At 43.4% G+C, this 568,476-nt stretch overlaps 6 protein-coding genes across 58 annotated transcripts in view; 3 read left to right on the top strand and 3 right to left on the bottom strand.

Annotated features, from left to right (window-relative positions):
* Positions 1-1,815: 1,815 nt before the first annotated feature.
* eif2d (eukaryotic translation initiation factor 2D) lies at positions 1,816-22,259 on the bottom strand. 2 transcript variants are annotated; one of them, XM_090184172.1, is made up of 16 exons: positions 21,944-22,194; positions 7,457-7,558; positions 6,703-6,893; positions 6,525-6,608; positions 6,335-6,425; positions 6,095-6,202; positions 4,234-4,487; positions 3,814-3,931; positions 3,619-3,664; positions 3,340-3,446; positions 3,087-3,245; positions 2,898-2,987; positions 2,609-2,704; positions 2,395-2,515; positions 2,104-2,278; positions 1,816-1,995 (listed from the first exon to the last, which is right to left on the bottom strand). In XM_090184172.1, exons 5-16 carry the CDS (start codon positions 6,418-6,420, stop codon positions 1,922-1,924), a joined length of 1,434 nt encoding a protein of 477 aa, XP_090040298.1. In that variant the 5' UTR covers positions 6,421-6,425; positions 6,525-6,608; positions 6,703-6,893; positions 7,457-7,558; positions 21,944-22,194; the 3' UTR covers positions 1,816-1,921. The 2 variants fall into 2 exon arrangements, with proteins under 2 accessions (XP_090040298.1, XP_021471179.3); XM_021615504.3 differs by lacking the exon at positions 7,457-7,558 and having other exon boundaries at positions 21,944-22,259.
* Positions 22,260-28,282: 6,023 nt separating this feature from the next.
* LOC110531961 (MAP kinase-activated protein kinase 2) lies at positions 28,283-70,561 on the top strand. Of its 2 annotated transcripts, none has more exons than XM_021615507.3 (10): positions 28,283-29,521; positions 54,142-54,281; positions 54,412-54,476; positions 63,452-63,531; positions 63,635-63,761; positions 63,920-63,995; positions 64,108-64,232; positions 65,737-65,822; positions 68,767-68,847; positions 69,090-70,561. In XM_021615507.3, exons 1-10 carry the CDS (start codon positions 29,285-29,287, stop codon positions 69,231-69,233), a joined length of 1,161 nt encoding a protein of 386 aa, XP_021471182.2. In that variant the 5' UTR covers positions 28,283-29,284; the 3' UTR covers positions 69,234-70,561. The 2 variants fall into 2 exon arrangements, with proteins under 2 accessions (XP_021471182.2, XP_090040302.1); XM_090184176.1 differs by having other exon boundaries at positions 28,297-28,620.
* Positions 70,562-92,516: 21,955 nt separating this feature from the next.
* Positions 92,517-111,249, bottom strand: LOC110533011 (macrophage colony-stimulating factor 1-like). The gene is made up of 7 exons (XM_090185792.1): positions 110,996-111,249; positions 108,368-108,475; positions 107,981-108,043; positions 107,427-107,597; positions 107,080-107,260; positions 106,696-106,847; positions 92,517-92,657 (listed from the first exon to the last, which is right to left on the bottom strand). The coding sequence occupies exons 1-7, from the start codon at positions 111,035-111,037 to the stop codon at positions 92,517-92,519; spliced, it is 858 nt and encodes a 285-aa protein (XP_090041918.1). The 5' UTR covers positions 111,038-111,249.
* A 6,712-nt stretch (positions 111,250-117,961) lies between these two features.
* Positions 117,962-315,013, bottom strand: LOC110531962 (renin). Of its 2 annotated transcripts, XM_021615508.3 has the most exons (11): positions 314,875-315,013; positions 314,444-314,505; positions 125,566-125,675; positions 125,052-125,205; positions 124,785-124,908; positions 124,488-124,606; positions 124,076-124,272; positions 123,845-123,967; positions 123,450-123,594; positions 121,374-121,472; positions 117,962-118,580 (listed from the first exon to the last, which is right to left on the bottom strand). In XM_021615508.3, the coding sequence occupies exons 3-11, from the start codon at positions 125,640-125,642 to the stop codon at positions 118,419-118,421; spliced, it is 1,200 nt and encodes a 399-aa protein (XP_021471183.1). In that variant the 5' UTR covers positions 125,643-125,675; positions 314,444-314,505; positions 314,875-315,013; the 3' UTR covers positions 117,962-118,418. The 2 variants fall into 2 exon arrangements, with proteins under 2 accessions (XP_021471183.1, XP_036843756.1); XM_036987861.2 differs by lacking the exons at positions 125,566-125,675; positions 314,444-314,505; positions 314,875-315,013 and adding an exon at positions 184,016-184,233.
* On the top strand, positions 158,646-472,992 carry LOC110531155 (membrane-associated guanylate kinase, WW and PDZ domain-containing protein 1). Of its 50 annotated transcripts, none has more exons than XM_090184134.1 (23): positions 158,646-159,498; positions 247,983-248,099; positions 374,316-374,435; positions 375,422-375,631; positions 376,831-377,053; positions 378,059-378,141; positions 380,061-380,096; positions 381,607-381,664; positions 382,118-382,209; positions 385,355-385,477; positions 386,887-387,072; positions 387,328-387,954; positions 426,267-426,301; positions 432,537-432,798; positions 449,927-450,018; positions 451,070-451,265; positions 451,492-451,794; positions 461,700-461,903; positions 463,517-463,604; positions 463,751-463,814; positions 464,433-464,576; positions 464,735-464,873; positions 467,003-472,992. In XM_090184134.1, the coding sequence occupies exons 1-23, from the start codon at positions 159,201-159,203 to the stop codon at positions 468,136-468,138; spliced, it is 4,836 nt and encodes a 1,611-aa protein (XP_090040260.1). In that variant the 5' UTR covers positions 158,646-159,200; the 3' UTR covers positions 468,139-472,992. The 50 variants fall into 50 exon arrangements, with proteins under 50 accessions (XP_090040260.1, XP_090040258.1, XP_090040257.1 ...); XM_090184132.1 differs by having other exon boundaries at positions 432,534-432,798; XM_090184131.1 differs by having other exon boundaries at positions 382,118-382,227.
* Positions 472,993-567,697: 94,705 nt separating this feature from the next.
* Positions 567,698-568,476, top strand: part of LOC110531964 (prickle-like protein 2) — a 126,779-nt gene continuing 126,000 nt past the window's right edge. The window contains exon 1 of the mRNA XM_036987863.2: positions 567,698-568,211. The gene's annotated coding sequence lies outside the window, so the exon portion shown is untranslated. The remainder of the gene's footprint in view (positions 568,212-568,476) is intronic.

The following is a 568,476-nucleotide window of genomic DNA, read 5'->3' as shown; positions in this document are numbered from 1 at the left end:
CAAAGCCCGGGTAAAAATGTAGAGGAAAACCATACTCAGTCTTCTGAAAACATAATCCTGGGAGAGATTTTCTGCAGGACAATTACACAAATTTTTTATGCCAAAGACACACCAGAATGTATTTCCAAGAGGTGTTGAGTGTTCCTGAACGGTCCAGTCTCAGTCCTGACTTTAAGCTGCTTAAACAAATGAGACAATGTTTGAATATTGCTCTCCAATGATTCCCATCCAAAGTTACTGAACTGCGGCAATTGACAAAAACAATGGAAATAAAGGTAATTGACAAAATAAAAGGCAACACTTCAAGTAAATGAGGGATAAAAAGTATATTGAAAGCAGGTGCTTCAACACAGGTGTGGTTCTGGAGTTAAGTACTCACTTAAAATCTCATCATGCTTAGGGCCTGAGAAAGCATTTTGTGGAAGTATGGCGTCGCATCCCAACAAGAGAGTTCCAGAGGTGCATTGAAGCTGTTCTGGCAGTTCATGGTGGCCCAACACCCTACTAACATAATTTATGTTGGTATTTTCTTTATTTTGGCAATTACCTGTATGTTGCCCTGAGAGTTGCGCAAGGTTTGTGGAATCTTATTCAAAACGATTCACAGCTGTTCCTGTTTCCTTCACTTTGAGAATGTAACAGAGCGGTAAGAAAAATATAAACTATCATTTTTAGATTTAATTTTAAAGGCCACAAAATGTGAACTGTGCAATGGGTGTGTAGACCGTCACTACGCACTGTAAATATGAAATATACTGTATAGAATTGGGCAAAACGCATTTAAAACATGTTAATTACTATTGTATTAAATGTGCTTATATTGTGACTCAAAGTTTAATACAATTCTTCAATATATTTCTTTTTCGAATGGGCTATAATTGTTTTGCTTTAAACTACCACATTTGGAAGGACATTACCAATACATTAATGACAAATGTTTTTTTTTTAAAGGAAATCAAAGCTATTTAATCTGATAAGGTCTAATAATAGGATATCTATTTAACCTGATAACTTTTCACCTCTGTAAAGCTTTTGATGGAAGTTCACCAGTGACTCAATTACAGAACTATGTGATGGTAGGTTTTGGGGGCATCTCTTGACCAGTATTTTTCCATGATTCAAATCTTCCAAAAGTGTAAATGACATGTTTACTGCTTAACTACTGATTTTGCAGTGTAATAAGTTACAAACCCTACACTTTGTCAGAGAGGTTATTGCATTCGGTCTGTCACTATGGAATTGTGTGTGTGGACACTTACATGTAGCATCCCACACGGAGTCATTTAGTAGAACATGTAGTCAAAGCAGACAACATATACACATGTAGGGCAAAATCTCCACTTCATATCAGCATAATTTTGTTTATTTTATTAATAAAGATCCTAAAATAATATCAACCCATTCCTTACCAATTTGTTATATGTACAATAATAATACCTATTCATTGAAACAGGTGTCCTCATTTTAAGGCTACAGAGAGCACAATGTTAGCCTGGATGCAGGTCGGAGACTTGCTTCACTTTCTCAGCCTGGTAATTCTGGGCATTGTATTGTTAATGAGGGCTGTTTCTACGGTCATATTTGAATGACTTGGTCATTTTGTCCTGGGCATTGTGTCGTTAATGAGGGCTGTTTCTACGGTCATATTTTAATGACTTGGTCATTTTGTCATAAGCAACCATGGTCACAGAAGGCCCAATGTCAGGTATTGTTAACCCCACCCACAGACCCAGAGGATGATGCTTGGTCAGGTCATATTCTAACTGTGTAGTGTATTCTTACTGAACAGGCATCATGTAACATGAATACCACCAATTTAGCCAAATCCTGGAGTAGACTTTATTTCATGAATGATAAACATTTTGTTGTTGGGCTTTTTTGCACATCTATACATACTCGTTGATGAAAGATTGAAGATGTACTATTTCTTCCTCCCAGGCTTCTGAACTTTGTTGTCTAGTCCCTGGATGTACTTGCAGGGAATTTGATACTTATCTGCAAAATAAAGTGTGAAAAAGCCTTAGAAATTATGCACATAAACACCTGTTAAATCAAGAGCCGGAATCAAAACATTACAAGACGGAGGTTTCCATATTTGCCAACCTAGTAGAAGTTTGCAGACTTGTTGGACCTGGTTTCCCTGTATTTGGACTAGGACTCGGTCCTTGGAGCCGGGAACCGGGTTCAGGGCTGAGCTGGCCTGGACTCTGTGCTGCAGGGCGACTGACACAGCCATGGGGTCCAGACCATACACCTCCAGGTTCTTTATCATTGTCACCTAAAGAGAAGGGAGAAAGGGAGGTACGGAAGGATATTTTATTTTTAAAAAATCACAAAGATTGAGGAGTGTTGCTTTAAAACATGCGTTTCGTAAACATGTCGTCATGGGTGTACCTTCTTGTTGGAGCCCCTGGAGGCCACAGAGATGTCTATGGGCTCAATGTGGCCCTTCTTTACTATGGGTGGCTGGCCAGGGAACACCAGCTGGTGGCAGTGCTGCATTTTGTATAGCGTCCTGTGGACACAAGATGGTGGTGTTAAGTCATAATCCAAGGCCAGTGATGCAGCATGACTTCAGGCCAATGTTTCACTACCCATAGCTGTTTACCTGCTGAAGAGGTCATCCCACTTGAGTGCCTCCACCTCCTGGTACTCTGACTTCTCCAGTAGGCAGTCACATAGGATCGGGTTAATGATGACATAACTGGTGGAGAGTTCACACAGACTGTTAATATTGGATTGTTGATAGCTACCACCTTGAACAGATACTCTCTCGGGGCACATTTGCGCTGGCAGTGCATCTCCCAAACACCTGGATATTGAACGTCTCAAATCATAAAATCATGTCTCAAATAATGAATGAAAGTGTGAGCTTTGAAACCACGCAATCTTCTCACTTTTTATTATTCTCATCCACCAGCTCGTTCCTCTTCACATAATCTGTGATGATTGCTCTCACTTCCGCTGGTTGGAGTACTGTTCCTTTCCTTTGAGAGCACACACACACGTCAGTATAACACAAAATTAAAACAGAAAAAAAAAGACTACAAACACACGAACGCTTGCAAGCATGTACCCAGACTCACCTCTTCTTGGCATCTTGAAACAGAGGCTCCAGACGAGAGGACACACTGTAGAGGGTAGTGATCTCAGGGGGGTGGTAGGGCTTCTCCCCCTCTGCTCTTCCCACCTCCACTGAGGCCTCCTCTATCCCAGGATCCTTTGGGGTGCGGAAGGAGCGCAGTCTAGATGCAGCAGAAAAGACAGTAGTAAAACACTTCACTATTGCTAATCTCAAGTCCCTTCATAAATGTCGTAGGTGGAAGAGGCTATACTCACTCTGGGTTTTTCCAGTCAACCTCTACAATGCTCTCCACCCCTTTACTCAGCTCCTTCACCCTCACCAGGCTGTGCTGCTGCTGCATGCACTGAAGGAACTTGGATAACTGGGGAAAAAACATTAGATTTAGGATTTAAAAGGATAATTCAGTGATCATTGATGGATAGTCAAATTAAAAATGTCTGGGTTTTGCCATCCGTTCTCCAAAATTCAAGTTTATTAGAAACATCATATCATTATGAAATGTCGAGGACCACTTATTCTAAGACGGAGGTTACCTTTTTATAGCTTGATTTCTTGATGTCAAGTTGCTTTCCACTTGGACTGTAAAAACAACAATTCATATGAGTGTTCAATTCAAAGCTACTTCTTTTAAGCAGAATCCTAACTTGAGACAGGCCAGATGCACAGAACTCTTTTGTATTTATGCACGGATGTCAGTGGGAAACTCAATGTCCCCGAGTCGTGTTTACCAGCAGGAGAACATGTGGATGCGCAGGAAGCTACTGGTCAGCAGGGGGAGCTCTGACTTCTTCACTTTGCTCTTGAGCGCCTGGAGGAAACACTGCAGCAGCAGGGCATCCATCTGCTCTGTAAGGACAGGACTATGTTTGTGAGATATCCTGGAACTGTCTCTTTTTTTGGTTTGTCAATTCATGACTCATATGCAATAAGATGCCTGCTTTCAATGAAAGACACTTAATATCAAATATGTTTGCCATCAATCTCTTTGTTTTAAGGATTTTGATTTATTAAGGACAATGTAATTAGGTTGGAATTACATATTGACAGAACTCTTCTCAATTCCCTTAGACCCAAACACATGGACACATATAATAAACTGCTAATAAACTCTCCTCTCCCTGGATCTCCAGTTGAGCAGTAATAGCTACCTTGTGGGCTTCTCAGGTCCTCTGGGTCTTCTCCTTCCTCTTTCCCGTGCTCCCCCTCCTCCCTGTCAGCCAGGCTGAGCTCCTGGATACCAGGGCAGGGGGCATCTGGGACACGGTTGGGACAGGGTTCCTCTTCACCCCCCTCTGTTGCCTCATCATCATCCTCCTCCTCTTCTTCTTCTTCATAGGTTGCCTCGACACCCTCAGTGTCCACATCAGGAATGGAGGGAGGACCAGACTTGTCTCCAAATGCCCTAAAAATAAAATAGTATAACACTAACCAGGTTTCCATCCAGTTTTTATGCGTGTAAAGTCATACCGTATAAAAATCACGACAACTGTGATGGAAACAGGAAGTTGCGTTACAATTTTATAAATGTCGACAGATAATCTGTTTGTTCGACATGGTGGGATCTTTTTGTGTCTGTAAAATGAATTATGCAATAAATGGTGGTGGAAATAACCTTATGCACAAATATTGATATACAGTGAGGGAAAAAAGTATTTGATCCCCTGCTGATTTTGTACGTTTGCCCACTGACAAAGAAATAATCAGTCTATAATTTTAAATGGTAGGTTTATTTGAACAGTGAGAGACAGAACAAAAAAAATCCAGAAAAACGCTGGTCAAAAGTGTTATAAATTGATTTGCATTTTAATGTGGGAAATAAGTATTTGACCCCTCTGCAAAACATGACTTAGTACTTGGTGGCAAAACCCTTGTTGACAATCAGAGGTCAGACGTTTCTTGTAGTTTGCACACATCTCAGGAGGGATTTTGTCCCACTCCTCTTTGCAGATCTTCTCCAAGTCATTAAGGTTTCGAGGCTGACGTTTGGCAACTCGAACCTTCAGCTCCCTCCACAGATTTTCTATGGGATTAAGGTCTGGAGACTGGCTAGGCCACTCCAGAACCTTAATGTGCTTCTTCTTGAGCCACTCCTTTGTTGCCTTGGCCGTGTGTTTTGGGTCATTGTCATGCCGGAATACCCATCCACAACCCATTTTCAATGCCCTGGCTGAGGGATGGAGGTTCTCACCCAAGATTTGACGGTACATGGTCCCGTCCATCATCCCTTTGATGCGGTGAAGTTGTCCTGTCCCCTTAGCAGAAAGACACCCCCAAAGCATAATGTTTCCACCTCCATGTTTGACGGTGGGGATGGTGTTCTTAGGGTCATAGGCAGCATTCCTCCTCCTCCAAACACGGCGAGTTGAGTTGATGCCAAAGAGCTCCATTTTGGTCTCATCTGACCACAATACTTAGTTGTCCTCTGAATCATTCAGATGTTAATTGGCAAACTTCAGACGGGCATGTATATGTGCTTTCTTGAGCAGGGGGACCTTGCGGGAGCTGCAGGATTTCAGTCCTTCATGGCGTAGTGGGTTACCAATTGTTTTCTTGGTGACTATGGTCCCAGCTGCCTTGAGATCATTGACAAGATCATCCTGTGTAGTTCTGGGCTGATTCCTCACCGTTCTCATGATCATTGCAACTCCACGAGGTGAGATCTTGCATGGAGCCCCAGGCCGAAGGGTTACCTTCTCACCAAGCTGCTTCGCGATGGTCTTGTAGCCCATTCCAGCCTTGTGTAGGTCTACAATCTTGTCCCTGACATCCTTGGAGAGCTCTTTGGTCTTGGCCATGGTGGAGAGTTTGGAATCTGATTGATTGATTGCTTCTGTGGACAGGTGTCTTTTATACAGGTAAAAAACTGAGATTAGGAGCACTCCCTTTAAGAGTCAGACTGTCCCAAACTGGGTGAAAAACTAGCTATTGACAAACAAATGTGTCAGGGTAATAGTAATTGACAGTCTAACCATGCCTCAGTGTGTGTGTTTAGGTTGACCAGGCACTCACCACAGGCTGTCCATGTAGGTGTGGAGGACTGACACCCCTCTGCCCTTCATGCCCAAGCTCCTCATCTCAGCACTGGACATGGTGGCAGTGCCCACTGCCATGGGAGCCCTGGAAGCAACCAGGACATTGTGAGAATGACAATGACAGAATATGAAGCCTATGTGTTCATTATAGACAGCGGTAACAGCCACAAACGGCTTCAGTCGATCAACTTCCTTCTGATGTATGGCTTAGCCCTACCTGTTGCTAACAACTTTAACAGCACAGCAGTCCCCCTTCTTCACCTCTGGGATCCCACTTAGAGGCACCACCACTCCAGGCAGCATGAGATCTGTGGAGGAGCAGGGAGGAGAGAGTTTCACAATACATGTTAATGACTGATACATTGATTAATATTAGTCCAGGTTTTACATAAGACAAATAACCGTACCTGCCCCTCCAGCCAGCTTCTGTAGCACTGGAGGCCATGTTGTGAATGTTGGCAAGACATGGGGATAACGCCAAAGCGTATACACTGAAAAACAACAAGACATACTGTACCGTCAAGATTTCACTTTTTTTTCCTGAATTATATGGTCAGTGCATCTGCCACTTGACTGTAACCCTACCTGTGGGATAGAGACATTTCTCCAGCTCAAACAACACTGGGTTCTTATGAAGCACGTAGAGGGTCACTGCATCTCCCTTGTGGGCATAAATCTTCACGACATTCAGCTCCTCCTTGTTTGGGACCAACTCGGACAAGTCCTCCACAGACAGAGAGGGAAAGGCTGTGGATATGTCCGCTTTCAGCTTCCTCCTAAGGTGGGTAGAGAGGTGATATGAAATGTTATCTGAAATTGTTTTCAGGAAATGTTATGCTTTCATTTACACAAGCCTATAATAACTGAATCACAACCACCTGCATCTTAGTTCTGTGAGTAGGAAATGGAACAGGTCAGATATCCAAAACCTAGATGAATTTAATCTCCAGTAGTCCAAAGGCCGGCAGATGGCCATATTTAGTCGCCTCATCGCCATCTGCCGGCACAGTAAGTCGTAATTTGATTTAACTTCTGGCTTCCCACCGACAGGTTTTGTGCAACCCAATACAAGAGCGAGCAACGCTGCAGTGTAAATATGCCAGTGTTGCTAATAATAGCAGATAGCGTCTATGATTAGTGTAGATGGGTAGCTAACTATCTTTAGCGTCTACTGATGAAGGGGGATCAATACGCATTTCATGGGGGACTTTTGTTAAGAGCCCCGAGGCATTCTCTAAATGTGAACAGGCATCCCTTCCAGTATTGTTTTGGAAACATAAGGAACACAATATCAGTGAGAAATCTTTTTCAAAAAACAAAATGTTTAATTACTACACACCTTCATAGCGTTACCACACAGCCATATTATAGCACTTGTTCACGGAAAAGAGATGGAAGACAGGCATACCAGCGCTAATTAGATTTCTGCATCTCCAAACACCTGTGTGTAAACGGAAGACTGACGTCACAACCGTGTGGTCACTGAAAAATACTGTCGGCTGCAATTGTGTTAAAACCAGTTAAGTGTCCAGTAAGTGTATATTTTGATATTATATGAAAGTAGAGGTCTTTAGGTTTCAAGAACCGTACGTACCGTAATTGAGAAGCAATTTGATTCCCATTAAGACAGTATTCGGCTGTTTTGGCTTCCAGAGCCAATTCACCTCTAAACAGAACATTTAAGGTCCTTTGACTATACAGTGCATCCATGAAGTATCCAGACCCCTTGACTTTTTCCACATTTAATTCAATTACAGCCTTATTCTAAAATGGATGAAACAAGTGTCCTCAATCTACACACAATACCCCATAATGATAGACATTTCTGCAAATGTATTAAAAATAAACTGAAAATATCACATTTAAATAAGTATTCAGACCTTTTACAAAGTACTTTGTTGAAGCACCTTTGGCAGTGATTACAGCCATTACAGTCTTCTTGGGTATGACGCTACCAGCTTGGCATACCTGTATTTGGGGAATCTCGCTCATACTTCTCTGCAGATCTGTCAAGTTGGATGGTGAGCATCGATGCACAGCTATTTTCAGGTCTCTCCAGAGATATTAGATCGGGTTCAAGGCCAGGCTCTGGCTGGGCCACTCAGGGATAGTCCGAGACTTGTCCGAAGCCACTCCTGCATTCGCCCCAGTCTGAGGTTCCGAGCACTCTGGATTAAGTTCTCATCAAGGATCTCTGTACTTTACTCCATTTATCTTTCCCTTGACCCTGACTAGTCTCCCAGTCCCTTCCCCTGAAAAACATGCCCACTGCATGATGCTGCCACCACCATGCTTCACTGTAGGGATGGTGCCAGGTTTCCTCCAGACGTGAAGTTAGGCATTGAGGCCAAAGAGTTCAATCATAGTTGTCGGACCTGAGAACCTTGTTTCTTATGGTCAGAGTCCTTTGGGTACCTTTTGGCAAACTCCAAGTGGGATGTTGTGTGTCTTTTCCTGAGGAGTGGCTTCCATCTGGCCACTCTACCATAAAAGGCCTGATTGGTGGAATGCTGCAGAGATGGGAGAACTTTCACGAAGGACAACCATCTCCACAGAGGAACTCTGGAGCTCTGTCAGTCACCAGTCTTGGTGGTTCCAAGCATCTTCCATTTAAGAATGGAGGTCACTGTGTTCTTGGGGAACTTCAATGAAGAAGAAATGTTTTGGTACCCTTCCCCAGATCTGTGCCTCGACACAATCCTGTCTCGGAGCTCTACAGACAATTCCTTTGACCTCATGTCGTGGTTTTTGCTCTGACATGCAGTCAACTGTGGGACCATATATGGACATCCACAAGCCAGTGTGAAATCCTCTGCTTGGACAACGCAAGGCCTTTTGATTTCCCACCGAAGCACAGAAACAGCCGGTCTGACTTCCTGTAGTGCTACAACGTTTCAAAATAGCGTTTGTAGGAACTTATTGGACACAGGAGATTTGCTCGCTCCTCTTCCGCAATCTGGAAGGAGGGGGGCAGTAAAGTCACCAGCTCGATGACTTGATTGAAATGAAGAGGTGATAAAACCTTACGGCCCAATCAAGCCTTTTTGCCTAAGGTCACGCCTAGATCTCTGCCTTCAATTGTAGGCAGACTGGGCTCATATAAAGCGAGTGGAGCTCACTCACGTTTTGCTGATGAAAAAGCTAAGAGGAAAGCCGTTTTCAGACGGCTTCTCCGAATGCTCGAAAGGAGGTTTTGTCAAAGCCTCCAATACTAGTGTCGTGTCCCAGGATGCCGCACAGATGGTCTCGGAGATGCAGCCGGCGGACACCTTGTAAGAATTAGCAGATGAGGTTGTGGGCCCCTGACCCTGATTTTCCATTGATGCGTAAATGGTTAACTGATATGGCAGAGGCATGCCATAAAAGGTATGTCTCTTAAGGTAGAGGCAGAGCAACCAGAGTCCAATAGTTTTTGAAGGAATCTCAGTAAAACAGGTACACAGCAGGACACTGGGTCCTCCGCCCTGGTAGAGCACCATTCGGTAAACACCTTCCAGCGACCAGCATACATCATCCTGGTCAATGGGGCTCTGGCGCTCTGTAACGTCTCGATAATAGCAGGATCGCAACAGATCAGTAGAGGGTTGGATACTTTAGAGGCCACACCCATAGCTGTAGTTGGTCTGGGATGCCATATTATGCTGTCCAACTGTGTGAGCAGGTCCTGTCTGAGGGAGCTGCAATGGCTCTCCCTCCAGAAGACTTGGGGAGGTCGGAAGGGAAAACATACAGTAGGCCCTCTGGCCAAGGGGGCTCCTGGACTCTACCAGAGGGAACAGTGGGATGTTTGCTCTGAGGCGAACAGGTCCACATGTGCTGTTCTGAACCGCTGCCAAATCATCTTCACTACTTGTGGGTGAAGTCTCCATTCTCCCAGGGGACGGTTTCTGTGGCGACAAGAAATCTGCCACCCTGCTCACCTTTTTCTTTTTAGGAGGTGGATCAGCTTTAATATTGCAGACAGATTGATGGACGCAACAATGTAATTGTCTGCATCCTTTCCAATCCCCCATATATTTTTGGGGTAAATACAGTTGAAGTCGGAAGTTTACATACAGGTTGGAGTCAATAAAACTTGTTTTTCAACCACTCCACAAATTTCTTGTTAACAAACTATAGTTTTGTCAAGTCGGTTAGGACATCTACTTTGTGCCTGACAAGCAAGTTGTCCAAAAATTGTTTACAGATTATTTCACTGCCCCCCGAATTCATATTCATTATATAAAATATGCCCTTTTAATTGTCTGGCTTGCCATTCCAAATAAATGTTTATATTTTTTGTTCATACCATTTAAAAAAGGCAGGTCAACCATAAGCAAATAGTTAAATCAGGGTGAATTTCCACAAATTCTTAGATCTTATCTATTTTTGCTAACTTTCTATAAAAATTTATTGGAGTGAGATCATTTTTCTTTCGGGATATGTATACCGAGTATGTCCACATCCCCGTCAGACTATTTTATTGGTAAACTACACGGTAATGAAAATGTAGCATTTTTTAGTGACCCAATACATAATAGTACACTTAATCCAAAAAGGTTAGCAAAAGTATCTAGATCCTCTATGAGGCTGTGGAGGGATTGTAATTGTGGTTTATAAAGAAAACATGATTCATCAGCATACAATGACACCTTTGTTTTTACGCTATGGATATCTAAACCCTTAATATTATTGTTGGATCTAATTTGAACTTTTTAACAACCTTGTTTTCCTCCTTTTGACAGTTTAAAAAACGTTCTGATATGTAGCCATTATTTTCTATTTCACACCTAGGGTTACTATACATAACTTTAACCCATTGTATAAGAGATTCTCCAAAATTGAAATATTCCAGGCATGTATATATAAACTCCAGTAATACTTTATCAAAAGCCTTTTCAAAGTCAGCTATGAAAACCAGGCCTGGTTTCCAATATGTCATAGTATTCCATTGTTTCCAGTACTTGTCTTATCTGCTCTCCAATGTATCGTCCATGTAAAAAACCTGTCTGATTAGGATGAATAATATCTGACAATACCTTTTTAATTCATTTTTTCTTTACATAGTTGAATGTGCTGACAACAAAATCACAAAAATGATCAATGGAAATCAAATTTATCAACCCATGGAGGTCTGGATTTGGAGTCACACTCAAAATTAAAGTGGAAAACCACACTACAGGCTGATCCAACTTTGATGTAATGTCCTTAAAACAAGTCAAAATGAGGCTCAGTAGTGTGTGTGGCCTCCACTTGCCTGTATGACCTCCCTACAACGCCTGGGCATGCTTCTGATGAGGTGGCGGATGGTCTCCTGAGAGATCTCCTCCCAGACCTGGACTAAAGCATCCGCCAACTCCTGGACAGTCTGTGGTGCAACGTGGCGTTGGTGGATGGAGCGAGACATGATGTCCCAGATGTGCTCAATTGGATTCAGGTCTGGGGAACGGGCGGGCCAATTCATAGCATCAATGCCTTCCTCTTGCAGGAACTGCTGACACACTCCAGCCACATGAGGTCTAGCATTGTCTTGCATTAGGAGGAACCCAGGGCCAACCGCACCAGCATATGGTCTCACAAGGGGTCTGCGGCCCCCCAAAGAAATGCCACCCCACACCATGACTGACCCACCGCCAAACCGGTCATGCTGGAGGATGTTGCAGGCAGCAGAACGTTCTCCACGGCGTCTCCAGACTGTCACGTGCTCAGTGTGAACCTGCTTTCATCTGTGAAGAGCACAGGGCGCCAGTGGCAAATTTGCCAATCTTGGTGTTCTCTGGCAAATGTCAAACGTCCTGCACGGTGTTGGACTGTAAGCACAACCCCCACCTGTGGACATCGGGCCCTCATACCACCCTCATGGAGTCTGTTTCTGACCGTTTGAGCTGACACATGCACATTTGTGGCCTGCTGGAGGTCATTTTTCAGGGCTCTAGCAGTGCTCCTCCTTGCACAAAGGCGGAGGTAGCGGTCCTGCTGCTGGGTTGTTGCCCTCCTACGGCCTCCTCCACGTCTCCTGATGTACTGGCCTGTCTCCTGGTAGCTCCTCCATACTCTGGTCACTACGCTGACAGACACAGCAAACCTTCTTGCCACAGCTCGCATCGATGTGCCATCCTGGATGAGCTGCACTACCTGAGCCACTTGTGTGGGTGGTAGACTCCGTCTCATGCTACCACTAGAGTGAAAGCACCGCCAGCATTCAAAAGTGACCAAAACATCAGCCAGGAAGCATAGGAACTGAGAAGTGGTCTGTGGTTATCACCTGCAGAACCACTCCATTATTGGGGGTGTCTTGCTAATTGCCTATAATTTCCACCGGTTGTCTATTCCATTTGCACAACAGCATGTGACATTTATTGTCAGTGTTGCTTCCTAAGTGGACAATTTGATTTCACAAAAGTGTGATTGACTTGGAGTTACATTGTGTTAAGTGTTCCCTTTATTTTTTTGAGCAGTGTATATCACACACACAACTTGGATCCTGTTTCAGTAATAATGAAATCAGACCTTGTTGAGTGTCTGATAATCTACCGTTTATATAGGAGTGGTTTAAACATGCTAATAATGGTCCTCTGAGTATATCAAAAGTTTGGTATACTTCCACTGGTATGCATTCCAGCCTTGGAGTTCCCAGCCTTAAAAGGCTTTAATTGCATCAAGTTCCTCCTCTGTAATTTGGCCTTCACATGAGTCTTTCTGTACAGATGTTAATTTTACATTATTAATAGAGGGAAGAATACAATTAGCGTCGGTAGGTGGAGATGGAGACTGAAACAAAAACATTGAAGTACTTTACTTCCCCTTTCAAAATATTGTTCGGTGAATCATGTGTGACTCCATCATTTGAAACAAGTTTCAATACATTTTTTTTTTGGTAGCATTTCTATGTTGAGGATTGCACAGTTCTTTTTAAATTTTTCCACATATTCCATCCAGTTCGCTTTATTTTTTATAATATATTACACTGGGTCTTTATTGAATAAGTTCCTCTATTTCTTTGTTTTTCCTGTAACTTATTCTGAGGCTACACTTGTACAGTTTTTGTTGCTACATAACTACTGTTAGTCCTTCAATTCCCTTTGTTAATATGGACTCTTGATCTTTGTTTTATCGTTGAGTACTGAATTGCATGGCCTCCAAAGGCACATTTAAGTGTTCCATTCAATAAGGGGATCTGCTGTACCTATGTTATGTCGGAAAAAGTCAATTATAAATTATTCTGTCCTAGTTATAAACAAGTTATCATCCAGTAGGCTTTGATTAAATTATCATCCACCTCGTTCACCTTGCCTGGGAGATGAATGGCTCGTAGGCCAGATGGGGTAGGGCCCAAATCAAGAGTTGTTGGGCCACCTGTATGGACCATACAGACCTCGTTCCCCTTGATTGTTGATGTGGAACACTCAATATATTGTCTGATCATATCAGGATATGTTTGTGAAACAGCAGAAAGTGATTCAGGGCTTGGTAACCTGCATGAAGTTCTAGCACAGTGATGTGCTCTTTCCTCCAGCAGGGGACGCCACTCTCCCCCTACAGGCCCGTGTTTTCACACTGCTCCCCAGCCTGTTAGTGAAGCATCGGTTGTCACTACTTCCCGCCTTGCCGGAATTGATCCGAGAGGGGCACCTGTAGTCAGGTAGACACTTTTCACCCACAACCGTAGAGAAGAGTAGCACACCCTTGTCACCTGTATTTGTGTTTCTGTCCCGCTTGGGGTCCAAGCGGAGGTCGTACCACACTTGTCGTGGCCTTAAAAGAAAGCAGGCCTAACAGTGTCACCGCAGAGAGCATGCCCATCAGTTGTTGGACTGTTCATACCTTCACGAATACATTCAACTTGTTGCAGAAAAGAAGAATGCTGTCCACGCGCTGAGGTCTTATACATGCCCTCGTAGTGCAGGAGTTCAGAGCCATGCCAATAAGGGTGGCTGCATCACTGTCTGGGGCTGGCAAGGGTGTGTGTATGGCTGGGTCGAGTGAGAGCGGCGAGGTTCATGCATCCCTCTGCCACGACTCTGACACCTGGTTTCTGGGCTGTGAGTTCCACAGTGGTGTTGCCTGACTTAGCTGGTTTCTATGTTCGATTGGCCCATTCAGCTGCAGGGTCGAAGAGCAGTCCGGGGACCACTGGGAGCTTTCTCAGCATCCGTTTGGAGTCATCGGACAAGACCGACCTGGCGACGAGTCCACAAGGGTGGACAGCAGTCTGCCTAGCTCCCTGGTTATGAAAGCAAACGCTTGAAGACGTGTCATTCATGTTGCAGAGATCCAGGTTAGCGTGCTCCGGCTGGAGCATCCTGTTCTATGCACTAAAGTAATACTGAAAAAAAAAGAAAAGAAAAAAGAAAAAAAAAAAAACTTTGGGCCTCAACACAAAGCCTTATGTTTGGTGCAAACCCAACAACAAATCATGGAAATGAGGCAGTTCCTCAGTGATGGTGGCTGCATCATGTTATGGGCTAAACACAGGCAAAATCCTGGAGGAAAACCTGCTTCAGTCTTCTTTACACCAGAGACTAGGAGAGGAATTCACCTTTCAGCAGGACAATAACCTTCAACAAAAGGCCAAATCTACACTGGAGTTGCTTTCCAAGAAGACAGTGAATGTTCCTGAGTGGCCAAGTTATAGTTTTTACTTAAATCTGCTTGAAAATCTATGGCAAGACATGAAAATTGCTGTCTAGCCATGATCCCCAAAATTTTGAGAGCTTGAAGAATTTAGAAAATAATAAAATGGGCAAATATCGCACAACCTAGGTGTGCAAAGCTCTTAGACTTACCCAAGAAGACACCTGTGAATCGAAGGCAAAGGTGTGTCTTCTACAAGTTGTCCTCTAACCGGTGATGTACATATTGTGTGTGGTGTTGGAGGCGTGTTAGTTTTAAAACAGGATGTGCAACCTAATCTCCCCCCTCTCACGCTATTTAATTTAAAGTGATAATCAATGAATAATTTACATAGCGTGAGCTGCGGGTTGTTTTCTAACCAGTGCTGTAAAAATACCTCCAGTTTCAATGTGTTTTTTTGTTGTTGAATTTTTACCCCCTTTTCGTGGTATCTTGTTACTACAATAATATACAACTCCAGTACGGGCTCGGGAGAGATGCGTCCTCCGAAACACAACCCAACCAAGCTGCACTGCTTCTTAACACAGCGCGCATCCAACCTGGAAGCCAGCCTCACCAATGTGTCGGAGGAAACACCGTGCACCTGGCGACATGGTTAGCGTGCACTGCACCCAGCCCGCCACAGGAGTCACTGGTGCGCGATGAGACAAGGATATCCCTACCGGCCAAACCCTCCCTAACCCGGACGACGCTAGGCCAATTGTGCGTCACCCCACGGACCTCCCGGTCGCGGCCGGCTGCGACAGAGCCTGGGCGCGAACCCAGAGTCTCTGGTGGCACAGCTAGCACTGCAATGTAGTACCCTAGACCACTGCGCCACCCGGGAGGCCCCAATGTGGTTTTTGAGTTGTGGTAGTTTCAACAAGCCGATGTCGTCAAATGACCGCTGTCATCAAAGAGTCCCGTTTGCCACAAGTCCCAACCTAGACAGACGAGTACAGTGCACTGGGAAAGTATTGAGACCCCTTCCCACATTTTGTTACGTTAGTCTTTTTTAAATTATTTTTTTATTGAACCTTTATTTAACTATGCAAGTCAGTTAAGAACAAATTATTCTTTACAATGACTGCCTACACCGGCCAAAACCAGACGACGCTGGGCCAATTGCACGCCACCCTATGGGACTCCCAATCACGGCCAATTGTGATTCAGTCTGGAATCGAACCAGGGTGTCTGTAGTGATGCCACTAGCACTGAGATGCAGTGCCATATACCACTGCGCCACTCGAGACGCTGGATTTAAAAAAAAAATATCCTAAATCTAAAAAAATACCCCATAATGACAAACCGAAAGCAGGTTTAGAAATGTTGGCAAATTTAATTAAAACATTTTTTTTTTTTTTACATAAGTATTCAGACCCTTTGCTATGAGACACAAAATTGAGTTCAGGTGCATCCTGTTTCCATTGACAATCCTTGGGATGTTTTTACAACTTGATTCGAGTCCACCTGTGGTAAATTCAATTGATTGGACATGATTTGGAAAGGCGCACACCGGTCTATATAAAAGGTCCCACAGTTCACAGTGTATGTCAGAGCAAAAACGAAGCCCTGAGGTTCAAAGGAATTGTCTGTAGAGCTCCGAGACAGGATTGCGTCGCACCACAGATCTGGGGAAGGGTACCGAAAAAAATGTCTGCAGCATTGAAGGTCCCCAAGACCACATTGGCCTCCATCATTCTTAAATGGATGTGAAACGACCCTTAAATGTGGAACGACCAACACTATTCCTAGAGCTGCCCACCTGGCCAAACTGAGCAATCGGGGGAGAAGGGCTTTGGTCAGAGAGGTGACCAAGAACCTGATGATCACTCTGACAGAGCTTCAGAGTTTCTCTGTGGAGATGGGAGAACCTTCCAGGAGGACAACCCTTTCTGCAGCACTCCACCAATCAGGCCTTTATGGTAGAGTGGCCAGACGAAAGCCACTCCTCAGTAAAAGGCACGACAGTCCATTTGAGGTTTGCCAAAAGGCATCTAAAGGATTGTCAGACCATGAGAAACAAGATTCTCTGATCTGATGAAACCAAGAATGAACTCTTTTGCCTGAATCCCAAGCATCACATCTGGAGGAAACCTGGCACCATTCCTACAGTTAAACATGGTGGTGGCAGCATCATGCTGTAGGGATGTTTTTCAGCGGCAGGGACTGGGAGACTAGTCAGGATCGAGGCAAAGATGAACACAGCAAAGTAGAGAGAGATCCTTGATGAAAACCTATTTCAGAGTGCTCAGGACCTTAGACTGGGGCGAAGGTTCACCTTCCAACAAGACAACAACACTAAGCACACAGCTAAAACAACACAGGAGTGGCTTCTGGACAAGTCAATGTCCTTACGTGGCCCAGCCAGAGTACCGACTTGAACCCGATCCAACGTCTCTGGAGAGACCTGAAAATAACTGTGCAGCGACACCACCCCTCTCTCTTCCCCCTCCAACCTGACAGAGCTTGAGAGGATCTGCAGAGAATATGTGAGAAACTCTCCAAATACAGGTGTGCCAAGCTTGTAGCATCATAGCCAAGAAGAGTAAAGGCTGTAATCGCTGCGAAAGGTGCTTCAACAAAGTACTGAGTAAAGGGTCTGAATGCTTATGTAAATGTGATATTTCATTTTTGACATTTGCAAACATTTCTAAAAATGTATTAGTGCCTTGTCATTATGGGGTATTGTGTGTAGATTGATGAGGGAAAAAATGCAATTTAATCAATTTTAGAATAAGGCTGTAACATAAATGTGGAAAAAGTCAAGGGGTCTGAAAACTATAGAATGCACTTCAAGAGTGATTTTAATGGGGGTGGGGGGGGGGGGGTAAACATGAATAGCTATTTATATTTCATTGTTATTTGTCTATATTGCATTTGTTTTAGGCATGACAGCAATGAAAAGTACTGATGTTTACGTATAGTTGCAGGTGTCTTAAGCTTCGGTCACAGGAAAACACAATATTTCTCACTTGGGTCCCAGGCTGAAAAAGTTTAACAACCCCTGGTCTAGATGGTTCTACATTTCTTCCATTTAAAAATGGAGGCCACTGTGTTCTTGTGGACATTCAATGCTGCAGAATTGTTTTGGTACCCTTTCTCAGAGCTGTGCCTCAACACAATCCTGTCTCGGAGCTCTAAGGACAATTCCTTCGACCTAATGGCTTGGTTTTTGCTCTGACATGCACTGTCAACTGTGGGACCTTATATAGACAGGTGTGCCTTTCCAAGTCATGGCTAAGCAATGGAATTTGCCACAGGTGGACTCCAATCAAGTTGTAGAAACATCTCAAGAATTATCAATGTTAACAGGATGCACCTGAGCTCAATTTCAAGTCTCATCACAAAGGGTCTGAATACTTATGGAAGCAAGCTTCCAGAAAATTGGAACGGAAATGGCGCCACACCAAACTGGAAGTCTTCCGACTAGCTTGGAAAGACAGTACTGTGCAGTACCGAAGAGCCCTTACTGCTGCTCGATCATCCTATTTTTCTAACTTAATTGAGGAAAATAAGAACAATCCGAAATTCCTTTTTGATACTGTCGCAAAGCTAACTAAAAAGCAGCATTCCCCAAGAGAGGATGACTTTCACTTTAGCAGTGATAAATTCATGAACTTCTTTGAGGAAAAGATTATGATTATTAGAAAGCAAATTACGGACTCTTCCTTAAATCTGCGTATTCCTTCAAAGCTCAGTTGTCCTGAGTCTGCACAACTCTGCCAGGACCTAGGATCAAGAGAGACACTCAAGTGTTTTAGTACTATATCTCTTGACACAATGATGAAAATAATCATGGCCTCTAAACCTTCAAGCTGCATACTGGACCCTATTCCAACTAAACTACTGAAAGAGCTGCTTCCTGTGCTTGGCCCTCCTATGTTGAACATAATAAACGGCTCTCTATCCACCGGATGTGTACCAAACTCACTAAAAGTGGCAGTAATAAAGCCTCTCTTGAAAAAGCCAAACCTTGACCCAGAAAATATAAAAAAACTATCGGCCTATATCGAATCTTCCATTCCTCTCAAAAATTTTAGAAAAGGCTGTTGCGCAACAACTCACTGCCTTCCTGAAGACAAACAATGTATACGAAATGCTTCAGTCTGGTTTTAGACCCCATCATAGCACTGAGACGGCACTTGTGAAGGTGGTAAATTACATTTTAATGGCATCGGACCGAGGCTCTGCATCTGTCCTCGTGCTCCTAGACCTTAGTGCTGCTTTTGATACCATCGATCACCACATTCTTTTGGAGAGATTGGAAACCCAAATTGGTCTACACGGACAAGTTCTGGCCTGGTTTAGATCTTATCTGTCGGAAAGATATCAGTTTGTCTCTGTGAATGGTCTGTCCTCTGACAAATCAACTGTAAATTTCGGTGTTCCTCAAGGTTCCGTTTTAGGACCACTATTGTTTTCACTATATATTTTACCTCTTGGGGATGTTATTCGAAAACATAATGTTAACTTTCACTGCTATGCGGATGACACACAGCTGTACATTTCAATTAAACATGGTGAAGCCCCAAAATTGCCCTTGCTAGAAGAATGTGTTTCAGACATAAGGAAGTGGATGGCTGCAAACTTTCTACTTTTAAACTCGGACAAAACAGAGATGCTTGTTCTAGGTCCCAAGAAACAAAGAGATCTTCTGTTGAATCTGACAATTAATCTTAATGGTTGTACAGTCGTCTCAAATAAAACTGTGAAGGACCTCGGCGTTACTCTGGACCCTGATCTCTCTTTTGAAGAACATATCAAGACCATTTCAAGGACAGCTTTTTTCCATCTACGTAACATTGCAAAAATCAGGAACTTTCTGTCCAAAAATGATGCAGAAAAATTAATCCATGCTTTTGTCACTTCCAGGTTAGACTACTGCAATGCTCTACTTTCCGGCTACCCGGATAAAGCACTAAATAAACTTCAGTTAGTGCTAAATACGGCTGCTAGAATCCTGACTAGAACCAAAAAATTTGATCATATTACTCCAGTGCTAGCCTCTCTACACTGGCTTCCTGTCAAAGCAAGGGCTGATTTCAAGGTTTTACTGCTAACCTACAAAGCATTACATGGGCTTGCTCCTATCTATCTCTCTGATTTGGTCCTGCCGTACATACCTACACGTACGCTACGGTCACAAGACGCAGGCCTCCTAATTGTCCCTAGAATGTTTAAGCAAACAGCTGGAGGCAGGGCTTTCTCCTATAGAGCTCCATTTTTATGGAACGGTCTGCCTACCCATGTCAGAGACGCAAACTCGGTCTCAACCTTTAAGTCTCTACTGAAGACTCATCTCTTCAGTGGGTCATATGATTGAGTGTAGTCTGGCCCAGGAGTGGGAGGGTGAACGGAAAGGCTCTGGAGCAACGAACCACCCTTGCTGTCTCTGCCTGGCCGGTTCCCCTCTTTCCACTGGGATTCTCTGCCTCTAACCCTATTACAGGGGCTGAGTCACTGGCTTTACTGGGGCTCTCTCATGCCGTCCCTGGAGGAGGTGCGTCACCTGAGTGGGTTGAGTCACTGATGTGGTCATCCTGTCTGGGTTGGCGCCCCCCCCTTGGGTTGTGCCGTGGCGGAGGTCTTTGTGGGCTATACTCAGCCTTGTCTCAGGATGGTAAGTTGGTGGTTGAAGATATCCCTCTAGTGGTGTGGGGGCTGTGCTTTGGCAAAGTGGGTGGGGTTATATCCTTCCTGTTTGGCCCTGTCCGGGGGTGTCCTCGGAGTGGGCCACAGTGTCTCCTGACCCCTCCTGTCTCAGCCTCCAGTATTTATGCTGCAGTAGTTTATGTGTCGGGGGGCTAGGGTCAGTTTGTTATATCTGGAGTACTTCTCCTGTCCTATTCGAATCTAAGTGTGCGTTCTCTAATTCTCTCCTTCTCTCTTTCTCTCTCTCGGAGGACCTGAGCCCTAGGACCATGCCCCAGGACTACCTGACATGATGACTCCTTGCTGTCCCCAGTCCACCTGGCTGTGCTGCTGCTCCAGTTTCAACTGTTCTGCCTTATTATTATTCGACCATGCTGATCATTTATGAACATTTGAACATCTTGGCCATGTTCTGTTATAATCTCCACCCGGCACAGCCAGAAGAGGACTGGCCATCCCACATATGCTCTCTCTAATTCTCTCTTTCTTTCTCTCTCTCGGAGGACCTGAGCCCTAGGACCATGCCCCAGGAATACCTGACATGATGACTCCTTGCTGTCCCCAGTCCACCTGACTGTGCTGCTGCTCCAGTTTCAACTATTCTGCCTCATTATTATTCGACCATGCTGGTCATTTATGAACATTTGAACATCTTGACCATGTTTTGTTATAATCTCCACCCGGCACAGCCAGAAGAGGACTGGCCACCCCACATAGCCTGGTTCCTCTCTAGGTTTCTTCCTAGGTTTTGGCCTTTCTAGGGAGTTTTTCCTAGCCACCGTGCTTCTTCACCTGCATTGCTTGCTGTTTGGGGTTTTAGGCTGGGTTTCTGTACAGCACTTTGAGATATCAGCTGATGTACGAAGGGCTATATAAAATAAATTTGATTGATTGATTGATTATGTAAATAAGGTATGTTTATTTTTAATACATTTGCTGAACTGTCTAAACTGGTTTTCACTGCCATTCTGGCGGTATTGTGTGTAGATTGAGGAAAATATGTAATTTAATCCATTTTGAAATAAGGCTGTAATGTAACAAAATGTGGAAAAAGTCAAGGGGTCTGAATCATCTCTGAATGCACTGTAAATACCAGTGAATTATCGCCTCTGATAATGGTATTGACGTATACACGGAATGGGTGACTGGGTTCATCAGGAAGTGAATAGAGGATGTTGTTCCAATTAACAACTGGAACGTATTAAAACCAAAACCCGTACAGTTTTGGTGCGTGTGCAGTTAATAAATACAAGTAATACGGTTACTATTTATCCCCATGTATGTGTAGATGGTACATTTTAAGTCTTCAATATCACGAACTGTTTCTGCATATTGGCTACTGATTTGGACACGTAACTGTGCCATTTATCTAAATGTTGTCTCAACTGGAAGCAGCAAAACCATTTAACTTCAGTTTTAGGAATCTAACTGTCACCATTAATTTCCAATGGTATTGTACTTAATCAGGTAGAAACCGCAGACCGAGTCCAAAAACCTGATGTGATATACAGAAATAAACCTAAAACGGGTTTGCCCTGCCAGCCTATAACTGGCAAATGGAACAAGGGTCTCTCCTCACCTGTCGGATCCTTTGATCACTGTGTTGGACTTGACACGGAACGATTTCGAAAACATCGTAAATGGTACCGTCGTTAATTCAAGCTCTTACTCCTGAGATGTGTAAAAATATTTACTCAGTTTAAATCCGCATTTCGCAAGCTCATTCGTTAAAAAAAAAATACAGTACTAGAAATGGAAAACAGCGTGTCCATTTTGGCGCATCATAAAATACGTCCGACAAGACTCTGCCATTGCTGCTAGTTTGTTCCTAGGATATATCCTAAAATCGCTACCTTCTTCGATGGGGTTTATCGGCGGTTGGCATCCAATGCATTACCGCCACCAGCTGGACGGAGTTTTTAATAAGAAACCAAAAAAAACGGCATCATACAAAATTAAACACTCAAATTAACAAAACCAATTCCACTTCAATCAGTCCACTTAACAAATAAGTCACGGGGGGGCGTGGTATATGGCCAATATACAACGGTTAACGGTTTTTCTTATGTACGACGCAACGCAGAGTGCCTGGATACAGGCATTGGCCATATACCACATACATGCTTTATCATACCTATGGTATACGGCTGTCAGCCAATCAGCATCCAGGGCTTGAACAACCCAATTAATTATCCAAAATAAATCCCTACACAGCCTCAGGGTCCTGTGAAGGGGTAACATCCACCGAAAGGATTTCTTGCACAGCCTCGGCTGTGAAATTTGTTGGTACCCTTCCCAGATCTGTGCCTCGGCACAATCCTGTCTCGGAGCTCTATGGACAAATCCTTCGACCTCATGGCTTGGTTTTTCCTCTGACATGCACTGCCAACTGTAGAACCTTATATAGACAGGTGTGTGCCTTTTCAAATCATATCCAATCTATTGAATTTACCACAGGTGGACTCCAATCAAGTTGTAGAAACATCTCAAGAATGATGAATGGAAACAGGATGCACCTGAGCTCTATTTCGAGTCTCATGGCAAAGAGTCTGAATACTTATGTAAATAAGGTGTTTGTTTTTTATAAATTTGCTAAAGAAATTAGAAACCTGTTTTCGCTTTGTCATTGTGGGGTATTGTGTGTAGATTGATGAGGAAATCATTTAAATTAATCAATTTTAGAATAAGGCTGTAACGTAACAAAATGTGGTTAAAGGGAAGGGGTCTGAATACTTTCCGAATGCACTGTATATATAAAAAAAAATACAAAAAATTTAATTCTTGATGGTAGGTAGCCTCTGTGCAGGAATACAAGCACAGCCAGCACAGCCCCATATTTATGGATTAAGGAATTAAAATAATTTTCTTAATGTGATAGATAAATCAAATAATCAAAAAACCCATTGTGTTTCTCATATAGTTTTAAACTAAAATTAAATGTTTTATGTAAATACATCTGTAGAAGGTGTTCTGGGCAAACAGAGTAAAATCCCTGTATTGTCGATTGAAATTGGTCACAACCAATACCAGTTTATGGTTCCTGACAAAATGAGAAAATTTATGTTGATTAAAACTAAGAAAATTATATATTATATTCACAATTCCTGACATTTAATCCTAGGAAACATTTCCCTGTCTTAGGTCAGTTAGGATCACCACTTTATTTTAAGAATATAAAATGTCAGAATAATAGTAGAGAGAATGATTCTTTCATCACATTCCCAGTGGGTCAGAAGTTTACATACACTCAATTAGTATTTGGTAGCATTGCCTTTAAATTGTTGACCCATTTGCGACCAAGCTTTAACTTCCTGACTGATGTCTTGAGATTTTGCTTCAATATATCCACATAATTTTCCTCCCACATGATGTCATCTATTTTGTGAAGTGCACCTGTCCCTCCTGCAGCAAAGCACCCCCATGATGCTGCCACTCCCGTGCTTCATAGTTGGGATGGTGTTCTTCGGCTTGCAAGTCCAAATATAACATTGGTCATTATGGCCAAACAGTTCTGTTTTGTTTCATCAGACCAAAGGACATTTCTCCAAAAAGTACGATCTTTGTCCCCATGTGCAGTTGCAAACCGTGGTCTGATTTTTTTATGGCGATTTAGGAGCAGTGGCTTCTTCCTTCCTGAGCGGCCTTTCAGGTTATTTCAATATAGGACTCGTTTTGCTGTGGATATAGATACTTTTTTACCTGTTTCCTCCAGCATCTTCACAAGGTCCTTTGCTGTTGTTCTGGGATTGATTTGCACTTTTCACACCAAAGTACGTTCATCTCTAGGAGACAGAACGTGTCTCCTTTCTGAGCAGTATGATAGCTGCGTGGTCCCATGGTGTTTATACTTGCGTATTATTGTTTAGCCTATCAGAAGCTTCTAAAGCCATGACTGTTACGTTCCCCAGTTTCTGTGTTGTGGTTTGTGTATTTGCATGTACAGCTAGCTGTATGTGTGTTCCGTTCAGAAGAGAGGTCATTGCTGAGAGATCATTGCTGAGAGATCATTGCTGAGAGATCATTGCTGAGAGAAAGCTCATTGCTGAGAGAAAGCTCATTGCTGAGAGAAAGCTCATTGCTGAGAGAGGAGGCTGATGGCTATGGGTTATATACTGTGTTGGTTATTCTCAGTGGGACGTCATTGCTGAAAGATGATTGCTGAGAGAGGAGGTTGATGGCTGAGGGTTATATCATGTTGGTTGTTGCGAACAGAGTTAGTATGTACTATGTTAGTTGTTGTTGGGAGCAGCTTTGGTATGTTCTGTGTTTGTTGCTTTGTCAGAGCTTCTTTAATGTCCTGAGTTAGTTGTCTCAGGTTTTGTTGTGAAGTTTATTATTGTGTTTCATTTGTTCCCAGGGGGGAAGGGGAAGGCACCTAGGGAGTGCTTAGGCAAGAGGCCCGCGGGCATACATATACCCGTAGTATATTCACTGTCTAGGCACACTAGATAAGACCTGGGCGGACCACCCTCTGTATTTTGGTTAGGGCACCAGGTGGTGCTAAATTAGGTAAGTAGTTGGTAGGCAGGTAAGGTAGGAGAGGGGGCTTTGAGATTTACTTTCTTTGCTTTGGTTCCGTCCAGCCCCTTTTCCCCATATTACCGTGTGACGGAATAAATTCCTTGTGCCACTCTCTCTGCCTTTGTCATCCTTACTCATACCTACAGTCCCATACCTCTTTCACTTCATGGGGAGTTGAGTTGTAGCAGGGTGTTGCGGTCCCTCTTCACAGAGGCGTGCGTAACAATGACATCATTTTCTGGAATTTTCAAAGCTGTTTAAAGGCACAGTCAACTTAGTGTATGTAATCTTCTGACTCACTGGAATTGTGATACAGTGAAATATTCTGTCTGTAAACAATTGTTGGAAAAATTACTTGTGTCATGCACAAAGTAGATGTCCTCACCGACTTGCCAAAACTATAGTTTGTTAACAAGATACTTGTGGAGTGGTTGATAAATTAGTTTTAATGTCTCCAACCTAAGTGTATGTAAACTTCCGACTTCAAGTGTGTGTGTGTGTGTGTGTGTGTGTATGTGTGTGTGTGTGTGTGTGTGTACATACACATATATGTATGTATGCTTAAAGTGCCCGTAGTTTGGTGATGTGGACACCAAGGAACTTGAAGCTCTCAATATCACCCTTGTATGAAAATTGGCACCAACCGTAAGTATCCAAGTGTGTTTGAGGGAAAACTTTGACATGGTTAGGGAATTGTATTGTGATATTTAAATCAGGAAACCTGTCTCCATTGGGGTGTTAGCTGACCAAAGTGGATGATAAGGACTTTATTGACTTGCATTAGGGCAATTCCACAATAATGGAATTACACAGAGACTCCGTTTTTTTTCACTTTAAAATGTATTGATTTCAAAATGTTACATTTTAACAAAAACACATTTACTGGAAGAACTGTGCAGATGCAAAGTTTGGTCATAGAATTACAGAAAAATCTCCCTCAATTTGTTATGCGACAAATCTCGGCTCCGAATTTAGTTTAAAATATATCTGCAGAAAGACTGGGTGTCAGCTATGACATGACACCTTGCATTTGAAAAAATCTCTTGGTTATTCAACTACAGTAAGTGAAGTGGATTTACACCTGGTAACATAATTATGGTATTATTATTATTAATTATATTAATTATATTAATTATTATTATAATTATTACATCATGGGTCCCTGATCTGATTTAAACAGAAATGCATCATTAGGGATATGAATGTCTTTCTCTTCATGGTAATGTATCCTGAATAGGTACGCCAAGCAGTAATGTAGTGGTAAAAATAATATGTGGGTAAACTGTGCTCTAGTGTACTGTACTATACTTTACATTACTGTACAGTAGTGAACTGTGCTGTCTGTACTGAACTATACTGTACTATTATTTACGTTACTGTACAGTAGTGAACTGTGCTGTCCGGACCAGACCAAATCTGAACCAATCATGGACGTCTATGTTTGGGCCAAAATAAAGGCCCAAAACTCTACCTTGAAAGGACACTATTGACCTGTAAAAAGACTAACCAATATCTCAAACTGACCCTAACCATAACCTAATTTTTAACCAATTCTAAAATGAAATAGCGTTTTGCAGTCAGGAGTGTCTGTATAGCCTTTTCCATGTTGAAATCAAGGCCGGTCCAGACCGGACCCAAAACCGACGTTGAAATCAAGGGCAGGGCGACTTCCCAAATGTCAACTACTTTTCGACGTCCGGTGTCGGAGCTCAGTGAGTGGGGATGCTGGTTACAGTAAATGGAGAGGGTGGGGCTCATGGGTAGGTGTCAGTACGAGCTGGGAGAGGGGGCAGAGATAGGAAATTAGACAATGAGGAGGAGTCAGTGAATGTGTACACATCTGGAACAGTAATGGTACAGGGAAACCCAAAACAGTTTCAGCTGGACTTTCACATTATCACAGATATAGCTCAGTACGATAAGCTCTCTTTTGAGAAAGATACTCCCACCCCGAGTGTGTCAGACCAGACCTCTTCACTAAACAACCCCACAGACGAGCAAGCCCAAACACCAATCTGCAAAAATATCCTCCGTGTACAATGTAAAACACCAAATAATGCACACAGAGAAGAATTGGACCGATACCTGCTAATTATCAAAATCCAGAAAAGAGAGGTTAAATTCTACAACCACCCAAAAGGAAACGATTCCCAAACCTTTCATAACAAAGCCATCACCTACAGAAACATGAACCTGGATTAGAGTCCCCTAAGCAAGCTGGTCCTGGGGCTCTGTTCACAAATACAAACAGATGCCCACAGAGCCCCAGGAAAGCAACATTAGAATGCTACTTGGCCCTAAACAGAGAGTAAACAGTGGCAGAATACCTGACCACTGTGACTGACCCAAACTGAAGGAAAGCTTTGACTATGTACAGACTCAGTGAGCATAGCCTTGCTATTGAGAAAAGCCACCGTAGGCAGTCCTGGCTCTCAAGAAAAGACAGGCTATGTGCACACTGCCCACAAAATGAGGTGGAAACTGAGCCGCACTTCCTAACCTCCTGCCAAATATACGACAATAATAGAGACACATATTTCCCACAGATTACACAGATCCACAAAGAAAAAAAACAAGTTTGATAAACTCCGATATCTACTGTGACCTGTTGCCACAAGAAAAGGGAAACCAGTGAAGAACAAACACCATTGTAAATACTAAATATGTTTATTTATTTTCCCTTTTGTACTTTCACTGTTTGCACATCATTACAACACTGTATATATACATAAATATGACATTTGATATGACATTTTTTATTTTGGAACTTCTGTGAGTGTAATGTTTACTGCAAATTTGTATTGTTTATTCTCTACTCACTTGCTTTGGCAATGTTAACATATGTTTCCCGTGGCAATAAAGCCCTTGAATTTAATCGAGAGAGAGAGAAGAGGGCATTGTAACGTAGCTCATACAGTGAGGATTGCTACAATAGAATAAGAAAAGTTCAAGTTTTCATTTTTTGGCTCAAGAGGTGAAGTGTTGAAGCAATAAAAAAAAGCCCTCTGAGGGACATACTGGACATTGATTGCACTGTACAATCAAGTCAGGTCAAAATGTAATGTCAAACTTTATTCTTCCACTGGGAAATGTACTGTGCAGACAGGAACAGGATTAAACCTATATTATTATTTTAAAACAATAAAGATACACTCAACTGTGTGGGTCAGTGGTGATAATACCTCATTTATTGATCATGCACCATTCATCACTACCATTTAGATCTGTTGTCTGGCCTTTGATCAGCAATGATCAATCTTCCCATGTTTAAAATATTGGAAGAATTATTACTTTTATCTCTACCAACATGTGCTTTTGTTATTGGGGAAATTAGCTAATTTGCCCACCATGTCCAGAGACCGCTCTCTGATGCCTGCCATTCCATGATTCGAGCCTCACAAGTGTGAGCTCATAGGAAGCGAGAGTCGGGGGGAAATCAACAGACAACCTGGGAAGTCGTGACGTCTGGCCCATTCGATACTGAAGTCAGGGGATTTTTTTAGCAGGGGGAGCTACCCTGTAAAGACAGAGAAGCGACGAAGACATGATAACATCTTGTCAATGACAGGAAAGCGTCTGCAAAGATTTTTTTATAACTAAAACAAGAGACCACAGCCTGTCGTTTCCAACCGGAACAGATTAGTCATAGTGGGCAGAACAAACAAGGAAGTGGGCAGAGCCAAGCACGAGCTTTGCACTCCTAGACATCGTGATTTTGTCAAACTTTGTCAAAGGGTAAAGTCTACAAAACTTAGGCCACTCTGTTCATAACATATTCTAGTTTTGGTAAAGTAATATTGGATTGAGATCAAATGTTTAATTAATCGATGAGAAGACTTGCAGAATCTAGGCCAAACTCCATCCATCTCCTTTCAACTTCTCCCACTGCCGGCCGCTGGGCTTCCTCTCACTACCACATATGGTAGTGAGAGGAAACACCAAGCGGATGCTTCATATTTATACATCCAGTGAAATGTCTGTCTCATTGTTCTATCTGTGGTGCCCGCTTCACGAAGAATAACCCTTCCTCCTTTCTCTGGTGGTGACTTTATTAATGCAGGTGGCAGTGAGTGAGTCGGAACGAGTCAACGTAGCCAGCTAGCTTCGCCGCCAGATAAGTTGATATAACTTTGCAAGCTATGAATATCACTCGACGGTTCATAAGCAAGTAGATTAGCTAGCTTGCTCATTTGCTATCTATCTAAAGTAATTATAAGGGTACTGTAGCACTGTGAGATATTGCTAGATCGTTAGCATGCTAGTGCAACCACACATCAGCAGGTAGGTAGGTAGCTAGCATTAGCGAACTATTAAGGAAGCCACTGTTTCCATCTTAACTGAGGATTTCACGGCGGAAAAATTAGAATTGTTATCAGTGCTCTCAAACCAAATCAGAAAAATGTGGTCGAATCCTCAGAACCAGAATCAACCGGCGTTTCCGAACCAACAGCAAGTGCCAAATCTGAACTCTGCTCCCTTTCCTCCGTTTTTCGCCAAACCCCACAACCCTCTTCAAATAAAAAAGAATGCCATAACTGACGACTACAAAGTTACAAATCAAGTCCTTGGTATGGGGATCAATGGGAAAGTATTGGAAATATTCCAAAAAGGAAGTGGAGATAAATACGCTCTGAAGGTAAATACATGTGTTTTGCGTATCACTCGACTTGAAACAATGTTGTGTTATTCTTTTTATTTGAGACTACCAAGTGAAACTGTCTAAAGTGGTCAAAAAAGTGGAACCATTTTACATTTTGAGGAAGGGTGCTTCTATAGCCCTGCATACTTGTAAACACAATTGAGTGAGTATATTTACCATCCCACTGATGAATGATCAATTATGGTAGTGCACCTCCACGTGCAATGGCATAAATATTATTTTGACAGCAAAAACGCGAATTAATTCCTTAAGACATAACCACACTTTTCAAAGCACATTCCATTTCCAGACTGGAAGTTGAATAAGTTAATAAACCTCACTTGCAACTTTGTTACCATATAACGTTTTCAATGTGATTTGTACTTGTATTTATTATGGATCCGCATTAGCTGCTGTTTTGCTTCAGTCCCCGCTGTTCCATAAGGTATTTTAAAATATTTTTTAAATCTGATTTTACTGCTTGCATCAGTTACTTGATGTGGAATCGAGTTCCATATAGCCATGGCTCTATTTAGTACTGTGTGATATGGATGATTTGAAGCACAATAGGTTTCTTTTTTTTTCTTTTTTTAAATTGGGGTGTAAAATCTGTTTACTCATAAGAGAGCAGACGAGAGTCCCACCAATACCCAGTTAGTCTCTTGTGGGTGCTACTTTCTCTCTGAGGCCCTGACTATACACTAGAAATCCTATGATTCATATCTAACCATCAGGGTTGTTGATAGAGCAAATCATTGCTTTTCTGATTGCATTACGGTCAGCCTCTCCTCTCATTTTAAAATGGGTGAACTTTCTGATCTTGTTTGAATATGTCTGCATTTAGGCCTCCTCTGTATCTATTCTGACATTGTTTTTTAAATACTCAGAAAAATGAAAGCAATGATTCTAACACATTATCATATCTATAGGCCTATTTATGTAACAGTTATATTCAAGGCTAAACTTAAACCGTTTGTCTCGACAGATTTTTATAACAGAGGTTTCCAGGAAACATTTTTAGAAAAGGGACTATTTTTTTAAATACTGTACACCAACATTTTTTTTTTTTTTTAAATCAGAAATTAAGTAACTGATATGCCAAACATTTGTTTGCTTCACTCACTGCGTTGTTGTAATCGTCCACTATAACTCCTTTGTTCATAGTCAACCCTAAGATCTTCTAGATCCCTCAAATTCAACCGTGGACCTCGAAGTCAGTTCCACTGCGTTTTTTCAACCGTGGACCTCGAAGTCAGTTCCACAGCGTTTTTTCAACCGTGGACCTTGAAGTCAGTTCCACTGTGTTTTTCCCCCCATTTTTTGCCTTCTAATTAGGGGCTGATTTAGACCTGGGACACCATGTGGGTGCAATAATTATCAGGTAGAACAGAAAACCAGCAGGCTTCAGACCTTGTCGGGGAAGAGTTGAATACCCCTGTTCTAGATCATTGACAGACTTGAAATAGACAGACTTGAAATAGACAATGTCCCATGCTGTTTTCTAGATCTCTCAGATAAGCCTTAACCAATAACAGCATCCCACCCCCTCCTGTCTCCTTTCACCTCACACACTCTTCCTGTCTCCTTTCACCTCACACACTCTTCTTCTGATGTCACAGATACACACTCTTCCTCCTTTCATTACTCCTCAGGGCAGTGTTTCTGCCTGCAAGCCCCAGTGTTAGTAGGCAGGCAGAGATCATTGACAATGGATCACTTCCTGATAGTTCCTCAGTCTGCTCCTCTGGGATCTATTAGTCAGCCCTAATGCATGTGTCCTCCTCCTGGACACCTGCTCTATTTGGGGGACCAGGGTTGCAGCTTTGGAATGCTGAGCACAGCTTGACTTTGAAGTGGAGATGAGTGTGAGGATGATGTGTATATGCATTTATTCCACAGTAGGGCTGGGCGATATGGCCAAAATATTATATCACAGTATTTATTTTAAAAAATGGACTGTATGACGGTATAGTTTAGTTTTTGAATAATAAAAGTTCTTCATTTGCTTTATGAGTAGTGAGTGATCCTAGGGTGGCAACACATACATTCTAAGTGATTTCAATGAGTCTTTCTCCATTCTGATTGGTTTATACTGTTCAATTCAACTTCAACCAAAACAATTTCAGCACTTTCATAATTTCTGTTTCCTGCACTCAATTGCAGTGGTGGAAAAAGTACCCAATTGTCATACTTGAGTAAAAGTAAAGATACGTTAATTGAAAATTACTCAAGTAAAAGTGAGTCACCCAGTAAAATACTACTTGAGTAAAAGTATAGAAATATTTAGCTTTAAATATACTTAAGTGTCAAAAGTAAAAGTAGAAACCATTTCAAATTTCTTATATTAAGCAAACCAGATGGCACCATTTTCTTGTTTTTAAAAAAACATTTATGGATAGCCAGGGGCACACCAACACTCGGACATAATTTACAAACAAACCACCAGTGAGTCCTCCAGATCAGAGGCAGTAGATGACCAGGGATGTTCTCTTGACAAGTGTGTGAATTGGACCATTTTCCTGTCCTGCTAAGCATTCAAAATGTAACGAGTACTTTTAGGTGTCAGAGAAAATGTATGGAGTAAAAAGTACAGCATTGTCTTTAGGAATGTAGTGAAGTAAAAGTTGTCAATAAAAGTAAAGTACAGATACGAAGAACAAAATGACTTAAGTAGTACTTGAAAGTATTTCTACTTAAGCACTTTACACCACTGCTCAATTGAGGTCATTTCCACACTGCCATGTAGGGCTGCACGATATGGGCAAATAATCTAGGACTTATTTTTTGCCAAATGTTGTAATTGCGATTTTTGACTTTTGAATTAGAGCAAAACTGTTGGAATCATGGAAATATAATTACTATTCTAATTCTACAGTTAGAATATAATAGTGGGCACATTGAATACAGTGTTTGAGATGATGACAAATGAAAATGCCAGGGAGTTATTGTGACAGGGTAGGAACTGAAGTGTTGATAAGTGTTTCCTAGGGGACCCTTTAAGAGAACATGCAATGTTGCCAAAGCTTATCTACTTCATGTAGCTTACATATTCTTTCTTTGCATATTCCTCTTTGATTTAGAAGATACTGTTGCACAAACAACTTGCTGATTTAGGGCTACACCATCACTGGTATTATCAGGCTGTATTAGCTAGCTACGTTTGCTCTTACTCAGTAGATTTATTAGCATTAGCAGCTAACAATTAGCATTTCACAAGATTTAGGGCAACTTTCAAAGAAAAGACAAACTACCTGGTTGCTGATGTAAGAAACACAAACTAATAGTTTCATTATAGATTGCCAGTGGATTTATATTAAGGCATATCAAATGTGCTCCTTGAGTGACAGGGGGCGTTTCTAGGTCTGTGTGGAAAGTGGTGCGGCGAGAGATGACTCAAGTAGCAAAGTAAACTATAAAAATTGACATTACAGTATCACATTTAACAAACCGAACATTCAAATACCGGTATAGAATGTAAAGTAAAAACCCAAACCAGTCCCTGCATCAATACCGGTATAACGCCCAGCCCTATACCACAGCATTGTTGACTACTCGTTTCTGATGGGCTAGAAGGGCATTCTAGAATGGGCATTAAAACCAGATAATGGACAGTTGGAAAATAAATCAGGACACCTTGCAATCTTGAAACAATATGCACCTACACATGCAGACAGTAATTGCTACAAAGTTATAGAAAGCTAAACCAATAACCACACAAACAGAATTGAATACATTGTAAATGCAGTACCAAAAATGCAAAACTAAGCTAGCTAGCTGATTTGTTTTTGGAGAGACATTTTGTTTTGGGAGCATCTAATGATGAACATGGATTTCTCCAGTCCCTACTGCTGCAGTCATGACACAAGTGGCACTAAGCTGTCATCCTCCCACATGTTTCTAGTTTTGACCAGCGATTTATTTTTAATAAAAAAAAAAAAACATTTCAGCAACAGATTTAAAAACATTCGGTTGTCATATTGGCAGGTTTGTTAGTAACAAAGTATTTAGCTAGCTTCTAGCCTAATGTTTGATATGCAATGCGATCTCCTCGTAAGGAACAGTATTGCGTGTCCTGATGATAAGGCAAACTTTTCTAGTTATGCCATGCAAAATTGGGCATCATTAGTTCATTTTTTATTGATGTATCCAAATGAATGTCAATAGAAAATGCAGCTACTTTGCTGTTATTCTGGCTGCGGTGGTCGTTACTGTTTTAGACGTAGCTAGTTGGCTAGCTATTAAGCAAAGGATAAGAATGTTGCAAGCGAGCATGGCAACGGAACATATAGAACGAACAACTGGGTCGCAACCATAAATCTAGAACTAATCGAACAAACCGGGTCGCGTGTCTAGCAACCAAAACATGCGGAAGTATGATTTTGCTTATAGAATGAAAATATCAACCTACATTTCTGTCCTACTGTGCTTTAGTATTGTTTTATTTGCCAACTGTGGTATAAGCAGGATAAACGCCTCCGTTCTGTACATTACCTTGGAAATATGAACTCCGCAAAGGGACGAGGTGCTGTGTCGTCCATATTTTCCAAAGAAATATACAGGACGTCACCATTTATCCCGTACTCATCGATCACCCTTTATTAGCTTGTAATGCTATATTGTGTCCTTGGCTTTGGCTCTGTGTCAGGCCACTTAAGCTTATATACAGTAGATGGGCTTCATTGATCAGTGGTTTGTTGATCCAGTGTATTTTACACATTGTCTTTAGGAGGAATTATGCAATAAAATATGTAATTCTTCCTTTCCCACAGTCATATAAGGCTAGATATTTAGATCTCTTTCTCAGGTCATCTTCGAATAGTCAACTTTTGAATTTTTTTGTAACCTCACAAATCCTTCCTTTCTACTGCGTCCAAATTCTTTGAAAAGGAGAGCTTTTCTTTTAGGCTTATAGTCTACACCCCATCCTTATCCTTTCCTCCTCTGCCTGGGCCAGGCAAATACTATTTGGCCTAACAGGGATGGAGAGAATGGTGTTCACTGTACAGCATTTGCGTACTCTACCTTAAGTCAAGATCATTTCCGATCTGAAGATGACAGGTTTGCCATTAATAACCCCATCCCTGCTGTCCTTTCCTCCACTGCTTGGCCCATGCTAATACTTTTAGCTGGAGGAGAACGATAGGGACATGCCTTTGTCTAAAAGTAGCCTAGCACAAGAGGCCAGAGCGGACTGGGGATTACAGCTCCACACGGATATTATCAGCATTTATTGGGCAGGTATCCAGAGACGGGTACATTTACTCTGCACAAACCAGCAGAGACCTCCCTGGAATGAAGAACCATGATCTTAGATGGCCTTTCCCACTCTGGATAGAGGTTTGTCTACTACCCTGGCCTCATCTGTATGCACTGTAGCCAAGTCCTCTATCAACAAGCTGGGCTGACTGGGCTCTTCAGGGTTGTACTGTATGATTAATCGGCCGTGTGTGTGTCTGAAATTCTGTCGTACTGGAAATAAGACCAACATTGCCCTTCCCAAAGGTTTTTTGCCTGAGTAGAGCAGATTCTTCCCTAACTGCAAATTCTTGCCGGTATACAGAGGGAAGATTTTTTTTCCATATCTGCCAATGGCTAGCCTGTCTGTGAGGAAAATATTCCTTTCTGTTTTTGCCTGAATGAATTAGCAGGAATTTATGATAGATACATAATGAAATCTTCTGCCCAATAGCATTCTGGAATACCAGATACTACCTTATTGGGGTGGCAGGGTAGCCTAGTGGTTAGAGCGTTGGACTAGTAACCGGAAGGTTGCAAGTTCAAACCCCCGAGCTGACAAGGTACAAATCTGTCGTTCTGCCCCTGAACAGGTTCCTAGGCCGTCATTGAAAATAATATTTTTTTCTTAACTGACTTGCCTAGTTAAATAAAGGTTAAATAAATAAATAAATTGTGATGCGCGTGTTGACTCCTAATCCACAGTCCCTGTGGTTTATATAAGCAGTGTGGACTGGTTTAGGGTCATTAAATATCATGTGGATAAAGTGAGGGTGGGTTGGATAGAGAACAATACCTTAAATCCATAAATATATTGTTGTGCACCTTTTGTTACGTTACAGCCTTATTCTAAAATGTAAGGATTTTTCTTGTCATCCATCTACACACAATACCCCAAAATGTCAAAGCAAATTTGGGCAAATTTATTAAACAATTAAAAACAGAAATGGCTTATGTACTCAGACTCTTTGATATGACCCTTTGATCAATGGAAACAGAATGTTCAGGTGCATCCTGTTTCCATTGATCCTCCTTGATGTTTCTACAACTTGTTTGGAGTCCACCTGTGGTAAATTCAATCGATTGGACATTATTTGGAAAGGCACACACCTGTCTATATAAAGGTCCCGCAGTGCATATCAGAGAAACCAAGCCATGAGGTCGAAGGATTTGTCAGTAGAGCTCAGAGACAGGATTGTGTCGGTGCGTAGATCTGAGGAAGGGTACAAAAACATTTCTGCTGCATTGAAGAACCCCAAGAACACAGTGGCCTCCATCATTCTTAAATGGAAGAAGTTTGGAACCACTAAGACTCTTCCTAGAGCAGGCTGCCCACCCGGCCAAATTGAGAAACTGGGAGAGAAGGGTCTTGGTCAGGGAGATGACCAAGATCCCGATGGTCACTGAGACAGAGCTCCTCTGTGGAGATGGGTGAACCTTCCAGAAGGACAACCATTTCTGCATTACTCCACCAATCAGGCCTTTATGGTAGAGTGGCCAGACAGAAGCCACTCTTCAGCAAAGGGCACATGACAGCCCGTTAGGAGTTGGTCAAAAGGCACCTAAAGACTCTCTGACCATGAGAAACAAAATTGTCTGGTTTGAAGAAACCAAGACTGAACTCTTTGGACTGAATGCCTAGTGTCACGTCTGGAGGAAACCTGGCACCATCCCTATGGTGAAGCATGGTGATGGCAGCATCATGCTGCAGGGACTGGGAGACTAGTCAGGATAGAGGGGAAAGATGAACAGGGAAAAGTACAAAGAGATCCTTGAGCTCCAGAGTGCTCAGGACCTCGGACTGGGTGAAGGTTCACCTTCCATCAGGACAACGACCCTAAGCACACAGCCAGGACAACGCAGGAGTGGCTTCAGGACAAGTCTCTGAATGTCCTTGAGCTGCCCAGCCAGAGCTCGGACTTGAACCCGATCAAACATCTCTGCATAGACCTGAAAATAGCTGTGCAGGGATGTTCCCCATCCAACCTCTGTTCTGCAGAGAAGAATGGGAGAAACTCCAAAAATAAAGGTGTGCCAAGCTTGTAGGGAAAGGGAAGAAACTTCAGGCTGTAATTTCTGCCAAAGGTTTTTCAACAAAGTACTGAGTAAAGGGTTTGAATACATACAGTTGAAGTCGGATGTTTACATACACTTAGGTTGGAGTCATTAAAACTAGTTTTTCAACCACTCCACAAATTTCTTGTTAACAAACTATAGTTTTTAATTTTCCCACAATTGTTTACAGACGTATTATTTCACTCATAACTCACTGTATCACAATTCCAGTGGGTCAGAAGTTTACATACACTAAGTTGACTGCCTTTAAACAGCTTGGAAAATTCCAGAAAATTAAGTCATGGCTTTAGAAGCTTCTGATAGGCTAATATATATCATTTGAGTCAAATGGAGGTGTACCTGTGGATGTATTTCAAGACCTACCTTCAAACTCAGTGCCTCTTTGGTTGACATCATGGGAAAATCAAAAGAAATCAGCCAAGACCTCAGAATTTTTTTGTAGACCTCCACAATTCTGGTTCATCCTTGGGAGCAATTTCCAAATGCCTGAAGGTACCACGTTCATCTGTACAAACAATAGTACACAAGTATAAACACCATGGGACCATGCAGCCGTCATACCGCTCAGGAAGGCGATACGTTCTGTCTCCTAGAGATGAACGAACTTTGGTGTGAAAAGTGCAAATCAGTCCCAGAACCAAGCAAAGGACTTTGTGAAGATTGTGACGGCCCTGAATTATTCTGAACCGTCTCAGTGCTTCTCCTTCCAATAGGGTGCTTTCCCTTTAATTCCCAATTAAATAGCCAGCATCAGCTGCGCAAAAGTTTTTTTTTTTGATGGAGACGTGACTGAGGATGTGTTCCCGAAGCTTCTCTATTCCGGTTGTTTTGTTGCTGTTAAACGTGTGTTTTGTAGCCTGAGAGAGTTTACCCAGGATCGGATCCACTCTTTGCGTCCGTGGACTACTCCTCTCTATTCTTCGTGGCCTTTCTCCGCTGGAGATCTGTTGGCGGATTGGATTGTCTGACTGACCGACTGACTACCACCTTTTTTGTATACGGTATTTCATTTGTTTTGATATGATGTATACGGTGATGATTTATGTAGTTAGATGTAGTTGAGGAATTAGTAAGAGCAGATACGCTTTAAAGTTCTGTGGTAAAATTGTTATATTGATTGTATGATTTAATACTGGGTTTACGCTACACGGAATGAACGGACAAACATTGCGTGACAAAAGTCACTTGAGTTCACTGAACTCCTTTACCGGGCTGGACTCTTTTTAGGCCCGAGGTACAGGACATTTCTGGAGGAACCAGAACTCATTGTGTTATATTATTATGTGTGTGTAATCCATTGATGTTGCTAATACAACCCACGCAAAAGAATAGTTGTTTTTGAAGTTCTTTTCAATGTTTTAAGGGTTTATGAAAAGTTGATTTCCCTTCTGACGTTTACATAAGTCCTTTGTAATGGTGTAGACTTGACGGACCAGATGGGACTCATTCCCTCCCAAACTAAAAGGAGAAACCAATGTTTTCTCTGGTAGGCACAACCTACCTGGCACCCCTATAAAAAATAACCTCAAGTCAAAACCGTTACAAGATGCTGGTGGAAACAGGTACAAAAGTATCTATATCCACAGTAAAACGAGTCCTATATCAACATAACCCGAAAGGCCGCTCAGCAAGGACGAAGCGACTGCTCCAAAACCGCCATTAAAAAAAGCCAGACTACGGTTTGCAGCTGCACATGGGGACAAAGACCTTACTTTTTGGAGAAATGTCCTCTGGTCTGATGAAACAAAAACAGAACGGTTTTGCCATAGTGACCACCGTTGTGTTTGGAGGAAAAAGAGGATGGCTTGCAAGCCGAAGAACACCATCCCAACCGTGAAGCAAGGGAGTGTCGGCATCATGTTGTGAGGGTGCTTTGCTGCAGGAGGCACTGGTGCACTTTACAAAATAGATGGCATCATAAGGGAGGAAAATTACGTGGATATATTGAAGCAACATCTCAAGTCATCAGTCAGGAAGTTAAAGCTTGGTCCTTCCAAATGGACAACAACCCCAAGCATACTTCCAAAGTTATGGCAAAATGGCTTAAGGACCACAAAGTCAAGGTATTGGAGTGGCCCTCACAAAGCCCTGACCTCAATTCTATAGAAAATGTGTGGGCAGAACTGAAAAAGCTCTGTCAGGAGGAATGGGCCAAAATTCCCCCAACTTATTGTGGGAAGCTTGTGGAAGGCTACCCAAAAGGTTGAACCCAAGTTAAACAATTTAAAGGCAATGCTACCAAATACTAATTAAGTGTATGTAAACTTCTGACCCACTGGGAATGTGATGAAAGAATTAAAAGCTGAAATAAATCATTATCTCTATTCTGACATTTCACATTCTTCCCTGACCTAAGACAGGGAATTTTTACTGGGATAAAATGGCAGGAATTGTGAAAAACTGAGTTTTGATGTATTTGTCTGAGGTGTATGCAATCTTCCAACTTCAACTCTATTTAAATATGAATTTTCAATTGTTTTTTAATTTTTTTAATTAATTTCTTAATACATTTGCAAAAATGTCAAAACCTCTTTGCTCTTTCATTATGGGGTGTTTGTGTATTGAAGAGTTAAAAAAAAAAATCCATTTAAGAATAAGGCAAATGCAGGATTGCAGGATATGGAAAAAGTCAAGTGGTCTGAATACTGTACTTTCTTGAATACTTTCTTGAATACATTTTTCAATCATTTCCCATCCCAAAAATTATGAATAAGCAGTCTTTACTTTCTGGACTAAATCAGGAGTTCTTCAGAGGTATAAAAAAAAGAATATGACAAAACACAATGTTGAGGTGAAGACCCCTGCAAACTAATATCAACTTTTTTTTAACAAATATTTTGTTTTGGATAAATTATTTACTTATTTAATTATTTATAAGTTGAAGAAACATTGCCTTGTGTCTTGTAATTCCTCCACCAAAAATAGTTTTCTCTCCATGAGGAGGGAGGATAATGAAAGTTATCAGATGTGACAAGTAAAGGTAGACCTGCCAATATAAAGGAGGAGGGGTACACGTGCATCAGGGCTGATAATAGATCCCAGAGGAGCAGACGGAGGAAATATCAGGGGAGGTTTTCAATGATCTTTGCCTGCCAGCTAACACTTCCTAAAAGAAGGAATAGTCTATTTGTTTTGTTTTTATGAATTATTAAGTGATTTAAACTCATAAATCTGTTACCAAATCGGAGTTGGCTACAATGGGGAAATCATAGTAGTCACAATCCACAGTTGGGGCACCTTCTACTGTCCTCCCTTCCACTGGCACACTGTTATGTTCAGCTAATAACTATTTTCTTTCTGTTATCTGTTGGTCAAAGCAAGACTGTGAAAACTGTCTGGACAACCCCTTACTCTCCTCTCTGCCGCTCTCGCTCTTTCTCCTCTCTCTCTCTCCAGTTAATGTCACCTCTCCCGGCTCTTACTGACTCCTACCATGATACCTACAACCGATCCTCTTTCAATTTACTGTAACAAGTTTTAAAAAAGTAACAAGTTTTAAAAAAAAAAGTGTTTAGATGAGAAGTTGGGGAATTGCTCATAAATATTCATTTTGGGGGTGGGTGATCACAACACTTTCTCTAAATTATTTTTACCAGAATTCCAATGGCACTCTGATCATTTAATTATGTGCACCGCAAGCAAATGTGGCTCTGGGCCCGGTTTCCCAATAGCGATGAAATTTAGGCTTACAAGTGTTTTTTATCTTTCTTACCACGGCCAAAGATACTTTTGCTAAGTGTGTCGTTGAGGCATGTGTCGATACTAATAGGTTCAAAAGAATGGCAGCGGTGCTCTCTGGTCGGCTTTCTCCTTTCAAATATTACCTTAACATTTAGAATTATTCTGAAATACTGACGACAGGTCAGCTCCTGGAGAGAGATTATCACCTATGGCTGTAAATATTGAGCAGCTTATCTAATGCTTACCCTATAATGCACTAAATTAATATTTGGCACATCATTGCGCACATGTTAGGTGTATGACCCAATTGAAGAAATTCCTGTTGTAAATTGACGTGGCACTGAGTAGCTTCGTTCATCATGAAATATATTAAGGCCAAAAATGTGACAGTAGCTAAATACAACTCAACTGAATGAACATGAAATTTGCCCCCACTGACAAAATGTAGTCAGTTATCGGCGGTCATGGAGAGACAGATATCACTGTTATTCTTCTACGTTTAGCAGAGATCTTCTCTTTATAAAGTGATGCAGGAGGGCAAAAAGCTTCTAGCAAAGTGGCTGTTCTATGAGTGGTCTGAGGCTGGTGTTAGAATATGAGAGTTTAAGTGCAGCGTTAATAACATTGGTTTTAGTAAGCCCCTCGGATATTTTAACGACGCTCCTATGAAGGTTCTAACGATATTTTTATTTTTTATTTAACTAGGCAAGTCAGTTAAGAACACATGTTTTATTTACAGTGACTGCCTAACAATGAACTTAGCCTTAAAATGCTTTTGGGAAACCGGGCCCAAGACAGTTGGCTCACAGGGGTAAGGCACCAAGTTCCTATCTATTTCCACTTGCGGTGTAAGTTTGAATACCCCCAATTGCACGCAAAACATTTTTTTGAAACGTGGACCAATGGTGTAAAAATACTTTCAAGTACTACTGAAGTAGTTTTTTGGGGTATCTGTGCTTTACTATTTAGATTTTTGGCTACTTTTACTTTGCTAAAGAAAATAATGTACTTTTTACTTCATACATTTTCCCTGACACCCAAATGTACTTCACACACTTATCAAGAGAACATCCCTGGTCATCCCTACTGCCTCTGATCTGGCGGACTCACTAAACACACATGCTTAATTTGTGCCCCTGGCTATCCACCTAATTTTAAAAAACTAAATTAAAACACGGAAATACGGAAATGTGCCTTACTGGCTTTTGAAAATTGTGTAACGTCTAGGCAATGTAAAATATATTGGCACACTCCTTTTACCAGGACCATTGCCAAATAAGGCACGCTGTCACTTGCTTTTATAGTAAGCCTTGAGGTGGCACCACCCAGCACATCTAGAAGGGAGTGTATTTCATACAGTACCCCTCCCTTGAGATTACTTTTAAGGCATTTCATTTAGATAAATAAATTTAATACTTTTAAGGACCCGTGGACACCCTGACAGTAGTAGAGAAGAGTTCAATACAGTACGTTATACTGTACTCTACAGTACTTTCTGCATACTTTATATCTGGTTTTAGTCATTTACGTTTACACTGAAAATGTTTTACCATACCGAAATTGTTTTCCCACCCCACAATACAGTAAAGAAAGTAGAGTACAGAAGAGTACTGTATAATGTATTGTACTGTACTGAACTCTACTCAACTACTGTCAGAGTGTCTGCGGGTCCTTTAAAGTATTACATTAATTTATATACATTTTCTTCTTCAGTTTTCAAAGGTCTTAAAAAAATGTGACCAAGAGCCTCCCAAGTTGCGCAGCGGTCTAAGGCTCTACATTGCAGTGCTTGAGGTATCATTACAGATCCCGGGCTGTGTTGCAGCCGGCCGCAGATATTTAAGAGTTTTTAGAAAATGTGGTCGCATAAAAACTGAAGGAGATTTTACTGTAATTCTGTTACCAAACTTTCCATTTGGACAGTTCATCCAGTAAATGTGTTTTTGTGAACTTGTCTGTCTAAATTGTACAAAGAAGTCATTGTGCATAGAGATTGTGTGGTTTGTTAAACTTTTTGAAATCAGTGTTTTTTTTGTTTGGCATACATTTTTTTGAAAGTGAAAAATCTCAATCAAATTGTAGTTCCGTCCCACTGGAATCACTTTATCATTAAAACTGACTGGGCTAGTAGCGTTCTCCCTGATAAAAGTTGTGACGATCACATCCTGCTGTCGTGACGATGCTTAGGTGGTCATAGACGTGTGTGTGTGTGTGTGTGTGTGTGTGTGTGTGTGTGTGTGTGTGTGTTTGTGTGTGTGTGCGTGTGCCTGTATGTGTGGTCGGTGTGTGTCATGCTGAGGCAATGGTAGTGGCAGCTGTACGGCGCCCCTTCCTCCCGTGAATACTGAATGACGTCAGGGAGTGACTCATGTTTGCTGATGTGGAAGTGGGTAGGCTACACTCAGTAAGCAGGGTCCGGAGGACATAACATTGCTGACACCTTGCGCCTTAAACCTCCGACGTGGATTAAGTGCTATTTATTCATATTCGTGCTTGTTCCCCTGTTCAAATTCAGTTGGCCTACTTTTTAGTTGCTCTGGATTTCTGCATGTTTGGTTTAGTGCATTTATTTACATTGAGATGATATCAGGAGTCAATTGTACTGGGTATTTCCAAATGTATACAATACTTTAATGAGGAGAACATCTTATCTGTCTCTGTGTGTGTTGGGCATTTCCATGTAAAGTACCTATGAGCACCAATGTGAAGTTCATGGGAGCATGTCAAATGAAAGCGAAGAGTCTATATTTTTTTGTTGAAATGAAAGTATATATACATTTTATTACCATTTGATTTCTGGTCAAACAGATGGAAAAGGGATTTTGGACATCTACCAGAAATAGTATTTTAAAAGCTATATATGTAAAAACACAATATTGAAGTGAAGACCCTAATATCAGCACTTTTATATTTCGGTTGGTAGAAATGATTTGCCTTCTCTAAGTTTAAGAAACATTGCCTTGTGCCTTGTAATTCCGTTACCAAAAACCCACATATGTTCGTAAAGTATTCAAACCCCTTGACTTTTTTCAAATGTTACGTTACAGCCTTATTCCAAATTTATTAAATCTTCACAATACCCCATAATGACAAGGCAAAAGCAGGTTTTTAGAAATATCACATTTACATAAGTATTCAGACCCTTAACTCAGTACTTTGTTGAAGCACCTTTGGCAGCGATTATATCCTTGAGTTTTCTTGGGTTTGACGCTACAAGCTTGGCACTCCTGTATTTGGGGAGTTTCTCCCATTCTTCTCTGCATATCCTCTCAAGCTCTGTCAGGTTGAATTGGGAGTGTCACTGCACAGCTATTTTCAGGTTATAGACCTGTTGGTTGGTGAACCATCGCCCCAGTCTGAGGTCCTGAGCACTCTGGAGTAGGTTTTCATCAAGGATCTTTCTGTACTTTGCTTCGTTCTTCCAGACGTGACTCTTGGCATTCAGGTCTGATGGTCTGATAGTCCTTTAGTTGCCATTTGGCAAACTCCAAGCGGCTGTCATGTGTCTTTTACTGAGGAGTGGCTTCAGTCTGACACTCTACCATAAAGCCCTGATTGGTGGAGTGCTGCAGAGATGGTTGTCCTTCTGGAAGGTCCTCCCTTTTCCACAGAGGACAATCGGGTTCTTGGTCACCTCCCTGCCCAAGACCCTTCTCCTCCGATTGCTCAGTTTGACCAAGAGGACAGCTCAAATTAATTTTTTATAAATTAGCAAACATTTCTAGAAACTTAATTGCTTTGTCATTATGGAGTATTGTGTGTAGATTGAGGACTTTTTATTCTATTTAATCCATTTTAGAATAAGGCTTTTAATGTGGAAAAGGGTAAGTGGTCTGAATACTTTCCGAATGCACTGTATCTTTAAGATATTGAGGGACAATAATGGAAATTCACAGAAGTAACAAGTAAAAGTAAACGTACCTATTAGTTGTCGTGTTTTTACTGATTTTAAATTTGTTTATGAATTAAGTGAATAAATCTCGTAATTCTGTTACCAGAATTGCTACAATTTAATTGACTCCAATGGGAAATCATAGTAGTCTCAAACCACTTTTGGGTTACCTGCTACTGTCGTTTCATGATCAACAACTCATGGTGTGGTTGTAGGAATGTACAAACCCTTAAGAATTTCTGTTCCCTTGACCTGGAATACTTAGCAATCAAATGCTGACCCCATTATCTCCTAAGACAATTCACAGCTGTTTGTGTCACGTCTGTGTACATTGTCCCACAATCCAACACCACGCTGGCACTCAAGGAATTACACACGGGACTTGGAACAAATTGAAAACAGCATATCCCAAGGCTGTATTCGTTGTACTTTAACAAAGGACGTTTTAGGAAAATTCTCCCTAAATTCCACCAACACATCTCTTGCTTCACCCGCTGGACCATTGTTATTCTCCTTACCGAGACCGGTACAAACCCCTCCTTTGCTTTATGAGTAGTGAGTGACCCTATGGAGGCAACACATACATTCTAAGTGATTTCAATGGGTCTTTCTCCATTCTGTTTCATACTGTTCAATTCAAATTCAACCCAAAATAATTTTCTGCATTTCCTGAATTCATTTGACATAATTGACACACTGCCATGTAGGGCTGATGATAATGTAGGGCTGCAAATAATCAAGGCCTTATTTTTATCCAAATGTTGCAATTGTGGTTTGACTTGCGATTTAGATCAAAACACTTGGGTGAACTGTTGGAATCATGGAAATATAATATTTATTTAGAGTATAAATAATAGCTGATACTTGAAAATGCCAGGGAGAAGTTATTGTGACAGGTTGGGAACCAAAGTGTTGGTCAGTGTTTCTTAGGGGACCCTGTAATCTTTGGCTACAATAAATGTTTCATAATTTAGCCAACATATTCATGCTTCGCCTATTCCTCTTTTAGAAGATACTGTTGTATAAACATGCAGCTTTAGGGCTACATCATCGTACCCACAGCAACTATTAAAACATTCCCAAACCAGAAACTGTGAATTGATGGCAGCATTCGCATGAAACTGAAAGCGTGAACCACTGCTTTTAACCAGGGCAGGGTGACCGGAAACATGACCGAATACAAACGGTGTAGCTATTTCCTCCGCAAGGAAATCAAACAAGCTAAGCGTCAGTATAGAGACGAAGTAGAGTCGCAATTCAACGGCTCAGACACGAGGTATGTGGCAGGGTCTACAGTCAATCACGGATTACAAAAAGAAAACCAGCCCTGTCGCGGACCAGGATGTCTTGCTCCCATACAGACTAAGCAACTTCTTTGCTCGCTTTGAGGACTACAGCGCCACTGACACAGCCCCCTACCAAAACCTGCGGACTCTCCTTCACTGCAGCCGACGTGAGAAAAACATATAAACGTGTTAACCCTCACAAGGCTGCATCCCCAGCCACGTCCTCAGAGCATGCGCAGACCAGCTGGCTGGTGTGTTTACGGACACATTCAATCAATCCTTATCCCAGTCTGCTGTTCCAACATGCTTCAAAAGGGCCACCATTATTCCTGTTCCCAAGAATGCTATGGTAACTGAGCTAAACGACTACCGCCTTCCGTCATCATGAAGTGCTTTGAGAGACTAGTCAAGGACCATATCACCTCCACCCTAGACCCACTCCAATTTGCTTACCGCCTCAATAGGTCCACAGACGACGCAATCCAAACCACACTGCACACTGCTCTAACCCATCTGGACAAGAGGAATACCTATGTGAGAATGCTGTTAATCGACTACAGCTCAGCATTTAATACCATAGTACCCTCCAAGCTCGTCATCAAGCTCAAGACCCTGGGTCTCGACCCCCCCGCCCTGTGCAACTGGGTACTGGACTTCCTGACGGGTCGCCTCCAGGGGGTGAGGGTAGGTAACAACATCTCCACCCTGCTGATCCTCAACACTGGGGCCCCACAAGGGTGCGTTCTGAGTCCTCTCCTGTACTCCCTGTTCACCCACGACTGTGTGGCCATGCACGCCTCCAACTCAATCATCAAGTTTGCAGACGACACTACAGTGGTAGGCTTGATTACCAACAACGACGAGACGGCCTACAGGGAGGAGGTAAGGGCCCTTGGAGTGTGGTGTCAGTAAAATAACCTCACTCAGCGTCAACAAAACAAAGGAGATGATCGTGGACTTCAGGAAACAGCAGAGGGAGCACCCCCCTATCCACATTGACGGAACAGTAGTGGAGAGGGTAGTAAGTTTTAAGTTCCTCGGCGTACACATCACGGACAAACTGAATTGGTCCACCCACATAGACAGCGTGGTGAAGAAGGAACCTCAGGAGTCTGAAGAAATTCGGCCTGTCACCAAAAGCACACAAACTTTTACAGATGCACAATCGAGAGCATCCTGTTGGGCTGTATCACCGCCTGGTACGGCAACTGCTCCGCCCACAACCGTAAGGCTATCATCCAGAAGGCGAGGTCAGTACAGGTGCATCAAAGCAGGGACCGAGAGACTGAAAAACAGCTTCTATCTCAAGGCCATCAGACTGTTAAACAGCCACCACTAACATTGAGTGGCTGCTGCCATGCATGTAAACATTTTTTCACTATCTACTTTAAACAATGCCACTTAATATAATGTTTACATACCCTACGTTACTCATCTCATATGTATATACTGTACTCAATACCATCTACTGTATCTTGCCTATGCCGTTCTGTACCATCACTCATTCATATATCTTTATTTACATATTCTTCATCCCTTTACACTTGTGTGTATAAGGTAACTGTTGTGAAATTGTTAGGTTAGATTACTCGTTGGTTATTACTGCATTGTCGGAACTAGAAGCACAAGCATTTCGCTACACTCAGATTAACATCTGCTAACCATGTGTATGTGACAAATACAATTTGATTTGATTTGGTATTGGGCTGTATAGCTAGCTAAGTTTGCTCTAACTCAGTATATTTATTAGCTTGGTAGCCAGCTAACTATCAATTTGCATTAGCAGCGAACACAATTTAGCTAAACCTTGCTAAGAAAAAACGAACTAGATTTTTGCAAATGTAAGAGAAACAAACTAGTAGTGTAATTCTAGAACACATGTGGAGTTATATTAAGAAGCAAAGTGGAAACAACATCATTGTCATCAACATTGTTTCATGTGCCCCGATTGACCATGCAGACTGAACGCAAGTGTCGCGAGGTCAAGTAACAAAAAATGCGCTCCTTGATTGACGGGTCGGGGCTAGGTCTGTGTGGAAAGTGGCATGGTGAGAGTGGAGAGGGATGACTCAAGTAGCGGTGTAAACTACAAAAATGTACTTTACACACGGCATGTAACATTTAACAAACCAAACATTTAAATACTGTTATAGAAGGTAAAGTAAAAACCCAAACTGGTTCATGCATCAATACTGGTGTATATAGTAAAATAAGGTATACCGCCCAGCCCTAGACAACGCCTTCATTCTCCATCTCCTCCCAGCCTATAGGTAGAAATTCAAACTGGAAGTACCCGTGGTAAGGTCTGTTCAACGCTGGAAACACTGCCGAGTACAAACAGACCACCTATGACCTCCGCAAGACAATCAGAGACACAAAGACCTTACAAGTGGAATCGCAATTCAACGGCTCAGACACGAGACCCATGTGGACTTCAGACAATCATGGATTACAAAGGGAAAACCAACCATGCTAAACACCTTTTGTGTCAGCTTCGAGGAAAAAAACACAGCGCCACTGACATGGGCCTCCGCTGCTCACGAGGACTGAGGGCTCCCGATCTCTGTAGCCAATGTGAGTAGGACCTTCTAGTGTGTTAAAACAAAATCAGACAAGCCCATAGTACACGTGTCAAACTCATTCCACGGAGAGCCGAGTATCTGCATGTTTTCGCTCCTCCCTTGTATTTGATTGAAGGTCACTAATTAGTAAAGAACTCTCCTCACCTGGTTGTCTAGGGGTTCATTGAAAGGGAAAAAACAGCAGACACTATGCCCTACATGGAATGAGTTTAACACCCCTGCCATAGTAGAATAGTTGATCTATTTACCTAGTCGGCTTGTTGTGTGTTCTATGTGAGAGAAATACGGTGCCTTCAGACCCCTTGACTTATTTCACATTTTGTTATGTTACAGCCTTATTCTAAAATTGATTCGTCTTTTTTCCCCTCCTCAATCTACACTTGGGCGGCAGGGTAGCCTAGTGGTTAGAGCGTTGGACTAGTAACCGGAAGGTTGCAAGTTCAAACCCCCGAGCTGACATGGTACAAATCTGTCGTTCTGCCCCTGAACAGGCAGTTAACCCACTGTTCCTAGGCCGTCATTGAAAATAAGAATTTGTTCTTAACTGACTTGCCTAGTTAAATAAAGGTAAAATAAATAAAAAATAATACCCCAAAATGAAAAAAAGGAAAACAGGTTTTCAGGAACAAAAATTCACATTCATAAAACATAACCATACCTTATTTACTTAAGTATTCAAACCCTTTGCTATGAGACTCAAAATTGAGCTCCGGTGCATCCTGTTTCCATTGATAACCCTTGATGTTTCTATAACTTGATTGGAGCTGATTGGACATGATTTGGAAAGACACACAGTTGGTCTATATAAAGGTCCCACATTGACAGTGCATATCAGAGCAAAAACATAGCCATGAGGTCGAAGGAATTGTCCATAGAGCTCCGAGACAGGATTGTGTCGAGGCACAGATCTGGGGAAGGGTACCAGAAATATTCTGCAGCATTGAAGGTCCCCAAGAACACAATGGCCTCCATAATTCTTAAATTGAGCTGGCGGTCTGGCCAAACTGAGCAATCGGAGAAGGGCATTGGTCATTGAAGTGATCAAGAACCCGATGGTCACTCTCTGTCACTTCCGACGGAAGCCACTCCTCAGTAAAAGGCACATGACAGCCTGCCCGCTTGGAGTTTGACAAAAGTTTTAAAGATTAAAGTACAGAGATCCTTGAAGAAAACCTGCTCATGAACGCTCAGGACCTCGGACTGGGGTGAAGGTTCACCTTCCATCAGAACAACGACCCTAAGCACACCGCCAAGACAACACAGAAGTGGCTTCGGGACAAGTCTCTGAATGTTCTGGAGTGGCCCAGCCAGATCCCGCAATTGAATCCTGTCATATCTCTGGAGGGACCTGAAAATAGCGGAGCAGCGACGCTCCCCATCCAACCTGACAGAGCTTGAGAGGATCTGCAGAGAAGATCCCCAAGGCTTGTTGCGTTATATCCAAGAAGACACTAGGCTGTAACTGGCAACTTCATTAAATAGTACCCACAAAAAAAACAGTCTCAATGGTGAAGAGGTGACTCTGGGATGCTGGCTTTCTAGGCAGAGTTGCAATGAAAAAGCCATATCTCAGACTGGCCAATAAAAAAAAAAAAATGTAGATGGGCAAAAGAACAGACACTGGACAGATGAACTCTGCCTAGAAGGCCAGCATCCCAGAGTCCCAGAGTCACTTTTGATGTTGAGACTGGTGACATTTATTTAAACCTGTTAAGTCTACCATCTCCTTTTTCGAACATTCTGTTAAAAATCGCGCAACATTTCAGCGTCCTGCTACTCATGCCAGGAATATAGTATATGCATATGATTAGTATGTGTGGATAGAAAACACTCTGAAGTTTCTAAAACTGGTTAAATCACGGCTGTGACTATAACAGAGCGTGTATTTCATCGAAAAGCGCAAGAAAAACTGGTCACTGAAAGCTGAAAATAATATCCATGCGCCACTTGCATGTATTGTTTAAAGGACACCAAATTAAATAGGGCCAAGGATGCAATTCCTACAGATTCCACACGATGTCGTCATTTTCCTGCGAGTTATTTCTTGGTCAAACAAAGGAAAGAGATTCAATTTCTTCCGGTCTCCGACAGGATGTTTTGGAGGAGAGATTTTCGACCATGATTTGAAGACGTGGAGCTATTGAATACACATCGCCCCGTGATCATTTTGATAGATTATAAACGTTTACTAATACCTAAAGTTGGATTATAAAAGTATTTCAAAGTGTTTTGTGAAAGTTTATCGTAGACTTTTTTAATTTAAAAAAATGACGCAGCGTTTTGAAACAATGTTTTTTTCTGAATTACACAGTTTCCATAGATGGCTATTTTGGGTATATATGGACCGATTTAATCGAAAAAAAGACCCAATAGTGATGTTTATGGGGCATATAGGAGTGCCAAGAAAGAAGCTCGTCAAAGGTAATGAATGTTTTATATTTTATTTCTGCTATTTGTGTAGCGCCGGCTACGCTAATTATTTTGTTTACGTCGCCTTCAGGCATTTTGGGGTGTTGCATGCTATCAGATAATAGCTTCTTATGCTTTCGCCGAAAAGCATTTTAAAAATCTGACTTGTTGGCTAGATTCACAACGAGTGTAGCTTTAATTCAATACCCTGTATGTGTGTTTTAATGAACGTTTGAGTTTTAACGAGTACATTTAGCATTTAGCGTAGCGCATTTGCATTTCCAGGTGCCTACTTGAGACGTCTGCATCTCAAGTAGGATCAACAGGTTAAGGAAGCTGCCAGTTGAGGACTTGTTAGGCGTCTGTTTCTCAAACTAGTCACTCTAATGTACTTGTCCTCTTGCTCAGTTGTGCACCGGGGCCTCCCACTCCTCTTTCTATTCTGGTTAGAGCCAGTCTGCGCTGTTCTGTGAAGGGAGTAGTACACAGCGTTGTACGAGAATTTCAGTTTCTTGGCAATTTCTTGCATGGAATAGCATTCATTTCTCAGCAGAAGAATCAACTGACAAGTTTCAGAAGAAAGGTCTTTGTTTCTGGCCATTTTGAGCCTATAATCAAACCCACAAATGCTGATGCTCCAGATACTCAACAAGTCTAAAGAAGGCCAGTTTTATTGCTTATTTAATCAGGACAACAGTTTTCAGCTGTGCTAACATAATTGCAAAATGGTTTTCTAATTAGCCTTTTAAAATTATAAACTTGGATTTGCAAACACAATGCGCCATTAGAACACGAGTGATGGTTTCTGATAATGGGCCTATGTAGATATTCCATAAAAAAATCTGCCATTTTCAGCTACAATAGTCATTTACAACAATAGCAATGTCTGCTGGAATTCTGATCAATTTTATGTTATTTTAATGGACAATAAAATGGCTTTGCTTTTTTTTCGAAAGGTACTGTATGTGTATATAATATAAACTCTGCAACAAAAAAAAACTTTCCTTTTTCGGGACCATGTCCAAATTCTTAAAAATATATATTTTTCGGGCCCAAAGATAATTCTTAAAAACCTAAATAAATTCACAGATCATTGTAAAGGATTTAAACACTGTTTCCCATGCTTGCTCAATGAACCATAAACAATTAATGAACATGCACCTTGGAACGGTTGTTAAGACACTAACAGCTTACAGACGGTAGACAATTAAGGTCACAGTTATAAAAACTTAGAACACTAAAGAGGCCTTTCTACTCACTCTGAAAAACACCAAAAGAAAGATACCCATGGTCCCTGCTCATCTTTGTGAATGTGAGACGCCTAAGACAGTGCTACAGGGAGACGGGACGGACATCTGATCGCAGTGGCTGACCACGTGTAACAACACCTGCACAGTATCGGAACATCTCAGGTACAGGTACTGGATGGCAACATCAACTGCCCGAGTTACACCAGGAACGCACAATCCCTCCTTCAGTGCTCAGACTTTCTGCAATAGGCTGAGAGAGGCTAGACTGAGGGCTTGTAGGTCTGTTGTTAGGCAGGTCCTCACCAGACATCACCGGAAACAACGTCGCCTATGGGCACAAACTCACCGTCGCTGGACCAGACAGGACTGGCAAAAAGTGCTTTCGTCTGACGAGTTGCAGTTTTGTCTCACCAGGGATGATGGTCGGACTCGTGTTTATCGTCAAAGTAATGAGCATTACACTGAGGCATGTACTCTGGAGCGGGATCGATTTGGAGGTGGAGAGTCTGTCATAGTCTAGGGCGGTGTGTCACAACATCATCGGACTGAGCTTGTTGTCATTGCAGGGAATCTCAGCGCTGTGCGTTACAGAGAAGATATCCTCATCCCTCATGTGGTACCCTTCCTGCAGGCTTATCCTGACGTGACCCTCCAGCATGACAATGCCACCAGCCACACTGCTCATTCTTTGCGTGATTTCCTGCACGACAGGAATGTCAGTGTTCTGCCATGACCAGCAAAAAGCCCGGTTCTCTTTGAGCACTTATGGGACCTGTTGGATGGAGGGTGAGGGCTTGGGCCATTCCACCCAGAAATGTTCAGGAACTTGCAGGTTCCTTGATGGAAGAGTGAGGTAACTTCTCACAGCAAGAACTGGCAAATCTGGTGCAGTTCATGAGGAAGAAATGCACTCTAGTACTTAATGCAGATGGTGGCCACACCAGATGCTGTTTCTTTTGATTTTGACACATTATTCCATTTCTGTTAGTTACATGCCTGTGGAACTTGTTCAGTTTGTCTGTTGAATCTTGTTATTTTCATGTAAATATTTACACATGATTAGTTTGTTGAAAATAAACGCAGTTGACAGTGAGGATGTTTCTTTTTTTGCAGAGTTTATTATTTGTACGTTTTCCCGAGTCTCACCTTTCCATAGAGGAGTCATATTAGTGTGTAGCCTAAACTGTTCGGATGCTACAGACAGAAGTGGGCAGATTGATTGGCTGTACCGACTTCAGACGACTCCCTTGACACTGAGAACACCATCACATTCATGAGTCTCATCTTTCCAGAGTAGATCTTGGGCCAAACTGTTCGAACCCTACAGATTTTCGGGATGCCTCATGGTCTCACAAACACCGCTGTAGCTCGGCACCTTCCACTCCGGATGCGGAAGGCCGCCATTGGTGGATTGATTGTCAATGTGTGTTTGCTTACTGGCCACACGTCAGGCAGGCCAAGGGTTAAGCCTTTACCTTTTCAACCAGCTTGGTCTTTTGTGTGGTATTGTTCTTGAACTCTCAAATTGATGAGTAATGTCATTAGGTTCCATTAGACTTGTTCCATCTGGGAAGGAGGGAAATTGTATTATGATGTGTCTGAGACTGCCGTAATCAGATCTGAATGTCAAAATCTGGGAAGTGACTACCTCTGGATGGCTTTTGCTCCATCGTGGTTGGAGGCCTCTGAACTTGGAGTGAACTGAGGATGGAAAATCTTCTACATTGTTTTTCTAATTCAGAAACAATGACAAGTTAGACACTGCATGTTTGAGACCCCTGGCCTGATGTACTATCAATAGCAGGGAAAGTAGGCTGCACTAGACACGTTGGGGAGACATCTAGACGTAACCTTTTGAAAGACATGTTAGTCAGCAGCTCAGCTCTGTGTGGTTTACCATAATCTTGCCTCATTGACCGCCCCTGCTCATGCTGGTAATTGTCTCTCACTTTTCCATCATATTTCTTTCACTTATTTAAACCTGTTATCTTTGATATCAGTGGTAATCTTCTTGAACTGCACTTTTGGTTAAGGGCTTGTAAGTAAGCATTTCACGGTAGTCTTAACTTGTTGTATTCTGTGTATGTGACAAAGTTTGATTTGATTTTAATGGTGGTAAGGAGAGGAGGAAAGGAAGCCATGAAGATCTGATTTAGCCTCTGATTCCCTCCTTAATCTTCTCATCTACTCCGCCCCCTCTCTCCAGATTCTGCAGGATTGTGCGAAGGCTCGTCGGGAGGTAGAGCTCCACTGGAGGGCGTCGCCCTGCTCTCACATCGTACGCATCATGGAAGTCTATGAAAACCTCTACCAAGGCAGGAAGTGCCTGCTCATCGTCATGGAGTGGTGGGTGACTGACACACACACACACGCGCACACACACACACACACACACACACACACACACACACACACACACACACACACACACACACATTTAGCCTATGTTATTCAGTGTTTTCTCTCTCCATTTCAGTATGGATGGAGGTGAGCTATTCAGCCATATTCAAGACCGGGGGAACCAGGCATTCACAGAAAGAGGTAATGAGTAGGGCTGTTACGGGGACCGTATTACCGCCACACCGGCGGTAAGTAGTCATGACAGTCAAATTCAATGTGACCGTTTAGTCACGGTAGTTGGGCTTCTCCAAGCTCTGATGCTACTGATGGTCATTAGTAGCCTACCAAACTTGCTAACTGCCTGGTCCTCAGCACTCTATCGTCCCTATAATCACTCTGACATCAATGCAAATGTGATCTCAAATCTAATCAAACACTTCATGAGAGCCCATGAGCTCATGTTGTGCAACATTTCTATAGCTATGCAATTGCGGTAGAAAGCAATGATGACCTCTATTAAAAAGAGGATCCCATCAGCTTTCTATAGACTCTACCTACTATATTTATTTCATAACCTTCCAAATATTAAGCACATTGCTTCTCTTTACAACAGAAGTATAGCCTACCTGGCTGGCACCACGGGAAAAGCGTCCTCCATTCGCTATTTAAGCGCATAGGTGACACCAGGGTTGGGAAGTAACGGATTACATGCTGTTATATGTAAGGGATTACGAAAAACTGGTAACTAATCCTTTACCAGCTAAAATATTGTCATCAGATTACAGATACTTTAGAAAAACTAGAGAATTACATCGAGGATTACTTTTAAATTCAGAAAGGATGTTTGCGTAAGAAAATATTTGACTTTTCTCTAATAAGCATTGAAAAAAGGTGCAAGTTGTTAAGTTTGTTCCACCTGAGTGAGTCTACTATGATGACATGCCAAATGTGTAGGCTACAGTCCAAGCTATGTCTTTCAATGGTGCGACTGCTGTCGCCATCCAAAGATTACCCAACTTTAATAATAGCTTGTAGGCAAGGATGATAGCAGTGGTGAAGTCTACGGCGATACGGATATCACTTATTATTGATATCTACGTAGCGCATTGATGTGAATCCCACTGCTGTGCTCTCGTTTAGCTATTTGTGCCCTACGGATTGTGGTTGTTGTGTGGATGGCTGTGCACAAATTTCAATGTGTATTTGAACTCAATAATAGTTGAATTCAAGAAGTTTAAGCTGCCTATCTATCATTGTTTTTGAAACCAGTGGAAAATGTGCTCTTGCAACAGCAGATCCCAGCCTATGGAATAAAAGTGGGGCTTTTATTGCTCAATCTAATTCATGCAAATAAGGAAAATATTTATCAATAGGCCTAATTTGCAGACTTTTGATAGATTTAAAGGGACAATCTGTAGTTGCTACATCCATTTTTGGACTCAATTCAATTATATTTACATAAATGATATATATTAATGTTATTGTATGTAGCAGAAAGCGATGGGTTGGAAGAAGCCTACATAACCAACCCATAAAGTAAAATGTAACATCCATATATGGCCAGCTATGTAAACTTTAACATTTATTTATTTATCCTGCAATAGATGTCGTTCAATTGGTAACATTTTTGTCTTCTAATGACTCTTAAGGGGAAAGTAATCTAAAAGTAACTGAATGTAATCAGATTACTGAGTTTCGGTTATCCAAAAGTGAATTTTTTTTTTTTTTACAATTTTGGACAGGTATCTCGTAACTGTAACTGATTACCCAATCCTACCCAATCCTGGATGACATATTTTTTTCCGCGGCCCCTGTTTCGAGACAGGTGCAGGATAATGGTCCATTCTAAATCAAAACACATTTCACATGTGTATTATTTAGGATATGGAAAGACAAACTTAAATCAAGAATAGTGTGATGGGTGACAATATTAGCCTATCACTTGTGAATGATGCCTAGATGTATGCTTTTTTGTGACTTTTTCCAAATCATAGTCGCACACCTAATGTAGCCTAGCCCATAGGCCTATATGTTCTGGTAAGGTTTGTATAACAACTAAAGTGGGCAAATAACTTCTTTAAATGAAACACATTAATCTGCTTTACATCAGGTGTAGAGCCTAACTGACATGCATACACAGTGCGTGAATTTCAAGTTTGGGGAAGATTCATTTTCACCATAAACATGCACCTTTTTATAATAAAAGCATTACATGCACTTTTGAGAATGGTGTTTTCCTGCTAATGGAACATTCGCTCGTATAGCCTAATAGTTGATCAACATTTTAAGCTAAACATTCTCATCTGTTGAGTTAGGTTCATTGCTTAAAACAGGTTTTTTGATGCTAGTGGTTGTATTAATTTGGGATCTATTGCATCTCACAGCTGTCCCAGACTATGTTTGGAATATTTATTTCTCGCAAAGAATGGGGTAGGTCAACCTTCGAACTATTGGGGGATAGTAGATTGACATAGGCTATTGCTTTTGTTGTTTGTTAGGCCTACTCATCTTGTTGGCAGACAAAGTAAATATGGATAGTTCTTCCAATATCTTTAATATGCACCTCGGAATTGGATAAGGATGCGTCCCCAATGTGTCTGTCTTCACTTGTAGCCTGTGAGAAAGACTTGATCACATGACGTAGAGCCATGTGAGTGAGCTGTGCTTCGGCACTCAGCCGGGAGAAGGGCATTATAATTATTATATTCAGAACAAGGGCCACCAGCCGCAAAATGCATGGATTCTTTTAGGGGGCATTACAATGTAGCTGGGGAATTCGAGGCATTATCAAGTGCTTGTCATATTGTGAATGAGAGACAGATGAAGTGTGTACAGCCTTCACAAAAAAACAGCAGAGCTCATGCCTTTCATGCAGCCTTAGAATGTATTAAAAATCAAAACATGCAGTTGAAGTCAGAAGTTTACATACACTTAGGTTGGAGTCATTAAAACGTGTTTTTTAACCACTCCACAAATTTCTTGTTAAACTATAGTTTTGGCAAGTTGGTTAGGACATCTACTTTGTGCATAACACAAGTAATTTTTCCAACAATTGTTTACAGACAGATTATTTCACTTATAATTCACCGTATCACAATTCCAGAAGTTTACATACACTAAGTTGACTGTGCCTTTAATCAGCGTGGAAAATTCAAGAAAATGATGTCATGGCTTTAGAAGCTTCTGATAGGCTAATTGACTTCATTTTAGTCGATTGGGGGTGTACATGTGGATGTATTTCAAGGCCTACATTCAAACTCAGTGCCTCTTTGCTTGACATCATGGGAAAAAAATCAAATAAATCAGCCAAGACCTCAGAAAAGACCTCCACAAGTCTTGTTCATCCTCCGTAAGGTACCACGTTCATCTGTACAAACAATAGTACACAAGTATAAACACCATGGGACCACGCAGCCGTCATACCGCTCAGGAAGGAGACGCATTCTGTGTCCTAGAGATGAACGAACTTTGGTGTGAAAAGTGCAAATCAATCCCAGAACAACAAAAGTATCTTCAAAAGTATCTATATCCACAGTAAAACGAGTCCTATATCGACATAACCTGAAAGGCCACTCAGCAAGGAAGAAGCCACTGCTCCAAAACTGCCATGAAAAAGCCAGACTACGGTTTGCAACCGCACATGGGAACAAAGACCGTACTTTTTGGAGAAATGTCCTCTGGTCTGATGAAACAAAAACAGAACTGTTTGGCCATAATGACCGTCATTATGTTTGGAGGAAAAAGGAGGAGACTTGCAAGCTGAAGAACACCATCCCATCCATGAAGCACGGGGGTGGCAGCATCATGTTGTGGGGTGTTTTGCTGCAGGAGGGACTGGTGCACTTCACAAAATAGATGGCATCATGAGGTAGGAAAATTATGTGTGTATATTGAAGCAACATCTCAAGACATCAGTCAGGAAGTTAAAGCTTGGTCGCGAATCGGTCTTCCAAATGGACAATGACCCCAAGCATACTTCCAAAGTTGTGGCAAAATCGCTTAAGGAAAACAAAGTCAAGGTATTGGAGTGGCCATCACAAAGCCCTGACCTCAATAATATAGAACATTTGTGGGCAGAACTGGAAAAGTCTGTGCGAGCAAGGAGGCCTACAAACCTGACTCAGTTACACCAGCTCTGTCAGGAGGAATGGGCCAAAATTCACCCAATTTATTGTGGGAAGCCTGTGGAAGGCTAGCCAAAACGTTTGACCCAAGTTAAACAATTTAAAGGCAATGCTACCAAATACTAATTGAGTATATGTAAACTTCTGACCCACTGGGAATGTCATGAAAGAAATAAAGGCTGAAATAAATAATTCTCTCTACTATTATTCAGACATTTCATATTCTTAAAATAAAGTGGTGATCCAAATTTACCTAAAACAGGGAATTTTTACTGGAATTAAATGTCAGGAATTGTGAAAAACTGAGTTTAAACGTATTTGGCTAAGGTGAATGTAAACTTCCGACTTCAACTGTAGCCCAACTAAAATTACGTAAATAACTCTACATTAAGAATATAGGAGTACCTATTTCTTTGTTAACCACTCAACACAGAATAGCTGCATGAGTGCACTCCCTCATTGTATTCATCTATGTGTTCTAGGCAAATGTCTGCTACATGAACTACTGTTGCCCACAGCCATATGGCATAGGCAGATCAGGGCCTGACATAAGGACAACTCAGGAGTATGCTATTCTGTTAATCTGAAATATATATATTTTTTCATATCATGTTTCTTTAGACCTGTCTAAAATAAAGAACGGATTGATTGTGATTGTAGGCTATATTACATGGCTTTATTAGACTTTTTAAAAGGTAGATGTTCCAAAGGTAATCAGTGGCTTGTAGGCTATGCATGGAAGCCAGTAGATGCTAAATGTGTATGTTAATTAACGGTCAGTTACCGTGAGACGAGCAGTTATTTGCTTGACAATCACCGTCTGCCAAAATTTCATGACCCCCACTGCCCTAGTAATAAAAAATATTTTCTCTAATTTCTCACCATATGAATAATGTATCCCTTCTAGAGGTCGACCGATTAACTAGGGCCGATTTTCAAGTTTTCTTAACAATCGGTAATCTGCCTTTTTGGACGCTGATTAAATTGCAATCCAGGCAGGCTGACCACCTGTTTTGCGAGTGCAGCATCAAAAGGACCTTGTGGCTACAAGGAGCCAAGGTAAGTTGCTAGCTAGCATTAAACTTAACTATATAAAAAAATGATCAATCTTCACATAGTTAACTTGTGATTATCTTGTCCTGTGTTGCATATAGTCACTGCAGTGCCTGTTAATTTATCATCGAGTCACAGCCTACTTCAACTTCGCTCAACGGGTGCTGATTTCACAAAAGAGCATCCGTGAAAAAAGCACAATCGTTGCACTAATGTACCTAACGATCAACATCAATACCTTTTCTTAAAATCAATACACATAAATATATTATTTTAAACCTGCTTATTTAGTTAAAAGATTCATGTTAGCAGGCAATATTAACTTGTAGTGAAATTGTGTCACTTCTCTTGCGTTCAGTGCAAGCAGAGTCAGGATATATGCAGCAGCTTGGGCCACCTGGCTTGTTGCGAACTGTGTGAAGACCATTTCTTCCCAACAAAGACCGTAATTCATTTGCCAGAATTTTACGTACTTAAGACATACATTGCACAACCTTCAATGTTAACAGCAATATTTAGATTTACGGTTGCCACTCGTTCGATAAAATACAGAACGCTTCGGTAATACACTGAAAGAAAAAAACATTTTGTTTTTTAAATGGTAGTTTCCGGATTTGACCATATTAATGACCAAAGGCTCGTTTTTCTGTGTGTTTTAGTATATTATAATTAAGTCTATGATTTGATAGAGCAGTCTGATTGAGCGGTGGTAGGCAGCAGCAGGCTCGTAAGCATTCATTCAAACAGCACTTTACTGCGTTTGCCAGCAGCTCTTAGCAATGCTTGAAGCACAGCGCTGTTTATGACTTCAAGCCTATCAACTCCCGAGAATAGGCTGGCAATACTAAAGTGCCTATAAGATCCAATAGTCAAAGGTATATGAAATACAAATGGTATAGAGCGAAATAGTTGACACGTCATAATTCCTATAGTAACTTGCAGCTGAACTTGAAAGGGGTTCCTTCGTTATTTTACCATTCATCCCTTCTGTGGGGAATGTCTTGATTTACTTCAATTACAGTCTGTGTTTCGTGTAGGCTTAAACCACCTCAGCATGTTGATGCTCGTGTAAATCTCGCAAATATAAGGTAACGTTTGTCAACATATTTTCATAAACTCCACTCTACAAAAAAAATATATCTTCGCTTATATTTAGCCAATATTGATCAGAGTTACCTTGTCCTATGGATATCTACACAGTTATCAAATTGGCAAGGTGGTGTAAGCCTACAAGAAACACAGACCTTATTTGAAGTGAATCTAAAAATATCCTAAGGAATAAATGAATGAAGGAACTGCTTTTCAGATTTTGCTGGAAGGTGTCATGGGAATTATGAGTCACAATTTTAGTCAAATCTTCTTCTTATTATTAAAATAGGATTTCATGCATATAGAAATTAGTTTTTTGTTTTCAACATTCATCCACAGGTAACTTAAACTATAGTTTTATTATTCAAACAGAGAGTATTTGTATCTCCTAAGCAGACTCTTCAGTATCCTTGTCACTGCAGAGAGCTGTGCGTGTGTGTACGATTATATTAATTTTACAGGCGGCAGAGAAAAGCAGAGCACCAGTGTGGGACTTTTACATTGAATTGGCACCAGGGAAAGCAATGTGTCTCATTTGTGAGAAAGATGTAGGTCAAAGAATACCACCAAACTGGAATCACCTTAAGATCACTCATCCAAATGCTCATAAGGAAGCAGTGATGAAAAAAGCAAATACAAATTCTTCACAAGGAAAAGGTGATAGACACATCGCAAGCTACAATATTGCAACTTTTTAATAAACAAACAAAATGGCAAGATAAGACAAAAGACCCAAGGGCCAAGAAGATGGATGAAGCCATTTTTGAGATGATGTTGGTTTTCAGTGGCTGATTACTCTTGCTGAACCCTGGCACAGGATTAAAGATGAAAGATTCTACCTCCACAGAAATGCTAGATAAAACGCATGAAAGAGTTGCGAAGAATCTGGTGGCACCAGTGAATGCTCCACACATGGCATTCACAACTGACTGCTGGTCAGGCACTACAGAATCCCTGATGAGCCTTACTGGACATTTCATTGACAATGTCTGGACAAGAAAGCAGGTTGTGCTGAATGTCAAGACTACGATTGGACCACACACAGGAAACTACATCAGAGATGTTTTTGACCATGTTGTAATACTGTGAAATCCACACAGAACGTGTAGTGCTGGTCCTCAGGGACAGTGGGGCAAACATGGTGAAAGGTATGAGACTGGCAGAGCTTCCAGACTTCAGCTGCAGTGCACACACCCTACAGCTTGTAATCAATGATGGCCTATCCAGTCAGAGCTGTGCTAGACATTATTGCCATGTTGAAGAGCTGTGCAACTCACTTTGACCACTCTGTACTGGCCAAACAGAGGCTGAGGGTCATTCAGGAAGTGCTTGGCCTTCCCAAACACAGCATCATCCAAGAAGTTCAAACTCTCTGGAACTCAACACTACACATGTTGCAGAGGATGTTTGAACAGAGGCGTGCACTGAATGTGAATGCAGGTGAATACGGACACATCAGCAGTTTGTCTGCTGCACAGTGGGACATTGTCTCTAACCTAATTAAGACTCTGGCACCTATGGAGGAGGTGACACTGGAGATGTGCCTCTCCAACTCTACAGCCGCATGCAGCCGCAGCCGCATGCACAGCCAGAAGAGGACTGGCCACCCCACAGCCTGGTTCCTCTCTAGGTTTCTTCCTAGGTTTTGGCCTTTCTAGGGAGTTTTTCCTAGCCACCTTCTACACCTGCATTGCTTGCTGTTTGGGGTTTTAGGCTGGGTTTCTGTACAGCACTTTGACATATCAGCTGATGTACGAAGGGCTATATAAATACATTTGATTTGATCATCCCCGGTGTGTCGGTGCTGAAGCTGCAGCAGGAGGGTTCTTTTACTCAAGGCATCAACTTTACGGAAGACCATGCTGGACAGTCTGACAAGGTGGTTCTCCAAGGCCGAGCAGACCAAGTGCCTGGTGCTGGCAACTGTCCTGGATCCACGTTACTAGAGCTTCGCCTTCACCTCAGGGACAGCACGAGAGAAAGCAAAAGAGTGGCTGAAAAACAAATCTGACCTTCTAAGAAACCAAATCCCAGAGCCACAGCTGGGACTAGTGAAGAGGAGACTAGTGAAGAGGAGGACCCAGATCCAGGTGCTAAGAGTCCGTCTGGTGGACAGCCTCTACACTAGAGTCGTTGGAAGTCAATAGGACAGTCCAGTGAAGTTTTGAAATGGAGTTGGAGCGTTACCTCACATAGCCTGTCATTGACAGAAAGAGTGGCTTGCCTTTGGAGTGGCGGAAGCAGAATGAGGACAGACTTCAATCACTCACTCCACTGATAAAGACGTTTCTCTGTCCCCCACCTTCTTCAGTCCCAAGCGAGAGAGTGTTCAGTGAGGTGGGGATAATTTTATGATAAGCAGAGGAGCAGACTGACAGTGGAGCATGCAGACAAGCTCTGCTTTCTGCACTACAACCTAAAACTGGGAATATTGAAGACTCATGTTAAAAGGAACCACCAGTTTTCATATGTTCTCATGTTCTGAGCAAGGAACTTAAACATTAGCTTTTTTACAAGGCACATATTGCACTTTTACTTTCTTCTCCAACATGGTGTTTTTGCATTATTTAAACCAAATTGAACATGTTTCATTATTTATTTGAGACTAAATTAATTTTATTTATGTATTATATTAAGTTAAAATAAAGTGTTCATTGTTCATTCAGTATTTTTGTAATTGTCACGTATGTATGTATGTATGTATGTATGTATGTATGTATGTATGTATGTATGTATGTAAAAATCGTCTGGGTTAATCGGTTTTGGCTTATTTCGGTCCTCCAATTTGTATCGGTGTTTAAAAATCAGTCGGCCGACCTCTTATCCCTTCACTCCACTGGTATTCAACTCTGTTCACTCTCTCAGTTATGCCTCTAACTCGGTCTTTCTCTTCTCTTCCACCCCGTCTAGAGGCCTCTGACATCATGAAGAGTATAGGAGAAGCTATCCAGTACCTGCATGCCATTGACATCGCTCATAGAGACATTAAGGTAAAGTCTCTGGTGATTCAATGAACAGAATTACACTAAACATCTCTTATTTTGCGTACATGTTCAGTCCAATAAATAATTATGCTATTTTCTCGTCCATCAGCCAGAAAATCTGTTGTACACTTCCAAAAAACCAGATGCACTCCTCAAACTAACCGATTTTGGGTTTGCCAAAGAAATCACCACACTCAACTCCCTGGCAACGCCATGCTACACCCCCTATTATGTTGGTAAGGTTACACAACTCAGTCTTACTGACTGGTTTAATAGTACAGCCTACCCTGTTAGTATAATTATTCGTGAATATTTCAGTGGCATTGATGATTAAGTTCATAAAATACAAGGCTTCAATGAATTTTGAGTCTGTATTTCCTCTCCTTGATCTCAGCCCCTGAGGTTCTTGGTCCAGAGAAGTACGACAAATCCTGTGATATGTGGTCTCTGGGTGTTATCATGTATATCCTGTAAGTGATACAAAATAGCTTGACAGCATGAATCAATTCCCAATAACTGCGCTGTACAAGATGTACGACCTTACGTGGTTCTTATATATTCTCCTCTCCTCCTACCACCTAGGCTGTGTGGATATCCTCCCTTCTACTCTAACCACGGCCTGGCCATCTCCCCTGGGATGAAAAAGCGCATCAGGAACGGACAGTACGAGTTCCCCAACCCAGAGTGGTCTGACGTGTCAGAGGACGGTAAGAGAGAGAGAGAGAAGACAGATATTTACAGTTGAAGTCGGAAGTCTACATGCACCTTAGCCAAATACATTTAAACTCAGTTTTTCACAATTTCTGACATTTATTCCTAGTAAAAAATTCCCTGTCTTTGGTCAGATCACCACTTTATTTTAAGAATGTGAAATGTCAGAATAATAGAAGGAAATTGATTTATTTCAGCTTTTATTTCTTTCATCACATTCCCAGTGGGTCAGAAGTTTACATACACTCAATTAGTATTTGGTAGCATTGCCTTTAAATTGTTTAACTTGGGTCAAATGTTTTGGCTAGTCTTCCACAGGCTTCCCACAATAAGTTGGGTGAATTTTGGCCCACTCCTGCTGACAGTCAGGTTTGTAGGCCTCCTTGCTCGCACATGCTTTTTCAGTTCAACCCACACATTTTCTATAGGATTGAGGTCAGATCTTTGTGATGGCCACTCCAATACCTTGACTTTGTTGTTCTTAAGCCATTTTTCCAAAACTTTGGAAGTATACTTGGGGTCATTGTCCATTTGGAAGACCCATTTGCGACCAAGCTTTAATTTCCTGACGGATGTCTTGAGATATTGCTTCAATATATCCACATAATTTTCCTACCTCATGATGCCACCTATTTTGTGAAGTGCACCAGTCCCTACTGCAGCAGAGCACCCCCTCAACATGATGCTGCCACCCCCGTGCTTCATGGTTGGGATGGTGTTCTTCGGCTTGCAAGCCTCCCCCTTTTTCCTCCAAACTGTGGATATAGATAATTTTGTACCTGCTTCCTCCAACATCTTCTCAAGGTCCTTTGCTGATGTTCTAGGATTGATTTGCACTTTTCGCACCAAAGTACGTTCATCTCTAGGAGACAGAACGTGTTTCCTTCCTGAGCGGTATGACGGCTGCGTGGTCCCATGGTGTTTATACTTGCGTACTATTGTTTGTACAGATGAACGTGGTAACTTCAGGCATTTGGAAATTGCTCCCAAGGATGAACCAGACTTGTGGAGGTCTCCAATTTTTTTCTGAGGTCTTGGCTCATTTATTTTGATTTCCCCATGATGTCAAGCAAAGATTTTGAAGGTAGGCCGTGAAATACATCCACAGGTACACCTCCAATTGACTCAAATGATGTCAGTTAGCCTATCAGAAGCTTCTGAAGCCATGACATCATTTTCTGGAATTTTCCAAGCTGTTTAAAGGCACAGTCAACTTAGTGTGTATGAACATCTGACCCACTGGAATTGTGATACAGTGAATTATAAGTGATATAATCTGTCTGTAAAAAATTACTTGTGTCATGCACAAAGTAGATGTCCTAACCGACTTGCCAAAACTATTGTTTAACATGAAAAACTAGTTTTAATGACTCCAACCTAAGTGTATGTAATTATCTGACTTCAACTGTATATGGGCTGGGTTCAAAATGAATATCTTGACTTTGATGGTAATTACCTGAATTGCTTAACTAACTGTTTTCCTGTGTTTTCTCTCTCCAGCCAAACAGTTGATCCGTCACTTACTGAAGACTGAGCCCACCCAGAGGATGAGCATCACAGAGTTCATGAACCACCCCTGGATCAATGTAATCACAGCACCCTTCTGTTATCCCTATAGTCCAGGCAGTTGGACCATGATGCAGTCGTTGTCAATTGTTATGAAGATGCATACTGATTATTCACTAGCAACTTTCAATGCAACTAGACCACAAGAAGACAACAGAAGAGTGCAATAAATGGTTGTTTGTTTCTGAATGGAATTTCACAATTCTCAAAAGTTATCATATTACATTTTTATTTAACCTTAATTTATCTAGGTTAGTCTCATTAAGTTAAACATATATTTTTCAGAGGGGCCTGGTCCAACCAAGACAGCAGCAGAGGGAAACAATTATTCCTTACCATTTGGTTTACACCACATTTAACATTGTTGGTGACTTTTATTATTCCCTTTCAAAATCTTCACCTTTTCGTTGACATACAGCCTGAAATGAAAACGCATTAAGTCAGACCTTTTCCGGCTTTTACACAGTAACCCACAATATCGAGGTGGGGGGGGAAATCTAGAAAATGTATTGACATGAATACAGTAAAATACCCTGTTTGGATACGTGAACACCCCCCTGAGTAAATACTTGGAACCACATTTTGCTTGAATTACAGCCACGAGTCTCTTTTTGAATATGCCTCTATTTACTTTGTACACGTAGGCTGTGCAATATTTGCCCATTCTTCCTTGTAGAGTTGTTCAAACTCAGACAAATTGCATGGTGACCGTTCACGGACTACACTCTTGGAGTCATTCCACAGAGTTTCAATGGGATTTAGGTCGGTGCTCTGTCTAGGACACTCAAGGATATTTACCTTCTTGTCCTTCAGCCACTGTACTATTACTTTGGCAGTGTGCTTTAGGCCATTTGTCATGTTGAAATGTGATCCATCTTCCCATATTAAATTTCTTGGCGGAGGGCTGCAGGTCTTCCTCAAGAATTTGTCGGTATTTTGTACTGTCCATTTTCCCTTCTATTCTGACAAGTGCTCCAGTCCCTGCTGAAGAGAAACACCCCATCAACAGGATGTTGCCACCGCCAAGCTTTACTCTAGGCATGGGGTTCTTTGGGTGGAAAGATGTTGGGTTTTGACCTCAGTACCTCTTGCCACTTGGCCTCAGAATCTACAATGTGATTTTTGGCAAAGCTCAAACAAGACTTGATGTGGCTTTTTTTGAGGAGGTTTTTTTTCTTGCCACCCTCCCATAGAGGCCAGATTTGTGGAGCGCTTGTGATATTGTGGTCATATGCACGCACACGTTGACCAGTCTTTGCCGTAAAGACCTGAAGCTCCTTCAAAGTCGCCATTGGCTTCTTGGTAGCCTCTGATCAGTCTCCTCCTTGCCCGATCATTCAGTTTGGAGCGACAGCCTGAACTATGTAGGGTCTGGGTGGTGCCATACCTTCCACTTCTTACTAATGGTCTTAACTGTGCTCCGAGGGATAGACAAAGCCTTTTACTTTTTTTATATCAATCCCGACTTTCCACAATTTTATCTCGTAGATCATTTGAAAGTACCTTTCCGCCCATAGTGGATTCTTTGCTTTGAATTGTACTACTAAGCAGTGGAGTCCTCTATGAACAACTCCTTTTATTCTGAACTTATCAACGTCACTACAATTGACCACAGAAGCCAATTAACTTTCTATACCCACTGTTAGCAGTTGATCTTATTCTTCAATAACACAGCCCCCAAAGCAAATCAGGGGGAGAAAATCATAGATGTTATGCTGGGAAGTAGATGGTCGATGTTCATTCTTTCCTGTCCTCAATGATTCTCCACAGAACAAAGACACAGGAGGTAATTTATAACCCTTAACCCGAGCCTTTGATTGACCAATTACAATTCCTTGCAGTAAAATTGGGCCAATGGCCAAAAAATAAGTTATTCTGTTATAGGCTCAATGTATGGACGATTCTGACCAATGAGATCTTGCCACATGAATCCAGAACTGAAACCCCTACACAGATTCTAACCAGATGTTGAATTGAAAATCAACTGTTTCCATTGATCGTTAATTTCCTATTGACCTCTAGTCCTCTGTGTTGTGTGTATTATCCTAAAATATTCTTACACCACTGTACATTACAATTGCCAGCAGCATACCACCCTGCATACCACTGCTGCCTTGCTTCTGAAGCTAAGCAGGGTTAGTCCTGGTCAGTTCCTGGATGTGAGACCAGATGCTGCTGGAAGTGGTGTTGCAGGGCCAGTAGGAGGCACTCTTTCCTCTGGTCTAAAAAAATACATATTTCAGATGGGACGTTAAACGGGTGTCCTGACTCTCTGAGGTCATTAAAGATCCCATGGCACTTATCGTAAGAGTAGGGGTGTTAACCCCGGTGTCCTGGCTAAATTCCCAACCTGGCCCTCAAACCATCACGGTCACCTAATAATCCCCAGTTTACAATTGGCTCATTCATCCCCCTCCTCTCCACTGTAACTATTCCCCAGGTCGTTGCTGTAAATGAGAACATGTTCTCAGTCAACTTACCTGGTAAAATAACGGATAAATAAATCAAATAAAAAGAAACTTACAAGCGTCATGGATGAAGTTAATCATATGTACCACCGCATGAAGTCCTAATGACAATCACATTCCTCAGTCAACTAAACTAAACTGGCCATGTGATGTCAACACGACACATTTGCTGTTGTAGCATATTATGTTGCTGCAATCACATCCTTTTCTTGCCTGGTGGTCCAGTCTGTTTGTGCTTAAGCTAACTCCTCTCTGTTTCGCTTCTTTGACATACCAAAGAAACTTGCCTCACAGTAATGGTAACTTGGCAACCATAAAACCACATACGGTATGGGACCGGGATATTCTTTTACAACATGTTTTTTTGTAATAATTGACCTCCCTAGAGTTGCTGAATACTTTTCACATTTCCAATTTGATCCTATATTCATGTTCCTTGATTGGACACAATGCTTTTTCCAAAGCAATGCGCTAACCTAAGCTGGTCTCTCTACAGCAGTCTATGGAGGTCCCTCAGACCCCTCTCCACACCAGTCGCGTGCTGCAGGAGGAGCAGGACGTCTGGGAGGAGGTCAAGGTGAGCACTGGCACTGCAGTAATGTGAATGCATTCTTTCTGCATCTAACTTGGATCCACACACCTCTAGCATGCAGAGCACAAAAACAACAATATCCTACTATAGACTGTACAAAATACAGTGTTTTGGTCTGCTTCTATCTACATAATTGCACATTTGCTCCTTTGGATGTTCTTGGTCCTTTACACATTATGTATAATTGTTTCTATGTGATTTGCTAATGGTGTGATTGTTGTTACTAGGAGGAAATGACAAGTGCCCTGGCAACCATGAGAGTGGACTATGAGCAAATCAAAATCAAGACCATCGAGGATTCGACCAATCCGCTGCTGATTAAGAGAAGGAAGAAAGCAAACAATGCAGCCACTAAACCACCAGGCCTGTGAAACAAAATAACTTGCACCGCACATGCCCTTCCATGCGGTGAAAGAGAGCTGATAGGGCAAACAGGGATTATTTAAAGGGTGAAAGTCTGAATCTCCAGAAATATTACTTTTCCAGTTTTTTGAACTTCCTTTTTAGTTGTTTTATTCTCATCGTTTTACCCCATTTTAATGTTTTTTTTCCCCCCACCTTGCCATTCAAGGTAAAGAACCATTTTGTTCATGTGCTTTTTTGTCCACATAGAGATCAGATGTTTATCGTCACGTCTCTGTGATGTACTGGGTTTTTCTGTCGTTGTTGCTGATCACTGCAAGCTGACTGCACTGTAACTAATCCAGTATCTTGACCCAGCTCTGTTCTGTGTTTTATCATTGTTGATTCCCCTCGGTATTGGCCACATGTTTTTCTAACTTTATCTGTGGTTCTTCAGATGATACTGCCATGAAAACATTGAATGCTTCTCCAGTTATACTGTGGATCCATAATATTTTTCTGCTATGCACTGGTTAACTCTACACAATGGAGGAAGCATCACTTTTCTTTGTTTAATTGGATGTCCTTTAGTTTCTTCTTCCTTTAGTTGTCATTCATTTTATATACTTATTCACACCTCACACCAACAATATACATTTTCTATTTGTTGTGTGAGGTTTTTGTTGCCCCGAACTCTCTGATTTTATTTTGATTGGACTTCTAAGTTGTATGACTGCAGTTGACTGTGTTTTCATTGTTGGTTGGGTTTGATTTCTTAGCCAACGCACCCATAGCCAAAGTTATAGTCACCATATTTTTTAGAGTGGACTGACTGTTTAGAAAGACTGTGTGCCTTGAGGACATTGGGAAAAATCCTTACTTGATATTTATGCTCACAGCCTAACTTTTCACACACATCTATCTCCCATTGAGGTAATGCATGATTGACACAAGTTCAAGGTCTGTGGACTAATCTCAAATTTAAATTTTTCCCAGTGTGATAACAGTGGGGGAATATTCAAGCCACTTTGGCTGTAGCAAATGTACATTGTGTTATCAAATATCCAAACCATGAGATCACAAAATCACCACATCCCACAGATGTTGTAGCCTACTTCACAATTATCCTGATTGCAATTGTTTAAATATATTTTCAGTGAATTCCCACTAATGAACTATACAACACAAGTGTCACTATTAGTTTCCACGCAGCAGCAATAATGTTTTGGGTTTCTGCTGTGTTAGGTGATGGGGAACACTGAGTGTAGGGCACCATTGTAATGCATAGTGGTATGGCAGTACACATATGACATGTAGCACTGGCTATCTTTTGGATTAAAACTTGTATAAAATCCCTTATCCGTTCAAATGTGTTGATTGATGTGTGACTGGTGGTGTTGTGCCACAATCCTAAAGTAGCCTTGATGTCAAACTGTGGCAATGTAGGACATTATCCTGTTTGTGCAGCCCTGTACCACCATCTGCTGTCATGGAGATGGAAAGACAACCTCTTATACAGTGCCTTCAGAAAGCATTCACAATCCTTTTGCCAACACAAAATAATCATGTCAAAGTGCAAGAACAATTCTCACTTGTAAAAAAAATATGATTAGATAAGTATTCACCCCCTGTTTCTATTTTATAATCACTTTTGTCAGGAATTGGAGCTGTGAGTCTTTCTGGGTGGGTCTCTAAGAGGTTTCCAACATTTGCACATTTTTTAAATGTTTTATTCTTCAATCATTGTCAAGTTAGTTGTTGATCAGTGCTTGACTATCATTTTCGGCCACTCGGGACAATCACTGTCTTGGTAAGCAACTCCAGTGTAGATTTGGCCTTGTTTTAGGTTATTGTCCTGCTGAAAAGTGAAGTCATCTCCCAGTGTCTGGTGCAAAGCAGACTGAACCAGGTCTTCCTCTGGGATTTTACCTGTGCTTAGCTCCATTCTGTTTTATCCTGGAACTCCCCCGTCCTTAACGATTACAAGCATACCCATAACATGATGCCGCCACCACTATGCTTGAAAATATGGAGAGTGGTACTCGTGTTGTTTGGGGAAAATCCAATACATTAACAACACATTGTATTCAGGACAAAAAGTAAATAGCTTTGCCACATTTTTTTTGCTTCATAACTTTAGTGCCTTATTGCAAACGGGATGCATGTTTTGGAATATTTATGTTTTGTACATGCTTCCACCTTTACACTCTGTCAATTAGGTTAGTATTGTGGAGTAACTACAATGTTGATCCATCCTCAGTTTTATATCACAGCCATTAAACTGTTTTATATTCACCATCTGCCTCATGGTGAAATCCTTGAGCTGTTTCCTTCCTCTCCGGCAACTGAGTTTCTTTCTCGTGACTGGGTGTATTAATGCACAATTCAAGGTGTAATCAATAACTTCATGCTCAAAGTGATATTCAATGTATGCTTTTTTTTATACCCATCTATTAATAGGTGCCCTTTGCGAGGAATTGGTAAACCTCCCTGGTCTTTGTGGTTGAATCTGTTTGAAATGCACTGCTCAACTGAGGGACCTTACAATTATCTGTATGTGTAAAGTACAGAGATGAGGTAATCATACAAAAATCATGTTTAACACTATTATTGCACACAGAGTCCATGCAACTTATATGACTTAAGCCCATTTTTACTCCTGAACTTATTTAGGCTTGCATTACAAAGGGGTTGAATACTTACTGACAATGACAATTCTCAACACATAATTCCACTTTGACATTATGGGGTATTGTGTGAGGGCCAGTGACAAAAGGTAAATGTAATCTATTTTAAATTCAGGCTTTAATGCAAAATTTTGACATTCAAGGTGTGTGAATCCTTTTGTAAATGTAATGCAGTTCAACACTTCAAGGAAGAGGCTTACATAATAAGATGTTTGTTGCATTTGGCCATGTCATTATTGCCATGTCCCCTGATGTGTGGTTACATCCAGACCCCCTTTTGTAGGCCTGCGGATCAATACCCCCCTTCTCCCCCAACTTACTGTTGGGAGTTAGAATAGTAGAAATACACCAAGGTGAAATTTGGTTTTGCATCAGTTGTTCTCTTGCCAGTCACTTACACTCAATTAACACGTCAGCAAAAAAAAAAATGTGATTGGTAAGTTCGTCTATCCAGCTATCTAAACTTGTAGTAATCATGGTCGACGGGGGGGCCCCGTTGATTTTGTTAGTCACTCACTCTGATATATCAATCAATCAATCAAATTTATTTTATATAGCCCTTCGTACATCAGCTGATATCTCAAAGTGCTGTACAGAAACCCAGCCTAAAACCCCAAACAGCAAGCAATGCAGGTGAAGAAGCACGGTGGCTAGGAAAAACTCCCTAGAAAGGCCAAAACCTAGGAAGAAACCTAGAGAGGAACCAGGCTATGTGGGGTGGCCAGTCCTCTTCTGGCTGTGCCGGGTGGAGATTATAACAAAACATGGTCAAGATGTTCAAATGTTCATAAATGACCAGCATGGTCAAATAATAATAAGGCAGAATAGTTGAAACTGGAGCAGCAGCACAGTCAGGTGGACTGGGGACAGCAAGGAGTCATCATGTCAGGTATTCCTGGGGCATGGTCCTAGGGCTCAGGTCCTCCGAGAGAGAGAAAGAAAGAGAGAATTAGAGAGAGCATATGTGGGATGGCCAGTCCTCTTCTGGCTGTGCTGGGTGGAGATTATAACAGAACATGGCCAAGATGTTCAAATGTTCATAAATGATCAGCATGGTTGAATAATAATAAGGCAGAACAGTTGAAACTGGAGCAGCAGCACAGCCAGGTGGACTGGGGACAGCAAGGAGTCATCATGTCAGGTAGTCCTGGGGCATGGTCCTAGGGCTCAGGTCCTCCGAGAGAGAGAAAGAGAGAAGGAGAGAATTAGAGAACGCACACTTAGATTCACACAGGACACCGAATAGGACAGGAGAAGTACTCCAGATATAACAAACTGACCCTAGCCCCCCGACACATAAACTACTGCAGCATAAATACTGGAGGCTGAGACAGGAGGGGTCAGGAGACACTGTGGCCCACTCCGAGGACACCCCCGGACAGGGCCAAACAGGAAGGATATAACAGGAAGGATATTAAAAACGGGAAACATTTGTCTCCTTCCTATGGCAAAATGTGTAGAATTCCAGGAAATGACCTGTAAAACTGAAAAATGTTTTCTCTTTCCCATGGCAAAATTAGTAGAATTGCATGAAATTTGCTTTGAAACTGCAATATTTTGTCTAAACCCTATGGCAAAATGTGTAGAATTGCAGGAAATTAAATCTAAAACTTTATACAGCTGCACCATCGAGAGACTGGCTGCATCACCACCATGTATGGCAACTGCTCAGCATCTGACCTGTCATCCAGGACCTAGAGTGCCAGTCAAAAGTTGGGACACACCTACTCATTCAAGTGTTTCTCTTTATTTTTACTATTTTCTACATTGTGGAATAATAGTGAAGTTGCACTGCAAGTTCAAGTAACAGACACATCTCAACATCAACTGTTCAGAGGAGACTGCGTGAATCAGGCCTTCATGTTCGAATTTCTGAAAAGAAACCACTGCTAAAGGACATCAATAAGAAGAAGAGACTTGCTTAGGCAAAGAAACACAACCAATGGACATTAGACTGGTGGAAATCTGTCCTTTGGTCTGTTGAGTCAAAATGTAAGAATTTTGATTCCAACCACCGTGTCTTTTAGAGACGCAGAGTAGGTGAACGGATGATCTCCGCATGTGTGGTTCCCACCGTGAAGCATGGAGTAGGAGGTGTGATGGTGTGGGGGTGCTTTGCTGTTGACACTGTCTTAGATTCATTTAGAATACAAGGCACACTTTAACCAGCATGGCTACCACAGCATTCTGCAGCGGTTCGCCATCCCATCTGGTTTACACTCCGTGGAACTGTCATTTGTTATTCAACAGGACAATGACCTAAAACACACCTCCAGGGCTATTTGACCAAGGAGAATGATGGAGCGCTGCATCAGATGACCTGGCCTCCACAATCACCCGACCTCAACCCAATTGAGATGGTTTGGGATGAGTCGGACCGCAGAGTAAAGGAAAAGCACTTCATCCATTAATATATATTTTTCTTTGTTATTGATTGAAATTAACACCATTATTTTCCACCAAATACTTAGCAATTGTGTTGAAACCAATTGTTTTGAACTGTAGTCTAGAAAGTATCTGTTGGTACTTAATACATAGTGGTATTCACTTGTAAATAACGAATTACCTGAGACAGGACTGTAAAATCAAGATTTGATAAAGCTTGAATGTTGCCCATTACTCACATTCTGAAAGCCTTTCATTGGCTCAATGAAAATTCTAACTCTCCAAGTATGTTTATCCACAAACAATCACTTTCATTTAAATACATACTTTCATGAATGGAAATAAACATGCATTAAAATACAGTAACCTACCAGCCTGTTATTTAGAGGCAGTACCTCCCTCCCTAGTCTCTTTTGCAGTGTTTCTTTCAGACTGAACTGTAGAGGGGTTTTAGAGGTTTTTTTTTTTAGCATGGTGTAAATAGCCCTCTTACCTCTCTCGGTCATCCCCCTCTCTCCCTCCCCAGCTGCAGCCCAGCCACTCTCTCATTACAAAAAAAACTTTCCACAACCATGTAATACATCATATCACCCCCAGCCAAGACAATATAAATCCCATCTGTGTGTTGGCGGCGCTGCCATCTAGTCTTTAACATCTACGGGATCGGTGTGTGTGTGTGTCTGTCTGTCCATCCGTCACCCGGGGTGACGGTTGAGCTAACGTGTGCTAATGTGATTAGCATGACGTTGTAAGTAACAAGAACATGTCCCAGGACATAGACATATCTTATATGGGCAGAAATACTAACAAGAATTTAAGCTAACTGCACTGTCCAATTTACAGTAGCTATTATAGTCACAAAATACCATATTATTGTTTGAGGAGAGTGCACAACAACAAAAAACTGTTATCACGGCAACTGGTTTGATACATTCCCCTCTGAAGGTAAATAATGTACTTACATTCAGTAATCTTGCTCTGATTTGTCATCCTGAGGGTCCCAGAGATAAAATGTAATATAGTTTTGTTTGATTAAATCCATTTTTATTTTCAAATGTTGGAACTCACAGATCACTGCACCTGTACGTTGCCCATCTGTAAATAGCCCATCCAACTACCTCATCCCCTTACTGTATTTTTTATTTATTTGTTTATCTTTCTCCTTTGCACCCCAGTATCTCTACTTGCACATTCATCTTCTGCACATCAATCACTCCAGTGTTTAATTGGTATATTGTAATTACTTCGCCAACATGGCCTATTTATTGGCTTACCTCCCTTATCTTACCTCATTTGCACACACTATATAGACTTTTTATACTGTATAATTGACTGTATGTTTGTCTATTCCATGTGTAACTCTGTGTTGTGGTATGTGTCGAACTGCTTTGTTTTATCTTGGCCAGGTCGCAGTTGTAAATGAGAATTGCTCTCAACTAGCCTACCTGGTTAAATAGAGGTGAAATATATATAATTTTTAAATACTAAAAAAATTTGTTCTACAGTTTGAACCCCTGGTATGTCTGGCCAGCCCACCCCATCTAGATGTGCGAAGATTCATCTTTTATGTAGGAAAGTTAATTACCCATAATTTATGACATTCCTGGGAGTGTGTAAACTTAAATGTTGTATTACCTTATCATTTTTGTGTGTTGTCTATAGTTATGTACTTGAAAATGTATCAATTGACCAATTTGGTACATTTTGGCAGACTTGATACAATATTTTGAACAGTAATGCAATGGTTCATTGAATCAGTCTAAAACTTTGCACATATAATGCTGCCATCTAGTGGCCAAAATAGAAATTGTACTTGGACTCCTAAGTGATATAACGGCCTTTCTCTTGCATTTCAAAGATTATGTTTTTTTTATATAGAAACTGTATTGTCTTTTACCAGATCTAATGTGTTGTATTCTCCTACATTAATTTCACATTTACACACACTTCCAAAGTGTTTTCGTTCAAATGGTACCAAGAATATGCATATCCTTGTTTTAGGTCCTGAGCTACAGGCAGTTAGATTTGGGCTTGTCATTTTAGGCAAAAATTGAAGGCAATAAATGGGTCTGATCTGTCCTTGTTTCCCCCTCTTTGTTTTGCCTTATTTGCTTTAGATCAGCAATGGGCTATGCCATGATGTTTCTACCTGAAGGCTTTCAGGAAAGGGGTGCAGGCAAAGGGTGTATGGTACGATTTATGTGACTCACCACCTGGATTTGGTCTTATGTAAAACATTGTCGTAAACAATGAAGCCCTCCAAAATTCTGAAAAACAAACAGAGGTAAAATATTCAAAAAACCGAGGATTTTTTAAGTACCTTTTAACCGGGTTGACTTTTGATTTCTGATAAAAGAGTGTGAAGTCTAAGACATTTAGACCGCCATCACAAACCCTGTTGGTGATAACATCTCTTTTTCTTATGTGGCTTGTTTTTCCATATGAAGTTGTACAATAGCCTGTCTAAGGTAGTGCAAGTGGATTTGGGAATGTCAATAGATGAAAAAAGATTGAATGCACAAGATATCCCCTCAGCTTTGGCTAAAAGCCCCTTCCCTAACCATGAGGAAAATGTTTTTTTTATCAATTAGGTTACAGGATTGAAATTAAGATCATTCACAGTCTTGAGATTTTTGGTGATCTTTACACCGATGTAGGTTACAGTATATGTTTCAGAGATGTTACAATCAGCTGGATTATTGTCTAATAAAGAGCACGAGCTGGCGCACACCCAGAGAAACTTATTTAGTGTAGAGTTGCTGACAAATGACGAATAAACTGTAAGATATGAAAACAAAGAGTCACACACTCTGTATACATATAAACTCAGCAAAAGAAAGAACGGCCTCTCACTGTCAACTGCATTTATTTTCATTAAACTTAATTAACATGTGTCAATATTTGTATGAACATAACAAGATTAATCAACTGAGACATACACTGAAAAAGTTCCACTGACATGTGTCTAACAAAAATTGAATAATGTGTCCCCGAACAAAGGGGGGGGGGTCAAAATCAAGTGCATCTCCTCCTAATGGAGGCACCAGATTTGCCAGTTCTTGCTGTGAGATGTTACCCCACTCTTCCACCAAGGCACCTGCACGTTTCCGGACATTTCTGGGGGGAATGGCCCTAGTCCTCACCCTCCATCCAACAGGTCCCATCCTTTTGAGGGCATGGCAGATTTACGCCCCCTTTGGAGAAATTGGGTACCCCTAGTAAACTGAAAAAAAAATTGTCAAAAATTGCTAATATATGCATATAATAATTATTATTGGATAGAAAACACTCTAAAGCTTCTAAAACCGTTGGAATTATGTCTGTAAGTATAGCAGAACTCACAGGGCATGCATTCTTCCAAACTAGTTTTTGTGGTCATGAAAGTTGGAGCAACTTTGACGTCATCGCCCCCACCCTTCCCGACCACTTATGGATCTGGGGACACCATCTCTTCCACTAGATGTCCTCTTTCTGTAGAGCGTTCAATCGTTCAAATCGCGCGAGAATTGGCCCTATGGGAGTGATTTGAGTAAGTGCCGCGAGAAAAAAACCTGTGCGTTAGGGCGCGAATTGGTCACAGCCATTCCTTTGTTCCAGCACTCCTGGGAAGAGCAAACGATGCCCGGTTGAATTGAAATTTGTTTTGTGTGTTAAAAACATCATAAAGCTTGCTTCTGCACTTAGTTTGACCTGTTTAGTCGACATATAATATGTAATTTTGAAGTTTTGATGCGCAACGTTTCCGGACCAGAGGACGTTTTGGGTGCATTTCAGCTGATGTTATTAGCTGTAGCTAATACAAAGACGCAAGACTTGAAACCAAACAATGTATTGGGTAAGTATGAACCCTTCCAGAACATTCTGAACGAAGACCATCGAAGGTAAGGGAATATTTATGCTTAAATCTGTGTTTCTGTTGACTCCAACATTACGGAGAAATGTAGCTTATATCTGAGCGCCGTCTCAGCAAATTGAATAGTGTGCGATTTCTGTAACGTTAAAAATAAATGTACCAAAGCGGTTGCATAAAGAAGCAGTGTATCTTTCTAACTATATGTAGAACATGTATATTTAGCCAAAGTTTATGATGTCTATTTACGTTATCTTGCCGAGCTACCTAGATTTCCTGCGGGCATTTTTGAGTAATTTCTGAACATGAGCACATTGTAAATGGACATTTATGGATATATATGGCATATTATTGAAAAAAAAAAATGTACTGTGTAACACGTCCTATCACTGTCATCTGATGAAGATTTTCAAAAGGTTAGTGAGCGATTTATTTTTTAATCCTGCTTTTATAATTTTATATTTTCTGGGACAAAATGGCTGCCGCTTGTCTTGGTTTCGGTGGTGGTCTAATATAAATATGTGGTGTGTTTTCGCCGTAAAACATTTAAAAAATCTGACATGCTGGGTAGATGAACAAGGTGCTTATCTTTCATTTGAGCTATTGGACTTGTTAATGTGTGGAGGTTAAATATTTCTAAGAATCTTTTTGCGTTCCATGCGCCACGGTTTGAGCTGAACGGGGGGGGGGGGGGGGGGGGAGGTGTTCCTCTAGAGGAACTCCTGGCATCAACAGGATAAGTGCTCAATGGGATTGAGATCCGGGCTCTTCGCCGGTCATGGCAGAAAACTGACATTCCTGTTTTGCAGGAAATCACGCACAGAATGAGCAGTATGGCTGGTGGCATTGTCATGCTGGAGGGTCATGTCAGGATGAGCTTTCAGGAAGGGACCACATAAGGGAGGAGGATGTCTTCCCTGTAACGCACAGCGTTGAGATTGCCTGCAATGACAACAAGCTCAGTCCGATGATTTTTTATTTATTTCACCTTCATCTAACCAGGTAGGCAAGTTGAGAACAAGTTCTCATTTACAATTGCGACCTGATGATGCTGTGACACACCGTCCCAGACCATGATGGACCCTCAACCTCCAAATTGCTCCCGCTCCAGAGGACAGGCCTCGGTGTAACGCTCATTCCTTTGAAGATAAACGCGAATCCGACCATCACCCCTGGTGAGACAAAACCGCAACTCGTCAGTGAAGAGCACTTTTTGCCTGTCCTTTCTGGTCCAGCGACGGTGGGTTTGTGCCCATAGGTGACATTGTTGCCGGTGATGTCTGGTCAGAACCTGCCTACGACAGGCCTACAAGCCCTCAGTCCAGCCTCTCTCAGCCTATTGTGGACCGTCTGAGCACTGATGGAGTGATTGTGCGTTCCTGGTGTAACTCGGGCAGTTGTTGTGCCTGTCCCGCAGGTGTGATGTTCAGATGTACCGATCCTGTACAGGTGTTGTTACACGTGGTCTGCTTCTGCGAGGACGATCAGCTGTCCGTCCTGTTTCCCTGTAGTGCTGTCTTAGGTGTCTCACAGTACGGACATTGCAATTTATTGCCCTGGCCACATCTGCAGTCCTCACGCCTCCTTGCAGCATGCCTAAGGCACGTTCAAGCAGATGATCAGGGACCATGGGCATCTTTCTTTTGGTGTTTTTCAGAGTCGGTAAAAAGGACAAACAGTGCAATTAGTGCAACCAATGTTAATAGTGAGTGGTGTGTCATAATTATAGGCTTTTGTTAGCATTCGCGTAAGATTAGCATCAGCATACATGATTGTTTAAATAATTTCACATATTTAATTGTTTCCAATTTCATAACATTTTCGTTACATGTAATCTTTTGGTTCAACCGTAATGCATAATAAGCATCATCAATAGGGGGAACATATTGGGTGTACGCTGATAAGTTGTAGAAAGAATGTATTAATTTTTAAGACTTTTTCATAGAAAATATAATTGTTCATAGGAAGGGCTTGAGATCAAAGTCGAATTCCACGTAACTGTTTAGTCCAAGCTCTGATGCTGCTGATGGTCATTAGTAGCCTACCAAACTTGCTAACTGCCTGGTACTCAGCGCTTTATTGTCCCTCTGTAAATATGTTTGAAAATCTAATCACACTTCATGAGAGCCCATGAGTTCATGTTGGGCAACATTTCTATAGTCTATGCAATTGTGCAAGAAAACAGTGATGGCCTCTACTAAAAAGAGGAAGATCAGCTTTCTATAGGCTAGGCCTACTACTGTATATATAGGAAAAGTGTCCTCCATTCACTATTTAAGTGCTTAGATGATGTGTATTTTTTCATGCTGCCCCTGTTTCGAGACAGGTGCATGATAATGGTCCATTCTAATTTCAAAACAAATTTTAGACGTATATTTATTATATGTAAAGACAAGATTAATTCAATAGTCTGATGGGGGAAAATATTAGCCTATCACTTGTGAATTATATATTGTCACTTGTGAATGATGCCCAGCATAAGACACTGACTTTTTTTTGGTGACTTTTAATCATATTCGCACACCTCATGATGCCTAGCCCTATATGTTTTGATAAGGTTTGTATCACAACTATAGTGGCCAAATAACTTCTTAAAATTAAGCACATTAATACGCTTTACAATAGGTTTAGAGCGTAACTGGCGTACATAAACAAGTTTGGGGAAGATCATTTTCACCATAAAAATGCACCTTTATAATCAAAGCATTACATGCATAAAGGCATTTGCGGTCACTTTTGATAATTGTGTTTTCCCCCTAATGGAACATTGGCGCTTATGGTGTACTGCCATGTGTGCATTGCTGAGCTTATAATATGACGAAATAGCCCCAGTGGCTTGGAGGATATGTGTGGAAGCCAGGAGATACTAAATGTGTTTATGTTAATTAGCAGACAATTACTGTGAGCTCGACAATTATTTGCCTGACAATCACTGGCTGACAAAATTTCATGACTGCCACGGCCTTATTTGATAGAAAAAAAAGGTGAGATTGGACAACCTTGTTGTATTCCTTTGTAAATGTTAAACCTTGAGGATGTTCCATGACAGAGTTTGATACAGCTATTGCCACCATTATCTTCTCTAGGGTAGGGGGCAGCATTCTGAATTTTGGATGAAAAGCATGCCCAAATTAAACGGCCTGCTACTCGGGCCCAGAATATATGATATGCATATAAGACAGATTTGGAGAGAAAACACTCCAAAGTTTCCAAAACTGTTAAAATAGTGTCTGTGAGTATAACAGAACTGATTTGATATAACAGAACTGATTTTCACGCAGGTGAAAACCTGAGAAAAAATCATTCAGGAAGTAGGTTTTTGTTGTTGTTGTTGTAGGACTCAAATTGCAGTTCCTATGCCTTCCACTAGATGTAAACAGTCTTTAGACATTGTTTCAGGCTTGTATTCTGATAAATGAGGGAGTAAGACCAGTCTGAATGAGTGGACCCTGACGTGTCACAGAGCTTTTTCATGCGCAATCCCGAGACAGTGCATTTCTTACCTTTTATATTGACAACGTTGTTGTCCGGTTGAAGTATTATAGATCTTTTAGGCTAAAAAGGATGGAGGATGGAATATAAACATCGTTTGACATGTTTCTATGAACTTTACGGATACAATTTTGATTTTTTGTTTTCCTGTTTTGACTGCGTTTGAGCCTGTGGATTACTGAAGAAAACATGCAAACAAAATGGAGGTTTTTGGATATAAAGAGACTTTATTGAACAAAAGGAACATTTATTGAGAAAATGAATGTCTTCTGAGTGCAACCATATGAAGATCATCAAAGGTAAGGGATTCATTTTATCTCTATTTCTGACTTGTGTAACTCTTCTACTTGGCTGGTTACTGTTTGTAATGATTTGTCTGCTGGGCTATGTTCTCAAATAATCGTAAGGTATGCTTTCACCGTAAAGCATTTAAAAAATCTGACACCGTGGTTGGATTCACAAGAAGTTCATCTTTAAACCTATGTAAAATATGTCTTGTTTTCTGAATTTTTATAATGAGTATTTTTGTATTTGAATTTGTCGCTGTGCAATCTCACTGGATGTTGGCCAGGTGGGACGCTAGCGTCCCACATACCCTAGAGAGGATTTATACAGAGTTCTAATAGGATCAACAAAAAAATAAATTTCAAATGCTTAAGACAATCAAAGTTAAAATTGTGACTTTCTGAAAATCCCAAAATAAGATAACAGGGAAGTCATGCAATAGATCACAATACTCAACCAAATCTAACACCAGCCTCAGATTATTAGATATATGGTGCCCTTTCATAAACCCTGATTTACATTCATCAATCAGATCATTCAAGCCTGACTTTAACCTTTTCGCGAATATTGAGGCAATCATTTTGTAGTCGTTATTGAGGAGTGTGATTGAACGCCAGTGATCAATAATTCATCCTTGTGTGGTTAGGTATAAGACTAATAGCCACATGCTTCAGAGAGGCAGCTCTCTTCTTTATAGCCTCAAAGGTTTCAAGTAAAAATTGTGCTATTTTTGTCAAATTTTGTAAAATTCAGAGGTTAATTCATCACAGCCTGGAGATTTTAAATTTTTGAATTGAGTAATCATGACAGTAATCCCATATTGGATGTCATTAGTGTATAAATCTTGACAGCAAGACCGATTGAATTCTTCACTAATCGAGTTTACATTCTCTGTAGAATCAAGGAGATCCTTAGAGTCAATGAATCTATGGAGTAAAGATTATCCTAAAAGTTAGTGGTAAAGTCTGATAACAACTCTCTATCCTCAGCGGTTAGCCCAATAATCTTTAATTCCCGAAGTGTGTTGAGTTCCCCTATGCTCTTTTCCCAAAAATTTTTTATCTACTGTTCTTTTCTCCTTTTTCAAGCCATTGTTTTCTGGACCTTATAAAGGCTCATTTAGCCTTTTCCTCATAAAATGTATCTAGTTGATTCTGTAAATGGTTCAATTTAGGTTTCTCATTAACATCAAGGTGTTCCTTCTCTGTGATATCAGCAATTTTCTTAGAGAGCTCTGCTACCTCACATCTCCTTAAAGCAAGCTGTTTCCCATAAGTAATACAGGCTGAGCGGATAAAAAACTTCAGCAGTTCCCAATATTTCCATATTCTGCATTAGAGGTAGCTAAATGCCATTAAATAGAAATGAGATTCTTAATCATGTTTTAAATCATCATGCAATAAAAATGAGTTATTCAATTTCCAATAACCACCAGAGTATTTCTTATCATCATTCCTTCAAATTCTTACAGTCAGCCATACGACTTTATGATCTGTCAGAACTGCAGGCAGTATTTTAAGGCTAGAGGTTATCACCCACAAGTAAATTTGTGATTGTAGTGAATGATCTCTATTTCTCTCCAGGGGTTTTAACACTCCATATGTCAATTATGTCCTGGCTTTGGCAAAAATTCACCAATTTGTTCACACCAATGTAAGGCCTATGGGGCAATCTATCAGTCTTAATATGATAAACCATATTAAAATTCCCACCAACTATAATCTGAGTGGATGGATATTTTCCCAGAAGATTTTTAATTTTTTTATTTGACCCTTATTTTACCAGGTAAGTTGACTGAGAAAACATTCTCATTTACAGTAATGACCTGGTGAATAGTTACAGGGGAGAGAAGGGGGGATGAATGAGCCAATTGTAAACTGGGAATGATTAGGTGGCCATGATGGTATGAAGGCCAGATTGGGAATTTAGCCCGGACACCGGGGTTAACACCCCTACTCTTACAATAAGTGCCAAGGGATCTTTAGTGACCACAGAGAGTCAGGACACCCATTTAACATCCCATCCAAAAGATGGCACCCTACACAGGGCAATGTCCCCAATCACTGCCCTGGGGAATTGGGATATTTTTTTAGGCCATAGGAAAGAGTGCCTCCTACTGGCCCTCCAAAAACACTTCCAGCAGCATCTGGTCTCCTATCCAGTGACTGACCAGGACCAAGTAAGTCATTTGGAGGACTAGAACAGTCTCCATATACATTACACGTGGTTGATGACTGCTACTAGCCAATGTTCATTGGTGTTCATTCGAGTAAACAAACATTTCCCTTTGAAATTGTGTGCTAAAATGTTAACCTCCAGCTGAATGATTTGTCCCGTGGACAAAGAAAATGTAATTGGCTGACTGATTTTTCCCAAAATTATAGTTGTCTTTGCATGGATGTGTTTCTTGAACGAATACAAGCTCTGCATTGCAGTGCTTACAAAACAAAAAAAGCTTTCCTCTTCAACAGGTTTCTTATCCCCCAGGCATTGATTGATGTAAACTTCAAGTCATATATACAAAATAGAAAGGTAAATCCTAAAGGGGCTTCATAAATGTATAAACAGAAGTCTTAACCTCACATCTCAAAATAAGGCTACTTAATGTTAGATCCCTTACTTCAAAGGCAATTATAGTCAATGAACTAATCACTGATCATAATCTTGATGTGATTGGCCTGACTGAAACATAGCTTAAGCCTGATGAATTTACTGTGTTAAATGAGGCCTCACCTCCTGGCTACACTAGTGACCATATCCCCCATGCATCCCGCAAAGGCGGAGGTGTTGCTAACATTTACGATAGCAAATTTCAATTTACAAAATAAAAATGACGTTTTCATCTTTTGAGCTTCTAGTCATGAAATCTATACAGCCTACTCAATCACTTTTTTATAGCTACTGTTTACAGGCATCCTGGGCCATATACAGCGTTCCTCATTGAGTTCTCTGAATTCCTATCGGACCTTGTAGTCATAGCAGATAATATTCTAATCTTTGGTGACTTTAATATTCACATGGAAAAGTCCACAGACCCACTCCAAAAGGCTTTCGGAGCCATCATCGACTCAGTGGGTTTTGTCCAACATGTCTCTGGACCCACTCACTGTCACAGTCATACTCTGGACCTAGTTTTGTCCCATGGAATAAATGTTGTGGATCTTAATGTTTTTCCTCATAATCCTGGACTATCTGACCACCATTTTATTACGTTTGCAATTGCAACAAATAATCTGCTCAGACCCCAACCAAGGAACATCAAAAGTCGTGCTATAAATTCACTGACAACACAAAGATTCCTTGATGTCCTTCCAGATTCCCTCTGTCTACCCAAGAACGCCAGAGGACAAAAATCAGTTAACCACCTAACTGAGGAACTCAATTTAACCTTGCGCAATACCCTAGATACAGTTGCACCCCTAAAAACTAAAAACATTTATCAAAAGAAACTAGCTCCCTGGTACACAGAAAATACCCGAGCTCTGAAGCAAGCTTCCAGAAAATTGGAACTTGGCGCCACACCAAACTGGAAGTCTTCCGACTAGCTTGGAAAGACAGTACCGTGCAGTACTGAAGAGCCCTTACTGCTGCTCGATCATCCTATTTTTTTACTTAATTGAGGAAAATAATAACAATCCGAAATTCCTTTTTGATACTGTCACAAAGCAGTGATAAATTCATGAACTTCTTTGAGGAAAAGATCATGATTATTAGAAAGCAAATTACGGACTCCTCTTTAAATCTGTGTATTCCTTCAAAGCTCAGTTGTCCTGAGTCTGCACAACTCTGCCAGGACCTAGGATCAAGAGAGACACTCAAGTGTTTTAGGACTATATCTCTTGACACAATGATGAAAATAATCATGGCCTCTAAACCTTCAAGCTGCATACTGGACCCTATTCCAACTAAACTACTGAAAGAGCTGCTTCCTGTGCTTGGCCCTCCTATGTTGAACACAGGATGTGTACAAAACTCACTAAAAGTGGCAGTAATAAAGCCTCTCTTGAAAAAGCCAAACCTTGACCCAGAAAATATAAAAAACTATCGGCCTATATCGAATCTTCCATTCCTCTCAAACATTTTAGAAAAGGCTGTTGCGCAGCAACTCACTGCCTTCCTGAAGACAAGCAATGTATACGAAATGCTTCAGTCTGGTTTTAGACCCCATCATAGCACTGAGACTGCACTTGTGAAGGTGGTAAATGACCTTTTAATGGCATCAGACCGAGGTTCTGCATCCGTGCTCCTAGACCTTAGTGCTGCTTTTGATACCATCAATCACCACATTCTTTTGGAGAGATTGGAAACCCAAATTGGTCTACACGGACAAGTTCTGGCCTGGTTTAGATCTTATCTGTCGGAAAGATATCAGTTTGTCTCTGTGAATGGTTTGTCCTCTGACAAATCAACTGTAAATTTCGGTGTTCCTCAAGGTTCCGTTTTAGGACCACTATTGTTTTCACTATATATTTTTACCTCTTGGGGATGTCATTCGAAAACATAATGTTAACTTTCACTGCTATGCGGATGACACACAGCTGTACATTTCAATAAAACATGGTGAAGCCCCAAAATTGCCCTCACTAGAAGCATGTGTTTCAGACATAAGGAAGTGGATGGCTGCAAACTTTATACTTTTAAACTGACAAAACAGAGATGCTTGTTCTAGGTCCCAAGAAACAAAGAGATCTTCTGTTGAATCTGACAATTAATCTTAATGGTTGTACAGTCGTCTCAAATAAAACTGTGAAGGACCTCGGCGTTACTCTGGACCCTGATCTTTCTTTTGAAGAACATATCAAGACGATTTCAAGGACAGCTTTTTTCCATCTACGTAACATTGCAAAAATCAGAAACTTTCTGTCCAAAAATGATGCAGAAAAATTAATCCATGCTTTTGTCACTTCTAGGTTAGACTACTGCAATGCTCTACTTTCCGGCTACCCGGATAATGCACTAAATAAACTTCAGTTAGTGCTTTATACGGCTGCTAGAATCCTGACTAGAACCAAAAAATGTGTTCATATTACTCCAGTGCTAGCCTCCCTATACTGGCTTCCTGTCAAAGCAAGGGCTGATTTCAAGGTTTTACTGCTAACCTACAAAGCATTACATGGGCTTGCTCCTACCTATCTCTCTGATTTGGTCCTGCCGTACATACCTACACGTACGCTACGGTCACAAGACGCAGGCCTCCTAATTGTCCCTAGAATTTATAAGCAAACAGCTGGAGGCAGGGCTTTCTCCTATAGAGCTCCATTTTTATGGAACGGTCTGCCTACCCATGTCAGAGACGCAAACTCGGTCTCAACCTTTAAGTCTTTACTGGACTCATCTCTTCAGTGGGTCATATGATTGAGTGTAGTCTGGCCCAGGAGGGGGAAGGTGAAAGGAAAGGCTCTGGAGCAACGAACCACCCTTGCTGTCTCTGCCTGGCCGGTTCCCCTCTTCCCACTGGGATTCTCTGCCTCTAACCGTATTACAGGGGCTGAGTCACTGGCTTACTGGGGCTCTCTCATACCATCCCTGGGAGGGGTGCGTCACCTGAGTGGGTTGAGTCACTGATGTGATCATCCTGTCTGGGTTGGCGCCCCCCCCTTGGGTTGTGCCGTGGCGGAGATCTTTGTGGGCTATATTCAGCCTTGTCTCAGGATGGTAAGTTGGTGGTTGAAGATATCCCTCTAGTGGTGTGGGGGCTGTGCTTTGGCAAAGTGGGTGGGGTTTTATCTTTCCTGTTTGTTCCTGTCCGGGGGTGTCCTCTGATGGGGCCACAGTGTCTCCTAACCCCTCCTGTCTCAGCCTCCAGTATTTATGCTGCAGTAGTTTATGTGTCGGGGGGCTAGGGTCAGTTTGTTATATCTGGAGAACTTCTTCTGTCCTATTCGGTGTCCTGTGTGAATTTAAGTGTGCTCTCTCTAATTCGCTCTTTCTCTCTTTCTTTCTCTCTCTCGGAGGACCTGAGCCCTAGGACCATGCCTCAGGACTACCTGACATGATGACTCCTTGCTGTCGCCAGTCCACCTGGCCGTGCTTCTGCTCCAGTTTCAACTGTTCTGTCTTATTATTATTGGACCATGCTGGTCATTTATGAACATTTGAACATCTTGGCCATGTTCTGTTATAATCTCCACCCGGCACAGCCAGAAGAGGACTGGCCACCCCACATAGCCTGGTTCCTCTCTAGGTTTCTTCCTAGGTTCTGGCCTTTCTAGGGAGTTTTTCCTAGCCACCGTGCTTCTACACCTGCATTGCTTGCTGTTTGGGGTTTTAGGCTGGGTTTCTGTACAGCACTTTGAGATATCATCTGATGTACGAAGGGCTATATAAATACATTTGATTTGATTTGATTTAACTTGTAAACCATAACACCACAATTCAAAACTATAGCGCTCAGTTTGTTGTGGGTGAAGGGGCTACCTTGTAAGCCTACCAGCGGAGGAAATCATCCAGGTCTAAATGATTTTCCGTTGGCGAAAAAGGCTCTGATTCCCCTGTAGTATCCACCCTTTCCTTGATTTTGGGCCCGTTGGACGAGAGGCCCCAACTTTGCCTTTGCAGCATTGTCTGCTGCAGTCAGATCCTCAACAAATCTCATGTTAGAAAGGCGATTTCCTTTGCTTTTTTCTAAACTGCGTCTCTTGTTGTGCGGAAAACGAACTGGATGAGGATCGAGCTGTCGTGATCTAGATGGCATGGTGGAATTAACAATGGAGACTGAAGTACTTTTAGCTTTATAACTGAAACATGGTAAGAATTAACACTCTTCTTCTTCTTCTGAGGTTTAATGGCAGTTGGCGTCCAATACATCTTGCATTACCTCTACCTACTAGACTGGTGCTGGAAAAATATTTAAAAAAATAAGTACCATCTAACACGACACATCTAACACTCCCTCTGTACTGGTACAGATCTAAACTTTTTCAGGACCCTGTCTTTCAAAGATAATTTGTAAAAACCCAAATGACTTCAAAGATCTTCATTGTAAAGGGTTTAAACACTGTTACCTATGCTTGTTCAATGAACCACAAACAATTAATGAACATGCACCTGTGGAATGGTCGTTAAGACACTAATAGCTTACAGACGGTTGGCAATTAAGGTCACAGTTATTAAAACTTAAGACACTAAAGAGGCTGTTCTACTGACTCTGAAAAACACCAAAAGAAAGATGCCCATGGTTCCTGCTCATCTGCATGAACTTGCCTTAGGCATGCTGCAAGGAGGCATGAGGACTGCAGATGTGGCCAGGGCAATAAATTGCAATGTCCGTACTGTGAGGCGCCTAAGACAGCGCTACAGGGAGACAGGGTGGACAGCTGACCGTCCTCGCAGTGGCAGACCACGTGTAACAACACCTGCACAGGATCGGTACATCCGAACATCACACCTGCGGGACAGGCACAGGATGGCAACAATAACTGCCCAAGTTACACCAGGAACGCACAATCACTCCATCAGTGCTCAGACTGTCCGCAATAGGCTGAGAGAGGCTGGACTGAGGGTTTGTAGGCCTGTTGTAGTAAGGCAGGTCCTCACCAGACATCACCGGCAACAACGTCACCTACGGGCACAAACCCACCGTCGCTGGACCAGACAGGACCGGCCAAAAGTGCTCTTCACTGACGAGTCACAGTTTTGTCTCACCAGGGGTAATGGTCTTATTCGCGTTTATCGTCGAAGGAATGAGCGTTACACCGAGGCCTGTACTCTGGAGCGGGATCGATTTGGAGGTAGAGCGTCCGTCATGGTCTGGGGCGGTGTGTCACAACATCACTGGACTGAGCTTGTTGTCATTGCAGGCAATCTCAACGCTGTTCATTACAGGGAAGACATCCTCCTCCCTCATGTGGTACACTTCCTGCAGGCTCATCCTGACATGACCCTCCAGCATGTCAGTGCCACCAGCCATACTGCTCGTTCTGTGCGTGATTTCTTGCAAGACAGGAATGTCAGTGTTCCACCATGGCCAGCGAAGAGCCCGGATCTCAATCCCATTGAGCACACCTGGGACCTGTTGGATTGGAGGGTGAGGGCTAGGGCCATTCCCCCCAGAAATGTCCAGGAACTTGCAGGTGCCTTGGCGGAAGAGTGGGGTAACATCTCACAGCAAGGACTGGCAAATCTGGTGCAGTCCATGACGAGGAGATGCACTGCAGTACTTAATGCAGCTGGTGTCCACACCAGATACTGACTGTTACTTTTGATTTTGACCCCCACCCCGTTTGTTCAGGGACACATTATTCCATTTATTTTCGTCACATGTCTGTGGAACATGTTCAGTTTGTCTTACTTGATTCTTGGTTTGCTCATACAAATATTTACACATGTTAATTAAGTTTGCTGAAAATGAAAGCAGTTGACAGTGAGAAGACGTTTCTTTTTTTGCTGAGTTTACTTCTCACTCCACTCCTCTCAGGATCCCTCCCTTTGACCCGTCTTCCTCTATAGGATCCCTCCCTTTGACCCGTCTTCCTCTTCCTCTACGTCTGCACTACTGTAACCCTGGAAACCTCAACCTGCCTCTCTCGCATGGGCACACCTTCAATTAACACATTCCACTACTTTCCCCAATGCTACACACTCCCTTGTCTCATGCCCTTCTCATGCCCTTCACACCTAGTAATCTCCCTCCTACACACTGCTGCCACATTCCCATAAGCTTGACACCTGTAACAACGTAATGCATTCTGCACAAAAGCTCATACAGGATAACTTATACAGGATAACCTAACATCACTTTGTCGGGCAAAGACTAATCAAAACTCAAAAGAAACAAAACATCAAAACTCAAAAGAAAAGGCAATGACTCTTCTGTTTGACCAATTACGCCACCCTGAATGCATCGCACTAAATGACGAGCATCACAAACACTGGGAATCTTCCCCATCAGTTGGTCAACTTTTACATTTACTGCTAACCCAGTAATCACTCCTTTCAATGGCACCCTTTTCTTGAGAGCAAAACAATTTACATGTCTTGCCCCCATTCGATTAACGCGGAGTGCCTTGACCAGCAGAAACAAAAACAGTTATCACAAGACCATTTCTGGTTACACTCACAAATTCCATAGCACCTAACTCTGTTTCACTGTCCCTGAATCCACAAATGGATCAGCCAAAAGGCAAGGGTGGGTCCACTTTTTCCAAAAGCTTCACTCCTACTGTCACAGACTCAACTTCATGAATTAACACTGTGCACACAGGCACACTTCAAACAGCAAGACCGCTCATTTACATATCCCTTGACCCTCAACCTCGAGTGATACTCTGTTAAACTCCATATATTACATCCCCTTCTTAACTAGAGCTTACAATAATATATTATTTTTAATACTGCTGTAGAGTCAAAGGTAGCTGGTGCTCTAGTTTCACTTACAATACCAGGCTTTACCTCTGACTCACTCTAGCACATAGTCCTGTAGCCTCGCTTGTAGTTTAGTACATCTACCTACTCTGGTGCATTGACTGGTTGATTGTCTCTATGACAGACGGTTCTGGTGCTCTGTCATTTGTCAGGATCTGTCTGTGTTCATTTGTGTCTCTTTGTGTCGCCTCTTCAACCTCCTGGCCTGAATCAGTCAGTGATTGTGACTTCTTCGTTGTCCCTGTACCTCGCTGTTTTGCCAGGTCTGAGATGCTTTCTGTTTCTTCTGTAGCATGCTCCTGTGGGTGTGATGATATTGTACCATCTCAGTTCATCTATGATTCTCACCACTGTTGCCGGCTGCCATCCTTTTGTCGTCCCCATGCACACTCTCTCTTCCTCCCGAAACGAAGGAAGCGGTGACGCCGTTTTCTCATAGCTTGTCTTCTGCGGCAGCTGTCTGCGTTTCAAGCCAGGCTAGACATTTTTGGTAGTCACTGGCTGAAGGGCTGCTTTACTTGTAGCTAGGTTGGAGCGTAGAACACGTCCCATGAGTAGCTGAGCAGGGTAGTACTGCAAACCCTTGACAGGTCTGTTTCTCAGGTTCAGGAAAGCTGCGTGAAGGTCAACACCTGTCTGTGCTGTCAACTTGAGCATGTTTTTCACTGACTGAATGGTCCTCTCAGCCTTGGACTAGAAGTAATGCTTTTGAAACCCCTCTTTTGCAAACTGAGCCATCTCAGCACTTGAAAAGGGTACAATGTCTGCAATCAGTTCAACTGCAGTACAATGCCTAGCAAACACAGCTTTAAACTTTGCTATGACAGTACCTGATGTCTTGTCTGACAGACTCAGCACCTCTGGATATTTGGAGTGGTAGTCCACTATTAGAAGGAATGATAGTGGCCTGAAAGATATCAGCGGCAATGTTTTTGTGCCATAAAGTTTCATGCACTTTGTGTGGTAGGCGTGGTTCCTTTTTTGTTGCTGGACAGCTTTTCTTGACAGGAAGTGCAAGATTCGACCATCATTCGTACATCATCAGTGAGGCCAATACATGAGAGCTCTGCCATGCGCTAAAGAGCATTGATTGCCCTGATGTGCAATGTGTAGCCTCTTAAGTACCTCAGCTCTAGTCTTTGGGAATGGTAATACGTTTGTTTACCATGAGTAGCCTATCTTCAATGTAAAGAGTATCTGATGTGCCAGTAGAGTTGTGTTTTCAGTGGTGCACTTTTCTTCTTGTCTGGCTATCCATCTTCGAGCAGTTTCCTCAGCAGCTGAATCTCACTGTCTGTGTCAGTGACTGCTCTCAGCTGTTGCGTAACAGCACCCTCCAGTGGCTGATGTGTGGACACTGCATAAATGTCTTTCTCGTCACTGAGGTCACACTTCATGTGTGGCAATCTGGGTTACAGCCCTTGATAGCATGTCTGCTATTCATGTCTATACCTGGGGTGTAGATGATGTGAATGTCACGTCTCTGTATTTGAAGCTGCATCCTTTGAAAACGGGCAGGCGCCTTTCCAATGGACTTGGTGATTGAAGCCTCAAGTTGTTTGTGGTCAGATTGAACTTTGAATGAGATACCGTAGACATACTGGTGAAACCTTTTCAGTGCGAAAACGATTGCCAGGAAATATTTTTCTATCTGGGCATAATTTTGTTCTGCCCCAGACAGAGCTCTGGATGTAAAGGTTATAGGCTGTTTACCTTGCATCAGAACAGCTCAAAGTCCATCTTTGGATGCATCAGCTTGTATTTCAATCTCTTCCTGTGGCTTGAAGAATTTCAGCAGCGGCGAAAGTGGGGAAGTCTTTTTCCAGTCTCTCCAGTGCTGCTTGTTGTTCTGGGTGCCACTGCCATGCCATGTCCTTCCTGATGAGCATTCTGAGTGGTGCAGTGAGTGTGACTTCATCTTGGATATACTGGGATAGGAAACGTGTCATACCCAGTAACCTCTGTAGACCTTTTCTGTCTTCTGGGGTATTGAATGTGCAGAGATCAGCTGATTCTTCATCCAGCTTGATTTGCCAATATACCCTCCTCATCTAGGAGAGTGAAGATGTTCTTGCCTGCTAGTTTGACATTGCACATCCTCTGAGGTGGGAATGGACAGGTGCTGGTGCTGTATAACCTTGATTGGGCCGTAAATATCCAAACACACCCTACGAGATACTTTTTTTTCCCTCTTATGGCTAGGCTGCTCACCCACGCTGCTGGTTTTGTTACTTTGCTGACCACACCCCTCTGCTCTTGATTGTCCAATATCTCTTTCAGCCTGTCAAGCGCAGCCTATGGGATTTTCCTACATCCATGAACAACAGGAGGGACTTCTGGATCAATGTACAGTACCAGTCAAAAGTTTGGACACACCTACTCATTCAAGGGTTGTCGAATAATAGTGAAGACATCAAAACTATTAAATAACACATAGGAAATCATGTAGTAACCAAAAAAAAAGTGTTAAACAAATCAAAATATATTTAATATTTGAGATACTTCAAAGTTGCCTTGGTGACAGCTTTGTACATTCTTGGCATTCTCTCAACTAGCTTCATGAATGCATTTACATTTACAGGTGTGCCTTGTTAAGTTCATTTGTGGAATTTCTTTCCTTCTTAATGCAATTGAGCCAATTAGTTATGTTGTGAAAGGGTAAGGGGTGTTATACAGAAGATAGCTCTATTTGTTAAAAGACCAAGTCCATATTATGGCAAGAACAGCTTTTAAGCAAAGAGAAACGACAGTCCATCATTACTTTAAGACATTAAGGTCAGTCAAAGTGGAAAATTTGAAGAACTTTGAAAGTTTCTTCAAGTGCTATGATGAAACTGGCTCTCATGAGGACCACCACAAGAAAGGAAGACCCATAGTTACCTCTGCTGCAGAGGATACATTCATTAGAGTTCCCAGCATCAGAAATTGCAGCTCAAATAAATGGTTTACAGAGTTCAAGTAACAGACACATCTCAACATCAACTGTTCAGGGGAGACTGAGTGAATCAGTCCTTCATGGTTGAATTGCTGCAAAGAAACCACTACCAAAGGACACCAATAATAAGAAGAGACGTGTTAGTCTCAAGAAACATGAGCAATGGACATTAGACCGGTGGAAATCTGTCCTTGGGTCTGTTGAGATTTGAGATTTTTAGTTCCAATCACTGTGTCTTTGTGAGACGCAGAGTAGGTGAACAGATGATCTCTCAATGTGTGGTTCCCACCGAGAAGCATGGAGGAGGAGGTGTGGGGTGCTTTGCTGGTTATTTATTTAGAATTCAAGACACACTTAACCAGCACAGCTACAACAGCATTCTGCAGCTACATGCAATCCCATCTGGTTTGCGCTTAGTGGGACTATCATTTGAATTTCAACAGGACAATGATCCAAAACACACAGGCTGTGTAAGGGCTATTTGATCAAGAAGGAGAGTGATGGAGTGCTGCATCAGATGATCTGGCCTCCACAATCACCCGACCTCAACCCAATTGAGATGGTTTGGGATGAGTTGGAATGCATAGTGAAGGAAAAAGCAGCCAACAATTGCTCAGCAAATGTGGGAACTCCTTCAAGACTGCTGGAAAAGCATTCCTCATGAATCTGATTGAGAGAATGCCAAGAGTGTGCAAAGCTGTAATCAAGGCAATGGGTGGCTACTTTGAAGAATCTCAAATATAAAATATATTTTGATTTGTTTGACACTTTTTGATTATTCCATATGTGTTATTTCATAGTGTTGATGTCTTCACTACTATTCTACAATGTTGAAAAACATAAAAATAAAGAAAAACCCTTGAATGAGTAGGTGTGTCCAAACTATATATACAGGTACAGTTGAAGTCGGAAGTTTACATACACTTAGATTGGAGTCATTAAAAATCGTTTTTCAACCACTCCACAAATTTCTTGTTAAGAGTCCAAACATTTGACTGTTACTGTAGATGTGGTACTGGCCTGGAAACTCACTGAGTCCTTTATACACAGTTGCATAGCACTTGTGAGTAGCTCTTCCTTGAAGCATGGCGGAGCATGGCATGCAACTGTAGCAACTTTTCTGATGAGGTCAAGCTGCACACAGGCCTTTCTGCCTAGTAGTGGTGTGTCAGTTGCATCTGTAACAGAACTAAAGATGGGCTTGTTTGTGCCGTGTGTTCACTTGCAATGTCATGATGCCCTTTGATTTAATTTGGGTGCTATTGTCTGCTATTGCTTGTTGGGAACACATTAGCTTCAGTTCCTGTCTAACTTAAAGTTGACCATCTGTATCCCTTATACACAAGTTTGTGTGCCAGCCAGCATCTCATTTGTGTGCTTGTGTTACTGCACCTATGAACAACATGTCCACATCCTTGACATCTTTCAACGGGAGCAACCTCTGTCCCTGACCTACACACAGCTGCAAAGTGATTTCTCTTCACACATTTTTTACACTCAACATTGAATGCAGGACTCAAGTCTTTGTCTGCTGCTCGCTGGTTGAGTCTGTGTCTGACGCGCCCGGCCTGCTTTTGTTCTGACTGTGCCTGTGACTGCTAAAAATGGCTGAACTTTTTTTCCATAGCATGCAGAAACTGCTCTGTGCTATTGATAGCTGACTTGGCTTTAGCCTGAGCTGATGTAACTTATTTTGCACAGCAAACATCTATGGCCTTAGCTAGGGTTAAATCTGAAATGGAGAGTAGTTTCTCTCTTAGTCCACTATCTTTATGTATCCGTTATTTTACCAGGTAAGTTGACTGAGAACATGTTCTCATTTACAGCAACGACCTGGGGAATAGTTACAGTGGAGAGGAGGGGGATGAATGAGCCAATTGTAAACTGGGGATTATTAGGTGACCGTGATGGTTTGAGGGCCAGGTTGGGAATTTAGCCAGGACACCGGGGTTAACACCCCTACTCTTACGATAAGTGCCATGGGATCTTTAATGACCTCAGAGAGTCAGGACACCCGTTTAACGTCCCATCTGAAAGATGGCACCCTACACAGGTCAGTGTCCCCAATCACTGCTCTGGGGCATTGGGATAGTTTTTAGACCAGAGGAAAGAGTGCCTCCTACTGGCCCTCCAACACCACTTCCAGCAGCATCTGGTCTCCCATCCAGACCCATCCCTGGTTAGCATCAAAAGCAAGCCAGCAGTGGTTTGCAGGGTGGTATGCTGCCGGCTAAATTTGTGACGCTAAACACAATTTTGCCCATTAGCATTAGATCCTCAGTGTCTGAACTCAGAGCTGCACTCAGTCTCAGTTCGGTTACAAACTTGTCAATACCTGCCCGTTCATTGAACACAGTATTCCTGCGTGGTGCACAGTAGTTTTCAAAAGTTTTCATCACCTCGGCCAGTGTCTTGTTTTCCGGGTCGGCATATGTGATTTCCATCGTGTTGTATATCTCCAGCATGATTCAGAGAGGTCTCGAGGTCTACAACGTGTGCACATTGATAATAATGGATTCACCAGATATGCGATGATGGATAATCAGAGACAAAAAACGTTTGGATCTTAAAGTATGAAACATAATTACATGCTTTAAGCCTGACCAACCAGGGTAATGCAATTAAACAGTGTTTAGTAGAGTCATATAGAAATAAAAAAACACTTAATTGCCTGTCACATTTAATTAGATTTCTACCAGCTCATTGTTTGCAGAAATCAAAACCAGCCCCATGTTGCTATTCTGCCTTCTCCTTCATGCTTCCCCTTAAAGCGCTCACTCAGAGGGTGGGCGGCTCTCCAGACAATACTTCTCTTATTCTGGGACCAATTTCCACATATTTGAACTAAATCATATTGGGACTGTCAAAGGCTCTTCTTTTCATCTTTAACAGCTGCTTTAAATCTCTAACACACAGCAGTGCCATAACAAATTATAGGAATGCTTTCCCACTTCTCATAACGGAGCAGGAATGGAGAGATTATTGACACATCACAAAACTCATACCATGGCATGCGCACTGACAATATGTTATACACTTGTACCACACATTATAGTAGGGTTTCCCAAATTCGGTCCTGGTCCCCGGGGGGGGGGGGGGGGGGCACTGCATTATAGTACAGAACAGAAGACTTTTCTATGATAGTGTGTGAAATGCACTCAACCATGTTTTAGTGGGGCATGTAAGCAGCAGGCAATGGAGAAATAAAACGTATTTGTCTTCTTGAAAAAGTGTTCGGGGGAAACTAGTGCCAGTAGCACAACAGCACAGCCAGTAGGCCAACAGCACTGCCAGCCTGCAAGCCAATTGTCTACGCCAGTGGCTCACAACTCCAGTCTTTAAGTACCCCAAACAGAGCACATTTTTGTTGTGGCACCGGGTAAAAAACACCTGATTCAACTCATTGAGGGCTGATGATTATCTGACAAGTTGAATCAGGTGTGCTTGTCCGGGGCTACTATAAGAATGTGTACTATTGGGGGTATTCAAAAGCTGAAGTTGGGAACCACTGATCTACGAAAAGTGCTGGCTAACAGTCTATTGTTCCGTGGAACCTTTAAGCATAAATCCACTGGGAACCAAACAAACCAAACAGGAGCAAACAGAACGAAATCGGGAGGGACCTACCTGAATTTGCCTAATAGAAACTCGTGGAGTAAATGGTTTCCATTGCAACACGTTTTGAAACTGTTTGCTACGGTCTAGGTCTGAAAGGTGTGTAATGTCTGCCATTGAAAACAATGGTGTGAATGCCTGCCATTGAAAACAATGCATATATTTTTTTCTACACACAATTGTTAACTGAGGCTTTCTCCTATAGAGCTCCATTTTTATGGAATGGTCTGCCTACCCATGTGAGAGACGCAGACTCAGTCTCAACCTTTCAGTCTTTATTGAAGACTCATCTCTTCAGTAGGTCCTATGATTGAGTGTAGTCTGGCCCAGGAGTGTGAAGGTGAACGTAAAGGCTCTGGAGCAACGAACCGACCTTGCTGTCTCTGCCAGGCCGGTCCCCCTCTCTCCACTGGGATTCTCTGCCTCTAACCCTATTACAGGGGCTGAGTCACTGGCTTACTGGTGCTCTTCCATGCCGTCCCTAGGAGGGGTGCGTCACTTAAGTGGGTTGAGTCACTGACGTGATCTTCCTGTCTGGGTTGGCACCCCCTTTGGTTGTGCTGTGGCGGAGATCTTTGTGGGCTATACTCTGCCTTGTCTCAAGATGGGAAGTTGGTGGTTGAAGATATCCCTCTAGTGGTGAGGGGGCTGTGTGTGTGGGGTTATATCCTGCCTGTTTGGCCCTGTCCGGGGGTATCGTCGGATGGGGCCACAGTGTCTCCCAACAACTCCTGTCTCAGCTTCCAGTATTTATGCTGCAGTAGTTTATTTTTCGGGGGGCTAGGGTCAGTCTGTTATATCTGGAGTATTTCTCCTGTCTTATCCGGTGTCCTGTGTGCATTTAAGTATGCTCTCTCTAACTCTTTCTTTCTTTCTTTCTTTTCTTTCTCTCTTGGAGGACCTGAGACCTAGGACCATGCCTCAGGACTATCTGGCCTGATGACTCCTTGCTGTCCCCAGTCCACCTGGCTGTGCTGCTGCTCCAGTTTCAACTGTTCTGCCTGCGGCTATGGAATCCTGACCTGTTCACCGGACTTGCTACCTGTCCCAAAACTGCTGTTTTCAACTCTCTAGAGACAGCAGGAGCGATAGAGATACTCTGAATGATCGGCTATGTTGCAAAATTACATTTAGTCCTGAGGTGCTGACCTGTTGCACCCTCAACATCCACTGTGATTATTATTTGACCTTGCTGGTCACCTATGAACATTTGAACATCTTGGCCATGTTCTGTTATAATCTCTACCCAGCACAGCCAGAAGAGGACTGGCCACCCCTCATAGCCTGGTTCCTCTCTAGTTTTCTTCCTAGGTTCTGGCCTTTCTAGGGAGTTTTTCCTAGCCACCGTGCTTCTACACCTGCATTGCTTGCTGTTTGAGGTTTTAGGCTGGGTTTCTGTACAGCACTTTGAGATATCAGCTGATGTAAGAAGGGCTTTATGAATACATTTGATTTGAAATTTGATTTGATCTTTCCTAACTTTCCATTAGCCTACCTTTTTGAGGCATTTCACAAACTTTTTGATGCAAATTGAAATTGTCACACCTTTCCCATGTTCAAGTCATTTGACATATTTTCGAATTAGCCTTATGAAAATAGAAACTTGGTTGCAGTTTATATCTGTGCTAGAATGTTTAAAAAGGTCATACAACGAAAAACTTTTATATAAGAATTGGTCGTTCTTCCGAAATCCTGATGTTGCTCTCAAGTCAAAATGATTGCCCAACCGTGTTCTATGAGGGGATGCAAAGACCTTTACGAGTGAAGGGCATTTCAAGTCTTTTCAGTTATACAGCAAATTCTCCAGTGTTGAATCAGCACTAAGAGTGTTACATTTAACACTGATCCAGTGCCTATATGGGTCCACACTTTTCAGTGTTAAATTAACACTGGTTTATGGTTGAGTTGTTACACTTTGTCAGTGTAAGGAAGGTAACACCTGTAGTGTTACAGTAACTTGTTTTGGGGTGTTGTTTTAAACTGTATGGTGTAAAACCTAATTTACATATTTCCCAGTGTGCCTAGCCTTTTCAAGTGAAGTGTAGAGTTACCACCCAGAACTGTATTAGTTAGTGACAGAGATATTGGTTATTGAATTTGTTCATTTTCAGTCATGTGGCCTTCACCAAGTGAGTTCCTATGTGAACGCTATCATTCAAATTGGGGCCTCCAAATCACTAAGCCTGCCCTTGGCTAGGCTTAAACATTTTTAAATAGGTAACATAAAGTGGTGAGAGAAAAAGGATTTAGTGGCTATGAAATGGCTTTTAAAGTGTCAATGAGCTCGTTGATTGGCTGTTTTGAAGCAAGTTCGCAACATTCTGGATGACCTGACATCAATCCCCCCACAATCAAAAAACTGGAAGCAATATAATGGTACAAACCCCAATTAAACTTTTGTACCAGTCTAACTAGATTTATTTAATTGATTTGAAACAACAAATCGTTTTTTTTATGTAGTGGACAAAGGCACATCAATCACCATAGACATTATTAGAAAATATGGGTTTTATGTCAAGTTATATAGACAGTGTATATATATCTATATATATATATATATATATATATATATATATATAGTGCCAGTCAAAAGTTTCGACACATCTACTCATTCAAGGGTTTTCCTTGTTTTTACTAATTTCTACATTGTAGAATAATAGTGAAGACATCAAAACTATGAAATAACAGATATGGAATCATGTAGCAACCAAAATATTGTTACATAAATGCAGTGATACAAGCACACAAATAAGATGCTGGCTGGCACACAAACTTGTGTATAAGGGATACAGACGGTCAACTTTAAGTTAGACACAGGAACTGAAGCTAATGTGTTCCCAACAAGCAATAGAAGACAAATTGCCCAAGCAATTCAAAGTGAGAGACTGAGACTGTACTCATAGCCTATGGAGGCACCCGAATTAAACCAAAGGGCATCATGACATTGCAAGTGCACTCATAAACAAGCCCATCTTTAATTCTATGTTACAGATGCAACTGACACACCACTACTAGGCAGAGAGGCCTGTGTGTAGCTTGACCTCATCAGAAAAGTTGTAACGGTTGCATGCCATGCTCCGCCATGCTTCAAGGAAGAGCTACTCATGTGCTATGCAACTGTGTATAAAGGACTCAGTGAGTTTCCAGGCCAGTACCACATCTACAGTACCAGTCAAACGTTTGGACTCCAACTCATTCAAGGGTTTTTCTTTATTTTTTATGTTTTTCGACATTGTAGAATAATAGTGAAGACATCAAAACTATGAAATAACACATATTGAATAATCTAGTAATCAAAAAAGTGTTAAACAAATCAAAATACATTTTATATTTGAGATTTTTCTAAGTAGCCACCCAATGCCTTGATGACAGCTTTACACACTCTTGGCATTCTCTCAACATCCTTCATGGGGTAGTCACCTGGAATGCATTTCAATTAACAGGTGTGCCTTGTTAAAAGTTAATTTTCTTATTGTGTGTTAGCCAATCAGTTGTGTTGTGAAAAGGTAGGGGTGGTATACAGAATATAGCCCTATTTGGTAAAATACCATGTCTATATGTTGGCATGAACAGCTCAAATATGCAAAGACAAATGACAGTCCATCAGTTCTTTAAGACATGAAGATCAGTCAATGTGGAACATTTCAAGAACTTTTAAAGTTTCTTCAAGTGCACTCTCAAAAACCATCAAGCGCTATGATGAAACTGGCTCCCGTGAGGACCACCACAGGAAAGGAAGACCCACTGTTCATTAGTTAACTGCACCTCAGATTGCATCCCTAATAAATGCTTCACAGAGTTCAAGTAACAGACACATCTCAACATCAACTGTTTAGAGGAGGCTGCGTGAATCAGGCCTTCATGGCAAATTGCTGCAAAGAAAACACGACTAAAGGACACCAATAAGAAAAAGAGACTTGCTTGGGTCAAGAAACACGAGCAATGGACATTAGACCGGTGGAAATCTGTCCTTGGGTCTGATGAGTCTAAATTGCAAAATGTTGGTTTCAACCGCTGTGTTTGTGAAACGCAGAGTAGGTGAACGGATGATCTCTACATGTGTAATTCCAACCGTGAAGCATGGAGGAGGTGTGACGGTGTTTGGTTATTTTCATTTGTTTTTCAACAGGACAATGACCCAAAACATCTCCAGGCTGTGTAAGGGAGTGCTGCATCAGATGACCTGGCCTCCACAATCACCAGACCTCAATTCAACTGAGATGGTTTGGGATGAGATGGGCCACAGAGCGAAGGAAAAGCTACCAATAAGAGCTCAGCAAATGTGGGAACTCCGTCAAGACTGCTGGAAAAACATTCCAGGTGAAGCTGGTCCACAGAGAATACCAAGAGTGTGCAAAGAATATAATCAAGGGGTGGCTACTTTAAAGAATCTCAAATATATAATATGTTTTGATTTGTTTAAAACTTTTACGGTTACCACATTATTCCATGTGTGTTTTTTCATAGTTTTAAAGTCTTCATTATTATTTATACAATGTAGAAAATAGTAAAAATAAAGAAATACCCTTGAATGAGTAGGTGTGTCTAAACAATATATACAGTTAAAGTCGGAAGTTTACATACACTTAGATTGGAGTCATTAAAACTCGTTTTTCAACCACTCCACAAATGTCTTGTTAACAAACTATAGTTTTGGCAAGTCGGTTAGGACATCTACTTTGTGCATGACGCAAGTAATTTTTCCAACAATTGTTTACAGACAGATTATTTCCCTTATAATTCACTGTATCTCAATTCCAGTGGGTCAGAAGTTTACATATTCTAAGTTGACTGTGCCTTTAAACAGCATGGAAAATTCCAGAAAATTATGTCATGGCTTTAGAAGGTTCTGATAGGCTAATTGACATAATTTGAGTCAATTGGAGGTGTACCTGTGGATGTATTTCAAGGCATACCTTCAAACTCAGTGCCACTTTGTTTGACATCATGGGAAAATCAGAAGAAATCAGCCAAGACCTCCAAAAAATTTGTAGACCTCATGTCTAGTTCATCTTTGGGATCAATTTCCAAATGCCTGAAGGTACCACGTTCATCTGTACAAACAATAGTACACAAGTATAAACACCATGGAACTACGCAGCCGTCTAACCTCTCAGGAAGGAGACACGTTCTGTCTCCTAGAGATGAACGTACATTGGTGCGAAAAGTGCAAATCAATCCCAGAAGAACAGCAAAGGACCCTGTGAAGATGCTGGAGGAAACAGGTACAAAAGTATCTATATCCACAGTAAAACAAGTCCTATATCGACATAACCTGAAAGGCCGCTCAGCAAGGAAGAAGTCACTGCTCCAAAACCGCCATAAAAAGCCAGACTACGGTTTGCAACTGCACATGGGGACAAAGATCGTACTTTTTGGAGAAATGTCCTCTGGTCTGATGAAACAAAAATATAACTGTTTGGCCATAATGACCATCGTTATGTTTGGAGGGAAAAGGGGGACGCTTGCAAGCCGAAGAACACCATCCCATCCATGAAGCACGGGGGTGGCAGCATCATGTTGTGGGGGTGCCTTGCTGCAGGAGGGACTGGTGCACTTCACAAAATAGATGGCATCATGAGGTAGGAAAATTATGTGGATATATTGAAGCAACATCTCAAGACATCAGTCAGGAAGTTAAAGCTTGGTCGCAAATGGGTCTTCCAAATGGACAATGACCCAAAGCATATTTCCAAAGTTGTTGCAAAATGGCTTAAGGACATCAAAATCAAGGTATTGAAGTGGCCATCACAAAGCCCTGACCACAATCCTATAGAAAACTTGTGGACAGAACTGAAAAAGCATGTGCGAGCAAGGAAGCCTACAAACCTGACTCAGTTACACCAGCTCTGTCAGGAAGAATGGGCCAAAATTCACCCAACTTATTGTGGGAAGCTTGTGGAAGGCTAGCCAAAATGTTTGACCCAAGTTAACTATTTAAAGGAAATGCTACCAAATACTAATTGAGTATTTGTATGTAAACTTCTGACCCACTGGGAATGTGATGAAAGAAATAAAAGCTGAAATAAATAATTCTCTCTACTATTATTCTGACATTTCCCATTCTTAAAATAAAGTGGTGATCCTAACTGACCTAAGAGAGGGAAATTTTACTAGGATAACATGTCAGGAATTGTGAAAACTGAGTTTAAATGTTTTTGGCTAAGGTGTATGTAAACTTTCGACTTCAACTACTGTATGTATATGTCCATAATATGCAGTGCATTCGGAAAGTATTCAGACACATTGGCTTTTTCCACATTTTGTTACGTTACAGCCTTATTCTAAAATGGATTACATTTTTTTCCCTCTGCATCAATCTACACACAATACCCCATAATGACAAAGCATTGAAAAAAAAAATGTATTTAATATATTAAAAATAAAAATAAATAATATTATGAAGTATTCAGACCCTTTACTTAGTACTTTGTTGAAGCACCTTTGGCAGCGATTACAGCCTTTACTCTTCTTGGCTATGATGCTACAAGCATGGCACACCTGCATTTGGGGAGTTTCTCCCATTCTTCTCTGCAGATCTTTTCAAGCTCTATCAGGTTGGACAGGTACTGTCGCTGCACAGCTATTTTCAGGTCTCTGCAGACTTATTCAATCGGGTTCAAGTCCAGGCTCTGGCAGGGCCACTCAAGGACATTCAGAGACTTGTCCCGAAACCACTCCTGCGTTGTCTTGGCTGTGTGATCAGGGTAATTTTCCTATTGGAAGGTTGTCATCAAGAATCTCTCTGTACTTTTCTATGTTCATCTTTGCCTCAATTCTGACTAGTCTCCCAGTCCCCGACACTGAAAAACATCCCCACAGCATGATGCTGCCACCACCATGCTTTATCGTAGGGATGGTGCTGGATTTCCTCCAGACCTGACGCTTGGCATTCAGGTCAAAGAGTTCAATCTTGGTTTCATCAGACCAGAGAATCTTGTTTCATGTGCCTTTTACTGAAGAGTTGCTTCCGTCAGGCTACCATAAAGGCCTGATTGGTGGACTGCTGCAGAGATGGTTGTCCTTCTGGAAGGTTCTCCCATCTCCACAGAGGAACTCTGGAGCTCAGTCAGAGTGACCATCAGGTTCTTGGTCACCTCCCTGACCAAGGCTCTTCTCCCCCGATTACTCAATTTACCCCCTGGCGGCCAGCTATAGAAGGAGTCTTGTTGGTTCCAAACTTCTTCTATTTAATAATGATGGAGGCGACTGTGTTCTTTAGGAACTTCAATGCTGCAGACATTTTTTGGTGCCCTTCCCCAGATCTGTGCCTCGACACAATCCTGTCTCAGAGCTCTACGGACAATTCCTTTGACCTCATGGCTTAGTTTTTGCTCTGACATGCACTGTCAACTGTGGGACGTTATATAGACAGGTGTTTGCTTTTCCAAATCATATCCGGTTGGATATGATTGAATTTACCACAGGTGGACTCCAATCAAGTTGTAGAAACATCTCAAGGATTATCAATGGGAACAGGATGCACCTGAGCTAATTTTCGTGACTCATATGAAAGAGTCTGAATAATAATGCAAGTAAGAAATGTCTAAAAACCTGTGTTCGCTTTGTCGTCATGATGTATTGTGTGTAGATTGATGAGGGGAAAAAATATTTTAATACATTTTAGAATAAGGCTGTAACATAAAAATGTGGAATAAGTCAAGGGGTCTGAATACTTTCTGAATGCACTGTATGCACTGTACACACTATTCCCTACTTGAATAGCCTACTTGCATAGCCTTCTCAAAAAGAGAAGGTCCATTCAAATCCATTGATATTGCTTATGGTGCCTGCAGGCCAGAAAAAGACTGTCTATGGAATGTGTAACACTCTTGGACTGTGCGTATCAGAGATGAGTGCTTCATGTAAATCCTCATCTCCAGATGTGCTCCTCCATCTGTAGCAATCTGTATTTTATGGTGTTCTGACAGAGAAGAGGAGTATTCAGTATTCAGCAGATACTGTACATGGACAGACTGACAGATGATAGATAGACTGAACATAATACTCACTTTACTGCACCTGCATCTCAATGTCCTGAATATCTGTATGCAAACTATAAGTAACAAGTAAAACTTTGAATTAGAAGTCACATATATGTGTTGTTTGTCATCATCTTGCATTGTTTCGATTACTCTAGATACTGTGTAACACTTTACCTTGAGTTTTGGTACACTTGTGATGTGTGATGATAAGTACTGTGGAACATCTGTGGTGGAACAAAATCACACAAATAAACAAATGTGTCAATTGCTTTTTATTTTTTATTACTGTGATACTCGATTTAAACGCAGCAGGGGTCTTCAATGCTGTTTATTAATTCCTGCAGTCAAATGACCAAATCACATGGGTGGAATGTTATGAATATGAATTAATTAATAAACATTAATAAACATTATATAAACATTATATATTTTTCTATGCCGAAAATCTGATGTTTAGGTCAAATGACATAGGTCAAATGGGTGAGTTATATTTCAGTCTTTTGTGATCTACATAAAGTGTAATATGGGGATGCAAACTCAAAATTGAATCAATTTCAACTCTCTATCTGACATGATACAGGTGTCTTCTTTTCTTAAGACCATAAGAATGTGTGTGAGGTGTATACTTTAGCTTCAAAGTAGATGTGTTTAAGACTACCAAGAAACACTCTGTGACCCTGATTTAGCCCACAGCAGTAAAAGGCTAACTTCAACTCACACGTGGTCCAGTGTGGCTGAGTTGGTAGAGCATGGTGCTTGTAATGCGCAGGTTCAATTCCCAATGGGACCAGTATGAAAATGTATGCACTCACTCCTGCAAGTAGCTCTGGATAAGAGCGTCTGTTAAATGACTAAAATCCAATGTATATGTAACTTGTAAGTATGTATTATTACCTTGTGTTTGACGAGGCAATAGAGAGTGAATATGAACATCATTCCTCCACAGACTGATGGCGTTATGACCATGAAATCAAACTTAAGGTCTCCAACTTGGGCTCCATCTAGACCAGTCTGAGGGGCTTTCTCTGAGTCCCAAAAACTGCTGACTGTGGATGACGAGACAGGTCATAACAGCCGAGTTATAATATGGACAAGTAAGGTTAAGATAATCAGATCGCTCGGCTAGTTCAAGCATACAACAACCGAGGACAGTGGGTCTGAATCTGTAAGCTACTTTGCTAAATTACCATACTGTATTATTATATTCTATAATAATGAAATTCCCTGTTTTATGCCTTCGCCAGGGACCCTGTAAAGAACCTTGAGGAAGTTGCCCACCTGTAGTCAGAGAGAAAGCTATAGGGAGGACTGTGTCTCTGTACTCCCTCTCACAGCTCCAGTCTACCGGGGAGTCACTGGTGGTCACCAGCTCCCAGTACTCAGACAGGACATCCTGGACCCGCCCCAGGGCCTCTGATGGGGAGCTGCTGAATGACATCCCAAAGCTCACTGGGTCATCCTGGTCAGTAGAGTCAGAGAGGAATGTTGGTAAAAATGTACATGGGATGCATGTCCAATCAATACAATAGTTTTATGAGCTTAGTATTAAGTTCCTTAAATCCTCTTTAAAACACCCGACTTAGGCTGTTATTCAAGAGATATCTTCTGCATCAAACGGCCCTCACCTCTAGCTCCTCGTTGATCTGTGGTACACATCTCTGAGAGTAGATGTTGTGGATGAGACAGGTCAGAGACATTACGTAGCTGTGGTTGTCTGAGCCTTGGGTGTATCTAAAGTGGCTGGTCAGGAGCTCCAAGATCCAGGGCAGGGCAGCTTTCACATAACAACATTTACTCTGTCAGGGAATGGAAGAAGAGCAGTCAATATTCATGTTAGTTATGATACGAAGTATGTTTGATATCAGTGACTTTTTCTAGCCTAGCCATAACCTCATCCCCACGTGCAATTGCTACCGCATAGAGCCGGCTGGTGGGTGAGATTAACCTAGCCATAATGCTAATAGGTAATGCTTATTTTTACAGTCCTTTTAGGATAAATTATGTGGTGGACATTGGATACTTTTTGGTACTATTCTCAAATAACCTTTCGTATCATTTATTTTTTCTTAAAGTAAAAAACAAAAACTTTTTTTTTTTAAAGCATAAACTAATGTTCTTTGTGAATTTGCCTATGATGTCCCATGTTTTCACTACACATGACGCATAAAAATGACCTTACCAAACTTCTCCGCTCAATGAATGTGTAGGTTATTGAGCATCCACTCTGCAACTGGTTATCTATCTATTTAAAACAGAAACCAAAATATCTGTCAGAAGTCATTAATTAAATATATATTAACTTCGATATTTTGTATTCATGACAGGAATATGCTGTACATTCAACAATCCCAATGAATGCCTAATGGTTCTAGCCATGAGTTTAATATGCTTCTTACAGTGATATACTCCCCACAGTTTTTTCCACTTTGATCAAAAATGTATTTCTGGAAATCTCACCAATAAATCACTCTTGGTTATGTATAATTATTTTGATATTACAATAGTTATATACAACTTTAATGTGTTCATGTTTTTTTCTATTGTTCGTTCCAGCTGTACTACTCACCAGGCGTCTTATGATCAGCAGGTGATCTCTGGTGATGGAGTGTCTGCACGGACCAGGGTCTCCCATGGTCAAGGAGAGACTCAGGAACACTATCACACACAGACACACCTGAAACCAGTGGTGAAACGTATTAGCTTTGTGAACAGAAAAATAAGAGAGTAAAAAATGTGTTGACATCTTTGAATTAAAAAAATATGTTGTAGGTTAAAGCTAGAATCCTTTGTTGCTACATACATTTTTTGACTGATAATGATAACTGCCAAAATAAAGTATAGAGTAAATGAGGGATACAAAGCATATTGAAAGCAGATGGTTCCACACAGGTGTGGTTCCTGAGTTATTTCAGCAAATATTTTGGCTACCATGGCTAGAAGAAGAGATGAAGAAGAGATCTCAGTGACTTTGAAAGAGGGGTCTCTGGAGCGATGACTGAGACAGCTTTTTTACACCATCATCAACAAAACATCAAATTATGGAATTTCTTGTGGAAGAATTGTGTTGCGTCCCTCCAATGGAGTTCCAGGCAATCTATGCGCAATGAAGCTGTTCTGGGAGCCCAACGCCCTATTAAGACTTTATTTAGGCAGTTACCTGTATATACCTATTGATTCTTTAAAAATATAACTTACAAATGCCTCATGAGTTTAGTTCAAGTGTCATACCCCATCAGAACCTAAAATAAGCTCCCCCCCTTTTTTTATACAACGTAAATGTAAACACTGTAGTGTCAAAACATGGCACAACTATAATTGTTATATCATGTATGGTCAGTCCTGGTATCCATAGCTCTGTCTATGAATTTGAGAGTGGTTACATTTCTCCAGCACCGTCCCTCAACTTTTTACCAAAACAGAGGCATGGTGTGCGCTTTGTAATTGTTTCAACTGCGGAATCTAGCTTTAAATAATATATAAAACATAACATTTCCTAGTTCGTAATGGACTTTGTTTCTAGGAGTCTTTAATATTGAACCCATATTTTGTTTTTGTTGCACAGTGGATCATTGAATAGACCTTTCCTGCACTGTTCTCAGTATCCTATGAGACAGAATGTTTTCTCTTTGTTTCTGCATCTTCCCATCTCCTGGGTTTGATTTAAAAAATTGGACTCAGGTTTTTGTTTTCCTATTGTATGAGATGGGCCTTTAGTTGAGGGGAATTCTGTAATAATCCAAAATAGAAATCAATGAGCTTCCATACAGATGATTCACATTCATGCAGTATTGTACATTATAGTCATATGATGTGAAGTTAACCATCCATGCCGTGTTTGATCTTTGAATTTTAAACCCATTGGAGACAAATCTGAAAATGTACAGCCTGAAAAGCCAAACTACACTGAGAAAAAATATAAATGCAACATGTAAAGTGTTGGTCCCATGTTTTATGAGCTGAAATAAAATATCCCAGAAATTTTCCAAATGCACAAAAACCTTATTTCTCTGAAATGTTTTGCACAAATTTGTTTACATCCCTGTTAGTGAGCATTTCTCATTTGCCAAGACAATCCATCCAACTGACAGGTGTGGCATATCAAGAAGCTGATTAAACAGCAGGATCATTACACAGGTGCATTTTGTCACTGTAAAATGTGCAGTTTGTCACACAACACAATGGCACAGATGTCTAAAGGTTTAAGGGAGAGTACAATTGGCATGCTGACTGCAGGAATGTCCACCAGAGCTGTTGCCAGAGAATTTAATGTTAATTTCTCTGCCATAAGCCACCTCCAATGTTGTTTTTTGGATAATTTGGCAGTACGTCCAACTGGCCTCAAACCGAAGACCATGTGTATGGCGTCATGTGGGCGAGCTGTTTGCTGAGGTGCATGTTGTGAACAGAGTTCCCCATGGTGGCGGTGGGGTTATGTTATGGGCAGGCATAAGCTACGGAGAACAAAAACAATTGCATTTCATTAATGGCAATTTGAATGCACAGAGATACCGTGACAAGATCCTGAGGCCCATTGTTGTGCCATTCATCCACTGCCATCTACTCATGTTTCAGAATGATAATGCATGGCCCCATGTCACAAGGATCTGTCAACAATTCCTGGAGCTGAAAATGTCCCAGTTCTTCCATGGCCTGCATAGTCAGTAGACATGTCACCCATTGAGCATTTTTGGGATGCTCTGGAACGAGCATTGCTCTGGAACACCAGTGTGTTCCAGTTCCCGCCAATATCCAGCAACATCGCACAGCCATTGAAGAGGAGTGGGACAACATTCCACAGGCCACAACCAACATCCTGATCACCTCTATGCGAAGGAGATGTGTCACGCTGCATGAGGCAAATGGTGGTCACTGGTTTTCTGATCAACACTCCTACCTTTTTTTTAAGGTATCTATGACCAACTGATGCATATCTGTATTCCCATAGATTAGAGCCTAATTTATTTATTTAAATTTCCTTATGTGAACTGTAACTCAGTAAAATCTTTGAAATTGTTAAATGTTACAACAACAAAAAAAGTGAAGATGAGGGGCATACTGTAGATTATTTAATTGTTTTATTTTAATTTTAACTGTAGACGAATTAAACAGAATACCGTCAATGTCAAAGGCAGTTTTGACAACAGATTTCCTTCACAAGAGCATTGTTTCCTGGAGAAGTAACTGCATCTCTTACCTTGGTTTTGCACTGAATGTGGGCTGACACGTGAAGGGTCATCTGGCTCAACTATGAAAATAGAAAAGACCAGACTCCTCTGTCAGGAGCATTGGCGCAGATAGATGATGAGTCTCTCCTCTTCTAGTCCTGATCAATCCCTCTAGTAAGGCATGCACCAAAGAGAAGCTGACATGGATGGAGCCGAGGTTCTCCCGGCATGGAGTGTTGTGGTTTTACTCCCCTCCGAAAGGTCTACAGCTCACAGTGTGACTGCCTGCCTTAGCTGTAACTCAGAAACTATTTTAAGACCTCCCTCCTTCTGCTCTTTCTCATATGGTCCAAAGGAAACTATGCCCCGTATCTCAGCTTGGTGTTTTCCAATAACCACTGGTGGGTCATGACCTGAGACAAATTATTGGTCTAGCTTTCTAGATAACTAAAAGCTTTTAGGTGGTATTGGTTCCCTGCACAGAATAAACGTTTGGAACCACTGTGCAACTACACTCAGACGCAGTGCTTCACAGATACACAGGTAGAGTATGGCGATATTGCCTTACAGATGTTCCACACATTGTGCCATATATTTGATAGTAAATTCCTGGACATTGGAAATTCTCTTTAACGTTTCAGCTCTCCCAGTATAGATGTTAACATGCCAAAGTAAGTGGCAGAGAAAATAAAGTAAATCCTGGTGAAAGTACATTGACTGAAACATGGTGTTTTTTACGATCCATTTCAGATGTATTTACCATTAAGAATGCCAGTTTGCATTTCTTTGAGTTTTGGGTTGAGCCAAAACGTTTAACCCACTGGGCACACACTGGTTGAATCAATATTGTTTCCATGTCATTTCAATGACATACATTTAACCAACGTGGAATTATTACATTTTTTCCTGCATTTTTTTTCTTGAATAAACATACCTCTTTACCTGATCCATTGTCATTTTAATCAGGGTGTCATTCTGACTGTTGTAAATCACACATATCAATATACTGCACTAACATGCCGAGGATATTGCATCCACATTAAAACACAGTGCATGGGATCATAACACACACCATCAATACAGCAACATATCATGGCATCATCATTCATTCACAAATATTATGAAATGATCATAAGGTCACAGATTACATTTAAACCAAGTATTTTTCTGCATATCCAATCATACCTCTTGAGCTGTCTGTTTCCTCCTGACTGGTGTTTCTTTTTTTTTTAAATAAATCAAATATGCTTCTCTGCATATCTGTTAAAATCTGTGTAAAGAGATTGAAAGGAATGAGTCTCATTCAGTACATTTTGTAATTTCTTGCTTTTCTAAAATCTAGCAACGTTGCCAGCAGGCATGCCAGCTAAGATAGTTAGACAAGCTACTTTAATTTGATTGATAGCCTGAAATGGATTAGCAGCTAGTTATGAGGTTGGGAGATTGGGAACCTATCTAGCTGGCTAGCTAAAGCCAACTTTATAAAATTGTTAGGTGGCTAGTACTACAGAGAAACAACAAAACATCAATAAGGAATCAATAGGTCTCCCAAGTGGCGCAGCAGTCTAACACTGCATTGCAGTGTATAACAACCGGCAGTGATTGGGAGTCCCATAGGGCGGCACTCAATTGGCCCAACGTCGTCCGGGTTAGGGGAGGGTTTGCCCGAGGGGGCTATACTTGGCTCACTGCACTCTAGCGACTCCTTGTGTCAGGCCGGGTGTCTGCAGGCTGACTGCATTCGTTAGTTGAGCAGTGTTTCCTCCGACACATTGGTGCGGCTGGCTTCCAGCTTCAGGAGACAGGTGTTAAGAAGCGTGGTTTGGCTTCACCTCCTGAGCCCGTTGGAGAGGAGAGGTGGTAAAATACAAAAAAATATATAAAAAATAATATGATTTACATACCTTGATCAAATTAATTTACAAACACACCTCCTACGAGTCCTGCCCATCACCGGCAGCTAAAATAAAATAAAATGCTGTGTTTGTCACTCTACAATCTCTCTCCTCCTCCACTAACTATACTGCCTGCACGCACTAGAGTATCTAGCTTCCTGGTTAGTATATCTTTACTTTGTGGTGCACCTTTGAAGGAACCACTTACTAGCTAGATTAGGGGAAGTGGAAGTTATTTTTGCCTGGTACAATCAGTCTGGCCCCTCCACAAAATACTGCGGTTTAAAATGTTTGTTTAGGAATTTATTTAACATCTAAAAAATGTAAAAACATGACAAATCTGAGAGGACACGTGCCCTTCGTGCCACCTATGGGCATGTTAGTTATCTTTCAACTAGAGCTTAGTGCTGTTGCTTCCTTTTGGTCTCCTGCTTTCCTGTATCTGAGACATTGAACATTTAATGACATATTCTTCAGAAAAATAAGAGCTACGAAGTGAACTCAAAGGTTATTGCCTTTTAAAAAAAACACTCTGGTCACAAAGAGAGGATAACTCATTCATCTCTAACACAATCCAATGGAGCTGCTGTGTCTGCCAATGGCACTGTTGTTCATCATCTAAACTTTTGGTCTTGGTCTCTTGAGAGCTTTACTCTCCTTGGATTTCAACGTACAGCTCCTTTAGGCCTCTTTACTAACAGTTATAAAGCATCATCTCCTCTGAGATATCTATGGATTCCTTTATAAATTCAACTTGGCTCATCTTCAAAAATAGAGCAAAATGTATGAACACATGGAGACACTCCAGTAATGACTCAAGTTCATGCTATATAATTTACAAATGGAAGAGATCATGCAGAATCTTTAGCACTCTGCTTTAACTCTGGGTGACCGATCCAGGTCCAAGAACGGGCCATTGTGTGTGCCAGCTTTTGTTCCGGCCACTACATCTGATTCAAATAATCAAGGTCTATAATCTAGGCCATGGATTGTTTAATCAGGTGTGTTAAAGCTGCACTGACCATGGACTGGCCACTACATCTTTGCAGCCCGCTGTTCAAATCTGATTGGTTTTGTAGATGCATTGTATCTGTTCCATTGGTTACATACAGTTCCTGTTCAAGTCCTTATGATGCCACTGTGGGAATTGATGAGATGGAATATGGTTTGTTCTTCTATGTGTAATGCAGACTACAGTACATAAACTCAGCATATTCCAGGTTATACCTGAGTATATTACCTTTGGCAATTTGATTCCTCATTATGTCAAACATAACAGGTCTTTCCATTCTAAAGCCACAGATGTAGTGGGAAATGAAATGTAGATGTTTTGTAGTGTCATGCAGAGAATAAGAATAGTTATGTGCCTTATAAAGTAGCAGTGCTAGTATCTTCACCTTAACCGCAAAACTTTTTTAAAAGTTAAACAATGGACGTGCTGGGTTGAGGGCAAGGAAACTGTTGTTTGTCTTCCAGTCTAGGTATCTTTAATGTCTCCATACCCTGCATCACTGTACATACCTCCACCCTCTGAAAACAACCCCACAATGGTTCTCAATGAATATGACAGCAATGATTGTTTTTATCTCTGCTAGAACTGAGGTTAAAAATACAGGAACAGTCTGTCTTCATGTAATTCTGTTTCACTTTCAATGTCATCCTCCAGGGACAGTTTGCTAAGCATGACCTTTCTGACCTGTGATTGATCATGACCTCTGACCGTTGTGGTTGAGATGTACACTGAAATGGCCATCTTTTCCATGAGGATAGCATGGGACATCTCCATCTTGTACTGTTTTGTTTCAGAGGAATCACTCTACAATACAGTAGATGTTAAGTTTAGCTGATGTTGAATTACTTCACCCCACTTACCCCCATGAACGGTGGGAAAATAGGGGGAAAAAACACATGCTAATATATGTTTTCTGAATAATGACCCAGCCAGCTGGTGCATGGTGAGAGAAAGCACAGGGTCGAGAGAGAGCAAGAGAGAGAAATTAGAGAGAAAATAGAGTGAGAATATGATGACATAAGGATGAACATTCAGACACCACACTGTGAAAGGCATCTTCAGAGGGGCAGGAACAGCAGGAACAAGGATAAATCACTCAACCGGTTTTTACATCCATACAATGTGTGCTATTTTCACGCCATCAGTGCCACATTAGATCAACACATTGTGCAAGACCTAAGGCTGCCAGAATTTAGAACTAAGACACAGTCTTATATCAATTCATCTCTAGCTCAACTTCAGAAGATCAGACATATTAATAATGGGACTCAAAATAGAATACGTCTGGATTGTTTCTGTACAGACATTATGTTTGTGTTCGTGGCCAGTGGGGTCCAGCGGTAACAGCTGCTGATCCCAGCACACATGTATGCCAGAGTCGGCATGGGTTTGAATCCAGCTCACTGCTCTTTGACTCACCCTCCCCTAACTTCCTCGTCTTTCCAACACTTAAATACACTCAAACACCAAGTTAGGCATAGGCTGCCTAATTAAAAAAAATAAGCCATCATCACTGTCAATCGTGAATGAACTTTCTTCATGAAATGTCCAAACTGCATCTCCATGCCAATCATTTGATTGTTTTCAATCAGTTTCATGGGAATATGCATTTTTATCATCTTGGATGACTGTTTCGTGAGCGAATTAGAGCAGATGGTGTTAAACTATTAGCCTTTCTTGTACTTTGTTTCAATCAAAGCATATATCCTGCCAAGTCACACGCTCTGTTGAGTTTTGGCAAATTAGATTTTTGGGGGACTATTCAGCTTCAGCTAACCATCCTAAAATCAATTTAGAAATTAGCTGTTTTTGGTGTAACAGTATTGTTAACGGCATACTATGGTATTACATTATATTCTGATATGTAAAATGCTAATTAATCCTTCTGTGATCTTGCTAGACATTGATTCAGCTTTGATCAGACTTTACCAAATGAGCACCATAGTGAGAAGTGATATTATTATTATTACAAGAATAAGTAATGAGTATGACTATTAGGCATATGCAACATAAATTGATGAGGTGTTATTGGAGCGCACTTCGTGGTGCTGAAAGGATAGCGCCAGGATCGTGCAATGATTAATTAAAGCAGAACCTTCTGGTGCTGATGGATAGCGCCAGGATCGTGCAATGATTAATTAAAGCAGAACCTTGTGGTGCTGAAAGGATAGCGCCAGGATCGTGCAATGATTAATTAAAGCAGAACCTGATGGATAGCTGAAGGATAGCTCTGACATTCGGCCAGTTCAGGAACAAACAACAATAATTTGCAGTAGGCCTATAGCCTAGTAGGTTTTCAACTATGTGGTATACAGTGCCTTCAGAAAGTATTCACACACCTTGATTTTCCCACATTTTGTGTTACAACCTGCATTTAATATGGATTAAATTTAGATTTTGTGTACAAATTAATACAAAATGAAAATCTGAAATGTCTTGAGTTAAGTATTCAACCCCTTTGTTATGGCAAGTTCAAGAGTAATAATAATAATAATAATAATAATAATAGGTTGCATGGACTCACTCTGTGCAATAATAATGTTTAACCTCTAAAAGTCTAAGCTTTTTAGGTATCCTAAAAATATATATAAAATATATGAAATAGTATCATAAGGAATAAGGTTTTGAAGTGTCTGTCCTATATCTAGGAGACATAGGAAAGCTCAGGAAATATATATATACACACACACACACACTACCGTTCAAAAGTTTGGGGTCACTTAGAAATGTCCTTGTTTTTTAAAGAAAATTTTTTTTATGGTCCATTAAAAAAATATACATTTGATCTGAAACAGTGTAGACATTGCTAATGTTGGAAATTACTTTTGTAGCTACAAAACGGTGGAATATCTCCATAGGCGTCCAGAGTCCCATTATCAGCAACCATCACTCCTGTGTTCCAATGGCCAAGTTGTTAGCTAATCCAAGTTTATCATTTTAAAAGGCTTTTTGGCTAATTAGAAAATCATTTTGCAATTATGTTAGCACAGCTGAAAACTGTTGTTCTGATTAAAGAAGCAATAAAACTGACCTTCTTTAGACTAGTTGAGTATCTGCATTTGTGGGTTTGATTACAGGCTCAAAATGGCCAGAAACAAAGACTTTTCTTCTGAAACTCGTCAGTCTATTCATGTTCTGAGATATGAAGGCTATTCCATGCGAGAAATTGCCACCAAACTGAAGATCTCGTACAGTGCTGTGTACTACTCCCTACACAGAAAAGTGCAAGCTGGCTCTAACCAGAATAGGAGGAGTGGGAGGCCCCTGTGCACAACTGAGCAAGAGGACAAGTACATCAGAGTGTCTAGTTGGAGAAAGACGCCTCACAAGTCCTCAACTGGCAGCTTCAATAAATAGTGCCCGCCAAACACCAGTCTCAACGTCAACAGTGAAGAGGCGACTCAGGGATGCTGGCCTTCTAGGCAGAGTTGCAAAGAAAAAGCCATATCTCTGTCCAGTGTCTGTTCTTTTTCCCATCTTAATCTTTTTTTTGTATTGGCCAGCATGAGATATGGCTTTTTCTTTGCAATGAATATCCCTTTGAGCATGCTGAAGTTATTACACTTTGGATGGTGTACCAATACACCTAGTCACTATGAAGAAATCGGACATCCTTCCTAACTCAGTTCCTGGAGAGATAGGAAACCATTCAGGGCATTCAAAATTAGGCCAATGGTGATTTTAAAACAGTGACAGAGTTTAACGGCTGTGATAGGAGAAAACTGAGGAAGGAACAACAACATTGTAGTTACTACACAATACAAAGAATATTTCAAAGCATGCACCCTGTGTTGAGGAACAATAGTGTTAAGGAACTATAGTAGTGCCACACATGATCGAGGGATACTACAGTGTGTAGTACAGTAATCTACATAATTATAGTAAGTACTGTAGTATTCTATAGTCAACTATTATTTTTTCATGTGGGTGCCAAACTCCCCAAAAATATGCTTGTGTTTCTGTGGTCGGTGAATGAGCAACACTTCGTCGTCTGCTGTTTTTTTTTTACCTATAATGACAAAGACAGCCATTCTGATAACATAGAGTGCAAACACTATTCCTCGACTGCAGACAACAAAAACATAGACTTTCCCATTAAACAAGCTTTATTCGTGTTACGTCATGACAATGCAGATATGAGGTCGGACATGGTGTTATTAAGTGAGGATTTGTGCTGCAATGTGATACTGTGTGAAGTCAGCATGCCATGTGATACAGTATATAACACAACATAAGTCCAGTGTTGGTATCAGCACGTCAATTATCGTCAACTAAAAACAATTATGTAGAAGAGTGCAAAACACAGATTGAAATCAAAATTATTACTTGACATGGCAGAATGCAAGAACTGTAAAAAATATATGGACAAGAGGGCAGGCTCTGTGACAAAGAGTCACAGAAAAAGAGAGAAAGAAAAACTGAATGATATAGTTAGAGTGTAAGGGAGAAATAGAGGCTGATAGAAAAAGACAGTAACAAAGACAAAGCGAGTAAAAAAAAGAGTAAGAGCAAGAGAGAGTGAAAGCTTGGTGGCTACGAATCCTGTCAGACTGCTGTGGCGAAGCCTATGCGGTTGTTGCGACGGTCAAACTCTGTGTAGTAGCGGGCGATGAAGTTGGCTCCCAGGATCCAGATAGGGCCAGTAGGGGGCGGCACATCCAAACCCCTAAAAGTCACGCTACATATGTCCTCTCCAAACTGAGATTGCTGCAGACACAAATAGAGTTCAAAGCACAAAACATGTTGGTAAAGACTTCCATAAATGTATATGCAGTTGAAGTCGGATGTTTACATACACCTTAGCCAAACTCATTTAAACTCCGTTCTTCACAATTCCTGACATTTAATCCTGGTGAGAATTTATTGTTTTAGGTCAGTTAGGATCACCGCTTTATTTTAAGAACGTGAAATGTCAGAATAATAGTAGAAGGAGATTGATTTATTTCAGCTTTTATTTCTTTCATCACATTCCCAGTGGGTCAGAAGTTTACATACACTCAATTAGTATTTGGTAGCATTGCCTTTAAATTGTTTTACTTGGGTCAAACATTTTGGGTAGCCTTCCACAAGCTTCCCACAATAAGTTGGGTGAATTTTATGATGGCCACTCCAATAGCTTGACTCTGTTGTGCTTAAGCCATTTTGCCACAACTTTGGAAGATTTCTTGGGGTCATTGTCCATTTGGAAGACCCATTTGTGACCAAGCTTTAAAATCCTGACTGATGTCTTGAGATGTTGCTTCAATATATCCACATAATTTTCCTACCGCATCATGCCATCTATTTTGTGAAGTGCACCAGTCTCTCCTGCAGAAAAGCACCCCCCACAAAATGATGCTGCCACCCCCGTGCTTCACAGTTGGGATGGTGTTCTTCGGCTTGCAAGCGTCCCCCTTTTCCCTCCAAACATAACAATAGTCATTATACCCAAACAGTTCTATTTTTGTTTCATCAGACCAGACCAAAAAGTACGGTCCCCATGTGCAGTTGCAAACCGTAGTCTGGCTTTCTTATGGAGATTTTGGAGCAGTGGCTTCTTCCTTGCTGAGCGGCCTTTCAGGTTATGTCGATATAGGACTCGTTTTACTGTGAATAGAGATACTTTGTACCTGTTTCCTCCAGCATCTTCACAGGGTCCTTTGCTGTTGTTCTGGGATTGATTTACACTTTCTTGCACCAAAGTACATTCATCTCTAGGGAGACAGAACGCGTCTCCTTCCTGAGCATTATGACGGCTGCACGATCCCATGGTGTTTATACTTGTGTACTATTGTTTGTTCAGATGAACGTGGTACCTTCAGGCGTTTGGAAATTGCTCCCAAGGGTGAACCAGACTTGTGGAAGTCTACAATTTATTTTCTGAGGTCTTGGATGATTTCTTTTGGCTTTCCCATGATGTCAAGCAAAGAGGCACTGAGTCTCAAGGTAGGCCTTAAAATACATCCACAGGTACACCTCCAAGTAACTCAAATTATGTCGATTAGCCTATCAGAAGCTTCTAAACCCATGACATCATTTTCAAAGCTGTTTAAAGGCACCGTCAACTTAGTGTATGTAAACTTCTGACCCACTGGAATTGTGATACGTGAAATACTCTGTCTGTAAACAATTGTTGGAAAAATGACTTGCGTCATGCACAAAGTAGATCTCCTAACCGACTTGCCAAAACTATAGTTTGTGAACAAGAAATTTGTGGAGTGGTTGAAAAACGAGTTTTAATGACTCCAACCTAAGTGTATGTAAACTTCCGAATTCAACTGTATGTAATTGTCACTGCTGATTTCCTCCTCTTCGTCTGAAGAGGTGTAGCAGGGATCGGACCAAAATGCAGCGTAGTTCGTGTTCAACATGTTTAATGAGAGACGATAACGTGAACACTACACAAATACAAAATAACAAACGTGGCAAAACCGAAACAGTCCTATCTGGTGCAGAGAACACAAAGGCAGGAAACAATCACCCACAAAGTACCCACAGAATATGGCTGCCTAAATATGGTTCCCAATCAGAGACAACGATAGACAGCTGCCTCTAATTGAGAACCAATCTAGGCAACCATAGACATACACTCTACCTAGAAAGGAAAGTGCAATACGGTGCACTCACGCAACACTGGGTGCTCAAAACCAAATGCCCCAAACACGGGGGACTAAAATAGTACAGTAGAATACACGACCAGGAACAAACACGTTCCTCTACTACAGAACCGATGGTCACAATAATTAATCCCGCACAAAGAAACAGGCGGGCCGGCTGTCTAATAAAGCCCCACTAATGACTCCCTAACAGGTGCTAACAATAAACATACAAGGAGGGGGAGGAAAGACCATCAGTGGCAGCTAATAGGCCGGCGACGACGACCGCTGAGCGCCACCTGACCGGGAAGGGGAGCCACCCTCGGTCGGACTCGTGACATCCAAAATAACTGTTCTTTTTTACTGCAGTAATTTTGCAGTGTAAGTGCAGTTGCAGTGCAGTAATAACTGCAGTTACACTATTCTGCTATTATCACGTCCAAAAACCACAGTTGACTGCAGTTACTGCACTTTTACTGCCGTTTCAAAACTACAATATTTTTTTGTAAGCGGTGTTCAACATCTATGAAGTAGCTAGTAAGTTTACTGTAGTAGTTGACTTGGTAACCAAACAAACAGACTTGCGAGTTCATCTAACCAAACCATACATCCTAGCTTGCTATTATGAAAATCAAATTCAGCAATGCAATAACGTTAATGTTTTCAATTAAATTTTTGCTTTCAAAAGCAGCTCAAATATAGAACATGTGAGAATGAACTAGCCATTGAATTCTGCCGTGCTGATATACCGTGCATTATAGGGAAATAATGTACATTCTAGAATGCCCTTTAAGCCAATCAGAAATGAGTATTCAACAATGCCATGGTATAAGTCCAAAATAAACATGACATAATAGCTGCGAAGGTATCAAAGACAATCACCCTGTACCTGTATCCCAGTCATGCTCGTTTCCATGTTGCTTACCCATAAGATGTAGTCTCCTTCAGTGAGTGAGTACTCATGGCCTCCCAGGTGGAAGGTGACACTGGGTAAGGACTTTACCAGGTCACAGTTCACAGTGTACTGAAAAGGGGACAAAAAAACACAGCTTAGTCCACTGGGTATTCCAGAAAGCCGGATTAGTGACTTAAGGAGGTTTGTCAAACCAGAATTCACGGCTCCAGAAAGAGCTTGAAAGAGAGCCTGATCAGAGACCATAGCAACGAATGCGCTGAAGTGAATCTGCTACCTACTAGGTTACGTGATCTTAGCCTATGCTGGTGAACAAATATGGGACTTATCCGTAAAATCAGATTCCTGTTTGTCACTATGGCCTGTCCTTTCTTTGAAAACCAACTTGACATCGGAGCCTGCATTGTTTGCCGTGATTTACAAAGTAAATGAATTGTTGGCCCTCAAAATAGATCCTTTAGATCATTCAGAAGAAGTTATCTTTGAATATTATCGCTTTTCAGCACAATCACTCATATATCTGGTCAATTTACTCAACCCATATATAGCAATAATATAACGCTGTTTCGCTTTGACTATACAAACTCTGTGTATTGCGTTGCGATTTTTTTCCCACTGGAAGTTTCAGGTACAATGTGGGTGATGCTGAGCTATTTTTTTATGTCTTTGTTGCATTCCCTGGCCATCAAGCTGTCCATATGATCAAGGAGGACTTTTACAGTATTGCAGGTACAGTAGGCTGACTGCCAGGGAAGCTTTGCTAATCTCAAAATCAATAAACATAGGCAACATGATAAACTGCCTAATTCATCCTGCAGATTTTCCCAACGTCATTGGTGCTATAGAATCAATGTTACAATAAACGTGCTCTATAAAGTGAAAACATGATTACCCATGTGTGTAAGCTAAGCTTCTTAGCTATTGGAATCGTGCTACTTCTTTTGCGCACTTACCCTGGCTCCAATTTTCTGCGAGGCTCCCTCTGGCTTTTGCTGTGGCGGATATATTACTTTTGTTGGTAAATATGTGATCATATTCATTGCATGTTGTCACATTTGTGTCTCGTTCTAGACTTGTGAAATATTGGGCTCTGTCTTTTGACTCCAGTTCTATCGTTTTTTCCTGTCATCGAAATGAGGACCTTTTTGAATGTTGCCTACAACCTGCCAGTTGTCAGATCAACCAATCTGCACTTCGCTTGGCCTAATAACTTAATAGAGAAGCAGCCATTCTGGAACCAAGAAATCCGGGACTCCCTCAACTGATTAAGACAAGACTGATATGTTCAGGAAATCCTGCATTTGTTAAACCATCTTTCTGGAATACCCCTCTGAAGATAAAATAGTTAAAGGTGCAATCTGCAGTTGCTACATACATTTTTTTGTACTTATAAATTAGTAATTTGTAGGTCCTACCCATTGATTCTTGAAGCATTTTACTTATAAATGCCTCATGAGCTTAGTTCATGTCATATCCCATCAGAAGTCAAAATATAACCATGTTTTATTCCAATGTTTGTAAACAAATTAAATGTAAACAAACACTGTGTAGACTCAAAACATGGTTAAAACTTGAGTGGTTATATTTTTGCAGGATAATCCCTTAGCTTTTTATGGAAACAGTGTCAGGGAAATACTTTATTATTGTTTCAACTGCAGATTGCCCCTTTAAGAGACTGGCTGAGGGGATTCAATTAATCTGGGTGTGTTTTGCTCGGTTGTTTGCGCGGTTGCGCGGTTGTTTGCATTTGTTTTTGAAACAGGGCTGCCTTTGAATGAGGCCAGTTGCCCCGTTCAAAGCCCACTGAGAAGTTGGCTCTCTGCTCAAAACAGAAGTGACGTAGGAGCACGTGGAGTAACGAGTAGGATTCTGTGTTTTCACATGCAATGGTGATTGCTTTTGATAGAAAAATAAAAACATATATTTTATGGACGATGCACAATGCTGCCAACATGACCGAGCGGCGCAGATTACTGATTGATTTGAGGCAGGTACTCCTCCCTCACAGCTTTTGCCGGCTCACGTCACTGGGCCATAGACAGGTGACAAGCAGCATAATCAAATCTGCCCAATTTGTGATGTACATACCCCTCCCTCTGCCAGCTCTGTGGCTCCAATGGTCTTCATCAGTACAGCCACAGAAGAGGCAGGGCCTGTAATGTAGGAGGAGCCTGTGTCAATCACAGCCATGCAGCCCTCCTTACAGAACAGCATCTCCTCCCCCACAGACACCCTGGTAGAGAAAGAGAATTACACACATTTATTTCTACCTTTATTTAACTAGGCAAGTCAGTTAAAGAACAAATTCTTATTTTCACTGACAGCCTAGGAACAGCGGGTTAACTGCCTTGATAAGGAGCAGAACGACAGCTTTTCACCTTGTCAGCTCGGGGATTTGATCTTGCAACCTTCCGGTTACTAGTCCAACGCAGACAACATGCACACAGACCTATACACAGACCTATACAACTTTCCCATCTCACCCTTTCATGTTGACCTCCCATTTTCCTGCCTCACGGGTGCCCATGTAGTTGAAGGTACCAGTGTAGTAGTCTGGGTCTGTCCCTCCCAGCACTAGCTCTCCACCTGGTTTGTGCATTGGGTCTCTGAGAGAAGAAAAACATATTTTGGACTAATTCACAGATTCTAAAAGTACTTATTTGTGTATGTGGAGGAATAATCCGTATATGAACAGTGATAGTGATATCTCCTACTTGCTGTAATAGACAGAGAAGACGTCCTCCTTGAGGACGTGCTGGGACATAATGCGGTCGAACACGGGGGTGATGCCGTCGATGGCCACGATGGGGTAGCCCATCCCCAGGACCCCATCAAACTTGGCAAAGATGAAGGGGATGGCAGGCAGGGCTGTAACCTCAGCAAATACTTGGACCACTGGGATGCCACCCACCTAGAGGAAGCACAGAGTAAGATGTTGTTCCATAATACCTAGATAAAGGTTTTCCCCCAGTGAGATGATCCTACTGTATACCACTACTTATGGGCAAGTCTACTATTATTTCCCAAATTTGATCATTAAAAAGGACAATACAAATAGGTGATAGGAAACAGATTAGGAGAAAGAGAAGGTTGGTTGTTTTCCTGTTGAGGTGTTGCATAACTCACCACAACCACATCCTCACTCAGGAACCCTCTGACGTTTCCAGAGGCATACTGGATGGAGAAACCTGTCCCGTTCTCTATGTGTGTTCGGGATTTGGAGGCATCATATCTGTTGTGGGTAACTGAGAGTTCAAAGGTCACTGAGTCATAATCATCCGGGAACATCATCATCACTGGTGACGCAATCATACAGGTTTTGTGTGTGTGTGTGTGTGTGTGTGTGTGTGTGTGTGTGTGTGTGTGTGTGTGTGTGTGTGTGTGTGTGTGTGTGTGTGTGTGTGTGTGTGTGTGTGTACTTACAGCAGGCAGTATAGAGAGGGGAACAGTTGTAAGAGGGCACCCACAGGTTGGCTGAGCCTGTATCAAACACCACATTGAACATCTGAGCAGGAGAACCAATACTGATCTCCCCATAATACTGGGCCTGAGAAGAAGAGAGAAGAGGAAGCAATTAATCATTTACACCACTGAGTTGGGCATAGGTTTCGTGTCCTCTCATTTATGTGCTAATCCAATGTCAATTGCATCTATGTGTTGTCAGTGCAATGTGTGCAGATGGTCTCTCACATCCAGGTAGTTGGTGAGGGGGGTGGGGGTGGTGCCGTTGCTGGTGGAGGGGTCATCTTTGCTTTTCTGGGCCAATTCAGCAAAGAACTGGGCAGGGGACACGCCTATCTCATGCAGAGTCTCTCTTATGGAGGGCATCTTCTTCAGACTGATCCTGAACAGAGAGGACAATGGTAAGGAAAGACCATCCAATAGAATGATATATAGGGAGTGACCAGGGGTGGGGTTATACAATCCAGTCTGCAATCATGGACCATTTGGTGATATAAGACCATGTGTCCTCGTGTCAGTATGACATTGTTGTTTCTACAGCTCTGCCAAAAATACACATTCTCTATTGAGTTAGTTAAGCAAAAGAGGCTGGTTTAAATGGATAAAATACACCCAAGTATCCATTCAACCTCCTTTGCTGTCTATCGTAGGTGACATTACATCGTAGGAACATAACACAGAGGACCATAACACATTGCAGAGTAGACTTCATATAGTGAGACACACAAAAAAAAATGGTTACCTTTGTAAGGCATTGATTGTGGTCATCGTCAGTGACAGAGCAATCACACACACCCAGCAATGCATCAGCATGGCCATGGAGACTCTGAAGAGCGAAGGAGTGTACGGGCCCTGAGAAGACGCACAAGTTATCCTAGTCAAGTTATCCTAGTATCGTTCCTCCGGGCACACCAGCTGGTTGTATATCCAATCGTCTGAAAGATTGGCCCCTCTCTCTCTTTCTCACTGTCTGTCTACTCTTTTTATACCATCTCTCCTTCACTCCTTCAATGAGTTCTGACCCAAAGGCCACTGGCTCGGAGTTTCCCTAGAAGTGTCCACCAAAAACAACCCTCTTCTCCCTCTTCTTCCTCCCTCCCTCAGCCAGCACTCCCCTGACAAACGGGTCCCAGAGAGAGGTTTAAACTGTGACCCCTGGGAACATATTGGATACAGAAAGCAGGGACGTAAGGGTTTGAGAGAGAGAGAGCTCTCTAGCCATGCTGGGCTTCCATCATAGCTGCAAAGGTGAAGGCCTGTGAGAAGAGGAGTGGGTGCCTTGGGTGGGGTGGGGGATAAAGAAGGGAGAAGCTGTAGGGGGGGGGCAGAGGAGTAGGAGAGGGTGCTGACAGGGATCACCCAGGCTTACAGTAGGAGACAGAAAACTGCCCTGTGAAATCTGGAAAGTAGCTATAAGATCTGAAAGCAATGATTGCCAGATGATGCAGTAATACATTAAGACCTAGTGAAATGGACTGTAAAAACATCACAGACCAGATGTTAACTTAAAGTGCCATCTCTTTCCTTTCTGCTAAAGTATACTGCATCTGCTCCAACTTGACACTGTATGCTGCAATGATTTCCCTTTATCTTCCCTGTCTTAAGTGGAGTTTTCCCATATCCTTCCAGCTCGTATCTGCAGAGTAGAGAGCACTCACACCTGTCTGTTTACACTCTCCTAATACAAAGCTGTACTGCTAGCAACTCAACTCTACTCTCATTCGGTAGGTTATCAATTATTAGGCACTAAGTAAGTACACCAATCCATGGGGACAAGACAACACCTGTCTCTGAAATATTCCAAATCAATAGTCCAGACTCAGTAGGAAATGGAGCAAATCCTAAACTTTGTTTGTGGGGGTTGTGCTGTGGACCTCAGACTAGATACTAAGCTAGTATCACGTTTTAAGGTATGACCCAGGTGCAGACAGTGTTGAGGGATCAGAAGTTAATTCCTCAAACAGGGGCAGGCAAATGCCAGTTCAAGGCAGGCAGGGGTCAATAATCAAGAGAGGGTGTAAGGTACAGGACAGCAGGCGGGCTCAGGGTCAGGTCAGGCAGAGATCGGTAATCCAGAGTAGTGGGGCAAAGGTACAGGACGACAGGCAGGCTCAGGGCAGGCAGAACGATCAGAACCGGGAAACTAGAAAATGGGAGCAAGGAAACGGCGGGCGCAGGGAAAGAAAACGCTGGTAGGTTCTACAAACAAAACAAACTGGCAACAGACAAACAGGGATAAAATACACAGGGGATAATGGTGGGCGACACCTGGAAGGGGGTGGAGACAATGACAAAGACAGGTGAAACAGATCAGCGCATGACAGCCAGGCTAGCTAATGTCTGTCTGCAGGCTAACCAATAACTGTAAATGTACAGGCCTACATATGTGCGAAGAGTACAGTTTTGGATTTTGCTCATTTTTAGACATTGTTTAGAACAATATATATTCTTCAAACATGTCAAATATCCAGGGTGGGCTCTCTGGTACATATTTCCCAAATGAAGCTATGACCCATTTTTTACACACCAGCAGAGGGATTCCCTTTGAATCCATTTCCTCATTGACTGTGTTGGTAGTGCTCATAAAATAATAACTTCAAAAGTAGCACAGATCCCATTCTAGAAATGGTATGTGCTTGTAGAGTATATTAAATAGAACAATATGTATAAAAATGAACAAATAAATAAAAAAGGGTACTTTTGATACATTTATATTAATATGTTTTATGCTGATAATATTTATGTAAAAAAAATTATTTCAGAATCTAGACATACTCCATATTTTAGCTGACAACGTCAGGAAAAGGATACGCACCCTTCAATGGGGCAGAAGTCCGTGTGTTGTCGTGATTCTGGGTGGCCAGAGACAATGTCTTCAGAAAGTATTCACACCCCTTTAGAGTCGGACTTTAAAATTCATTACATTTAGATTACAAATTAATTTAAAATGAAATGCTGAAATGTCTTGAGTCAATAAGTATTCAGCCCTTTCGTTATGGCAAGCCTAAATAGGTTTAGGAATAAAAATGTGCTTAACAAGTCACATAAAAAGTTCAATTGACTAAACTTGTCTACGATAGTTTTTAACATGATTTTAAAATGACTACTGCACCTCTGTGCCCAACACTTACTATTTTCTGTAAGGTCCTTAAGATTTGAGCAGTGAATTTCAAGCACAGATTCAACCACAAAGACCATGGAGCTTTTCCTATGGTTCACAAAGAAGGGCACCTACTGGTAGATGGGAAAAAAATTAACAGACATTGAATATCCCTTTGAGCATGGTCCCTTTGAGCATACACTTATTCATTTTACACTTTGGATGGTGTATCAATACACCCAGTCACTACAAAGATACAGGTGCCCTTCTTAAATCAATTGCCGGGAGAGGAAGGAAACCACTTAGGGATTTCACAATGAGGCCAATGGTGATTAAAACAAGTTACAGAGATTAATGGCTATGATATGAGATACCTGAGGATGGATTAACAACATTGTAGTTACTCCACAAAACTAACATAAAGGACAGAGTGAAGAGAAGGCGGCCTGTAAAATGGAATCAAAAACATACATCCTGTCTGCAATAAGGCACTAAAGTAATATTGACAAAAATGTGCATATTGTACAATGCAAATATTGTACAATCCTGGTGTGCACAGCTCTTAGAAACTTACCCAAAAAGACCCCAAATCGCTGCCAAAGGTTATTCTAACATGTATTGACTGAAGGGGTTGAATACTTATCTAATCAATATATATTAGTGTTTTATTTTCCATTAATTCAAAAATATATAATTTGACTTCCACTTTGAGTTTACAGAGCATTTTGTGTAGATTGTTAACACAAATTATAATTAAAACCATTTCAATCCCATGAACACAATGACGTGGATAAAGTCAAAGGGTGTGAATGTTTTCTGAAGGTGCTGTAGCTAGCAACAATGACAATAATCTGTCAGGTGGTCAATCTGTAGGTGGCTCGTTTCAGTTCGTTTTTTTTTATCTTGTTCTTGATACTATGTCTAATTTTGAAATGCTTTGACTGATGTCAGTGCTAATATGGCAAAAATTCCCTAACTAACCGACAACTGTAGTGTTGTATTTGAGAGACAACAAGTGCTCATTATGCACATTTGATATGTTTTCAATAAACAAAATGTAATTTACATGTTGTTGACAATTTTAAGCTAACTGAGTTTGTTTTGCCCCGTAGTTGCACACCCACCAGTTTTGCTGATAAACAACCAACCATTCTAGGAGTATAAATGACACCAAGATCTTGTCGGCATCATGTATAGTTTACGCATCATAAGGGTCTGAAAGGAGCCATGTATAGGTCTAAAAATGACCTAAAATATCCACTTTCATCCCCCCAAAAATATGTGTTATACAAATGTAAAAGGTATGTCAAACATCCTTCCTCTCAATGAAGTTTCTATATGAGAATTGTCACAGCAACCTGAGATACCAAAACTATTTTTGGGCCTTATTGGTGTGGAATTGCCCATATGTACAGTATCTACAGTATATTGTATACTGTAGGCTATGGAACAGTATCTACCCTATAATGTATACTGTAGGCTATTGGTCAGGAGCTAGCTAAGGTCTATGGCTTGCTGAGGTCTCTCTTGCTCTATCTTTCACTGTTAGCTCAACCAGCAAGATTTGGTTCCCACAGTATCTGCTCTGTGGGGCTGGGGTCATATTTGTGTACTGTAGTGACCACCCAGCCTAGCAGGAGATCTAGGCGTCCACGTCAGGCAGAGACTTGGACAGCCCTAGTAGAGGTCAGGGGTCAGTCCTTCAGCTATTCCATAGGCAGAACTGCCAGGAACCTGGTAACATGGTCAGCCACAGTTTATGGGGGTAATGACAACTTTCTAGTTAGCCAGATAGCGTCTCAGCCAAGGGGAAAAGGTGCTTTGGTTTCACGGAGAGGGAAATGTTGGAAATCATGTCAAACATGTTATTGGTCGCATACACATGTTTAGTAGATGTTGTTGCGGGTGTAGCGAAATGCTTGTTTTTCTAGCTTCAAAAGTGCAGTAATACCTAACAATACACAACAATACACACGTATCTAAAAAGTAAAATATTAGGAAAAGCCACCCCCGTCTCTCTAGGACATGGAAGTCTTATTGTCAAAAAACAGGTTTCTGATTTCGCGCCGGTACCTGTCTGGTCGACCCGCCACTGAGTGTGTCATCAACGGGCAGGCCAAATTATCGACATAAGCCCTGAACCTGACAGGGCTTCTGTGCTCCCCGCCATTGGGGGTCGAATTCAGCCAAAACGTGAATAAATCAAAAAGTACACCTCCAATCTGCATGGGTTTTTTTTGCACGAAAGGGCACATATAGACAAGCATTTCCATTGAATTAAAACCGTTTTTGTATAAAACATTTTAATAGGAAATCGTGTTTTAAGTTTTGGGAAAAAAGTGCATGTTACAGGGCGCATAGGTGCCTGTGGATGCGAAATGTTTTTTACATGCTGTAATTGTTACTACGGCCCTCTATCAATGGGGGCCGTCCTGAGTGCTTTATGGATTCAAAAAATGTTCAGGAAAACAGCTAAGTCTAGACATCTCAATTCGTTGCACTATGTGTAATGTGCAACTGGTAATCCAAAATGGATGGTAAATAAATCACAGAAATTGCACTATGTCCAACTCTGGGCCTGGTGATTGGGGAAATGGGCCAAAAAAAAGGGGGACAGAGCAGCTAACCTCCACAGAGGCTGACTGCTCTGCCCCCCTTAAGGACAGTGGAACTATGGACCTTCAGGCCTAAAGGCCCTAACTCCCTATCAAGGAACAGGCCTCTCTCTCTGGGCATGAGAGTACACATACAGGCAGTTAGGCCCTAACTCCCTATCCGGGAACAGGCCTCTCTCTCTGGGCATGAGAGTACACATGCAGGCAGTTAGGCCCTCACTCACCATCCGGGTAACAGCCCTCTATTTCCGGACATGAGAGTAGAGCTTACCCCTTGGAGCTATGGACCTCCAGGCTTGTAGGCCCTTACTCACCACCCGGGTAACACCCCTCTATTTTCGGGGATGATTCTAGCCGGGTTACGGCGCGACTCCGGAATGTATGCACTCTACGGTCGGACATCCTCAATTGGAAGCCCAGTTGAGTCAAGCCGATATAATCGTTATGGCAAACATTCTGCGTTATATACTGCGCATCAGTAGCCCCGGGGCTTACCGTCCCAGGGTCTTTACGGAGGGCTTTTACACCCGGTCGACATCAAGTGCCTGCACATTACTCATAGGAGAGAAACCCCCCACGTTCACCCGTCTGTACAAACATCACAGCCATCAACCGAGAGTGGACTTGGCGGAGAAGAGAAAGCTTGGTTTCTCATCATATCCTTCCTTGAAAGCCCTCCTAGACAAGCCATAGGATAACCACTCTTTACCATTGCGTTATCGATGTTCCTCACTTGCGTGAGGTGGCCACAGTCACCCCGAAGGTGATTTGAGTGCAAATGCTCCGGTGGGCATGCCTCATCGAATTTCTTCTAGTGACTTCACCCAGTGGGTTCCCAGGTTGTCTATAGGCGAGTCTGCGGCAAATCCCTGGTCGAGAAGGTGTCAGTTGCAGATCTAGTGCCACGCCTCCTCTAGTAGAGAAGTACTACTGTGACACCTTACTTACCCCTGACCCCCATGCCTTTCGCACCCCAGACATGAGCCTCCTTGCAATGACCTATCGCCGCAGGGCCTATTGGGTTGTCTCTGTCGTGAGTCTCCGAACGTAGGGGGGACAAACACACATATAATGTGTGAGGTCCCGCTCTCAGGCAAGACTGAGGCCTGGTAGTGTCAGCTAATGGTCAGTCACATGCCATTCCACTTCGTGCTCCGAGGAGCGTGGAGAGAGCTCCCACCATGGCGTGTAGAGTCCCGCCTCAGGCTAACCTGGCGCCTGGTAGTACATAACCGCTAGACACCGGCCATCCCCATTTAATGTTCACTCTTAACAGGCGGCGTTCGATTCGAACCATGCGGTTCAGAGCTGCCCAAGCAAGCAGGGAACGCAAATGTTATGTTACATCACAGCTATCTGTGATCAGACTGGCACCGCAGAACGCTTAGTCAGCCGTTCCCAGTGTCTTGGACAACCCCACCCAGCCGGGGCTGGCCTTTACGCTTTCACTCCCTGTTTTCATCTCTGCACATACATGCTAGAGATTTTCCGCCTTAGTCGGACTTCATACGAGAGGGGGATGTGGGCTCAAACATGTTCTACCGTGCGAGCCCTCACTCTACCCTTCCACATCAGCCCGCCCAATGCAGTTGGATGGCCCTCAATTACAAAGTAATTCAGCCACCCCTGTCGGGTGTCGCGCGGGTAGGGGCTGAGGAAGCCCTGCTAGAGGGCTCCTCCCTTACCTCACCGCACTAACCCGCCAGAGATGGCTATTCGGCACATGTATACAACATGATTTCCCTGTCAGACGTCCTGCTTGTAGGGGCTGAAGAGGTCCTTCTAGAGGTCCCCTCCCTTACCTCCTCGCGTTGGCCTGTAGGAACTGAATGCCCTGCACTGCGCTGTGTCCCATCCCCACTGGGCCCGCGGGTCGTCTCTACTTCGAGTCTCTGAACGTAGAGGAGACAGGCACACTTCCGTGTGAAGTCCCGCACTCAGGCAAGCCTGAGGCCTGGTATTGCCAGCTAATGTTATTCTCTACCACTCCACTTCATGCTCCGACAAGCGTGGAGAGAGCTCCCACCATGACGTGTAGAGTCTCGTCCTCAGGCGAACCTGAGACCTGGTAGTACACTGCTGCACGCCCATCTCTATGTAATGTTCACTATAAGTAGGCCGAATCCCCCTCAACCACCGTAGTTAGGTTTCAGCACAATACAAAGTCATTCAGCCACCCCTGTCGGGGCTGGAGAGGCCCTACTAAGAAGTTGGACGCCGACCGCTCGGGGCCGCATAACTAGTTAGCATGCCGGAGTCTCGTTCGTTATCGGAATTAACCAGACAAATCTCTCCACCATCTAAGAACGGCCATGCACCACCACCCACAGAATCGAGAAAGAGCTAGCAATCTGTTAATCCTTTCCGTGTCCGGGCCGGGTGAGGTTTCCCGTGTTGAGTCAAATTAAGCCGCAGGCTCCACTCCTGGTGGTGCCCTTCCGTCAATTCCTTTAAGTTTCAGCTTTGCAACCATACTCCCCCGGAACCCAAAGACTTTGGTTTCCCGGACGCTGCCCGGCGGGTCATGGGAATAACGCCGCCGGATCGCTAGTTGGCATCGTTTATGGTCGGAACTACGACGGTATCTGATCGTCTTCGAACCTCCGACTTTCGTTCTTGATTAATGAAAACATTCTTGGCAAATTATTTCGCTTTCGTCCGTCTTGCGCCGGTCCAAGAATTTCACCTCTAGCGGCACAATGCGAATGCCCCGGGCCGTCCCTCTTAATCATGGCCCCAGTTCAGAAGAAAAACCCACAAAATAGAACCGGAGTCCTATTCCATTATTCCTAGCTGCGGTATTCAGGCGACCGGGCCTGCTTTGAACACTCTAATTTTTTCAAAGTAAAGCGCGCGATCGGCTCGAAGTTATCAAGAGTCACCAAAGCGGCCGGGGCAACCGAGATTGGCCCGCATGGGTTTTGGGTCTGATAAATGCACGCATCCCCGGAGGTCAGCGCTCGTTGGCATGTATTAGCTCTAGAATTGCCACAGTTATCCAAGTAACGTTGGAGCGATCAAAGGAACCATAACTGATTTAATGAGCCATTCGCAGTTTCACTGTACCGGCTGTGTGTACTTAGACTTGCATGGCTTAATCTTTGAGACAAGCATATGCTATTGGCAGGATCAACCAGGTAGCCACTCACAACTTAGATGTTGTACCTGGGCCCAGCGGGAGGCCCTGAACTGCCCATGGCCGAAGCCACAGGTGCCGGGGCGCCGCTCGAGAGGTCTCTTGTCTGGCTGGAGCGTCTATTCAGAACGCCATCAACTGGGCAAAAGGAACCACAACCTCGGCCAGACCGCTTGGTTCAACCGGGTAGGTCCACGTTAAAGACAGGGTTTGAGAATACGTGTTTCTGGGGCCGATGCATTACGGGATGACCATCACCACATGCTTCGCAGCCTGAGTGTGGCACTCCCCACACCGGAACACCAATGTAGGGCCACTTGGTCAGACAGTTCTGCTGGATCTCGCACGAACGGTGCGCGGCTGGAGCGTATCGAAATAGGGGGTCAACCGTTTCCGAAAGGGGATCCCCCGATAGAGGCAAATCCACTTGGGTCGGGAGGGAACATCCATCAGAACACCAGCCAAAGGCCGGCCGATAGAGGCCCTCCCAGGTGGAAAACGAATGCAAATCAGTCAGAGGAAATTAAACTGGTTGGACAACAGAGGAGAACCATGGAGACGCACCGTGAACCAAGTGTGGGACTGGACTGGAGAGCTAGCCCTCACCGGGGCTAAACAACCACGAATCGGTCGCCAAAGGGACGGGCACCTTCATTGGACCAGAACCATGGTAATTGATGAACCAAACCCACAAGGTAATAGCTGGGATAGAGCACCTGCCCAGGACAAGGCTCAATATCCTCCCACCACCAAGCTGGGAAACGTGGATCAAAAGTTAGGACAAATCGGGCGCCGAAGGGGCTGGTCAAACCACTAAATCGGTCGCCGGAAGAAAATGTCCAAAGTACCATGGTTCCGAGGGGCTCACATCCCTCAAAAGTGTCCATTACTAATTTTCTATTCAGTTGAAGTCGGATATTTACACACACTTAGGTTGTAGTCATAAAAACTCGTTTTCAACCACTTTTTCAACCACCATACTTAGGACATCTACTTTGTGCATGACACAACAAATTTTCCAACAATTTACTATTTTCCAACAATTGTTTATATACAGATTATTTCACCTATAATTCACTGTATCACAATTCCAGTGGGTCAGACGTGTACATACACTAAGTTGACTGTGCCTTTAAACAACTTAGAAAATTCCAGAAAATGGAATTGAAAGTAGGCCTTGAAATACATCCACAGGTACACCTCCAATTTACTCAAATGATGTCAATTAGCCTATCAGAAGCTTCTAAAGCCATGACATCATTTGAGTAAATTGGAGGTGTACCTGTGGATGTATTTCAAGGCCTACTTTCAAGCTCAGTGCCTCCTTGCTTGACATCATGGGAAAATCAAAAGAAATCAGCCAAGACCTCAGACATTTTTTTGTAGACCTCCACATGTCTGGTTCATCCTTGGGAGCAATTTCCAAACGACTGAAGGTACCACGTTCATCTGTACAAACAATAGTACGCAAGTATAAACACCATGGGACCACGCAGCCGTCATATCGCTCAGGAAGGAGACGCATTCTATCTCCTAGAGATGAACGTACTTTGGTGCGAAAAGTGCAAATCAATCCCAGAACAACAGCAATGGACCTTGTGAAGATGCTGGAGGAAACAGGTACAAAAGTATCTATATCCACAGTAAAGCAAGTCCTATATCGACATAACCTGCAAGGCCGCTCAGCAAGGAAGAAGCCACTGCTCCAAAACCGCCATGAAAAAGCCAGACTACAATCTGCAACTGCACATGGGGACAAAGATCGTACTCTTTATAGAAATGTCCTCTGGTCTGATGAAACAAAAATAGAACTGTTTAACCATAATGACCATCGTTATGTTTGGAGGGAAAAGGAGGACGCATGCAAGCCGAAGAACACTATCCCAACCATGAAGCATGGGGGTGGCAGCATCATGTTGTGGGGGTGCTTTTCCGCAGGAGGGACTGGTGCACTTCACAAAATAGATGGCATCATGAGGTAGGAAAAATATGTGGATATATTGAAGCAACATCTCAAGACATCAGTCAGGAAGTTAAAGCTTGGTCACAAATGGGTCTTCCAAATGGACAATGACCCCAAGCATACTTCCAAAGTTGTGGCAAAATCGCAGAAGGATAACAAAGTCAAGGTATTGGAGTGGCCATCACAAAGCCCTGACCTCAATCCTATAGAAAATGTATGAGCAGAACTGAAAAAGCATGTGCGAGCAAGGAGGCCTACAAACCTGACTCAGTTACAGCTCTGTCAGGGGGAATGGGCCAAAATTCACCCAACTTATTGTGGGAGCTTGTGGAAGCCTACCCGAAACGTTTGACCCAAGTTAAACAATTTTAAAGGCAATGCTACAAAATACTAATTGAGTGTATGTAAACTTCTGACCCACTGGGAATGTGATGAAAGAAATAAAAGCTGAAATAAATAAATTTCCTTCTACTATTATTCTGACATTTCACGTTCTTCAAAGACAGGGAATTCTTACTAGGATTAAATATCAGGAATTGTAAAAAACTGAGTTCAAATGTATTTGGCTATAACTGTATATTTATATAACTTTAACTGTATATTTATATAACTCAGCAAAAAAAGAAACGTCCCTTTTCCAGGACCCTGCCTTTCAAAGATAATTAGTTAAAATCCAAATAACTTCACAGATCTTCATTGTAAAGAGTTTAAACACTGTTTCTCATTCTTGTTCAATGACCCACGAACAATTAATGAACATGCACCTGTGGAACGGTCGTTAAGACACTAACAGCTTACAGATGGTAGGCAATTAAGGTCAAAGTAATGAAAACTTAGGACACTAAAGAGGCCGTTCTACTGACTCTAAAAAAACACCAAAAGAAATATGCCCAGGGTCTCTGCTCATTTGTGTGAATCTGCCTTAGGCACGCTGCAAGGAGGCATGAGGACTGCAAATGTGGCCAGGGCAATCAATTGCAATGTCCGTACTGTTAGATGCCTAAGACAGCGCTACAGGGAGACAGGACGGACAGCTAATCGCAGTGGCAGACCACATGTAACAACACATGCAGAGAATTGGTACATCCGAACATCACACCTGCAAGACAGGTTCAGGATGGCAACAACAACTGCCTGAGTTACTCCAGGAACGCACAATCCCTCCTTCAATAGGCTGAGAAAGGCTGGACTGAGGGCTTGTAGGCCTGTTGTAAGGCAGGTCCTCACCAGACATCACCGGCAACAACGTCGCCAATGGGCACAAACCCACCGTCGCTGGACCAGACAGGCCTGGTAAAAAGTGCTCTTCACTGACGAGGCTTGCTCCTCTGGAACGGGATCGATTTGGAGGTGGAGGGTCCGTCATGGTCTGGGGCGGTGTGTCACAGCATCATCGGACTGAGCTTTTTGTCATTGCAGGCAATCTCAATGGTGTGCGTTACAGGGAAGACATCCTGACATGACCCTCCAGCATGGCAGTGCCACCAGCCATACTGCTCGTTCTGTGCGTGATTTCCTGTAAGACAGGAATGTCGGTGTCCTTCCATGGCAAGCGAAGAGCCCGGATCTCAATCCCATTGAGCACTTCTGGGACCTGTTGGATCGGAGGGTGAGGGCTAGGGCCATTCCCCCCTGAAATGTCCGGGAACTTGCAGGTGCCTTGGTGGAAGAGTGGGGTAACATCTCACAGCAAGAACTGGCAAGTCTGGTGCAGTCCATGAGGAGGAGATGCACTGCAATACTTAATACAGCTGGTGACCACACCAGATACTGACTGTTACTTTTGATTTTGACCCCCCCTTTGTTCAGGGACACATTATTCCATTTCTGTTAGTAACATGTCTGTGGAACATGTTCGGTTTATGTCTCAGTTGTTGAATCTTACGTTCATACAAATATTTGCTCATGTTAAGTTTGCTAAAAATAAATGCAGTTGACAGTGAGACAACGTTTCTTTTTTTGCTGAGTTTATATACAGTACCAGTCAAATGTTTCTACACACCTACACATTCAAGGGTTTTTCTTTATTTGGAATATTTTCTGCATTATAGAATAATATTGAAGACGTCAAAACTTTAAATAACACATCTGGAATCACTTAGTAACCAAAAAAGTGTGAAACAGATTATTCAAAGTAGCCACCCTTTGCAGTTATGACAGCTTTGCACACTCTTGGTATTCTCTCAACCAGCTTGAGAAATAATGCTTTTCTAACTGTCTTGAAGGAGTTCCCACATATGCTGAGCACTTGTTGGCTGCTTCTTCTTCACTCTCCAGTCCAACTCATCCCAAACCATCTCAATTGGGCTGAGGTCGGGTGATTGTGGAGGCCAGGTCATCTGATGCAGCACTCCATCACTCTCCTTCTTGGTCAAATAGCCATTACACAGCCTGGAGATGTGTTTTGGGTCATTTTCCTGTCGAAAAACAAATGATAGTCCCACTAAGTGCAAACCAGATGGGATGGCGTATCGCTGCAGAATGTTGTGGTAGCCATGCTGGTTAAGTGTGCCTTGAATTCTAAATTAATCACAGACCGTGTCTGCAGCAAAGCACCAACACACCATCATGCTTCCTCCTCCTCCATGCTTCTTATTGGTGTCCGTTAGTAGTGGTTTCTTTGCAGCAATTCGCCCAAGAAGGCTTGATTCACGCAGTCTCATCTGAACAGTTGATGTAGAGATGTGTATGTCTTTCTTTAACTCTGTGAAGAATTTATTTGGTCTGCAGTCTGAGGTGCAGTTTACTCTAATTAACTTATCTTCTGCGGTAGAGGTAACTCTGGGTCTTCCTTTCCTGTGGCGGCCCTCATGAGAGCCAGTTTTATCATAGTGCTTGATGTTTTTTGTGACTGCACTTGTTCTTGAAATGTTCCACATTGACTGACCTTCATGTCTTAAAGTAATGATGGACTGTCGATTCTCTTTGTTTATTTGAGCTGTTCTTGCCATAATATGGACTTGGTCTTTTACCAAATAGGGCTATCTTCGTATACCACCCACACCTTGTCACAACACAACTGATTGGCTCAAACGCACTAAGAAGAAAGAAATTCCACAAATGAACTTTTAACAAGGCACACTTGTTAATTGAAATGCATTCCAGGTGACTAACTCATGAGAGAAAGCCAAGAGTGTGAAAAGCTGTCATCAAGGCATTGGGTGGCTACTTTGAATAATCTAAAATATATTTTGATTTGTTTAACACTTTTTTGGTTACTCCATGATTCCATGTGTTTTATCATAGCTTTGATGTCTTCACTACTTTCCTACAATTGTGAAAACAGTAAAAATAAAGAAACATCCTTGAAATAGTAGGTGTGTCGAAACTTTTGACTGGTACTGTATATGATTGGATGTATAGACATTGTGAACAGTATAGGTAGTACAGATAGACTATGTAGTATATCTGAAGAATATGTAGGATAGACTAGTATATGTACAGCAATAGTTAAATAGGATGGCCTTGAAGAGAATACAGTCTATATATATAAAAATGGTAATGGTATGTAAACATTATTAAAGTGGCCAGTGTTCCATTATTAAAGTCACCAGTGTTCCATGTCAATGTACATAGGGCAGCAGCCTCTAAGGTACAAGGTCGAGTAACTGGGTTGTAGCCGGCTAAAGACAGTATCTAAAGTTGTATGTTTTCTGGGAGTGTGATGTCATGAGGAGAAGAAATGTTGTGAGTTACCATTCTGTGTCTTGTCCGAGAGTTCTGTAATGTTTTGAATGGAAACAGACAACAAGGGGTTACTTTCAAGCAGAATTTCAGAGACTACAGACAACAGAATGTCAAATCTACAGTAACGTCATAAAGCTAAGCTTTTGGTTGCCTATACGAAGAATCACAGTTTTTGCTTCAAATGTCCTTTCATTCTCTCCTGACCCTGTTACTCTATTTCAGGGCAGCACTGCCTACATTGAGTTGTCCCCATTAGTCTTGGTGACACATTTTGTCAGGCAGCTCTGGGGCACTCTGAGGAACGTCCGAACTTTGACCCCCAGGACAAAATGGATGCCCACTCACTTTCCCACACAGCCCATCAAAATCCATGCGTCAATCGTTGGCCTTCCACCCCCTCCTCCGAACATGGCCTCCACTCTTGGGCATGGGAAAACTATTCACTAATACTTTAACCTCATATTTTATATAACAGCGTATACTTTTACATCATACTTTTCAAACAACAGGTACCACCCCTTTATTGAAATAAGCAGAAGACTTGGTGTAAGTGAGTATTTCTAATCAGTTTACTCCAAGAGTATGTTAGATCTATTAATCCTCATATGAGATCATTTTGTACCCAACCCAAACCGAGACTTTAATCCCGACAAAATGAGATCATATTCTTATCGGCAGACTCAGTAGCCTCTGTTTTTCTAATGACTGCCTTGCCTGGTTCACCAACTACTTTGCAGACAGAGTTTAGTGTGTCAAATCGGAGGGCATGTTGTCCGGTCCTCTGGCAGTCTCTATGGGGGTGCCCCAGGGTTCAATTCTCGGGCCGACTCTTTTCTCTGTTTATATCAATGATGTTGCTCTTGCTGTGGGCGATTCCCTGATCCACCTCTACGCAGACGACACCATTCTGTATACTTCTGGCTCTTCCTTGGACACTGTGCTATCTAATCTCCAAACGAGCTTCAATGCCATACAACACTCCTTCCGTGGCCTCCAACTGCTCTTAAACGCTAGTAAAACCAAATGCATGCTCTTCAACCGTTCGCTGCCTGCACCCGCACGCCCCGACTAGCATCACCACCCTGGACCCTAGAATATGTGGACATCTATAAGTACCTAGGTGTCAGGCTAGACTGTAACCGCTCCTTCCAGACAGATATCAAACATCTCCAATCTAAAATCAAATCTAGAGTCGGCTTTCTATTCCGCAACAAAGACTTCTTCACTCACGCCGCCAAACTTACCCTAGTAAAACTGACTATCTTACCGATCCTCGACTTCGGTGATGTCATCTACAAAATAGCTTCCAATACTCTACTCAGCAAACTGGATGCAGTTTATCACAGTGCCATCCGTTTTGTTACTAAAGCACCTTATACCATCCACCACTGCGACCTGTATGCTCTAGTCGGCTGGTCCTCGCTACATATTCGTCGCCAGACCCAGACTGGCTCCAGGTCATCTACAAGTCCATGCTAGGTAAAGCTCCACCTTATCTCAGTTCACTGGTCACGATGGCAACACTCACCCGTAGCACGCGCTCCAGCAGGTGTATCTCACTGATCATCCCTAAAGCCAACACCTCATTTGGCTGCCTTTCCTTCCAGTTCTCTGCTGCCTGTGACTGGAACGAATTGCAAAAATCACTGAAGTTGGAGACTTTTATCTCCCTCACCAACTTTAAACATCTGCTATCTGAGCAGCTAACCGATCGCTGCAGCTGTACATAGTCCATCGGTAAATAGCCCACCCATTTGACCTACCTCATCCCCATACTGTTTTTATTGATTTACTTTTCTGCTCTTTTGCACACCAGTATCTCTACCTGCACATGACCATCTGATCATTTATCACTCCAGTGTTAATCTGCTAAACTGTAATTATTCACCTACCTCCTCATGCCTTTTGCACACAATGTATATAGACTCTTTTTTTCTCTTTTTTCTACTGTGTTATTGACTTGTTTATAGTTTACTTCGTGTGTAACTCTGTGTTGTTGTCTGTTCACACTGCTATGCTTTATGTTGGCCAGGTCGCAGTTGTAAATGAGAACTTGTTCTCAACTAGCCTACCTGGTTAAATAAAGGTTAAATAAAAAATAAAAAATAAAATAAAAACAAAGTCATTAAAAAAGGTTATCAGGATAGCAGAAATTGCAGAAACCCAGAAGTTGGTTTGTGCTGAAATTGCTGTTCAGAGATGAAATCCAGACTGATCCATCATGATAAGGGAGATACGAGGCAGAGTGAAGGTTGTTCGGAGGAAATGTGGGTTTGATTGGTTTAATCACTAAATAAACCATTCTGCTAAATAAATACTATTATGTTTGTACCTTTATTTTACGGTACTGGAGCGCCAAGTCTAGGACCAGAGGCTCCTCAGCAGCTTCTACCCCCAAGCCATAAGACAATTTACATTGACCCCCCTTCCCTCCCTTCTGTACACTGCTGCTACTCGCTGTTTATTATCTATGTATAGTCACTTCACCCCCACCTACATGTACAAATGACCTCAACTAACCTGTACCCCCCCCTGCACAATGACTCTGTACCGGTGACCCCTGTATATAGCAACATGGGTATTTTTGTTAATTTGGGGGGGGGGGGGGGTGAATCTACGCAACAAGAGAAGCAGTTCCCTCTAGGTGCAACAGAACCTCACCACGTATAAGGCAATGTGTGTGTGTGTATTAAAAAGTGACAGAACAAAAGAGGCAGAGAGAGAAAGAGAGGGAGAGAAAAAATATTTGAGACTTTGGCATGGTCCCCATGTGAGTAGAGTGCCAATCAGTCGGCAGTGGCAAGGTTATTTTCTGCAGAGGCTCATAGTGACAATGCAAACGGACACAACCTCTACGAGGTCTGTAATTCTTCAAGCTGTGTCTCTGTGCCAACCTGCTCTCCCATGGCAGCGGTGCCGCTGTGACTCAGTCTAATGAATTTGTATATTCACAGCTCTTCTCTGTGGACCACTGTCACCTAGCCACATCGTTAAGAGGGGAAAAATATTGTAGCAAAGAATAGTATAACAATGAGACAGAAGTATTTATTTCATTTGGTATAGTACGAGCACCAGGAAAGTATGTCAAGAGTACTGGAAGTGTGCAATATATTTCTTCACCAGCAGGATGTAGCATTGCTCCTACAAATAGTATTTCTTGTTGGAATGAACCAAGCAATCTTGACTGTCTGTCTGACACATCTTTAGAAAACAGAGGATTTCAGTCATCATTGACTCAACATCTGATGCCCGCTCATCAAATAGACATCTGCTGTAATTAATAAACAATGGGTTGAATCTTGGGGGAAGAGGGTCCAGATATCACCTGTTGTTATACCTTTTCCTGTGCACACATTGTAGAGTTCCTCTGATTTCATTACCCGTGACTCTGTTGTATTCACACACCAAGCAAAACACAGGGGAGGCCATACAGTGTGTGTGTGTGTGTGTGTGTGTGTGACCTGTAGACAATTCTCTCACCTTTTTTTACAAGCCCAAAGTAATCCTCTCTCTCTCTCGCTCTCTCTCACCTCAAAGTCAGAGAGACGGCAGTGTGTCGTCCAGCTGACACGGACTGATAGACCTCTAATCCATGTACAGCAACATGGACACCAAAGGCCTCTGTGCTACCATGTGGATTACAGGTTTAGACAACAAGTCAGTGTGTCGACCAGAGATAAATATACAATAAGATACTTGGGAAGTAGACATACAGTGGGATGTTATGAAGCTATAGTATTTTCATGAATTGAAAAATGATTTGTGCACCCTCTAGAACCTCATTCATAACCCACAATAATGAAGGTGCATTGCAGGAGTGTTGCAACATGTAGTAAACAAGACAAAAAAAGCCATGGTAACAAATCTTGTTTTCCACCATGTAAGCCACACTACAAAGTCTCCAGGTCCATCCATCTCTATACAGCCACTTGATATTTCATCACAGCGCTGCTACTGCTGTACTGTAGGTGCACTGTTGTGTCCAAGGCCTAGTTAAATGTGTGGATAGGGCCTATGATGGTTAATCCTTGGGTTCATACATCTTGTTGACAAGTCAATTTATTTCCTATTCATTTATGCAGTCCCTGGATAGCGTGCATACATCTATATCTACACTGAGTGCTTGTTTTCATCCCTCTGTGAAAGTGGCCTGTTGGGGATGATTATGTGGAATAAACTAAGTACAGGGGCTACTGTGTGTACACTGTCTGTGTGGGCCAGTCAATGTTAATTGTTGGTATAGTAGATCACTAGCTTTGAAAAGGATCAGAAATGCATAATTTAGCATCCATTATATAGTGTACATTATGTACTTTTCATGATGTATGTGAGAATGGTGTATATTTACTGTGTCCGTGTGTGTGTGTGTGTGTGTGTTCATGCATGCGTGCACACATGCACACGTGTCTGGCCCTGTATGGCTCTGTGCACATCATCACTGTGTCATCACGCACAGGGGGATATAAAAATAGCCCATTTTTAAATAAACCAGTGAGAAAAGCTCTGGTATAATGCTCCGAGAAGCCACGTGTTTTTTACTTCACCAATATGTGACCCCAGTTTCATACATGCATACAATTAACACCAGCTAAAAACATAAAGCAAAATGGACCCTGGACCATTTGGGCCTACTGTATATCAAATGATCAAACAGGTACGAGACGCCCTGTCTGAAGAGTGTGTGAGTGGCGTCCCCTGTGTGAGGAGCATTGGTACTGACCTGCACCAATAAAGACAACGGCACTCTAGCCACACGAGACATTGCATTAAACACCTGTTACCTCTCCCCATGTTCAGATTCAGCTGCAAACAGAGACATTGGAGAGCTTCAAAGAGCTTGCCGACCAGACAGAAAACATGATGAGGATGAGAGGAGAGTTTCATATTTGGAGAGAGAGAGCGCGAGAGAGAGAGCGAGAGAGAGAGAGAGAGACAGAGGAGAATATCTTAAGGTGGTAAATCTATAGGGCTGCTCTGACTGGGTTATATCCAATCCCAGAAGAATATTGGCATATGTTTTTCATGTGCCTTCTCAAACTAAATGCATTAAAATAAGCATGTCTGAAATGTAGATGTGCCTGAAATATCTTTGTGACTGTCTTGGCGATTGATGTGTGATTTCCTAAATCACATAATGAAGTCTTCAAAGAAAGGCAAACCTTGTCTGTTACTTGACATGTTTGTCTACAGGATATCCAAGAATCTACTCATTTCTAATTTACTTTCTGTCTCTTCCTGGACAAAAAAGCCTCTATATCCTCCCTCCCATCTCTCGCTCTTCACAGGCAGGCCTGCCTGACCATGACAGGTCCTGACACATCATACCAGGTAAAACCTCAAGGAAGAAGACAATGTAAATCTCTGTCACTGTCAGTATTCTTTGTGTAATAGTCATTCGAATGACCAAATCCGTGTGACCAAGGTGTATAGAATGAAGGACAAATTAGATATACAAAATACTCACTAATTACAGCACCCCAGGACAAATGAATTGACCCCTGATATGAGTGATGTATGAATAAAGCACTCACAGATAATATCTGCTCTATGTCTCTCTAACTCTGCTGCCATATGAATACATTGTTTAAGAAAATGTAGTTGTGTAGTTTGAAAAGATCAGTGCATCAATCATTTATAAAGTCTACATCAATATGTCTGCATAAAAATAAGGATACACAATATTGTAGGAAGTGGCTTTTCCATCATTCTATAAACACAATTATCCGCTTAGTAAGGTTTCCTACAACCAGAATCACCATACTTCCCCAGATTGACAGTTGTCAGGTGGAGGGTGTGTCAGTGTAACAGTGTGAAGAAGCCTTGAGGGCAAATACGCCACTCATTTCAAATCGAGGCCTGCTATTCACACACTTGGGGTGCCATAGAGAGGATGTTAAAATATGGATTGTGGGAGCCTGGGTTCATTATCATATCATTATTGCATATTAGCACACATTAGCATGCATGAATATTCTACCCAATGCTGGGAATAGTTTGACCTTTGATCCCAGTGGAGCTCTGGGGGTATATCCAAAGATGATGGAGTAGAAAACACACAAAACACACACACAAAAGGCATGGTGAGCGTTTCGGAACAGAAATATTTCTGATCTGAACACTGATCTGAACAGACTAGCATGTGTATATCCAGAACGAACCGTCCAATACCCGAACTTCAAATCCTTATCAGATGTTGACAATTGTTTAACCAGAGTGAGCAATAAGTAAGGTACGCACAGCAAAGCATACATCTTGAATGAGGCCATTTAGGTCAACCAGAGGATAATAATGTGATCATTAGGCTGAGTTTCTGTATAGCACTTTGTGACATCTGCTGATTTAAAAAGGGATTTAGAAATATATTTGATTTATTATTACGCTGTGGAATTTCAGTGGTCAGCTCTGTCAAACAATCAGTGATTGAAGTGAAACATCAAGCGATGTCTGTGGGTGTTAAAACCAGTTCACATCAAAGCCCCATAGTCCCTCAGAGACTGCTGTGAAAGAAAATAGCCATCATTTGTGGGGAGACTTTGGGAGCACCTCACTGTGTGAGGATTGGACCGACTCCAGGCATAACAAGAGGTTCAGGCTCCTAAAAGAGTCCTAACTGATTTGGAACAGCAGGCAAGGATGAAGGGAGAGAAATAGAGGGAGGAAGAAGAGGTGTAGTATTTATGGACTAAGCATGAGGTCTGAGAGGGACGTAAAGCCTCATGGCTGGCAAACAATTAAGCAAATGTAAATGTAAATGGGTGTGTGTGTGCATGCACGTGTGTCTGTGGTTGTTCAGAGCATAGAATGGGGTGTGTCTTTAGAAGTGTGTATGTTCCTTGGGCAGAGGTACGTTTATGTCATAGGAGGATGTAGGTGTTTGCATGAAACATCCAAGCCTCCTCTGTAACCAGCTTGCCTGGTAAAACACTCCCTCAACGTGGTGAATGGAACCCAAAGGATCCTTCCTTCCAGTGCTGAGACAATCTCTGTCCCTGAATCATTGAATGTGGCTCACTCTGCTCCTCTTGTGTGCCACAGGGCTGGGAAGAAGTGAAGGGGAAGGCTGAATGCATAGGGAAATACCTAGTTTTGTACGCCTGCAGCCAAGCGAACAAGCGACATACGTAAAGGAGAGGGGTAGTAGAGGAGCATTGTAGAACACCAACCACATGACAACCCATGTTGCTTTGTCATCACGTGCTCTTGCTCTTTCTCCTTTCCCCCGTTCACACATTCTTCCTCTTTCTCTCTCGCTATTTAATCAGTGGGCAGAAACGTACAGCCTCTCTCCATTCCAACACTCTCTCTGTGGCAGCAGTACAACATGGTAGCAGCACAAAACATGGTACAAACATTATTGGGCACAGACAACAGCACAAAAGGCGAGAGGGGTAGAGATAACAATACATCACGCGAAGCAGCCACAAGTGTCAGTAAGGGTGTCCATGTTTTAGTCTTTGAATGAAGAGATGAAGATTAAACTGTCCAGTTTGAGTTTTTTGCAGCTCGTTCCAGTCGCTAGCTGCAGCAAGCTGAAAAGAGGAGTGACCCAGAGATGTGTGTGCTTTTAACAGAGTGTGACAGGCAGAACTGGTGTTGTCTGCCTCTCGCTCTCTCTCTCTCAACGATCAGCTGACACATGTCCAGACAATAAGGATTTAACAGCCAAACTGCAGAAAAGGGTTTTTCTCACATTAGAAAATCTAAAAAAAAGTATCTGAATAGTGAGCATCAATAACAACATTAGGGAGTTTGTGTATTCCTTTACGTACTATGCACTCTTATACAAAAAGGTGCTCTCTAGAACCTTAAAGGGTTCATTGGCTGTCCCCATGGGATAACCCTTTGAAGAACTATTTTTGGTTCCAAGTAGAACCCTATCTACAGAGTGTTCTACATGGAACCCAAAAAGGTTCTACCTGGAATCAAAAAGGGTTCTCCTGTGGGGATAGCCAAATAACCCTTTTGGAACCCTTTTTATTTAAAGAGTGTGGGCCCAATATGCAACCACAGAATTCTGAAACTACCTGCCTGTTTTACAGGTTTCACTAAGAATGGGTTAAGAACCTTTAGCTAATTCCTGAAAATTCAGCTGGTGCCTTGTGCATTATTTATTTAAGAGATAATTAAACCCTAAGGCCATTTGATTTCCCTCAGGTATAGACGACTTGTGTTCCTTATTATTTCACACAACACCAATAACATGTCCCTCTAATACAGAATGACAAATGTACTTCTAAAGTACTTAGAAATGTAATAAACAGCAACTGCATTGTGCTGAAATCAATAATAGTTCTGCAATGGTAGACTTTGAAGTGTTGAAGTTGTTTTGGTTTCATTGCCATAGTTATAGGAGGACAACAGTACAGTACATTCAGTAAAACCTAATAAAAACACCAGTGAGGATACAAACTACCAAACTGACAATGATACATTTGACTCCTGATAAGAGTACTAGATGAGAACAAAGTGTCCATAGATGAAAATGATGACAAAGGACACAGATAACGTCACACACATACAGGCCTTATTGATGATTGAATCTAATGAAACACCTTGATCCGGCCTTGTGTGGTCTCTGTGGTCACCTGGGACAGGTTTCACGCATTCCTTTACTCCGAGGAACCACAGATCGATAGATGCTGTCTGACTTCCTGTTTAATATTTAATAACTATGCATTGATTGGTGGATATACAGCATTCCAGAGGGTTGACACTCAATTACTGTCAGTCATAAAGCTAAATAGGACGGCTTACACAATACTGTACGCTTTGTAATGCTCTTTTCACCAGAGTCTTTATTGTACACTGGCCACTTTAAAGTAATGTGTTTGTCATTATTAAACAGAATGTGGGTAATCCAATAATGTGTTTATTTATTTGTTCCCACATTAAGTTGTCCCTGTTGTTTACTCTGGTTGCAAGTAAATAAAACAATAGATTTCTTAGTGAAATTCCACTAACAAAATTAATTATGGATGATGAATCAATTCAGATGTCATTGAGTCAATATTCAGTATTGATGTAGTGTGGCAGGACAGTTCTAGCTAAGACAATGAGAATGTAATAGCAGATGAAGAGACATTGTCGACCACCGTGTGTATGAAACAGGTCACACACCAGCTGTCACATACCAGCAGTCAGAGGGCGTCACTGCCCCATAAACGGGTGACGTGAAGTGGCCAGCAGCAGTTAGCTAGTGGACTCTGACCCCATCAAAATGTCATGTATCATGGTACTGGCAGTGCCCATACTGCTTGAGAAGGAGAGCGATAGAGATGCTGCCATAGGAAATAAAGGGAATCTGCGTCCCCTGTATATAGAGATGTTAGTACATCACAGAGTACAAACATCTTAGAATCCGGAATGGAACCCACTAGCCCCACCAACTCCCAACCCTACATGGGATGCACAGAAAATTAAAAACAAAGGAACACATTTTCTCCTGAGCTAATAAGGGTTAGGGTTAGGAGTCACAAGACCTAAGTTAGAGCCCTTCAAACGATAACTGAGGCTCTTAAACAGAACATCATCTCAGGCATGTGTAATAAAAGCGAAGGTGTGAGTTTGTCAAGTCACCGTGCATGCTCACAAGATATGAGAATATGAAAAGGAATGGAAATATTCCTTCCATGCAATACGATCCAGGCCACAGCTCTCATAGCCTGTGGTATTTTGGAATGAGTGACTGTTATCTGTACTTTAAAGAACATACCTACCCGCTATGAAATGACAAGTTGAGGTGTCATCTTCGTGGAATCCCTTGGAAACCAGTAAGAAATTAGGTCATGAGGTCAGAGGGAGCTTTTCCCATGGTGAACAGTGGGTGCATTCCACCTGATCACAGCTACAGTACAGTAAGTAGTACAGTATGCTCATTTCCTGATGACGGCTCTTCGTACTTTCCGACTTCAACATCCCGATGTCTGCCTTCGATTAATTTCTTTCCAACTCTCTCTTTCCCCTCCTTGTCTCTTTTCACCTCACCCTTTCTCAGTCCCCTCCCACTTACAAGGCAGGCAATACACTTGACCTCATCTTTACTAGAGGCTGCTCACCTAGTAATATCACAACAACCCCCGTCCAGGTCTCTGATCACTACTTTGTTTCTTTTTCTGTCTCCCTTTTGCCATCACAATCCTCGCGCTCTCTCTCCCACTACTCTCTCCTCTTCTATCCTACATAACTAAAAGTATGTGGACACTTCCACATCAAACATCTCATTCCTTTGCTGCTATAACAGCCTCCACTCTTCTGGGAAGGCTTTCCACTAGATGTTGGAACATTGCTGCGGGGACTTGCTTCCATTCAGCCACAAGAACATTACTGAGGTCGGGCACTGATGTTGGGCGATTAGGCCTGGCTCGCAGTCGGGGTTCTAATTCATCCCAAAGGTTGAGGTCAAGGCTATGTGCAGGCCAGTCAAGTTCTTCCACACCGATCTCGACAAACCATTTCTGTATGGACCTCGCTTTGTGCACGAGGGCATTGTCATGCTGAAACTGGAAAGGGCCTTCCCCAAACTGTTGCCACAAAGTTGGAAGCACAGGATCATCTAGAATGTCATTGTATTCTGTAGCGTTAAGATGTCCCTTTATTGGAACTAAGGGGTCTAGCCCGAACCATGAAAAACAGCCCCAGACCAATATTCCTCCTCCACCAAACTTTACAGGCACTATACATTTGTGCAGGTAGCGTTCTTCTGGCATCCGCCAAACCCAGATTTGTCCGTCGGACTGCCAGATGGTGAAGCATGATTCATCACTCCAGAGAATGCATTTCCACTGTTCCGAGCACCACTCCAGGCAGCGCTTGGCATTGTTCATGGTGATCTGAGGCTTGTGTGCAGCTGCTCGGCCATGGAAACTCTTTTCATGAAGCTCCCGAAGAACAGTTCTTGCCTTATGTTGCTTCCAGAAGCAGTTTGGAACTTGGTAGTGGGTGTTGCAACCAAGGACAGACAATTGTTTCTGTGAGCTTGTGTGGACTACCATTTTGCGGCTGAGCCATTGTTGCTCCTACACATTTCCACTTCACAATAACAGCACTTACAGTTGACCGGGGCAGCTCTAGCAGGGCAGAAATTTGACGAAATGACTTGTTGGAAATGTGGCATCCTATGACGGTGCCACGTTGAAAGTCACTGAGCTCTTTAGTATTGCATGGCTGTGTGCTCGATTTTATACACCTGTCAGCAATGGTTGTGGCTGAATTAGCCGAATCCACTAATTTGAAGGGGTGTCCGCATACTTCTGTATATATAGTCTATCATCTTTCCCTTCTGCTAAATCCTTCTCCCTCCTGTCTCCTGATTCTTCCTCTTCAACCCTACTCTCCTCCCTTTCCGCGTCCTATGTCTCGCAGTGTCCCCTTTCCTCCCAGCCAGCTCGGCCCTCCCCTCCTGCTCCGTGGCTGAGTGACTCATTGCGAGCTTACAGAACAGGGCTGCGGGCAGCTGAGCGAAAATGGAGAAAAACTAAATTTCCGGAGGACCTATAATCCTTCCACTCCCTCCTCTCTACCTTCTCTTCCTTTGTATCCGCTGCTGAAGCCATTTCCTATCACTCTACATTTCAAGCTTCTGCCTCTATCCCTAGGAATCTCTTTTCCACCTTCTCCGCCCAACGACATCCGCTTCTCATTCACTGAGACGGGTCACTCAACCGAGACTGCTCTTCTCTGTGTCACGGAGGATTTCCGCACTGCCAAAGCTAAATCTCTATCCTCTGTTCTCATCCTCTTAGATCTATCTGCTGGCTTCGGCACAGTGAACTATCAGATCCTCCTCTCCACCCTCTCAGGGCTGGGCATCTCAGGCTCTGCACACCTAGTGAACCCAGTGACATCATCAGAGTGTGACGTATGTTTGTTGTTGTTGAACGTTGTCGAACGCCGAAACTCAAACCTGTCGAACGCTGAAACCTGAACTAAAGACCTCGGACAGTGTTTTTATATACTTTTATTTTATTTTGAATCCTGCGGCTCTGTTGGGATAAATTGCTGTGAACGCTGCTATCTGTCCCGGGATACTGCCAGATTCTGTATAGGGGGAGAGACACGAAAGCCCAGCTAGCCTAGCTGGCTCAGCTGTCTCAAATGGAGGCCGCTGTTGAACGCTTCCAACGTTGCAGGAGCTGCGATTACTTTGCTTTGTTCCGGGAGAATGTAGACTGCATTTACTTTCAATGTAGCAACTGCTTGCTTGTGGAAGACTAAAGAACCAAAGTAGCTACTCTTAGCAAGCAAGTAGCAAACCTACATAAGCTACTGGGGAACCCACGCCCACCTACTTTTTATTTTTCTTCCACCCCAGTAGCCAGACGCCGCTCTGGTCTGGTGGAAGTTTTGCCACTGTGTCGGCTCTCCACAGCCAACTTCCCAACCAACCAACCAGCCATGGAGGTACGTCACTCAGCGTGGAAGTCGAAGAAGGTGTCCTCTGGCAATAGGGGTCTCCCTGGAGATGTTGAGCCTCGAACTGACACAGACCAGAAACAGCTTTGCCTCCCAGGATCCAGAGGTTCCGACGCCTTCGTTCGTGGTGGCATCCTGCGTCTTCATCCTCAGCTCTGTCTCCCTCTCCGGTGGCTTCTATCTCAGGTTCAGTTCCTGGGAGCTCCCAGCCTCACCAGACCGTGAGGCTGCCTGAGAGACCGGCCCATTTAACATCACCAGCTGTCATCATAGGCAGCTCTATGGTGAGAAACATCTCGGTTCCCAAGGCAAAAACCCTGCGCTACCCAGGAGCAAGAGTACAGGACATAACAAAGCTGCTTCCGACTGTTCTACCACAGATGCCGGGAGTTGACACTGTCGTAGTCCATGTGGGGTCAAATGGCATCAGGAGGCTAGCTCGGAACATTTGACATTTTATTTTAAAGAACTGATTTTAGCATTAAAAGACTCCAAAAAACGGCCAATAACTTCAGGTCCAGTACCATCGCTGGGCCGCGGGTGTAAAAGATTCAGCAGACTGCTGGCATTACACATCTGGCTAAAAGACTGTAGCTCTGCTGCAGTCACTTTTATTGATAACTTTGACACCTTCTGGAAACAGAAGATGTCCTACAGGCATGACGGAGTCCATCCAAATCATCTTGTCTTCTGGACTCTGTTCATGCATTTCAAGGCTGCGTTGAATCAATGACTGGTAAATGATCCAAGACCAGCTCAGTTAATCCCTACCATTGTGACAATAAGTCGTCATAATGCTCCATCAAATGTACATGATTTTAGGGGCATTGGCAAACACAATGTAAGTAATTTAATGTATGTACCCCTAATTACACCGAATACATCTGTTTATCCTACAGCTATTGTAAGCAGTAATCATGAGCCTATAAACCAGAGTTACACTGTTAGCACTGAGGCGGTGTGCAATAGTAGGAAGACCACTTTATGCAGCTCACCCTGCACTATCAGCATGAGTAAGTCTACCTCTGATAAGTTCCCCAGTAAAGCATTAAAAACAATCAAGCAACCCCGAAAAGTGCTAAAAATAGCCCATAATAACATATGTAGCCTAAGAAACAAGGTCCATGAAGTCAAAAACTTGCTTGTAAACACATGCCATTCATATTCTGACTATCTCTGAAACTCACTTAGATAAAACCTTTGATGATACAGTGGTAGCAATACATGGTTATAACATCTACCGAAAAGACAAAAAGGCGGTGTTACGGTTTATATTCAGAGCCATATTCCTGTAAAGCTTAGAGACGATCTAATGTTATACACTGTTGAAGTAATATGGTGTCACGTCCTGACCATAGAGAGCCTGTTATTCTTTATTTTCTTTATTTTGGTTACGTCGGGGTTTGACTAGGGTGGGTCATCTAGGTAATTATATATCTATGTTGGCCTGGTATGATTCCCAATCAGAGGCAGCTGTTTATCGTTGTCTCTGATTGGGGATCATATTTAGGCAGCCATTTCCCATTTGTGCTTTGTGGGATCTTGACTACGGAGAGTAGCTTGTTAGCACTATTATTAGCTTCACGTTTCGTTTTTCTTCTGTTTTGTTTGGTGAGTTTATTAAACATGTGGAATTCTACACACGCTGCGCCTTGGTCCAATCATTATGACGATCTGGCTACAAGTTCATCTGCCTCACCTAAAGCCCATTCTTGTGGGAAGCTGCTATAGACCACCAAGTGCTAACAGTCAGTATCTGGATAATATGTGTGAAATGTTTGATAATTATTGTGATATCAACAGAGAAGTATATTTTCTGGGTGATTTAAATATTGACTGGCTATCATCAAGCTGCCCACTCAGGAAAAAGCTTCAAACTGCAACCTGGATCAGGTTGTCAGTCAACCTACCAGAGAAGTTGCAAACAGCACAGGAATTAAATCATAAACATGTATTGATCACATCTTTGCTAATGCTGCAGATATTTGCTTTAAAGCAGTATCCAAATCCATAGGATGTAGTGATCACAGTATAGCAGCCATATCTAGGAAAACCAAAGTTCCAAAGTCTGGGCCTAATATAGTGTATAAGAGGTCATACAAGAAGTTTTGTAGTGATTCATATGTTGATGATGTAAGTAATATTTGTTGGCCTGTGGTGTTTAATGAGGAGCAACCAGACGCTGCACTTGACACATTTATGTAACTACTTATTCCAGTTACTAATAAGCACGGACCCATTAAGAAAAGGACTGTAAAAACTGTTAAATCTCCTTGGATTGATGAGGAATTGGAAAATTGTTGAGAGGGATGAGGCAAAAGGTATGGCAATTAAGTCTGGCAGTCCAACTCATAGGCAAACGTACTGCAAAGTTAAGAAATCATGTGACTTAATTAAATAAAAATTAACTACACTATGAAAAAAAGATAAGTTATATAAAGAATGATAGTAAAAAGCTTTGGGGCACCTTAAATGACATTTTGGGGAAAAAAGCTAACTCGGCTCCTTCATTCTGTAACATTTGCTTCTAACTCACACCCTAAAACACATAGATCCCCTGAACGCAGCTCACTCTACAGATCCCAATCACCTGAATTCTAAACACCTGTTCACACACCTGTATGTCATTATCACACACTATTTAGTTCAGTTCTTTGCACCCCATCACTGTGAGGTATTGTTTGTTTTGCGACACACGTCCTTCAGCGCTCTGGTTTTCCCCGTGATTTATTCCTCCCGTGTATGATAGTTCTTGCCTGCCTCACTAACAATGCCTAACGACTACGTTACTAGCCTTTTCCCTGCCTGTACTGTTGCAATTTTGGACCACCTGTGTATGACCTTCTGCCGACCCTGGACCCAGCTACCTCCTGTGGTCCTTTGTAATAAACAACTGCTGCGCCCTGCGCTTGAAACCAGCTCTCTGTCTCCCCTCATGTTCATTACATATTCACTGAATCAGATGGCTCATTCATCACAAAGCCCACTGATATTGCAAACGTTGTCATCGGCTTCTTCATTGGCAAGATAAGCAAACTTAGGGATGACATGCCAGCAACAAATGCTGACACTACACAACAAGTGTATCGGACCAAATGATGAAAGACAAGAATTGTACTTTTGAATTCCGTAAAGTGTGGAAGAGGTGAAAAAATGATTGTTGTCTATCAGCAATGACAAGTCACCGGGGTCTGACAATTTAGATGGAGAATTACTGAGGATAATAGCAGACAATATTGCCACTCCTATTTGCCACATCTTCAATTCAAGCCTACTAGAGAGCATGTGCCCTCAGGCCTGGAGGGAAGCTAAAGTCATTCCACTACCCAGGAATAGTAAAGCTCCCTTTACTGGCTCAAATAGCTGACCAATCAGACTGTTACCAACCCTTAGTACACTTCTGGAAAAAATGGTGTTTGACCAGATACATTGCTATTTTACAGTAAACAAATTGACAACAGAATTTCAGCATGCTTATAGGGAAGGACACTCAACAAGCACAGCACTCACACAAATGACTGACTATTGGCTGAGAGAAATTGATGATAAAATGATTGTGGGGCTGTCTTGTTAGACTTCAGTGCAGCTTTTGACATTATTTATCATAGTATGCTGCTGGAAAAACGTATATGTTATGACTTTACACCCCGTGCTATAATGTGGATAAAGGGTTACTTGTCTAACAGAACACAGAGGGTGTTCTTTAATGGAATCCTATCAAATATAATCCAGTTAGAATCAGGAATTCCCCAGGGTAGCTATTTAGGCCGCTTACTTTTTACATTTGTTACTAACAACATGCCACTGACGTTAAGTAAAGCAAGAGTTTCTATGTATGCGGATGACTCAACACTATACGTCAGCTACTACAGCAACTGAAATGACTGCAACACTCAACAAAGAGCTGCAGTTAGTTCCAGAGTAGGTGGCAAGGAATACGTTAGCCCTAAATATTTCAAAAACTGAAAGCATTATATTTGGAACAAAACACTCACTAAACCCTAAACATCAACTAAATCTTGTAGTAAATAATGTGGAAATTGAGCAAGTTGAGATGACTAAACTGCTTGGAGTAACACTAGATTGTAAACTGTCATGGTCAAAACATATTGATGCAGTAGTAGCTAAGATGTCTATAATAAAGTGATGCTCTGCCTTCTTAACAACACTATCAACAAGGCAGGCCCTACAGGCCCTAGTTTTGTCGCACCTTGACTACTGTTCAGTCGTGTGGTTAGGTGCCACAACAAAGGACTTATGAAAATTGCAATTGGCTCAGGACAGGGCAGCACGGCTGGACCTTGGATGTAAACAGAGAGCTAATTTTAATAATATGCATGTTAATCTCTCCTGGCTCAAAGTGGAGGAGAGATTGACTTCATCAGTACTTTTATTTATGAGAGGTATTGACATGTTGAATGCACCGAGCGGTCTGTCTAAACTACTAGCACACAACTCGGACACTCATGCATACCCCACAAGACATGCCACAAGAGGTGTCTTCACAGTCCCCAAGTCCAGAACAGACTATGGAAGGCACACAGTACTAGATAGAGCCATGACTACATGGAACTCTATTCCACATCAAGTAACTGACGCAAGCAGTAAAATTAGATTTAAAAAACAGATTAAAAAATACCTTATGGAACAGCGGGGACTGTGAAGCAACACAAACATTGGCACACACACACACACACACACACACACACACACACACACACACACGATAACACACACACTATACATACACATTGATTTAGTACTGTAGATATGTGGTAGTGGTGGAGTAAGGGCCTGAGGGCACACAGTGTGTTGTGAAATCTGTGAATGTTTTAAAATGGTATAAACTGCCTTAATTTTGCTGGACCCCAGGAAGAGTAGCAGCCAATGGGGATCCATAATAAATCAATACAAATACACTCTTGTACTGCATCCTACCTGGCAGCCTGGTCCTACCAGGTGACATGGAGAGGATCTGTGTCAGCACCACGTACTCTCACGACTGGTGTCCCCCATGAGAGAACTTCTACCTCCTTACCTCCTTCTACCATCCTTATTTTGAACCTGTGAGGAGTTCAAAGTAGACCAAACTGATGTAAAAATAGACGAGTTTATAACTCTGGAGGGTTTATGAAGAGACACAGCAGGAGTAGCCTAGGCCCGCTTTAAAATTACATGAGCTTGCAAGCATTTATTTGAAAAATTCCTACATTTTAGTTTCACGGTGCATTAGACTTATGTATAGAAGGAGGCACTGTGCTGTAATGGCCGTGTGTCTTCAGTACCGTGACATTATTTATGAATAAAGAGTAAATGTCCTAAGGGGGATAGAAGGTCCAATGCATATGTTTTTCTCTCAATATCATATAGCGTCTGGGTAACAATTGCAGATGCACTCCAGGATCTTAAGCACAATAAATTCGTATCATATTGCACGAACTGGATTCATAACATATGACACGAATTGCAATAATCCTATGACATCATACAAATTGCAAAATACTTAAAATGAACATATCACACAAAATGGATAACGTAATATACAAATAGATGACATTGTAAACAAAAAAAAAAGAGACATTTTTAGGCTCGTGAGCACCACATTCAAACCTAGTCGTTGAAATTATACAAATGTTCGAGAGTGCATCTTTAAGTACTTTACTGTGATTGTTTCAATTAAAATGGTCAAAAATGAACAAGAATAACTTCTTAGCAAAGAGCAATTTCTCAAGGAAGACTTTTGCAATGACTGTATGTGTAATGGTTCTCGTCCTCCTCTTTTGAGCAGGAGTAGCGAGAAGGATCGGAGGACCAATGCGCAACGTGGTAAGTGTCCATAATGTTTAATCAAAATTAACACTGAAATACAAAACAACAAACGTGAATAAACGACACAAACGAAACAGTCCCGTGTGGCACAAACACTGACACGGAAAATAAACACCCACAACTCAAAAGTGAAACCAAGCTACCTAAGTATGATTCTCAATCAGGGACAACGATTGACAGCTGCCTCTGATTGAGAAACATACTAGGCCGAACACAGAAATCCCAAATTATAGAAAAACTAACATAGACAAACCACCCAACTCACGCCCTGACCATACTAAAACAAAGATATAATAACAGATTGGCACAATGGTTTGGAACTCTTTCTTATTGGTCTATTAACTAATTTACCGTGATGTCACCAGGCAGGCCAAAACTTTATCCCACCAAAACAAGCTGAACAACCTTACATTAAAAGGGCATTATCATAATTTCCAAAGTATTATTCCAACCTCAATAGTGTGGTTATAGACGGATTATAGCAAACGATAGGAACAGACTCAATTATCCGGGACATGGACTCTACAATATGTCGAAAGCGTTCCCATGTTAACTCCAAGGCTTTCCTCATGTGTTTCATGTTGGCTGGATGGTGGACCATTCTTGATACACACAGGAAACTGTTGAGTGTGAAAACCCCAGAAGCGTTGCAGCTCTTGACACAAACCGCTGCACCTGGCACCTACTTCCATACCTTGTTCAAAGACACATCTTGCCCATTCACCCTCTGAATGAAACACATACACCATCCAAGTCTCAATTGTCTCAAAGTCTCCCCCCTTCATCAACACTGATTGAAGTGGATTTAACAAGTGACATCAATAAGGGATCATAGCTTTCACCTGGAATCACTATGTCTAGTCTATGTCAGGTGTTCTTAATGTTTTGTATATTCAGCGTATATATAAAACATAAAACATGTTTTTGACTGCACTGGTCCTTTAAACCCACTGTGGATGGCTGTAATCCTGTTTACAAGGCAGACATGCGTTTGGATAAATAGAGAGTGGAGCATTAGGACCCTGTAATAATAGTTGTAGTGAGGCGGATTTCCCTTATCCAGTGCGCTCCCGTGGGAGACGGGCAGGGCGCATGCGTTCCCTTTACTATTTCCAGAGCACGATCGCAGGAACAATATAGGATGAACAATCATGTTACCTGCTTAAAGGCGCAGCGGGCTGTGTGAACAGCTTTTTCGGCTCACAGGACAGGTAAAAGTAAATATTTATTAGAGTGTATTCTTGAATGAATAAATGGGATTAAGGGTCAAAATAGCCTACTGTGGCAGGAGATTAAACAAATGCGGGGTCTTGACATTAGTGAAAGTAAAGCAGGCAATCGGAGTTTGGATTAGATCGACTCCTGGGATCAGGTAGCGTGCATTTTAAGCTATTAAAGAATATGAGAAGCCAACAACAACAACATCTGAGTATTTGATCCTGATGCAGGATGTGTAGACCGGACAGCTGCGCCAGAGGAACATTATGGCTTGGTTTAAAATAAGAGTGAAAATGATCCAATCTGAAATCAAATTCAAACAACCGAAAGTTTTCTGGGTTTCGAAAGCGACTGTGAGTTATGTGTCACCTGTTTTTCGAGTCCTCCTGTGGTACTAACGGGTTTGGTCCTTATCATCATGTCAAAAGTAATCCAGAAGAAAAACCACTGGATCACCAAAGTTACCGAGTGCGCGATGATTCGGGACGCTCGCGGGGATTTGAATGTAGAGCTGCGCGGTGGCGCGGAGAACGGAGAGTTTCCCTACATCGGGGAAGTCAGAGAGGATGTATTGGTTTATAAAAACGGACAAATGTCCGAGGGGGAGTTACTGCTGGAAGTTGAGGGTCTCTCGGTGTCTGGATTACCCCTCTATGACATCTGGACTCTAATGAAGAGTTGCAAGGGTCCCCTCAGGTTGAAAACTGTCCGACAAGGTAGGTGTTCCAATCTGTTCGAAAGTATGTGCACACAACTTTTGTTGATCAATTATTACATGAAAGACTGGGAAATGTTGGGATGGTGACTTTGCCCTGAACAATCCTCCCTTTCTCTTTTTCTCTTAAACACACGCACACACACACACACACACACACACACACACACACACACACACACACAGTTTAGTCAAAGGAGAGACAGAGCCCAGAAGAGAATTATTTTGTTACTAACAAGTGACATGAGTGATTGTTATAACCATGGAACAACCGAAACAGTACAGTCAGCCATGTAAAAAGTAGGCCAGTGGAATGTGACACTTTGGTAATCTTGTTTTCAGCAGCACAGGATCACTGCTTGACATAAAACCGCTGTGACAGTCATCCAGATTTTGTTTGTCAGTTGCTGGCCTGGCAAATAGAGCTAAAATCACCTAGGGTCAGAGATTAGACCACTCAAACCGGGTGGATAAACTAGTGTAGTACAGTCACTACACACAACCACCCAGCACTACACATAGTGCTGGGGAGCACTATGTGGCGCCAATGCCAAAAGTCTAGATTCTCAGTCAGTGGAAGTACACATATACAGTTTATGTTTTACCACACTACAAGACTACCAGCATCATTCTGTCTGTCTGTCATCACTTTGGCCATGCTGGTTTACACACAGACACTGTTATTGTGTGTGCCTAGGGCTGGGCAGTATAATGTATTTTACAATTACTTATTTAACTAAGCAAGTCAATTAAGAACAAATTCTTATTTTCAATGACAGCCTAGTAACAGTGGGTTAACTGCCTGTTCAGGAGCAGAATGACAGATTGTCAGCTCTGGGATTTGAACTTGCAACCTTATATTACTGGATCAACGCTCTAACCACTAGGCTACCCTGCCACCCCCTAATATGCCATTATTGATGCACGGCCCGGTTTGGGTTTTTAGTCTACCTTCTATAATGGTATTTCAATGTTTGGTTTGTTAAATGTGATACGTAACTAAGGCGCGTGGAATGTCCGTTTTTTTATAGTTTACTCATTTAGCTACTTGCAATTTGTCTCTCTCCCTACCACTTCCCACAGCCATGTCTGAAGACATTGTGAGATGATGTGGAAACCGGCCACTAGGGGCAACAGTGAACGCTGTTACCTTCTAGTTGGTTGTGGTTTTACTGGGGCGTTGTGGACAGGGATGGACGTATGCATCTGCCTCCGGTGCCAAAGGTTGCATTTTTGAATCCAGTGATAGAAAGTTGTTTTTGAGATTTTTGTTTTAAGCCGATCTCTATTTTGGAGATAATGCCTAAACTTAACCCTAATCAAAAGAGAACCATCGCACTCTCACAGAAGCTTTGCTGTTGAGTAAAACCTGCAAATTCAGACAAACAAAATGGGTTCGCACTCAAAAATGTCACTTAAAGCTTAGTTCATTATTCATTGTTTTAAATGTTTTACTGCATCAGGATAGCGTACACAGACGTTTCGGCTTTACATCCTTCAGTGGGTAGGTACAATTTTCTTTAATTAAAAACAGCATTTATAAAGAACTACAGATGAGCTGCAGGTGCTTCTAATCAGGGTTCCCACTCATCTGCCAATCAGCGATGTGGCTTTTCTGGCCTACCTTAATACAAGTTAGTCACAAAGCAATGCAGAATTATAGGGTATGGGAGCGGGCACAAATCAAATTCTCCAGGTGTCCGCTCACCTAAATACATCACATCAATTAATGAGAAAGCCCACCACAAAGGACAGCAGGCAACGGCGTTCATAAATATTTGGGGCCAAGTGATGATGATATGCAAAATCTGATATGGACAGTGTTCTTGTATAGCAGTCTAAATATGGCTTATAGGAAGGAGGTGAAATCAAATTCTTTGTTTAAACGGTGTGGTGATACAGAATTTAATTTATATATATAGACTGTAGAAAGAAGCCTCAAATGCACAGCAAAGTTGATAATGTAAGATTTCAAAACTTTTAAAAACATGACTAGAGAGAGACTCAATGAATAGAGAAAAGAGCTACTGTTTTTATGAGTAAGTTTATGTTTAAGTTGTTATTCAGCACTTTCATAAGCCATAAAATGCATGTTCTTGTCACGTTCTGACCTTAGTTCTTTTGTTATGTCTTTGTTTTAGTATGGTCAGGGCGTGAGTTGGGTGGGTAGTCTATGTTTGTTTTTCTATGTTGTGGTTTTGTGTTTGGCCTGGTATGGTTCTCAATCAGAGGCAGGTGTCGTTCCATGTCGCTGATTGAGAATCATACTTAGGTAGCCTTTTCCCACCTGTGTGGTGTGGGTGATTGTTTTCTGTTTTGTGTCTTCACCAGACAGGACTGTTTCGTTTTGTGTCATTCTCTTTGTTATTTTTGTTTTAGTGTTCTGAGTTTAATAAATATCATCATGAACATGTACCACGCTGCGCATTGGTCCTCCGATCCTTCATACTCCTCAGACGAGGACGACGAACGTTACAGTTCTCCCTACTTCCACTCACGCTACAACCAGAACTGCAGCTGCAATGAATGAGTATAGCCAAGTGTTTCTATAAACTTGCATTGTTATTATTATCATCTTGTGTCTTTTTTAATATCAAGGAATATTTCACTTTCTCTGGTCATAGGGGTAACAACATTATTTGGTGCATGAGGCAGAAGAAATGCAGTGCGACTGCAGTTTCACCATCAGCTGGAAGACTGTCCCCTTTTCTCAGAGGAGGGAGGGAGAGGAGGGACAATAAGTCGGGTGGAATAACATTTCAAAATGGTCTGAGAAGCACAACATCGTCAGGGAGTTTCAAGCATAGCATAGTGGTAATTTATTGAGCCTATAGCTTACTGCACAAACCTCATTGCTACAGAGGATTATGTTTTTTAAGTCATGTTTAAAAAATCTGAGTGGTAGATCTCAGCTTGCATTTTGACATAGAAAGTGATCTTGACTCAGAATAGGTTGTTGACCACTTGTCTAAATTCGAGTAATAGGCTAAGCATATGTTAACTGGAGATTTAGCTTGCTACATGCCATGTAAAATCATATGTGGTCCGCTGGGAAACACTAACCAAAATGTTGGTTCCTACCTGTCACTGGCTTTTGAGTGGTCTACGGCACTGCATCTCAGTGCTAGAGGTGTCACTACAGACACCCTGGTTTGAATCGAGGCTCTATCACAACCGGCTGTGTTTGGGAGTCCCACAAGGCGGCACGCAATTGGCCCAGCTTTGTCTGGGTTTGGCCTGTGTAGGTTTAATATTACAAAAAGTGTTTTAATATCACCAATTATATGTAGGCTTATATGTAGGCTATTGAGCTTGTGTGATGCTTTAAGCACACTGTGGAAGCCAGAGATCGAAATAGCCTCCCCAGAAGAAAGAAAGCTGTTCCCAAACCTCCAGCTCAAACTGCTGCCGGCCTTCGCAGATACTGCCGTTACTCTCCCGAAGTTGCCAGTGTCATGACTTTCCCTCCTGGATGGAGATCAAAGCTGCCGGCTAACCGAAGGTTTCAACATCCCCCTCTCCTGGGGGAGTTGGCAAGTTATATGACGGTCGTAAATATCTTGCAAGAACTTTCTCTCCCTGGCCATGCAGTATTGAGGGGAAATAACCCTTTTGTTACAAGAAAATTGTTAAACTTCCAAAAATATTTCTAACACGAAGAATGTGAGAAATGGTCTGGAGGGACTTAAAGAACAATCATGTCAGATCATTTATTGTTTGGTGATATCAATAAAGAGGTTATAATGGAAACATTGTAACTTTAAGAGCTTTCACAATGTATATGTCAGAGTTACATTTACATTTTGTAAAACCTATATGATTAAATATGAATCTATTTGTGAGATGATGAAATGTGATTTTAGCCTTCTAAATGAGATATAGACTTTCATATAGACTTTTTCCAAGTCAGTAACCACACCCACGTGAGCACAGATATTGTGGAAACGTGATGGAACCGCCCTCCAAGGTGAGAGCATAAAAGGACTGCTAATGAAATTTGCATTAGACCAAACCATGCCGGGCCGCTGCCGGTGTGTAGAGTGGTTCATAATCAACCATTGAGACCAGTACATTGCCGGGTTGCTACTGGTGTGACAAATGGTCTAAAACTACAAGACCCTCTGAAACTCGACGAGTGAAGAAGACTAGACTAAGATATGCACCGCATGCATCTCTGCATTTAAATTAGTCTAGAACTTTGACCAAAGACACGAGGAAGATCTAATCGAACGATCATTGAAACTTCTGATGTTTACATCTAAAGAACACTTCTAGAACAAGGCAAGCCTACTACTACAACTGAGGACATTGTGACCTCTGGTGGACAACCAGAGACTTACACAACCAGAGACTACTCTCCACAGACAGAATGGGCGATTTCAACAGAGAGATGACGAAGATATACAAGCGTAAATATATATATATTGCAATTATTTTCGAAAGAGTGGTCGTTCATGTGCAAAGTATTCATATTCCCATGAGCATAGCTTCCACATGTCCAGTTGAAGTCGGAAGTTTACATACATAGTCATTAAAACTCGTTTTTCAACCACTCCACAAATTTCTTGTTAACAAACTATAGTTTTGTCAAATCGGTTAGGACATCTACTTTGTGCATGTCACAAGTAATTTTTCCAACAATTGTTTACAGACAGATTATTTCACTTATAATTCACTGTATCACAATTCCAGTGGGTCAGAAGTGTACATACACTAAGTTGACTGTGCCTTTAAAAAGCTTTGAAAATTCCAGAAATGTATGTCATGGCTTTAGAAGCTTCTGATAGGCTAATTGACATAATTTGAGTCAATTGGAGGTGTACCTGTGGATGTATTTCAAGGCCTACCTTCAAACTCAGTGCCTCTTTGCTTGACATCATGGGAAAATCAAAATAAATCAGCCAAGACCTCAGAAAAATAATTGTAGACCTCCACATGTCTGGTTCATCCTTGGGAGCAATTTCCAAATTCCTTAAGGTACCACGTTCATCTGTAAAAGCAACAGTAAGCAAGTATAAACATCATGGGACCACGCAGCCGTCATACCAGTCAGGAAGGAGACGCGTTCTGTCTCCTAGAGATGAACATGCTTTGGTGTGAAAAGTGCAAATCAATCCCAGAACAACAGCAATGGACCTTGTGAAGATGCTGGAGGAAACAGGTACAAAAATATCCATATCCACAATAAAATGAGTCCTATGTCGACATAACCTGAAAGGTCCCTCAGCAAGGAGGAAGCCACTGCTCCAAATCAGCCATAAAAAAGCCTGACTACGGTTTGCAACTGCACATGGGGACAAAGATCGTACTTTTTGGAGAAATGTCCTATGGACTGATGAAACAAAAATAGAACTGTTTAGCCATAATGACCATCCTCCTTATGTTTGGAGGAAAAAGAGGGATGCTTGCAAGCCGAAGAACATCATCCCAACCGTGAAGAACGGGGGTGGCAGCATACACTTCCGGCGCCGACAGAGATGGCCGCCTCGCTTCGCGTTCCTAGGAAACTATGCAGTATTTTTTATTTTTTATGTGTGTTATGTCTTATACTGTTACCCCAGGAAATCTTAGGTTTTATTGCATACAGTCGGCAGGAACTATTGTATATAAGAGCTGTGTCAACTCACCAACATTACAACCAGGAATACGATTTTCCCGAAGCGGATCCTCTGTTTGGCCCACCACCCAGGACAATGGATCGGATCCCAGCCAAAACAATGGCGCCGCAGAAGGGGCAGATGGAGCAGTCTTCTGGTCAGGCTCCGAAGACGGGCACATTGCGCACTGCTACTCGCATACGAGTGAAACGACGAAATCCGAGCAAGGGTTGCCTTCCAGAGAGACATCAGAGACTGTAACATTCTTTGTTTCACGGAAACATGGCTCACTCGAGACACACTTTTGGAGTCGGTACAGCCACCTTTCTTCACTCATCGCGCAGACAGAAACAAGCATCTCTCTGGTAAGAAGAAGGGCGGGGGTGTATGCCTTATGATTAACGAGACGTGTTGTGATCATAACAACATACAGGAACTCAAGTCCTTTTGTTCACCTGACTTAGAATTCCTCACAATCAAATGCCAACCGCATTATCTACCAAGATAATTATCTTCGGTCATAATCACAGTCGTGTATATCCCCCCCCAAGCAGACACATTGACGGCCCTGAATGAACTTCATTTGACTCTATGTCAACTGGAAACCACATATCCTGAGGCTGCATTTATTGTAGCTGTGGATTTTAACAGGGCTAATCTGAAAACAAGGCTCCCTAAATGTTATCATTATATCACCCGGGCTGGCAAAACCCTGGATATCATTGTTATTCTAACTTCCGTAATGCATATAAGGCCCTCCCCCGCACTCCTTTTGGAAAAGCTGACCACGAATCCATTTTGTTACTCCCAGCCAATAGACAGAAACTTAAACAGGACGCCCCCGTGTTCAGGTCTGTTGAATGCTGGTCGGACCAATTGGATACAACGGTTCAAGATTGCTTCGATGACGTGGACTGGGATATGTCCATCGAACAACAACATTGATGAATACGCTGATTCGGTGAGCGAGTTTATTAGTAAGTGCATCGGTGATGTTGTACCCATAGCATCTATTAAAACATTCTCCAACCAGAAACCATGGTTGATGGCAGCAGTAGCGCAAAACTGAAAGCGCAAACCACTGCTTTTATTCAGGGCAAGGTGACCGGAAACATGACCAAATACAAACAGTGTAGCTATTCCCTCCGCAAGGCAATCAAACAAGCTAAGCGTCAGTATAGAGACAAAGTAGAGTCACAATTCAACGGCTCAGACACGAGAGGTATGTGGCAGGGTCTACAGTCAATCATGGATTACAAAAAGAAAACCAGCCCCGTCGCGGACCACAATGTCTTGCTCCCAGACAAACTAAACAACTTCTTTGCTCGCTTTGAGGACAATACAGCGCCACTGACACGGCCCGCTACCAAAACCTGTGGGCTCTCCTTCACTGCAGCCAACGTGAGTAAAACATTTAAACGTGTTAACCATTGCAAGGCTGCAGGCCCAGACGGCATCCCCAGCCGCGTCGTCAGAGCATGCGCAGACCAGCTGGCTGGTGTGTTTATGGACATATTCAATCAAGCCTTATCTCAGTCTGCTGTTCCTACATGCTTCAAGAGGGTCACCATTGTTCCTGTTCCCAAGAAAGCTAAGGTAATTGAGCTAAATGACTACCACCCCGTAGCACTCACTTCCGTCATCATGAAGTGCTTTGAGAGACTAGTCAAGGACCATATCACCTCCACCCTACCTGACACCCTAGACCCACTCCAATTTGCTTACCACCCCAATAGGTCCACAGATGATGCAATCGATCACACTGCACGCTGCCCTAACCCATCTGGACAAGAGGAATACCTATGTAAGAATGCTGTTCAAAGAGGAGCTGGAGGCAGCCAAAGCGGAGTGGCGACACTACGAGGAGTTGGCTCGAGGAAAAGTGCACGAAAGTCAGCCCCAGAATTTTTTGGGGGGTGGAGCACACGGGTAGATTGGAGAAGTCAGGTAGGAGACCTGAGCCAACTCCCCGTGCTTACCGGGTGGAGCATCATACTGGTCAGGCACCGTATTATGCGGTGGAGTGCAAGGTGTCTCCAGTGCACGTTCACAGCCAAGTACGTTACACAGCCCAGCTCCTCGAATCCGCAGGGCTAGAGTGGGCATCGAGCCAGGAGGGATGAAGCCGGCTCAGCACATCTGGTCTCCAGTGCGTCTCCTCGGCCCGGGCTATATGGCACCAGCCATATAGCGGTGTCCCCGGTTCGCCAGCACAGCATAGTGTGGACTGTTCGAACTCTCCGCACTTGCCGGGCTACAGGCGGTATCAAGCCAGGACGGGTTGTGCAGGCTCGTTGCTCGAGACCTACAGTGCGCCTCCACGGCCCAGTGCATCCGGTGCCTTGGCCAAGGAAGAGGCCGCCTGTATGTTTCCCCAGCCTGGTGAGTCCTGTGCCTGTTCCTAGAACCAAGCCTCCCTCCTGTCCGGAGCTGCCAGAGCCTCCCTCCTGTCCGGAGCTGCCAGAGCCGCCCTCCTCTCCGGAGCTGCCAGAGCCGTGCAATTTATGATGAACACTTACGATGCTGCGTTTTGGTCTGATCTTGACTACTCTTCCTCAGACGAAGAGGAGAATCATTACACCTTTTCCATTTGGAGTGTCTCAACCATTTCTACTCATCTGCATGCCAGTTATGATTTTCATATGCACATTTTCATGGAACTATTTCATGATTTGTATGATAAAGTCTTCATATCGTATAATAAGAAATGTATTAAAATGAAAATTATACGAATCTAAATGTGACTTCTATTGCCAACTATGTAAAAATAGCCAACATAAAGCCAACAAATAAAACATTACAGCCTGCAGGTAGAAAATATTAATATAGAAACAAATCACATTGGCTATGCATTGCCTGTCTGCAAGGAGCTTGAAACATTATTTCAGCTATCAACTGTTGGTCCAGGCCAAAGCTTGCACTAACAAACTTGCAACATTGAGTTTCCTGACCAAGTGAGCTCCGGACAGACATGGACACAGCTGTAGAGTATTTGCTTAAGGGATAAGAAATAATCAGGTAGGCCTATTTTATGAAGATTCCACCTCATCAGAGCATGACATTTTTTTCCTCTTTCACTCAGAGTAGTTATTGAATGGGAGAGAGCTGGAAAGATTTTTCAAATAAATAGGCTACATTGAGGAACTATTGTCATTGTCAATGAATGTAACAATAGACTTTGTTTACTTGTTGTTAGAGGTGAAGAAAAAATTACTTTGAGAAGCTCCGCAGCTCATTAGTGGTGGTGAGATAAGACAATCAGAAATACTATCAGATCACCAAATGGGCATATTTATAAGCCTATATTTGCGCACAGGCCAGGTAGTCTAGTCCTACTTGTATGCGTAATTACTCAACATTGATAGTAGCGTTCCAAACAAAACACAAGGAATAAATTGACAACTCATAAATGGAATTAAATTAACCAAAACTTGTTTCTCACAGGTGTAGCCTAGGTTGTGCGCTCTGCAAACAATGTGTCCACTCCGACAATGAGAACTGTATAAGACTGTAATAATAATAATAATAATATATTGAATACATGAACAGAAATTATCAAGGCACAGGCGAGACCCAAATGCAGACACAGGAGGCAGATGGTTGGAGTCTTACAATGTTTATTAATCCAAAGGGGTAGGCAAGGGAATGGTCATGGACAGGCAAAAGGTCAAAACCAGATCCAGAGTCCAGGAGGAACAGAGTGGCAGACAGGCTCATGGTCAAGGCAGGCAGAATGGTCAGGCAGGCAGGTACAGAGTCCAGAAACAGGCAAGGGTCAAAACCAGGAGGACTCAAAAAAGGCGAATGCGAAAAGCAGGAGAACGGGAAAACCGCTGGTTGACATACAAGACAAAACTGGTACAGAGAGACAGAAAACACAGGGATAAATACACTGTGGAAAACAAGCGACACCTGGAGGGGGTGGAGACAATAACGAGGACAGGTGAAAATGATCGTAACCAAACAAACATTGTAGATTAGATATTCTGGGAATTAACGGTAAATGTACTACTGGTGATACTTGTGTACCATCCCCGCGGCCTCCGCAATGGATTAGTCCACTGAGACAGGCATCAATCAAGACATGCAACTGCTAAATACAAAAATGATCGGTTGACCTACAGCTTATTGACCTAACAATCAACCAGTAGACTAAATGGGGTCAGCCCTAATTGGCTCAAGGGTTAGAATACTTATATGTAATCAAGATATATTTGTTTTTTTAATATATGTTTTTTATGTTAGAATTATTCTTCCACTTTGACAGAGTATTGTGTAGATGGTTGACAAAAAAAATCACAATTAAATCAATTTTAATCCCACTTTTTAACACAACAAAATGTGGAAAAAGTCAAGGGGTGTGAAAACTTTCTGAAGGCAAAGCAGAGAATCATCAAATCCAGAGACCCGAGACAGTTTAAACAAAACACTGAGCTGTAATGTGAAGGAGATGTCAAAGCCCTCTCCATGCCTTTGCATGCAGCCTCACACAAAAGTCAGCAAATTCCCCTTCTCTAATGAGAGGGGAGCAAAATAAGTTTCTCCACCTGGGAAACAAATAACACCTCCATTGTGCTTTAACTTGTTGGGTTCCCATTAAGAACCAGGGCTTTGCAGGGTCCATAGGGAGTAGGGCACGCCCTGTACTCTCACACCCAGACCAGGTGACAAGTAGTGGGGGCAGATCGGATCTCTTCCTCCACAGGTGGCTGTGGATCCTGTTACCCCATAATGACAAAGCAAAAAACAGTTTTTTTGAAATGTTAGCAAATAAAGAATAATAATTAATAATGAAATATCAAATTTCCATAAGTATTCAGACACTTTACTCAGTACTTTGTTGAAGCACCGTTTGCAGTGATTACAGCCTTGAGTCTTGAGTATGACGCTACAAGCTTGGCACACCTGTATTTGGGGAGTTTCTCCCATTCTTCTCTGCAGATCCTCTCAAGCTCTGTCAGGTTGGATGGGGAACGTCGCTGCACAGCTATTTTCAGGTCTCTCCAGAGATGTTAGAAGTCCGGGCTCTGGCTGTGCCACTCAAAGACATTCAGAGACTTAAGCCTAAAGCCACTCCTGCCAGTCTTGGCTGTGTGCTTAGGGTTGTTGTCCTGTTGTAAGGTGAACCTTCACCCCAGTCTGAGGTCCTGAGGTTTTTATCAAAGATTTCTCTGTACTTTGCTCCGTTCATCTTTCCCTCGATCATGACTACTCTCCCAGTCCCTGCCACTTAAAAACATCCCTACAGCATGATGCTGCCACCACCATGCTTCACCAAAGTGATGGTCCCAGGTTTCCTCCAGACATGATGCTTGGCATTCAGGCCAAAGAGTTTCATCAGACCAGAGAATCTTGTTTCTCATGATCTGAGAGTCCTTTAGGTACATTTTGGCAAACTCCAAGCAGGCTGTAATGTGCCTTTTACTGAGGAGTGGCTTCCATCTGGCCACTCTACAATAAAGGCCTGATTGGTAGAGTGCTGCAGAGATGCTTGTCCTTCTGGAGGGTTCTCCCATGTCCACAGGGGAACTCTGGAGCTCTATCAAAGTGACTGTCAGGTTCTTGGTCACCTCCCTGACCAAGGCATTTCTCCCCCGATTGCTCAGTTTGGCCTGGAGGCCAGCTCTAGGAAGAGTCTTGGTGGTTCCAAACTTCTTCCATTTAAGAATGATGGAGGCCACTGTTTTGTTGGGCACATACAGTGCCTTGCGAAAGTATTCGGCCCCCTTGAACTTTGTGACCTTTTGCCACATTTCAGGCTTCAAACATAAAGATATAAAACTGTATTTTTTTTGTGAAGAATCAACAACAAGTGGGACACAATCATGAAGTGGAACGACATTTATTGGATATTTCAAACTTTTTTAACAAATCAAAAACTGAAAAATTGGGCGTGCAAAATTATTCAGCCCCTTTACTTTCAGTGCAGCAAACTCTCTCCAGAAGTTCAGTGAGGATCTCTGAATGATCCAATGTTGACCTAAATGACTAATGATGATAAATACAATCCACCTGTGTGTAATCAAGTCTCCGTATAAATGCACCTGCACTGTGATAGTCTCAGAGGTCCGTTAAAAGCGCAGAGAGCATCATGAAGAACAAGGAACACACCAGGCAGGTCCGAGATACTGTTGTGAAGAAGTTTAAAGCCGGATTTGGATACAAAAAGATTTCCCAAGCTTTAAACATCCCAAGGAGCACTGTGCAAGCGATAATATTGAAATGGAAGGAGTATCAGACCACTGCAAATCTACCAAGACCTGGCCGTCCCTCTAAACTTTCAGCTCATACAAGGAGAAGACTGATCAGAGATGCAGCCAAGAGGCCCATGATCACTCTGGATGAACTGCAGAGATCTACAGCTGAGGTGGGAGACTCTGTCCATAGGACAACAATCAGTCATATATTGCACAAATCTGGCCTTTATGGAAGAGTGGCAAGAAGAAAGCCATTTCTTAAAGATATCCATAAAAAGTGTTGTTTAAAGTTTGCCACAAGCCACCTGGGAGACACACCAAACATGTGGAAGAAGGTGCTCTGGTCAGATGAAACCAAAATTGAACTTTTTGGCAACAATGCAAAACGTTATGTTTGGCGTAAAAGCAACACAGCTGAACACACCATCCCCACTGTCAAACATGGTGGTGGCAGCATCATGGTTTGGGCCTGCTTTTCTTCAGCAGGGACAGGGAAGATGGTTAAAATTGATGGGAAGATGGATGGAGCCAAATACAGGACCATTCTGGAAGAAAACCTGATGAAGTCTGCAAAAGACCTGAGACTGGGACAGAGATTTGTTTTCCAACAAGACAATGATCCAAAACATAAAGCAAAATCTACAATGGAATGGTTCAAAAATAAACATATCCAGGTGTTAGAATGGCCAAGTCAAAGTCCAGACCTGAATCCAATCGAGAATCTGTGGAAAGAACTGAAAACTGCTGTTCACAAATGCTCTCCATCCAACCTGTGCAAAACTGATAGAGACATACCCCAAGCGACTTACAGCTGTAATCGCAGCAAAAGGTGGCGCTACAAAGTATTAACTTAAGGGGGCTGAATAATTTTGCACGCCCAATTTTTCAGTTTTTGATTTGTTAAAAAAGTTTGAAATATCCAATAAATGTCGTTCCACTTCATGATTGTGTCCCACTTGTTGTTGATTCTTCACAAAAAAATACAGTTTTATATCTTTATGTTTGAAGCCTGAAATGTGGCAAAAGGTCGCAAAGTTCAAGGGGGCCGAATACTTTCGCAAGGCACTGTATAATGCTGCAAAATGTTTTGGTACCCTTCCCCAGATCTGTGCTCGACACAGCTAAGGAGCAAAATCCTTGAGGAAAACCTGGTTTGGTCTGCTTTCTGCTAGGCACTGGGAGATGGATTCGCCTTTCAGCTGGACAATAACCTCAATCACAGGCCAAATCTAAGAATTATTGCTTAAGAATTATATTGCGTAATGTAACTGTATTGATTTTTACCCTCATCACTAGTTTTAATCATATAATAAATCATAAATCAAGTTGTTTTCAGTAGAAACACTATAACTAATTGGTAGGTCTACCTCTATTTGAGTTGGTTGGCAGGGGTCTTCAACATTATTGTCTTGATGCATTTCTAATAGCTTTTAAAGCTCCCATGCAGTGTTTGTAATTGTATTTTTAAACCATCACTGCATGTCTACTAAATCACTGTGTGTGTTTATTTAATAAAAAAACTCACATTTAAAAAAAAATAATGTATTTCCCTGAGCCTACTTTGGCCCTTGAAATGCTCAGTCTGATCGTGTGGGCGTTAGGAAACAAATTTGAATATATTTACATACACATCCCTGATTGGCTGATATGATTGTCTAGAGCCCACCCTCCTACCCAGATGAATTAAGTCAGATCACATTGTGACGTCATGATGTGGGCCAGAAGTTTTATCACACCTGAACAGGCTGAAATTCCAGGCATTTTCTTCAAAAAGCTCTTACATTAACATAATGCGCACAATTTCAGGGTGTTATTTCAACTTCAGAGTGTGAAAATATCATTTTAATACTTTTCTGCTGGATGTTTTCTAAGTCCCCTTTTCCATCTGTTGGACCATAAATCATAGTCTTTGCTTTTTCCACATTTTTAGGATGGAAAATTGTTGAAATATGTATATATATACATATATATATTAATTTCTCAAAAATATAAAACTCTTAGCTTTAATTTTTACATCAAATTTGATGTGCTCCTATGAACTTCACATGTTAGTGCTCATGCAGCATTTTACATTGAAATGCCCTGCTGTAACCTAATTTAAACAAAAAAAAAACTATGTGACACACTACTTTTTATTGCAGTGTCATTTCACACGACAGTTTTGGTTATAATGCCTTCATATAACTTAAACTGTGGCCCTAGAAACTCAGGCATATGACAGTGATTCACTGTGTTGTTCTGTCATCTCACACTGAACAGTGGATATGAGGACTTTGACTTGCCTATATGGCTCTTATCTACTGTCTGTCAGTCATAGTCAACTCCCAGTTGAGAGGCTTTCATCATTGTTGTCTTGTGCCTTGTCTCACTATTTCACTCACCAACAGCAAGCACTTGACAATAGTAGCCTAACACAATGCTTTACATAGCAAAAACAGGCTTTATGACTGTTTGTGTCAAGTTGCTATATAGCTTATGCAGGATCGAAATACTCAACTTGTTATTAATAATGTTACCTGTTACTAAGGACAGTCAATTGGTCCTGACTCCTAGCAAATAATGGCGGGATAATTACATTTTCAGCTTGCAGGAATTGTGTACAAATCTTGGCACGACAGTGGGCATCAGGATCCCGTCACAGTATCTCAGTGCATTCAAATTGCCATTGATAAAATGCAATTGTGTTCGTTGCCTGCCCGTACCATAATCCCACCGCCACCATGGGGCACTCTGTTCACAACGTTGCATTCAGCAAATGCAGGCTCCCTCTAAATGTCAGAAATCTGTGGCATTGTGTTGTGTGACAAAATGGCACATTTTAGAGAGGCCTGTTATTGTCCCCAGCATAAGGTGCACCTCTGTAATTATCATGCTGTTTTTTCAGTTTCTTGAAGTGCCACACCTGTCAGGTGTAGGGTTATCTTAGCAAATAAGAAATACTCACTAACAGGGATGTAAACAGAACCGTGCACAACATTTGAGAGAAATAAGAATTTTGTGCATATGGACATTTTTGGGATCTTTTATTTCAGCTCATGAAACATGGGACCAACGCGTTTAGATTTTTGTTCAGTGTAGTATTGGTTGCACCTCCGTCACATTGTCATTGTTATCAACGTTCTACAGACGCCACAGCCACATTGATGTTCAAAGTAGAGCAGGTTGCTAATAACTGAATGGGAGCTAATGACGGTTTCGCGCAGTGATATAGTCGAGTCACTAAACTTTGAGTCCTAATCAAGTCCCAAGACCCCTGAGCTCAAGTCCAAGTCTGAGTCGCCGATGGTCAGGTCACAAGTCTAGTCACACGTCCCTATGGCTGAAATCCAAGTCCCCGTGCTCGAGTCCTGGTCCAAGTGCTCAAGTCTGAGTCACTGGGTCCACATTAACTCAAACTGAAGTTATTTACCCAGTCATTGGATAGTGGCAAGAGGGATTTAGTCTTTAAATTGTTTGCAATCCATTTCCCTTTCTTTCTGTGCCATCAAATGTTTGCATATAGGCTACTGGTAATGTTATCAGGGCCACGTTCAGTTGTAAAAAGTTTTTGAACATTGCGGATAGAAAGTAGATGAATAAAGCCAATGTTATTCCTTATTCAACATGTCAGAGGCGAGTTTGTTCTACATAGCACTTTTCTGAACGTTCCAAAACATGGTGTCCTGCTGAACTCACCCCAGGTTGTTAGGTATAGCTAGCTAATGAGGTAACATGAAGAAGGTGTAGCCTAAACAAATGGTTACCGGTACGGTCCGCCAGTATCCTATTTTTAGAACACCTGGTACATGCTTTATGAATGTAAAATGTGGCCCGGCAATGCACAATAGAAAGAAGAAAATGTTGTGCCGGTATTATGGGTCATATCTTTTGAACAGTGATGGCTAGAATCAAGCTGTTTTCTCTGAGGATAAAAGAGGGAAACTTGGGTAGTACGTTGGCTACAGAACCTGGCTATGAATGCCAAAGGGAATGTACAAGACTACATATTCAAAAACCTTTCTTTACTCAAGGGAGAGAAAAACATCTAAACTGTTGTTTTACTATTAAAGTTAATGCTGCTATTGTTTTTAATTTTATAAAGAAGCTTGTGTTTCTTAACCAGGCAAAGGGTATCTAACTAGAAGGCTGGTGGTGAGTAGTTAGCTACGGAGTAGCAGGAGTGTTGCCTTGGTGATATGTGTAAGCGAGCCAGAGTGAAGCCAGAGTGAAGCCTGCCTGTCTGCCCACACTCATCGCTGCACCTCTGCAGCTCACCAGCTGATGTAGGCTAGGCTGTGTGTACCGGTTGGGTCCTTCCCACTGCTGAACAGAACTGTGCTGTGCATCTGTGCTGCTAATATTAATTGTGCTTTTCACTGAAAAGCTCTCATTCGCTCAAAAAACTCTTGTCCATTCTAATTAATTGTCAGATTAAGGTTACAGGGGTAATTTTGCCTCATTTTGGTCTGGGTCTATTTAGTCAATTGCCACTGAAAAATAGGTTTGCCAAATATTTGTGTCACTATTTTTGTTGCCGAAATTAACTCTGGGTTGACGGTGACCTATACTCCTGGTGGGTGATTCCTCTTTCATCAGCCATGTGTCCCTCCTCTCTCTCCCAGGATGCAAAGCGTTGTGTTTGGGGCAAATCCAACACAACACATCACTGAGTACCACTCTTCATGCTTTCAAGCATGGTGGTGGCTGCGTGCTATTTGTTATGCTTGTCATCTGCAAGGGAGTTTATTTTGTTGATAAAAAAAAAACAGAATAGATCTAAGCACAGGCAAAATCCTAAAATAAAATCTGGTTCAGTCTGATTTCCAACAGGCACTAGGAGACAAATTCACCTTTCAGCAAGAACAATAACCTAAAAACAAGGCCAAATATAGACTGAAGCTGCTTACCAAGATGACAGTGAATGTTCCTGAGTGACCTAATTACAGTTTTGACTGAAATCGGCTTGAAAATCTAGGGCAAAACTTGAAAATGACTGTCTAGCAATGATCAACAACCAACTTGACAGAGCTTGAAGCATTTTAAAAAGAATAATGTGCAAATATTGTACAATCCAGGGGCCTCATTTATCAATAACCACCCTTAATCCCACTGCTGGCTTGCTTCTGAAGCTAAACAGGGTTAGTCCTGGAGTGGAGACCAGATGCTGCTGGAAGAGGTGATGGAGGGCCAGTAGGAAGCACCCTTTCCTGTAGGAGACATTGGAGACATTGCCCTGGGTAGGGTGCCATCTTTTGGATGGGATGTTAAATGGGTGTCCTGACTCTCTGTGGTCACTAAAGATCCCATGGCACTTATCGTAAGAGGAGGGGTATTAACCCTGGTGTCCTGGCTAAATTCCCAATCTGGCCTTCATACCATCATGGTCACCTAATCATCCCCAGCTTACAATTGGCTCATTAATCCCCCCTCCTTCCCCCTGTAACTATTCCCCAGGTCGTTGCTGTAAATGAGAATGTGTTCTCAGTCAACTTACCTGGTAAAATAAGGGTTATAAAAATAATGCGTAGGCACAAACTACGTAAAATGTACATTTGCTTGAGAGTGTGCATACATTTATGCCCAGTCGTACACACATGTGCCAAGGCGTGGAATGAAGGAACTTCTTGTTAGAATGGAAAAAAATATGTGTAAAATTGTGATAGTAGGCCTAATAATTAAATAATTGTTCACATTTTTTTAAATTGTATTTCCATTGTTAATTCATACAACATATCTTAACCGGCTATATATAATTTGACCACATCGGTGCAATTGTTACGATAATAATCCAGATAAGGTACAGAAATGTGATAAATGAGAGGCACATGTGACACCTATTTTATAGTAAAAGAAATCATTATGTAAAAAAAAAAGAATAAAATATAACAGAAAGTTCACAGTGATGCGCATCTCGCATCTGGAAAAGTGATTCTCAAAGAGAATAATTTGAAATGGGGCTCAATTTGGTGATTTGAAAGACAACTTTTTCAGTCTTCTTTTCCCAATACAGACGTTGGATTTAGTTTATTCTGTCGATTCTTTCGAATTTTCTAAATGGATTAACAGCTCCACATTGAACACTGCTTGGTGATGAATTACAGCCACAACATCTGTTTGCTGAGTAGGAATATGCTTTATGATTGATGAAAATACGCTCTTTGTCTTCATCAAACTAAAGTTTTTGCATATTTCAAGTGGAACCTGTTCACGTTAATGGGGGTTGTAGCCTAGGCTAACCAATTCTAAATGGCACTAGCCATTCGTAAATTAGCCTAAGCAGAAAAGAGATGGGAGACAATTACTCCAAAACTGCAGCTGGTTGTTGGAACACATATTTCCTACTTCAATCAACCGGTCTATTTTTTATTTGTGATAAAACTGTTGTCATTTGGTAAGGAATATACAGTAGCTTGTGTATCCCACCAGTTAGATACGGTTTTATAGGCATTTATTTCTGTAGTCCTAATGGGAGTTTTTGTGTGTGCACTTAGTGGCCGGAATGCAATTGAGTGAATGAGACACAGAGGGGAAAGGGAGTTAAGAGAGAAGAACTGTGTGATGCTTGGCTTGGCTGGAGCATCAGGATGTATGATAAACAGACAAGCAGCAGTGTAAATGAAGATTGTATGTGTGTGCCTGTGTGTAGAGTCAGTATAAATGTGTGTGTGTGTGTATGTTATGTGTGTGTTGGCGTGTCAGTGTGCGTGAATGAGTAAAGTCCTGTGAGTGAGCATAGAGAGTTCAAAAATAGAAATAATAGTGTCAACTCAGTCCGTGTAGCCATTTTGTTAGCTATTTACTGGTCTTATGGCTAGAGGATAGAAGCTGTTCAGGAGCCTGTTGGTGTCAGATCTGATGCACCGGTACCACTTGCCATGTGAAAGCAGAGAGAACAGTCAATGGTTTGGGTGGCTGGAGTCTTTAACGATTTTCCAGACCTGATGTAGAGGACCTGAATGGCAGGGTAGTTGGCCCTATTTTGACCTAAGACTTACAAACTCACAGACTTTTGCTAATATATTCAGTCTAGCCTAAAAGCTTGTCCATTTCATGTAATATCCATATCCATTCTTATTTGCTTTATTTCTCCAACATGCCAGTATTTAGACGTCCGCTTTCTAGGGTATACAATCCCCCAAGGGGTACTATAGACACACCCCTCCAAACTTTAATTTATATTTTGTTTGTCCGTTCTGTGAGACATTAACGTTGGGATTTTGCATGCAAGTATAAGGCCCATAATGCTGGAATTGCCCTTACACACAGATCTTCCACAGCAGAGAAATGTAACAGCAGAGAAATGCCAGTAGTGAAGAGAAGAGTACGCTACTATCCTCTTCTCACCTCGTCCTCATCAAACTATCCAAAGCCCCTAAATCAAAGGACAAGTTCAGTGTGAATTGACTAATAATACCATTGTCTGACTGTCCCATCTGTATTCCTTGTAGAGCAGCAGTGTTGTCCTCAGTGGGGTTGTGTCTGGGAGATGGATGGAGAAGTCTGTGTTGTCTCCTGTACTGCAGAAACAGGTGTTAACCCACAGGGAGTCTGCCTCAGTCGGCCTTGCCCTGTCTGTCTGCTCACATACGCACGCACGCACGTACACACACACACACACACACACGCTTTCTCTCACTCTCTCTCTTTCTCTCACAGAGAGATGAGAAATGTGCCACCTCCATAACAGCCCACTGGAGAGATCCTACTCTCACTTGATTCATGGAGGTAATGACTGACTGTCTCTACGGTTCTCTCCATTCCTGTGGACAGACCACACATATTTCCCCGCATTATGCATTCGTTTAGAGTAATAGCTGCTTTAATGGTTGCATCATTTGCCCAACCAAACCCCACTGTATGTACTCATCATGAATGCCTATACTCTGGCCTGCACAGAAGTGGTTAAAAACCTAGAAATGACTCCAGCTGCTGTGGAATGCCGCTCACAGGGATACATTTCAATAAGCTCATGACAAGATACGGTGCTATCTGTCCTCATTTCATCCACAAAACAGAATGATCTACATCCTTAGAGATGTTGCAATATGCACGTCCCAACTACTGTACTTTATGTTGCCTACATCCCTGTTATATACACATCACGTTACAGTACACTTTCACACTCTGCATACCCCTCTGTATCAGAGCAGACCCAACTCCCTGCATTCTGTACAGCCTGGAGTCATCTTCAACAGACTGCTGAGAGTTGCCGGATTGGGGGCCTTAGTCAACCAGTATTGGGATGTGATGCGTCAGTCCACTCAAAGTAACGCTTTTACTTAAAGGTCATGAACAGTCACAATCATGTAGCTCATGATATTGGATAATATTTTAAGGAAACCAGATCAAAGTATGATGACCAAGTATGATCAATTACTGCTGCTTCTACATTGATAAAGTTTGATTGTAAAGTTACTGGTCCCCTTCCCCATGTTAAACACTTGGATCCATTATTACGTGGCCAAGGTGGCATCGCCTTAACTATCATTTTAATACACTAATGGTAATATGATAGTCTTTTAGCTATTTTAAATAAATACCACTGTGTAACCAACATCTGAGAAGGCGTGTTTGCAGAGGGCTGTGGTTTATAAAGCTAGATAGCTATTCTACTGGTGGCAAAATTTGACTGCAGGGTGTCAGCAAATATAATTAAAAGTTTACCCTATTCATCTATGGCAAAGATACTTATGTTTCCGCTTTCATCTTTGTCTGGTGTTAGCTAGTTACTGGCTAGCTAGGTCTTCATGTGTCTGGTGTTAGCTAGTTACTGGCTAGCTAGGTCTTCATGTGTCTGGTGTTAGCAGTTACTGGCTAGCTAGGTCTTCATGTGTCTGGTGTTAGCTAGATACTGCAAGCTAGGTCTTCATGTGACTGGTGTTAGCTAGTTACTGGCTATCTAGGTCTTCATGTGTCTGGTGTTAGCTAGATACTGGCTAGGTAGGTCTTCATGTGTCTGGTGTTAGCTAGTTACTGGCTAGCTAGGTCTTCATGTGTCTGGTGTTAGCTAGATACTGGCTAGGTAGGTCATCATGTGTCTGGTGTTAGCTAGTTACTGGCTAGCTAGGTCTTCATGTGTCTGGTGTTAGCTAGTTACTGGCTAGCTAGATCTTCATGTGTCTGGTGTTAGCTAGTAACTGGATAGCTAGGTCTTCATGTGTCTGGTGTTAGCTATTTACTGGCTAGCCTGGTCTTCAGCCAGCAAGGAACAAAAGAGGGGGAAGGGTCGTTCAAAACTAAGACGCAGTTGTCAAGTCAACACATCAGTCAGCGGTGCTGTGAACCACATCATAAGACATGCCAAATGGGAGATGTATAATAAAAATGTATTTAATTGATGCAATTTCAATATTGTTTGAGCTGCTTTGTGTATCACCAAATTTGCTTGGGACGATTTCATTCCAAAAATGCTCACTGCATCCAAGTTGCTTGACATTTCAAAGAGCTGTCAGTCAAGGCAAACTCATGAATATAAGATCCCTGCCCACTCAGCCTGTCTTTTCAAACTTCCTGGTAGTTAGCCATGAGAGACAAAATACTTTTCAGAATGACTGTACCTTTACGATTGGGTTTTTACAGTGAATGAGGAGCATCTTGAAAGTGACCCCCAAAATAAGATCATTCTTGGAAGTTATGTTGTTCTTAGTGTAATGAACTGTGTGTGTTGCCAGTGGAAGAAATGATAAGACACTAGATTAGATTCTGAGCGACAAACACAAATGTTGCGTTCCGCTAGCACAAGTGCCCTTTAGTTTGAAGCCATGCGATTGGCTACTGTATTTCTCCATCTTTCTGTTGGTTGATTGTTTCATTAGTGCACAATGTATTCTGATCTGTCTGTTAGTTTTCTCAAACCGGTGAACCATCATAATTCTTTCATCTTTGGTATAAGGATGAATGCTTTACTGTGTTGGGAAATGGGGACGTTGGTAGATGCTGGCAAGAACACAGCTTTGTGTCAGACAGTATTAAACTGCTGAAAGTGAGCAGTAATACCATGCCATATGTGATTATTGTTTCTCAACATCCTAATCAGTACTAATTAAGCCTAATCAAACAAAACCGTTGCTTCAATGTATACCTCAATTATTTTATATACATACTTAACATACATTATATGGAGAAGCTTGAAATATCAAAACATTGTATACAATAATATACCAATTTGGTCTGTAATAAATCACATCTACAGTGCATTCAGAAAGTATTCAGACCCCTTGACTTTTTCCACATTTTGTTACGTTACAGCCTTATTCTAAAATTGATTAAATAAAGCATTTTATTTATCAATATACACACACAATACCCCAAAATTAAAACAGAAGTATTCAGACCCTTTGCTTTGGGAGGGCGGTGACCAAGAACCCGATGGTCACTCTGACAGAGCTCCAGAGTTCCTCTGTGGAGATGGGAGAACCTTCCAGAAGGACAACCCTCTCTGCAGCACTCCACCAATCAGGCCTTTATTGTATTGGCCAGACGGAAGCCACTCCTCAGTAAAAGGCCCATGACAGCCCGCTTGGAGTTTGCCAAAAGGCACCTAAAGACTTTCACACCATGAGAAACAAGATTATCTGGTCTAATGAAACCAAGATTGAACAATTTGGCTGAATGCCAAGCGTCACTTCTGCAGGAAACCTGGCCCCATCTCTACGGTGAATCATGGTGGTGGCAGCATCATGCTTTGGGGATGTTTTTCAGCGGCAGGGTCTGGGAAACTAGTCAGAATCGAGACAAAGATGAATGGAGCAAAGAACAGAGAGGTCCTTGATGAAAACCTGTTCCAGAGGGGCCTGAATAGTTTCCGTATTTTCAGCTGACGTGTAAAAAGGTGACATTTTAGAATCCATATGCATGTAATGACACATTGCAACAGCTGTACTGGCTGAATGCTGATAAGATACAATTAAAATGTCTTATTTACATAATGGATGAGTGGATTATGCACAGCAGGTTGGGGTCTTCTGAGACCTTATGGCCTGACTATCACTTTCTCCTCCAGGTTCTCTAAAGATTAACCTAAGCGTGTCTGTATTTGACTGTGCTTGTGGAACTATAACGGCAGAATTCTGTTGTTATTGTCTGATTGACTGCCTGTATGTTTCTCCCTAAGATTCTGTGGTGATTTAAAATAAAGTGCATGGCCAACATCAAACAAGTTATGGCATCATATAAACTCCAATGACCGTTATCGTTGTCTTTACAGACAATCCAGAGGGATACTGTAGAGTGTGTTAACTGATCTATCATCTTCCCAGCCCTCTGAACTTTCAGTGTGCGTCAGTGAGATCTCCTGACAGCTAAATCCATTATTTTGTTTTCTAGATGGTTCTCTCTTTCCGTCTGTTGATATCTCAAGGAATTTTTGAGTGCCTGATCCCGCATTACTGACCAGGAAGAATGGCTGCTTGCCAAGGTTAGATAGGGAAGCTCATCTGAGGGCGAGTCAGATAAATTATTCAGGCCTTGTTGTTATTCAGTGTTTTTGTTATATACTGTAAGGTGATAGAAGGTTTCATTGTATTTTGACAGGGGCCATGCATTCCTAAGATGATGTACTCTAGCCAATTCTTCTTCTTCTCCCACTTCTCTCATATCCACAGTGAGGAATATAATATAATAATTTTACTGTCCAAGGAGATAACGAGGCCATTTAAGGGTACTGGGACAGTAATAGCAGAGAGCCAAGCTGTATGAGAGTATATCTGTTCAACCTGATAGGTGAGGGGCCTGCATTGATAGACAGGTGGGCCTCTGCCCCAGGGCCTGCTTTTAGACTGGAGCCACAGGGTCTAGAGTCTCATTAATGCTCTGGTCATATACTGTTCTGCTGCGGAGGAGGACATCTTCTCCATGCACAATAACACTGTTGTTTTGGCTCTCTTGTTTTGCTCTATGGTAGCTGTTTACATAGGGAGACATTCAAGAGTAACTAAAAATCTGTCTCCAGTCCCCACCAGCCCACTGGAAAAACTTGTTCACATTTCAATGCGCAATGTGCATGATTTGAGTCAGGTGCTCTGCACACAGTACACTCAAACAAGCACACTCGTATAAAAGTATTGAACTCACTGAGACACTTGACTACTGTAAACACATGCTCACACTCACACACTCTCAGGGACCTGTATCGTGGAGATAAATGTACATTTAAGCTGTGCCGATCATGAATTCACACATCTGGAAAGTAATATCTATATCATTATAGACTTTGCTGTATAGAGTTGAACCATAGTTCAGCGTTAGGTCTGTTGCTTTAGTTTTGTTGTGGTTTTCAACAGTGCAAATAAACCTATTGTAGATGCTGATAGTATATGAAAATGGTTTTCATTTCGCCTCGCTGTCATCAAGGTTGGTGTGGCAGGAACACATGTTCGTTTGGAGTGGCCTCTGTATTTAAAGGAATACTCATGGGCGTAATTAACCTTTTTATGGCTGAATGTTTAGTGTTAAAAATAGGTTTAAAAAATCCTCTGCAGCTATCAGAATTGAAAGGCCTATGTGTTATTAACAACTTGGTCTTCACTATGTCTGTGTCCTGTCTGTGATATCTGTGTCCTGTCTGTCTGTGATCTCTAAAGGATGACTCCCTCTCTTCCTCTCTCTATCCTCCAGCTCTCTCTGTCCATCATAAGAGATGCAAGTTACTCATAAGCCATGTGAGTGATCAGCTGACCTGTAAGCAGTAAGCACTATAATAACCTTTACACTTGGCTGGATATTGACATGTTTATTCTCTACTTACTTGTTATGTGTCTCGCAACAATCCCCCAAATCCACAATCTAATAGAAAATCATTGTTTTCAGTGCAAAGTATGTTGCACACTTTCTTGACGAAACTCTTTGAAATATCCACAGATAGATATTATACACTAGTTTGAATTATGCATCAGTATGTAGCGACGTTGTGTATGCTGATTAAAAGCTCTGCTGTTATAGTACATGAGTTCTCTGGTGAGTGTTGTTGGGTGGAGTTCCTGTCTTAGGGTGTATCCCTGCTGGCTGACATCCATCTACTGACTCACTGCAGTGATCTAATGCTCTGGTAGCCTTACCAGAACAGCTCAGTCTGGGATAAACAGCCTCTGCACCATTGTCTGATCAAATATATTGATCTCCTATATATCTGTGGCTGGAAGGGGCTGGTCTGAGTAACCTCATTAGCAGTCAGCAGTACATGCTGGGATTGACTCTATCACTGCCCTCATATTGAAGCGCTTACTTAGGTATTTACTCAATACCAGGCCATGCTCTGTAAGATCTGGATTTTCCAATATTGTGTATTTGTGTGATAGAGATATGATGTAAGGAGCTATAATAAAAAAGTTTGGTTGTACTTTATAAGAATCACCGTGTCACTCCAGCCTAACGCTCCCGAAAATGGGCACCTCAACTTGTTAAAAGCCCAGCTCCTAACGCAGAATTAATCCAAACACAGATTGCAAATGTTTGCTAATGTTGGTTCATGTTGCTAGCATGCACACGTATAATCTTATCACTAATCATGTCCCATAGTTATTATCCAAAAGATCAAATGCGAGTAGAAATGTTAACATCGTTAATTTAGAAGGAGAAGACTGATCAGAGATGCAGCCAAGAGGTCCATGATCACTCTGGATGAACTGCAGAGATCTACAGCTGAGGTGGGAGACTCTGTCCATAGGACAACAATCAGTCGTATATTGCACAAATCTGGCCTTTATGGAAGAGTGGCAAGAAGAAAGCCATTTCTTAAAGATATCCATAAAAAGTGTTGTTTAAAGTTTGCCACAAGCCACCTGGGAGACACACCAAACATGTGGAAGAAGGTGCTCTGGTCAGATGAAACCAAAATTGAACTTTTTGGCAACAATGCAAAACGTTATGTTTGGCGTAAAAGCAACACAGCTGAACACACCATCCCCACTGTCAAACATGGTGGTGGCAGCATCATGGTTTGGGCCTGCTTTTCTTCAGCAGGGACAGGGAAGATGGTTAAAATTGATGGGAAGATGGATGGAGCCAAATACAGGACCATTCTGGAAGAAAACCTGATGAAGTCTGCAAAAGACCTGAGACTGGGACAGAGATTTGTTTTCCAACAAGACAATGATCCAAAACATAAAGCAAAATCTACAATGGAATGGTTCAAAAATAAACATATCCAGGTGTTAGAATGGCCAAGTCAAAGTCCAGACCTGAATCCAATCGAGAATCTGTGGAAAGAACTGAAAACTGCTGTTCACAAATGCTCTCCATCCAACCTGTGCAAAACTGATAGAGACATACCCCAAGCGACTTACAGCTGTAATCGCAGCAAAAGGTGGCGCTACAAAGTATTAACTTAAGGGGGCTGAATAATTTTGCACGCCCAATTTTTCAGTTTTTGATTTGTTAAAAAAGTTTGAAATATCCAATAAATGTCGTTCCACTTCATGATTGTGTCCCACTTGTTGTTGATTCTTCACAAAAAAATACAGTTTTATATCTTTATGTTTGAAGCCTGAAATGTGGCAAAAGGTCGCAAAGTTCAAGGCGGCCGAATACTTTCGCAAGGCACTGTATTTCAAGATATCAAGACATAATATCACATAAACGGCTAATGAATACAGATAGGCCTATTAGGAAAACAACCCACGACATAGAACATTGTAATAACTGAGAGCTGGATCACTATGTGGACGTGACCAGAGCGCACTCTAAATCAGTCCACAAAAAACCTGCTGTAATAGGCCTACAGGCTGGCGATTCAATGTTACTTAGCTCCTAACCCAACCATGTTTGAATTTGTAGTGTTTTTATTTATTGGGGATCCCCATTAGCTGCTGCCAAGGCAGCTACTCTTCCTGGGGTCCAAACACAATAAGGCACTTCCATTACACATAAAACAGAATATAAAACAGTACATCATATAACATTATTACAGCACTACATATCTACAATACAACATGTATAATACCACCATACAACAATATTAAAATGTACGTGTGTGTGTGCTAGCACTTGTATGCCTGTGTGTCTGTACATTTGTGTGTTCTCTTCACAGTCCCCGCTGTTCCATAAGGTGTATTTTTACCTGATTTTTAAATCTGATTCTACTGCTTGCATCAGTTACCTGATGTGAAGTAGAGTTCCATGTAGTAATGGCTCTATGTAGTACTGTGTGCCTCCCGCAGTCTGTTCTGGACTTGGGGACTGTGAAGAGACCTCTGGTGGCATATCTTGTGGGGTATGACTGGGTTTTCGAGCTGTGTGCTAGTAGTTTAAACAGACAGTTTGGTACATTCAGCTTGTCAAAACACTTCTTACAAAAACAAGTAGTGATGAAGTCAATCTCACTTCCACTTTGAGCCATGAGAGACTGACACGCATGTCATTAATATTAGCTCTCCGTGTACTTTTAAGGGCCAGCCATGCTGCCCTGTTCTGAGCCAACTGTAATTTTGTAAGTCCCTCTTTGTGGCACCTGACCACACTACCGAACAGTGGTCCAGGTGCAACAAAACTTGGGCCTGTAGGACCTGCCTTGTTGATAGTGTTGTTAAGAAGGCAGAGCAGTGCTTTATTATGGACACACTTCTCCATATTTTAGCTACTGTTGATGTGTGATAATGGTGCCAGAGGGGCTAGCTGCCATTTTACGGGCTCCCAACCAGCTGTACTTTTAGTTTATTTAGTAAATATTTCTAACTCTATTTCTTGAACTTCATGGTTGGTTAAGGGCTTGTAGTAAGCATTTCACGGTAAGGTCTACACCTGTTTTATTTGGCACGTGACAAATTAAATGTTATTAGATTTGATCAATATACTTTAACCATGACAGTTTACAATCCAGGGTTACTCCAAGCAATTTAGTCACCTAAACTTGCTCAATTTCCACATTATTCATTACAATATTTAGTTGCGGTTTAGGGTTGAGTTTGAGTTTATTTTTTATTTTTACAGGGACAGTGCACATTAATCAACGTTTCAGTAAAAGTGCTGGTTTTAGCCAGCCGGCTAATTTTCAACCGCAGTCCCTGGGCAGGTTATTAAAAACAATTACAATATAGACAATAGCAGCATAGAACAAGCAAGACATAGCAACATAGGACAAGCAAGACATAGCATACAGACAGAGCAACATAGGACAAGCATTACGTAGCATACAGACAGAGCAACATAAAACAAAAAGCAGCAAGACAAAATTCATAAAAGCAACAAAGTGTTTCCACACCTCACAAGCTACAGACAACATGGAAAGCGGCAACACACAGCTAGGGACCATGTTCACAAATCTGATTGACCTTTAGCCATGTCTTCAAGCATTTTGTGAAAGTGTGATATGTGGTGCAGTTATGTGTGTCTGATGGCAGTGTATTCCAGACATGGGAAGCTCTCACAGAGAATGCAGATTTACTAAAGGTGCTTTTCCTTAGGGGAACTATACAGTCACCTCTCATGGCAGACCTTGTGGATCTGCTGCCATATGTCTGGGTTTTCTGTTTAACAAAAATATTGAGTGGAGGGGGAGCCAGGCCATTAAGGATCTTGAATACAAGACATGCGTCGGTGTATTGCACAAGATTTTCCCAACTCAAGAGCTCATGCTTTCTAAGAATGTGACAATGATGATGGCTATTGGGCTTCCTATCAAGCACTTTGAGAGCCTGTTTGTAGACAGACTGAATAGGTTTTAATGTTGTACAGCAAGCTTGGGCCCAACTAGTCAAGCAGTATGTTAAGTGGGGGAGTATCATAGATTTGAAGTACAGTTTTGCTACTTCTGTAGTCAAACAATTTCGTATAAATCGGAAATTAGCTAGGTTGAATTTGGTTATTTGAATTACCTTTTTCACATGCTTTTTAAAAGAGAGGTTGGAATCAAGTATGATGCCAAGGTACTTAAAATCGGATACCACCTGGAGCTTCTCCCCTGACACATAGACATCTGGCTCAGTAGCATCTGTTGCCCTCTTTGTGAAGAACATGCAAACAGTTTTTTTCACATTGAGATGCAAACACGAGTCACTGAGCCACTTTGTAACCTGGACCATTACAGTAGTGAGTTCTTGTGCAGCTTGTTGTTTGCTCTTTGCATTCACATATATCACTTTATCATCTGCATACATTTGAACTTCAGACCCAGTACAGACAGAAGGCAGATCATTAATGTACAGGCTGAACAGGAGGGGCCCAAGTATTGACCCTTGGGGCACGCCCACATCATAGCTACGAGTGGGCGACAGCTCATTGCTCACTCTGACACACTGAGTTCTGCCTTCAAAGTATGATTTCATCCATCTCAAGGCATCAGGGGAAAAGTTGAACTTGGACAATTTTGTGATGAGAATCTCATGGTTAACAGTATCAAAAGCCTTCCTTAGGTCCAGAAACACAGCCCCAACAGCACCCCCTTTGTCCATCTTGGACTTCACATTTTCCAGAAGAAAGCAGTTGGCCGTTTCTGTGGAGTGTTTCACTCTGAAGCCAAACTGCATGGAGTGTAATGTGAAGGGGCTGTTGTTGAGGTGGGCAATCAGTTGTTCTGCTACACACTTTTCAACAACCTTTGACACCACAGGTAGTATACTAATGGGCCTGTAGTTACTCACGTCAGCAGGGTCACCTGATTTAAAGATGGCCGTTATTATGGCCGACTTCCATACCCTTGGAAACACACCGAGACCAATAGATGTGTTGGTGACCTTAGTAATGGGGCCAATGAGTGACTCTTTGTAGTTTTTAAGAAAGGTAGAGTCCATCCCAAACACATCTTTGGCTTTAGAGTTCTTTAGTGAGCTAATCACCTTGTTCACCTTTGACTCAGAAACCTCCCTTATGATGAAGACAGGTTGAGTGTCATTCACTAGCACTGAGCCCAAGAAACAAGTGGAGGGGTTCTGTGTCAGTGCCCTGACAGAGTCAATAAAGTAGGAATTGAAGGCTATTGCTATTTCGACTGCATCCTGTGTTAGATTGTTATTCACCATGATTTCTAGTCTTTTTGCAGTGTTACTATGGTCTTTCCCTGTTAACTTTTTTAGATTCTCCCATATCAATTTAGAATTTCCCTTTGCTTCACCAATTATGTTAATAAAAAAGTTTGCCTTGGCCTGTCTGATTTCTTTCATCACCGTATTTCTCAACATGGTAAACCTACGTCTGTCATGCTCTAATTTAGATTTTAGGGCTATTTTTAGAGCATAATCTCGTTCTTTCATCAATTTCCAGATTTCTCCATTTAGCCAAGGAAGAGTGCTCTTTTGGCCAGGTTTGGATTTGATTTTCTTTAGGAAGCCATTTATTGTAGTCTGGATTGTGGATAGAAAAACCTGACTATCAGCTTCCACGTCTGTATAGGACAAGAGATCATTCCAGTTTATTCCCTTAATTGCTTTTTCAAAATAGTTTAATTCACTCTTAGGTATTCTGAGTTGATCCGGCTTTCTAACAGTAGAGAGGTTAAACCTGCTCTTAGACAGCTTTCTGGCTATAAGTGTCAGATTATGATCAGACAGCCCAGTAACCATATTGAATGATTTAGTCACTCTCTCTGGTTTATTACTGAACACCAAATCAATCTGTGTTTTAGAGCAACAAGTCACCCTGGTTGGCCCTTTAACTAGCTGTGTAAGGTCAAAGGTATTAGTGATCCGTTTGAGGGTTTTCCTACAACACTTGTCTTCATAATTTATGTTAAAATCTCCCATTAAGATGACCTCTTTCCCAAAATCACATTCCCTAAGCATGGTATTAAACTGATCAAAAAACACACTTTTGGTGGAAGGTGGCCTATACATTCCAATGAGGGTAAAAGACATTTGGGGAGACAGTGTAACGTTCAGGCCGATACATTCTAGTTCATTATCACATGACCACTCAAATGTTTACATCGGATATGTTCTTTAATGTAAATCATCACACCCCCTCCTCTTCCTTCAATCCTGTCTCTCCTGAAAACATTGTAGCCAGGCACAATCAAAGCAGCATATGGAGAGTGTTTATGGAGCCATGTCTCTGAGAGGCAGAGAAAGTCAAGGTTGGAGTCTGTGAGTAGATGTTGAATTTGATCACTTTTTGGAATGACACTACGAATGTTCAAGTGCCCCCCTAGTAGTCCCTTGGGCTTAGCTCGTGGGTCCCAGATGACTCGAGAGTGATTGACACATTGAAAAAAGTTAAATTTTCTGTGTTTTCTGACGGCTGGGTTTAGGCCGTTTTGATTAGGGGCAGTTCGGTAGCGCAATTAACAATCACTCCCGCCTGCACTGGATGCGGGGAACTAATTAAAATAGCTTGCGTACCAGAAACAGAGTCAGGGATCGCATATAGCGACTCTGGTATGTTTGAAGAGTCAAAATATATCCTGGAGCCGGGTGAGTCGAGAGAAACCATAGGACCATAGCACTCACCCACCTCCACAGCGGCGACGACCAGTGGACGAGGCCATCCACCGCTCTCCACTCCGGTGCGTATCACTGGCTCGGTGATATTGGGCCCAGGATTGAGTTGTACATCCCCGGAGAGCAGGAGGGTAGTGAACAGGTAGTTTAACAGTTTCCGATAAATGTTGGACTTGTGTTTGTTACGCCTAAGCGGTTCAGTAGAATAAGGAGCGAGGTAGACTTGGCCATTATTCAGAACATTATGGTATGCTGTGTACTGTCCGCTCCCGTGGAACGGTGAACCAATGTGTTTGGTGTTGATATTCTCCGGTAGTAGACTGATTGTGTCATCCCAGCAAGGACGCACTGAGATTATCAGTAGAGCAGCTACATAACTGACAATCATGGCAGAGTACTGGAGATAAAACACATAATTGCGCTTTAACTCTTTGCATGAGTTACTTAGCTGGGATCGGCGGTTTAGATAAAATTACAGCATTCGAATGAGAAGCGGCACCTGCCGCACCACCCTGTCTCCCGCCCGCCAGTTTAGTGAATGATTTGTCCCAAATACAATGCTTTAAGTTTTAGAAATATTTAGGACTAACTTATTGTTTACTACCCACTCTGAAACTAACTGCAGCTCTTTGTCGAGTGTTGCAGTCAATTCAGTCGCTGGAGTAGCTGACGTGTATCGTGTTGAGTCATCCGCATACATAGTAAAGATTGAAAAGAGTAAGGGGTCTAAACAGCTGCACTGGGTAATTCCTGATTCTAAGTGGAATATATTTGATTAGCTTCCATTAAAGAACAGCCTCAGTGTTCTGTTAGACTATTAACTCTTTATCCACATTATAGGTGTTAAGCCTTAACGCATACGTTTTTCCAGCAGTTCACTATTACCGATAATGTCAAAATCGGCACTAAAGTCTATCAAAACAGTCCCCAATATTTTCATAATCAAGTCCTCTCATCCAATCATCAGTAATTAGTGTAATTGCTGTGCATGTTGAATGTCCTTCCCTTTAAGCATGCTGAAAGTCTGTCGTCAATTTGTTTACTGTAAAATAACATTGTATCTGGTCAAACACCATTTTTTTTCCAGAAGCTTACTAACCGTCTGGTTGGTAACAGGCTGATTGGTCTGCTATTTGAGCCAGTCAAGGGGGCTTTACTATTTGGTTGAAACGGCACACCATCACTTTCCCAGGGTCCAGAACATGTTTGAACAGGACAGCTTCAGGCAGGTGTGCGCATGTGTGTGTGTATGCTCCTAGCAGCAACATCACCTCCTCTCAGTCATATATCTGTCTGCTGTCATATATCTGTCTGCTGTGGCAGTCAGAATTTATCTAAATCAAAGCAAATCTACAGGAATGGGCCTCCTCTCTGAGCAGGAGATCTGAAATTCTCATTATTGTCTGTCGGGGTGTTTGAAGACTGTTCTGGTTATTATGGCTCTAGTTAGTCACAGTAATGTGGGATTGACGGGCAGTGGAAATTGAGACTGGATAGTGGAGTTTGGCACTGGGAGTATTATTTTGGTACTTGAGTGGCAGTAAGGTTGCATGTTTCTCAGTGGTGATGGACATAGTTTAATGAACTCTTTGGGGCCAATGAGTGGCTGTGGGAAGATGGATGCTTCAGACCCTGTGTGTGTCTGGACCAATCCAGTGGGAAGCTGTATTTTCATCCTGCAGGCCTAATACAACTCCCATACGGACACATGAGTAGCAGATACCACCCCAGATCGGCCTCTGCATGTCTATGAGCCTTCTGGAAGTCGTTGACAACTGGATAGTTGTTGAAACACCAGATGCGCATGTGTGTATTTGAAGGTGCAGATTAAGTAGATACACATGTTATTGTGTAGCTGTATGTGGATTTACACGTATGCGTACTCATTAATACACACATATGATTGATGTACTGTATGTTACCAGCTGTCTGCTGGCAAGAATTAATCTACATATATATATGCCCCTCACTAGCTACTTTAAACAATGCTACTTAATATAATGTTTACATACCCTACATTATTCATCTCATATGTATACGTATATACTGTACTCTATATCATCTACTGCATCTTTATGTAATACATGTATCACTAGCCACTTTAAACTATGCAACTTTGTTTACATACCCTACATTACTCATCTCATATGTACAGTGCCTTGCGAAAGTATTCGGCCCCCTTGAACTTTGCGACCTTTTGCCACATTTCAGGCTTCAAACATAAAGATATAAAACTGTATTTTTTGTGAAGAATCAACAACAAGTGGGACACAATCATGAAGTGGAACGACATTTATTGGATATTTCAAACTTTTTTAACAAATCAAAAACTGAAAAATTGGGCGTGCAAAATTATTCAGCCCCCTTAAGTTAATACTTTGTAGCGCCACCTTTTGCTGCGATTACAGCTGTAAGTCGCTTGGGGTATGTCTATCAGTTTTGCACATCGAGAGACTGACATTTTTTCCCATTCCTCCTTGCAAAACAGCTCGAGCTCAGTGAGGTTGGATGGAGAGCATTTGTGAACAGCAGTTTTCAGTTCTTTCCACATATTCTCGATTGGATTCAGGTCTGGACTTTGACTTGGCCATTCTAACACCTGGATATGTTTATTTTTGAACCATTCCATTGTAGATTTTGCTTTATGTTTTGGATCATTGTCTTGTTGGAAGACAAATCTCCGTCCCAGTCTCAGGTCTTTTGCAGACTCCATCAGGTTTTCTTCCAGAATGGTCCTGTATTTGGCTCCATCCATCTTCCCATCAATTTGAACCATCTTCCCTGTCCCTGCTGAAGAAAAGCAGGCCCAAACCATGATGCTGCCACCACCATGTTTGACAGTGGGGATGGTGTGTTCAGCTGTGTTGCTTTTACGCCAAACATAACGTTTTGCATTGTTGCCAAAAAGTTCAATTTTGGTTTCATCTGACCAGAGCACCTTCTTCCACATGTTTGGTGTGTCTCCCAGGTGGCTTGTGGCAAACTTTAAACAACACTTTTTATGGATATCTTTAAGAAATGGCTTTCTTCTTGCCACTCTTCCATAAAGGCCAGATTTGTGCAATATACGACTGATTGTTGTCCTATGGACAGAGTCTCCCACCTCAGCTGTAGATCTCTGCAGTTCATCCAGAGTGATCATGGGCCTCTTGGCTGCATCTCTGATCAGTCTTCTCCTTGTATGAGCTGAAAGTTTAGAGGGACGGCCAGGTCTTGGTAGATTTGCAGTGGTCTGATACTCCTTCCATTTCAATATTATCGCTTGCACAGTGCTCCTTGGGATGTTTAAAGCTTGGGAAATCTTTTTGTATCCAAATCCGGCTTTAAACTTCTTCACAACAGTATCTCGGACCTGCCTGGTGTGTTCCTTGTTCTTCATGATGCTCTCTGCGCTTTTAACGGACCTCTGAGACTATCACAGTGCGGGTGCATTTATACGGAGACTTGATTACACACAGGTGGATTGTATTTATCATCATTAGTCATTTAGGTCAACATTGGATCATTCAGAGATCCTCACTGAACTTCTGGAGAGAGTTTGCTGCACTGAAAGTAAAGGGGCTGAATAATTTTGCACGCCCAATTTTTCAGTTTTTGATTTGTTAAAAAAGTTTGAAATATCCAATAAATGTCGTTCCACTTCATGATTGTGTCCCACTTGTTGTTGATTCTTCACAAAAAATACAGTTTTATATCTTTGTTTGAAGCCTGAAATGTGGCAAAAGGTCGCAAAGTTCAAGGGGGCCGAATACTTTCGCAAGGCACTGTATATACTGTACTCGATACCATCTACTGCATCTTGCCTATGTCGCTCTGTACCATCACTCATTCATATATCTTTATGTACATATTCTTTATCCCTTTACACTTGTGTGTGTAAGGTAGTAGTTTTGGAATTGTTAGTTAGATTACTCGTTGGTTATTACTGCATTGTCGGAACTAGAAGCACAAGCATTTCGCTACACTCGCATTAACATCTGCTAACCATGTGTATGTGACAAATAAATTTGATTTTATTTTTATTTGATTTGAAGCTGTTGACTGACGCTAAGTATTTTATCAATCTCTCCTCAGCCTCTACTCCTACTCCTCATTACATCTCTCGTTCTATCTCGTGCATCACTTTCATCCCTGTTTCTTACAATCCCTTTCTGAGCCATTGTGGCTGCATTTCAGTCCCGCCTATCACACGATCATCATGCCTAGTTAAATCAAATTTAAAATAAAAAAATCATACCCCATGACTTGAACACTGATCAGAAGACATGGAGATGAGATACAATGTCTTGTTTTGATTGCATTGCATGTGCCAAGTGCCAACTATTTCCTGTCCTCGGTGGCTTATCTTTTTTTCTGTTTTTTTTTTAGTCTAGGTTGATTCTAAAATGTCAACTTGTCAAAGTCTTGTAATCCATTCTCTCATAAACAAAACCTGTAGTTTGATCTCAGTTTACAGAGAGCCTTTTAAAAAGTAATTTAATGCTGATCATTTCATGGGAATTTCTGAGAGGCATTTCTATGCCTCAGAGGTAGTGCTGACAACAAACAAGTGAACTGGCTCATGTCCAAAAGCATATTTACAACCAAACAAACTTGTACCTGGAGCTTGGTGTTTTAAACTGCAATTTAAAAGCTATCCTCTCTTTTCAAGAATGCCTGTTCCCTGAACTTTACTGGTTGTCAATGGGATACCAATTATGCATTCACTTTGGAAAGTATGTTGTGGTCTACATTATGTAGACGCACAATTACCTGCTTCAGCATTACAATGATATTGCTCAACGAAATGAGAAATTACTTGTTTTGTTTTGCTTTGAAAACACAACGGGTATTTATAGAACAGTTGCTTTACTATGGGAATGACTTTTAATGTACATAGAGGTGTTTCAACTGTATTTGGTGTGGCTCATTCTGTAATGTGTCGTAAACCTGTAACCTTCTGGGTAAAGTCTATGACTTTTAGTGAATGCTGTGTGTGTGTGTTTGTGTTGTCTGGCCCTGTGTTGACCACAGGGAAGGTTACTGGGATGAGGTTTCACTGTTTTATTCCCACTCTTTATCACTCCGTCTGTCTCTCCCTCTCAATGACATAAAGTAACACAATTAAACTGTCACTTAAGTAGTGGTTGCCAAATGGAATTGAAACACTTCAGATAGAGTTACTGTAAGTTCAGTGTTGAAACCGGTATGAAACAATACTGTTCTGTAAATGAAATTACACACACATAGTTTGCATCTAGATTCTAAGGCCTACTCCTATTAGTGCAACTTTACTTAAAGAAAACATATAAGTTGCCAGTACGATCAAATCAAATCAGACTTTATTTGTCACATGTGCCGAATATAACAGTGAAATGCTTACAAGCCCTTAACCGACAATGTAGTTAAGAAAAATGCCTAGAAAATAAGAAATAAAAGTAACAAATAATTAAAGGGCAGCAGTAAAATAACAATAGCGGGGTACAGAGTCAATGTGTAATTGATGTAGTCAAGGTAATTGAGGTAAAATGTACATGTAGGTAGAGTTATTAAAGTGACAATGCATAGATAATAAACAGAGTAGCAGCAGCGTAAAAGGAGGAGAGGGCAATGCAAATAGTCTGGGTATCCATTTGATTAGATGATCAGGAGTCTTATGCCTTGGGGATAGAAGCTGTTTAGAAGCCTCTAGGACCTAGACTTGGCGCTCCGGTACCGCTTGCCGTGCAGTAGCAGAGAGAACAGTCTATGACTAGGGTGGCTGGAGTCTTTGACAATTTTTAGGGCCTTCCTCTGACACCGGCTGGTATAGAGGTCCTGGATGGCAGGAAGCTTGGCCCCAGTGATGTACTGGGCCATACGCACTACCTTCTTGTGGTCGTAGGCTGAGCAGTTACAATAGCAGGCAGTGATGCAACCAGTCAGGATGGTCTCGATGGTGCAGCTGTAGAAACTTTTGAGGATCTGAGGACCCATGCCAAAAATGTTCAGTCTCCAGGGGGGAATAGGTTTTGTTGTGCCCTCTTCACGACTGTCTTGGTATGCTTGGACAATGTAAAGTTGTTGGTGATGTGGACACCACAAAATTTGAAGCTATCAACCTGCTCCACTACAGCCCCATCGATGAGAATGGGGGTGTGCTCGGTCCTCATTTTCCTGTAGTCCACAATCATCTCCTTTGTCGTGATCACGTTGGCACCACAAGGCCAGGTCTCTGACATCCTCCCTATAGGCTGTCTCGTCGTTGTTGGTGATCAGGCCTTCCACTGTTGTGTCATCAGCAAACTTAATGATGGTGTTGGAGTTGTGGCTGGCCATGTAGTCATGAGTGAACAGGGAGTACAGGAGGGGACTGAGTACACACCCCTGAGAGGCCCCCATGTTGAGGATCAGCGTGGGGCATGTGTTGTTATCTACCCATACCACCTGGGGGTGGCCCGTCAGGAAGTCCAGGATCCAGTTGCAGAGGGAGGTGTTTAGTCCCAGGGTTCTTTGCTTAGTGATAAGCTTTGAGGGCACTATGGTGTTGAACGCTGAGCTGTAGTCAATGAATAGCATTCTCACATAGGTGTTCCTTTTGTCCAAGTGTGAAAGGGCAGTGTGGCGTGCAATAGAGATTGCACCGTGGATCTGTTGGGGTGGTATGCAAATTGGAGTGGGTCTAGGGTTTCTGGGATAATGGTGTTGATGTGAGCCATGACCAGCCTTTCAAAGCACTTCATGGCTACAGACGTGAGTGCTACGGGTCTGTAGTCAATTAGGCAGGTTCCCTTAGTGTTCTTGGGCACAGGGACTAAGGTGGTCTGCTTGAAACATGTTGGTATTACAGACTCAGACATTGAGATATTGAACATGTCAGTGAAGACACTTGCCAGTTGGTCAGCGCATACTCGGAGTACACATCTTGGTAATCCGTCTGGCACTGCTGCCTTGTGAATGCTGACCTGTTTAAAAGGTTTTACGCACATCGGCTACAGAGAGCCTTATCACACATTCATCCGGAACAGCTGATGCTCTCATGCATTTTTCAGTGTTACTTGCCTCAAAGCGAGCATAGAAGTAATTTAGCTTTTCTGATAGGCTTGTGTCACTGGGCAACTCGTTGCTGTGCTTCCCTTTGTAGTCTGTAATAGTTTGCAAGCCCTGCCACATCCGATGAGCATCGGAGCCGGTGTAGTACGATTCGATCTTAGTTTCTTCTAAGCTTCCGGGTTAGAGTCCCGCTCCTTGAAAGCGGAAACCCTACCCTTTAGCTCAGTGCGCATGTTGCTTGTAATCCATGGCTTCTGGTTGGGGTATGTACGTACAGTCACTGTGGGGACGACATCATCGATGCACTTATTGAAGAAGCCATTGACTGATTTTTATTGACCGAGTTAGGTTTTTGCTTGTTAACCGGAATCAGGAGGATATATATATGGTCAGATTTGCCAAATGGAGGGCGAGGGAGAGCTTTGTACGCGTCTCTGTGTGTGGAGTAAAGGTGGTCTAGAGTTTTTTTTTCCCCTCTGGTTGCACATTTAACATGCTGGTAGAAATGAGGTAAAACAGATGTAAGTTTCCCTGCATTAAAGTCCCCAGCCACTAGGAGCGCTGTTTCTGGATGAGCATTTTTCTGTTTGCTTATGGCCATTGACAGCTCATTGAGTGTGGTCTTAGTGCCAGCGTCGGTTTGTGGTTGTAAATAAACAGAAACAAAGAATATAGATGAAAACTCTCTTGGTAGATAGTGTGGTCTACAGCTTATCATGAGATACTCTGCCTCTGACGATCAAAACCTTGAGACTTCCTTAGATTTCGTGCACCAGCTGTTGTTTACAAACATACATAGACCACCACCCCTTGTCTTACCAGTGGCTGCTGTTATTTTCTGCCGATACAGTGTATAGCCCACCAGCTGTATGTTATTCAGCCACGACTCGGTATAGATATTTCAGTTTTTAATGTTCCTTTGGTAGGTATACGTTCTTGTAGTTCGTCCACTTAATTATCCAGCGATTGTACGTTGGCCAATAGTACCAATGGCAAAGGTAGATTAGGATCCTTACAAGGCACCCCGATCTCCTTTGTAGATATCGCCATCTCTTTCTCCTGTGAATGGCGGGGATGAGGGCCTTGTCGGGTGTCTGGAGTAAATCCCTCTCATCCGATTCATTAAAGAAAAATTATTTGTCCAGTTCAAGGTGAGTAATCACTGTTCTGATATCCAGAAGCTCTTTTTGGTCATAAGAGATGATAGCAGCAACATTATGTACAAAATAAGTTACAAACAATGCATAAAAACTAACAAAATAGCACAGTTGGTTAAAAGCCCATAAAACAGCAGCCATCCCCTCCGGTGCCATCCATCAGAAAAATGTTGTGAATTATTTACAGATAATATATAGAATACATATAAGTAGAAACAGATCAGCCTATAGTTTACAAGACATCAAGATGCATAACTGCAGCACATTTCGACGACAACAGTCTTCTTCAGGCAGCGTTAAGAATGAAAGCTGGCGTGACGAGCTCTGTGATGATGATGACTACTGAATAATAGCTTGAATAATGATATCAGATTAGTCATACAGTACATTGGCCTGCTCTTCGACACAAATCCACCTTCTTCTGACAGATGTCTCCTCCTATCACATCACTGGTTATTTTCCTACAGTCCACACTCAGAAATAATTTTATCATCATTATTCGCTACCAACTGTGGATGAAGAATTCCTTCATCTCTTCGGTGATTGAATCAAAATCAGACATTCACAGAGACAATTTGACTCTTGCTGTTTGTTTAAAACTCACTCCGAGTTATATTGAGGTGGTTGTGTAACTATCTTTCCAGTCAAGTGTGTATTTCTCTTCTGTGAATCTGACATATAATTGCACTGAGAATGATATGCTTTGTTTCATGTGAACTTGTGCTTAACTCTCTGAAGGAAGGAAAACAATGTTTCTGCTTTTGTAATATTGGATTAGACATTGCTTTCAACTTATAACCTCACGTGAAGTTATTTAAAGGAGCTAATGTCTCTAATCAGTCAGTTGGGCCACCGTAAATTGCGTAATTGAATATAACTTAAACCTTGTTCTTCAGACAGTTGTTTTGAACGTGGAAAGAAACAATAATATTTTTAGAGCTGTCTTCTGAGCCGTATTTGGCTGGCTACAGATGTACCAATCTGAATCACATTATATACTGTATCAAATTTGTGCACCCCTCTGTGTCCTGGTGTCTCACTCATGGAGATGGGAGAATGGAGAGGTGAAAGACGGGTAATGGCATTGGAGAAAAAAGACAGAGGTTGTGAAGAGGAGGAAGGGGAGAGAGAAGAGAGACTGGGGAGGGAAGAGTGGGGGGAAAGAGTGGAAGAGGTGAACGGAGAGGAGAGAGGAGACAGAAGAGAGGGGTGATGGGGGAGAGGAAATACAGTGGGGAGAACAAGTATTTGATACACTGCCGATTTTGCAGGTGTTCCTACTTACAAAGCATGCAGAGGTCTGTAATTTTGATCATAGGTACACTTCAACTGTGAGAGACGGAATCTAAAACTAAAATCCAGAAAATCAAATTGTATGATTTTTAAGTAATTCATTTGCATTTTATTGCATGACATAAGTATTTGATCACCTATCAACCAGTAAGAATTACGGCTCTCACAGATCTGTTAGTTTTTCTTTAAGAAGCCCTCCTGTTCTCCACTCATTACCTGTATTAACTGCACCTGTTTGAACTCGTTACCTGTATAAAAGACACCTGTCCACACACTCAATCAAACAGACTCCAACCTCTCCACAATGGCCAAGACCAGAGAGGGAGTAAGGACATAAGGGATAAATTGTAGACCTGCACAAGGCTCGGATGGGCTACAGGACAATAGGCAAGCAGCTTGGTGAGAAGGCAACAACTGGTCACTCACCCTCGGTGTGGGGCTCCATGCAAGATCTCACCTCATGGGGCATCAATGATCATGAGCAAGGTGAGGGATCAGCCCAGAACTACATGGCAGGACCTGGTCAATGACCTGAAGAGAGCTGGGACCACAGTTGCAAAGAAAACCATTAGTAAAACACTACGCCGTCATGGAATAAAAGCAAGGTCCCCCTGCTCAAGCCAGCGCATGTCCAGGCCTGTCTGAAGTTTGCCATTGACCATCTGGAAGATACAGAGGAGGAATGGGAGAAAGTAATGTGGTCTGATGAGACAAAAATAGAGCTTTTTGGTCTAAACTCCACTCGCCATGTTTGGAGGAAGAAGAAGGATGAGTACAACCCCAAGAACACCATCCCAACTGTGAAGAATGGAGGTGGAAACATCATTCTTTGGGGATGCTTTTCTGCAAAGGGGACAGGACAACTGCACCGTATTGAGGGGAGGATGGATGGGGCCATGTATCGCGAGATCTTGGCCAACAACCTCCTTCCCTCAGTAAGAGCATTGAAGATGGGTCGTGGCTGGGTCTTCCAGCATGACAACGACCCGAAACACACAGCCAGGGCAACTAAGGAGTGGTCCTTAAGAAGCATCTTAAGGTCCTGGAGTGGCCTAGCCAGTCTCCAGACCTGAACCCAATAGAATATCTTTGGAGGGAGCTGAAAGTCCGTATTGCCCAGCGACAGCCCCGAAACCTGAAGGATCTGGAGAAGGTCTGTATGGAGGAGTGGGCCAAATCCCTGCTGCAGTGTGTGCAAACCTGGTCAAGAACTACAGGAAACGTATGATCTCTGGAATTGCAAACAAAGGTTTCTGTACCAAATATTAAGTTCTGCTTTTCTGATGTATCAAATACTTATGTCATGCAATAAAATGCTAATTAATTACTTAAAAATCATACAATGTGATTTTCTGGATTTTTGTTTTAGATTCCGTTTCTCACAGTTGAAGTGTACCTATGATTAAACAATTACAGACCTCTACATGCTTTGTAAGTAGGAAAACCTGCAAAATCGGCAGTGTATCAAATACTTGTTCTCCCTACTGTAGGTGAAGGGAAGGGAGAAGAGATGAGGAGAGGGGTGACCTTGGCTGCAGCTGTTCCCCAGAAGACAAAAGCATCTGGCCCTGCTGAGGGAGGGAGAGATGGAGGGTAAGGGTAGGTGAAGTAAAGGTTGGTATAGTTTGACTCTGTTGAGGGAGTGAGGCAAGTTATGTGAGGGATTGATCTCTCTTTCTCACCCAGTGTCGCAACTCCCTTTCTCTCTATATATCTTCTCCCGTCCTTTCCTTCCTCCCGTTCTCTATGGGTCGGGTCTGAGAATGAGACCGAGCCACAGACAGAGCAGAGCAGCAATCTTCATTAGAGCAGTAGCAGATGAGGAACAATCCACTCAGCACATTCCTTCAGCCATGAGAAAGTTACACTGATCTCCCAATCATGTATATAAACACTAGATTGCTAAAGCTATGTATTTGCCAATGAGAGGCTTTGAAGCCACCAGTCGGCCATATTGTTACTCCTCAGAAGGCTCAGTCCTCCATAGGGATTAATGGAATTCTACAGTATTTTAATTAAATGTTTAAAGGACAAAATGACATGTATTTTTGTTTTTGTGGTGGGAAACCTAGTCAGTTAATGCATTCAACTGAAATGTGCCTTTTACATTTAACCAAACCCCTCTGTATCAGAGAGGTGCAGAGGTCTGCCTTAATTGACATTCACAGCGCCCGGGGAACAGTGGGTTAACTGCCGTGCTGAGGGGCAGAACAACAGATTTTTACCTTGTCAGCTCGGGATTCAATCCAGCAACCTTTCGGTTACTGGCCCAACACTACAACCCGCCAGGCTACCTGCTGCCATTAACATTAGTCATCTCCAAAAATTATACTTTAAGGAAAACATTTGTTTATTAGCTCACATAATTGAAAAGTCTGCATTAAGGTGTCTGTAATATAATACATTTATTTCTATAGCTTCCAAAATATATTTTACAATGGGGGAGTAGTAACAAGATGGAGGCGCGCTGGCTTCAAAACAGTTCCCACTGTCAGTCATCAAGTTCATATATACACTGAATATACTAAACATATTAAACATCTCCAATCCAAAATTAAATCTAGAATCAGCTTTCTATTACGCAACAAAGCCTCCTTCACTCACGTCGCCAAACATACCCTCGTAAAGCTGACTATCCTACCGATCCTTGACTTTACATAATAGCCTCCAACACTCTACTCAGCAAACTGGATGCAGTCTATCACAGTGCCATCCGTTTTGTCACCAAAGCCCCATATTCCACCCACCACTGCAACCAGTATGCTCTAATCGGCCGGCCCTCGCTACATATTCATCGCCAGACCCACTTGCTCCAGGTCATCTATAAGTCTATGCAAGGTAAAGCTCCGCCTTATCTCAGCTCACTGGTCACAATAACAACACCCACCTGTAGCACGCGCTCCAGCAGGCATATCTCACTGGTCATCCCCAAAGCCAACACCTCCTTTGGCCGCCTTTCCATCCAGTTCTCTGCTGCCAATGACTGGAACGAATTGCAAAAATAACTGAAGCTGCAGACCTATATTCGAAGCTGGAGACTTATATTCGGAGCTGGAAACTTATATTTGAAGCTGGAGACTTATATTTGAAGCTGGAGACATATTTGAAGCTGGAGACTTATATTGGAGCTGGAGACTTGTATTTGGAGCTGGAGACTTATATTTGAAGCTGGAGACTTATATTTGAAGCTGGAGACTTATATTTGAAGCTGGAGACTTATATTTGACTTATTTTTCCTTCACTAACTTTAAACATCAGCTAACTACTTTTCTGCTCTTTTGCACATTATTATTTCTACTTGCACATCATCATCTGCACATCTATCACTCCAGTGTTAATTTGTTAAATTGTAATTACTTGCTACTATGGCCTGTTTATTGCCTTACCTCCTCACGCCACTTGCACACACTGTATTTAGACTTTCTTTTTTTTGTATTGTGTTATTGGCTGTACGCTTGTTTATTCCTTGTGTAACTCTGTGTTGTTGTTTGTGTTGCACTGCTTTGCTTTATCTTGGCCAGGTCGCAGTTGTAAATGAGAACTTGTTCTCAACTGGCGTACCTGGTTAAATAAAGGTGAAATTAAAAAATTTAAAAACAAATATTATGAACACCTTCCTAACACTGCGTTGCACCCCCCACCCCCCTCAGAACATCCTCATTACGTCGGGGCATGTACTCACATACCAGCATACACAATCCATTTCTCAATTGCCTCAAGGCTTAAAAATCCTTCTTTAACCTGTCTCCTCCCCTTCATCTACACAGATTTGAAGTGGATTTAACAAGTGACATCAATAAGGGATCATAGCTTTAACCTGGATTCACCTGGTCTGTCCATAATAAAGTGTTGCTCTACCTTCTTAACAGCACTATCAACAAGGCAGGCCCCACAGGCTCTAGTTTTGTCGCACCTCGACTACTGTTCAGTCGTGATCAGGTACCACAAAGAGTGACAATTGGCGCAGAACAGGGCAGCACGGCTGGCCCATGAATGCACACAGAGAGCTAATATTAATAATATGCATGTCAGTCTCTCCTGGCTCAAAATGGAAGCGAGATTGACTTCATCACTACTAGGTATTGACATGTTGAATGCACCAAGCGGTCTGTCTAAACTACTAGCACACAATTCGGACACCCATGCATACCCCACAAGACATGCCACAAGAGGTCTCTTCACAGTCCCCAAGACCAGAACAGACTATGGGAGGTGCACAGTTCTACATAGAGCCATGACTACATGGAACTATATTCCACATCAAGTAACTGATGCAAGCAGTAATACTAGATTTAAAAAAACAGATTAAAAATACACCTTATGGAACAGCGGGGACTGTGAAGCAACACAAACATTGGCACAGACACATATATATATATATATATATATATATATATATATATATATATATATATACATTCAGTTAAAGTCGGAAGTTTACAAACACCTTAGCCAAATACATTCAAACTCAGTTTTTCACAATTCCTGACATTTAATCCTAGTAAAAAACCCTGTCTTAGGTCAGTTAGGATCACCACTTTATTTTAAGAATATGAACTGTCAGAATAATAGTAGAGAGAATGTTTTATTTCAGCTTTTATTTCTTTCATCACATTCCCAGCGGGTCAGAAGTTTACATACACTCAATAAGTATTTGGTAGCTTTGCCTATAAATTGTTTAACTTGGGTCAAACATTTCGGGTAGCCTTCCACAAGCTTCCCACAATAAGTTGGGGTAATTTTGGCCCATTCCTCCTGACAGAGCTGGTGTAACTGAATCAGGTTTGTAAGGTCTCCTTGCTCGCACACAGGTTTTCAGTTCTGCCCACAAATGTTCTATGGGATTGAGGTCAGGGCTTTGTGATGGCCACTCTAATACCTTGACTTTGTTGTCCTTAAGCCATTTTGCTACAACTTTGGAAGTATGCTTGGGGTCATTGTCCATTTGGAAGACCCACTTGCAACCAAGATTTAACTGATGTCTTGAGATGTTGCTTCTATATATCCACATAATTTTCCTTCCTCATGAAGCCATCTATTTTGTGAAGTGCACCAGTCCTTCCTGCATCAAAGCACCCCCACAACATGATGCTGCCACCCCTGTGCATCACGGTTGGGATGGTGTTATTTGGCTTGCAAGCCTCCCCCTTCTTCCTCCAAACATAACAATGGTCATTAATGACCAAACAGTTCTATTTTTGTTTCATCAGACCAGAGGACATTTCTCCAAAAAGTACAATCTTTGTTGCCATGGGCAGTTGCAAACCGTAGTCTGGCTTTTTTATGGTGGTTTTGGAGCAGTGGCTTCTTACTTGCTGAGCGGCCTCTCAGGTTATGTTGATATAGGACTCGTTTTACTGTGGATATAAATACTTTTGTTCCTGTTTCCTCCAGCATCTTCACAAGTTCCTTTGCTGTTGTTCTGGGATTGATTTGCACTTTTCGCACCAAAGTACGTTCATCTCTAGGAGAAGGAATGCGTCTCCTTCCTGAGTAGTACGATGGCTGTGTGGTCCCGTGGTGTTTATACTTGCGTACTATTGTTTGTACAGATAAACATGGTACCTTCAGGCGTTTGGAAATTGCTCCCAAGGATGAACCAGACTTGTGGAGGTCTAAAAAAAATTCTCTGAGGTCTTGGCTGATTTCTTCTGATTTTCCCATGTCAAACAAAGAGGCAATGAGTTTGACGGTAGTCCTTGAAATACATCCACAGGTACACCTCCAATTGACTCAAATGATGTCAATCAGCCCATCAGAAGCTTCTAAAGCCATGACATCATTTTCTGGTATTTTCCAAGCTGTTTAAAGGCACAGTCAACTTAGTGTAATGTAAACTTCTGACCCACTGGAATTGTGGTACAGTGAATGATAAGTGAAATAATCTGTCTGTAAACAAGTGTTGGAAAAATGACTTGTGCCATGCACAAAGTAGATATCCTAACCGACTTGCCAAAACTATAGTTTGTTGATTAACAAGAAATTTGTGGAGTTGTTGAAAAACTAATTTCAATGACGCCAACCTAAGTGTATAAACTTCTGACTATAAATGTACATACATACGCAATAAAATGCACACATACACACACTTTGCCTGACATTCTTCACTACCAGTCCTGCCTTGCCAGCATCTAATGGGGATCCTTAATGAATACAAATACAAATACAGCGGGCCATAATTACAAATAATTTGTACACTGCAAATTGACCGCAAGAAGCCCAAACAGATATAATATTTGACTAGAACATGATCATTTCAAACCTTGCTTACATTTGCATATGATCACATATCTATTATGCATGGTGATACTTTGGAACAGATTTCTTAAATTAAAATTACTTGGAGCTGATTTGCTGGTGTTTTTACTGTCTTTGATGTCCATCAACAAAACATTTGAAAAACTTGGGGGCCGCCAGTTGGGGAACCCTGCCATACAGCACTGCAGACACACCATGCTGAGTTCACCTAAAGCACACAGATCCATATGGAGGGAGAGATGAAGAGAGGGAGGGAGAAGAGGGAAGGGACAGAGTGTACTTAGGGGGAACGCTGCACCCAGGAAGCTTTATAATGAGGGAGAAACATGAGATATGAATAATAGTTTATCATGCAGATTGATCTTGCAACACTATAGAGCTAGTATATGAATTGTATTTTCTCATTCTGTGTCTGGATGAGATATGCACTGTGTATTACAGTGAAGGTGTATTCAACACTCATTTATTGTTGTATATCCTCCTCTCTGAGGGAATGAGATTTAGGCAATACTTCATACTGCAAGTGAATAGTGAACCACTTCGTATAGACCCTATCCACATTTTAGAGATAATATTGGGCAACATTTTAAAGAAAACAGACTGGGAATGCTACACTGATTCTTCAAAATGTTGTGCCTTTTTTCTGTAGTGTGTCTGTAGTGTACTGTCGAATAAAACCCTATTTCCATGTTCTGGGACAGATACTATTCCCTCCCCCTGTGCATGTCTAGTCCATCACCAGCTTGGTGTGTGACTTCCTCCAGGTCCAGCTGGGTGTGTGTGTGTGTGTGTTCTTTCTGCGGTGTAGAGTGGTTCTCCTGCTGGGATCTGACCCCTGCTGCCCTCAGGGTCACAGTTCACCCCCCGTCCCTTACAACACACACACCCTCTTAGGACTGGTAGTGAAGAATGTCAGGCTAAGTGTGTGTATGTGTTTTACACATCTGGTTGATGCTCAGTAGCCATTTGACGTTCCAGAATGCTCTTTCCACAGTTATCTTTATCTCTCTAAAATCGATCGCCCTTCATCAGTCATTGACGAATTGCCCTTTTGTCTTGCCATTGTATTGGATGCCCATGACTTAATGCATTGTATATGTTGGTCTATGGTGTTGTTTTATACAATGGTATTGTGTAGCTATGCTTAAGAAGTTGTGTGGCTGCTACCCCCTAATCTCAGAGATGGAGATGGTTGTAACATCACCAGAGGTGAGTTCAACAAGGCTTCTGTTCGCGGCGAACATGTTACTTAGTAACAATTTCAGTTGAACGATTTTAATGAACATTCCATAATGCTACGGTGAAACATTAAACAGCTATTTTTGTCACAATTACTTTGATATTTTAGTGGCAATAATCAAACTGCTAATTATTTAGCTTTTCAGACTTCTTCAACAGACTTAATATGAGCTGGCTCATCACATATTCAGTGAAACACAAGCTCCTCTTTGATGGGCTTATCGGTAACAGACATCTGTGTTGTGCAATTAATACTTCAGATTAGAGTCTATTTGTTTACTCACAGTTAATTTTGTACACTCTGGGAAAATGATTTGAGTGCAAATTGGTTTGCATTGGGTCATGACTGTGTGTCATTCTCTCCTTCTGTTGCACTGAGTGTGCAACAATTAAGGGCTCTATTTTCAAACACACACTCATTTGCAATTTCGACCTGTCAAAGCCGATAATTTTCTATTTTCAAACCCTAGAGCAAGGATTGGTAATTTACCTGTCTTATATGAGCTGGCTTGCTCTGAGGTGGGAGGGGTGGCAATATCTGAGGTGTGTCCATAATAAAAAATGTGCTCCAAAGTGCCAATTTCAGAATTCACTGGTGGGGATATTTAAAAACCGAAAGCTGGTGTTAGCGTTAACATCGCGTTGGTTATGGCATAGTGTGAGCAAACATTCTCTTTTTATCTAGGTTATACTTTATTTGAGCCAGCTCCTGTTATTATTTTGGTTGAGTGTAAAAACGCCTCTGTGTAGGCTACAGGCCAATCATGGAATTAGATTTATTTTATCTTTATTTAACTAGGCAAGTCAGTACAGAACAAATTATTATTTTCAATGACAGCATAGAAACAGTGGGGTAACTGCCTTGTTCAGGGGCAGAATGACAGCTTTTTACCTTGTCAGTTCAGGGATTTGATCTTACAACCTTCCGGTTACTAGTCCAACACTCCAACCTCTAGGCTACCTGTCACCCAGGGCATAATCTGGTGACACAGGTAATAAGAAACATTTAAATGATTTCACTGTAACAATTTTGTTTTTCATTTCGTTTGATTAAAAAAACTGCCCTTTTGTAGGCTACCCTTTCCCTACTATAACGAAAGCTGGTTCAACAGCAATGCATCTGGTGTCTTATTATCCTGGCCATACATTAGCCAAGTAGTCTATCCATAAAATGTTTCTAAATGGTCTACTTGTGAGGCTTTTGCCGTCATGCTTTTGCATGATTCATAATTCACATAGGCCTACCTGCAGTGCATACTCCATTCGGCTTATATCCATCCCCATTTCCAAAGAGTGCCTCTTGTCCGGTTACGAAAGATGTGCTCCTCCAAACATATTAAAATTTTCAGTCAATTATTATTTTTTTTACTGTTGCTATCACTCGTTACTGTAATCTATGCTTTTTAATAAACTGTAGTATCAATCCACAATGGACTAGGAGGAGAATATTCTGTGCCCCCAGCCGTATTGGAGTTGATGACAACGCAAAGTCCTTCAATAACCTACAGAACTTGAGACAAACGCATGCAGTATTAAGTCATGGAACGCCTTGATTGGCCAGGCCCTCATCACACCTACAACATCAAAACCCAGCCCTTGCTCGCCACCACCAGCTAATGCGGTCATAATTCCAGCTGAGAAAATAGCAAAAATATTTATAAAATAAAATAGAAAAAAACACCCCTGAACTGTAGCGCTACCGCCAGAGGTTAGATTTACCAGGTTTGTTAAAGTAGAGCCATGACATTTCCATGTCGGATTATTAGACAAACACAACATTTTATAATGAAGCTGGGTGTGTGAGTGTGTGTGAGTATTTGTGACTCACCACCTTGATTCGGTCTTATGTAGCAAAATTTGAAATTGTGTTTTTTTTTTTACATTCGATAAAAGTAGAGACTCAGAGCTACAAAATGGTATATCACACACTGCATTTGAGGAATAATGGGAAAGTAATTCTGCTATGAAAGTTGATCAACTTGTAAACTCACTTTTGAAAAAATTGCCTTTGAATGTTTTGCTAGTGAAGAGCTCTTCTTCGTCAACACCCATTCAGCATTGTTCACACCCTCATCCTAAGCTTTATCCACACCCATCTCGTTTCGCTATCGAAGCGCACACTTGACGCTCTGGCCAATGATTGCAGACGTTTGCTGACGTTGCAGACGTTTACTGACATCGGCCATTTTCAACAGGTGTTGTACACACATCATGTAATGTTAGCTAATGAGCCAGCCAGCCAACGTTAGCTAGTTAAACAATGAACAGTGCCAACAATGCCACAGTGCTGGGAGCTAACCAACCATGTTCAATGTTAGCTAGCTAAGATTAGGCTCTAACTAAAACAGCACATGGCTCTGGGAAACAAATAATAACATCAGCTAGGGAGTCAGCCAGCCAGCTGATGTTAACTAGCTAGCTAACAGTACACTTTAGCTTAAGACATATAGCTAGCTAGGTAAACAATGTACCTAGCTAGGTAAACAACCATTTTCAATATTAGCTAACTAGAACAGCAAACAGCTCTGGGAAACGATTGATACCATCAACTAGGGAGCCTGCCAACTAACGTTAGCTGGATAGCTAACAGTACACTTTTGCTTGAAATGAAACAACTTTGTCAAAATTAGTAAAAAATATCTGAAAATGTAGCTAGCTAATGTTAGACTATCTTACCTGTATAAATCTTTGTGAGTGGACGCGTCTCCCTGTCAGGAATGCCATGTCATGGTTGCCCTTAGTTTGAAGATGTAATCCGGAGACAGGTGTTTCCTCCATCTCTTTAGCTATCATACTCTAATTCCACTGATTTTAAAACTTGATCCTCCAGAAAGTATAGAGCAACACTTATGCAGCTCCACTAGACAATATATATTTTTTAAAAGCCACATTCGACAGGATTACCAATACAGACTGAGGAGCTTCTATGGCAGACCAATCCGAACTAGACCAATCCGAACTCCTCTCTGGGCATGTCCAGCCCACTCATTATCTCAGCCAATCATGGCTAGTGGGAAGGTTGCCAACTTTTTCTGTGGCTTAACCAACATGTCTCTTAATTTAACAATTTTATTCGCATTTGCAGATGCCATACAAGTTTGTTATTAAGGCACATGAAAGTTCACATGTTCAAGAAGGCATTTCTGCCAAAAATCACATTTAGATAAAAATAAAAAAAATTATGTTCAAACGGCTCTCCTGTGAAGTCGTGACTTGCGACATACGCCTAGTTTCCTGAATTGGGTCACGTGTGTTAGTAATGGAGGGGGGGAATCGATAGAGTTACATATCGCAATATTGTTTTTGGACAATATTATATTTGATTTTATCCCAAGTATCGATTTTAAATATATATATATAATTATTGTCTTTTGCTACTGTGGGTAGCGTATCAGCGCCAATACTATTTATTTTTTCATCCAATTGCTTGTTCTCCATCTTCTTTTTAAATAGTGAGCCAACATGTTTTCAGCACTTTTATTTACCTGACTGATCAAAACTTATTTTCTCATTTTCTCTCTGTGTGAGTGAGTGTATGTGACACCTCTGAATAGCTTTCGCTCTCCTTGGCAAGTCCTTACAGTACCTGCAGCTCTCTCCGGGGGTTGCTTCTGCAATATACCTAATGTGTATAGTACCTGTCCAGAGAGAGAAGAGAGTGGGAAACTGTGTACGTAGCTATGTGGTTGTTTGGAGTGCTGTGTTTTATTATCTTTTTATCTGTCCTGATCCTAGCTCTCACTCCCTCCCTGTCCCCCAAAAGTAGTTGATTAAGACCTGTCTTGTTAGGCCAGAGAGGTAATCGTCATGCAGGTCTCATGCTCTGTTCTCTACATCACACCAGAGGTCAGGAAGTGTCATCTAAACTCACCCAGTTCTTGTCGGAGTGCTTTTAACGTGCAGCCTTCCTTCCTGCCCCCATTGAGTTAATCACTGATCTGTTTGTGATTTGAAAAGGAAAGGCAATATTTCCAACCGTTTGGCTTGACCAGGGCCATCTCCAGGGGTTAGCAATTTTTTTGGGGGGGGGGGACTCATTGGAGAGTTAAAATACACAAGGTGTAATTGCAAAATTTGGTTGTGCATAATATTTTTTTTGCTTGTTAATAAGTCAGTCATTGACAGTGACTCAATTAGCATGTAAGTTAACAATTCTTTGATTGGTAAGTTAGTCTAGCCAGCTATCTAAACTTGTAGTTATCATGGCAGAATACAGACCTGGCATGCAGGGCAGGTGCCCGGGGGGACCTGACCTCCAGGGGGCCCCCATTGATGTTGTTAGTCATACTGGACGGTGGTATTAGTATTAGTCTTGGTTTCATATTAATGTCCCCCTAAGTGTTTCTGTTGTGCCCATGTACTCCATTTATGAGGCCAAGAGGCCATCCCAGTCATGCTATTAGCTAGCTAGTATAGATAGGAGTCAGATGGGCAAAGAGTTGAATTCATGCAAAAGCCAAGTTTTTTTTCCATGATTGCAGAGCTATGATAGTTCAAATGACACTTACAGTTGAAGTCGGAAGTTTACATACACCTTAGCCAAATACGTTTAAACTCAGTTTTTCACAATTCCTGACATTTAATCCTAGTATAAATTCCCTGTCTTAGGTCAGTTAGGATCACCACTTTACTTTAAGAATGTGAAATTTCAGAATAATAGTAGAGAGAATTATTTATTTCAGCTTTTATTTATTTCATCACATTCCCAGTGGGTCAGAAGTTTACATACACTTAATTAGAACTTGGTAGCATTGCCTTTAAATTGTTTAACTTGGGTCAAACGTTTTGGGTAGCCTTCCACAAGCTTCCCACCATAAGTTGGGGGAATTGTGGCCTGACAGAGCTGGTGTAACTGACTCAGGTTTGTAGTCTTCCTTGCTCGCACACGATTTTTCAGTTCTGCCCACAAATGTTCTATGGGATTGAGGTCAGGTCTTTCTGATGACCACTCCAATACCTTGACTTTGTTGTCCTTAAGCCATTTTGCCACAACTTTGGAAGTGTGCTTGGGGTCATTGTCCATTTGAAAGACACATTTGCGACCAAGCTTTAACTTCCTGACTGATTTATTTTTATATTTTTTTATTTTACCTTTATTTAACTAGGCAAGTCAGTTAAGAACAAATTCTTATTTTCAATGACGGCCTAGGAACAGTGGGTTAACTGCCTGTTCAGGGGCAGAACGACAGATTTGTACCTTGTCAGCTCGGGGGTTTGAACTTGCAACCTTACGGTTACTAGTCCAACGCTCTAACCACTGCCGCTACCCTGATCTCTTGAGATGTTAATTCAATATATCCACATAATTTTCCTACCTCATTATGCCATCTATTTTGTGAAGTACCTGCAGCAAAGCACCCCCACAACATGATGTTGTCACCCCGTGCTTCACGGTTGGGATGGTGTTCTTCGGCTTGCAAGTCTCCCCCTTTTTCCTCCAAACATAAAAATGGTCATTATGGCCAAACAGTTCATTCAAAAAACAGGTGTCTTTTATACAGATAATGAGCTGAGATTAAGAGCACACTCTTAAAGGGAGTGCTCCTAATCTCAGTTTGTTACCTGTATAAAAGACACCTGTCCACAGAAGCAATCAATCAATCAGATTCCAAACTCTCCACCATGGCCAAGACCAAAGAGCTCTCCAAGGATGTCAGGACAAGATTGTAGATCTACACAAGGCTGGAATGGGCTCCAAGACCATCGCCAAGCAGCATAGTGAGAAGGTGTGTTGCGATTATTCGCACATGGAAGCAACAGAAAATAACTGTCAATCTCCCTCGGCCTGGGGCTCCATGCAAGATCTCACCTCATGGAGTTGCAATGATCATGAGAACGGTGAGGAATCAGCCCAGAACTACACGGGAGGATCTTGTCAATGATCTCAAGGCAGCTGGGACCATAGTCACCAAGAAAACAATTGGTAACACACTACGCTGTGAGGACTGAAATCCTGCAGTGCCCGCAAGGTCCCCCTGCTCAAGAAAGCACATTTTCATGCCCGTCTGAAGTTTGCCAATGAACATCTGAATGATTCAGAGGACAACTGGGTGAAAGTATTGTGGTCAGATGACACCAAAATGGAGCTCTTTGGCATCAACTCAACTCGCCTTGTTTGGAGGAGGAGGAGTGCTGCCTATGACCCCAAGAACACCATCCCCACCGTCAAACATGGAGGTGGAAACATTATGCTTTGGGGGTGTTTTTCTGCTAAGGGGACAGGACAACTTCACCGCATCAAAGGGACGATGGGCGAGGCCATGTACCGTCAAATCTTGGGTGAGAACCTCCTCCCCTCAGCCAGGGCATTGAAAATGGGTTGTAGGTGGGTATTCCAGCATGACAATGACCCAAATCACACGGCCAAGGCAACAAATTAGTGGCTCAAAAATAAGCACATTAAGGTCCTGGAGTGGCCTAGCCAGTCTCCAGACCTTAATCCCACGGAACATCTGTGGAGAGAGCTGAAGGTTTGAGTTGTCAAACGTCAGCCTCGATACCTTAATGACTTGGAGAAGATCTGCAAAGAGGAGTGGGACAAAATCCCTCCAGAGATGTGTGCAAACCTGGTGGCCAACTACAAGAAACGTCTGACCTCTTTTATTGCCAACAAGGGTTTTTCCACTAAGTACTAAGTCATGTTTTGCAGAGGGGTCAAATACTTATTTCCCTCATTAAAATGCCATCAATTTATAACATTTTTGACATGCATTAAACCTACCATTAAAATTACAGACTGATCATTTCTTTGTCAGTGGGCAAACGTACAAAATCAGCAGGGGATCAAATACTTTTTTCCCTCACTGCAAGTACTGTATATGTAAACTTCTGACTTCAACTGTATACAATCAATACACAACATCGTCATAGCCATAGCTCTTGAGAATCAAGGGGCTATCCAATTAATGTTATTAGCCAGCTAGTGTAGGAGTCGGAAAAGGACTTGTCAAAGCCAAGGTTATTTTCAATGAATGCAGAGCTGTGATAGTCAAAATGCGGTATTTTATCACTTAGTGTGATAACTAGGAAGAGTCTTGGTTGTTCCAAACTTCATCCATGTAAGAATGATGGAGACCGCTGTGTTCTTGGGGACCTTCAATGCTGCAGAAATTTTTTGGTACCCTTCCCAGATATGTGCCTTGACAAAATCCTCTTCTTGGAGTTCTAAGGACAACTCCTTCGACCTCAAGGCTTGGTTTTTGCTCTGACATGTACTGTCAACTGTGGGACCTTTATATAGACAGCTGTGTGCCTTTTCAGACCATATCCAGTCAATTGAATTTACCACAGGTGGACTCCAATCAAGCTGTAGAAACATCTCACAGATGATCAATGTAAACAGGATGCACTTGAGATCAATTTCATATCAAAGGGTCTGAAAACTTATGTAAATAAGATATTTCTGTTTTTACATTTTTATAAATTGGCAGAAAAAAAAAGAAGTTTTTGCCTTGTTGTTATTGGGTATCGTGTGTAGATTGATGAGGATAAAATGCATTTAATCCATTTTAGAATAAGTCTGTAAAGAAACAAAAGGTCAAGGGGTCTGAATACTTTCCAAATGCACTGTACATAAATTACATAAAATACACACACCAATATAAACACAAAATGCAAGCAGAAAAAAAACATGGTCATAAAAAAGCACATTTATCAGTAATAAGGTCCTCAATCAGCTTTCTGAATTTTTCTAGAGGCACCAAAACATCAAATCTAAGAACATTTTCAAGATTGTTCCACAAATAATGTGCAAGAAAACTAAAAGCTGATTAACCTAACTCAGTAGAGACCAAGGAATTTCCAGAGTTAACCATCCCTGAGACTGGGTTTTCACTGTAAGTGAAAACATAGTAATGTATCAACCTACGTGACATCATTGCTGCGGGGAATTGCTTCCATTCAGCCACAAGTGCATTAGTGTGGTCGGGCAATGATGTTGGGCGATCAGGCTTAGCTCGCAGTCGGCTTTCAAATTCATCCCAAATGTGTTCGAAGGGGTTGAGCTCAGGGCTCTGTTCTTCCACACCGATCTCGACAAACCATTTCATATGAACCTCGCTTTGTGCATGGTGGCATTGTCATGCTGAAACAGGAAAGGGCCTTCAACCAAACTGTTGCCACAAAGTTAATAATAATAATAATCACAGTGGTTGTCGAGGGTGCAACAGGTCAGAACCTCAGGAGTAAATGTCAGTTGGCTTTTCATAGCCGATCATTCAGAAGTATCTCTACTGCTCCTGCTGTCTTGCGAGAGAGTTGAAAACAGCAGGTCTGGGAGAGGTAGCACGTCCGGTCAACAGGCCAGGGTTCCATAGCCGCAGGCAGAACAGTTGAAACTGGAGCAGCAGCATGGCCAGGTGGACTGGGGACAGCAAGGAGTCATCAGGCCAGGTAGTCCTGAGACATGGTCCTAGGGCTCAGGTCCCCCGAGAGAGAGAAAGAAAGAAAGCGAGAAAAAGAGAGCGAATTAGAGAGAGCATACTTAAATTCACACAGGACACCGAACAAGACAGGAGAAATACTCCAGATATAACAGACTAGCCCCCCCGACAATTAACCTCTCTAGGGGGTGTGGGACGCTACCGTCCCACCTGGCCAACATCCAGTGAAATTGCAGAGCACCAAAATCAAAAACAGAAATACTCATTATAAAAATTCATGAAACATGAAAGTGTTATACATCTTTTTAAAGATTCATTACTTGTTAATCTAACCACGGTGTCAGATTTCAAAACTTTACGGTGAAATCAAACCATGTGATTATCTGAGAACAGCGCCCAGCAGACAAATCATTACAAACAGTTACCAGCCAAGTAGAGGAGTAACAAAAGTCAGAAATAGTGATAAAATGTATCACTTACCTTTGATGATCTTCATATGATTGCACTCCCAAGACTCCATGTTACACAATACATGTTCACTTTGTTCAATAAAGTCCCTCTATAGATTCAAAAGCCTCAGGTTTGTTGGTGCGTTTTGTTCAGTCACCCATTGGAACAAAGCGAGGCCACAACAGAAAATTCTAAAAAGTACCATAAAAGTTCGTAGAAACATGTCAAACGATATTTATAATCAAACCTGAGGTTGTTTTTGTCATAAATAATTGATCATATTTCAACCGGACAAAAGCTTTGTCAATAGAAAAGAAAAACAAATCATGCGTTCTCCCGGTCACACGCTGGACTCATGTCTGGAAATATCCACTGTCCACTCATTGAACATGGTGTTCTCCCTCATTTTTCAGAATAAAAGCCTGAAACAACACCTAAAGACTGGCCACATGTAGAAGAAGCCATAGGGATCGTGAACTCCGTCATAAGTATTTCTATGGTGGATAGGCTTTCAATGGAAAAACACAATTTCAAAATAAATGCACTTCATGGATATATTTTCCTCAGGGTTTTGCCTGCCATATCAGTTATGTTATACTCACAGACATTATTGGAACAGTTTTGGAAACTTTAGAGTGTTTTCTATCCAAATCTACCAATGATATGCATATCCTAGCTTCTGGGCCTGAGTAGCAGGCAGTTTACTTTGGGCACACTGTTCATCCAAAATTCTGAATGCTGCCCCCTACCCTAATGAGGATAAACTACTGCATCATAAATACTGGAGGCTGAGACAGGAGGGGTTGGGAGGATGGAGGATTTCTTCTTCTTCAATGGAGAGGATTTACTCCAGACACCCGACAAGGCCTTCATCCCTGTCATTCGCAGGAGGAAAAGATGGAGGTGTTGTGGATGACAGTCTGGGTGCATTGAAATGATCTATCGCAAAGGCGGGGTATCCTACCTTTTTCATCGGTCCTATTAGCTAATATACAATACATTTATATTTAAAATAGATTTTATTTTTTATTTTTTTTATTTTACCTTTATTTAACCAGGTAGGCAAGTTGAGAACAAGTTCTCATTTACAATTGCGACCTGGCCAAGATAAAGCAAAGCAGTTCGACAGATACAACAACACAGAGTTACACATGGAGTAAAACAAACATACAGTCAATAATAAAGTATAAACAAGTCTATATACAATGTGAGCAAATGAAGTGAGAAGGGAGGTAAAGGCAAAAAAGGCCTTGGTGGCAAGGTAAATACAATATAGCAAGTAAAACACTGGAATGGTAGTTTTGCAATGGAAGAATGTGCAACGTAGAAATAAAAATAATGGGGTGCAAAGGAGCAAAATAAATAAATTAAATACAGTTGGGAAAGAGGTAGTTGATAGGGCTAAATTATAGGTGGGCTATGTACAGGTGCAGTAATCTGTGAGCTGCTCTGACAGTTGGTGCTTAAAGCTAGTGAGGGAGATAAGTGTTTCCAGTTTCAGAGATTTTTGTAGTTCGTTCCAGTCATTGGCAGCAGAGAACTGGAAAGAGAGGTGGCCAAAGAAAGAATTGGTTTTGGGGGTGACTAGAGAGATATACCTGCTGGAGCGTGTGCTACAGGTGGGAGATGCTATGGTGACCAGCGAGCTGAGATAAGGGGGGACTTTACCTAGCAGGGTCTTGTAGATGACATGGAGCCAGTGGGTTTGGCGACGAGTATGAAGCGAGGGCCAGCCAACGAGAGCGTACAGGTCGCAATGGTGGGTAGTATATGGGGCTTTGGTGACAAAACGGATTGCACTGTGATAGACTGCATCCAATTTGTTGAGTAGGGTATTGGAGGCTATTTTGTAAATTACATCGCCAAAGTCGAGGATTGGTAGGATGGTCAGTTTTACAAGGGTATGTTTGGCAGCATGAGTGAAGGATGCTTTGTTGCGAAATAGGAAGCCAATTCTAGATTTAACTTTGGATTGGAGATGTTTGATATGGGTCTGGAAGGAGAGTTTACAGTCTAACCAGACACCTAAGTATTTGTAGTTGTCCACGTATTCTAAGTCAGAGCCGTCCAGAGTAGTGATGTTGGACAGGCGGGTAGGTGCAGGTAGCGATCGGTTGAAGAGCATGCATTTAGTTTTACTTGTATTTAAGAGCATTTGGAGGCCACGGAAGGAGAGTTGTATGGCATTGAAGCTTGCCTGGAGGATTGTTAACACAGTGTCCAAAGAAGGGCCGGAAGTATACAGAATGGTGTCGTCTGCGTAGAGGTGGATCAGAGACTCACCAGCAGCAAGAGCGACCTCATTGATGTATACAGAGAAGAGAGTCGGTCCAAGAATTGAACCCTGTGGCACCCCCATAGAGACTGCCAGAGGTCCGGACAACAGACCCTCCGATTTGACACACTGAACTCTATCAGAGAAGTAGTTGGTGAACCAGGCGAGGCAATCATTTGAGAAACCAAGGCTGTTGAGTCTGCCGATGAGGATGTGGTGATTGACAGAGTCGAAAGCCTTGGCCAGATCAATGAATACGGCTGCACAGTAATGTTTCTTATCGATGGCGGTTAAGATATCGTTTAGGACCTTGAGCGTGGCTGAGGTGCACCCATGACCAGCTCTGAAACCAGATTGCATAGCAGAGAAGGTATGGTGAGATTCAAAATGGTCGGTAATCTGTTTGTTGACTTGGCTTTCGAAGACCTTAGAAAGGCATGGTAGGATAGATATAGGTCTGTAGCAGTTTGGGTCAAGAGTGTCCCCCCCTTTGAAGAGGGGGATGACCGCAGCTGCTTTCCAATCTTTGGGAATCTCAGACGACGCGAAAGAGAGGTTGAACAGGCTAGTAATAGGGGTGGCAACAATTTCGGCAGATAATTTTAGAAAGAAAGGGTCCATATTGTCTAGCCCGGCTGATTTGTAGGGGTCCAGATTTTGCAGCTCTTTCAGAACATCAGCTGAATGGATTTGGGAGAAGGAGAAATGGGGAAGGCTTGGGCGAGTTGCTGTTGGGGGTGCAGTGCTGTTGACAGGGGTAGGAGTAGCCAGGTGGAAAGCATGGCCAGCAGTAGAAAAATGCTTATTGAAATTTTCAATTATGGTGGATTTATCAGTGGTGACAGTGTTTCCTATCTTCAGTGCAGTGGGCAGCTGGGAGGAGGTGTTCTTATTCTCCATGGACTTTACAGTGTCCCAGAACTTTTTTGAGTTAGTGTTGCAAGAAGCAAATTTCTGCTTGAAAAAGCTAGCCTTGGCTTTTCTAACTGCCTGTGTATAATGGTTTCTAGCTTCCCTGAACAGCTGCATATCACGGGGGCTGTTCGATGCTAATGCAGAACGCCATAGGATGTTTTTGTGTTGGTTAAGGGCAGTCAGGTCTGGGGAGAACCAAGGGCTGTATCTGTTCCTGGTTCTAAATTTCTTGAATGGGGCATGTTTATTTAAGATGGTTAGGAAGGCATTTTTAAAAAATATCCAGGCATCCTCTACTGACGGGATGAGGTCAATATCCTTCCAGGATACCCCGGCCAGGTCGATTAGAAAGGCCTGCTCGCTGAAGTGTAGATGAACTACGAGCACGTATATCCTACCAATGGGACATTAAAACTGTAATATCTTGTGTTTTACTGAGTCATGGCTGAAAGACGACATGATTAACATACAGCTGGCGGGTTTGAAGCTTTTTCGACAGGATAGAACAGTGGCCTCTGGTAAGGCAAGGGGCGGCGGCCTATGCATATTTGTAAACAACAGCTGGTGCACGAAATTTAAGGAAGTCTCGAGGTTTTGACACCTGAGGTAAAGTATCTCGTGATCAGCTGTAGACCACACTATTTACCAAGAAAGTTTACATCTATATTTTTTTGTAGCTGTCTATATACCACCGCAGACCGATGCTGGCAATAAGACCGCACTCAATGAGCTTTATACGGCCATAAGCAAACATGAAAACGCTCATCCAGAGGCAGAGCTCCTAGTGGCCAGGGACTTTAATACAGGGAAACTCATATCAGTTTTACCTAATTACTATTAGCACGTTAAATGTCCAACCAGAGGGGAAAAAAACTATAGACCAACTTTACTCCACACAGAGACGCGTACGAAGCTCTACCTCGCCCTCCTTTTGGCAAATCTGACCATAATCCTATCCTCTTGATTCCTGCTTACAAGAAAAAACAAAATGCAGGAAGCACCAGTGACTCTGTCAATAAGAAAATGGCCAGATTAAGTAGATGCTAAGCTACAGGACTGTTTTGCGAGCACAGACTGTTTTGCGAGCACCAGGATCCTTTTGATGACAAGTACACCACATCAGTCACTGGCTTCATCAACAAGCACATCAATAACGTCGTCCCCACAGTACATGTGAAAGGGCTTGCAAACTATTACAGACTATAAAGGGAAGCACAGCCACAAGCCACCAGTGACACAAACCTACCAGATGAGCTCAATTACTTTCATGCTCGCTTCGAGGCAAGTAACACTGAAACATGCTTGAGAGCACCAGCTGTTCCGGATGACTGCATGATCACTCTCTCCGTAGCTGATCTGAATAAGACCTTTAACCTCTAGCGTCGAGCAATCCCGTATCCGGGAGCGTAATCATAGCCTCAAGCTCATTACCATAACGCAACGTTAACTATTGAAAATCGCAAGTGAAATGAAATAAATATATTGGCTCACAAGCTTAGCCTTTTGTTAACAACACTGTCATCTCAGATTTTCTAAATATGCTTTTCAACCATAGCTACACAAGCATTTGTGTAAGAGTATTGATAGCTAGCATAGCATTAAGCCTAGCATTCAGCAGGCAACATTTTCACAAAAACAAGAAAAGCATTCAAATAAAATAATTTACCTTTGGAAGAACTTTGGATGTTTTCAATGAGGAGACTCTGTTAGATAGCAAATGTTCAGTTTTTCCCAAAATATTATTTGTGTAGGAGAAATCGCTCCGTTTTGTTCACGTTTGGCTAAGAAAAAAAAACGAAAATTCAGTCATTACAACGCCAAACTTTTTTCCAAATTAACTCCATAATATCGACAGAAACATGGCAAACGTTGTTTAGAATCAATCCTCAAGGTGTTTTTCACATATCTATTCGATGATAAGTCATTCGTGGCAGTTGTGTTTCTCCTCTGAAGCAAATGGAAAAATGCACGCAGGTGGAGATTACGCAATAATTGCAACGGAGGACACCAAGCGAGCACCTGGTAAATGTAGTCTCTTATGGTCAATCTTCCAATGATATGCCTACAAATACGTCACAATGCTGCAGACACCTTGGGGAAACGACAGAAAGTGTAAACTCATTCCTGGCGCATTCACAGCCATATAAGGAGACATTGGAACACAGCGCCTTCAAAATCTGGGGCATTTCCTGTTTGAAATTTCATCTTGGTTTCGCCTGTAGCATCAGTTCTGTGTCACTCACAGATAATATCTTTGCAGATTTGGAAATGTCAGGGTTTTCTTTCCAAAGCTGTCAATTATATGCATAGTCGAGCATCTTTTCGTGACAAAATTTAAAACGGGAACTTTTTTTATCCAAAAATTAAAAGAGCGCCCCCTATATCAAAGAAGTTAAACAGGTCAACAAGATGGAGTATAAGGAAGTGTACTCTGAGTATGCACTGATGCACTGGCAAGTGTCTTCACTGCCATTATCAACTTGTCCCTGACTGAGTCTGTAATACCAACATGTTTCAAGCAGACCACCATAGTCCATGTGCCCAAGAACTCTAAAGTAACCTGCCTAAATGACCACTGACCCGTAGCACACGTCTGTAGCCATGAAGTGCTTTGAAAGGCTGGTCATAGCTCACATCAACACTATTATCTCAGACAGCCAAGACCCACTCCAATTTGCATAACTTCCCAACAGATCCACAGATGATGCAATCTCTACTGCACTCAACACTGCCCTTTCCCGTTTTGACAAAAGGAACACCTATGTGAGAATGCTATTAATTTACTAGAGCTAGGCGTTCAACGCCATAGTGCCCTCAAAGCTCATCACTAAGCTAAGGATCCTGGGACTAAGCACCTCCCTCTACAACTGGAACCTGGACTTCCTGACGGGCCGCCCCCAGGTGGTAAGGGTAGGTAACAACACATCCGCCATGCTGGTCCTCAACATGGGGGCCCTTCAGTCTCCTCCTGTACTCCCTGTTCACTCATGACTGCATGGCCAGGCGCTACTCCAAAACCATAATTTATTTTGGCGATGACACAACAGTGGTAGGCCTGATCACCAACTATGATGAGACAGCCTATAGGTAGGAGGTCAGATACCTGGCCATGTGGTGCCAGGACAACAACCTCTCCCTCAACATGATCAAGACAAAGGAGATTGTGTACTACAGGAAAAGGAGGACCGAGCACACCCCCATTCTCATCGACGGGGCTGTAGTGGAGCAGGTTGAGAGCTTCAAGTTCCTTGGTGTCCACATCAACAACAAACTATCATGCTCCAAACACACCAAGACAGTCATGAAGAGGGCAAGACAAAGCCTATTCCCCCTCAGGAGACTGAAGATATTTTTCATGGGTCCTCAGATCCTCAAAAGGTTCTACATCTGCACCATTGAGAGCATCCTGAGGTTAATGCGTATGGCCCAGTACATCACTGGGGCCAAGCTTCCTGCCATCCAGGACTTCTATAGCAGGCGGTGTCAGAGGAAGGCCCTAAAAATTGTCAAAGACTCCAGCCACCCTAGTCATAGACTGTTTTCTCTGCTACTGCACGGCAAGCGGTACCGAAGCTCCAAATCGATGTCCAAAATGCTTCTTAACAGATTCTACCCTCAGGCCATAAGACTCCTGTACAGCTAATCAAAGGGCTACCCAGACCCCTCTTTTACACTGCTGCTACTCTCTGTTCGTATTCTATGCATAGTCACTTTAACTCTACCTACATGTACATATTACCATAACCAACTCATATTAGCCCTCACGTTGACCCCCTACCGGTACCCTTTGTATATAGCCTTGTTTGTTATTCTGCTGTTTAGTTATTTGTGACTTATTTTATTTTAATCTTTTTTTTACTTAACACTTCTTTTTTTCTTTTTTTCTTAAGTTCTTAAAGCATTGTTGGTTAATGTCTTGTAAGTAAGCATTTCACTCAAAGATCTGCACCTGTTGTATTTGGCTCATGTGACAAATACAATTTGATTTGACATAATGACATTCCATATCTGCTGGGAAGTGATAACATGCCAGCTTCAGGTAGATATGTTCCAGTCTGCTGGTGGGACTATTGTAGGGCTGACTGCTGGTCTCTCGGGCTGGGTTTCAAATGACACCCTATATACCTTAGAGTTAGTGATCTACTGTTCACTTGACTTTACCGACTTCGATTCATTTCACAGGAACGTGCAGATTAATCAACATCTTCGTAAGGTTCATTTCCATCTTTAATCCTTGGACAGATGGTAACATTTCAAATAAAAGCACTTGTCTCCACCCCCCTCCAGGTGTCGACCATTTGCCCCATTATCCCCTGTGTTTCCTGTCTGTTGCCAGTTCGCCTTGTCTCGTCAAGCCTACCAGCGTTTTTCCATTATTCCTGTTTTTGCTCTAGTCCCTGTTTTCCCGGTTTGACCATTCTGCCTGCCCTGACCCTGAGCATTCCTGCCTATCTGTACCTTGTGACATTTCCCTGGGTTACTGACTTCTGCCTGCCTTGACCATGAGCCTGCCTGCCGTTCTTTACCTTGTGACACTGCCCTGGATTACTGACGTCTGCCTGCCTTGACCATGAGCCTGCCTGCCGTTCTTTACCTTTCAGACTCTGCTCTGGATTACTGACGTCTGCCTGCCCTTGACCTGTCGTTTGCCTGCCCCCTGTTTTTGTAATGAACCTTTGTTACTTCGAACTGTCTGCATCTTGGTCTTACCCTGAAGTTTGATACACACAGCAGCTAATAAACAGCGAACAGGACAGACACTGCAGCTTTTTTTTGACAAGCAACACATAACAGACAAGGAGACACAAACCAACAGCACCCTATGCATATGTGGACAAATGTTTTGCACTTCCAACATGAAACAAGACTAGTATACTGTAGATACTACAGTCACATGTGCAGATGTAGTTGCAGTGTACAGTGAAATTCGTAAGCTCTCTCTCTCCATATCTTTCCCCCTTGTCATACCCTACCAGCCCTCTCATTCAGTCTCTTTCCCTCTCTCTTTCCACCCTCCTGCTTTTGTTCTTTATCCCCCTTCTCCCTCTCTCCTCCTCCCCCTCCTCCGTACCCTACAGAAAGTGACACAGAGCAATGGGAGCAGTAGGCCTGGGTTCCTCTGGCTATATTTAGCAGTGAGCGGTAGCGGTGCGTTTGAGCGTAACACTCTGCCTCTGCCTGCCTTTGTTTGTGTGCCTCTGTGTGTGTTTTTGTGTGTGTGTTTGTGTGTGACTCCTCCTCTTACACGGTGTCTGATCATGCATTGCTCTCTCTGACTTAGTAGTGTGGCCTTTGCAAACTGGGTCAGGTCCACCCCCTATGCCCATGCTGCCCAATGATTGGACAGTCCACCTACTGCACTCTATCTGCCCAGCTTGGCCAGAGTGCCTTATCTACCAAGTTTTCAGAGTTTGTTCTGTCCGCTTGTCCAAAGATTTATGGACCATGAATGGCAGTAGATAGGCAGGTAGGTGGCAGGTGGTGATATGGAAGTTAAAGTGTAAAGGGAAAGTTTGTGCTCCAGGGAGGCCTGGCTCCTTGGGTACCCCAGGTGGGGATGGGTTAGAGCAGGCAGATATGAAAGCTGTCCGAGCTTTTGGGAGGACCTTGCTCTGATTTTTTATTTTATTTTACCTTTATTTAACTAGGCAAGTCAGTTAAGAACAAATTCTTATTTACAATGAAGGCCTACCCAGGCCAAAACCCGGACGATACTGGGCCAATTGTGCGCCGCCCTTTGGGACTCCCAATCACGGCCGGATGTGATGCAGTGCCTTAGACCGCTGCGCCACTCGGGAGCTCACCGTCTTTGCGGTCTTTTCCTTCCCCATCTATGCCACACTGATTGCAGGGCTGTTAGAGGCAGCATATGTTGGCAGTAAATGGCTTGGTAATAAACACGTGTGTCTGTCTGTGTTTCATGCTGGAGAGTGAACTCATTGTCTGTAACATGAAAGTCCTGTGCTGACTGACAGGACATCTGGAGACACACAGGAAGCGTCTGAAACAATCAATTTGAGTGTTTAGAAACCAGCATTTCCAGTTCTTGTCTATTATTTGTAAATGGTGAAGGGAAATACAATATTATTTGGCCTGTGAAGGAAATTCCCTGTCTTTGTGTTTATTGTGATCTCAGTGTTATCAGTATGGGGCGTCTGTGGAAAGGTATGCAACTCTACTGAGAAGGAGAAAGACAGTCTCAATATCAGATCTATAGTTTTGGCTCCTAGCACAGTGAGAAGTAGACAGAGCCTCATAACAGACATATTGAACACAGCCTCAGTACACCAGGCAGAGGGTATTGACTGTTACGGAGCCTCCTTGATGAAGAGGTGATGATTACCGACCACACAGACGACAATGACTGACCTAAACCAGTCAATAAATAGCAGCAACAGCCTTGTTGAACCCGACAGCCTAGTCAGATCAGAAGGACTCTGTGCTCCTCCAAACCTATAGTCAGAACAGAAGGACTCTGTGCTGCTCCAAACCTTTAGTCAGAACAGGACTCTGTGCTCTGTCAAACATATAGTCAGAAAAGGACTCTGTGCTCCTCCAAACCTAGTCAGAAAAGGACTCTGTGCTCCTCCAAACCTATAGTCAGAACTGGACTCTGTGCTCCTCCAAACCTATAGTCAGAACAGGACTCTGAGCTCCTCCAAACCTATAGTCAGAACAGGACTCTGTGCTCCTCCAAACCTATAGTCAGAAAGGGACTCTGTTCTCCTTCAAACCTATATTCAGAACAGTACTCTGTGCACCTTCAAACCTATAGTCAGAACAGAACTCTTTGCTCCTCCAAACCTATTTTCAGAACAGGACTCTGTGCTCGTGCAAACCTATATTCAGAACAGAAGGACTGTGCTCCTTCATACCTGTTGTCAGATCAGAAGGACTGAGAAACAAGATTCTCTGGTCTGATGAAGCCAAGATTGAACTCTTTTGCCTGAATTTCAAGCGTCACATCTGGAGGAAACCTGCCACCATTCCTACAGTGAAGCATGGTGTTGGCAGCATCATGGTGTTGGCAGCATCATGCTGTTGTAAGGTTTTTCTGCAGCAGGGACTAGGAGACTAGTCAAGATGGAGGAAAGATGAACACAGAGAACTACAAAGAGATCCTTGATAAAAAACCTGCTCCAGAGTGTTCAGGACCTCAGACTGGGGCGAAGGTTCACCTTCCAACAACCCTAAGCACACAGCCCCGACAACGCTGAAGTGGCTTTGGGACAAGTCTCTGAATGTCCTTGAGTTGCCCAGCCAGAGCCCGAATTTGAACCCGATCAAACTTCTCCGGAGAAACCTGGAAATAGCTGTGCAGCGACGCTCCCCATCCAACCTGACAGAGCTTGAGAGCATCTGCAGAGTAGAATGGGAGAAATTCCCCAAATACAGGTGGACTTGTTTTTTTACCAAATAGGACTATCTTCTGTATACCACCCCTACCTTGTCACAACCCAACTGATTGGCTCAAACATATTAAGAAGGAAAGAAATTCCAAAAATGTACTTTTAACAAGGCACACCTGTTAATTGAAATGCATTCCAAGTGACTACGTCACTTTGTAAATTGTATTTATTAATGAACCATTATTTAACTAGGCAAGTCAGTTAAGAACAAATTCTTATCTACAATGACGGCCTACCCCGGCCAAACCTTGACGGCGCTGGGCCAATTGTGCGCTGCCCTATGGGACTCCCAATCACGGTCAGATGTGATACAGCCTGGAATCAAACCAGGATCTGAAGTGACACCTCTTGTGCTGAGATGCAGTGCCTTAGACCACTGCGCCACTCAGGAGCTCATGAAGCCTGTAAAGACAATGCCAAGAGATTGCAAAGCTGTCATAAAGGCAAAGGGTGGCTACTTTGAAGAATCACAAATTAAATCTTGTTTTTGTTTGTTATTTCGTTACATCATGATTCCATATGTGTTATTTCATAGTTTTGATGTCTTCACTATTATTCTACAATGTAGAAAATCGTTTTTTTAAACATTTTAAACCTTGAATGAGTAGGTGTGTCCAAACTTTTGAACGGTACTGTATATCATTTTTAAATAACTTAAAGTAGATATTTTGAATGTACTAATGTTACTGTCCCCACTACAACAACAACAAATATTGAAATACATGTAACGTGTCTTAAACATTTAAATGGTATACTGTTGAATTTGATTCATTCCTATAGAGAGATAAGCTGACAACGTCATGAAAACGATGCATGTGCTTCAATGGGGCAGAAGTCTGTGTTGTTGTGATTCTGGCTATAGCTATCAACAATGACTAGATGTTGCCATGTGGGTAATCATACGTGGCTCTTTTCAGCTAAATTGATCTTGTTCTTGATACGATGCCTTGTTTTGAAGTGTTTTTACTGATTGCACTTTCATGCTAATACGGCAAAAATTCTCTAGTTAACTAACCAACAATTGTAACGATGTATGTGAGTGTCATGTCCTGACCATAGACAGCCCTTATTTTCTATGGTAGAGTAGGTCAGGGCGTGACTGGGGGTTAGTCTAGTTTATTATTTCTATGTGGGGTTCTAGTTTGGTTTTTCTTTGTTGGTGATTTTGTATGATTCCCAATTAGAGGCAGCTGGTAATCGTTGTCTCTAATTGGGGATCATATTTAGATATCTTTTTCCACCTGTGTTTTGTGGGATATTGTTTGTTTGTGCATGTTAGCACTCCATTGTCGTCAGGTTTCGTTTATTCTTTATTGTTGCTGCACGTTGGTCCGAGTATACTTCCAAAGATCGTGACAGTGAGAGACAGAAAGTGCTCATTGTGCAAATTGATATGATTTCAATAAACATTGGAGATAAAATGAAGTTGACAAATAATGTTGTCAACAATCTAAGCCAACCCTGTCTGTTTTGCCCCATAGTTGGGCACGTGTCAGTTTTGTTATTAAACAACCAACCCGTCTATGGAGGACTGCTTTTCTGAAGAGTGCCAATGTGGCTGACCAGTGGCTTCAAAGTCTCTCAATTCAGGGTTTATATACAACATTGGTTTCAACCAGTTAATTGGAAAAGTGCACCCCTGCTCCTTGTGACTGATGGTTTAGCCCAGCGAGTAGCACGAGGTAGGCCTATTTCTACCTGCCTTTGCCAGTGTTCTGGAAACTTTGTTGTGGAGGGTCACTATTTGGGAAAAACTGTATTTTGTTTCACGGAACCCGTAGCCTGTTTCCTTAAACCAAATCAGGTTTAGATTCAGTTCAGTTTTATTTGGATTCATTTGGAAATGTGTTTTTGTTCATCGTTTGTTTGTTTTTGTAAGTCCCTTTTGCAAGTATTTGGTCTATTACCACTAACACATCTAGGCCTAGCTCTCGAAAGCCCTTCTCTTCATAGGGTTTTCAGTGGTTAACTTTGCCCCCGGTTGACCCCGTGTGAACTACAATTCCGACACTGTGTTTTAACATTTAGAAACGTCAGTAATCATCGCTTGCGAAGCGGTTTTCGAAACATATGGTCCTTATCATTCATATCAAAGAGAAATAATCTTTCAAACGAAAAAGATACACTTACTGTAGCAGATTTTCACAGATTCGTACGCTGTTTGCCTCCAGTTGATGAACTACACTTCCTCCCCAGTTACACTTAAACACAGGTGTTTGGAGCACGCTAGATAGCTAATTAGCACAGGTGTTTGGAGCATGATAGATAGCTAATTAGCACAGGTATTTGGAGCACGTTAGATAGCTAATTAGCACAGGTGTTTGGAGCATGCTAGATAGCTAATTAGCACAGGTGTTTGGAGCACGCTAGATAGCTAATGAGCACAGGTGTTTGGAGCATGCTAGATAGCTAATTAGCACAGGTGTTTGGAGCATGCTAGATAGCTAATTAGCACAGGTGTTTGGCGTACGCTAGATAGCTAATTAGCACAGGTGTCTGGAGCATGCTAGATAGCTAATTAGCACAGGTGTTTGGAGCACACTAGATAGCTAATTAGCACAGGTGTTTGGAGCACGCTAGATAGCTAATTAGCACAGGTGTTTGACGCACGCTAGATAGCTAATTAGCACAGGTGGTCAAATCTGTCTTCCGTCTGTCTTCCATAAACAAGCGCTGTAACTTGGAGATATGGCCGTGTGGGAACACTAACCCTAATCCTATAAAGGTGTGTAGTAATTTAACCTTTTTTTATTACTATTATTTATCGCTGATATGATACAGTGCCTTGCGAAAGTATTCGGCCACCTTGAACTTCGGCCCCTTGAATCAACAACAAGTGGGACACAATCATGAAGTGGAACGACATTTATTGGATGTTTCAAACTTTTTTAACAAATCAAAAACTGAAAACTTGGGCGTGCAAAATTATTCAGCCCCTTTACTTTCAGTGCAGCAAACTCTCTCCAGAAGTTCAGTGAGGATCTCTGAATGATCCAATGTTGACCTAAATGACTAATGATGATAAATACAATCCACCTGTGTGTAATCAAGTCTCCGTATAAATGCACCTGCACTGTGATAGTCTCAGAGGTCCGTTAAAAGCGCAGAGAGCATCATGAAGAACAAGGAACACACCAGGCAGGTCCGAGATACTGTTGTGAAGAAGTTTAAAGCCGGATTTGGATACAAAAAGATTTCCCAAGCTTTAAACATCCCAAGGAGCACTGTGCAAGCGATAATATTGAAATGGAAGGAGTATCAGACCACTGCAAATCTACCAAGACCTGGCCGTCCCTCTAAACTTTCAGCTCATACAAGGAGAAGACTGATCAGAGATGCAGCCAAGAGGCCCATGATCACTCTGGATGAACTGTAGAGATCTACAGCTGAGGTTGGAGACTCTGTCCATAGGACAACAATCAGTCGTATATTGCACACATCTGGCCTTTATGGAAGAGTGGCAAGAAAAAAGCAATTTCTTAAAGATATCCATAAAAAGTGTCGTTTCAAGTTTTCTACAAGCCACCTGGGAGACACACCAAACATGTGGAAGAAGGTGCTCTGGTCAGATGAAACCAAAATTGAACTTTTTGGCAACAATGCAAAACGTTATGTTTGGCGTAAAAGCAACACCCTGAACACACCATCCCCACTGTCAAACATGGTGGTGGCAGCATCATGGTTTGGGCCTGCTTTTCTTCAGCAGGGACAGGGAAGATGGTTCAAATTGATGGGAAGATGGATGGAGCCAAATACAGGACCATTCTGGAAGAAAACCCGATGGAGTCTGCAAAAGACCTGAGACTGGGACGGAGATTTGTCTTCCAACAAGACAATGATCCAAAACATAAAGCAAAATCTACAATGGAATGGTTCAAAAATAAACATATCCAGGTGTTAGAATGGCCAAGTCAAAGTCCAGACCTGAATCCAATCGAGAATCTGTGGAAAGAACTGAAAACTGCTGTTCACAAATGCTCTCCATCCAACCTCACTGAGCTCGAGCTGTTTTGCAAGGAGGAATGGGAAAATATTTCAGTCTCTCGATGTGCAAAACTGATAGTGACATACCCCAAGCGACTTACAGCTGTAATCGCAGCAAAAGGTGGCGCTACAAAGTATTAACTTAAGGGGGCTGAATAATTTTGCACGCCCAATTTTTCAGTGTTTGATTTGTTAAAAAAGTTTGAAATATCCAATAAATGTCGTTCTTCATGATTGTGTCCCACTTGTTGTTGATTCTTCACAAAAAAATACAGTTTTATATCTTTATGTTTGAAGCCTGAAATGTGGCAAAAGGTCGCAAAGTTCAAGGGGGCCGAATACTTTCGCAAGGCACTGTATATTCAATTTTGACTTTGCATCCAAATATTACACTTTATATACATCACAGAAGACTGAAATTTAACAAAACTGTTTGACATAGAAACACCTGATTTTCATCAGTTTTTTTTATGAAATTAGGAAAAATCTGAATAACATTCCACCCATGAGGCCAAAGAGGGTGCTTTTGGTCATTGACTGCAGGAAAGGGCTATATACTCTCTGTGTTTCTGAGATGGATAATGTTAGTGATCTTGATGTGCACTCTCTTTTTGGGAAGGAGGGGTGTAAGGAGCATGCGGCTGTCTCCTTCATGCCACAGAACCCAGACAGGGTGACCTCCATTATGTAGTGGAAGCGTCCTGGTTGAGGCCTCTTGCCCGGCCCTGTGAAACCATCTTGCTCGCACCATAAACCCTGGGTCATTACTTGAGGTGGTACTTATAGTCCAACACCAGGCACTACCATCTCGTGTTTGCTTGTGTGTGCCAATCCCTCTCTCTCTCTCTCTCCCTCTGTCTCTGGTCCTGTACTCAGTGGTCATGGCCATCTGGCTGTCATTTAACATGGAGCGTTGTGCCAAAGACTTTCTCCTGAGAGATGAGGAAACACACTGCCAGTCCTGGCACAGAGGACTGCGTAATTAACTAACACTGCTCACAAGGCTCTAAGGGACCACTCATCCACTGCCTGAAGTCACACTGTCTTCACACTGTCCCCTCACCTACAATAGTGCACACTACTCACAAAAATGTCAATGGGACCTACTAAGTAAAGGTTAATACAATTAAATATAGTTAAGGAAAGGGAAAGGGGGATACCTACTCAGTTGTACAACTGAATGCCTTCAACTGAAATGTGTCTTCTGCATTTAACCCCTCTGAATCAGCAATGATACTTATCACACTTGCGTAATCAATGCTTGGAGTTTGTCAGAATTTGTGGGTTTTTGTTTGTCCACCTGTCTCTTGAGGATTGACCACAAGTTCTCAATGGGATTAAGGTCTGGGGGGTTTCCTGGCCATGGACCCAACATATCAATGTTTTGTTCCCCGAGCCACTTAGTTATCACATTTGCCTCAAGGCAAGGTGCTCCATCATGCTGGAAAAGGCATTGTTCGTCACCAAACTGTTTCTGGATGGTTGGGAGAAGTTGCTCTCGGGGAAGTGTTGGTACCATTCTTTATTCATGGCTGTGTTCTTAGGCACAATTGTGAGTGAGCCCACTCCCTTGGCTGAGAAGCAACCCCACACATGAATGGTCTCAGGATGCTTTACTGTTGGCATGACACAGGACTGATGGTAGTGCTCACCTGGTCTTTCCCGGATAAGCTTTTTTCCGGATGCCCAAAACAATCGAAAAGGGGATTCATCAGAGAAAATGACTTTACCCCAGTCCTCAGTAGTCCAATCTCTGTACCTTTTGCAGAATATCAGTCTGTCCCTGATGTTTTTCCTGGAGAGAAGTGGCTTCATTGCTGCCCTTCTTGACACCAGGCCATCCTCCAAAAGTCTTCGCCTCACTGTGTGTGCAAATGCACTCACACCTGCCTGTTGCCATTCCTGAGCAAGCTCTGTACTGGTGAAAATTTAAATTTGTGTCATTCTCAAAACTTTTTGCCAAGACTGTATGTGTAGCAGCTGTAATTTAGGGATCTTCTATAGGTAGAGAATAATGTCAACATACACGCTGATTGGGTGAGTGAGTTTACAAGAAAGTGTATTGGAGATGTTGTACCTACTGTGACTATTAAAACCTACCCTAACCAACCAGAAACCATTGATAGATGGCGGCATTCGCCCGAAACTGAAAGCGCGAACCATTGCATTTATCCTTGGAAAGGTGACTGGGAATATGGCAGAATACACACAGTGTAGTTATTCCCTCCGCAAGGCAATCAAACAAGCGAAATGTAAGTATAGAGACAAAGTAGAGACAAATCAACACCTCAGATACAAAATGTATGTGGCAGGGTCTACAGACAATCACGGACTACAAAAGGAAAACCAGCCACTTCACCGACACCGACATCCTGCTTCCAGACAAACTAAACACCTTCTTTGCCCGCTTTGAGTACAATACAGTGCCACCAAGGCGGTTTCCAAGGACTGTGGGCTCTCCTTCTCCATGGCTGACGTGAGTAAGACATTTAAACATGCCAAACCTTGCAAGGCTGCTGGCCCTGATGGCATCCCTAGCCGCGTCCTCAGAGCATGCGCAGACCAGCTGACCGCCCCAATAGGTCCACAGACGATGCAATTGCCATCCCATTGCACACTGCCCTATCCCATCTAGACAAGAGGAATACCTATGTAATAATGCTGTTCTTTGACTTTATCTCACCATTCAACGCCATAGTCACCTCCAAGCTCATCATTAAGCTTGAGGCCCTGGGTCCCATCCCCACCCTGTGCAATTGGGTCCTGGACTTCCTGATGGGCCACCCCCAGGTGGTGAATGTAGGAAACACCATCTCCACTTCGCTGATCCTCAACACTGGGGCCCCACAAGGGTGTGTGCTCAGCCCCCTTCTGTACTCCCTGTTCACCTATGACTACGTGGCCATGCACGCCTCCAACTCAACTCCAACTCAAGTTTGCAGATGACACAACAGTAGTAGGCTTGTATACCAACAATGATGAGAGAGCCTACAGGGAGGAGGTGAGGGCACTCAGAGTGTGGTGTCAGGAAAACAACCTCTAACTCAGTGGTTCTTAACCTTGTTGGAGGTACTGAACCCCACCAGTTTCATATGCGCATTCACCGAACCCTTCTTAAATTGGAAAAATAAAATATGATTTTTTCAAATTCAAAACATAGGTATATATTTTACAGGTGCACAAAATGAACCGTACATCAACATAACTGTGTTCAAAGAACAAAATCATCAAAACATGATTTTCACACAAAAACAAAAACATAATAATGAATATTTACTGCAAATCAGTGTGACTTCTGCTGTTGCCTTTCAGAGACCAGTTCAGAAATGCGCGGCTTCACCTTCACCAAGTGCCACTCTCATGTCATTTTCATGTCATTTTCGCAACAAAGTCTGTTCCTTTTCTTCGTTTTTATTTCCAGCATCCTCGAAAAGGATTGCTCGCAAAGATATGTTGTAACAAACAGTATGAAAATCTCCAAAGCTTTCTTAGCAATAACAGGGTACGTTACCATTTGTTGACACCAAAACGTTGAAAGCGTTGTTGTTCTGAAGAGTTGCTGTTGAACCTGGCTCTGCTGAATTTCAAGGATTTCATCGAGGTATTCATCATTGACATCTGTTGTCTCAACACTAAACGTGAACGGCTGTCTCACCCATGCTGGATATGACTCTCGTAGGGAAGTATCCGTCGAGAGACTTTGCAAGCTCACCTAAGTGCGTGGCAATTGCTTGCTTCAGTTCCGCGGGTACAGAAATGTCTCCGATTCCAGATACATCTTCGATCTTACTTACAGTCGTCCAGCAGGGGAAAGTTTGCGAAGTTATCGTTCTCTGTTCGTCGTTTCCATAACGGTAGCTTTTTTTTAAAGCCTTCAGGTTTTCCTCCGCTTCGATGATGTTGACTCCACTGCCCTGCATCTTTTGATTGAGATGATTGAGAGCTGCGAAGATATCAGCCATGTACGCTAAAATGAGAAGGACCTTTTTGAAGCCATCTGCATGACAATGTTGGTGCTCTTGCAAAAACAGGGCTAATTCCACACGCATGGCAAAAACACGATTCAGCACCTGTCCCCGGGATAACCCCCGAACGTTAGAATGGTACAGAAGTACCTCGAATTCAGAGCCCATTTCTTTACACAGCTCACTGAAGATGCAGTGCCTCAGAGTACTAGTTGGCACATAGTTCACGCATTCCACTACAATTTGTAATACTTCTACCAGTTTTGGAGGCAAGGTTTTTGTTGCCAATGCATGCCTGTGCAGAATACAATGCGTAACAATGATGTGTGGTGCATCGGCTTTCACTAGAGCACCAAAACCAGACTTTCTTCCCAGCATGACTGGAGCTCCGTCCGAACAAACTGCAGAAACCATATCCCACGAAAGATTGTTGTCTTTGAAGAAGTCATCCACAAGTTTCTTCACATCGGCTGCCTTAGTTGTTGTTGTAAGAGGCTTACAAAATAAAAAAATCTTCCTTTATCACGTCATCTTTCACATAGCGCACGAATACAGCAAGCTGGCTTAGATTGGAAACGTCTGTGGTCTCGTCCAGTTGAAGGCTGAATTTTGCCGGGCTTGAAATCAGATCTGCAACTACTTGAGCCAAGATGTCTTTGCTCATGTCCTCTATTCTGTCGCTGATGGTGTCATTTGAAAGAGGAATTTGGGATAACTTAAGTTCAGCCTCTTTTCCCAGCATGATATTCCCCATCTTCAACACAGCTGGTTTTATGAGTGTTTCACCAATGGTGTGTGGTTTGCCCTGCTTTGCGATCAGGTAAGCAACTTCGTACGATGCTGTGAGGATCGGTTTGTTGATGGGTACAAAGCCGAGAACAGGCAGAGTAGCCTTTTCATCGAATTCAGCGAGCGTTGTGTTTTTGTATTTTCCATCTCCATGCAGTTTAAGGAAGTGTTCTCTTAGTTTTGCCGGTGCTAGACTAGAATTGCTCAACTTGGCATTGCAAATCATGCAGTTAGGACGCTGACTCCCATCACGTTCCGTTATACATGTGAATCCACATTGTACATATTCGTCCGACCACTTTATTTTTTTGCTCGACATAGTAAGTATGAAGGGATTAAAATAAAGAAAGAAATCACAAGATGTACCATCACGACAGTCACAAGTCGACTACTGAGCGCACCAAATTCCCTGCAGCACAGATAGGCCAAGCGATGTAGCGTGATCACCTGCAGCCAATGATGGCCAAGAGGGGCGTGTCATCACGAGTCATTTGAGTCGGATGTGTGTCTTGACCTCCGCCGAACCCCTGAGACTGACTCACCGAACCCCTGGGATTCGATCGAACCCAGGTTAAGAACCACTGCTCTAACTCAATGTCAACAAAACAAAGGAGATGATAGTGGACATCAGGAAACAGCAGAGGGAGCACCCACCTATCCACATTGACGAGACAGCAGTGGATAAGGTGGGACATTTTAAGTTCCTCGGCGTACAAATCAAGGACAAACTAAAATGGTCCACCACAGAGACATTTTTTTAATTATTTTTTTATTTGACCTTTATTTAACCAGGTAGGCTAGTTGAGAACAAGTTCTCATTTGCAACTGCGACCTGGCCAAGATAAAAGCATAGCAATTCGACACATACAACAACACAGAGTTACACATGGAATAAACAAAACATAGTCTGCTGGAGCGCGAGCTACGATTGGGTGCTGCTTTGGTGACCAGTGAGCTTTGATAAGGCGGGGCTGTTCCTAGCAGAGACTTGTAGATAACCTGTAGCCAGTGGGTTTGGCGACGAGTATGAAGCGAGGGCCAACCAACGAGAGCGTACAGGTCGCAATGGTGGGTAGTGTATGGGGCTTTGGTGACAAAACGGATGGCACTGTGATATACTGCATCCAGTTTGTTGAGTAGAGTATTGGGGGCTATTTTATAGATGACATCACCGAAGTCGAGGATCGGTAGGATGGTCAGTTTTACGAGGGTAAGTTTGGCAGCATGAGTGAAGGATGCTTTGTTGCGATATTGGAAGCCAATTCTAGATTTAATTTTGGATTGGAGATGCTTAATGTTAGTCTGGAAGGAGAGTTTACAGTCTAACAAGACACCTAGGCATTTGTAGTTGTCCACATATTCTAAGTCAGAGCCGTCCAGAGTAGTGATGCAGGACGGGCGAGCAGGTGTGGGCAGGGATCGGTTGAAGAGCATGCATTTAAGAGCAGTTGGCGGCCACGGAAGGAGAGTTGTATGGCATTGAAGCTAGTCTGGAGGGTAGTTAACTCAGTGTCCAAAGAGGGGCCAGAAGTATACAGAATGGTGTCGTCTGCGTAGAGGTGTACCAGAGAATCACCAGCAGCAAGAGCAACATCATTGATGTACACAGAGAAGAGAGTTGCCCCGAGGATTGAGCCCAGTGTGGTGAAGAAGGCACAATAGTGCCTCTTCAACCTCTGGAGGCTGAAGCATTTTGGCTTGCCAACTAAAACCCTCACAAACTTTTACAGAAGCACAATTTAGAGCATGCTCTCGGGCTGTATCACCGCCTGGTACGGCAACTGCACCACCCACAACCGCAAGGCTCTCCAGAGGGTGGTGCAGTCTGCACAACGCATCACCGGGGGCAAACTCCCTGCCCTCCAGGACACCTACAGCACCCGATGTCACAGGAAGGCCAAAAAGATAATTGTTATGAGAATTTCGTTATCAATGTTCATAAACTTCAATTAATCTACTCAGTCTGCAACCCAGAGTTTGTAAGATTCTGGTTGAATGAAACAGACGAGAGTCCCAGCTTACAATAGTAAAAATGTTTATTCACAGGAGTACTCTAAAATCAAAAATGCAAACCCAGTCTTTATAGCACACACAAACAAGTTCAAATCTTAAGCTACGCCTTGCTCAGACAGTCTGTGTTTTTCCATTACACAGATACATTGTTTAATCTGCAACATGTTTCATACGTTTCTGCAAGCCTAACAGTTTCTCCCCTCCACGGGTGGAGACAGAATGTCCTGTAAGGAACACAGTATTACAACTTGTCTGTCGATAGCTCCTCTTATCATTTGTTTCCCACTTCCACCATGCTTACATACTAAAAAGGAACAAAAGGTCCTTGTTCTAATTCTGACTAAAACTACACACATCATCAGATTATAGTTTTATGATTATAATACATTTCATACAATTATATGGTTTCAGGTTGGAATATTTTTTTGTCATTATCTTAACATTACCTTAAACATATAAATCATTTAGTCAAGGACAACAACCACCCAAGCCACTGCCTGTTCACCCCGCTACCATCCAGAAGGCGAGGTCAGTACAGGTGCATCAAAGCTGGGTCTGAGAGACTGAAAAACAGCTTTTATCTCAAGGCCATCAGACTGTTAAACCGGTATTCCTTACACAGAGAGGCTGCTGCCTACATTCATACTTGAAATCATTGGCCACTAATAAATGTATCACTAGTCACTTTAATAATGCCACTTTAAAATAACATCAAATTGATCAGAAATTCAGTGTAGACATTGTTAATGTTGTTACTATTGCTGCTGGAAACGGCTGATTTTTAATGTCAACAGTGAAGAGGCGACTCCGGGATGATGACCTTCTAGGCAAAGTTGCATAGAAAAATCAATATCTCAGACGGGCCAATACAAAGAAAATATTAAGATGGGAAAAAGAACACAGACACTAGACTAGAGACACTAGAGGAACTCACTGACATTGAGGCTGGTGTTTTGCGGGTACTATTTAATAAAGCTGCCAGTTGAGGACTTGCTTGGTGTCTGTTTCTCAAACTAGACACTCTAATGTACTTGTCCTCTTGCTCAGTTGTGCACTGGGGCCTCCCACTCCTCTTTTTTTCTGGTTAAAGCCAGTTTGCGCTGTTTTGTGAAGCAAGTAGTACACAGCGTTGTACCAGATCTTCAGTTTCTTGGCAATTTCTCGCATGTAATAGCCTTAATTTCTCCGAATAGGAATAGACTAACGAATTTCAGAAGAACGTTATTTGTTTCTGGACATTTTGAGCATGTAATCAAACCCACAAATGCTGATGCTCCAGATTCTCAACTAGTCTAAAGAAGGACAGTTGTATTGCTTATTTCATCAGAACAACAGTTTTCAGCTGTGCTAACATAATTGCAAAAGGGTTTTCTAATGATCAATTAATGATAAACTTGGATATGCTAACACAACGTGCCATTGGAGCACAGGAGTGATGGTTGCTGATGATCTGCCTCTGTACACCTATGTAGATATTCCATCAAAAATCTGCTGATTCCAGCTAAAATAGTAATTTACAACATTAACCATGTCTACACTGTATTTATGATCAATTTGCTGTCATTTTAATGTACAAAAAAATGAGCTTTTCTTTCAAAAACAAGGAAATGTCTAAGTGACCCCAAACTTTTGAACGGTAGTGTATGTGTATGGCTTTACATACCCTGCTGTATTATGCATAAAGAGTTACCTGTTTAACAGAACACAGTGTGTTCTTTAATGTAAGCCTCTCCATCATAATCCAGGTAGAATCAGGAATTCCCCCGGGCAGCTGTCTAGGCCCCTTACTTTTTTAAATCTTTACAAACGACATGCCACTGGCTTTGAGTAAAGCCAGTATGTCTTTGTATGCAGATGACTCAACACTATTCACGTCACATACTACAGCAACTGTAATGACAACAACACTTAACAAAGAGCTGCAGTTAGTTTCAGAATGGGTGGCAAGGAAAACGTTTGTCCTAGATATTTAAACAACTAAAAGCCTTGTATTTGGGACAAATCATTCATTAAACCATAAACCTCAACTAAATCTTGTAATAAATAATGTGGAAGAAACCCTGGATCTGCTTGGAGAAACCCTTGATTTGACTGATTTGACTGTCATGGTCAAAATATATTGATTCAACAGTAGCTAAGATGGGGAGAAGTCTGTCCATAATAAAGTGCTGCTCTGCCTTCTTAACAGCACTATCAACAAGGCAGGTCCTACAGGCCCTAGTTTTGTCACACCTAGACTACTGTTCTGTCGTGTGATCAGGTGCAAAGAGGGGCAATTGGCTCAGAACAGGGCAGCACGGCTGGCCCTTGGATGTACACAGAGAGCCAACATTAATAATATATCTTGGCTCAAAGTAAAGAAGAGATTGACTTCATCACTAATTGAAATTGTGAGAGGTATTGACATGTTGAACGCACCGAGCTGTCTGTTTTATCGACTAGCACACAGCTCAGACACACATGCATACCCCACAACACATGCCACCAGAGGTCTCTTGACAGTCCCCAAGTCCAGAACAGACTATGGGAGGTGCACAGTACTACATAGAGACATGACTACATGGAACTCTATTCCACATCAAGTAACTGATGCAAGCAGTAAAATTAGATAAAAAAAACAGATTAAAAAACACCTTATGGAACATCAGGGACTGTAAAGCAACACAAACATAGGCACAGACACATGCATACACACACATGATAACACACACTATACACATACAAAAACATGGATTTTGTGTTGTAGATAAGTGGTAGTGGAGTATGGGCCTGAGGGCACACACAGTGTGTTGTGAATTCTGTAATGAATGTATTGTAATGTTTTTAAAACTGCCTTGGCAGCAGCGGATCCATAAAAAAGGCAAATACAAATACAGCAAACGTTTGGCTACTCTTTATTTTCCTTGAATTAATAACTTGAACCTTGGTTATGTAATTATATTAAATGCACTCATAATTGGAGAGCCTTGACTACAAATAAGTAGTGTTCATTGAATTAATTGAATCCATGGTCCATCAGTTTTATTTTGATCCTAAACATAGTTTGACCCATAATAGTGTCTGAGTCTCAGGCCACAAACATGCAGTTCTGATTCTGAACTGCCCATGTTGGCCAATGGGGGGCAGCAGTAGATGGTTACCACACAGAGCGCATCTCATTCGTTGGCTGGCTGGGCCCTGGGTTGCCTTGGTAACTGCAGACTTGGCAGTGGTGGCTGGAGACACAGAGGGCAGTGTTGAGCTGAGAGTTAGGAGCAGAATCCTAATCAGCAGCTGAAAACTGTCACACACACATTCATATACACACACACTGAAACACACTTCGAACACACACGCGCACACACACACACACACACACACACACACACACACGAGCGCATACACACACACACGAGCGCACACACACACACAATATAGGATTAGATCTATAATCATTCTTCAACAGAGGCTTTAGGAGAAGACTGATACACTCTCCTGAAACTGTAATCACCAAGCATTTAATTTCCCCTAGCATGATTGACACATGATAGTAGCGAATCAGAGCAGTGCAAGCTCATGCAAAGAACAAGACTGCCGGTTGTTCAGTTCAACCCTCCACTGTTGTTGCAGGTAGTAATGCCATATGTCTTTCTTCTCTTCTTGTCAGAATATTGTGTTTTAGAAGAGAGCTGGAATATAAATATCTTTCTTTAGAAAACACTTTCTCTCAATATGTGTGTGTGTGTGTGTGTATGTGCGTGTGTCAGCCCTTGTCTTAGCCTACTAGATGGTAGAAACCACAGTGTCGTGCAGCCGCCCCTCCCCCATCCCTGAATAAGACAGTGGATGCATAGCTAGATCCCAGGTTATGTAATGTTGACTGGAGCCGTATAATAGTATGTGTATAATCCACTCTTATTTGGGTTAAATCCATCTCTGATTCAGAGAGTGTGTGTAGTGGCATCACGCCCCCACGCCTTTCTCTCACCCCTGCTCAGCCCTCCACAGTGTGCCGTATTCCGAGGCTCAAATTCACTGCCCTTCAATCACACCAGCAGAGGAGCAGGACCTTCTCAGTCCTCATAAGATATCTCTCAGATTTCACTCAGATCTCCTAGAGGCCCCAGAGGAGTAGTTTTATTGTTATGAGGACCAGTATCCAGTGTTGAAACCTCAGACAAGCTTTAAAATGACCCAGTTTATCATCTAGCGCCATGCTGCTTTTCAATCGTTCTCAAGCCAGGATAAAATATGGTAGTGCTTTTGGGTGTATTTTGTTTCCATTGGCTGTTGTAGCGCCATGGTCCTCCCTGGTATGTGTATGATTGCTGTTTTTGTGTATGGAAGATTGTTATCACTGTGAAAACAGATTTTGTGTTGTGTCTGATAGGTTCATGTTTTTCAGGGAGAAGCAGAGACGTGTGTTCGTAGAAATGACTCTTTGACCTCTGTGTGTTCCTCAGCTCCTTCTTATCTGGGGCAGAGTGTTCTTAGAGGAATTTGCCTCGGCTTCCCTCTTCATCACTGATTATCTAATTGTCTGTCAAATACGGGATCAGAACAATCATAAAATATCAAAATATCAACATCTCTTGTTTGTGTTTGTGTATTTGCAGGTGTTGCGTTGTTTTCCGATAGATAAATGTTAGCAGTGGTCACTTCTGTGCGTACAAATGTGTACATCACTTCTCTGTGAGTTTATCTCACTCACACACACACACACACACACACACACACACACACACACACACACTGTGTTTGTAATAATCCCTGTGGTGTAGGTAAATGTTAGCAGTGGTCACTTCTGTGGTCACTTCTGTGCGTACAAATGTGTACATCACGGCTCTGTGTGTTTATCTCACACACACACACACACACTTCATGTATCACAGGGATTATTACTGTGAGTGAGTGAGTGAGTGAGTGAGTGAGTGAGTGAGTGAGTGAGTGAGATAAACACACAGAGAAGTGATGTACACATTTGTACGCACAGAAGTGACCACTGCTAACATTTATCTATACCATCTGTACCACAGGGATTGTATGGCTGTAAATCCTTGGAAATATTAAATATTTAATGACTTCTTCATTGATGGAGCATGACACCTGGGCTGCCCCCCCCTCCCTTCTCTGTGCCTGCACTTTGCTAGCTCTCCCCAGCCAAAGGATGGGTTTTGTAATGCCTAATGCTAGTCCCCACCCAGGGGATACTACTGGGACTCAGGGTTTAGGGAAGGAGATTGAGTTGTTGAATGTTGAGTATTTTGCATGAGTGATGGTATGTGACTAGAATAAGACTCTTTTGATGATAGTGATTATGATAACATGTTTTATACCTATGATATCTAATTTACTTGTATTAGAGGAGTAAAGGATGACAAGGATGTACTCATTGACCTGTGTGTGTGTGTGTGTGTGTGTGTGTGCGTGTGCGTGTTTGTTTGTGCGTGCACGGATGCGCATTTGTGCAATCTTGTATTTCTGTGTTTGAATGCCGGCTGCTTGCCTAGAAGGGACCGTAATGATGGTTGTCAGCACTGGCTGGTTGCTAGGTAACAATTACCTGACTGCTTTGCTCGCCCAGAATTACACAGAGAGCTGTGTGTGTAGGGGAACGGAAAAATACAGAAGAGCAGGCTAGCTGCTGGTCAGTGTTTCCACTTCTGAGTGAAAACCTCTGTTTCAGATTCCTACCTTGACAACATGTAATGGTCGTATTTCTATGAGTTTACATTACTTCCTGCATGCAGAGTTATCTGATCCATGCATAATATTGTTGTCTATTCTGTGGCATGGAATGGTTCACCTAATTTGATGATGTTCCCAATGATGCTGTGTTTGTGAGGACTCCTTGGTATATCTTATAGGTCACGGGTTGTGGGTTTTGCATTGGTAAGACTGAAGTGAGTCTGTACTGTCAGTTATGAACAGGTGGGTTCGGATGGACATTGACAAATGAGGGTGTGGTCTATGGTTAAGCTGTCTGTGTGTGTGAGTCCATGGGAAGCTGAGGTGATGCAGGGCCACAGGGCTGTGTGACAGATGTCTGCCTGTCTGGCGGTCTGGCTGTACCTCAGGGCCACTGGGGACAGCCGGCTTTTGTTCCCAAATAATCTTGTTTCCAACTAATCAGGTGGGCAAAAAAGAATCATGACCTCAATTAGTTGATAAGTTATAATCAAAATATTAATCGATGAGTAGTTGATTGGCTGAATCTCAGAGTGACTAGCAGCAAGTGGTTAGTATGCACTCTCAAATGGTGAACATATTTTTGCATACTACCAAAAACTTTCGACATCATCCATGTAAAATACCACGTTTTCTTTTGAAAATGCTAACATATAAACCTATTTTATTTAATATATTTGTTCATGTTAAAGTGGTTGTATAATTTATATATTTTATAAATATATCTATACACATTGAAGAGTGTCATTTCAGTACAGAGGCAATATCTACTAAGCAGCTTCCATCATGGTCAGGGGTCTGTGTGGAGAGACACTGGCCAAAGCCCTCAAAATGGCTGGCCAGCTCCCCAGACATGGATGATATATTTGGAGATCATTAAATGGTCCTAAACGAGACCCTGGCGTGAGAGAAAGCCCTGTCCATCTGTCCCCATTGTGACTCCTCTCCTTCTGGAACTCTCACTGACTCTCGCTGACTGAACCTGGAAGCTCTAAGCCAATCAGGGAACTGTTGTTCTCAATTACCTCAGCCCACCTCTCTTGCTGCCTCCCGGCCTGTGCCTCTCTGTGGGTCTCATCTTTCTCTTTACCTCTCCATCTCTCTCTCTCTCGCTCTCTCTCTGTCTTCTCTCTCTCTCTCTCTCTTCTCTCTCTACTTCACCCTATCTCTGTATTCTTCTCTTTTCTCCTCTCTCTGTGTCTGTGGGTGAAGTTGATTCCTCATGGTGGGGTCAGTCAGCTTTGTGGCAACTGAAATGGATGCATTGATGAAGGAGGCCACACTGGGGTAGTGAGACAGACCGCTGGGCAGTGGCGTAGCTTACTGAGCACAGAAGATATCTCCTTTATAATAAAGGATTGCACGCATCTATCATCCCTTTTACGTAGTAGCGGAGGCGTTGGTAGGATTTGCATAAATTGTGATTTATTTTTAGCAGGGCCCGGAATAAAATGTGCTTTTCATAAACGAATTTCATGCAATTCTACGTAATTTACATGACTTAGCATGTAAATGGGCCATTGAAGGCCGAAACGTCAATCTTTGAAACTTATTTTAAATGGTGAGCAAGCGTTATGCCTCTTCCTGTCCAATGATGTCTACACATTTTTAGGTTGCAGCTCTACTCACGTTGGTTGAGCACCTTCTAATTCTTTCCATAGTCGGACACTGACAAAATACTTTCCACTGGCACTGACTCACACAAATGATAGAGATAGCATGAATATGCATGTGTAGGCTACTCACCGGTAGGCTATTTTGAAAAAACAGTGCTGTTGGCAAAAAATTGAGTTGTTCAGAAAACATTTGGTAGCTTTACAGACAGATTCACATTTTATTTTCAGCTGAAGGCATTTTCCAAACAAAAAAATATATATTTGATTGTATTTAGAAATTAGCTAAAGGCCAATTGTAGCTGCTGTTCACTGACGGCAGCAACTATAGAAACAGAATCCATAGAACAGACAAGCCCATTCAAGTCAGGACTGGCAGCCATTGTGAGTTCACCCATGAGTTTACCAGACAAATTGCCAGGGTTAGAAGTTCCAAGACCCTTCTATGGATTATATTTCTATAGCCGCAACACAACAAGCTGTTCACGCTTTCTGCCCAAATTGCGTCTCTTTGTTATTGTTAATGATTGTATTGGTGTCTGTAGGGTACAGACAGGAGAAATAATATAATTTTTGTCAAATTTAAAAGGCTGGGAATTGCCAGGGTCCTCACGATATGATATTATCATGATACTTAGGTGCCGATATGATATGTATTGCGATTCTCACGATTCTATATGTATTTGGTACTGGGATTTTATTACGATGTTATGTTTCAAACACATTGCTCACTATATGTCTGCTGCAGAGAGACAAGAGAGAGCATGAGAAAATGAGTTTTGATCAGTCATGGAAATAAAAGTGCTGAAAACATGGCTCACTATTTCAAAAGAAGATGAAAAATGAAAAATACCTGAGTTTTTGTGCAGGTACAGCCTACTTGCACTAGCTAACGCTACCTACATAAGCATTATTTTTATTATTATTATGATTTTTTTTTACAAATTGATACTTAGAGTAAAAATATATAGTCCAAAATTAATATTGCTATATGTTACTAAATAGATTTTTGCCCCCATCACTAGTGCTGCTGCACCTCCAGCACCCTTACTTCATGTGGCTATGGTGCTGAATGTGAATCCAAAAGAAGCCAATGTAAATGGTTATTTGGAAGTTGTTATGTAATTACATTTGAACATGTTGTTTCTTATTTAACTACACATATGGCATGACAACAATAGTCAGAGGAGTAGGCAGCTCAAAGACCAGTCATGCAAAAGAAATGTACAGTGCCTTGCGAAAGTATTCGGCCCCCTTGAACTTTGCGACCTTTTGCCACATTTCAGGCTTCAAACATAAAGATATAAAACTACATTTTTTTGTGAAGAATCAACAACAAGTAGGACACAATCATGAAGTGGAACGACATTTATTGGATATTTCAAACTTTTTTAACAAATCAAAAACTGAAAAATTGGGCGTGCAAAATTATTCAGCCCCTTTACTTTCAGTGCAGCAAACTCTCTCCAGAAGTTCAGTGAGGATCTCTGAATGATCCAATGCTGACCTAAATGACTAAAGATGAAGAAATACAATCCACCTGTGTGTAATCAATTCTCCGTATAAATGCACCTGCACTGTGATAGTCTCAGAGGTCCGTTAAAAGCGCAGAGAGCATCATGAAGAACAAGGAACACACCAGGCAGGTCCGAGATACTGTTGTGAAGAAGTTTAAAGCCGGATTTGGATACAAAAACATTTCCCAAGCTTTAAACATCCCAAGGAGCACTGTGGAAGCGATAATATTGAAATGGAAGGAGTATCAGACCACTGCAAATCTACCAAGACCTGACCGTCCCTCTAAACTTTCAGCTCATACAAGGAGAAGACTGATCAGAGATGCAGCCAAGAGGCCCATGATCACTCTGGATGAACTGCAGAGATCTACAGCTGAGGTGGGAGACTCTGTCCATAGGACAACAATCAGTCATATATTGCACAAATCTGGCCTTTATGGAAGAGTGGCAAGAAGAAAGCCATTTCTTAAAGATATCCATAAAAAGTGTTGTTTAAAGTTTGCCACAAGCCACCTGGGAGACACACCAAACATGTGGAAGAAGGTGCTCTGGTCAGATGAAACCAAAATTGAACTTTTTGGCAACAATGCAAAACGTTATGTTTGGCGTAAAAGCAACACAGCTGAACACACCATCCCCACTGTCAAACATGGTGGTGGCAGCATCATGGTTTGGGCCTGCTTTTCTTCAGCAGGGACAGGGAAGATGGTTAAAATTGATGGGAAGATGGATGGAGCCAAATACAGGACCATTCTGGAAGAAAACCTGATGGAGTCTGCAAAAGACCTGAGACTGGGACGGAGATTTGTCTTCCAACAAGACAATGATCCAAAACATAAAGAAAAATCTACAATGGAATGGTTCAAAAATAAACATATCCAGGTGTTAGAATGGCCAAGTCAAAGTCCAGACCTGAATCCAATCGAGAATCTGTGGAAAGAACTGAAAACTGCTGTTCACAAATGTTCTCCATCCAACCTCACTGAGCTCGAGCTGTTTTGCAAGGAGGAATGGGAAAAAATGTCAGTCTCTCGATGTGCAAAACTGATAGAGACATACCCCAAGCGACTTACAGCTGTAATCGCAGCAAAAGGTGGCGCTACAAAGTATTAACTTAAGGGGGCTGAATAATTTTGCACGCCCAATTTTTCAGTTTTTGATTTGTTAAAAAAGTTTGAAATATCCAATAAATGTCGTTCCACTTCATGATTGTGTCCCACTTGTTGTTGATTCTTCACAAAAAAATACAGTTTTATATCTTTATGTTTGAAGCCTGAAATGTGGCAAAAGGTCGCAAAGTTCAAGGGGGCCGAATACTTTCGCAAGGCACTGTATGTTTACATTTGCTATGCAAATTATGTTATAGGAAATATGAGGCGTAACAACTGTTCCTGTGTGGTTTCCCTGTGCAGGTAACAAACTGAACAAAGACCTGAAGCACTACCTGAGCCTGAAGTTTCAGAAATACTCTCTTGACCATGAGCTCCAACAGACCATCAGAGATAACCTCTACCGCAACGCTGTGCCTTGTGAGTACATCATCTTCAGCCTCATCTTCCTCCTCCTAAAACTCCACATCATCCACACAATAGTCCTTCTCCTTTGTCTTCTCTTTCATCCACACCTCATCTTTCCCTCTTCTTCCGCATAAGATTCCTCCACATTATCTCTGAGTCTCCTCTTACTCCCGTTCCTCCTCCACCTCTGCATTCTCTCTGAGTCTCCTCCAACTTATATTACTTCTCCACCTCCTCCGCATTTTCTCTGAGTCTCCTCCTACTCCAATTCCTTCTCCAACTCCTCCTCATTCTCTCTGAGTCTCCTCCTACTCCTAATTCTTCTCCACCTACTCCGCATTCTCGCTGAGTCTCCTCCTACTACTATTCCTCCTCCGCATCCTCTCTGAATCTCCTCCTACTCCTATTCCTTCTCCACTTCCTACGCATCCTCTCTGAGTCTCCTCCTACTCCTATTTCTTTTCACCATCCTCCTCATCCTCTCATCCTCTCCTCTTACTCCTATTCCTTTTCACCCTCCTCCTCATTCTCTTTGAGTCTCCTCCTACCCCTATTCCTCCTCCACCTCCTCATTCTCTCTGAGTCTCCTCCTACACCTATTCCTTCACCTCCTCCGCAATCTCTCTGAGTCTCCTCCTACAATATTCCTCCTCCACCTCCTCCGCATTCTCTTTGAGTCTGCTCCTACTCCCATTCCTCCTCCATCTCCTCCTCCGCATTCTCTGAGTCTCCTCCTTCTCCTATTGCTTCTACAACTCCTCCGCATTCTCTCTGAGTCTCCTCCTACACCTATTCCTTCTCCAACTCCTCCGCATTCTCCCTGAGTCTCCTCCTACTCCTATTCCTCCCCTGCATACTCTCTGAGCCTCCTCCTACTCCTACTCCTATTCCTCCTCCTCCTCCGCATTCAATCTGAGTCTCCTCCTACTCATATTCCTCCTCCACCTCCTCTGCATTCTCTCTGTCTCCTCCTACTCCTATTCCTACTCCACCTCCTCCGCATTCTCTCTGAGTCTCCTCCTACTCCATTTCTCCTCCACCTCCTCCACATTCTCTCTGAGTCTCCACCTACTCCTATTCCTTCTCCACCTCCTCCGCATTCTCTCTGAGTCTCCACCTACTCCTATTCCTTCTCCACCTCCTCCGCATTCTCTCTGAGTCTCCTCCTATTCCTATTCCTCCACCTCCTACATTCTCTCTGAGTCTCCTACTCCTATTCCTTCACCTCCTCCGCAATCTCTCTGAGTCTCCTGCAATATTCCTCCTTCACCTCCTCCGCCTTCACTTTGAGTCTCCTCCTACTCCATTTCCTCCTCCAACTCCTCCGCATTCTCTCTGAGTCTCCTACTACTCCTATTCCTTCTCCAACTCCTCCGCATTCTCTCTGAGTCTCTTCCTACTCCTATTCCTCCTCCACCTCTACCTCTTCCGCATTATCTCTGAGTCTCCTCCTAATCCTATTCCTTCTCCACCTCCTCCTCATTCTCTCTGAGTCTCCTTGTATTCCTCCTCCACCTCCTCCACATTCTCTCTGAGTCTCCTCCTACTCCTATTCCTCCTACACCTCCTCCGCATTCTCTCTGAGTCTCCTCCTACTCCTATTCCTCCACCTTCTACATTCTCTCTGAGTCTCCTCATATTCCTCCTCCACCTCCTCCGCATTCTCTCTGAGTCTCCTCCTACTCCTATTCCTCCTCCACCACAACCTCTGCCGCATTATCTCTGAGTATCCTCCTAATCCTATTCCTTCTCCACCTCCTCCGCATTCTCTCTGAGTTTCCTCCTACTCCTATTCCTCCTCCACCTCTACCTCCTCCGCATTCTCTCTGAGTCTCCTCCTACTCCTATTCCTCCACCTTCTACATTCTCTCTGAGTCTCCTCGTATTCCTCCTCCACCTCCTCCGCATTCTCTCTGAGTCTCCTCCTACTCCTATTCCTCCTCCACCACAACCTCTGCCGCATTATCTCTGAGTCTCCTCCTAATCCTATTCCTGCTCCACCTCCTCCGCATTCTCTCTGAGTCTCCTCCTACTCCTATTCCTTCTCCACCTCCTCCGCATTCTCTCTGAGTCTCCTCGTATTCCTCCTCCACCTCCTCTGCATTCTCTCTGAGTCTCCTCCTACTCCTATTCCTCCTCCGCATTCTCTCTGAGCCAACTCCTATTCCTCCTACACCTCCTCCGCATTTTCTCTGAGTCTCCTCCTACTCCTATTCCTTCTACACCTTCTCCGCATTCTCTCTGAGTCTCTTCCTACTCTACCTCCTCCGCATTCTCTCTTGACTCTCCTCCTACTCCTATTCCTTCTCCTTCTACTCCTCATTCTTTCTGCGTCTCCTCCTACTCATATTCCTTCTCCACCTCCTCCGCATTCTCTCTGAGTCTCCTCCTATTCCTCTCCTTCCTCCACCTCCTCCTCATCCTCTCTGAGTCTCCTCCGACTCCTCTTCTTCCTCCACCTCCTCCTCATCCGCTCTGAGTCTCCTCCTACTCCTATTCCTCTTCCGCATTCTCTCTGAGCCTACTCCTATTCCTCCTACATCTCCTCCGCATTCTCTCTGAGTCTCTTCCTACTCTTCCTCCTCCACATTCTCTCTTGACTCTCCTCCTACTCCTATTCCTTCTCCTTCTACTCCTCATTCTTTCTGCTTCTCTTCCTACTCCTATTCCTTCTCCACCTCCTCCGCATTCTCTCTTGACTCTCCTCCTACTCCTATTCCTTTTCCACCTCCTCCGCATTCTCTGAGTCTCCTCCTACTCCTATTCCTTCTCCAACTCCTCCGCATTCTCTCTGAGTCTCCTCCTACTCTACATCCTCCGCATTCTCTCTTGACTCTCCTCCTACTCCTATTCCTTCTCCACCTACTCCGCATTCTCTCTGAGTCTCCTCCTACTCCTATTCCTTCTCCAACTCCTCCGCATTCTCTCTGAGTCTCCTCCTACTCCTATTCCTTCTCCTTCTACTCCTCATTCTTTCTGCTTCTCCTCCTACTCCTATTCCTTCTCCACCTCCTCCGCATTCTCTCTTGACTCTCCTCCTACTCCTATTCCTTCTCCACCTCCTCCGCATTCTCTCTGAGTCTCCTCCTACTCCTATTCCTTCTCCACCTCCTCCGCATTCTCTCTTGACTCTCCTCCTACTCCTATTCCTTCTCCACCTCCTCCGCATTCTCTGAGTCTCCTCCTACTCCTATTCCTTCTCCAACTCCTCCGCATTCTCTCTGAGTCTCCTCCTACTCTACATCCTCCGCATTCTCTCTTGACTCTCCTCCTACTCCTATTCCTTCTCCACCTACTCCGCATTCTCTCTGAGTCTCCTCCTACTCCTATTCCTTCTCCAACTCCTCCGCATTCTCTCTGAGTCTCCTCCTACTCCTATTCCTTCTCCTTCTACTCCTCATTCTTTCTGCTTCTCCTCCTACTCCTATTCCTTCTCCACCTCCTCCGCATTCTCTCTTGACTCTCCTCCTACTCCTATTCCTTCTCCACCTCCTCCGCATTCTCTCTGAGTCTCCTCCTACTCCTATTCCTTCTCCAACTCTTCCGCATTCTCTCTGAGTCTCCTCCTACTCTACATCCTCCGCATTCTCTCTTGACTCTCCTCCTACTCCTATTCCTTCTCCAACTCCTCCGCATTCTCTCTGAGTCTCCTCCTACTCCTATTCCTCCTCCACCTCTACCTCTTCCGCATTATCTCTGAGTCTCCTCCTTCTTGTTACGGTGAGTGAATGAGGACCCAAAAGCGAACTAACTTAAACAGAGGTTCTTTAATAACCAAACATAGGTAGGCTCAGATAGACCGGCAGATTCCGACAGGACAGGACAAGGTTACAGCAAACATGACGATAGTCTGGCTCAGGCATGAAACACAACAAACAAGAATCCGACAAGGACAGGAGCAGAAACAGAGAGAGATATAGGGACCTAATCAGAGGGAAAAAGGGAACAGGTGGGAAACGGGGTGACGAGGTAGTCAGGAGGAGACAAGGAACAGCTGGGGGAAAGCGGGGGAGAAAAGGTAACCTAATACGACCAGCAGAGGGAGACAGGGTGAAAGGAAAGGACAGAGACACAACATGACAATACATGACAGTACCCCCCCCACTCACCGAGCGCCTCCTGGCGCACTCGAGGAGGAAACTTGGCGGCAACGGAGGAAATCCTCGATCAGCGCACGGTCCAGCACGTCCCGAGAGGGAACCCAACTCCTCTCCTCAGGACCGTACCCCTCCCAATCAACGAGGTACTGGTGACCACGGCCCCGAGGACGCATGTCCAAAATCCTGCGCCCTCGACAAGGATGGGGGGGGGGGGAAGACGAGCGGGGGCGCGAAGAACGGGCTTAATACAGGAGACATGGAAGACCGGGTGGACGCGACGAAGGTATCGCGGAAGAAGAAGTCGAACTGCGACAGGATTAATGACCCGAGAAATACGGAACGGACCAATGAACCGCGGGGTCAACTTGCGAGAAGCCGTCTTAAGGGGAAGGTTCTGAGTGGAGAGCCAAACTCTCTGACCGCGACAATATCTAGGACTCTTAGTTCTACGCTTATTAGCAGCCCTCACAGTCTGCGTCCTATAACGGCAAAGTGCAGACCTGACCCTCTTCCAGGTGCGCTCGCAACGTTGGACAAAAGCCTGAGCGGAGGGGACGCTGGACTCGGCGAACTGAGATGAGAACAGCGGAGGCTGGTACCCGAGGCTACTCTGAAAAGGAGATAGCCCGGTCGCAGACGAAGGAAGCGAGTTGTGGGCGTATTCTGCCCAGGGGAGCTGTTCTGACCAAGACGCAGGGTTGCGAAAAGAAAGACTGCGTAAGATGCGACCAATAGTCTGATTGGCCCGTTCTGCTTGACCGTTAGACTGGGGGTGAAAGCCGGAAGAGAGACTGACGGAAGCCCCAATCAAACGGCAAAACTCCCTCCAAAATTGAGACGTGAATTGCGGACCTCTGTCCGAAACGACGTCTGACGGAAGGCCATGAATTCTGAAAACATTCTCGATGATGATTTGTGCCGTCTCTTTAGCAGAAGGAAGCTTAGCAAGGGGAATGAAATGAGCCGCCTTAGAGAACCTATCGACAACCGTAAGAATAACAGTCTTCCCCGCTGACGAAGGCAGTCCGGTGACAAAATCTAAGGCGATGTGAGACCACGGTCGAGAGGGAATGGGCAGCGGCCTGAGACGGCCGGCAGGAGGGGAGTTACCGGACTTAGTCTGCGCGCAGACCGAACAAGCAGCCACGAAACGGCGCGTGTCATGCTCCCGGGTGGGCCACCAAAAACGCTGGCGAATGGAAGCAAGCGTACCCCGAACGCCAGGGTGGCCGGCTAACTTGGCAGAGTGAGCCCACTGAAGAACGGGAACGAAAAGAAGGTTCCTAGGACAAGCGCGCGGCGACGGAGTGTGAGTGAGCGCTTGCTTTACCTGCCTCTCAATTCCCCAGACAGTCAACCCGACAACACGCCCCTCAGGGAGAATCCCCTCGGGGTCAGTGGAGGCTACTGAAGAACTGAAGAGACGAGATAAAGCATCAGGCTTGGTGTTCTTAGAGCCCGGACGATAAGAAATCACAAACTCGAAACGAGCGAAAAACAGCGCCCAACGCGCCTGACGCGCATTAAGTCGTTTGGCAGAACGGATGTACTCAAGGTTCCTATGGTCAGTCCAAACGACAAAAGGAACGGTCGCCCCCTCCAACCACTGTCGCCATTCGCCTAGGGCTAACCGGATGGCGAGCAGTTCGCGGTTTCCCACATCATAGTTACGTTCCGACGGGGACAGGCGATGAGAAAAATACGCGCATGGGTGGACCTTGTCGTCAGAGAGGGAGCGCTGAGAAAGAATGGCTCCCACGCCCACCTCTGACGCGTCAACCTCGACAACGAACTGTCTAGAGACGTCAGGTGTAACAAGGATAGGAGCGGATGTAAAACGATTCTTGAGGAGATCAAAAGCTCCCTGGGCGGAAACGGACCACTTAAAGCACGTCTTGACAGAAGTAAGGGCTGTGAGAGGAGCTGCCACCTGACCGAAATTACGGATGAAACGACGATAGAAGTTCGCGAAGCCGAGAAAGCGCTGCAGCTCGACGCGTGACTTAGGGGCGGGCCAATCAATGACAGCTTGGACCTTAGCGGGATCCATCTTAATGCCTTCAGCGGAAATAACAGAACCGAGAAATGTGACGGAGGAGGCATGAAAAGTGCACTTCTCAGCCTTCACAAAAAGACAATTCTCTAAAAGGCGCTGGAGGACACGTCGAACATGCTGAAGATGAATCTGGAGTGACGGTGAAAAAATCAGGATATCGTCAAGGTAAACGAAAACAAAGATGTTCAGCATGTCTCTCAGGACATCATTGACTAATGCCTGAAAGACAGCTGGAGCGTTAGCGAGGCCGAAAGGAAGAACCCGGTATTCAAAGTGCCCTAACGGAGTGTTAAACGCCGTCTTCCACTCGTCCCCCTCCCTGATGCGCACGAGATGGTAAGCGTTACGAAGGTCCAACTTAGTGAAAAACCTGGCTCCCTGCAGGATCTCGAAGGCTGAAGACATAAGAGGAAGCGGATAACGATTCTTAACTGTTATGTCATTCAGCCCTCGATAATCTATGCAGGGGCGCAGAGACCCGTCCTTCTTCTTGACAAAAAAAACCCCCGCTCCGGCGGGAGAGGAGGAGGGGACTATGGTACCGGCGTCAAGAGCTACAGACAAATAATCCTCGAGAGCCTTACGTTCGGGAGACGACAGAGAGTATAGTCTACCCCGGGGGGGAGTGGTTCCCGGAAGGAGATCAATACTACAATCATACGACCGGTGTGGAGGAAGAGAGGTGGCCCTGGACCGACTGAACACCGTGCGCAGATCGTGATATTCCTCCGGCACCCCTGTCAAATCACCAGGCTCCTCCTGTGAAGAAGAGACAGAGGAAACAGGAGGGATAGCAGACATTAAACATTTCACATGACAAGAGACGTTCCAGGAGAGGATAGAATTACTAGACCAATTAATGGAAGGATTATGACAAACTAGCCAGGGATGGCCCAAAACAACAGGTGTAAAAGGTGAACGAAAAATCAAAAAAGAAATGGTTTCGCTATGATTACCAGAAACAGTGAGGGTTAAAGGTAGCGTCTCACGCTGAATCCTGGGGAGAGGACTACCATCCAGGGCGAACAAGGCCGTGGACTCCCTTAACTGTCTGAGAGGAATGTCATGTTCCCGAGCCCAGGTCTCGTCCATAAAACAGCCCTCCGCCCCAGAGTCTATTAAGGCACTGCAGGAAGCTGACGAACCGGTCCAGCGTAGATGGACCGACAAGGTAGTGCAGGATCTTGAAGGAGAGACAGGAGTAGTAGCGCTCACCAGTAGCCCTCCGCTTACTGATGAGCTCTGGCTTTTACTGGACATGAAGTGACAAAATGACCAGCAGAACCGCAATAGAGACAGAGGCGGTTGGTGATTCTCCGTTCCCTCTCCTTAGTCGAGATGCGGATACCTCCCAGCTGCATAGGCTCAGCTCCCGAGCCGGCAGAGGAAGATGGTAGTGATGCGGAGAGGGGGGCAACGGAGAACGCGAGCTCCTTTCCACGAGCTCGGTGACGAAGATCAACCCGTCGCTCAATGCGAATAGCGAGTTCAATCAAGGAATCCACGCTGGAAGGGACCTCCCGGGAGAGAATCTCATCCTTTACCTCTGCGCGGAGACCCTCCAGAAGACGAGCGAGCAAAGCCGGCTCGTTCCAGCCACTGGAGGCAGCAAGAGTGCGAAACTCAATAGAGTAGTCTGTTATGGATCGATTGCCTTGACATAGGGAAGACAGGGCCCTGGAAGCCTCCTCCCCAAAAACAGATCGATCAAAAACCCGTATCATCTCCTCCTTAAAGTCCTGATACTGGTTAGTACACTCAGCCCTTGCCTCCCAGATTGCCGTGCCCCACTCACGAGCCCGTCCAGTAAGGAGAGATATGACGTAGGCGACACGAGCAGTGCTCCTGGCGTAAGTGTTGGGCTGGAGAGAAAACACAATATCACACTGGGTGAGGAACGAGCGGCATTCAGTGGGCTCCCCAGAGTAACACGGCGGGTTATTGATTCTGGGCTCCGGAGATTCGAAAGCCCTGGAAGTGGCCGGTGGATCGAGGCGGAGATGGTGAACCTGTTCTGTGAGGTTGGAGACTTGGGTGGCCAGGGTCTCAACGGCATGTCGAGCAGCAGACAATTCCTGCTCGTGTCTGCCTAGCATCGCTCCCTGGATCTCGACGGCTGAGTGGAGAGGATCCGAAGTCGCTGGGTCCATTCTTGGTCGGATTCTTCTGTTACGGTGAGTGAATGAGGACCCAAAAGCGAACTAACTTAAACAGAGCTTCTTTAATAACCAAACATAGGTAGGCTCAGATAGACCGGCAGATTCCGACAGGACAGGACAAGGTTACAGCAAACATGACGATAGTCTGGCTCAGGCATGAAACACAACAAACAAGAATCCGACAAGGACAGGAGCAGAAACAGAGAGAGATATAGGGACCTAATCAGAGGGAAAAAGGGAACAGGTGGGAAACGGGGTGACGAGGTAGTCAGGAGGAGACAAGGAACAGCTGGGGGAAAGCGGGGGAGAAAAGGTAACCTAATACGACCAGCAGAGGGAGACAGGGTGAAAGGAAAGGACAGAGACACAACATGACAATACATGACACTTCTCCTATTCCTCCTACACCTCCTCCGCATTCTCTCTGAGTCTCCTCCTACTCCTATTCCTCCACCTTCTACATTCTCTCTGAGTCTCCTCGTATTCCTCCTCCACCTCCTCCGCATTCTCTCTGAGTCTCCTCCTACTCCTATTCCTCCTCCACCACAACCTCTTCCGCATTATCTCTGAGTCTCCTCCTAATCCTATTCCTGCTCCACCTCCTCCGCATTCTCTCTGAGTCTCCTCCTACTCCTATTCCTCCTCCACCTCTACCTCCTCCGCATTATCTCTGACTCTCCTCCTAATCCTATTCCTTCTCCACCTCCTCCGCATTCTCTCTGAGTCTCCTCCTACTCCTATTCCTACTCCACCTCCTCCGCATTCTCTCTGAGTCTCCTCCTACTCCTATTTCTCCTCCGCATTCTCTCTGAGTCTCCTCGTATTCCTCCTCCACCTCCTCCGCATTCTCTCTGAGTCTCCTCCTACTCCTATTCCTCCACCTTCTACATTCTCTCTGAGTCTCCTCGTATTCCTCCTCCACCTCCTCCGCATTCTCTCTGAGTCTCCTCCTACTCCTATTCCTCCTCCACCACAACCTCTTCCGCATTATCTCTGAGTCTCCTCCTAATCCTATTCCTGCTCCACCTCCTCCGCATTCTCTCTGAGTCTCCTCGTATTCCTCCTCCACCTCCTCTGCATTCTCTCTGAGTCTCCTCCTACTCCTATTCCTCCTCCGCATTCTCTCTGAGCCAACTCCTATTCCTCCTACACCTCCTCCGCATTCTCTCTGAGTCTCCTCCTACTCCTATTCCTTCTACACCTCCTCCGCATTCTCTCTGAGTCTCTTCCTACTCTACCTCCTCCGCATTCTCTCTTGACTCTCCTCCTACTCCTATTCCTTCTCCTTCTACTCCTCATTCTTTCTGCGTCTCCTCCAACTCATATTCCTTCTCCACCTCCTCCGCATTCTCTCTGAGTCTCCTCCGACTCCTCTTCTTCCTCCACCTCCTCCTCATCCGCTCTGAGTCTCCTCCTACTCCTATTCCTCTTCCGCATTCTCTCTGAGCCTACTCCTATTCCTCCTACATCTCCTCCGCATTCTCTCTGAGTCTCTTCCTACTCTTCCTCCTCCACATTCTCTCTTGACTCTCCTCCTACTCCTATTCCTTCTCCTTCTACTCCTCATTCTTTCTGCTTCTCCTCCTACTCCTATTCCTTCTCCACCTCCTCCGCATTCTCTCTTGACTCTCCTCCTACTCCTATTCCTTCTCCAACTCCTCCGCATTCTCTCTGAGTCTCCTCCTACTCTACATCCTCCGCATTCTCTCTTGACTCTCCTCCTACTCCTATTCCTTCTCCACCTACTCCGCATTCTCTCTGAGTCTCCTCCTACTCCTATTCCTTCTCCAACTCCTCCGCATTCTCTCTGAGTCTCCTCCTATTCCTATTCCTACTCCACCTCCTCCACATTCTCTCTGAGTCTCCTCCTACTCCTATTCCTTCTCCACCTCCTCCGCATTCTCTCTGAGTCTCCTTCTACTCCTATTCCTCCTCCGCATTCTCTCTGAGCCTACTCCTATTCCTCCTACACCTCCGCATTCTCTCTGAGTCTCGTCCTATTCCTATTCCTCCTCCACCTCCTCCACTTTCTCTCTGAGTCTCCTCCTACTCCTATTCCTCCTCCGCATTCTCTCTGAGCCTACTCCTAATTCCTCCTACACCTCCTCCGCATTCTCTCTGAGTCTCTTCCTACTCTAACTCCTCCGCATTCTCTCTTGACTCTCCTCCTACTCCTATTCCTTCTCCACCTCCGCCGCATTCTCTCTGAGCCTACTCCTATTCCTCCTACACCTCCTCCGCATTCTCTCTGAGTCTCCTCCTACTCCTATTCCTTCACCACCTCCTCCGCATTCTCTCTGAGTCTCTTCCTACTCTACCTCCTCCGCATTCTCTCTTGACTCTCCTCCTACTCCTATTCCTTCTCCAACTCCTACGCATTCTCTCTGAGTCTCCTCGTATTCCTCCTCCACCTCCTCCGCATTCTCTCTGAGCCTACTCCTATTCCTCCTACACCTCCTCCGCTTTCTATCTGAGTCTCCTCCTACTCCTATTCCTTCTCCACCTCCTCCGCATTCTCTCTGAGCCTACTCCTATTCCTCCTACACCTCCTCCGCTTTCTATCTGAGTCTCCTCCTACTCTTATTCCTCCTCCACCTCCTCCGCATTCTCTATTGAGTCTCCTCCTACTCCTATTCCTTCTCCACCTCCTCCGCATTCTCTCTGAGTCTCCTCCTACTCCTATTCCTCCTCCACCACAACCTCTTCCGCATTATCTCTGAGTCTCCTCCTAATCCTATTCCTGCTCCACCTCCTCCGCATTCTCTCTGAGTCTCCTCCTACTCCTATTAATCCTCCGCATTCTCTCTGAGCCTACTCCTATTCCTCCTACACCTCCTCCGCTTTCTATCTGAGTCTCCTCCTACTCTTATTCCTCCTCCACCTCCTCCGCATTCTCTATTGAGTCTCCTCCTACTCCTATTCCTTCTCCACCTCCTCCGCATTCTCTCTGAGTCTCCTCCTACTCCTATTCCTCCTCCACCACAACCTCTTCCGCATTATCTCTGAGTCTCCTCCTACTCCTATTCCTTCACCACCTCCTCCGCATTCTCTCTGAGTCTCTTCCTACTCTACCTCCTCCGCATTCTCTCTTGACTCTCCTCCTACTCCTATTCCTTATCCAACTCCTACGCATTCTCTCTGAGTCTCCTCGTATTCCTCCTCCACCTCCTCCGCATTCTCTCTGAGCCTACTCCTATTCCTCCTACACCTCCTCCGCTTTCTGTCTGAGTCTCCTCCTACTCCTATTCCTTCTCCACCTCCTCCGCATGCTCTCTGAGCCTACTCCTATTCCTCCTACACCTCCTCCGCTTTCTATCTGAGTCTCCTCCTACTCTTATTCCTCCTCCACCTCCTCCGCATTCTCTATTGAGTCTCCTCCTACTCCTATTCCTTCTCCACCTCCTCCGCATTCTCTCTGAGTCTCCTCCTACTCCTATTCCTTCTCCACCTCCTGCGCATTCTCTCTGAGTCTCCTCCTACTCCTAATCCTACTCCACCTCCTCCAAATCCTCTCATCCTCTCCTCTTACTCCTATTCCTTTTCACCCTCCTCCTCATTCTCTTTGAGTCTCCTCCTACCCCTATTCCTCCTCCACCTCCTCATTCTCTTTGAGTCTCCTCCTACTCCATTTCCTCCTCCACCTCCTCCGCATTCTCTCTGAGTCTACTCCTTCTCATATTCCTCCTCCACCTCCTCATTCTCTCTGAGTCTGCTCCTACTCCTATTCCTCCTCCATCTCCTCCTCCGCATTCTCTGAGTCTCCTCCTTCTCCTATTGCTTCTACAACTCCTCCGCATTCTCTCTGAGTCTCCTCCTACACCTATTCCTTCTCCAACTCTTCCTCATTCTCTCTGAGTCTCCTCCTACTCCTATTCCTACTCCACCTCCTCCGCATTCTCTCTGAGTCTCCTCCTACTCCTATTTCTCCTCCGCATTCTCTCTGAGCCTACTCCTATTCCTCCTACACCTCCTCCGCATTCTCTCTGAGTCTCCTCGTATTCCTCCTCCACCTCCTCCGCATTCTCTCTGAGTCTCCTCCTACTCCTATTCCTTCTCCAACTCCTCCGCATTTTCTCTGAGTCTCCTCCTACTCCTATTCCTCCTCCACCACAACCTCTTCCGCATTATCTCTGAGTCTCCTGCTACTCCTATTCCTCCTCCGCATTCTCTCTGAGCCAACTCCTATTCCTCCTACACCTCCTCCGCATTCTCTCTGAGTCTCCTCCTACTCCTATTCCTTCTACACCTCCTAAGCATCCTCTGAGTCTCCTCCTACTCCTATTTCTTTTCACCCTCCTCCTCATCCTCTCATCCTCTCCTCTTACTCCTATTCCTTTTCACCCTCCTCCTCATTCTCTTTGAGTCTCCTCCTACCCCTATTCCTCCTCCACCTCCTCATTCTCTCTGAGTCTCCTCCTACACCTATTCCTTCACCTCCTCCGCAATCTCTGAGTCTCCTCCTACAATATTCCTCCTCCACCTCCTCCGCATTCTCTTTGAGTCTCCTCCTACTCCATTTCCTCCTCCACCTCCTCCGCATTCTCTCTGAGTCTACTCCTTCTCATATTCCTCCTCCACCTCCTCATTCTCTCTGAGTCTGCTCCTACTCCTATTCCTCCTCCATGTCCTCCTCCGCATTTTCTGAGTCTCCTCCTACACCTATTCCTTCTCCAACTCTTCCTCATTCTCTTTGAGTCTCCTCCTACTCCATTTCCTCCTCCACCTTCTCCGCATCTTCTCTGAGTCTCCCCCTACTCCTATTCCTCCTCCAACTCCTCCACATTCTCCCTGAGTCTCCTCCTACTCCTATTCCTCCCCTGCATACTCTCTGAGCCTCCTCCTACTCCTACTCATATTCCTCCTCCTCCTCCTCCGCATTCTCTCTCAGTCTCCTCCTACTCCACCTCCTCCGCATTCTCTCTTGAGTCTCCTCCTACTCATATTCCTTCTCCACCTCCTCCACATTCTCTCTGAGTCTCCTCCTACTCCATTTCTCCTCCACATTCTCTCTGAGTCTCCACCTACTCCTATTCCTTCTCCACCTCCTGCGCATTCTCTCTGAGTCTCCTCCTACTCCTATTCCTTCTCCACCTCCTGCGCATTCTCTCTGAGTCTCCTCCTACTCCTATTCCTCCACCTCCTACATTCTCTCTGAGTCTCCTCCTACTCCTATTCCTTCTCCACCTCCTGCGCATTCTCTCTGAGTCTCCTCCTACTCCTATTCCTTCTCCAACTCCTCCGCATTCTCTGAGTCTCCTCCTACTCCTATTCCTCCTCCACCTCTACCTCTTCCGCATTATCTCTGAGTCTCCTCCTAATCCTATTCCTTCTCCACCTCCTCCGCATTCTCTCTGAGTCTCCTTGTATTCCTCCTCCACCTCCTCCGCATTCTCTCTGAGTCTCCTCCTACTCCTATTCCTCCTACACCTCCTCCGCATTCTCTCTGAGTCTCCTCCTACTCCTATTCCTCCACCTTCTACATTCTCTCTGAGTCTCCTCGTATTCCTCCTCCACCTCCTCCGCATTCTCTCTGAGTCTCCTCCTACTCCTATTCCTCCTCCACCACAACCTCTGCCGCATTATCTCTGAGTCTGCTCCTAATCCTATTCCTTCTCCACCTCCTCCGCATTCTCTCTGAGTCTCCTCGTATTCCTCCTCCACCTCCTCCGCATTCTCTCTGAGTCTCCTCCTATTCCTATTCCTTCTCCACCTCCTCCACATTCTCTCTGAGTCTCCTCCTACTCCTATTCCTCCTCCGCATTCTCTCTGAGCCTACTCCTATTCCTCCTACACCTCCTCCGCATTCTCTCTTGACTCTCCTCCTACTCCTATTCCTTCTCCACCTCCTCCGCATTCTCTCTGAGCCTACTCCTATTCCTCCTACACCTCCTCCGCTTTCTATCTGAGTCTCCTCCTACTCTTATTCCTCCTCCACCTCCTCCGCATTCTCTATTGAGTCTCCTCCTACTCCTATTCCTTCTCCACCTCCTCCACATTCTCTCTGAGTCTCCTCCTACTCATGTTCCTCCTCCAACTCCTCCGCATTCTCTATTGAGTCTCCTCCTACTCCTATTCCTCCCACCTCCTCATCCGCATTATCTCTGAGTCTCCTCCTACTCCTATTCCTTCTCCACCTCCTCCGCATTCTCTCTGAGTCTCCTCTTATTCCTCCTCCACCTCCTCCGCATTCTCTATTGAGTCTCCTCCTACTCCTATTCCTCCCACCTCCTCATCCGCATTATCTCTGAGTCTCCTCCTACTCCTATTCCTCCTCCACCTCCTCCGCGTTCTCTCTGAGTCTCCTCCTACTCCCATTCCTTCTCCACTTCCTCCGCATTCTCTCTGAGTCTCCTCCTATTCCTCTCCACCTCCTCCACGTTCTCTCTGATTCTCCTCCTACTCCTATTCCTTCTCCACGTCCTCCGCATTCTCTCTTGAGTCTCCTCCTACTCCTATTCCTTCTCCACCTCCTCCGCATTCTCTCTGAGTCTCCTCCTACTCATTTTCCTCCTCCAACTCCTCCCCATTCTCTCTGAGTCTCCTCCTACTCCTATTCCTCCTCCACCTCCTCATCCGCATTCTCTCTGAGTCTCCTCCTACTCCTATTCCTTCTCCACCTCCTCTGCATTCTCTCTGAGTCTCCTCCTACTCCATTTCTCCTCCACCTCCTCCACATTCTCTCTGAGTCTCCTCCTACTCCTATTCCTACTCCACCTCCTCCGCATTCTCTCGGAGTCTCCTCCTACTCCTATTTCTCCTCCGCATTCTCTCTGAGCCTACTCCTATTCCTCCTCCACCTCCTCCGCATTCTCTCTGAGTCTCCTCCTACTCCTATTCCTTCTCCTCATTCTCCTCATTCTCTCTGAGTCTCCTCCTACTCCTATTCCTTCTCCACCTCCTCCGCATTCTCTCTGAGTCTCCTCCTACTCCTATTCCTTCTCCTCCTTCTCCTCATTCTCTCTGAGTCTCCTCCTACTCCTATTCCTCCTCCACCTCCTCCGCATTCTCCCTAAATGTGTCCTCCTACTCCTATTCCTCCTCCACCTCTTCCGCATTATCTCTGAGTCTCCTCCTACTCCTATTCCTTCTCCACCTCCTCTGCATTCTCTCGGAGTCTCCTCCTACTCCTATTTCTCCTCCGCATTCTCTCTGAGCCTACTCCTATTCCTCCTCCACCTCCTCCGCATTCTCTCTGAGTCTCCTCCTACTCCTATTCCTTCTCCACCTCCTCCGCATTCTCTCTGAGTCTCCTCCTACTCCTATTCCTTCTCCTCCTTCTCCTCATTCTCTCTGAGTCTCCTCCTACTCCTATTCCTCCTCCACCTCCTCCGCATTCTCCCTAAATGTGTCCTCCTACTCCTATTCCTCCTCCACCTCCGCCGCATTCACTCTGAGTCTCCTCCTACTCCTATTCCTCTTCCACCTCTACCTCTTCCGCATTATCTCTGAGTCTCCTCCTACTCCTATTCCTCCTCCACCTCCTCCTCATTCTCCCTGAGTCTCCTCCTACTCCTATTCCTTCTCCACCTCCTCTGCATTCTCTCTGAGTCTCCTCCTACTCCTATTCCTTCTCCACCTCCTGCGCGTTCTCTCTGAGTCTGCACCTACTCCTATTCCTTTCCTATTCCTTCTCCACCTCCTCCGCATTCTCTCTGAGTCTCCTAGTACTCCTCTTCTTCCTCCACCTCCTCCTCATCCTCTCTGAGTCTCCTCCTACTCTTATTCCTCCTCCACCTCCTCCTCATTCTCCCTGAGTCTCCTCCTACTCATATTCCTCCTACACCTCCTCCACATTCTCTAAGAGTCTCCTCCTACTCCTATTCCTTCTCCACCTCCTCCGCATTCTCTCTGAGTCGCCTCCTACTCCTATTCCTTCTCCACCTCCTCCGCATTCTCTCTGAGTCTTCTCATACTCCTATTCCTCCTCCACCTCCTCATCCACATTCTCTCTGAGTCTCCTCCTACTCCATTTCTCCTCCACCTCCTCCACATTCTCTCTGAGTCTCCTCCTACTCCTATTCCTACTCCACCTCCTTCGCATTCTCTCGGAGTCTCCTCCTACTCCTATTTCTCCTCCGCATTCTCTCTGAGCCTACTCCTATTCCTCCTACACCTCCTCCTCATTCTCTCTGAGTCTCCTCCTACTCCTATTCCTCCTCCACCACAACCTCCTCCGCATTCTCTCTGAGTCTCCTCCTACTCCTGTTCCTTCTACACCTCCTCCGCATTCTCTCTGAGTCTCTTCCTACTCTACCTCCTCCGCATTCTCTCTGAGTCTCCTCCTACTCCTATTCCTTCTCCTCATTCTCCTCATTCTCTCTGAGTCTCCTCCTACTCCTATTCCTTCTCCACCTCCTCCGCATTCTCTCTGAGTCTCCTCCTACTCCTATTCCTTCTCCTCCTTCTCCTCATTCTCTCTGAGTCTCCTCCTACTCCTATTCCTCCTCCACCTCCTCCGCATTCTCCCTAAATGTGTCCTCCTACTCCTATTCCTCCTCCACCTCCGCCGCATTCACTCTGAGTCTCCTCCTACTCCTATTCCTCTTCCACCTCTACCTCTTCCGCATTATCTCTGAGTCTCCTCCTACTCCTATTCCTCCTCCACCTCCTCCGCGTTCTCTCTGAGTCTCCTCCTACTCCCATTCCTTCTCCACTTCCTCCGCATTCTCTCTGAGTCTCCTCCTATTCCTCTCCACCTCCTCCACGTTCTCTCTGATTCTCCTCCTACTCCTATTCCTTCTCCACGTCCTCCGCATTCTCTCTTGAGTCTCCTCCTACTCCTATTCCTTCTCCACCTCCTCCGCATTCTCTCTGAGTCTCCTCCTACTCATTTTCCTCCTCCAACTCCTCCCCATTCTCTCTGAGTCTCCTCCTACTCCTATTCCTCCTCCACCTCCTCATCCGCATTCTCTCTGAGTCTCCTCCTACTCCTATTCCTTCTCCACCTCCTCTGCATTCTCTCTGAGTCTCCTCCTACTCCATTTCTCCTCCACCTCCTCCACATTCTCTCTGAGTCTCCTCCTACTCCTATTCCTACTCCACCTCCTCCGCATTCTCTCGGAGTCTCCTCCTACTCCTATTTCTCCTCCGCATTCTCTCTGAGCCTACTCCTATTCCTCCTCCACCTCCTCCGCATTCTCTCTGAGTCTCCTCCTACTCCTATTCCTTCTCCTCATTCTCCTCATTCTCTCTGAGTCTCCTCCTACTCCTATTCCTTCTCCACCTCCTCCGCATTCTCTCTGAGTCTCCTCCTACTCCTATTCCTTCTCCTCCTTCTCCTCATTCTCTCTGAGTCTCCTCCTACTCCTATTCCTCCTCCACCTCCTCCGCATTCTCCCTAAATGTGTCCTCCTACTCCTATTCCTCCTCCACCTCTTCCGCATTATCTCTGAGTCTCCTCCTACTCCTATTCCTTCTCCACCTCCTCTGCATTCTCTCGGAGTCTCCTCCTACTCCTATTTCTCCTCCGCATTCTCTCTGAGCCTACTCCTATTCCTCCTCCACCTCCTCCGCATTCTCTCTGAGTCTCCTCCTACTCCTATTCCTTCTCCACCTCCTCCGCATTCTCTCTGAGTCTCCTCCTACTCCTATTCCTTCTCCTCCTTCTCCTCATTCTCTCTGAGTCTCCTCCTACCCCTATTCCTCCTCCACCTCCTCCGCATTCTCCCTAAATGTGTCCTCCTACTCCTATTCCTCCTCCACCTCCGCCGCATTCACTCTGAGTCTCCTCCTACTCCTATTCCTCTTCCACCTCTACCTCTTCCGCATTATCTCTGAGTCTCCTCCTACTCCTATTCCTCCTCCACCTCCTCCTCATTCTCCCTGAGTCTCCTCCTACTCCTATTCCTTCTCCACCTCCTCTGCATTCTCTCTGAGTCTCCTCCTACTCCTATTCCTTCTCCACCTCCTGCGCGTTCTCTCTGAGTCTGCACCTACTCCTATTCCTTTCCTATTCCTTCTCCACCTCCTCCGCATTCTCTCTGAGTCTCCTAGTACTCCTCTTCTTCCTCCACCTCCTCCTCATCCTCTCTGAGTCTCCTCCTACTCTTATTCCTCCTCCACCTCCTCCTCATTCTCCCTGAGTCTCCTCCTACTCATATTCCTCCTACACCTCCTCCACATTCTCTAAGAGTCTCCTCCTACTCCTATTCCTTCTCCACCTCCTCCGCATTCTCTCTGAGTCGCCTCCTACTCCTATTCCTTCTCCACCTCCTCCGCATTCTCTCTGAGTCTTCTCATACTCCTATTCCTCCTCCACCTCCTCATCCACATTCTCTCTGAGTCTCCTCCTACTCCATTTCTCCTCCACCTCCTCCACATTCTCTCTGAGTCTCCTCCTACTCCTATTCCTACTCCACCTCCTCCGCATTCTCTCGGAGTCTCCTCCTACTCCTATTTCTCCTCCGTATTCTCTCTGAGCCTACTCCTATTCCTCCTACACCTCCTCCTCATTCTCTCTGAGTCTCCTCCTACTCCTATTCCTCCTCCACCACAACCTCCTCCGCATTCTCTCTGAGTCTCCTCCTACTCCTGTTCCTTCTACACCTCCTCCGCATTCTCTCTGAGTCTCTTCCTACTCTACCTCCTCCGCATTCTCTCTGAGTCTCCTCCTACTCCTATTCCTTCTCCTCATTCTCCTCATTCTCTCTGAGTCTCCTCCTACTCCTATTCCTTCTCCACCTCCTCCGCATTCTCTCTGAGTCTCCTCCTACTCCTATTCCTTCTCCTCCTTCTCCTCATTCTCTCTGAGTCTCCTCCTACTCCTATTCCTCCTCCACCTCCTCCGCATTCTCCCTAAATGTGTCCTCCTACTCCTATTCCTCCTCCACCTCCGCCGCATTCACTCTGAGTCTCCTCCTACTCCTATTCCTCTTCCACCTCTACCTCTTCCGCATTATCTCTGAGTCTCCTCCTACTCCTATTCCTCCTCCACCTCCTCCGCGTTCTCTCTGAGTCTCCTCCTACTCCCATTCCTTCTCCACTTCCTCCGCATTCTCTCTGAGTCTCCTCCTATTCCTCCTCCACCTCCTCCACGTTCTCTCTGATTCTCCTCCTACTCCTATTCCTTCTCCACCTCCTCCGCATTCTCTCTGAGTCTCCTCCTACTCATTTTCCTCCTCCAACTCCTCCCCATTCTCTCTGAGTCTCCTCCTACTCCTATTCCTCCTCCACCTCCTCATCCGCATTCTCTCTGAGTCTCCTCCTACTCCTATTCCTTCTTCACCTCCTCTGCATTCTCTCTGAGTCTCCTCCTACTCCATTTCTCCTCCACCTCCTCCACATTCTCTCTGAGTCTCCTCCTACTCCTATTCCTACTCCACCTCCTCCGCATTCTCTCGGAGTCTCCTCCTACTCCTATTTCTCCTCCGCATTCTCTCTGAGCCTACTCCTATTCCTCCTCCACCTCCTCCGCATTCTCTCTGAGTCTCCTCCTACTCCTATTCCTTCTCCTCATTCTCCTCATTCTCTCTGAGTCTCCTCCTACTCCTATTCCTTCTCCACCTCCTCCGCATTCTCTCTGAGTCTCCTCCTACTCCTATTCCTTCTCCTCCTTCTCCTCATTCTCTCTGAGTCTCCTCCTACTCCTATTCCTCCTCCACCTCCTCCGCATTCTCCCTAAATGTGTCCTCCTACTCCTATTCCTCCTCCACCTCTTCCGCATTATCTCTGAGTCTCCTCCTACTCCTATTCCTTCTCCACCTCCTCTGCATTCTCTCGGAGTCTCCTCCTACTCCTATTTCTCCTCCGCATTCTCTCTGAGCCTACTCCTATTCCTCCTCCACCTCCTCCGCATTCTCTCTGAGTCTCCTCCTACTCCTATTCCTTCTCCACCTCCTCCGCATTCTCTCTGAGTCTCCTCCTACTCCTATTCCTTCTCCTCATTCTCTCTGAGTCTCCTCCTACTCCTATTCCTCCTCCACCTCCTCCGCATTCTCCCTAAATGTGTCCTCCTACTCCTATTCCTCCTCCACCTCCGCCGCATTCACTCTGAGTCTCCTCCTACTCCTATTCCTCTTCCACCTCTACCTCTGCCGCATTATCTCTGAGTCTCCTCCTACTCCTATTCCTCCTCCACCTCCTCCTCATTCTCCCTGAGTCTCCTCCTACTCCTATTCCTTCTCCACCTCCTCTGCATTCTCTCTGAGTCTCCTCCTACTCCTATTCCTTCTCCACCTCCTGCGCGTTCTCTCTGAGTCTGCACCTACTCCTATTCCTTTCCTATTCCTTCTCCACCTCCTCCGCATTCTCTCTGAGTCTCCTAGTACTCCTCTTCTTCCTCCACCTCCTCCTCATCCTCTCTGAGTCTCCTCCTACTCTTATTCCTCCTCCACCTCCTCCTCATTCTCCCTGAGTCTCCTCCTACTCATATTCCTCCTACACCTCCTCCACATTCTCTAAGAGTCTCCTCCTACTCCTATTCCTTCTCCACCTCCTCCGCATTCTCTCTGAGTCGCCTCCTACTCCTATTCCTTCTCCACCTCCTCCGCATTCTCTCTGAGTCTTCTCATACTCCTATTCCTCCTCCACCTCCTCATCCACATTCTCTCTGAGTCTCCTCCTACTCCATTTCTCCTCCACCTCCTCCACATTCTCTCTGAGTCTCCTCCTACTCCTATTCCTACTCCACCTCCTCCGCATTCTCTCGGAGTCTCCTCCTACTCCTATTTCTCCTCCGCATTCTCTCTGAGCCTACTCCTATTCCTCCTACACCTCCTCCTCATTCTCTCTGAGTCTCCTCCTACTCCTATTCCTCCTCCACCACAACCTCCTCCGCATTCTCTCTGAGTCTCCTCCTACTCCTGTTCCTTCTACACCTCCTCCGCATTCTCTCTGAGTCTCTTCCTACTCTACCTCCTCCGCATTCTCTCTGAGTCTCCTCCTACTCCTATTCCTTCTCCTCATTCTCCTCATTCTCTCTGAGTCTCCTCCTACTCCTATTCCTTCTCCACCTCCTCCGCATTCTCTCTGAGTCTCCTCCTACTCCTATTCCTCTTCCACCTCTACCTCTGCCGCATTATCTCTGAGTCTCCTCCTACTCCTATTCCTCCTCCACCTCCTCCTCATTCTCCCTGAGTCTCCTCCTACTCCTATTCCTTCTCCACCTCCTCTGCATTCTCTCTGAGTCTCCTCCTACTCCTATTCCTTCTCCACCTCCTGCGCGTTCTCTCTGAGTCTGCACCTACTCCTATTCCTTTCCTATTCCTTCTCCACCTCCTCCGCATTCTCTCTGAGTCTCCTAGTACTCCTCTTCTTCCTCCACCTCCTCCTCATCCTCTCTGAGTCTCCTCCTACTCTTATTCCTCCTCCACCTCCTCCTCATTCTCCCTGAGTCTCCTCCTACTCATATTCCTCCTACACCTCCTCCACATTCTCTAAGAGTCTCCTCCTACTCCTATTCCTTCTCCACCTCCTCCGCATTCTCTCTGAGTCGCCTCCTACTCCTATTCCTTCTCCACCTCCTCCGCATTCTCTCTGAGTCTTCTCATACTCCTATTCCTCCTCCACCTCCTCATCCACATTCTCTCTGAGTCTCCTCCTACTCCATTTCTCCTCCACCTCCTCCACATTCTCTCTGAGTCTCCTCCTACTCCTATTCCTACTCCACCTCCTCCGCATTCTCTCGGAGTCTCCTCCTACTCCTATTTCTCCTCCGCATTCTCTCTGAGCCTACTCCTATTCCTCCTACACCTCCTCCTCATTCTCTCTGAGTCTCCTCCTACTCCTATTCCTCCTCCACCACAACCTCCTCCGCATTCTCTCTGAGTCTCCTCCTACTCCTGTTCCTTCTACACCTCCTCCGCATTCTCTCTGAGTCTCTTCCTACTCTACCTCCTCCGCATTCTCTCTGAGTCTCCTCCTACTCCTATTCCTTCTCCTCATTCTCCTCATTCTCTCTGAGTCTCCTCCTACTCCTATTCCTTCTCCACCTCCTCCGCATTCTCTCTGAGTCTCCTCCTACTCCTATTCCTCTTCCACCTCTACCTCTTCCGCATTATCTCTGAGTCTCCTCCTACTCCTATTCCTCCTCCACCTCCTCCGCGTTCTCTCTGAGTCTCCTCCTACTCCCATTCCTTCTCCACTTCCTCCGCATTCTCTCTGAGTCTCCCCCTATTCCTCCTCCACCTCCTCCACGTTCTCTCTGATTCTCCTCCTACTCATTTTCCTCCTCCAACTCCTCCCCATTCTCTCTGAGTCTCCTCCTACTCCTATTCCTCCTCCACCTCCTCATCCGCATTCTCTCTGAGTCTCCTCCTACTCCATTTCTCCTCCACCTCCTCCACATTCTCTCTGAGTCTCCTCCTACTCCTATTCCTACTCCACCTCCTCCGCATTCTCTCGGAGTCTCCTCCTACTCCTATTTCTCCTCCGCATTCTCTCTGAGCCTACTCCTATTCCTCCTCCACCTCCTCCGCATTCTCTCTGAGTCTCCTCCTACTCCTATTCCTTCTCCTCATTCTCCTCATTCTCTCTGAGTCTCCTCCTACTCCTATTCCTTCTCCACCTCCTCCGCATTCTCTCTGAGTCTCCTCCTACTCCTATTCCTTCTCCTCCTTCTCCTCATTCTCTCTGAGTCTCCTCCTACTCCTATTCCTCCTCCACCTCCTCCGCATTCTCCCTAAATGTGTCCTCCTACTCCTATTCCTCCTCCACCTCTTCCGCATTATCTCTGAGTCTCCTCCTACTCCTATTCCTTCTCCACCTCCTCTGCATTCTCTCGGAGTCTCCTCCTACTCCTATTTCTCCTCCGCATTCTCTCTGAGCCTACTCCTATTCCTCCTCCACCTCCTCCGCATTCTCTCTGAGTCTCCTCCTACTCCTATTCCTTCTCCACCTCCTCCTCATCCTCTCTGAGTCTCCTCCTACTCTTATTCCTCCTCCACCTCCTCCTCATTCTCCCTGAGTCTCCTCCTACTCATATTCCTCCTACACCTCCTCCACATTCTCTAAGAGTCTCCTCCTACTCCTATTCCTTCTCCACCTCCTCCGCATTCTCTCTGAGTCGCCTCCTACTCCTATTCCTTCTCCACCTCCTCCGCATTCTCTCTGAGTCTTCTCATACTCCTATTCCTCCTCCACCTCCTCATCCACATTCTCTCTGAGTCTCCTCCTACTCCATTTCTCCTCCACCTCCTCCACATTCTCTCTGAGTCTCCTCCTACTCCTATTCCTACTCCACCTCCTCCGCATTCTCTCGGAGTCTCCTCCTACTCCTATTTCTCCTCCGCATTCTCTCTGAGCCTACTCCTATTCCTCCTACACCTCCTCCTCATTCTCTCTGAGTCTCCTCCTACTCCTATTCCTCCTCCACCACAACCTCCTCCGCATTCTCTCTGAGTCTCCTCCTACTCCTGTTCCTTCTACACCTCCTCCGCATTCTCTCTGAGTCTCTTCCTACTCTACCTCCTCCGCATTCTCTCTGAGTCTCCTCCTACTCCTATTCCTTCTCCTCATTCTCCTCATTCTCTCTGAGTCTCCTCCTACTCCTATTCCTTCTCCACCTCCTCCGCATTCTCTCTGAGTCTCCTCCTACTCCTATTCCTCTTCCACCTCTACCTCTTCCGCATTATCTCTGAGTCTCCTCCTACTCCTATTCCTCCTCCACCTCCTCCGCGTTCTCTCTGAGTCTCCTCCTACTCCCATTCCTTCTCCACTTCCTCCGCATTCTCTCTGAGTCTCCCCCTATTCCTCCTCCACCTCCTCCACGTTCTCTCTGATTCTCCTCCTACTCATTTTCCTCCTCCAACTCCTCCCCATTCTCTCTGAGTCTCCTCCTACTCCTATTCCTCCTCCACCTCCTCATCCGCATTCTCTCTGAGTCTCCTCCTACTCCATTTCTCCTCCACCTCCTCCACATTCTCTCTGAGTCTCCTCCTACTCCTATTCCTACTCCACCTCCTCCGCATTCTCTCGGAGTCTCCTCCTACTCCTATTTCTCCTCCGCATTCTCTCTGAGCCTACTCCTATTCCTCCTCCACCTCCTCCGCATTCTCTCTGAGTCTCCTCCTACTCCTATTCCTTCTCCTCATTCTCCTCATTCTCTCTGAGTCTCCTCCTACTCCTATTCCTTCTCCACCTCCTCCGCATTCTCTCTGAGTCTCCTCCTACTCCTATTCCTTCTCCTCCTTCTCCTCATTCTCTCTGAGTCTCCTCCTACTCCTATTCCTCCTCCACCTCCTCCGCATTCTCCCTAAATGTGTCCTCCTACTCCTATTCCTCCTCCACCTCTTCCGCATTATCTCTGAGTCTCCTCCTACTCCTATTCCTTCTCCACCTCCTCTGCATTCTCTCGGAGTCTCCTCCTACTCCTATTTCTCCTCCGCATTCTCTCTGAGCCTACTCCTATTCCTCCTCCACCTCCTCCGCATTCTCTCTGAGTCTCCTCCTACTCCTATTCCTTCTCCACCTCCTCCGCATTCTCTCTGAGTCTCCTCCTACTCCTATTCCTTCTCCTCCTTCTCCTCATTCTCTCTGAGTCTCCTCCTACTCCTATTCCTCCTCCACCTCCTCCGCATTCTCCCTAAATGTGTCCTCCTACTCCTATTCCTCCTCCACCTCCGCCGCATTCACTCTGAGTCTCCTCCTACTCCTATTCCTCTTCCACCTCTACCTCTTCCGCATTATCTCTGAGTCTCCTCCTACTCCTATTCCTCCTCCACCTCCTCCTCATTCTCCCTGAGTCTCCTCCTACTCCTATTCCTTCTCCACCTCCTCTGCATTCTCTCTGAGTCTCCTCCTACTCCTATTCCTTCTCCACCTCCTGCGCGTTCTCTCTGAGTCTGCACCTACTCCTATTCCTTTCCTATTCCTTCTCCACCTCCTCCGCATTCTCTCTGAGTCTCCTAGTACTCCTCTTCTTCCTCCACCTCCTCCTCATCCTCTCTGAGTCTCCTCCTACTCTTATTCCTCCTCCACCTCCTCCTCATTCTCCCTGAGTCTCCTCCTACTCATATTCCTCCTACACCTCCTCCACATTCTCTAAGAGTCTCCTCCTACTCCTATTCCTTCTCCACCTCCTCCGCATTCTCTCTGAGTCGCCTCCTACTCCTATTCCTTCTCCACCTCCTCCGCATTCTCTCTGAGTCTCCTCCTACTCCATTTCTCCTCCACCTCCTCCACATTCTCTCTGAGTCTCCTCCTACTCCTATTCCTACTCCACCTCCTCCGCATTCTCTCGGAGTCTCCTCCTACTCCTATTTCTCCTCCGCATTCTCTCTGAGCCTACTCCTATTCCTCCTACACCTCCTCCTCATTCTCTCTGAGTCTCCTCCTACTCCTATTCCTCCTCCACCACAACCTCCTCCGCATTCTCTCTGAGTCTCCTCCTACTCCTGTTCCTTCTACACCTCCTCCGCATTCTCTCTGAGTCTCTTCCTACTCTACCTCCTCCACATTCTCTCTTGACTCTCCTCCTACTCCTATTCCTTCTCCTTCTACTCCTCATTCTTTCTGCGTCTCCTCCTACTCCTATTCCTTCTCCACCTCCTCCGCATTCGCTCTGAGTCTCCTCCTATTCCTCTCCTTCCTCCACCTCCTCCTCATCCTCTCTGAGTCTCCTCCAACTCCTCTTCTTCCTCCACCTCCTCCTCATCCGCTCTGAGTCTCCTCCTACTCCTATTCCTCTTCCGCATTCTCACTGAGCCTACTCCTATTCCTCCTACACCTCCTCCACATTCTCTCTGAGTCCCTTCCTACTCTACCTCCTCCGCATTCTCTCTTGACTCTCCTCCTACTCCTATTCCTTCTCCTTCTACTCGTCATTCTTTCTGCGTCTCCTCCTACTCCTAATCCTACTCCACCTCCTCCGCATTCTCTCTGAGTCTCCTCCTACTCCCATTCCTTCTCCACTTCCTCCGCATTCTCTCTGAGTCTCCTCCTATTCCTCCTCCACCTCCTCCACGTTCTCTCTGATTCTCCTCCTACTCCTATTCCTTCTACACCTCCTCCGCATTCTCTCTGAGTCTCTTCCTACTCTACCTCCTCCGCATTCTCTCTTGACTCTCCTCCTACTCCTATTCCTTCTCCTTCTACTCCTCATTCTTTCTGCGTCTCCTCCTACTCATATTCCTTCTCCACCTCCTCCGCATTCTCTCTGAGTCTCCTCCTATTCCTCTCCTTCCTCCACCTCCTCCTCATCCTCTCTGAGTCTCCTCCGACTCCTCTTCTTCCTCCACCTCCTCCTCATCCGCTCTGAGTCTCCTCCTACTCCTATTCCTCTTCCGCATTCTCTCTGAGCCTACTCCTATTCCTTCTCCTTCTACTCCTCATTCTTTCTGCTTCTCCTCCTACTCCTATTCCTTCTCCACCTCCTCCGCATTCTCTCTTGACTCTCCTCCTACTCCTATTCCTTCTCCACCTCCTCCGCATTCTCTCTGAGTCTCCTCCTACTCCTATTCCTTCTCCAACTCCTCCGCATTCTCTCTGAGTCTCCTCCTACTCTACATCCTCCGCATTCTCTCTTGACTCTCCTCCTACTCCTATTCTTTCTCCACCTACTCCGCATTCTCTCTGAGTCTCCTATTCCTATTCCTTCTCCACCTCCTCCACATTCTCTCTGAGTCTCCTCCTACTCCTATTCCTCCTCCGCATTCTCTCTGAGCCTACTCCTATTCCTCCTACACCTCCTCCGCATTCTCTCTTGACTCTCCTCCTACTCCTATTCCTTCTCCACCTCCTCCGCATTCTCTCTGAGCCTACTCCTATTCCTCCTACACCTCCTCCGCTTTCTATCTGAGTCTCCTCCTACTCTTATTCCTCCTCCACCTCCTCCGCATTCTCTATTGAGTCTCCTCCTACTCCTATTCCTTCTCCACCTCCTCCACATTCTCTCTGAGTCTCCTCCTACTCATATTCCTCCTCCAACTCCTCCGCATTCTCTATTGAGTCTCCTCCTACTCCTATTCCTCCCACCTCCTCATCCGCATTATCTCTGAGTCTCCTCCTACTCCTATTCCTTCTCCACCACCTCCGCATTCTCTCTGAGTCTCCTCTTATTCCTCCTCCACCTCCTCCGCGTTCTCTCTGAGTCTCCTCCTACTCCCATTCCTTCTCCACTTCCTCCGCATTCTCTCTGAGTCTCCTCCTATTCCTCCTCCACCTCCTCCACGTTCTCTCTGATTCTCCTCCTACTCCTATTCCTTCTCCACGTCCTCCGCATTCTCTCTTGAGTCTCCTCCTACTCCTATTCCTTCTCCACCTCCTCCGCATTCTCTCTGAGTCTCCTCCTACTCATTTTCCTCCTCCAACTCCTCCCCATTCTCTCTGAGTCTCCTCCTACTCCTATTCCTTCTCCACCTCCTCTGCATTCTCTCTGAGTCTCCTCCTACTCCATTTCTCCTCCACCTCCTCCACATTCTCTCTGAGTCTCCTCCTACTCCTATTCCTACTCCACCTCCGCCGCATTCACTCTGAGTCTCCTCCTACTCCTATTCCTCTTCCACCTCTACCTCTTCCGCATTATCTCTGAGTCTCCTCCTACTCCTATTCCTCCTCCACCTCCTCCTCATTCTCCCTGAGTCTCCTCCTACTCCTATTCCTTCTCCACCTCCTCTGCATTCTCTCTGAGTCTCCTCCTACTCCTATTCCTTCTCCACCTCCTGCGCGTTCTCTCTGAGTCTGCACCTACTCCTATTCCTTTCCTATTCCTTCTCCACCTCCTCCGCATTCTCTCTGAGTCTCCTAGTACTCCTCTTCTTCCTCCACCTCCTCCTCATCCTCTCTGATTCTCATTCTCTCTTGACTCTCCTCCTACTCCTATTCCTTCTCCACCACAACCTCTTCCGCATTATCTATGAGTCTCCTCCTAATCCTATTCCTTCTCCACCTCCTCCGCATTCTTTCTGCGTCTCCTCCTACTCCTAATCCTACTCCACCTCCTCCGCATTCTCTCTGAGTCTCCTCCTACTCCCATTCCTTCTCCACTTCCTCCGCATTCTCTCTGAGTCTCCTCCTATTCCTCCTCCACCTCCTCCACGTTCTCTCTGATTCTCCTCCTACTCCTATTCCTTCTACACCTCCTCCGCATTCTCTCTGAGTCTCTTCCTACTCTACCTCCTCCGCATTCTCTCTTGACTCTCCTCCTACTCCTATTCCTTCTCCTTCTACTCCTCATTCTTTCTGCGTCTCCTCCTACTCATATTCCTTCTCCACCTCCTCCGCATTCTCTCTGAGTCTCCTCCTATTCCTCTTCTTCCTCCACCTCCTCCTCATCCGCTCTGAGTCTCCTCCTACTCCTATTCCTCTTCCGCATTCTCTCTGAGCCTACTCCTATTCCTTCTCCTTCTACTCCTCATTCTTTCTGCTTCTCCTCCTACTCCTATTCCTTCTCCACCTCCTCCGCATTCTCTCTTGACTCTCCTCCTACTCCTATTCCTTCTCCACCTCCTCCGCATTCTCTCTGAGTCTCCTCCTACTCCTATTCCTTCTCCAACTCCTCCGCATTCTCTCTGAGTCTCCTCCTACTCTACATCCTCCGCATTCTCTCTTGACTCTCCTCCTACTCCTATTCTTTCTCCACCTACTCCGCATTCTCTCTGAGTCTCCTATTCCTATTCCTTCTCCACCTCCTCCACATTCTCTCTGAGTCTCCTCCTACTCCTATTCCTCCTCCGCATTCTCTCTGAGCCTACTCCTATTCCTCCTACACCTCCTCCGCATTCTCTCTTGACTCTCCTCCTACTCCTATTCCTTCTCCACCTCCTCCGCATTCTCTCTGAGCCTACTCCTATTCCTCCTACACCTCCTCCGCTTTCTATCTGAGTCTCCTCCTACTCTTATTCCTCCTCCACCTCCTCCGCATTCTCTATTGAGTCTCCTCCTACTCCTATTCCTTCTCCACCTCCTCAACATTCTCTCTGAGTCTCCTCCTACTCATATTCCTCCTCCAACTCCTCCGCATTCTCTATTGAGTCTCCTCCTACTCCTATTCCTCCCACCTCCTCATCCGCATTATCTCTGAGTCTCCTCCTACTCCTATTCCTTCTCCACCTCCTCCGCATTCTCTCTGAGTCTCCTCCTACTCATTTTCCTCCTCCAACTCCTCCCCATTCTCTCTGAGTCTCCTCCTACTCCTATTCCTTCTCCACCTCCTCTGCATTCTCTCTGAGTCTCCTCCTACTCCATTTCTCCTCCACCTCCTCCACATTCTCTCTGAGTCTCCTCCTACTCCTATTCCTTCTCCACCTCCTCAACATTCTCTCTGAGTCTCCTCCTACTCATATTCCTCCTCCAACTCCTCCGCATTCTCTATTGAGTCTCCTCCTACTCCTATTCCTCCCACCTCCTCATCCGCATTATCTCTGAGTCTCCTCCTACTCCTATTCCTTCTCCACCACCTCCGCATTCTCTCTGAGTCTCCTCTTATTCCTCCTCCACCTCCTCCGCGTTCTCTCTGAGTCTCCTCCTACTCCCATTCCTTCTCCACTTCCTCCGCATTCTCTCTGAGTCTCCTCCTATTCCTCCTCCACCTCCTCCACGTTCTCTCTGATTCTCCTCCTACTCCTATTCCTTCTCCACGTCCTCCGCATTCTCTCTTGAGTCTCCTCCTACTCCTATTCCTTCTCCACCTCCTCCGCATTCTCTCTGAGTCTCCTCCTACTCATTTTCCTCCTCCAACTCCTCCCCATTCTCTCTGAGTCTCCTCCTACTCCTATTCCTTCTCCACCTCCTCTGCATTCTCTCTGAGTCTCCTCCTACTCCATTTCTCCTCCACCTCCTCCACATTCTCTCTGAGTCTCCTCCTACTCCTATTCCTACTCCACCTCCGCCGCATTCACTCTGAGTCTCCTCCTACTCCTATTCCTCTTCCACCTCTACCTCTTCCGCATTATCTCTGAGTCTCCTCCTACTCCTATTCCTCCTCCACCTCCTCCTCATTCTCCCTGAGTCTCCTCCTACTCCTATTCCTTCTCCACCTCCTCTGCATTCTCTCTGAGTCTCCTCCTACTCCTATTCCTTCTCCACCTCCTGCGCGTTCTCTCTGAGTCTGCACCTACTCCTATTCCTTTCCTATTCCTTCTCCACCTCCTCCGCATTCTCTCTGAGTCTCCTAGTACTCCTCTTCTTCCTCCACCTCCTCCTCATCCTCTCTGATTCTCATTCTCTCTTGACTCTCCTCCTACTCCTATTCCTTCTCCACCACAACCTCTTCCGCATTATCTATGAGTCTCCTCCTAATCCTATTCCTTCTCCACCTCCTCCGCATTCTCTCTGAGTCTCCTCCTACTCCTATTCCTTCTTCAACTCCTCCACATTCTCTCTGAGTCTCTTCCTACTCTACCTCCTCCGCATTCTCTCTTGACTCTCCTCCTACTCCTATTCCTTCTCCTTCTACTCCTCATTCTTTCTGCTTCTCCTCCTACTCCTATTCCTTCTCCACCTCCTCCGCATTCTCTCTGAGTCTCCTCCTACTCCTATTCCTTCTCCAACTCCTCCGCATTCTCTCTGAGTCTCCTCCTACTCTACATCCTCCGCATTCTCTCTTGACTCTCCTCCTACTCCTATTCCTTCTCCACCTACTCCGCATTCTCTCTGAGTCTCCTCCTACTCCTATTCCTTCTCCAACTCCTCCACATTCTCTCTGAGTCTCCTCCTATTCCTATTCCTTCTCCACCTCCTCCACATTCTCTCTGAGTCTCCTCCTACTCCTATTCCTCCTCCGCATTCTCTCTGAGCCTACTCCTATTCCTCCTACACCTCCTCCGCATTCTCTCTTGACTCTCCTCCTACTCCTATTCCTTCTCCACCTCCTCCGCATTCTCTCTGAGCCTACTCCTATTCCTCCTACACCTCCTCCGCATTCTCTCTGAGTCTCCTCCTACTCTTATTCCTCCTCCACCTCCTCCGCATTCTCTATTGAGTCTCCTCCAACTCCTATTCCTTCTCCACCTCCTCCACATTCTCTCTGAGTCTCCTCCTACTCATATTCCTCCTCCAACTCCTCCGCATTCTCTATTGAGTCTCCTCCTACTCCTATTCCTCCCACCTCCTCATCCGCATTATCTCTGAGTCTCCTCCTACTCCTATTCCTTCTCCACCTCCTCCGCATTCTCTCTGAGTCTCCTCTTATTCCTCCTCCACCTCCTCCGCATTCTCTATTGAGTCTCCTCCTACTCCTATTCCTCCCACCTCCTCATCCGCATTATCTCTGAGTCTCCTCCTACTCCTATTCCTCCTCCACCTCCTCCGCGTTCTCTCTGAGTCTCGTCCTACTCCCATTCCTTCTCCACTTCCTCCGCATTCTCTCTGAGTCTCCTCCTATTCCTCCTCCACCTCCTCCACGTTCTCTCTGATTCTCCTCCTACTCCTATTCCTTCTCCACGTCCTCCGCATTCTCTCTTGAGTCTCCTCCTACTCCTATTCCTTCTCCACCTCCTCCGCATTCTCTCTGAGTCTCCTCCTACTCATTTTCCTCCTCCAACTCCTCCCCATTCTCTCTGAGTCTCCTCCTACTCCTATTCCTCCTCCACCTCCTCATCCGCATTCTCTCTGAGTCTCCTCCTACTCCTATTCCTTCTCCACCTCCTCTGCATTCTCTCTGAGTCTCCTCCTACTCCATTTCTCCTCCACCTCCTCCACATTCTCTCTGAGTCTCCTCCTACTCCTATTCCTACTCCACCTCCTCCGCATTCTCTCGGAGTCTCCTCCTACTCCTATTTCTCCTCCGCATTCTCTCTGAGCCTACTCCTATTCCTCCTCCACCTCCTCATCCGCATTCTCTCTGAGTCTCCTCCTACTCCTATTCCTTCTCCACCTCCTCTGCATTCTCTCTGAGTCTCCTCCTACTCCTATTCCTTCTCCCCCTTCTCCTCATTCTCTCTGAGTCTCCTCCTACTCCTATTCCTCCTCCACCTCCTCCGCATTCTCCCTAAATGTGTCCTCCTACTCCTATTCCTCTTCCACCTCTACCTCTTCCGCATTATCTCTGAGTCTCCTCCTACTCCTATTCCTCCTCCACCTCCTCCTCATTCTCCCTGAGTCTCCTCCTACTCCTATTCCTTCTCCACCTCCTCTGCATTCTCTCTGAGTCTCCTCCTACTCCTATTCCTTCTACACCTCCTCCGCATTCTCTCTGAGCCTCCTCCTATTCCTCTCCTTCTCCACCTCCTCTGCATTCTCTCTGAGTCTCCTCCTACTCCTATTCCTTCTCCTTCTACTCCTCATTCTTTCTGCGTCTCCTCCTACTCATATTCCTTCTCCACCTCCTCCGCATTCTCTCTGAGCCTCCTCCTATTCCTCTCCTTCTCCACCTCCTCTGCATTCTCTCTGAGTCTCCTCCTACTCCATTTCTCCTCCACCTCCTCCACATTCTCTCTGAGTCTCCTCCTACTCCTATTCCTACTCCACATCCTCCGCATTCTCTCGGAGTCTCCTCCTACTCCTATTCCTTCTCCTCATTCTCCTCATTCTCTCTGAGTCTCCTCCTACTCCTATTCCTTCTCCACCTCCTCCGCATTCTCTCTGAGTCTCCTCCTACTCCTATTCCTTCTCCTCCTTCTCCTCATTCTCTCTGAGTCTCCTCCTACTCCTATTCCTCCTCCACCTCCTCCGCATTCTCCCTAAATGTGTCCTCCTACTCCTATTCCTCCTCCACCTCCGCCGCATTCACTCTGAGTCTCCTCCTACTCCTATTCCTCTTCCACCTCTACCTCTTCCGCATTATCTCTGAGTCTCCTCCTACTCCTATTCCTCCTCCACCTCCTCCTCATTCTCCCTGAGTCTCCTCCTACTCCTATTCCTTCTCCACCTCCTCTGCATTCTCTCTGAGTCTCCTCCTACTCCTATTCCTTCTACACCTCCTCGGCATTCTCTCTGAGTCTCTTCCTACTCTACCTCCTCCGCATTCTCTCTTGACTCTCCTCCTACTCCTATTCCTTCTCCTTCTACTCCTCATTCTTTCTGCGTCTCCTCCTACTCATATTCCTTCTCCACCTCCTCCGCATTCTCTCTGAGCCTCCTCCTATTCCTCTCCTTCCTCCACCTCCTCCTCATCCTCTCTGAGTCTCCTCCGACTCCTCTTCTTCCTCCACCTCCTCCTCATCCGCTCTGAGTCTCCTCCTACTCCTATTCCTCTTCCGCATTCTCTCTGAGCCTACTCCTATTCCTTCTCCTTCTACTCCTCATTCTTTCTGCTTCTCCTCCTACTCCTATTCCTTCTCCACCTCCTCCGCATTCTCTCTTGACTCTCCTCCTACTCCTATTCCTTCTCCACCTCCTCCGCATTCTCTCTGAGTCTCCTCCTACTCCTATTCCTTCTCCAACTCCTCCGCATTCTCTCTGAGTCTCCTCCTACTCTACATCCTCCGCATTCTCTCTTGACTCTCCTCCTACTCCTATTCCTTCTCCACCTACTCCGCATTCTCTCTGAGTCTCCTCCTACTCCTATTCCTTCTCCAACTCCTCCACATTCTCTCTGAGTCTCCTCCTATTCCTATTCCTTCTCCACCTCCTCCACATTCTCTCTGAGTCTCCTCCTACTCCTATTCCTCCTCCGCATTCTCTCTGAGCCTACTCCTATTCCTCCTACACCTCCTCCGCATTCTCTCTTGACTCTCCTCCTACTCCTATTCCTTCTCCACCTCCTCCGCATTCTCTCTGAGCCTACTCCTATTCCTCCTACACCTCCTCCGCTTTCTATCTGAGTCTCCTCCTACTCTTATTGCTCCTCCACCTCCTCCGCATTCTCTATTGAGTCTCCTCCTACTCCTATTCCTTCTCCACCTCCTCCGCATTCTCTCTGAGCCTACTCCTATTCCTCCTACACCTCCTCCGCTTTCTATCTGAGTCTCCTCCTACTCTTATTGCTCCTCCACCTCCTCCGCATTCTCTATTGAGTCTCCTCCTACTCCTATTCCTTCTCCACCTCCTCCGCATTCTCTCTGAGTCTCCTCTTATTCCTCCTCCACCTCCTCCGCATTCTCTATTGAGTCTCCTCCTACTCCTATTCCTCCCACCTCCTCATCCGCATTATCTCTGAGTCTCCTCCTACTCCCATTCCTTCTCCACTTCCTCCGCATTCTCTCTGAGTCTCCTCCTATTCCTCCTCCACCTCCTCCACGTTCTCTCTGATTCTCCTCCTACTCCTATTCCTTCTCCACGTCCTCCGCATTCTCTCTTGAGTCTCCTCCTACTCCTATTCCTTCTCCACCTCCTCCGCATTCTCTCTGAGTCTCCTCCTACTCATTTTCCTCCTCCAACTCCTCCCCATTCTCTCTGAGTCTCCTCCTACTCCTATTCCTCCTCCACCTCCTCATCCGCATTCTCTCTGAGTCTCCTCCTACTCCTATTCCTTCTCCACCTCCTCTGCATTCTCTCTGAGTCTCCTCCTACTCCATTTCTCCTCCACCTCCTCCACATTCTCTCTGAGTCTCCTCCTACTCCTATTCCTACTCCACCTCCTCCGCATTCTCTCGGAGTCTCCTCCTACTCCTATTTCTCCTCCGCATTCTCTCTGAGCCTACTCCTATTCCTCCTCCACCTCCTCCGCATTCTCTCTGAGTCTCCTCCTACTCCTATTCCTTCTCCTCATTCTCCTCATTCTCTCTGAGTCTCCTCCTACTCCTATTCCTTCTCCTCCTTCTCCTCATTCTCTCTGAGTCTCCTCCTACTCCTATTCCTCCTCCACCTCCTCCTTATTCTCCCTAAATGTGTCCTCCTACTCCTATTCCTCCTCCACCTCCGCCGCATTCACTCTGAGTCTCCTCCTACTCCTATTCCTCTTCCACCTCTACCTCTTCCGCATTATCTCTGAGTCTCCTCCTACTCCTATTCCTCCTCCACCTCCTCCTCATTCTCCCTGAGTCTCCTCCTACTCCTATTCCTTCTCCACCTCCTCTGCATTCTCTCTGAGTCTCCTCCTACTCCTATTCCTTCTCCACCTCCTCCGCATTCTCTCTGAGTCTCCTAGTACTCCTCTTCTTCCTCCACCTCCTCCTCATCCTCTCTGAGCCTACTCCTATTCCTCCTACACCTCCTCCGCTTTCTATCTGAGTCTCCTCCTACTCTTATTCCTCCTCCACCTCCTCCGCATTCTCTATTGAGTCTCCTCCTACTCATATTCCTCCTCCACCTCCTCGGCATTCTCTCTGAGCCTACTCCTATTCCTCCTACACCTCCTCCGCTTTCTATCTGAGTCTCCTCCTACTCTTATTCCTCCTCCACCTCCTCGGCATTCTCTATTGAGTCTCCTCCTACTCCTATTCCTCCTCCACCTCCTCATCCGCATTATCTCTGAGTCTCCTCCTACTCCTATTCCTTCTCCACCTCCTCCGCATTCTCTCTGAGTCTCCTCTTATTCCTCCTCCACCTCCTCCGCATTCTCTCTGAGTCTCCTCCTACTCCTATTCCTCCTCCACCTCCTCCGCGTTCTCTCTGAGTCTCCTCCTACTCCCATTCCTTCTCCACTTCCTCCGCATTCTCTCTGAGTCTCCTCCTATTCCTCCTCCACCTCCTCCACGTTCTCTCTGATTCTCCTCCTACTCCTATTCCTTCTCCACGTCCTCCGCATTCTCTCTGAGTCTCCTCCTACTCCTATTCCTCCTCCACCTCCTCCGCATTCTCTCTTGAGTCTCCTCCTACTCCTATTCCTTCTCCACCTCCTCCGCATTCTCTCTGAGTCTCCTAGTACTCCTCTTCTTCCTCCACCTCCTCCTCATCCTCTCTGAGTCTCATTCTCTCTTGACTCTCCTCCTACTCCTATTCCTCCTCCACCTCCTCCGCATTCTCTCTTGAGTCTCCTCCTACTCCTATTCCTTCTCCACCTCCTCCGCATTCTCTCTGAGTCTCCTCCTACTCATTTTCCTCCTCCAACTCCTCCGCATTCTCTCTTGAGTCTCCTCCTACTCCTATTCCTCCTCCACCTCCTCATCCGCATTCTCTCTGAGTCTCCTCCTACTCCTATTCCTTCTCCACCTCCTCTGCATTCTATCTGAGTCTCCTCCTACTCCATTTCTCCTCCACCTCCTCCACATTCTCTCTGAGTCTCCTCCTACTCCTATTCCTACTCCACCTCCTCCGCATTGTCTCGGAGTCTCCTCCTACTCCTATTTCTCCTCCGCATTCTCTCTGAGCCTACTCCTATTCCTCCTCCACCTCCTCCGCATTCTCTCTGAGTCTCCTCCTACTCCTATTCCTTCTCCTCCTTCTCCTCATTCTCTCTGAGTCTCCTCCTACTCCTATTCCTCCTCCACCTCCTCCGCATTCTCCCTAAATGTGTCCTCCTACTCCTATTCCTCCTCCACCTCTTCCGCATTATCTCTGAGTCTCCTCCTACTCCTATTCCTCCTCCACCTCCTCCTCATTCTCCCTGAGTCTCCTCCTACTCCTATTCCTTCTCCACCTCCTCTGCATTCTCTCGGAGTCTCCTCCTACTCCTATTTCTCCTCCGCATTCTCTCTGAGCCTACTCCTATTCCTCCTCCACCTCCTCCGCATTCTCTCTGAGTCTCCTCCTACTCCTATTCCTTCTCCACCTCCTCCGCATTCTCTCTGAGTCTCCTCCTACTCCTATTCCTTCTCCTCCTTCTCTTCATTCTCTCTGAGTCTCCTCCTACTCCTATTCCTCCTCCACCTCCTCCGCATTCTCCCTAAATGTGTCCTCCTACTCCTATTCCTCCTCCACCTCCGCCGCATTCACTCTGAGTCTCCTCCTACTCCTATTCCTCTTCCACCTCTACCTCTTCCGCATTATCTCTGAGTCTCCTCCTACTCCTATTCCTCCTCCACCTCCTCCTCATTCTCCCTGAGTCTCCTCCTACTCCTATTCCTTCTCCACCTCCTCTGCATTCTCTCTGAGTCTCCTACTCCTATTCCTTCTCCACCTCCTGCGCGTTCTCTCTGAGTCTGCACCTACTCCTATTCCTTTCCTATTCCTTCTCCACCTCCTCCGCATTCTCTCTGAGCCTACTCCTATTCCTCCTACACCTCCTCCGCTTTCTATCTGAGTCTCCTCCTACTCTTATTCCTCCTCCACCTCCTCCGCATTCTCTATTGAGTCTCCTCCTACTCATATTCCTCCTCCACCTCCTCCGCATTCTCTCTGAGCCTACTCCTATTCCTCCTACACCTCCTCCGCTTTCTATCTGAGTCTCCTCCTACTCTTATTCCTCCTCCACCTCCTCGGCATTCTCTATTGAGTCTCCTCCTACTCCTATTCCTCCTCCACCTCCTCATCCGCATTATCTCTGAGTCTCCTCCTACTCCTATTCCTTCTCCACCTCCTCCGCATTCTCTCTGAGTCTCCTCTTATTCCTCCTCCACCTCCTCCGCATTCTCTCTGAGTCTCCTCCTACTCCTATTCCTCCTCCACCTCCTCCGCGTTCTCTCTGAGTCTCCTCCTACTCCCATTCCTTCTCCACTTCCTCCTCATTCTCTCTGAGTCTCCTCCTATTCCTCCTCCACCTCCTCCACGTTCTCTCTGATTCTCCTCCTACTCCTATTCCTTCTCCACGTCCTCCGCATTCTCTCTGAGTCTCCTCCTACTCCTATTCCTCCTCCACCTCCTCCGCATTCTCTCTTGAGTCTCCTCCTACTCCTATTCCTTCTCCACCTCCTCCTCATTCTCCCTGAGTCTCCTCCTACTCCTATTCCTTCTCCACCTCCTCTGCATTCTCTCTGAGTCTCCTCCTACTCCTATTCCTTCTCCACCTCCTGCGCGTTCTCTCTGAGTCTGCACCTACTCCTATTCCTTTCCTATTCCTTCTCCACCTCCTCCGCATTCTCTCTGAGTCTCCTAGTACTCCTCTTCTTCCTCCACCTCCTCCTCATCCTCTCTGAGCCTACTCCTATTCCTCCTACACCTCCTCCGCTTTCTATCTGAGTCTCCTCCTACTCTTATTCCTCCTCCACCTCCTCCGCATTCTCTATTGAGTCTCCTCCTACTCATATTCCTCCTCCACCTCCTCGGCATTCTCTCTGAGCCTACTCCTATTCCTCCTACACCTCCTCCGCTTTCTATCTGAGTCTCCTCCTACTCTTATTCCTCCTCCACCTCCTCGGCATTCTCTATTGAGTCTCCTCCTACTCCTATTCCTCCTCCACCTCCTCATCCGCATTATCTCTGAGTCTCCTCCTACTCCTATTCCTTCTCCACCTCCTCCGCATTCTCTCTGAGTCTCCTCTTATTCCTCCTCCACCTCCTCCGCATTCTCTCTGAGTCTCCTCCTACTCCTATTCCTCCTCCACCTCCTCCGCGTTCTCTCTGAGTCTCCTCCTACTCCCATTCCTTCTCCACTTCCTCCGCATTCTCTCTGAGTCTCCTCCTATTCCTCCTCCACCTCCTCCACGTTCTCTCTGATTCTCCTCCTACTCCTATTCCTTCTCCACGTCCTCCGCATTCTCTCTGAGTCTCCTCCTACTCCTATTCCTCCTCCACCTCCTCCGCATTCTCTCTTGAGTCTCCTCCTACTCCTATTCCTTCTCCACCTCCTCCGCATTCTCTCTGAGTCTCCTAGTACTCCTCTTCTTCCTCCACCTCCTCCTCATCCTCTCTGAGTCTCATTCTCTCTTGACTCTCCTCCTACTCCTATTCCTCCTCCACCTCCTCCGCATTCTCTCTTGAGTCTCCTCCTACTCCTATTCCTTCTCCACCTCCTCCGCATTCTCTCTGAGTCTCCTCCTACTCATTTTCCTCCTCCAACTCCTCCCCATTCTCTCTGAGTCTCCTCCTACTCCTATTCCTCCTCCACCTCCTCATCCGCATTCTCTCTGAGTCTCCTCCTACTCCTATTCCTTCTCCACCTCCTCTGCATTCTATCTGAGTCTCCTCCTACTCCATTTCTCCTCCACCTCCTCCACATTCTCTCTGAGTCTCCTCCTACTCCTATTCCTACTCCACCTCCTCCGCATTGTCTCGGAGTCTCCTCCTACTCCTATTTCTCCTCCGCATTCTCTCTGAGCCTACTCCTATTCCTCCTCCACCTCCTCCGCATTCTCTCTGAGTCTCCTCCTACTCCTATTCCTTCTCCTCCTTCTCCTCATTCTCTCTGAGTCTCCTCCTACTCCTATTCCTCCTCCACCTCCTCCGCATTCTCCCTAAATGTGTCCTCCTACTCCTATTCCTCCTCCACCTCTTCCGCATTATCTCTGAGTCTCCTCCTACTCCTATTCCTCCTCCACCTCCTCCTCATTCTCCCTGAGTCTCCTCCTACTCCTATTCCTTCTCCACCTCCTCTGCATTCTCTCGGAGTCTCCTCCTACTCCTATTTCTCCTCCGCATTCTCTCTGAGCCTACTCCTATTCCTCCTCCACCTCCTCCGCATTCTCTCTGAGTCTCCTCCTACTCCTATTCCTTCTCCACCTCCTCCGCATTCTCTCTGAGTCTCCTCCTACTCCTATTCCTTCTCCTCCTTCTCTTCATTCTCTCTGAGTCTCCTCCTACTCCTATTCCTCCTCCACCTCCTCCGCATTCTCCCTAAATGTGTCCTCCTACTCCTATTCCTCCTCCACCTCCGCCGCATTCACTCTGAGTCTCCTCCTACTCCTATTCCTCTTCCACCTCTACCTCTTCCGCATTATCTCTGAGTCTCCTCCTACTCCTATTCCTCCTCCACCTCCTCCTCATTCTCCCTGAGTCTCCTCCTACTCCTATTCCTTCTCCACCTCCTCTGCATTCTCTCTGAGTCTCCTACTCCTATTCCTTCTCCACCTCCTGCGCGTTCTCTCTGAGTCTGCACCTACTCCTATTCCTTTCCTATTCCTTCTCCACCTCCTCCGCATTCTCTCTGAGCCTACTCCTATTCCTCCTACACCTCCTCCGCTTTCTATCTGAGTCTCCTCCTACTCTTATTCCTCCTCCACCTCCTCCGCATTCTCTATTGAGTCTCCTCCTACTCATATTCCTCCTCCACCTCCTCCGCATTCTCTCTGAGCCTACTCCTATTCCTCCTACACCTCCTCCGCTTTCTATCTGAGTCTCCTCCTACTCTTATTCCTCCTCCACCTCCTCGGCATTCTCTATTGAGTCTCCTCCTACTCCTATTCCTCCTCCACCTCCTCATCCGCATTATCTCTGAGTCTCCTCCTACTCCTATTCCTTCTCCACCTCCTCCGCATTCTCTCTGAGTCTCCTCTTATTCCTCCTCCACCTCCTCCGCATTCTCTCTGAGTCTCCTCCTACTCCTATTCCTCCTCCACCTCCTCCGCGTTCTCTCTGAGTCTCCTCCTACTCCCATTCCTTCTCCACTTCCTCCTCATTCTCTCTGAGTCTCCTCCTATTCCTCCTCCACCTCCTCCACGTTCTCTCTGATTCTCCTCCTACTCCTATTCCTTCTCCACGTCCTCCGCATTCTCTCTGAGTCTCCTCCTACTCCTATTCCTCCTCCACCTCCTCCGCATTCTCTCTTGAGTCTCCTCCTACTCCTATTCCTTCTCCACCTCCTCCGCATTCTCTCTGAGTCTCCTCCTACTCATTTTCCTCCTCCAACTCCTCCCCATTCTCTCTGAGTCTCCTCCTACTCCTATTCCTCCTCCACCTCCTCATCCGCATTCTCTCTGAGTCTCCTCCTACTCCTATTCCTTCTCCACCTCCTCTGCATTCTCTCTGAGTCTCCTCCTACTCCATTTCTCCTCCACCTCCTCCACATTCTCTCTGAGTCTCCTCCTACTCCTATTCCTACTCCACCTCCTCCGCATTCTCTCGGAGTCTCCTCCTACTCCTATTTCTCCTCCGCATTCTCTCTAAGCCTACTCCTATTCCTCCTCCACCTCCTCCGCATTCTCTCTGAGTCTCCTCCTACTCCTATTCCTTCTCCTCATTCTCTCTGAGTCTCCTCCTACTCCTATTCCTTCTCCACCTCCTCCGCATTCTCTCTGAGTCTCCTCCTACTCCTATTCCTTCTCCTCCTTCTCCTCATTCTCTCTGAGTCTCCTCCTACTCCTATTCCTCCTCCACCTCCTCCGCATTCTCCCTAAATGTGTCCTCCTACTCCTATTCCTCCTCCACCTCCTCCTCATTCTCCCTGAGTCTCCTCCTACTCCTATTCCTTCTCCACCTCCTCTGCATTCTCTCTGAGTCTCCTCCTACTCCTATTCCTTCTCCACCTCCTGCGCGTTCTCTCTGAGTCTGCACCTACTCCTATTCCTTTCCTATTCCTTCTCCACCTCCTCCGCATTCTCTCTGAGCCTACTCCTATTCCTCCTACACCTCCTCCGCTTTCTATCTGAGTCTCCTCCTACTCTTATTCCTCCTCCACCTCCTCCGCATTCTCTATTGAGTCTCCTCCTACTCATATTCCTCCTCCACCTCCTCCGCATTCTCTCTGAGCCTACTCCTATTCCTCCTACACCTCCTCCGCTTTCTATCTGAGTCTCCTCCTACTCCTATTTCTCCTCCGCATTCTCTCTGATCCTACTCCTATTCCTCCTCCACCTCCTCCGCATTCTCTCTGAGTCTCCTCCTACTCCTATTCCTCCTCCACCTCCTCCGCATTCTCTCTTGAGTCTCCTCCTACTCCTATTCCTTCTCCACCTCCTCCGCATTCTCTCTGAGTCTCCTCCTACTCATTTTCCTCCTCCAACTCCTCCCCATTCTCTCTGAGTCTCCTCCTACTCCTATTCCTCCTCCACCTCCTCATCCGCATTCTCTCTGAGTCTCCTCCTACTCCTATTCCTTCTCCACCTCCTCTGCATTCTCTCTGAGTCTCCTCCTACTCCATTTCTCCTCCACCTCCTCCACATTCTCTCTGAGTCTCCTCCTACTCCTATTCCTACTCCACCTCCTCCGCATTCTCTCGGAGTCTCCTCCTACTCCTATTTCTCCTCCGCATTCTCTCTGAGCCTACTCCTATTCCTCCTCCACCTCCTCCGCATTCTCTCTGAGTCTCCTCCTACTCCTATTCATTCTCCTCATTCTCTCTGAGTCTCCTCCTACTCCTATTCCTTCTCCACCTCCTCCGCATTCTCTCTGAGTCTCCTCCTACTCCTATTCCTTCTCCTCCTTCTCCTCATTCTCTCTGAGTCTCCTCCTACTCCTATTCCTCCTCCACCTCCTCCGCATTCTCCCTAAATGTGTCCTCCTACTCCTATTCCTCCTCCACCTCCTCCTCATTCTCCCTGAGTCTCCTCCTACTCCTATTCCTTCTCCACCTCCTCTGCATTCTCTCGGAGTCTCCTCCTACTCCTATTTCTCCTCCGCATTCTCTCTGAGCCTACTCCTATTCCTCCTCCACCTCCTCCGCATTCTCCCTGAGTCTCCTCCTACTCCTATTCCTTCTCCTCCTTCTCTTCATTCTCTCTGAGTCTCCTCCTACTCCTATTCCTCCTCCACCTCCTCCGCATTCTCCCTAAATGTGTCCTCCTACTCCTATTCCTCCTCCACCTCCGCCGCATTCACTCTGAGTCTCCTCCTACTCCTATTCCTCTTCCACCTCTACCTCTTCCGCATTATCTCTGAGTCTCCTCCTACTCCTATTCCTCCTCCACCTCCTCCTCATTCTCCCTGAGTCTCCTCCTACTCCTATTCCTTCTCCACCTCCTCTGCATTCTCTCTGAGTCTCCTACTCCTATTCCTTCTCCACCTCCTGCGCGTTCTCTCTGAGTCTGCACCTACTCCTATTCCTTTCCTATTCCTTCTCCACCTCCTCCGCATTCTCTCTGAGCCTACTCCTATTCCTCCTACACCTCCTCCGCTTTCTATCTGAGTCTCCTCCTACTCTTATTCCTCCTCCACCTCCTCCGCATTCTCTATTGAGTCTCCTCCTACTCATATTCCTCCTCCACCTCCTCCGCATTCTCTCTGAGCCTACTCCTATTCCTCCTACACCTCCTCCGCTTTCTATCTGAGTCTCCTCCTACTCTTATTCCTCCTCCACCTCCTCGGCATTCTCTATTGAGTCTCCTCCTACTCCTATTCCTCCTCCACCTCCTCATCCGCATTATCTCTGAGTCTCCTCCTACTCCTATTCCTTCTCCACCTCCTCCGCATTCTCTCTGAGTCTCCTCTTATTCCTCCTCCACCTCCTCCGCATTCTCTCTGAGTCTCCTCCTACTCCTATTCCTCCTCCACCTCCTCCGCGTTCTCTCTGAGTCTCCTCCTACTCCCATTCCTTCTCCACTTCCTCCTCATTCTCTCTGAGTCTCCTCCTATTCCTCCTCCACCTCCTCCACGTTCTCTCTGATTCTCCTCCTACTCCTATTCCTTCTCCACGTCCTCCGCATTCTCTCTGAGTCTCCTCCTACTCCTATTTCTCCTCCACCTCCTCCGCATTCTCTCTTGAGTCTCCTCCTACTCCTATTCCTTCTCCACCTCCTCCGCATTCTCTCTGAGTCTCCTCCTACTCATTTTCCTCCTCCAACTCCTCCCCATTCTCTCTGAGTCTCCTCCTACTCCTATTCCTCCTCCACCTCCTCATCCGCATTCTCTCTGAGTCTCCTCCTACTCCTATTCCTTCTCCACCTCCTCTGCATTCTCTCTGAGTCTCCTCCTACTCCATTTCTCCTCCACCTCCTCCACATTCTCTCTGAGTCTCCTCCTACTCCTATTCCTACTCCACCTCCTCCGCATTCTCTCGGAGTCTCCTCCTACTCCTATTTCTCCTCCGCATTCTCTCTAAGCCTACTCCTATTCCTCCTCCACCTCCTCCGCATTCTCTCTGAGTCTCCTCCTACTCCTATTCCTTCTCCTCATTCTCTCTGAGTCTCCTCCTACTCCTATTCCTTCTCCACCTCCTCCGCATTCTCTCTGAGTCTCCTCCTACTCCTATTCCTTCTCCTCCTTCTCCTCATTCTCTCTGAGTCTCCTCCTACTCCTATTCCTCCTCCACCTCCTCCGCATTCTCCCTAAATGTGTCCTCCTACTCCTATTCCTCCTCCACCTCCTCCTCATTCTCCCTGAGTCTCCTCCTACTCCTATTCCTTCTCCACCTCCTCTGCATTCTCTCTGAGTCTCCTCCTACTCCTATTCCTTCTCCACCTCCTGCGCGTTCTCTCTGAGTCTGCACCTACTCCTATTCCTTTCCTATTCCTTCTCCACCTCCTCCGCATTCTCTCTGAGCCTACTCCTATTCCTCCTACACCTCCTCCGCTTTCTATCTGAGTCTCCTCCTACTCTTATTCCTCCTCCACCTCCTCCGCATTCTCTATTGAGTCTCCTCCTACTCATATTCCTCCTCCACCTCCTCCGCATTCTCTCTGAGCCTACTCCTATTCCTCCTACACCTCCTCCGCTTTCTATCTGAGTCTCCTCCTACTCCTATTTCTCCTCCGCATTCTCTCTGATCCTACTCCTATTCCTCCTCCACCTCCTCCGCATTCTCTCTGAGTCTCCTCCTACTCCTATTCCTCCTCCACCTCCTCCGCATTCTCTCTTGAGTCTCCTCCTACTCCTATTCCTTCTCCACCTCCTCCGCATTCTCTCTGAGTCTCCTCCTACTCATTTTCCTCCTCCAACTCCTCCCCATTCTCTCTGAGTCTCCTCCTACTCCTATTCCTCCTCCACCTCCTCATCCGCATTCTCTCTGAGTCTCCTCCTACTCCTATTCCTTCTCCACCTCCTCTGCATTCTCTCTGAGTCTCCTCCTACTCCATTTCTCCTCCACCTCCTCCACATTCTCTCTGAGTCTCCTCCTACTCCTATTCCTACTCCACCTCCTCCGCATTCTCTCGGAGTCTCCTCCTACTCCTATTTCTCCTCCGCATTCTCTCTGAGCCTACTCCTATTCCTCCTCCACCTCCTCCGCATTCTCTCTGAGTCTCCTCCTACTCCTATTCATTCTCCTCATTCTCTCTGAGTCTCCTCCTACTCCTATTCCTTCTCCACCTCCTCCGCATTCTCTCTGAGTCTCCTCCTACTCCTATTCCTTCTCCTCCTTCTCCTCATTCTCTCTGAGTCTCCTCCTACTCCTATTCCTCCTCCACCTCCTCCGCATTCTCCCTAAATGTGTCCTCCTACTCCTATTCCTCCTCCACCTCCTCCTCATTCTCCCTGAGTCTCCTCCTACTCCTATTCCTTCTCCACCTCCTCTGCATTCTCTCGGAGTCTCCTCCTACTCCTATTTCTCCTCCGCATTCTCTCTGAGCCTACTCCTATTCCTCCTCCACCTCCTCCGCATTCTCCCTGAGTCTCCTCCTACTCCTATTCCTTCTCCACCTCCTCCGCATTCTCTCTGAGTCTCCTCCTACTCCTATTCCTTCTCCTCCTTCTCTTCATTCTCTCTGAGTCTCCTCCTACTCCTATTCCTCCTCCACCTCCTCCGCATTCTCCCTAAATGTGTCCTCCTACTCCTATTCCTCCTCCACCTCCGCCGCATTCACTCTGAGTCTCCTCCTACTCCTATTCCTCTTCCACCTCTACCTCTTCTGCATTATCTCTGAGTCTCCTCCTACTCCTATTCCTCCTCCACCTCTTCCTCATTCTCCCTGAGTCTCCTCCTACTCCTATTCCTTCTCCACCTCCTCTGCATTCTCTCTGAGTCTCCTCCTACTCCTATTCCTTCTCCACCTCCTGCGCGTTCTCTCTGAGTCTGCACCTACTCCTATTCCTTTCCTATTCCTTCTCCACCTCCTCCGCATTCTCTCTGAGTCTCCTAGTACTCCTCTTCTTCCTCCACCTCCTCCTCATCCTCTCTGAGTCTCCTCCTACTCTTATTCCTCCTCCACCTCCTCCTCATTCTCCGTGAGTCTCCTCCTACTCATATTCCTCCTACACCTCCTCCACATTCTCTAAGAGTCTCCTCCTACTCCTATTCCTTCTCCACCTCCTCCGCATTCTCTCTGAGTCGCCTCCTACTCCTTTTCCTTCTCCACCTCCTCCGCATTCTCTCTGAGTCTTCTCCTACTCCTATTCCTCCTCCACCTCCTCATCCACATTCTCTCTGAGTCTCCTCCTACTCCATTTCTCCTCCACCTCCTCCACATTCTCTCTGAGTCTCCTCCTACTCCTATTCCTACTCCACCTCCTCCGCATTCTCTCGGAGTCTCCTCCTACTCCTATTTCTCCTCCGCATTCTCTCTGAGCCTACTCCTATTCCTCCTACACCTCCTCCTCATTCTCTCTGAGTCTCCTCCTACTCCTATTCCTCCTCCACCACAACCTCCTCCGCATTCTCTCTGAGTCTCCTCCTACTCCTGTTCCTTCTACACCTCATCCGCATTCTCTCTGAGTCTCTTCCTACTCTACCTCCTCCGCATTCTCTCTTGACTCTCCTCCTACTCCTATTCCTTCTCCTTCTACTCCTCATTCTTTCTGCGTCTCCTCCTACTCCTATTCCTTCTCCACCTCCTCCGCATTCTCTCTGAGTCTCCTCCTATTCCTCTCCTTCCTCCACCTCCTCCTCATCCTCTCTGAGTCTCCTCCAACTCCTCTTCTTCCTCCACCTCCTCCTCATCCGCTCTGAGTCTCCTCCTACTCCTATTCCTCTTCCGCATTCTCTCTGAGCCTACTCCTATTCCTCCTACACAGTCTCTTCCTACTCTACCTCCTCCGCATTCTCTCTTGACTCTCCTCCTACTCCTATTCCTTCTCCTTCTACTCGTCATTCTTTCTGCGTCTCCTCCTACTCCTAATCCTACTCCACCTCCTCCGCATTCTCTCTGAGTCTCCTCCTACTCCCATTCCTTCTCCACTTCCTCCGCATTCTCTCTGAGTCTCCTCCTATTCCTCCTCCACCTCCTCCACGTTCTCTCTGATTCTCCTCCTACTCCTATTCCTTCTCCACGTCCTCCGCATTCTCTCTGAGTCTCCTCCTACTCCTATTCCTCCTCCACCTCCTCCGCATTCTCTCTTGAGTCTCCTCCTACTCCTATTCCTTCTCCACCTCCTCCGCATTCTCTCTGAGTCTCCTCCTACTCATTTTCCTCCTCCAACTCCTCCCCATTCTCTCTGAGTCTCCTCCTACTCCTATTCCTCCTCCACCTCCTCATCCGCATTCTCTCTGAGTCTCCTCCTACTCCTATTCCTTCTCCACCTCCTCTGCATTCTCTCTGAGTCTCCTCCTACTCCATTTCTCCTCCACCTCCTCCACATTCTCTCTGAGTCTCCTCCTACTCCTATTCCTACTCCACCTCCTCCGCATTCTCTCGGAGTCTCCTCCTACTCCTATTTCTCCTCCGCATTCTCTCTGAGCCTACTCCTATTCCTCCTCCACCTCCTCCGCATTCTCTCTGAGTCTCCTCCTACTCCTATTCCTTCTCCTCATTCTCCTCATTCTCTCTGAGTCTCCTCCTACTCCTATTCCTTCTCCACCTCCTCCGGATTCTCTCTGAGTCTCCTCCTACTCCTATTCCTTCTCCTCCTTCTCCTCATTCTCTGAGTCTCCTCCTACTCCTATTCCTCCTCCACCTCCTCCGCATTCTCCCTAAATGTGTCCTCCTACTCCTATTCCTCCTCCACCTCCTCCTCATTCTCCCTGATTCTCCTCCTACTCCTATTCCTTCTCCACGTCCTCCGCATTCTCTCTGAGTCTCCTCCTACTCCTATTCCTCCTCCACCTCCTCCGCATTCTCTCTTGAGTCTCCTCCTACTCCTATTCCTTCTCCACCTCCTCCGCATTCTCTCTGAGTCTCCTCCTACTCATTTTCCTCCTCCAACTCCTCCCCATTCTCTATGAGTCTCCTCCTACTCCTATTCCTCCTCCACCTCCTCATCCGCATTCTCTCTGAGTCTCCTCCTACTCCTATTCCTTCTCCACCTCCTCTGCATTCTCTCTGAGTCTCCTCCTACTCCATTTCTCCTCCACCTCCTCCACATTCTCTCTGAGTCTCCTCCTACTCCTATTCCTACTCCACCTCCTCCGCATTCTCTCGGAGTCTCCTCCTACTCCTATTTCTCCTCCGCATTCTCTCTGAGCCTACTCCTATTCCTCCTCCACCTCCTCCGCATTCTCTCTGAGTCTCCTCCTACTCCTATTCCTTCTCCTCATTCTCCTCATTCTCTCTGAGTCTCCTCCTACTCCTATTCCTTCTCCACCTCCTCCGGATTCTCTCTGAGTCTCCTCCTACTCCTATTCCTTCTCCTCCTTCTCCTCATTCTCTGAGTCTCCTCCTACTCCTATTCCTCCTCCACCTCCTCCGCATTCTCCCTAAATGTGTCCTCCTACTCCTATTCCTCCTCCACCTCCTCCTCATTCTCCCTGAGTCTCCTCCTACTCCTATTCCTTCTCCACCTCCTCTGCATTCTCTCGGAGTCTCCTCCTACTCCTATTTCTCCTCCACATTCTCTCTGAGCCTACTCCTATTCCTCCTCCACCTCCTCCGCATTCTCTCTGAGTCTCCTCCTACTCCTATTCCTTCTCCACCTCCTCCGCATTCTCTCTGAGTCTCCTCCTACTCCTATTCCTTCTCCTCCTTCTCCTCATTCTCTCTGAGTCTCCTCCTACTCCTATTCCTCTTCCGCATTCTCTCTGAGCCTACTCCTATTCCTCCTACACCTCCTCCGCATTCTCTCTGAGTCTCTTCCTACTCTACCTCCTCCGCATTCTCTCTTGACTCTCCTCCTACTCCTATTCCTTCTCCTTCTACTCGTCATTCTTTCTGCGTCTCCTCCTACTCCTAATCCTACTCCACCTCCTCCGCATTCTCTCTGAGTCTCCTCCTACTCCCATTCCTTCTCCACTTCCTCCGCATTCTCTCTGAGTCTCCTCCTATTCCTCCTCCACCTCCTCCACGTTCTCTCTGATTCTCCTCCTACTCCTATTCCTTCTCCACGTCCTCCGCATTCTCTCTGAGTCTCCTCCTACTCCTATTCCTCCTCCACCTCCTCCGCATTCTCTCTTGAGTCTCCTCCTACTCCTATTCCTTCTCCACCTCCTCCGCATTCTCTCTGAGTCTCCTCCTACTCATTTTCCTCCTCCAACTCCTCCCCATTCTCTCTGAGTCTCCTCCTACTCCTATTCCTCCTCCACCTCCTCATCCGCATTCTCTCTGAGTCTCCTCCTACTCCTATTCCTTCTCCACCTCCTCTGCATTCTCTCTGAGTCTCCTCCTACTCCTATTCCTTCTCCACCTCCTGCGCGTTCTCTCTGAGTCTGCACCTACTCCTATTCCTTTCCTATTCCTTCTCCACCTCCTCCGCATTCTCTCTGAGTCTCCTAGTACTCCTCTTCTTCCTCCACCTCCTCCTCATCCTGTCTGAGTCTCCTCCTACTCTTATTCCTCCTCCACCTCCTCCTCATTCTCCCTGAGTCTCCTCCTACTCATATTCCTCCTACACCTCCTCCACATTCTCTAAGAGTCTCCTCCTACTCCTATTCCTTCTCCACCTCCTCCGCATTCTCTCTGAGTCGCCTCCTATTCCTATTCCTTCTCCACCTCCTCCGCATTCTCTCTGAGTCTTCTCCTACTCCTATTCCTCCTCCACCTCCTCATCCACATTCTCTCTGAGTCTCCTCCTACTCCATTTCTCCTCCACCTCCTCCACATTCTCTCTGAGTCTCCTCCTACTCCTATTCCTACTCCACCTCCTCCGCATTCTCTCGGAGTCTCCTCCTACTCCTCCTACACCTCGTCCTCATTCTCTCTGAGTCTCCTCCTACTCCTATTCCTCCTCCACCACAACCTCCTCCGCATTCTCTCTGAGTCTCCTCCTACTCCTGTTCCTTCTACACCTCCTCCGCATTCTCTCTGAGTCTCTTCCTACTCTACCTCCTCCGCATTCTCTCTTGACTCTCCTCCTACTCCTATTCCTTCTCCTTCTACTCCTCATTCTTTCTGCGTCTCCTCCTACTCCTATTCCTTCTCCACCTCCTCCGCATTCTCTCTGAGTCTCCTCCTATTCCTCTCCTTCCTCCACCTCCTCCTCATCCTCTCTGAGTCTCCTCCAACTCCTCTTCTTCCTCCACCTCCTCCTCATCCGCTCTGAGTCTCCTCCTACTCCTATTCCTCTTCCGCATTCTCTCTGAGCCTACTCCTATTCCTCCTACACCTCCTCCGCATTCTCTCTGAGTCTCCTCCTACTCCACCTCCTCCGCATTCTCTCTTGACTCTCCTCCTACTCCTATTCCTTCTCCTTCTACTCGTCATTCTTTCTGCGTCTCCTCCTACTCCTATTCCTTCTCCACCTCCTCCGCATTCTCTCTGAGTCTCCTCCTACTCCTATTCCTTCTCCTCCTTCTCCTCATTCTCTCTGAGTCTCCTCCTACTCCTATTCCTCCTCCACCTCCTCCGCATTCTCCCTAAATGTGTCCTCCTACGCCTCCTCCACCTCCTCCGCATTCTCTCTGAGTCGCCTCCTACTCCTATTCCTTCTCCACCTCCTCCTCATTCTCTCTGAGTCTCCTCCTACTCCTATTCCTCCTCCACCTCCTCCGCATTCTCTCTTGAGTCTCCTCCTACTCCTATTCCTTCTCCACCTCCTCCGCATTCTCTCTGAGTCTCCTCCTACTCATTTTCCTCCTCCAACTCCTCCCCATTCTCTCTGAGTCTCCTCCTACTCCTATTCCTCCTCCACCTCCTCATCCGCATTCTCTCTGAGTCTCCTCCTACTCCTATTCCTTCTCCACCTCCTCTGCATTCTCTCTGAGTCTCCTCCTACTCCTATTCCTTCTCCACCTCCTGCGCGTTCTCTCTGAGTCTGCACCTACTCCTATTCCTTTCCTATTCCTTCTCCACCTCCTCCGCATTCTCTCTGAGTCTCCTAGTACTCCTCTTCTTCCTCCACCTCCTCCTCATCCTGTCTGAGTCTCCTCCTACTCTTATTCCTCCTCCACCTCCTCCTCATTCTCCCTGAGTCTCCTCCTACTCATATTCCTCCTACACCTCCTCCACATTCTCTAAGAGTCTCCTCCTACTCCTATTCCTTCTCCACCTCCTCCGCATTCTCTCTGAGTCGCCTCCTATTCCTATTCCTTCTCCACCTCCTCCGCATTCTCTCTGAGTCTTCTCCTACTCCTATTCCTCCTCCACCTCCTCATCCACATTCTCTCTGAGTCTCCTCCTACTCCATTTCTCCTCCACCTCCTCCACATTCTCTCTGAGTCTCCTCCTACTCCTATTCCTACTCCACCTCCTCCGCATTCTCTCGGAGTCTCCTCCTACTCCTCCTACACCTCGTCCTCATTCTCTCTGAGTCTCCTCCTACTCCTATTCCTCCTCCACCACAACCTCCTCCGCATTCTCTCTGAGTCTCCTCCTACTCCTGTTCCTTCTACACCTCCTCCGCATTCTCTCTGAGTCTCTTCCTACTCTACCTCCTCCGCATTCTCTCTTGACTCTCCTCCTACTCCTATTCCTTCTCCTTCTACTCCTCATTCTTTCTGCGTCTCCTCCTACTCCTATTCCTCTTCCGCATTCTCTCTGAGCCTACTCCTATTCCTCCTACACCTCCTCCGCATTCTCTCTGAGTCTCCTCCTACTCCACCTCCTCCGCATTCTCTCTTGACTCTCCTCCTACTCCTATTCCTTCTCCTTCTACTCGTCATTCTTTCTGCGTCTCCTCCTACTCCTATTCCTTCTCCACCTCCTCCGCATTCTCTCTGAGTCGCCTCCTACTCCTATTCCTTCTCCACCTCCTCCGCATTCTCTCTGAGTCTCCTCCTACTCCTATTCCTTCTCCACCTCCTCCGCATTCTCTCTGAGTCTCCTCCTACTCCTATTCCTTCTCCTCCTTCTCCTCATTCTCTCTGAGTCTCCTCCTACTCCTATTCCTCCTCCACCTCCTCCGCATTCTCCCTAAATGTGTCCTCCTACGCCTCCTCCACCTCCTCCGCATTCTCTCTTGACTCTCCTCCTACTCCTATTCCTTCTCCTTCTACTCGTCATTCTTTCTGCGTCTCCTCCTACTCCTATTCCTTCTCCTTCTACTCGTCATTCTTTCTGCGTCTCCTCCTACTCCTATTCCTTCTCCACCTCCTCCGCATTCTCTCTGAGTCTCCTCCTATTCCTCTTCCACCTCTACCTCCTCCGCATTATCTCTGAGTCTCCTCCTACTCCTATTCCTCCTCCACCTCCTCCTCATTCTCCCTGAGTCCCCTCCTACTTCTATTCCTTCTCCACCTCCTCTGCATTCTCTCTGAGTCTCCTCCTACTCCTATTCCTTCTCCACCTCCTGCGCGTTCTCTCTGAGTCTGCACCTACTCCTATTCCTTTCCTATTCCTTCTCCACCTCCTCCGCATTCTGTCTGAGTCTCCTCCTACTCCTATTCCTCCTCCACCTCCTCCTCCGCATCCTCTGAGTCTCCCCCTACTCCTATTCTTCCTCCAACTCCTCCGCATTCTCGCTGAGTCTCCTCCTACTCATATTCCTCCTACACCTCCTCCACATTATCTAAGTGTCTCCTCCTACTCATATTCCTCCTACACCTCCTACTCATTATCTCTGAGTCTCCTCCTAGTCCTATTCCTTCTCCACCTCCTCCGCATTCTCTCTGAGTCTCCTCCTACTCCAATTCCTTCTCCACCTACTCCCCATCCTCTCTGAGTCTTCCCCTACTGCTATTCCTCCTCCACCTCCTCATCCACATTCTCTCTGAGTCTCCTCCTACTCCTATTCCTTCTCCACCTCCTCCGCATTCTCTCTGAGTCGCCTCCTACTCCTATTCCTTCTCCACCTGGACCTCCTCTGCATTATCTCTGAGTCTCCTCCTATTCCTTCTCCACCTCCTGCGCGTTCTCTCTGAGTCTGCACCTACTCCTATTCCTTTCCTATTCCTTCTCCTCATTCTCCTCATTCTCTCTGTCTCCTCCTACTCCTATTCCTTCTCCACCTCCTCCGCATTCTCTCTGAGTCGCCTCCTACTCCTATTCCTTCTCCACCTCCTCCGCATTCTCTCTGTCTCCTCCTACTCCCATTCCTCCTCCACCTGGACCTCCTCTGCATTATCTCTGAGTCTCCTCCTACTCCTATTCCTCCTCCACCTCCTCCACATTCTCTCTGAGTCTCCTCCTACTCCTATTCCTTCTCCTCATTCTCTCTGAGTCTCCTCCTACTCATATTCCTTCTCCACCTCCTCCGCATTCTCTCTGAGTCTACTCCTATTCCTCCTCCACCTCCTCCTCATTCTCCCTGAGTCTCCTCCTACTCCTATTCCTCCTCCACCTCCTCCACATTCTCCCTGAGTCTCCTCCTACTCCCATTCCTCCTCCACCTGGACCTCCTCTGCATTATCTCTGAGTCTCCTCCTACTCCTATTCCTCCTCCACCTCCTCATCCACATTCTCTCTGAGTCTCCTCCTACTCCTATTCCTTCTCCTCCTTCTCCTCATTCTCTCTGAGTCTCCTCCTACTCATATTCCTTCTCCACCTCCTCCGCATTCTCTCTGAGTCTCCTCCTACTCCTATTCCTTCTCCACCTCCTCCCCATTCTCTGAGTCTACTCCTATTCCTCCTCCACCTCCTCCGCATTCTCCCTAAATGTGTCCTCCTACTCCCATTCCTCCTCCACCTGGACCTCCTCTGCATTATCTCTGAGTCTCCTCCTACTCCTATTCCTCCTCCACCTCCTCATCCACATTCTCTCTGAGTCTCCTCCTACTCCTATTCCTTCTCCACCTCCTCCGCATTCTCTCTGAGTCTCCTCCTACTCATATTCCTTCTCCTCCTTCTCCTCATTCTCTCTGAGTCTCCTCCTACTCCTATTCCTCCTCCACCTCCTCCTCATTCTCCCTGAGTCTCCTCCTACTCCTATTCCTCCTCCACCTCCGCCGCATTCACTCTGAGTCTCCTCCTACTCCTATTCCTCTTCCACCTCTACCTCCTCCGCATTATCTCTGAGTCTTCTCCTACTTCTATTCCTCCTCCACCTCCTCCGCATTCTCCCTAAATGTGTCCTCCTACTCCTATTCCTCCTCCACCTCCGCCGCATTCACTCTGAGTCTCCTCGTACTCCTATTCCTCTTCCACCTCTACCTCTTCCGCATTATCTCTGAGTCTTCTCCTACTCCTATTCCTCCTCCACCTCCTCCTCATTCTCCCTGAGTCTCCTCCTACTCCTATTCCTCCTCCACCTCCTCCGCATTCTCCCTGAGTCTCCTCCTACTCCTATTCCTCCACCACCTCCTCCTCATTCTCCCTGAGTCTCCTCCATTCCTATTCTTTCTCCACCTCCTCCGAATTCTTTCAGCATCTCCTCCTACTCCTATTCCTTCTCCACCTCTTCCTCCTTCTCTCTGAGTCTCCTCCTACTCCTATTCTTCCTCCAGCTACTCCGCATCCTCTCTGAGTCTCCCCCTACTCCTATTCTTCCTCCAACTCCTCCGCATTCTCGCTGAGTCTCCTCCTACTTCTATTACTTATCCACCTCTTCCTCCTTCTCTCTGAGTCTCCTCCAACTTCTATTCTTCCTCCACCTACTTCGCATCCTCTCTGAGTCTCCCCCTACTCCTATTCTTTCTCCAACTCCTCTGCATTCTATCCGAGTCTCCTCCTACTCCTATTCCTCCTCCTCCATTCTCTCTGAGTCTCCTCCTACTCCTATACCTTCTCCACCTAATTTTCCTTCTTTCTGCTTCTCCTCCTACTCCTATTCCTTCTCCACCTCCTCCGCATTCTCTCTGTGTCTCCTCCTACTCCTATTCCTTCTCCACCTCCTCCGCATTCTCTCTGAGTCTACTCCTATTCCTCCTCCACCTCCTCCGCATTCTCCCTAAATGTGTCCTCCTACTCCTATTCCTCCTCCACCTCTACCTCTTCCTCATTATCTCTGAGTCTCCTCCTACTCCTATTCCTCTTCCACCTCTACCTCTTCCGCATTATCTCTGAGTCTCCTCCTACTCCCATTCCTCCTCCACCTCCTCATCCACATTCTCTCTGAGTCTCCTCCTACTCCTATTCCTTCTCCTAATTCTCGTCATTCTCTCTGAGTCTCCTCCTACTCCTATTCCTTCTCCACCTCCTGCGCGTTCTCTCTGAGTCTGCACCTACTCCTATTCCTTTCCTATTCCTTCTCCACCTTCTCCGCATTCTCTCTGAGTCTCCTAGTACTCCTCTTCTTCCTCCACCTCCTCCTCATCCTCTGAGTCTCCTCCTACTCCTATTCCTTCTCCACCTCCTCCGCATTCTCTCTTGACTCTCCTCCTACTCCTATTCCTTCTCCTTCTACTCCTCATTCTTTCTGCGTCTCCTCCTACTCCTATTCCTTCTCCACCTCCTCCGCATTCTCTCTGAGTCTCCTCCTATTCCTCTCCTTCCTCCACCTCCTCCTCATCCTCTCTGAGTCTCCTCCAACTCCTCTTCTTCCTCCACCTCCTCCTCATCCGCTCTGAGTCTCCTCCTACTCCTATTCCTCTTCCGCATTCTCTCTGAGCCTACTCCTATTCCTCCTACACCTCCTCCGCATTCTCTCTGAGTCTCCTCCTACTCCACCTCCTCCGCATTCTCTCTTGACTCTCCTCCTACTCCTATTCCTTCTCCTTCTACTCGTCATTCTTTCTGCGTCTCCTCCTACTCCTATTCCTTCTCCTCCTTCTCCTCATTCTCTCTGAGTCTCCTCCTACTCCTATTCCTCCTCCACCTCCTCCGCATTCTCCCTAAATGTGTCCTCCTACGCCTCCTCCACCTCCTCCGCATTCTCTCTGAGTCGCCTCCTACTCCTATTCCTTCTCCACCTCCTCCTCATTCTCTCTGAGTCTCCTCCTACTCCTATTCCTCCTCCACCTCCTCCGCATTCTCTCTTGAGTCTCCTCCTACTCCTATTCCTTCTCCACCTCCTCCGCATTCTCTCTGAGTCTCCTCCTACTCATTTTCCTCCTCCAACTCCTCCCCATTCTCTCTGAGTCTCCTCCTACTCCTATTCCTCCTCCACCTCCTCATCCGCATTCTCTCTGAGTCTCCTCCTACTCCTATTCCTTCTCCACCTCCTCTGCATTCTCTCTGAGTCTCCTCCTACTCCTATTCCTTCTCCACCTCCTGCGCGTTCTCTCTGAGTCTGCACCTACTCCTATTCCTTTCCTATTCCTTCTCCACCTCCTCCGCATTCTCTCTGAGTCTCCTAGTACTCCTCTTCTTCCTCCACCTCCTCCTCATCCTGTCTGAGTCTCCTCCTACTCTTATTCCTCCTCCACCTCCTCCTCATTCTCCCTGAGTCTCCTCCTACTCATATTCCTCCTACACCTCCTCCACATTCTCTAAGAGTCTCCTCCTACTCCTATTCCTTCTCCACCTCCTCCGCATTCTCTCTGAGTCGCCTCCTATTCCTATTCCTTCTCCACCTCCTCCGCATTCTCTCTGAGTCTTCTCCTACTCCTATTCCTCCTCCACCTCCTCATCCACATTCTCTCTGAGTCTCCTCCTACTCCATTTCTCCTCCACCTCCTCCACATTCTCTCTGAGTCTCCTCCTACTCCTATTCCTACTCCACCTCCTCCGCATTCTCGCGGAGTCTCCTCCTACTCCTCCTACACCTCGTCCTCATTCTCTGAGTCTCCTCCTACTCCTATTCCTCCTCCACCACAACCTCCTCCGCATTCTCTCTGAGTCTCCTCCTACTCCTGTTCCTTCTACACCTCCTCCGCATTCTCTCTGAGTCTCTTCCTACTCTACCTCCTCCGCATTCTCTCTTGACTCTCCTCCTACTCCTATTCCTTCTCCTTCTACTCCTCATTCTTTCTGCGTCTCCTCCTACTCCTATTCCTTCTCCACCTCCTCCGCATTCTCTCTGAGTCTCCTCCTATTCCTCTCCTTCCTCCACCTCCTCCTCATCCTCTCTGAGTCTCCTCCAACTCCTCTTCTTCCTCCACCTCCTCCTCATCCGCTCTGAGTCTCCTCCTACTCCTATTCCTCTTCCGCATTCTCTCTGAGCCTACTCCTATTCCTCCTACACCTCCTCCGCATTCTCTCTGAGTCTCCTCCTACTCCACCTCCTCCGCATTCTCTCTTGACTCTCCTCCTACTCCTATTCCTTCTCCTTCTACTCGTCATTCTTTCTGCGTCTCCTCCTACTCCTATTCCTTCTCCACCTCCTCCGCATTCTCTCTGAGTCGCCTCCTACTCCTATTCCTTCTCCACCTCCTCCGCATTCTCTCTGAGTCTCCTCCTACTCCTATTCCTTCTCCACCTCCTCCGCATTCTCTCTGAGTCTCCTCCTACTCCTATTCCTTCTCCTCCTTCTCCTCATTCTCTCTGAGTCTCCTCCTACTCCTATTCCTCCTCCACCTCCTCCGCATTCTCCCTAAATGTGTCCTCCTACGCCTCCTCCACCTCCTCCGCATTCTCTCTTGACTCTCCTCCTACTCCTATTCCTTCTCCTTCTACTCGTCATTCTTTCTGCGTCTCCTCCTACTCCTATTCCTTCTCCTTCTACTCGTCATTCTTTCTGCGTCTCCTCCTACTCCTATTCCTTCTCCACCTCCTCCGCATTCTCTCTGAGTCTCCTCCTATTCCTCTTCCACCTCTACCTCCTCCGCATTATCTCTGAGTCTCCTCCTACTCCTATTCCTCCTCCACCTCCTCCTCATTCTCCCTGAGTCCCCTCCTACTCCTATTCCTTCTCCACCTCCTCTGCATTCTCTCTGAGTCTCCTCCTACTCCTATTCCTTCTCCACCTCCTGCGCGTTCTCTCTGAGTCTGCACCTACTCCTATTCCTTTCCTATTCCTTCTCCACCTCCTCCGCATTCTCTCTGAGTCTCCCCCTACTCCTATTCTTCCTCCAACTCCTCCGCATTCTCGCTGAGTCTCCTCCTACTCATATTCCTCCTACACCTCCTCCACATTATCTAAGTGTCTCCTCCTACTCATATTCCTCCTACACCTCCTACTCATTATCTCTGAGTCCCCTCCTAGTCCTATTCCTTCTCCACCTCCTCCGCATTCTCTCTGAGTCTTCCCCTACTGCTATTCCTCCTCCACCTCCTCATCCACATTCTCTCTGAGTCTCCTCCTACTCCTATTCCTTCTCCACCTCCTCCGCATTCTCTCTGAGTCGCCTCCTACTCCTATTCCTTCTCCACCTGGACCTCCTCTGCATTATCTCTGAGTCTCCTCCTATTCCTTCTCCACCTCCTGCGCGTTCTCTCTGAGTCTGCACCTACTCCTATTCCTTTCCTATTCCTTCTCCTCATTCTCCTCATTCTCTCTGTCTCCTCCTACTCCTATTCCTTCTCCACCTCCTCCGCATTCTCTCTGAGTCGCCTCCTACTCCTATTCCTTCTCCACCTCCTCCGCATTCTCTCTGTCTCCTCCTACTCCCATTCCTCCTCCACCTGGACCTCCTCTGCATTATCTCTGAGTCTCCTCCTACTCCTATTCCTCCTCCACCTCCTCCACATTCTCTCTGAGTCTCCTCCTACTCCTATTCCTTCTCCTCATTCTCTCTGAGTCTCCTCCTACTCATATTCCTTCTCCACCTCCTCCGCATTCTCTCTGAGTCTACTCCTATTCCTCCTCCACCTCCTCCTCATTCTCCCTGAGTCTCCTCCTACTCCTATTCCTCCTCCACCTCCTCCACATTCTCCCTGAGTCTCCTCCTACTCCCATTCCTCCTCCACCTGGACCTCCTCTGCATTATCTCTGAGTCTCCTCCTACTCCTATTCCTCCTCCACCTCCTCATCCACATTCTCTCTGAGTCTCCTCCTACTCCTATTCCTTCTCCTCCTTCTCCTCATTCTCTCTGAGTCTCCTCCTACTCATATTCCTTCTCCACCTCCTCCGCATTCTCTCTGAGTCTCCTCCTACTCCTATTCCTTCTCCACCTCCTCCCCATTCTCTGAGTCTACTCCTATTCCTCCTCCACCTCCTCCGCATTCTCCCTAAATGTGTCCTCCTACTCCCATTCCTCCTCCACCTGGACCTCCTCTGCATTATCTCTGAGTCTCCTCCTACTCCTATTCCTCCTCCACCTCCTCATCCACATTCTCTCTGAGTCTCCTCCTACTCCTATTCCTTCTCCACTTCCTCCGCATTCTCTCTGAGTCTCCTCCTACTCATATTCCTTCTCCTCCTTCTCCTCATTCTCTCTGAGTCTCCTCCTACTCCTATTCCTCCTCCACCTCCTCCTCATTCTCCCTGAGTCTCCTCCTACTCCTATTCCTCCTCCACCTCCGCCGCATTCACTCTGAGTCTCCTCCTACTCCTATTCCTCTTCCACCTCTACCTCCTCCGCATTATCTCTGAGTCTTCTCCTACTTCTATTCCTCCTCCACCTCCTCCGCATTCTCCCTAAATGTGTCCTCCTACTCCTATTCCTCCTCCACCTCCGCCGCATTCACTCTGAGTCTCCTCGTACTCCTATTCCTCTTCCACCTTTACCTCTTCCGCATTATCTCTGAGTCTTCTCCTACTCCTATTCCTCCTCCACCTCCTCCTCATTCTCCCTGAGTCTCCTCCTACTCCTATTCCTCCTCCACCTCCTCCGCATTCTCCCTGAGTCTCCTCCTACTCCTATTCCTCCACCACCTCCTCCTCATTCTCCCTGAGTCTCCTCCATTCCTATTCTTTCTCCACCTCCTCCGAATTCTTTCAGCATCTCCTCCTACTCCTATTCCTTCTCCACCTCTTCCTCCTTCTCTCTGAGTCTCCTCCTACTCCTATTCTTCCTCCAGCTACTCCGCATCCTCTCTGAGTCTCCCCCTACTCCTATTCTTCCTCCAACTCCTCCGCATTCTCGCTGAGTCTCCTCCTACTTCTATTACTTATCCACCTCTTCCTCCTTCTCTCTGAGTCTCCAACTTCTATTCTTCCTCCACCTACTTCGCATCCTCTCTGAGTCTCCCCCTACTCCTATTCTTTCTCCAACTCCTCTGCATTCTATCCGAGTCTCCTCCTACTCCTATTCCTCCTCCTCCATTCTCTCTGAGTCTCCTCCTACTCCTATACCTTCTCCACCTAATTTTCCTTCTTTCTGCTTCTCCTCCTACTCCTATTCCTTCTCCACCTCCTCCGCATTCTCTCTGTGTCTCCTCCTACTCCTATTCCTTCTCCACCTCCTCCGCATTCTCTCTGAGTCTACTCCTATTCCTCCTCCACCTCCTCCGCATTCTCCCTAAATGTGTCCTCCTACTCCTATTCCTCCTCCACCTCTACCTCTTCCGCATTATCTCTGAGTCTCCTCCTACTCCTATTCCTCTTCCACCTCTACCTCTTCCGCATTATCTCTGAGTCTCCTCCTACTCCCATTCCTCCTCCACCTGGACCTCCTCTGCATTATCTCTGAGTCTCCTCCTACTCCTATTCCTCCTCCACCTCCTCATCCACATTCTCTCTGAGTCTCCTCCTACTCCTATTCCTTCTCCTCATTCTCGTCATTCTCTCTGAGTCTCCTCCTACTCCTATTCCTTCTCCACCTCCTGCGCGTTCTCTCTGAGTCTGCACCTACTCCTATTCCTTTCCTATTCCTTCTCCACCTTCTCCGCATTCTCTCTGAGTCTCCTAGTACTCCTCTTCTTCCTCCACCTCCTCCTCATCCTCTGAGTCTCCTCCTACTCCTATTCCTTCTCCACCTCCTCCGCATTCTCTCTGTGTCTCCTCCTACTCCTATTCCCCTCCACCTCCTTCTCCGCATCCTCTCTGAGTCTCCCCCTACTCCTATTCTTCCTCCAACTCCTCCGCATTCTCGCTGAGTCTCCTCCTACTCATATTCCTCCTACACCTCCTACTCATTCTCTCTGAGTCTCATCCTACTCCTATTCATCCACCACCTCCTCATCCGCATTCTCTCTGAGTCTCCTCCTACTCCAATTCCTTCTCCACCTACTCCCCATTCTCTCTGAGTCTCCCCCTACTGCTATTCTTCCTCCAACTTTTACGCATTCTCGCTGAGTCTCCTCCTACTCCTATTCCTCCTCCGCATTCTCTCTGAGCCTACTGCTTTTCCTCCTACACCTCCTCCGCATTCTCTCTTGACTCTCCTCTTACTCCTAGTCCTTCTCCTTCTACTCGTCATTCTTTCTGCGTCTCCTCCTACTCCTAATCCTTCTCCACCTCCTCCTCATCCTCTCTGAGTCTCCTCCTACTCTTATTCCTTCTCCACCTCCTCATCCGCATTCTCTCTGAGTCTCCTCCTACTCATATTCCTTCTCCACCTCCTCCGCATTCTCTCTGTGTCTCCTCCTACTCCTATTCCTTCTCCACCTCCTCCGCATTCTCTCTGAGTCTACTCCTATTCCTCCTCCACCTCCTCCGCATTCTCCCTACATGTGTCCTCCTACTCCTATTCCTCTTCCACCTCTACCTCTTCCGCATTTTCTCTGAGTCTTCTCCTACTCCTATTCCTCCTCCACCTCCTCCTCATTCTCCCTGAGTCTCCTCCTACTCCTATTCCTCCTCCACCTCCTCCGCATTCTCCCTGAGTCTCCTCCTACTCCCATTCCTCCTCCACCTGGACCTCCTCTGCATTATCTCTGAGTCTCCTCCTACTCCTATTCCTTCTCCACCTCCTGCGCGTTCTCTCTGAGTCTGCACCTACTCCTATTCCTTCTCCACCTTCTCCGCATTCTCTCTGAGTCTCCTCCTACTCCTATTCATCCACCACCTCCTCATCCGCATTCTCTCTGAGTCTCCTCCTACTCCTATTCCTTCTCCACCTCCTCCTCATTCTCTCTGAGTCTCCTCGTATTCCTCCTCCACCTCCTCCGCATTCTCTCTGAGTCTCCTCCTACTCCACCTCCTCCGCATTCTCTCTTGACTCTCCTCCTACTCCTATTCCTTCTCCTTCTACTCGTCATTCTTTCTGCGTCTCCTCCTACTCCTATTCCTTCTCCACCTCCTCCGCATTCTCTGACACTCCTCCTACTCTTATTCCTTCTCCACCTCCTCCGCATTCTCTCTGAGTGTCCTCCTACTCCTATTCCTCCTCCGCATCCTCTCTGAATCTCCTCCTACTCCTATTCCTTCTCCAACTCCTACGCATCTTTTCTGAGTCTCCTCCTATTCCTTCTCCACTTCCTCTGCATTCTCTCTGAGTCTCCTTGTATTCCTCCTCCACCTCCTCCGCATTGTCTTTGAGTCTCCTCCTATTCCTATTCTTTCTCCACCTCCTCCGGATTCTTTCAGCATCTCCTCCTACTCCTATTCCTTCTCCACCTCTTCCTCCTTCTCTCTGAGTCTCCCCCTACTCCTATTCTTCCTCCAACTCCTCCGCATTCTCGCTGAGTCTCCTCCTACTTCTATTACTTATCCACCTCTTCCTCCTTCTCTCTGAGTCTCCTCCGACTTCTATTCTTCCTCCACCTACTTCACATCCTCTCTGAGTCTCCCCCTACTCCTATTCTTTCTCCAACTCCTCTGCATTCTATCCGAGTCTCCTCCTACTCCTATTCCTCCTCCTCCATTCTCTCTGAGCCTCCTCCTACTCCTATTCCTCCTCCACGTCCTCCGCATTCTCTCTGAGTCTCCTCCTACTCCTATACCTTCTCCACCTAATTTTCCTTCTTTCTGCTTCTCCTCCTACTCCTATTCCTTCTCCACCTCCTCCGCATTCTCTCTGAGTCTACTCCTATTCCTCCTCCACCCCCTCTGCATTCTCCCTGAGTCTCCTCCTACTCCTATTCCTCCTCCATCTCCTCCTCCACATTCTCTCTGGGTGTCCTCCTACTCCTATTCCTCCTCCACCTCTACCTCCCCCGCATTATCTCTGAGTCACCTCCTACTCCTATTCCTTCTCCACCTCCTCCGCATTCTCTCTGAGTCTACTCCTATTCCTCCTCCACCCCCTCTGCATTCTCCCTGAGTCTCCTCCTACTCCTATTCCTCCTCCATCTCCTCCTCCACATTCTCTCTGGGTGTCCTCCTACTCCTATTCCTCCTCCACCTCTACCTCCCCCGCATTATCTCTGAGTCACCTCCTACTCCTATTCCTTCTCCACCTCCTCCGCATCTTCTCTGAGTCTCCTGATACTCCTATTCCTCCTCCACCTCTACCTTCTCCGCATTATCTCTGAGTCACCTCCTACTCCTATTCCTTCTCCTCCTCCTCCGCATCTTCTCTGAGTCTCCTCCTACTCCTAGTCCTCCTCCACCTCCTCCTCCGCATTATCTCTGAGTCTCCTCCTACTCCTATTCCTTCTCCTCCTCCTCCGCATTCTCTCTGAGTCTCCTCGTATTCCTCCTCCACCTCCTCCGCATTCTCTCTGAGTCTCCTCCTACTCCTATTCCTCCTCCACCTCCTCCGCATTCTCCCTGAGTCTCCTCCTACTCCTATTCCTTCTCCACCTCCTCCGCATTCTCTCTGAGTCTCCTCCTACTCCTATTCCACCTCTACCTCCCCCGCATTATCTCTGAGTCACCTCCTACTCCTATTCCTTCTCCACCTCCTCCGCATTCTCTCTGAGTCTACTCCTATTCCTCCTCCACCCCCTCTGCATTCTCCCTGAGTCTCCTCCTACTCCTATTCCTCCTCCATCTCCTCCTCCACATTCTCTCTGGGTGTCCTCCTCCTATTCCTCCTCCACCTCTACCTCCCCCGCATTATCTCTGAGTCACCTCCTACTCCTATTCCTTCTCCACCTCCTCCGCATCTTCTCTGAGTCTCCTGATACTCCTATTCCTCCTCCACCTCTACCTTCTCCGCATTATCTCTGAGTCACCTCCTACTCCTATTCCTTCTCCTCCTCCTCCGCATCTTCTCTGAGTCTCCTCCTACTCCTAGTCCTCCTCCACCTCCTCCTCCGCATTATCTCTGAGTCTCCTCCTACTCCTATTCCTTCTCCTCCTCCTCCGCATTCTCTCTGAGTCTCCTCGTATTCCTCCTCCACCTCCTCCGCATTCTCTCTGAGTCTCCTCCTACTCCTATTCCTCCTCCACCTCCTCCGCATTCTCCCTGAGTCTCCTCCTACTCCTATTCCTTCTCCACCTCCTCCACATTCTCTCTGAGTCTCCTCCTACTCCTATTCGTCCTCCACATTATCTCTGAGTCACCTCCTACTCCTATTCCTTCTCCTCCTCCTCCGCATCTTCTCTGAGTCTCCTCCTGCTCCTAGTCCTCCTCCACCACCTCCTCCGCATTATCTCTGAGTCACCTCCTACTCCTATTCCTTCTACTCCTCCTCCGCATCTTCTCTGAGTCTCCTCCTACTCCTATTCCTTCTCCACCTCCTCCGCATTCTCTCTGAGTCTCCTCGTATTCCTCCTCCACCTCCTCCGCATTCTCTCTGAGTCTCCTCCTACTCCTATTCCTCCTCCACCTCCTCCGCATTCTCCCTGAGTCTCCTCCTACTCCTATTCCTTCTCCACCTCCTCCACATTCTCTCTGAGTCTCCTCCTACTCCTATTCGTCCTCCACCTCCTCTGCATTCTCTCTGAGTCTCCTCCTTCTCCTATTCCTCCTCTGCATTCTCTCTGAGCCTACTCCTATTCCTATTCCTTCTCCACCCCCTCTGCATCCTCTCGGTCCATCCATAAAGTTTAAGTGGAACCTATTGGCACAAACAAGCCATTCAGATGTAATCTAATAAAATATTTTGTTTTTTGTTTTTTGTAATGCCAGTATTATGGTCTAAATACTGTAGTATTACTATATTTAGATACTATAGTATTCATTGTAGTGTTTTGTGGACATTACTGTAGTATACTGTAATATTACTTTAGTTAAAAAACTATAGTATATACTATAGTAATTAATGTAGCGTTTTTGCAGACATTACTGTGGTATTTACTATAGTGTTTTTGTTTTATTATATTTGACATTGAAGTGGGGGCTTTCTCCTTGAGGACACATACTGAACAAATTATCAGAACTCAGGATAAGTCTCAGATTCAGACAGCTAGAGTCACAGATGTGTATTGACCTAAACGGGGCAGCAAAAGACAGGTCAAAGGCAGGCAGAGGTCCGTAATCCATGGCAGGGTTGATAAGGTACAGAACAGCAGGCAGGCTCTGGGGCTCAGGACAGGCAGAGATTCGTAAATGGGTCAGAGTTAGGCTCTTACAGAAGAGGTCAGAGCTTGAGAAAGCAGGGAGATGGGAAAATACACTAGTAAGACCTGACAAGATGAACTGGCAGCAGACGAACAGAGAACACAGGTGTAAATACACTGATGATAATGAGGAAGATGGGCGACACCTGGAGAGGGGTGGAGACAAGCAAAAAGACAGGTGAAACAGATCAAGGTGTGACAAATATTAAGCCAATGTTCCATAACCTGTAGGTAGTTAGGACTGGAGTCTGAACGGATAGTATTGTACAGTATACTACAGAATTCTATTTTAAGCACTATACCAGGGGTAGGCAACCCTGGTCCTGGAGTACCGTCGGCACTTCATGTTTTTGATTTTACCGCCCTGGAAGACCAGGTGTGTTGAATTTAGGCAATCACTGAACTGATCAATTATCTCAGTTTGTCAGGTGTGGTGCCTCATTGGCCCAAAATCCTGTACCTGCAGCACTTCAGGAACAGGCACTTCACATTCGAAGGATACTACAGTGTGGAGTATTGTATACTACGATTCTATGGAATTCTATAGTAAGTACTATAGTATTCTATGGTAAACTGTAGTCTTTTTTTCAGGTAGGGAGCTACTTGTTATCCCAACATGGGAATGCTGCCCTCCCAGCTGTTTCACATAGCTACAGTACAGAATGTGTGGTGTGTTGGGCCAACGATCCGGGTGGATGCCAGAGCTGACAACTGTGATACTGTGAGGTCAGCCCACTGTCTGTTGGATGGGATCTGTGCTGCCATGGTACACTTCTGCAGCGCAACACTATTTGAGAGTTTACTCCTTGTATTCTCTGATACATTTGAATAAGTGGCTCCCGAGTGGCACAGCGGTCTAAGGCACTGCATCTCAATGCTAGAGGCGTTACTACAGACCCTGGTTTGATCTCGGCCTGTATCACAACCGGCTGTGATTGGGAGTCCCATAAGGCGGCACACAATTGGCCCAGTGTCATCCGGGTTAGGTGAGGGTTTGGCCGGGGTAGGCCGTTCTTAACTGACTTGCCTAGTTAACCTTTCTGATCTCCCCATCCCGGATCCGGGATCGTGAATACAGACTCAAGCTCATTACCATAACGCAACGTTAACTATTCATGAAAATCGCAGATGAAATGAAATAAATATGCTAGCTCTCAAGCTTAGCCTTTTGTTAACAACACTGTCATCTCAGATTTTCAAAATATGCTTCTCAACCATTGCAAAACAAGCATTTGTGTAACAGTATTGATGGCTAACGTAGCATTTAGCATTAGCATTCAGCTGGCAACATTTACACAAAAAAACAGAAAAGCATTCAAATAAAATCATTTACCTTTGAAGAACTTCAGATGTTTTCAATGAGGAGACTCTCAGATAGCAAATGTTCAGTTTTTCCTGAAAGATTATTTGTTTAGGGCAAATCGCTCCGTTTTCTGCGTCACGTTTAGCTATGAAAAAACCCCTGTATCCAGGATTGTGTAAATCTATCAGCAAGCTCATTAGCATAACACAACGTTAACTATTCATGAAAATCGCAAATGAAATGAAATAAATATGCCATCTCTCAAGCTTAGCCTTTTGTAAACAATACTGTCATCTCAGATTTTCAAAATATGCTTCTCAACCATAGGAAAACAATCATTTGTGTAAAAGTAGCTAGCTAGCGTAGCATTTAGCGTTAGCATTTAGCGTTAGCATTAGCGTTAGCATCCAGCACGCAACATTTCAACAAAAACATAAAAGCCTTCAAATAAAATCATTTACCTTTGAAGAACTTCAGATGTTTTCAATGAGGAGACTCTCAGTTAGATAGCAGATGCTCAGTTTTTCCAAAAAGATTCTTTGTGTATTAGAAATAGCTCCGTTTTGTACATCACATTTGGCTACCAAAAAAAAACGAAAATTCAGTCCTCAAAACGCAAACTTTTTTCCAAATTAACTCTATAATATCGACTGAAAACATGGCAAACGTTGTTTAGAATCAATCCTCAAGGTGTTTTTTCACATATCTCTTCGATGATATATCGTTCGTGGAAGTGTGCTTTCTCTCCTGAATCCCAGGAGAAAATGCCCGCACCTGAAGATTACGCACAAATTTAGACAAAGGACACCGGGCGGACCCCTGGAAAATGTAGTCTCTTATGGCCAATCTTCCAATGATATGCCTACAAATACGTCACAATGCTGCCGACATCTTGGGGAAACGGCAGAAGGTCTAAGCTTATTCCTGTCGCATTCACAGCCATATAAGGAGACATTAGAAAACAGAGCTTCAGAAATTCTGCTCATTTCCTGTTTGACTTATCATCTTGGTTTCACCTGTAGAATGAGTTCTGGGGCACTTACAGACAAAATCTTTGCAGATTCTGAAACTTCAGAGTGTTTTCTTTCGAAAACTGTCAAGAATATGCATAGTCGAGCATCTTTTCATGACAAAATATCGCGCTTAAAACGGGAACGTTTTTTATCCAAAAATGAAATAGCGCCCCTAGAGATGGAACTGGTTTTAAATAAAGGTTAAATATAAAGTGTTTTTGAAAGTGGAGTTTAAGATCCAAAATGGCTGTGTGTAGCTGGTTGAGTGGTCTGTAGGCCCGAACCTTCCTCTGAATCAGTGAAGCCTTTGTGATCAACCACAGTGTACAGTACCTTGTCGAGGGCCTGACAGAAGTTGGTCACAAATACACTGTGGGTGTTTGTGAATGTTTGTGTTTGTGTGTGTGTGTGCTCGCATGTGTCATTGTGTGTGTGTGTGTGTTCTGAATATGTTGTTGTGGTCTCCTTGGGGATGTTGTTTTTATGATCACATGCCTAGGTTTGCACAGGCACGATCCCATCAGTGGAGATTGCCTTTCCATACCACACAGCACCCCTTTATGCATCTAGGATATGTGTGATTGTGTGTGTGTGCGGCTCTGCTTAACCGTATTTCTGGTGCTAGATTAATATTTTCTCCATTTTTTTCCCTTCCCCTCGTTTTCTTTTTTTCTCTCTCGTTCGCCCATTCCTCTCTCTCTGCCTGGGCCATGTGACTGGTAAATCCTCCTTGAGCTGCTCGCCCGGTGGCCTGACTGGGATTATGATGTTCTGATATATTGAAAATAGATTTGCTGCCTGATTATGTGATGAACATGTTGAGCTTTAGAAAAGAGCCCAACGGGGAGATGGGGAAATGACTATCTCCCAGCCTCAGAAGACAGAAGGAGCAGGGATTCCCAAAGGATCCATACTGTCCCGGTAGGAGCATAAAACGTTTGAAACCTTGACTGTGGATATACACGCATGCAATTGTCCTTTCCTAAATTCATGCACCTATATTTCAGTGGGGAACCCTGGGCAGAGTAATGTGAAGAGGAGGGACAGTTCAAATAGAGGGAGACCAGTGCTTAGTCAGACAGTCGCCCCTGGATATAGCTATGTAATTAATGCATAGTCCATCTTATTTGGTTAAATCTGAAATTAAAATGGTTTGCCTGAATGTTAAACATCTGGATAGTGGAAAAATTCACAGTATTTGGTGAGTTATCGTACGTCGTCATCGTCTGTACACGTCACAGTGTAAAGAAAAAACAGATGGACTCCAAAACAAGTGCAGGGTGTTTTAACTGTGAATGAAAAAATACATCATGAGATACATCTTGTCCAGGATTGCAAAATTCTGGTAACTTTCAGAATTCATAGGTTTTTCAGAAATACCAGTTGGAAGATTCCCGGAATCAGGAGGGAATTTTACAGAATTGTGCAATCCTAATCATGTACAGTATGTCCATCTTTTTGTCTTTTCTCTTGGGCTCTCTCTCCTTCTTTCTCCCGGTTCCATGCCACTGAATTCAATTCAAATGTTTCTATGCCATGACAAGACAAATCTTCAACTGCCAAAGCAGTGAAATAAAATGAACCCACACTCCTCCTTTGTCCTCTCTTTCCCTTTGTCTCCCTCCTCCTTCACCTATCCCTGCACATGTGTTTCTGTCTCTCTGCCCCCTGCTTGTCTCCCTATGCCAGACTCGAACAGGTGCCTGTTTCTCCGCCAGAGGCTTGAGTGTTGTTTTGTGTTTCTAGGAAGAGAACACTTGCCATGTGAACTCCCACCCCTTCCATAACTACCCCTCCTTCCCCTCTTTCCTCCCGAGCCCTGTTGCTACAAATGGCCATTGTTATCATGTGCCCCAAATGTCACAACTGACAGAGAAGTCTCTCTCTCTCTCTCGCGCGGGATTCACCTCCCTCTCACGTCTACAGCTGCTTCTCTGCTCTGACATGAGGGTTATCTCAGCATTATCCCAGTGTTAGAGCCACGCAGCAAACCAATTGACCAACCCTCCCTCCCCCACCTGATTTCTCTCTCTGCTCCCTCTCTCTGTCAGCGTCCCTGTGGCTTGAAGGTGGCTCCTGCCTCTCTCTCTCTGTCGCACGCTCCTGCTGTCTCCGTTTCTGCTGCTGCTCTCTCTCTAGCTTGCTCTCCCTCACTCACTCTCTGCCTTCCTCCCTCTTGCTCACCCTCACTCTCTCGATTTCTCGTTTCCACTCCACTGCCGAGCTCTGGAAATCATTGAGACACATTTTTCTGGTTGCCGCTTACACAAAGACAGGATTACGGCTTGATTCACTGGCTTCGGCTCTCCACATCCAGGCAAGTGGCAGCACTCCTTATTTCTCCTTCTCCTCTCAGTCTCCTTCGTTGTTGCCATCTATCATCTGTTTGGTGAAGCCTGTGATGTATGCAGAGAAGCAAGGAAGGAGATGCATGGCAGAATGTTATTATGGTTGATTGTGTGTATATATAGGTTAAGGGATTCGGGGTTGGAGGTTGGGGGTGGGGATGAGGTGAAGGAAGGGGAGGGCAAGGCAGGCACACTGGGCCAGGCACTTCCAACCCAGAGGGACAGATGGCCAGTAGCCATGGAGCTTTTTTCCTCTTTCGTTTTTTAATTCACCCCGCTGGCTTTGTGTAAGGGCCCAATAGTACACAGACCTTCTTTTCAAGGAGCCAGAGACTGCTGCACTCTGTAGCTAAAAGAGAGGGAGGGCTGGGGGAGGTGTGTTTGATTGTAAAAAGGGAAGAATATAGAGATAGGGGGGTTGCTGTGGAGGCAGAGGGTCAGTGCTATCCGGAATCCTTGGGACGTTCCTACCCTAAACTCCAACCCTTACCTTAACCCCTACCCTTAACCCTTACCTTAACCATTTTTTATTTAAACTTCAATGGGGTAAGGACGTTCCAAGGATCCCTTTTAGCAGGTACCTTTTGAGTAGAGGTAGATAAGAGAGGAGAGGGGGGTCACCAGCCCCAGAATGCATGGAGGTCAGTTCCAGATGCTGCGGGGACAAAGGGCTTTTCTGGGGGAACGGCAGGGGGAAGCGTGGCACTCGCCATTGTGTATGTGTCGCTGCACTGAAGGATGCTGCCGGAGAGCCTCATGCTAATTATGGCCATTCAGCCCTGTAACGGATGGCTGGGCCCCAGCTTCTGTTAGCCTGATTTTCACAGTCACTCGGTAAATATTTCCCCCATGTAGCCACAGACTAACGCATGTGCTAACAATCATGGCATTTGGTGCGAGAATTATAATGTTGAAGCAATAGCTTTAAGGAAACGGGGCAAATATGTGTTTGTTCATAGTAATGGCGCGATGACAGGTGCTGAGTTGTGTGTGTGTGCACACAACATGTTTGTCATGTATGTGTAATGTATGTGTTTTGAAGCTGTATTCAACCCTAAATATGTGAACGAACACACACACACACACACACACACACTCTACACACACTATACACAATAACAATGATGTCATTGACAGGACAAATGGACCAAACAACCTCATTGTGGTTTTAGTGTCAGTGTGATTGGTAACCCCACAGTAAGAGTGGGTAGTAGAGTGCACTGGGGTTGGCAGCCATTGTTTTCACTATGGTACACTTTATACCAATGTGCAATTCCTCCAAAACAACCACAGATATGTATCTCTTTACCTTTGTATTGTATGCTTCTGCTAATGTAGTGGTCATTTTTCTACAAGGTGATTTTGCACCTAGCGATTGGATGGTTTTAAGATATTCCATTGGTTTTGTTTTGAGTTACTATAGAGTCTACACCTATGACCACAATGGTCTGTGTAAAGTCATACATCATCATAATAGTGAACCATTCATTCTGATACCAGATACTGTTTTTTAAGACAAAAATGCAGTTTGGTGCTCTATTCTATCAAGCCACACCCTACTAGAATCTGAAGTCAAATGTCTACTGTTTGCTGATGATATGGTGCTTCTTTCCTCAACCAAGGAGGGCATACAGCAGCACTAAGGCCCTGGCAGTATTATTTTTTTTAAAAATGGTGTTCCACAAATGCAAATTCTATCTAGACACTGATTCCCTAGAGCACACAAAAAAACTCTACATACCTCTGCCTAAGCATCAGCACCACAGGTAATATCCACAAAGCTGTGAACGATCTGAGAGACAAGGCAAGAAGAGCCTTCTATGCCATCAAAAGGAACAATTTAGACCTTAGGATCTGGCTAAAAATACTTGAATCAGTTATAGAACCCATTGCCCTTTATTGTCGTGTGGTCTGGGGTCTGCTCACCAACCACAAATTCACAAAATGGAACAAACACCAAATTTAGACTCTGCATGCAGAATTCTGCAAAAATATCCTCTGTGTACAACGTAAAACATCCAATAATGCATGCAGAGAAGAATTAGGCCGATACCAAATAATGATCAAAATCCAGAAAAGAGCCGTTAAATTCTACAACCACCTAAAAAGAAACAATTCCCAAACCTTCCATAACGAAGCCATCACCTACAGAGAAATTAACCTGGAGAAGAGCCCCCTAAGCAAGCTGGTCCTGGGGCTCTATTCACAAACACAAACAGACCCCACAGAGCCCCAGGACAGCAACACAATTAGACCCAACCAAATCACGAGAAAACAAAAAGAAAATTGCTTAACATATTGGAAAGAATTTGCAAAAAAACTGAACAAACTAGAATGCTATTTGGCCCTTAACAGAGAGTACGCAGTTGCAGAATAATTTACCACTGTGACTGACCCAAATTTAGGGAAATCTTTGACTATGTACGGACTCAGTGAGCATAGCCTTGCTATTGAGAAAGGCTACCGAAGGCAGACCTGGCTCTCAAGAGAAGACCGGCTATGTGCACACTGCCCACATCCTAACCTCCGTCCAAATGTATGACCATATTAGAGACACATATTTCCCTCAGATTACACAAACCCACAAAGAATTCGAAAACAAATCCAATTTTGATAAACTCCCATATCTGTTGGGTGAAATACCACACTGTGCCATCACAGCAGCAAGATTGGTGACCTGTTGCCACAAGAAAAGGGCAACCAGTGAAGAATAAACACCATTCCATTGTAAATACAACCTATACTTTTTGTACTTTAACTATTTGCACATCATTACAACACTGTAAATAGTTGTACGACATTTGAAATGTTTTGAGAGAGAGAGAGAGAGAGACCAATCTCTCTGAGCTATTAATAGAGCAGGAAAGCATCATGACATTCTTCCAATGACTCTAGTGATATGGAATTAATGGTGGACGATGGACTTTAATTATGTTACTATCATGTTTTGAGGACAGGCAGAGTTCAACTATTCATGACGAAGAAAGATTCACTGCTTCTGTCAGATTTCCTAGAGTTATTTGACTCCCTTGTGTGTGATCTTGTGTTTGTGTGACTACTGTACTGTATGTGGGTGTCTGTGTAAACCACATTTGTTCTCATACATATATTGTGTGAGTGTGCACGTGTGTTTGTCTGTGTGTGCGTACGTGTGTGTTGCTCTTTGTGAGTTAGGCCAGCTAACTCCAGGCAGAGCGTGTGATAGGCTACAGGAAGTGTTCCTGTGGCCATCTATAATTTCTCACAAAACAATCAGAGGATCACAGGGCGAGAAATGATTCATCCTAAAAGACTAAAAATAGCAGCAGCTCCTTCCTTCCCACGGCTTTGGGATGTCTCACACTTTGTTGTATTCGTCTGACTGATATCCTATTCTGATTCACTCAACTTCACTATTACAGAGACACATATTGCTGTGGATGTCATTTTTTGTTCATCCAGTATGGGTATCTTTTGCGAAGCAGGTTAGATATACAGTAGTAACATGTTGAGAAATGTCACCTTACCATGAAAACATCTTCCATGAAAGTGCAATTCCACGTAACAGAATTAAGCTTTGACTCAGATTTGACATTTTACAATGTATTCTAAACAAAAAACATTGATTTCAAAGTTTAACAAACCATGCAACTACAGTATATGCACAACGATTACTTTGAACAATTTACACAGAACATTTCACAAAAACACATTTACTGGAAGAATTGTGCAGTTGCAAGTTTTGGTAACAAAATGATGGTTCAAATTAAGATTCAAAGATGTCTGCAGAACGAATGGGTTGTCTAATGCGGAGTCAGGGAGCAGGTGCAGTTAGTGAGATAAATAATAACGAACATGGAGCGATACTAAACAAGAGATACATCTTACATAGAATCATAAAAAATACTACCTGGTGACTGATAACAAAAGAGTGCTATATAAAGTGTAAGTAATCAAGGGTGTAAGGAAGTCTAGCTGTGACTGATGATGAGACACAGATGTGCGTAATGATGGTTGCCAGGTGTGCGCAGGTGTGCATGAAGATGGGTTGCCAGGACCGGTGGTTAGTAGACAGGTGACATCGAGCGCTGGAGTGGACGTGACAGTACCCCCACCACCCAACTCGTGGCTCCTGCCGCAGGACGACACCGGCCAGAAGGACTGCCCCGAGAGCCAGGAGCGGGCTGGTCCGGACGACAAAGGTGGAAATCTCGGATGATGTTGGGATCTGAAATGTTGTCCGCCGGAACCCAACACTGCTGCTCTGGACTGTATCTCTCCCAGTCCACCAGGTACTGGAGCTGACCCCCACAACGTTGGGAGTCAATGACTGATCTGACGGCACAGGCGGGGCTCCCCTCGATGTCCATGGGAAGCGGAGGGGTGTCGTGGGGGACGGCATCAGCCAGGGACCAGGAACCACCGGACTGAGGCGGGAAACATGAAGAGATCTGGTAGTGGGGAGTTGCAATCTGTAAGTTACCTCGTTGACCCTACGAAGGACCTTGAACGGCCCCACAAACCGTGGACTCAGCTTCTTACAGGGCAGGCATAGCGGGAGGTTCCTGGTGGAGAGCCAGACGTGATCACCAGTATGGAACACGGGAGCCTCACTGCGGTGACAATCTTCCTGCACTTTCTGACAGTGGACGGCATGCTGGACTCTCACGTGGGCATCGTTCCATACCTCTTCTAAGCACCTAAACCATCTCTTGTTTTTTCGTCCATCACAGGAACTTCGGTCTGGCTCGGAGTCCACGGAGCCAGGTCTGGCTGATAACCCAGAACACACTGGAAGGGAGTTAGCCCGGTGGAGGAGTGTCTCAATGAATTCTGGGCGTATTGTGAATAGAATGCCGCCGGAGAAGATGGCTGGCGTTTTATAGGCTCCTAACCAATTGTGCTATTTTGTGTGTTTTTTCACCTTGTTTTTTAAACTTATTTTAGACATAATGTTTCTGCCACTGTCTCTTATGACTGAAAAGAGCTTCTGGATATCAGAACAGCGATTACTCACCTCGAACTGGACGAAGATTTTTTCTTTGAGTCGCACGCATAGGATTTAATCCAAAGGGGACGCAGGTCAGGGTGCCTTGTGAGAATTTGTCGGTGAGTGGGTAACCCGCCTCTACCATCTGTCCTGTTGGCCAACGTACAATCATTGGAGAATAATCTGGATGAGCGCCGTTGAAGACTATCCTACCAATGGGACATTTAAAAACTGTAATATCTTATGTTTCACTGAGTCGTGGCTGAACCACGACATGGATAATATACAGTTGGCTGTTTTTTTCCATGCATTTCCAAGCTGTAGACGACACTATTTGCCAAGAGAGTTTTCATCAATATTTTTTTGTAGCTGTCTATTTACCACCACAAACAGATGCTGGCACTAAGACCACACTCGACGAGCTGTATAAAACCATAAGCAAACAAAGTGCTCATCCAGAGGCATCGCTCCTTTTGGCCGGGGACTTTAATACAAGGAAACTTAAATCCTTTTTACCTAAACTAAAGCAGGAATTACCAGTGACTCGCTTTATACAGAAGTGGTCAGATGACACAGATGCTAAGCCACAGGACTGTTTTGCTAGCACAGACTGGAATATGTTCCGGGACTCATCTGATGGCATTGAGGAGTTTACTACATCAGTCACGGGCTTCATCAATAAGCGCATCGATCACATTGTCCCCACATTGACCGTACATGCATACATACATACCCCAACCAGAAGCCATGCATCATCCGCACTGAGCTAAAGGGTAGAGCTGCCACTTTCAAAGAGCGGTAATCTAACATGGACCTATATAAGAAATCCCACTACGCCCTCAGACTGACCATCAAATAGGAAAAGCATATATACAGGACTAAGATTAAATCCTAGTACACCGGCTCAGATGCTCGTTGGATGTGGCAGGTCTTGCAAACTATTACAGACTACAAAGGGAAGCCCAGCCACAAGCTGCCCAGTGACACAAGCTTACCAGATGAGCTAAATTACTTTGAGTTAAGCATGAGAGCAACAGCAGGTCCGGACGACTGTGTGATCATGTTCGCCTTAGTCGATGTGAGCAAGACCTTCAAACAAGTCAACATTCACAAGGCTGCCGGGCCAGACAGATTACCGTGACGTGTACTCCGAGCATGCGCTGACAAACTGTCTTCACTAACATTTTCAACCTGCCCATGGCCGAGTCTGTAATACCTACATGGTTCAAGAAGACCTCCATAGTCCCTGTGCCCAATAACACCAAGTTAACCTGTCTAATTGACTACCGACCCGAAGCACTCACGTCTGTAGCCATGAAGTGTAAGTCATGGCTCACATTAACATTCCAGAAAACCTAGACCCCACTCCAATTTGTATACCGCCCCAACAGATGATGCAATCACTATTGTGCTCAACGCTGCCATTTCCCACCTGGACAATTTAACATTTTATTTAACAAGGCAAGTCAGTTAAGAACAAATTCTTATTTACAATGACGGCCTACTGGGGAACACTGGGTTACCTGCGTTGTTCAGGGGCAGAACAACAGATTTCTACCTTGGCAGCTCAGGGATTCGATCTAGCAACCTTTCAGTTACTGGTCCAATGCATTAACCACTAGGCTACCTGCCGCCCCAAAAGGAACACCTATGTGAGAATGCTGTTTACTGACTACAGCTCAGCGGTCAACCCCATAGTGCCCTCAAAGCTTCTCACTAAGCTAAGGACCCTGGGACTAAACATCTCCCTCTGCAACTGGATCCTGGACTTCCTGACGGGCCACCGACAGGTGTTAAGGTTAGGCAACAACACATCTTCCACTCTGATCCTCAACACAGGTGCCCCTTAGGGGTGCGTGCTTAGTCCCCTCCTGTCCTCCCTGTTCACCCATGTCTCCATGGCCAAGCACAACTCCAACACCATCATTAAGTTTGCCGATGACACAGCAGTGGTAGGCCTGATCAATGACAATGATGAGACAGTCTATAGGGAGGAAGTCAAAGACCTGGAGGTGTGGTGCATGGAAACAACCTCTCCCTCAACGTGATCAAGACAAAGGAGATGATTGTGGACCATCAGAAATGACGATGCTGTAGTGGAGCAGGTTGAGAGTTTCAAGTTCCTTGGTGTCCAACTATCATGGTCCAAACACACCAAGGCAGTCATGAAGAGGGCATGACAATGCCTATTCCTCCTCAGGAGACTGAAAAGATTTGGCATGTGTCCTCAGATCCTCAAAAAGTTCTACAGCTGCACCATCGAGAGCATCCTGACTGGTTGCAACACGGCCTGGTATATGCAATCCAGGACCTCTATACCAGGCGTTGTCAGAGGAAGGCCCTAGAAATTGCCAAAGACTCCAGCTACCCTTAGTCATAGACAGTTCTCTCTGCTAACGCATGGCAAGCAGTAACGGAGAGCCTTGTCTAGGTCCAAAAGGCTTCTTAACAGCTTCTACCCCCAAGCCATAAGACTGCTGAACAGCTAATCAAATGGCTACCCAGACTATTTGCATTGATTCCGCCCCAATTTTTTTACGCTGCTGTTACTCACTGTTTGTTATTTATTATCTATGCATAGTCCCTATACCCCTACCTCAATTACCTCAACTAACCTGTACCCCGCACATTGACTCAGTACCGGTACCCCCAGTATATAGCCTCGTTATTGTTATTTTATTGTTCCCCTTTAATTGTTCCCCTTTAATTTTTTACTTTAGTTTATTTAGTAAATATTTTTCTTCACTCTTATTTTTCTTAAAACTGTATTGTTGGATAAGGGCATGTAAGAAAGCATTTCATGGTAAGCTCTACCTGTTGTATTCAGTGCATGTGACAAATAACATTTGATGGAATTGGGCCCACTCCTCCTGCAGGTCCTGGCAGTGGCTCCTCAGAAACCTCTCCATCTCCTGGTTCATCCTTTCCACCTTCCCGTTAGACTGATGCCGGTACCCAGAAGTGAGGCTGACCATGACCCCCAGCTTCTCCATGAAAGTCTTCCATACACGTGATGTGAATTCTGGGCCACGATCAGAGACGATATCCTCCAGAAGGCCATAGTGCCGGTATTCCTGCTGGAACAGTGCAGGACGATCAGTGACAAAGTCAATGGACAGATGAGACCAGGGATGCTGAGGCACGGGAAAGGGAAGGAGTTCCCCCGCTGGAGCATTGCGGGGGGATTTGGATTGGGCACATATGGAACAGGAGTTTACATAACGAGTTACGTCCTTGCGCCAAGGTGGGCTTTCCAGTGATGGACTGAATGGTTCCGGTGATACCTGGATGTCCAGCGACAAAAGCTGTGTGCAACCAGGTCAATAGCAGATCACTTATCCCTGTGGGAATGTAGGTGAGCTCAGGAGGACAGGTGGCAGGTGTGGGTTCCCTCCCCGAGGCCAGGCGAATGTCCACATCTACTTCCCAGAACACAGAGGCTATGACTCGAGAGGGAGTGATTATGGGTGGACTCAAGACAGGATCCTCTCCCGAATCATAGAGATGGGTCAGGGCATCGTCTTTGAAGTTTTTTTTTTACCTGGGCGATGTGTCAGGATGAAATCCAATCTGGTGGAGAAAAGGGCCCACCTGGCTTGGTGCGGGTTCAGTCGCCTCGCTGTCCGTATGTACTCCAGGTTCTGATGGTTGGTGAGGATGAGAAATGGGTCCTGGGGGCCCTCCAGCCAGTGTCTCCACTCCTCTAATGTCAACTTCACCACCAGGAGCTCCCGATCGCCAACATCATAGTTCCTCTCTACAGGAGACAGCTTTTTTGAGTAATAAGCATACAATTTCTGTGGATTACCTAGACGATGGGACAGGACAGCCACCACACCTACTTCTGAAGCGTCCACCTCCACCACAAAGGGCAGCATAAGATCTGGTGTTCAAGCAACATGATGGAGGTGAAATAACCCTTCAGTAGGCGGAAGGCTTCGTCAGCTGGAGAATTCCATCTGAACTTCAGGAAACCACCCTTCAGGAGAAAAGTGAGAGGAGAGGCGATCGAGGTAAAGAACCCTACTAATTCCATGACTGGTCTATCGACGTCACCGCATGAAGAGGCAAAAACAGACTTACCCCCATCGCGACGTCCCCCCCCCCAAAGGCTAACTTTCTATCCCCTGCTATCTGCTTGCTTGCTAACCCGGTCTGCTAACTGCTAAACTGCCAGGCCCTGGTCTGCTAACTGCTAGCTTGCCTGCCCGGTCTGCTAACTGCTAGCCCTTGCTAACTGCTTGCTTGCTAACCCGGTCTGCTAACTGCTAGCTTGCCCTGGTCTACTAACTGCTAGCCCATGCTAACTGCTTGCTTGCTAACCCGGCCTGCTAACTGCTAGCATGCCCTGGTCTACTAGCTGCTAGCTTGTTTAGCTTGTTAGCCTGCTAACTGTCTGAATCGCTGTGTCCCCAGCCAGCCCAACCACTCACTGGACCCATATTTTCACTTGGCTACGCATGCCTCTCTCTAATATCAATATGCCTTGTCCATTACTGTCCTGGTTACTGTCTTATTTCACTGTAGAGCCTCTAGCCCTGCTCAATATGCCTTAACCAACCATGTTGTTCCACCTCCTACATATGCGATGACATCACCTGTTTTAAACATCTCTAGAGACTATATCTCTCCCTTCATTACTCAATGCCGAATGTACTCATATCCTACCTTACCTTTGTCTGTACACTATGCCTTGAATCTATGCTATCGTGCCCAGAAACCTGCTCCTTTTACTCTCTGTTCTGAACGTGCTAGACGGCCAGTTCGTATAGTCTTTAGCCATACCCTTATCCTACTTCTCCTCTGTTCCTCTGGTGATGTTGAGGATAATCCAGGTCCTGCAGTGCCTAGCTCCACTCCCACCCCCCAGGTGCTCTCATGTGTTGACTTCTGTAAACGTAAAAGCCTTGGTTTCATGCATGTTAACATTAGAAGCCTACTCCCTAAATTTGTTTTACTCACTGTTTTTGCACACTCTGCCAACCCAGATGTCTTAGCCGTGTCTGAATCCTGGCTTAGGAAAACAGTATTATTATTATATACTGTATTATTGACTGTATGTTTTATTTATTCCATGTGTAACTCTGTGTTGTTGTATGTGTCGATAATTGCTACGCTTTATCTTGGCCAGGTCGCAGTTGCAAATGAGAACTTGTTCTCAACTAGCCTACCTGGTTAAATAAAGGTGAAATAAAAAATAAAGGTTCACAGTGTGATTTTCATCCTCGGCCATGAGATGGTGGGGTTATGACATTGAAGCCATGGGAGGCCATGGATGATGTTGTATACAGGTGCACTGATGATGAGGAAGGGAAGGCTTTCTTGATGTATGGAGTCCACGGTGAGGGTGAGTGGTGCTGTGATGTGTGTGATTGTCCCGGATCCCAGTGGTTGACTATCCAGTGCTTGAACTGGACAAGGAGAGTAGAGGTGGTGAGGGCCTGGTCAATAAAATTCCCTGCAGCACCGTTGTCCACTAGAGCTGTAGAAACAAAACATGAAGGACAGCCAGCCAGTGAAATCATTACGAAGAAAGGTTTGGTGGAATGGGATGATGATGTAATACTCACAACCTAACTCAAGTGGCTCTCCCTCTGCTCCCATTGAACCCCGGTTAGAACGTGGGGGACACAGTTGAAGCTAGTGCCCCCTCCTCAATAAGGACAGAGCCCCACGACGGCTTCGCTCAGACGCGGAGAGATGTGTGGCCCTCACCTCCATGGGTTCAGGCTCTGACAACAGATTAGGGAGAAAGGCGATGGGGATACCAACACTCCCGAAGACGAATATCCAGACGAATGGCCATCAATGAGGGCGTCCAAGGGTAGGTTTCCGTCTTGGTACGTCAACTCCACCTGGACCTCTTCGCACAATCGTCTTCTGAATAGGCTCTGGAGCGCCGGCTCATTCCATCCGATGGATGCTGCCACTGTCTGAAAGGTTAGTGCATAGTCCGCCGTGGTCTGGCCATCCTGCCATAGTTGGAGTAGGTGCTCACCCCCATCTCTGTCCTCTGGTGGATGGTCAAAGACCCCCCTGAGCCATGGTCCTCTCATAGGAACCCAGCTCTTCCTCTCCTCTCTCCCTGACAGCCGTGGTCCACTCCAAAGCCCGTCCAGTCAGCAGAGAAATAACCGTGGCAAACTCGGACCTCTCGGGGGTGGGGACTCTATTCTGATGAGTGAAATAAATGGTGCACTGGAGTAGGATGCCACAGCATTTCAATGGAGTCCCGTCATATTTGTCCGGTAGGGACAATCGGGCGTCACTGAGCAGGACGGACTGCTGTATGGGGTACTGGCTTGCTGGGTCAACTTGCGGTAGAGAATCCTTTGCTATTTGGAGATCATGCCCCTTGAGTAATGTTGACTAATTGAAGAACACGGAGGACCTCATCCATAACCGTCCCCAAATGAGACAGCTTGTCATGGTGTTACTAGTTCTCCGACCATCTAGTAGATGTCTTAGTTAACTGCTGCTCCCATTTGTTGAGGTAGTATTCTGTAACATAGACGCAGGGAGTCAGGAAGTAGGTGCAGTTAGTGAGTTTTATAATAATGAACATGGAGCAATACAAAACAAGAGAAGTTTCTGACAAATAAAAATAAAAAATACAATCTAATGGCTGATAACAAGAGTGCTATACAAAGGGTAAGTAATCAAGGGAGTAATGAAGTCCAGGTGTGCATAAAGATGGTTTGCCAGAACCGGTGATTTGTAGACCTGTGACGTTGCGTGCGGGAGTGGAAGTGACAGTGTCAGCTATGACATGACACCTTGAGTTTGAAATAAATTATTTTGGTTATTCAACTACAGTAGGGGAAGTGGATTTGTATCCGTTAACAGAGTTACGGTAGCAGAATTACATCATGGGTCCCTAATCTGTTCTATACAGAAATGCATCATTTTGGAAATGAATATAATTCTCTTCATGGTGATTTATCTTGAATAGATAAACACAAGTATTATTCTACACACTGGCTATAATTGTAATGAGCTCCGCCCCCAAATAAGACCACATTTGGTTGGTCCAGACAACACCAAATCTAAAACAATTATAGACATCTATGTTTCAGAAGTTTGGACATCACAGCACAGCAGAGTAAAGTAGAGTTCAGTACAGTACAGTAAAGTAGATATGTACTCTACTCTAGTGTGCTGTACTGTACTGAATTCTACTCAACTCAATTCTACTTTTCTTTTCTTTAATTCACTGGTCTGTCTTTATCTTGTGAAACATAGACATCCCGAGTGGTGCAGCAGTCTAAGGCACTGCATCTCAGTGCTAGAGGTGTCACTACAGTCCCTGGTTTGATTCCAGGCTGTATGACATCCTGCCGTGATTGGGAACCCCATAGGGTGGCGCACAATTGGCCCAGCGTCGTCCAGGTTAGGGGTAGGTCGTCATTGTAAATACGAATTTGTTCTTAACTGATTTGCCAAGTTAAATAAATAAAAATGTAATATGATTTGTTCAGATTTGGTCCGGCCAGGGCGGACTAACCAAATTTCAACTACTTATGGACGGCAGGTGCTTAGTGGGTGAGAATGCTTGTTACAGTAAATTGATAGAGGGTAGGTGTCAAGGAGAGTGAGAGGGAGGGATTGTCCAGATGGTTTTCACAGTTGGTCTTTGATCACCAGACAACAGAAAAATTGAAAAAAAAACTGCCAGTGGAAGGGAGAACAGTAGCAGGTGACCCATCTGGGGTTTGTGATTACTATGATTTCCCATTATAGCCAATTCGATTGCAGTAATTTCCTTATTGATTTGGTAATAGAAGGCGTTTTAATTCACTTATTAATTCATAAACAAACTTGATATCATTAGAAACACTAATAAATTGGTAGAGCTACCTTTACTTGTTACTTCTGCGAACTTCTATTTTCCATGTGAGAGAGAGATGTGAAAATATCTTAAAATATATAGGGGTTGATAGGTTCAGAAACAGCAGGGGTTCAAACTGTAGAACCCAGTTCCTACATTTGAATAAAACAAATATTTTATCAAACAAAACTATGCTACATTTTATCTCTGGGACCCTCAGGATGACAACTCAGAGCAAGATTACTGAATGTAAGTACATTATTTACCTTAAGAGGTGAATGCATCAAACCAGTTGCCGTGATCTCTCCTCAAACAATACCATGTTATTTTTTCACTGTAATAGTTACTGTAAATTGGACAGTGCCATTAGATTAACAAGAATTGAGGCTTTCTGCACATATAAGACATGTCTATGTCCTGGGAAACGTTCTTGTTACTTATAATGTCATGCTAATCACATTAGCACACGTTAGCTCAACCATCCTGGTGAAGCGACACCGATCCCATAGAGACCCCTTTTCCATCAGTTTGAACAAAAATCTAAACCTTTGCTTATTCCACATTTTTAGGGTGGAAAATGTTTGGAAAACATGTATATATTTCTTAATTTTAAAAAAATAGAGACTCTTAGCTTTCATTTGACACTCAATTATTATACTATTTGACATGCTCTTAATAAAATCAAATCAAAGTGTATTTGTCACATGCGCCAAATTCAACAGGCATGTGACCTTACAGACCTTACAGTGAAATGCATACTTACAGGCTCTAACCAGTAGTGCAAATAAAGGTTTTGCGAACAATAGTTAAGTAAGGAAATAAAAACAACAGTAAAAAAGACAGTGAAAAACAGTAGCGAGGCTATATACAGTAGCAAGGCTATAACAGTAGCGAGTTTACATACAGACACCAGTTAGTCATGCTGATTGAGGCAGTATGTACATGTAGATATGGTTAATGTGACTATGCATATATGATGAACAGAGAGAAGGAGTAGCGTAAAGAGGGGTAGGCGGGTAGTGGGTGGCGGGACACAATGCAGATAGCCCGGTTAGCCAATGTACTGGAGCACTGGTTGGTCGGGCCAATGGAGGTAGTATGTACATGAATGTATAGTTGAAGTGACTATGCATATATGATAAACTATGCATATATGATAAACAGAGAGTAGCAGCAGTGTAAAAGAGGGGTTGGGGGGTGCACACAATGCAAATAGTCCGGGTAGCCATTTGATTACCTGTTCAGGGGTCCTATGGTTTGGGGGTAAAAACTGTTGAGAAGCCTTTTTGTCCTAGACTTGGCACTATGGTACCGCTTGCCATGCGGTAGTAGAGCGAACAGTCTATGATTGGGGTGGCTGGGGTCTTTGACAATTTTTAGGGCCTTCCTCTGACACCGCCTGGTGTAGAGGTCCTGTATGGCAGGCAGCTTATCCCCAGTGTAGTGCCTTGCGGTCGGAGGCCGAGCAATTTCCATACCAGGCAGTAATGCAATAATCGATGTTGCAGCTGTAGAACCTTTTGAGGATCTCAGGACTCATGCCAAATCTTTTCAGTTTCCTGAGGGGGAATATGCTTTGTGTTTGGGCCATTCTAGTTTGTTGGTGATGTGGACACCAAGGATCTCGAAGCTCTCAACCTGCTCCACTACATCCCCGTCGATGAGAATGGGGGGGCAACTCGGTCCTCTTTTCCTGTAATCCACATTCATCTCCTTAGTTTTGGTTACGTTGAGGGACAGGTTGTTATTCTGGCACCACCCGTTCAGGTCTCTGACCTCCTCCCTATAGGCTGTCTCGTCATTGTCGGTGATCAGGCCTACCACTGTTGTGTCGTTAGCAAACTTAATGATGGTGTTGGAGTCGTGTCTGGCCATGCAGGCATTTGTGAACGGGGAGTACAGGAGAGGACAGAGCACACACGCTTGGAGGACTCCTGTGTTGAGGATCAGCGTGGCAGATGTGTTGCTACCTACCCTCACCACCTGGGGGGCATCCCATCAGGAAGTCCATGATCCAGTTGCAGAGGGAGGTGTTTAGTCCCAGGATCCTTAGCTTAGTGATGTGATATGGTGTTGAACGCTGAGCTGTAGTCAATGAACAGCATTCTCACATAAGTGTTCCTTTTGTCCAGGTGGGAAAGGGCAATGTGGAGTACAATAGAGATTGCATCATCTTTGGATATTTTTGGCCAGTATGCAAATTGGAGTGGGTCTAGGGTTTCTGGGATAATGGTGTTGATGTAAGCCATTACCAGCCTTTCAAAGCACTTCATGGCTACAGATTTGAGTGCTACGTGTCTGTAGTCATTTAGGCAGGTTGCCTTTGTGTTCTTGGAAACAGGGACTATGGTGGTCTGCTTGAAGCATGTTGGTATTACAGACTCAATCAGGGACATGTTGAAAATGTCAGTGAAAACACATTGCAGTTGGTCAGCATATGCCCGGAGCACACGTCCTGGTAATCAGTCTGGCCTCGCAGCCTTGTGTATGTTGACCTGTTTAAAGGTCTTACTCAGGTCGGCTACAGAGAGCGTGATCACACAGTCATCTGGAACAGCTGATGCTCTCATGCATGCCTGTGTTGCTTGCCTCGAAGCGAGCATAGAAGAGATTTAGCTCGTCTGGTAGGCTCGTCTCACTGACCAGCTCATGTCTGTGCTTCCCTTTGTAGCCTGTTATAGTTTGTCGGAGCCAGTGTAGTATGATTCAATATTAGCCCTTTATTGACACTTTGTCTGTTTGATGGTGCGTCGCAGGGCATAGCAGGATTTCCTGTAAGCTTCCGGGTTGGAGTCCCGCATCTTGAATGCGGCAGCTCCACCCTTTAACTCAGTGCGAATGTTGCCTGTAATCTATGGCTTCAGGTTGGTATGTACGTACAGTCACTGTGGGGACGATGTCCTCGATGCACTTATTGATAAAGCCAGTGACTGATGTGGTGTACTCCTCAATGCCATCAGAAGAATCCCGGAACATGTTCCAGTCTGTGATAGCAAAACAGTCCTGTAATTTAGCATCTGCTTCATCTGACCACTTTTTTATAGACCGAGTCACTGGTGCTTCCTGCTTTAATTTTGTAAGCAGGAATCAGGAGGATAGAGATATGGTCGGATTTACCAAATGGATGGAGAGGAGAGGGAGAGCTTTGTACGCATCTCTGTGTGCGGAGTAAAAAAAATTCCCTCTGATTGCACATTTAACATGTTTGTAGAAATTTAGTATAAGTGATATAAGTTTCCCTGCATTAAAGTCTCTGGCCACTAGGAGCGCCGCCTCTGGGTGAGTTCTTTCCTGTTTGCTTGTTTCCTTATACAGCTGACTGAGTGTGGTCTTAGTGCCAGCATCTGTCTGTGGTGGTAAGAGCAAAATCTTCTGAATGTGTGAATTTGAAGGTAACTGTAAACAAAGTTAACTGTAGTCTTGTCGCCATGAGTGCAGCTCACATGGTTGGTGGGCAGTTTGTATAAACCCTGTGCAACAGGCTATATCCATGCAGGTATGGGCTTGCCTTATCTAGCTTTACTCTAGGTCTGCATCTCTCAAAACTAATCCTCCCCTTGTCCTCTCTGTAGCCCTGCCTCTTGGCCAAATCCAAGCTTCTCAGTCCAGAGCCATAGCTTTACCACCCTCTTCACATTCATCTATACTCTTACATCATCTAGCAGCCCTTACCCCACCCACAACCCCATCTTCATTACCAATCATACTCTTATGCAGTACCCCCCAACCCTATCCCCTGCCCCCTGCCCCCACCTTGGGTCTACACCCAAACCCATACCTCAGCCATTACAATATCCCTTACCGCCTGCCATAGCTCAGTACTTGCTGTGTTGATTTACACTCTTTTACAATACCTACATGAGGCTGATCAGAATGCCTAGTCTTTTCAGGAGGGAGCATGTGCTGGTAAGAGTCATGAGTGTGTGTGTTACGTCCGTCGTCGGAATGAGACCAAAGCGTGGAAAGTGTACATCTTTCTTTATTAAATATGAACACCAAAAAAACCAACAAAAGATCAACGAACGTAAAGTTCTGCAGGGCTATACAGCAACTGTGCAAAAACATGATCCCACAAACTCAGGTGGAAAATAGGCTGCCTAAGTATGATTCCCAATCAGAGACAACGATAGACAGCTGCCTGCGATTGGGAACCATACCCGGCCAACAAAGAAATAGAAAACTAGAATGCCCACCCAAATCACACCCTGACCTAACCAAATAGAGAAATAAACACGCTCTCTAAGGTCAGGGCATGACAGTGTGTGTGTGTGTGTATGTGTGTAAAAGAGAGAGAGGGAGAAAGGGTTGAATGCTTGGGTTTTGGGGAAGAGGGAGATATTTAGAGATAAAGAGAGAGCTTCAAAATGAGCAAAACCACCTAAATTAAAACAAAAAATCCCAGTCCTCAAAGTAGACACCGGATGTGGTTTAATTATTTTGTTTTCTATTTAAAAAGTATGATTTTGAGAATGTAAACCTGAAAAAACAGGGAAATGGAAACCTTAGAAAAAAAACTCAATGGAATCAGGCCAAAATGTAATGGATTTTATAGGGCCCTGGAGATGGAGACAGAAACAGATAAATAGAGGGAGAGAGAGGATATCAGAGTTGCTGTGGGCGGGGGCACGCATGCAGGGGGCTGTGGGGCTGCAGCCATTAGCCTCAGACAGGAGCTGGAGTGTGAATAGCTCACATTGGTTTAGGCTCTAAGCTGGGCTGGACCTTTAATTTGCTTTGCTCTGCTTGTAGAGCTTTGAAGGAAAGAAAGCAGCTGCCTATAGCTGCCTGTGTGTGCCTGCATGAGCTAGCGGGGGAGTAGGGTAGCACTATGTTAACAGAAGAATGACTAGATGATCCATGGATGGCTTTGGGTGGAGGAAGACCCATAGATTTCAGCCTGTTTGGATGTATGCTGCTAGGAATATTTCTGTGGAATAAAAGAGAGGGAGAGGAGCAGGAAAGCCACTGAGGTAAATCTGTGACATTTACCTTTCCTCCTGTGTGTAGTGTTGCCCTAGCTTCTGAGATTAGCTGGTGTGGGTGGGGGATGATAGATGGATAGAGCAAGAGAGAGGGGGAGAATATTTCTGTGTGTTAAGTTGAAATACTGATTGAATCCGTGCTTATGCAGATCTGTGGTGATATTGAACTGTGATGTGTTGTCTGTGTGTGTGTGATGGCTGAGCAGATTGTGTGTGCGTTTGTGAGATAACGAAGCTACTTGTCTGAGTGTGTGTGTTTTGTCTGTGTGCTGAGACAGTGTTTGAAGAGCGGAGTGGCTGATTTAAACGCTGATCTGTTCACACACTCGCCTATTGCTGAAGGACGTTATCCCGTATGGCTGCACAGCGTCTCTCTCTCTCTCTCTTGCTCTCTCTCTTTATATATATATATATATATAAATCTCTGCCGGTGCCTGTCTACTAACCCCTAGCCCAATAATGGACTAAATGAGACTAACGTTACTCTTTATAGTCCAAAGACCTTACATGTTCTGTTTAAAGTCGAATTGGCACTGGCAGCCAAAACAGCTAAACACTCCATAAACATGAATCGATTCTCAATTGCGGAATGGTTCTATAAACTTGAATCCATATACTTTCATATAACATCAGGATAATTTCACAAATGCAAAATACACACTTACTGTACAATGTTTTAACACAGTTGCAGCTGACAGTATTTTTCAGTGACAACACATTTGTGGTGTCCCTCTTCCGTTTATACACCGGAGTTCGAAGACGCAGATAGAATGGACAACTTGTGCTAATCACCTGTCTTTCATCTGTTTTCCGTAAACAAGCACTGTAACATGGATATATGGCAATGTGGGAACCATAACCCTATAAAGGTGTGTAGTAATTTAACCTTTTGGTTTTTGAAAATAGTTTCTCGCTGAAATGAAAGATACGTTCCTTATGTTTCCAAAACTGTACTGCATGCTATGCGTGTTAACATTTAGAGCAAGGGTCGGGGCTCTTAACAAACCACCCCCGGTCAGAAGACCCAATCGTCAATAGGCACTAAAGCAGTTAGCATCTATGAATGGGGTACTAACTTCCTCGTCTCACAGCTTACTCTTTAAAAATCAAATCAAATGTTATTTGTCACATACACATGTTTAGCAGATGTCATTGTGGGTGTAGCAAAATGCTTGTGTTTCTAGCTCTAACAGTGCAGTAATTTCTAACAAGTATTATCTAACAATTTTACAACAAAACACACAAATGTAAAGTAAAGGAATGGAATTAAGCATATATAAATATTTGGGTGAGCAATGTCAGAGCGGAATCAACTAAGATACAGTATTCCTGGTTGTAATGCTGGTGAGTTACCTCCACTCTGATATCCAAAAGTTATTCCCGACTGTATGTAATATGACTGTATGTAAAATTCTGGGCTAATAATGTAAGAAATAATACTACAAAAAAACAAAATAATGCAAAGTTTCCTAAGAGCTAGAAGAATGGCAGCCCTATCTGTCAGCACCATTTGTTGTTCTAAATGGACGGTTTAAAGCTCTTTTCTCCCTCTTTCATCCTGCATGCCTGTGCTGACCGAGCTTTTAGTAGGGACAGAAGAAAAAAGGGGAAAACTTGTTTTGTGTATTTTAGCAAGGTATCTGGATAATTAAGCTTAAAAAATATACAGTACCAGTCAAAAGTTTGGACACACTCATTTAAGTAAAAAAAAAAAAAACTATTTTCTACATTGTAGAATAATAGTGAAGACATTAACTATGAAATAACACATATGGAATCATGTGGTATCCAAAAAAGTGTTAAACAAATCAAAATATATTTTAGATTTTAGATTCTTTTAAGTAAACACCCTTTGCCTTGATAACAACTTTGCAAACTCTTGGCATTGTCTCAACCAGCTTCATGAGGTTACCTGGAATGTTTTCCCAACAGACTTGAAGGAGTTCCCACAAATGCTGAGCACTCCATCACTCTCCTTCTTGGCTCAAATAGCCTTTACACAGCCTGGAGGTGTGTTGAGTCATTGTTCTATCGAAAAACAAATGATTGTCCAACTAAGCACAAACCAGATGGGATGGCGTATCGCTGCAGAATGCTGTGGTAGCCATGCTGGTTAAGTGTGCTTTAATTTCTAAATTAATCCCGACAGTGTCACCAGCAAAGCACCCCCACACCATCACACTTCCTCCCCAATGCTTCACGGTGGGAACCACACATGGGGAGATCACCTACTCTGCTTCTAACAAAAACACGGTGGTTGGAACCAAAAATATTGTATTTGGACTCATCAGACCAAAGGACAGATTTGCACTGGTCCAATGTCCATTGCTTGTGTTTCAAGTCAAATCAAATCAAATTGTATTTGTAACATGCGCTGAATACAACAAGTGTAGGCCTTACTTACAAGCCCTTAACCAACAATGCAGTTTTAAGAAAGATAAGTGTTAAGTAAAAAATGGATAAATATAAAATAACATATAGTTAAAGAGCAGCAGTAAAATAACAGTTGTGATGCTATATACAGGTGGTACCAGTACAGAGTCAATGTGCGAGGTCAGATGTTAGTCGAGATAATAGAGGTAATATGTCCACTACCGTTCAAAAGTTTTGGGTCACTTAGAAAAAAACTTGTTTTTGAAAGAAAAGCATGTTTTTTGTCCTTTAAAATAACATCAAATTGATCAGTAATACAGTGTAGACATTGTTAATATAAATGACTATTGTAGCTGGAAATGGCTGATTTTTAATGGAATATCTACATAGGCGTACAGAGGCCCATCATCAGCAACCATCATTCCTGTGTTCCAATGGCACATTGTGTTAGCTAATCCAAGTTTATAATTTTAAAAGGCTACTTGATCATTAGAAAACCCTTTTGGAATTATGTTAGCACAGCTGAAAACTGTTGTTCTGAATAAAGAAGCAATAAAACTGGCCTTTTTTAGACTAGTTTAGTATCTGGAGCATCAACATTTGTGGGTTCGATTACAGGTTCAAAATGGCCAGAAACAAAGTATTTTCTTCTGAAACTCGTCAGTCCATTCTTGTTCTGAGACATGAAGGCTGTTCCATGCGAGAAATTGCCAAGAAACGAAAGATCTCGTACAGCGCTTCTCCCTTCACAGAACAGCACAAACTGACTCTAACCAGATTAGAAAGAGGTGTTCCCTTTCAGTCAGTCAACTTTACTACAACATACTACATGGAAATATAATCACGCCCCAAGCTGACCCCAACATATACTAAATGAAACTGCCCATGGCAGACGACCCAGATCTGACCCCGCCAGATCCAGCAGTCTGGGTATTGTGCACATAGAGTGCGTGCCTAGTGACATTTCCCTGTCCCAGCCATAAGCATAAAACCTGACAAAAGTGTGTGGTGATAGCCAACTCACCGCAGCACAAATACAGTGCCTTGCGAAAGTATTCAGCCCCCTTGAACTTTGCGACCTTTTGCCACATTTCAGGCTTCAAACATAAATATATAAAACTGTATTTTTTTCTGAAGAATCAACAACAAGTGGGACACAATCATGAAGTGGAACGACATTTATTGGATATTTAGAACTTTTTTAACAAATCAAAAACTGAAAAATTGGGCGTGCAAAATTATTCAGCCCCCTTAAGTTAGTACTTTGTAGCGCCCCCTTTTGCTGCGATTACAGCTGTAAGTCGCTTGGGGTATGTCTATCAGTTTTGCACATCGAGAGACTGACATTTTTTCCCATTCCTCCTTGCTGAGCTCGAGCTCAGTGAGGTTGGATGGAGAGCATTTGTGAACAGCAGTTTTCAGTTCTTTCCACAGATTCTCGATTGGATTCAGGTCTGGACTTTGACTTGGCCATTCTAACACCTGGATATGTTTATTTTTGAACCATTCCATTGTAGATTTTGCTTTATGTTTTGGATCATTGTCTTGTTGGAAGACAAATCTCCGTCCCAGTCTCAGGTCTTTTGCAGACTCCATCAGGTTTTCTTCCAGAATGGTCCTGTATTTGGCTCCATCCATCTTCCCATCAATTTGAACCATCTTACCTGTCCCTGCTGAAGAAAAGCAGGCCCAAACCATGATGCTGCCACCACCATGTTTGACAGTGGGGATGGTGTGTTCAGCTGTGTTGCTTTTACGCCAAACATAACGTTTTGCATTGTTGCCAAAAAGTTCAATTTTGGTTTCATCTGACCAGAGCACCTTCTTCCACATGTTTGGTGTGTCTCCCAGGTGGCTTGTGGCAAACTTTAAACAACACTTTTTATGGATATCTTTAAGAAATGGCTTTCTTCTTGCCACTCTTCCATAAAGGCCAGATTTGTGCAATATACGACTGATTGTTGTCCTATGGACACAGTCTCCCACCTCAGCTGTAGATCTCTGCAGTTCATCCAGAGTGATCATGGGCCTCTTGGCTGCATCTCTGATCAGTCTTCTCTTTGTATGAGCTGAAAGTTTAGAGGGACGGCCAGGTCTTGGTAGATTTGCAGTGGTCTGATACTCCTTCCATTTCAATATTATCGCTTGCACAGTGCTCCTTGGGATGTTTAAAGCTTGTGAAATCTTTTTGTATCCAAATCCGGCTTTAAAATTCTTCACAACAGTATCTCGGACCTGCCTGGTGTGTTCCTTGTTCTTCATGATGCTCTCTGCGCTTTTAACGGACCTTTGAGACTCACAGTGCAGGTGCATTTATACGGAGACTTGATTACACACAGGTGGATTGTATTTATCATCATTAGTCATTTAGGTCAACATTGGATCATTCAGAGATCCTCACTGAACTTCTGGAGAGAGTTTGCTGCACTGAAAGTAAAGGGGCTGAATAATTTTGCACGCCCAATTTTTCAGTTTTTGATTTGTTAAAAAAGTTTGAAATATCCAATAAATGTCGTTCCACTTCATGATTGTGACCCACTTGTTATTGATTCTACACAAAATAATACCGTTTTATATCTTTATGTTTGAAGCCTGAAATGTGGCAAAAGGTCGCAAAGTTCAAGGGGGCCGAATACTTTCGCAAGGCACTGTAGCTCCTATAGTTAACCCTTTAAACAATGCCCAAGACGCTGCCAGAACCTTTGTGGAGTGGGCGTGTACACCGCTAGGTAACCCTTGCTGCTATATGCCTCCACGATCCAGGGAGAGAGACGCTGTTTCGGGAGCGCCCTGCCGAGAGCTGGATTAACAAAACAGGCAAAAAGTTGGTCACATAACTGGATATCCCGGTCTGTTTAATGTATGTGTGTAAAGCTCGCACCAGACACCAGCTATGTAACCTGTTCAATTTCCTGGACCTCACTATTTTTAAGGTGGCAGTGATACGCTTGGAACTACTATTTTTCGCAAACGTCTCAGTAAGAACACAGTTCTAAGGTATATTAGAAATCAACCTTGTCACGTTCTGACCTTTATTTCCGTTGTTTTGTATTTATTTAGTATGGTCAGGGCGTGAGTTGGGTGGGCAGTCTATGTTTGTTTTTCTATGTTTTGGGGCAGTTCTATGTTTTCGGCCTAGTATGGTTCTCAATCAGAGGCAGGTGTCATTAGTTGTCTCTGATTGAGAATCATACTTAGGTAGCCTGGGTTGCACTGTTTGTTTGTGGGTGATTGTCTATGTTGATGGCTTGTTTCAGCACAGGTCTCATTTTGTAGCTTCACGGTCGAATTTGGTTTATTGTTTTTGTTACTCGTTTGTATAGTGTTCAGTCTTTCTTGATTAAAGATTTGCCATGGACACTTACCACGCCGCGTATTGGTCCTCAGATCCATCTCGTCTCTCCTCTTCAGATGAAGAGGAGGACGGCCGTGACAGAATCACCCACCAACCAAGGACCAAGCGGCGTGGTAGAAAACAGCGACGACAGCAGCAGCAGCAGCAGCAACAACAACAGCGGCCGGTATCACAGGACTCCTGGACATGGGAGGAGATACTGAACGGAGAGGGACCCTGGGCACAGGCTGGGGAATATCGCCGCCCCAAAGCAGAGCTGGAGGCAGCGAAAGCTGAGCGGCGGCGATATGAGGAGGCAGCACGGCAGTGCGACAGGTACGAGAGACAGCCCCAAACATTTTTTGGGGGGGGGCACACGAGGGGTGGAGCTAAGCCAGGTAGCAGACCTGCGCTCACCCCTCATGCTTATTATAAGCAGCGCGATACTGGGCAGGCACCGTGTTATGCGGTTAAGCGCACGGTGTCGCCAGTACGTGTCCATAGCCCGGTGCGCTATAGGACAGCCCCCCGAGAGTGTCATGCGAGTGCGGGCATCGAGCCAGGGCATATGGTGCCTGCTCAGCGGGTCTGGTCGCCGGTACGCAGTTTTGGTCCAGGGTATCCTGCGCCGGCTCTGCGTGCTGTGTCTCCGGGGCGCTGGGAGGGTGCAGTGCGTCCTCTGCCTGCGCTCCGCTCGTGCCGGGCGAATGTGGGAATGGAGCCGAAGGGAGAGGTGCGTGTAGTAAGCACTAGATCTCCCGTGCTTACCCACAGCCCGGTTCAACCTGTGCCTGCACTCTGGACGGTCCGGGCTAGAGTGGTTATCCAGCCTGGGGAGGTGGTGCCAAGGTTGCGCACCAGAGCTCCAGTGCTCCCCCACAGCCCGGTCCTTCAGGTGCCTCCTCCTAACCCCAAGCCTCCTGAAGGGCTCCCCAGCCTGGTGGTACCTGTGGCAGCCCCACGCACCAGGCTGTCTCCTCCCTGCAGGTGGTCCCGCCTGTCCGGCGCCGCTGCCGGAGTCTCCCGCCTGTCCGGCGCCGCTGCCGGAGTCTCCCGCCTGTCCGGCGCCGCTGCCGGAGCCTCCCGCCTGTCCGGCGCCGCTGCCGGAGCCTCCCGCCTGTCCGGCGCCTCTGCCGGAGCCTCCCGCCTGTCCGGCGCCTCTGCCGGAGCCTCCCGCCTGTCCGGCGCCTCTGCCGGAGCCTCCCGCCTGTCCGGCGCCTCTGCCGGAGCCTCCCGCCTGTCCGGCGCCTCTGCCGGAGCCTCCCGCCTGTCCGGCGCCTCTGCCGGAGCCTCCCGCCTGTCCGGCGCATCTGCCGGAGCCTCCCGCCTGTCCGGCGCCTCTGCCGGAGCCTCCCGCCTGTCCGGCGCCTCTGCCGGAGCCTCCCGCCTGTCCGGCGCCTCTGCCGGAGCCTCCCGCCTGTCCGGCGCCGCTGCCGGAGCCTCCCGCCTGTCCGGCGCCGCTGCCGGAGCCTCCCGCCTGTCCGGCGCCGCTGCCGGAGCCTCCCGCCTGTCCGGCGCCTCTGCCGGAGCCTCCCGCCTGTCCGGCGCCGCTGCCGGAGCCTCCCGCCTGTCCGGCGCCGCTGCCGATGCCCCTCTGTCCCGAGCAGCTGTCCCTCTGTCCCGAGCAGCTGCCCCACCTCTGTCCCGAGCTGCCCCTCTGTCCCAAGCAGCCCCTCTGTCCAGTGGGGTCATTGAGTAGGGTGGCCATGGTGAGGAAGCCACGGAGGCGGACAATAAAGCGGACTAAGACAATGATGAAGTGGAGTCCGCGTCCCGCGCCAGAGCCGCCACCGCGGACAGACGCCCACCCAGACCCTCCCCTATAGGTCAAGGTTTTGCGGCCGGAGTCCGCACCTTTGGGGGGGGATACTGTCACGTTCTGACCTTTATTTCCGTTGTTTTGTATTTATTTAGTATGGTCAGGGCGTGAGTTGGGTGGGCAGTCTATGTTTGTTTTTCTATGTTTTGGGGCAGTTCTATGTTTTCGGCCTAGTATGGTTCTCAATCAGAGGCAGGTGTCATTAGTTGTCTCTGATTGAGAATCATACTTAGGTAGCCTGGGTTGCACTGTTTGTTTGTGGGTGATTGTCTATGTTGATGGCTTGTTTCAGCACAGGTCTCATTTTGTAGCTTCACGGTCGAATTTGGTTTATTGTTTTTGTTACTCGTTTGTATAGTGTTCAGTCTTTCTTGATTAAAGATTTGCCATGGACACTTACCACGCCGCGTATTGGTCCTCAGATCCATCTCGTCTCTCCTCTTCAGATGAAGAGGAGGACGGCCGTGACAAACCTAAACCTTTCAAATGCAATATTCCTACTGGTCAATTACTCAGACTAAGGTGGAACTGCAGCAAATCAAATGATTTTGAGACTAAAGCTGAAATAATGAAAAAGAGGTTCCTTGAACAAGGCTTCAGTCTCCTCAACATGGCTCATAACCGAGCACAAGAGACTGATAGAGCCGCCCATTCTCAAACACTGGCACATTCTCCAGAGTGACCCTTCACTCAAAGATTTTGCATCTTGGTTCTATTGGAACTAACATGCTGATCACACCACTCACATCACATGTGCGAGCGTTGCAAAATAAACTTACGCGTACATGTTATTCAATCATTGCACCCACACTGCTCGCGTGAGTCAACGAGTGTCTGTGTGGCCAAGCGCTAAAATAGATCTTGGTTCTATTTGTGACTCTCGACGTGCTGCAATTTCCACCTCTCCCATCTCCTCATTGGTTTTTAGGAGCATATACCCACGTGGGTGATTGAAAGATGAACTGAGGTCCACACTCCAGTCCAGTCCTTAGTGGTAATGCACCTTAAAGTTGGTTGCCAACCACCATATAAAGTCCAAATAAGAAGAAGAAGCCTGAAGAGAAAGAGATTACGAATAACAAACTCGGTTTACCCTTTTATCTGTGGATTAATTGTCGAAGTAGAGGACCTTGTGCATTTGACTGCTCCAGCTCCTTCAAGTTGGATGGGTTCCGCTGGTGTACAGCAATCTTTAAGTCATATCACAGATTCTCAATTGGATTGAGGTCTGGGCTTTGACTAGGCCATTCCAAGACATTTAAATGTTTCCCCTTAAACCACTCGAGTGTTGCTTTGGCAGTATGCTTAGGCTCATTGTCCTGCTGGAAGATGAACCTCTGCCCCAGTCTCAAATCTCTGGAAGACTGAAACAGGTTTCCCTCAAGAATTTCCCTGTATAAGGCACCATCCATCATTCCTTTCATTCTGACCAGTTTGAAAAAAAATATTTTTTTCTTTTATTTCACCTTTATTTAACCAGGTAGGCTAGTTGAGAACAAGTTCTCATTTACAAATGCGACCTGGCCAAGATAAAGCTAAGCAGTGTGACACAGACAAGAACACAGAGTTACACATGGAGTAAACAATAAACAAGCCAATAACACAAACAAGTCAATGACAGAGTAGATTAAAAAAAAGGGGGAAAACGTCCCTGCCGATGGAAAAACATCCCCAGAGCATGATGCTACCACCAGCATGCTTCACTGTGGGGATGGTGTTCTCGAGGTGATGAGAGGTGTTTTTTTGTGACAGACAGCGGTTTCCTTGATGGCCAAAAAGCTACATTTTAGTCTCATTTGACCAGAGTACCTTCTTCCATATGTTTGGGGAGTCTCCCACATGCCTTTTGGTGAATATCAAAAGTGTTTGCTTATTTTCTTCTTTAAGCAATTGCTTTTTTTCTGGGCACTCTTCAGTAAAGCCTAGCTCTGTGGAGTGTATGGCTTAAGGTGGTCCTATGGACAGATACTCCAATCTCCGCTGTGGAGCTTTGCAGCTCCTTCAGGGTTATCTTTGGTCTCTTTGTTGCCTCTCTGATTAATGCCCTCCTTGCCTGGTCCGTGAGTGTTGGTGGGCGGCCCTCTCTTGGCAGGTTTATTGTGGTGCCATATTTTGTTATAATGGATTTAATGGTGCTCCGGGGATGTTCAAAGTTGTGGTTATTTTCTTAAAGCCCAACCCTGATCTGTACTTCTCCACAACTTTGTCCCTGACCTGTTTGGAGAGCTCCTTGGTCTTTATGGTGCCGCTTGCTTGGTGGTGGCCCTTGCTTAGTGGTGTTGCAGACACTGGGGTCTTTCAGAACAGGTGTATATATTCTGAGATCGTGTGACAGATCATGTGACACCTATATTGCATACAGGTGGACTTTATTTAACTATTTCTGTGCCTTCTGAAGGTATTTGGTTGCATCAGATCTTATTTAGTGGCTTTATAGCAAAGGGGGTGAATACATATGCACGCACCACTTTTCAATTTTTTTATATGTATATTTTTTTAAACATGTTTTTTTCATTTCACTTCACCAATTTGGACTATTTTGTGTATGTCCATGTCCATGTCCAATCCAAATAAAAATCCATTTAAATTACAGGTTGTCATGCAACAAAATATGAAAAACGCCAAGAGGGATGAATACTTCTGTAAGGCACTGTAATATTGCAATTGCACGGCATTACGTGAATGCCATTCAGGGCTCAGCCTCTACCTTGAAATGATTTTCTCTAGAACTGGCAATATAGTGAGGAAATTGTTAGAGAGAGGCACTTTGGATCGACTGCTTAGATCGCTCGAGCCAAAGGGTCTGAATGAATCTTGAATGATGATTATGCTCTTGCTTGAATAACCTGCAATTGCACGGCATTACGTGAATGCCAATCAGGGCTCAGCCTCTACCTTGAAATTATTTCCTCTAGAACTGGCAATATAGTGAGGAAATTGTTAGAGAGAGGCACTTTGGATCGACTGCTTAGATCGCTCGAGCCAAAGGGTCTGAATGAATCTTGAATGATGATCATGCTCTTACTTGAATAACCTGTGTAGTTGCTACTACCAGTGTTGTAGTACTCGGCCTCTGAGTGTCTCGGCCTTGTGTTGGATACATTTGTACTCGTTCTTGACTTGGTCTTGGACAGTGAGGACAAGTAATGTATTCCCTAGACCAGCCGAGACAAGCTGAGTAAAAAAAAATATAATTACCAGCCTTCATTCAGTCAGCGCAGAAAACCGCTTCCCCGGGCCAAATATATTCACTTTTCTTGAAACATTAATACAGTAACTTTAACAGTATTTATATATATTATAGATAGACATGTTTGTGCAGTGGCAAACCTATAGGCCTTCAGTGTGTGACAGGTTGGTGATTCTGAAAGGACAGCAACCATAATACCAGTGCACTCATAATGGAGAGTGTACTTTTTGTAAAACACAAAGTGCCAGTGGTGTAGTGGAGTCTATACGCAGTTATACGCCGGATACCCACTTTATTTTTCAGTGGGCACTGCGTATGCTCACGTTTTAATTCCTACGGATTCTTATCAAAGTATAGTAGTGTAAGTAAACGTTTTATCAATTATGTAGTACAATAGAGAAATCATGCACAAAGTATATTCACATGCGTGCCACACACAGTCTAGTTTCAGCGGAATATAATCTGCAGGCAAAAAAAGTGTCCAGCTCTCAACTGGTTTTGTCATGGAGTAGCTCACAGATGAATTAGCCAGTAGGGTAAATGCTAACTAAGCCAACAATGGGTATGCAAACCAGGCATTTAAAAAGTTTAGTCCTAAGTGTTGATTAGTAGGCTATTTGTGATGTGCAATTGTCATCATGCACTGTTCAAATCAAATTTTATTTGTCACATACACATGGTTAGCAGATGTTAATGCGAGTGTAGCGAAATGCTTGTGCTTCTAGTTCCGACAATGCAGTAATACCCAACAAGTAATCTAGCTAACAATTCCAAAACTACTACCTTATAGACACAAGTGTAAGGGGATAAAGAATATGTACATAAAGATATATGAATGAGTGATGGTACAGAGCGGCATAGGCAAGATACAGTAGATGGTATTGAGTGCAGTATATACATATGAGATGAGTATGTAAACAAAGTGGCATAGTTAAAGTGGCTAGTGATACATGTATTACATAAAGATGCAGTAGATGATATAGAGTACAGTATATACAAATACATATGAGATGAATAATGTAGGGTATGTAAACATTATATTAGGTAGCATTGTTTAAAGTGGCTAGTGATATATTTTACATAATTTCCCATCAATTCCCATTATTAAAGTGGCTGGAGTTGAGTCAGTGTGTTGGCAGCAGCCACTCAATGTTAGTGGTGGCTGTTTAACAGTCTGATAGCCTTGAGATAGAAGCTGTTTTTCAATCTCTCGGTCCCAACTTTGATGCACCTGTACTGACCTCGCCTTCTGGATGATAGCGGGGTGAACAGGCAGTGGCTCAGGTGGTTGTTGTCCTTGATGATCTTTATGGCCTTCCTGTGACATTGGGTGGTGTAGGTGTCCTGGAGGGCAGGTAGTTTGCCCCTGGTGATGCGTTCAGGGGTGTAGACAAGGATGGGTCTGGGTGGACAGAGGCCCATTCACTGGTGAGCCCGGTGAGCCAGGCCCTAACAGGCCCACCCAATCAGATTGATGTGGTTTAAGCATTGTTGTACACTTAGGCCATCACATTATTGGATTTTTTTCTATATATAAAAAAGGGGTTTTGAGAGTGAAAACCTGTAATATATACAAAAACTAATTTAAAAAAGATAAGAAAACAGGATTTTTCACACTTTTTTTGCCATTCTTTTGCGTATATCCACTTCTCCAGGCACCACTGCACGGCTGCATAGGGCCAATGAATAGACAGCAGTCACACACGGCATGATGTTCAAGGATAAGCAGTCCATTCACTCTGACATAATAAGCCAGGTCCCAATCATAACAATACAAAAACACAACCATTAAGTATTTCCCAATCGAAAATTACAACTATTACTTCCCATTGCAAAAAAACATTTAAAAAAAGTAACCACTGACCTAAAGGTTAAAGTGGAACTGACAGCAGTTTAACTATTTTGCAGATATGGAAAAAAAAATCATCATATCAGTCAAAAATATCTAATTCCCAGTTTATGGTACAAAGCCAACTTTATAAGAGGCTTTAAAAATAGGTTCAATTTGACTCAACGTTCCATGACATATACACTAAGGCATTGTTGGCAGAATAGATGGATGCAGTTCATTGCATGATTAATATAATTCAACCAAGACATGTCTTAGTAGTCCAAAAAATATTGCTGTCAGGTTGCAAATCACAGCTGGCCTGGTACATTGTTTGTTGCCTATATTCGGGATGCACTGTTTCAGTTTCAATGACTCAATATTCTGGACAAAAACGGACGAATGTAACTAAGGCTGGGGCTCCTGAGTCTAAGGCCGGTGTCACTAAAACTTAACAGAAATAGTAATAGTTAGTCAAGAACGCTCTAGATAACAAGTAAACAGCCTAACTAGCTCTGCTATGGCGAATGAAATGGTCAGAGTGAGATGTTCTCTCATTTGTGTCTGGAAGTAGCTAGCTAGCCAACATTATCCAGTTAGCTTGGGTGCTTGGTTGGGACAGGCATGCGTTGGCAGGCAAACTGCAGAAGGACGAGGAGGCTACAATTTCCCATCGTTTCTCAGTGCAATTTTTACGGCCAACTAACTGAAAACGTTTGAGAGGGTTTATCTAATATTCCTTTGTTAGATTTTAGCTCATCTTGCTCTGGCTAGCATTAGTTGTTGTTGTTGTTGTTGTTGATGTGCAAAACTGAAGGAGAGAGAGCCTACCTTTTCATGGTTGTTTGATCAACAGGACTGTAAAGTTCCCAAATGTAAGAACTCCCGAGGTGTTTACATATTTGCAGAAATCTATTCAGGGATATTTTGTGGCTTTTGGTAAATGTGTTTTAATGATCTAAAGCCGCATTGTTGTAACTGCCTATAAACACAAAGTTCAGTTCCAAGTTAAAGATGGCAGGCCCGTGTGGCAAATGGCTTGTTTGTATAAAGGCCTACTGTAGCTCTGATTGGCTATAGGACACGGGTCTGTGTATACTGCTCGTGGACAAGACAGATGTTTTTATTTTGTTCTCTCGGCAACGGAGCTGTCAGGGACTTCCGAGATGCCTCGGAGGCGAGGTGGAATCCTTGGGTGGATGAATGAAATCGAATCTCCTCTCCTTTCTTCATTCCTGTAGTCACCCATTGATCCGAATGGTCAAGGTGATGAGCGAGTCAAGATCCGTCTGTTCCCAGGCTGCAAGCTCGTCCTTTACTTCCTCCGATACTCCGTGCAGGAAAATATCAAACAACGCTTCCAGGTTCCAGGCAAGGTGCGGAAATCCACCACATAGTCTGCCACACTGCGAGAGTCTTGCCGAAGCTGGAGTAACTTCCAGGCAGCTCTCCCGGACAATGGAGCATCAAAAACGTTCTTTACCTCCGCCACAAACTCCTCTAGACTGAAGCATACGGCTGACTGTTGTTCCCGTACTGCCGTAGCCCAGGCGAGAGCCCTCCCGGACATCAGCGTGATGAGGTACGATGTCTTAGAGCGGTCCGAGGGGAAGGAGGAGTTAATGAGTTCCGAGAGCCAATCTGTCATCCAACACTTAGTTTAATAGCCCGGCTACTGTAGGTGTGAATATCCCCCTAACTTAAGTACTCTAACATTTTACACAGTATCTGTTAATCAACATATTTATGCTTTCGTTAATGAAATAACAATAAAAAGTACTTTCAAAATGCAGTTGTTTATTTCAACTACTGTACAGTACATATCAGCTATATTTTAGTTGCACTCCCCCCCCAGCTCCCAGCACCATATTTTCCTGACGGAAACCTTGAGGGTTTTGTTTTTTGTTTTTCTTGGAAAAGAAACACCATAATATTAATCAAATTAATTAACCTACATTTCTTTAAATCTATCCCATATACCTTGTTCTTACAAAAAAAGGTTTTAAATTCTCGAGTACAGCCAATATTAAAAACTGTCAAATGCTTCTCAAAGATGCCCTCTGGTGGTCAAACTAGCACTAACTAGCATTAATGGCAACAATGGCTGACAATTAAATAAGGTGTCATAGAATTCTGCTGCAGCCCACAAGGTGTGATGCAGTATGACACAACTTTCAAAGGTGGAACGACTCGTATGTATGTATGTATGTATGTATGTATGGAGCATAATATATTTACACTTTTATTCACATGTTTTCAAGTACTGGTGACAAATAGTTAGATTGTAATGGACACCTATGATGTAGGTAAAATACTTTTTTGAAGGTTGTACTGATTATCATGAGCTAATGCTAAGCTATTTGCCAGCTATGTGTATGCGTGGCGCCATGTTTGTTGACATTATACTAATCATTCTGGGTGTCACGTTAACATCTGTCAGACTAAATATGTTATAATGAGGTTAATTATAAATAGTCATTGCTATTAGCTAATTCATATTGCAGTTTCTGTCAGCCGAGATATAAAAATATGACCGCTTGTGTAATGTCAATCTTTACTCAGTTAGCGCTAGGACAAATGTAGCCTAGATTTCCCGGTTTGGATGATTGTGTTATGCTGATTGTTGCGTCAATTGAAACTGGACGTTCCAAATAAGCGTTCTAATCAAACCAGTTTGAGTATATGCTGCAGGGACCACTGTAGAATGATCACATCCATATGTTGGTACGTGTAAAAACATAAAAGAATGTGCAGGTTTTAGTGTGCCAATAGTATCTCCCCATAGAATGGCAAGAAATGTAAATAATGGTAGCTAATAAACATCAATTGTATATTCAGGGTCAGCTATTTGTTCCATGTTCTTTTTCTTTATAACGATGCACTCCAGCAATTTTTCTTACTTTTCCTGTTGAAAAACAATATCTTATGTATAAATACAGTAATATACACTCACTCCCCAATTGTGCCATGTCATGAGGATACCTGGACCACCTATTGAGATATGCCTTTTGTTAAGTAAATCAGGGGTTAAATGAGGTGAAAAGGAGACTGGAGTGCGACTTTAACCCTGTCTACAGCACTAGCATCTATTCTGTCTTTGCTGCAGTGATGCTCAGTAATTTACATAGAAAACATCCACTGTTTTGTGCTGCTAATGTTATCCTCAGGTCAGTTGTACTAAGCTGAGAAATGTATCTAGTACAAGACACATACAATCTCCCCCCACGCATACACACTCAAACCAGCAGGGGTTAAGAGTGGCAGATGGTTGGCTGGGTGTGTGTGTGTGTGTGTGTGTGTGTGTGTGTGTGTGTGTGTGTGTGTGTGTGTGTGTGTGTGTGTGTGTGTGTGTGTGTGTGTGTGTGTGTGTGTGTGTGTGTGTGTGTGTGTGTGTGCATGTGCGCGCGCGTATGTGTGTGTTTGCACGCACGCGCGTGTGTGTGTGTGTATCAGACAATGAGTGGAAGCTGCCCAGACTAATAACAGGAGGAAGTCGATTCAAGGTATCAGATGCCACCAGACAGAGAGTAAATATTTCACCTGTATTTGTCTCTTGGTGTGTGAGTGTCTGCATACATTCTAGATGTTGCAACTGCTATACATTCTGAGGAAAATATATTGTGTCTGTGAGAGCTTGATTATGGAGAACCAATGCTGCTGCTGTTGTGGTGTGCCATCAAAGCGAATCAGGGGTTAATTTCTGATTTTAAAAACAAGCTATTAAATCTGGATAATCGTGTAACTACGATGAGCAATATCCAGTTCTTAATCATTTAAAATGTGTACATGCACAGTACATAGACCCTTCAAAAAATAGCAAAGACACTAGAAGATCAGTGGAATATCCACTGTATGGAAAGTTGTGCCAAGTTAGCATTTCCTCAGCTCCTGGTAACCAGCTCCACAGGTTACAGCAGGCCTATGGGAGGGAGATCACGGTGTGAAAGGAACTTGAGGTGCTTCTACATACTTTGGGGAAATGTAAGATAAACTTGCTTCCATACTCTCAGAATACATCCGTTTGATTGGTTTGCAAGGTAAGTGCCACACAAAGCAGGTGTCTTCATTGCCTCTTCTGTTGAAGGCAGAGTTCTTGAGGTGTTTTGGGGATCAGATCATATCAAATCAAACTTTATTTGTCACATGCGCCGAATACAACAAGTGTAGACCTTAATTGAAATGCTTCCTTACTTAACCAACAATGCAGTTCAAGAAAGAGTTAAGAAATATTTACCCAATAAAATAGATGAACAAATTATAAAAAGTAACAATAAAATAACAATAACGAGGATATATACAGGGGGTATATGGTACTGGTACCAAGTCAATGTGTGGGGATACAAGTTTGTCGAGGTAATTTGTACATGTAGGTTGGGGTAAAGAGACTACGTAGAGATAATAAAAAGCGAGTAGCAGCAGTGAAAAAAATAAATGAGGGGGTGGGGGGTCAATGTAAATAGTCTGGGTGGCCATTTTGATTAATTGTTCAGCAGTCTTATGGCTTGGGGCTTGAAGCTGTTAAGGAGCCTTTTGGTCCTAGACTTGGCACTCCGGTACCGCTTGCTGTGAGGTAGCAGACAGAACAGTCTATGACTTGGGTGACTGGAGTCCTTGACAATTTTTCGGGCTTTCCGCTAACACCGCCAAGTATATAGGTCCTGGATGGCAGGAAGCTTGACCCCAGTGATGTACTGGGCTGTACTCACTACCCTCTGTAGTGCCTTACTGTCAGATGCAGAGCAGTTGCCAGACCAGTTGGTGATGCAACCGATCAGGATGCTTTCGATGGGGCAGCTGTAGAACTTTTTTGAGGATCTGGGGACCCATACCAAATCTTTTCAGTCTCCTGAGAGGGAAAAGGTTGTTGTGCCCTCTTCATGACTGTCTTGGTATGTTTGGACCATCATAGTTCATTGGTGACGTGGACACCTGTTGGGGCCTGTTTGGCCTGCCTTTTCCTGTAGTCCACGATCAGCTCCTTTGTCTTGCTCACATTGAGGGAGAGGTTGTTGTCCAAGCACCACACTGCCAGGTCTCTGACCTCCTCCCTATAGGCTGTCATCGTTGTCGGTGATCAGGCCTACTACCACTGTTGTGTCGTCAGCAAACTTAATGATGATGTTGGAAACGTGTTTGGCCATGAAGGCATGGGTGAACAGGGAGCACAGGAGGAGACTAATCACACACCCCCGAGGGGCCCCAGTGTTGAGGATCAGCATGGCAGACGTATTGTTGCCGACCCTTACCACCTGGGGTTGGCCCGTCAGGAAGTCTATGATCCAGTTGCAGAGGGAGGTGTTTAGTCCCTGGGTCCTTAGCTTAGCGAGGAGCTTTGAGGATGGTGTTGAACGCTGAGCTGTAGTCAATGTACAGCATTCTCACGTATGTATGTATGTATGTATGCATGCATGTATGTATGTATGTAGAAAAATGACAGTCAGCGAGGTGATGGTTTGAGGTGGCTTCAAGCTCTATTCTGTTGATCAACGTTTTTTGGAGGGGGGGGGGGGGGGGCAGCAGCGGTCTCCTTTCACTGCTTTCCACCCAGAGAGGAAGTCCGCCTTGTGTAGTGTATATCCACTAGGGGGCTTGTGGCGTCAGAGTAGCTTACCAAGCAAGAGGGACCGAGGCACTCTTTTTGACTCTAGTTAGTGACGACGTTTAAACTTCTAGATTTGGTGTTATTTGCCTGTTAACAAATGCAAGTTACATGTCAGGTTAGTCTGGTATTCTATGCTTTACGACACTACTTTTTAGCCACAGAACAAATATGTCTCTTCTTTAATTGCAATCGATAGAGCTTGAACTGCTTTTACTACTTAGGAGGAGAAGAAAGAAAGACTAAGAAAATGGCATGTTTGTCCACAGAACACTACAAGAGGGGATGATGGAGAATACTTGTCTCTTGTCCAACATATGCGAAGCATTGACGAGGAAAGACATTTGAAACAAATTTGGATGTCGGTTGCCAGATTTGACGACTTGCTTCAGCGGCTTGCCCCTCACATCTCACACAAGAGAACTCACAGCTTGCCCGTAAGTGCTGCAGAAAGGCTGTCAGTTTTTGGAGAGTAGCAGCGCACAGCAAAGTGGCAGCGAGTTGTAAGGTAGTAATCTCAAGAGTTTCGGCCATCGACACGCAAGTCTATCTGGCATGTCCTGAAGAGGATGTTATTGCTTAGCCCTCCACGGAACAATGGGCAGAAATTGCCAACGATTTTGGGGATTGTTGGAATAATCCGTTTTGTTAAGGAGCTGTCGACGGATAACATGTTCGCATCCGAGCTCCGGCAAACTCAGGAAGTGATTACTACAACGACAAGTGTTTTTTTCTCAATGTTCCTGATTAGAGTCTGCGATGCAAGGTACTGCTTCACCATGATCGACGTTGGGCGCATATGGTCGGGAGATGCAGGAATCTTCTCACAAAGAATGTTCGGCTCCTAACTTATTGCAGGCCAGCTGCCGCTACCAAGACCAGGGTGCTGGCCGGGGACCCAAACACAATGAGAATGGCTGTCCAGCTGTAGACAATAAGGCTAGACCCTTGAGGCATTAACCTCATCTACAGTGCCTTGCAAAAGTATTCATCCCCCTTTGCGTTTTTCCTATTTTGTTGCAATACAGCCTGTAATTTACATGTATTTTTATTTGGATTTCATGTAATGCACATACACAAAATAGTCAAAATTGGTTAAGTGAAGTGAAAAAATAACTTGTTTAAAAAGTGTCTAGAATAAAAAACAGAAAAGGGGTGTGTGCATATGTATTCACCCCCTTTGCTATGAAGCCCTTAAATAAGATCTGGAGCAACCAATTACCTTCAGAAGTCACATAATTAGTAAAATAAAGTCCACCTGTGTGCAATCTAAGTGTCACATGATCTGTCACATGATCTCAGAATATATACACCTGTTTTGAAAGGCCCCAGAGTCTGCAACACCCCTAAGCAAGGGCCACCACCAAGCAAGCGGCACTGTGGAGACCAAAGAGCTCTCCAAACAGGTCAGGGACAAAGTTGTGGAGAAGTACAGATCAGGTTTGGGTTAAAAAAAATATCCCACGGAGCACCATTAAATCCATTATAAAAATATTGAAAGAATATGGCACCACAACAAACCTGCCAAGAGAGGGCCGCCCATCAACACTCACAGACCAGGCAAGGAGGGCATTAATCAGAGAGGCAACAAGAGACCAAATATAACCCTGAAGGAGCTGCAAAGATCCATAGCGGAGATTGGAATATCTGTCCATAGGACCACTTTAAGCACAGAGCTGGGCTTAATGGAAGAGTGGCCAGAAAAAAAGCCATTGCTTAAAGAAAAAAAAATGCGAAAACATTTGGTGTTCGCCAAAAGGCATGTGGGAGACTCCCAAACATATGGAAGAAGGTACTCTGGTCAGATGAGACTAAAATGTATCTTTTTGGCCATCAAGGAAAATGCTGTCTGGTGCAAACCCAACACCTCTCATCACCTCGAACAACATCCCCACAGTGAAGTATGCTGGTGGTAGCATCTACAAAGTGGTACGTACGCATGTTGCGTAATTCAAATGAAACAACCCCCCCCAAAAATCTATTTTATTTCCAGGTTGTAAGGCAACAAAATAGGAAAAATGTCAAGAGTGGGGAATACTTTCGCAAGCCACTCATGTACAAATAAGTACAAGTTTACTGATTGACTGATTCAAAACAGTAATATTAACCAAAAATTACCCAGACAAATACATTTGCAGACCTTTTTAGATATTTATCTATCACAATTGGAAAACAGTACTAAACACTATGTTAAACACAATATAATTCACAGGTGAAAAGTGTGATTAAATTACAAAAAATAAGAGAAAAAAATGCAAAGTTCACACCAGTAACATGTGAATGAGGAAATAAGTATAAGAAACATGAAGGAAAAAAACAGTAAATTACCCACCAAAACAAAAAGAAACACAACTGATTTTGCGTCAGACGGAGGGCTCTGTCTCACTTGAGAGCAGACGGAGTGGACACAGTACTGAACGATGGTCCTGTGAAAAGTACATCAATTCCCTGACAAATGGGAGACGTTATTCAGCAGGAATCCATGGTGCCATGATGTCGTAGACGACATTTGCTGGACACTGATGCTATTTCTGTAACTCCTGCTGCCATTTCTTGAAGTCATCCACCCGCTGCGTAATGTCAGTGTCCAAAGGATCCTCAGGTGTCTTCCTCTTCCAGCCATTGGAGCTGAGTCGGGGAGATGGGGTGGAGGTTGATGGAGTTTCAGGGCAGAGAGAAATGGGGCACCTGGACGGTGGGTTGGGTGTTGGTGAGAAGGGCCTGGGCGTTGGGGATAGGGGCCGGAGAGGTGATGAACCAGGCCGGGGAGATGAGTCAAAGGGAGATGAACCACCTCGGCTCCTTCTCTGGACAGTCCAAAACACAATTAGAACACAATACAAGCAATCTTAAAACATCTCCATCGGAGATGTTTACCCCTAAAAAACTGATTTCATAAACATCTCAATCTAATTAACACGCGTACAATACACTCTGTTTTCGTATGTTTTCAGATGTTTGAACTAGCCCTGCTAATCATTATTATAACAACCTAGGCAATAAGTATTTCCCACTCATAGTTTCTCCCATCCCGAAAAGTGCTGATTTCACATGTTCTAACTAGGTCTGCTAGACATAAAATCACAAGCACACAAACTGTACAAAAGGACTCGGCTGCGTGATGAGTGCATTCCGTATCTGGCATATTGGTGTCTGTCTGACGATGCTTCACAAGAACACGAAGCCAACCCTGTTGTCTGATAACCACTGGCAGCTCCACTCCTCGTCTCCGTCAACCCTTTTCAGATTGTGAACCTGCTGGTCCCGATTCTTTCTCCATGTTTCTTATCAGTAGTCGATGGTCAAATGTTGTGATATCTTCCTACAGCGGTTGTTTTTGGCTTGCTTGTCTGAAAACAAGCGTATTGAAGGGTTGTAAGGGTTTTCGTATTGTCTCACCAGCCCACACAGATGCTCCTCCTCTGGACATAGGCATACAGTAATTGCGCTGCACTCCGTCAGCCCTGTTTGCGTATTGTCTGTATATCCCTTTAGGTGTTTTCAAACCTTATAACAGTCATCTCTTTACTCTATTGAGAGGTTGAATTATTAGGGAGTTTCAGCACTCTGAAGGTCCCTTGCTTGTGCATGTAGGATACACTACAGTACATGTAATGTTGCCTCAGTCACATCATGCTCTCAAGAGGTGGCTTGGACCACTTTTAGTAAACGCAAACAGTCACTGGGTCACACCAGTTAAATATTTAGTCGGCATGCACAGACAACCCGCCTTCTCTCTCAGTACTGTATCAACTAACACAACTAGTGGCATCCTGCAAGTTCCTATCCCTACACTACCCAAGTAATGGCACTTAGACCAACCATGTTTTTTGTTTTTGATTGACAATAAAATAAGATTTACTCTGGTATGGGTGTATTATAGCTAGTTGTATTTTCAATGGCAAGTAATTCTGTTAGGCAGAAAGGTGAACTGGAAAATCAGAGTGCACTACAATTGCTTGGAATAATAATGCATAATTTATGCATGTCGTTCCATTTAAATCGGTAAGTCTTTCCTGAACTCTGTTGTTGTCTAACTAGTAGTAATAACATGGGAGATGTGGAGAGCCATATTGGTTGGTAGCCCATTGCCATCTCACACAGCTGACATTGTCATTCATCGTGACCCATATACCATACACATACATTATAGGGCTCAGAGTTGTACCTGGTCAGATCACATTGCCAGTGTATACCTAGCTGTTATTACTGATGAATCTATAGGTACTGTATATACACTATTTTGATTAAGCCGGAGCAGTTTGGGAATAATTCCCCTCTCTGCATCTTGCTAAATATGGCTGTGACAAGATAACACAATGCACACACATCTATGAATAACTTAGTGATGTCACTGTCATATTCACTCTGATATTCACTTTAAAAGTCAAGACTCATCACAAAGACTTCCTGAAATAGACTGTCTTTTTTGAATTGTTGAATAGTACCAGTACTGAAATGCTATTTTGGGATATAGCATTTCAAAAAAAGGAGATTTCACGATTTGCCCTCCACTAAACAGACAAAGTGGGGCCCTGTGGATTGTGAATGATTCAGTAGCCAGATGGCTTGAAAATCTCACACCTGACAAAATGGAGGCTGAATGTTGTTCCCAAGAGCTCACGTGTTTATTACATTCTATTATGGGATGTTGGAATTCAACACTCCCACAAAGAATCCCAAATATTATGCCTCAAATGATGATTTGATGATTTCCAATAATGGGATTGGAGTTATTGTATATTCATAAGTGTTTCGTTCTTGTAATTATATAGATTGATGTTGCATCATACAAATTCTATATAATGTATGTGTGTGTGTGTGCGTGCGTGCGTGCGTGCGTGCGTGTGTGCATTACGAAATTATCAAAGTACCTCCTACGTTCCTTCTCTTGCTAGAACAAAATATGAACCGACCTGGTAATGAAGAAACTCCCGATTCTACTTGTAGAATCCCAATGCTCAGCAGTGGTCGACAACTTGACTTTCAGCCAATCAGAGAGCGCTAACCTCCATGTGGAGAATCCGACAGGAGTGACAAGAAAAATGAAAGAATAATGAAAAAGAAATAGGGGCCTTTTTGGTCTAATCCACCCTTTTCATCAGAATTGTTCTAAACTAAAACAATAAAGCTGCATAATACATTTTTTTCTAGATCAAGTTTTTTACTCTTTTTTTGTCTAGCTAAGGCGTTTTGTGCTTGAAGAAGGATTTTTTTTGTTAGGTTTGATAATGTGCACTAGCTTATTAGCTAGCTAGCTAACGTTCACTTGCTAACTGAGAAAGGCAGTCACACACACTTCATATGAAACAAATTGTGTGGTAAGTGCACCACAATGCACACCACACCACATGCTTTACTAATCTGTCCACTGTAGCTTGTAACATTAGAATTCATTATACTTGTTTCCTTGAAGCAGCTGCCTGTAGCTGGTTGCTGAGAGTCAATGCAGTGTCTTTACTTTACCTAGCTAGAACAACGGCTCGCTAGCTAGTGAATCATGCTAAAAATGTTGCTAATGTTAGCCAGCAAGCTAAACATGTAAACTCAGCAAAAAAAGAAACGTCCCTTTTTCAGGACCCTGTCTTTCAAAGATAATTTGTAAAAATCCAAATAACTTCATAGATCTTCATTGTAAAGGGTTTAAACACTATTTCCCATGCTTGTTCAATGAACCATAAACAATTAATGAACATGCACCTGTGGAACGGTCTTAAGACACTAACCGCTTACAGACGGTATACAATTAAGGTCACAGTTATGAAAACTTAGGACACTAAAGAGGCCTTTCTCCTGACTTTGAAAAACACCAAAATAAAGATGCCCAGGGCCCCTGCTCATCTGTGTGAATGTGCTTTAAGCATGCTGAAAGGAGGCATGAGGACTGTGGCCAGGGCAATAAATTGCAATGTCCATACTGTGAGACGCCTAAGACAGCGCAGTGGCAGACCACGTGTAACAACACCTGCACAGGATCGGTACATCCGAACATCACACCTGCGGGACAGGTACAGGCTGGCAACAATAACTGCCCGAGTTACACCAGGAACGCACAAACCCTCCATCAGTGCTCAGACTGTCTGCAATAGGCTGAGAGAGGCTGGACTGAGGGCTTGAAGGCCTGTTGTAAGGTACAGTGCCTTGCGAAAGTATTCGGCCCCCTTGAACTTTGCGACCTTTTGCCACATTTCAGGCTTCAAACATAAAGATATAAAACTGTATTTTTTTGTGAAGAATCAACAACAAGTGGGACACAATCATGAAGTGGAACGACATTTATTGGATATTTCAAACTTTTTTAACAAATCAAAAACTGAAAAATTGGGCGTGCAAAATTATTCAGCCCCCTTAAGTTAATACTTTGTAGCGCCACCTTTTGCTGCGATTACAGCTGTAAGTCGCTTGGGGTATGTCTCTATCAGTTTTGCACATCGAGAGACTTACATTTTTTCCCATTCCTCCTTGCAAAACAGCTCGAGATCAGTGAGGTTGGATGGAGAGCATTTGTGAACAGCAGTTTTCAGTTCTTTCCACAGATTCTCGATTGGATTCAGGTCTGGACTTTGACTTGGCCATTCTAACACCTGGATATGTTTATTTTTGAACCATTCCATTGTAGATTTTGCTTTATGTTTTGGATCATTGTCTTGTTGGAAGACAAATCTCCGTCCCAGTCTCAGGTCTTTTGCAGACTCCATCAGGTTTTCTTCCAGAATGGTCCTGTATTTGGCTCCATCCATCTTCCCATCAATTTGAACCATCTTCCCTGTCCCTGCTGAAGAAAAGCAGGCCCAAACCATGATGCTGCCACCACCATGTTTGACAGTGGGGATGGTGTGTTCAGGGTGATGAGCTGTGTTGCTTTTACGCCAAACATAACGTTTTGCATTGTTGCCAAAAAGTTCAATTTTGGTTTCATCTGACCAGAGCACCTTCTTCCACATGTTTGGTGTGTCTCCCAGGTGGCTTGTGGCAAACTTTAAACGACACTTTTTATGGATATCTTTAAGAAATGGCTTTCTTCTTGCCACTCTTCCATAAAGGCCAGATTTGTGCAATATACGACTGATTGTTGTCCTATGGACAGAGTCTCCCACCTCAGCTGTAGATCTCTGCAGTTCATACAGAGTGATCATGGGCCTCTTGGCTGCATCTCTGATCAGTCTTCTCCTTGTATGAGCTGAAAGTTTAGAGGGACGGCCAGGTCTTGGTAGATTTGCAGTGGTCTGATACTCCTTCCATATCAATATTATCGCTTGCACAGTGCTCCTTGGGATGTTTAAAGCTTGGGAAATCTTTTTGTATCCAAATCCGGCTTTAAACTTCTTCACAACAGTATCTCGGACCTGCCTGGTGTGTTCCTTGTTCTTCATGATGCTCTCTGCGCTTTTGACGGACCTCTGAGACTATCACAGTGCAGGTGCATTTATACGGAGACTTGATTACACACAGGTGGATTGTATTTATCATCATTAGTCATTTAGGTCAACATTGGATCATTCAGAGATCCTCACTGAACTTCTGGAGAGAGTTTGCTGCACTGAAAGTAAAGGGGCTGAATAATTTTGCACGCCCAATTTTTCAGTTTTTGATTTGTTAAAAAAGTTTGAAATATCCAATAAATGTCGTTCCACTTCATGATTGTGTCCCACTTGTTGTTGATTTTTCACAAAAAAATACAGTTTTATATCTTTATGTTTGAAGCCTGAAATGTGGCAAAAGGTCGCAAAGTTCAAGGGGGCCGAATACTTTCGCAAGGCACTGTAGGTCCTCACCAGACATCACCCGCAACACTGTTGCCTATGGGCACAAACCCACCATCGCTGCACCAGACAGGACTGACAAAGTGCTCTACACTGACGAATCGCGGTTTTGTCTGGATTCGTCGTTAATGGAATGAGCATTACACCAAGGCCTGTACTCTGGAGCGGGATCGATTTGGAGGTGGAGAGTCCGTCATGGTCTATGGCGGTGTGTCACAGCATCATCAGACTGAGCTTGTTGTCATTGCAGGCAATCTCAACGCTGTGCGTTACAGGGAAGACGTCCTCCTCCCTCATGTGGTACCCTTCCTGCAGGCTCATCCTGACATGACCCTCCAGCATAACAATGCCACCACGCACAGAACGAGCAGTATGGCTGATTTCCTGCAAGACAGGAAAGTCAGTGTTCTGCCATGGCTAGCAAAGAGCCCGGATCTCAATCCCATTGAGCACGTCTGGGACCTGTTGGATTGGAGGGTGAGGGCTAGGGCCATTCCCCCCAGAAATTTCCGGGAACTTGCAGGTGCCTTGGTGGAAGAGTGGGGTAACATCTCACAGCAAGAACTGGCAAATCTGGTGCAGTCCATGAGGAGGAGATGCACTGCAGTACTTAATGTAGCTGGTGGCCACACCAGATACTGACTGTTACTTTTGACCCCCCCTTTGATCAGGGACACATTATTCCATTTATGTTAGTCACATGTCTGTGGAACTTGTTCAGTTTGTCTCATTTGTTGAATCTTGTTATGTTCATACAAATATTTACACGTTAATTTTAAGTTTGTTGAAAATAAATGCAGTTGACAGAGAGAGGATGTTTCTTTTTTTGCTGAGTTTATGTATGGACTGTATGCGATTATGGAGAGTGAATTTTAATTGTTTATTTTTCATCTTGCTAGCTAGTTGTGGCCATCTGGCTAGTATCAGCAAAGACTTTCTACAACAATTGAAACATTAGCGCAGCTAGCTACCTATCTAACATTGACTAGACCACAAAGCAACACACACAGACATGCATTGCCAAAAAACGCTAATTCCACCTGTTTTTTTTTTAACAAGGCTGAGTGGCTGATGACTTCAAGGTATTTTTTTGTGTGTACACAAGTCTCATTAGGTCGTTACCTAACGTTTTCATATGAATGCTCCAGTGATGTGCAAGGGCTGTTTTCAAGAGACCATTCCCTTAATGTGAAACTGAACTTACCCAAAACGTTGTTACCACTTACTCAGAATATTCAATATGACTGTTCTAGACCCGTTTCATTGGAACGTGGAAGTGTCCAGTTTTCTGAGGCTAAGCAGAATATTCCATCAACGTCACACCAAACATACACAGAACATGGTTGCCATGTTCTCAAAATATAAGATATGAATATTCTAGACACTTTTTTGTACATTCTGGGTAAGTTCGGATTGACATTAAGGGAATGCTACTCTCTAACTCTTCATGCCAAAACATGCTAAATAGGTTCTCAGGAGGTTTTTGCTAACATACATAGAATGTTCCCCTAACTAACTGAAAACTGGACACTCAAACATCAGGGGAACTTTACGGTTAACATTACAGAAAACGTTCTCTCTCTCCCTAGAATTTATAGCTGGGCCACTACTCAGAATACCAAAGTGTTGTGTTATGGTCTGTGATTGTTTCCAGACCTGGGTTCAAATACGATTTCAAATATCTCAATTACTTTCACATACATTCAAAGTAAGTCATCAGATATATTTTATTTCACGAGACAAGTAGTTTAATATGTTAATGTATTTGGAAATATACTTGGAAAGTATTTGATAATACTTCAATACACTAACTCAAATACACTACCATGCATTTAACCCAGGTATTCAAAAATGTTATTTTTAAATTATTCTTATTTCACCTTTATTTAACAAGGTAGGCTAGTTGAGAACAAGAACTGCGACCTGGCCAAGATAAAGCAAAGCAGTGCGACACAAACAACAACACCGAGTTACACATGGAATAAACAAACATACAGTCAATAATACAATAGAAAAAGTCTATATACAACGTGTGCAAATTAGGTATGATACGGCAATTAAATAGGCCATAGTGGCGTTATAATTACAATATAGCAATTAAACACTGGATTGATAAATGTGCAGAAGATGAGTGTGCAAGTAGAGATACTGGGGTGCAAAGGAGCAAAATTAATAAAGTAAATAACCGCATGGGGATGAGGTAGTTGGATGGGCTGTGAGCTGCTCTGACAGCTGGTGCTTAAAGCTAGTGAGAGAGATATGAGTCTCCAGCTTCAGTGATTTTTGAAGTTCGTTCCAGTCATTGGCAGCAGAGAACTGGAAGGAAAGGCGGCCGAAGAGGAACTGGCTTTGGGGTGACCAGTGAAATGTACCTGCTGGAGCATGTGCTATGGGTGGGTGCTGCTATGGTGACCAGTGAGCTGAGATAAGGCGGGGCTTTACCTAGCAAAGACCTATAGATGACCTGGAGCCAGTGGGTTTGGCGACGAATATGAAGCTAGGACCAGCCAACGAGAGCATACAGGTCATAGTAGTGGGTAGTATATGGGGCTTTGGTGACAAAATGGATGGCACTGTGATAGCTAATTGGATGCAGTCTGAGTAGAATGTTGGAGGCTATTTTGTAAATTATATCGACAAAGTCAAGGATCGGTAGGATAGTCAGTTTTACGAGGGTATGTTTGGCAGCATGAGTGAAGGATGCTTTGTTGCGAAATAGGAAGCTGATTCTAGATTTAGGTTTGGATTAGAGATGCTTAATGTGAGTCTGGAAGGAGATTTTACAGTCTAACTAGACACCTAGGTATGTAGTTGTCCACATATTCTAAGTCAGAACCGTCCAGAGTAGTGATGCTGGACAGGCGGGCAGGTATGGGCAGCGATCGGTTGAAGAGCATGCATTTAGTTTTACTTGCATTTAAGAGCAGTTGGAGGCTACAAAGGGAGAGTTGTTTGGCATTGACTCTCGTCTGGAGGTTAGTTAACATAGTGTCCAAAGAAGGGCCAGATGTATACAGAATGGTGTCGTCTGCGTAGAGGTGGATCAGAGAATCACCAGCAGCAAGAGCGGCATCATTTATGTATACCGAGAAAAGAGTCGGCCCGAGGATTGAACCTTGTGGCACCCCCATAGAGACTGCCAGAGGTTCCGGACAACAGGCCCTCCGATTTAACACACTGAACTCTGTCTGAGAAGTATTTGGTGAACCAGGCGTTGCAGTCATTTGAGAAACCAAGCCTGTTGAGTCTGCCGATGAGAATGTGGTGATTGACAGAGTCGAAAGCCTTGGCCAGGTCAATGAAGACAGCTGCACAGTATTGTCTCTTATCGATGGCGGTTATGATACCGTTTAGGACCTTGAGCGTGGCTGAGGTGCACCCATGACAAGCTCTGAAACCAGGTTGCATAGCTGAGAAGGTAAGGTGGGATTCAAAATGGTCGGTAATCTGTTTGTTAACTTGGCTCTCGAAGACCTTAGAAAGGAAGGGTAGGATAGATTTACGCAGTTCTCTAGCAGTTTGGGTCTAGAGTGTCTCCCCCTTTGAAGAGGGGGATGACCGCGGCAGCTTTTCAATCTTTGTGGATCTCAGACGACACGAAAGAGGCTAGTAATAGGGGTTGCAACAATTTCGGGAGATCATTTTAGAAAGAGAGGGTCCAGATTGTCTAGCCCGGCTGATTTGTAGTCGTCCAGATTTTGCAGTTCTTTCAGAACATCAGCTATCTGGATTTGGGTGAAGGAGAAATGGGGGAGGCTTGGGCAAGTTGCTGTGGGGGGCGCAGGGCTATCGACTGGGGTCGGAGTAGCCAGGTGGAAAGCCTGGCCAGCCGTAGAAAACTGCTCATTGAAATTCTCAATTTTCGAAGATTTATCGGTAGTGACAGTGTTTCCTAGCCTCATTTCAGTGGGCAGCTGGGAGGAAGTGCTCTTATTTGAAATAAGTATTTGAAAATACTCAAATACAGTTGGTAGACTATTTGGTACTTACACATATTCAAATAAAAGTACTTTTGTGGGGGGGCTGAGTATTTAGAAATACTCAAATACAGAGAAAAATATGTTTTAAAAACCAGACACCCAAGTACATGTATTTGAACCCAGTTCTGATTGTTTCACACAAGATGTGTTGTTGCTCCAAATGGATTCAACCTCTACACATTTTATTTTGTTACTTGTTTGTTTCCCCCTTTTGTTTCTCAGAGTTGTCAGCTGGATTGGCAACACCTTCCCACTCTGCAGGCAATTGAGTACATTGAGTACACCTGTTTCTAGTTGAATTGCATCCCCTTATATTTGAAAGCCATACCTAGGCACCTCAATCCAGCCATGGCTACAATAGAGGAGAGTGGAGAATGACATACTGTACGTGAAATGGGGATTCAAAATTGTGCCTTGATATTAAAATAGATTCTTATGAAATGCAGAGTCTTTGTAGTGTCTGGTATATGTAGGTTCAGTGTGCTGTTCCCCTTTCTCTGAGATAAAGGGCCTCATATTAGTCTTATCAGTGTGGTGTCCTGGCAGGGCTGTTGTTTTCCATCTTGCCCCCTCACCGGGAGATGCTGCTGCTGTCTCTGGTCCACACTGATCTGGAATTCCACCAGGCACTCGCTGTGTTTCTCTGCGAGTCCAAAATCTGCCGATAGTCTACTGACTGCATTATATGGGCATTAGGCATGATGTCTGATCACTTATAGGGGAACAATGTCAAATTTAGGAAAGTTCCTAAACATCTCTGACTTAAGATAAGATATACTTGATAAATCCACCCGAGATGGAAATTTAGTATTTTACTACTTTTATCCAACCACTCAGATATACACACAAACAAACAAACACACTGGAGGCTTGGTCACAGGTTCACAATTTTACCTTTACTGAGATCTCAGCCAAGCAAGCAGAGCTTTCTGCGTGTGCAACACACCTCATGAACACAACACTGTCACGAGCAGTTTGCAAAATATATTTATATATATTAAAAAAATATATATATATATAAATAAACTTTCACTCACGTAGCATATTATAACAACATTCTTCTGTGGGAATTTCAGTGCTTCAGCATAACGTCTTCTGTAGGTTTCCTCATGGTTCTATTTGAAGTCATGTTCTCAGAACATTAAGAAGAAAACATTAACGGTGGTCAGAGAACTTTCTTAGAATGTTCTTTAAAAACATGTACATTCTGTTCTCAGCGTCAACAAAACTCTATCTTCTACTTTGTTAAGTGTGTTCAGGTGTGTTGGCCGCACCAACTAGTACCTGAAAAGACTAAAATGAACAGCTTTGTACGTGTAAAAAAACAAACATGGCATGCTATCTCCATCCTGGTGGCACAGTGGACTAATTTCATGGATAGGTTCGTATCACTGACGCTGTGGAATGTGAAATGTGTTTGTTTGATTACTGTCTAAGCAAGTTCATTTCCATGTGTCCTATTTGTGCTTAGAGTTCCAAGCAGTTAACCAAAACTAAGCTAGCAGTGTTATTAAAAGTATTCAAAAACCTCCAAATAACCTTTTACATTTAGTTTAATTTATTCACAAAATTTAGAATGTTCTCAGAACATTATTTAATTACCTTTTAAATAACTTATAATGTCTGTTCTCAGAACGTTAATTAAACCTCCCAGGAATACTTTCAGGGAACCATAATAAAACATTCTCAGAACCTCCCTGCAACCTAAACAGAACAGGCAACATTTTCACTTCTGTTCTCAGAACATTTAAAAAACGTTTGGTTTTACTGGTCAGGAAATGTATTGGGCGTCGTTCCCAGAACCAATGGGAAACCGAACACTTACTTACACTTACTTTCCAACAACTTCCTAGGAACCAAATGTGATAGCTGGGTTGTGGCGTAGCACTCACTCTCGCTCTACCTCGCTCTCCTCCTCGCTCTCCTCCTAAAGTTAGAGAGGTCCGCACTTTGGCAAACAGTCCAACACTATGTCAGAGAACTTTAGGCACTTAGACAAATTTCCGAAATTTCCAAATGTCTGTCTAAATCACTAAGTTTTGTTGACATTATTATTTATAACCAATATATCACCAGGGAATCACATTGAGTGAAAATATCAAGGGAGAGTGATGCCAGTGACGACTTGTGATGACCATTCACTGAGATCAGTAACATTGCTCTTGCTTTAGCTGTTGATTGATTAAGGAACCGGGCCCCAGCCCAGAGAGCGGCCCAGTGTTGGGAGGCAGGATATGGGTCAGAGGAGACACTCTACAGGCCACTTCAGGGACATTCGTCCCCTGCTCCCCTGCTACTGATCCTGCTCCACAGCAGCGTTTTATGAACTGCCAGCAAGGAGAGGAACTAGCTCTTGCTATAAGCTATTCATAGTTCACACGTTTTATATGGCATGTTTGTATTTTATATGGGTTGTGTGTGCATGTGTATGTGTGTGTATGTGCCTGTGTGCGTGTCTGTGACTAACTGAGTGACTAAATTAGTGTTTACAGCACACTAAAATTCTATACCTGATGGCAGACGTTGGACAATCAATTGTTTTGCCTTGAGACCTAGCTAAAGTGTAATGTTATGTACACAGAGCGGAGAGACAGAGAGAGCTTTCGATGATGCTGCAGTTCAGTGGCAGGTTGTGGAAACAATGTTGAACAATGTTGATGACATGACAGACTCACAGACAGTCTTGCCTCTGCCTCCTCATCCTTTTAGCAGGGCTTCAATCGATACTTCACAGCTCACACACAACACACACACACACACAGACAGACGAATACAAAGAAGTGACATGGAGCGTAAACGAGAAAGAGGAAGGAGAGATCCTTAACAAGATGCTCCCAATGATAGTGAAGACCTGATCCTACAGGGAAACTGCACAAACAGACAGGGATTGAGATAGAGTGTGCTAAACAAGCCAGGGGTTCTATGTATATATTGGACTGTGCGTGCGTTTGTGCAGTTTGGTATTGTCTTGTTTATTAGACAACGAGAGGAGCAGTGGGGGATAGCCGGAAAGTTTTTGTGCTGGAGAGTGGTTTAAACACCCATTAGGTGATTGTTTTTCCTGTCGCCTTTTGTGCTTTACTGGTTTACCTTTTGTTGTAGCAACAGGTAACAAATCTTGCTGTGATGGCTCACTGGTATTTCACTAAATAGATGTGGGAGGTTATTTGTTGGAAAATTGTATTTTGTTTCAAATTCTTTGTGGGTTGGTATAATCTGAAATATGTGTCTCTAATATAGTCATACATTTGGAATGAGGTTAGGAAGTGCACCTCATTTTGTGGGCTCTCGGAGCCAGGTCTGCTTACAGTGGCCTCTCTCAACAGCAAGGCTGTGCTCACTGAGTCAAAGCTTCCCTTAATTTTGAGTCAGTCACAGTGGTCAGGTATTCTGCCACTGTGCTTCCAGTTCACTTGTTTTTTTTGGTTAATTCCTTCCAATGTGTCAAGTAATTATCTTTTTGTTTTCTAATGATTTGGTTGGGATTTTGATAATTAGCAGGGATCATCCTAAATCTGCTCTGCATTCATTATTTGGTATTTTTATTCTCTCTCTCTCAAATGACTTCATTGGCATGGAAATTGTTCCCACATACATTGCCAAGCAAACATATAGATCAAATCAATGATGACACAGATAAATAGTAATATTCAATGATTAGTAACAAGTAACTTGACAATACAGTAAGAAATGAATGAGGACAATAATGAAATAGTGAGAAAGACACATGTAACAATGTTATTGCTCTGGTTGGTCACTCCACTAGCTATCCCTACGGGTGTGGCAGGAAGCTACATATTTTGCAGCTAATATGGCATTTTTTCTCCCAATAGATATTGGATTTTCTCCTTTTCTGCTTTGTTTAAAAATAATGTATTTGTTTTCAATTTGTGAAATAAAATTGCCGTAAGTCTGTGTAGTTCTCGCCGGGTAGGAGAAAATGCAGATCTGTCTCAGGGCAGAGTGAGCACAACCTATCCTCTCTGGGTAGCCAGAGTTGTCTGTGACGGCCAGTCTCTCTCTCTGTCTTGAGCGCTCTCGCTCTTTCTTTCTCTCCCTCATAAATTATATTTTTCTGCTCCCCCAAACTCTTTTCCCACCGCCACATTCTACCATTTGGCTGCAGCCCCCCAACAACAGCCCCCTCCCTTCACCCCTGGTGGAGTGGATGACAGCTGCTGATTGATGTTGAGGCTGCGAGGGGTGGGGGATTGATGCTGATTGGACAATCCGTGCTCTATTTCCCAACCTTCCCCAGTAGCAGGAGAACGTCAGCCGCGTGCCGGGCACCTCGTCACAACTAGTGGCATATTTTTCTACCGCTAATGCCATGTAACATAGAGGGATGGATGGAGAGAGAGCAGAGGAAGGAGATAGCGAGATGGTTCAAGAGCTAGAGATAGGAAGAGAGAGAGGGTTAGAGATAGGGAGATAGGCTGGAATTCACTTGAGTGGGATAGGAGAGAAGAACAGGGAAGGATAAAACGAGAGGGATAAAGAGAGTAAGGAGACAGAAACATTCCACACATCCTCCCTACGTGTTAATTTATCTGTTGTCTAGCAAAGCTAGTGAAAGTGAAAACAATTCCTGCCTTACATTTGAAATATAGCCTAATCATAATAATATTCTAAGCAAAGGCACAGTCCTATTGTAGGTCATCAGGACCATTTTCTTATGTTAGTCCCTTTCTAATGCTTTCTACACAGGGCTTAGTTCACTGTGCACTGCACTGACGTGTGTCTTTCAGCTCCTGTATGTCGTATGCTAGTGTAATGACTCCATGCTCTGACTGGGAACATGTATAATTGGTGTGGTGCTGTTGGTAGCAGGTCTTCCCTGGGGAGAGAGGTTATGTCTCCTGTGTTGACGCTACTGTAAACAGGACAGCGATACTAACAGGTAGGCTACTCCTCATGTCAACACAAAGTCAAAGTCAGACAGTGTAACACTGCCAGGCTGTATGATGTGCTAATACCATGTATTGTAAATTATGTGTCTAAGGTAAGTCATTCATTAATCACTCAGTTACTCAGTTCCTAAACATGACATACAGTAGGCCACAATTATACAAGGACATTCTATTAAATTATTACAGTATTCTATTCAATTCTAGCAACAATATTCATGTATATCATCAAGCTCTAACTCTGTACACACACACACTGCCGTTTATATCCTGATAAATATTTAATCTTTCGGGTTTTCTTGCACACAGGAAGTGCAACATGTAAACCTCATCTCTGGTTGTCCTTAGCAACAGGTCTGAAACTGAATGTTGCACAGAAGCTGTAGCAGTCTAGTTCTACTGAATGTGTCTGTTATCTGTTCTGGTGCATGTGTTTTGCCTGGGCATATTTCCCTCTCACACCTCAGGGGTCAGTCATAATTACACTCAGTAGTTACTTTAGTACAAACAGTTAAAGGGATTATTTACCATCAAAACTAAATTGTGTGAATTTGAATTTGGCCTGTTACTGTAAGAGGTGAGGCTGAAAACAGTAATGAGAGACCATTTTTCTCGATCCTACTTTCTCTCACTGTATTTAGGAACAGAAGACCAGTGCTATAGTTATTCCCGATTTGTACAGTTCCCAAGGTCTTTCGTTGCTGAAACAGTTATGATTACTTGTGTTCTATTTTTTCCATTCATACAAGAAACTGGAGCTTCTCACGACTAGACAAAGAGTCCTACCATTGATGCTGAGTGGTTTTGGAAGTTCATCAGCCTGAGTTAGGCCCAGTTCATTGTTCCTGTAGAATTGAGAAGAGGGACACAGATTGTAATGAGGCCAAGCCTGTCTTCACTGAGCCTTTTGTCTGCCTGCTGCCTGCCTGCCTGCATTGAGAATCCATTATGTCATGTATCTCACATGTCCAGAGCTGCTGAGAGCACAACTGACAATAGGGTTTGAATTTGAAAGAAACCTTGAATTCCTATTTTGAACAGTGTTTCATGGTTTTAAGATGACGGTGATGACTGAGCATTTTGAGCCTTTCTAAAAAAAAGAGTCCTACTATTTCAGACTGGGAGGAGTTTAATTGAAAAACATTGGCTTGGAAAATAACTTGCAACTCTCTCAAACCCAACAAGCCTCAATCCAAGTTGGTGGAGCTGCTTTAGAATTATTCAATGATACAGTACTTGTTACAGAAGTACTGAGCTACTCTATCAGCACACCTGCATCAAATGCCCCCAGTGTGGGAAATACTACCAGAGAGAGAACAGCTCATCCACTCCCTCCACAGCAGAGACATTCATTAGATTACCACAGACTCATAGATCATCAAGGGACACACTTTGTATGGCAACGACGATGACTCAAACTCCCAGCAAACTTTATTTTCTTCAACTCAGGTCACTGTGACACACACAGAGCGGCAGAAGGACAGTATAATCCCAATACATTTGCCAATTAGGTGATTCATCAAAGGGTATTGTATGGCTCTTTAATAGGGAGATGGCCTTAGTATGAAACCGCTGCTGCTGTAGTTCATTGTCTCTGTCATTTAAAATGGAAAAGAGAAAAGACACTAAATCTTAAGTCTGTGCCACGATGAACTGTAGTTATTTTGAGATGTTTAGAGACAGGTTGTTTCCTGAGTGATCAAATGCTTCGAGTTCAAATATAGTGCTTGAATGTTTGTGTCAGAGAAACAGCTTTGGTTCTGGACGGCAACTTTGAGCACTTACCAAGCTGTGTGTGCGTGCATGCCTCCACGGCAATGTGTGCGTGTGTGTCCTGACTTTCCTACTCACAGATGGGTTACGACTTCAGTCAGCCATCTGCCAGGTGTGTGACGGCTCCTGTCATCTCTGTCTCTGTAAAGAGAGGACCTCAATGACCCCTCTCTCTATTGTCTTCTCTCACTCCCTCCCACTGTAGTGATACTGAGGCTCTGTGTCTGTCTGTCTGTCTGTCTGTCTGTCTGTCTGTCTGTCTGTCTGTCTGTCTGTCTGTCTGTCTGTCTGTCTGTCTGTCTGTCTGTCTGTCTGTCTGTCTGTCTGTGTCTGTCTGTCTGTCTGCAATCAGTGTAGATGAAGGGGAGGTGACTGGTTAAAGAAGGATTTTTAATCCTTGAGACAATTGAGACATGGATTGTGTATATGCTCCATTCAGAGGGTTAAATCGAAAGACAACATATTTAAGTTTCTTTGAACGAGGTAGTGTTACTATTTTATTATTCTCGATGGTGCAGCTGTAGAACTTTTTGAGCATCCGAGGGCACATGCCAAATCTTTTCAGCTTCCGGAGGGGGAAGAGGCGCTGCTGTGATCCCTTCACAACTATACGGGTGTGTGTGTGGACCATGTTAAGTCCTTAGTGATGTGGACGCCAAGGAACTTGAAGCTCATTTTGACATTAGCCAACCTTTTAACTGAAAACGTGGCCAGATGGTTGATATTGAGAAGAGTGCTAACTTTAAAGGTGCAGGCCATAAGGAGAAAATGAATTGACCAGATGTAGTAGAAAGTAATCTCCCCTGAATAGCCCACACATTTGTTGTTTTTTTTCAGACCATTATGTGTAACAACATAGTCCACATTTTTTCATGGTGATATAGGTAGGCCTTTATACTACAGATGAACTTTGGAGACAAATATGGGCCTATTCGTGGTTCAGTTAGACCATGAAGACAAATCTTTTAAAATTAAACTATCACAGAGGGTTTTTTGAGCCATACTGTATGATCACAATGCCAGAAGGGAAATAAAATACCCAGACGATAGTGTCAGTTCCTCTGTGTTGATAAAGATGACCCGTCTTTTACCTCCTGTGTGCGTTTAAAGCCTGTGATATGCCACCACTAGTAGATAGGGGTGTGTGTGAGACTTTCTTAATTTCCTGGTTCCTCGCATCATGTCCACGTCCACCTGCTTTGTTCACTGCAGTCTCAAAGCAAGCAGTGACCAAAATCGCACCCTGTCAGATTCAGCCAGACACGGTCGTGGACGTTCTGCCACCCTCCTGTACTCCCGCAAAACTAGAATAGTCCCAGTAAGCAAAATTATGTTAAAAAGATTTATAAAATACATATTTTCCAGGCGGTGAAATTTGTATATTTTATTTTCTGAATGAAAGGTGAAAATACATATTTCCCTCATGTTTAAAATATGTCTTTATCCCGGACATTGAAAATACGTATTTTCTTGACTTTGAAATCAGGTTTCTTTTCGGTTAAGAATTAAAGTTGAAAATACGTAATTTATAGATGTCTATGTTTTGACCAAATCAAGGCTGTTTCAGACTGGACCAAATCTGAACCAAACATAGACGTCTATGATTGTTTCAGATTTGGTCCAACAGCACCAAGATGCGCTGGGAATGGACAAGCAAAATGTTTTACGTCCCTGCCTTTGACAAAGTGGGCACTGCTTATCTCAGGGCGGCATCAGCGCTCACCTATAAAGCCCATATGACTGCCACTGGTTGAGATACATTTTTTAGTTTTTTAGGGAAGAATTATGTGTTGTTGGAGGTGCGTCTTGGTCAACTAAGCTCGGAAAATGCCGCCTTTGCCAATCTGCCGCCATAAGCGGCCGCCTAATCCTGCCTAATGGGTGAGCTGGCCTGCATTCAGCTCCCACACTTCCTGTTTGTGGGGACCTGTTCTTCTGAGTGGTTCTCTCTCAGTCCTATGATTAATGGACCTAGCTGTGTTTGAATATTTACTATATATTACTTGCTCCTTCCTCGTTCTCAATCTTGGTTTCCGCCCACAGTGAGGCAACAACATTTGTGTTTGTTAATTGAGCCCTATGTTTTGGCAAATGTAATTGCCATTGAGTTAACCACCAACAAAACTGCTCCCTCGTTTTAGGTCAAGCTGGTTGGTAGTAATGCTGATTAATGACCTTGGTTTCCTCTTTCCACAGGTACGACACGCCCCCCTCGAGACGGTGAGGTCCCTGGGGTTGATTACAACTTTATGTCCATAGAGGACTTCCTAAATCTTGAGCAGTGTGGAACACTACTGGAAATAGGAACGTATGAAGGTGAGGATGGTGATGTTGGTTATGTTGGTTTGGTGGTGGTGGTGATGATGGTAGACTGTAGGAGTGGAGAATAGGATCTTTCACCAGTTCACCAGATTCTCCTCACCTAGATTAGTACAGTGCACCGCAGTGATAAGTCTTCTGTCCTGACAGAAACTACAATCCACCTGTGTGTTGTGTGTGTGTGTGGGTTGTGTGTGTGTAACAGCGTTAATCTGCTTGGTGCCTGTACCACTGTGTGTTTGACACCTTTCTCTCTGCCCCGCAGACAATGTCAAATGCCTGTCCACAGGAGCCTATTGCCTTCCAAATACAAATACATACAAAGCAGACCTACGTACAGTGTGTCAGTGACATGACATGCAGTGGCATTGAGATAAGAGTTGCATTTTCATATCCAAAATTGTCACTTTCCCAGAGAATTGTGGATAGACTTTTTAAAGATACTTTCAGGATATACAGCTTCAGTTGTAGATAATGACATACAATTTGTGTTTTGTTATGAACATGTGTTGCTATCTCTTGGATTGCATTGTGGGAAATACATCTTAGTAACAGATCTGGCACTGACCAATGTAAGCCAGTCATTTGAATGTATACTTTAACGAGGTAAAGATTCTCTTCCCTTCTGAGCCGGTCCATTGTATTATCTGTGTATGCTCCCTGCTCCCAGACAATAGAGCTCTCCCCTCTCAGTCTATAACACCATTGGCTAGCGGGAAAAGCCTGCTTTTCCAGCAGCTGCTTATTCCCACCATTTCAGGATGCATTGTGCTCTGGCATTGTCTTTTTTTCCCCTGCGTAAGATTTAGAGATTTTATAGATCTCCTTCCTGCTATCTCTGTCCTCTGTCTCTCTTTCCCTTCCTTTTTTCTCTCTGGATCTTTTTCTTGCCCCCCTCTTTATCTCTGTTCCTCTCTCTCCCCTCCCTCTCTCTTCCTCCCTCCCTCTCTCTCAGGCATGCTAATGTCCCTCTTGTTGCCTAGGTAACTATTATGGGACCCCCAAGCCGCCGAGGCAGCCCGTGGTTGGGACAGTGATTTTCAGTAATGCTGTGCTCCTCAACGGCCCCCCAGGCTCCCAGCAGTCAACTCCCAAGCACACCAAGTCCTACAATGACATGCAAAACACCCGAGTAGTGCCTGCTGACTACGAGGATGACGACCAGACCACGGAAATGAACAACAGTTTTACAGGTGAGTCATTGTACATTGCAGTCAGACAGTTAGATACAGACGAACACTACCAAACCAGGCTGGTGTTCACTGTGGTGTGTGTGTGTTCGTGCATGTGTGTTTGTATGTGTGCTAGTATGTCTACACGCGTGAAAGAGCATGTGAGGGAGTGTGCCTGTGTTTGTGCTTTCTTCTGCTCTGTATTGCTGGGTGTCTGGAGGTTGCATCATGTCTTTGTGATGCTGATTTCTCTTTGTGTGAGTCTTAACACTGCCATCTGCCTGCGAGGAGGGGAGAAACACAGTACAAGCAGAATTCATAGGGCCTCGATCTCCTCTGTCACTCTTTCTCTCTCCCTCACATCTTTTTCTCTCTCTGTTCTACTCCTTCTCTCTTCCACTCATTTTTTTATCTCTCCCTCTTCTTTTTCTCTCTATTCTACTCATTCTTCTCTCTTCCTCTCATTTGTGTCTTCGTCTAATGCACTAATCTATCTGTTAATAGAGTGTTAATATTTCCCACCTATTTAAGGTGATGAGTATATCACTTTGTGTCTAACTAAGTTTGAAATATTGCCTATCAGAACCGGTGTTAATGTGTTTGCCCAGAAATAAAGCTAGCTGATGGGCACGGATGAGTGTTTTTCTCTCTGTCCGTCTCCCTCTCTTTGAAGTCTGTTCCATCCTGGAGAGTGTGTGAGACATTCAGTCAGTTCCTAGATGGAGGGGCTTTTTCCTAGTCGGGTGGGCGGACTGTATGAATCTATGGCCCTCTCTGTGTGTCCTGCCATCCTGGCAGAGTGGTGAATTAGCGTTTGATCACCCCTGAACGGCTCACGGATGTGAGGGAGGCCTGGAGGGAAGGGAGGAACTAGGAGTTGGGGTTTAGAGAAATGGAAGCTGATCGCTTATGCATTATAGTCATTGGGCCCCATTCCTTTTGGACCAACAGCCAGGGGGTTACCAGAAGGAGGGCGATAGGGAGGGAGAGAAAGAAGATAAAGCGGGAAGGATGTTTTGTGGTCATGATCAGGTCATGCATTGATATAATGCATACAGTCGTCTTAGCATAAAGTGTCTTATCATTCCACCTGTAGATTCACACATTCCGATTGCTGCATGAAACCTAAACCTTCCCTCTCTGTTTTTTTCGTGTTGTGCTCCTTATATACCCAGGATCCTTAGTGCGTAGTCTCTTCCCCTCTCCCTTGTTGTGCACAGGTAACTCTAGCGACCAGGACGAGAGCCGCGGCGGTGTTCTTCGGCCATATCCCGCGCGCGAGAATGCTCCGTCCTATGGTCTGAACAACGTGGCCGCCTCCACCTCGGACAACGGGCAGCAGACGCATGCCCAACCCCAGGCCTCTCCTGAAGACCCCCTGGGACCCCTGCCAGACAACTGGGAGATGGCCTACACAGAGAATGGAGAAGTCTACTTTATAGAGTATTTATAATATATCTTATACCATATACCCCACCCACCCTTAACCTGTTGCGACGAGCAAACCCGGATCCGGGATCCTATTTATAGCCTCAAGCTCATTACCATAACGCAACGTTAACTATTCATGAAAATCGCAAATGAAATGAAATAAATATATTAGCTCTCAAGCTTAGCCTTTTGTTAACCTATACAGAACATGTACTTTACAAAGTATATATGATATACCCTATACACGTCATCCTACAACCCACAATAGCTTGCATCATAGTGTACATATTCACCCTATTACCCTATGTACAGTAACTACTCTTATCTTGTACCAAGAACAGAGAGGTCTACTTCATAGACTAAATACCCAAACAGAACTCTATACTGTATACTCCCTATACTATGTATACTACTATACTATACAAGCCTCTCGTTCCTGTTTCCCTGTACTCTCCCTCCTCCTCTCCCCCAGACAGGCCTGTCATTGCTCAGTTCTCTCTAGGCCGTTAATCCTCCATAGACTGATCTCCTTAGAGATCACAGGCAGGTCAGATCACCTGACCACTTCCATGCAGCCCAGCCCTCTGTCCTCAGACCAACACACAGAGCTGGGGCTGCCTGCCTGACTAGCTGGGAGAGGATGAGGAAATGGCTGGGTGCATTCATCACCTGCATGTTGGTCTGCTTTTATTATTGGACTGGCAAAGTTAAGAGAATTGAAAGGAGAGCTTGTGTGGTGATGTTGAGGCACCAGCCACCTATTCTATACAACACGTCAGCACTGACAGGTCTCCTTCCAACCCTCTTCTTTGTGTTTCTCAATGGGGGAGAGTCTTGTTTTATTGTAGAATTGATCTCTCTTTGATTTCACTTGCTTGTTTTAGCGACAAGCCTATAGACATTAACCCCTCACATCCATGTGCTGATGAGATCATTGGGCTTTTGTTGCTTTTTGTGCTTATCACCTTGACTTCAGAGCCAGTCTTTAACAGCTCTGTGTATGTGTTGTTTCCTCAGCCACAACACAAAGACCACATCGTGGATCGACCCCCGGTGTCTTGAGAAACCTCTGAAACCTCTGGAAGAGTGTGAGGATGATGGTAAGCCAGGCCCTGTGTGTGTGTGTGTGTGTGTGTGTGTGTGTGTGTGTGTGTGTGTGAGCTGTGTTACACTCATTTCTGTGCTGTATTGTTTACCACCTAATCTTGCACCTTGTTGATGCAATCAGTAGATGGTGCTACTGAACTCTTAGTCACAGATATAAATATGATTAAGTGTTTTTCAATAGATAGAAATAGCAATGGTGTCTTTTTGTAGGCACTACAACTCCATCGTGGCTCTTTGGACAAAGCTTATGGGTCCATAATATTTAACCGTGGACGTATGGAGAAAATGTTCTCTTTTTTCCTTTTTGTTGGCACTACTGTTGACTCCCCCAAATGGGGATTTGTGCTCTGTGATTGGCTCAAAGTCAAGTTGTTGGCCACTGACAAGCATTACGATTCTATTAGTAGAAAGAGCAGGTTCGTTGCTGCCGGGTCGGCACGCAGCAGGTACCACTTTTGTTCTAGCAAGTATTGACATAATTAAATCACAATGGATTTGTTTCCATAATCAGCTGCCTGTGTTAGCTGCAAAATTAGTGCACTGTCCTTAGCTAGCTAGCTATGTTGCGTTGGCTAGTGAATATGCTAACGTAATCTAGCTAGCTAAACATATGGCTATGGGCTGGAACTGGCATTATGGGATTAAGGAGAGTGAATTAAATTGTTTCTACGTCATCTTGCTAGTTAGTTATCTAGCTGTGGCCATCTGGCTAGTGTCAACAAGGGCTTTCTACAAAAAAAATTACATTAGCACAGCTAGCTAGCTAGCTAACATTGGAATCTAGACCATAAACTAAGCAACACACACAGACAAACAACGCTATTGCCACCTCCTGGTTTGGAGTATTTTAACAAGGCTGAGTGGTTGACAACTTAAAGGTATTTGCTGTGTGAACACAAAATAGACTGACTGCCGACACTCTGTTCAGAGATGCTAAGTACTGTTGGCAGGCAAAAGTTTGACAATCCTACCGGTGTGTCTGGCTAAACAAACCAGAGGTAACTCATTTGTGTTTTTTAGGTCCCAACCCCTTTCCGAGGGGTAGTGAGATTTGGGTTGGACCTGTACAATTGGCCAATAAAGTGATTTGAATCTCTAAAGTGGCGGTCAGTTTTCACTGGTCCTGTCATTACTTTGAGATTGGCTTTCCATCTAAGGAATTGTCTAATAGCTTGTTTAAAGATTTGTTTGTTACTCCACTGTTAAATTGTAGTTAAACAAATATCTATGTAAGAATGTGACATACATTTTGTTTAAGAACAAACAAGTAATGATAAGATGTCGGCGTGTGAATCTTGAGAACACAGGAACTGGTACTCAAATTCAGAAAAACCAATATCAGAAAATGCACCACCATATCTTAGTTTCAATATGTCACTGATTTGATGGATTATGGAACATCTATTTTTTTGTAAATACTCATTTGTGACTTAAAGATATCTATTTCTCTACCTACTTGTCTTTCTCTGTAATATTACTTTACTCCGTCTCTTTATTTCCCTTTCTTCCTCATTCTATCCCTTTCTTCCTCATTCCATCCCTTCCTTCCTCATTCCATCCCTTTCTTCCTCATTCCATTCCTTTCTTCCTCATTCCTCCCCTTTCTTTGTCATTCCATCCCTTTCTTCCTCATTCCATCCCTTTCTTCCTCATTCCATTCCTTTCTTCCTCGTTCCTCCCCTTTCTTTGTCATTCCATCCCTTCTTCCTCATTCCATCTCTTTCTTCCTCATTCCATCCCTTTTTGTCATTCCATCCCTTTCTTCCTCATTCCTCCCCTTTCTTTCTCATTCCATCCCTTTCTTCCTCATTCCATCCCTTTCTTCCTCATTCCATCCCTTTCTTCCTCATTCCATCCCTTCTTTGTCATTCTATCCCTTTCTTCGTCATTCCATCTCATCACCTTGGAGAAGAAGGGGTACATACTGAGGAACCAGACAATGAACTAGGTATGCACCTTTATTTGCTCTCTCTCTCTCTCTCTCTCGCTCTCTCTCTCTCTGTTTATGTCATTGCGTTTGCTATTGGCTGTCAAAATCTGTCCTTTTGTATACTAGAATCATCTTAGATTTTAGCTCAAATGATATGTACTGCTTCCTTTGAACTACTGAGGGAGTGGCAGGAGTGATTTCCGTTAACGCAACAGAGCACATTAGGAATGTGTTTGGTTGGACAACTCAGGTTCATCTATGTACTTTGAGCAGCTCCACAGACTGGAAAATAGCACTGCTGATTCACAGGCCACTTTGTAGACTATTTGGCAGAAACAGACATGCTCTTGAAAGGGAATGAAATCTCTGACTCTTTCAGGGCTCTGAGTCGGGCCTATGGGCTCCTATTATTTCTGGTACATCAGAAGCAGGCAGTCTGATTATCGATTGTGAAATCCAGCCCGCTCCAAAAGTGTTTATGGGAGTTGGCAGCAGCCCACGCTAACACACGGCGCTAATGTCTTTGTACGAAATCAAATACAGTGTTGAGGAAAATGAGATGCTATCGCTTTAATAGGAGTGTGTTAGTTTAAAGAGACTTACAGCAATTTGTTTTACTTTTACTATCCCAAGTATCAATACAATAAAGTACACACACTAAAAGGTAAAACAATATGTTTTTTAGACTGTAAACTTCAAGGAGTAGGGCATTCAAGGAGTTGGTCTGATGGGGATTTGTGTTATTGGCCTCACTATTGCTCTAGGAACAATAGAGGATCAATAAGGAACAAAAGAGGAACGCCCCCTTCTTGTGCCGTGTCATGAGGATACCTGGGCTGGCTGGACAACCTATTGAGATGTACCTTTTGTGAAGTAAATCAGATGATAACTGAGCTAAAAAGTAGACTGGAGTAGGCCCTCTCTGTCAAACCTGCGTGAGGCATGCAGTTGTGTACATCTATCCTGTTTGTAGCAGTTGACTCCATGTATAGAAAACAACCTGGTTCTGTCCTAAAGACAGACATAAAAACGACCCATCTGGAGCCATTGTGAGTGGGCTAGACCTGAACGTATGAATAGTCCATCGAGGAGGAGGCAGCAGTCAATCTCTGCAGTCTGTAATTTAGTTCAGAGACTCCCCTGACAGCTGGCTGTGTATATAGCCTGTGTGTGCCTTGCTCAACGAGGTAGAGCAAGTCGTTTGACTCCATTATTACATGCCTGCACCGTGGCCCACTGATGATGCAGAGAAAAATGAAAAAGTATGAATAATAAAGCAAAAGTCAGGTCAGGTAAACATACAGTATATTCACCTGAGAGACCTTGAATAAGAAAAACAGGACAGCGTCACCCTCTGAAAAACTTCCTGAACGAGAACACTACCCCTTATAAATACTCATCTGACCACTGAGCTCATTTGAGAATCATCACACCACACTACTCTATTCTGACCACTCTTACAACACCAACATCTGTAGTGAATGTATCATTACAGTGATGTAACATGGCTGCTCCTACTCTGTTTCAGAGCTGCCTGCAGGATGGGAGAAGATAGATGACCCAGTGTATGGGGTGTACTACGTAGAGTAAGTTGAACACCTCACTGACACCTAACGGTTCATAGCTAGCTCTTTTCACATTCCTCTCATTTATCCCACAATAATGAATAAGACTGAATCAATTGGATTGATTGTTATGCGCCAGCATATTCATATAGTTTACTGTAAACTGCGTCATTTCAGCTGGACTAGCGCTTTCCTCTCTCCGATTTGACCGCACATTCTGACTTTCAATGGCTAGCTGTCAGACCTGTTATAAATTCAATGTTTTATAACAGGTTTGAATCTATGTAGATTTAACTGAACCTGGACTCCATTTTGTGTGGCCAGTGTGTTTTATGCGGTTATCACTGAGGTGGAGGGATTTGAGAGGCTGTGAGCCAGAGGATGTCAAACACTGTGTACGGCCATTTATCATGGTGACAATGAATCTCTTTTTCTCTCTCTGTCTCGCTCTCTCTCTTCTCCCCCTCTCTCCAGTCACATCAACAGGAAGACCCAGTATGAGAACCCCATAGTGGAGGCTAGGCGCAGGATGCAGCTGGAGCAGCAGCAGCCGCAGCCTCCTGAAGGTGAGCGGTACATTCGAGGTTCGTTTCCTGCCCTGGCAAGGCACCATTTCTTTCTTTCTTCATGTCTCTCTGTCTCGTCTTGTCTGTGTCTCGTCACGTCTTGTCTCATGTCTTGTCCTGCAGGGTTGGGGTCTATTCCATTTGAATTCAATCATTCCAGGAAGTGAATTGAAATCCCAGTTCATATTGAAAAGTTCCCATTAAAAATGGGTGTCACATTTCAGTTCCTCAGAATTGGAATTTCAATGAATTATCCTGGATTTGACGTGGAACTGACCCCATCCCTGTTGTCCTGTCCAGTCTGTGTTTGGGTACTTATTAGTTTGTTTAAAGATCATTAAAGCATCATTATCATCCTTTCAAGGCATGTACTGTAGCATTTGCTTATTTGTCATCAGAGGCTTGGAGCTGTCGATGCTGCCATCTACTGTATGTGCAAACTGCTGCTGATATCATGCTTATCTCTAACCCTAACTGCTGCTGATATTGTCACGAACCGGCTCAAAGCCCGTAACAAAAGGAGACAACGTGGAGATAAGGAGTAACAAAATATATATTTATTAAATAAAGCAACTAAGGAAAATATACAATGGTGTGTGTAATCAGTAATCAGTAGTGTAAGTGAGTGTTTTGCATGCATGAATGTGATAATGCAGGGTGTTGAAAGGTGCCAAAGCAAGCAAACAAAAGGCCACCAAGAACCACAACACAATCTACAAAGGTGTCTGCATGGAGAGAGTCTCCTCCATGAATGTGGAAGAGGTCTATTTATCCTGGGAGACACCTGGCCCAGGTGAAGCTGACGACCCTCTCAACTCCGCCCACCGGCATCCTAATAAGGAAACAAGAACAAAGACAGAATACGGCAGACAGACAGAGTGGGAGGGTCGTCACAATATCATGCTTATCTCTAACCCTAACTGCTGCTGATATCATGCTTAACCCTAACTCAAACTGCTGCTGATATCATGCTTATCCCTAACCTAACTTCTGCTGATATCATGCTTATCTCTAACCCTAACTGCTGCTGATATCATGCGTATCTCTAACCCTAACTGCTGCTGATATCATGCTTATCCCTAACTGCTGCTGATATCATGCTTATCCCTAACCTATCTGCTGCTGATATCATGCTTATCTCTAACCCTAACTGCTGCTGATATCATGCTTATCTCTAACCCTAACTGCTGCTGATATCATGCTTATCCCTAACTGCTGCTGATATCATGCTTATCTCTAACCTAACTGCTGCTGATATCATGCGTATCTCTAACCCTAACTGCTGCTGATATCATGCTTATCTCTAACCCTAACTGCTGCTGATATCATGCTTAACCCTAACTGCTTCTGATATCATGCTTAAGCCTAACTGCTGCTGATATCATGCTTATCCCTAACCTAACTGCTGCTGATATCATGCTTAACGCTAACTGCTGCTGATATCATGCTTAACCCTAACTGCTGCTGATATCACGTTTAACCCTAACAAATGCTGATATTATGCTTAACCCTAACAAATGCTGATATCATGCTTAACCCTAACTGCTGCTGATATCATGCTTAACCCTAACAAATGCTGATATCCTGCTCAACCCTAACCCTAACTTCTGATGATATCATGCTTAACGCTAGCCCTAACTGTTGCTGATATCATGCTTATTCCTAACCCAAAAAGCTAGTTATATCATGCTTAACCCTAACTGCTGCTTATATCATGCTTATTCCTAACCCTAAATGCTACTGATATCATGCTTAACCCTAACAAATGCTGATATCATGCGTAACCCTAACAAATGTGGATATCCTGCTCAGCCCTAACCCTAACTGCTGCTGATATCATGCTTAACCCTAACTGCTACTGATATCATGCTTAACCCTAACTGCTACTGATATCATGCTTAATCCTAACTGCTGCTGATATCATGCTTATCCCTAACCTAACTGCTGCTGATATCATGCTTAACCCTAACTGCTGCTGATATCACGCTTAACCCTAACTGCTGCTGATATCACGCTTAACCCTAACAAACGCTGATATCATGCTTAACCCTAACAAATGCTGATATCATGCTTAACCCTAACTGCTGCTGATATCATGCTTAACCCTAACAAATGCTGATATCCTGCTCAACCCTAACCCTAACTTCTGATTATATCATGCTTAACGCTAGCCCTTACTGTTGCTGATATTATGCTTATTCCTAACCCAAAAAGCTAGTTATATCATGCTTATTCCTAACCCTAAATGCTACTGATATCATGCTTAACCCTAACAAATGCTGATATCATGCGTAACCCTAACAAATGCGGATATCCTGCTCAGCCCTAACCCTAACTGCTGCTGATATCATGCTTAACCCTAACTGCTACTGATATCATGCTTAACCCTAACTGCTACTGATATCATGCTTAACCCTAACTGCTGCTGATATCATGCTTATCCCTAACCTAACTGCTGCTGATATCATGCTTAACCCTAACTGCTGCTGATATCACGCTTAACCCTAACTGCTGCTGATATCACGCTTAACCCTAACAAACGCTGATATCATGCTTAACCCTAACAAATGCTGATATCATGCTTAACCCTAACTGCTGCTGATATCATGCTTAACCCTAACAAATACTGATATCCTGCTCAACCCTAACCCTAACTTCTGATGATATCATGCTTAATGCTAGCCCTAACTGTTGCTGATATTATGCTTATTCCTAACCCAAAAAGCTAGTTATATCATGCTTAACCCTAACTGCTGCTGATATCATGCTTGCTAAGTGTTGGGACCACTGAGACACAGTGTTATGATAAAACGTCATGTAATGTTAAAACATCTTACAAATACATGTCTCTCTCATTGTATAATTTACTAGGTTAGAATAAACGTCTACTTGCCAGTTATTGTGAATAATTTGTTAGTCTGTCAATGATTTTGGGTGTATATTGTATATGTACTAACTGTGTAGAGCAAGTTTGAGTGAGCAAATGCATGAATGTGATGCTTATGTGTGTGTGTGTACCTATGTTTGTATTTTCTGTATCGTGGGTGTGCGTCTGCGTGTGTGCGTGTGTGTCTGCGTGTGCGTGTGTGTGTGTGTGTTTGTGTGTGTGATTTCACAGTCCCTCTGTGTCTCTCTCTCTGTACAGAGTGGATAGAGGAGCACTCCTCAGCTGGTGCTCCCCTGGCCAACTATGCCAATAACCACCTAGAGACGTACCGCGACCCGCAGGTCCCGCCCCCGCTGCCCCCTGCTCTGGGAGGGGCCAAACGTGAGTGGGGTTACACCTAAAGGGTTCTACCTGGAACCAAAAAGGGTTCTTCAAAGAGTTATCTTATGGGGACAGCCGAAGAGCCCTTTTAGGTTCTAGATATCACCTTTTTTTCTAAGAGTGTAGCAATGATTAAGTGGAGCAGACACGGTGCGCTCGCGCTGTAAGGGGACATGGGCTGCTCTGATAGACAGACTTGATCATCTCTCCATCAGTAGATGATGAGACACATTTGATAGAAGTACCGAAAGTAACAGTTCTAGTATCGAAAAAGTAACAAAGTTTCAGTGTACCGTGTGTAGTGTAAATTTCCTGTATTTACCAAATCATGAGAGCAAACCACACACAAGTCAGAGTTATCATAAAGTCCATCTTTCATTATATGAGCTCCATCACAACCCTGTGACTCTCAGATCAATTCAGTGTCTATAAATGAATTCTCTGAGAGTCCTTACACATTGCAACTGATATCCTTTATAGCAAAGACACACATAGCCAGACAGCATTGGCTATCATTCAGCTTTGTCTCCTAAACTATGTTCTTATCTCGCTCTCAGGACCATAAAACAAAACCTCATCAACAGGCATATATCAAATACACCCCTCCTGGACAAGATCACAGAGACACAGTGACTGGCACACAGACATTGTGGAGCCAAGAGATAATTGGTTCCCCCTCAATCATCCCTTAAAATGGTTTAAAATATATGTTTACATATGAAAACAAGCTTGACCTCTCCCCTCTCTGCAGCCCAAGTAACTGAAACCTGACAGAGAACAGATAACTGCAACCAACCAACATTATTATCCAAAAATAGACATTCTAATGACATATCTCACATAAGCATGCAATAAAATAAATAAAACATATTATTTATAAATGTTACCTAAATAATTCTGATTCTGCCACGACACGTGCAACACACATGCATGACCAGGCACAGACCAGGCGACCCTCATGATCAAGGGTTACCATATAATGTCATTAACCTGTCTATCAGCCCACACGTTCTTTAACCATAATGAAAGCTCTATGTATTTCAACTAGCTATGACTCATTCGTTATTGATGGATCACTAGGAAATGTATATTAGCATTCTCTCCTGGCAACCATTTTACTGTTTTCACTGATTAATGAAATGGTGATCATTTTAATAAATACAGTATATGGATGCTAAGGGTGGTGGATAGACAGACAGACATACAGTGCCTTCAGAAAATGTTCAAACCCCTTGAGGCTGTAACACAACAAAATGTGGAATAAGTTCAAGGGGTATAAATATTTTCTGAAGGCATAGGTAGACAAATATGGTGAAGTAATACATGACTAACTGACCCATACAGGCAGACAGTCAGACAGAGATATGTAGATATGTTCCAGATAATGTTCCTTTCCCTGTGTTCTATAGGAGAGAAGCCATTCTTCACACGGAACCCAGCAGAGCTGAAGGGAACTTTCATCAACACCAAACTGAAGAAGAGCCGCCGCGGATTCGGCTTCACCGTAGTTGGGGGCGATGAGCCGGATGAGTTCCTGCAGATCAAGAGTTTAGTCCTGGATGGTCCTGCTGCTGTGGATGGGAAGATGGAGACAGGTGCAGTACACCGCTTCAGCCCACCGAGGGCACTGTTTTGCACCATTTATATAGGAAGCATTTGCCCCATTCCTATGGTGGTTGAAGTGATTGTGTAAGCTAAGAGTTAAACATATAGGGGCCGTACAGTATGTCACGTTCCTTGCACCCTACATAGTACATTAATTGTATTACTTACTGTGATACTAATGTGCTTGTAATCCTGTTACTGTGTTACTAACTGTCCTCTCCGTCTCCCTCCCTCCCCTCCTGTAGGTGACGTGATAGTGAGTGTGAACGACACCATCGTTCTGGGCTACACCCACGCCCAGGTGGTGAAGATTTTCCAGTCCATCCCGATCGGCTCCATGGTGGACCTGGCCCTGTGCCGCGGCTACCCCCTGCCATTTGACCCTGACGACCCCAACACCAGCTTGGTGACCTCCGTGGCCATCCTGGACAAGGAGCCCATCATCGTCAATGGCCAGGAGAGCTACGACTCTCCGTCCAGCCACGGCAGTCAGACCGGAGGGCCTGTTAACGGGATGAGGGAGCCGCGGGCCCACAGTCCCTCGGCAGAGGTGGTGTCCAACGGCTCTCACGGCTACTCCTCCAGCGACGTGGTCACCCTGGCATCATCCATCGCTGGGCAGCCAGAGCTGATCACAGTGCACATGGAGAAAGGCGATAAGGGCTTTGGGTTCACCATCGCTGACAGCCTGACGGGAGGGGGTCAGAGGGTGAAGCAGATCGTGGATTACCCCCGCTGCAGGGGCCTGAAGGAGTCAGATATTCTGATGGAGGTGAACAAGAGGAATGTCCAGAACATGAGCCACAACCAGGTGGTGGACCTGCTCAGCAAGTGTCCCAGAGGGAGCGAGGTCACCATGCTGGTGCAGAGAGGTACGTAGTCCACTGATCATGGTCAGGAGGGAGGCAAAGGAGGAAAGGGATGGAGGGATGGGATCAAGATGTGTCTGGTCATGCTGATATGTCAACCGCCCAGAAGGGAGCGGGAAGGATGGCGGTGTGTCACCAGAAAAGGCATAGTGTCTGGCTAACAGCATGAATAGCTAAGATGAAGGGAAAGAGTGAGTAAGTGGATGAATAAAGGAGGGAGTGGGTGTAACTTTGAGAAGGAGTGAGAGCTGAAGAGAGTAGGTGATCAGATGAGTGAGAGCAGGATTTGGTGGTAGGGTGGAGAGCAGGGGCAGGATGGACGAAGAGACAAAGAAGAAGAGAAGATGAGAGCGTTAGGTCAGGGACTCTTATCTGTCATGAATATGGATGGGAAGTGACTCCGCTGAGACAGCGCTAGTCTCCGTGTGTTCTGTCAGGTCAATCTGTGAAATAGGCCCTCCTGCCTTTCTCTCTCTCGTCTTTTTCTATCTATTTCAATTATTATTTTTCACTGGTCTCTAGCTCTCAAACTTTTTTTTATCTCACTCACTGTCTTTCCTATATTCTTTCTCACTTTATATCTCTCTTACACAATCTCTCACCCTCTCTCTGTCTGTCTTCATCTCTGGCTCTGTGTTTGCGTTGCTTAGAGTATTATTGGGTGTTTTAACAGTGAGAGGGCTCAGCCAAAGACGCTGTCTTACTCTGATGAAAGTGTCTTGTTTTTCAATTACCATGGGAGAGAGAGAAAGAAAGTGGAAAAGAGATAAAGATTGGAACACAGGGTAAGGTGGGGTGAAAGGAGAGGAAGGGATAGGTAAAGCGATACATAGAAGAGAGAACAGCCATTGATTCTGATTAGAGGAATAAGTGAATGGGAGGCAGAGCTAGTCGAGGCCATTAGCAGCAGAAGAGCTGTTTTCACACATCATTAATGTCTATGATTGACCTTCCTCTGTCACTACAACCCAGACCATCTTTCAAACATGAATAACCACTGGAGATTAAACATAATAGGCCTGCTCAAAAACGTTGGTAGAGGAATGAAGTTGAACCTATAGGTGCATCTATACAGTCCTGGCCAAAAGTTTTGAGAATGACGCAAATATTAATATTCACAAAGTTTGCTGCTTCAGTGTCTTTAGATATTTTGTCAGATGTTACTATGGAATACTGAAGTATAATTACAAGCATTTCATACGTGTCAAAGGCTTTTATTGACAATTACATGAAGGTGATGCAAAGAGTCAATATTTGCAGTGTTGACCCTTCTTTTTCAAGACCTCTGCAATCCACCCTGGCATGCTGTCAATTAACTTCTTGGCCACATCCTGACTGATGGAGCCCAATCTTGCATAATCAATGCTTGGAGTTTGTCAAAATTTATGGGTTTTTGTTTGTCTACCCGGCTCTTGAGGATTGACCACAAGTTCTCAATGGAATTAAGGCCTGGGGAGTTTCCTGGCCATGGACCCAAAATATCGATATTTGTTCCCCGCCACTTAGTTATCACTTTTTCCTTATGGCAAGGTGCTCCATCATGCTGGAAACGGCATTGTTCGTCACCAAACTGTTTCTGGATGGTTGGGAGAAGTTGCTCTCGGGGATGTGTTGGTATCATTCTTTATTCATGGCTGTGTTCTTAGGCAAAATTGTGAGTGAGCCCATTCCCTTAGCTGAGAAGCAACCCCACACATGAATGGTCTCAGGATGCTTTACTGTTGGCATGACACAGGACTGATGGTAGCGCTCACCTTGTCTTTTCCGGACAAGCTTTTTTCCGGATGCCCCAAACAATCGGAAAGGGGATTCATCAGAGAAAATGACTTTACCCTAGTCCTCAGCAGTCCAATCCCTGTACATTTTGCAGAATATCAGTCTGTCCCTGATGTTTTTCCTGGAGAGATGTGGCTTCTTTGCTGCCCTTCTTGACACCAGGCCATCCTCCAGAAGTCTTCGCCTCACTGTGTGTGCAGATGCACTCACACCTGCCTGCTGCCATTCCTGAGCAAGCTCTGTACAGGTGGTGCCCCGATCCCGCAGCTGAATCAACTTTAGGAGATGGTCCTGGCGCTTGATGGACTTTCTTGGGCGCCCTGAAGCCTTCTTCACAACAATTGAACCGCTCTCCTTGAAGTTCTTGATGATCTGATAAATTGTTAATTTAGGTACAATCTTATTGGCAGCAATATCCTTGCTTGCTTGTTTTGTGCAAAGCAATGATGACTGCACGTGTTTCCTTGCAGGTAACCATAATTGACAGAGGAAGAACAATGATTCCAAGCACCACCCTCCTTTTGAAGCTTCCAGTCTGTTATTTGAACTCAATCAGCATTACAGAGTGATCTCCAGCCTTGTCCTCGTCAACACTCACACCTGTGTTAACGAGAGAGTTACTGACATGATGTCAGCTGGTCCTTTTGTGGCAGGGCTGAAATGCAGTGAAAATGTTTTTTTGGGATTCAGTTAATTTGCATGGCAAAGAGGAACTTTGCAATTAATTGCAATTCATCTGATCACTCTTCACAACATTCTGGAGTATATGAAAATTGCCATCATACTACAAACTGAGGCAGCAGAATTGTGAAAATTAATATTTGTGTCATTCTCAAAACCTTTGGCCACCACTGTACATTAAAACCTTACTCAACAGCGTTCTTACCCTACCGTGTTAAAATAATTTGCTAAGTTTTTTGCGAGGCTAGAGCAAGAGACAAACTGTTAATGACAACCACCATCCATACAGTTTGTAAAAAGACACTTATGTGGGTTAAGCCCCCATAGTTGGTGTAATTGCTAACCCTGCCCTAGATCCCTACTAGCTGAGGGTGGGGATATGCAGGCAGCATCCATTCTGATTTCTAATGAGTTGACCTTGTGTGCCTGGGCTGAAATGACAGTGCTGTATTGTGTTAAATGTCCGCATCATTATTGGCCTCTTCCTTAGCATAGAAGGCAGGTGACCATTACACTAGACCCATGTCAGGGCCTGGGTCAGTTTCCTGCTGATGAGGTACTGAGAAACTGTGGGCTTGTGTTAACTTTGCTATGGAGGATTGGATTGTCTTTGAGGCTGTGAGCAGGTCAGCAGAGCAGCAGATTGATGTTGTCGGTGAGGAGGGAGCTGCAGCTGTCTGGCTGGCTGTCAGAGGAGGTGGATGCGGTGACCTTTCTGGTGATTAGGAGCCATAATGCCTCATAAACCACAACAAACAACACATTTAGAGGGTCAGAGGAGGGGGAAGGAGGAGGACAGGGTAGTCAGGAAAGAGAATAAGAGGGAGGAGTCAAAGATGGGGAATGTCCAAGGTGTATGTGTTTTAGAGAGGAGAGTGAGGAGAAGGCGGATGAGGAGACGAGAGAAAGGGAGGAGGAGGAGACTCAACAGGGCTCAATGGCAGGGTCCAAAATTTGGCTTGTTTACTCAGGGTTCAAGACTAACTTTTTCCACTGATGGCACTGATGCTTCCAACTTTTTCACTTGATTGCACCAGCAAATTATTCAGAACCAAGCTAATAATGACTAGACATATTTAAAATTAGCAAGGCTTTGCTGGGCTTGACATTCAGGTAAATTTGCCAGTGGCACACCGGGACATTGCCAACTGAAAGATACTGGCCTGAATAAAAATAATACTGGACTGGGAAAGTGAATTATATTATCTTTAATTTGCGGGCTGAGCAAGTACCCTATAGCCTATAACAACCTACCCTTCATACACAAATAATTACATTTGAACTAGACAATACTATCTTTACATTGATTGTTTGGAGGAAAATGTTTTACTTTTGCGCAATCAATAAAAAAGTGTTATTGTTAGCAATTTTGAACAGTCACTAAAGTTGTAAAAGTTGTATAAAATCAGTTTTATCTTTTGGTAAAAAAAATCCTGGTTTCTGAGTATTCCTAATTTGTTTAGGTTTTCACTATCAAAATCAAACTTTATTTTCTAGGGGGAAAAAATTGGATGTTTTAAGTCCACAACAATGCTTAAACCACATCAGGAGACCACTTTTGTTTTCGGTGAACAGCAAAAATTGGAGGTTGTAGTTGCCCTTTAACTCAATTGCACACCTAGCAAGAGACCATTGTGTTTGGGTAGCAGTGTTTTTGTACTGTACAATTTACAGTGCAGGCTACGTGTTGTAGCAGAGTTTGCAAAACAATGCCCCGTGATACAAATCATCATGATATCATTCTGCCACGTAGGCCTACTTTTTAGTCAACATTTAATTGGGAAGTTTTTTTGGGGAAAGCCTTAGAAAACAGCACATGATGACTGAGTTTGGCCTCCTGAGTGGCACAGCAGTCTAATACACTGCATTGTCAGGAGTCCGCTAACCTGGAGTCCAATCAATGAGACGAGATTGGAGATGTTGGTTAGAGCTGCCTTGCCCTATAAAAAACACTCACAATTTGAGTTTGCTATTTACAAGAAGCATTACCTTATGTGAATCATGCCTCGAACAAAAGAGATCTCAGAAGACCTAAGATTAAGAATTGTTAACTTGCATATACCTGGAAAGGGTTACAAAAGGATCTCTAAAAGCCTTGATGTTCATCAGTCCATCAGTCCGAGCTCAACGGTTCCTTGACTGGAGGTTCGTAGCCGACGCCTTCCCCCGAACACAGATGAGCGACCTACTGTGCGTCACCAGGGCATGGCTCCTAACCGACGTGTCCACCCTCTGCATCCTCGACAAAGTGGTCCTGGATCGTTTCTTACAGGCGCTACCCTACGACATGAAGAGGGCAGCGAGTCTATGCGCGCATCAAACCTTGGAGGGCCTCCTGGAAGAAGTGACGACGCATCATAACACGCAGGCCCTGCTGAGTGAGAGGACAGCCCCGCGGTGTACCCCGAACCAACAGTCGGCAGGGCCAAAGGACCGCAAACCCGTGGAGAAATGGCTGGGGTAAGGCCGACTGTCCCCGCGAACCCCAGGTAGATGGAGACCAAAGGAGGTGTTATGAGTGCGGCGCCCGGGGGCACATTGCCTGGAATTGCCTGGCTCGAGAAGAGTTGATGCCATCAGCGAGCCCCGGCGGCGAGGCAGGTCACGCCATGAGCTATGTCAGCTCCTGTTGGGTGCACTCTAAATCAACTGCACCCATGGTCCCGGTGAAGGTTGACTGACACAACACGAAAGCGTTATTGGACTCCGGAAGTATGGTTACTCTCGTAACCACGAGCCTGCTTAACCAGGATACCGAAAGGGGTAGGAGGATGTCCATTTCTGTGTTCACAGTGACACAAACTAGTATCCAACCGTATGGACCTCCATCGTGACTCCACAAGAGAGCTGCCAGGCGACGGTGGGTGTAGTGCCCGTGCTGCCGGTACCTCTCCTAGTGGGACGGGATTGTCCACTGTTCGTGGCCCTATGGGGGCACGAGTTGAGGAAGAAGGTATGAGCCGGCCGAAAAAGAGAGCGGGGATGACCAATAGCCTGTGCGGCCCGGAAGCAACCGGTTAACCAGCATGGGTCTACGGCTTTGGAATCGGAGTCGGAGGGGGCACCGGAACCGGAACCCCCTGGGGAACCCCTGGAGGAAGAGCCCATCTTCCACCTCCTAGATTTCGAGGGGCCAGTCGAGACCACCGCTGGGGGTCAACTGAGGGGACAATTCCGGACGGCCCAGTGGGAGGATCGGAACTTGAAAACCGCCAAAGCCCAAGTGATAGCGGTGGATGGACAGCTACTTCCGGGTGTGAGTGACTGGCGATACCCCATTTCCAAATCAAGAATAACCTTTTTTATCAGGTGTCACGCCAACAGGGGGAACTTCGAGAGGTATTGTAGCTGCCCCGACGGTACGCGGGGATCGTTCATCAGCTGGCCCACACCCACCTTTTTGGGGAGCACCTGGGATTGTAGAGGACCCGGGAATGGATCGCCGCCCGGTTCCACTGGCCCGGGATGAGGAGGACCGTGGGAGACTACTGTTGCAGCTGCCCGGAGTGTCAACTCACGCCCCCGAAAGTCCACTTCCGAAGCCCGTTGGTCCCCCTTCCGATCATCGGGGTGCCCTTTGAATGCATCGCCATGGAAATGGTGGGAACCCTGGTAAAAATACCACGAGGACACCGGTACATCCTGGTGATAGTAGATTATGCCACCCGGTATCCCGAGGCCATTCCCCTATGGGAAGCAGTATCCAAAGGAATTGCCCGGGAGCTGTTCCACCTCTTTAGCCGGGTGGGCATCCCAAACGAGATCTTGACCGACCAATGTACGGAGTTTATGTCCTGCCTCATGAAAGATTTGTGTGCCCTCCTGCAGATCAAGCAGATCCAGACCTTCGTTTTCCACCCGCAGACGGATGGGCTCATCGAGCGCTTTAGTAAAACGCTCAAACAAATGCGCAGAAGGTCGTCGAGCAGGACGGGAAGAACTGGGACCAGCTACTGCCCCACCTGATTTTCTCAATCTGAGAAATACCCCAATCCTCCATTGGGTTTTCCCCGTTCAAGCTCCACTATGGAGGAGGCCACGCGGCCTACTGGACCTCGCGAAGGAGGTGTGGGAAACCCAACCGACCCCATTACGCAGCATGGTAGAGCACATGAAGACGATGAGGGAGCGGATGACAGCCATATGGCCCGTTGTGAGGGAACATATGGAGAAGGCCCAACGCGCCCAAGCCCAGGTCTACAATCGGGGAGCCCAGCCCCGAGAATTCCAGGTGGGAGACAGGGTGTTCTTCTTGATCCCCACGACGGCCAAAAGTAAGTTCCTGGCAACATGTCACGGACCATATGAGGTGGTCGAGAAGATGGCTGTCAATTATCGCGTACGGCAGCCGGGGAGACGGAAACCTCAATAGATTTACCACGTGCACCTGTTGAAGAAGTGGCATGAGAGGACAGCCTTGGTCGTGTTATGGTCGGGACCCAGGATGCCAACGGGACCAGTGGTGGTCCCGAGCAATGAGGACCTCGACCCGGCCCAGAAGCAATAGCTCAGGGAGCTACACGGCGGTGTTCCGACTGTCCTCTCTGCTACTGCCCAGCAAGCAGTACCGGAGTGCCACGTCTGGGACCAAAAGGAACCTGAACAGCTTCTACCCCCAAACCTAAAGACTGCTGAACAGTTAGTCTGGGTAGCCTTTTGATTATCTACATTGGCCCCCTTTATTATTTATTTAATTTAATTATTTAATTATTTTTGCACTGATTCCCTTGCAATGGCTCTATGTACACTCACTAAACTCTACCCAAACACTCACATATACTACAGTGACACTCCAACACACACGCACACTATATACAGTTGAAGTCGGAAGTTTACGTACACTTAGGTTGGTGTCATTAAAACTTGTTTTTCAACCTCTCCACCAATTTCTTGTTAAGACACTATAGTTTTGGCAAGTCGGTTAGGACATCTACTTTGTGCATGACACAAGTAATTTTTCCAACAACTGTGTACAGACAGATTATTTCACTTCGAGTGCACTGCATCACAATTCCAGGGGGTCAGAAGTTTACATACACTAAGTTGACTGTGCCTTTAAACAGCTTGGAAAATTCCAGAAAATGATGTCATCGGTTTAGTAGCTTCTGGTGGGCTAATTGACATCATTTGCGTCAATTGGAGGTGTACCTGTTGATGTATTTCAAGTCCTACCTTCAAACTCAGTACGTCTTTGCTTGACATCATGGGAAAATCAAAAGAAATCAGCCAAAAACATTGGAGACCTCCACAAGTCTGGTCCATCCTTGGGAGCAATCTCCAAAAGCCTGACGGTACCACATTCATCTGTACAAACAATAGTATGCAGGTATAAACACAATGGGACCATCATACCATCATACCGCTCAGGAAGAAGACGCTTTCTGTCTCCTAGAGATGAATGTACCTTCGTGCGAAAAGTGCAAATCAATCCCAGAACAACAGCAAAGGACCTTGTGAAGATGCTGGAGGAAACCGGTACAAATGTATCTATATCCACAGTTAAATTAGTCCCAAGAAAGAAGCCACTGCTCCAAAACCAGCATCATGTTGTGGGAGTGCTTTGCTGCAGGAGGGACTGGTGCGCTTCACAAAATAGATGGCATCATGAGGTAGGAAAATTATGTGGATATATTGAAGCAACATCTCAAGACATTAGTCAGGAAGTTAAAGCTTGGTTGCAAATGGTTCTTCCAAATGAACAATGACCCCAAGCATACTTCCAAAGTTGTGGCAAAATGGCTTAAGGACAACAAAGTCAAGGTATTGGAGTGGCCGACACAAAGCCCTGACCACAATCCCATAGAAAATGTGTGGGCAGAACTGAAAAAGTGTGTGCAAGCAAGGAGGCCTGCAAATCTGACTCAGTTACACCAGCTCTGTCAGGAGGAAAAGGCCAAAATTCACCCAACTTATTGTGGGAAGTTTGTGGAAGGCTAACCGAAACGTTTGACCCAAGTTAAACAATTTAAACGCAAAGCTACCAAATACTGATTGAGTGTATGTTAACTTCTGACCCACTGGGAATATGATGAAAGAAATAAAAGCTGAAATAAATCATTCTCTCCACTATTATTCTGACATTTCATATTATTAAAATAAAGTGGTGATCCTAACTGATCTAAGAAAGGAAATTATTTTGACATGATTTCATGTCAGGAATTGTAAAAAACTGAGTTTGAATGTCTTTGGCTAAGGTTTATGTAAACTTCTGACTTCAACTGTACGTTCATACAGACAAAACACACGCACACTCACACAAATGAATATTCACACCACACTCATGCATAGACACACTTTCACATGTGCTGCTGCTACTCTGTTTATTATATATCCTGATTGACTAGTCATTTTTACCCCTGCACGTTGACTTGGTACTGGTACTGCTTGTGTATACCCTTTCCTTTTTTATTTAGCAACTATTTTCTTACTTTTAACTATGCATTGTTGGGAATGGACTGTAAAGTCTACACATGTTGTATTCAACGCATGTGACCAATACAATGAGATGTTATTTGATCTGTGAGTCATCAATCTGTTCTGAGAGTGAGTGAGATGACTGAAAGCACAATGTCACAAGAAACACAAGAGATGTACATCATGACGACAAATCAATACCTTCATAACCAGCAGTTGTGAAGGTAGGCAGACAACAGCCATCTAGCATCCTCTATGACTTGGTCTCATTTGAGTTAAGACTCTGGTTTGGATACTGAAAGTATTTATTAAAACGACTGTGCCGTTAGCATTATTATTTATATATATATATATATATATATATATATATATATATATATATATATATATATATATATATATATATATATATATATATATATATGTATATATATATATATATAAAACATTTTATGATGATACAACAGTTCAGCATTATTTGAGATGTGCAATTATGTCATAGTCATCGCTAAACATTGCCAGAAAACATTTTATGATGAAACAATAGTTCAGCATTATTAGAGATGTGCCATGTCATAGTCATCCCTAAACTTTCCAGAAAAGGGTTTATGATGATACAATAGTTCAGCATTATTTGAGATGTGCCATGATGTCATAGTCATCCTTAAACATTGCCAGAAAACTGTTCTATGTGTTTATGATGATACAACACTTCAGCATTATTAGAGATGTGCCATGATGTCATAGTCATCCCTAACCATTCCCAGAAAACTGTTTATGATGATACAACAGTCAGCATTATTAGAGATTTGCCATGTCATAGTCATCCCTAAACATTGCTACACAACTGTTTATGATGATACAACACTTCAGCATTTTTAGATATGTTCCATGTCATAGTCATTCCTAAAATTTGCCAGAAAACTTATTATGATGACACAACAGTTCAGCATTACTAGAGATGTGGCATGTCATAGTCATCCCTAAACTTTTCCAGAAAACTGTTTATGATGATACAACACTTCAGCATTAATAGTTATCTGCCATTGTAACGACCCTGGGTTTATAAGCGCAGAAATCGACCCTGCCACACGTGCATGCTTTTGCGGCACAGGCAATAGCGTGCCGGACCTCGGGCTAGAAGGTCGAGGGTTCGATACCTGTTCGATACCTGCTCCCTGGCTGTCATCATTTATGATGATACAATAGTTCAGCATTATTAGAGATGTGCCATGTCATAGTCATCCCTAAACTTTCCAGAAAAGGGTTTATGATGATACAATAGTTCAGCATTATTTGAGATGTGCCATGATGTCATAGTCATCCCTAAACATTGCCAGAAAACTGTTTATGATGATACAACAGTTCAGCATAAATAGATTGTGCCATGATGCCATAGTCATCCTTAAACATTGCCAGAAAACTGTTCTATGTGTTTATGATGATACAACACTTCAGCATTATTAGAGATGTGCCATGATGTCATAGTCATCCCTAACCATTCCCAGAAAACTGTTTATGATGATACAACAGTTCAGCATTATTAGAGATTTGCCATGTCATAGTCATCCCTAAACATTGCTACACAACTGTTTATGATGATACAACACTTCAGCATTTTTAGAGATGTTCCATGTCATAGTCATTCCTAAAATTTGCCAGAAAACTTATTATGATGACACAACAGTTCAGCATTACTAGAGATGTGGCATGTCATAGTCATCCCTAAACTTTTCCAGAAAACTGTTTATGATGATACAACACTTCAGCATTAATAGTTATCTGCCATTGTAACGACCCTGGGTTTACAAGCGCAGAAATCGACCCTGCCACACGTGCATGCTTTTGCGGCACAGGCGATAGCGTGCCGGACCTCGGGCTAGAAGGTCGAGGGTTCGATACCTGCTCCCTGGCTGTCATAGTAATTCCTAAACATTGCCAGAAAACTGTTTATGATGATACAACACTTCAGCATTAATATAGATCTGTCTTGTCATAGTCATCCCTAAACATTGCCAGAAAACTGTTTATGATGATACAACACTTCAGCATTATTAGAGATGTGCCATGTCATAGTCATCCCTAAACTTTCCAGAAAACGGTTTATGATGATACAAAAGTTCAGCATTATTAGAGATGTGCCATGATGTCATAGTCACCCCTAAACATTGCCATAAAACTGTTTATGATGATACAACAGTGCAGCATTATTAGAGATGTGCAATGTTGTAGTCATCCCAGAACATTGATAGTTAACTGTTTATGATGCTACAACACTTCAGCATTGTTAGAGATGTGCCATGATGTCATAGTCATCCCTAAACACTCCCAGAAAACTGTTTTCTGTGTTTATGATGATATAACACTTCTGCATTTTTATAGATGTGCCATAATGTCATAGTTATCCCTAAACATTACCTGAAAACTGTTTATGATGATACAACACTTCAGCATTATTAGATATGTACCCTTATGTCATAATGATCCCTAAACATAGCCAGGAAACTGTTTATGATTGTACAACACTTCAGCATTATTAGAGATGGGCCATGTCGTAGTCATTCCTAAACATTGCCAAAAAACTGTTTATGATGATACAACAGTTCAGCATTAATATAGATCTGCCATGTCGTAGTCATCCCTAAACATTGCCAAAAAACTGTTTATGATGATACAACAGGTCAGCATTAATATAGATCTGCCATGTCACAGTCATCCCTAAACATTGCCAGAAAACTGTTTATTATTATATAACCCTTCAGCATTTTTGGAGATGTGTCATTATGTCATAGTCATCCCTAAACATTGCCAGAAAACTGTTTGATGTTACAACACTTCAGCATTATTAGAGATGTGCAATTATGTCATAGTCATCCCTAAACATAGCCAGATAACGGTTTATGATGATACAACAGTTCAGCATTAATATATATTTGCCATGTCAAAGTCATCCCTAAACGTTGCCAGAAAACTGTTTATGATGATACAACACTTCAGCATTACTAGATATGTGACATGTCATAGTCATCCCTAAACATTGCCAGAAAACTGTTTATGATGATACAACACTTCAGCATTATTAGAGATGTGCCATGATGTCATAGTCATCCCTAAACATTGCCAGAAAACTGTTTATGATGATACAACACTTCAGCATTATTAGAGATGTGCCATGATGTCATAGTCATCGCTAAACATTTGCAGAAAACTGTTTGATGTTACAACACTTCAGCATCATTAGAGATTTGCAATGATGTCATAGTCATCCCTAAACGTTGCCAGAAAACTGTTTATGATGATACAACACTTCAGCATTATTAGAGATGTGCCCGTATGTCATAGGCATCCGTAAACATAACCAGTAAATTGTTTATGATGGTACAACACTTCAGCATTATTAGAGATGTGCCATGTCATAAGCATCTCTAAACATTGCCAGAAAACTGTTTATGATGATACAACCGTTCAGCATTAATAGAGATCTGCCATGTTATAGTCATCCCTAAACATTGCCAGAAAACTGTTTATGATGATAGAACACATCAGCATTACTAGAGATTTGCCATATCATAGCTATCCCTAAACATTGCCAGAAAACTGTTTATAATGATACAACACTACAGCATTATTAGATGTGTCATGATGTCATAGTTATCCCTAATCATTGCCAGGAAACTGTTTATGGTGATACAACACTTCAGCATTACTAGAGATCTGCCATGTCATAATAATCCCTAAACATAATACAACATTTCAGCATTAATAGAGATCTGCCATGTCATAAGTATCCCTAAACATTGCCAGAAAACTGTTTATGATGGTACAACACTTCATCATTATTAGAGATGTGCCATGATGTCATAGTCATCGCCAAACATTTGCAGAAAACTGTTTGATGTTACAACACTTCAGCATTATTAGAGATTTGCAATGATGTCATAGTCATCCCTAAACGTTGCCAGAAAACTGTTTATGATGATACAACACTTCAGCATTATTAGAGATGTGCCATGTCATAAGCATCTCTAAACATTGCCAGAAAACTGTTTATGATGATACAACCGTTCAGCATTAATAGAGATCTGCCATGTTATAGTCATCCCTAAACATTGCCAGAAAACTGTTTATGATGATAGAACACTTCAGCATTACTAGAGATCTGCCATATCATAGCTATCCCTAAACATAATACAACATTTCAGCATTAATAGAGATCTGCCATGTCATAAGTATCCCTAAACATTGCCAGAAAACTGTTTACGATTGAATAACAGTTCAGCATTACTAGAGATGTGCCATGTCATAGTCATCCCTAAACATTGCCAAAAAACTGTTTATGATGGTACAACAATTCATCATTATTAGAGATGTGCATTGATGTCATAGTCATCGCTAAACATTTTCAGAAAACTGTTTGATGTTACAACACTTCAGCATTATTAGAGATGTGCAATTATGTCATAGTCATCCCTAAACATTGCCAGAAAACGGTTTATGATGATACAACAGTTCAGCATTAATATATATTTGCCATGTCATAGTCATCCCTAAACATTGCCAGAAAACTGTTTATGATTATACAACACTTCAGCATTATTAGAGATGTGCCATGATGTCATAGTCATCCCTAAACATTGCCAGAAAACTGTTTATGATTATACAACACTTCAGCATTATTAGAGATGTGCCATGATGTCATAGTCATCGCTAAACATTTGCAGAAAACTGTTTGATGTTACAACACTTCAGCATTATTAGAGATTTGCAATGATGTCATAGTCATCCCTAAACGTTGCCAGAAAACTGTTTATGATGATACAACACTTCAGCATTATTAGAGATGTGCCCGTATGTCATAGGCATCCGTAAACATAACCAGTAAATTGTTTATGATGGTAAAACACTTCAGCATTATTAGAGATGTGCCATGTCATAAGCATCTCTAAACATTGCCAGAAAACTGTTTATGATGATACAACCGTTCAGCATTAATAGAGATCTGCCATATCATAGCTATCCCTAAACATTGCCAGAAAACTGTTTATAATGATACAACACTACAGCATTATTAGATGTGTCATGATGTCATAGTTATCCCTAATCATTGCCAGGAAACTGTTTATGGTGATACAACACTTCAGCATTACTAGAGATCTGCCATATCATAGCTATCCCTAAACATAATACAACATTTCAGCATTAATAGAGATCTGCCATGTCATAAGTATCCCTAAACATTGCCAGAAAACTGTTTACGATTGAATAACAGTTCAGCATTACTAGAGATGTGCCATGTCATAGTCATCCCTAAACATTGCCAAAAAACTGTTTATGATGGTACAACACTTCATCATTATTAGAGATGTGCATTGATGTCATAGTCGTCGCTAAACATTTTCAGAAAACTGGTTGATGTTACAACACTTCAGCATTATTAGAGATGTGCAATTATGTCATAGTCATCCCTAAACATTGCCAGAAAACGGTTTATGATGATACAACAGTTCAGCATTAATATATATTTGCCATGTCAAAGTCATCCCTAAACGTTGCCAGAAAATTGTTTATGATGATACAACACTTCAGCATTATTAGAGATGTGCCCGTATGTCATAGGCATCCGTAAACATAACCAGTAAATTGTTTATGATGGTACAACACTTCAGCATTATTAGAGATGTGCCATGTCATAAGCATCTCTAAACATTGCCAGAAAACTGTTTATGATGATACAACCGTTCAGCATTAATAGAGATCTGCCATGTTATAGTCATCCCTAAACATTGCCAGAAAACCTTTTATGATGATAGAAGACTTCAGCATTACTAGAGATCTGCCATATCAAAGCTATCCCTAAACATTGCCAGAAAACTGTTTATGATGGTACAACACTTCAGCATTATTAGAGATTTGCAATGATGTCATAGTCATCCCTAAACGTTGCTAGAAAACTGTTTATGATGATACAACACTTCAGCATTACTAGAGATGTGCCATGTCATAGTCATCCCTAAACATTGCCAAAAAACTGTTTATGATGGTACAACACTTCAGCATTATTAGAGATGTGCCATGTCATAATCATCCCTAAACATTACCAGAAAACTGTTTATGATGATACAGCAGTTCAGCATTACTAGAGATGTGCCATGTCATAGTCATCCCCAACCATTGCCAGAAAACTGTTTATGATGATACAACACTTCAGCATTACTAGAGATCTGCCATGTCATAGTCATCCCTAAACATTGCCAGACAACTGTTTATGATGATACAACACTTCAGCATTATTAGATGTGCAATGATGTCATAGTCATCCCTAAACATTGCCAGACACCTGTACTATGTGTTTATGATGATACAACACTTCAGCATTACTAGAGAAGTGCCATGTCATAGTAATCCCTAATCATTGCCAGAAAACTGTTTTTGATGATACAACAGTTCAGCATAATTAGAGATGTGCCATGCATAGTTATCCCTAAACATTGCCAGGAAACTGTTTATGATGATACAACACTTCAGCATTATTAGAGATGTGCCATGATGTCATAGTAATCCCTAATCATTGCCAGAAAACTGTTTATGATGATACAACATTTCAGCATTATTAGAGATGTGCCATGTCATAGTTATCCCTAAACATTGCCAGGAAACTGTTTATGATGATACAACACTTCAGAATTATTAGAGATGTGGCATGTCACAGTCATCCCTAAACATTGGCAGAAAACTGTTTATGATGATACAACACTTCAGCATAATTAGAGATGTGCCATGCATAGTTATCCTTAAACATTGCCAGGAAACTGTTTGTGATGGTACAACAGTTCAGCATTATTAGAGATGTGTCATGTCATAGTTATCCCTAAACATTGCCAGGAAACTGTTTATGATGATACAACAGTTCAGAATTATTAGAGATGTGGCATGTCACAGTCATCCCTAAACATTGCCAGAAAACTGTTTATGATGAAACAACAGTTCAGCATTACTAGAGATGTGCCATGTCATAATAATCCCTAAACATTGCCAAAAAAACTGTTTATGATGATGCAACACTTCAGCATTACTAGAGATCTGCCATGTCATAATAATCCCTAAACATAACACAACATTTCAGCATTAATAGAGATCTGCCATGTCATAGTCATCCCTAAACATTGCCAAAAAAACTGTTTATGATGATACAACACTTCAGCATTTTTAGAGATGTGACATGTCATAATCATCCCTAAACATAACCGGGAAACTGTTTATGATGGTACAACACTTCAGCGTTATTAGAGATGTGCCATGTTATAGTCATCCCTAAACATTGCCAGAAAACTGTTTATGATGGTATAACAGTTCAGCATTATTAGAGATGTGCCATGTCATAGTCATCCCTAAACATTGCCAGAAAACTGTTTATGATGATACAACAATTCAGCATTATTAGATGTGCAATGATTTCATAGTCATCCCTAAACATTGCCAGACACCTGTACTATGTTTTTATGATGATACAACACTTCAGCATTACTAGAGAAGTGCCTTGTCATTGTAATCCCTAATCATTGCCAGAAAACTGTTTTTGATGATACAACAGTTCAGCATAATTAGAGATGTGCCATGCATAGTTATCCCTAAACATTGCCAGGAAACTGTTTATGATGATACAACACTTCAGCATTATTAGAGATGTGCCATGATGTCATAGTAATCCCTAATCTTTGCCAGAAAATTGTTTTTGATGATAAAAACAGTTCAGCATTATTAGAGATGTGCCATGTCATAGTTATCCCTAAACATTGCCAGGAAACTGTTTTTGATGATACAACACTTCAGAATTATTAGAGATGTGGCATGTCACAGTCATCCCTAAACATTGCCAGAAAACTGTTTATGATGATAGAACACTTCAGCATTACTAGAGATGTGCCATGTCATAATTATCCCTAAACATTGCCAGGAAACTGTTTATGATGATACAACAGTTCAGAATTATTAGAGATGTGCCATGTCATAGTCATCCCTAAACATTGCCAAAAAAACTGTTTATGATTTATGATACAACAGTTCAGCATTACTAGAGATGTGCCATGTCATAATAATCCCTAAACATAACACAACATTTCAGCATTAATAGAGATCTGCCATGTCATATTCATCCCTAAACATTGCCAAAAAAACTGTTTATGATGATGCAACAGTTCAGCATTATTAAAGTTGTGCCATGATGTCATAGTCTTCCCTAAATATTTCCAGAAAACTGTTTATGATGGTACAACAGTGCAGCATTATTAGAGATGTGCCATGTCATAGTTATCCCTAAACATTGGCAGAAAACTGTTTATGATGATACAACACTTCAGCATAATTAGAGATGTGCCGTGCATAGTTATCCTTAAACATTGCCAGGAAACTGTTTGTGATGGTACAACAGTTCAGCATTATTAGAGATGTGTAATGTCATAGTTATCCCTAAACATTGCCAGGAAACTGTTTATGATGATACAACAGTTCAGAATTATTAGAGATGTGGCATGTCACAGTCATCCCTAAACATTGCCAGAAAACTGTTTATGATGAAACAACAGTTCAGCATTACTAGAGATGTGCCATGTCATAATCATCCCTAAACATTACCAGAAAACTGTTTATGATGATACAGCAGTTCAGCATTACTAGAGATGTGCCATGTCATAGTCATCCCCAACCATTGCCAGAAAACTGTTTATGATGATACAACACTTCAGCATTACTAGAGATCTGCCATGTCATAGTCATCCCTAAACATTGCCAGAAAACTGTTTATGATGATACAACATTTCAGCATAATTAGAGATGTGCCATGCAAAGTTATCCCTAAACATTGCCAGGAAACTGTTTATGATGATACAACACTTCAGCATTATTAGAGATGTGCCATGATGTCATAGTAATCCCTAATCATTGCCAGAAAACTGTTTATGATGATACAACATTTCAGCATTATTAGAGATGTGGCATGTCACAGTCATCCCTAAACATTGGCAGGAAACTGTTTATGATGATACAACACTTCAGCATAATTAGAGATGTGCCATGCATAGCTATCCTTAAACATTGCCAGGAAACTGTTTGTGATGGTACAACAGTTCAGCATTATTAGAGATGTGTCATGTCATAGTTATCCCTAAACATTGCCAGGAAACTGTTTATGATGATACAACACTTCAGCATTACTAGAGATCTGCCATGTCATAATAATCCCTAAACATAACACAACATTTCAGCATTAATAGAGATCTGCCATGTCATAGTCATCCCTAAACATTGCCAAAAAAACTGTTTATGATTATACAACACTTCAGCATTTTTAGAGATGTGACATGTCATAATCATCCCTAAACATAACCAGGAAACTGTTTATGATGGTACAACACTTCAGCGTTATTAGAGATGTGCCATGTCATAGTCATCCCTAAACATTGCCAGAAAACTGTTTATGATGATACAACAATTCAGCATTATTAGATGTGCAATGATTTCATAGTCATCCCTAAACATTGCCAGACACCTGTACTATGTTTTTATGATGATACAACACTTCAGCATTACTAGAGAAGTGCCTTGTCATAGTAATCCCTAATCACTGCCAGAAAACTGTTTTTGATGATACAACAGTTCAGCATAATTAGAGATGTGCCATGCATAGTTATCCCTAAACATTGCCAGGAAACTGTTTATGATGATACAACACTTCAGCATTATTAGAGATGTGCCATGATGTCATAGTAATCCCTAATCATTGCCAGAAAATTGTTTTTGATGATAAAAACAGTTCAGCATTATTAGAGATGTGCCATGTCATAGTTATCCCTAAACATTGCCAGGAATCTGTTTTTGATGATAGAACACTTCAGCATTACTAGAGATGTGCCATGTCATAATTATCCCTAAACATTGCCAGGAAACTGTTTATGATGATACAACAGTTCAGCATTATTAGAGATGTCATAGTCAACCCTAAACATTGCCAAAAAAACTGTTTATGATTTATGATACAACAGTTCAGCATTACTAGAGATGTGCCATGTCATAATAATCCCTAAACATAACACAACATTTCAGCATTAATAGAGATCTGCCATGTCATAGTCATCCCTAAACATTGCCAAAAAAACTGTTTATGATGATACAACACTTCAGCGTTATTAGAGATGTGCCATGTCATAGTCATCCCTAAACATTGCCAGAAAACTGTTTATGATGGTATAATACTTCAGCATTATTAGAGATGTGCCATGATGTCATAGTTATCCCTAAACATTGCCAGAAAACTGTTTATGATGGTATAACACTTCAGCATTATTAGAGATGTGCCATGATGTCATAGTCATCCCTAAACATTGCCAGAAAACTGTTTATGATGGTATAACACTTCAGCATTACTAGAGATGTGCCATGTCATAGTCTTCCCTAAACATTGCCAGAAAACGGTTTATGATGATGCAACAGTTCAGCATTATTAAAGTTGTGCCATGATGTCATAGTCTTCCCTAAATATTTCCAGAAAACTGTTTATGATGGTACAACAGTGCAGCATTATTAGAGATGTGGCATGTCACAGTCATCCCTAAACATTGGCAGAAAACTGTTTATGATGATACAACACTTCAGCATAATTAGAGATGTGCCATGCATAGTTATCCTTAAACATTGCCAGGAAACTGTTTGTGATGGTACAACAGTTCAGCATTATTAGAGATGTGTCATGTCATAGTTATCCCTAAACATTGCCAGGAAACTGTTTATGATGATACAACAGTTCAGAATTATTAGAGATGTGGCATGTCACAGTCATCCCTAAACATTGCCAGAAAACTGTTTATGATGAAACAACAGTTCAGCATTACTAGAGATGTGCCATGTCATAATAATCCCTAAACATTGCCAAAAAAACTGTTTATGATGATACAACACTTCAGCATTACTAGAGATCTGCCATGTCATAATAATCCCTAAACATAACACAACATTTCAGCATTAATAGAGATCTGCCATGTCATAGTCATCCCTAAACATTGCCAAAAAAACTGTTTATGATGATACAACACTTCAGCGTTATTAGAGATGTGCCATGTCATAGTCATCCCTAAACATTGCCAGAAAACTGTTTATGATGGTATAACACTTCAGCATTATTAGAGATGTGCCATGATGTCATAGTTATCCCTAAACATTGTCATAAAACTGTTTATGATGATACAACACTTCAGCATTACTAGAGATGTGCCATGTCATAGTCTTCCCTAAACATTGTCAGAAAACGGTTTATGATGATGCAACAGTTCAGCATTATTAAAGTTGTGCCATGATGTCATAGTCTTCCCTAAATATTTCCAGAAAACTGTTTATGATGGTACAACAGTGCAGCATTATTAGAGATGTGCATTGTTGTAGTCATCCCAGAACATTGATAGTTAACTGTTTATGATGATACAACACTTCAGCATTTTTAGAGATGTTCCATGTCATAGTCATTCCTAAAATTTGCCAGAAAACTTATTATGATGACACAACAGTTCAGCATTACTAGAGATGTGGCATGTCATAGTCATCCCTAAATTTTTCCAGAAAACTGTTTATGATGATACAACACTTCAGCATTAATAGTTATCTGCCATTGTAACGACCCTGGGTTTATAAGCGCAGAAATCGACCCTGCCACACGTGCATGCTTTTGCGGCACAGGCGATAGCGTGCCGGACCTCGGGCTAGAAGGTCGAGGGTTCGATACCTGCTCCCTGGCTGTCATAGTAATCCCTAAACATTGCCAGAAAACGGTTTATGATGATACAACACTTCAGCATTAATATAGATCTGTCTTGTCATAGTCATCCCTAAACATTGCCAGAAAACTGTTTATGATGATACAACACTTCAGCATTATTAGAGATGTGCCATGTCATAGTCATCCCTAAACTTTCCAGAAAACGGTTTATGATGATACAAAAGTTCAGCATTATAAGAGATGTGCCATGATGTCATAGTCACCCCTAAACATTGCCATAAAACTGTTTATGATGATACAACAGTGCAGCATTATTAGAGATGTGCAATGTTGTAGTCATCCCAGAACATTGATAGTTAACTGTTTATGATGCTACAACACTTCAGCATTGTTAGAGATGTGCCATGATGTCATAGTCATCCCTAAACACTCCCAGAAAACTGTTTTCTGTGTTTATGATGATATAACACTTCTGCATTTTTATAGATGTGCCATAATGTCATAGTTATCCCTAAACATTACCTGAAAACTGTTTATGATGATACAACACTTCAGCATTATTAGATATGTACCCTTATGTCATAATGATCCCTAAACATAGCCAGGAAACTGTTTATGATGGTACAACACTTCAGCATTATTAGAGATGGGCCATGTCGTAGTCATTCCTAAACATTGCCAAAAAACTGTTTATTATTATATAACCCTTCAGCATTTTTGGAGATGTGTCATTATGTCATAGTCATCCCTAAACATTGCCAGAAAACTGTTTGATGTTACAACACTTCAGCATTATTAGAGATGTGCAATTATGTCATAGTCATCCCTAAACATAGCCAGATAACGGTTTATGATTATACAACAGTTCAGCATTAATATATATTTGCCATGTCAAAGTCATCCCTAAACGTTGCCAGAAAACTGTTTATGATGATACAACACTTCAGCATTATTAGAGATGTGCAATGTTGTAGTCATCCCAGAACATTGATAGTTAACTGTTTATGATGATACAACACTTCAGCATTTTTAGAGATGTTCCATGTCATAGTCATTCCTAAAATTTGCCAGAAAACTTATTATGATGACACAACAGTTCAGCATTACTAGAGATGTGGCATGTCATAGTCATCCCTAAATTTTTCCAGAAAACTGTTTATGATGATACAACACTTCAGCATTAATAGTTATCTGCCATTGTAACGACCCTGGGTTTATAAGCGCAGAAATCGACCCTGCCACACGTGCATGCTTTTGCGGCACAGGCGATAGCGTGCCGGACCTCGGGCTAGAAGGTCGAGGGTTCGATACCTGCTCCCTGGCTGTCATAGTAATCCCTAAACATTGCCAGAAAACGGTTTATGATGATACAACACTTCAGCATTAATATAGATCTGTCTTGTCATAGTCATCCCTAAACATTGCCAGAAAACTGTTTATGATGATACAACACTTCAGCATTATTAGAGATGTGCCATGTCATAGTCATCCCTAAACTTTCCAGAAAACGGTTTATGATGATACAAAAGTTCAGCATTATAAGAGATGTGCCATGATGTCATAGTCACCCCTAAACATTGCCATAAAACTGTTTATGATGATACAACAGTGCAGCATTATTAGAGATGTGCAATGTTGTAGTCATCCCAGAACATTGATAGTTAACTGTTTATGATGCTACAACACTTCAGCATTGTTAGAGATGTGCCATGATGTCATAGTCATCCCTAAACACTCCCAGAAAACTGTTTTCTGTGTTTATGATGATATAACACTTCTGCATTTTTATAGATGTGCCATAATGTCATAGTTATCCCTAAACATTACCTGAAAACTGTTTATGATGATACAACACTTCAGCATTATTAGATATGTACCCTTATGTCATAATGATCCCTAAACATAGCCAGGAAACTGTTTATGATGGTACAACACTTCAGCATTATTAGAGATGGGCCATGTCGTAGTCATTCCTAAACATTGCCAAAAAACTGTTTATTATTATATAACCCTTCAGCATTTTTGGAGATGTGTCATTATGTCATAGTCATCCCTAAACATTGCCAGAAAACTGTTTGATGTTACAACACTTCAGCATTATTAGAGATGTGCAATTATGTCATAGTCATCCCTAAACATAGCCAGATAACGGTTTATGATTATACAACAGTTCAGCATTAATATATATTTGCCATGTCAAAGTCATCCCTAAACGTTGCCAGAAAACTGTTTATGATGATACAACACTTCAGCATTACTAGAGATGTGACATGTCATAGTCATCCCTAAACATTGCCAGAAAACTGTTTATGATGATACAACACTTCAGCATTATTAGAGATGTGCCATGATGTCATAGTCATCCCTAAACATGGCCAGAAAACTGTTTATGATGATAGAACACTTCAGCATTACTAGAGATCTGCCATATCATAGCTATCCCTAAACATAATACAACATTTCAGCATTACTAGAGATGTGCCATGTCATAGTCATCCCTAAACATTGCCAAAAAACTGTTTATGACGGTACAACACTTCATCATTATTAGAGATGTGCATTGATGTCATAGTCATCGCTAAACATTTTCAGAAAACTGTTTGATGTTACAACACTTCAGCATTATTAGAGATGTGCAATTATGTCATAGTCATCCCTAAACATTGCCAGAAAACGGTTTATGATGATACAACAGTTCAGCATTAATATATATTTGCCATGTCAAAGTCATCCCTGAACGTTGCCAGAAAATTGTTTATGATGATACAACACTTCAGCATTACTAGAGATGTGCCATGTCATAGTCATCCCTAAACATTGCCAGAAAACTGTTTATGATGATACAACACTTCAGCATTATTAGAGATGTGCCATGATGTCATAGTCATCCCTAAACACTCCCAGAAAACTGTTTTCTGTGTTTATGAATATATAACACTTCTGCATTTTTATAGATGTGCCATAATGTCATAGTTATCCCTAAACATTACCTGAAAACTGTTTATGATGATACAACACTTCAGCATTATTAGATATGTACCCTTATGTCATAATGATCCCTAAACATAGCCAGGAAGCTGTTTATGATGGTACAACACTTCAGCATTATTAGAGATGAGCCATGTCGTAGTCATTCCTAAACATTGCCAAAAAACTGTTTATGATGATACAACAGGTCAGCATTAATATAGATCTGCCATGTCACAGTCATCCCTAAACATTGCCAGAAAACTGTTTATTATTATATAACCCTTCAGCATTTTTGGAGATGTGTCATTATGTCATAGTCATCCCTAAACATTGCCAGAAAACTGTTTGATGTTACAACACTTCAGCATTATTAGAGATGTGCAATTATGTCATAGTCATCCCTAAACATAGCCAGATAACGGTTTATGATGATACAACAGTTCAGCATTAATATATATTTGCCATGTCAAAGTCATCCCTAAACGTTGCCAGAAAACTGTTTATGATGATACAACACTTCAGCATTACTAGAGATGTGACATGTCATAGTCATCCCTAAACATTGCCAGAAAACTGTTTATGATGATACAACACCTCAGCATTATTAGAGATGTGCCATGATGTCATAGTCATCCCTAAACATTGCCAGAAAACTGTTTATGATGATACAACACTTCAGCATTATTAGAGATTTGCAATGATGTCATAGTCATCCCTAAACGTTGCCAGAAAACTGTTTATGATGATACAACACTTCAGCATTATTAGAGATGTGCCCGTATGTCATAGGCATCCGTAAACATAACCAGTAAATTGTTTATGATGGTACAACACTTCAGCATTATTAGAGATGTGCCATGTCATAAGCATCTCTAAACATTGCCAGAAAACTGTTTATGATGATACAACCGTTCAGCATTAATAGAGATCTGCCATGTTATAGTCATCCCTAAACATTGCCAGAAAACTGTTTATGATGATACAACAGGTCAGCATTAATATAGATCTGCCATGTCACAGTCATCCCTAAACATTGCCAGAAAACTGTTTATTATTATATAACCCTTCAGCATTTTTGGAGATGTGTCATTATGTCATAGTCATCCCTAAACATTGCCAGAAAACTGTTTGATGTTACAACACTTCAGCATTATTAGAGATGTGCAATTATGTCATAGTCATCCCTAAACATAGCCAGATAACGGTTTATGATGATACAACAGTTCAGCATTAATATATATTTGCCATGTCAAAGTCATCCCTAAACATTGCCAGAAAACTGTTTATGATGATACAACACTTCAGCATTATTAGAGATGTGCCATGATGTCATAGTCATCGCTAAACATTTGCAGAAAACTGTTTGATGTTACAACACTTCAGCATTATTAGAGATTTGCAATGATGTCATAGTCATCCCTAAACGTTGCCAGAAAACTGTTTATGATGATACAACACTTCAGCATTATTAGAGATGTGCCCGTATGTCATAGCCATCCGTAAACATAACCAGTAAATTGTTTATGATGGTACAACACTTCAGCATTATTAGAGATGTGCCATGTCATAAGCATCTCTAAACATTGCCAGAAAACTGTTTATGATGATACAACCGTTCAGCATTAATAGAGATCTGCCATGTTATAGTCATCCCTAAACATTGCCAGAAAACTGTTTATGATGATAGAACACTTCAGCATTACTAGAGATCTGCCATATCATAGCTATCCCTAAACATTGCCAGAAAACTGTTTATAATGATACAACACTACAGCATTATTAGATGTGTCATGATGTCATAGTTATCCCTAATCATTGCCAGGAAACTGTTTATGGTGATACAACACTTCAGCATTACTAGAGATCTGCCATGTCATAATAATCCCTAAACATTGCCAGAAAATTGTTTATGATGGTACAACACTTCATCATTATTAGAGATGTGCATTGATGTCATAGTCATCGCTAAACATTTGCAGAAAACTGTTTGATGTTACAACACTTCAGCATTATTAGAGATTTGCAATGATGTCATAGTCATCCCTAAACGTTGCCAGAAAACTGTTTATGATGATACAACACTTCAGCATTACTAGAGATCTGCCATATCATAGCTATCCCTAAACATAATTCAACATTTCAGCATTACTAGAGATGTGCCATGTCATAGTCATCCCTAAACATTGCCAAAAAACTGTTTATGATGGTACAACACTTCATCATTATTAGAGATGTGCATTGATGTCATAGTCATCGCTAAACATTTTCAGAAAACTGTTTGATGTTACAACACTTCAGCATTATTAGAGATGTGCAATTATGTCATAGTCATCCCTAAACATTGCCAGAAAACGGTTTATGATGATACAACAGTTCAGCATTAATATATATTTGCCATGTCAAAGTCATCCCTAAACGTTGCCAGAAAATTGTTTATGATGATACAACACTTCATCATTATTAGAGATGTGCCATGATGTCATAGTCATCCCTAAACATTGCCAGAAAACTGTTTATGATGATACAACACTTCATCATTATTAGAGATGTGCCATGATGTCATAGTCATCACTAAACATTTGCAGAAAACTGTTTGATGTTACAACACTTCAGCATTATTAGAGATTTGCAATGATGTCATAGTCATCCCTAAACGTTGCCAGAAAACTGTTTATGATGATACAACACTTCAGCATTATTAGAGATGTGCCCGTATGTCATAGGCATCCGTAAACATAACCAGTAAATTGTTTATGATGGTACAACACTTCAGCATTATTAGAGATGTGCCATGTCATAAGCATCTCTAAACATTGCCAGAAAACTGTTTATGATGATACAACCGTTCAGCATTAATAGAGATCTGCCATGTTATAGTCATCCCTAAACATTGCCAGAAAACTGTTTATGATGATAGAACACTTCAGCATTACTAGAGATCTGCCATATCATAGCTATCCCTAAACATTGCCAGAAAACGGTTTATGATGGTACAACACTTCAGCATTATTAGAGATTTGCAATGATGTCATAGTCATCCCTAAACGTTGCTAGAAAACTGTTTATGATGATACAACACTTCAGCATTACTAGAGATGTGCCATGTCATAGTCATCCCTAAACATTGCCAAAAAACTGTTTATGATGGTACAACACTTCAGCATTATTAGGGATGTGCCATGTCATAATCATCCCTAAACATTACCAGAAAACTGTTTATGATGATACAGCAGTTCAGCATTACTAGAAATGTGCCATGTCATAGTCATCCCCAACCATTGCCAGAAAACTGTTTATGATGATACAACACTTCAGCATTACTAGAGATCTGCCATGTCATAGTCATCCCTAAACATTGCCAGACAACTGTTTATGATGATACAACACTTCAGCATTATTAGATGTGCAATGATGTCATAGTCATCCCTAAACATTGCCAGACACCTGTACTATGTTTTTATGATGATACAACACTTCAGCATTACTAGAGAAGTGCCATGTCATAGTAATCCCTAATCATTGCCAGAAAACTGTTTTTGATGATACAACAGTTCAGCATAATTAGAGATGTGCCATGCATAGTTATCCCTAAACATTGCCAGGAAACTGTTTATGATGATACAACACTTCAGCATTATTAGAGATGTGCCATGATGTCATAGTAATCCCTAATCATTGCCAGAAAACTGTGTATGATGATACAACATTTCAGCATTATTAGAGATGTGCCATGTCATAGTTATCCCTAAACATTGCCAGGAAACTGTTTATGATGATACAACACTTCAGCATTACTAGAGATGTGCCATGTCATAATAATCCCTAAACATTGCCAAAAAAACTGTTTATGATGTTACAACACTTCAGCATTACTAGAGATGTGCCATGTCATAATAATCCCTAAACATTGCCAGAAAACTGTTTATGATGATACAACACTTCAGCATTACTAGAGATGTGCCATGTCATAGTCATCCCTAAACATTGCCAAAAAAACTGTTTATGATGATACAACACTTCAGCATTTTTAGAGATGTGACATGTCATAATCATCCCTAAACATAACCAGGAAACTGTTTATGATGGTACAACACTTCAGCGTTATTAGAGATGTGCCATGTCATAGTCATCCCTAAACATTGCCAGAAAACTGTTTATGATGGTATAACAGTTCAGCATTATTACAGATGTGCCATGTCATAGTCATCCCTAAACATTGCCAGAAAACTGTTTATGATGATACAACAATTCAGCATTATTAGATGTGCAATGATTTCATAGTCATCCCTAAACATTGCCAGACACCTGTACTATGTTTTTATGATGATACAACACTTCAGCATTACTAGAGAAGTGCCTTGTCATAGTAATCCCTAATCATTGCCAGAAAACTGTTTTTGATGATACAACAGTTCAGCATAATTAGAGATGTGCCATGCATAGTTATCCCTAAACATTGCCAGGAAACTGTTTATGATTATACAACACTTCAGCATTATTAGAGATGTGCCATGATGTCATAGTAATCCCTAATCATTGCCAGAAAATTGTTTTTGATGATAAAAACAGTTCAGCATTATTAGAGATGTGCCATGTCATAGTTATCCCTAAACATTGCCAGGAAACTGTTTTTGATGATACAACACTTCAGAATTATTAGAGATGTGGCATGTCACAGTCATCCCTAAACATTGCCAGAAAACTGTTTATGATGATAGAACACTTCAGCATTACTAGAGATGTGCCATGTCATAATTATCCCTAAACATTGCCAGGAAACTGTTTATGATGATACAACAGTTCAGAATTATTAGAGATGTGCCATGTCATAGTCATCCCTAAACATTGCCAAAAAAACTGTTTATGATTTATGATACAACAGTTCAGCATTACTAGAGATGTGCCATGTCATAATAATCCCTAAACATAACACAACATTTCAGCATTAATAGAGATCTGCCATGTCATAGTCATCCCTAAACATTGCCAAAAAAACTGTTTGATGATACAACACTTCAGTGTTATTAGAGATGTGCCATGTCATAGTCATCCCTAAACATTGCCAGAAAACTGTTTATGATGGTATAACACTTCAGCATTATTAGAGATGTGCCATGATGTCATAGTTATCCCTAAACATTGTCAGAAAACTGTTTATGATGATACAACACTTCAGCATTATTAGAGATGTGCCATGTCATAGTCTTCCCTAAACATTGCCAGAAAACGGTTTATGATGATGCAACAGTTCAGCATTATTAAAGTTGTGCCATGATGTCATAGTCTTCCCTAAATATTTCCAGAAAACTGTTTATGATGGTACAACACGACAGCATTATTAGAGATGTGCCATGTCATAGTCATCACTAAACTTTGCCAGAAAACTGTTTATGATGTAACAACAGTTCAGCATTTATCCTTGTTGCCCCAGGGGACCAGGAGTTTTCTGCAAAATATAGTTTATTTTAAATGTAAAATGTGTTTGTTTATGGAGGAGAAAACCTCACATAAAAACACTTTGAAAATGGATTATCCGTAAGGGGTTCTGTTTTGCTGGCTACTCAGTAACACATTTAAATGAATGCGTATTGTCTAGCTGTAAAATGTGTTTTGTCATTACATCAATACTTGCCACAATAGAATGTATCTGAGTTGATTTGAATGTTGGCTCGGATGTAGGACATCCCAATGCATGGGCCTCCTAATTTTCTATGACGAACCCAAATAATAATATCACGAGAGAGGAGAAGGAGAACGTTTTAGATTAACATACAGTACATTAACCCTTCTCATCCTCTCCCACCCTTACCTCTCCTCCTTTCCTCCATCAAACCCTTCTACCCACAACATTTCTCGTCCCCCTCCCCTACTCTCTCCTGGAGAGGTAAGTCGTACATATCCTCCATCTTGCCTTTGTTGCCATGACAATGCTTCGCAGCACCTCAGGAGGAACTGTCCACTGGGTGATGATGGATCACAAGATCACTGTACTGACAGGCAGGGAGGGAGAGAGAGGAGATAAATGGGAAGAAGAAAATAGTTATATCAAGAAAATAGGAAGAGATGGCGAGGTGTGTAGAAAGAGAATTTGGGGATGTACTGTATAAAGGAAGGAAGAGTGGCAAAGAGAAAGAGTCAGAAGTAGGGACTAAAATTGAAAAGAGAAGATTAGCCAAACAAAAGAGGACATTTATGTGGTTCTTGTAGCACTGTGATTTTTGAGCAGTTGAGAATGGCCATTCATTCCCTTAGTGTGGGCACAGCTGAGAACATAGCCAAGGCTGCAGCCTGATCCGAGCATAGAAACAGCAAGCCATTTACTACCTGTTATTGTTCTACTCTGAAAGAATACACGTCATGGACCCACACGCATATACACCCCCCCACACACACTCAAAAGTTGACTCTCACATTCCCACTTACACACGCATAATCAAACACACATTTTTGCTAATCTTAAACCAGTGCTGACATAGTACATATATGGTTTTGAAATCATCAATTCCACTACATCTGTGTTTGACATGAAAAGAGGAAGAGGGTTTCTGCACACACAGACACACACACAGTTTGTGACAGATGGCAAGGACATATTTTCAAGGCCTGATGAAATATAGAACCAGCCCCCAATCCCACACACTGTAACACATACACAATCACACACATACACACACACACGTACAAACCCATCAGCATATGCACGTGTTGTCATATGTCAATATGCATACATTCTCACACATATGGATGCAGGGACCCCCCCCCCCCCCCCCCCACACACACACACACTTTCTCCCCATAATCTTGCCATTTAATAGCTGTTTCTATCTAGTCTGCTGACTGGGTCTGACACTCTTGAAACAGACCCAAGGAGTCCCTCTCTGAGCTGTGTTAAAGCTCAACTCACAGGCTACACTGCTCTTTCACTCCAACATGGTTTTTACTTCCCTTCACAGTATAATAACAATGACCAGGCCCTCTTAGTCATTCAGACAGCATGGTCTGCTCAGTATTCATAAGACTGGGCCTGGGCCTCAGGCCAGAGGCCTTTAAAAGGAGTAACGGGCCAACGGATTCATGGTTCCGTTTCAGAGTATTGGAATTGCCCCTGTATCATATGTGCATATCATATGTATTTAACACACAGTGGCAGCAAGGACAGAACTGAGATAGGTGTACATCAATATCACAGTGCAGGAACTACTGTGACACAGTGAGGTGCTGAACGACGCATTAACATGCATTAGTACAACATGTACAGTGCCTTGCGAAAGTATTCGGCCCCCTTGAACTTTGCTACCTTTGGCCACATTTCAGGCTTCAAACATAAAGATATAAAACTGTATTTTTTTGTGAAGAATCAACAACAAGTGGGACACAATCATGAAGTGGAACGACATTTATTGGATATTTCAAACTTTTTTAACAAATCAAAAACTGAAAAATTGGGCGTGCAAAATGATTCAGCCCCCTTAAGTTAATACTTTGTAGCGCCACCTTTTGCTGCGATTACAGCTGTAAGTCGCTTGGGGTATGTCTCTATCAGTTTTGCACATCGAGAGACTGAATTTTTTTCCCATTCCTCCTTGCAAAACAGCTCGAGCTCAGTGAGGTTGGATGGAGAGCATTTGTGAACAGCAGTTTTTAGTTCTTTCCACAGATTCTCGATTGGATTCAGGTCTGGACTTTGACTTGGCCATTCTAACACCTGGATATGTTTATTTTTGAACCATTGCATTGTAGATTTTGCTTTATGTTTTGGATCATTGTCTTGTTCGAAGACAAATCTCCGTCCCAATCTCAGGTCTTTTGCAGACTCCATCAGGTTTTCTTCCAGAATGGTCCTGTATTTGGCTCCATCCATCTTCCCATCAATTTTAACCATCTTCCCTGTCCCTGCTGAAGAAAAGCAGGCCCAAACCATGATGCTGCCACCACCATGATGATGAGCTGTGTTGCTTTTACACCAAACATAACGTTTTGCATTGTTGCCAAAAAGTTCAATTTTGGTTTCATCTGACCAGAGCACCTTCTTCCACATGTTTGGTGAGTCTCCCAGGTGGCTTGTGGCAAACTTTAAACAACACTTTTTATGGATATCTTTAAGAAATGGCTTTCTTCTTGCCACTCTTCCATAAAGGCCAGATTTGTGCAATATACGACTGATTGTTGTCCTATGGACAGAGTCTCCCACCTCAGCTATAGATCTCTGCAGTTCATCCAGAGTGATCATGGGCCTCTTGGCTGCATCTCTGATCAGTCTTCTCCTTGTATGAGCTGAAAGTTTAGAGGGACGGCCAGGTCTTGGTAGATTTGCAGTGGTCTGATACTCCTTCCATTTCAATATTATCGCTTGCACAGTGCTCCTTGGGATGTTTAAAGCTTGGGAAATATTTTTGTATCCAAATCCGGCTTTAAACTTCTTCACAACAGTATCTCGGACCTGCCTGGTGTGTTCCTTGTTCTTCATGATGCTCTCTGCGCTTTTAACGGACCTCTGAGACTATCACAGTGCAGGTGCATTTATACGGAGACTTGATTACACACAGGTGGATTGTATTTATCATCATTAGTCATTTAGGTCAACATTGGATCATTCAGAGATCCTCACTGAACTTCTGGAGCGAGTTTGCTGCACTGAAAGTAAAGGGGCTGAATAATTTTGCACGGCCAATTTTTCAGTTTTTGATTTGTTAAAAAAGTTTGAAATATCCAATAAATGTCGTTCCACTTCATGATTGTGTCCCACTTGTTGTTGATTCTTCACAAAAAAAATACAGTTTTATATCTTTATGTTTGAAGCCTGAAATGTGGCAAAAGGTCGCAAAGTTCAAGGGGGCCGAATACTTTCGCAAGGCACTGTATTTGAGCTGCTGCTCTTTAGACTATCGATATATATTTGAGTGGCGTTAGGTAACCCAGCTAGAACGTAATATCCACACCACCAATTGGCCACACCTGATCCTAATGAGTGCTTGTTTCCTTTGAAATGGGGTCTGTTTGAATACACTAGAACAGATTTGTATGCATGAAAACACATTGCATCCTGACTCCATCTATGTGGTGCAGTGGACTAGTTCCATGGATAGAGAACTGAAGATTATAGGTTTGAATCTCAATGATGCTTGACTCATGCCTAAGGAAATTAATTTCCATGTGTCCTATTTGTGCTTGGAGTAAAAAAAAAATGTTTTACCAAAAAATCAGTTTTGAAAAGTATATGGCAAATATACATCCAATATGGATGGTGTTAAGCGATGGGAAGGGTTGAATGGACCTGAAGGTTGGGAATAAAAACAACTAATAACAACAAGATAACTATTGTAAAACATACTGGGTCCGTAAAACATATATAGATTGAGAACATTTGTGAAAGAAATAGATGGATAGGTTGAGGTTAAAAGAAGGACAGGAGTAAAAGCAAACAAAATAGAACTATTGTAAAATAGACAGTGCAAAATGTATATAGTATGCTTAAGCTGGAAGTGGAAACTAAGCGTTGTTTTTCACAAGCTTACTCCAATGATGTATGTTAGTATGAATGTATGTACGTACGTACCTACCTACCAGTCAAAAGTACATACGTACCTACCTATCAGTCAAAGTTTGGATTCATTCATATTCATTCAAGGGTTTTTCTTTATTTTTGTTATTTTTGAAATTGTAGAATAATAGTGAGGACATCACAACTACGAACTAACACATATGGAATCATGTAGTAACCAAAAAAGTGTTAAACGAATCAAAATATATTTTAGATTTTTCAAAGTAGCCACCATTGATGATAGCTTTGCACACTCTTTGAATTCTCTCAACCAGCTTCAGCTGGAATGCTTTTCCAACAGTCTTGAAGGAGTTTCCACAAATGCTGAGCACTTGTTGGCTGCTTTTCCTTCACTCTGCGGTCCATCACATCCCAAACCATCCCAAAATTGTTGCAACCCCTATTACTAGCCGGTTCAACCTCTCTTTCGTTTCATCTGAGATTCCCAAAGATTGGAAAGCAGCTGCGGTCATCCCCCTCTTCAAAGGGGGGGACACTCTTGACCCAAACTGCTACAGACCTATATCGATCCTACCCTGCCTTTCTAAGGTCTTCGAAAGCCAAGTCAACAAACAGATTACCGACCACTTCGAATCCCACCACACCTTCTCAGCTATGCAATCTGGTTTCAGAGCTGGTCATGGGTGCACTTCAGCCACACTCAAGGTCCTAAACGATATCTTAACCACCATTGATAAGAAACAATACTGTGCAGCCGTATTCATTGACCTGGCTAAGGCTTTCGAATCTGTCAATCACCACATCCTCATCGGCAGACTCGATAGCCTTGGTTTCTCAAATGATTGCCTCGCCTGGTTCACCAACTACTTCTCTGATAGAGTTCAGTGTGTCAAATCGGAGGGCCTGTTGTCCGGGCCTCTGGCAGTCTCTATGGGGGTGCCACAGGGTTCAATTCCTGGGCCGACTCTCTTCTCTGTATACATCAATGATGTCGCTCTTGCTGCTGGTGAGTCTCTGATCCACCTCTATGCAGACGACACCATTCTGTATACTTCTGGCCCTTCTTTGCACACTGTGTTAAAAACCCTCCAGACGAGCTTTAATACCATACAACTCTCCTTCCGTGGCCTCCAACTGCTCTTAAATACAAGTAAAACTAAATGCATGCTCTTCAACCGATTGCTGCCTGCACCTGCTCTGGACGGTTCTGACTTAGAATATGTGGACAACTACAAGTACCTAGGTGTCTGGTTAGACTGTAAACTCTCCTTCCAGATTCTCATCAAACATCTCCAATCCAAAGTTAAATCTAGAATTGGCTCCCTATTTCGCAACAATGTATTCTTCACTCATGCTGCGAAACATACCCTCGTAAAACTGACCATCCTACCGATCCTCGACTTCGGCGATGTCATTTACAAAATAGTCTCCAATACCCTACTCAATAAATTGGATGCAGTCTATCACAGTGCCATCCGTTTTGTCACCAAAGCCCCATATACTACCCACCACTGTGACCTGTATGCTCTCGTTGGCTGGCCCTCGCTTCATACTCGTCGCCAAACCCACTGGCTCCAGGTCATCTACAAGCCCCTGCTAGGTAAAGACCCCCCTTATCTCAGCTCGATGGTCACCATAGCAGCACCCACCTGTAGCACGAGCTCCAGCAGGTATATCTCTCTGGTCACCCCCAAAACCAATTCTTCCTTTGGCCGCCTCTATTTCCAGTTCTCTGCTGCCAATGACTGGAACGAACTACAATAATCTCTGAAACTGGAAACACTTATCTCCCTCACTAGCTTTAAGCACCAGCTGTCAGAGCAGCTCACAGATTACTGCACCTGTTCATAGCCCATCTTTAAATTGCCCAAACAACTACCTCTTCCCCTACTGTATTTATTTATTTATTTTGCTCCTTTGCACCCCATTATTTCTCTCTACTTTGCACATTCTTCCACTGCAAATCTACCATTCCAGTGTTTTACTTGCTATAATGTATTTACTTCGCCACCATGGCCTTTTTTGCCTTTACCTCCCTTATCTCACCTCATTTGCTCACATTGTATATAGACTTATTTTTCTACTGTATTATTGACTGTATGTTTGTTTTACTCCATGTGTAACTCTGTGGTGTGGTATGTGTCGAACTGTTTTGCTTTATCTTGGCCAGGTCGCAATTGTAAATGAGAACTTGTTCTCGACTTGCCTACCTGGTTAAATAAAGGTGAAATAAATAAATACATAAAATTGGGTTTAGGTTGAGTGATTGTGGAGGCCAGGTCATCTGATGCAGCACTCCATAACTCTCTTTCTTGGTCAAACAGCCCTTACACAGCCTGGAGGTGTGTGTTGGGTCATTGTCCTGTTGAAAAACAAATGATAGTCCCACTAAGCGCTAACCAGATGGAATGAGGTATCGCAGCAAAATGCTGGGGTAGCCATGCTGGTTGAGTGTGCCTTGAATTCTAAATAAATCACTGAAAATGTCACCAGCAAAGCACCTCCACACATTCACACCTCCTGCACTCCATGCTTCACGTGGCAACCACACATGCGGAGATCATCCATTCACCTACTCTGATTCTTACAAAGACATGGCGGTTAGAACCAAAAATCCCATATTTGGACTCATCAGACCAAAGGACAGATTTCCACCGGTTTAATGTCCATTGCTCTTGTTCCTTGGCCAGAGCAAGTCTCTTCTCACTGGTGTCCTTTAGTAGTGGTTGCTTTGCAGCAATTTGACCATGAAGGCCTGATTCACACAGTCTGCCTTTCCTATGGCGGTCCTCATGAGAGCCAGTTTCATCATAGCGTTTAATTGTTTTTGGGACTGTACTTGAAGAAACTTTCAAAGTTCTTGAAATGTTCCGTATTGACTGACCTTCATGTCTTAAAGTAATGATGGACTGTAATTTCTCTTTGCTTGTTTGAGCTGTTCTTGCCATAATATAGACTTGGTCTTTTTCCAAAAAGGGCTATTTTCTGTATACCACCCCTACCTTGTCACAAGCATTAAGAAGGAAAGAGATTCCACAAATTAACTTAACAAGGTACACCTGTTAATTGAAATGCATTCCAGGTGACTACCTCATGAAGCTGGTTGAGAGAATGCCAAGAGTGTGCAAAGCTGTCATCAAAGCAAAGGGAGGCTACTTTGAGGAATATCAAATGTAAAATATATTTTGATTTGTTTTGGTTACTACGTGATTCCATATGTGTTCTACAATGTAGAAAATAGTAAAAATATAGAAAAACTGTGGAATGAGTAGATGTGTCCAGATTTGTGTCCAGACTGGTACAGACTGGTACTTTATTAAGGCGGCCGGTAACCTAATGGTTAGAGCATTGGGCTAGTAACCGAAAGGTTTCTGTATTGAATCCCCGAGCTGACAAGGTAAAAATATGTCGTTCTGCCCCTGTCTGTCATTCTGCCCCTGAGCAAGGCAGTTAACCCACTGTTCCCCGGGCGCCGAAGACGTGGAATTTGATTAAGCCTACGATTCAGAGGGGTTGGGTTAAATGCGGAAGACGTGTTTCAGTTGAAGGCATTCAGTTGTACAACTGACTAGGTAGCCCTCCTTTCCCTATATATATTTGCAAAAAATATATACGGGGAGTTGGAAGTGATGCAGACAATTACATTGATCTATCTGCAGTATTAAAAAACGAACAAAAACAAAGTAAACATTTTTCAAAAAAGGCTTTGCCATGTGTTTTCTTTGTGCTGGGTCGCGGGGATAGTGACAGCCTGAGGGTATATCTGCATCGGCCACACGTGAAACTTAAATAAGTTTAAGACTAAAGTGTGGGATTGGCTTCATCTAAGGTGGATGTAGGTAGTGGCGCCGAGCTCAGGTACTATAGATGAAGATGCCTCAGGGATCAAATACTCACAAGGAGGTATTAATAATACCTTCTCTAGAAGGTACCGATGCAGTGTGCTGCCTTATTGTTAAACCGAAAGTGCTGCTGTTGTTCGATAACTACCTTCTAGAAGTGTCAAGCTCTTCCACAGGTTGAACGCATTGTCAAACACCCTCATTACAGTTTCCCATCTAGTTAATATACAGTTTTCTTTCTCCAAATGATAAAAACATTGTCTGTTGAATTGATACAAAGACAAAAAAGGTGAGGGAGAATAGAGAGCTTATCGGTCTCTGTGTTGTTCTGGCAGTACTTGTTGTCATGGATTCCTTACCAGTTGTTTGAAACAGGTTGATGATTTTATCAGTTGATTTGACAACATAAGTTTCTGTTTCACAGAGAAACGCTGTATTAATAGAAATCGTATGTGTGGGAGGTTTGAAATAAGATGTCAACTTTAAATGTAAATTATTATTATATTCATCCCATTACTTCTTGCATGTTTTGTATTGTGTGGTATCCCCAGACAATTGACTCCCTGTGTGAATATTTCATTAGGAGAGAGGGAAAGTAAGAGGAGAGGTAAGAGAGAGAGAGGTGGGGGGTGGGGGGAGGGGGTGGATGCCAGCAAGCAAACAACACCATGCAAGGAAAAGGAGAGGGAAGGCATAGGGAAACAAAATCTGCTTTTCAATGTGCGAGTGTTGAGCAGAGGAGCTGCTGCCTGCTGTAGGTGAACACACAGAGAGACGTTCAGAAGATGCTCTCAGTGAGAGGGGAGCTGACGCTGGGCTTTCATATCATGCTCAAGCTCCTGGACTCCTTCTCTGCTGGTAATAGTTGAAATTCTGCCTGCAGAGCGCTCTGTCTTGCCGACCCGCCGAGGTAGAACCTATTGTTTGGTGGTTTAATCGCTCTGTGGCTCAGTGTTCTCTCTCTGTGGATCGGTGGATGGGAGCAACCCTCTGCAGCTGTAGCATCAGTCAGTGAGCCTCACTAATACAGATAGATCAATAGCTCTTGTCCTAATAGCAGGCGAGAGAGAGAAAGCGGGTGAGAGAGAGCAGAGCAGAGATCGCTGTGGCTAACGCGCAATGTAGTGCAGTGGCACTTGTAGAAAGAGGGAATGAGTGAAAAGAAGAGCGAGTGAGAGCTGGACTAGCTCTACTTTTCTCTGCAGCAGGACCCGTCGTCCATCACTCAATCCTTGCGTCCCTCTGTCCGTCCGTCCGTCCTTCCTGGGAAGTGGTTGTTTTTGCTCTGGTTGGGGTGGGAGAAGTGGGGGGGTTACAAAGTTACACTTGCCATTGATACTCTCTCTGTCTCTCTGCCGCTGCTTTGCAGGAGTGGTGGCGGCCAAGAGGAGCCCCAAGCTGGTGGTGAGTACACCACAACTCTCTTCTCCCTCATCTCCTCCCTTCTGCATTTGTTTGTGTTATTCCCCCCGTGCATGCCCACTTCCTACTGGATGGATGTGGGGGCTATTTAAAGAACAAAAGATATGGAGATAAGGAAGACAGGATTCTAATCTTTCCTTTTCCGCTCTCCATCCAGCCTTCCATAGACCTCCCCTGCTACTTTCCTTTTTCCCCACTTTCTTTCTTTGACTCTCTCGCCCCCTCACTGTGACCCCCTTTTTCTTTCACTCGCAAGCTCTCCATTGCTCCCTCTCCTAGGTATTTTCTCTCTCTCCATTGTCTTTCTCTCTCTCTCTCTTTAACCCCTTCCTTCCCTCCATCTCTCCCATGCTGTCATTGAGTGATTTAAGGGTAGCCTGGGTGTCCTGATTGAGTCATTGTAATGGTGTCCAGCTGGTAAGGAGGGCACAGGGTCATGGATGAGGGGAAAGGAGGATGAGAGGAGAGAGGGGTTGTCTTATACCAGTGGCTAGTTGAAACTAGTTGAAATGCACAGAGCCAAGGACGAGGGGAAAAGAGATACAAAAGGTATCGATAGAGTGAAGATAGAGTGAAGAGGAGAGATTAACAAATGATGATGGAATAAGGGAGAGAACTGAAGGGAATGATGGAGCCGTTCTACGGGACTGACTAGCTACCTCAGTACTGGAGCGGTGGGATGGTCTCTCCGGGGACAATCACTTTATTCTGAGGTTTAAAGAGCAAACGCCTCCTCATCTTTACGACTCATCGTAACCTGATGAGAAATCAATGCTGGCTGTTAGGAGACTCCATCACCGCTGTGAAAGACACACCCATAGCATCCCCTGGAGCGTCGTCCAGAGGGAAAAGTTGTCCCCAAAAAACTGATCTGAGGTCAGTTTTGTGTTCTGCCCACCTATCCTCCTGAGACCGAGCAATTCATTTTTGTCCATTTGTTTTTTGGTCCGTATCTCTAAGGCCATACATGCCCATGTGTTAGGTCCTGTTGTACCTTTGAGAGGACATTTTGGGCTTTTCAATGATATCATAGGTGTGGGGGTGTCACCTTGATATTTCTTTCTTTCTGGTTCTTAAAAATGTATACCATCACAATTAGTACATTTTGTGGTAAGTGTGTGTAATTATAATTTTTGTGATATTCAAAATGTTTATAATAGGTAAATATCTCACATTTCACAAACAAAAGACCTGGAAAATTATTAACATTTCCCTCAATGTTGCATTAATGCAATTCCACGAAATGTGCAGCAGCAGATTGGATAATGTACTATTTTATTTTTTGCCAAACAGGTTGTCAGATGGAAGCCTATAACCTAGAGTATTTACTTCACACAAAGTTGTCATAAATAAAGCACACACATAATTGACACTGACAGTCTGCACAGGAGACCTGAATGCAGTTTAGAGCTCTCATCAGAACTGAAAATTCGATCCCGGTCTGTCCCAATCCCAGTGGGCTGAAGCCCGTACCCAGGCCTGGTCCGACATCACAGAAATTAAATGAGCCCGAACCCAGAAAAAAAGCCAGAATTCTAGAAACAGTAGTATGTTGATGTAAACCGGTGTTGATAATAACAAGGTGAAGGCGGGCAGCAGCAGAGTGAGGATATGAAGAAACAGTAGTATGTTGATGTAAACCGGTGTTGATAATAACAAGGTGAAGGCGGGCAGCAGCAGAGTGAGGATATGAAGAAACAGTAGTATGTTGATTTTATCCTCCTGATTTCTGCTTACAAGCAAAAATAAAAGCAGGGGGTACCAGTGACACGCTCAATACGGAGAGGTCAGATGACCCGGATGCTATGCTACTGGACTGTTTTGCTAGCACAGACTGGCATTTGTTCCAGGATTCATCAAATGGCATTGAGGAAAATACCACCTCAGTCATCGGCTTCATCAATAAGTGCATTGATGATGTTGTCCCAACAGTGACCGTACATACATATCCCAACCAGAAGTAATGGATTACAGGCAACATCCGCATCGAGCTAATGGCTAGAGCTGCCACTTTCAAAGATTGTGACACTAATCCGGAATATTTATAAGAAATCCCGCTATGCTCTCAGACAAACCATCAAAAAGGCAAAGCGTCAATAGAGGATTAAGATTGAATCCTACTACACCGGCTATGACACTCGTCGGATGTGGCAGGGCTTGAAAACTATTACAGACTAGAAAGGGAAACCCAACCACGAGCTGCCCAGTGACGCGAGCCTACCAGACAAGCTAAATGTACTTTATGCTTGCTTCGAGGCATGCAACACTGAAGCATGCATGAGAGCACCAGCTGTTCTGGACGACTGTGTGATAACTCTCTCGGTAGCCGATGTGAGCAAGACCTTTAAACAGGTCAACATTCATGAAGCTGTGGGGCCAGATGGATTACCAGAATGTGTACTCAAATCATTCGTGAACCAACTGGCAAGTGTATTCACTGACTGTAATACCTACATGTTTAAAGCAGACCAACCATAGTTCCTGTGCCCAAGGAAGCAAATGTAACCTGCCTAAATTATTACCGCCCGGTAGCACACACGGCTGGTCATGGCTCACATCAACAGCATCCTCCCGGATACTCTAGACCTGCCCCAACAGATCCACAGATAATGCAATATTAATGACACTCCACACTGCCCTTTCCTACTTGGACAAAAGGAACACCTATGTGAGTGCTGTTCATTGACTACAGCTCAGCGTTCAACACCATAATGGCACAGAGCTCATCACTAAGCTAAGGACCCTGGAACTAAACACCTCCCTATGCAACTGGCTTCTGGACTTCCTGACAGGCCGTCCCCAGGTGGTAAGGGTAGGCAACAGCACGTCTGCTACAGCACGTCTGCTGTTCTTTTTCCCTTCTTGTACTCCCTATTCACCCACAACTCCAACATCATCATTATGTTTTCTGACGACACAACAGTGGTAGGCCTGATCACCGACAGCAATGAGACAGCCTATAGGGAGGAGGTTAGAGACCCAGCAGTGTGGTGCCAGGGCAATAATCTCTCCCTCAATGTGAGCAAGACAAAAGAGCTGATCGTGGACTACAGGAAAAGGCGGGCCGAACAGGCCAATTTAACATTGACAGGGCTGTAGTGGAGCGGATCGAGAGTTTCAAGTTCCTTGGTGTCCACATCACCAACAAACTATAATGTTCCAAACACACCAAGACAGTGGTTAAGAGGGTATGGCAACACCTTTTCCCCCTTAGGAGACTGAAAAGATTTGGCATGGGTCCCCAGATCCTCAAAAGGTTCTACAGCTGCCCATCGAGAGCATCTTGAACAGTAGCGTCACCGCCTGGTATGATAACTGCTCAGGATCTGACCATAAGGCGCAACAGAGTGTAGTGTGTATGGCCCAGTACATCACTGGGGCCAAGCTTCCTGCCATCCAGGACCTATATAGTAGACTGTGTCAGAGGAAAGCCCAAAAAAGTCACTCAAGTCATAGACTGTTTTCTCTGCTACCGCACGGCAAGCGTTACCGGTGTGTCAAGTGTAGGACCAAAAGGCTCCTTAACAGCTTCTACCCCCAAGCTGAACAATTAATCAAAACTATTTACATCTATGCATAGTCACTTTACAAATTACCTCGGCTAACCTGTACCCCCGCACATTGACTCTGTACCGGTACCCCCTTTTTATTATTTTGTACTTTTGTTTATTTAGTAAATATTTTCTTAACTCTTTCTTAAACTGCATTGTTAAGGGCTTGTAAGTAAGCATTTCACGGTAAGGTCTACACATGTTTTATTCTGCGCATGCAACAAATAAAGTAACAAATAACGTTTTTTCCCTTGATATATAAACCATGTCCTCACTTCCTCCCCATTATTCATGAGCTGATCTGCTATCTGCATAATCATCAACTCGATTTAGCCAAATATTCTGTCATTCGTCATTGGAGGTTGTCTAGCAAGCTTAACAACTTTGGTCATTTGACTTTTTTTGACTGCTTTACAACGTTTGAATGAATCGACAAAGCTGGCCTATTCTGGGTGTGCTCTGTGTGTCCTGAGCGTGCTCTGTGTCGGAGTGGCATATCAAGATGCTGATTTAACAACATGGTCATTACACAGGTACACCTTGTGCTGGGGACAATAAAAGGCCACTGTAAAATCAGCAGTTTTGTCACACAACATAATGCCACAGACGTCTCAAGTTTTAAGGGAACATGCAATTGGCATGCTGACTTCAGTAATGTCCCCCAGAGCTGTTGACAGAGAATTGAACATTACTTTCTCTACCATAAGCCTTTTCCAACAGACTTTTAGAGAATTTTGCAGTATAGTACGTCCAACCGGCCTCCCAACTGCAGACCACGTGAATGGCGTCATGTGGGCAAGGGGTTTGCTGATGTCACGTTGTGAATAGAGTTCCCCATGGTGGGATTATGGTATGGGCAGGCAACGAACACAATTGCATTTTATCGATGACAATTTGAATGAACAGAAATACTTTGACGGGATCCTGAGGCCCATTGTGAGGTCCATTTAAAAAAAATATATATCTGTGACCAACAGATGCATATTTGTATTCCCAGTCATGTGAAATCCATAGATTAGGGCCAAATGTATTTATTTAAATTTACTGATTTCCTCTTATGAACTGTAACTCAGTAAAACCTTTGAAATTGTTGCATGTAGCATTTCTATTTTTGTTCATTTTAGACTGTAAATATTCATTTTATTTGCTGTGAAATGTATAAATAGCGGCACAGCCAATACGTCAATGTGGCACAGCCACAATCTTATTTTGGGGAACCCTGAGTGACCAAACTTTGTGTTAAACGCTTTGAATTGGCATTTCCAATTTTCGCGTATTTCCGGGGACTTAGTAGTAGATTTTCGGGGAAATATATTAATCCCTATTTCCTTCTCCCAGGTGTGTTTTTATTATGACGATTCATCAACCCTTAGGTCTTCATAGGGTGCCTATAGTCAAAATCAGTGCTTATGGCCAACTTCTACCCAGAGCCATCCATAAAGTATGTACTGTAGACTACAGGAATACATGTATACTACAGCTGGGATAATACTTCACATACATACTTCAGTGTTCCTGTTAACAGGAAGCTGGGAAATTTGGGTTTAGAGATTAACAGGGATGTGGCATCAGTCATAGTAGGGGCGTCGCCGATTGAGGTCATGTGACAGGGTGGGGGAGGGGGAGGGGCAGGGTGCTGTAGGGGTCGAGAGGGACCAATGGTGACCCTGGTTGGCTGTCACCGTTGATTAGTTTTTCTCAGGGGAAAGCAGGCTTTTCCCCCTCTGTGTTATATTATTGAAATGTCAGGCTGCATGCAACTCTGTGTCAGCCTCTAAGAGCTGTTCTGCCTCTGGTGCTGGGCTTTAAATATGTGTTCAGAGTACACTGCCATATGCAAGAAGGACCCAACTGTCTTGGTGTATTTGCAACTCTCTCTTGATCAAAATGAAGTGTTGGCTTGTAAGTGTGTTTTTGTTTCTACTAACAAAACTATTTTGAAATGTGTTAACTTTTCTTTTCATGATTTGTGTTGGTTTTAATATTTGAATAACCATAAGAAATATAATTGAACCGTAAAAAATCTTAATTGAAATAGACACAACTTGATGACATGATTTCCTTGAACTAATCCACAGTCCATTTTGATTAGCTTCTTCGAAATGTCCCTTTGTCTTAGCCAGGCTTAGTGGTCATGTATTCAGTGATTTGTCTTGGACTGAATATATTAATTTGAAATCAAAGAAAGTATCTTAACAATAAATGTGTTTACACGTAGAACGTAGTGTGTGTATGAATAAAGAGCATGGATGAAGAAGGCATTGTGGTGCTCATTTGAATTTCGGCATCAGACCAATGCCTACTTCATACTTAAAACATGTGTTTCTGTGTGTGGGTGTCATAGAAACCATCTCTCCCCCAACACTATTAGACTACAGCTCTAACTGACAGTCACACTCAATTCACTTGGTGTTTCTATGATGTTGACCTTGGATTATTGTTACCTTCTTCTCGCTCTCTACTACCTTCCCTTCTTACGGATCTCTCTCTCTTTTCTCTCCACATCTTTCTTATTTCTATCTTATTCGTCTCTCTTTCTTCCCCTCTTAACCCTCCCTTTCTCACTATCACCTCACCTTCTCCTCTCGTCTTATCTCTCTCCCCCGTGTTGCACCCTCTCCCCCCCTCCCTCCTCTCTCTCCCTCCCCATTCTGTCCATTCAGCAGCAGCTGGAGAGGAAGGACAGTCAGAGCAGCTCCCAGCACAGTGTGTGCAGCCATCGCAGCACCCACACAGACTCCCCCAGCCACCCCCCCTCCAACATGCCCAGTGAGGCCATGGCCCCCCCTCCGGCCGCACCCACTCAGCCACTGCCTGGCTTGCCTCCGCTGCCCACCCAGGACCCTGGAGATGGCACCATGACCCTCCAGAAGAAGCCAGACCCCTTCAAGATCTGGGCCCAGTCCAGGAGCATGTATGAGAGCAGACGTGAGTAGACTCAAAATCAAATACTTCATTGTGGTTTATGATGACAACTGATAAAGGTAGGTTCAACAATGTTGCCAAAAAATATTAGATATAATATATATTTTATAGATACAGATACAGGTACAAACAGGTACAAACGTTGAGACATTAGTGAATGAGCCATGTATTTAATAATCCTGTCTGTTGTTTGGTGGGAAGAGAGGAACTTTTCACATTTTTCTGTTTGGAATATACTAGAGAGCGTATCAATTTATTGAAAGTGTGTGGGTGTTGCATTGAATCCTGGAGGAGAATCATTGTTGAGTACTTTGTAGGAACAGCTCATTGTGCGTGTGCGTGCGTGCGTGCGTGCGTGCGTGCGTGCGTGTGTGTGTGTGTGTGTGTGTGTGGTATGACTCAAACCTGACTCAAACCTGACTCTATGACAAAAGGTGTCTCAGAGAGCATAGTCTCCTTGAAAAACAGACGTGTTTCCTGCTCTGTGGTACTATCGACATCTCCTGCAATATGAAGCACCTGCATTTCCAAACACTGTGTAGGTGTGTGTATACTGCCTTGCCACCGGAAGAAGGGGTTAAAAATGAAGGGTCACATACATCCTACCTTGCTGACGGCTCAGAATTTAAGTATGATATATCCAATGTTGACCCAAGCTTACGTCAGGAGCTATTCCTGTGTTGCTTGTGCAGGAGTACAGGAACACAACTGGAGGTTGACTGTGGTTAGTGGATAAGCAGAACCATTTGATAACAATAATGTGAATGTTTCCGTCAATAGATGTTCTCATCAGCAGAAAAGAAGTCTATTGACCAAAACGTTAATTTGATAGTGTGCCGCATACAATAGTTTTTTCTCTAAGCATCGGGGGCGATAGAATGTACACCCATTTAGAATTCTAAAAGCAGAACATCTGTTAATTAAGGCTCTCCCTTTGCAATCACAGCTCAGGTCTTCTATTATTCATGGGAAGGAGGGAACCACCCCACTTATTTACTATACTCACTAGAGTCTCTTGAGAGAAATGGTTTGTTCTCCAAACAATGGGTCATTCATTCCCATCTCGGGGGAATATATTAAAGAGTCATTTACATTGCAACATATACGTTAAGGCTGACTGGGGGACAAGCAAACAGAACTTACTGTAACTTATCCGCCCTCCTTTCGGTAAAGCTGACCACGACTCCATTTTGTTGCTTCCAGACTAGAGACAGAAACTAAAACAAGAAGTTCTGCGCTCAGGTCTGTTCAACGCTGGTCCGACCAATCTGATTCCACGCTTCAAGACTGCTTCGATCACGTGGATTGGGATATGTTCCGCATTGCGCCCAACAACAACATTGACGAATACACTGATTCGGTGAGCGAGTTCATTAGAAAGTGCATCGGCGATGTTATACCCACAGCAACGAATAAACATTCCCAAACCAGAAACCGTGGATTGACGGCAGCATTCGCGTGAAACTGAAAGCACAAACCACTGCTTTTAACCAGGGCAAGGTGACTGGAAACATGACCGAATACAAACAGTGTAGCTATTCCCTCCGCAAGGCAATCAAGCAAGCTAAGCGTCAGTATAGAGACAAAGTAGAGTTACAATTCAACGGCTCAGACACAAGAGGTATGTGGCAGGGTCTACAGTCAATCACGGATCGCAAAAAGAAAACTAGCCCCGTCGCGGACCAGGATGTCTCGCTCCCAGGCAGACTAAATAACTTCTTTGCTCGCTTTGAGGACAATACAGTGCCACTGACACGGCCCGCTACCAAAACCTGCGGACTCTCCTCCACTGTAACCGACGTGAGTAAAACATTTAAACGTGTTAACCCTCGCAAGGCTGCAGGCCCAGATGGCATCCCCAGCAGCATCCTCAGAGCATGCGCAGACCAGCTGGCTGGTCTGTTTACGGACATCAATCCTTATCCCAGTCTGCTGTTCCCACATGCTTCAAGAGGGCCACCATTGTTCCTGTTCCCAAGACAGCTAAGGTAACTGAGCTAAACGACTACCGCCCCGTAGCACTCACTTCCGTTATCATGAAGTGCTTTGAGAGACTAGCCAAGGACCATTTAACCTCCACCCGACCTGACACCCTAGACCCACTCCAATTTCCTTACCGCCCCAATAGGTCCACAGACGACGCAATCGCAACCACACTGTACACTGCCCTAACCCATCTGGACAAGAGGAATACCTATGTGAGAATGCTGTTCATCGACTACATCTCAGCATTTAACACCATAGTACCCTCCAAACTCGTCATCAAGCTCGAGACCCTGGGTCTCGACCCCGCCCTGTGCAACTGGGTACTGGACTTCCTGATGGGCCGCCCCCAGGTGGTGAGGGTAGGTAACAACATCTCCACCCCGCTGATCCTCAACACTGGGGCCCCACAGGGGTGCGTTCTGAGCCCTCTCCTGTACTCCCTGTTCACCCACGACTGCGTGGCCATGCACGCCTCCAACTCAATCATCAAGTTTGCGGACGATACTACAGTGGTAGGCATGATTACCAACAACGACGAGACGGCCTACAGGGAGGAGGTGAGGGCCCTCGGAGTGTGGTGTCAGGAAAATAACCTCACACTCAAAGTCAACAAAACTAAGGAGATGATTGTGGACTTCAGGAAACAGCAGAGGGAGCACCCCCTTATCCGCATCGACGGTACAGTAGTGGAGAGGGTAGTAGGTTTTAAGTTCCTCGGCGTACACACCACGGACGAACTGAATTGGTCCACCCACACAGACAGCGTTGTGAAGAAGGCGCAGCAACCTCAGGAGGCTGAAGAAATTTGGCTTGTCACCAAATCACTCACAAACTTCTACAGATGCACAATCGAGAGCATCCTGTCGGGTTGTATCACCGCCTTGAACGGCAACTGCTCCACCCACAACCGTAAGGCTCTCCAGAGGGTAGTGAGGTCTGCACAACGCATCACCGGGGGCAAACTACCTGCCCTCCAGGACACCTACACCACCCGAAGGCCATAAAGATCATCAAGGACAACAACCACCCGAGCCACTGCCTGTTCACCCCGGTATCATCCAGCAGGCGAGGTCAGTACAGGTGCATCAAAGCAGGGACCAAGAGACTGCAAAACAGCTTATATCTCAAGGCCATCAGACTGTTAAACAGCCACCACTAACATTAAGTGGCTGCTGCCAACATACTGACTCAACTCCAGCCACTTTAATAATGGAAATGGATGGAAATTGATGTAAAAATGTATCACTACCCACTTTAAACAACGCCACTTAATATAATGTTTACATACCCTACATAACTTATCTCATATGTATATACTGTACTCTATATCATCTACTGCATCTTGCAATCTTTATGTCATACATGTATCACTAGCCACTTTAAACTATGCCACTTTTATTTTTACATACCCTACATTACTCATCTCATATGTATATACTGTACTAGATACCATCAACTGCATCTACATCTACTCCAATGGTGTTCTGTACCATCACTCATTCATATATCTTTATGTACATATTCTTTATCCCTTTATACTTGTGTGTATAAGGTAGTAGTTTTGGAATTGTTAGGTTAGACTACTCGTTTCTTATTACTGCATTGTCGGAACTAGAAGCACAAGCATTTCACTACACTAGCATTAACATCTGCTAACCATGTGTATTTGACAAATAAAAATGGATTTGATTAGATTTGATGTAATGTTGTTTTTCTCGATTGCCATTTGCAATTCATAAGCAGCTGGCTGTTGCTTGTCTGATGTCTACAATAATGTGTTTACATGTATGGTGTATTAAAAACGCACCCATCAGAAGAATATGCACATTACGTGTGCTTTTGCAGCTTGTGTGTTTGTGCGTTCGTGTGTGCGTGTGTGTTAATGGTAGTCTTTTGGGCTGAAGAGTGTATGCATCCAGGGTTGGGTAGGTCACTTTCTAAATGTAATCTGTCACAGTTACTAGTTACCTGTCCAAAATTGTAATCAGTAACGTAACTTTTTGGTTACCCAAAGTCAGTAATGTAATCTGATTACTTTTGAATTCTTTCCCCTTAAGAGAAATTAGAAGAAGATGAAAAGGATCCATGAATTACATTTGGTGTGTCATCATAGTGATCTCTGGTTTATGGTCAGACTCGCTCAGGTGGAACAATCTTAAACTTGTACCTTTTTTCAATGCTGAATTGAATGTCATTGAGAAACAGAAAGGTGTTAACGTATTTTTTTCCCCGAAAACATCCTTTTTCAAAATGACAAAAATCATCTAAAACGTAAACTGGTTTCCCAAAAGTATCTGTAATCTGATTTTAAAAAACAATAAAAGATTATGATAACGTAACCGATTACATTACAGTTTTTTCCCCAAATCAGATTACATGATTACACTGACTATACTAATGAATATAATCTGTTACTCCCCACCATAGATGAAAGTAATTCCCACCATAATTAATGTAATCTATTACTCCCCACCGTAGATGAATGTAATCTGTTACTCCCCACCATAGATTAATGTAATCTGTTACTCCCCACCATAGATGAATGTAATCCCCACCATAGATTAATGTAATCTGTTACTCCCCACCATAGATGAATGTAATCTGTTACTCCCCACCATAGATGAATGTAAATGACTAGTGCGAGTTGCCAGCCAGCCTCAGCCTGGTCGTATGTGTGTGTTAGCAGGCGCCTGCGGTGTTGCAGTTCTGGTTAATCAGTGGGTAAAGTAGAGCCAGTAGAATCTAGGTCTGCTGCTGCTGATTAAATATTAACTGGGCCCGGTGAGGGCTGCTTTAAGCTCAGCCTGATTGGTATATATGTTTGATAACCCCTCAAGGAGCAGCAGCCCTCTGATGTGGAGCTGATCCTACTGTTTGAGTGGGCTGGATTATTAGAATGGGTTGGAGAGTGGGAGGAGGAGAGGAACATGCAGACGCATCTCTGTTTTCATGTAGTAGATTGTGGACAGATATCAGCACTATGGTGATCTGTGGTGTTAGTGGTGCCAGGAGATGGCTAGGACAGAGACAGGACTGAGACAGAGATAGAGATGAGACCATGCTTGGGACCCTCCTGCAGAGAACATTTTGTCTGATGCTTAGAGGCTGCGTGTGTGTGTGTGCTTGTGTGCCTGTGTGTGCATGTGCATGTGCGTGTGTAAGTGAGAGCTCTGATCCCTGTGCTAGGGACAGGGATCAGTGGAGGGCTAATGACTTATCCAGCACAGACACACACACAGACCCAGAGCTGAGGGCTAATGGAGACTGTATGGCAGACAGAAGGCGGATCAGGAGAAATGGGCCGTTCCCTGTGTTCAGACTTGCCCTGTGGGTGAACAGACTGACACCAAATCGCCTGTGTTCTCACTAGGGCTGTGGAAGTCATGACATGTTATCAGGCAGTTATTGTCATGCAAAAGCCTGCTGGTCTCACGGTAATTGACCGTTAATTAACATAGACACATTTTGCATTTCCAGGCCTCCACACAACAAGCAGTTGATGAGCCCCTTTGGAACACCTACATTTAAAAATGTCTAATAAATAAATGTAATACACACCATAATAATACATCCATTATTTATTTTAGGCAAGTGTAAAGAAACATTATGAGATTAAGAAATTGTATTTCAGAGGAACAAAATATGAGTTGGACTACTGTATGTTATCTGCCTATACACTATGCCATTGGTCTTTTCATTATGGCTGACAAGCTATGCTTATAAGTACCGTGCCATTATTTTATTTTATATGATTTTATACTAAGAAGAATATAATTGAATTGAGCTGAATAAAGTATACATATAATTCCCATTACGGAGAAAGTACGCACATGAAATGGCTATGTTGAGTGTAAAAGGGATCATTTGAAACAGGTCCTATATGCTAGATTTAGAGTTAATTTGCAACTTCAGTTGTGAATGATACAAACCCTAAAATGTCTTAGACATCAGAACATACACTACTGGTCAAAAGTTTTAGAACACCTTGTCGTGTCTTTGGCTGTGCCGGATTAAGTGATATGTCATGCTATTCTGTAAAATCATTTCTCTGTAATTAATATTACCTGATTAAGCTAATCAGGTAAATAATTAACTAGAAAGTCGGGCACCACGAACAAATGTTTATAGAGCCGTTATCTTCCGAATACTCTTAAATACCTGGTAATCTTCTACATTAATAGCAGTCAATATTTAATCGTCACCTTGTTTAGTCTCATCTGAAAGGTGTAAATTCTTGGTTACCTTCACGAACCCTGGCTAACCAGTTGAATCAGCAACGCAAAATTGGGTTTAACCTTTCTGATCTCCCCATCCCGGATCCGGGTTCGTGAATACAGACTCAAGCTCATTACCATAACGCAACGTTAACTATTCATGAAAATCGCAAATGAAATGAAATAAATATGCTAGCTCTCAAGCTTAGCCTTTTGTTAACAACACTGTCATCTCAGATTTTCAAAATATGCTTCTCAACCATTGCAAAACAAGCATTTGTGTAACAGTATTGATGGCTAACGTAGCATTTAGCATTAGCATTCAGCTGGCAACATTTACACAAAAAAACAGAAAAGCATTCAAAAAAATCATTTACCTTTGAAGAACTTCAGATGTTTTCAATGAGGAGACTCTCAGATAGCAAATGTTCAGTTTTTCCTGAAAGATTATTTGTTTAGGACAAATCGCTCCGTTTTCTGCGTCACGTTTAGCTATGAAAAAACCCCTGTATCCAGGATTGTGTAAATCTATCAGCAAGCTCATTAGCATAACACAACGTTAACTATTTATGAAAATCGCAAATGAAATGAAATAAATATGCCATCTCTCAAGCTTAGCCTTTTGTAAACAACACTGTCATCTCAGATTTTCAAAATATGCTTCTCAACCATAGGAAAACAATAATTTGTGTAAAAGTAGCTAGCTAGAGTTAGCATTTCGCGTTAGCATTTAGCGTTAGCATTAGCGTTAGCATCCAGCACGCAACATTAACAAAAACATAAAAGCCTTCAAATAAAATAATTTACCTTTGAAGAACTTCTGATGTTTTCAATGAGGATACTCTCAGTTAGATAGCAGATGCTCAGTTTTTCCAAAAAGATTCCTTGTGTATTAGAAATAGCTCCGTTTTATACATCACATTTGGCTACCAAAAAAAATCCATAAATTCAGTCCTCAAAACGCAAACTTTTTTCCAAATTAACTCCATAATATCGACTGAAAACATGGCAAACGTTGTTTAGAATCAATCATCAAGGTGTTTTTCACATATCTCTTCATTGATACATCGTTCTTGGACACATGCTTTCTCCCCTGAATCAAATGGTAAAGTAGAAGCAGCTGGCAATTGCGCACCGAATTCGACGCAGGACACCAGGCGGACACTTGGAAAATGTAGTCTCTTATGGTCAATCTTCCAATGATATGCCTACAAATACGTCACAATGCTGCTAAGACCTTGGGCGAACGACAGAAAGTGTAGGCTCATTCGTTGCGCAATCACAGCCATATAAGGAGAGAATGGAAAACAGAGCTTCAGAAATTCTGCTAATTCCTGGGTGATGCATCATCTTGGTTTCGCCTGTAGAATGAGTTCTGGGGCACTTACAGACAAAATCTTTGCAGATTCTGAAACTTCAGAGTGTTTTCTTTCCAAAACTGTCAAGAATATGCATAGTCGAGCATCTTTTCGTGACAAAATATCGCGCTTAAAACGGGAACGTTTTTTATCCAAAAATGAAATAGCGCCCCTAGAGCTCTAACAGGTTAATTATTTATTTACTAAATACCTAACTAATCACACAGAATTACATATACACAGAATAAATCATACATTGATGGACCTGGTGAACGGAGCCGATATAGCGGCTGGTTACACAAAGAAAAGGGGGGAGTTTGAGTGAAAGAGCGGGAAGAATGAGTAACAAATGGAGAAGCTATACTATGATAAATACAGTATCTTATGCATTCTAAATAACCGCCCATTTGAAAAAGGAGAATGCAATAAATATTTACCCTGAGTTGCGCTTCGGTAGATTGGTCGTAGATCGTAGGCCGGGTTGTCCAGCATGGGTCTCTGGTCCTCTGAAGACTGTCTAGTGGTAAACTGGAGCGTGGTAGAATGGATACTTTGTCCGTCCTCTCCTAGCCCACGTTTACACCTGCGGTTGCTAACGCAATGGCTAGGTGGTATCACTTCTTCAGTGAATAAGAGTTCAAAGTTCATACCAAATTCATACCAAGTTGCCATACTTTTAAGCTCATGCTATATACTGGCTGGTATACTCGAAATTCATCCTTCGCCGTGTAGCTCGTCACCTTCACGTTGAGATTCGATGCTAATTTCGTTAGGTTCTTGTCATTCAACCAGAGCTCACGCTAAGGTTGGCTTAGTTCTGTAGGCGACCTTTGTCCTTTCAACGTGGGGACCGCAAGTCCTCACATCCATGGAACAGCTTATAATCTGAGCCCTTTTAACGTAGGACTGTCGCCCTAACATCCTCGGAACAGAAAGTTACATTTTCATCAAGGGCTTTATATAGGAGGGGAGAGAAGGGCGTGTTTCATAGTTTATAACCAATGTCTGTTCACATGTGCACATGTGCAACCTTATGAAAACCCAATTCTCTCATTTGGAAGCTAAAATGACATTTCATCTTTTCACAAATACTTTCATATTTAAACATTTAAATTGCACAACAATTCCATGTGAATCTGATAACTAGAATGTGTAGACTTTCCAAGATACAGTGTGTCGTCCTGTCATCAGTAATAAAAGTCTCAGACGCCAACTGATCTGTCATCATATCCATTTTGTACCAACGCGTATTTTCAGCTGGTTTGATTACCGAAATATGGTTCCGTTCCCATCTTTTTATGTCACCAGACTCTCTCTCAATGTTAACCATGGGATTTTCAATAGTCACATCGGTAGAGTAGAGAGGAAAAAGGGTAAAGGCATTTATGGGGGTCATAAACCTCCCCAATCAGGCCAACGTCATGACAACCTACTCATTCAAGGGTTGTTCTTTGTTTTTACTAATTTATCCTGTTCAGGAGCAGAATGAGAGATTTGTACCTTGTCGGCTCAGGGATTTGAACTTGCAACCTATTGGTTACTAGTTCAACACTCTAACCACTAGGCTACCCTCATTCAAGGGTTTACCTTTATTTTTACTATTTTTTACATTGTTGAATAATAGTGAAGACATCTAAACTATGAAATAGCACATATGGAATCATGTAGTAGCCAAACAAGTGAGCAAAGCTGTCATCAAGGCAAGGGTGGCTATTTGAAGAATCTCAATCATAAAATATATTTAGATTTGTTTATCACTGTTTTGGTTACTACATGATTCCATGTGTGCTATTTAATAGTTTTGATGTCTTCACTATTATTCAACAATGTAGAAAATAGTAAAAATAAAGGTAAACCCTTGAATGAGGGTAGCCTAGTGGTTAGAGTGTTGGACTAGTAACCAAAAGGTTGCAAGTTCAAATCCCTGAGCCGACAAGGTACAAATCTCTCATTCTGCTCCTGAACAGGCAGTTACTGTTCCTAGGCCGTCATTGAAAATAAGAATTTGTTCTTAACTGACTTGCCTAGTTAAATTTGGAAAGTATTCTTCACTTTTTCCACATTGTGTTACATTACAGCCTTATTCTAAAATGAATTGAATAGTTTATTTCCCTCATCAATCTGCACACAATACCCCATAATGACATGGTACCCCAATGACATGTTTTAGATTTTTTTCAAATGTATTAAAAATTGTAAAAAAATATTTCACATTTACAGAAGTATTCAGACCAGTACTTTACTCAGTACTTTGTTGAAGCATCTTCAGCAGCGATTACAGCCTCGAGTCTTCTTGGGTATAACACTACAAGCTTGTCACTTGTATTTGGGGAGTTTCTCCCATTCTTCTCTGCAGATCCTCTAAAGCTCTGTCAGGTTGGATGGGGAGTGACGCTGCACAGCTAATTTCAGGTCTCTCCAAAGATGTTCAATCAGGTTTAAGTCCGGGCTCTGGCTGGGCCACTCAAGGACATTCAGAGACTTGTCCCCAAGCCACTCCTGCGTTGTCTTGGCTGTGTGCTTAGGGTAATTGTCCCGTTGGAAGGTGAACCTTCACCCCAGTCTGAGGTCCTGAGTACTCTGGAGCAGGTTTTCATCAAGGATATCTATGTACTTTGCTCCGTTCATCTTTCCCTTCATCCTGACTGGCCTCCCAGTTCCTGCCACTGAAAAACATCTTCACAGTATGATGCTACCACCACCATGCTTCACCGTAGGGATGGTGACATGTTTCCTCCAGATGTGACATTTGGCATTCAAGCCAAAGAGTTCAATCTTTCTTTCATCAGATCAGAGAATCTTGTTTCTCGTAGTCAGAATCCTTTAGGTGCCTTTAGGCAAACTCCCAGCGGGCTGTCATGGGCCTTTTACTGAGGAGTGGCTTCCATGTGGCCGCTCTACCATAAAGGTCTTATTGGTGGAGTGCGGCAGAGATGGATAACCTTCTGGAATGTTCTCCCAACTCCACAGAGGAACTCTGGAGCTCTGTCAGAGTGAACATCTGGTTCTTGGTCACCTCCCTGACCAAGGGCCTTCTCTCCAATTACTCAATTTGGCCGGGCGACCAGCTCCAGGTAGAGTCTTAGTGGATCCAAACTTCTTCCATTTAAGGATGATGGAGGCCATTGTGTTCTTGTGAAACTTCAATGCTGCAGAAATGTTTTGGTACCCTTTCCCCAGATCTGTGCCTCGACACAATCCTGTCTCCGAGTTCTACAGATCATTCCTTAAACCTCATGGCTTGGTTTTTTCACTGTCAACTGTGGGAACCTATATAGACAGGTGTGTGCCTTTCCAAATCATGTCCAATCAATTGAATTTAGCACAGGTGGACTCCAATCAAGTTGTGGAAACATCTCAATGATGATCAATGAAAACAGGATGCACCTGCACTCAGTTTCGAGTCTCATAGCAAAGGGTTTGAATACTAAGGTATTTCTGTTTTTTTTTTTTTATATATTTGCAAAAATGTCCAAAAACCTGTTTTCACTTTGTCCTTGTTGTGTGTAGATTGATGAGGATTTAATTTTTTTAATACATTTTAAAATAAGGTTGTAAAGTATAAACATTTGGAAAGAGTGAAGGGGTCTGAATACTTTCTGAATGCACTGTATGCTGCATGGTGTGACTATAGATTATTGATGATTTGAGAAAGTCGCAAAAATAGCTTGTGTTCTGTTCCTTGCCTCAGGCTGCACAGCTGTTCTTTCGTCAAGTGATCATATTTTCACCCATCAGACTATTATCAATTTAATCTAGTCTTTACTAATATGTAAAATGAGTTTCTTTTTCGAATGGCCCATTTATCAAATGTGCAGGGTCAGGGGAATGCACTGGAATAGCGAATGGAGGCTGTGTGCTTAATATGTGCAGCTGAGAAATAAATATAAGGACACTTATTTCACTCCATGCATCAACCACTGTTTGAGGAGCATGCTTTCACTGCCCGACAGGTGATATTCTGCCCAAACGTTATATACCATTGGGTCTCCAACCTTGTTCCTGCAGCTACCCAGTGCTTCATTTGGGAAACCAAGTGAAATATGTTCAAGAACACCGCAACAAAACATATTTAAACTAAACTGTTGTCAGCTCATCTGTGTGCTCGAGAAAGGAACAAAGGAGGGAGAGGAGGAGATGGAAATGCATGGTGGTGTCGTGTCTTTGGCTATGCCGGATTAAGTGATATGACATGCTATTCTATAAAATAATTTCTCTGTATTTAATATTACCTGATTAAGCTAATCAGGTAAATAATTAACTAGAAAATCGGGGCACCACGAAATAATGTTTATAGAGCTGTTATCTTCTGAATAAACTCTTAAAGACCTGGTAATCTTCTACATCATTAGCAGTCATTATTTAATCGTCACCTTGTTTAGTCTCATCTGAAAGTTGTAAATTCTTGGTTATCTTCACGAAAGCTGGCTAACAAGTTGAATCAGCAAAACATAATTGGGTTTAATTATTTATTTACTAAATACCTAACTAATCACACAGAATTACATATACACAGAATGAATCATACATTGATTTCAAATTATGTCGTAAAGGAAAACGTCCCTAGCGGACAGAACAGATATTATGGCTGGTTACAAAAATAGAGGTGGTTGGATTTAAATGAAGGAGCGGGAAGACTGAGGAACAGAGGGAGAAGCTATGTCTCTATCGGTCCGTTGGCAGCTATGCTGTAAATACAGTATCTTATGCATTCTAAATTACCGCCCATTTGAAAAAGGAAAATGAAATAAATATTTACTCTGAGCTGCACTTCGGTAGGTTGATTGTAGATGCTGGCCGTGTTGCCCAACAGAGATCTTCCTTGTCCTCTGAAGAATGTCTCTGGTGGTAAACTGGATACTTGGTAGTATTGTGTTGTTTGTTAGGGCAGATACTTTATCTGTCCTTTCCTAGCCCACGTTTACAGCTGCTGTTGCTAACTCAACAACTAGGATGTCTCACTTCTTTAGTAAATAAGAGTTCATACCATTCTCAACCAAAACTCACGCTGAGCTTGGCCTAGTTCTGTAGTTGACATGTTAGTATTTTTAACGTATGGACCGTCGTCCTATCGTCCTCTGAACAGAAAGGTACATTTTCGTCAAGGGCTTTATATAGGTGGGGAGAGAAGGGTGTGTTTCATAGTTTATAACCAATGTCTCTTACTGAGTGAGCAGAGCTTTAACCTTATGAAAACCCAATTCTTGTAACGGCTTTCTTCTATCTCCTCCTCTGACGAGGAGGTGTAGCAAGGATCGGACCAAAATGCGGCGTGTAGGTTGCGATCCATGTTTATTTAAACTGAAGCAACACGAATCTAAATACAAACACTACAAAACAATAAACGTAACGAAAACCGAAACAGCCTAATACTGGTGCATATACACACAGAACAAGGACATCAAGACACTAAGGACAATCACCCACGAAACACCCAAAGAATATGGCTGCCTAAATATGGTTCCCAATCAGAGACAACGATAAACACCTGCCTCTGATTGAGAACCACTTCAGACAGCCATAGACTTCACTAGAACACCCCACTAAGCTACAAACCCAACACACCACATACAAAAACCCATGCCACACCCTGGCCTGACCAAATAAATGAAAATAAACACAAAATACTTCGACCAGGGCGTGACAGAATCCCCCCCCCAAGGTGCGGACTCCCGGACGCACACCAAAAACCATAGGGAAGGGTCCGGGTGGGCGTCTGTCCATGGTGGCGGCTCCGGCGCGGGACGTGGACCCCACTCTATCAAAGTCTTAGTCCCTCCTCCTCGCGTCCCTGGATAGTCCACCCTCGCCGCCGTAGTAGCCGTAGTAGTCCTCACCCAGAACCCCACTGGACTGAGGGGCAGCTCGGGACTGAGGGGCAGCTCGGGACTGAGGGGCAGCTCGGGACTGAGGGGCAGCTCGGGACTGAGGGGCAGCTCGGGACTGAGGGGCAGCTCGGGACTGAGGGGCAGCTCGGGACTGAGGGGCAGCTCAGCACTGGGAGGAAGCTCAGCACTGAGAGGAAACTCAGGCAGGTAGTTGGATCCGGCAGATCCTGGCTGGCTGGCGGTTCTGGCAGATCCTGGCTGACTGGCGGATCCGGAAGAGTCTGGTTGACTGGCAGATCTGGAAGAGTCTGGTTGACTGGCAGATCTGGAAGAGTCTGGCTGACTGGCAGATCTGGAAGAATCTGGCTGACTGGCAGATCTGGAAGAGTCTGGCTGACTGGCAGATCTGGAAGAGTCTGGATGACTGGCAGTTCTGGCTGCTCCATGCTGACTGGCTGCTCAATGCTGACTGGCTGCTCTGGCTGCTCCATGCTGACTGGCTGCTCTGGCTGCTCCATGCTGACTGGCTGCTCCATGCTGACTGGCGACTCTGGCTGCTCCATGCTGACTGGCGGCTCTGGCTGCTCCATGCTGACTGGCGGCCCTGGCTGCTCCATGCAGACTGGCAGCTCTGGCGGCTTCATGCAGACTGGCAGCTCTGGCGGCTCCTTGCAGACTGGCGGCCCTGGCGGCTCCTTGCAGACTGGCAGCTTTGGCGGCATCCTGCAGACTGGCAGCTCTGACGGCTCCTTGCAGACTGGCAGCTCCATGCAGACTGGCAGCTCTATGCAGACTGGCAGCTCCTTGCAGACTGGCAGCTCCTTGCAGACTGGCAGCTCCTTGCAGACTGGCAGTTCTGAACAGGCGGGAGACTCCGGCAGCGCTGGAGAGGAGGAAGGCTCCAACTGCGCTGAACAGGCGGGAGACTCCGGCAGCGCTGTAGAGGAGGAAGGCTCTGACAGCGCTAGATAGGCGGGAGACTCCGGCAGCGCTGAAGAGGAGGAAGGCTCTGGCAGCGCTGGACAGGCGAGGCGCACTGTAGGACTGATGTGTGGTGCTGGCACTGGTGGTACTGGGCCGAGGACACGCACAGGAAGCCTGGTGCGGGGAGCTGCTACCGGAGGGCTGGGGTGTGGAAATGGTACTGGGTAGACCGGACCGTGCAGGCGCACTGGAGCTCTTGAGCACCAAGCCTGCCCAACCTTACCCGGTTGAATGGTCCCGGTCGCCCTGCCAGTGCGGCGAGGTGGAATAGCCCGCACTGGGCTATGCAGGCGAACCGGAGACACTGTGCGCAAGGCTGGTGCCATGTAAGCCGGCCCAAGGAGACGCACTGGGGACCAGATGCGTAGAGCCGGCTTCATGGCACTTGGCTCGATGCTCACTCTAGCCCGGCCGATACGCGGAGCTGGAATGTACCGCACCGGGCTATGCACCCGCACTGGAGACACCGTGCGCACCACAGCATAACACGGTGCCTGCCCGGTCTCTCTAGCCCCCTGGTAAGCACAGGGAGTTTGCACAGGTCTCCTACCTGGCGTAGCCATACTCCCTGTTAGCCCCCCCCCCCCCCAATACATTTTTGGGGCTGACTCTCGGGCTTCCATCCGCGTCGCCGTGCTGCCTCCTCATACCAGCGCCTCTCCGCTTTCGCCGCCTCCAGTACTTCTTTGGTGCGGCGATATTCTCCTGGCTGAGCCCAGGGTCCTCTTCCGTCAAGGATCTCCTCCCAAGTCCAGAATTCCTTATTTTGTATCTCCTGCTGCCGCTGTTGCTTCTCCTGCCTGTTGACACGCCGCTTGGTCCTGTTGTGGTGGGTGATTCTGTAACGGCTTTCTTCTATCTCCTCCTCTGACGAGGAGGTGTAGCAAGGATCGGACCAAAATGCGGCGTGTAGATTGTGATCCATGTTTATTTAAACTGAAGCAACACGAATCTAAATACAAACGCTACAAAACAATAAACGTAACGAAAACCGAAACAGCCTAATACTGGTGCACATACAGACAGAACAAGGACATCAAGACACTAAGGACAATCACCCACGAAACACCCAAAGAATATGGCTGCCTAAATATGGTTCCCAATCAGAGACAACGATAAACACCTGCCTCTGATTGAGAACCACTTCAGACAGCCATAGACTTCACTAGAACACCCCACTAAGCTACAAACCCAACACACCACATACAAAAACCCATGCCACACCCTGGCCTGACCAAATAAATGAAAATAAACACAAAATACTTCGACCAGGGCGTGACAATTCTCTCATTTGGAAGCTAAAATTACATTTAATCTTTTCACCATATTTAAACATTTAAATTGCACAATAATTCCACGTGAATCTCATAACTATAATGTGTAGACTTTCCAAGATACAGTTTATATCATCCTATCATTAGTAAGAATGTCTCAGACGCCAACTGATCTGGCATCATATTCATTAAGTACCAACGCATATTTTCAACTGGTTGGATTACCGAAATATGGTTCCTTTCCCCCCACCTTTTGATGTTCCCAGACTCGATATGTTTAACAAAGGCTTTTCAAGAGTCCTTCTGTAGAGTCAAGAGAGAGGAAAGGGAGAAAGGTATTTATGGGGGTCATAATCTTCCCCCACTCAGGCCAATGTCATGAGAGTGGTGAGATATTCTGTATAGCTAAAGGTAATGTGTCACCCAATTAATCATGAAAATATAAAATTACCTATTACTAGGCTATTCTAAATCAAATACAAATGTTGTAATTGTAGGCTAGCTGTTAAACAACATCATCGCCTAGGCCTATACATTCTCTCCCACTCATGGATCTGCATTTTGGAGTGTAGCATAAGTCCATCCAGTATGCATAATAATACAGTCCACACTCAAAGGCTAAAATCAGTTTTGTTTTATTTTTTTTCCGCCATGTGTAATGTGCGGTAGGACATGTATTGTGTAATGGCAAAATCATAATTTTAATTCAGTTATATTGGCTTGGGCTCATAAGCCTATGCATAAACTCTAATATGTGTACGGGTTATTTGAATTAATCGTCACCTTAGAAAGCGCTGTCCATTTCATTGTATTAGGCTTTGAAACAACCTACACAACCATGTTTTACACGGTTTCAACCTGCTGTTGAACCTCGTTCTTCAAATTGATCATCACAGTGAGTTGAGTTTTAAAAGTATGATAGACCTACTGTTTTGATGATAAATGTTTGATATGATTTTTGATTGCATTTGCATTGTTGTCAGAGTGGTTAGAGGGACCATAGAGCCCTGAGTACTGCGGTCGTGACTCATGACTGCCGGTGTGGCTATAATATGGTCACGGCAACAGCTGTAGTCCTCACACAGCCTGCCACAGCCGCAGAGGGCTTACAAACGTGTGTGTGTGTGTGTGGCGTGAGTTTGTGTGTTCCAAAGCGAGAGACGGGGAAAGAGAAAAAGAGGTAGAGAGAGTATAAGTGTTCATTAAAACAGGTCACATTCACCTAGAAAGCAAGTGCATCCGGGCATTTAATTCTTCCTGTCCTGTGGGATCCAACCTTACACCTGAGAGAAGGAACCTAATATGCCCAGTGAGGCAGAGGAGAACAGAGAGGAGGGGGTGTTCATACCAGATTGTTTAATAACAAGATCTTACCTAACTGAATGTGTATTGATTAATGCAACAGTCATGCCGTAGAATTACATTTCTGGGTGTCAGGTCTGCTCCCTGTTTCACCTCCACTGAGCTCTTGTTGTTGTATGTTTCAGAGCCAGATTGCCAGGAGCAGGAGATTTTCCTGTGGCGGAAGGATACAGGATTTGGGTTCCGCATCCTTGGAGGAAATGAGCCTGGGGAGCCGGTGAGTATCTCTCCACCATTCCTCCACCATGTCCCTTCTCTGTCACTGTTTAGTTTAGATGTGCCAAGGAAAGGGGACATTTTCATATTGAACCACTCCCCTTTACGACACACTATTCACTTATTCACGGCTGATGATTAAACATTCCCCATGCCTGGTAATTACATCCTGTGTTAAACACTAAACAGAGTTATGAATGCATGTTAATGAATGTGTGTTAAAAGGGCAGCTATAGTACTGAACCCTCAATGGTCCGTTACAGCTTCATCACGGTATGTTTCCTGTCAGAGTCCCTGCCTTAGGGCTTTCTTTGTTAGGCTTCAAACACAAACACTTTCACAACACTCATTCTCTGTCAGATCACACTCACACTGTGATGCTCAACCAACTGCCAAGAACTGGCAGCCTCTTAGTCTTCTTTCTCTCTTCCATCTGCATCACTTGTTCTTCCCCCAGTCTCTACCTATAATAGGGAGCAGTAGAAATGTACAGTCTGCTGTCTGTCTGACTGTGAGAGATGACTGGTGCTGTCTGTTAGATGAGGTAGGTCTGCATGCTGGTCTCAGGAGGTTCATTTAGAGAGCTTATTAGGGAAAGTAAGGGCCTTACCCAGAAGCCTTTGGTTCTGTGCAATGTGTTTCTAAGGGACATGAAGAGAGAGAAAGAAAAGTAGAGAAAGGCAGCAAAAGAGAGAGAAAGAAAAAATAATGAAGAGAAAGAGCGAGAGATGAGAGTGAGAAATAGAGATGCTGTAGGCAGCAAGCCTACCACAGAGTAATTAGCAGTTGTTATTTGTGCCAAGGATGCTCCGCGGTACACCCTGTACTAAATTTCCTACAGACGCACACACACTCACCTCCGCCACGCAGTAAGACCAGCCCTATCCATTCTACAGCCTCAAAAGACTACAATGCGCTCTAGGCTTAGCTTCAGTTATGACTAACATGGAACCTGTCATGGAACATAAAAAAGGGATTTATTTAACTGTGCTGTATTGAACATGAACTGCAAGTGAATTACAGGGCTAATGGATTTGTGATACGCTTTGTAGATCTACATTGGACACATAGTGAAGTACGGTGCAGCAGATGAGGACGGACGCCTGCGTTCTGGGGACGAGCTCATCTGTGTGGACGGCACGGCGGTGGTGGGGAAGTCTCACCAGCTGGTGGTGCAGCTGATGCAGCAGGCCGCCAAGCAGGGCCACGTCAACCTCACAGTCCGACGCAAGAGCTCTGGATACGGAGGTGAGGACAGGTCACAGAGACTACACAGGCATATGCACACTCACTCACCCACACACTCACTACCCACACAAGCCTGGGTTCTGGCTGAGACCTAGTGCTTAGTGGCTCATTTAACTATTACTAGCCCATGCCAAATGTTTGATTGTTGTTTGTATATTTGCTGAACACTTTTTTTGTATTGCCTGTCCTCCTTCATCCCCCCCTCCTTCCCCCATCTCTTCCACAGTTTCGAAAGGGGAGGGTGACGTGCCCCCGTCCCCTGCCTCGTCCCACCACAGCAGCACCCAGGCCCCCTCCCTGACGGAGGGAAAGCGGACCCCGCAGGGCAGCCAGAACTCCCTCAACACGGTCAGCTCTGGCAGTGGCTCCACCAGTGGCATCGGCAGTGGGGGAGGAGGTGGCTCCGGCAGTGCTGTGGTCACCGCAGCCCTGCAGCCCTATGACGTGGAGATCCAACGTGGAGAGAATGAGGGCTTCGGATTCGTCATTGTGTCATCTGTCTCTAGGCCTGATGCTGGGACTACATTCGGTGAGTGGGGTAGGCAATTCTACGCTGGGCTGGGTTATGGTGAGCTGGGCTTTGCTACTACCAGAGTGGGCTATGCTGGGTAAAGTTGCAATTTTCTGTTCTCAGGTCTGAGAACCAGTTTTAATTTGTTATGGGTTGAACTGGGTTAAAATGGGTAATAATCTGGTAAAATATCCTGTAATCTGAGCAAATCCTGATTCTTCTGCTTGACTTTACTGTGGTTATTATTCTACAATATTAACAATCTTTTCTGAAAACCAACCCTTTAAGGCTTAACTTACGCATGAAAAGCATATATTAATAAACATCCTCTTGAAAAGATCTGAGGTGATTGAGTCGTAGCTAAGCCTAATGACTACAGAACACTCCCCCTGATGTTATTTAGACAGCCCATTTCCTTGTGTTATCAAAAGTCCCTCTCAAAGTTTACAAAGTGAGACAGGGAAATAGTGATGCCCCAGTGCGTGAAACAACCTGAGTCTGCCAAGCTGCACACTAGTAAACACACAACCCTTAAAGTGCATCAACACCGCCCGCCACTCAGCAACACGATTGATGTCATTTCTTGGGGGTGGAATTACAATATTTTGACAGTCACTACTCATTGTATCCTCATTCCCACCTTCTTTATGAATGGCAAGGGAGTAATTTCTGATGGGAGTGGACTTAATGGTACAGCTCGAGGTCACAAACTCGATAACCATGAGCTTAGGGAAACAGAAATCTCTTTATGTGCCCAGGATAACTGGCTGGCTGATGCTTTATCAAAAACACTATCAACACCGATTCAGAGGCAGAGTTAATACATGGCCGGTTCTGGCTGATTCACTCAGCATGTCATTTAAGTTCCACTGAGCACATTCTATAGCTGTCTGTACTGTTTATGTATGAAGGCAAAATTGTGAAATTGTCGCCATTTAAGGTCACTCCGCCGTCAAAGAGGGATTTTAAGCCAATGTGAGTAAGACCTTTAAGCAGGTTAACATTCACAAGGCCGCAGGGCCAGGCGGATTACCAGGATGTGTACTCAGAGCATCCGTTGACCAACTGGCAAGTGTCTTCACTGACATTTTCAACCTCTCCCTGACCTAGTCTAATACCATGTTTCAAGTAGACTACCATAGTCCCTGTGCCCAAGAACGCCAACCTAACCTGCCTAAATGACTTCGGGTCCGTAGCACTCACATCTGTAGCCATGAAATGCTTTGAAAGGCTGGTCATGGCTCACATCCCATAAATCCTGGACCCACTCCAATTTGCATACTGCCCCAACAGATCCACAGATGACGCAATCCATATTGCATTTCACACTGCCCTTGCCCACCTGGACAAAATCAACACCTATGTGAGAATGCTATTCATTGACTACAGCTCAGCTTTCAACACCATGGTGCCCTCAAAGCTCATCATTTAGCTAAGGACCCTGGGACTTAACACCTCCCTCTGGATCCTGGGGCAACAACACATCCGCCACGCTGACCAACAACACTGGGGGCTGTCAGAGGTGTGTCCTTAGTCCCCTCCTGTACTCCCTGTTCACCCATGACTGCAGGGCCACGCACTGGACTCTAACCCCGCACTCACACATACTACACTGACACACACACACACACACACACACACACACACACACACACACACACACACACACACACACACACAATCACATTCCTTCACATATGCTGCTGCTACTCTCTGTTTATTATCTATGCATAGTCACTTTACCCCTACTTACAGTACATGCCAAGATGGCCAAGATGGCATAGCAGTTCAGACTTATTTTTGTCCTCGTCCTGTCGTGTCCCGTATATATATATATATTTACAACTTTTTTTTCACATACATTTTTAATTTTCCAAAAACTCATCTTCAGAACACTCTCCTGCAATCCGCTTCACCAATTTATATTTATATAAAAAAGTATTATTTACCTCAGATCTGTGATCCTCCGCGAGGCTAGCCAGAAATTAGCCAGAAGCTAGCCGGGAGCTAGCCAGAAGCTGGTCCAGAAGCTACTCTGAAGCTGGTTCAGGGGCTAGTTCAGAAGCTAGTTAGCTTATTTACTGGCTAATTGTTGGTACTCAGCTGACCACGGTTTGTGGTCATCGGCTGTCCTTTGGCTCGAGAATCTATCGCCAGTTTTGTACGGCGCGGTGCAGCGCAGCGCGGCTCGGAGCGGAACATATTGGACCAATTTTTCTCTCCATGTCCCTGGATTTCGGCCGCTGGCTCTGGACGTCCATGCCTGGATCTCACAGCTAGCTAGCTGCTCTCCGTGTGACTTTCGTCGATTCCGGAGCTAACATCAATTGTTCCGGAGCTAGCCAGCTGAAGAGTTCCATCAATCACTCCTGGGCTGCAGTCACCTATCCGGACCCGTTTTGCTGCCTACGCGGAGCCCCACCGGGCCTTCACGGCTGGACTGCCGACGTTGTCTACCCGAGGGAATTGTCCGGCTGGCTCCTCCGGCGCAACGTTGCCTGGGCGCCCATCTGCGGCCTGCTAGCCGTTGGCTATCTTATCGGCTGCTATCTGAATAGACAATCGGATTTTTTATTTAATGTAATTTTTATTTATTTATTTATTTTTCTTCTTGGGCCTCTATAACTATATCTATTGTTTTTATTTTTGTTGTTGTTGTGTGATTTGGATTAATCCCCTTTACCACACGGAAACCCACTAATCTACTGACGGAACGCAAGAGTTGGCTAATAACAGACCTCTATCCTATGCTAGCTTGCTCCTATGCTAGCTTGCTACCGATTTAGCTGTCTAAATCGCCGTGACCCCCAACCAACCTCTCCACTCACTGGACCCTTTTGATCACTCGACTGAGCATGCCTCTCCTTAATGTCAATATGCCTTGTCCATTGCTGTTCTGGTTAGTGTTTATTGGCTTATTTCACTGTAGAGCCTCTAGTCCTGCTCATTATACCTTATCCAACATATTAGTTCCACCACCCACACATGCAATGACATCTCCTGGTTTCAATTATGTTTCTAGAGACAATATCTCTCTCTTCATCACTCAATACCTAGGTTTACCTCCACTGTATTCACATCCTACCTTACCTTTGTCTGTACATTATACCTTGATGCTATTTTATCGACCCCAGAAACCCCCTTTTACTCTCTGTTCCAGACGTTCTAAACGACCAATTCTTATTGCTTTTAGCCGCACCCTTATTCTACTCCTACTCTGTTCATCTGGCGATGTAGAGGTGAATCCAGGCCCTGCAGTGCCTAGCTCCACTCCTATTCCCCAGGCGCTCTCTTTTGACGACTTCTGTAACCGTAATAGCCTTGGTTTCATGCATGTTAACATTAGAAGCCTCCTCCCTAAGTTTGTTCTATTCACTGCTTTAGCACACTCTGCCAACCCGGATGTTCTAGCTGTGTCTGAATCCTGGCTTAGGAAGACCACCAAAAATTCAGACATTTTAATTCCAAACTACAACATTTTCAGACAAGATAGAACTGCCAAAGGGGGCGGTGTTGCAATCTACTGCAAAGATAGCCTGCAGAGTTCTGTCCTACTATCCAGGTCTGTACCCAAACAATTTGAACTTCTACTTTTAAAAATCCACCTCTCTAAAAACAAGTCTCTCACCGTTGCCGCCTGCTATAGACCACCCTCTGCCCCCAGCTGTGCTCTGGACACCATATGTGAACTGATTGCCCCCCATCTTTCTTCAGAGCTTGTGCTGCTAGGCGACCTAAACTGGAACATGCTTAACACCCCAGCCATCCTACAATCTAAACTTGATGCCCTCAACCTCACACAAATTATCAATGAACCTACCAGGTACCTCCCCAAAGCCTTAAACACAGGCACCCTCATAGATATCATCCTAACCAACTTGCCCTCTAAATACACCTCTGCTGTTTTCAACCAAGATCTCAGCGATCACTGCCTCATTGCCTGCATCCGTAATGGGTCAGGGGTCAAACGACCTCCACTCATCACTGTAAAACGCTCCCTGAAACACTTCAGCGAGCAGGCCTTTCTAATCGACCTGGCCGGAGTATCCTGGAAGGATATTGATCTCATCCCGTCAGTAGAGGATGCCTGGATATTTTTTTTTAAATTCCTTCCTAACCATCTTAAATAAACATGCCTCATTCAAGAAATTTAGAACCAGGAACAGATATAGCCCTTGGTTCTCCCCAGACCTGACTGCCCTTAACCAACACAAAAACATCCTATGGCGTTCTGCATTAGCATCGAACAGCCCCTGTGATATGCAGCTGTTCAGGGAAGCTAGAAACCATTATACACAGGCAGTTAGAAAAGCCAAGGCTAGCTTTTTCAAGCAGAAATTTGCTTCCTGCAACACTAACTCAAAAAAGTTCTGGGAAACTGTAAAGTCCATGGAGAATAAGAACACCTCCTCCCAGCTGCCCACTGCACTGAAGATAGGAAACACTGTCACCACTGATAAATCCACCATAATTGAGAATTTCAATAAGCATTTTTCTACGGCTGGCCATGCTTTCCACCTGGCTACTCCTACCCCGGTCAACAGCACTGCACCCCCCACAACAACTCGCCCAAGCCTTCCCCATTTCTCCTTCTCCCAAATCTGCTCAGCTGATGTTTTGAATGAGCTGCAAAATCTGGACCCCTACAAATCAGCCGGGCTAGACAATCTGAACCCTTTCTTTCTAAAATGATCTGCCAAAATTGTTGCCACCCCTATTACTAGCCTGTTCAACCTCTCTTTCGTGTCGTCTGAGATTCCCAAAGATTGGAAAGCAGCTGCGGTCATCCCCCTCTTCAAAGGGGGTGACACTCTTGACCCAAACTGCTACAGACCTATATCTATCCTACCATGCCTTTCTAAGGTCTTCGAAAGCCAAGTCAACAAACAGATTACCGACCATTTCGAATCTCACCATACCTTCTCTGCTATGCAATCTGGTTTCAGAGCTGGTCATGGGTGCACCTCAGCCACGCTCAAGGTCCTAAATGATATCTTAACCGCCATCGATAAGAAACATTACTGTGCAGCCGTATTCATTGATCTGGCCAAGGCTTTCGACTCTGTCAATCACCACATCCTCATCGGTAGACTCGACAGCCTTGGTTTCTCAAATGATTGCGTGGTTCACCAACTACTTCTCTGATAGAGTTCAGTGTGTCAAATCGGAGGGTCTGCTGTCCGGACCTCTGGCAGTCTCTATGGGGGTGCCACAGGGTTCAATTCTTGGACCGACTCTCTTCTCTGTACACATCAATGATGTCGCTCTTGCTGCTGGTGAGTCTCTGATCCACCTCTACGCAGACGACACCATTCTGTATACTTCTGGCCCTTCTTTGGACACTGTGTTAACAACCCTCCAGGCAAGCTTCAATGCCATACAACTCTCCTTCCGTGGCCTCCAATTGCTCTTAAATATAAGTAAAACTAAATGCATGCTCTTCAACCGATCGCTACCTGTACCTACCCGCCTGTCCAACATTACTACTCTGGACGGCTCTGACTTAGAATACGTGGACAACTACAAATACTTAGGTGTCTGGTTAGACTGTAAACTCTCCTTCCAGACCCATATCAAACATCTCCAATCCAAAGTTAAATCTAGAATTGGCTTCCTATTTCGCAACAAAGCATCCTTCACTCATGCTGCCAAACATACCCTTGTAAAACTGACCATCCTACCAATCCTCGACTTTGGCGATGTCATTTACAAAATAGCCTCCAATACCCTACTCAACAAATTGGATGCAGTCTATCACAGTGCAATCCGTTTTGTCACCAAAGCCCCATATACTACCCACCATTGCGACCTGTACGCTCTCGTTGGCTGGCCCTCGCTTCATACTCGTCGCCAAACCCACTGGCTCCATGTCATCTACAAGACCCTGCTAGGTAAAGTCCCCCCTTATCTCAGCTCGCTGGTCACCATTGCATCTCCCACCTGCAGCACACGCTCCAGCAGGTATATCTCTCTAGTCACCCCCAAAACCAATTCTTTCTTTGGCCGCCTCTCCTTCCAGTTCTCTGCTGCCAATGACTGGAACGAACTACAAAAATCTCTGAAACTGGAAACACTTATCTCCCTCACTAGCTTTAAGCACCAACTGTCAGAGCAGCTCACAGATTACTGCACCTGTACATAGTCCACCTATAATTTAGCCCAAACAACTACCTCTTTCCCTACTGTATTTCATTTATTTATTTATTTTGCTCCTTTGCACCCCATTATTTTTATTTCTACTTTGCACATTCTCCCATTGCAAATCTACCATTCCAGTGTTTTACTTGCTATATTGTATTTACTTTGCCACCATGGCCTTTTTGCCTTTACCTCCCTTATCTCACCTCATTTGCTCACATCGTATATAGACTTGTTTATACTGTATTATTGACTGTATGTTTGTTTTACTCCATGTGTAACTCTGTGTTGTTGTATGTGTCGAACTGCTTTGCTTTATCTTGGCCAGGTCGCAATTGTAAATGAGAACTTGTTCTCAACTTGCCTACCTGGTTAAATAAAGGTGAAATAAAAAAATAAAAAATAAATAAATGTACAGTACCAGTCAAAAGTTTGGACACACCTACTCATTCAAGGGTTTTTCTTTATTTTTACTATATTATACATTGTAGAATAATAGTGAAGACATCAACACTATGAAGTGGTGAGGACCGTCACAGGAAAGGAAGACTTAGAGTTACCTCTGCTGCAGAGGATAAGTTCATTACAGTTAACAGCCTCAGAAATTGCAGCCCAAATAAATGCTTCACAGAGTTCAAGTAACAGACACATCTCAACATCAACTGTTCAAATGAGACTGCGTTAATCAGGCCTTCGTGGTCGAATTGCTGCAAAGAAACCACTACTAAAGGACACCAATAAGAAGAAGAGACTTGCTTTGGCCAAGAATTACGACCAATTATACCAGTGAAAATCTGTCCTTTGATGTGAGATTTTTGGTTCTAACTGCCGTGTCTTTGTGAGACGCAGAGTAGGTGAACGGTTCATCTTCGCATGTGTGGTCCCCACCGTGAAGCATGGAGGAGGTGGTGTGATGGTGTGTGTGGGGGGCCACACAGCATTCTGGAGCGATTCGCCATCCAACCTGGTTTGCGCTTAGTGGGACTCCTTCGTATGAGGGAACTCCTTCAAGACTGTTGGAAAAGCATTCCAGGTGAAGCTAGTTGAGAGAATGCTGAGAGTGTGCAAAGCTGTCATCAAGACAGAGGGTGGCTTCTTTGAAGAATCTCAAATATAAAATATATTTGTTTAACACTTTTTTGGTAACTACATGATTCCACTATGTGTTATTTCATAGTTTTGATGTATTCACTACTATTCTACAATGTCGAAAATAATACAAATATAGAAAAACCTTTGAATGAGTAGTTGTCCAAACTTTTGACTGGTACTGTATATATTACTTCAATTCAAAATTAATGTTTTGTTAGCTACTGTGCAGTGCAATGGACCCAGTTCCATTGATCCTCTGAGCTATAGTTGAAGCCCCATAAAATAGAAGGTAGAAGTAGAGGTTGTTTACGTATCATTTATACAAGCAGGAGATATCCCACTGACACTTGATGTCTTTCTTTATGAGCGACCTGAATGTGCTCATCTGCACTGTCTGCAGCTGGATCCTCAGACTCAGTGACACTTCTGTCTCAACTGTCTCTGGTTGTGTCTCAAATTATACCAGATATTCTCCATGTAGCGCACTACTTCTGGCCAGACCCCTATATTCTCCATGCAGTGCACTACTTCTTGCCAGACCTCTATGTTCCCCATGTAGTGCATTGCTTCTGACCAGACCAGAGCCCCATGTGGGTATCATTTGAGAGTTTCTTCCCGTCTCATTGTGGGGATGGGATGAATTAATGTGCTGATGGAGATGCTTCTCTACCAGATCTCCCCGACCGCCAGTGGAGGTCCAACATAGAGAGAGACATAAGAGTAAATATTGATATTATTAATATTAAATAGTGCACCTCCATCCATTTGTGATCAATCTATGGATTATTCTTTTGCCTGAGAGGGCCATAGATGTTTGGGTATTGTGACGGACAAAGAGCTTTGCACTGGCTTTATCCCTCTCCCATACATCATACTATGCAAACCCCTTTTCTCCCTCCAGCCCATCCCACCATTGTGAGCTGCTGTGCGCTGGTGTTGTGATCAGCAGAATGGGTATTAAATCCTGGGTTTTTGTCACACCCAGTAATGTCCCATATCTCATTATTTGGATAGAGTGGCAGGACACAAGGGCAGTTTTTAATCAAGAAGAAGGGAGGGGAGCTTGACGCACAAGGTGATGTGATAAATATGGATGAGGGAGGGAGGGAGGGAGGGAGGGAGGGAGGGAGGGAGGGAGAGAGAGAAAGCTCCCTAGAGTCTGTTCAGAGCTGCTCTGTAAACAAGATGTGCTATATTGAACGCTGTCACTCAGCTTGTATTGCTTTGCTTGTGTAGCACGCAGTATGCAAACAGTCCCATGAAATGCTAGCATGTCTCTGTCTGTAGCCTCTCTGATAAAGTGTGCATTCTCTCTTGACATAGGTGAGAAGCCTGAGATTTCTGAGTATCACTCTTTAGTAATACATCTCGTTCTCTGAGCCGTTACAAGGGTCAGAAACCAAATGACACGTCCAGCATCTAACCACTCCGCTGTGGCAAAGGCTGCATCCTCCCCAGTGGTCCCTGGTGCTGAGGGGAAGGGGAAGACAGTCGTAAGGCCATGTCAAGGTCATTGATAGCCTGCTGAGCAGGGGCCACAAAGGGCCCTGACCAGTTCCAGGTGATTTAAGTCCCAATGATTAACGCATCAGGGGAGCAGTGGATGACAGCAGAGGCAAAAACAGAGTCCATGAATTCCTTAATGACCACACAATATAAGTCTGTCCACCACTAGGGATGTAAGCTGTGATCCGGATGCATACTCCGTGATTGCACCAAGTTTCCAGTGCCACGGTTGGCTGGGTGAATGGCCTATGGTGATTTGGATGATTTAAAAACCTCTTTGGGCTAGACGTGCCGCTAGCGACCCACCTCGATAACATCCGGTGAAATTGCAGAGCGCGAAATTCAAAATACAAAAATCATAATATTAAACATTCATGAAAATACAAGTGTCATACATCATTTAAAAGCTTAACTTCATGTTAATTCAGCCGTTTTGTCAGATTTTAAAAAGGCTTTACGGCAAAGGCATACCTTGCGATTATCTGAGGACAGCGCCCACGTATAAAAGCATTAAAAACATTTTCCAAACTAGCAGAGGCGTTACAAAGTCAAACATTGTTTCTAATCAATACTCAGGTACCCTAATATGTAAATAAACAATCAAATTTAAGACGTAGAGTAGTGTGTTCAATACCGGAGATAAATAACGAAGTGCACGCCCTCATCCACGGACACCACAACACTACAGTCAAAATGAGAGCCACCTTGAAAAACTACAAATTCGAGCTCATTTTTCGAAAAACAAGCCTGAAACCCTTTCTAAAGACTGTTGTCATCTAGTGGAAGCAATAGGAACTGCAATCTGTGAGGATTTCCTTTGATTTTCCCATAGACAGGCATTTCAATGGGTGGTCACAACAACAACAAAAAATTCTGGATGGATTCTCCATGGGTTTTCGCCTGCCATATCAGTTCTGTTATACTCACAAACATTCAAACTGCAGGGTGTTTTCTATCCTATGCTACCAACTATATGCATATCCTAGCTTCTGGGCCTGAGTAACAGGCAGTTTACTTTGGGCACGTCAGTCATCCGAACTTCCGAATACTGCCTCCTAGCCCTAAGAAGTTTTTAACTCTTTGCCTTCTTTTCTCTCTTTTTTTCCTTCCCTTTCTTTTCTCATAATCAAATTACATAATCAATAACCAAATCACACAAACACACACACTACACATTAACATCAAAGCTGGCAATGCATGTGTGGCCATGCCCCACAAAATAGGGCGCATCATCGAGGGGAGCCCTGCGGACCGCTGTGGGAAGTTGAAGGTGGGCGACCGCATCTTGTCCGTCAACGGCTGCTCCATTACCAACAAGTCCCACTCGGACATCGTCAACCTGATCAAGGAGGCCGGGAACACAGTCTCTCTGAGGATCATTCCTGGTGATGGTAAGACTTTGAGGCTTTCTGTTTTATAATGCAGTAGGGAGGTGACTTATTCATAGTTCTAGTTGGAGTCAATGGGCATCACTGCTCTGCGCTGGCAGAAGCACTTTCTATCAACCTGGGGAGCTATCTAGCGCTATGAGAGGCCATGCTCCCTGCCCTGGCTTCAAACTGGGAGAGGGTTGGGACTGTGAATGAGTAGGGAGGTGATGCCACTAGATATGTATCTCTAGTCAGTTTTACCTTTCCCCCCTTTTATGGTTAAGGTTAGAATTTGGGGAGGGCAAGCTGATAAGTATGTGTGTGTTGATTGTACAGTGTATAATAGGCAGACTGATAATGTCATTTGGATGTACTGCGTTCTCCCAGTTTGGTAATAGCTGCCATTTTGAAATGAATAGATGATCAACTCAGTGAAATGTGTTTTCTGTGTAATCACTGTTTCCTATCAGTGTTAATCTCCTCAGTCTGGATGGAACAAGGTGGCAGGAAATGCATACGTAATACTGGTTTTGGCAGGAACAGGCTGTGACAGGAAATTGGCTCTATCCCCATGAGTAGGAATGTGTTGAGTTGTGCCATGTCCCAGAACAACAATACAGCCAGCCCCTAGAATGGCCTGTCATTGGCTGAGAGACTTGTGGACCAATGAGCTGTGTGTGCGTGTGCGTGTGCGTGTGCGTGTGTGTGTGTGTGTGCGTGCGCGTGCTAGGTTTGCTGCTCTGCCTCTAAAGGGCTCTCCAGAAAAGCTGGTAAAATGTAGCTTCATTAAGATGGGAGGAGAGCCAGGCGCACACACACACAAAGGAGGAGAAAATGCAAAACCAGTCATTAAATAAAGCATGGCAGTTTGTTTTAACGACCACAATGATAGCATCTATTTATAGCCTACTGTTTTCTCTCATGGTAGAACAACTCTAGATAGAACCCATGCAGCCACAACCTTCCCCAACTAGGCTGTGTAATTTTGTGTAGAGATATTTGTGGTTGAACCGTTCAGGTTGTGTCCCCCAGACAGCTTTGTGATCATGGGGGAAGGCAGGCAGGGCTGTCAGGGTAGCGAGGGAGAGAGGGATGAATGAGTCAGGCTGGTGCTCTTGCTAACTTCAGGCAGAACCCCATTCCATCTATAAGTAACCAATGTCTATGATGACTAATGTGAACTGCCGTGTTGTGGCTTGTGGTGCAGCAAGAAAGGAAGGACAATTACCCCTGGAATTTAAAGAAAAACAGAACGATGGAAGCAGAGAGGCTTGTTTTGATTTGATGTTCCTGTGTAGAGTGGAACTGGTGTTGTCTGTGTCGGTGAGCAACATTGTAGATGACAACATTGTAGGCAATTAGCATCAGGTTGAACAGAGCAGCCTTGAGGTAAGACTGTGTTTTCTGGAGAGCAATACTCTTGTATGGAAATGTGTTGTCAAAGACAGCAATCCTGACCAAGAATCAGTTATGGCTCAAAACACATTGTTTAGCAGAATAGCGATTTTAGATCATTTAACAGCAGACGCATTTGTTTTTTCTCTAAGATAGAAGCCATCTTACCAAAATCCATGTATTACTCATAGATTAGAAGTTATGACCTCTACCCACAATCCTATACTGTGGTTCCACAGAGTCCTCCAACGCGTCTCTGTTGACCAACGCTGAGAAGATTGCCACCATCACCACCACGCACACACCCCAAACTGCCACGGAGCCTCGGTTAGTTTCCATGAAGATCTCAATCAATAAACAGGCTTTTGATTAAATCAAATGTAAAATATTATCAATTGCATGAAAGATGACTTCTATATGAATATTATTTATTTTCATATCTGTGTGTTCATATGAATGATTACATTTTCCAGGAACAACTCAAAGTCGAAACAGGCTCCTCCTCCACCTCCTCCAACACAAGCTCAGCCCTCACAGGTACTGTAAAGACAGACATGTTCTATCGGTCTGTTTCAATCAATCACCAAAGAAGGAAGCAATCAGTAATTCATTACTTCACAACAACACACAGTGCAGCTTCAATCTGAGATAAAGATTTTCATTCAAAGCATCAAAGCAATCAATCAATGAATCAGATAATCAATAAAAGAGGACGGAAGAGAGACAGTACCACAGCCAAACGTTTGATGAGTGCAGTAAGCCTGTGTCCAGCCATTGCAGTGCCCTTTCTTCGTGCTCTGCACAGGCAGCAATAATTATTCATTGGTTCCAGGGTATTGTACCTCCTGTTCATTTTGTGTGGTCCTTTGTAGCTCTGTTGGTAGAGCATGGTGCTTGTAACGACAGGGTTGTGGTTTCAATTCCTGGGACCACCCATATGTAAAAATGTATGCACGCATGACTGTAAGTTACTTTGGATAAAAGTGTCTGCTAAATGGTTTATATTATTATGTGAGTTTTTGCTGGATGTGACTTGATTAGTCCTGAATTTAGTACACACTTCATGACACCCCTGTTGGCCCATGAGTTGTGGGTATTTGCACATCTGCTCTGTAAATATGTACTTTTCTTTCTTTCTGTCTCTCACTCTCTCAGGATGCCGAGTTCTACTCTGTGGATCTGGAGCGGGACAGTAAAGGCTTTGGGTTCAGCCTGAGAGGAGGAAGGGAGTACAACATGGACCTATATGTGTTGAGGCTGGCTGAGGACGGGGCGGCTGGCAGGAATGGCAAGATGAGGGTATGCTCCATGAAAACATCATATCAACTATTGGAGGCCTGTCACTCTGTTGCACTTGGATTCTAATATTTCTGTCAAACAGACAGTTCAGCTTGCCTGGGATCAATTATCTGGTTGTCTCAATAAATCTCCTCCCTCCTCTCTCTCTGCACACAAAGGTGGGAGATGAGATCCTGGAGATCAACGGCGAGAGCACAAAGAACATGAAGCACGCACGGGCCATCGAGCTGATCAAGAATGGTGGCCGGAGGGCACACCTGGTCCTCAAGAGGGGCGATGGATCTGTACCTGAATATGGTGTGTGGAGATGTGATGTGATACAGGTTCCCTCCATACTATGACTAACATTACTGACTCTGACTAGGCCCCACACACAGGACAGACACTGTAGTCTGCAGTTTATTGTTGCTGTGAGCAAATCAAATCCAATTTTATTTGTCACACGCACCGAATACAACATTACCGTGAAACGCTTACTTACAAGCCCTTAACCAACAATGCAGTTCAAGGAATTGAGTTAAGAAAATATTTAGTAAATAAACTAAAGAAAAATATATGTAATCAAAAAGTAACACAAGATATTTACATAATAATAATGATATATACAAGGGGTACCGGTACCGGGTCAATGTGTGGGGGTACAGGTTAGTTGAGGTCATTTGTAAAGTGACAATGCATAGATGTAAATAGTTTGGGTGGTCATTTGATTAATTGTTCAGCTTGAGGGTAGAAGCTGTTAAGGAGCCTTTTGGTCCTAGACTTGGTGCTCTGTTATCGCTTGTCATGCGGTAGGAGAGAGAACAGTCTATGACTTGCGTGACTGGAGTCTTTGACAGTTCTTTGGGCCTTCCTCTGACACCGCCTAGTATATAGTTCCTGGATGTCAGGAAGCTTGGCCCCAGTGATGTACTGGGCCATACACATTACCCTCTGTAGTGCCTTATGGTCAGATGCAGAGCAGTTGCCAGACCAGGTAGTGATGCAACTGGTCGGGATGCTCTCGATGGTGCAGCTGTAGAACTTTTTCAGGATCTGGGGACCCATGCCTCTCCTGAGGGGGAAAAGGTGTTGTTGTGCCCTCTTCACAACTGTCTTGGTATGTTTGGACCAGGATAGTTCACTGGTGATGTGGATACCAAGGACAATGAAACTCACAACCTTCATTGGCCATAGTATGTAATGTTCCTCTTCCTGTATAAATCAAGTCTTGTTATTGTCCAAATAATGTATGTTCTGCTCACTCCTAATCTGGGATTGTTTCTCCTTATTTCTGCCGAGAAGGTCAAAGGATCCCACTCAGCCGTCAATTTCATAGGTTTTCCTTTTCTGTGCCTGACAGAAAAACTTGTCAACTGAACCAACTACATTTATTTTTCTTATCTCTATTGAGGATCTAAGCCCTCTGTTGTCTTTATTTTTGTTTATTTTTTTGCTGTCTCTTTCCTCCCCACTTCTTTTCTCTGGGTTCTTCCTCCTCCCTCCAGCGATGATGGCTCCTCATCTCGCTGTTGGTACTATGAGAAATGACAAGATGGGAGAGCCCTGTTTCTACCTAATGGGCCAAAATCAGACCACGGTTTGTAGCCAAGTCTGTTCCAACCCACCCTCCTAACTGTTTACCCTCCACCCCAACATCTCTCACCTACTTAATCCATCTCCCCCTACCATTTCCTCCTCTCCCACTACCTGCACCTCCATGGGTATGTGTTTGGTTCTGTGTGGCCTGGCTCACTCCTCAACCTGCACTGTGCTTTCATGACCCATGTGAACCCATTCACACTGAATGCACTGCTTCTCCTCCTCCCGCCTCTGGAAGGATTCATGTCACTGCTCGCCTCCTGCTGCTACCATAACAACCACTAATTGGGCAGAGTCATGGGCAGAATACTCTCCAGTTTTTTGTTTTCTCCTCTCTCAGGCTCTTTGTTTTTCTGCAGTTCCCATTCCCAAACGATGATAATCTACTTTTTAAATTATTTTTATTTTAACGTCATAGCTGCTTGTTGTGTCATTGATAACACCAACCCTCCACTTGCAATGTTTTTCACTTGTTGTGTTGCTGCCACCTACATGTAGCAACCCAATGCTCCCATTGAAAATATACTGTAGCAATTGTTTACTTTGATTTTGAGGATCAAAGTAAGTCATTTGTGTACAAATTTGAATATTTAATACTACCCTTTTTCCCCAGTATATTTATTGTCCCAATTTTCAAACAAGTCACTGTTTATGGAAGTGCATGGCAGTACATGGTTTCCATAAAAATATCTGTATTGACTAAATACCAATATCTGTATTGCTTGTATCTGTATTGATTCAAGCAATTTCTGAGAATTTTCTTAGCTACCAAGCTTATATTATTTAGTTAGTTTAAACTCCATCCAGTCTGAGAATGTCTCTCATGTTCTTCCTTTGTTTTCATACAGACTCCAGCCATGACGGGCACTCTCCCACACCCGGGGCACAAAACTCTCCGGAAGTGAGAACCCTGCCACCAAACAGCCGATATCACACCTCATCGGAGTCAAGTTATCCACAAGACCTTCACAAACCATCACGCCACAAGGATGCTGCGCAGGGCCGAGACAGGGACAGGATGGAGCACCAGGGCCAGCACTTTAACCCCCACCACCATCACACCTGGAACAACAACCACAGCCATACCACCCCCAGCCAACACTACCCTGAAAACAGTGGCGGCAACAATAAGAAGAGCCGGGGACGCAAAGTCAACAAGTCAGAGTCAGAGAGCGGCATCTCAAAACTATTAAAGACTCTGCGTAAGGACAGCTCTAGGAAGAAGGCTGCAGCTGCAGTGGCAGCTACAGAACGAGAGCGGGAGCTCTCCGCTAGTAGCAGTACTCTAGACCCGAGGTACAGTCGACCACGCCACGGCTCCCTCGACCGTTCGCCCACCCGTAAACATAAAGCCTCCCCTGACCGACGGCGGGCCAAGTCCATGGACCGCAGGGTTGAGCGAGCACACCGAGGCCGCACACCCGAAAAGGAGAGCGAGGACGGAGGTTTCCTCAGTCATGCGGCTACTCCTGAACAACCACTCTACGACCGCAGGCTCCTGAGGGAACCACAGACCCCGGGCCGAGCCTACTTAGAGGCCACCACCCCAGAGCGCCTGAACAAAAGGGCTTCCTCCCTGTCTCTTTCCAGGGGGTGGACTCCTGACAGAGGCAGCCTGAAGAACGGCAACCTCCTGAGGGACTCGCCGGTTGAGACGAGGGAGGAGAGGTATGGGATGAACGGAACGCCAGAGAGACGGTACAGGTCAGAGAGAGATTCATCTCCAGACAGCAGCTATAGCAGGGAGGAGCTGAACTACTGCAGTACACTGAAGAACAATGCCTCCACTCACAACCACACAGGCTACAACGCAGCAGGACACTGCAACAACGCAGCAGGACACAACAACACAGCAGGACACAACAACACAGCAGGACACAACAAAGCAGCAGGACACAACAACGGAGTAGGTCGCGCCCAGAACCAGTTCCCCGTGCCTATGAGAAGGCTTTACAAAGAGATCCCCAAGGACCTCAGCATCTGAGTGGACAGAGCCTGGACCCTGGCCTCTCACCCCTCAACCTGTGTAGGCCACAGTACATACACTGGACTTGGACTTCTAAGGAGATTAACTCGTGATTTATCCAATCGCCTGGTTGATTGATTCATTGATTTGACTACTTGTGATCCGGGACAGAGATTCATACCACAGCAGGAGTACAATCTTTTTTTTGTTTGTACTGTATGTTTTGCTTCTGTTCACATTATTTTGAGCATTACGGCAGTTGTTAATACTGTAGTGAAGGTATGTGTATGTGCCTATCACATCACAAATGGCGATTTAGCTTTTTTTGGGCATCTCTGTTTGGAACCTCAGAGGGAACACATACAGTCGCTAGTGAAAGACTACACACCACTTGCACAGTCTTCACATTTTGCTGCCTCAAAATGCAATCCAAACATTTATTAAATTAGATTGGTAGAACAATTATCTACAAAACCTACTCCACATTTTCGAAGTGAAAGAAAAATTATAGAACACCCCCCCCCCCCCCTCCTCCAAATATGTTTTATTGATTGCATGACTCTTAGCGCAACGTATATCCATTGTTTTTGTCAAAATTGCTCAAGCTCAGTAAATGTGGTTGGGAATCATTGATGGCCAGCAATATTTCAGGCTTGTCTCGGATTTTCAAGCAAATTTAAGTCAGCACTGAGACTGGAAAACTCACACTTTACACCTCTTCGAAAGCCCTCCTGGCGGGTCTTTGGTATTAAAATGTGTGTAAATGTCCCGCTGACAAATAAAACTCTGTCCCGGGGTTAGGTTTTCAGAAAACTACAGCAGGTTTTTACCTGGGCTTTTTTTATCCTGACAAACTCCCCAATCCCTGCCAGTGACAAGCTTACCCATAACATGATGCTGCCACCACAATACTTGATAATACAGAGAGAGTTTTCCTCTGTGTTGCATTAGATTTGATTCAAATCAGCAGTTTTTTTTTGTCCAAAAAGTGAATGTATTTGCTGTTTTGTCTTGCAGTATTATTTAACAGCCTTGTTGCAAACATAATTGATGATTTGGTGTGGATGTTTTTTGTTGTTGAATTTTTTACCCCTTTTTCATGGTATCCAATTGTTTAGTAGCTACTATCTTGTCTCATCGCTACAACTCCCGTACGGGCTCGGGAGAGTTGAAGGTTGAAAGTCATGCGTCGTCTGATACACAACCCAACCAAGCCGCACTGCTTCTTAACACAGGGCGCATCCAACCCGGAAGCCAGCCGCACCAATGTGTCGGAGGAAACACTGTGCACCTGGCAACCTTGGCTAGCGTGCACTGCGCCCGGCCCACCACAGGAGTCACTGGTGCACGATGAGACAAGGATATCCCTATCGGCCAAGCCCTCCCTAACCCGGACGACACTATGCCAATTGTGCGTCGCCCCACAGACCTCCCGGTCGCAGCCGGTTATGACAGAGCTTGGGCGCGTACCCAGAGTCTCTGATGGCACAGCTGGCACTGCAGTACAGCACCCTTAACCACTGCGCCACCCGGGAGGCCTGGTGTGGATGTTTTAACATAGGTTTCCTTCTTTTCACTTCATCATACTGGCCACTAATGTGGAGTGAATGCAATGTTGTTGATCCTCTGTATTTTCAAGTATTGTGGTGGCAGCATCATGTAATGGGTATGCTTGTCACTGACAGGAAATGGGGTTGTCAGGATCAAAAAAAATATATGAAAGGAGCAAAGCACAGGTCAAAAGTCTGAGAAAAGTCTTCTGAAAACCTAGAGGTAATTAGTGGTAGACACACCAGACTGGTTTTTCAGGAGGTGTTGAGTGATCCAGTCTTAGTCCTGACTTAAATAGTCTTTAAAATCACAGACAAAGTTTGAATATTACTTTCCACCAATGGTTCCCAACCAAATTTACTGAGCTTGAGCAATTTTGACAAAAACAATGGAGCTATGTTGCCCTAAGAGTTGGTAAAATCTTATTCAAAATTATTCTGTTTTTATGTTCTATAATATTTCTTTCACTTAATAATTCTTGTGACTCTCAAAACCCGGATCCGGGAACGTAATCTTCGCCTCAAACTAATTAGCATAACGCAGCGGACATACATCTTCCTAGAAAATCTTCCTATTCATGAAAATCACAAATGAAATATGTTGAGACACAGCTTAGCCTTTTGTTAATCACACTGTCATCTCAGATTTTCAAAGTATGCTTTACAGCCAACGCTAGACAAGCATTTGTGTAAGTTTATCATGGCATAATGCTATGCTAGGCTCTGCTGGCAGCAGGCAACATTTTCACGAAAATAAGAAAAGCAATCAAATTAAATAATTTACCTTTGAAGAACTTTGGATGTTTTCACTCAGGAGACTCCCAGTTAGATAGCAAATGTTCCTTTTTTCCAAAAATATTATTTTTGTAGGCGAAATAGCTCCCGTTTGTTCATCACGTTTGGCCGAGAAATCGACCGTAAAATGCGGTCACTACAACGCCAAACTTTTTTTCAAATTAGCTTCATTATATCGACAGAAACATGGCAAACGTTGTTTAGAATCAATCCTTAAGGTGTTTTTCACATATCTATTCGATAATATATCCATCGGGACAATTGGTTTCTTATAAGAAGCGATTGGAAAAATGGCTACCTCAGTACTTTACACAAGATTTTCTGCGGGAGCCATCATGTGACCACTTGCTCAATGTGGTCCCTTACGGCTATTCTTCAACATAATTGCGTAAAAAGACGTTGCAATGCTGTAGACACCTTGGGGAATACGTAGAAAGTGTAAGCTCATTCGTAGCCCATTCACAGTCATATAAGGAGTCATTGGCATGAAGCGGTGTAAACAAATGCGGCACTTCCTGATTGGATTTTTATCTGGGTTTCGCCTATAACATCAGTTCTGTTGCACTCACAGACAATATCTTTGCAGTTTTGGAAATGTCAGAGTGTTTTCTATCCAAAGCTGTCAATTATATGCATAGTCGAGCATCTTGTCGTGACAAAATATCCCGTTTAAAATGTGAATGTTTTTATCCCAAAATTTAAATACTGCCCCCTAGTCGCAAAAGGTTTAAAAAAAATGTTTAGTAGGTTGTGTAGATCTATAGAAAAGAAAATCGAATGTAATCCCTTTTTAGATACAAATGTTGTTAGCAAAAACGTGACGACTGCCAGAGGTGTGTAGACTTTCACTAGCGACTGTATGTGTTCCCTCTGAGGTTTCAAACATGCTCCTTACTGTGGTAACTGGTACTTCATGGTGGGCTTTTTTTTATGTTTTTGATGTCATTTTCCACCTCAGAATTGCTTTATAAAGCAAACTATAGCACAAGATGTTGGTAGTAGTGACATTTTATGGACAACTGCAGTGTGCATACCTAAATGAATATCATACAGAGTAAAGGCAAACTCACATTTTTATAACCAATAGTAATTTTAGAAATAATATATTTGAAATCAACCTTTTTGCATTTGTCCTGGTATTTATTTTCAATTGGCACATACCACAACGAAGCTTGGTTAAAGCTTGAAGGACCAAGTTATATGCCCCATAACCTGAAAATAAGAATCATTGTTATCCCTGCTGGATTTGCTGTAGAATCGCCAGAGGGAAACTAACATCCATCTCCTCTTCTCTCAGTCAGAGGTGTCTGAGTAGACTGCCTGTGGTGGAAATAAAATTCAACAAAGTTTTGTATTCCTATTCAGAGGAAAGTAGAAGCAACATGTTAACTGACTGGGAGCCTGTAACATGAAACCTGTTTCACAGTTATAAGCAACATGGAGAGGTTGACTAAGAGAGGTCAAATGGTTTGAATGTAACCACAGTCCTAGAATGAATTGATCCTAAATACCGATGTAGACGTGAGGAAAGCTAAACCACCACATCTGATTGGCTTGAAGATTCAATAGAAAATATAGATCAATGGCCCACTGATCCCATACAGGTGAAATGGGATTAATTCCTCTCTTCCTCTCCCTGTCCAAGGAAATGAGGTGATGATGTAATCATGTAAGGTAAGTTGTTGTGATGGTAACATATGGAAAGTTCCGGTACAGAAGTATCTGCCATGCTTTCACACCACTGGAGTATGACTGCAGCTTTAACCTTGTTTTTCTGTATATTTTATGTTTTATGTTTCACAAAACATCTAAAATGATATAGGAAAAACTACAACCAATGCATTCTTTTATCACTGTTTTTTCCATGGTACTGTAAAAAAATGACATTTAAAGAAGAATATAACCTGCCGGCCACCGCCTGCACAGAATTTTACTATGTAACTAATAGGAACTTGTCAAGGAACAAATTGCTGCCTTTTTCTTGTACAAAAGAGACATTTATGAGAAACCTCTGCAGTGAGGAATGTGATATTGTGTTTATATTTCTGAAATGGACCTGATGATTCATGGGAAATATGTTAATGTACTCTGAATCAGGTATGTAAAGATATTCTAAAAATGGACGACTGTATTTGGTCAATTAGAAGCTGTTTGTTGGTTTGAATATCTCTTGATGGTTAGCCTGCCTTTGTATTATAAAGCACTTGTATGCAGTCTGTGTCCTTTAAGCATTATTTCTTGCAATGTGCTCCAGACATAATGCTATATCTGTGTTGATAAAAGCAGTACATGCATATGGGCCAATCTTTTTTATAAAACACTATGCATATATAAATACTACATTGTTCATAGCTTTATTTGGCCCATGAAGCTATACATAACATTAGTTTAATAAGTACAAGTAAATGTGGACTTATCCAGTAAAGCTTATTTCCTTGAGAGGGATCACAATGTATATGTAGCTATCAAAAGAAGTCTGTGAATGCTATTTTTATTATCAAATAAAGTTTTCCATACAAATTCAAAATATTTTTTTTCTACAGTGGCTTGCAATTATATTTCCAGGGAATTCTTATTGACAAGATCTACATTTTAGATTCCCCTTGGAGTGCAGCATTTACAGATTGATTTATGATTCACCAAGGTACCTCAGCATATGTAAACGCAATGCTTTAGTAACAGAATATCTGCAAAAAATACATAAAGTGTTGTAAGAGGTGCGTAATTGGCTGCAGGGAAGTCAGACGCAGGAGAGCAGACATAGGTAACAACCAGAGCAGTTTATTTAGGCAAAACAAACTGCACCCAGAAGCAACAAAATACGTGTTTAAATAACCCGTCGCAAACCAGTTAGAAATGCACATACACTTTACAACAAACAATTCCACAGACATGGGGGGAACAGAGGGTTATATACATGTCACGTAATGAGGGAATTTTTTTATTTTTATTTCACCTTTATTTAACCAGGTAGGCTAGTTGAGAACAAGTTCTCATTTACAACTGCGACCTGGCCAAGATAAAGCATAGCAGTGTGAACAGACAGCAACACAGAGTTACACATGGAGTAAACAATAAACAAGTCAATAACACGGTATAATTTTTTATATATATAAAAAAAGAGTCTACATACATTGTGTGCAAAAGGCATGAGGAGGTAGGTGAATAATTACAATTTAGCAGATTAACACTGGAGTGATAAATGATCAATGTGCAGGTAGAGATACTGGTGTGCAAAAGAGCAGAAAAGTAAATTAATAAAAACAGTATGGGGATGAGGTAAGTAAATTGGGTGGGCTATTTACCGATGGACTATGTACAGCTGCAGCGATCGGTTAACTGCTCAGATAGCAGACGTTTAAAGTTGGTGAGGGAGATAAAAGTCTCCAACTTCAACGATTTTTGCAATTCGTTCCAGTCACAGGCAGCAGAGAACTGGAAGGAAAGGCGGCCAAATTAGGTGTTGGCTTTAGGGATGATCAGTGAGATACACCTGCTGGAGCGCGTGCTACGGTTGGGTGTTGCCATCGTGACCAGTGAATTGAGATAAGGCGGAGCTTTACCTAGCATGGACTTGTAGATGACCTGGAGCCAGTGGGTCTGGCGACGAATATGTAGTGAGGGCCAGCCGACTAGAGCATACAGGTCGCAGTGGTGGGTGGTATAAGGTGCTTTAGTAACCAAGCGGATGGCACTATGATAAACTGCATCCAGTTTGCTGAGTAGAGTATTGAAAACCATTTTGTAGATGACATCGCCGAAGTCGAGGATCGGTAGGATAGTCAGTTTTACTAGGGTAAGTTTGGCAGCGTGAGTGAAGGAGGCTTTGTTGCGAAATAGAAAGCCGATTCTAGATTTGATTTTGGATTGGAGATGTTTGATATGAGTCTGGAAGGAGAGTTTACAGTCTAGCCAGACACCTAGGTACTTATAGATGTCCACATATTCTAGGTCAGAACCATCCAGGGTGGTGATGCTAGTCGGGCGTGCGGGTGCAGGCAGCGAACGGTTGAAAAGCATGCATTTGGTTTTACTAGCGTTTAAGAGCAGTTGTAAACCAGGTGTGTGGGAAAACAAGATGAAACAAATGGAAAATGAAAGGTGGATCGGCGATGGCTAGAAGACCGGTGACGTCGACCGTCGAACGCCACCCGAACAAGGAGAGAAACCGGAAGTTGTGACAAGTGTCTATCTGACATTTCAGATTTGTCAGGCTAGCAGAGGTTTCGGTAGATAAAATAGGAATGTCTAACTGTATATTAAATCACATCAATATCTTATTGTTACCCGTTGACAGAATAATTCAGTATGTACATCACGGAAGTGAAATTAATCTACTTGTTAATAATGGATAAGGTACTGGGATGGAATGTCAGGAAACTGCTACTACACTAGCACATACTGTATGGATATCCACAGCTGTTAACAAGCAACCCTGAGGCAGCCTTTCAGCTACTGTATCGTCCTTCTGTGTTTTTTCCATTGCAAGCATCGAAAAGCATAGCAACATCCATTAATTTAAACTTGAGAAGGGTCTTCTTCTTATCACACAAGCCATATTAGAAACCTAGCCTACACTGGGGACAAATTCAGGCTGAGGCTGTAATGATAGCACAACAGTCTACTCTTTACGCTGTGTCTGTCTGTTTATTCCCTATATAGAGCACTACTTGTCTCTGGTCAAAAGTAGTAGTGCAGTATTATGTAGAATAAATAGGGTGTCGTCCGGATTAGGGGAGGTTTTGGCCGGGTGGGGGCTTTACTTGGCTCATTGTGGCGGGCCGGGCTCCTGCAGGCTGACTTCGGTAGTCCGTTGAAAGGTGTTTCCTCCAACACATTGATGCAGCTGTCTTCCGGGTTAAGCGGGAAGATGTTAAGATGCACGGTTTAGCGGGTCATGTTTTGGAGGAGACAAGATAGTAAATGTATATCACAAAATTGGGGAGAAAAAGGGGGTAAAAAAATACAATTATAAAAAAGAGTCTAAAAAATATGAACATAATAGGGTTGCTACTTAGCATGTAAATTAACTTTGAATAGACATGCAGGCATTTTAATATTACTCCATAGTGATCCATACCATAGCTAATATATGTGGAAGCACGCACAGAACTGAGCCTTCACAGCATACTGCATGACTCACTCATAGCTTAACTGCTGATTTATGAATGTGTTTTTCTACCATCTAGATGAAAAAAGCATTTTGGATCAAATATTGTATTCATCACGTACAGAGTTTACAGCAGGTATAAAAGATGCAGAGAAATGCTTGTGTGCTAGCTCGCATAACACTGCAGTACAATATGTGAATTAAAGCAGATTTGAACAAGTTCTTTGCACGTTTCTCACTCACCAAGCAAAGCCACTTCAACATTTGTTATCTTCCCAGGGAGGTACCTATATAAACTGCATGTAGTTCAACTAGTATAATTACATGCTAATTACATTTTGCAGTAGCTTGGTGGTAGTTCCTAATTCTCACTTTTTGTGCTAAATAGGTTTAGGGCTCTATTCAATCAGATCCGCTGTAGCCGACATCCGCATAGCGGAGGTAGAATTGCGTTGGAACTGTCAAATTCATAAGCCACTCCTGGAACTGCGTTAGAGCTGTCAAATCAACAAGCCACTGCTGGCATTATAGCTGAAGTGGACATTGCTATAGAAATCCCATGCAGTTCAAACACTGGAATGTGAGATGTAATCTACACCTCGGTTAGGCTGATAGAAATCCTAGTTATTTAATTTAATGACTTTCAATTTCAGCACAATTATTATATAGCCAGTACTTTCTGGAACTGAACTTCTAATGACGGTGTGACTTCCTGACAATGATCAAGAGCAGCTGCTCACCATTTTGACAGCTATGCCAAAACATCAACTATGAGGGTGTCGGCTGTCACCGGTTAACGCTTAATCGGATTTAATCTAGGCCTAAATGACACTTTCTGGTAACATCTGACTCCAGAGTGATCTGTTCTTGCAGTTTATAGTCAATGACATTTCAGATTTAGATATGACCCTTTTTCACAAAGTAGTTTGGATGTAGTGAAACACTTTTTGAAAGTAACTTCAGTTAAGTAAACTATATACTTTTCTTAAGTATAGCTTAAATGTTCTATTGTGAAGTAATTAGTAGCTTGGCATATTTTCAGAGTAGCTTCCCCAACACTGTTCATTTGTTTGTTTATAGTACGTCGCGTTCCTGTTTCATCTGAATTGATGAAAGCCTTCCATATAGTATGAATTGGAAATCATGAGAAGTAATGCTCCTACAACTCCCTGCCTGTCTTCACCACAGACCTTAATCTGGTCTGTGGCCAGTGATTGATTTGTTGTTGTTTTCCTCAGCCTCTCTCTGCTGGAGCTGGATTGGAGCATGTTCCTTGGCGAGGGAGCATATCTGTATTCAACTAGAGATCCGATGGTATGACGGTTGCTATGGCTACGCTATGAAGGTCATTATGAGAGAGTTCTCGAGGTGTTTGTTTTGCTCCAGTATGACAGATATTTCTGCACAACTGAGGTGAAGGAATCTCACGTCACCCCCTGAGTTGCTGTCATTTATTACACAGACAGACACAGTTTATAGCACAGACTTTACACAGATTGAAAAAAGTCGCAAAACTCATATTTTCAATGACTCAATGATGAAACTGATTCAAGAAGTCTCAAGGTATTGCTCGCCTGAGGTAGAGCACCTTATGATCAACTGTAAACCACACTATCTAGAAGAGAGTTCTCATCTATATTATTTGGACCGTCTATTTACCACCACAGAACAATGCTGGCACTAAGAAGGCACTCAAACAACTCTATAAGGCCATAAGCAAACAAGAAAATGCTCATCCGGAAGCGGCGCTCCTAGTGGCCGGGGAATGCAGACATATTTAAATCAGTTTTACAAAATTTTTACCAGCATGTCACATGTGCAAGCAAAGGAAAACAACTCTAGACCACCTTTACACCTCACACAGAGATGCATACTAAGCTCTCCCCTGCCCTCCATTTGGCAAATCTGACCATAATTATATCCTCCTGATTCCTGCTTACAAGCAAAAACTAAAGCAGGAAACCTGTGTTGTCTGTGTTGTCTGCTCATACTGCTATGCTTTATCTTGGCCAGGTCGCAGTTGCAAATGAGAACTTGTTCTCAACTAGCCTACCTGGTTAAATAAATTAACTAGCCTACCTGGTGAAATAAAAATAAAATAAAATAAAATAAAAAAGCCCCTGTGACTCGCTCAATACGGAAGTGGTCAGATTACGAGGATGCTACGCTACAGGACGTTTTTGCTAGCACAGACTGGAATATGTTCCTGGATTCATCCAATGGCATTAAGGAGTATACCACCTCAGTCATCGGCTTCATTAATAAGTGCATCGAAGACATCATCCCAACAGTGACCATACGTACATATCCCAACCAGAAGCAACGGATTATAGGCATTTCCACATAGAGCTAAAGGCTAGAGCTGCCGCTTTCAAGGAACGGGGTACAAATGAGGACGCTTATAAGAAATCCCGATACACCCTCAGACGAACCACCAAACAAGCCAAGTGTCAATACAGGATTAAGATTAAATCCTACTACACCGGCTCTGACACTAATCTGAAGTGTCATGGCTTGAAAACTATTGCGGACGACAAAGGGAAACCCAGACTCGAGCTGCCCAGTGCCTACCATATGAGCTAAATGCCTTTTATGCTAGCTTCGAGGCAAGCAACACTGAATCATGCATGAGACAACCAGCTGTTCTGGATGACTGTGTGATAATGCTCTCAGTAGCCAATGTGAGAAATACCTTTCAACAGGTCAACATTCACAAAAGCCATTGGGCCAGATGGACTACCAGGAAGTGTACTCAAAGCATGCGCGGCCCAACTGGCAACTGTCTTCACTGACATTTTCAACCTTTCCCTGACCGAGTCTGTAATACCTACATGTTTCAAGCAGACCACCATAATTCCTGTGCCCAAGGAAGTGATGGTAACCTGCCTAAATTACTATTGCCCCATTGCACTCATGTCTGTAGCCATGAAGTGCTTTGAAAGGCTGGTCATGGCTCACATCAACAGCATCCTCCCGGATACCCTAGACCCACTCCAATTCGCATACCGCCCCAACAAATTATGACGGATGACAGATGATGCAATCTCAATCACACGCCACACTGCCCTTTCCCACTTGGACAAAAGGAACACCTATGTGAGAATGCTGTTGGTTGACTACAGCTCAGCGTTCAACACCATAGTGCCCACGAAGCTCATCACTAAGCTAAGGACCCTGGGACTAAACACTTCCCTCTGCAACTAAATCCTGGACTTCCTGACGAGCCGCCCCCAGGTGGTAAGGGTAGGCAGAAACACGTCTGCCACGCTGATCCCTAGCACTGGGGTCCCTCAGGGTGTGTTCTTTTTTCCCTCCTGTACTCCCTGTTCACCCACGATTGCGTGGCCAAACATGATTCCAACACCATCATTAAGTTTGCTGACGACACAACAGTGGTAGGCCTGATCACCGACAACGATGACAGCCTATAGGGAGGAGGTCAGAGACCTGGCAGTATGGTGCTGGGACAACAACCTCTCCCTCAATGTGAGCAAGACAAAGGAGCTGATCATGGTCTACAGGAAAGGGCAGGCCGAACAGGCCCTATTAACATTGACGGGGCTGTAGTGGAGCGGGTCGAGAGTTTCCACATCATCAACAAACTATCCTGGTGCAAACACACCATGACAGTCGTGAAGAGGGCACAACAAAATATTTTCCCCCTCAGGAGAGGGAAAAGATTTGGTACGAGTCCCTATATCCTCAAAAAGTTAAACACTCTGCACCACCGAGAGCATCCTGACTGGTTGAATCATAGCCTGTTATGCCAACTGCTCGTTATCTGACTATAAGGCGCAATAGAGGGTAGTTTCAATGGCCCAGAACATCACTGGGGCCAAGATTTCTGCCATCCATGACCTATATAATAGGCGGTGTCAGAGGAAAGCCCATAAAATTGTCAGAGACTCCAGTCACCCAAGTCTATAGACTGTTTTCTCTGCTACGGCACGGCAAGCGGTACCAGAGCGCCAAGTGTAGGACCAAAAGGCTCCTTAACAGCGTCTACCAACCAAGCCATAAGACTGATGAACAATGAATCAAATGGCCACCAGACTATTTACACTGACACCCCCCCATTTGTTTTGTACACTGCTACTACTTGCTGTTTATTATCTATGCATAGTCACTTCAGCCCTACCTACATGTACATATTACCTCAACTAACCTGTACCCCCGCACACTGACTCGGTACCGGTCCCCCCTGTATATAGCCTCGTTATTGTCGTTTTATTGTGTTACTTTTTTTTACTTTAGTTTATTATTTCGTAAATATTTTCTTTAGTCTTCTTGAACTGCACTGTTGTTTAAGGGCTTGTAAGTAAGCATTTCATGGTAAGGTCTACACTTGATATACTCAGTGCATGTGACAAATAAAGTTTGATTGATTCAGTTTCAGCAAGCTACAGTAAAACTAGAGCATGCTATACCTTAGACTATACTGTACCAGTCAGGGGCAATAACAAGATGACCTGTCCAGCCAGGTCACCCGTGATTCAAGTCAGTATTCGACATCCGTCCATGTCTGAGGATGGCAGGAAACCATCCACTAGGGGCACCCGTGAGCGCTGTTAAAGCCAATTGACCTGTCATCTACTCATGTTATGTTTGTCACGCCTGCTCCGCTCTTATAAGTAGCATGCAGTCGCATTACATTCTCAGTACAAGATGACGTGATTGACATCAGATTACTGTTCCCTTCTTTAAATCTTTACCAAAGCTATGATAACACTTAACTGTGCACAACATACAGTGCCTTCGGAAAGTACTGACTTTTTCCACATTTTGTTACGTTACAGCCTTATTCTAAAATGGATGAAATTAAAAACATTCCTGAGCAATCTACACACACACAAAGTGAAAACAGATTTTAAGATTTTTTTGAATTTATTACAAATAATTAACATAAATACCTTGTTTACATAAGTAGTCAGACCCTTTGCTATGAGACTTGAAATTGATCTCAGGTGCATCCTGTTTCCATTGATTATCCTTGAGCTCCGCCCGAAACAGGATTGTGTCGTGGCACAGATTTGGGGAAGGGTATCAAAACATTTCTGCAGCATTGTAGATCCCCAGGAGCACAGTGGCCTCCATCATTTGTAAATGCCTCCATCATTTGTAAATGGTAGAAGGATGGAATCAGCAAGACTCTTCCCAGAGCTGGCCACCCAGTCAAACTGAGCAATCGGGGGAGAAGGGCCTTGGTCAGGGAGGTGACCAAGAATCCGATGGTGAAATTGACAGAGCTCTAGAGTTCACCTGTGGAGATGGGAGAACCTTCCAGAAGGACAACCATCTCTGTAGCACTCCACCAATCAGACCTTTATGGTAGTGGCCAGATGGAAGGCACTTGTCAGTAAAAGGAACATGACAGCCCGCTTGGAGTTTTCCATAAGAAACCTAAAGACTCTCAGACCATGAGAAACAAGATTAACAATTTGGCTTGATTGTCACGTCTGGAGGAAACCTGGCACCATCCCTATGGCAAAGCATGGTGGGGGCAGCATTATGCCGTGGGGTTGTTTTTCAGTGTCAGGGACTGGAAGACCAGTCAGGATCGAGGCAAAGGTGAAAGTTCATCTTCCAACAGGACAACGACCCTAAGCACACAGGCAACAACCAGGACAAGGACCCTAAGCAGACAGCCAAGACAACGCAAGAGTGGCAGGACAAGTCTCTGAATGTCCTTGAGTGGACCAGCCAGAGTCCAGACTTGAACCCGATCAAACATCTCTCGAGAGACCTGCAAATAGCTGTGCAGCAATGCTCCTCATCCAACCTGACAGGGCTTGAGAGGATCTGCAGAGAAGAATGGGAGAAACTCTCCAAATACAGGTGTGTCAAGCTTGTGGCGTCATACCCACTGCCAAAGGTGCTTCAACAAAGTACTGAGTAAAGAGTCTGAAAACTATTGTAAATGTAATATTTACATGTGTAAATTTTTATAAATTAACAAACATTTCTAAAAACCTGTTTTTGCTTTGTCACTACGGGTTATTGTGTAGATTTATTAGGGGGAAAAAATGATTTAATCAATTTTAGATTGAGGCTGAAATGTAACAAAATGTGGGAAAAGTAAAGGGGTGAAGGCACTCTCCGAAGGCACTGTTTTTTTATTATTTGCTATTTAATGTATTGTATTCAAGAAGCCTTGGAAAACTTTTGATGGTATCCATTGACTAAAAATCTACAATATTGTAACATTTGCGAAAAATAAACACTAATATATCTTGATTACCTGAATGTTAAACCCCTTGAGTCAATCAATGTTAGAATCACCTTTGGCAGCGATTAAAGCTGTGAGTCTTTCTGGGTAAAGTCTCTAAGAGATTTTTTTTTTTTTTACCTTTATTTAACTAGGCAAGTCAGTTAAGAACAAATTCTCATTTTCAATGACAGCCTAGGAACAGTGGGTTAATTAACTGCCTGTTCAGGGGCAGAATGACAGATTTGTACCTTGTCAGCTTGAGGATTTGAACTTGCAACCTTCCAGTTAGTAGTCCAACACTCTAACCACTAGGTTACCCTGCCGCCCCAAATTTGCACACCTGGATTGTATAATATTTGCACATTATTCTTTAATAAATTCTTCTTCTTGTTCATACCGTATGTATACATTTTCTTTTTTTTTTATACAAGTGACTGAATGATTCTAGCTGCATAAGAAACTGACTTCAACTTCTTGATCAAATATTGTGATTTTCATGACATGTGTTTGCATACTAGCTTCAGTCTACTGCTAAAATAAACGATGCAGGGAGTTGGTGTATATTTAAACAAATTTTTTGGCAAGTAAACATGTTTTAACTAAACAGTAGACAAATAAGTAAAAATTGCTTGTATACAAAGACAACACTTATTTGCTCTGGAGACCATGGTGAGTTTATACAGCAGTATGCAGAAACAGTTATGGCAATGTATGACATATATACAGTAGAACAGAAATATATTACTAATGCTTATAATAATTACTACAGTTCTACAAAGGGAATACTTGCATACGGTTTGTTTTGGTGGTGCAGTGAGGTGTTTGGAGTCAATTTGATACAAAGAGAGTTTGTTCTTATGGGACCTTTCCCATCTCCTCTTGAGAGTTATCAACTTCTTTGAATCCAAGCGGTGTGTCTGTGAGAGAAAGACGAAAACACTATTAAACATTCATGGGCAATCATTGTGTACTGCTGTATTCCTGGTAGAGCAGCATGGTGTAGAATGAGACATCTCACAGACACACGTTACACAAGCTAGCTAAAACACACTGGTATACAGTGGTTGCTCAACTAAAAGTTTAGAGATTATACTGCGGGATTTAGAGGTAATTTGTGGTTTGTACGTTACCCTGCGTCATTGCTTCATTGCTCCAGACCAGTGCAAGGGGGAGTTAGAGCACTGATTATGCTTTTGGGTACCAAGATGCCAAAATATGTCTCTTCCTGATAATGAATGGGTGATATAAACCAAATAGAAACTGATAATTGTGCACAACTTCAAAATTGAATTTAAATAAACTGAATGATGAGGTTGAAGAAGGTGATTGAATTTAGAAACTACAATTTTAAATTATTTTCCATGATATTCGTAAGATGTATGTGTTGTCTAAATATAATTAGGTGATGTCTGCTAAATAATCAAGTTGATGGCACAGTCACATAGCCTCGGCACCTACATAAAGCTGAGTGACTCACTCATTCATGGCTTTGGGTCAAAATAAATAAGTACCAACATTCTTTCTGATAGTCTTTAATAAAAAAAAATGTTGGTTATCCTGACCTGGATGCCATGCATTATAGTCTCTAAAAGGATAAATATTACCCCCGTCTTTTGCTCATGTCATTTTCCAGATTTGCCCTAATGAAAAATGCCCCTTAGATATTCATTTAGAAACCTTCAATCCTCTAAATGTAATTATTGGCGAAGAGCCATACAGATTGCAAAATAGTTGGGAAGAGATTTTCGATGACACATATTTTATGATTTGACACACATTTTTCTGTTCCTCCTGAAAGCGCTAACAGTCAAATGCATTCTCTCCGTCGCCAACACGTACTTTAAACATTTGGATAATAAAGCAATTAAATCCTGACATTAGTTGATTTTATGCATTCATGAATTAAATCGCTTTAGCTGAAGTTTATCTGATGAAGGTGCACATGGGCCAATTTGTATAATGAATATGAATCCGGAGGGCAGAAATGCTTAAACATTAATACATTAGACCTCTCACTAAAGGCGACAGTCACACAGAAGTTATACTTAAATCTGAACTGGTTTTGCAGCACTCGCTCATCATCTTCAACCCTCAGTGAGTCGACGGCTTGAATAGTCTCGCTGGAAATTGAATACCATGGTAGATATTGAGTTTTTGGTTGATTGCCAGGTGGCATTGGTGGAGAGCGACCTGTTTAAATTATATTAGTAAAATATATTCAATTTTATTTAGAATGGCAAGCCAGACAAAATGAAAAGGGCCTATTGTCTCACCCTGTCACGTCCTGACCTTAGTTCCTTTTTTATGTCTCTATTTTAATTTGGTCAGGGCATGAGTTGGGGTGGGCATTCTATGTTTGTTCTCTGTGTTATAGTTCTATGTGTTTGGCCTGGTATGGTTCCCAATCAGAGGCAGCTGTCAATCGTTGTCTCTGATTGAGAACCATACTTAGGCAGCCTGTTTTCCCACTATGGGTTGTGGGTAGTTGTTTTGTGTTGTGTCACCTTTCAGGACGGTTTCGATTTTCGTTATTTCACTTTGTTATTTTGTATTTGGTGTTCAGTTATAATAAATTAACATGGACACTTACCACGCTGCGTTTTGGTCCGATCTTTCCTGTTCCTCAGATGAAGAAGATCGTTACATACCCCATGTTCAAGATTGGCCTTTTTCCCTTTATTCAGATTACAGCCACTCACTTTCGGTTATTTGAAAACGAAATAATCTCCAAAATATATCCAAAATGTAGGACTTGAAAATGAGATCATGAACTCTGCAAACAACGTTTCCAGTCCGAGAATGAGAATGGTAAATAACTGTAATTAATACATTCGTTCAATACATTGGAATACAAAATAAGCCATCAATCCACCCATTATGGGCTATTAGCAGGGATATAGACTCTTGCCAAGAAGGAGGGTAGGGGGAGAAGTATATCGTTACGGATGAATGTTTTCAGTTGATGCCAAACAAGTTCGATCAGGTTTAAATCAGGAGACCTACACGTCGATATGAAAAAAATATTTTTAGATATACTGTTGTCCTACCGTAGGTATATAGCCTATCAATGTATAGGCATACTGTGTAATAAAATCAATAATTGTCTATTAAAAACGTGTATGTGTTTTTGCAGAGCATACAACCATGCCGACAACCATCCGTGGAGATCAGTGGACAAAGGGCTGGACAATGAGCCGCACCGAAAATGCATGGTTCCACAGAATACCAACTGGGATGGATCCCGAGGCAAATGTGGCTTCTTCATCAACATCTTTAGGATTTCTTTAATACAATAATGATAGAACCATCTCCCCTGTGTTCCAATGGTGCGTTGTGTTGGCTAATCCAAGTTTATCATCAAGTGATATGGATGTGGCAAGATGGCGGACTGAACACAGCTATGTATACCACCTCAAGGTAAAAACGTAATATTCAATATTGGTAAGTTAGACTAAATATTAGCACTACACAACCTGGTGTGTAATAACCTTCCATCTGGATAACAACACAAAACAAATCATAAGACTAGGGAAATTTATCGACAAATATTATGAAAACAAGCAGCACCCAAACATGACGGAGAGTAAGACAGGGGGTCCTACAACAAAACGAAAACGTGACTCTTCTACAGACACAGACAATTTAATATTTTCACCACCGGGAATGGTAAAGGTCGAAACCGATCTGTTAAAATCAAAAAATGACAAACTGGGTATACTTGAACTAGTCAGTAAGGATATAAATGGGTTGAAGGCAAGCTTTGAGATGAGTGATGAAAAAGCTGCGACATTGGAGAAAGATACAAACAAGCTAAAAAGGATAGTCAATAAGATTGAATCCGAAGTTAATTAACTTAAAAAGGAGAACGTCATTCTGAGAGAAGCCTTACTTGACATACAGACTAGATCCACGAGAGAAAATCTGATACTTACAGGTATCCAAGAGAAATAAGGAGACGTTCCTGAATGTGTAGTTAGAGAGTTCCTCCTTACAGAACTTCAGATCCCACGCGAAGCTATCGACAAAATCCAACTCGAACGTGTACACCTCTTCGGACAGAGAGGGCAGAGGTATGAACGCCCAATCATTGCCAAATGTGCTTTCTTTAAGATAAAATAATTTTTAAAAGCCTGGGTGAACGTCTTGCTGGCATGAAAATTGGCATGAATGAACAGTTCCCGGAAGAAATTGCAGAACGGCATAAAGTTCTGTATCCAATTTTCAAGGAAAATAGATTGAAAGGGAAACGAGTAGCTCTCGCCGCCGTTAAACTGTATATTGATAACCAGTTGTTCAGAGACACAAAGACTACTCCTTGGCTATTTTAAAAAGTATCAAGTTCTCATAGAGGAGGCAAATAAGGAAACACACAATTCTAGCCCTGTTATGGATTGTAATAATACAACAAAAAATATATCTTCAAATATAACTATTTGGAACACAAAAGCACTAATTCAACATGGTGGAGATAAAAACTCAGTAAACAGAAGGCACAGGATCAATGGTGTGGTGTGTGTTTTTGGCGTTGAGTAATAAGCGTTGAGTGATAAGGAAATGGTTGCATTTCCCAGAACCAATGTATTGCTGTGAGCGACGCTGTGACAGAGCACTCAATGTTGTTCAGATGAGGGATGTACATTTTATAATGAATTTTACATCTTATTTATGTATTTATTGTCCTATCATGGTGGAACAGCGTTTTAAAATAAATTATTCATAGAATGTATTTATTGTCCTATCATGGGGAACAAAATGTTTTAAATATATTATACATCTAATTTATTTATTTATGATCCTATATTGATGGAATGGTCCACAGCCCTATACCGTAGACACCCACCAGAATGACCCTGATATGACACCAGAATGACCCAGAAGTCCCTAACTGTTTTATGGACCTGCTGTAAGAGCCCAAAATGCTGTCAGAAACCTAGAGCAGCACCGCCCCGTCAAGATTCCGAGCCAGCTTGGCTGGGTTGGTCCTGCAAACCCAAAGCCCCCTGAAAGGAGAGCATAATATACAAGGAAATTCTCAAAGCTGCTAATGAGAACCTTCACGACCTTGTACCTAGCCGGTGGGGATTCCGGTGGTGTGGCCCCACACAGGCAGTGGCAGTGCTGGCAACACTAGCTGCAGTAACCCATGGGGAGGTGGTCACACTCAGACATTCAGTGAGGGGCCATATTATTGTGGCCCTGGTGGCATTTAAAAAAAATGTATAATTTTTGTAAACTATATCATAAATAGGACTGGTGGAGATATGTCACACATGCAGCTAACACAGACATATGGAAATGTCTGCTCTACCCACAATTACAAGTAACTAATTGCAGCAAAACCACAAAAATGGAAGAGACAAATGGAAGGGGAGAAAAGTAAGGAACTTGTCTGTCAGCCCTGCATTAAAATATAAAATAAAAATACATAACAGTTTATTTTAAGGACCAAAAAATTGACAGCTGTGCCATATAACTTGCAAAAGACTGTAGATGGGAAGAGATTTTCGATGAACCGATTCCATGGCACATGGTTTATGAAATGTAGTCTGATTCAAAACGTACAATTTTTTTATTTAAATTATTATACAGAATTCTTGTAACAAATATAATGTTATACGCATGGGGAATACAATCTGCAGACACTGGGTGATTTGAAAAGTCATAGTCAATCGATCAATAATATAATAATTATTTTAGCAACAATTTTTATCTTTAATTTGTAATCTGTGGAAACTATGATAATAGAAAGGTTCAGTACTTTTGTGAATCATCACAGTACAGTTGAAAAATATATGGCAAATAGGAATCCAATATGGATGGGATTTAGAGATAGATGGGAGGGGTTGAATGGAGCTGAAGGGTGGGACTAATAACAACAAGATAACAAATGTAAAACATACGTGGTCTGTAAAATGTATACAGGCTCAGAAGTTTTATGAAGTAGCAAAGTTCCAAATATATGGCAAATAGAAATCAAACTGGATGGACATAAGAAACAGAGGTAGGCCAGGACAAAAAACAAACAAATTATAACTATTGTAACATAGATTGTGTCTGTAAAATGTATATAGTATGTATAAACGGAAGGTAGAAGCCTAAGTGTTATTGTTTATTAGTTTACTCCAATTGGGGGAAGGGTGGTAGGGTTAGAGGGGAATAGTAAATGAAAGTATATTCTAAAAAAAGTGTGTATGTCACACCCTGGCCATAGAGAGGCTTTTATTCTCTAATTTGGTTTGGCCAGGGCGTGACAAGGTTGGGCATTCTAGTTTCTTCATTTCTATGTTTTCTATTTCTTTGTGTTTGGCCGGGTGTGGTTCTCAATCAGAGGCAGCTGTCTATCGTTGTCTCTGATTGAGAATCATACTTAGGCAGCTTTTTCCCACCTGTGTTTTGTGGGTAGCTGTTTTCTGTTTTGTGCTTCTGCATCTGACAGCACTGTTTGTTGTCGTTTTTGCTCTTTGTTATTTTGTTCTAGTGTTCAGATTTTAATAAACATCATGAACACTTACCATGCGGCGCTTTGGCCCACTCCCTCTTCTTCAGATGAGCGTTACAGTGTATGTGTAAATATGTATATGTATATGAATTAATGTATATATACATATATATATTTGGGCATGTGTATATACACTACTGTTCTAAAGTTTGGGATCATGTAGAAATGTCCTTGTTTTTGAAAGAAAAGCACATCTTTTGACCATTAAAATAACATCAAATTGATCAGAAATACAGTGTAGACATTGTTAATGTTGTAAATGACTATTGTAGCTGGAAACGGCAGATTTTCAATTAAATCTCTACATAGGCATACAGAGGCCCATTATCAGCAACCATCACTCCTGTGTTCCAATGGCACATTGTGTTAGCTAATCCAAGTTTATAATTTTAAAAGGCTAATAGATCATTAGAAAACCCTTTTGCGATTGTGTTTAGCACAGCTGAAAACTGTTGTTGCTGATTAAAGAAGCAATAAAACTGGCCTTCTTTAGGCTGGTTGAGTATCTGGAGCATCAGCATTTAATGGGTACAATTACAGGTTCAAAATGGCCAGAATATGAAACTTGTTAGTCTATTCTTGTTCTGAGAAATCAAGGCTATTCCATGCGATAAATTGCCAAGAAACTGAAGATCTAGTACAATGCTGTGTACTACTCCCTTCACAGAACAGCGCAAACTGGCTCTAACCAGAATAGAAAGAGGAGTGGGAGGCCCCGGTGCACAACTGAGCAAAATGACAAGTACATTAGAGTGTCTAGTTTGAGAAACAGATGCCTAACAAGCCCTCAACTGGCAGCTTCCTTAAATAGTTCCAGCAAAACACCAGTCTCAACGTCAACAGGGAAGAGGCGACTCCGGGATGCTGGCCTTCTGGGTAGAGTTGCAAAGAAAAAGCCAAAAATAGACCATTTAATTTAGAAAGTGTGCCCTGATCAAAGTCACAAAGAAGAATTTACACCCAATCAGGTCGGGGATTCAAACCAGTACCCTTTCAATAACTGGCCCAATGCTCTTAACCACTAGACTACCTGCCGCCCAGGTACCTCTATCTCAGCCTGAAGTCACAGTTCCCCAACCTGCCATCATAGTGCCTGAGCCCCGGCCAGTCCGTACCCCTACCAGGCCTCAGCCAGGCAAGTCTGTACTCATAGCAGGCCTGAGCACCTGCATGACTTTCACACTGAGTTCCACACCCAGGTTCCTGTGACGGGGAGGAAAATAAATGTTACGTCCGTACATGAAAACATATGTCAGTGACGTGAAACATTGTTACATTGTTTGACCCTGGGGCATGTTTACGACCCCCACGTACTGTATTGTTCAGTGGACATTATGATTAAAAGAATGCTGTTAACTCTGACATCAGTGGCCGCTTCTATCCTTAAACATAACAGGTATAATGGTTACTTACAGGTCGGCAGGTAGCCTAGTGATTAGAATGTTGGGACAGTAACCGAAGCTTGCTGGATCGAATCCCTGAGCTGACAAGATAAAAATCTGTCTTTCTGCTCCTGAGCAAGGCAGTTAACTCACTGTTACCTGGGCACCATGTATGTTGATTACGGCAGACCCCTCACCTCTCTGATTCAGAGGGGTTGGGTAAAATACACGAAGACACATTTCAGTTTAATGCATTCAGTTGTAAAACTGACTAGGTATCCCCCTTTCCCCTACTTCAGATACTGCTCCTCCTTCCCTAGACCACAAAAACCTCCCAAGAATTCAATATGTCAATATGTGTAGGTAAAGTGTGCTCTCTAGTGGAGAGCAATCAACATGACCAGATTTCTCTGTGAGTTGGTGGTTCTCAGCATCAATAAGGATTAGAGGGGGCAGTAGTAAGACGAAGCTGTGGCAAAAAGGCACATCTCAGCAGGCAGCTGCACTTCACAGAAATAGGCTTTAATGTACAATACCATGTGTAGAGTGTGTGATTGGATATCAATCACCAAATGACCTTTCCACTATATGCAGAATATTAAATGATCCATTGACTGTCTTGGTAATTAGTTAATCAGGAGTCTCTCCCTTTTTTTTGTTGAACACTGTTGAACGCCGGTTTATTGTTTTTTGTAAAGCTGACAATGTTTTTATATACTTTTATTTTATTTTAGATCCAGCGGCTCTGTTGGGCTTAGTTGCTGTGAGCGCTGCTTGTCTGTCCCGGGATCCCTCCAGATTCTGCAGAGGGGGAGAGACACAGAAGCCCAGCTTACACATCTGGCTTAAATAGTATTGCAGTTCTGCTGGAATCACTTTTGCAGATAACTTTGACAACTTCTGGAAACAGAAGATATTCTACAGGAATGACAGAGTCCATCCAAATCCTCTTGGCTCCTGGACTCTGTCCATGTATTTCAGGGCTGCGTTGAAACAATGACTAATCAATGATCCAAGACCAGCTCAGCTAATCCCTGCCAATAAGACAACGAGTTGTCATAATGCTGCATTAAATGTACATTATCCTAGTTGGCAGACACAATGTAAGTAACTTAATTTACGTCTCCCTAATTTCCCTGAATACCTTTGTTAATCTTACAGCTATTGTATGCAGTAATCATGAGCCTATGAACCAGAGTTACACTGTTAGCACTGAGGCGATGTGCCCCAGTAGGAAGACCACTTTGTGCAGCTCACCCTGCAATATCAAGTCTACCTCTGATAAGCTTCCCAGTAAAGAATTAAAAACAATCAAGCAACCCAGAAAAGTGCTAAAGATAGCCCATATTAACGTATGTAGCCTAAGAAACAAGGTCCATGAAGTAAATAACTTGCTTGGAATAGATGACATTCATTTTCTGACTATCTATGAAACTCACCTAGATAATACCTTTGATGATACAGTGGTAGCAATACATGGTTATAACATCTACCGAAAAGACAGAAATGCCAACGGAGGCGGTGTTGCGGTCTATATTCAGAACCACATTCCTGTAAAGCTTAGAGACGATCTAATGTTAAATGCTCTTGAAGTAACATGGCTACAGGTTAATCTGCCTCACCTAAAGCCCATTCTTGATGGAAGCTGATATAAGACCACCAAGTGCTAACAGTCAGTATCTGGATAATATGTGTGAAATATATGCATATGTGTTATGGCTTTACACCCACTGCTACCCACTGCTATAATGTGGACAAAGACTTGTCTAACAGAACACAGAGTGTGTTCTTTAATAGAAGCCTCTCAAACATATTCCAGGTAGAATCAGGAATTCCCCAGGGTAGCTGTTTGCAGGGTAGCCCTTGCATTTTCAATCTTTACTAATGACATGCCACTGGCTTTGAGAAAGGCCGGTGTATCTATGTATGCGGATGACTCAACACTATACACGTTAGCTACTACAGTGACTGAAATGACTGCGTACTCCTACTTCCGGCGCCGACAGAGATGGCCGCCTCGCTTCGCGTTCCTAGGAAACTATGCAGTGTTTTGTTTTTTTACGTGTTATTTCTTACATTAGTACCCCAGGTCATCTTAGGTTTCATTACATACAGTCGAGTAGAACTACTGAATATAAGATCAGCATCAACTCACCATCAGTACGACCAAGAATATGTTTTTCGCGACGCGGATCCTGTGTTCTGCCTTTCACCCAGGACAACGGAATGGATCCCATACAGCGACCCAAAAAAACGACTCTGAAAAAGAGGGAAACGAGGCGGTCTTCTGGTCATACTCCGGAGACGGGCACATCGTGCACCACTCCCTAGCATTCTTCTCGCCAATGTCCAGTCTCTTGACAACAAGGTTGATGAAATCCGAGCAAGGGTAGCATTCCAGAGGGACATCAGAGACTGTAATGTTCTTTGCTTCACGGAAACATGGCTCACTGGAGAGACGCTATCCGAGGCGGTGCAGCCAGCGGGTTTCTCCACGCATCGCGCCGACAGAAACAAACATCTTTCTGGTAAGAAGAGGGGCGGGGGCGTATGCCTTATGGCTAACGAGACATGGTGTGATGAAAGAAACATACAGGAACTCAAATCCTTCTGTTCACCTGATTTAGAATTCCTCACAATCAAATGTAGACCGCATTATCTACCAAGAGAATTCTCTTCGATTATAATCACAGCCGTATATATCCCCCCCAAGCAGACACAGATGGCTCTGAACAAACTTTATTTGACTCTTTGCAAACTGGAATCCATTTATCCGGAGGCTGCATTCATTGTAGCTGGGGATTTTAACAAAGCTAATCTGAAAACAAGACTCCCTAAATTTTATCAGCATATCGATTGCGCAACCAGGGGTGGAAAAACCTTGGATCATTGTTACTCTAACTTCCGCGACGCATATAAGGCCCTGCCCCGCCCTCCTTTCGGAAAAGCTGACCACGACTCCATTTTGTTGATCCCTGCCTACAGACAGAAACTAAAACAAGAGGCTCCCACGCTGAGGTCTGTCCAACGCTGGTCCGACCAAGCTGACTCCACACTCCAAGACTGCTTCCATCACGTGGACTGGGACATGTTTCGTATTGCGTCAGATAACAATATTGACCAATACGCTGATTCGGTTTGCGAGTTCATTAGAACGTGCGTTGAAGATGTTGTTCCCATAGCAACGATTAAAACATTCCCTAACCAGAAACCGTGGATTGATGGCAGCATTCGCGTGAAACTGAAAGCGCGAACCACTGCTTTTAATCAAGGCAAGGTGACTGGTAACATGACCGAATACAAACAGTGCAGCTATTCCCTCCGCAAGGCTATCAAACAAGCTAAGCGTCAGTACAGAGACAAAGTAGAATCTCAATTCAACGGCTCAGACACAAGAGGCATGTGGCAGGGTCTACAGTCAATCACGGACTACAAGAAGAAATCCAGCCCAGTCACGGACCAGGATGTCCTGCTCCCAGGCAGACTAAATAACTTTTTTGCCCGCTTTGAGGACAATACAGTGCCACTGATACGGCCTGCAAAGAAAACCTGCGGACTATCCTTCACTGCAGCCGAGGTGAGTAAGACATTTAAATGTGTTAACCCTCGCAAGGCTGCAGGCCCAGACGGCATCCCCAGCCGCGCCCTCAGAGCATGCGCAGACCAGCTGGCCGGTGTGTTTACGGACATATTCAATCAATCCCTATAACAGTCTGCTGTTCCCACATGCTTCAAGAGGGCCACCATTGTTCCTGTTCCCAAGAAAGCTAAGGTAACTGAGATAAACGACTACCGCCCCGTAGCACTCACTTCCGTCATCATGAAGTGCTTTGAGAGACTTGTCAAGGACCATATCACCTCCACCCTACCCGACACCCTAGACCCACTCCAATTTGCTTACCGCCCAAATAGGTCCACAGACGATGCAATCTCAACCACACTGCACACTGCCCTAACCCATCTGGACAAGAGGAATACCTATGTGAGAATGCTGTTCATCGACTACAGCTCGGCATTCAACACCATAGTACCCTCCAAGCTCGTCATCAAGCTCGAGACCCTGGGTCTCGACCCCGCCCTGTGCAACTGGGTACTGGACTTCCTGACGGGCCGCCCCCAGGTGGTGAGGGTAGGCAACAACATCTCCACCCCGCTGATCCTCAACACTGGGGCCCCACAAGGGTGCGTTCTGAGCCCTCTCCTGTACTCCCTGCCTCCAACTCAATCATCAAGTTTGCGGACGACACAACAGTGGTAGGCTTGATTACCAACAACGACGAGACGGCCTACAGGGAGGAGGTGCGGGCCCTCGGAGTGTGGTGTCAGGAAAATAACCTCACACTCAACGTCAACAAAACTAAGGAGATGATTATGGACTTCAGGAAACAGCAGAGGGAACACCCCCCTATCCACATCGATGGAACAGTAGTGGAGAGGGTAGCAAGTTTTAAGTTCCTCGGCATACACATCACAGACAAACTGAATTGGTCCACTCACACAGACAGCATCGTGAAGAAGGCGCAGCAGCGCCTCTTCAACCTCAGGAGGCTGAAGAAATTCGGTTTGTCACCAAAAGCACTCACAAACTTCTACAGATGCACAATCGAGAGCATCCTGGCGGGCTGTATCACCGCCTGGTACGGCAACTGCTCCGCCCACAACCGTAAGGCTCTCCAGAGGGTAGTGAGGTCTGCACAACGCATCACCGGGGGCAAACTACCTGCCCTCCAGGACACCTACACCACCCGATGTTACAGGAAGGCCATAAAGATCATCAAGGACAACAACCACCCGAGCCACTGCCTGTTCACCCCGGTATCATCCAGAAGGCGAGGTCAGTACAGGTGCATCAAAGCTGGGACCGAGAGACTGAAAAACAGCTTCTATCTCAAGGCCATCAGACTGTTAAACAGCCACCACTAACATTGAGTGGCTGCTTCCAACACACTGACACTGACTCAACTCCAGCCACTTTAATAATGGGAATTGATGGGAAATTATGTAAATATATCACTAGCCACTTTAAACAATGCTACCTTATATAATGTTACTTACCCTACATTATTCATCTCATATGCATACGTATATACTGTACTCTATATCATCGACTGCATCCTTATGTAATACATGTATCACTAGCCACTTTAACTATGCCACTTTGTTTACATACTCACCTCATGTATATACTGTACCCGATACCATGTACTGTATCCTGCCTATGCTGCTCTGTACCATCACTCATTCATATATCCTTATGTACATATTCTTTATCCCCTTACACTGTGTATAAGACAGTAGTTTTGGTATTGTTAGTTAGATTACTTGTTGGTTATTACTGCATTGTCGGAACTAGAAGCACAAGCATTTCGCTACACTCGCATTAACATCTGCTAACCATGTGTATGTGACAAATAAAATTTGAATTGATTTGATTTGATTTGATTTACTTAATAAAGAGCTGCAGTTAGTTTCGGAATGGGTAGCAAGGAATAAGTTAGTCCTAAATGTTTCCGAAACTAAAAGCATTGTATTTGGGACAAATCATTCACTAAACTCTAAACCTCAACTATATCTCGTAATGAATAATGTGGAAATTGAGCAAGTTGAGATGACTAAACTGCTTGGAGTAACCCTGGATTGTAAACTTTCATTGTCAAAACGTATTGATACAACAGTAGCAAAGATGGGGAGAAGTCTGGCCATAATAAAGTGCTGCTCTGCTTTCTTAACATCACTATCAACAAGGCAGGTCTTACAGGCCCTGGTTTTGTTGCACCTGGACTAGTCGTGTGGTCAGGTGCCACAAAGATGGATTTTTTGCAGTTGGCTTAGAACAGGGGAGCACGGCTGGCCCTTAAAAGTACTAACATTAATGACATGCATATCAATCTCTCATGGCTCAAAGTGGAAGAGAGATTGCTTGTTATGTGACAGGTGTTGACAAGCGGAAGGTACCGAGCTGTCTGTTTAAAATGCTAGCACACAGCTTGGACACCCATGCATACCCCACAAGACATGACATCCGAGGTCTCTTCACAGTCCCCAAGTCCAGAAGAGACTATGGGAGACGCACAGTACTTCATAGAGCCATGACTACATGGAACCTGCCCTCTCTGCGGGTCGGAAGAAAGCTGATGTTTCCGGGATTCAGGGATACAGTATTTTCAACTTAACTTCTGTTACCCCTGAAAAACGGATGTGGGGACTCCTCTTGGGTGTCTTTAATTCTGAACCAACTCATTCCGGGATATTTAAAAAAAATAATGGTTTACATTTAATTTATTAGCCTAATTTTATTGTTTTCACATGTATTCACATTCTCCTTAAATAGCTTTATCCATACTGCGTACCAGGTAAATCCCAATTCTGGAAGACTCAGCTGGGTGATCAGGTGACCAGAGAGAGAGTAGGGTGAAGTTGCCCCATAGTCGCTGATCTAGGGTCAATTTAGCATTTTCCACACCAATGGTTAATGTTTTGATTAGGGGAGGAATGCAGAGAAGGAAGGATAGAGGAAGAAGGGCTGACGAATATAATCGTACCACTACAGAAATCTACAACCCTCACCTTGTACTTTAAAAAAATCGAATTTTCAACATTTTGATGCTATATTTACAATATTTATGAGTATAAAATACACTCATTAGCCAGTTTATTAGGTACACCATCCGGTTCACAAAAAGGATCGCTCCCACAGACAGTGAGTCACGTGGCCGTGGCTTACTATATAAAGCAGGAAGACACGCATCAAGGCATTCAGTTACTGTTCGATTAGAATGTGCAAAAAGAGTAACCTAAGCAACTTTGAACTTGGTATGATCGTCGGTGCCAGGCACGCCAGACCCAGTATCTCAGAAATGGCCACCTTCCTGGGCTTTTCATGCAAAACAGTGTCTAGGGTTACCGAGAATGGAGCGACAAACAAAAAACATAGAGTCAGCGGCAGTCCTGTAGGCGAAAACAGCACGTTGATAAGAGAGGTCAAAATAAAACGACAAGAATCGTGTAAGCTAACAGGTGGGCCACAAACAAACAAATAATGGCGCAGTACAACTATTATGTTAAGAATGGCATCTCATAATGCACAACTCGTTGATCCTTGTCACGGATAGGCTATTGCAGCAGACGACCACACCGGGTTTCACTACTGTCAGCTAAAAACAAGAAAAAGCGGCTCCAATTGGCACGCAATCACTTACTCTGGACAAGTGAGGAGCGGCAAAACATCTCCTGGTCTGACGAATGCTATTGCGTCATGCTGATGGAAGGATTTGGCATAAGGAACATGAATCCATGGACCCATCCTGCCTGATGTCAAAGGTAAAGGCTGGTGGCGGTGGTGTCCTGGTGTGGGGAATGTTTCCCTGGCACACTTTAGGTCCCTTGAAACCAATTGAGCAACAAACATTTCCTACACCTTGTAGAATCCATGGCCCGCAGAATTCAGGCTATTCTGGACACAAAGGGATGTCTGACACGGTACTACAGATGTAGGATCTTAATTCGATCACTATTTTGTTGCTGGGAATTTTCCTACCCAACAAGAAATGTAAACTTGTAATGTATTCGAGGTTTAAAAGCTTTCTAAAGTTTGCAATTTCCACTTCTAAATTTTAGACTTAATTTTCCCTTATCAAAAATGTATCAACCCCTACAAAAAATGTAAATTAATTATAGTAATAATTCACCTCTCTCTCTCGCTCTCTCTCTCTCTCTCTCTCTCTCTCTCTCCCTCTCTCTCTCTCTCTCTCTCTCATATAGTTTACAGATGGATCAGAATCCAAGTGCAAGAGAGTTAAATTCACTGTACATAATGTGTAGCCTATTTATAGGAATATGCATACCTACTATAGCTCTCACATCAGATGGCACCACTCTTACTCAAATGGACATGAACCTTCTTACAGTTTTTCTCAATTGCTAAAACACAATTTCTGAAACCTTGCTCAATTTCCTGAAAACATTAAACACAAAACCTCATCTTCAAGCACTATTTACATAACCTCTGACTCCTCTAGCAAAATGAAACATTCGCCTCAAAACAGTTTTACCTGTGTTCAAAATCAAACACGGCTCTCAAATCATAAACAAAGTGATCAAAATGAAATACACTCTCAAGCAGTCAGTAAACAATACACCGAAAAATAGAAAATACATTAAAAAAATACATAATAAATGGAAAGCACAATGTTCAGGGCCATACAATTTGTCCATTGTACAGTATACATGTGATAAGGTGCGTCTCGGTGAGAGGTGTAGGAGTCAGGCGCAGGAGAGCAGGGATTTCTGAGAAGCGTGTCTAATATAGATATATGTATACATATATATATATATATATATATATATATATATATATATATATATATATACACACATAGTCCACCAATACAAAATTGGCACAGAATCCAAAACTACGCTCTCGAAGGAACAGAAACTCGTGTCAATACACGGAGGAACAACCACAGTTCCGACACTACATACATGTACGTAATAGCAAAAACAATAAACAGCATAGATAATCGAACGCAAATACCCACAAGCTTAATCCTGCACGAATTAAGGCAGGCAACAGGTGCCCTATATATACACAGAAATAAAAGCAATTGAAACCAGGTGTGAAAAGGAACACAGACAAAACAACCAGAAAAGGAAAAAGGGATCGGTAGCGGCTAGTAAACCGGCGATGCCGAGCACCACCCGAACAGGGAGGAGGAGTTACCTTTGGTAGAAGTCGTGACAATGCAGCCTACAATACTGTACTACAGTATCCATTCTCAGAATTTCTCCTTCCCACCTTCAACAACCTGTTTGCTCTCTGAACGGGTTTATATTGGTTGTGTCGTATCATTTGAAACAGGTTAAATCAATTTTGAATGGTTGTGTTCAATCAATGACATATGTTCTCTATTTGTATTTGATTGTTGCCACTTGTGTTTACCAGTATGGATGACATGTGCATTCGAGTGCAGAATGTGTTTTGAGAATGAGAATGTGTTTAGAGTTTTGCTGAAAAGTCTAAGTGAGATCTGCAAATGGTGTGTGAAATGGTTTAAGATATTTACAACAGACTGCCTAATTAGCTAAATGAGTCCATGCAACTGAGAACTTTGTTCAGCCAATGGGTTTTAGTGTTTTAGCAATTGAGAAAAACTGTAAGATGGTCCAAAGGTCAGCCATGTTGGTCAGGGAACATGTGTATAAAACCTGCATAAAATATAATTATGACAATATTGTAGATTGACTATAATTCCATTACACTATTTCTGATACGAGACATGCCTTACTTTTATTTTCCTGCATAAGTAAAAGCAGGAAATTAATAATGGTGCAGGAGGGGATGGCTGCCGTTTTACAGGCTCCTATCCAACTGTGTTATTTGTATTTATTTTTCAATTGTGTGTAGCTTATTTTGTATATAATGTTGCTGCTACTGTGTCATATGACCGAAAAGATCTTCAGGATATCAAAACAGCTATTACCCACCTCGAACTGGACAAAGATTATTTATTTGAGTCCAACTTGAAGGATATACTGCTTCTCCGAGGCCAGGCCCAAATCCCCATCATTCGCGTGAAGTCGAAGACGTAAATACATGGTGCAAAGATTTGTTGGCAAGTGGGTAACCTGCCTCTACCATCCGTTCTATTGGCCAACAACGTGTAATCACTGGGAAATAAACTGAATGATCTCCGCTCTAAATATCCTACCAATGGGACATTCAAATCTTTAATATCTTATGTTTCACCGAGTCGTGGCTGAATGACGACACAGAAAATATTCAGTTGGCAGGAGTTTCCGTGCATCGGCAGGACAGAACAGCTATGTCTGGTAAGACGAAGGGTGGGGGTGTGTGTCTATTTGTCAATAACAGCTGGTGCGCAATGTCTAATCTTAAGGAGGTCTCGAGGCATTGCTTGCCTGAGGTAGAGTACCTCATGATAAACTGTAGACCACACTATATACCAAGAGAGTTTTCTTCTATATTTTTCATAGCTGTCTATTTAATTCCTCAAACTGATGCTGTCACTAACACCAAACCTAACGAGCTGTATAAGGCAATAAGCAAAAGAAAATGCTCATACAGAAGCGGCGCATTTAGTGGCCGGGGAAGTTAAGGCAGGCAAACTTAAATCCATTTTACCTCATTTCTACCAGCATGTCACATGTGCAACCAGAGGAAAAAAAACTCCAGACTACCTTTACTCCTCACACAGAGACACATACAAAGCTCTCCCTCACCCTCCATTTGCCAAATGTGACCATAATTCTATCCTCCTGATTCCTGCTTACAAGCATAAACTAAAGCTGGAAGTACCAGTGACTCGTTCAATATGGAAGTGGATGCTAAACTACAGGACTGTTTTGCTAGCACAGACTGGAAAATGTTCTGGGATTAATTCAATGGCATTACCACTTCAGTCATCGGCTTCATCAAGAAGTGCATCAGCGACGTCGTACCCACAGTGACCGTATGTACATATCCCAACCAGAAGCCATGGATTACATGCAAAATCCTCACCGAGCTAAAGGTTAGTGCTGCCGGATTGAAGTAGCGAGACACTAATCCGGATGCTTATATGAAATCCCGCTATGCCCTCAGACGAACCATCAATCAGGCAAAGTGTCAATACAGGACTAAGGTTGAATCCTACTACACCACCTCTGACGCTCGTCGGATGTGGCAGGGCTTGTAAACTATTACAGACTACAAAAGGAAACTCAGCCACGAGCTGCCCAGTGACACGAGCCTACCAGATGAGCTAAATGCCTTTTATGCTTTCAAAACGACTGTGTGGTAACGTTCTCCGTAGCCAATGTGAGCAAGACAACATTCCCAAGGCCAGACGGATTACCAGGATGTGTACTTAGAGCATGCGCGGACCAAGTGTCTTCAGTGAGATTTTCAACCCCACCCTGACAGAGTCTGTAATACCTACATGTTTCAAGCAGATCAGGATAGTCCCTGTGCCCAAGAGAGTGAAGGTAACCTGCCTAAATGACGCAATCTCAATCACACTCCACACTGCCCTTTCCCACCTGAACTAAATGAGCACCTAAGTGAGAATGCTGTTCATTGACTACAGCTCAGCGTTCAACACCATAGTGCCTACAAAGCTCATCACTAAGCTAAGTACCCTGGGACTAAACACCTCCCTTTGCAAATGGATCCTGGACTTCCTGACGGGCCGCCCCCAGGTGGTAAGGGTAGGCAACAACACATCTGCCACGCTGATCCACAACACGGTTCCCTCAGGGGTTCATGCTTAGTCCCGTCCTGTACTCCCTGTTCACCCACGACTGCGTGGCCAAACACGACTCCAAGACCATCATTAAGTTTGCTTTGGCATGGGTCCCCAGATCCTCAAATTGTTCTACAGCTGCACCATCGACAGCATCCTGACTGGTTGAAACACCGCCTGCAATGGAAACTACTCAGCATCCGACCGTAATGCGCTACAGAGGGTAGTGCGTACGGCCCAGTACATCACGGGGGGCCAAGCATCCTGCCATCCAGGACCTATATACTAAGCAGTGTCAGAGGAAGGCCCAAAAAATTGTCAAAGACTCCAGTCACCCAAGTCATAGACTGTTCTCTTTGCTACCGCAAGGCAAGTGGTACCGGAATGCCAAAAGGCTCCTTAACAGCTTCTACCCCCAAGCCATAAGACTGCTGAACATATAATCAAATTGCCACCAGAACTATTTACATTGACAACCACCCCCCGTTTGATTTTACACTAATGCTACTCACTATTTATTATGTATGCATAGTCACTTTACTCCTAACTACATGTAAAATTTACCTCGAGAAATCTGCACCGCACATTGACATGTTACCGGTACCCCCTGTATATAGCCTCGTTATTGTTAATTAAGCTGGTTCCACACCCATTCTGGCTTTCCACTAGTTTTCACAGCCGCAAAGTCAGAATTACTATATCGTAAAAATGAATGACAACAAAAATGTTATGTAACATGGCAAGTAGTTCTTAGGAATTATAGAATGCTACGCCAGATAACAGAAATACTCATCATAAACTTTGACTAAAGATACATGTTCTACATATAATTAAAGATACACTGGTTCTTAATGCAACTGCTGTGTCAGATTTTTTAAAAACGTTACAGAAAAAGCCTACCATGCAATAATCTGAGACAGCGCTCAGACGTAAAAGTATTTCTCCGCCATGTTGGAGTCAACAGAAATATGAAATTACATCATAAATATTCCCTTACCTTTGATGATCTTTCATCAGAATGTAGTGCAAGGAGTCCTAGTTCCACAATAAATCGTTGTTTTGTTCCATAATGTCCAATACTAGTGTCCAATTAGCTGCATTTGCTACCACTTTCAGCTCACGTGCCCAAAAACTGACTGCTGGTCCAGGACAACTCGCACGAAACTTCAAAAAGATATATTCCAGGTCGAATAAACTGGTCAAACTAAGTAGAGAATCAATCTTCAGGATGTTATTTTCATATATATCCCACAATTTTCCAACCGGATCATATGTTTTCAGCTGCAGCCAAATGGAACGGCGGTGGCACCCACAGAGAAATGCGCCACAGGAAAATGGCATTCTGTCTGGACAGTGACTATTTCAAGTTAATGGCCACACACACACACACACAATCAGAAGTGCATATGACACACTTGCATGCACACACACTTTTTGGGGGCCATTCATTTTGTTAACCAGCAGCTGAGAGAGACAAACCCTCAGAGAGACATGCTGTTTGAACAGGCCTTTAAACCAGGTATTTTGTATGGAGAGGCTGCTTTAATAGGACAGAGCAGGGTGGCATGGTGGCCTTGTCCTACAAAGCCCCACAGTCTACCACTTCACTGGCTTGGAGCTGCTGGCCTCAATAGACTGAAGGCTATGGCCATATGGAAACAATGTTTGTTGATCTGTATAAAATAAGAGTCCTTATAATTGTCATTAATGATTCAATGACTCAAGGGATTGTCAGGGTTCAATGTCTCCTCTGCAACTGTGTCAAAATATGTATTTGCTTTGCCTATGTGATGGGAAAAGATAATCTATTGTTCCATCACATAGGTACAGTTCTTTGACAAACAGCTGTTGTTGATGTTCACTTCATGAGGCATTTATGATGATCTCATATCTCATCAGGTTTGATCCATTTCGCTCTTGAGTATTTACAACTGTATTCATAACTTGTTAACTGGTTTATTTGCCGGAAACTGACTTTGTGACAGACCAAGCAACAGGGAGCAATTGAAAACCTGTTCTTGACTTATCTTGTCTTTATGACAATATCTCATGAATACTGTGATATTGTGTCCATGCCTTTAATATAAATGCAATTCTCCTAATTAGAAAATTACATCTTCACCATCTTTGTCTGGAGAAAATTAGATTTTTCTTCTGAGCCTCAATCACACTTTTGATATGTTTTTCTCTTGAGAACCGTCTTTGATTGAATTCAAACCATAGATTACCCTTTTGAGAGGGCTCCATGAATACCGTCTTGAAAAGGTATTAGACTAAACCAAGGACCATAACTCTGCTCAATGGGGATCGTCTGTCATCAGTCCAGGGCATAAGAGACACACTGTCCTCTCCCTGAATGGTGATTCACTGGCGTCACGCTGGGCTTTAGTGCTCTGACACTGACTGGCTCAGTGTGGCAATGTAGCTGTGTGCAGTGAAGGGAAAGAACAGTGGGCCTGCTGAGGGTGGAGATCACTGGATATTAAGGTCATCCTCAGTTTTTGATGGTGAACAGGAGAAGGAGAATAAGTAATAAAGAGAAAAAAGTTGATAGGGAAGGAAGCTGTTTTGCACAATGTATCAACATGTATTTTTGCACTAAACATAAGATAATAATGATGTATTAAGGTCAGTGCATCGGACAGTGAACTGTGACCGATAGATGTGATGAAAGTTCATCCAGCCTGTGTGTTCTAAAATGCAGTGTCATCCTGGTTTATAACAGATGCTTATCATGGCTCCCGAGTTCAGCAGCGGTGTAAGGCACTACATCTCAGTGCAAGAGGTGTTACTACAGTCCCTGGTTTGAATCCAGGCTGTATCACATCCGGCTGTGATTGAGAGTCCCATTGGGTGGCACGCAATTGGCCAAGCTTCTTCCAGTTTTGGCCGTTTAGGCCACCATTGTAAATGAGAATTTGTTCTTAACTGACTTGCCTAGTTAAATAAAGGTTAAATCAATTCAAATAAGCTGTTACAGTAATGCATTATTGTTTCCTTTTATTGAACCGTACTTTCATGGATCATGCTGAATGCTGTAAAAACTACCTAATCTTTGGACTATATGTATATTTTTTCCCTTCATACAGAACTGCTATGCTGGCAGACAGTCTGCCTCATTTGCATATCGGGATGATTATGTGCCAGAGGACAGATCAGTGGGCAAGGTGTGATGCTCTCTCAGCCTGCCCGCAAGAACTCTCTCACTGAGTGGACGCTAACGAGGAAGGATCACTGTGACAAGTACATACAACATATGGCACATTCCAGAACACAGGCTGCCACATCTCTGTATGTCACACTGTCGGACATATACAAGCCTGAATTGAGTTATATGAACACTGGTATAGTTTTTGTGATAGACCGTCTGTAGATGAAACTAGTACAAGTCAAGACATAGGTTTAGCCTCCATCCCCCATCCCTAACATACCCCTGGAGGCCCCACCCAATCCCCAACCTCAGTCAACACAGGATCCCGGGTGGTGCAGCGGTCTAAGGCACTGCATATCAGTACTAGGGTCACTACAGACCTGGTTCAGTTCCAGGCTGTATCACAACCGGCCGTGATTGGGTGTCCCATAGGGCGGCGCACAATTGGCCCAGCATCGTCCCTGTTAGGGTTTGGCCGGGGTAGGCTGTCATTGTAAATAGGAATTTGTTCTTAACTGACTTGCCTAGTTAAATGAAGGCTACATTTTTAAAAACATACAAATATAGAACAACAACAAACCAGCACTACAAATAAAAAGTAAAATAAAAAGATTGATTACCAACATAGCATCATCAATAAAGCAATTTTATCCCACATGTACACCCTCTCCAGCAGTTCAGAGATGTTTGAGGCAGCTATTTTCCACATTTCCAGAGTAGTCGACTCTTTGAAAAAGTGTTCCAAAATAGTTATTTGCGAAGGGATAGGGTTCTACCAAGAACCGTTTTGATCAGAGAAACCCTTTTTGGAAGATAATGGTCCTTTGTAAGCCAAAGGGTTCTACCTAGAACCTTTAACATCCTAAGAACCATTTTTGGATAAAGGGTACTTTGATGATTCTTTGGAAGGCAAAGAAGGGTTATAAATAGAATCATTCTATAATATTTCCCAGCATGCTCTATTGCAGGGAGATTTTCCAAATTGTTTGCTCCACTGTAATATGTGTTTGTGCATGTACGTTGATTGGTTGATAAATATTATGCTACACCAAGATAAATAACACACAGATTTCTAAACTAATCCAATTTGTTAGATTTATTGAACCAGTTACTGAGATGGTTGTTACAGTTTATATGATTGAAGAAGTCTCAGGATTCAATCATCCTTACCCTGGCTGTCATTCTGAATGCTGGTTGCGGGTGATTAACAATTCCACATGTTGGAAATCCTAACTCTGGCTGAGTTCCAATAGAAATTACACATCACTTTGCAAGCCAGAATAAGGTGACTTGTAGGCCTGATGTGGCCTGTAAATCAGGAGATTCCTAGCACCACGGTGTTAGCCCTCAAAGTAAGACATTATGATATATTTAATGTATTGTCATAAATAATACAATTTTAAAGGCTATGAAATACTGGTGGAACCGTTCATAAAAGGTTCTAGGAAGAACCCTCCAAAGATAAAAGGGTTCTTGGTAGAACCCTTTCATATAAAGTTCTAGGAATAACCTTTAGATAATAAAATGGTTGTTGGTAGAACTCTTCATACAGGGTTCTAGGTAGAACCATATACAGGAGGTTCTTTGAAGAACCACACATAAAGGGTTCTAGATGGAACCCTGCAAGGATTGCTACCCAGCACCAAAAAGGGTTCCCCTATGGCGGGAAACAGAAGAACCCTAGATGGTTCTACTTAGCACCTTTTTTTTCTAAGAGTGTATGCATGTATCTAAGTTAGAACTTGACTAAACCAATTACAAAGTAGTGTAAAAGTTGCATACATTTTGTAGACTGGAGATCCAGCTCTCATACTCCTGTAGTGAGAACACAAGAAGATCACTGCCGACAGAGAGAGCTGTTGTCATGCAATATACAATGGAGCTACGCCTCCCTCTCACACACACATAACCGCACACAAATGCACACACACGTAGCATTTGGATATTCAAATGATTAAATGTTTGCTTAAGATGTTTTTAGTTTAACCCAAGTTCCCATCTTGAAGCTAAATCAGCTGAAGGTGCCCTTGTTCTCTAAGCTTTGCATTGGCGGGGATGCTTTGCATGGAACACTATCCCAATGTATGCTGATATATTCGAGTCCCTGTGCCGACAACGTGAAAAACCTTCACCTCTCTCTGTTGTGGAACTGCCAAGCACGGGATACTTTCTTAAGGCTGTTCTGTTGGAGAGGGCTAAGGCTGCAGTCCTGAGTGCAGTCCCAATAGTTTTAGGTTAATGGTCACAGTGGAATGTGGAAATATTAAGCAAGAAAAGGTATTTTGATAGTATCAGGTATGAGTCACCTGGTATGAGTCACCTGGTGAGGGTCATGACTCTTTGTGGCCCTTGTCTGGGGTTTTCACGAGACACTGTGCGTCAGGAATAGCAATCAAAACCCTCTCTTTTCAGCCTTGTTAATGCCTTTGGAGATGGCGTGTTTCTCAGATTGGAGTGGTTCCTAGCGTATGAATCACACTGATGAAATAGAGGGGAAAATCTAATTGTGTGTTACATTTGGTGGTGGTAGTGTTGTATGTGTGTGTGTGTGTGTGTGTGTGTGTGTGTGTGTGGGTGCGTTTGAGGCTCTGTGTGTGTACAGTATGTAGGTACAGTATACAAATGTGAATTTGTGTATGATTTGGATTTCAAGACAGAATTGACTGTCCTCCTGAGAATAAGGATGGCACCACAGCACCTTTCCACTGAGCATAGCAGACCCAATTATGGTGTGAGAAACATGCACAGGAAATTAACTGTTAGAAGCTGGACTGGAGCTAATTTCCCCCGACTAGATAGGACCAGGGAGAAATATACTGACCCTAATTGCTTTCTTGTAATATCTCTCGCTTTCTCTCTCATTCTTTCTCACCCTCTGTTTGTTTGTGTGTTTGTACTGTTCTGCAACCTACCTCCTTGGCTTGGTGATGTTGTTGTCATAGAAAATATTGCACATTTCACTTACCACATTGACATTTATCCTTCAATTTGGGAACTACAATCAAAATTTTTTTTTTTCAACCAGTGTAGAAATAATACATTGATTGCACCTTTGTGATTGCCTCTCCACTTAATGTTTCCTCCATGTTTGATTTTGGAGCCGTTCCAGCAGTCAATTACCTTGGCTGGGATTTATTCTCTTCTCAATTGATCGGTTTCCATTTAGTCATGTGTTTTGTCCCTGAGGACTGTGTAGAACAATGTCCACGGTAGGTCATGGACACGCACACACACATGCACATTATTCAGACCAAATGATATGCAACTATGAAAGGTCGTCATAAGTGAATGTTCTGCTTCCTGGCACCCCACTAGCAGTCCCTTTTCTTCTGCTCAGTTACTGTGTTGAATGAGTCAAATGTAGCCGTGGGCTGTGCTAGGTGCTTACGTCTTCAGAGTGATGTTGGGGTTTTGGAGCGACGGAGCAGACCCAGATGCGGCGCTGGTTAGACCCCTTACTGTGAACCCAAATGTCCGCCCATCACACAGACAGACACACACACACGTGCGCACACGCACCGCAAGCCGCCCTCCCACGAGCTCATCCGCCCACTCTCACTTAATGACAGCATCAAAGCAACACAGGGCGATTGCACACCAGCGGGAGTGAAACATATTTTTGGTATCTCAGATTTTTCTGGCAATTCTCACAACATCGTGGTGTCATTATTCTCCTTATAGTGTCCTCTAACATATGGAGTTTGTCTAGATTCTGAAATACACATTTTCACATTCATTTATTCAACATAAAAAAGAATAATATGGATATCTCAAAACGACCCTTTTTAAGACATATTGTTTGGTATACTCTTCAAGTACATCACATTGCCAGAGTGGACTCTGCTAATTCTGAGGTTCTGATACATTTTATGAGCAACACCAACACACTGAATAGTAAATGGTTTCAAATTGAACTCCCTTTGCTGGTGATATGCTGAATGTGCAATCCTAAAGGAAAGCAGTGATTGGTTAATGATCTATAATGTCAATGTCTATGTATAAAATGGGTCATATCATTAAAAGTACTAGAGAGCCCTCTCAGGAAATGTTATGTGTTTGAAGGATACATTGTTCCAAACAATGTTTAAAAATGAGGCACATCAAAAAGGCTAGTTTTAAAATATTAGTATTAATAGTTTAATTGTTGAATAAATGAATGTGTGAAAACGTGTATTTCAGAATCTAGACAAACTCCATATGTTAGAGGACACTATAAGGAGAATAATGACACCACGATGTTGTCTGTATCATGTACGGTGCAGAGGTCATAAGGTCTTAGAAGACGCCTAAAATGACCACTTTTCATCATGATTTTCCAAAAAATAGTTTGTAATACAAATGCAAAAAGCATTTCAAACATCCTTCCTCCCAATTAAGTCTGTATAGGGCTCTCAACGGTTATTTCACTGTCTACACAAACGGAGCTACGGAGCTTCCGTTATTGCGTAGACTGTGTAGTGCCCTTATGTGAGAATTGATAGAACAATCTGAGATACAAAAAATATTTTCTGCTCCTGCTGGCGTGGAATAGCCCCACATATTCGTCATCCCACTGTAATCTATTCATATGCTAAGCAGATGCCCAGATTTGGGTCCTGTTTGCTGGCGTATGTCAGCTAGTTGTCAGCCAGTTAGCCACTACCCAAGTCCTTCCTTACCCTCTGACAGTTTCTTCTTTGTATTGTGAGGCTTGGCTGAGTCTCTCTCTTCTACCCTGGGGTGGCAGGTAGCCTAGCGGTTAGAGCGTTGGGTAAATAACCGAAAGGTTGCAAGTTTGAATCCCTGAGCCTCTGATGTGTCTTTGAACAGAACTCTGTGTGAATTAGGGCAAGTAAAAACACCCACTTTATTTTGTGTCTCCCTGTTACTCGGTATGAACAGCTCAGTCAGTCAGTCACACAGAGAGGGAACAGGAAGACTCAGATGTCTTTACCTCATCTTGAAAATAAACAAGGGTCACCTGTGAGAGGAAATAGCATTCCTGCTATTTTTAGGTATGTACACTGCACATTTTTCCTAGACTTATTCTCTCACATTAAATATTTGAATATAAAATAAATAACATAATTATTTACATATTATAGAAAATTGGTAACTATCCCATCACTAGGATAGGATCTTTAATAACTCATAGAAATGGGGAAGACTCATTAAAGCTACAAAAGTGTCCGTTTTCAACCTTAACATGTGATAACAATACAACAGAACAGATTAACCTGAATGACATTTACTCTCATGGGTGTCTAACAAGAACTACCTGAAAGCCACGCCCCTACTAAGCCATGCATCCAGTCTTCTAATTTGATTCGCTGGGTCATAGCTTAATAACCCAGCATCAATAACCCAACATCAACAACCCAACATTACTATTTTTAGAAGAAAACAACACAACTAAGTGACACAATGCCTGTAACTCAGCAGTTTGGCCATCCAAACAATCCAAAATGTTTTAAGTGTAACTGTGCAAATCAATGTTTATTTAAAGTGAAAAAATGCATGTAATGCAGATTCAATGATCTATTAAGTGGATAGTCCCTGCTTGAGACACCCATGCAAAAATATGTATATGCACATGACTATAAGTTGCTTTGGATAAAAGTGTCTGCTCAATGGCATATACTGTAGTACATCCTGACAGTTTATTTCACCCAGTCTCTTGAATTTCTCTAGTTTGAGACCCCTACATGACTGACATAGATCTAGAGACTACTCAAACTCCAAATGACAACCATGATCATTGCAGCAAAATGTTATAATCAGTTAATTAAATTGATGAGCCATTAATAGACTACAGTATGTGTAGTTTATCTATAGATCACTCTCCCAACTGTATCTCTTTGTGTTGAGGCCTTGCTGTTTTCATACTCTGAGCAGATGGGGGTACTTCTCTCTCCTCTCTTTGTGTGACACTTTGAAGTCTGTGTGTCTCTGTGTTAATTCATGCATGTCTGTGGCAAGGGCTAGAGAAACACCACACCTCACACGCTGTCTGGCTCCCCTATTTTAATTGTAGATCCCACTGCAAATGTGTGTCATCTCAGGCAGTGTCAAGATTACTATATTTAAAACTAGTTTAAAAACTGTAGCATTTTCTCTATATCCCATGGCAAAATGTGCAGAAAAGCCGGCCCAAACAGCAACAACATTGTCAGTAACGGTTAGAGAAATGTTTTACTTGCTGTGATATGTTGTTGTTTATCTTTCTTAGTTGAATGCACTGACTGTAAGTCACTCTGGATAAGAGCATCTGCTAAATGACCTAAATGTAAATGTATGTGTGAAAATGGACATACCAAAATGAACTGCAAAGCACACTGGGTATTATGATTGGGCTTGTTTTGGGGATGAGCTCATTAGAATAATGCTAAGCATGCTTCGCAACTGTTCATTTTTACTTATACATTTCTATTTGATTCATTTGCCATACAACTCTTCTTCCATGGCCTCCAACTGCTCTTAAATGCAAGTAAAACTAAATGCATGCTCTTCAACCGATCGCAGCATCACTACTCTGGACGGTTCTGACTTAGAATATGTGGACAATTACAAATTACAAATACCTAGAAAAATTACAAAAACGTGAAGACGTTTACCTAGATCAGACACGGACAGAGTGTTAGCTCGGTTTCAAGGATGATTATTAAATAATAAATCAAAAAGAAAAGAACAGGTCTCCCTCATGAGACCTTCTCTGGGATACCTTCTCCCGTCCCCCGGGTCTTTCTGTATCCTGTCGGGCACACAAACTCAACTCCCTTGACTTAGCTCAGGTATCCAACCACATGGAAGTCACCTCACCTCACTTCCCCTAGCCCTCTTCGTGTGTGCTGCCCTTCTGGCAGCTTTATGGGGCTCACACAGCTGGTGAGCAATCTGCCCTTGATATCTAATCAGCTCCCAATCAGCCCCAATTAGTCCTGGCCGGAGAGCCCGTCGAGACCTGGCACATTCAGGAGATGGAGCCACCGCCTAGTGTTGTATACTCCATCTGTTACCAGGCCTCGACGAGTCTCACACTGGTGGCTGACCTGCTGTATGCCACCCCCTCCCTAGCTCTGTCGTGGAGGGGACGGTCATCAGTGCAACGTCTGTCTCCCTTCTCGATATGGCATCCGAGTTTTCCATGCTTCGCCCCTGACCTGTGCACAACAGAAAAAGAGAAGCGTTGACGGGACAAGAACCACCTGAAGAACCAGCCGGTCATTTGTGTCCTTTCCCCTGGCCATCCAGACAAGGGGAGCATGGTCCGCGACCAGGGTGAAGTGGGTACCTAGCAGGTAATACTTGAGAGTGTCTAGCACCCACTTCACCGCTAGACACTCTTTCTCTATGATAGAGTATTTCTTTTCCCTAGGCATCAGCTTAGCTTCAATCTGGCGTTACGAGAATCTGATGGGAGCACAGCGTATCCTTCAGACTGTTGAATGCCGCTTCTGTCTAGTCCGTCCATTTCATTGTTTTCGGGAGGCAGGCCCTGGTTAGATAGGTGAGGGTGGAAGGAATACCCGCAAAGTTGGGGACAAACCGGCTATAGTATCCTGCCAGTCTAATGAAGGACTTGACCTGTGTTGTGGTGCGTGGATCGGGCCATTCATGCACCGCGTGAACCTTCCTCTCCTGGGGCTTGATGTTCCCCCGTCCGATCAAATACCCCAGGTACCAGGACCTTCACTCGTACCATTGGCGTCCTGGGTCCTGACCGTAACACGGCCAAGGCTGTCCTCTCGTGCAACTTCTTCAACAGGTTCACGTGGAAAATCTGTCGGGGTTTCCGTATCCCCGGTTGCCGTACGCGGTAATTGACAGGTTCCAGCTTCTCAATCACCTCATATGCTCCATGCCATGTTGCCAGGAACTTACTTTTGACCGTGGGGATCAAGACAAACACCCTGTCTCCCACCTGGAATTCTCAGGGCTGGGTTCCCCGATTGTAGACCGGGGCTTGGGCTCGTTGGGCCATCTCCATATGTTCCCTCACGACTGGCCATATGGCTGTCATTTGCACTAGCATCGTCTCCACGTGCAAGGGGGTAGGTTGGGCTTCCCACACCTCCTTGGCGTGGTCCAGTAGGCCGCGTGGCCTCCTCCCATAGAGGAGTTCAAACGGGGAAAACCCAGTGGGAGGATTGAGGTACATCTCGGATTGAGAACATTAGGTGGGGTAGTAGCTGGTCCCAGTTCTTCCCGTCCTGCTCGATGACCTTCCACAGCATCCGTTTGAGCGTTTTATTAAAGCGCCTGACAAGCCCATCCGTCTGCGGATGAAATACGGAGGTCTGGATCTGCTTGATCTGCAGGAGGGCACACAACTCTTTCATGAGGCAGGACATAAACTCCGTACCTTGGTCTGTCAGGATCTCGTTCGGGATGCCCAACCGGTTAAATAGGTGAAACAGCTCCCGGGCGATTCCCTTGGACACCGCCGCCCATAGGGGAATGGCCTCGGGATACCGGGTGGCATAGTCCACTATTACCAAGACGTACCTGTGTCCTCATGCAGTCTTTACTAGGGGTCCCACTAGCCCTCCTCATCCCGGGCCAGTGGAACCGGGCTGCGATCCGTTCCCAGGTCTTCTCCATTCCCTGGTGCTCCCCCAACAGGTGGGTGTGGGCCAGGTGAAGAACGGTTCCTACGTACTGTCGGGGCAGCAACAATAACTCTTGAAGTTCCCCCTGTTGGCGCGACACTTGATACAAAAGGTTATTCTTAATTTGGAAATGGGGGTATCGCGAGTCACTCACCCCCGGAAGTAGCTGTCCATCCACCGCTATCCCTTGTGTGGCGGCAGCTTTCAAATTCGGATCCTCCCACTGGACCGTCCCGAATTGTCCCCTCGACTGGCCCCTTGAAATCGAGGAGGGGAAGGCTGGGATCCTCTTCAGGTGGTTCCCCAGGGGGTTCAGGTTCCGGCTCCCCCTCCGACTCCAGACCCGTCAGGTTGTGTAACCGATGGCTTCCGGGCCGCACATGCAATGGGTCGTCCCCGCTCTCTTCTTGGCCGGCTCGTACTTTCTTCCTCCACTTGTGCCCCCATAGGGCCGCGAACAGCGGACAATCCCATCCCACTAGGAAAGGTACCGGCAGCTCTGGTTCTGCACCCACCATCATCTGACAGCTCCCTTGTTGCGTCACGATGTTGGTCCATACGGTGGGATACCAGTTTGTGTCACCTTGAACACAGAAAATGGACATCTCCCTACACCGTTCGAACCCCTGGTTCAGCAGGCTTGTGGTTACGAGCGTAACCATGCTTCCGGAGTCTAGTAACGCTTCTGTGTCCCTTCACCGGGACCATGGGTGCAGTTGACTCGTGGTGCGCCTAACAGGAGGTGACATAGTTCACGGCGTGACCCACCTCACCTCCGGGTCTAGTTGATGGCATCGACTCCTCTCGAGCCGGGCAATTCCAGGCAATGTATCCCCGGGGGCCACACTGAAAACATCCCCTTTGGTCTCCCTCTATCTGGGGTTGTCGGTGTCGGGTCGGCCCTACCCCCACCGTCTCTCCACGTGTTTGCGGTCCTATGGCCCTGCCGACTGTTGGTTCGGGGTACACTGAGGTGGGGCTGTCCTTCCGTCCCTTCGGACGGGTCGCCGACTCGTCCTGGCTCCCACTCAGCAGTGCCTGAGTGTTATTCTGCGTCTCCACTGCCTTCAGGAGGCCCTCCAAGGTCTGGGGTGCACATAAACTCACTGCCCTCTTCATGTCACCCATAAGAAGCGATGCAGGACCACTTTGTCGAGGATGGATAGGGTGGATACATTGGTGAGGAGCCATGCCCTGGTGATGAGCAGTAGGTCGCTCATCTGTGCTCGGGGGGAGGCGTCAGGTACGAACCTATAGTCGTGGAACCGTTGATCCCGATGGCCCAGGCTGTACTGGTAACGTCTGAGCATCTTCTGTTTGAATCCGTCGTAGTTATCCGCCTGTTCGTCGTTCAGGTCCCACTACGCCTTTTGGGCATTCCCAGAGAGGAACGGGGCCAGCACACATGCCCACTGTGGCCTTGGCCATCCTTCCCATAGTGCTGTTCGTTCAAATGTATAGAGATATATTTCGAGGTCATTGTCTTCCATTAGCTTGATTAAAAACTGGTTGGGATGTGATCCAGACGCTCCTCCTGGCAGCTTCCTAACTTCCTCAACAAGGCAGACGTTTTGTAGTCGCTGTTCCTCCAAAGTTTGTTCCTGAACTGATTGTTGTGCTTGTTGGGTCCGGACGAACCTAGCCATGCTGATACTGTGCAAACATAAACCCTGATCTGACCACATTATCAGAGTGCCTGCATTCTCCACCACTTGTGGCAGAGCATGGGGGTTTGGTGAAGACGTTTACCTAGATCAGACACGGACAGAGTACGATTAGCTCGGTTTCAAGTGTGTTTATTAAATAATAAAGAAAAAAGAAAAGAACAGGACTCCCCCATGAGACCTTCTCCGGGGTACCTTCTCCTGTGCTCCGGGTCTTTCTGTATCCTGTCGGGCACGCAAACTCAACTCCCTTGACTTAGCTCGGGTAACCGTATCTAACCACATGGAAGTCACCTCACTTTCACTAGTCCTCTTCGTGTGTGCTGCCCTTCTGGCAGCTTTATGGGCCTCGCACAGCTGGTGAGCAATCTGCCCTTGATATCTCATCAGCTCCCAATCAGCCCCAATTAGTCCTGTCCGGAGAGCCTGTCGAGACCTGGCACATCCACAAGATGGAGCCACCGCCTTGTGATGTATACTCCATCTGTTACCAGGCCTCGACGAGTCTCCCCCTGGTGGCTTACCTGCTGTACGCCACACTAGGTAAAGCTTCTCCTCATCTCAGCTCACTAGTCACCATGGCAACACCCACCCGTAGCACACGCTCCAGCAGGTATATCTCATTGGTCATCCCCATAGCCAACACCTTCTTTGTCCGTCTTTCCTTCCAGTTCTCTGCTACAAATGACAGGAAAGAATTGTAAAAATCACTGAAGCTGGAGACTCATATCTCCCTCTCTAACTTTAAACATCAGAGCAGCTCACAGATCATTGCACCTGTACATAGCCCATCTGTAAATAGCCCATCCAACTACCTCATCCCCATATTGTTATTGATTTTTTTGCTCCTTTGCACACCAGTATCTCTACTTGCACATTCATCTTCTGCACATCTATCACTCCACTGTTTAATTGCTAAATTGTAATTACTTCGCCACTACGGCCTATTTATTTGACTACCTCCCTGATCTTACCTCATTTGCACACACTGTATATATAATTGTTCTATTGTGTTATGTGTTATGGGCATCATTGGGGAGGCTGGTGTCCATGGCCTTGTGAGTTTAGCAGATGATGGATAGGGTTCAGAGGCAGTAAGAGGTTGGTAGGGGTAAGGGTAGGGGTGTGTTTAGCCCCATCTGTGGCAGGCCCCTGGCTTATAGGTCTCTGAAAGACCGGGACCAGACTGACAATACTGTAGCTAAATTAATGAAAGGTGGGGAGAACACAAAAATAACTTTGTGCCTGCCTTGGGTGTTGATTTAGCTCTCTGTCTCTGAGCATGGGTTTCCAGGTGCAGGGCTCAGCAAGCCCCAGACCCTGTTATTGGGTTAACCACAGGGGCACAGTGCAAACAGCCCATCAACCTGCCTGGCTGGAGGGCAGAGGGAGGGTGGCAGGGGCACAGCAATGTGTCTGGGACATAAGAGGGCCAGGGCGGGTTCCAGGGCCCCGATGAACACGGCCAGAATTTGATTGGATGTGATTAATAATTGGAGACATGTAAACTCGTCACTGACAAACTCACACAGACAAGTACGGAGAGTAGTGACCCCTGTAGTGCCCTCTGTTCGCACATCAACAGACTGGAGGAAATGTTCAGAGAAAGAGACAAAATATTATTATTTTTCAGATAGAGAAATGTATATTTCAACAAATGCTTGTTGGAATATACAGTACCTTGCAAAAGTATTCAGACACCTTGGATTTCTTCACAATGTATTTTGTTACAAAGTGGGATTAACACTGATTTAATGGTTTAAAAAATGTTTCACATTTATAACAATTTTTTTTATTTTTTTATTTTTATTTAACATGGCAAGTCAGTTAAGAACAAATTCTTATTTACAATGACGGCCTACCAAAAGGCAAAAGTTCTCCTGCGGGGATGGGGGCCTGGATAACAATAAATACATGAAAATACAAATAAAATAAAGATACAGCCATTGCATAAGTATTCAGCCCCTTTGTTTAGGTAAGCCTAAATAAGTTCAGGATAAAAATGTGGCTTAACAAATCACCTAAAATACATGGACTCACACCGTGTGAAATAATAGGGATTGACATGACTACCCTGTCTTCTGACCCCCATACATGCAACATCTTTAAGGCCCCTCAGTCAAGTATTGAATGTCAAGCACAGATTCAACTACAAGGTCAGTGATTGGTAAACAATAACAAATCAGACATTGAACATCTCATTAAGCATGGTCAAGTTAATAATGATGCATTAAACGACACAGACACATCAAATATGCAGTCGTCCTTCTGAACTGAGTTGCAGGACAGGAATGAAACTGCTCAGGGATGTTACAATGATGCCATTGGTGATTTAAAACAGCTATAGAGTTCAATGGCTCTGATGGGGGTAAATGGATGGATCGCCCACATTGTATTGCCTCTACAATAATTACCAGAAATTACAGAGTGAACAGAAGAATACAAAAGTACAGAATCCAAGCAGTCCAAAACATGCATCTTGTAAAGTAATACTGAGGAAAAAAGCACAGCACAGGAATCGACTTTTTGGCCTAAATGCAAAGCGTTATGTTTGGGGCGAATACAACACACTGAGAATCTGCCTCCTTATTTTAAATCATGGTGGTGGCTGCATCATGGTATGGGTATGATTGACATTGACAAATACTGGGAAGTTTTTCAGGGTAAAAAGAAAAGGGATGGAGTTAAGCACTTGCAAAATCCTAGAGGAAAACCTGTTTCCGTCTGTTTTACAAATAAATATTACTTAAGTAAACGTCTGAAAGTATTTGGTTATAAATACACTGACAGTGCCTTCAGAAACTATTCAGACCCTTTAACTTTTCCACTTTTTGTACACAAAATACCCCACAATGACAAAGCAAAAACAGTTTTTTAGACATTTTAGCTAATTTATTGCAAATAAAAAAACAGAAATATCACATTTACATAAGCATTCAGACCCTTTAGTCAGTACTTTGTTCAAGCACCTTTGGCAGCAATTACAGTCACGAGTCTTCTTGGGTATGACGCTACAAGCTTGGCACATCTGTATTTGCGGAGTTTCTCCCATTCTTCTCGAAAGAGCCTCTCAAGCTCTGTCAGGTTGGATGGGGAGCATTGCTGCAGAGGTATTTTCAGGTCTCTCCAGATTTTTTCAATCGGGTTCAAGTCCGGGCTCTGGTTGGGCCACTCAAGGATAACTCAAGGATATTCAGAGACTTGTCCCGAAGCCACTGTTGTCTTGGTTGTGTGCTTATGGTCATTGTCCAGTTGGAAGGTGTATCTTCGCTCCAGTCTGTGGTCCTGAGCGCTCTGGAACAGGTCTTCATCAGGGATCTCTTTGTACGGGGCTCCATTCATCTTTCCCTTGAACCTGACAAGTCTCCCAGTCCCTGCAGCTGAAAAACACCCCCACAGCATGACGCTTACACCACCGTGCTATAGGGATGGTGCCAGATTTCCTCCAGACGTGATGCTTGGCATTTAGGCCAAAGAGTTTACCCTTGGTTTCATCAGACCAGACAATCTTGATTCTCACGGTCTGAGAGTCTTTAGGTGCCATTTGGCAAACTCCAAGTGGGCTGTCATGTACCTTTTATTTAGGAGTGTCTTCCATCTGGCCTCGACACAATCCTGTCTCGGAGCTCTGCGGACAATTCCTTCGACCTCGTGGCTTTGATTTTGCTCTGACATGCGATGTCAACTGCTGGACCTTATATAGACAGGTGTGTACCTTTCCAAATAATGTCCAATAAATTGAATTTACCTCAGGTGGACTCCAATCAAGTTGTAGAAACATCTCAAGGATGATCAATGGCAACAGGATGCACATGAGCTCAATTTCGAGTCTCATAGTAAAGGGTCTGAATAATTATGTACGTAATTAATACATTTGCAAAAATGGCTAAAAAACTGTTTTTCCTTTGTCATTACGAGGTATTATGGGTAGATTGCTGAGGAGTCTTTGTAAAAAAAATTTATCCATTTTAGAATAAGGCTGTAACATTAAAAAAAATGTGGATCTGAATACTTTCCCTAGGCACTGTAAGAATCAAAAGTGAATGCAATAGCTAAAATATATTTAAGTATTAACAACACTGTCATCTCAGATTTTCAAAAAATGCTTTTCAACCATAGCTACACAAGCGTTTGTGTAAGAGTATTGATAGCTAGCATAGCATTAAGCCTAGCATTCAGCAGGCAACATTTTCACAAAAACAAGAAAAGCATTCAAATAAAATAATTTACCTTTGAAGAACTTCGGATGTTTTCAATGAGGAGACTCTGTTAGATAGCAAATGTTCAGTTTTTCCAAAAATATTATTTGTGTAGGAGAAATCGCTCCGTTTTGTTCATCACGTTTGGCTAAGAAAAAAAACGAAAATTCAGTCATTACAACGCGTAACTTTTTTCCAAATTAACTCCATAATATCGACAGAAACATGGAAAACGTTGTTTAGAATCAACCCTCAAGGTGTTTTTCACATATCTATTCGATGATAAATCACTCGTGGCAGTTTTGTTTCTCCTCTGTTCAAAATGGAAAAATGCACGCACCTGGAGATTACGCAATAGTTTCGACGGAGGACACCGAGCGGACAACTGGTAAATGTAGTCTCTTATGGTCAATTTTCCAATGATATGCCTACAAATATGTCACAATGCTGCAAACACGTTGGGGAAATGACAGAAAGTGTAGGCTCATTCCTTGCGCAATCACAGCCATATAAGGAGACATTGGAACACAGCGCATTCGAAATCTGGCTCACTTCCTGTATGAAATTTCATCTTGGTTTCGCCTGTAGCATTAGTTCTGTTGCACTCGCAGACAATATCTTTGCAGTTTTGGAAACGTCAGAGTGTTTTCTTTCCAAAGCTGTCAATTATATGCATAGTCTAGCATCATTTCGTGACAAAATATCTTGTTTAAAACGGGAACGTTTTTCATCCAAAAATGAAACACTGCCCACAGAGGTTCAAGAGGTTAAAAGTAAAAATACTTTCAAATTCCTTTCATTAGAGTTTTTTTCTGATTGCCTAGGCTATTTTTGCAATAAACTCCACTTTAACCACAGAACCTTAAACCAAACCAGCAAAACATTATACATCTCTTGCAAAAACAATCAATTCTTTCAACACTCTTCAAACTCTTTTTAAAAAGTGTGTTTTTGCATCAATACAGTAGACTCAAACCATCATTTGAATAAGCACACGAAGCACCAACTACGCACTGATAGTATAAATGAAAAACACTTGCGGCTTTTGCTTTTTCTGTGTGCAGGGCATAGCAGTTTGCAATACAGTTTTATCATACATGTAGTAATCACACATACACACAGGTATCCAAATGTGTAAAGTATGGATGTGTATTCCGAACACACTATCAATACAAATATGGGGAACATTTATTTTTCTCAAAAGGTTCTAGCACTCCTCAAACAACAAAACGCAGTAGAAGAAAACAAAAACATTTGTGCTAGAAAAAAAAGAACAGAAAAAAAGTAGGCAACATCTCACCTTCTTTGAGGGTCCGGCCAAAAAGACTTCACCCACATCACATACGATGTTGTCTTGAGCTAGGCTGTGTCGAAAGTATTGCCTGGAGTGCCGTATCCAGGCCTGGCATGACCCCTGATCGATGTCTCCACATGCCTCCGCCATTGCCTGTAGAAGGGGAATGCGTTGGTGGGGCTGGCGATCATACACCTTCCAACGCCATGCAGAGAAGAATTCTTCAATAGGATTCAAGAAGGGAGAGTATGGGTGGAGATTGAGTGCAACCACAGCAGCCCGGTGGACCCCTCCTGTCTCAGCCTCTAGTATTTATGCTGCAGTAGTTTATGTGTCGGGGGGCTAGGGTCAGTTTGTTATATCTGGAGTACTTCCCCTGTCCTATTTGGTGTCCTGTGTGAATTTAAGTGTGCTCTCTCTAATTCTCTCTTTCTCTCTTTCTTTCTCTCTCTCGGAGGACCTGAGCCCTAGGACCATGCCTCAGGACTACCTGACATGATGACTCCTTGCTGTCCCCAGTCCACCTGTCCATGCTGCTGCTCCAGCTTCAACTGTTCTGCATTATTATTATTGGACCATGCTGGTCATTAATGAACATTTGAACATCTTAGCCATGTTCTGTTATAATCTCCACCCGGCACAACCAGAAGAGGACTGGCCACCCCACATAGCCTGGTTCCTCTCTAGGTTTCTTCCTAGGTTTTGGCCTTTCTAGGGAGTTTTTCCTAGCCACCGTACTTCTACACCTGCATTGCTTGCTGTTTGGGGTTTTAGGCTGGGTTTCTGTACAGCACTTTGAGATATCAGCTGATGTACGAAGGACTATATAAATACATTTGATTTGATTTGATTTGAACTAACATTATCCCAGATCATAATGTCCCTGGACTGCTCTGGCCCCTGGTCGTTAGGGATTAGTCTGTTGTGGAGGGTGTCCAGAAATGTGATAATGTAAGCAGTGTTATTTGGGCCTAGGATTGCATGATGGTGAAGAATGCCGTTTTGACTAATAGCCGCACACATTGTTATGTTGCCACCACGTTGTCCTGGGACTTTGATGATGGCACAGTGTCCGATGATATTTCTGCCAAGACCCCTTGTTTTTGCAAGGTTGAAGCCTGCCTCATACACATATATTAGCTCTTGATGCACTGCATCTACTTCTAGTGCCATGACTCCCTGAAAGAGACAATACAAAACAATGTAGCACAGTACGAAAAGACAGGGATCAGTCAATATGATGTAGCACCATATTAAGTCTGGAATCTGCTGGCATCACAGCACAACATAAACATCGCTCTAGTCACAGTCAGGAGACAGTTGAAGATACCTGAGTGGACTTATGGAAATGCTCTGTCAGACATTGTATATACTGTTTAAGTAGGCAAGTCAGTTAACAACAAATTCTTAATTACAATGACGGCCTGCCCCAGGAAAACTCAGATGACGCTGGGCCAATTCTGTAGTTTCGACCCAAACAAAGTACTTTGTGCCCTACAGGCCGAGGGATGGATCAAAGCTGGCAAAACTATTTAGCATTATTTTATTAATTAAATCATAAAGATGTTGATGAAGAAGCCACATTTTCCTCGGGATCCAATCCCAGTTGGTATTATGTGGAACCATGCGTTTTTTCGGTACGCTCCATTGTCCAGCCCTTTGTCCACTGATCTCCGAATCTGAGATGACAGGGTGATTAACAAAAGGCTGAGCTGTGTTTCGTTATATTTCACTTGTGATTTCATGAATATGAATATTTTCTAGTAAGAATATTTGAACGTTGCGCTATGCTATTTAGCGTAGTTGATGACAATTATCCCGGATCCGGGATGGGTGGTTCCAAAGAGTTAAGAGGTATATCTGATTTCCGGTGCTCCATCCCACCACTTCCACCATAACTCACCTAGATTAGGCCAGAAGGCTATACTGGATAAACAAGAAGATTATTTAGTTTTCAAATAACCGAAAGTGAGCGGTTGTAATTTTTAACATTTAATTCTGCCCTCGAATTCATATTCATTATATAAATAGGCCCATGTGCATCTTCATCAGAAGAACCACAAAAAGCTAAAGGTGTCCAAGGTGCAGCGTGGTGAGAATACATTTTCCTTTTTATTATAAAAATGACGCCAACAAAACAACAAAACAACCGTGAAGCTTACAGGGCACAATGCCTCAAAAAAGTTAACTACCCACAAACACAGGTGGGAAAAAGGGCTGCCTAAGTATGGTTCCCAATCAGACACAACGACAGCTGTCCCTGATTGAGAACCATACCCGGACAAAACAAAGAAATACAAAAACATAGATAATGGAACATAGAATGCCCATCCAAATCACACCCTGACCAAACCAAAATAGAGACTCTCTAAGGCTCTCTAAGGTCAGTGACAGTACCACCCCACCCCCAAAGGTGCGGACTCCGGCCGCAAAAGCTGAACCTATAAGGAAGGGTCTGGGTGTGCATCTATCCGCGGTGGCGTCTCAGGTGCGGGACGCAGACCCCGCTCCACCACTGGCTCACCCCACTTTGGTGGCACCTCTGGTGCGGGGACCCTCATCGCTGACCCCGGATTGGGGACCCCCGCTGCCGACCCCGGACTGGAGGCTTCGTGCCATGTATCACCACTGGAGGCTTCTTGCCATGGATCATCACTGGAGGCTTCTTGCAGTGGATCATCACTGGAGGCTTCTTGCCATGGATCATCACTGGAGGCTTCGTGCCATGGATCATCACTGGAGGCTTTGTGCCATTGATCCTCACTGGAGGCTTCTTGCCATGGATCATCACTGGAGGCTTTGTGCCATGGATCATCACTGGAGGCTTCTTGCCATGGATCATCACTGGAGGCTTCTTGCCATGGATCATCACTGGAGGCTTCTTGCCATGGATCATCACTGGAGGCTTCATGCCATGGCTCATCACTGGAGGCTTCTTGCCATTGATCATCACAGGAGGCTTCTTGCCATTGATCATCACTGGAGGCTTCTTGCCATGGATCATCACTGGAGGCTTCTTGCCATGGATCATCAATGGAGTGGAGAGACACACAGGAGGCCTGGGTCTGGGAGCAGGCACAGCACTCACCAGGTTGGGGAGATACAGGAGGATTATTTATTGGTGCAGGCACAGGACTCACCAGGCTGGGGAGACATACAGCAGGCTTTGTCCTTGGCCGAGGCACCAGATACACTGGGCCGTGGAGGAGCACTGGAGGTCTCGAGCTTAGAGCCTGCAAAACCCAACCTGGCTGGGTGGTTATCTTCGCCCTGCAAATGCGGGGCGCTGGCACAGGACGCACTGGGCTGTGCAGACATAGCGGGCACCTTTTCATCCAAGCTACTCAATACTGCCCCTGCAGCCATAAGAAGTTAATAAGAAATTCTCAGCAATCTAAGTCAAAGTACATTTTTCAACAAAATCATCATGTTGATACTGAGCATACTGAGCATTGGTCTGCATGGTGGAAATAGCCATTTCCATCACTATTGCACCATCTGTAGAAACTAAAATTAGCATATCTTGTTGGACAAATCCAGGTAGTGACTCTGGATTTAAGTAAAATGTCTTCCTTTTGGTGCCTAATGAACATGACCCAGGACAAGCATCACAATTCCACTATTTATAAGGGCATATCACATATGGACTCTATGTGCCATTAGCACAAACCTGCCATAGATCCTTAGTATTATCATTATCATAAAAATTGCAATTTGGTAACGGATATAAAAAAAAATAGATTAGGATCAGATTAACTCTCAGGATCAGAGTTCACGATCTCCATTCACCAGGGCATGCTGAGAATAGTCTCAACATCTTTAGTACCCAATGTCATCATTAGCATAACAACTATCCAAACAATAAATTCATAATGCATAATGCATTAATTGCTTCACTCATTAACATACTAACAATTTACTAACTTTACTCAAATCAATTTCTCAGTTTTAAAAATCATTCAGTTTCCAAATCATAAACAAAACCTAATAAATGATGCAACTCAAATTTGAATTACATTCCTCAGTGATTCTCATAACTCAAAGTTAAACCCTCAACTTAACACACATCAACACCAGCAGAATGTATATTTATATTAACATACAATATATTAATCTTATAATTCTAGTATTAATCTTTCTCATCTCGATTATAATTACAGATCAGTATCTCAATGCATCCTTAGCCTAAACTACTATAAATGTAGCAGTGTGTAGACCTCCACAATCAACCTGATAAATAAACCATTTTAGACAAGTCTAAAAAAATCAACTACGGGCACAAAAGTTGAAACAACACACTACAACACACTGTTGGAACAATGTCTTCAAATTGGCTTATACTCCTCTATCAGACTGTTGACCTCATAACAGAGTCACAGGTTCAGGAAGTTAGAGGGCTAATCCTTAGGGAGAAATCTTAATCTTTCAGCAGACCAAATCTGGTGAGATTTGTATCAAAACAAAACAGAAGAAAGAACACAACAATATACTCCTTCAAATATCACCTGATACACTTCTACATATCACTTGAGGTGAACTTCAATCCAGAAACCTGGACGGGTAATTCCCCCATTTTGACATCAATCAACAACACCGTAAATCAAATTAGAATGACTATCCTTAATAACTCCATAAAGATTTTTTTTTACCCATAATGTCATTCAAGGAATAGATTAGAGACAGGTCTATCCTTCTTGTGGTCCGAACCACAAATATGGCCAAGAACTATAAACTTCTTCAGAATTAGCAGTATTACAAATGACCTTCAAATCCGTATTGCATATGACATTTAAATCATCATCCAATGTCTCTGAGCTTTCCAGTGAGGGTGATCAAACCACAATAGAAAGTAAGGATAGAGGTCAGAGATCATTCAAACCCTTCAAATTAGTGTTTCTTTCCCTGTTGAATGAATTACTTAAAATCAGTCAAACATTGTAACGGCAGATCTCCTTTTCGTCTGAAGAGGAGTAAGGATCGGACCAAGATGCAGCGTGGTAAGTGTCCATAATGTTTTTAATACAGACAAATGAACACTTGAACAAAAACAATAAACGATAACGTGAAATCTTTAACAACCGAAACAGTACCGTGTGGCGACAAACACACACACTGAAACAAACACCCACAAACCAACAGTGAAACCCAGGATACCTAAGTATGATTCTCAATCAGAGACAACTAACGACACCTGCCTCTGATTGAGAAACCATACTAGGCCGAAACAGAAACCAAACATAGAAAAACAAACATAGCAAACCTGGCAAACATACAGTGAGATTGCAAAGCTCCAAATTCAAATACAGAAATCTTCATTATAAAAATTCAGAAAACAAAACATATATCACATAGGTTTAAAGATTAACTTCTTGTGAATCCAACCACGGTGTCAGATTGAAAAAATGCTTTACGGCGAAAGCATACCTTACGATTATTTGAGAACATATCCCAGTAGACAAATCATTACAAACAGTAACCAGCCAAGCAGAAGAGTTACAAAACTCAGAAATAGAGATAAAATGAATCCCTTACCTTTGATGATCTTCATATGGTTGCACTCAGAAGACATTCACTTACTCAATAAACGTTCCTTTTGTCTCTTTATATCCAAAAACCTCAGTTTTGTTTGCGCGTTTTCTTCAGTAATCCACAGTCTAAAACGCAGTCAAAACAGGCAGACAAAAAATCTAAATTGCATCTGTAAAGTTCATAGAAACATGGCAAACGATGTTTATATTCAATCCTCAGGTTGTTTTTAGCCTAAATGATCTATAATATTTAAACCGGACAAAAACGTTGTCAATATAAAAGGTAAACAAGAAATGCACTCTCTCGGGATTGCGCATGAAAAAGCTCTGTGACACATCAGGGTCCACTCATTCCGACTGCTCTTACTCCCTCATTTTTCATAAAACAAGCCTGAAACGATTTCTAAAGACTGTTGACATCTAGTGGAAGGCATAGGAACTGCAGTTTGAGTTCAACGTCAATGGATACTGTAATGGCATTGAATAGAAAACTACAAAATGAAAAAATAAACTACTTCCTGAATTGATTTTTCTCAGGTTTTCACCTGCCAAATCAGTTCTGTTATACTCACAGACACTGTTTTTTGTAAACTGTAGAGTGTTTTCTATCCAAATGTACCAGTTATATGCATATCATATCTTCTGGGCCCGAGTAGCAGGCCGTTTAATTTGGGCATGCTTTTCATCCAAAATTCCAAATGCTGCCCTCTACCCTAGAGAAGTTTTAAGATACCTCAGCTCTAACTCGTGAAAAACCCACTAAAACCAAATTAAATAGACCACTCACAATAAATCAGACATGGCATGTCATGGCATGTCAAAATGCCAGGGCTTATTTAATGTGGGAGCTCTCTTAACAGACAAAGTGTAGTGGACTTCCATCAGTCCTGGAAGAAAGAATCCTACTCAAAACACATCAGATAATACAGTGTCCCATTACCAGGAATAGACACCTTCTAAAGAAAACAATCCCAGAGCCCCTTTCTGGTAATCTTATAAATTTAACCTGTTGCATTAATTCAGTCAAAATGTAAAACCTGTCAAAAAGTCAGCTCAACATCCATCAGCTCGATATGTAATACTAAAAAAATCACTTTAAATACTTGACAATGTTCCACAGAATGGAAGCAGATTATCGTTCAAATTGACTAGTGTCACCTAAACTACAAAACCGAGCAACAATAATTCAGAAACTGTCAAAGAACGTTTCTCATACCTCTGCTCCAAATGTCCCAATGTGTCCTTTCGCTTTCACCAGCAGCTAATCTCAAGTCTCAATCTCTCTACTCATCATTTAACCTCGTATGGAAACCTGAGCTTCTTCAATTTACTAAAACATGGCATTATTAGAGTGCTATCCAAAACAACACCAAAAACACATTACCATTCACATACTGTCAACCCATCTTAGGGTTTAGAAAATAAAAGAAACCAAAAATTATTATGCTCTCCTTACTAGAAGGCAATGTTTTCATTGTAGTCTACCCTAACAATATTACTCTATATTTGTAATGCGCCAAATCCCCAAAATACATCAGCCAATTGCTAAGGGAAAATATAAAATAGTTCACAATACTTGAGCCTCTTTCTGCCCAAAACTTCAATTCATTGTTATTGGAGCCTTGTTTTATCATGATCATGGTCACAGCTCAATCTCAATTGCCTATCAGCGGTTATCAGAATGCATTAGATTTAGATAAGTCTCTTCTGATTAGACTACATACAGTGCCTTGCGAAAGTATTCGGCCCCCTTGAACTTTGCGACCTTTTGCCACATTTCAGGCTTCAAACATAAAGATATAAAACTGTATTTTTTTGTGAAGAATCAACAACAAGTGGGACACAATCATGAAGTGGAACGACATTTATTGGATATTTCAAACTTTTTTAACAAATCAAAAACTGAAAAATTGGGCGTGCAAAATTATTCAGCCCCTTTACTTTCAGTGCAGCATCTCTCCAGAAGTTCAGTGAGGATCTCTGAATGATCCAATGTTGACCTAAATGACTAATGATGATAAATACAATCAACCTGTGTGTAATCAAGTCTCCGTATAAATGCACCTGCACTGTGATAGTCTCAGAGGTCCGTTAAAAGCGCAGAGAGCATCACGAAGAACAAGGAACACACCAGGCAGGTCCGAGATACTGTTGTGAAGAAGTTTAAAGCCGGATTTGGATACAAAAAGATTTCCCAAGCTTTAAACATCCCAAGGAGCACTCTGCAAGTGATAATATTGAAATGGAAGGAGTATCAGACCAATGCAAATCTACCAAGACCTGGCCGTCCCTCTAAACTTTCAGCTCATACAAGGAGAAGACTGATCAGAGATGCAGCCAAGAGGCCCATGATCACTCTGGATGAACTGCAGAGATCTACAGCTGAGGTGGGAGACTCTGTCCATAAGACAAAAATCTGTCGTATATTGCACAAATCTGGCCTTTATGGAAGAGTGGCAAGAAGAAAGCCATTTCTTAAAGATATCCATAAAAAGTGTTGTTTAAAGTTTGCCACAAGCCACCTGGGAGACACACCAAACATGTGGAAGAAGGTGCTCTGGTCAGATTAAACCAAAATTGAACTTTTTGGCAACAATGCAAAACGTTATGTTTGGCGTAAAAGCAACACAGCTCATCACCCTGAACACACCATCCCCACTGTCAAACATGGTGGTGGCAGCATCATGGTTTGGGCCTGCTTTTCTTCAGCAGGGACAGGGAAGATGGTTAAAATTGATGGGAAGATGGATGGAGCCAAATACAGGACCATTCTGGAAGAAAACCTGATGGAGTCTGCAAAAGACCTGAGACTGGGACGGAGATTTGTCTTCCAACAAGACAATGATCCAAAACATAAAGCGGATGGAATGGTTCAAAAATAAACATATCCAGGTGTTAGAATGGCCAAGTCAAAGTCCAGACCTGAATCCAATCGAGAATCTGTGGAAAGAACTGAAAACTGCTGTTCACAAATGCTCTCCATCCAACCTCACTGAGCTCGAGCTGTTTTGCAAGGAGGAATGGGAAAATATTTCAGTCTCTCGATGTGCAAAACTGATAGAGACATACCCCAAGGGACTTACAGCTGTAATCGCAGCAAAAGGTGGCGCTACAAAGTATTAACTTAAGGGGGCTGAATAATTTTGCACGCCCAATTTTTCAGCTTTTGATTTGTTAATAAAGTTTGAAATATCCAATAAATGTCGTTCCACTTCATGATTGTGTCCCACTTGTTGTTGATTCTTCACAAAAAAATTCAGTTTTATATCTTTATGTTTGAAGCCTGAAATGTGGCAAAACGTCGCAAAGTTCAAGGGGGCCGAATACTTTCGCAAGGCACTGTATCATAAAACAAACACTTGCAATTGTTGACAAGCACATACTCAGTTCATGATTCAGTGATTCAAATACGATCCCATTCTCAGTAGGCTACTCCAGCAAACCTTTAGGGAACACAAAACGTTATTACCTCAAAATCGCCCTGCTATTCATGTTGAATAAATTTGTCTTTCAATTTGAACTAAACAAGCTGCTAAAACGTTCAGTTTACATCTTAAAACAAACACTGGCTGCTATCTAAGAAAAACATGGCAATAGCTGAATACAATCAGAAACTCAGATTAGCCAGTAATATAGAACCTATGCCTATTGAAATGACAAGTAACCCGCAAATATCTCAATTATAATGGTTTGTAGTCTTTTCATCTGTCACACAAAAACGACACAAAGTGTTCCTCCGCATAGATTCTCACATGTGCAAAGATTTGACATGGGTCCTCAGATCCTCATAAGGTTTTACAGCTGCACCATTCGAGAGCATCCTGACGGGCTGCATCACTGCCTGGTATGGCAACTCCTCGGCCTCAGACAGCAAGGCACTACAGAGGGTAATGCGTACGGCCCAGTACATCACAGGTGCCAAGCTTTCTGCCATCCAGGACCTCTATACCAGGCGGTGTCAGAGGAAGGCTCTAAAAATGGTCAAAGGCTCCAGCCACCTGAGCCACCTGAGACTCCAGAACATCTAATCAAATGGCTACCCAGAATATTTGCACCCCCCTCTTCTACACTGCTGCTACTCTCTGTTATTATCTACGCATAGTCATAACTCTACCTACATCTAAATATTAACTCAATTACCTCGACACCAGTATCCCCTTTATATAGCCCCGCTATAGTTATTTGCTGCTGCTCTCTTACTTTTTAAAGGTATTTTCTTAAAACTGCATTGTTGGTTAAGGGCTTGTAAGTAAGCATTTCACGGTCTACACCTGTTGTATTCGGTGCATGTGACAAATATAATTTTATTTGATTTAGCAGTCAACTAGTTGAATCGACATGCATTGATTTGGACATAGATCTGGCGAGGTCAATAAAAACGGATTATATTTTCTTGTGCGACATAATAAAAGTCCTTTATTACATCACATTTCCTCCGCAATGATTTTGAATTTGATGGAAAATCTTGTTTGTTTTTTACGTCGACACAAATTACATCTACATTCTGCGTTAAAATTGTCCCTAAAATTAACATTTCAAGCCGTAATGGCCTATTTTATTTAAATGTATTATCCGGATTGAGGAAATCCCAAAAGCGTTTATAGTTTCATTGGTTATGGTACAGAATCCACGTATAACGTAGGAAATCTTAGGTACTCACGTTAACCATTCCATGTGCATTTTCAACGACTCTCCATTGCCATACTCCCAGCAGAACCCAAAAACGTTAGTTTCCCAGACACTACCCGGCCGGTCATGGGAATAATGCTCCACACGTATCCTCAACGGTTCTCTAGACTTCCAGAAACTATAGACTTGCTGATTATTTTCTAAAAGAACGTCCTGTACTCAATACCATAACGTGATATTCTATGTGTGGCAGTGATGGACTGAACACCAAGATAACGCTACATATCGAAACTTAACATCCAAATTTGAATCAGCTTATTAAACACATTTCTCTATCTTATTGTCCAAACTTCAGATTTACCCTTATTTTCACACTCACACAACGCTCATATCACATTCACAAACACAGGACACACAGAATGAGACAGACAAGAGGAAAAAACAGTTAGCGCTGTTTTTAGATTTCAAACCCTGTCTATATGAATAGGGAAACCCATTCCTTTATCAAAATATTCCCTAATTAGTGGTCCCAAAACAGGGGGATATCGCATACTGCGATTACTGTGGTATAGATTCTCTTACGTCTATCCAAATGTGCAAAACTACCTACAGAGTACCCATGTCTCCTATCTAACTATGTAACACAGCAGGGACTGCAGAGACTGTGAAGCAACACAAACATAGGCACAGACACATGCATACACACACATGATAACACGCACTATACACACACGTACACATGGATTTTGACTTGTAGATACAGTACCAGTCACCTACTCATTCAAGTTTTTCTTCATTTGTACTATTTTATACATTGTAGCCATGTTGGGTTAATGGGCATTGAATTCTAAATAAATCACTGACAGCGTCACCAGCAAAGCAGCCCCACAACATCACACACTCTCCTCCATGATTCACAGTGGGAACAACACATGCAGACATCATCCATTCACCTACTCTGTCTCACAAAGACACGGCGGTTTGAACCAAAAATCGCAAATTTGCACTCATCAGACCAAAGGAAAGATTTCCACCGGTCTAATGTCTGTTGCTCATGTTTCTTGGCCCAGGCAAGTCTCTTCTTTTTGGTGTCCTTTATTTTTTATACCTTTATTTAACTAGGCTTGTCAGTTAAGAAAAAAATCTTATTTACAATGACAGCCTAGGAACAGTGGGTTAACTGCCTTGTTCAGGGGCAGAATGACAGATTTTTACCTTGTCAGCTTGGGGATTCAATCTAGACACCTTTCAGTTACTGGTCCAACGCTCTAACCACTAGGCTACCTGCCGCCCCTTTAGTAGTGGCTTTTTTGCAGAAATTCAACCATGAAGGCCTGATTCAAGCAATTTCTTCTGAACAGTTAATGTTGAGTTGTGTCTGTTACTTGAACTCAGAAAAGCATTTATTTGGCCTACAATTTCTGAGGTTGGTAACTCTAATGACTTTATCCTCTGTAGCAGAGGTAAGTATGTGTCGGTCCTCATGAGAGCCAGTTTCCTCATAGCGCTTGATGGTTTTGTGACTGCACTCGAGGAAACTTTCAAAGATCTTGAAATTTTCAAAATTGAATGACCTTCATGTCTTAAAGTAATGATTGGCTGTAGTTTCTCTTTGCTTATTTGAGCTGTTCTTGCCATAATATGGACTTGGTCTTTTACCAAATAAGGCTATCTTCTGTATACCACCCCTACCTTGTCACAACACAACTGATTGTCTCAAAAGCATTAAGAAGGAAATTCCACAAATGAACTTTTAACAAGGCACACATGTTAATTGAAATACATTCCATTACAGATTTCCTTTAGCTGAGATTTTTATAAACCTTGCTGTCTGTCTCTCCGACATTTACAACATGGTTTTAATATTCCAATTCGATCTCCAGCTGTCGCATAGTAATCAACGTGTCGGGAGTGGGGAGTCCGAATGAGACAAACAGACAGGCAGCTTTTCTCAGCCAGTCGAAATCAAAATCAAATCAAATTTTATTTGCCACATACACACGGTTAGCAGATGTTAATGCGAGTGTAGCGAAATGCTTGAATCAACATAACTTTTGTGGATATATACAAAGAAAATGCAAAAGAAAACAGGTGAAACTAAATGAAGTGCAGCTATTTTGCAGTATTTCCAGCTTCAGGTTGAAGTGATTTTGTTAGCTGTTGTTGGCTACTGTAGCTCCTCTGAAAAACAGTGTCCTGACGAGAGAGCACATGTTCTATGCCAGGTGAAATTGCGTCTCATTAGCTCATTGTTATGGATGTGTCCAAATAAATGTCACTAGAAAACAGCTTAAAGAAATGCAAACGCAGCTGCATTATTGTTATTTTGGTTGCACTATTTGATGTGACTGTACGTTAACCATAGTTGGCTAGCTGGCAAGCTGGCAAGCAAGGGATAAGAACGTTGCCAGCCAGTATGGCAATAGAACATTTAGAATGAACGACTGGGAGCCCAAAACTAAAAGACTTAACAAATGGGTTGCGTCTCTGGCAACAGAACAGATAGAACGAAAGACCAGCTGGCTTGGGTAGCAACCCTAGATTTGTGTCGGGACTATATCTTGTGGAAAGATTAAATAGTGTGCATAAATTCATCAGAATAAAGTTTTTTATAAAAATATCTAAATACATTTTTTAATATGTTGACCACCCATTGTATAAAAGTTATAATGCCTTCGAAGCCGGTGTTTGGAGGATATATTGGCATGGATTGACTTTGTCTCGGGCCTAACAACTCCCGTGCCAACACCCATGCTAATCCTCCAAATACCAGCTTCTCAGGCATTATCACTTTAACATTCCTTTCTCAGAAAGTGAAGAAAACTTTCCATAAAACCACAACAAAACTTGTTGTGTAACATTCAGAGAATATTAAAAGAATGTTACATAAAAACATGCATTTCGTTCTCAGCATCAACAAAACTCTTATCTTCTTTCTTGTTATGTGTGTTCTGGTGTGTTGGCCACACCCATCAGTGTGTTCAGGTGTGTTGGCCACCTGGTGTCACAGTGGACTAATTCCATGGGTAGAGAACAGAAGATTATAGGTTTGAATCTCACTGATTCTGTTTCACAATAAAGAAATACATGTGTTTGCATGTTTAATGCTTAACCTCTAGCACTTAGCCATCCCGGATCCGGGATCGTGAATACAGCCTCAAGCTCATTACCATAACGCAACGTTAACTATTCATGAAAATCGCAAATGAAATGAAATAAATATGCTAGCTCTCAAGCTTAGCCTTTTGTTAACAACACTGTCATCTCAGATTTTCAAAATATGCTTCTCAACCATAGGAAAACAATAATTTGTGTAACAGTAGCTAGCTAGCGTAGCATTTAGCGTTAGCGTTAGCGTTAGCATTCAGCAGGCAACATTTTCACAAAAAACAGAAAAGCATTGAAATAATATAATTTACCTTTGAAGAACTTCAGATGTTTTCAATGAGGAGACTCTGTCAAGATAGCAAATGTTCAGTTTTTCCTGAAAGATTATTTGTTTAGGAGAAATCGCTCCGTTTGGTGCGTCACGTTTGGCTACCAAAAAAACCCGAAAATCCAGTCATCAAAACGCCAAACTTTTTTCCAAATTAACTCCATGATATCGACTGAAACTTGGCAAACGTTGTTTAGAACCAATCCTCAAGGTGTTTTTCACATATCTCTTCGATGATATATCGTTCGTGGAAGTGTGCTTTCTGTTCTGAATCCCAGGAGAAAATGCCCGCCGCTGAAGATTACGCACCAATTTAGACATAGGACACCGGGCGGACCCCTGGAAAATGTAGTCTCTTATGGCCAATCTTCCAATGATATGCCTACAAATACGTCACAATGCTGCAGACATCTTGAAGGAACGACAGAAAGGGCAGGCTCGTTCCTGGTGCATTCACAGCCATATAAGGAGACAATGGAAAACAGAGCCTCAGAAATTCTACTCATTTCCTGTTTGAAGTTTCATCTTGGTTTCACCTGTAGCATGAGTTCTGTGGCACTCACATATAATATCTTTGCAGTTTTGGAAACGTCAGACTGTTTTCTTTCCAAAGCTGTCAATTATATGCATAGTCGAGCATGTGACAAAATATTGCGCTTAAAACGGGCACGTTTTTTTATCCAATAATGAAATAGCGCCCCCATAGACTCAATTAAGGAAGTACATTTCAATGTGTCCTACTGTATCTGTGCTTGCAGTAAAACAAAAAATGTAACCCAAAATAACTTAGTAGTGCTATAAAGTCTTTATTTAAAAAACTTAAAAATAACTCATCAGAGCGTTAATAAAACCTCCCAGGACAACTTTCAAGGAAACAAAGTAAAACATTTTCAGAACCTCACCGCAACCTAAAAATAAATGTTTGTTGATCAGGCCAACATTTTCAGTTTTACTGATTAGGAAAAGTACGGCCTTGTTCCCTCAACCAATGTGAAACCAAAAATATATGTTCCGACAACACCCAAGGAACAAAATGTGCTTAGTGGATTTAGCCTTTTGTTTTCACACACGCACACGCGCACGCGCACATGCACACACACACACACACACACACACACACACACACACACACACGCACACGCACACGCACACGCACACACACACACACACACACACACACACACACACACACACACACACACACACACACACACTCAGTGCTCTCTCAGCCCACTCACTCACTTAACAGCACTACTCTCACTCCTCACTTGTATTAGATAATTCCTCTGAAATGATGTTGCCAAAAATATATTAAAAATCCCTCGAGCTTGAAATAGAATCATAATAAACTAAATGTTAACATGGTGTTGCATAACATTAAGTGTTTATGCTATCTAATCACTGCCTTTTCACTGCTGCCCTGCATTAGGCCCAATAAATACACAGAGCTTTAGTTTACTGAATTTTTATTTTACCTTTATTTAACCAGGCAAGTCAGATAAAGAAAAAAATAATATTTTCAATGACAGCCTAGGAACAGTGGGTTCAGGGGAAGAACAACAGATTTGTAGCTTGTCAGCTCGGGGGGTTGAACTTGCAACCTTCCAGTTTCTAGTCCAACGCTCTAACCACTAGGCTACCCTGCCGCCCCAATGGCTACAACAATCTCATCTCTCAGTCCTATCTGTTTTGTGTTTGTACATTTGTTGATTCAATTCACATGCCACTTCTCAAAAGCTTTTTTTGTGCTGACAGTCAAAGGCTCATAATTCTTATGTTTGTAGTGGGCTGTGTTGAAGTCAGACTCAACATGGACAGACAATGTGCTCATCTGGGTCAGGCTCAGGCGTCTTACTGAACACCAGGTTCTATGGATGTGGTGTTAGTCTTGTAAAACATTTAATTAAAGTAAGACAAATTAAGAATCCAGAACACTGGAACTAGCCTCTTTTCATAATGATAATAATGTTTTATCATTGACTACACTTAAATGCAACAACTAGAACTTCTAGCACCTATACAGAACCTTCTAGCACCTTCTAGCACCCGTAACTATTCCCACATTTTGTTACGTTACAGCCTTATTCTAAAATATATATATTTTTTAAATCCTCATTAATACCCCACAGTGACAAAGCGAAAACAGAACCCGATGGTCACTCTGACAGAGCTCCAGAGCAACCATCTCTGCAGCACTTCACCAATCAGGTTGTTATGGTAGAGTGGCCAGACAGAAGCCACCTCTCTGTAAAAGGCACATGACACCTAAAGGACACTCAGACCATGAGAAAAAATATTATTTGGTCTGATGAAATCAAGATTGAACTATTTAGCCTGAAGTTTTACATCTAGAGGAAACCTGGTACCATCCTTACGTGAACCATGGTGGTGCAGCATCATGCTGTGGGGATGTTTTTCAGCTGCAGAGACTAGGAGACTAGTCAGGAGCAAAGTACAGAGAGATCCTGCTCCGGGGCACTCAGGACTTCAGACTGGGGTGAAGGTTCCCCTTCCAACAGGACAGCGACCCTAAGAACACAGCCAAGACAATGCAGGAGTGGCTTCAGGACAAGTCTCGGAATGTCCTTGAGTGGCCCAGCCAGAGCATGGACTTGATCCCGATCTAACATCTCTAGAGAGACCTGAAATTAGCTGTGCAGCGACTCTCCACATTAAATCTGACAGAGCTTGAGAGGCTCTGCAGAGAAGAATGGGAGAAACTTCCCAAATACAGGTGTGCCAAACTTTGTACCCTAGAAGGCTGTAATCGCTGCCAAAGGTGCTTCAACAAAGCACTGAGTAAAGGGTCTGAATACTTATGTAAATGTCATATTTCATTTATTTTATCCTGTTTTTATTTGTCATTATGTGGTACTGTATGTAGCTTTATGAGTGTTCAAAAAAAACCTATTCAATCCATTTTAGAATAAGGCTGTAACGTAACAAAATATTGAAAAAGTCAATGGGTCTGAATACTTTCCGAATGCACTGTATATTGAAGGAAGAGTTAATTGAGAGCTGCACATTTTTTATTTAATGTATGATTTTATGTCCTGCTTTGCATGTACTGTATAGTCAGTTTCCAAGGGTATCTAAGGTTTATAAATAGAGCTAAGTTCCTCCCAGAACAAGGCATCCATCTCCATGTGGACCAGTCCAAGCACATGCTGTGGTTTGGACAATGTTTTTTCCGTCTCTCATTGACTATAAAAAACACATTTGAGGCCAGCGCAACTCTTGGTTATCACAAGAGCACAACTCTCTGTGATAGTGTTTGCACGATGCCAGGGTAAACATCCTGATCATACTCCACCACACACCACTTTCCGATCAATGAGTCACAGGAACAGAAGCAACTGGGTATCCTACAAGTAATTTTTTTTGTTATAATAAAAAAAAAATCACCTTTTAATTAACCAGGTAGGCCAGTTGAGAACAAGTTCTCATTTACAACTGCAACCTGGCCAAGATAGAGCAAAGCAGTGCGACAAAACAACAACACAGAGTTACACATGGGATAAACAAACGTACAGTCAATAACACAATAGAAAATCTGTATACAGTGTGTGCAAATGAAGTAAGGAGGTAAGGCAATAAATAGGCCATAGTGGCGAAGTAATTACAATTTAGCAATTGACACTGGAGTGATAGATGTGCAGAGGGAGGATGTGCAAGTAGAAATACTGGTGTGCAAAACTTTTACAGTGTCCCAAAACTTTTCGGAATTAGTGCTGCAGGATGCAAATTTCTGTTTGAAAAAGCTAGCCTTAGCTTTCCTAACTGACTGTGTATATTGGTTCCTGACTTCCCTGAAAAGTTGCATATCGTAGGGGCTATTTGATGCTAATGCAGAACGCCACTGGATGTTTTTGTGCTGGTCAAGAGCGGTCAAGTCTGGGGTGAACCGAAGGCTATATCTGTTCTTAGTTCAACATTTTTTTAAAGGGGCATGATTATTTAAGATGGTGAGGAAGGCACTTTTGAAGAACAACTAGGCATCCTCTACTGATGGGATGAGGTCAATATCCTTTCAGTATACCTGGGCCAGGTCGATTAGAAAGGCCTACTCGCAGAAGTGTTTTAGGGAGTGTTTGACAGTGATGAGGGGTGGTCGTTTGACCCATAACGGACGCAGCCAATGAGGCAGTGATCACTGAGATCCTGGTTGATAACAGCAGAGGTGTATTTAGAGGGCAAGTTGGTCAGGATGATATCTATGAGGGTGCCAATGTTTACGGATTTGTGGTTTACCTGGTAGGTTCCTTGATAGTTTGTGTGAGATTGAGGGCATCTAGCTTAGATGGTAGGATGGCCGGGGTGTTGAGCATATCCCAGTTTAGATAACCTAACAGTACGAACTCTGACGATAGATGGGGGGCAATCAATTCACATATGGTGTCCAGAGCACAGCTGGGAGCTGATGGGGGTCTATAACAAGCGACAACAGTGAGAGACTTATTTCTGGAGAGATGGATTTTTAAAAGTAGTAGCTCAAACTGTTTGGGCATGGACCCGGATAGAAAGACAGAACTCTGCAGACTATCTCTACAGTAGATTGCTGCTCAGCCCCCTTTAGTAATTACAGAAGTAAACAAAGAGAGCACCTGGGGACACACAGGGCCTGGGTAAACCTCTCATCACCAGAGGAACAGAGGAGGAGTAGGATAAGGGCACGGCTAAAAGTTATAAGAACTGGTCGTCTATTGTTTTCGGAACAGAGAGTAAAAGAAGCAGACTTCTGGGCGTGGTAGGATAGATTCAGGACATAATGCACAGACAAGGGCATGGTAGGGTGCGAGTACAGTGGACTATCTCTCCTGGACTATCAGTGATGATCTGGAAGCACAGGAAATTCTAATTATGCACATTAGAATTATGTAATGATAGCATAATCTAGTGATGCATAGCGTAGTGATAATATTTTTGTATAACAAATGTGAGATTCAACGTAAAATAACCCACAACTATTGCCTAGTGTATCTTCATTGTCCCGGATTGTCTTCAGGTGATCCAGTAGGCGGGCCTTCATGTTCTCTATCTATTGCTCTGATATATAAGAGTTTGATAGCTGACGGATCTTTGACAGTTCCACAAATACAGTTCTTCCATTTGGGAGGTAATTTCCTTGTGCCACAATTCCATCTGCTCTTCGTTTCACAGCTGATCCTAAACCATCAGCTGGGCCTTTTCCATGTCAGCTTCTAAGAAATTCTGTGTGAATCTCTGGAAGCCCATTTCAAAGGGAAGGGTGGAGAGATCGTCCAAATTATTTTTAGAGCTATACTGGATTGTAGGCCCATCACTCACAAAGCAGTAGCTGATGGGCTGAGCTCAAGGAAGTAGGCCAGTTGTTTTGAGACATGGGCCCAGATAGCAGAGGGGTCATGCCACATAGAAGAGCTCGGTGAGCAAAGTGAAACTGTATAATTTGTGATATATCCAACACTGGTGTGGAGGCTCACCTGCTTGTGAGAATCACCAAAATGAACTGCCTGGATTTCACTGCTGTATTTACACAGGCAGTTCTCTGCAAAGTCAATATACACGATGATCTTCTCTTTCCCCAGATTCTCTTAATTCTCTCAGTTTGGAGTATTGTTGTCAATGTTTTACACATGTTTCCGCAACTTCTATATCAATCCTTTGGAGAAGTCCTCCAGTAGAATCTGCAGTGTGTCAAACACCTTTACTTTTACTGTCAAATGTACAGTGAACTGTTTCCCTCTTTGTTTTTCCTTCTCTCTCTCCAGCTTTGTTTTTCCACTCAAATTACCATTGTCTGCTCACCAGCATCAAAGTCAGATGTTTTAAGCTCTTTTGCTTGGCAAAGGAAGTACTCTCTGTATATGCACTCTTTCTTCAGGTTCTCACAGCACAAAGACTCAATAAGGTTAACGTGGGTTTTGCAGAGGCATGTCCTGGACTGCTGGCTTGACAACCCAAAAAATATGTATTTTGCAGAATTCATAGTAGGACATGTTAATCTCTGAATATTCTCTCTTAAACTTATGATACATGTTCTTAATTGCAGAGGTGTAAAGTACTTAAGTAAAAATACTTGAAAGTACTGCTTAAGTATTTTTGGGGGGTATCTGTACTTTAAATTGCTATTTATATTTTTTAGTACTTTTACTTCATGACATTCCTAACTAAAATTATGTACTTTTTACTTCATACATTTTCCCTGACAACCAAAAGTACTCATTACATTTTGAATTGTTAGCAGGACAGAACAATTGTCTAATTCACACACTTCTCAAGAGAACATTCCTAGTCATCCCTACTGCCTCTGATCTGGCGGACTCACTAAACACATGCTTAATTTGTAAATTATGTCTGAGTTTTGGAGCGTGCCCCTGGCTATCCGTAAAAAATGGTTTGCTGGTTTGCTTTCTATAAGGAATTTGAAAATATTTATGTTTTTACTTTTACCTTTGATACTTAAGTATATTTAAAACCAAATACTTGTAGACTTTTACTCAAGTAGTATTTTACTGGGTGACTTTCACTTTTACTTGAGTAATTTTCGATGTATGACAAGTATAACAAATGGGCACTTTTTCCACCACTGCTGAATTGTGAAATTCAAGAAAAGCTTCTACTTTTTCTTCTTCTTCCTCATTAGTATGTCCTTTTTCCTGTTGTTGCTCTACTGTTGTCATCACGTTCATAGAATCAAGTGATTTTCTATTCTGTGGCTGTGCTAATTCTGTAACACTGATTTTTCCTGGAGTATTGAAGAGTTGATGGCCTGTTTTCATTTGCAGTCGTTGCTTTTGCTGAAAATCCTAATCCTAATTCTAATTGCGGCTTTGACCAGGCCATACTTTCTCAGGATGTTAACTCTGAGCATTTTTGAAGCCACTTGTTTGTCCTTGGCACTGTGCATATTTTATACTTTAACTCTGCAATGATGACATTTTGAAACAATACAATTATTTTCAAGTTTTCTGGAGTTCCCGTCATCTGCTGTTTTGTCGTTGTCTTTGGGGAATCTTGTCTCTCCATTGTCTTCAACTGTTCTTACACCTTTTTTTCTATTTCTCAGCTTTCCGTAAAGTATTGTCAAGTCTGACATTTTTCATGCAAAGATCTCTGTATGTTTTTGAGCAACCTCTTCCAACCTTTTTCCTTCCAGCAAGTATTCAACTTTTCATTCCTGTTGCAGACGATGAGGAAGGGGTATCAGGGTGTGCATCAGGGGCAGTTATGTTGGCCTCATGTTCTGGCTGCAAGTCATCTGGTGACTGAGGTGGTGTGTTACCTGATAGGTAGGTCTCCATTGCAACTGTTCTCTTTAAAGTCTGTCTTCTTTTCCATCTGGGTTGCAGTTCCATTGCCTCTCTCTTTGTTCTCTCTTTGTAACCTCAGATATAGATTTCACTTCTCCCTTCTCTTTTTTCTTCCAGGATCTCTCGCTGTCTTTTTGTAGATGTTCCTGGTATTGTATAGGATAGTTGTTTATTTTGTTTCTTTATGTCTGTTTTATGTGGCATCTTCTAAAAACAAAGAGAAATACTACTTCGTTTTCAACTTGTGCACCCCTTGGAACATTTTGTAGATGTAATTAATTTAAAACATAATTTAAAAAGCCTAAATAAAAAGAGAGCAAAAACAAATAAGATTTTTGTAATTTCCACCATGTTCTGTCATTTCCACCACAGTTAAGTTTGTGATGGAAATGACTGATGGAAAGTTTCTGGAGAAAAATGACAGTCTGCTTAGTATGCTTTCGCTATTACAGCTAGCATATAGTTTACACCAAAACATGAAACATTCTACCACAAATTAAAGAAATTGTAGCCTGTTTGGATATCACTGACAATAAAAATGTTCTCTACACAAGCAATACTTACATAGAGCTTTCTTCAACTTCTGGACATCACATCGGGATCAGCCATGTGCTTCAGTGTCACAATATGTTTCCATGGTAGCTAAGTAACTAACATTCTCTTGAAAAAACTTTATTTAACTAGGCAAGTCAACAAATTCTTATTTACAATGACGGCCTAACCTGGCCAATTGTGCGCCACTCTATGGGACTCCCAATCACGGCCGGTTGTGATACAGGCTGGATTCAAACCAGGGTGTCTGTAGTGACGCCTCAAGCACTGAGATGTAGTGCCTTAGACCTCTGCGCCACTCGGGAGCCCAGAAATTTGTCCTCAGTGGTGGAAATGACACCACAACCAAAGGACAGGTATAGTTTGTGTAAAAAACTGGGTAAAGAGCATACTCACAAAAAGTATTGATATAGATTGTATTTCATTGACTCTTTTGCAAGTCGATAACATTAAATAATGTGTCATTATTTATGTTTAGTCATAGAAAAACATAGCAAGAGCTCAAAAGTCTGGGTCAGGGACAAGGACAAGGGCAAAACATGTACACCATGTATCTGAAAAGTAGCTCAAATACTTGATAGAGAGGTGTTAAAAAAAGTTGGGGTGATTGTAGTGTGAACATAACATTAGCCCGAGGACATAGAAGTGCCCGAAGTTGCAGAATCACCATTTCCCTCATGTATGACAATTGAGAACTTTTTCCACCACATACAGCATCCTCACTTTACTCGCTGTATAATTCCTTCTTGCATCTACGCGCTCTCCTACTCTCACCTTTTCCCTTTCGTTTGTGGACTTCAGTGCACAACAAAACAGCTGTCTGTGACCAGGCATAAAAACTTCTCCAAGCTACACAGCCTACATCGTTGTCACCATATTAACATTAGAGTCAGCAAACTAGAACTAAGGCGCTAGTAAACCCACAATCCAATCCATGCGTACAATCATGCAGTACAGTGTATTTGTATACTTGTGTCATGAAAACTCTTACACAGGGACACTCGAAGTCTATCTTAAATTAATCATTGTTTATTGTTAGCTCACTGGAGAGGTTCCAACCAACTCAATGCACCATAGTACACATGTCAATCAGGAGTTCTGTTATAGTTATATTTGCATGATTTAGTATAATGAATTAATCATTACCGTTTTGTTTCATCCATGTGACCGATCAATACTGTTTCATAACATGTGACAGACCACCACCTCACGAGGCTTCTCCTCTTTAAGCTGAGACCTTGAAACTGAGATATCTATAGTTTATTCTCAAAACAAGGTCTGGGCGTACTGCCAAATTGCAGCTACTGATAAGTGAGGATTTGTTCAGTCAGCCACTTACATGAACACAGAGCTTGGTTATAGAACAGCACATAAATAGAACACAGAAATTAGTTATAAGAAAAGCACAAACATAAGAATTCGCATTACACTTGTTTGACATTTTACTACATTGTTAGGAGCTAGTAACATAATCATTTCTCTGCACCCGCTATAACATCTGCTAAACTGTGTACACGACCAATACACTTTGATTTGATTTGAGCAATTTGTTTAGCAGTTACAACAGCGGGCCCCGGTGGCAATACATTAATAAAATCTAAAGCTTACCTTGATTTGAAAGAGATGCTGTGTTGGATAGCCTTAGCCAGCTAGGTAACACATACAGCGTTCCTCTCTATTTGAGTCAGGCTGTTGAGTAGGCTAAATTAACTGCATTAGCTAAGTAAGAAAACTAAGAAAAAATATAAATGCAAGAAAATAAAGCAAGCTCTCTGTTCCTCTATCTCTGCTTCTCCTTAATTTTTTAAATAAATGATTTTGTTCAAAACTGTTCTACTATTATCTTTCTCTCTCTTTGAGCTCCTTACACTTTATTTACTGCAGTGCCAGCTAGCTGTAGCTTAAATGCTTTCAGTACTAGGTTCATGCTCTGATCCTTTGATTGAATGAACAATGTGTTACTTCATACTGCAAGAGCTCTGATAGGTTAGAGGACGTCCTCCCGAGGTAGTCATAATTGATGTGTAAGTCTACAGAAGGGGTAAGAATCATGAGCCTCTTAGGTTTTGTAATGAAGTCAATGTACCCAGAGGAGTAAAATAGCTGACCTCCGGCTACACCTTGGTGCTATCCGTATAGGGTGCTGTTGAGGCTACTAAATTCCAGTCAGTTATTTGGTGACGTGAATATATTTAGTATAGTTTTATCCAAAAATTATTATTATTTTTATGAAATTCACTGAGTAGGAAAGCCCTCCCCTGCCTCATTTTAGGAGCCTCCACTGGTGTGACATCCAGGGAAACAGTCTCACAGTGAGCTACACATGGTGGCATGATCAGATCAGTATGAGTCAGATCAGCATTGCAATGAATAGCTTCAACCAGACCCACTCTGATCCGCAGAGGGCGGGAGAAGGGAACTGGTGGAGGGTTGACAACTCACGCCCTGGTGTAAATCAAGGACAGAACATTCAGCTATCTCCCTCTCCAAATTCACCCAAGGAATGTGCCTTTGTCTACACAGACCTTTTCCCGCCTAAACTCTAACACGTTCTAAAGCGAATACTGGAACATTATTTCTAACATAGAATGTGGGGAATGGGCAGAGGTGACCTAAAAGAACACTGATGTCAGTTTGGTTGTTATTTTGTGATGTCATAAAACATGTTATAAAGGATATACTGTAGCTTGAAATGTATACACACTATATGTGTGAAGTGTCCAACCGATGAGTTGTGCTTGAAGTATGAAAAAGGATGAACGTGTCTTTTTTTAAAGAGAGGGGTGTGATTTTAGAAATTAAAAGAGGAAATTGTTTCTGTAACTTTGTACAAGTAAGTTGTCACCGCCCCCTGAGTGAGGTCTGAGAGCGTGTCAGCCTGGTGGAACCGCCCTTCTAAATGAACTGTATAAAATGATGGGTAAAGAATGAACATATCAGACCAGAAAGACGTCGAGCTGCAGCTCACATTTAAAGTGGTTTAAACTTTGAATCTCAACACGAGGTAAAAACAAGTAAGTTGCCTCCTGGACAATCAGTGGTACGGCTGATTAGCTGTCCTAAGTAAAATATCTCGCTAAGCTAATTTAAGTGGGACCATTCTACTACTCTCTTCAAACCATCGTATTCTACTACTCTCATCACCCCAATTGAAATCATCGGCATGACTGGCTAGTCTGTCTTCCAAGAAGCATCTTCCAGAGAGAATGGAAGGAGAATAAACTCTGTAGTTCTGTTCAGGACTACACGCAAGTCACTGGATACCAAACGACAGCAGAGGAGAACAACAGTAGAAGATGGGTGGGGAACCTGTAGGACAATCAGAGCCTTACAAGAGTGTCGCAAGAAGGCCCAACACCCTTTCCAAGAAGATCTGGTTCTTGTCAGAAATACACAAAGAACCAAGTCTTTACACGTGAATACATTCATGACTTTTTACTCCAAAAGAGAGGCGGTTCATGTGCAAATTATATGATTACTGTGAGAGTAATGTACCAAAGTCTGTCCTTCTCTCTCTCTCTCACCCTCTCCCTGTCTTTTGTGACAAACCGCCATGTTGTGTCAGTCTGCTAGGGACCTGTTTTGAATATATTATGTGTGTAATCCGTGTTACCATTTTAGTTAGCTTGTAAATAAATAATTAAACCAATTTGTGCAGTACTGAATCATAAGTACGGCCTGGGTTTTTGCAGATGCATGGAGGTTACGACTGTTCAGAATGATGATATGATACGAGGTTATGATTAATAGGTTGATTGTTTATGGATGTGATAGGTAAAGACGTTAGAGTTTAATTTGGGAGATGGTAACTCTTTAAAGAAACGCTCTCGTGGTGCCCCAGATCCTAATGAGTTAATTGTTACATTATTAATTTAATCGGGTCACAATTAAACATAGTTAGTTGATTCGATAAGTAACAGTCATCAGAATAATGAAAGTAAAGTCACGACAATGAGTAAAACCTCCACTACAACAGGGAATTTAATTTTGAAATGTCATTCTGTACCAAGGCGTCCATTGACATATTATTGGGAAGAATATTCAGTTCAGGAAGCTGTAGCCTGACATTTCGAGACAACTGGTGAACTTCAAACTTTATACTGACAAGACAGTTACATTTGATAGTGATAGACTCTACTTAAAATACATTCTGTTATTCATGTGATACCACAAGTGTGTGTTAAAATGAGTTAGAGAGACAAGTTTATGTAAAACTTTTACAATGTGATTTGCGCAGAATTTTTATCTGAATAACATGTTTTTTTCTTCAAAATATGTTATACAGAGATTGTGCCTTTGAAAAGTTTTGAACTCATCCATCTCTGAATATGTAGAGAGAGCGAGAGAGAGCGAGAGAGAGTGAGAAACAGAGATGCTCAGATGAAAAACAGCTTCACACCCCACACCATGCTTATCATTTCTCTGCTGCTTATTTTCATTTCATCTTCGTGAAAAAGAGAACTGTATTTCACTCCAGAAGAAAAGTCAGAGACTAGCAATAGGAAATGCCTAGCATCTCAAGCGTGAGATAAGACAGTAGACTGTGTGTGTGTGTGTGTGTGTGTGTGTGTGTGTGTGTGTGTGTGTGTGTGTGTGTGTGTGTGTGTGCCTGTGTGCCTGTGCTCGTGTGCGCTGTGCTCGTGTGCCTGTGCCTGTACTCGTGTGCCTGTGCTCGTGTGCCTCTGCTCGTGTGCCTGTGTGTGACCACGGGTGATTGTATGGACGTGCGTGTGTGGATAATGTGTGTTTTGGCTTGGGCCTCCTTTCGTTAGGCCTTGAGGAGTCCGTAGGGAAGGCCTATGACAGCTGGTTTCCCAGGGAATTGTGATAAAGACTGATAAGATATGACGATGTCTGTCTGTTGACATTCTGTCATCCTCCACAGAGGAGCATAGCGTCCCCACAGACCAGGTCTATTTACAGGTGCTGTGAGGAACTGAAATGGGCAGGATGGAAGATAGAGAAAGGATTAGAGAGCAAGATAGAGAGGAAAAGAGAGCAAGAGAGAGAGAAAGAGCGAGAGAGAGAGATAAAGAAACTTTAAGTGGGTGAAAGTGGAGAGAGATAAGGAGGCAACAAGAGAGGCTAAGAACTAGAAAACTCACAATATGACAGCCTGGCTTATTTTTCCTTCTATGTTTCCAACGTTATTTTTTTCAGTCTGTTCTTAGTGTTTTCTTTCTCTTGCTGTGTACTGCATGTCTTAAAGTCATGGGTTTCAGCGTGGGAAAGAAATAACATTTTACACAAACCTGATTCTTTATTTGTATGTATGATCCAAATGCTTTTTCTGGGCTGTGAAAGTGGATTATCTTTTCTGAGTGATTTTTCTCCCTCTCTAAGCTACATTCTCGCTGCTCGCTTGTGCGCTCGCTCAGCCACATCGGAGTCAATGGCCTCATCTCCTGAAAGCTCTGAGTGGTCAGAGCGTGAGCCACTTTGACCCGAGTTAACCCAATAACCACCAATTCCGTGTCTCCTCCAGGTCCATCGTACTGTACGGCACCTTCCACTCCAACAAACCAACATGACTGGCAAAGATGCACACTGCAAACATTGGCGCTTCCTTTAAAGGTTGCGTCGTACTGCAGCACAGCTTGCAGTGTCAGCCATTGTTGCCATTAATGCTATTTAGTACTAGTTTGACCATCTGAGGGCATCGTTGAGAAGCATTTGATTGTTTTTAATATTCGCTGTACTAGAGAATTTAACCTTTTTTTAAAGAAAATAGTATATGGGATTGATTTTAAGAAAATTAGCTGAAAGAAAAACTAAAAAACGAAACCCTCAGGGTTTCCGTTAGGAAAATATGGCACTGTACAACATGACCGGTCGGGAGTAGGTTACTAAGTGACTGTGAGTGAAGAGCAAAATAATCCTAACATTTCCACATCCTAATTGTAGGCCAAACAACACCCAAACTGAGATTCAGTGAAAATAAAAATTGAATTGATTTATCAAGACCAGTCCCCATGCTTGTCTCAGAGCAGCGCGAAATGGTGCTGAAATAGTTCACCACAAGGGGTTAGGCTATTGCTTCAAATCCTATTATAACAATTGGATGACTTTGGGTGTTCCAGTGAGCAACAATTTGTTGCCTTCATTAGCCTAATTTATTCCAGTATTTATGTAATTCAGTGATATTTATTCACATAGTAAATCATTATGGATCCATCCAGATGTGGTTAGGAAATTAACCATGTGTGTTCTCTTGTTTTGTACTGTTCTGTAGTTTCGACCAATGATTCGTCCTACAAATAAATACCTGCACGTCCAGATTAGTGAAGATCATAATCTACAAATTTCCAATAGATGGTATGGTGGGCTACTTAATCCAAAGGAGTTTGGAATAGCCTACGTTGACGATTACATGGGATGCATGCATGCTTTAATATAGTCATACAGACAATGCATTCTATACAAATGTAATGAACACCCAATTACAAGTACTTTCATCATTTTAGAGCAGAGACAAACATAGTACTGTATCCAATAACCCAGTAATAGTAGTGGTATGCCCTGTAAACAGCCACTGTTAGGAGGCGTAAAACAGTGTTTCATGAAATGATACAGTTTTACATGAAGTCAGTTAGGGGTCAGTTATGTGAAGGGCCTTATTTTCAGTGCGGTAAGAGCATGACTCAGTCTACACCTCAGCAACCAAAACATGTTTTTCATGTTTTATGTTGTTTTGTAAAAATGCAATGTGTTGCTTTGGAATTATTAATATTTTTATAGTTCAGTACAAATGTGTGAATTGTTTCTTGTCTCTAAGGAACATAAGCTGCTTCAGGGTTCTCTTTCTTTCATGGTTAAAGGATTTAGTCTGTAGTAGTAGTATACAGTATGTTCGTTTATGAGAGTTTTTATACATATGGACTTGATATTGTAAAGAACAATTAGCCAAAATTCTGCTAGTAACAACCTTGTTTTTTTTGTGCAGGATTGGAAAGAATACAATCCATGTTCTCATGTGTCAACGCAATGCAAAAACACAAACAAAACAAACAAACCAGACAGTAAGTGCAGGGATAGGACATCTTCACAACATTCCTGCCTATCATATATATTTTTTTGCCTCTCTGTGACAAAATCTATTCTTGATCATGTGAGATTTACGGTATCTATTGTTGTTAATAACTTTTACGCGATCAGTGTGTCTCCGCCCCAGGGTGGTTGAGCTAACATGTGCTAATGTGATTAGCATGACGTTTTAAGTAACAAGAACTTTTCCCAGGACATTGACATATCTGATATGATCTAAAAGCTTAAATTCTTGTTAATCTAACTGCACTGTCCAATTTACAGTAGCTATTACAGAAGAATACCATGCTATTGTTGTAGGAGAGTGCACAGTTATGAACTTGAAAATGTATTAATAAACCAATTAGGCACATTTGAGCTGTCTTGATACACGTTTTAATCAGAAATTCAATGTTTCATTGGATCAGTCTAAAACGTTAGACATACTCTGCTGCCATGTAGTGGCCAATATCTAAATTGTGCCTAGATTCCTAAGTCATATATTGGCCTTTCTCTTGCAATTCAAAGATGATGGAACAACAAAAACAAAAACATTTGTTTTTCTTTGTATTATCTTTTACCAGATCTAATGTGTTATATTCTCCTACATTCATTTCACATTTCAACAAACTTCAGTGTTTCCTTTCAAATGGTATCAAGAATATGCATATCCTTACTTCGGGTCCTGAACTACAGGCAGTTAGATTTAGGTATGTAATTTTAGGTGAAAATTGAAAAAAAGTGTCCGATCCTTAAGAGGTGTTACTCAATAACACTGTATTTGTGTAGCTTTGAACTGAAGTAGTACTGTTGTGTTGTGTGGCATCATGATTTGAGAAAGGAAAATTAGAAGTGTTTCCTTGACAGTGAGGGATGGGAGGGATGGTTATCTCTCTTTACTGTTGTGTGATTAAATCAATGGTCAGACAACTACCACCGACTCTAATTAACTCAACACATCACAAGCAGTCACTTTATCTCCTCACTCTAGCTGCCTGATTGACTCAATAGCAAAATTATATTTTGGCTACCATTGGCTCATTAGTGGTTTACAGCATAGATTATTTCCTGCCTGACTGGCTGGATCACAGTTAGGGAAATTGCTTCGTTCCCATCGCTATGTGTGTAGTCTCAGCCTGTATGCTCTTTAAAACCCTTAAAGACAGGCTTACTTGCTCTCACACACACAAACACACACAATATGTTACTGGTGGAGCCCTAGGCCTGGGGCCAGAGTGTTGTCATTACATTTCATGGGAAGAGAGGGGTATCCGGAGTTGATACAGGGGAGTGAGGTTCTACACACAACGGACAGCTGGTATCAGCTGAGTGGTTGGGTCATAGGGCGGGAGGAGTGGAACAGAAGTCCCTTGTGGATGGAAGGTCTACATTTGGAAAGTGTGTAGAGGGGCACAGATGATCAACATCTAGGTTTCAGCATTTAGTGCAGAACAACAACAACAATAACACCTTCTGTAACTATTTTCTTTTGATTAGCATTCACACAGATATTAGCATTGCAATGTATTGTATGAATTGCTCACCAGTCACAACCTTTATTAATCAGTAATATATTCAGCAAGGCACTCTAAATACCAGGGACGCAACTTTTCACCCCACATTCTGAAATTGCATTTGTGTCCCTTCAGTTTTATCATTGGAATGTGATATAAAATCGGTGTGCTTTATGACCACGCGGACACCTCCGAACGGTCGGGTAGGCTGTTTGGAGTGTTTATCCTACTGATTTTAGGACCACCCGGACACCACAGAGCGGTCTGACAGGCTGTGTGAAGGCAAAGCTTCTGGTGAGGCTGGCTGGACCAGCATGGGAGAGTTGAGCTTATTTCAGTGCGTGTGTTGTGCTCTTTCACCAAGTTGTAAAAGGAAGCAGAACCGAAACTGGCTACTCTTTAGTTGACTGATGTAGCTGGCAAGGTAACTACTTTTTAATTAACAGAAAATGACTATGGCTATTATTACTATTTAACAGCAGTTGTTTGTATGGACATTTTTTGTAGTCTTAGTTTTGTCATGTTCAGAAGCAAATGAACTTGGCAAGCATTCCCTACTTGATATACCATTAGAGAGAGAGCTGGCCAAAAGTTGGCTAACGTTAGCTATTATTTTTGCCTCAAACTAGACCTGAATAAAACCAATTAATCCATCGACCAAAGGATTGAAGATTGATATTCTGAAATTGTTTCAATGTAATCTGAGTTGTATTAGTCAGTATGTCAATGTAGACGTCTGTGCATGACTGATTTCTTCATCCTGCTCACTCCCACACCTTCTAGCTTTCTACTAGCTTTCTGTCCGACTCCCACCCCCTACCGCAAGAACTGGTCTCAAACCCAACTGCAGTTCCTCAATATTATTTTAGCCTTATGTTACGCAGCTCACTTGCCAGCCATGGTCCCAGCTATTTTTCGCCCTATAGGCAATCTCAAATACGCAAAAATAAGAATATGTTAATTTGCCAGAGATTCTCACATGGCCCTTACATTGTATTACTTGGCTATATCAGTATTCAGACCCTTTGCTATGAGACTCGAAATTGAGCTCAGGTGCATCCTGTTCCCATTGATCATCCTTGAGATGTTTCTACAACTTTATTGGAGTCCACCTGCGGTAAATTCAATTGATTGGACATAATTTGGAAAGGCTCACACCTATCTATATAAGGTCCCACAGTTGACACTGCATGCCAGAGCAAAAACTAAGCCATGAGGTCAAAGGAAATGTCTGTGGAGCTCCAAGACAGTATTGTGTCCAGGCAAAGATTTGGGGGAAGGGTACCAAACAATTTCTGCAGCATTGAAGGTCCCCAAGAACACAGTGGCCTCCATCATTCTTAAATGGAAGAAGATCAGAACCAACCAAAACTCTTCTCGAGAGCTGGCTGCCCGGCCAAATTGAGCAATCAGAGGAAAAGGGCCTTGGTCAGGGAGATGACAAATGACCCAATGGTCACACTGACAGTTCCTCTGGGAAGATGGGAGATCCCTCCAGAAGGACAACCATCTCTGCTGCACTCCACCAATTAGGCCTTTATGGTAGAGTGGCCAGACGGAAGCCACAACTCAGTAAAAGGCACATGACAGTCCACTTGGAGTTTGTCAAAAGGCACCTAAAGGACTCTCAGACCATGAGAAATAAGATTCTCTGGTCTGATGAAACCAAGATTGCTCTTTGAACTGAATGCCAAGCGTCACGTCTGGAGGAAACCTGGGCACCATCCCTACGGTGAAACATGATGGTGGCAGCATCATGCTGTGGGGATTTTTTTCAGCTGCAGGGACTATGAGATTTGTCAGGATTGAGGCAAAGATGAACGGAGTAAAGTACAGTGGATCGTTGATGATACCTGCTCCAGAATGCTCAGGACCTCAGACTGGGGTGAAGGTTCACCTTTCAACAGGACAACGACCCTAAGCACACAGCCAAGACAACACAGGAGTGGCTTTGCGACAAGTCTCTGAATGTCCTTGAGTGGCCCAGCCAAAGCCCGGAATTGAACCCGATCGATCGAACATCTCTGGAGAGACCTGAAAATAGCTGTGCAGCGATGTTCCCCATCCAACCTGACAGAGCTTGAGAGGATCCACAGAGAAGAATGGGAGAAATTCCTCAAATACAGGTGTGCCAAGTTTGTAGCGTCACACCCAAGATGAATCAAGGTTGCAATCGCTGCCAAAGGTGCTTCAACAAAGTACTGAGTAAAGGGTCTGAATACTTACGTAAATGTGATTTAATTTTTCTTCTTTATACATTTGCACACATTTCTAAAAGCCTGTTTTTGCTTTGTCATTGTGGGGTATTGTGTGTAATCCATTTTAGAATAAGTCTGTAATGTAACAAAATGCGGAAAAAGCCAAGGGGTCTAAATATTTTTTGAATTCACTGTACAAAGCGGAAACCGTTTGAAAATAATCTGTGTAATAATAATAATAATAATATAATAATATAATATAATAATAATAATAATAATCCTAAAGTCGTCTGTCTGACCGCCCCGCCCACCTGCAACATGAAAAATGCAGACCTCGCCACAATGATCTCTGTCGGGACCCGCAGGTCCCAGGGGAACCTCTAGTGCAATCAGTACACAATGCTTATTGTGTCTTATGAGGATCAGATGGTGTCATGACTGTCCTGTGAGGTTCAGAATGGGTCAGATCAGTTTGGTGGGGAATGACAGTAACCAGTCACCACGGAGTTTGGAGGGAGATGCCAGATGGTTGACAATTCACACCCTGTTGTAAATAACAGCAGAAGAAGACTCTTTCTTCCCCTCCAGTATGAACAAAAGGAATGTCTTTGTCAACATGCTTTTCTCGCCAAAACTCTAACACGTTCAAAAGTGAATACTAGAACAATATCCCTAACATAAGAATTTGGTGAATGGTCAGAGGGGGGACTATAGAAAACTAATGTCATATTGGTTTTTATTTTGTGATGTCATAAAACTGGTATAAAGGAAATACTGTAACTTGGAAAGTAGAGTGTTTCCTCCTTTAAAAGTTGCACCTTGCGGGCTACCGCAGCATTCTGTGGCACGTAATTTCATTGTCAGCCATTTTTTTCTGTTAATGCAAGTTAGTGCTAGTTTGACCTCCAGAGGGCATCTTTAAGAATCATTCGATAGTCTTCCATATTATCTGTGAGGATAGAACAGAAAATATGCCTCTTTACAACGTGACGATCGGCAATACAGTACCGGGATACTTAGATAAAGAGTCCCTGTGTCGTGCAGACAGGAGGCCGGGGTTCGATCTCCCGATGGGGACGAAGGAGTACGCTGTCCTTGTAAATAAGAATTTGTTCTTAAATGATTGCATATGTGTTATTTCATAGTTGTGATGTCTTCACTATTGTTATACAATGTAGAAAACAGTAAAAATAAAGAAAATTACTGGAATGAGTAGCTGTGTCAACCTTTGACTGGTACTTGCTTAATTAATTTGATTAATATTATGGTGTTTCTATTCCATGAAAAATGAAAAAACATAAAATTTCAGACCTTTTCATCTCGGAGCGCACACGGGATATTCGAATATGTCTCTCGTCTGCAGGTATGTTTTGACATGAGAGAGGATGCCAGTACTGTCATCGCCACCTCACCCGTTCTTAATATAACCTTCGGGCCAACTGGGGGCCCAAGGCTGGTTAGGAGACATTGCTAAAGACACTAATTGTGATGAACTGAGAGAATATTAGGGTAAAACTGTAGTTCATGAATCATATGCTGTCTGCCTCTGCTCTTCTACACCTCTCTCCCCACCTCATCTTTCTTCCTCATTTTATAATGCATACCATATATGCATTGAAGTACAGACTGAACCCGTATTTATAATATAATATTACAATTATCATAATTATATTGCATGTATTTATAACACCTGGATAATTACTTCTTTCATTAAAGCGTTTCACATTCTCCACTGCTTGAAATTAAGTATCTCTGTAAGGGGTGTGAACTGGCGGCAGAGAAGTCAGAAGCAGGAGAGAAATAACTGTGTTTCCAACTGCGCAGTTTATTAACAAAACAGAATAATAACATAAATGGGTACATAACCCAACGCACACCGGGACAGACGTGCACAAGCACTTACAATAAACAAAGACCGACAAGGACATCAGGGGGAACAGAGGGTTAAATACACAACATGTAATTGATGGGATTGGAACCAGGTGTGATGGAAGACAAGACAAAACCAAAGGAAAATGAAAAGAGGATCAGCGATAGCTAGAAGGTGGGTGACTTTGACCGGCAAACGTCGCCCGAACAAGGAGAGGTACCAACTTCGGTGGACGTCGTGACAATCTCATTGAAATACTATCCTGTGTCCTCAGATTAATGCAGATGTATGTAGATATGCATAGGTTTTACTTACAGCCTTTACTTAAATCATGTTTCTAGTCTATTGCATAGTTACAATGTGTAATCATTGATTTCCCAGGAGCAGGCGTGTATAATTGTAATACATACATGCAGACACAGCATCATTCAAAGAATGGAGTTTAACACACCTGGTATTGGATATGTATTGGATATGACTGAAATAGAATGTCTCACAGAGATTCATACCTGAAGCGCACCTTTATTTGCCAAGGAAGAGTACATGATCAGTGAGTATATTCAATGTACAGGCTACAATGTGGGGATCTCATGTGTGGTAATAACTACAGTACCGTACATGGATATAGGACTTGCATCCTTGGCACAGTAAAGTTATTATATTCTACTCTATCCATAGGCTTCAGTAATGCCATTCAGACTTGAAGTTGATACAACAACTATGATAGCTTAGGTTCATAGATTGGTATGAATATTAGTTCAGAACCTAACGTTTTAGGGTCCATACACAGATCGGTTACATACTGTAGCTAACTACACGTCCATAGGCATACAGTTATTTTTATCCTCCACTACACAATAAGCAAGTAACTAGTTAGCTAGCTATGTTACTTGCAAGGCAAGCTTACACAATTGTACATTAAATTTGCAGTAAATGCTTTAGCTAGCTAGATTCTTTACATCCACTGTTTCCCAAGACGACAGCCTGGTTTGCTGGTTTTCTCAGGAGTCCCTAAAATATTAAACAACACGAATTACAATGTCATACTCATGTCATAAGCCCAGCTAGCTAGCTGGCTAATGTTAGCTAGTCAGCTAACTTGCTAAATAGTGATTTTCATACATTTACTTTATGACAAAAAAGTATGCACAATTGTTTGTCTCTACATTAACTAAGATATTCCTCTCAATTGTAATTTTTTTTGCTTGACTCGTTATGACGTTAGAATGACTTACATTTGCTTTCACCATAATGTTTTGTCAGCCATCTTTGCTGAAGAAAGTCATATAAAAATTGGTCATATAAAAATATTGGGACCCAAATGCATAATGAGTGCTCTACCTCCCCCTTGTGGTGGTCTGGAGCAATGAAGCCGGGACACTGGGTACGTATAAGTCCGCGGTGTAAGCTTGCAACTTTTAAAGGAGGAACCACTGTATATCCTCTTTATCCGTCAAGTTTCCATGCACTACGTTGTATATAATGTGAGCAATGATGAAAATAGTGTTGTTAAGATAGGAACGTGACTAAAGGAGTCAGAAAGTAGCCACGCCCCAGGTGAGGTCAGAGAGCGTGTCAGCCTGATGGAACCATCCTTTTCGACCAGAGTGCATAAAAGGACTGGTTAAGAATTAACATTGTAGACCAGAACATTGCCAGGTTGCAGCTGCGTGTGTAAGTTGGTCTGAATCCTGAACCCTGAATATCAAATGAACTGCCTTCTAGAGTGAACTGCCTCCTACTCTGTCCCAGATGCTAATATATGCATATTATTATTATTATTGGATAGAAAACACTCTGCAGTTTCTAAAACTGTTTGAGTGATGTCTGTGAGTATAACAGAACTCATATGGCAGGCGAAAACCTGAGAAAAATCCAACCAGGAAATGGGATATCTGAGGTTGGTCGATTTTCAACTCATCGCCTATTGCAATCCCAGTGGGATATGGATCTGTTTGCACTTCCTACGAATCCACTAGATGTCAACAGTCTGTAGAACCTTGAATGAAGCTTCTACTCTGATGTGGAGCCGGATGAGAGGGGAATGAGTCAGTGGTCTGGCAGAGAGCCAGGTCCTGGTCATTTGCATTCCACATGATATCGACTTGCGTTCCATTACTGAATATTTATGATAAAAACATCCTAATGATTGATTCTAAACTTAGTTTGACAATTTATTCAACCTGTAATATAACTTTTTGAGGTTTTCGTCCGACGTTCGCCTGGACCTGCACGAGCGTTTGGATATGTGTACTAAACGTGCTAACTCAAGTAGCTACTTGGACATAAATAATGGACATTATCGAACAAAATAACAATTTATTGTGGAACTAGGATTCCTGGGAGTGCATCCTGATGAAGATCATCAAAGGTAAGGGAATATTTCTAATGTAATTTCGTATTTCTGTTGACTCCAATGTGGCAGAGAAATGTTGTTTCTATCTGAGAGACGTCTCAGATTATTGCATGGTTTGCTTTTTCCTGAAAGTTTTTTTGAAATCTGACACAGCGGTTGCATTAAGAACAAGTATATCTTTAATTCTATGTAAAACATGTATCTTTCATAAAATAAATATTGATGAGTATTTCTGTTATTTGATGTGGCTCTCTGAAATTTCTCCTGATATTTTGGAGGCATTTCTGAACATGGCGCCAATGTAAACTGAGATTTTTTAATATAAATATGCACAATATGTGTAACATGATGTCCTACGAGTGTCATCTGATGAAGATCATCGAAGGTTAGTGATTCATTTTATCTCCATTTCTGTTTTTTGTGACTCCTATCTTTGGCTGGGAAAATGGCTGTGTGACACCATGGGTAGATTAACCTGTAGTGACACCCCATCCTGTGAACGGGACCGTTGTCATCATCTGACACTAATTAGCATAACGCAACGGACATAAATCTTCCTAGAAAATATTCCTATTCATGAAAATCACAAGTGAAATATATTGGAACACAGCTAAGCCTTTTGTTAATCACCCTGTCATCTCAGATTTTCAAAATATGCTTTACAGCCAGCGCTAGACAGGCATTTGTGTAAATTTATCATAGCCTAGCATAGCATTATGCCTTGCTAGCAGCAGGCAACCTTCACTCACGAGACTCTCAGGTAGACATCCAAAGTTCATTTTTTCCCAAAAGATTGTTTTTGTAGGCAAAATAGCTCCGTTTGTTCTTCACGTTTGGCTGAGAAATCGCCCGGAAATTGCGGTCACCACAACGCCGAAAAATATTCCAAATTAGCTCCATAATATCGACAGAAACATGGCAAACGTTATTTAGATTCCATCCTCAAGGTGTTTTTCTAATATCTATTCGATAATATATTCGTCGGGACAATTCGTTTTTCACCAGGACCGATTGAAATAATGGCTACCTCTATATTTTACGCGAGAATCTCTCTCGGAGCCACCATGTGACCACTTACGCAATGTGGCCGCCTATGGCTATTCTTCAACAGAAATGCGTAAAACTACGTCACAATGCTGTAGACACCTTGGGGAATACGTAGAAAGAGTAAGCTCGTTGATGGTACATTCACAACTGAATAGGGAGTCATTGGAACGCAGCGCTTTCAAAACCTGGGGCACTTACGGATTGGATTTTTCTCAGGCTTTCGCCTGCAGCATCAGTTCTGTTATACTCACAGACAATATCTTTACAGTTTTGGAAACGTTAGAGTGTTTTCTATCCAAAGCTGTCAATTATATGCATATTCTAGCATCTTTTCCTGACAAAATATCCCGTTTAAAACGTGAACGTTTTTTCCCAAAAATGAAAATACTGCCCCCTAACACCAAGAGGTATTGGACTTGTTAATGTGTGAAAGTTACATATTTCAAAAAAAAAGTTTTGAATTTTGCTCACTGCCTTTTCAGTGGAATGTTGTTGAGGGGTTCCACTAGCGGAACGTGTGTCCTAGAGAGGTTTTTAAACAACCGCTCTCGTGGTGCCTCAAATTCCTAAGTAGTTAATTGTTACATTATTAATTTAATCGGGTAACAATTTAACGTAGTTAATTGATTCGATAAAGAACAGTCATCAGATTAATGGAAGTAAAGTCACGACAATAGCGCCAGGGGTTTCAGCAGACTCAGACAGCCAGGAAAGACCAGTCTACAGAGCTCAGGTGAATTTTGCAGTAGTTTCCGTGAATGATACAAAGTTCCATCTAGAATTGATGTGTAGACACAATAGCCTCAGGACAGCAGCTTAATAACCTTAAAACTACAGTCTGGGATCTGGGAACATTGGTAATTTCAATTATTGAACCATTGATTATATTCTTGGATAATATAATGTATAAATGTACACCAAGGTAATTCTTTGTCATGCCTCATTTATGGAGGATCAGATGGTGACAGGTGTATCAGCAGGGTCACGCAGCCAGGGAAGACCAATCTGTAAAAGAGGTGAGGTGAATTTTTGCAGATACAACACTTTATCCTTTCTGTCCAGCAAACACTGGACAAGCCAAATGCTTTTTTAAGGCAGTCTACAAACCTCAAACGTTGTATCAAGGGTTGATAAAGGCTTTTTCCGATGACACAAAACATGTCAAACAAAAATTTGAGGAAGACCTGGGAGACGCTATTGATGATGATGAATGGATACAGATTTGTTAGAATGCCCAGTCATGTTTTTATCATCTCAGACATAAATTACTGCAGTTTAAGGTGCTCTACAGGACCATGGACCCCTAGCAGCAGGACGGTGTGACCCAGGTATATTGTGTGCAAGTAGAAAGAGCGTGAGCGAAGCAGAGACTGTGAAGGAGTTAATGGGGAAATTGGAGGAGAGAGATATGAGGGAGTTGCTGATTTGGTGCATGAGGCACAACATTCGCCCGACAGAGCGTGTCAGGGATTTAATGGCACCTGGGTCAGCTCTCCATACTCATCCTGAGGTGCGTGCTAGTTGTCTGGTGAAGACTGTGCCAGCCTCACGCACCAGGCCTCCTGTGCATCTCCCTAGCCTTGCACGTCCTGTGCCATCTCAGCACTACAGTGCTCCTAGCAGTGCTAACCGTGGCGGGCGTGGTGCTGGTCAGGCACCGTGTTATGCGGTGGTTCGCACGGTGTCCCCAGTACGCGTGCTTAGCCCGGTGCGCTACATCCCAGCTTCCCACATCTGCTGGGCTAGGGTGAAGATCCAGCCAGGGCGGTTGGTGCCAGCCCTGCTCTCAAGATCTCCAGTACGCCTTCACGGTCCGGTCCATCCAGTGCCACCTCCACACACCAGCCCTCCGGGGGCAGCTCCCCGCACCAGGCTTCCTGTGCGTGTCCTCGGCCCAGTACCACCAGTGCCAGCACCACGCATCAGGCCTACAGTGCGCCTCGCCTCTCCAGCGCTGCTGGAGTCTCCCGCCTGTTCGGCACTGCCAGAGCTCCCGCCCCTCAGTCCAGAGGCGCCAGAGCTCCTCAGTCCAGCGTTGCCAGAGCCTTCCTCTCCAGCGTTGGCGGAGCTTCCCGTCTGCCCAGCGCCATCTGAGCCACCCGTCTGCCCAGCGCCGCCAGTGCCGCCAGTCTGCCCAGCGCCGCCAGTGCCGCCAGTCTGCCCAGCGCCGCCAGTGCCGCCAGTCTGCCCAGCGCCGCCAGTCTGCCCAGCGCCGCCAGTGCCGCCAGTCTGCCCAGCGCCGCCAGTGCCGCCAGTCTGCAGGGAGCCGCTAGTGCCGCCAGTCTGCAGGGAGCCGCCAGTCAGCCGGGAGCCGCCAGTGCCGCCAGTCAGCCGGGAGCCGCCAGTGCCGCCAGTCAGCCGGGAGCCGCCAGTGCCGCCAGTCAGCCGGGAGCCGCCAGTGCCGCCAGTCAGCCGGGAGCCGCCAGTGCCGCCAGTCAGCCCAGAGGCGCCAGAGCCCCTCAGCCCAGAGGCGCCAGAGCCCCTCAGCCCAGAGGCGCCAGAGCCCCTCAGCCCAGAGGCGCCCCTCTGTCCCGAGCCGCCGCCCCTCTGTCCCGAGCCGCCGCCCCTCTGTCCCGAGCCGCCGCCCCTCTGTCCCGAGCCGCCTCCCCTCTGTCCCGAGCTGCTGCCCCTCAGTCCAGTGGGGTCATTTAGTAGGGTCGCCATGGTTAGGAGGCCACGGAAGCGGACAAGGTGGTGGACTAAGACTATGGTGAAGTGGGGTCCACGTCCAGCACCAGAGCCGTCACCGCGGACAGATGCCCACCCAGACCCTCCCCAATAGGTTCAGGTTTTGCGGCCGGAGTCTGCACCTTGGGGGGGGAGGTACTGTCACACCCTGACCATAGTTTGCTTTGTATGTTTCTATGTTTTGTTTGGTCAGGGTGTGATCTGAGTGGGCATTCTATGTTACATGTCTAGTTTGTCTATTTCTATGTTTGGCCTGATATGGTTCTCAATCAGAGGCAGGTGTTAGTCATTGTCTCTGATTGGGAACCATATTTAGGTCGAATGTTTGGTGTTGGGTTTTGTGGGTGATTGTTCCTGTCTCTGTTTGCACCAGATAGGGCTGTTTTGGGTTTTTCACATTTCTTGTTATGTTAGTTTATTCATGTATAGTGTCTATATTAAAGAACCATGAATAACCACCACCCTGCGTTTTGGTCCGCCTCTCCTTCAAGTCAAGAAAACCGTTACACTACAGTAGATACAAAGATATGACCAAGTAGTCATAAGGTTGCCTAACACTAAATGCAATTAGAAAATATTGAATCCCCACACGTGAGGTTTATGTATTGTTTTTACATATTTATCATGTAAAAAAAAGGTTTCTGGAACACATTTCATATTAATAAATGCATCTGAGTACATTTTTCATGATGAAAACACATATCCATCTTATGTTTTGTATCGTGGATGAGATTCATATACACTACTGTTCAAAAGTTTGGGGTCACTTAGAAATGTTTGTTTTTGAAAGAAATCACATTTTTTGTCCATTAAAATCACATCAAATTTATCAGAAATACAGTGTAGACATTGTTAATGTTGTAAATGACTATTGTGGCTGGAAACAGCTGATTTTTTTTAATGGAATATGTACATAGGCGTAAAGAGGCCCATTATCAGCAACCATCACTCCTATGTTCCAATGGCACGTTTGTCACGTTCTGTTATTATATCTTTGTTTTAGTATGGTCAGGGCGTGAGTTGGGTGGGCAGTCTATGTTTGTTTTTCTATGTTTGTTTTTGTTCGGCCTAGTATGGTTCTCAATCAGAAGCAGCTGTCAATTGTTGTCCCCATACTTAGGTAGCCTGGGTTTTTATTTTGGGTTGTGGGTGTTTGTTTTCCGTGTGAGTGTTTGGTCCACACGGTACTGTTTTCAGTTTTGTATATTCACGTCATAGTTTGTTGTTTTGTTCAAGTGTTGAATTGTCTTTATTAAAAAACATTATGGACATTTACCACGCTGCGTTTTGGTCCTCTGATCCTTCATACTACTCCTCTTCGTAAGAGAAAACCCTTACAACGTTGTGTTAGCTAATCCAAGTTTATCATTTTAGAAGGCTGATTGATCATTAGAAAACCCTTTTACAATTATGCTAGCACAGCTGAAAACTGTTGTACTAATTAAAGAAGCAATACAACTGGCCTTCTTTTGACTGGTTGAGTATCTGGAGCATCAGCATTTGTGGGTTCAATTACAGGCTCAAAATGGCCAGAAACAACACACTTTCTTCTGAAACTTGTCAGTCTATTCTTGTTCTGAGAAATGAAAGCTATTCCATGTGAGAAATTGCCAAGAAACTGAAGATCCAGTATAATGCTGTGTACTACTACCTTCACAGAACAGCGCAAACTGGCCCTAACCAGAATAGAAAGAGGAGTGGGAGGCCCCGTGCAAAACTGAGCAAGAGGACAGTTACATTGGAGTGTCTAGTTTGAGAAAGAGACGCCTCACAAGGCCTTAACTGGCAGCTTCATTAAATAGTATGCGCAAAACACCAGTCTTAACGTCAACAGTGAAGAGGCAAATCCAGGATGCTGGCCTTCTAGGCAGAGAAAAAGCCATATCTCAGACTGGCCAACAAAAAGAAAAGATTAACATTAAGAAACCGAACAGAGGAACTCTGCCTAGAAGGCCAGCATCCCGGAGTCGCCTCTTCACTGTTGATGTTGAGACTGGTGTTTTTTGGGTACTATTTAATGAAGCTGACAACATATGACCATATACTTTAAAATGTATGTCACATTTTTATATATAAGCCATATATGGTTTGTACTACTTTTCCATATGGATTGTAGGTAGGCCCACATTATTTTAGTCATGCAGGTCCCGTTTTGTGCATGTATAAAAACCTTCCAATTGAATTCAATCAAATGTATTTCTAATGCCCTTTTTACATCAGCAGATGTCACAAAGTGCTAATCATAAACCCACCCTAAAACCCAAACAGCAAGCAATGCAGATGTAGAAGCACAGTGGCTAAGATAAACTCCTTAGAAAGGCAGGAACCTAGGAAGAAACCTAGAGAGAAACTAGGCCAGTCCTCTTCTGGCTGTGCCGGTCGGAGATTACAAGAGTACAATGAACCATAACCCCAACTCATAACGTTACATGAATCTGCATGAATCTGCAGGTAGCTAATCAACCCGGTTCAATGTTAGCTAGCTAACATTAGGCTATAACTAGCAATGCAAATGGCTCTGAGATACTACACAGATCGTACACTAGCGAGCCAGCCAGCTAATGTTAACATTAGCTATATAGCTAACAGTACTCTTTAACTTGAAATCAAAATTACTTTGACAAAATTAGAAACATGTAATATCTGAAAATGTAGTTAGGTAGACTATTTTACCTGTATACATGGTTGGAAACTTCTCCCTCTCTTTTACGGATGCCATGGTTGCCCTTAGTTTGAAGATGTAATCTGGGGGACAGGTGTTTTATACAATAGCCTACTTTGTGTTCTCTTTTTTACTCCCTCTGCATATTTGAAATCAAATGCCAGAATATTCTCCATCTCCTTTGCTATCATATTCTAATTCCACTGGTATTCCACTGATTTCAAAACACGGTTCTCCAAAAAGTGGAGAGCAACCCTTATGCTGTTCTACTACGTGATATCTTTCAAAAAAGCCACGTTAGAAAGAATTACCTACATATACTGATCAGCTCATATTATTGACAGGAGCGTGCTACATGACAGAACAATCCAAACTCATCTTTCAGCATGTCCAGCCCACCCATTATCTCAGCCAGTCATGGCTAGCGGAAAGGTTCCTCTCTCCTTTACCGTGGCTAAACCAACTAGGCTCGTAATTTAACAATTTATTCATATTTACAGATTGCATACACGTTTGTTATTAAGGCACATGAAAGTTCACATGTTCCAGAAGGATTTCTGCCCCCCGAAAAATGCATTTGGATAAATAAATAAACAGTTTAAGTTCAAATGGCTCTCCTGTGAAGTAGTGACTATCGACAGACACCTTGTTTCCTGAAAAGGGTCACAAATGATTAGGGTGAGGCACATGGGCTAGTAACAGCTTACTACTGTTATGTTCTAAATTAACAGAGTATAAATGAATGGACAAATATTCAAACCTAAAACCACGTGGCTAAAACATGTTTCCACAAGTACACAGATTTATCACCTCCACTGTGCGGAGTCACCTCCTTTTCTCTAAACACTACATCTTTGTTGCCATGCAGGAAGTTAAGTGATGTGGGTAATAAACTGTTCCTTCTCCCTACATGTGACCTGACCTTGGCCCACATTCCTCACTAATCCACAGCTCTCCACCCTTATCCGTGACCGCAACCATGTCATTGCCTTTTCCCTTACTTAGTAACATTCTTCTTTTTTTTATGATGGGCCACTCCAATAACTTGACTTTGTTGTCCTTAAGCCATTTTGCCACAACTTTTGAAGTATGCTTGGTGTCATTGTCCATTTGGAAGACTCATTTGCGACCAAGCTTTAACTTCCTGACTGATGTCTTGAGATGTTGCTTCAATCCTCATGATGCCATCTTTTTTGTAAAGTGCACCAGTCCCTCCTGCAGCAAGACAACATGACGCTGTCACCCCTGTGCTTCACGGTTGGGATGATGTTCTTCGGCTTGCAAGCCTCCCTCTTTCCTCCAAACATATCGATGGTCATTATGGCCAAACAGTTCTATTTTTGTTTCATCAGACCAGAGGACATTTCTCCAAAATGTACGATCTTTGTCCCCATATGCAGTTGCAAATCGTAGTCTGGCTTTTTATGGTGGTTTAGTAGCAGTGGCTTCTTCCTTGCTGAGCGACCTTACAGGTTATATCGATATAGGACTTGTTTTACTGTAGATATAGATACTTGTGTACCTGTTTCCTCCAGCATCTTCACAAGGTCCTTTGCTGTTGTTCTGGGATTGATTTGCACTTTTCGCACCAAAGTACGTTCATCTGTAGGAGACAGAACGCGTCTCCTTCCTGAGTGGTATGATGGCTGTGTGGTCCCATGGACATCATTTGAGTCAATTTGAGGTGTACCTGTGGATGTTTTCCAAGGCCTACCTTCAAACTAAGTGCCTCTTCGCTTGACATCATGGGAAAGTCAAAAGAAATCAGCCAAGACCTCAGAAAAAAAAATTGTAGACCTCCACAAGTCTGGTTCATCCTTGGGAGCAATTTCCAAATGCCTGAAGGTACCAGGTTCATCTGTACAAACAATAGTACGCAAGTATAAACACCATGGGACCACGCAGCCGTGGTATATTTTGGGACTCAGAATACACTGATGACGGTCCTCCAGACTCTAAAATTAACACCCTTATGCAAACATTCTGTTTTAAACAAATGCCCCGTATGAATGTATGCACAAATACGTTTGCACATGCTGTGGATCATTCCGTCTAACCCATAACACGTTAGTCACTACTGCTAGTACACGTATACATTTATAAACATACTAGAACATGCTCAAGTAAATTTGTCAATTATCAACAATTCCTCCTCTGGAACAATGATCCCTCACATGTTCCATGACACCTAGGAAACATATTGACTGGAACAGGGAAGAAAGAAAATGCATGTTTAATAATCTCACACCACACTTGATGAGAATGAGATTTGGGCAAGAACCGTCCATCTTTTCTGTTCTATGTCAATGGGATGCTAGTCTCCAGGCCAGTCTCCTTCTTCCTCAGCCTCGGGTGAGACTCAGACTACGTAATTAATTGCACTGTATCATCCAGCAAGCCATATGTATTGATGCATTTTAACATTAGAATTCTGATGACATGGTAAAACGAAACCCCTACTATCAAATACCCCATCATGGTTAGCCCAAGCTACCATCTAGTGGGTTCTCTAATAGCCTGCCTCTTGGAGGACATTCAAAGATAAGGTTTCCTGGGAGGTAACCCGCCCTAGACTCAATAGATTCAGGCAGTGCACCCTCCCCTCACTTTGTGCTCTCCTCAGAGCTTAGGGGCAGCGCTCTCTCTCTCTTTCTCTCCTTTCCGAATCATAATTGAAACACTTGATACATTATCCAACCCAAATTTATAAAGACAGTCCTTAGTGCGTCACATTGAGTCCATCGTTTGAATTCGAGACCCTCATCTTAGCACACACCGACACGGTTAGTATGTACATTTACAGACAAGGAAAATATATAGACAGTATGTACTACTTAAATGACCAGGATTAACTTTTCTCATCACGGCCCCCGTTTATCCCTGTCTTCCACTGTCGCAAGTGGCATGTTAATGACAGATCGGTCTTTCAGTGCATTTTTAACCTAAACTGCCATACATTTCCCAGTGTGCAGACCTACCCAATAAACCTGATACTTCAAATAAACAGTTTACGGCAACCCTAAATCAATTTACGGGCACAGTTGACCACCCTCCTCCTTCCCGGCACTCATCTTCTGGCGTATTTTCCTTTTCTTCTTCAGATAGCGTTACAGTTTATCTTCCCAAGGTCCCATGTGCAACTCATGCCTGTCACAGTTGATGACCCTTGACAATGTCCCGATTTGAATATCTGGGGAATAATCAGATTTTCTCAAGCAGACGAATCTCTCACCTGAGCCGCCACCACCATTCTGTACAGTCCATTCTGTCTGGTCCATTTTCCCACCAGTGCACCAGCAGCATGAGAAGAGTTTGAACGTGATCACTCTCCATTCTCACTCCACGTGCACGGTCTCAGGACCCATGCCGCACTCCTGCCACTCACACACAGGTTGCTGGCTCGGACTCAGGTCTCAGTAGAAGTGGTGCAGGACAGAGCTGTAATGAACGCCATTTTCTCCATTACTTCAGCCGTTTAGGATGGGTGAAGCTCACACTGTTCTCGTCGTATTATTCCTTTCATGCATATACATACCATTGGTAGTCACTATCTCCATAACTTTGTGAGAGGACAGATCAAAACAACAGCTTAACTACTGAAAACACTTCCTAGATTTGAATTTAGTTCAACTTCCACCAAGCTACTGCAAAATGTAGTTAAATTACTACATGTACAATAGTTCACAACTCCCCAACACTGCTTGTTTCTCTCCAAAGTTTGTAAACAAAGTAAATGTAAACAAACATTATATAGCCTCAAAACATGTATATTTTTTATATCAAAATTGCCACTTTACTATCAGGCCTTTTCTTTCTTAATTCCTCTGAGTCTCTCTTCCTCTGACTCTATCCATCATTCTGAGAAACAGGGGAGAGTAAATTGATTTGGATCAGCGTGCTTGGCAACAGACCACCTGAGTATTGGCTCCATGGCTAAATCACAGCTCCCATCTTTAACAGTTTGAGACATCTGTTGTTGAGTTACTGTTACTGCACTACGTGCTGCACGTTCCACAGATGTCCCACATTTGATCAGATTTTCCATAAATATGGAATCAAATTCAACTCTGGTTCAGTCACAGATACTGTAGATGCTTGATTTATAATTACCCTTAAAATAACACATTTGTTTTATTCGCATTTACAGACTCAACCCCAATTTATATGAAAACATTTATATTTTGTGGTGCTGGGGCCATGATATTGAATGCAGGTTTAACATTGAGAGTACATTTTTAAAGATGATTATTGCAGGGGAAATAAAGGTTTGGTATTTAGAAGAGCAGAAAGTGAATGATGGAAGGACTGAGAGTGTATAAAGACTGGGCCTTTCCTCTCTCCCACTCTCTCTGTTCCCCTCTCCTCCTCAACCTCCTCTCTGCCCCCCTCATTATGGAGAGATGTCCCAGGCATGATTTATGGAGAAAATCAGCATCACAGAGGGAGGAACAGTGCTGGAGGGTCATGAGGAGAAAAATATAGTGTAGAGTAGATGGTTGGTTGAATGAATGTCATCATAATCCAACAGCACTGGTCATTTGTACAGGTTTTGCAATCAGCAGCAGTGATTCAGAAGGAGAACAAGAATCAGCCCTAGATTGCCCTGAGTCTGCCCTGCAGGTTTCTATATTCCCCCTATGAAATCAGGCATAACCTAGCAGGACAAAACAGGAGAATGTTGAGCGAATAGAAACTCCACCAGTGGACCCTGCATTCCCCTTTACTTTCTGTGCCAGATATAATTATGCATCAGAGGAGACAACCTTGCCTTAACACACTACTGTCACACATTTTCAAAAAGGAATGCAGCTGTCATTCACTGAGACCTCACCATATTCCACTACCTCCCCATCCAGAATGTATACTATAAAATCTTAGTATGTAAACGTGTTCCCAGACATTCCCTTTCTCACTCGTTCTTTCATCCCCCTCTCCCTCCCTCCTTCATCCCCCTCTCCTAAGGATAGCAGTGTTGGAGCCCTGGTAAATGCTCTTGTAATTTTAATCATAGCCAGTCCGCGGCGTTGTGATTGGCTCAGAGCTGATGATTCACTCTTCACCAGGCTGGGGAGGAGAAGGGGTGAGAGGAAGGGGAGAAGAGGTGGGAGTAGCTCTCTCTCTCTCTCTCTCTCTCTCTCTCTCTCTCTCTCTCTGTGAGAGCCTGCTTGCCTAGCTCTCAGTAGTGCTCAAAGAAATCTCATTACACACACACATGCCATTTATGTAGAGGATGCCAACCCAACTTGAAGGTACTGGTCTGTTGTGGTGCTCCCGTGCTACCTTTGCCTCTGAGCAGCCTTGATGAGAGACACAGAGCCTGGAGGGAAATGAAAGAGAGAGGTAGAGAGAAAGAGAGAGAATAACAGAGTGAGGGAGAGAGAGCTTTCAGCCTCCAGTCTTGCCTCTCCTCTGTCTGCTGCTGCTCCTGCTGCTGCTGCTTCATTTCAGCCAGAGCCAGAGGCTGAGCTGGTGTTTCTCAGTTAACTACAGATAGACAGAGCAGTGAGTTGTGAACAGTACAGTACTTCTGTCACACCACTGCCATGACTCTACTGACGTGAGTCAGAAGAGAGAGTTCCCCCTGTCCACCACCTCTCTACGGCTACAGCTACAGAGGTGAGTTCGTCTGCTTTTCTGTTGTCATTTAGAAGAGAGAGTGAGAGAAACAGAGAGCGAGAAAGAGAGAGATTTGAATATGCAGTAATGAACTGTCTTTTGAATAATTGTTTTATAGTTATGTCAAAAAAACATGTCCATTGAATTGAGAGAGAATTAAAGAAAGAGAGGGAAATACCTGGCGTGTTTTGGTTCACAGCTTAATATACTCATTAACTTGAATAATCAATCTCTGGTATTGATATTTGGGTCCCTATTGATCTGT

Source organism: Oncorhynchus mykiss, chromosome 9 (genome assembly GCF_057628025.1).
Source record: "Oncorhynchus mykiss isolate SJ-2025 chromosome 9, ASM5762802v1, whole genome shotgun sequence".
NCBI classification, from domain to species: domain Eukaryota; kingdom Metazoa; phylum Chordata; class Actinopteri; order Salmoniformes; family Salmonidae; genus Oncorhynchus; species Oncorhynchus mykiss.
Note: the sequence above shows the minus strand (reverse complement) of the source record. Positions and strands in the feature narration are given on the sequence as shown.

What these genes read in the sequence shown, in the direction of transcription:
- eif2d (XM_021615504.3), bottom strand. Translation starts at nt 21,999, where the DNA reads ATGTTTTCGAAATCGTTCCGTGTCAAGTCCAACACAGTGATCAAAGGA. An exon ending in GGACCTGAGAAGCCCACAAG is followed by an intron (nt 3,932 to 4,233) that starts GTAGCTATTACT and finishes CTGTCCTTACAG; the next exon opens with AGCAGATGGATGCCCTGCTG. An exon ending in GTTGACTGGAAAAACCCAGA is followed by an intron (nt 3,246 to 3,339) that starts GTGAGTATAGCC and finishes TGCTGCATCTAG; the next exon opens with ACTGCGCTCCTTCCGCACCC.
- LOC110531961 (XM_021615507.3), top strand. Translation starts at nt 29,285, where the DNA reads ATGTGGTCGAATCCTCAGAACCAGAATCAACCGGCGTTTCCGAACCAA. An exon ending in GAGATAAATACGCTCTGAAG is followed by an intron (nt 29,522 to 54,141) that starts GTAAATACATGT and finishes CCCTCTCTCCAG; the next exon opens with ATTCTGCAGGATTGTGCGAA. An exon ending in CCAGGCATTCACAGAAAGAG is followed by an intron (nt 54,477 to 63,451) that starts GTAATGAGTAGG and finishes CACCCCGTCTAG; the next exon opens with AGGCCTCTGACATCATGAAG.
- LOC110533011 (XM_090185792.1), bottom strand. Translation starts at nt 111,037, where the DNA reads ATGACCCTTCACGTGTCAGCCCACATTCAGTGCAAAACCAAG. An exon ending in AGATCAACGAGGAGCTAGAG is followed by an intron (nt 107,261 to 107,426) that starts GTGAGGGCCGTT and finishes TCTACTGACCAG; the next exon opens with GATGACCCAGTGAGCTTTGG. An exon ending in AGCTTTCTCTCTGACTACAG is followed by an intron (nt 106,848 to 107,079) that starts GTGGGCAACTTC and finishes CGTCATCCACAG; the next exon opens with TCAGCAGTTTTTGGGACTCA.
- LOC110531962 (XM_021615508.3), bottom strand. Translation starts at nt 125,642, where the DNA reads ATGGCCATGCTGATGCATTGCTGGGTGTGTGTGATTGCTCTGTCACTG. An exon ending in TGGGAGGTCAACATGAAAGG is followed by an intron (nt 123,595 to 123,844) that starts GTGAGATGGGAA and finishes TTTCTCTACCAG; the next exon opens with GGTGTCTGTGGGGGAGGAGA. An exon ending in AAGGAGACTACATCTTATGG is followed by an intron (nt 118,581 to 121,373) that starts GTAAGCAACATG and finishes TTGTGTCTGCAG; the next exon opens with CAATCTCAGTTTGGAGAGGA.
- LOC110531155 (XM_090184122.1), top strand. Translation starts at nt 159,201, where the DNA reads ATGTCAAAAGTAATCCAGAAGAAAAACCACTGGATCACCAAAGTTACC. An exon ending in CTACCGCAACGCTGTGCCTT is followed by an intron (nt 248,100 to 374,315) that starts GTGAGTACATCA and finishes CTCTTTCCACAG; the next exon opens with GTACGACACGCCCCCCTCGA. An exon ending in TGATGCTGGGACTACATTCG is followed by an intron (nt 451,795 to 461,699) that starts GTGAGTGGGGTA and finishes TTAACATCAAAG; the next exon opens with CTGGCAATGCATGTGTGGCC.